The sequence below is a fragment of the Clinocottus analis genome, unplaced genomic scaffold, assembly GCF_023055335.1.
Source record: "Clinocottus analis isolate CAN_PGR_092001 unplaced genomic scaffold, fCliAna1.0.p SCAF_11, whole genome shotgun sequence".
Classification (NCBI taxonomy): Eukaryota; Metazoa; Chordata; class Actinopteri; order Perciformes; family Cottidae; genus Clinocottus; species Clinocottus analis.
The window spans coordinates 17,220,011-17,745,625 of record NW_027175832.1 but is presented as its reverse complement, the minus strand read 5'-3'; the positions used below and the strand labels follow the sequence as shown (position 1 = coordinate 17,745,625).

General features: G+C 42.7%; 19 protein-coding genes across 42 annotated transcripts; 7 read left to right on the top strand and 12 right to left on the bottom strand.

Annotated features, from left to right (window-relative positions):
• Positions 1-57,853: 57,853 nt before the first annotated feature.
• On the bottom strand, positions 57,854-60,060 carry snai2 (snail family zinc finger 2). The gene is made up of 3 exons (XM_068571275.1): positions 59,938-60,060; positions 59,209-59,730; positions 57,854-58,759 (listed from the first exon to the last, which is right to left on the bottom strand). The coding sequence occupies exons 1-3, from the start codon at positions 60,014-60,016 to the stop codon at positions 58,578-58,580; spliced, it is 783 nt and encodes a 260-aa protein (XP_068427376.1). The 5' UTR covers positions 60,017-60,060; the 3' UTR covers positions 57,854-58,577.
• Positions 60,061-64,704: 4,644 nt separating this feature from the next.
• On the top strand, positions 64,705-96,505 carry sntg1 (syntrophin, gamma 1). The gene is made up of 18 exons (XM_068603915.1): positions 64,705-65,325; positions 74,916-74,965; positions 76,841-76,975; positions 79,066-79,122; positions 79,313-79,370; positions 79,473-79,516; positions 79,883-79,924; positions 80,243-80,345; positions 80,903-80,985; positions 81,332-81,462; positions 82,586-82,715; positions 87,407-87,445; positions 88,799-88,915; positions 90,022-90,093; positions 90,672-90,824; positions 91,017-91,109; positions 94,451-94,561; positions 94,700-96,505. The coding sequence occupies exons 2-18, from the start codon at positions 74,939-74,941 to the stop codon at positions 94,880-94,882; spliced, it is 1,578 nt and encodes a 525-aa protein (XP_068460016.1). The 5' UTR covers positions 64,705-65,325; positions 74,916-74,938; the 3' UTR covers positions 94,883-96,505.
• A 1,236-nt stretch (positions 96,506-97,741) lies between these two features.
• Positions 97,742-111,650, bottom strand: pcmtd1 (protein-L-isoaspartate (D-aspartate) O-methyltransferase domain containing 1). The gene is made up of 6 exons (XM_068603928.1): positions 111,411-111,650; positions 105,632-106,100; positions 105,118-105,220; positions 104,599-104,770; positions 101,406-101,529; positions 97,742-100,967 (listed from the first exon to the last, which is right to left on the bottom strand). The coding sequence occupies exons 1-6, from the start codon at positions 111,423-111,425 to the stop codon at positions 100,594-100,596; spliced, it is 1,257 nt and encodes a 418-aa protein (XP_068460029.1). The 5' UTR covers positions 111,426-111,650; the 3' UTR covers positions 97,742-100,593.
• A 3,389-nt stretch (positions 111,651-115,039) lies between these two features.
• st18 (ST18 C2H2C-type zinc finger transcription factor) lies at positions 115,040-156,086 on the bottom strand. Of its 7 annotated transcripts, none has more exons than XM_068603856.1 (23): positions 156,015-156,086; positions 154,842-155,016; positions 136,356-136,471; positions 133,723-133,774; positions 132,833-132,863; positions 132,418-132,605; positions 128,056-128,757; positions 127,227-127,361; positions 126,242-126,332; positions 126,033-126,125; positions 125,253-125,461; positions 124,857-125,056; positions 122,597-122,842; positions 121,470-121,582; positions 120,762-120,824; positions 120,402-120,470; positions 120,067-120,129; positions 119,688-119,768; positions 118,079-118,300; positions 117,821-117,909; positions 117,596-117,699; positions 117,325-117,471; positions 115,040-117,179 (listed from the first exon to the last, which is right to left on the bottom strand). In XM_068603856.1, exons 1-23 carry the CDS (start codon positions 156,066-156,068, stop codon positions 117,039-117,041), a joined length of 3,384 nt encoding a protein of 1,127 aa, XP_068459957.1. In that variant the 5' UTR covers positions 156,069-156,086; the 3' UTR covers positions 115,040-117,038. The 7 variants fall into 7 exon arrangements, with proteins under 7 accessions (XP_068459957.1, XP_068459965.1, XP_068459974.1 ...); XM_068603864.1 differs by having other exon boundaries at positions 117,325-117,468; XM_068603873.1 differs by lacking the exon at positions 119,688-119,768.
• On the bottom strand, positions 154,915-176,352 carry rb1cc1 (RB1-inducible coiled-coil 1). 3 transcript variants are annotated; one of them, XM_068603829.1, is made up of 23 exons: positions 176,027-176,352; positions 174,883-175,000; positions 174,658-174,784; positions 174,389-174,559; positions 174,029-174,231; positions 173,357-173,795; positions 173,060-173,230; positions 172,792-172,976; positions 172,423-172,609; positions 171,600-171,681; positions 171,449-171,513; positions 171,247-171,350; positions 170,775-170,901; positions 168,689-170,616; positions 168,247-168,433; positions 167,284-167,392; positions 166,709-167,003; positions 165,528-165,579; positions 165,381-165,428; positions 164,886-164,944; positions 164,561-164,688; positions 164,238-164,308; positions 163,127-164,017 (listed from the first exon to the last, which is right to left on the bottom strand). In XM_068603829.1, exons 2-23 carry the CDS (start codon positions 174,951-174,953, stop codon positions 163,940-163,942), a joined length of 4,887 nt encoding a protein of 1,628 aa, XP_068459930.1. In that variant the 5' UTR covers positions 174,954-175,000; positions 176,027-176,352; the 3' UTR covers positions 163,127-163,939. The 3 variants fall into 3 exon arrangements, with proteins under 3 accessions (XP_068459946.1, XP_068459930.1, XP_068459938.1); XM_068603837.1 differs by having other exon boundaries at positions 171,612-171,681; XM_068603845.1 differs by lacking the exons at positions 163,127-164,017; positions 164,238-164,308; positions 164,561-164,688; ... (1 more) ...; positions 165,381-165,428; positions 165,528-165,579 and adding an exon at positions 154,915-155,016.
• A 7,282-nt stretch (positions 176,353-183,634) lies between these two features.
• Positions 183,635-295,706, top strand: agap3 (ArfGAP with GTPase domain, ankyrin repeat and PH domain 3). 5 transcript variants are annotated; one of them, XM_068603782.1, is made up of 19 exons: positions 183,635-183,959; positions 184,353-184,722; positions 232,537-232,595; positions 235,306-235,393; positions 238,919-239,004; positions 241,759-241,900; positions 242,320-242,454; positions 245,178-245,305; positions 245,537-245,692; positions 251,004-251,087; positions 255,286-255,390; positions 257,190-257,361; positions 264,006-264,155; positions 270,403-270,558; positions 280,056-280,210; positions 280,811-280,901; positions 281,700-281,922; positions 291,213-291,468; positions 292,699-295,706. In XM_068603782.1, exons 2-19 carry the CDS (start codon positions 184,353-184,355, stop codon positions 292,939-292,941), a joined length of 2,799 nt encoding a protein of 932 aa, XP_068459883.1. In that variant the 5' UTR covers positions 183,635-183,959; the 3' UTR covers positions 292,942-295,706. The 5 variants fall into 5 exon arrangements, with proteins under 5 accessions (XP_068459883.1, XP_068459875.1, XP_068459898.1 ...); XM_068603774.1 differs by having other exon boundaries at positions 183,636-184,722; XM_068603797.1 differs by lacking the exons at positions 183,635-183,959; positions 184,353-184,722 and adding an exon at positions 200,804-200,878.
• A 4,569-nt stretch (positions 295,707-300,275) lies between these two features.
• Positions 300,276-302,987, bottom strand: gbx1 (gastrulation brain homeobox 1). The gene is made up of 2 exons (XM_068571181.1): positions 302,293-302,987; positions 300,276-301,625 (listed from the first exon to the last, which is right to left on the bottom strand). Exons 1-2 carry the CDS (start codon positions 302,741-302,743, stop codon positions 301,111-301,113), a joined length of 966 nt encoding a protein of 321 aa, XP_068427282.1. The 5' UTR covers positions 302,744-302,987; the 3' UTR covers positions 300,276-301,110.
• Positions 302,988-304,955: 1,968 nt separating this feature from the next.
• Positions 304,956-310,068, bottom strand: asb10 (ankyrin repeat and SOCS box containing 10). Of its 2 annotated transcripts, none has more exons than XM_068599621.1 (5): positions 309,603-310,068; positions 307,678-307,945; positions 306,585-307,089; positions 305,913-306,026; positions 304,956-305,803 (listed from the first exon to the last, which is right to left on the bottom strand). In XM_068599621.1, exons 1-5 carry the CDS (start codon positions 309,922-309,924, stop codon positions 305,618-305,620), a joined length of 1,395 nt encoding a protein of 464 aa, XP_068455722.1. In that variant the 5' UTR covers positions 309,925-310,068; the 3' UTR covers positions 304,956-305,617. The 2 variants fall into 2 exon arrangements, with proteins under 2 accessions (XP_068455722.1, XP_068455734.1); XM_068599633.1 differs by lacking the exon at positions 309,603-310,068 and adding an exon at positions 308,668-309,515.
• A 5,038-nt stretch (positions 310,069-315,106) lies between these two features.
• h2bk1 (H2B.K variant histone 1) lies at positions 315,107-315,764 on the bottom strand. The gene is made up of 2 exons (XM_068569497.1): positions 315,533-315,764; positions 315,107-315,432 (listed from the first exon to the last, which is right to left on the bottom strand). Exons 1-2 carry the CDS (start codon positions 315,644-315,646, stop codon positions 315,196-315,198), a joined length of 351 nt encoding a protein of 116 aa, XP_068425598.1. The 5' UTR covers positions 315,647-315,764; the 3' UTR covers positions 315,107-315,195.
• Positions 315,765-322,307: 6,543 nt separating this feature from the next.
• On the top strand, positions 322,308-404,409 carry asic1c (acid-sensing (proton-gated) ion channel 1c). Of its 6 annotated transcripts, none has more exons than XM_068604643.1 (11): positions 322,308-323,913; positions 388,747-388,897; positions 392,731-392,858; positions 394,680-394,830; positions 394,931-394,987; positions 395,426-395,579; positions 395,792-395,883; positions 396,251-396,330; positions 397,048-397,119; positions 399,954-400,006; positions 401,166-404,409. In XM_068604643.1, exons 1-11 carry the CDS (start codon positions 323,359-323,361, stop codon positions 401,242-401,244), a joined length of 1,572 nt encoding a protein of 523 aa, XP_068460744.1. In that variant the 5' UTR covers positions 322,308-323,358; the 3' UTR covers positions 401,245-404,409. The 6 variants fall into 6 exon arrangements, with proteins under 6 accessions (XP_068460744.1, XP_068460734.1, XP_068460753.1 ...); XM_068604633.1 differs by lacking the exon at positions 392,731-392,858 and adding an exon at positions 389,422-389,549; XM_068604652.1 differs by lacking the exons at positions 322,308-323,913; positions 392,731-392,858 and adding exons at positions 374,566-375,150; positions 389,422-389,549.
• Positions 404,410-405,736: 1,327 nt separating this feature from the next.
• Positions 405,737-412,358, bottom strand: cdk5 (cyclin dependent kinase 5). The gene is made up of 12 exons (XM_068570131.1): positions 412,145-412,358; positions 411,735-411,823; positions 411,567-411,634; positions 411,392-411,452; positions 411,250-411,306; positions 411,002-411,097; positions 410,751-410,825; positions 408,720-408,816; positions 408,284-408,353; positions 408,022-408,082; positions 407,841-407,921; positions 405,737-407,667 (listed from the first exon to the last, which is right to left on the bottom strand). The coding sequence occupies exons 1-12, from the start codon at positions 412,179-412,181 to the stop codon at positions 407,581-407,583; spliced, it is 879 nt and encodes a 292-aa protein (XP_068426232.1). The 5' UTR covers positions 412,182-412,358; the 3' UTR covers positions 405,737-407,580.
• Positions 412,359-413,185: 827 nt separating this feature from the next.
• Positions 413,186-418,394, bottom strand: abcb8 (ATP-binding cassette, sub-family B (MDR/TAP), member 8). The gene is made up of 16 exons (XM_068603607.1): positions 418,223-418,394; positions 417,406-417,736; positions 417,125-417,280; positions 416,679-416,773; positions 416,424-416,529; positions 416,163-416,324; positions 415,543-415,628; positions 415,350-415,447; positions 415,141-415,246; positions 415,008-415,041; positions 414,763-414,899; positions 414,553-414,647; positions 414,333-414,466; positions 414,064-414,211; positions 413,731-413,981; positions 413,186-413,506 (listed from the first exon to the last, which is right to left on the bottom strand). The coding sequence occupies exons 1-16, from the start codon at positions 418,324-418,326 to the stop codon at positions 413,423-413,425; spliced, it is 2,127 nt and encodes a 708-aa protein (XP_068459708.1). The 5' UTR covers positions 418,327-418,394; the 3' UTR covers positions 413,186-413,422.
• A 304-nt stretch (positions 418,395-418,698) lies between these two features.
• Positions 418,699-431,276, top strand: atg9b (autophagy related 9B). Its single transcript, XM_068603598.1, has 13 exons — positions 418,699-419,389; positions 419,539-419,584; positions 419,952-420,014; positions 420,996-421,166; positions 422,899-423,040; positions 423,194-423,942; positions 424,375-424,528; positions 424,785-424,964; positions 425,088-425,333; positions 425,607-425,845; positions 425,986-426,079; positions 426,340-426,424; positions 427,166-431,276. The coding sequence occupies exons 1-13, from the start codon at positions 419,281-419,283 to the stop codon at positions 427,309-427,311; spliced, it is 2,424 nt and encodes an 807-aa protein (XP_068459699.1). The 5' UTR covers positions 418,699-419,280; the 3' UTR covers positions 427,312-431,276.
• A 491-nt stretch (positions 431,277-431,767) lies between these two features.
• obscnb (obscurin, cytoskeletal calmodulin and titin-interacting RhoGEF b) lies at positions 431,768-484,128 on the top strand. Of its 4 annotated transcripts, XM_068603523.1 has the most exons (78): positions 431,768-431,870; positions 432,012-432,212; positions 435,243-436,347; positions 438,324-438,593; positions 438,690-438,950; positions 439,129-439,434; positions 439,527-439,793; positions 439,970-440,076; positions 440,514-440,682; positions 441,137-441,412; positions 441,502-441,783; positions 442,068-442,343; positions 442,428-442,703; positions 442,826-443,107; positions 443,210-443,491; positions 443,637-443,912; positions 444,002-444,274; positions 444,364-444,630; positions 444,722-444,991; positions 445,094-445,360; positions 445,522-445,788; positions 445,911-446,023; positions 446,124-446,277; positions 446,390-446,551; positions 446,663-446,767; positions 447,773-448,039; positions 448,510-448,779; positions 448,900-449,166; positions 449,297-449,563; positions 449,723-449,989; positions 450,094-450,363; positions 450,453-450,722; positions 450,956-451,222; positions 452,284-452,550; positions 452,683-452,949; positions 453,168-453,434; positions 453,665-453,931; positions 454,165-454,431; positions 455,192-455,266; positions 455,728-455,802; positions 456,867-456,962; positions 457,844-457,915; positions 459,023-459,112; positions 463,133-463,399; positions 463,852-464,130; positions 464,612-464,869; positions 465,084-465,350; positions 468,833-469,108; positions 469,234-469,506; positions 469,721-470,011; positions 470,224-471,546; positions 471,668-471,949; positions 472,320-472,401; positions 472,525-472,646; positions 472,797-472,994; positions 473,121-473,153; positions 473,243-473,341; positions 473,440-473,658; positions 473,809-473,842; positions 473,934-473,986; positions 474,109-474,207; positions 475,249-475,305; positions 476,394-476,533; positions 476,665-476,865; positions 476,982-477,058; positions 477,142-477,312; positions 477,435-477,594; positions 477,774-477,890; positions 478,037-478,201; positions 478,312-478,470; positions 478,591-478,768; positions 478,895-479,008; positions 479,154-479,321; positions 479,479-479,581; positions 479,683-479,812; positions 479,975-480,068; positions 480,267-480,309; positions 480,838-484,128. In XM_068603523.1, the coding sequence occupies exons 3-78, from the start codon at positions 435,252-435,254 to the stop codon at positions 481,943-481,945; spliced, it is 17,832 nt and encodes a 5,943-aa protein (XP_068459624.1). In that variant the 5' UTR covers positions 431,768-431,870; positions 432,012-432,212; positions 435,243-435,251; the 3' UTR covers positions 481,946-484,128. The 4 variants fall into 4 exon arrangements, with proteins under 4 accessions (XP_068459624.1, XP_068459615.1, XP_068459632.1 ...); XM_068603514.1 differs by lacking the exons at positions 431,768-431,870; positions 432,012-432,212; positions 465,084-465,350 and adding exons at positions 433,985-434,226; positions 468,322-468,588; XM_068603531.1 differs by lacking the exons at positions 431,768-431,870; positions 432,012-432,212; positions 465,084-465,350 and adding an exon at positions 433,985-434,226.
• On the top strand, positions 460,348-461,981 carry LOC137804379 (obscurin-like protein 1). The gene is made up of 3 exons (XM_068603586.1): positions 460,348-460,466; positions 460,614-460,880; positions 461,207-461,981. The coding sequence occupies exons 2-3, from the start codon at positions 460,652-460,654 to the stop codon at positions 461,491-461,493; spliced, it is 516 nt and encodes a 171-aa protein (XP_068459687.1). The 5' UTR covers positions 460,348-460,466; positions 460,614-460,651; the 3' UTR covers positions 461,494-461,981.
• Positions 483,392-490,429, bottom strand: guk1a (guanylate kinase 1a). Of its 2 annotated transcripts, none has more exons than XM_068603565.1 (7): positions 490,106-490,429; positions 486,256-486,369; positions 485,650-485,691; positions 485,331-485,566; positions 485,093-485,177; positions 484,932-485,017; positions 483,392-484,627 (listed from the first exon to the last, which is right to left on the bottom strand). In XM_068603565.1, exons 1-7 carry the CDS (start codon positions 490,266-490,268, stop codon positions 484,589-484,591), a joined length of 765 nt encoding a protein of 254 aa, XP_068459666.1. In that variant the 5' UTR covers positions 490,269-490,429; the 3' UTR covers positions 483,392-484,588. The 2 variants fall into 2 exon arrangements, with proteins under 2 accessions (XP_068459666.1, XP_068459673.1); XM_068603572.1 differs by lacking the exon at positions 490,106-490,429 and adding an exon at positions 489,139-490,095.
• cunh1orf35 (chromosome unknown C1orf35 homolog) lies at positions 489,350-493,619 on the top strand. The gene is made up of 8 exons (XM_068603551.1): positions 489,350-489,927; positions 490,848-490,995; positions 491,091-491,136; positions 491,245-491,327; positions 491,578-491,650; positions 491,868-491,950; positions 492,108-492,227; positions 492,844-493,619. Exons 1-8 carry the CDS (start codon positions 489,831-489,833, stop codon positions 493,097-493,099), a joined length of 906 nt encoding a protein of 301 aa, XP_068459652.1. The 5' UTR covers positions 489,350-489,830; the 3' UTR covers positions 493,100-493,619.
• A 2,555-nt stretch (positions 493,620-496,174) lies between these two features.
• On the bottom strand, positions 496,175-498,500 carry arf1 (ADP-ribosylation factor 1). Of its 2 annotated transcripts, none has more exons than XM_068570156.1 (5): positions 498,409-498,500; positions 496,999-497,186; positions 496,768-496,878; positions 496,491-496,615; positions 496,175-496,395 (listed from the first exon to the last, which is right to left on the bottom strand). In XM_068570156.1, exons 2-5 carry the CDS (start codon positions 497,144-497,146, stop codon positions 496,222-496,224), a joined length of 558 nt encoding a protein of 185 aa, XP_068426257.1. In that variant the 5' UTR covers positions 497,147-497,186; positions 498,409-498,500; the 3' UTR covers positions 496,175-496,221. The 2 variants fall into 2 exon arrangements, with proteins under 2 accessions (XP_068426257.1, XP_068426266.1); XM_068570165.1 differs by having other exon boundaries at positions 498,405-498,499.
• Positions 498,501-511,264: 12,764 nt separating this feature from the next.
• Positions 511,265-525,205, bottom strand: wnt3a (wingless-type MMTV integration site family, member 3A). The gene is made up of 4 exons (XM_068604515.1): positions 524,941-525,205; positions 520,130-520,371; positions 514,353-514,618; positions 511,265-514,260 (listed from the first exon to the last, which is right to left on the bottom strand). The coding sequence occupies exons 1-4, from the start codon at positions 525,009-525,011 to the stop codon at positions 513,781-513,783; spliced, it is 1,059 nt and encodes a 352-aa protein (XP_068460616.1). The 5' UTR covers positions 525,012-525,205; the 3' UTR covers positions 511,265-513,780.
• Positions 525,206-525,615: the final 410 nt, after the last annotated feature.

Here is a 525,615-nt window from a genome sequence, read left to right as displayed (position 1 = left end):
TGTCTGCGTGGGACGCATAAACAAGATGAACTGTGGCGGCTTCCACATTCGACCTGCGTGACCTCCGGTGTCATAAATCACCTCCCCGCCGACTCCAGGCCGCTCGTCTTGTCATCGGGGGGCTGAAGTGAGCAAACGTCTGTCGGCCTTTCGTTCCCTCCACGTGCAACACTTGTCGGTGCGGCATGTCGAGAGCTCGCTGTCGTCGATTTAGAAATGCCCTACATTGCTCACCGGAGGTCATGGGATGTGTATTAAATCTCAGAACCGCTGACTTGCATGAAGATGAATAGAGCCACGGAGGCGTCTTGTCTCCGAATACTTCACTTAAGATGAATAAGAATGCTGCATTTGCATGAGAAAAGCAAAATAAACAGAACGGAGAAGAAAAAAAAACATGCTTGCATTGTGAATTTCTGCAGCATTTGCATATCAAAAGTCACTAATTTTAACTATTTCTATTTTCAAGCCTCCATTTGCATAGAGTGAACTTTGATGTGTGTGTGCTTGACTGCCTCTCGTGTCCAACCAGCTCCTCGCTCTGGCCCCTAGAGGGCGCTCTACACTCACGCATGTCCTTGAAAGGGGGGGCTCTGCGTTGGGGGGGCTTCTGTTTAGAGGACATGACGGCCACTGTGATGCTCCCAGGCTCCATTTGTGCACGCTGTCATTATTCCTTTAAAAAAAAAAAAGTGACGCGTTTCGCAGCGTGCTGCAGGGAGCAGCGTCCCGGCTGCTCGGAGGCTACTGTTCCAAAAGGCTCTTCTAGCCGGTGTCCCCGCGTGTCCTTATGGGGCTTTTGTGGTTGTGCACGTTGCCAGATAACTAAGGCCGCGTTTGTATTGTGTGGCCATTAAATCCCTTCGAGCAGGCAAGATTCCTTATTTCAATTCGGGTGCATGTGCATGTGCGTGGGTGTGAGATGAGCCAGCGCCTGCCTGACTGCTGCGGAGGATGACCTCACTCTTCCTCAGTCTCTGAGCAAGATGAGATTTGACTTTCTGGATGTGACAGTGTATGGGCCTTAACTTCCATCAGCTATGCTCTCCTTGCTTGCTTGCTTGCTTGTTGTTTTGTCCACTCCATCCGTCTCCCCGCTCCTCTCGGAAGTCATGAATATGAATCAGAAGTGGTTTGTGTTGCAGCCAGTTCACTCGGCAGCACAGTCATCCCCAAATATGAGCGACGCCGCCCCGGGTTACGCAGGCTTATTCCTTTATTCACCATATGTATTTCCAGAGCAGTCCTTTTTCTCATGGTGACTACTCTCTTTTTTTTTTGTTGAGAATCTTATTTAAATGGAAGTAGGAAATCCTTCCTTGACTATTTAACCTCCAGCCCCATCAGACTAATCTGAATTTCAAACGTGCACCTGCACAAGAGCTCTAGCTGAAGCTATTACACTTGTACCACTCGGGTTATTTTAGGTTCTTTATAAGCCGCCGTCCGGGGCGAAAATAGAGAGTTCTACTGCTCCGGGTTGGAAGGGGATGAAGGCAGAGAGCCGGAGGGAGCTGTTCGGTGATCTAAGATGGGAAGGAATGCGGTGAGGAGGACATATACGTACGTCTCGTCTGCCGGCAGACTGCTGGAACCAGGCCTCCGCTGCCAGAGCGCTCACCTTTTGCCCCAAAGGGCCAAAAGGTTGCGTCTCGCGTCTGTTGATACTGTATAAAAGCTTTGTCTTCTTTATGGCCACTGAAGGGAGAATGCGTCTGTCTTCCTGAGAAACCTCACGTGTTACCATTCCTTAAAGCCTCATCATAACTTACTTATAGAGCTTCACGGAGAGGAGAGCTCTTCTAGTCCGATTAAAAACCAAATGTAACAAAAGGTTTAGTTTAGTTGAGGTGAAAGGGAGGACATTAAGGCGCACAGAACAACAGAAATGTAAAGGATGACACAGTAAGTGAATGTAAAGATGCAGGAAATTAGGTGACAAAGCAATAAATACATCCAGAAATAATAAACTACATACAAAATGATGACTTTGAAGTTTCCCATAAGCCAGGATTTGACATAAGATATTGATGCTTTCTTATTTTATTTTTTGCTATGCACAAAAGTCACATAATCCCATTCCTGGGAGGTATCCATATTGGTAATAAACCTTAAAAGCAGTGACACAGATCAGCAACACAAGCTCCACTTCTGCAGTTGTCTTTCTTCCACGAAGTTACCAAAAATAACTCGCGTTAGCATGGTACGCTACTGTGAACCACGGCTACACGTTTTTTTCCCCGTGATGGTTTCATATCGGCCTTCTGTCCTGTTTACGTTGTGAAACGTTGGTTAGCTTTAGGCAATAAAACTAAAGTCACGTGTTTATAAAGGTTTGGGAAACAGATCACGGGTTTGCGTTACGGGCTTAACTTTCTTACGCAACGTGCAAAAAGTCAACGCTGATTTCTGTTTTCGCAAAGGGACACGATCAGCGATGTCCTGGGTGGAAGTGTCGGTTTGAGCATGTTAGCAGATGTTAGCGCTCATCGGGAGACTTGTTTCTGTCTCTTTTAGCTCCGATTTGTTCTCAACCAAACCCTGAAGGAAACAGTAAAGCTGGGGCGCATGAAAACAAAAACAATGAGCTTGAAATGTGAACAGCTTTGTTGAAGTTGGGAGCTTCTTCTCCGTGACCTCCTCACAGAGAATGACCCCCACGTCACATTTAGTATTTATCAATATGAACATGTTGATTAGTGCAGCCTCATGTGTGTCTCCTCTTACCCTTCAATCGCAAACAAGTAGATGAAGTCAGAGCAAAGAAAATTGGCTACGAGTCTAATGAAATATGATTTTCTCCGCCAAAAATATGAGTGATGTTGTTCACCTTCACCCGGAGTCTCTTACGGCAGATTACTCTCTCACTGACATCCTAAACTCGCGTTTGGATCCAAACGTTACACAGAATTAAACAATGTATTAAAATCGTGGGCAGCGTGAGTATTTTATTAAGATAATCAGTATCAATGACACTGTTTGCTTGAGATAATTACCCACACGGACACTTTTCTTCGGGGGTGGGTCTGTGTGTTTAAGTGCTGTATTTACAGTGAGATAAATGAATGGCCTCCTGCTCTCGCTGTGAGAAAAGAGACTGTGGATTGAAACCACATGTCCGTTGCCCTGCCGGCTCTCTGGGCTATTGACATGCACTTCACAGAAGCATCCGCATCAGGATACGCTGCGGCAGCGAGCACTTGAGGTCATTTTTATGCTCGCGGATGTGAGACCGAGAGACTTTGGGACAGGCTTGAGTTATAGGAACGGCTTTGATATGAATCTGCTGTCGGCGTCTTCTTGATGTACGGCTCTCGCTGGATGTGTGCAACACAAATCCAAGAGTCAGCGTGCCGCTTGTAACTGTGCACAACCTTCTTCTCGGGTCAAAGCGACACAGAACAGGGCTTCTTACAAAATGTTGCAAAAAGCAGGAAGAGAGGGGAGGGGAGGGGGGAGAAAAAAGCAACGAGCAAATCGTCTGTGTACTCACTGCATTCCAGGTTATTTATACAGAGTGAAAAAAACGTGTAGACTTCATGTCTCTACTTGGTGAGAACTATTAAATTACTGGTGGATGTTTTTAATTACTTCACATAAATGTTGGAACATAACACTTCTCCAGTGTTTTGAGGAGGTGGAGAAGGGGGGAGGGGGGGGGGGGGGTCCATAATGCCTCACATGTTTAGGGAAGCACTGGCTTGCACTTAATCATGGTGGTCCCTGTGTGATTCTGGCGTTGGAAATGTGGCTTTGTGAGAGAAAAGTGAGCATTCCTTCTGCTGGCGCAAGGGAGAGGAAATGGGTAATAAAACCAAGAGTCAAAAAAAAAGAGAAGAAAAAAGCCTCGGCGGCGTGCTGGAGCCAGTGATTCTGGGATCCACTTAATTGCTCTTAAATGAAAAAGATTTTTGGCTTCCCATTCGCTGTGTTTAAAGAAAAGTCAAATCCCACATGTATACCAGCCAAGCGGTGACTTCTCATTCGGCAGTATGAGCACTAATCCCCCTCTTTCAGTGGTGCCATCGGTAATATTATTATTAATATTGAGAAAGCCGCTGTTTCGCAGTCAGCAAACGCCAGAAGAGGCAGAAATTTACCGAGGCCAGCAAAGTCACTTGGGGGGAGGGGGGGGGGAATAGGTATCAATACTTGTTTGTTAAATGTTGTGTTTCTTTGTCTTTGACAAATTGCTGTCTTTGCTTTGACATTAGTAATGGCAATGCTGTTTGTAGTCGTTATTTCATGATATTTTGGCCGACTTTGCGGTTTTATCAAAGGCAGTTTGCAGTAAATTCTCCTCACAGCTACGGCGAGCCTCGAGCTTTGGGTGTGGAGACGTGTTCAGATTGTACTTCAACAGAAGTCTTACCAGCAAAATGTGCTTACACTTCCAGAATAGTATGATATTTGAGAATGCAGTATTCTTTTTGTTGTAGCTGGTATACTACTTTTTATGCAGTTTTTGCCTGGACAATCTTAATGAAAACCTGTCAAATAAATCTAGTGCAGTAAAAGGTACAATATGCACATTCCCTGCTGAACTCTAGAGGAGTGAATGACATGGAAATACTCGAGTAGAACATTATACTGAAGTACAGTACTTGGCTTTATACTCCCCACCTCCATTTTCTCATCTTATGGCATAATGTCCTCCAAGTGCGTGACCTCTCGTTGAGTAAAACCCGTCCCGCTCGTCCTTCCCCGCGTCGCCATCGTTGGCCGTGAGCGTGACGGCCCGAGTGTGAAGACGCCACTCAGCGAAGCCATTAAGGCCCGAAGTGCCGCGCTAAGCTGTCATGTCGTGTCACGCCGCTTCTTTTGTACTCATTAATTGTTGAGAGAAGTGTGTCACATCCTGTCAGGCTGACTGCTGGCATCCCTCCGGTCACCCCTCGGTGCCCGGTGCCCGCTGACGCTATTGTGGCAGCGACGGCCGCAGAGGACAGGAGCGCCGGGCCCTGCAGGATGTGGGACAATGCTGGGAAGGAAGAGGAGGGAATCCCGGAGCTGTGTGCAGAAGGCCCGGTCAGCCGAGTGTCTCTGAGAGCACTCCCCCGTGACTCCCCCCCCATCTGCCCCCCACCACACCCCCTCCTCTTCCCCCAAGGATAGACTCTGTCATCTTCTCACCTTATGTGTGTGTGTGTGTGAAGGGAATGAGGATGAAGACTTCTTCACAGGTTCTAAGAGGTGATATCCTCATTTGGTTTGCTTCAGTGGAGTAGCACTTTGTTTGAACCCTTTTAAGAGCATTTATAGGCAGTATATAAACCCCTAATAGACACTTTATAACACACATAGTAGATTTAAGGAGCTGTAAGGATATTATATCAGGGGTGGACGAAGTACGCAGAGCTTTTACTGAAGTAAAAGTATGTGAGTTTCTTGTTTTTTAAACTAAACGTACAAAAGTATTAACATGTAAATATACTATAAGCCCCAAAAGTAACAGTTTGATTGATTTATGTATTTATCACTTTAATGATGCAACTGGTAACGGTGGGGATGATTGGAATGGATTATTTAAATGTCGCTCTTCTTTTGTTTGTGGTTTTTAGTTTTCATTTTTATTCTCAAATGTGCAAATATACAAAGCTGCAGGAGGACAAAATGCGCTTCTTCCCTTCTGTTCGGCAGGATGATCTTGTGTAAGTAAAAAGCTAACGCTAGCCTTTAAACAGACTGCACAATAGTGACCTTTTGTACTTTTAAAATTCATAAAAGGGGTACTTAACTAAGCGTTAAAATCTCTTAAGCTTGTGTTAACCATAAACCTTATTTTGGACGTCTAACCTAAAAAAAAACATTGACTTCAAGGTGAGGAAACTAGATATGCAGCGTTCTCTTGGTCAATGTCTTGATGTTATGCTACTTAGCTCCTGGGCTAACTCAAAGGGGAAATAACATGATCATTCTGAGGTTCATACTTATATTTTGTATTTCTACTAGAACATGTTGTCTTGCTTTAATGTTTAAAAACAGTTTATTCTAATGAAATGCATGTGACTTGTTGAATCACATGTTTTCTGACCTCGGCAGCCCACAAAGAAAATGACTGGGTTGTCTTATTTCACAGTTTGTGGGTTGGGAGGTGCTCCAGATCCCCAAATGTATGTGCACAAGCACCAACAAAGTGAGAAAGACTTTTTCATGATATATGAGCTACGGTACCGTTAGCCAGCAAGCAAATGTTAGATATAAACAAGACAATATATCCTCAAAGTATACATGTTATTGCTATATTGCTATCAATATAGAGATGTCACAAAAAAAGTATGAAACATACATTTTTTCATGTATAAAATTGTCTTGTATTAGTGTATAGATTGTGTAGTATGGTAATAGTGAAGAGAATCACAGTTAAATGTACAATATACCAGACAAAAATAAACTTCTAACTGGTTTATAACGCAGTATGATGTAGTTCTAATGATACAAAAGGACATTTATACATACTCATCACTTGATAGATGCATAAAACAAATTAATGCATTTAAATTTCATGGGAATCCATCCCATAGTTAAGGTGAGGGTAAAGGTCAAGCTCAAAGTCAGGAGGGTTCATCCTCTGGGCACCATGAATGTCCGTAAAAAAATGTCAATCCATCCAATGTTTGTTGAGATATTTCAGTCTGGACCAAAGTGGTGGAGCTCGACATGCCTGAAGTCAAATCTGTTGACAACATTCTGTTGTTATAAACCATTTATTAATAATTCATAGACTGCTGAATGCATAATTCACCTGCTGCCAGCTTAAAAACGTCTCTTAAAGAGATGAAATAGGATCCAAATGAAAGCGTTTCGGTGAGCTCAGTTCTAAAAGAAACAGAAACAATGACATGGGATGTTGTCATGTTTGCACGGTCAGTTCCACCACACGTAACGCCGCCGCATGACGGACCTCTTTCTGCGCATGAGTCGACGCTATATGGAGCAGTTACAGGCCGCATGGCGCGGACAGCGACTTGATGAAGGAAGAATCTGCGGCGTCGGGATGCGGTTCGCAATTTGCTCCTGCTGAGTAGCTGAAATGCAGTGACACAATCAAAAAAACACACACACAGAAAAAAAAAATCAAATTTGCAAGACCGGACCTTTTAAGGTTCTGCCCCTTGGCCACTTGAAAACGTGTCTCTCAACCACAAAAGATGATGTACTGGATTGCGCTACAGACAAGCGGGGGAGCAAAATAGATGTCCAAATATTTCCATGGCTCCTGTGGCCTTCTGCTCGCATAGTCCTGGCATGAGCTCATCGGCGTGCGGCGAGTTTGTGCTCCCTCAGCACTGTTCTTTCCCAGTCTGTAAGTATCAATGTCGAAGCTAAGTAGGCATTGACAAAGTTCTCCGCGCTCCCTTTCCCCCCCCCTCACTACCCACCAGACTCTGGCTCCACTTGCTGTTGAGGGTAGAGGTTTTTCATAAATGCAGATTATATCTTTGTGTCACCGAACACCGACCTGCAGGCGCAGGTCACGCTCGCAGGTTTGACTAAAATATTCTGGAAGGCTCGGCGCGGTCCCGTTCTCGGCCAGGAGTCTGGGCGATAGCGCCATTGATCATCAGATGCAATAAAGTATCCGTTCTCTGTGGTCTGTAATGTCTTTTTAAGTGAGATCACTGTATGAAACAGTTATTTCTTTTATTCCCTCTGAGCAGTTATTTTTGTTACGCTCTGATCCAAAATGGAGAAAAAAGAAAGAAATTGCAGCGAAGACCCTCCTTCAGGGGGGGATAAGCATTCTTTTCAACTGCAGTTCAAATCTCCCAACGAGTGACTCTTCTTTTGTGGTATTTAACCAACGAAATAAATTGACACGAAATGTATTCCCGATAATGCAAACATCGGGAACAGAGGAGCCAGAAATAACTCTTCCCAGGCAAGATGTGGAAGAGATTAAAGGCTGAACCAACGAAATGAGCGAGTGGAGGCGGGAGGTTGGAAAACGAGATGGGGTAGGGGTGAGGAACGAGGAGAGGTAAGAGGAGGTGAGGAGATGGTGTCTGCGGGGGTGAGTGTGAGTATGTGTGTGGTGCGGTGCGGTGTGTGTGTGGGGGGGGGGGGGGACTCGGTCCACAGAGGGTCTGCAGAGTGAGTCGACAGGCGAGAACTGAGTCTGGGAGAGGAGGGAGGGGGGGGGTGGCCCCGCGAAAAGGAACTCATAAAAGTCACATTTGTTGGTGATGCATGAGGAAGTGAAGCCAGCTTTGGCACATGTGTCTGTGGTGCTAAATTAACTGTTAACACAAATAATCAAAGTGCAGGGCCCATTGAGCGCTGGCGCCAGTGAAATGAGGGGGGAGCGGCTGGCCCGCTGCTCTCTGAGAAGCAACAAGCCGCAGACTTTGCAGCGAGCTTTAGCAGGTGGAGGTCTACGGGGGCTTTTCACAGGATGGAAGTGCTTACAAAACAGGCCGTCCAGCCCTCTGACAGAGGAAAACACCGCCGCACTCCTGCTTTCCAGCTATTGTGTGGAAGCGTGCTTCTCTTTTTAGATCTTTCTTTGTAAATCCTGACGACTCAGAGTACTGACGGCATGGCACCAGCAATTACCTCTTTGGCTGGCTGATGGTGATTAAAATGTCACTATTGTGACCTTGGGAGGGTTTTTTTTGTTATATCCCAGGCTCTCCGGGCTGCACACAGGAGGTCCAAACTGGACTTCCACGCGACAACATGATGTTGCCACAGAGCGGCCTTTCTGAGTTGAGATAATCTCCTCACAGCAACCAATGAGCTTTTATGAGAGTCAACCTCCCTATTGGCTTAATAAAATAGATCTTCTTACTCCTGTTGGAACAAGCTGCAACTGATGTCAAACAAAATGAGACTTCTTGTGTTTACACAGTTATCAGCTCCACTTCACATGATATTATTGGTCCTGAAAGGAATAGTTAAACATTTTAAAACACAAGCTTTATTTGCTTTCATGTCATGAGAAGATTGATACCACACACGTCTGTTTGTTCAATAGGCGTTGGAGGCCAGCGGCCCGTTAGCTTAGCATAGTATAGCACGACGACCGGAAACAGGTGGAACCGGCAAACAGGTTTTAAACAGAAAGTTGAAGTTTCTACATTTTGTTTTTTTGTGCTGATTATTAAATATACAAGATAAAATTAACGAGTTGATAGCAGACGGATTTTATTACCTTCAGACGGCGCCGAGTTAGCGGTTTCCACCTGTTTCCAGTTTTAATGCGAAGCTAATGTATACAACACTGTCATTATTTACTCCATATTTGACTTAATACTGCATATTTAATATGTTCTATATCCACTTTTTACTCACTCACTATACATACATTATTTTATTTTCCATGTTCGCAGTCTCCAGAGACGGCAATTAAGCATTTCACTGCACACTGCGTATGATTGTGATAAATAAATATTTGAATCATGGAAATATGAAAGTGAGCTTTGCGATAAAACCACATCAACGGAGAATCAGTGAGAGGGAAACAAAGTAAATGAGACTATGTCTCAGCCCCGTGAACCAAATAATATTCAAATTGAGTTAAAAGTAAAACAGAGCAAGATGTCGCTGTGTTTTCAGAGCGCAATTCAAACATGATATCTTTGATGCCTCTATGCAAGATTAAACAACTGAGCAGCATTTAAATTCGTCTTTACAAGACCATTTCAGCTCTAGTCACCCCTCCTCCCTCCCACCCTGCCAAAACAGTCACGTCGTGAGGGGAAAATAAATACAACAATTTGGAAAAAGTAATACCCTGCAGCTTTGTGACATCAGCACAAAAGAAGCATGGCCCCCGATGCTCTCCACTTCCCATGCAGCCCACAACTGGGCTGTAGACCGAGGTTGCCTGGCGCCACAGTCATCATGTATGTCAGTCACTTGCAAAACTCACTGTTTTCCTTAGAGGATGAGCTAAGCTCCTCCTTTAGCCCTAACGATTTATTTTAGACTCCAGCGTCCAGAGACCCCCTTTCTTGAAATCCCAGTTTATCTTGGCCATGTTGTTTCAATATGAACCAATCAGCTTAGCCTCCAGTGGAATGTCCCCCGAGACTCGCCTTTGGTTTCCCAATAGGCCCATTCATTTTGAGGACACAAGTTTAACATCTGGTTTGCATTAACGCTGCCTACAATAGCTCTCATCTCGGACTCAGTCGCACAGGAGGAACAAGAGGGCAGAGGCTCCCTGCAGGAACATTTGATGCTGAAACATATGAAGAAAGTTGAGATTGAAATCACTGAAAGAAATACGTTTTAATAAAATATGCCTAATACCACTCTCACTTCTGTATGATGAAAAATGTTGCTGGTGACAATAGCCAGTTAGCTTAGCTTAGCATAAAAGCACTTCATGTTGAACTGTTTGCATTTTGTTGAGTGTAAAAAAAAGTGTAAAAACTGCAATTTGTTGCACAACCAGCCGAGCGGCTGCTTTCCAATTGTTGTTTTCTCACTTTGGAAATTGCAGAGATTCAACAGAGATGATATTTGGTATTAATTAATGAGCTTTGCAGGTGCTGGTAGGTGGATTTGTTATGTTTAGACACCCAGGCTAGCTGTTTCCCCCTGTTTCCAGTCATTATGCTAAGCTAACCTCACCAGCAACAGCAGCATATTTCGGAAACCAAGCAAAGATGCATCTTTCCCAAAATTGTTGAACTCCATTATTATTGTATATCCATGTGTGAGTGTATCTCTCCGTACAGTGTCTCATTGCACATGTAGCTGGATGTCTTAGGATTCGTTGGCTTGACCTCCAAATGTGTGAAAATTAGGCTTTGTGCCACTGCAGAGTGCTGCGCGGACAAATCTCTGTGATATCAGACAAGAACACTTTAATGCTCCGGTAATTGGCCTTCCCCGTTCCAAGTGGATCCAGATGTGTCGTTGTGGGGGGTTCGTCCTTCGAGAGAGAGCACGCCGATCCAGCAGGTGCACGTCTCAGGTAAAGGCTGCTGATAATGGACCACTCCTCCCCTCCTCCCCTTCCTCCCTGCCTCCCTTTTTCATTTGTAACACCGTGGAGAGCAGTGCATTGTGGGGGCTGCCTACATGCATGCCGAACGGAGAGCAAGACGGGGAAGCAGGCAAGGGTGCTCTAAGTCTCTTATCTGGTTGTTGAAAATGTCTCTAAAAAAAAATCCAAAATAAAATCATCTGAAGTATCCTTCAATTAGGCTGCGCTCAGAAAAGTGTAATCCCTTTGCCCGCAGTGTTAAGGCGCCTTTCGTATCTGCCTTATCGAATAAGTATCTCAGGTAGATAAATAAAAAGCTAAACTGCTGTGCTGTAAACTTACATTGTTCTTGCAACAAGCTGTATCTCTGTCTGGTGGAGTTAAACTTAATGGAGCTTTGACATTCAAGGAAATACATTAGACGCTGGTTATCTATAGTTGTAACTGCCCAAATTGCTTTCTCTGTATTCATAAAACAACTCAGGCACATTGTTTATGTCTGCTTCATGTGTATTTACACGGCTGCTGTCTATTGTTACTGCGGAGCCAACTTTAGTGAACTCGATTAGAAGCTCGATGCAACTGGGGTTGCAATGTAAACGGTACGATAGCAGTTTCACTGTATTACACCAATTTATTATTCTTATTTTTATGACAGTTATAATGACCCCAAGTGGAATAAGAACTGAATTATAATAATAAACAGTTATTGACTTGATAGAAACATGCAACTAAAGCATGTTATTACACTAAAGAAAGTTTCCATGTTAGTAGCACTATAGCATGTTACATCAAATACAACATAATTAATGATAACATTAGCTGCTTTAAATTATGATTGTTACCAATAAACCTACAGTGTATCCTGTCTGCTCCTGTCTGTACCTTTAACCCACACACTCACTGATATTTTTAGTACTTTAGTAGAACGAATGTCCTCAGAATGATAACCGTCATTTTTATTACAGCGGGATACTGTTACAATGTGGATTTAAGCAGAAACGATTTTGTCAAAGGTTTATATGTGACATCAGCAAAATCCAATTGACCTCTTTTCAATCTGCTATTGACTCATTGACTGTTCATGCAATCAAAGAAATTGCTTTTCACCCTACCGGGCTTGAAAGCAGCGCAGCTTCACAGATCACCGTGACACACTCGCGCCCGTCTGTTTGAAGAATGTTGAAACCGACGCACACGCCGCAGATGAGACACATTCCCACACTACCGATGGGACGTAATGTTCATTCGACTGGCGTCGCCGCTCTGACTTTCCTCTTACTCATCCGAACAAATGTATCATCGGGTTTTTACGACGTTCAAAATCAGACCATTTCTGTTATTCATCTGTTTATAGTTTGGGAGTCGAAGTTTATTTGCTAAATTCATCATTTATTGTGTGTTTAATGACACGATTATGTTTCTTTTTGGATATAATATGTTCCACATCAACTTGTTTACTCAAGTAGTGAACTATTTTCTTTTTTTGTTCAATTAGCCTCATAACAATATAACAAATTAAATAAGCACACGTCCACCCATATCGCACATCAATAACTAAATAAATAAAACAATTATAGCAAAGTGTAGTTGTGAGGGAGAGAAAGCAAGCGGTGCTTTGAGCTAAATGCTAACACCAGCATGCTAACATTGTCTCAATGCTAATTTGCCGGTGTGCGCCATCTTAGCGAAGCGTGTGAGCAAGCTAACAGCTGCTAATTAGCTCTAAACCCAAAATACTGACGAGGCCTCCGGGAGATCAGTTTTACAAATATCTGGTCATGAACCAAATTATTCAATAAATTACAAGCTTGACCTCATGGTGGCGCTAGAGGACCGGTCAGGGGATCATCGAACTCAACAGGGTTCGTCCTCTGGGGATCATGAATGTCTGTAACTAAGGTTTTCTTACAATGCTCCCATTATTTGTTGAGTTATTTCAGTCTGGAATAAAATCGGGGATTCACAGACCATCCTTAGGGAATCATATGTAATGAAATGATAAAAACACATTCGCATAACACAGAATGAAAAAATAGAAATTAACCATTAATTAATTATTAAACTATAAAACTGAATGACGTTTTTTTTTTCATGAAACGATGCGAATGCCTGGACTAATGCCTGGACTTCCTCTGCATTGTCCTGCAGTGTGTGAGGGTGGATGTTAAGGTCACTGATTCACAGGCACTAACTTTGTGTCAGACTTCATATTAAATCCTAGCCATGCTCAGTCTATGGCGTCTCTCTGAAGCCCAAACATTTTGACCTCTGACCTCCGGGGAGCTTTGGTTTACAGCCAGAGTTAACAGTGCTGATAGCACGCTGAGAACCTGCCCATTTGATCCAGGAGACAGCTCGCTCTGGACTGTTTTACAACCAGCGTTATCCAGCAAGAAAACCTCCGAGATAACCTCGCGCATGCTTTGCTCCACACTTCCATGAATCCATATTGTTATCCGCCTCAAACTAGAGAGTACAGGTACACAACAACATGAACTAGATTGGAGAATTTATCAATGAACAAGTTATTTAATGGTCCCAGAGTCAGGATTATAGTACAGCGTGGTAGGTTATGTCATCCAGGACATCATCCTATCATCCTGGACAGACCTGAAAGGATGTATAAACACAACAAGTGACTTTCTGTGTTTTACACAAAGCAGGACAGACTCTGTGCTGTGTGATGTACTCGTAAAAGACTCTCTGGGACTTCTCAGTGGGGGAGGAACCGCTGGGGTCTCGCGTTGTGTGTGGGTGATGATGAGGGGGGGGGGGGAAGAGCATCACAATTTATTGTTTAAAGAAAGATGACAGTAAGAACCATTTAATTAATTTTTTTAGAGAAGTAATTAACGTTTTTAATAATGGCTAATATATTACTTTTAATTGCTTTATACGTCAGTCAGAGGCTGTTAATGAGAACAACTTTACTGCAAAATTTCTGACTCTTGCCTGTTTTTTTCTATTAATTTGGTAATAATGCCGTATGTTAGTCATAAATAAATGGTCTCACCTTCAATAATGCCATCTGGTCTACAGTTGGGAATATAATATTATGAAATGTTTTTACAATAATCCATCCTGTCTGCAGTCAGACATGTTGTTAAGTTACTGAATACAAAGTGTCGTATTAGGAGGTGATGAAGGGGAGATGCTCACCGAAGAGATTTCAATAAATCTTAACTCAAGGTCCTCTAACTAGTTCCAACTCCATCTCAAAGTCTTTATTAGCAGAGAGCTTCAGTACAGAACTTTAGTCACGTGATAATAACACAAGGAGAGCTTTGTTTGTTGTTTTCTTATTCAGCTCAATATGGAGTTCAGGTTAAGTTAAACATGACAGGAAGCAACGTGTGTTTGTCAGGGTTCTAATATTGATGATTCACAAATCAATACAAGAGGTAAATATGATGTTGTGAAGAGGATAATATGCATCTGGACGCTGGTTTCATCACAAATGATTTGTTGGATGTCACAGCCTCCCAAAATGAAAACACACAAATCATCTCATGCGTACAATTATATAATCATCAGAATCAGGACCATTTATTGCCAAGTGACTTTGCACAAACAAGGAATTAGTCCTGGCGGAAAGTGCACAACATTTAACAATAACAACAATGAACATTTAAATATATATATATATATATATATATATATATATATATATATATAGTTATAGTTATAGTTATATATAAACCTATATATATACATATATATATCGACAGATAATACAAAATGAAAGTATAAGCATTGAGATAAAACAAGTAAAAAAAAAAAAAACAATAATAATAATACTAAGTAAAGTTCACGGAATGAAGTTATTGATTGTGTGAAGGTGACAGGTGAAGGGTAAAGTGATGCAACACCGGCAACAAAAATAATGCAAACTAAATATTGACTTTGGTAAATTATGGTTGGAATCCTGTTTCTTCATCCTCTGACGCACCTTCATGGCGATGAGCCATACAGGTGCCTCTCTCCTACAACGCACACTAATTCAACAATTATTCTGAATATGACAATATTCCAAACTGGATGTGGCTCATGAAAACAGCACATCCCATTTAGATATGCTTACTTATGCTTTATTCTGGATAGAGTATTTTTAAATTAAGAGGGATATGCTGATATATTCAGTGTTTTCTTTCTTTAGCAGTCTTCACGTGACGTGCACGGCCTCTTTCCTGTTGACGAGCAGCTCTGGTCTTCGTGCACATGGTCGTACAAAAAAACCCAACGAGTTAGCACTTTGCAGAGATGCAAGCCCAAAAATAAAAGCTGACATTTCTGGTCCGAAAAGAAGAAACACACCTACTTTGAAAAATAATGAAAGACCTGGACCTTAACGGGTTTTTGGATTTGAGCAAAAAAAAAAATAGCAACGACGACCTTCTCAAGGCGCTGGTTGAAGGAAGGAAAGCGAGGGGGCTGCGTTCGCAGTGTGGAACTAGTCCACCACCCGGTTACTTTGATTATTTGTCGAATATTCTTTGTTATTATGTGAACAGCTGAGTAGGAATATTGTCTTTTTTGAAATATTAGCAAAAACAGGAATATTTCCGGTTAATCTCGCCACAGACTTGCTCGTTAATGCAAATCCAAAAGGCTCGGTCACCATCGTGTTTCCTCATTCGGCGATAGATGAGCACTCATCAGATATGAATTAATTATATATGATGATCTTATAGATCATTACTGACTAAACAATCGCATTAACACACTCAAAAATCGGCCTGTTTTGTTCGCTTTGTGAAGCGGTCCGGTGAATGAAAAGTATATGCGACTTGCAGTGAATTGTTAAACTTATGCAAAACCACCAGCGTGACCTTTTGAGTAAAACAGAGAGGCAGCTTATTAATGATGTAAAAAGGTCAGTAAGTTATATGTGGACCTTCTCCCGCGGGGGAAAAAACCAACGAGACACAGTTGTGTTAAACATAATGTAACATACAAGTTAAAAAAAATATACGATTATGTGTAGTTACTCTTCAAGAAGCTTCTTGCATCCACGGGGTAATGACCGTGAATCTAATCAGTGTATTCAGACCCCCGTATTATTTGAGCCGCTGATGCAGCAACTGATTCGTCACATTTGTCATCTGGCAGCCGAAAAGCTCTTTTTAAAAACATGGGATGAATTTGTGGCTGCAACAACATGGCATAACTTTCTGTTGATGAATGAATGGGAGTAAACAGGAATTCATCTTATCAGCTACTGAAACAACACCATATTTGGTGATGGGCCAGCTCTGGCATCCTTCTTATGGCGCAGCGCTCTTTTAGCCTTGTCCCCTGCACAGTCAACACTTGATTTCAATTTTCGTTTTTCGGGATCGTTTCGGGTCCCTTAATTGCGATAAAACAATGCTGAGCCAGACTGAAACCACTGTGGCGGGAGTCTCGCTTCATAAACCGTCGCTCTGATGCCTCAAAAATATGTGAGCTCTCCATTTGGTGTCACAAACTTTAAATCGAGGCCACAACGAGCTGCTATTTCATGAAGACATATTGCCCCCAAAATGGTGGCAATAGATTTGTATTTTTATTATTTTTTTCACGTGCAGGACAGCTGTTTCTAGGGCGAGATCCATTCTGGGTCAAACTGGAAACTATTTATATTGAAACTACATGAACCTGAAGCTATAAATCACTTGAATGCGTGTCGCTGGATTGAAAGCAGCAGTGGGGTGAATATTGATATATAGTTATTGATAAATATATATAGAATAAGTTAGCTGGAATATTGCCCATCCATGCAGCGATCCATTTGCTGCCGCTTGTCTGAGGCAGAGATGGATGGATGGATAAATCTGTGATATTTCACAGATTGAGAAAACGAAGGAGCGCCGTTTCACGAGGTATCCAAAAACATCCAAGACATGTCGTCAGACTGAAAAAGAGAAAGACTTTGTGATCAATAAGTCATAACAACAACAACAACAAAAAAAACTCAGAGTTTTCTTCAGGGGAATGTTAAAGTGATGGCAGAGATAAACCAGAGTCAGCTTCACTATTCACAATCAGGAACACCCTGGATAATACAGGTGCAGTCAAGCAGATAGACATGAACACACACACACACACACACACACACACACACACACACACACACACATCCATACATACTCCGATAAGGCATCAGTGCCTTTAAGGTAAGGAAGCTCATCATAAATAATCAATAATGTCCTTTAACGACAAGATGGAGTGTCACTCAGATGTCAACAGTCAACATTGATTTGTGTGTGAGAGAACACGGGCGACTGTGACTCAGTGGTTAGCATGCCCGTCTGTCCATCAGAGGATCGGTGGTTTGAGCCCCGGCTCCGCTAGTCCACGTCGTTGTGCCCTTGAGCAAAACACTTGAGCCCTAATTGCTCCCCGTTGCTGCGTCGACGGTGCATAGAGCAAAAAAATGTAAGTTGCTTTGGATAAAAGCGTCAGCTAAATGACATGTAATGTAATGAGAATAATTGTAATGCTAGCAACAGGATTTACGCAAATAAAACGTACATAAAAAAATTAAAAATTCAGCACAGGCGTTTACTGACAAACACAAATACCCAAACTGTAGTTTTTAGACAGCTTTTTCCCACGAGTACTTGTATATATTCAGGTTTAAAGTGTTTGTAGCGCCATGATTTTAAGCTCGTTTCGTTAAACAAGCTCTAACAACCGGTCTTTGAGTCATCCCATGAAGCCATTGTTGATATCCACTATTGCTGTTTTTTTTGTACTCTTTTGATTTTTGCTAGCGAGTGGTCCGTATCCACAGACGGTTAATAAAACATGCTTTTGTATGCATGTCATGAAATTGCCGGGATAATTGAACGTGATATCAAGAAGCGAGCGACATTGCATAAAATTCTTTGACGCTGACTTTAATCGGCGCCAAACAAAACAAATCAGTGTATTTCAAGAAGAAGAAGAAGAAGAAGAAGAAAAACAACACAAAATCTAATGCAACGCCATAAAAAGAAAATAGGAGTCTTTCTAATCAAACAATGCTTTGTGAGGCTGAAGCAAACAGGCTCTAAGTGTCCATTACGAGGGTTCCACATTAACTACCTCATCTCAGACTCTTTTACCGCACGTTTATTTCCCAATTAGCAGTAATCCCGTGAATGGCTGGCAGAGGATCTCGCTCGCTTCTCTGAAATAGGCAACACAATTAGACGCATTGTACTGAATTAGCATTGTGGAGCCTGAAGTCGCGCTCCTGTGAGGGCTAGTGTTTTATTCGTCACCTGGGAGCGCTGCTCTGAGGCCAGGTCACAGCTCTCCACACAGCAGGGACCCTGTAAATCGCCTGTTGCTGCCGCCTGGGCTGACCTGCAACAGGGCCGCCATTCAACCATCTTGAGAGGAATGTCTCCCGCACCAGCAGGGGGGGGGGGGGGGGTTGAACGGAAGTTAGATGTGGTTTAAAGGGAACAGACGGATGAACCGTGCGCGGACAGTGTGTCCTTTGAAAAAGCCGTTCAAAGAATCCTTTGACAGCGACTGCGTCAGCTGATTACAAGTCCTTTGACTCTTCCCTCGGTGTGCGACGCGCTGATACCACTCCAACCACCGACACTGCAATAATACACTCCACGCTATTGTACTTTAGTACCTCCATCGCGTTCCAGAAGTAGACATTGTACTGTTTTTTCAAGATTTTACATAACCACATAATCTACATCTAAAATGTGATGATTTTGAGGGATTAAAGTACCATTATATGATTAAAACCTCGATCGGCTTTGACTTTAAAATGCTGCTTTGATGGTGAATCAGTAATAATAATCCAAGAATGTCATATTTATAATGATATCTACCTTTATATCCCTATCTATACTTTTAATTAGATTTTGGAGGTTTACTTTTATAAGTTTTAATGCAGTTTTTTTACAGTGTATTATGGGACTTTTGTGTAACTACTTTTATTCAAACGGACCTGAATGCTTCTACCAAATATCCATTTAATGCGAGACGGGTCTAATGAAAAAAACTTCATTCAACATCACAGCCTTGAGCAAATATTTCTAGCTAACAACCTTTTTATCATTTCAGTCACAACAACACTAACACAGTGCTGAAGTTACATAATGAGACTTTCCTATTTATTCTGTTCAAAACGTTTGAACTTGTTAAAATCTGATGCATAAAAATAAAATGTAGGTCAATGGGATTACGTGCATAGTTCTAATGAGACATCATTTCTTTTCTTTTTTTTGTATTAATAATCTAAATCTGCAAAGGAGCTAGAAACTAAAGCTCTTGAGTAAATTAAGTACGTAAGTACACGAGTACTTAGTTACTTTCCACCACAAGTGTTGACTCATCAGTACTTCAAATACTATACATTGTTTTTTATTAATAATGTATTAATTGTAAAATGAATATCATGCTCATAGAACCATTCTGGTATACTTCTACACTTTATAGTCAACACACACACACACACACACACGAAGGTGCCATACTGCCCATCAGGATCTAATCTAATTATTCACACACCCGATTACGATGACACATCATTGCTGTGGTGTTTTCTTTTTTAGTGAAAAAAAGAAGGAACATTTTCAAGTGATTAAAGGGGTCAGTTGGGATTTTCTGGCCAAAGATGGAAAGAAAAAAAAAAAAAATGGCGTGAAGCACACAAACTCAGGCTCTCCTGCGGCCAAGCGCACCGCAACTGGTGCGTCATCAAATTACCGCGAGTGTTGCCAGTCTCAATTGTAGGGTAACATAATGAGCGTGCTTTGCCGTAATAACGAATAATTGCGATTCTAATGGGACGACATATTTGTCTCCGGCTCTGTGTAGTTTCATCGGGGGCCTCCTACTGTTTCTTCTTTTCTCTTCTGTCGATTCCAATTCATCCGGATCCTGAGACAATCGTGTGAGAAGACTGTATTCACGCGAGACAGTGAGTGTCATGAAACATTACGGCGGCTGTGTGAGGCTGTGATTACATCCATCCTCTCCGCACAACCGCCTATTATCGGCCGATTCTCTATTATTCAAGCGCAAAAAAAAGATGAGAGAAACACCGGAGCTCGGGTTTGACAGTTGATTCTCGCCTCCGGCTCGCTGTGACAGCGGATCGCCCATGACTGGAGCGCAATTAGCTGCAGCAGCAGGGCGCCGACCTTAACAATGCTGTTGTTTTCCTCCTTTACCACTCTGTTTTTTTTTTTTATGGCCGTGTAGGGCGCACGTTTTCACCTCTTGCTTCTGCGTTTACAAGGTACGGAGCTGATGGAGACGTGATGTAAGGAGTAAAGAGAGACTATTAAATATTTAGCGCGTTTATTATTCGGCTGGCGGCGGCGGCGTGCGTGTGTGCGTGCGTCATCTTGTGGAAAGGCAGGATGAACTATATGGTGAACTTCATTTCAAAGTCAGGTGTCACGTTCATGAACGGAGGGGGAGAGGCGGAGGTTGTGGGATGCAATGGCATGCCGAGGTGACCTGTGCCAGCTTGTGGTTGGACCTGTGAGTGTGTGTGTGTGTGTGTGTGTGTGTGTCGCCGGGTAGAATCGGCGCACTCAGGGCCTCGAGAGTTGAAAGGGCGAGGGAGGTGGTGGCGGGAGTGCGGCGCGGAGCAGTCAAGGATAGACCTCCAGTGTTTGTGGAGGGAGGGAGGCCGGCCAGCTCGGGTTCTGGGGGGACTGTGGGGCTCGTGGGCTGGCTGGAGGAGGGGGTGGGGTGGGGTGGGGGTTGGTGGTGGTGGTGGTGGCGGCGGCGGCAGGCAGGCAGGCAGGAGGGTTTTCTAACCAGGAGACTGTAACTCATTGTAGCCTGACTCCACTGGCTTGGGTGGCAAAGATCGTGAAGTCCTGGACATTCATCAACCTGCCGAGGAGGGCCGACTGACTGGAGCCAGGGTCTGTTTTCTTCCCCCCTTCTTCTCCCTCTCACCGTGTCAATGGGATCCAGTGCGACTGTGCCGAGGCAGCCGCCCCGAGGAGACAGACCCGGGTCAGTGCAAATAATCAGGCCTCTGACGCCTCGCCTCGTTACTGGGCAGTAGGGGGTGGGGGACGAGGGGGGACGAGGGGAAGGGGGGCACCCAAAGTTGAGTGTGGGGGATCCCAAAGGAAACCAGCGACTGGGGTCGGGGGCAGCGGGTCTTTCCAAGAGGAAAAGGTCATGGTATGGGCATGCCTACAGGGGGACAACATTAAGATATATACATCCAGCATGGGTTTTGTTGGACCGGATGCCTGCACATGTAAGAATACGACTAGAAAACATGATTGAAAGGAGAAATTTAGACTTTAGAATAAAGTAATTCTCCACCGGACGTGTAAGGCCAACAGGTTTCCCCCGTATGTGACGTTCAAGAAATGGCGTTACTGCGATAACAACGGTCGTCTTGCATCGTGTTGGACGGGTCTCATGACATTTTTCCTCAATCTGTCCAGTTAGCTTTGTAGTTTTGGCACTTTAATGCACCAAAAAAACAACAACTGTCAAAACCAGGAAAAGGATGGAAACATGACACGCCGAATCAGCAAAGTCATTTAGATATTTATCAGTAGCATTATGCTATTTGGTGTCAGTCAAATCCGATAACACGAGCAGTCGCGACTTCGATTCATTCAATCTGAGTTAGTTCGGATCAGCGGTTTAGCTAAAATACATTTAAAATGAGTAAAGTTAATACTAAATCACTGGAGTTTAAAGTTTTGATGCCGCAGCAATTGATTAAATCTATTTTTAGGATAATAATTAATTTCGATTAAATCATACTTAATTTTAAACCAGTATTAATTGGCGAGATTCAGGATGAAACCACGATAGGCACAATACATGCAAATGAGCTTCCATCGCTAACTCGGGTGCAATTAGTTTTAATTGTACGCTGCGAAAATAAAAAATAAACTCTCGTATCTTGAATCTGCTTTGCAAAGGAGTCCTTGTATTTTTGCAACCAAAACCAGCCGTCAATCATCCCAAATGATCCGAGATCTTGTTTCTGATTGACGACCGAAGATTTCATCACGTTCCTCTCGCGGTCGTCAACACCCCAAATCGCGGAAAAGGCCTGAACCCCGTCATCTGAGTGCATGTAAACACGCCGCTTGTCGTTATTAAGCTTTTTACCAGGTGACAGTTACAACTAAAACAAAACAAAAAAAAAAAAAGAAGAGTGATCCGTCACCCACTTTGGTTATCTGGAGCGGCTTTTCTCGTTGCTCTGAGTGACAGAAACCTGGCCGACCTTTCATAACATCAGACGGGGTGAGGAAAAAAACCGCGGCTCAAACATCTAGTCTGGACATGAGGGCTTCACTCTGTAAGTCATCAGCAGCTTTCCTACGACTTGTTCCCAGTGATAATGGTCGCTGAGTCAGGGCCTGAGCTCTGAGCATGGGAAAATGTAAAGGGAGGAATGTGCGGGGGAAACACTGTCTGCCCTGATGGCACTCCAGAGTCTGCTCTGTGTCCTCTCTCCCAAAAAGAGCTTTGTCTCTATTATGACTCAGGCCCGATGTATTTACATTAACGGAGCGATGCTGTATTAATACTTTCAACATTTTCACAGTCGGGGTTTTTTTTCCTTTTTTTTTTGGCACTTTGGGTCGTCTCGAAAAATTAACTCTTTAGTAATCAGACGCTCTCGTTAAAGGACTAATTGTGCTTTGTTTTCCCGGCCTCGTCGGACGAGTCGTCTTTGTTTTACGAACCGGCGTCGTTTCGTGGGCTTTCCGCGCGATTTGATTCGGAGCGTGTTGAAAACGCCGCGAGCTGCGTCCCGCTTCCGCACATCTTGTCTCCTGTTTTTTCGGCAAGAGGATAAATTTCCCCTGCGAAAGTCATCATTTGTCCTGCTCTTCTGCTCGCTTAGCCAGCTGAGCTCATTATCCCTTTGGACGAGAATATTCAGACATTTGTTGGACCTTTTGTGCCTGTTAACGGCCTCTGTCCCTCGCTACTCATCAGTTTCAGTTTTGAGTTCTCACTTTCAAATATCCTCTCCCCCCCCCCCCCCTCTCCTGTAACACCACCCACCTCTACCTCCCCCAAGGCCTCATGGGAGCTCAGCAGTAACAAATTTCCGTTTATACCAGTGGCTGGGGCTGACGACACCGCAGCGCTCTACCCCACAGATTGACGAGCCCTCAGATGCCGATTTACTGTACATGGCAGCCACTCTGGAGCCGCCGCACATCTGGAGTGGAGTACGCTTACTGAAAAACAGGGGCCAACCTTGGCCCAAACAAGTGTAGCAGAGCAAAACCGATGAAAGGCAGCCTCCCCCCTCCACACACACACACACACACACACACACACACACACACACATCCTCAACCCCCTCCCTCCCCCCCCCCCATCCCTTCTCCAGAGCCCAGATCTCTCAAGCTATTACAAAGACCTTGGAAGGACTGGATTCTGTAAACAAAAACTTGAGAGCGGCATTAAGAGACACGGTGGAGCTAATGATGTGATTGTTGTGGAGCTGCTGAAACCTCCACTTTGAAAATGTGACTCTGTGTGTGTGTGTGTGTGTGTGTGTGTCGCAGCGAGCACACAGTCGATTCATGTAAAAGCAGTGAACCTTCAGCTTTGACAAAGTTTGCAACAGGAAATGTTCCAAGAGTGATAACTTGAAGAGGGGGAAAAATACTGTAATATATATATATATATATATATATATATATATATATATATATATATATATATATATATAAATGCGAAGGTGCGATTTGAAATATACATGGATTATGTTTGACACATTTAAATTACTTTACATTTCCTGGGAATTCATTTGACTTTGCTTTTCTGATTCAGACTAAAAATACAGAGTTACAGAACACATAAATAATTAGAAGCCTCGGAGGCTCAAAATGATTTCACAATCTGACGTGGCGTCCAAAAACAACACCAGAGAGCAGTTGGCTTCCTGTAGGAACCTGGTATTTCGTAATCTTGTCTTTTTTTTGCAATTCACATATGACTTTGTTCCCTACAAGAAGGAAAGGTTTCATGAAGCTGAGCCCACGCCAAGTCAAGAAAAAAAGTGTTCAAAGTCTCTTTTTTTTTTAAAGATTTCTTTTACTAATTGAACTGTTGTGTCACCAAATAAGGTTAAAATATGTCAAAACATTCTATATCGTTGCGACACTAAATTCTCATGTGTAAAACCTTGAAACGGGCTGCGATCGGCGCTCAGAATGTGCTCGACATCCTGCCTGGATTACTCTCAGATCTGGTTGTTGCAGAGGCTGAAACCGCAGCGCCGGCGTCAGGAGTCTCTCCTGCTCCCCATATTGAAAGTGTGTTACTGTGTGTTTGTGCGAGAGAGTGTCGGCGCGTCTGCGAGTGTGTGCGAGGTAAGAAGTGTCAAGGAATTCATTGTCTGTTCTCCACCTGTTATTATTCTGGTCCCAATCAACCTGCTAGCCAGTCTGGAGCCAGTGGCCATCTGGAAACACTGCTCTGTTTATAAACTTGGCAAGGATCAGCACTCCGGGGCTCTGACCTCCCACACAAATCTGGAAACAATTAGAGCAAGACAGTCTGGCTGATTACTGCAGAAAAGGGCCCAGCGTGGATCCCACTGACGGCTGCGGGGACGCCAGACCCTTGTTAGGGGAAAATGCCAACTCAGTACTACACACAGTAAACCCCCTCGCACAATTATCACACAAACACTTACGATTTCAGGGGCTTTGTGTGGCCTTTTTCATCTCCTCGCGTCTCTATTTTTGCGTTTATGACCTTTTGATTTTTGTTTGTTTGTTCTCTCAGACGGATGGAGCGACTCAGCCGCCCACAAACAAACAAACACAACGTATTGATCTTTTTTTTTGTTGTTGTCTCTGCAACGCTCATGGTACGACTGGCACCTCGCTTTTATTTAAGGGAAACCGGCTTCCCGTAACCTCTGTCCACATGTTGACTCATGAAAACTGCCGACGTAAAATCTAAATTTAGAAAAGCGCCTTTATAAAAAAAAAGCGATGAGGGGAAAAGAAGTTGCACGATGTTTTGTTCTTCATATGACGATTCGCCTTCTTTTTTTATATTTATTCCTATAAATAACCTTCATAAATCTTCAAATGAATTACACACACACACACGCCCTGACTGTGTCTGTGTAATACCAACAGGCTGCAGAGCCTGCGATTCAAAGGCAACCCAGTTTGACGACAGCTCAGAAAAGGGGGTTTCCCTTGCAAACAAGCAGGGAGTGACACGGAGGTCACCTTAGATCGTGTCGTTATTGATTGGACGTCTGCTACGCGTCGATCCCTCCCGTCTCCACTAAATCAGCTCAAAGATGGTCCTCGCGTGCAATCCATTGGCAGACAAGCGCTTGAGTTCATACAAACGTTTGTGTTACATTCTAATTAAACTGATGAGATGTATTAGCATCATTTACAATGCAATGCAGCCGTAGTGGCGATCCTTCGGACTTCAGTCGTCAGTTCGAGTCCTTTAGTTACAGTATTGCCTGATGTCAGTCAGGATCACGTGAATCGCCTGAATATAATGTCATTTAAAGTCAACAGGTGTCGATGATACGCTCGCTGTAGCGGAGCGAGTAAACAACAGGACTAGCCTACAACGCCATGCGATATTGAGAATACACGCCGTATACTCGGATCCTCGGAGGATCTGGCCTCTATTTGGTCCTCCATTAGCGGTAGTAACAAAGAAATAACAATCACTATTTGCTCTCCGGCCCTTTTTACTCAAGTGCCAAAAGGGGCAAGTTGGTAGATGAGGTGGAAGAGAAGCTGGTGCACATTTCCACCTGGAATAAACGCCTTTTAAGCAAAGTGCTGATTGGAATTTAAAGTAATCAGGACTTGAAATCGCTTTAGAAGATCTCCAGCGATCTCCGTGGCTCCACAACGGCGTTCGTCCGAGAAAAAAAATTGTTGATTTACGAGCTTCCCGTTTCCAGTGGAAAGAAAGTTTTCTTTTTCATGGTAATATCGCCACAGTTTGTAATACTGCAAATATATAAATACTTTTAACAGTGGGGCGTAGGTTCAATCCTCAGTGTGTTGCCTCGTCCAGCAATAAATTATAACATAAACAGACAATTATCGGAATAAAAATGCCACTTGAAAGCTAACAAAAAGTAAACAAATATTATTTTTAATTGACGTCCGTGTGCAGTGATCCAGGGTCAATATTAATTAAAAAAAAGTACCCCAAAAGATGAATTAACAGCACATAGTTTTCCTGTTCGAAAGGTCATATTAATTTCTCACGCTGTATTTAGAGCAACAGAAAAGCCTCAAAATAATCTGATTATTAATCCCCAGCTCGCATTCATCACCAGCAAATATCAAAGCCATGCATCAAAGAAAACTTATATGATTCACTTTTAGTTGATGGTGTTTGTCTCACTGATTACCAGAAAATTATTAATAACGTACATTTTGCCATTAAAACAAGCTCCATAAACGCGTCTGAGATATTGTCCTCTCTCTCGCTGATATCAAGAGGATAATGTAACGCTGGTTACTTTTAGCATGAACTTGATGTATACTGAATTACAACTACTTTTAGGACACGTTGGTAACATATCACCCTTAGAATTAAGCAATAATTTCCCAATAAAGATGAGAAAAATAAGATAATTGCAAAATATATATCTTCACAAAAGTAAATCTGCTCTTACAATAATAATGATTAAGTTTAATTGCTCTTTTCTCTGCTCTCTCTCTCATCTTTCTGCCTCTCGCCCTCCCTGTCCCCCCCCCCCCCCCCCCCCTCACACATTCGGTCTTTTACAGGGATTTATGGTATTCTGCTGCACGGAGCATGTGAATAAAGCAGGAGGGGCTGCTTTTAATTAGCAAAGATTATAGGAAACGGGCCCAAAGCCCAATAGAACATTTCCAGCTGGAAGTCCAGCCTCTGTGCTTATAGCAGCAGCGCAGCAGCTCGAGTTTAACAAGGAGGGAGATGGAGATTGAACGCAGATTCTACATTACATGGTACTTCCCCTATTTCTCTTTCATTACTTATGTTGTTGGCCGAGCTGCTCCTTTTCTCCCGAGGGTGAAAGAAGTGTTCAGATTCTTCACTGAAGTGAAAGTAGCAATGCATTAAGTCAAACGTACTTCAAGTATCAAAGTGCTTGTGCTGCAGTAAAGTGGTTCCTGTAACTGATGTGTTGCGTCCTTCGTGATTCCTCTTCATACTGAGGGATCAGCGTCGACGTTGCAGCTGGTTGAGGCGGAGAGAGTGCTCCGTACACGTCGTTCAGTCCACTGGATCCCAACGTACACTCTATAAATAAAAAGGCGCTAACTAGAACCACATAGGGGACTTCAGCTTCTCGTTTTTGAGAACCTTTTCTACATGCAAAGCATTCTGGGTTGAACCCTGAACCCTCCAGGACCCTTTTTGATCTGTTATTTCTAATAGTGTGGGGATCCAGGGGCCTCCAAAGGGTCACAAAATAAATCTGAGGGAGGATTAATGTGCTAATTAACGGAGACTTTTTTCTGACTTCTTTCCTTTCTTTCGTCGAATTGTGCATAGTCAAACTTTTTTGGGCCCTTGAACAGTTATTTGAATTATTTTGATGGGGAAATATCTCTTTGGTGTGACTGTTAACAACTCTAAGACATCTACTCACAGGCCGACTCTGTGAACTGTGACTTTTCATAAAGACTGGACCGTGTTGCATCTTTAGAAGATGCCAGCAGCCTGCTCGAGGATTCTGTTTGATGGTTTCTCCTTGATCAAGTTATTCCTTCATGTGTAGTGTTTCCCGATTTATTGCGATACGCCCCTCATCTTCCTTCCTTCGTGGTTCCCACTTCCTTGATTATCTGCACCTGCCCTCAACTCCTCACCTGCAGCTATCAAAAGGAGGGGCATGCTGGGAGAAATGGAAAGACAAGGGATGAAAGGACGAGAGCTAAGTGATATACTCGAGTGCGCATCTGGTAAACTAGGAAGAAGGTGCTCCACAAATCCTTTTGCGAGCAACAAGGGGAAAGTGTAAAGGGAGACGATGGCGGTAATGCAACAAAGAGGATGCAAGACCTGCGGTAAAAACACCACAAAAGAAGAACTCATCTGCTTTTGCTATTTTTCCCTTGTGATCTTCTGCTAGATTATCTTTACTCTACCTCTTGTGCTCATCGCTTTACAGACATAGTGCAAGTTAACGGTTTCTGAACTTTGTATTTGTCTTCTTCCTGTCCTGATTTGTTTGCTCTCCTTGTACTGATTACCTGCGTATGACCACCTGCTGATCAGTAGAGACCTCGTCTGTTTTAGCTTACCTCGTGTCTGCTATCGAGTGTCTGTTCAACCCAGGGCTGCGACACATCTGACACCCCAACTGTTTTGTGAGGGGTCAAAAGCCAAACAGATTAGAAACACCGGTTTAATCCTCAACAATGCCGTTTTATTTGTGACACCGTGACCTGAGAAGGACTGAAGTGAAAATAAAAAGGTCTTATTTTGTAATTATGACCTCTGCGGTCAGCTAACCGGTGTTACTCTGTAGTCCGTCTCCTGAGTAGAAAGTTCAGCAACATTGCCACTACAAATGTGCGTCGTATTTCGTTGCATGCTTTGTTTCAAACAAAAGAACGACCGTGCCCAACTTAATGTCCTAGTTTGAAGTGAACGCCGACCTGAAAATCACGCAGTAGAAAATAAAGCAAACAGTCAGCAGCTTTTATTACATTTTTTTTACTAAACTTGGCAGTATTATGTGCAATGTTGACGTACTACTAAAAGAACTATACACAATTACTCAGTGACGTATCTCAAACCAAGGTGAAAAGTATCTGCAACATTTCCCTCAAATGTACCTAAATATGGCACAGTATCAAGGTAAAAGGTACTTTCTGAACCCTATAGAGTTTAAATGCATCAGCTACAGCATCACAATAAATGCATACATCATATCTCAACATATAGAGAAAAGAGCCGTTTTTAATGTCAAGTGACTAGTGAATCACTGCCACTTTGCTATTGTGACAGATTCATAAGTTGGTTTTAGCTCGGTGAGTCACCGCAGCGCTGCAGTAATCACTTCCTCCTACAACTAATCTTTCAGCTCCCTGAATATCTACAGAGTCTGCAGTGTGATCAGCAATCAGTTATTCCCACTCGGTCATATGCCTCCTCTAAAATTAGACACCACGCTCCTGCTTAGGAAATTAAAGCCGCCTAGAGAGCGGCAGCTACGGTCTCATGGTCTCCAGCAAAAGGGCTCGTGTCATGTCACGTCGACCCTTCCCCTTTTTTTTCGGAAACTATGAGTGTGGAACAAAAAAAAAAAGAGTGAAAACAGGATCCTGATCGGGCAGCGCGTAGGGCTGGTGTATTTTTGCCGTAGCAGAGGAAGAGCGAGGGCAGTGTCCTTCCTGGTGTTCTACAGCTTCCTGTACAAACTGGAATTTGATTCAGAGCGGCGTGTTACATTCACTCCCAATGCCATTGTTTCACTGACCATTTTTCTTTGGGGGATTTGCCGACAACACGGCACTGCTGCTCGGTGGGGAATACACTGCATACATTTACTCGTGTTTCTCATGTTATGCGACTTTATACTTCTACTATACTTCACTCCATGTGTTTACTGGCTGTAGTTGCTTATTTCTTCGCAGATTAAAGGCTCCTGCTCAGCCACACACGTGTTTTCAATGACTCGGGCTGATTAGGCCTCCAGGTGCGTTTGTTTTGACCTCGGAGGTCGGAGCTGGTAACGATGTCACACCTGTTGCCACCTTGGGTTTTGAGGTTGGTGGCGTACCTTTTCACTTTCCAAGTTGGAAATCATTAGTCCATACATGCTGGGGATAACTTCACCAAACCATAATGATCATAAAAGGATAAATTATCCATCCAGTTTACACACCAAAGTATGTTTACAGGTCTCGGGGAAGTATGTGACAAGAATTGTAAGCCTGTTTTTTTGTCTCCAGTTATGTCGGTTCTTGTTGAAGACTACTGCAAATGAAATCTGGAGGTGTGGAGTGAGACAGAGGAGCCGTTACCTCTGTAGCTCCTCATCTCCGCTGGAGGCTAAAGCAGCTGGAGGCTACTGACCCAACTGTTGGCGGTCGAGTTATGTTCTGGGTTATGAAGGCACCAGGTTTGTGGGAATAAAAATAGACGATATCTCTAGTTCTGCTGCATCGATTTTGAGTGATCCTTTTTTTTTCTTTTAAATGTCAGACGGTGGAATAGGTACAACAAATCCCAAATAAGGGTGAGCAAGATGTCAATCAAGAGCCGGCTGCACACTCTTCTTCCCTGAGAGGAAGTCTCATTAGTGCAGTAAACAAGTGGGTGAATGGACTTAAGGTACAGTCACATTAAATTTCTGTTCCACAAATATCTGCTTACTTTAATAATGAAACCAAAAGATGGACACATTTACCTGTTTTCTGTTTGACTGTGATCTTCCGCCCACAGGTCAGTTTACCTCTGTTCAACTGTAACTGAGCGGATGTGCTCCGGCAGCCGATTGAGAAATTGACACACCTTTTATTATTACAGTGGATCTATTATACTTCCTCCACCACTGTTTTCTGACGAATCCTCCTCTTCAGAGATTCACCATCACTGACAACCGTGTGAATCATTGCGCGTGGCACTCGTGCAGCGACGTGAGGAAAGATCCGTCAGCTTCCATGTGAAATGTCATCAGTGTATACTGCCATGCACATCAGCGTCACACAGAGTCACTTAACACATCACAGCCGTGGTTGTGGGGCGATAGCTCTTAATTAAAATGTTGGTATAATAAGCAACCTCTGCAGAATTCAGATAAGATTCCCACATTAATTTCACCTTTTTTTTTTTTTTGTCTTCTCATCAACATGCTGCTCTGACCAACCAAATATCTCTGCGTATATATGTGTGTGTGTGTTTGTGTAAACAACATATGCTCATTAGAGTGAATGAACACACCTGTCTATTTGCGGTTGAGGTTTTCCCTGCAGGTGAAGGTGCACTGCTGCACGGCTCCAGCTGGTGGCAACAGGCGCTTATTTCATCAGGTGCAACAACCGCCGTGACACTCCTACGCCCTGCAGGTCTGTCTGGAAAGCTATTTGGTTTGCTCCAGGCCATGATGAACACCTTTGCCCCCTCAAGGCTACATCAAAATGTTAAATATCTCTGTTGCTTCAAACTGTGGGGTTTGGAAAAAGGCCCGACATTTTACTTTTTTACCACCATTAAGTGATACAAAAGAGCCTCATTACAGCATTTCTGCACATACTGTCTGATTAAAGATGTTTATAGCTGGCATTGGTGTATTTTAATTTTTTTTTTTTTTTAAACTTGCCTTTTTTTTTCTTCTTTTAACCAACAGTCCTTTTTTTATATATTTTTTACAAGCAATCTTAGACACAGTCCATGCGTCACTACAGGCCTTGAACTTAAATGACACCAGTCTGTAAACAATTGCTGAAATTCATCCAGTCAGTTCAACTTTGAAGCAGGTCTGACGTTCTGCTGGAAATCCTCCACTCGGAGGGTTTGCGTCATTCGGATTGGACAAGCTGCAGCAGCTTTGTTTGACGCGCAGAATCCAGGATTTTGACTGTGAACCGACTGAAAGGATTTATTCCCCCAATTCATCCATTAAATACTAGTTCAACTGAAAGTACAGTTATTTGCAACACAGCATGCAGAGCATTATTTTTTTTTTATCCTGGTTTTAGAATTCTGTGTATGAAACAGTGTCACTAGAAATGTTTACTTGAATAATTCAGAAATATTCTTCCCACTTTATTCTCGCAAAAAAATAAACTTTACTCCTACACGCATATCAGACAGCTGCACTGGTTCCTTAGAAGATGAGCATTTTATATACAAAATAGCACTTTGTACGGATGTAATTCATTCGACAGCAGAGAGAAGTTAAGATTAGTTTTATACTGATCTGCTCCAAAATATCTTATATCAGATAGTTATTTTTTTGTTGTGTCGTTGCCTACACATGTCCCACAACCCGAGCGATCAGTGCCTGATTGTAAAAAGTGTTTTATTCATAATGAAGCAGGACGAGGTGCTGTACAAATAATGTGAAAGTGAATAAAATCACTTTCACTCCATGGAGAGAAATACACGCAAGCCCGTATTCAGAGACCTTCTGTACATTTATGTTACAACTGCACAATAAATAGACCAATTTACAAAAAACAAGTTAATTTCTGGTCGCATGTCTGAGTGACATCAGAACAGGAAGTAAACACGGATCTGAGTTGTTACCTAGCAACACTATTCTGTTGAAAGGCACCGAGCCCTTCAGAGGGAGAGCGGACACAGATGTAGTGAGACCAACATTATGGGGAAATGCAGAGGTTTTCTTTTAAAATCATTTGGATATGTTATGATAGAAACCAAAAATAGAAGGATCAACATGGAAATGAGCGTAACGTGAGCTTTTTGCATGATTTTAAAACCTATTTTTCTTATAAAGCAATTCGTAACACTAGCTGTCAAATACAAAGTGTCTGGAATGAAATGCAGTAGAAGTACAACATGGCATTAAATGGAAATACTGAAGTGTGTACAGTACTAGAGTAAATGTCCACCACTGCCAATGATTTTCATATTAGATTGAAGGTCACTTTGCTGTCTAAATAGCACTTGTGATGCGTTAGTGTATTGAGCTATTAATACTTCAGTGCCTCCTACTGAAGTAAAATCATGGATGCATTTCCCTGTGATGAAGTATATTTACATTGAGGTATTGCTACTTTTACTTCAAACCTGAATACTTATAAATTTCACCACAGATTAAAGAAACTAAGCAAACTAAAAAGCTATACTGCCTGGATGGAGGGTAAAAAAGAAGAAAGAAAAGGGCATAAGAATCAAACGCTCTCTGGCTGCATGTCATGTGAAGATGTGGAAAGTGGACAAATGAACCACAGGCATCAAGCAGGATTGTATGCAACGGAGCGGGTCAAAAGTGTTGCAAAACGGCAGTGAATTACAATGAGAAAAGCAGCGAGGCAGAGTGAGCAGGACGAGAGCAGCCCAATATGCTTGTTATCAAGTCAAGTCGAAAAGGATTCAGCAGAGCATGCTGAGCAGAGAGTTATGCCGGCCGGAGATGCGCTCTGTTATGTCTAATGGAAACCTGTAGGTGGAGTGGATCCTCCTTCCTGTATGTCCCCACCAAGCATGAGCATCAGGCCGCCACCTAAATTACATTAAATCATACATACGTCCGTCTGTAATCACCAGTCCTTCTCTTTATCGCCCTGGGAATATTGAGCTCTCCACGGTCAAACTAGCAAGGCGGTTTGAGTAATGTTTCAATTAAAGAAAAGGAAAAGGGGGGAAAAGGATTACTGAATAGTTGCAGGGACTGGGTATTATTATTGGGAACATGTTCCATTTGATTATGTTGGATGGGAGTTCAGGAAAGTTCCTTTCATAGCTCATGCAACCCCTGGTCAACTGGAAGAGTGGGCAAAAAAAAAAGAGCAGAGGAAGATAAATCTTAGAAAAGTGGGGTATAGACAGAAGCTATGAAGTATTCTCGTGAACGTTTATGGGATTAAATGTCTAAACTCAGATGTGGGAAAGATATGGTTCTGGGCTGAGTTAGATTTTTTTTTTTTACGGCTATTTTAGGGTTTTTCTGCAGTGAGCCAGCTGGCGGTGAAAGCTGCAGAGGAAGCAGGTGTTTTAGATTTGAGTGGCAGGTGGTGATCTATGCAGATCTTTGCAGCCAGAGTGAACCACGAGGGTAAATCCATAATTTCCTATTGCAGCCTGCAGGAATTCAATGTGAGCCACTTCTGTATTGCAGGTTTCATTTTGGAGCACATGCAAATACACTTATGTCACAAGTATAGAGTCATCAAACATAGAAATAGTGCAAACATGCCGGTACACTTCATTTTTGGTCAAAGAAACAGTTAACATGTTTCGAAAATGTGTTTTCTTTTGCTAAATCTTCCTTTTTCAGATTATTTGTTAAAGCTTTTATTGCCTTTAGCAGCTGGATGACCGCTGCCAAGGACTCAGCCTACACGGTGTGCATGCTGTATCGAGTGAGCTCGAGGTCGCCCCTTTCTTTCTGAGAGTAATGCTACGCTTCTGGCTAATGTGCACTGCTGGCTCACACGTGCTATAACATGACTAGCTAATGTACGCTACTAGCTAATGTGCACTACTCGCTCACACATGCTATAACATGACTAGCTAATGTACGCTACTAGCTAATGTGCACTGCTGGCTCACACATGCTATAACATGACTAGCTAATGTATGCTACTAGCTAATGTGCACTGCTGGCTCACACACGCTTCAACATACGACTAGTTAACGTACGCTACGCGCCAATGTGCACTACTGGCTCACTGTTGCTTGTTTGGCTACATCTTTGCACTACTGTTTTGTTTGTTTTATGTTGTTCGCTAATTTAATATTATTCTTTTTTATATATTGTGCATTTAAAAACAATCAACATGCAATTAGCTGTTGTACACTACTTGCTAAGGTTAGTTCAAATCTGTTTTGTTGATGCTGTACTTTAATATACGAAATTAACAAAGTTAAAGCACTAAAACGTTACTATGAGTAAACCAATAGTTAATTTGTGAAGGCGCTCAATTTAATCACAAATGCAAATTACCTGCAGCAGTGGACTTTCTCTTGCTCTTCACTTTTCCTCACAAAGTAATCTTCCACTGTTTCCCATAAGAGACCAACCAACCCTGAATCAGTATTTTTCAGGCGTATAATGAAAATATTCATACTACTTCTAAAGAGACTATGGAGAGAACAATCCCACAGTTGCAGTATAATTTCGCACATATAAAAAAAAACAGATATCACAAAATAGACAAAACAAGTAATTAAACGACATGAAATGCAGACAAAGATATAAGATACAAATACCAGTTTGCAATTAAATGAATTAAAACCAAAACAAAAGCCTCAACATGTGCATCTTGAGCTATTTTTAAAGGTGTCCGAGTGATAGGGAATGCAGTCTCCTCTGGAGACAGCCATCTTGCACATGTTTTACCCTCCTGTGTTTTTCTACAAGACTGGGAATCAATGTGACGTCATCCAATCTGCTGCTATCTTCTCTCACCTCATGATGACCGTGCACAGAGAGCAGAGACAATACAGATTGCCCTCTGACATATCCGGAAGACGGTGACCTGTAAAGTGGATTACCTGTCCGGGAAGGTGACGCAGTGTTGGCCGGTCAGCTTAATGCCTGCAGGGACTTCGCAGTCTGTCAGAACAATCTCGTCAGTGCAACTGCACACTCACACATTATAAAGATTCCCAGAAGAAGTGCATTTAAAAGCTCACAATGTAAATATTTCTTTTGACAGCGTCGACACCTGTTTGTTTAACGGATGAAGCTGTTTTTGGTTTTCACATGGAGGAGGAGAGAAGGCCATGTTTCTTTCCCCCGAACATCCCCAAAAGATAAGCTGTCATTCAAGGCGAGGATGTAAAAGTCTACATTTTCCGCAGAGCAGCGTGTCTCACTCTTCAAACTGATTGGGATCACTTTCTGTGCCGTAACAAGAATCCTCTCCCCTCTCCTTTTCATCTCATAGTCTCATTGATCATTGGAGCCTCTCAGATACAGAGAACAGGTGTGATCATCATCCTAATGCATTTTCTGTGTATGTGTGTGTGTGTGTGTGTGTGTGCGCTCACGCAGTATTTTTGTGTCTGCTAACATTTAGATGAATATACTCTGGTGTGGTCTGAAAGTATGAATGAATGTTGACACAACAACCATGCTCATCCATAATTTATTTCAGCTCAAAACACTTTCCAGGGCTTTTTAAATGTGGATTTTCATCGTTCATCATATCATGTTGTGAATAAACAAATGTTTGCACCCCAAACTGGGCTGAATCTTGCCAAATCCTGAAACCAATGCAATAGCTTGCGGTATTTGTGTACACATGTTTACGTATATGTGCATGTGCGTGCATGTATACGTGTGCATTTGTATCACCTCTGGCATAATGATAGACTGACAGTGGGAGCGACAGCATCACCCCAAGCAAGAAGAAAAGCTCGACATTCCTGGGCTGCGAGCTGTGAATCTGAGCACAGATTACAAGTTAAAACATGCAGCTAGGAGCCACCACTGTTTTAGTAAATACTTTCAGAGCTGGTGTTTAGAGATCGTAGCTTAAGGACAAGGGTGGGATTGATTTCCCAAACAAGGATTGTGTGTCGCGGTTGTCCGGTTTTATTGAAGGGTGGAAACGGAAAATACACTTCACCTGCGAACAAAAGAGACTTTAGGTTTATTGATGCTTTCAATAAATAGTTCACTACTTAGTGGGTGCGGGGGGGCTTTTTTCGAGGTCTTGAGAAGATTGATGCCTCTCTTGTAGCTGCTAAATGTAAAGCTGCAGTCAGCTGTCAGCCAAAGGTCACTAATGAGCATGTTATACATACAAATTTGTTTGTTTACTTGCAGAGGTTTTATTGATTTTGCTCAAAGAGTCGAAGCAGGTGGAAATAGCTGTTTTAAAAAGCATAAAACATCGTTTCAATACCGTTTCTCGACAAATTTTCTCGACAACTTTTCTGGCGCGATGCAATGTTCCATTTTCATCAAATGTATTTGAAATAAATTTGTACGGATCCATGCTAGCTGATTCCAGTTGTTGGGCTAAACTAATTACACACATTTCTTCAATAAGGCCCAATAACTTTTCTCCTAAATAGAACATGTGTCCACTCCACGCAAGAATTACTACTCCAATGCTAAATGTGATGCTAATGCTAGCTGTTGTGGCTAGCCCCACTCCATGACCAACATATACGTATGGACAATGTCAAGCTATGTATTGCCATTTTTTTTGTTGTTGTGCCTTTTTAATGTTTGACTCCCTCGATGTTCCAAAACTTGGATAGTTTTATATTTGGTTCGTCGTAATTGCTGCTAATAAACTCACTGCTAATTACCCCGTTTTATTAGTCAATGTAAGCTATTTAGTCGAGCTGGTGGTCATTGATTGGCTGAGTCAATACCTGTTACTTCTTGAGCAGCAACAATATGCCACTCAAATAACTAAGCCACCTTTAGATGTTCTGGGGAAATTGTTTGTTTCTGTGTTTTGGTATAAATAATATGTATATTTCCATCTGTTTAAATTTATATACTATATTGGTATATAACATGGACCAGTGATACCACAATTATCTGTAAATATATAGACTTGTTTGCAATCCTCATCGCAGAGATGGGCTTTTAAATAAATACCCCAAACTAAATAAAAAGAAGTATACAAAACACATGCAATGACACAATCTATTGACCACAAAAATGAAAATATGGATCCCTCTATGCTGTGCAATATCTATGATTTATGTAAATTTATAACACATTAAGTCAAATTGTGCTATCCAGCTGTGTGCCCTCATCGTCTTTTTGAAAAGTCCTTTCACAATATGTTTCTCCGTTTGAATAAATAAATACTTTTTGTTTCGCAAGGAGAGTACTTTAAAGATTTTGTGAGCATTGAACTCTTAACCTCTTGCCTTTGGGCTCTTCAGAGGAACTTCCTGTTGTTTTCTTTGTTACAGGGATTGAAAACTCTGAATGGGTTTTGAAAAGCCGTCTTTTTCTCTCAGCCGAGGGCTGTGATCATAGAATAACAGATAGCTGAAGGCAATGGGAAGATACGTTTAAGAAAAGAGCCACTTGAACCTGTCTTCTTCAAGTATAGTGTGTAAAAGAAGTGGACATTCATACGTATAAGATAATTCCTGTCTGCGGCTCGATAATGCATCATTCTTTGAATGCATTAAAACCTTTAATAGCATGCGAATTGCTGTCTGGCGGGAACATTGGTGTGCAGATCTATATATATATTGGCGACTACCTTTATTTTTTGGCAGCTCATTTTTGGTTTCACTTCCTCTATTTGTTCAGGTATATTTCCCAGAAGAGCTCCATGCAAGTACATGTCTCAGGAGATTGAGTGACATCCCCTGCTTTTAAGAGGATTGTATTTTCTGAAGCCAGGGAGATGGACCGTGGTGCTAATCTATTCTGACACTGCCATGCTGGTGGATCTGCTATTCATTCAGGCAAAGCAAACAGAGGAGGGAGGGCAGATCATCTTGCTTCCTCTGCCCCCATTGTTAAAAATCCTCCACTCCTTCAGGTGTCTGCGGACCTAATTGCGGCTAAACATAGTGTTTTGAGATTCATATCGTCACATTTTTCACCACTAGCTGGTGAGAATAACTCAATTGCATAAAGCAGCATGTAGTTTAGGTCCACACTGAAATTACCTGCTGATAAAATGCTCCAGGCTTAGAAGGCTTAAAGGGGGCTTAAGGAGGTGTATTTAAATTCCTGTGACTCCAAGTTGGTGGGCATTGACGTGATTTTTGATTTTCCAAACCAGCATGAGGGCTAAAGATCTTTCATATCATCTCACTCAGGGTTTTTTTTTCCTTCTTCTTCAACGCAGGCTGCAACAGGCTCTGAATCGACAAGCTCTTGTTAAACACCACCACAACGAAGACTCTCTCTCTCTCTCTCTCTCTCTCTCTTTCTCTCTCTCTCTCTCTCTCTGCACTATTTCAGAAATAGGTTTGCATGGAATCTTTGAAGCTGAAAAAATTATTGCCCTGGGCCTTTCATCGCCACTCCTACAATAAGAAGATGTTGTGAGCGAGTGTGGCACATGGTGAGTCACGTCTCCTTCAGAGGATTCTTCTTTTTTTTTTTTGTGCACACTGAACCCTTTTCCTTTTCCATCACTCGGACCCTTCTGTGCAGACGATTACTGTTGCACTGTGATGTCAGGAATCCCGTGGCATGGCCAGACTTGCAGGCTTACGTTTGTTGGTGATTTGCTGGGCTGTAAGCATGCTACAGGTGCCTCTGTGGTGTAGAGGCAGACGGCTGAATGCAGGGAGGGCTTAATGAACAGAAAGGAGGATATTATTATTATTATTATTATTGTGAAATACAACCAACTTTCTGAGGAAGTCTTCAGTGGAAAAAGAGAGTCCTCTGATGTAAAGCTTCACAAGTGCCCCAGTTATTTTATACCCTTTAATACTCTAGCTTTAGGATTAGTCCACTCCCAAAGAAAACCTTTCTAGTTTAAATATAACCGCCGAGCACTCTATCAAGTATATGTGACTTTATTTTAATGTCTGTAAATACTTTCAGTGCTTCTTTTTTTTTTCTAGGACGGAACATAAAAGAGATCCTTGGGATTGTAATTGCTGTTATGATGTATTATCTTCCACATTAGCCTCCATGACAAGCATCACAACAATCCTATAATTTTATGTTTGAGCCCTGGGATTTTCCAGTTCCTCCATCCCGTCTTTAGAAGTGCAAGTCATAGTATGCGGCTCCGGGGAGCCTTTCAGCGCAGGGTGGTGACTGAGTCCTCCGACTTGTCCTGACAACTCGGCAGGTTGGGTACTTCTCAATAGAAACACCTCGGCAGCGTCACGTCTGCTACCTGCACCTGCCACAGGCAAGTGTTTCTGCCTCACAAAGGCATAACTTAATGCTGAAGCAGGTCCCAGCCTGCATCCCCCCCCCCCCCCCCACCCTGCATCCTCTTACCGAGCCCTGCCTTGTTGTTCTCGCCGCCTTATTGTCAGACCACAAGGAAGGCGAGAAAAAGCGCCTGTACTTGACCTCCTTTGCTCGCTTTCCTCGCCGTGACTTTCAATAACTTTTATCCTGGAGTAACATTGGATTGTTTACAGCATTAGGAAGCTCGCCCAGCAAATTTGAAATCCTCCTCCTCGTTGATATTACGGCACACAGAATAAGTAGCGCCGATAATGCTGTTTACATGCTGCTCCCAGTGTGCCTTGCTCATTAGCATATTCAATTTGTCTTGCGTTGGGGCCCTGTGTGCTCTCTGATCAGGTGCGGATAGCTATGTTTTTATTTAAGGCTTCTTTCAGAGATGCTACAGTAATCCTTCACAGTATCACCAGCGTTGTTTGCATTGAAATGCCAGATTTCAACAGCTTAGACCCGCTGTAAAAACAAAAGCACTTGACTCGGGGAATCATCGAGACAAAAGTCCAAACACAAGTCCTCTGTTCTCATGTGCCCCTGATGCATGCCCGAACAGATATTATTTTGAATTCCTGCTCCCTTATCTCCATCGTGCTCCGCATCTGCTGCCAATTACATCATCAAAATGCTTCAGTTTCCTGTTTCCTCGCTCTCCTGAATGGCTGATCGCCCCTCAGTGGCAGTCAAACAGACCCACCAAGGAATACATTGAGAGGGAGATCGTATTAGTGGGTGTCTGAACAAGTGAAGGGGAGTTGTGAGGGCGATACATTATGTATGAAAGCAAATTCTGGCAATAAGACAATAAAAAGCAGATGAATCCATTGTGCAATAAACTATCTATGCATATATGTGTCCTCTGTCCTTGGACCCTCGCATTGGCAAAGGAAAAAACTCTTTAAAAGGACAAAAAGAAGAAACCTCTGGAAGGTCAACAGAGGAATCCAATAGATGTCATGTGTACAGAATAAGTTCATATTTTCCTGGTTGATGGCTTTCATTTGGTTTCAAGTTTTAAGATGACTAACATTGTGTCGCAAGCCTGGAAAAAAAAGGCACAATAGACTTTTTTATTCGCATACTTTGTCAGGGTTTTAAAAGAAATCCCACAGACAAGGAAAAGTCTTAAATTAGGATGTCGGTTGAATTATTGAAACTAAAGTTGGAAATCTTAGAAACTAATACTTATCAAACCTAAAATCTCAGCCCAGAGTTTCCAACTCTTTTCCAACGACAGCTCCAAAAATCACTAACACATCATAACATTCAGGCCGAATGAAATAATTGCCGAGGCTTATTACAGTCATCCGATACCGACTTCAGAGTAAAGACACACATGAGGAAGATGGACATGTTGTGGCATTGAAATACATATTACAAGGTGTTCCTGTTATTTTGTCCAACACCTGTATACGCCCGTTCTTCCGCTCTACTGTCAAACCACTGCAGACTGAGTACACTTACAATGTTTGGCCCAGTTGAGGGACTGAAGCTGAATCAATGTAGATATTGAAAAGAAGAAAAAAAACGAGTCTATTTGAATGATGGAAGGGAATATAGGTCAATAAGATGAGCACACATACAAAAAAAAAATGGCTGTTCTTTTCTTCCTGTGCTTCACGAAGAAAAAAAGCCAAGTCATTTGTCATTGATTTTTTTTTTTTCCTGCCCCTTCTTCCTCGCGTCGCCTTCAGATTACTCTTGCTTCTCCGCAATGCCTAACACCTCTGGGAGAGCGCGCCGGAAAGGAGGGCAGCTACACCTGCGGCTGCTGAACAAGTGTATCACTGTCTGGGCGCTCTGTCCCTGCATGTCGAGGGCCCTCTCACCTGGAATGTGGCGATGAGACAATCAGGTGCAGCAGGCGCGTGGCAGCTTGCTGCAGGGAGGGAGAGACAACCTGCTCTGAGACCGCCGAGCAAAGAGCGACTGAGGACTTTTACGCCCCCTCGTCGCCGAATCTCTCAACCAAAATACCAAAGCAAAGACGTGCCGAAAATGCAGAGAGCGAAAGAGAGGGGCCTCCGTGTGACGCGTCGAGAAACGGTGGTTGATTTCTAAACGGATCCTCTCCGGAAAGCAAAGCAATGTCTGTGGATTCATCATCGTGGAGGCTTGTTTGACTAGCCCGGCGTGACTCACTCGAAGGGTGGAGTGCTGTGAGAGTTTGTTCAGCCCGAGGGAGTGAATTTTCATTTCTATCAAGAAAAAGGTCACAAGCAATGTTCCCGCATCACAGGAAATGCATCAACGCACATAATTGGATAACCTATCAGTTTTGGGGCCACCGTGATTGAGGTGATACTATTTGCCAGTGATATTTGGTCAGCTGGATTGGTCGCGAATGAAAAATGTCAGACGCCGAGTATAGCTTTTTCTGGCTGCTCGGGACCAAACTAGCTTTAGCATTAATCTTGCATTTGCATGTTGTTGCAAAACAACAAGAATTGTTGAGCCTTAGATACCGTAATTGAATAAATGCATACTTATGTTTATGTATAAGCTGCTAAATCAAGTTATCTATCGGATTTCCTTGTAAAAAAAATAGCATTCCCGTGTTGTTATTTTAACACGCACGCAGTTTAATAACTTAACTCTTGGATCACAATGTGATTACTGGCTCTATTTTTCTTCACAAGACATCATAATCCTTTCGCTACTTGTAAATTTAGATTAATGGTTTGATAACAACAGGTCTTGTATTATCTCGGGGCATTTCTGTAAGGCTGCGTGATTCCCCCCCCCCCCCCTCTGAAGGGAATATCATTTACCGCTGAAACCCAAGCAAGACGTTTTGAGGAGAAAACGACCCTTCTCAAGTGTTCATTTTTCCAGAAAGTGTGTGTTTTTGTTGTCTAGGTTTTCCTTGGTGGCAGTGAACAAAGCGTTCTACTGTGGAGTCGTTTCAGCAATCGCAGACACAGTGTCTGTACAGGGAGTTCCTGTCCCTGGCCCAAACCCACAGACCAACAGCAAAGAAGGACAAGGTCAACCATTGCCTCCGCTTTCTCTTGGCGTGGAGGCAGAGGAGCTGTACCTCACCCTCAAGTTTGTATTCCTCCGGGCTTCAAGGCGGCTGGATTTATTTCGCAGATGAATCCGACGAACCTTTCAGAATATATTTCGACTGAAGTGCGTCATTAAAAAAAATCAGTCCAAGCTGAATCCACGACGGTAGTTCTGACAAGTAGTTCTTAATTGGTTTTCTTATCAAATGAAAACATGACAATACACAGCCAGGGGCAGATACAGGGATGACAGGCGACTCAAAATAAAAATAGAGAAGGGTACTCGGTAGAGTGCAGACCGCCGCCAACAAATGCTCGATGGAATGAATGCGAATCCCATCGCCCCATCTGGAGTGCAAACGTATCGGATGTGTCTTTCACTTACAAGTCTCTCAGCTTAGCTTAGCATAAAGGCGCGAAAGGACCGGTGGTGGGAGTGGCGGGCAGCGAGCTTGTCACCGCATACCAGCAACTCAAAAGCTCGCCAATTAACACGTCTCCCCCGTTAAAAACCACACCATGTCGGCCCTACACGTCTTCCTACACGAGGATTCAATCGATTGTCAAGGAGAATTAACGCGTTAATTATTGAGCTTTAGGGGCTGTCAGCGCCGTCGGCTTTCTCCCTCCATTTGAAACGCTTGGAGCCGGTTGCTGCTAGCATATGTTTTCATTGGAAAAAGAGTTGGCAACAACTGGGATGGAAATCTCGGCTGGATACGTTTGAAACGCTCTTCCTTTTTTATTTCCAGTGTTTCCTCCGCAAGACCCGGTAACTTGGCGGTGACCTCGCTTCCAGTTTGGAAGGCGGTTTGTTAACGTTTTAACAGTCCACATTAGTTTAACTCTTTGCTCTGGTAACCGAAGATTACGAGACAATTATCAGAGGCTGGAATTCCAAACTGTGCCGCACGTGATAAGAGAAGCTCAGCGGTTATAGAAGATAAAAGCAGAGACACCCGCCAATGAAAACACCAGAAGTCTTATCAGATTGCAATAGGCTTTGTAGATCCTCCCTAATCTGTGTGTGTACTTGCTTTGAAAAAGCTTTCCCTGTCACATTAACTCTCTGCCATATGTGGTTCGTCACCTTGGTCTACGTGGGAAATCCGTGCTCTTGTTTTTTTTTTCTTCTTTTTCTTCAAAATTCATTTCAAGAGAATTGATTTACATTTTTCCAAATTAGCTCCGGTGCCGTTCAAAGTGAGAACAGCTATTAAATCTGGATCAAATTAATTGTAGCAAGTTAAAAGAGAGAGTGACAAGATAAATATCCAAGATTAGATTAGATTTACTTTAGATGTGCCTCTGTGAAATAATGAGTCTTCAGTCAGCACAAAGATCACAGGATTTCATACATGTCACTCTGTAATACGCTCAAGTGATGCACACGGTTCTAAAACACACCTCACTGCATCTTGCGCATGATGCAAGACTTATTTTTCAGGGTATTACTCTGACGGAGAGCTTAAGCATCCTCTCTGACAACTGCAGCAAGCCCGCAGGGGGAATATCTGGCCTTTTGCAACGCACTGTTCTCCAGCGGCTATTTAGTTCCACATTACAAAGTCCATCTATCTGCAAGGCCGTCGCTCGCAAAAAAAAAAAAGATTCAGCGGCATTATGTGGAATCTGACCTTTGACTTCACGCTAACACTGACATCATCGGCGTGTTTGGAGCCGGGGAAACAAGATTGTCCAACATGATCTGTGACAAAACCGATGACATGAGTTTTGACATTTGAACCTCGTAAAAATACGCTCTGGTTTCCTTTTTTTTCCTTCCTCTATATAGTTTGAAGGCTTTTCTGCAGTTAATTAGGTATTCGAAGAGCTCCAGAAATCCTGTTTTGGCTACTGAGCAGGCTGAAGGGAGGGGACACCTCATTATCAAACTCTCACCAGTAAACTTCTGCAATTTATTACCAGTTTTTTTTTTTTGTTATGACGCAGATTTGATTTGGTCTATTTTTGGGTGCTTTATTAAAAGTACAGCTGAGCAAAACCAACACATTTAAATGTTCTCATGGACAACTGGAAATCAGTCTTACATGGCTCTATCCAAATATCATACATATTATGAAACTTCACTGTATTTATGGCGATTCTATGTTTTATGCTTGTCAACAAATGCCACAAAAAGACCAAAACCAACAATGAATTCATCGTGATAAGTAGTAAAAGCTTGATATTGTTCCTCCGTGCCATCGACCTGCAAAAACCGTTACAACACAGTCATGAGACATGTTTCTTCATTGTGATGAGCATGAGCACTGCAGTTTATTTTGAATCCCTCGTACACTGTTCGGCTGTCGTAAACACTCACTGGAGCACAACATGACTTTTAATCCGCAGCTGAAAATATACTTTTTACTCATAATCCAGCAGTAATGTCAAAAACTTCAGTGCACAGATACTTTGGGAAATCATTTTGCCTTAAAAAAAAGGGGGTGGGAGGGTCGGAGTGTGTATTTCTGTATGATTAAAAAAAAAAGGATTTACGTATTTTACATCTAGGTTTGAGGCTAAATGGAAAGTCTGAACGTAGAAACAAACATTGTTGGTTTCCGCTCAGAAATAGTTCCATTAATAAGATTATAACAGACATTTAACTGTTTGCCGTTGTCATCTGATATTTGATTGATAGTTGTTGTTGTGACGGCACCAAACCTCCGAGAAGAACATTTTACATTTACATCTTCGGGTCCGTCATGTTGCGCCCAATAATATATGCGAACAATATATATTAACCAGAAAGTTTTTGAGATGATGGTAGACAATGTTACTGAGTCAGGCTAGCCGTTTCCCTCTGTTTCCAGTCTTTATGCTAAGCTAAGCTAACCATCTGCATCTTTATATTCATAACACAAAAAAAGAGAGTAATTTCGTTCTCTTCTCATTTAGCTTTCAGCAAGAAAGAAAATAAGCTTACGTCCCAAAACTAGTTCCTTAAGTCACATCTTAAAGAACTAATGGCATTTGCAAACTTCACCTCAAACTCTTGAACCGGAATGACTTGAAAATTCATTACCATAGATTAACACGTCAAAATAACATCTACAGCGTACAGTTCCTTTGAATTATGCAACTTCTTCCTACTTCCAAATGTATTGCTTTGCTGAGCAAGTCTTTGATGTGACTCCCCGCTGAGAAAGAAGCACAACAGGCCTGTACTTCATGATAACAATGCAATTATAGGACATTATTGGCTATGGTCGTCGCCTCTTTTAACAAATCGTGCCCGTGCAAGCAAAGCCCTCTCGGGAGCTCCCTTGTCTGCTCCACATCCGAGTGAGTAAGAGCAGGCCGAGACGCTGATGTACGCCGGGCCCTGCTCTCCACACCTACCCCACCGTGTCATCACGGTCGAGGCTACTTGCTGGGCCGTAATTACCCCGGACTGACACACACAACAAGGGGGATGCCTTCAAGTAAACACAGTCCAGATTCTGGCCCAGCTCACTTCAAAGCTGGAGCATGCTGATAACAAAGCACACCCTGGAGAGTCCATCTCGCCTCCCACAGAGAGGGTAGCCGGGGCTCAAACGGGAGGGGGGGTTGGAGGTGGCGGTGGTGGTGTGAGAGAGAAAGAGAGAGAGAGGAGGAGGAGGAGGTGTGAAGTGGCTTTTGACAGCACAGCACCTGCTGCGTCTTCACTGCCAGGGCAGAGCCTCGCCATTTGTCTGGAGTGACCGGTGAGCGCGGACCGAGGGGATTAGAGCTGGAGGGGTGGAGTGGTGGAGGTGCGAGTTGGGGGGGAGGTTCAACCAGGAGGCATGTTGATGGGGAAGGGTGGTGTTGAGAGAGAGGTGGGGGGATGTTGCTGTGCGATCGGACACACCCTCTGTCATCCCAGTGGAACATTCCAGCTGTCTGTGGCAACTAACGCTGCTGTTGTGGGACGATGACGTGTCTTTCCCCCCGCAGGCCCTCGATTCATATCCATTCCCGACGCGGTCGGTGGCATCTCATATTGACGCTATCATCTCTGATCTCAAGCCAGTTTTCTCTTCTTTTTTTTCCTCTTTTTTTTATTTGGAGTGTCACTGCAATCACAGAGGCCTAAATTAGTCTTAATATATCACTCTGGCTCGGTTTCCTAATATTACCCAAATGTTGCTTGTTTCCTTCAAAGTCGCGCCTCGTCCCACATCGCCGAGTGTCTTGTCGGTCTCTTATCAGCCGTGGTTTTCTCCGCGGCTCATGACACAGCTGGATCAGGTCTCCTGTGATCAGTCCACTGGAATGAAAGCATCGGTGCAGACCAGACAATCTCCGAAAAATACTCAAAGGCTGCGGTGAAGGCAGAGGAATGCACCATTGACAGAGGATATTTATGGCAGGGAAGACTGTGACTACTAGCTTGGAAAGACAAACAATCTGTTTCTCGGAGGGGGATTGTAATATTGATGCAGTGTTTATAAGACTCATAATTGCAAAATATCACTCCGTATAAGTATTCAGCTGCCTGGTGGGTTATGTTTGAAATCCTAGAGTGCTGAAATATTTCCGACTCCTCTTGAAAAACAAGAAGAAATAGCAATAAGTTCTGTTCAACGTAAATACAATCCAGCAGTCCCGGAGGAGTTTTCACTTCACTGCGGACAGTTTTGTTGGATACTGTTGTAAACATTTCTGCATCTATTCTGTTCCAGTCATAACAGAAAAGTGCAATTTGAGCCAAAAAACTAGTCATACAAAAACTTTTTTTTCTTCTTCTTCTTTTTTTTTTTTAAATGACTGATGACGTTCGGCCATTTTAGTCCCGTATGCAGATGGCATTTCATTGGGCGTATTGTATCGAAATGTGCCGCCAGAATGGATTCATTATTTTGTGAGAAAGAGCATTAAAACTATCACACCATGACGACAGTCACTTTTTTCGGATCTTGCACCAAATCTTAATCTGTTTAAGTGAAAGTAGCTCATAAAATCTTTCTCAGGTAATTAAGACACTTCACACACTGCATTCTTTAGATTAAAAACAACTATAAAGATATTCCCATTTTACAAAATGATGTATCACGTGATAAACCTTTTGTAGCTTTGGCCCCAGTACAGACTCTTCAAAGCCTTCTTGGCTCATCCAACTGATAACATAAAGTACTGAAAGATCACGATCATCATTTAATGGGACATGTACATATGGGCCTTTTGAGAAGAGGAGAGGTGAAGGGGTCTATCCTTTAGTATCAATAAATATAGTCCAAAACAATATTACGAGAGGCGCTCACATAGCGGTCCTAAATTAGTGGCTTCCTATGGTTGTATAGAAGATTTTAAGAGGAAAAGATTTTACTTCTCACTTGATTTATTACCTCAGTAAACATTGTAAACATGAGTTTTTGGTCTCAACTGCTGTTTTCAAGTCTTCTTCAATACAGCATGATGTTCATTTTTATAAATTAAGGTTTCCGTTTATAGTAAATTAGACAATAAAGAAGGGTCTGCTTCAGGGCGTGGCCTCCGTGTCAATGACTGACTGGCTTTGACGGGTGAATTACTGGATGATTTTATCTCTTCGGGCCCGTATTCAGATTCATAGGTTTTGAATAACTAGTAAACAACCTGCTGACATACGCGAGGGGTCCGAAGAAAACAAAGCTTCACTTCAAAAGTGCACACGCCCCCGGAAACCACTGATTTCAAGAACAGATTAAAAACATTTATACCAGGCTATTTTAACATAAAAGTTCCCTTCCACATTGTTCAATTAGTATGTTATGTTTAATACAGAATACAATGATTAATGAGAGAAAAAAATGCAAATGGCTGCATGCTATATTGTAATATATTCCAAGCTAACATTTCTGTAATGATTGCGACTCTTTAATGAATTTTTGATTGCTCTTCACATGATGTCAAGAACGTTGATTCAACTCCTTCAACTTCGGGCTGTAGTTTGCATTGCTGTTGTATTAATTGTGTTTTTCCTCCTTCAATGAAGCGGACACAATATTGGAAACGCCTAAAAACAGCATAAAGTAGCAAAGAACTGCGTCAAAACACAGATCAACTAATGTGGTCTGAACTAAACCTGCGGTAGTATTTCCTGCAGGGTTGCTGCTGTATTGCATAACGTCTTGCAGGTGTTTCTACTTTTCTAGCTGTGACATTTCATGCAGTGCAACACTTGTGATGTGTTATTTATATGCATCATGCAGCAGCAGCAGCAGCAGCAGAGACACAGATTATCCACATAACTTGTTTTCTTCTTAATCCGCTGAGTCAAGCAAAGAAGTCCCACCAATCCCCGGAGAAGCTTCTCTGGAGGTGCACGTCCTGTTGAGGCTTGTCAGCCGAGTACAATACCCAGAGTCTGAATAATGTGGCCGGGAGCTAGTTTATTCAAGCACCTTTTGTTTGCGCTCCATACTCACCTTTTCCCTCGGCTGATGATCAGATAACCACGAGACAGAAGAAGAAAAAAAAACTCTCTAAAGATGCCCAAGCCGCCACTGGCTCTTTGCAGAATGTGTCCCGGTGGATATTGTCGTCTGATTTCATACCGCGTCATGGTTTTGGACCGAACACATCCATTGAAGAAATCCCCCTAAAATCCCTCAAAGCAACATATTCAAGACTTAAATGTGTTGTGGAGGGCGCCCGATACCACTCGGAGGCCCGATGTCATGCCCGAACTACAGGGCGAGCCGTTCTCAAACCCCTGGAGTGTTCTGTTTCACTATTTACCCATAAGTTAAGAGAGGTCACGCAGTGTGTGTGTGTGTGTGTGTGTGTGTGTGTCCGGACAGCTGCTCTTTGATGCAACTACCTGGGACTGAGCAGGGATACGCATACTTCAATGACAAGCTCGCACAATTTAGATCCAGTTCAGGGTTGTTGTTGTTTTTTTTCTCCCTTAAAGGAGAGTAGTAGGACATTAGACGTTAAAGGAACAGTTTGGGTCTTTTGAAGTGGGCTTGAGTGAGGTACTTATTCTTAGTCGGTGTGTTGCTACCTGCAGGAGACGGCGGTGGACACATCTCTAGTTTGGAGACTCGCTCGCTAAAAGCTACCATAGTACATTGGGGGTACAGAGTAAATTGTAATTTGTGTGGCTTATTGTGTGACTTTGGATTCACCAAAGTCACACAATAACAAAAACACACTAAGGGTCAAGCCAGGGGGTAGATCAGCACTTTTTCGTGTTCTGCAAGGTAAAATTGCCTTTTTTTTTCTCGCCCGGGGGCATCAGACTGTCATCTCCTTTGGTAATACTGACTACGGACAAGAACCCCATACAACCCCACTTCAAAAGAGCCAAACTATCGCTTTAGGTTATGAGAAAAGTGACATCACTCTCCGCCTGAGAGTGGTAGCAGTCTTCTCATCCAACGCTCGACCAGAAGCAGGTTCCCCAAAATGTCAAAGTCGTCCTTTTTTTTAAAAGAAAAGCCACACAAAAAAGAACCCGTCTCCTTTTAATGCAATGTCTTTTTATTTCCAGCTCATACAACAAGATTATACGAGCCACATAGCTTCTGCCTCGGCGTCTCGCTGCTCTGTTGAGGCCGCTCACGCTGTTGCTGCGGAGTGTAAAAGCACTTAGAAGCGGCTGGTGGCGAGACAGCTTTTCGCAGCTCTGATTCATCATAATTAGGTCACTGGCTCGGTCTGCTGGCCTCTCAGGGATCATCTCACACTTGTGCGCTCACACCCCTGTGCACCGCCAACGCTGCTCCGCGATAATCAGTGATCAAAATAATAATGCGGTGAACGTGCAAGCCACGTTTTCTCATATTAACCGTCACTGCAACCGTCTTTTGGCACAATCCATGTCTAATTAACGTCTTGTTAATCCTTCTTTAACTCATCTGCCGCTCTTTATCAATCTCCCCCCTGTGTGATAATGGCCTCATCAGTGGCTGCCGTGAAAAGGGTCCGGTAACGTTTTTCATATTCAGGTTTTGTAATGGATTGTAAAAAAAAAAAGTACATTAAGATGCACAGTGCGTCCCACAACAGGTAAACAATGAGACAATCAATTTGAATAAATGACTCAGCACACAGCTGTACAATTAGAAAGTAAATCCCATTTCCATGGTGATTGTTTGTCGTTAAAGGTCCGGTGCGTTCTGTTTTGTAATTTCTCCTCCTAATCTGGACGTGAATGAACGCAGCCACAGTCGTGATTGGGCCCGAGCGGCTGGTGAATACGCAGTCGCTACAGACCCACCCAGCTGTTAATTTGTTGCTCAGAGCAGAATGTGACTGTGAAATAGTATAATGAACTCTAAAAGTGGAAAGTGGAGCACGCGCACGCTGGATGTCGTTACCTTATATAGAAGTAAACCTTTACCAAACAACGTTTAGAGGTTACGATGGTTGTTACGTCTCTAAATATTCATAAATGTTCTCCTGATTTGTTTTTAATTATCTTATATATTTTTACATTAACCGATAATGTGAGTTTTTTTCTATTTGGTAAAAGACAATGGAACTATTGGTGCCTAAAATTAATTTATCATTCATTATTAATTTTTTGCCAATTACTGACAAGCAACCACGCTGTTTCAACACTGACAGCATATGCGAGGCTCCCTTTATGCGTAACGTCTGTCAAACATCCTCATAGCCAGTTCTGCATTGTCTTTCTAAATGAGGAAAATATTAATATTTAATGTTATTGGAAAACGCTGCCGCTGAAAATAACGATCAAAAACATCCTTCTCGCCGAGAATACGGAATGAAATGAACTGATCTTTTTTTCAGTAAAACGTTTCTTGTTTGAGTTTGTGTAACAAAAGAGTTAATCCTGTATAGGCTATTTTTAAAAAGGTACATTCACCAGATAACATGCAAAGAAAGCTTTCCACCGTTGATAATACAATACAGACTATGTTTTTCTGTTGGAGAGCTTCTTGAAAAGATCCATGTTCTGGTTTTAAATGATTTCTAATCAGTATGAATATAAGACCTTGGTTGATCCTAAATTTAGCTCCAGCAGACGTCAGACCGTCTGGAGGGTGTGATCAGCTACTAAAGGGGTTTTTTTTTCTGGTCACATACAAATCTGAACTAGTTTGAATTTGTTGTTTCAAAATTTGTCTGCGGTCACATCAGCAGCTCTGTCTGGGATGTAACTGAGGCACAGTGGTGCTTTGTGCTGAATGATAACGACATCAAGCTAGCACGCTCACGACGACAATGCTAACATGCTGATGTTCAGCAGGTATCATGCTTGGAACCATGTGAACCGTCTTCATTTTGATTAGATTAGAAAACTTTAAAAAAACCCAGTGGGGAAACTAATTTGTCACCACATTTTTGCATGTTAGCATGCCAACGTTTGTGCGTTAGCATGCTAACGTTTGTTCATTAGCACCTAAAATGGCATAGGCTACGTAGATCATTCAAAGTCCGTTTTATTTTGACTTGAACTTCTCTGTGTCGGAGGTGGTTTCTATTCCTGTGGATCGAAACAGGAACACGAAGAGCAACTGAGGCTAACGAGAATGACATCTATGATATTCAGTCATAAACAAATCAATCAAACGCCAGTTTTTACTTGATGGTGAAAAGTGAGAGGATCGCTTACATTTTTACAATTCATCCTCAGGGGGGCATGAACGTCCGTCATAAAGTTCACCCAGTTGTTATCCCAACATTTCACTCACAACCATAAACGTGGAGCTCGTAATGGCACCAGAGGAACAGTCAGGGGATCAACCAAGGGCAGTGTAACAAGCCTGTTAATGGATGCTAATGATACATTCGGGTTTAAGAGAAAGTATAGCTCCAAATCATCGCCCAAAATTAAACGTTTTGTTTACAAGCGATGTGGCTCAGGGGGGAGTTATATGTGTAAAATAGGTTGGCTCCGAAATTGCGCCCTGAGGAACTCCACATTGATATTTGCTCAAGAGAAAGATGAGATCCCACTGGTGAAATAAAAGTTTCTGTTTGGAGTGGAAGGAGATGAATCAGTCAAGCGCAGGGCAGGTAATAACTCCCGGTGCTCACGGCGTTCAATTTTAAATTGGATGATCAACGGTGTCAAAGGCAGCTCTGAGGTCTAAAAGGATTAAAAATGAGCAATTTGCTGCATCCACTTTTCAAAGAATGCCATCATTATTATTCAAATTAAAAGCAGGTTCTCCCCACGAAGTGTGACAGTGGCTTCACATCAAACTGTCCTGCACCACTTTGGGAAAAACGACAACCATTCAGAGGCGTCCGCCAGTATTTGGAAAACTTTGATTTCACCCAGATGGTCTCTTTTCAGAGGAAAGGGACTTTAAAAACTCTGGAGAGCTGCATGTTGAAGGAGAAATCCAAATGAATCGAATCATGCGGCTACATGCTGGTCACCTCATTAAAAGATGTATGTATGCAGCTCATCTTGCATATTTTGAGATCGTACTGAATATCTTAACACGGAAAAACGCTCTGAAAAGTTGAAGGGGTCATATTGGAATTCAAATTGGAATTAGAAGGATTCAAGGATCATTTATTGTCACAATGCAGCACAGAGATGGAACGAAGTTCAGTTTTAGCCCGTTTGTACCGCCGTTCTTGGAGCACATTTTGTTTATTTGCATCACGGGGAATGTAAAACAGCAGCAGCAAAAGCAATTTCTCTGCAGAAAATATGGACGACATCTTCGCATTAAAAAAATTCAACATGAGTAAAACATTGTCTGTCAACCTTGACTGTTTTACATCACGACGACGGCGCTCAAACACAGAGTCCCGCTCTTCTCGTTCAGCCGGAGCCAAGTGCCGCTTGATCCGGGATGACTGACGGAGGCTCAACAGTCGGCGACCTCCCTGCTGCCTCCATCCATCTTATTTGTCTGTGACCTGGAATCAGACAGCCAGGAGCATGCTGGGTAGCGGCGCGGCGCGGCCTCAGGTACTAGCCGGGGGCGGTCGGCCGTGGGTGGCGATCGTCTCAAAGGCCGCCGCGCGCTTCCTTTTCAGATGTTGATTAATGTATTTCGTCACATGCCAGTAGTGATGAACACCAAAAAAAACAACAACGTATAAAGACATAAATAGCAAAAGTCATGGGAGGTGCCGACCGCAGCATGTAAACATGCACCGCTGTTGTCACAGCAAAGATGACCGAGCTACGAGACTCAAACCTTCCAAGTGTCATTTATCACAATTTCGCAACAAACAACCTCCTGACAGTTGAGAAAATGCTTCAAAATCTGTCCGCACAGGTTCATCCGTTAACATTTAAACACAAATTTCACAATTTCGTATAACTAACACTTGATGTAGTTATAAGAAGATAAAATGACTTTCTATGTCTTGTTTTTTTTATGTGTTTATGGACATGTGCAACAAATAACCATTAACGTTAGTTGCCAGATCTCGTGAGTGTGTTGCTGAGACAGAGAAATGTCTCAAAACAACATCAATTTTATGACGGTTTGTGCGTTTGAAAAATTACATTTCAGTGTCAGAACGTTCGTGAGATGTTTGGCTTGTGAAAAATTGGTCCAAATACTTTACTAGCGCTCTACTTGGATGACTACAAAGCAAAACAATCGCTCCTAGTCTGTGTTCACGCTCACTTCTCCCGTTGGAGCTAATCGACTTGCTCGTCTCCTAAAGGGGGCGGCACATGTGGCGAAAAAACCACATAACACAGAAACAGGAAATGAACACTCAGTTGGCCGTCTCCTCTCTGAACCGTCTCTCGTGTCGTCTCAGCTTTTGACTCTTGTGGAATTCTAGTGGTTAAACTACCTTTAAATCACTTATTTTATTATTTATATCTATTTAATATTGCGAGTAGACGGACAAAAACCTGCCAGCAAAACCAGAGATAGTCCTACATTTAATGAGCTGTGGACTCCGTCGGCCATACAGTTGAATAATGAGCTCATACAAATGTCCTTATCTCTGCCTACAGCTGCAATATAGTGTGTTTTTGCATGCTATGTACTCTTAATTGTTTATATACTGCTTATAAATGCAACATGTGTTTAATTCAATCAAACTGTGAGAGTGAAAACTTTTCATACAAAGGACAACTTTCAGTCGGTCAAAGCCATCAGCGGGTCACAAAGGGCCGCGTTGTTAGCGGAGATGATCTTTTACAGCCGCGGTCACGGGGTTTTTGTGGGTTGAACATTAAGGAGGAAATACAATCAAGTAAATATGATCACAGGATCTTTTGACAGCTGACCTCTGCTCGGCGAGGAGGCAACAAAAAGAGACCACAGAGCTATTGATTAAGACAACACAGCCTCGTCTGTCTCCGTTGGGCTCTTCACTTCAGTGCTCGTAATGACACACACGAACAAAAACAATTTCTGACCCACATGTGAGGGTCAGCAGCCATTTCTCAGTTGCACGACTCCGGCCTGCCACACATCTAAAAGGCCGTCGCCTCCTTGTTTTTGACTATTTCTTCTTCTTTCTCTTCGGCAATCAACCTTTTTTTTTTTTTTTTAACTTTTAATGAGATAAACACATAAGACTCTAAGACGGCACCGGAGCTTCAGAGGAATCCATTTCCCCCCGGTGATTAAATCACGCTCGCCCGATCTGCATGAATCCAATTTATCAACAAATTGAGCGCCGATGCAAAGGGACGGCGCGCGATTAGAGGCAAACCGTATTATCTGGAGAACACGCACCTCCAGCCGGAAAAAGCAGTGGCATCCTAAGTAGCGAGCCAGTCACTTGAGGAGGCGGCAGAAGCGAGAGAGAATAGTCTTTAACAAGATGCGGGAGCGCAATAAACAGGCAAACATATTTCTCCGGGCGGTCGGAGTTAAAGGGGGAATACACAATCATCTCCCTTCTGATGTGGTGGGGGGCGAGAGAGGAGGGTTGGGGATCGCTTCTCGGCTAGGACAATCAGACCTCAGAGGGCGCCCTTAACTTTATTTGTTCCACTTGATGGTCGTAAAGAAATCCTACTCCCTGATTCACCATAAAGTCAGCAGGTTTTCGGAGCCCTGCGCCCTCCTTTACGTCTAACACACTGCTCTCTGAAGCCGCTCTGGATTTTTTTTTTTTTAAACGCCCCCCCCAAGCACTCATCTGTGCAGAGTGAGGACATTTATTTTACACGTGATGTAAAATACACGATAAAAGAAATAGTATCATGAATCCGGGCTTTAATGATGTCGTCAAAAATTGTCAAAAAGGACGAGCTTCCATGTGGAATGAACAGAAAGCGGCAAAATCCTATGTTAGCTCACAATCATCGGTCGTTTAAACAAGTGTTTGATTGACAGAAATTATAACGCACGACTATTTTATTCATTGATTCAGTGTTTTAGTCATTTTTTTTCAAACAAAAAGACCAACTTCCAGCTTCTCAAATGTCAGAATTTGCTTTAGTTTGTGGTTTGTACTGATTGTCAGTTGTACCAAGCAATTTTAAACCTCATCTTGGGGCTGTGGGAAAAAGCATGACTGGTATTTACATCAATTGAATCAGAAAATAATCAGCAGACTCATCAATAATGAAATGACTTGTTGATTTGATTTCAACTGAAAATGTACAAAACGACTCGATCCAAGCCTCAAATATATTCATCTGAGTTGATCGTTAGTGAAAGATCTGAACGCACTTCACCTCTTCTTCACAATATTTCACAGTAAAGTGAAGCGGACAGACGGCGAGAGTCAAACAGGCCGGGGCAAACGCACATTTCATTTGCTCTGAATGTGATGAACGATTTAATTCAGGCCTCCAGTTTGTTCATTCTAGTTGAATCTTGGGAATCAGATCTAATCTCGTCTTTGCAATATCTCCGCACAGAGATCCTCGTGCAAAAACACCCACAAGCCGTCTTACCTGCATTTGGCGTCTGTTAAAACTTGAGTACAAACAGTCTCCACACCTACCACATATTTGATCTCACATTCTTCAACACATCCTCTAATAAGCATACGCTTTAGAACAAATGAGCTCCTGCTCCTTCCCCTCCCCTTCTCCTCCCACTATTATCACAATGGCTAAATCAAATATTCATGTTGGAGGGGGAAGCGTTTAACATGTTGTTGTTATCTGAGAAATCTGTCATGCAGTTAATTGTTGTTGTAAAAGGGGAGATCTTGCACGATTACCAAGCTAATCGGCATTGTGCATTCGTTGTTTTTCCTCCCTGACACTCGCATGATAAAGTGTTGGAATAAAAGATATTAGAGCGAGAGAGGCCAAACGGCTTGACTATCTCGGCAGCATCGGAGTTTAGAGTGTTCTCTCGATGGCACTTTACTTTTACGAGGCAAATGATCTGAATAATAGGAACTGCCGCCTGTGATGTTCCCACATTAGGTCACGGCTGAGGTTTCCACATGTGTCGGCGGGACCAGTGGCTGCGGTTTGCATCCTTCCACGGTTGCACCTGCTTTCCGGAGAGGCTGTGCCGAAGAGCCCCGGAGTCACCCCCCCCACCTCCCCTCTTCTCTTCCCCGACGCGTCGCGAGCGTCGGCGAGCACCTGGAATAGCTGGACGATGATTCACAGCGAGGAGAATCTACGACCTCCAGGGGGAGTTTGGCCCCTCGCAGCGAGAAAAACAAGTGTCTGTTTCTTCAGATCACATCACTCAGGTCAGTAGCTTTGGGGCATTAGGGCAAACAGAAACACACTCTGGGGTTTGTTAGAAAGAGTTCAACTCTGACTGTATCCCTTAAGGCGTTGCACTTTTTTGGGGGCTCTAATCTCGATCTCGCTGCAAGTAGACGGCATATGGTAAAAGACAACAAAACGTAGCCCGAGGACGTCTATTTAATCCTCGATGGCAAGCGGCCCAGAAATTCAAGGAGGTTGTCAAAGCAAATGCAAATTTGAGCTTTTTGTGAAAACATATTAAAATCGAGATATCGGAGTGCCCCGTGCCCCTGCAGTGATTGTTATGATTCAGCAGGAAGATATATATAAAAAAAAAGAAATAAAAAAAAAAAAGCCTTTCCTCAAGTTAGATCCGTTGATGACATGAGATTCGGATTACTTTCTAAAAAAGAACAACGCCCTCACATCTAAACTTCACACACTTAGGTAAAGAAAGCCATGGGCCCTCAAAGGGTATAGCAAGTGAGTGCAGATCAATATAGCTAGCATGTGTTAGATTTCATGATTGTTTGATGTCTGGACAGGTTCACAAGGAGCAGGTTCAGGCCTGATTCAGCGCTGAGTCACCTCTCTCCTCCTTTTTCTTTTTTACATCGCCATAGCACGAGATGGTGCAAGCCGGATTAAATATCATTTACTTTTACGCAAGTTGTTCGAGGCGCTCGGCAGCCGGCGAACGCTGCCGAGTCCTGATGAATGAACCGGCCAAAAAGGCCCCCGCGGATGGAAAAAGCGAGCATGAAAAGACGGCCAAAAGAATTCTACAAAATGTCATGAAACTTTATTTCTAAAAGTGTCATGAAAATATGAAAGTATCAAAAGTCATTCGGCATCACAGCTTTCACTGTAAATATACAATCATCTCAGTCACGCTTACATTCAATATATAAAAATATAACAGGAAACTGTTGAATAATACATATTATTGCCAAGACAAACTGAGGCACTTGAGAAGGTTTGTTCTGCTATTTGAGTGCTGGCAAACTGTTTCTAATGACTGTGCAAAAGTTATAATAATTTCACCCTAAAAACTAAGTTTGCACTTGTTCCCTAAGTAACAATGGCTTCAGTATTCCTCTTGTTATGTGTACTGTTGTTCATAATGCGCCTTTTTGGTATCGTTTGTGTTTGCGTGGTGCGTATTGAGAAAAAAAAAGAAGAAATAAAAAGTGGAGGACTGCATAACAGCCCTTGATAGACATGGTACAAAACACTGGAGATAACATTGTGAAGGCATATAAAACATTCTAGACATGCAGGAGAAAAAAAAGTGCATGAATAGCAACAGGTAGGTAAGTACATGACACGACGAAGCTCGACACAGAAACACTGCTTCAAACGAGAAGCACGTGAGCACAGAGCTATTTCTCACACTGAAATGAAATGGACCGCTCCAAGGAGGAGGAGGAGGAAAAAAGCTAAAAAAAAAAGTCTGCATATTTGGGAACAAACCCCCTTCGAAGTGATTCCCCGACAGTTCTCCTGGGGGAAAGTATAGAAGCAACAAGAGGGGTTTGTTGTCTTTTCTTGTGTGTGGTGGTGGAGCAGTATCCCAGTTCAGTGTGCTACACAACAACCAGATTCCTCATGCTTGTGCAGAAGAGACATCCTGGAGAAGGTTTTGGAGCAGTTCTTGCATTGGTATTTTTTCACATCCGAATGGGTCTGTAGGTGCGCCCTGAGATTGGACCTGTCCGCGAAAGCCCTGTTGCAGTGAGGGCAGGAGAACGGCTTCTCTCCTGTCAAACGAGAAGCAAGAAGGAGAAGAAAAGAAGACACTGTCAAAAGATAGCCCACAGACACATGAATGAAAACCGCACGGAGCCATCTCGCTTTTATTTTCAGTGGCTGGTTGCAACACACTGTTTTCATTGTGAACATGACATTTTTCCTCACCCGGAAAAAAGAAAAGAAAAAAAAAGAGAAAGCTATATTTTTCTTTTCAACACACAAGCAAAAGTAAACCAACGGGAAGTAATGGGATTCTGAGAGTTCTCACAGCAATGAAAGCCTCACTACACAACAGTTATGAGCTGTGAAACACGGCCCAAAAGGCAGTTCAATCATGCACTAGGTTGAATTACTGCTCACACACACACACACACACACACACACACAAAGAAACCCACGACGAATATGCAGCCCTCTTCGCGCTGAAGGCCCCTCCGTTATCCCCCCATCCACTCACCGGTGTGCGTCCTGATGTGTCCTTGGAGCAGCCACGGTCTGGAGAAAGCTTTCCCGCATATTTTGCAAACACACGGCAGCGTGTGAGTCCTGATGTGCATTTTGAGAGCCCCCAGGCTCACGTACTCCTTCTCGCAGTATTTACAACTGAAGGATTTCCTCGTTTGGGCGTCGCAGTGCAGCTGTTTGTGCTTGAGCAGTCCAGAGTACGTGGAGTAGGACTTGCTGCACAAACTGCATTGGAATTTCTCCGCCTCGACTCCGTGAGGGTCTGTCAGTTTGGGCAGCATCTGCTCGTCCTCGTCGCTCCTCGGGCTCTCGGAGCCGCTGTGGTCTTTGGAGGAGGCGTCGGAGAGCGATGATGGGTATCCGGAGATGGGGGAGAGGTCGCTGGGGAGCGGAGACAGCGGCAAGCTGCTGGTAGTCCACACTGTGATGGGGCTGTACGCGGCCGGGCTGAGGACCTCCGGCTGGGGGATGACAGGCAGGGGGAGGCCCCTGTAGATGTGCGGCGTGAAGAACACTGAAACGGAGAGGAAAAGGATGAATGATCGGGTCCGGGCTCAGGGAGCGAGGAGCACACGTTTCAAAAGTGGGCCGACACAGTTTGACAACTTTTTTGTGTGAAGTTAAAACACACACGTACACACAAGAAAAACTCGGCTGCTTGTCAGAAAACGTAAGAAAAGTTGATAAAGTCAAACAGGTCCCTTGACTGTGAACACTTTACCTGTTGTGCTCTCCAGCTCACTGTAATTTGGCTTCTTTGAGGAGTTTATGTGTTTCTTGACCAGAAAGGAGCGTGGCATCTTGGAAAACAAAGTGGGGCAACTTTTTGCCAAAACTTTTGTCCTGAAAAAAAAATAATACAGCGGCGAGTTTACTGTGGAGACGGAAATCCTTATTGCTTAAGTCCAGTGGAGTGTCATGGTGCGTCGCTGCGCTCCTGGAAACAGTGCAGTGAGTAGCTGTAAAGAGCTGTAAATACTCCCCATCAGGTGCATGGGAGGAGCCATACACTTCTATTTACATACACTGGGACCCCAAACCAATTAAAAGTCGCTTTTTTTTTCCTATGGAGCTTCGAAACAGGCTTTTGGCCCACAGGAGCGCACAACCCCCTCTAGGGGCTGGGTGAAGGCCATGCTCCCAGTTAGACAGGTGCTTTGAGCTGCACTGGTGGGTGTTGCGAGGGATGCAAGTGTAGCACATGTAAGATTAAAGGTGCAAGGAAGAGGAAATAAGAGAAGAGTGAGGGTGAGGCAACAAGGTTATTTATTTGAAATGCCATCGCTAATGTAATCACTGCACAGTGTGCACCGTGCCGCTGATGATTGTTGTGCTACAAACCTCTGGGGACTGATTATCCTGTGGCATATATATATTTTTGTATAATTTAAATTGGATGGACCCCCACCAACACCAGCACTCCTAAACATGAACATTTCTTTATACATTAAATATGATTAAATCCTTTCTTGAGTTGTCGTGATATGCAATTTTGTCGTCTAAACGGATAATGACGAGCACATAATGGCTTTAATCGCTCAGAAAATCTGAATTGATAGGAATGCTGCGTCTGGGAATACCCCAGTGTGGTTAAAGCAATATATTGTCTCACTCTGTGTGCATGCAATCAAAGTCAAATCAAGTCATTTCTCTTCAAACTATTGTGTCCATTTTGAATTTGCCATGTATTACAAGCACACAGGAGTATAGTGAAAGCAGGCTTCACCCTGAGGTTATTTAGAGTATGCATCTATTGAATTACCATAAAACAAATCATATCATGATGCATATCAAGATATGAATGACATGTATCGGAATAGAAGATGTTGGCCGTCACATCTACAAACTGTTGCGCAGACACATCTGTGGCGTCCTGATCAAACCAACAACCAGCCGGCACGCTGCCATCCGCATTGTCATTCTGTGGCTCCCGTAGGGATGGCCCTTCCTAATGCACTCGCGTGTGGAGAAAGCCACACAACTCCTCGCCAATAATGCAATAAGGCCGTCCTCCTTGAAACGTAAACGTAAGAGTAGTTCCCTCTCAAGGTCAGACAGGACGCCGTAATCAAATTTATCCCTGCTGCTGCCGAACCGGACGAGGAGAGGCAAACTTAGCAGCCTACGCCCCCTTGTGTCCAACTCCGTTCTTCTGATAGGGGCAGAAAGAGTTGGACCTCTGAAGGTAACAAGGCAGGAGAAGAAGAAGAAGGAGGAGGAGGAGAAGAAAGAGGAAGAGGAGAAGGAGAAGAAGGAGGAGGAGGAGAAAGAGGAAGAGGAGAAGGAGGAGGAGGAGAAGGAGAAGGAGGAGAAGAAGAAGAAGAAGAAGAAGGGCTTAGTGATATCACAACGCAGCTCCTGGAGCCGTTTGATTGGCTAGGTCAGCAGATATGAAAAGCACCTAATGTCTGGGGCAAGCCTTAAGTTAATTGTGAACTTCTTATCTTATCTGGAAGACATAATTGCAGATCATGAATAGTTTCCCTTTGTGCCACGCTTGGATTGACAAAGGGAAGGGAAGGTTATCTGCGCATTATAACTCCGGGCTACTGTCACACATTCAGCTCGCGCGTGAGGACTCGGGTGGGGATCCAGCAGAAAACGCGGTGCACCGCGAGAGATAATGCATCGACATCGTCAGCAACCACACTGGATTCACGAGAAGCAGACGGAGCGCCGCCAGGAGGAGGAGAAGAAGACGAAGAAGAAGCCTTCCTGCAGCTTTCATGCTTCACTTGTGTTGCTGCGTTGGGAGCATGCGGATGCTGCTGACAGCCATGAAGGGGGAGTTTAAAAAAAGACAGCGCAACCGACTCGAATCATATCACTATTTCGGAAGAAAGCGAAGGCTGGCTAGTTTATGAACTTGAAAATTAATTAACAGAGCACAATTCGAGCATCCTTGGCCCTGTGGGATAATGTAACACGAGTAAAAATGTGCTCAATTAAAACGTGAACACGATTTGTATTTCTGGTCAAGCTCGTAGAAAAGAATGCTGCAGCTTCTCAAAGCAACGCATGTCTCCATAGACGGTCCTCATCTTCTACCTGGATACATTTCCATCTGCATACAGGTGACAACAAACATTGTTAACTTCCCAATCAAAGGGATGACTGGCGAGCAACTGGACTGAGACGGGACTTTTTTCTTAATTTCTTTGTTTTGTAATTGCCTCGCCGTTCCTCATTATTTTTACTTAATGTAATCCTGCTTATCTTTCCTTGAGTTTCTTGGGAGCGGCCTTTGCTTCAGCTTTCATTGCACACCGCTCCTGCACAGGCTTTTGTTTACTTTCAACCCACATTTATATCTGAATGTTCGCAGGCGACGGCGTAACTTGGTCTGCGACCGTGTATCTGCAGACCTTTTGTGTACGTATTTATTTCATTATAGCTATATTTTGAACAAGAGGTCAGATTTACTTTTGTTTCAATGGAGTGCTGTAGTCCTAAAACTTGGACATGAGTTAGCAATTTTGCACGAAGTCAATGATTTTTTTTAATCAATTTTATAATGTGGTGAATACAATCTAAAAAGATTTGAAGTTTTTGCTCTAAAATACATTGAAATATGTTAGTAAATATTCCTGTTGTGAATATTTAGGTCTTTGAGGGCTATAGAAAAGCCAGCTCGTGGCTTAATGAGACTACAAAACACACATTAGTCACCTTTACAGCTTTACTGTGTATAATCGTGCTCATGCGGCTGTAATGTAGTTTGTTTATAACATTACCGTCATACTTCTTCCAATTACATCAACACTTCAAAAACAATTCAAGCGGTGTTCATTTGTAAGGACTATATCTAGCTGAACAAAATGTCTGTATCATAAAATAGGAGAGAAATATTTCAAATAACCTAAACTGATGTGATTTTGGCAGATCAGTTTAGGTAATAAATCAAGTGAGCAGTATGGGTTATCTCCTCATGGATCTTCTTATACGATCAAACCTGTTTTTGCAACCAGAGGAGGCGCCCCCTGATGGCCATTAGAAAGAATGCACTTCCGCTGGAGCATGCATCCTGAATCATAGCAGCAGATAACCCCGAGCAGCAGAACGTCCGCCACAAATCTCTTAGGTTTAGGCAACAAACCCACATAGTTAGGTTCAGGAAAATATCATGCTATGTGTTCAAATAAACTGTTTTTTGGAGAACAACCATGGTGAAAAACGTCTCCCATGTGGACTGCAGGACAAACAGGAAGCAGTTTACTAGTCAGGAGCTGCAGTTTTCTTTTCTTTTCTTTTATAATAAACAACCCCTTCAGAAAAAGAGACTTGTGCTGCATCCCAATTCACAGCGCAGCTGCCCGGAGACGTTCTACTTGGCCGTAAGGTTTCAACTTGAACTTTGACCTTACAGCGCTGAGGATTGTGGGTCAGAATAGCCAGAATAGCACGCTCTCTTACATACCGCAAAAGGCAACTGCACGCAGTAGGAAAATTCAGTTGTTTTTGGCATCCTGCGTTCCAATATACTATCATCCCATTCAGCAGATACAGATTAAGAATGTCCCAACACAAAATGTGTCAAATCCAGTATGCCAAACATACCAGGATGTACTACAGCTCGTTGCATTTTGCAGTATGCGAGCCAGCATGCTTTCTCGGCTATTCCAACCCGCAATCCTTTGCAGCAGATATAAAAGCAAGACAGTCAAAGGTCAAGGTGCAGTGTTACGATGAAGCAGCGGCTCCCAATTGATTGAATACTGCTAGCAACAGTCTGTGCTTTCCATTCGGTTGCCCACTGAAAGGCTGCACGCGCTCCTCTGTTCTCCGACGACGCGCTGTCTGTGACGTGTTGCTCAGGTTGGTATGGGAGCGTGAAGCGTCAGAGAGGAGTCAACGAGCATCATGTGGAGGAAACACACTCCTCAGCTGGCATGGCGACAGCGGACGAGACACACCTGGTCAACCTCGCGCAGCTGCTCACGCGAGGGCCCTCGGGGAAATGGAACAAATACTACCGAGTGATTGCATATGTGGGGCCACATTGTGTCTGTGTGTGTGTGAGTGAGTGAGTGTGTGTGTGTGTGTGTGTTCATTCACAACACAAACTGAGTCATTCATGAGTGTCTGAAAGGCTGAAAAAAAATCCACCACCTCCTTTATTTTCTCCTTTAAATGCCATTTAGCTCAGGAAAGTAAACACACGAGCGAGTATTAACTTTGAAATGTGGGCGTTGCGTTCAGAGAAAAACTAATATTCTACATCGTTCTTTTTTACGCAGACCTCGTTTTGCAAGGGACACACACACACATACACACCTTGTTATGCATCCCGAGAGAATTAATTCACACCACACACACACACACACACACCCCACACATATACACACACACACTTGACTAGAGGACCGCAGTGCACGCGAACGTAATTGGCAGAGCGAGGTGGATGGTGGAGGGAGGGGGGGGGGAGAGGAGAAACCGCTTTGTGAGGTGTTTGCGCGTCTTTCTCTCGGGTGTAACTGCGGGACAGAGCGGCAGCAGCGGGCGCAGAGCCTCCCTGGAAACAGTGGGGGGAAAGTAGAGCCTCCGTCGTATCGACGGCTCCGGAGTTGTGCGGGTGCCTCGGCTAAACCAAGTGGATTGACGCGCGCGTTAAACCAGCCGCATGTGATTTTTTTTTCCTTCTTCTTCCAAGCCTCACAGTCAGTCACATCTTGGCAGCACGATGCGAGGGAGAGACCGACACGGAGCTGTGGAGCCGGACCCGCTGCCAGAGACGTCGACGGAGAGGAATCCCTGAAACAGCCGCTGCCCAGGAAATATGGACAAATCACGTTTTTTTTATGCGCGAGTCCGGGCTGTTTTTTCTTCTTCTTCTTTTTTTCTCTCCTCTTCTTCCCCTGTCGGGTTTTCGCACATCGCTACAGAGAGAGAGAGGGAGAGGGAGAGGGAGAGAGAGAGAGAGAGAGAGAGAGTAAGGCTATAGTGGACCAGGATGCCGTGTGGGCGATGCTGCCACAAGGGATACATTGTGATTTCGCCGAGATGTTTTAGCAACCGTTGCATATATTAAAATCCGAAGAGCCCGTCACATGAGGGATTTGGAGTCCAAAGGGATCTAATAAGACATCACCACCTGTTACTAGAAAACCAGGTAAGCCTCACAGAGCTTTTTGTTGTTGTTGTCTTTCACATTGACAGTGGCAATGCCCTGTGTGTGACGGACGTAATGATTGTGGCAAACACCCATGAAACGGATCATTAATCCGGTTACAATGTACTTTTTGGAGATGAGATCTGCCTCAATGCTGCGCACCAGGATTTACGTACCAATCACCTCCATGATCCGATGCATAATAAACCATGCCATCCTCTCCATCATCGGGCACATTTTGTGTGTTGCACTGAGCCGAACACTTCACTTATAATGGGCCTCGTGATGAATCACCCTTTAATTATTGTATGATTTGCAGGAGATACGTGGGCTTGCAGAACCCCTCCACATTGCCCTCAGTGCAGGTACACGAGCAGCAGCCGCAGTTCCTCCAGCCAGTGCAGAGGCAGCAGACCTCTTTTCACCCACAGAGCTAATCAGCAGCGTTAAAGTACTCTCTCTGCTCTGGAAGCCAATAATCCACAACAAACCCACTTTTTTCTTCTTTTTCTTGTTTTTTTATCTAAAATTTTTTTTTACAAAATAGGCTATTTTAATTCTCACACACCACTATTCACAAATCATCCGCAGCTTCTTCTTGGGAAAAGCACCGAGGCGACGTCCATCTGCGATGAACCTGAGGAGTATTTCAGCACAGCCTCCTGCTGCCGCTGCTGGTCCACTGTGTTTTATGAGCCTGGCAGGAAGCTCCTGAATCCTCCAGCGTTTCACACAAACGTATGTTGCTTCTTTTTACCGTCACCTGGCGTGGCAGGGTGCACGCCATAGCTTGCCTTTTCTCATTAAAGCTGCACGGGGACAGACAATCAGTGCAGTTTGGAGCTAGAGGCCCACTGAGATGGAGAAATCAGAGCTCGCATCAATGCGCTCTGTGATGTGGTCCAGTGGCTGGTCATAGGTCAGGGGCAATCTGTTTGATGCACTGGAGGTCTCACTTCCGACAGCAGGACCTCTCACACACACACACACACACACACACATCCCCCCTCCCATATTCTGCTTATGTCCTAAATCAAAAAGCAGTTCTGCCAAGTGACAAGGGTACACTTGCAGAAAATCAGGACTGATTGAAATGGTGTCAGCCGTGTCCGGTCAATATGTCAGGTGGGAGAGAGCGAGGGCCGGGGACAACTTGTTTGAATCCTCACTGTGTCGCAGTCTGGATCTGCTGATAATTGGTTGGAAGGAGGAGGGAGGGGAGGAGGAAAAGGAGACTGTCACAAAGTTTTACCCGACGCGATCTAGAGCACTCTGGCATCGATCACGATCTGGAAACAATGTGTACACTGCACAACAAAGAGTTCCTGCACACTTTATCTTCCCCTCTTTAATCAATAATCTGCTATTTCTTCTGCAGCTGAATCCCATCGGGTGGTTTGAGGAATCCGTGCACAGTTAAGCGTCTCCAAAAACACGCGAGTGGGATAGCTCGTCCCAAGGCGTCACCGCGAGGAGCGGACGTACACGCCGTGACATCACACGTCCATTTAGTATGTTAACGGATTCAAAATGTTGTGGCCTCCCTCCCAGAAGCTCGATATGTTACATCCAAGGGGTTAGACTTTTCAGGACTCTAAGTAACGCATGAATCCATTTTTTTTAATGTCATGTGGTTTCTATGCACTGACCTATTTTGAGTGCTGTGCTGAAAATTATGCATAAAAAAACTTGACGAGGCTGACAGAACAGAAGGAAGAAAAAAAAAAGAGAGGAAAAGTAGCAGTGAGTTTTAGGGGGAGGTGAAAAATAACTAAAGCATGATGTTGCAGAATTTTGTGCATTTATCGAAGAGCAGTTGCTGAAAAACAGAGCGAGACTTTTCCTGCGGCCATTGTTCCATCGAAAGGGCAGCAGAGAGCGCCTACAGTAAGTCACTGTGAGGCCGGACATCTTCATCACCAGCGAGCCCCCGGAGGCCGACGGCAGAGAGGAAGATGTATCACACCTGATGTTTCTGTGGGACTTTTATAGCAACTGTTTGCTCGACCATCCATACAAGCAGCTCCAGATGTTGAATTCGCCGGAGAAGCCCGTATGCTTTTTGTTTATTTTCCGCGGCGTGATGGAGGTGCAGCACAAACAAGAAGACACGGTATTTATCTCTCTCTCGGAGGAGGAGGAGGAGGAGGGTGCGGAAAAAGGAAATACGGCCTGTGTGCCACAGAGTCACGGCCCGTCATGCAACAAGAAAAACCATTAGTCCGTCTTGGCGGGGCCCGATGGCTAATGAAGCGAATGCACGCCGGCGTCTCGTGGCGGGGGGAAGACAGAAGAGACAACTCTCATTTATATGCGCCTCATACACCAGCCCATCTGATTTAGAGGTCCAGGCCTGCAACGCGGACCAGCGCGCTGGAAAGCCACACGAAAGGGATAACCGCCCCCCCGAGTGAAGCAATGAGGGGCCGAGGTTACACGCGATCGTGTACGATACCAGCTCGCCGCTTCACATACAAGTGACAAAACCCCCTCCGGAGATGACATCCATACCTCCGACACGAGGAGCACTCGTCGTTCCTTCGCGCTTCTGCGACGTGTAAATAGCCCAGCCGGGACAATTTTAGGTCACATTTGATTAATGCGGAGAGTCTTATTCGTTAAGCTCCGCTGCCTTCGACAAGCACCGCGAGCTCAGTCTTTGTGTACACCGCAAATTGTATTATTGCGTTTTCTTTTTGGAGCATTTGCAATTCATTCAACCTGCGAATGGTAAAATAGCCCCAGAGCAGCAATTAACCCATTTCACAGTTTTTGCTTACGTTGGCGAAAAAAAACAAAACACACAACTCAAACCGACTGCATGGCTTTCACGGCTTTCTGTTTGCTGAACAGTTGTGAACTCGCACCACAAGCGGTTAAAAGCATTTAGAGGTGGATCAAGAGGCAGAGAGACAGAAATGTGAACCGCCACTCGTTCATTTAAAGGGACGGTTCACCCCAACATAAAAAGTCGGGGTTGTTTTGGTGGCGTGACGTGCAGATTGTTGGAGATATCAGTCCGAGCAGCGTCTTTCCAACACAATGTGACTGTATGGCACTCGGCTTTTGGTGCTCAAAAAGGCCCAAGAAATGAATTTGAAAAACTCAACAGCAATGTCTTTTTCAAAAAATCATGACTCGGTTAGTCAAGTTAATCCTCCATTCTTGCTGTGAGCCGTTTTCTGTCTCATCCATCGAGCTTATCTCCGTTATGTTGGAGAGAAGACGGATATCTCTTCAATACTTGTCAACTCTCACTCAAACAATCTAAAACACACATGGAAAAGTTTTCCTTTCGGGGTGAACTGTCCCTTTTTAAGTTATTCAAATCAAGCATGAACATTGCGCAATATGTTTTCTGATTCCAGCTTCTCAAATGTGGGGATTTGCGGTTTTCTCTGTGTTTTATCTCACAATACGTTGAATAATTTAAAGTTTTGATCTTTTAATTCGACAAAAAAAGGCATTTTTAAGATGTCACTTTGAGCTCTGTGAAAATGTGATGGGCACTAGTCCCTGTTCATTCATATTTTATAGCCTAAATGATTCAACTGCTCATCAAAAGCGCGATCAACAGAATAATACAGGGTTTATTAATCGCGGCGCTCTACGTGTATGTAATCGTATTTTCAGCAGTTTTCAGATTTGGCTTCTGTAAACGACCTGAAGGGAATCATGCAAATCTCCTGGAAAGAAAGTAAACACAGGATCTTCATTAGTTTTTAACTGAGGCGTTTATCACCAGTAAAGCTTACTACTATTAAAGGTCTACATACATTTTAATTGATATCCCTAAGACAGTCATTAGTTTCATGTCGGGGCGGTTTGAATACATGAATAATTTCTCACACCAATTGAGAGACAGTTCTGTATTTCCTTAATTTATATTTAGTAAATGAGCAGATGTGTCCCTCCACTGTGTCGCTGCATCTCCGCGTCGGCCAGCCTTCAGCAATATGCTGCGCTTTTTAATCCTTTCATGTGCACCACACACAGCATGGGGCCATTTCCAGGCCCCCGAGTCTCCCCCCGCGAGGCCTCGATGACGGAAACACACAAAAAAGAAATGGCTGTACATGTGAACATACATCGTATGATGAAATTACAGATTAAATGATGCTATTCAGTGTAGTATGACGCCTAATTAAGACCCTTGTGTAAGATAACATGCTTGACTTGTCGAATCTGTTTATCCACAGGCGCCATTATATCACATCTTAAAGACCCCCCCACGACCCTCCACACACACACACACACACACACACACACACACACACACACACAAAAAGACTCCGATCTAATTAAACAGCCCATCAGCATCAAACTGGCTGCAGGACCAGTCTTCTAGCGACACACTTAAATGTCCTGCGTATGTTCTGCTCCCTGATATCAGTTTCGAAAGTAATTCTCGCTGATTTAAGATATCTGGAGGCTCCCCGTTGCCAAAGAGCATACGTCATAATCAGGAAGGTCAAGAGCTCGCTCGATAAAGGCGTCCGTCACTAATTTACTCCTCTGCCTATCATTCACGGGCATCTGGCCCGCAGAGCGCCGCCTCAGGTGTTGACTTACGAGGAAACGACGGACTTATTTTTTTTGACAAACGCTCCAAATGAATTGAAAGCAGGGGGAGATACTCTTTTCTATCTTGTCTGGATGATCCATCTTGAGTTTAATCTGAAAGCAAAGAAGGAGACGCAGCACCTCTAGCGGCGCGCAAAACGGGCCCTGAGATGTGCTCGGTAAATACAAAACTGTTCAAACGGCTTCGGTTTATTAATGTGTCAGGAAGCGGCAGGTGAAGAGGAAGCTGCACGCTCACACACTGCACACACACTGCACACACACTGCACACACACTGCTCACACACTGCTCACACACTGCTCACACACTGCACACACACTGCTCACACACTGCTCACACACTGCTCACCAGACTACAGTCGTCTCGAACTTCAATTAAGTAACTAAAAAAAATCATTAGTTCTTACAGTAAAAACATCAAACATTCGTCGGTTCCAGCTGATTAAATGTGAGGATTTATCGCTGTAAATAGAATATTGTTGTGGTTTAGAACTGCTGCTCTCCCTGGGCTCTTTCGGTGGATATTTTTTATTTTACAGAGCAAAGAATTAAAAGAGAAAAATAACAAGGAAGTTAATCAATAATGAAAATCATTGAGGCCTATAATTGCCTGAAAGTCCAACAGAAATGTACTTTTTTCAAGGCATGAATGCCAAACAAGTCATCAATTTCAGCTTCTAAGATGTAAATATGTTCTTGTTTTCCTCCTTTGATGCGAAATTGAATATCTTTGAACTATTTTGGAGTATCGATCAATCTGTGCATAGCATTGTGGGCTCAACATTTTTCATAATTTACTGACATTTTATAGCCTGAAACCCTGAACTGATTATTATAGGAAATCATCTGCAGGTAAATCAATAAGGGAAGGTAATTGTTAACTGCAGCCCTAAACCCAAGTGAAGAATGCAGAATAAATGTACTTTTTCTTTCTTTGCCTCTCGTTTTCTCCATGAATAGTGCGCACTTACAAAACCTCCACTTCCATATGTTGCGGTTATACACCTACTGCAGCTCAAACAAACAAACAAAGCCACGGCGCTCAAGTCAGAGACACAAAGCAGCCTACACATGTCCATGACGCTTCTTCAGGGTCTGGCAACGCTCTTCTTCAAACATATGAAACTAACATAACAATAGAAAACAATGACAAGCAAACACAATGGAAAGAAATGATGCTACACGCAGAGCAGAAACTAACAAGATCAATAACCTTCAACAAAATCTGCCGAATAATTCTGCCACTCTGCGAGTCCTCATAACCGGGAAAGAAAAGGAGCCCAAAAATATTCATAAATATCCAGTTTTTGCTCTCGATGGTAAAAAAACAACAACCTGATAATTAATCAAGAAATAACTCAAATGTTGAGGGAGTGTGTTCCTCTCAAGATAACAACAAATAAGTCAAAAATAGATGATGATCATAATTCTCCATGTGTATGAAAAGATTGAAGTATTTTAAAGACACACACTCGACGCGGGAATGTGATCATTAACAACAGAGGAGGCTGGAAGCGGGCAACATGAAAGTCCTTGTGTTTTCCGACATAAAACGAGCAGATTCTTGTGAAACGCTGCCGGTGATGCTGAGCGGGACTCTTTTCGGGATGCCGTAACACTTGAGTAACGTAAATATCTGCTGTCATCACTCGTCAAATGGAGAGAAAAGAAAGCCGCACTCCCCGGCGCGTCGCCTCAACGAAACAAGCCGACGCTACAGTAAGTGAAACCCATCTCCAGTAAATAAAATACGCACGTTCTCCGGAGCACTCTGCAGGCGGCGGCGGCGGCGGCGGCTTCTTAAAGGCCGTCCGTCACCCTGCCAGAGGGCCGCGGCAGCAGCGGTCCTCGGGTCTGAGAGATGGAGATGTCACGTTGCAATCTCCACATCATCCAGGCAATCTGGCTCTGCTCCGCCCGCCCATTGTGTCAAAAGACAAAAGCATCCTTTGAAGAAGAAGAAGAAGAAGAAGAAGAAGAAGAAGAAGAAGAAGAAAAAAGACATCGGTCTGCAAATTTGGGAGGACTGGAAATACCTGATGGTTGAAGGAGGACTCGCGCTGACTCGACTTGGGAGGCACAAAGGGGTTCGGTTTAGTGCTCGCCTCACAGCCGCCGACACATTTTCCAGCCGATCGCGAGAAGACATTAATTTTAAAAGCAGGTTCACGAGGGATGTCGGGATTTCTCTTCATCCGTGACGGAGCGGACTCGTCTCCCGACAGCTCGATGCCGAGAGTGTATCTCTCTGTGATCTTGTGCTTCGTATTGAGTTTCTAAAGTCAATAAAACGTACAGTAAAACTTCAGTGAAACGCGCATACGTTTATAGAAAAACTATATTATCAATCAAAGACTTCCAATGGAGACACTTTCTTTTGGCATTTTTCTCAAGATAGATTGAACTGTATATCAATTATCAATCACATGAACTGTCTGTCAATCAATGAATCAAGTAATCGTTACATTCTATATCAAGTTAATATTATCACTATCATTTCTGTAATGAGCAATGATATTAAATGTACACTAAGCTAAACAAACACCTTCATGAGGGTCGGGTTCATTGAACTGCTCTCCATGAACACAGAATACTGTGTGCACAATATTAGATGACGTTAATGTGTCGACTTTAAGTTCACTTTACTGTTAAAATGAGCAATGTTGACCTTTATAGAGCAGGACTGACATAAATGAAACCTATAATGTGACTTAAAGTGCTAAAACATGCAACCTAAAAATATATTTAGATGTATTTATATCCATAATATTTCTGCATTAAGTATCATCAAGGCTTACTGTCAGGTTTTGACTCCTGGAAACCTTTTGATTTGACCTTTCGAGCACTATACAGATTCTTTTAAAAACTATAATCCAAAGAAACGGACTTTAATCCTTTGTGAATATTGACCTTTCATTTATTGGTCACACTCCATGTTGGCTAATAGTTTCTCCTTCCCTGCTGACACACACATATGTGACTTTCCGGTCAACAAACAGAGAGGGTCGTGTGAAATCAACTGAAAGCATCACTTAAGAGACATCAGTCTCTGTTTCACAAACGGAGAAGGCCGAGGCGGCGACGGAGGCTTTTGCGTTGTGCCGCCTTCCCAAAGTCTCTTGCTTATTAAAGGGTCATACAGTATGGAGAACTCGGTGCTATAAATAGCGCTCAGCCACCTTGATTCAGTTAAATAAGCGCTGAGAGTAAAAGACGGTTGACGACCTCCGCCGTAGAACGACAATCATAGCGGTTCAACGGAAAGGTGGCGTCGGGCCAACAATGCAAACTAACGAGGAGGATCGCTCAAGGCTGTGCTATTGCAGCGTAATAAACCGAGTAATTTGTGCTCGGCATACAAAAATAGAAGAATATGAGTTAATTGCACTCGCATGAAATCCACAGGTTCTTTTTTTTACGAGCGAGGTGTTTGAGAAGATCCTTCGTCGGAGGCTGAAGAAGGAGATTCACGGTTCAGAGTTTGCTTTTGAATCCTCTTTTTGTTGCGCCAGGTGCTTATTTTAGGGGAATAAAAAGCTCGGAGTCGCTTCTGATTCAACAGCCCACATACATTACAGCTATATTGACATCACACTCATCTGTGTTGCCGGCAACTGTAGATTACATTCAGTCACACTCGGCAGCGTTCGATCAACAATATTCAGCTGGTTTTTGAAGCTTTTATTTTCAGGCTTTGATTTCAGGGTTTCTTCTACTTTGTTGTTGAACAGCAGCTCCTCACCTGCGAGACGGTTCAGTATGAGGATTCAATTCAGTGTATTTTGTACAGCCTAAAATGACAAATACAAATTTGCCTCGGTGGGCTTTACAATGTGTACACACAAGACATCCATGTCCCGGGACCTCACATCGGATCAGGATGAACTCCTCTTAATGAAGATAGTACAAAACATTTCACAGGAAGAAAAAAAATCTTCTGGAGAGCAACAGAGCAGGATCCCTCTCCCCGGATGGACGGGAGCAATACATGTCATGTGACCAGAATGAATAATGTAACAGAGTTACAGCACATTCAATGAATATGACAGGCATGATTCGTATAATGAGTAGTATAGGCATGGACCACGATCCAGATAAGAATGACACCTTAACTGCATTCCTCCTCCCGTCACTGCAGCACGGCCACCGATCGTGGAAGCGCGAGTGAAACCCTCGCTAGCCTCGTTTCTGCCACAGCGGGCCGGGGGTGGTGGGGTGGTGGGGGGGGGGAGGAAGAGGTGACAGCGCCGCCCATCCAAAAGCCCTGACAGCCATGATCCGGGGAGGCCCTCTGCCGCGGCGGCTCGGATCGGGGATCAACTCGGCGCTCGATGGCTAGAGCTCACCGTACAAAGCACTGGGGGCCTTTCTACTGAGGTGAGCCTCTGACTCCCTCTGCGGCAGCTTTTATAATTCAAGTGGGAGCCATTTCTGTCCTGCGCTCGCGTCGAGTCAAGTGGCCGTCGCGTCTGATTAAAACTGAGTGGGACTGGTTTGTGTGTACGAGGCGTAACGTTTCTCCTCGGCTGTGTGTCCCTGTGTGTGCAGCAGGTACGTTTAAACATAATGCGTGGCGTGTAATGGTTGTGTCGCTTTAAAAGCACAATAAGTGTCAGGCTGTTGTACTTAAACTGTGGTGTTTTCTCCTGCAGTGGCCCAGTTTGTATCTCTGACAAGGCCTCAGCTGCAGCAACACAGTTCATTTATCGGAGCGCTGGATTCAATATTGAGACATTTATTAGGATACCTGGGTTCTCACCTTTGCTCATGAATTATGCATTAACGCTTAATGGTCTCCAGTATTCTCCCAGAATTGCTCCGTGGGGATTTTTTTTTCCCAGTCGAGTGAGATATTTAGGAGTTATATATGAGAAAGGCAAAACTAAAATGAAAATAGGGGCACCGCTAACAATGCTAGTTTGAATGGGATGTACTTTTTTGCTCTTCGCTGCAGCGAGTTTTTCGCCACGAACTAACTCGATCTCTGTTTTTTTTCCGCCGTTGCAGTATCCCTCACTGCGCAGTAGCACATGGATTTCAAGACTTCAAATGAAGAGGTTAGTGGGATTCAATCAATGTAATATCTTGACAGTAAATTGACTGATTATAGAAACAGCCTTGGCATTTCCAAGTGCCTGAAACAACACCGCTGAAAGCATGCCGGCTCGACGGCACATCAATCTTGAGCCCTGTGCATATGCAGCCCCGCCGCCCTCCTTTAATCCATTCATTGTTGCACCTGCACAAATAACTTAATCAACAAGTACACACATACAATGAAGCAGACCTCTCCAAGAGAAAATCCAATTAGCCGCTGCTCCGTAACGAGTAAAAAGTCATAATCAGCAATGCTCTCTTGATAAAGATCTTCGCCCCGCGAGTTATATCATAACGGATAGCGTACTATTTTTAAGAAAATGCCATTCCTTTTTTAATCTTTCATTTGATTTATCGAGGAAAATTTGTATTAATTTATGTAAAAACATGTATTTTGCTACCACTGTGTTCCGCTCTGTTTTTCTTTTCTTGTTTTCTCTTGCGTTCATAAAGTTCCACTGTACAATTGTTAAAAATCACCATAAACTAAGTAAAAAACAGAAAAGAAAAACGAGATCTACGGTGTCAAATGAAGAAAATTACTGAATGAAGTGTCCGCCGGGAGCAATACTTTTCTATTAATGCTAATAACTTCAAAATTTCAACTTTCTAATACCAGGCCTTCCCATATGTGTCCCTTGGCAATTAGTTGCACTCCTCCCATCCCCCCCTACACTCCTGGGTCAGATAGAGACGTCCTTGTTGCACATCCTGCATTGGAAATACTCATGTGCACAATTTCAGATTAGACTGGATGCTGGAGATAATACTGCAGGGCTGTTTGAAGGGGAGAGTGATAGATGAGCACACAATGGGATCACAGATAAGGCTAATTATGTGCAATGCGAGTGCTTCAGCAGGTCAAACAGCGCTCCTCCACGTGAGACGCGGTCCGATCCGGCTATATACAATTATGGCACTACTGCCCTCATTTTGCTCGGCTAATGACTCTCGCACACGCGTTACTTCAAATAATGTGAATTAATGTGCCCCATCATTTCTTTTCTAACGCTGCAGCCGCAGCCGGAGGCTCATTTCTTCACATTCCTTATTACGGGCGTCAGATAATATGCCGCATGAGCGGACTTTGATTCAAGTTTCAACCCGCGGTGGAGGGACTCTGTCTAAGAATAGCGTCCGTGCAACCGGCTGTCTCGCTAACTGATGAGTGGCGTATTACAGGTGACAAGGACGCTGACACTGGAGTCTTTTTTTTTTTTTCTTTTTCTTTTTCTATTAACAGTCGTGTCAGGTGAAGGTGCTTCTTTTAATTTAGACCTTCTTTTAAGTCAAGGACAGGACAGGCATCGCAATTAGCCGAGGGAGGAGGAGGGGATACGCAGCATGCAAATTTATGCGGATTAGCAGGTTTTTAAATGGATCATTGGAAACAGTTGCTTGTGTGAAGCAGGGAAATTCAAAATGTGGAGGGCGAGCTTGGTTCCAGCCACTTAATTTCACAGGTTCTTAATTTGCCATCATCCTCATCAGCGTAACACGTAGAACGAATTAGATGATATCATTTTTTCCCCTCAGCGTGTATGTATCCGAAGCACACGACTCGTAAAAAGCTGCTTCTGAGAGCGTCAGCTCATTCTTCCCTATATGTTTTATGTAGATATAGAAATGTGTGTTCATTACTCTGAGAAGCTGAATGTGGATATTTTGTTCCAACAAGGGAAGTGGTAAAGATAAAATACCAGACGTCACCAAAGCTCTATATCCTAATTTACACGACCATCCTGCAGCGAGTACTCAACAACATTTCATTTCATGGCCAGTTAACTTAGTCACAGAGGGATGATGAATGATTTTATCTTTCTGACTCTTCGCAGACAAAGACTGGGATTTATTTGATGCAAGAAGGTAATGAGGATCCGTTTAATATTCGACTGCACTTGGCCAAAGATATTCTGACCATTCAAGAACAAGATGTCATCTGTGTGTCGGGAGAGCCTTTTTATTCAAGCGTAAGTAACCAAGCCTGTCTCATAATCACTAAACGCCGCTGTGCCACGCTCCACATGCTCATCTAACGAAACTGGAAGCGGCCTCTGTCTGTCTCTGTGTCGCTTCTTTGATTTCTCTCAACAACCGTTCATCCGATTGACTTCACACTTGGCGTGGATTGCTCAGCACCCAAGAAAGTGGAGCGTCGACTGTGAGCCCTCGAGATCTTTGGGACATATTTGTTAACTGTGTGTTATGTAAGCGACACACACACACTGCGTAGTGCACTCAGCGGGCAGCCCCTATTAACTGTTACACCGCCTAACGGCATGCTGGGCACAGCTTGAGCTATATCCTCAAATGGGGCGATGGATACAACTAAAACAAAAAAAAAACATCTTTCACGCAGGAAACCACTGTTTTGTGACACATGCAACTAACTTGTTGTGTTGCCTGAATCCAAACTAAGTTGTTACCTGCGAAGGATTGCTTATTTTCAAAAGATATCGTACAATCCGTTGCGTGAGGATACGTTACGACAGTACATTCAAGAACAGATGATAAGAGAGAGCGCAGAAAGCTCCAGAAAGCTAAAATGACTGTGTGAGCTTTTTGCACCAAAATTATGTTGCGTATCCTCTGACCGCTAGCGGTTCTTAAGAAAGCTGCAATCATGCAATACCGGCTGATCAATAACGCGTGTGTGCCGCACAATACGTGAATGTTACAGCACAAATATACGGAGAGCACCCTGAGTGTCTGCGCTCGTAACACATCTGCATCAGTTCATCTATTCCTCATGAATCAATTGTAGCTATGTAATAGTGATTAACCTGCTGGATCATGTGACCTAATAATTAAGCCGCAATTGTCATCCCCGTCTGACAACTTTTTTATTCACATTAATAATTTGACTCCACTGAGGCCCGAGTCCATTAGCTCACTCAAAAGGGAATTATTCATTCAGTGATGTTGCTGCGTGAACCCTCAAAGATAAATAGAGGAAGCGCCTGTGTCCTCTGAAACATGGTGACTAATTATCGTAAAGCGAGAGGATATGTTCCAGTAGCGCCGCATTAGCATATCAGGTACTCCAAGTGAAGACTTTCTTAGCCTCGGTGACCAATTTACACTTCTACATTTCAAAGAAAGTGCTGACTTTCTGCACACTGTCGGGTCTAAATATGTAGAGTCAGACATCAACTTGCTAATATGATATTCTCGAGCCACGGGCCGCAACAATCACGAGAAGAAGGAGTTAAGCCACAAATACCTGCGTCAATTACAGTCAATGTTTGTAAGAAACAAACATCGCTGATATGAGACAAACAATTTCTCTGCGGATCCACAGACTTAAATAGAAAATCGGCAACATGAATTCTCTTTATTGAATGAGGGAAGTTTAAATAGAGACGGGGATTGGACAACAACCTGTCCACATCTCACGTCCGGACTTATAAATAAGTCTTGATATGTTGTTATTGTTTTAGGTTTTTCAGAGTTTGTTGTGCTTGTTGAAGCCCGTGGCTCAAAAATAAAGCTCTTTGTTCTTCCATCTTGGGAATTCGCTGCCTGGAAAAAAGACTGCAGTAAGACAGAAATATTGCATTTTCAATAAACTTGGTGCGGACAATAAAGAAAAGAATCTGACTTTATCGTTGACATTTTACATTAACCCACCGCTTCTTTGTCAAAACGTACATGTCGGCTTGGATATCTCTGTGTGTGCACTGCATTGCTCTGGATGGGCTTTCTGTCGAAAATATCATTATATTGCAGATATATGTAAAGAAAAAGCACACAATCTTTGTTAAAATCAACTGTGTGTAATAATGAATGTCCGTGAATGTTGCTTAATAACCCAAACAAACAAGGAAAATACAACATTATAATATTGCATTATCACTGCCTCCTATGTATAAGTATTATTGAAAAATCCCGCTACTGTTTTATGGACCTCGCAAAAACAAATAAAGATATATCACTTATTTCTTTAGTGTTTCATCTCTCCCCATTAGATTTAACGTTGATTACATTTGAGTTCTGCCGCTCGCCTCCTCTCGGGTTCAGCGTCGGTCTGAACTCATTCCTCTGACTGAATCTCTTCCAGGAAAGGACTGTAACGATCAGGAGGCAGACAATCGGAGGGTTCGGCCTGAGCATCAAGGTAATTTAGATCCCATCTGATTAGGCTGCCCGTCCCAACCGCTTTAAATTAAGTCCGAACAAGTGTTATTGATCATCTTCTTGTCAAACTGAAATAACCGTGCGCTCGCTGAGGGACTTCGCTGAAAATTGAGTTGCTTTCGAGTGTTTGTGGTTCTCTTGTAATTCCATGTAATTGTCTTCCTCCTCAGGGTGGAGCGGAGCATAACATCCCTGTTGTAATATCAAAGATATCAAAAGAGCAAAAAGGTATATTGTTGTTTTTGGTGAAAACTATTTACAGCTCCATCCATTTCCTTCTCCCAGTTACTTTTTTATGAAAGTGATTTATATTTTCTTTCCCACTTCCAGCTGAGCTCTCCGGGCTGCTTTTCATCGGAGACGGCATCCTTCAGGTAAAATGTCAACGCTCTTGTTTACACACCTCGTCCTCCTCTGCTCAATAACACACACTGTATGTTTTAATAATTCATGTGCCACATGTGCACACAACTGCGTCCCCTGAATGTCACATCCCAAATCTTTCATTTGTTACATGTAATCACCCACAACAACAAAAACGCAGCCGAATCATTTCCAGACCCGGCCGCTCTGCATTGGCGCCGGCTGTGGATGAGACTTTCTTGTTTACAGCTTTTTTTTCGGGGCGCAGATGCCATAACAGTTATTGTGCTTTCCTCGTTAATCATTTTGAAGTTGGAGTTACAGTGATGTGGTGCCAGCAGTATTATTTAGGGTAACCCTGTTCCTGTTGTTTCCAGATAAACGGAATAAACGTTAGAAGTTATCGCCACGAGGAAGTGGTAAGCTGTCATCTCGTATCTCATATTTTGCAACGGCACGCCGCTGCGACCGCTTATCTTGTCTCGCTTAAGGATTTCTATCTTTTTGACATGTAAAGCCAATTGTTTCTGTTTCATGCTTCTTTTTTTTTGTTGGAAATGTAACTGCGAGAAAATATGTGTGTGAGTCTGTGTAAATCTCTTATCTTGGCTTCCCGCTCTTAGAGAGGCGTTAGCGCTACATGTTTCATTACAGCAAGGCAATCGGCAGAAAAAGCTCGCAGTTTACAGCTTCTGCAACAAAAAAAAAAAGATACCCTGACGTTTTTTACTTTCCAGGTCCAGGTTTTGAGAAATGCCGGCGAAGAAGTGACTCTCAATGTCTCGTTCCTGAAGAAGACTCCAGCCTTTCTGAAACTGCCCCTGTGCGAAGACTGCACATGTGAGAAACCTCTACACTCTTTAATTAAAGTATTGCCCTTTAATTACCGTCACCGCACTGCAAAAATAATTAACCAAAGAGTATTTATAGCTGGTATTCATTTCTGTCTAGAATCGGTTGTCCTGGTGACAATAAACTGTAATGAGGAGCCACTTTGGGAAAAAGGAAAACATGAATTCACTTGTTTCACTCCGCTGTAGACATTGAGCGAGACGCAGACTAAACTGAAAGAATTGACGTTGCCCATTGTGGTGCAATCGATTGCTCCTGCGAGGGAACGCGTCGTCGCTCGTCATCAGACATGAGCGCTCTCGTGCGGTCCTCTGGTACGCGTGTGGAGGCCAGGTGCAGCGGCCATCCAACCAGACTGATGAATACAAATTGGCACCGAGCCGGCGCCCACGCTGGAGGAGAACAGAGCGGCGCACTTTAGTTGCAGTTGGAAACCATGAAATCAATGTTTGGTGTTTCTCTGAGTTTGAAGGGTGTATTTGCTTTATGTGTGTGTGTGTGTGTGTGTGTGTGTGTGTGTGTGTGTGTCCCTGCTGTACATTCAGGCATCCCCAGCGACCAGAGCAGTGGGACCTCCTCGCCTCTGTGCGATAGCGGCCTGCACTTAAACTACCATCCCAACAACACGGTACTTTTTCTCCTCCTCATTAGCTTCCTCTTTGACTGACTGATTCCATAGCTGTCCCCTTCTGTAACCACGCAGCGGCGAGCCCGGTGCCAGAAAGTTGTTTCCATGCGACTGTCGCTGCTCGCTGATAACCGGGAAGCTCTATCTTTATCCTTTTGGAGGATGGGTGAATCAGCTTTCCTCTGCAGCTCGCCGGGCCTGCCTGTGCACGCGCGAGCAGCAGCAGCAGCAGCGGCGACAACAGCAGCGACAACAGCAGCGGGACTCTTGTATTGTCGATTGTCTGAAATGTGCGAGGGACGAGGGAACGAGCGGCTCCTCTAAATTGCGATTCGCACTCCTGCAGGACACGCTGTCCTGCTCGTCCTGGCCCACGTCCCAGGGGATTCGCTGGGAGAAGAGATGGGTGGACCTGCGACTTCTTCCGCTGCTTCACTCACGCCTGTCGCAGTACAATCCGGGCTCTGACGTCTGCAGGTGAGCCGCGGGACTTCATCTCGAGGGGTCGGTGGTGTCCGCTCTCACTCGCAGAGCTGGCATCTCGCTGCGAGGCTCCACAGGCCGGCAGGGCTACTCCTACTCGTTAAACGCTTTTCTGCTTCCTTTTTTTTAATGGAGCAGACTGCCATCCTCCATCTGGAAAAATATATATTTTCTCCCATTTAGTCTTAGCCCTCTAAACACAATTAGATAAGCAAAATGTGGTGTTGCAGTAGGACAGATACTGAATAGTGGAGGCTTGACTTAATAAGCCATTTGGCTGTCAATAAATACATTTTAATTTTGCTACACTGTGGATGATAGAAACGGCAATCTTGTGGATTGCCTCTCAATGGACGTGTGGCTTGGCATGTTTCATTCAATTAACTAAAAATTGCATGGGTATTATGCATTTTTGGATTGATTAGACATGCAGTTGGCAATGGGTTCACTTTATTTTTGGACAAAATGAAGATCAACTTAACATCCTTTAGCACATCGGACTTAAAACATATCGTGAAACATGCTAGCTTTATTGTCTTTCTACCTATACTCTGCTTTTGAGAATGTGTTAATACGTTAAAAGCAGCTACAATCAATATTTCTATGAACAAAATGTGAAAAGGGGTCGCTCAAAAGAACTACTAAATGCTATGAGTCGTTACCAGACAGCCGTTAGCGGCTAGCTGGTGAACGTCGTGGAAAAGCCACATTGTTCACACCGAAAACGGAGCAAAAAGAGAGTTAATATTTGACTTGCATTTGCCGACGAGTTCGCTGTGTCACCCTAAAAAGGGTAATATGTCAGTGTTGTGTTCACACGACTTGCCTCCATTGCCCCCAAGTGGCCAAAACAATATAAATATGTTTTTCTTCCTGAGATGTCAGATGAAAAGTGTTACGTGTGATTGTTACATGCTGGGATGAAATGAAACGTAATAAGTGCTTCAAAACCACCCAAAAAGTCAAGTTAAGAAAAAGAGCATGTAAGTTTCTCATCCCCTACTGACACAAATGGAAAGTAATCGCTTCCTCGTACTAAATCCAGAAGAGGACATTTCCGATCGATAACCCTAATCCTAACCCGATAATCTTCAATTCCTCTCTTCGTTCTTTACAGGAAAAACTCCTTCCAGGTCATAGCTGTGGACGGAGTCTGCAGCGGAGTGATCCAGTTCCCCACGGCGGAGGACTGCTTGGACTGGCTTCAGGCGTTGGCCAGCAACATCTCCTGTCTCACCAAGCACAATGTGCGTATGAAATAATGACACCTGTTCGCTCTGCCGCCTCTCATTGATGCAGAAGAGTCCCGTTGTAAATGTCACAGCATTACGTGGACGCATGCTAATGTCCTTTCACTCTGTGAGCAAAGTCCACACTTATTCCTGCGAGCCCCGGGTCACAATAGCAGCCGTTGCGCCGCGCTTCCCTCGCTCCCTCCCGTCAAACCTGTGCACTTATTATCTATAATTCAACGTCATACGTCCGACAAATAACGATGGCAGGATTCAGCGAGAAACAAAGAAATACAACAACAGTGTGTTTCTCTTGTTGTGAGTATGTTTTGTCGAGGGGGGGGGGGGGAAACAACAACACAAAGCGTGTTTCCAGATGGGTGATGCTGCTCAGATGGGAGGGAGGTCAAACACAAACAGTGCTAACAGGCTCCATCATGTGCGGTGACTCATACCAAACCTTGAGCGCGAGCATATTTCCAATCATCATCGTATGAGTTAAATGTTTTAGAGAGTCTAGCGAGCCGCCGTCCACGAACATATGTAACCAGTCAGCGCCGTGTTGGCTCTCCACATGACGGCGAAAGGCGGCGTGGAGTGAAAACCAGCGATTTGTGCGATTTGTGTGTCCGCTGGTGAGGCTTTGTGTGAGAGCGAGAGTCTCCAGAGAATAATGGAGGCCTGGTTAATTGGAGTGGATGAAGTGAGGGACACACTGAGCATTACGCTGATCACTCACTGCCAGAGCGGCCTCAACAATGGAGAGTGCATTTCTCATTCCCCACAGCCTTCGCTTTTACCGAGGCGTGTGCGTGAGCAACAGCAACCGAGACGGATGTCGGACGTAAAGATTTCCAGCGGGAGAAAACAGATGTCTGATTGAAAAAAAGACATTTGGATTTTGATACCGCTGCACCAGCTGATGATGTCGATTTATTAATAAGCGTCAGTGTTTCTCAGATGCTGCATTACTTTTAAAGAAGGAGATGGGTTATCGTCACTTGGTGGTGTGATGTTGACCAGGTCTACTGTGGGGCGCGACCCTCTAGTGGGGCGCGGAGGTATTACAGGTGGGGCGTGACAAAAAAAAAGTTTGAGAACCACTGGGTTAGAGAGTCGGCATGCTTTCATCTGCTTACTAGCACTAAACACAAAGCACTGAGGCTGGTGAGAAGTCATGAACCAGAGTATCAGTTAAAGAGAAGATTTTTGTCCCGAGAAGTAAAAGAAAGGATCACCAAACAAACAGATATAAGGAGAACTTTTCCTCTCTCCTTTAACTAAATTGGGTCACAGTAATGACACTATTTCATATGTTCTACTCCCATTTTAAGGGTTTACATTGTGTGACACTTTTTTGTCATATAATGCGTCTTTTGGTTTTTTATGTGATGTATTTGTATGCTTTTTGTTCACTGCTGCATAAGCAATTGCCCTTTTGGGACAGATAAAGTCATTTTATTGAGACATTTATTGGACGAGGATCAGAAACAGACGACTCCCACAAAGACCTTAAAAAAAAATAGAGGAAACTTGAGAATACGTCGGGGGCTTGTTTTATCAAGTGTTCACCTGTTTCTCAGTCAAAACAAATATTCATAGACATATTGTCTTTGTTTGTGAATCGAATAATTGGGCACCACTTGTTAAATAGGAAACCTCACAAACGGGACGTACAAATGCTACAAAAACAGCACAAACACTTAAAAACATCTGAACACCGGGGACATAATTAAGAGTAGGGTCATGCTTTGCTTGCAGAGCAGCGTCAGTCTTTCTTTGATAGCTGTCATAAAATTTAACTGAGCTGTTTGTAGTAAAATACTTCACCGTTTGTCTTGAACAAATAAATCCCGTCGTTAAATCTGCACAGAAAGGTGCATCAATATTCTAGCACTAGCATAGCAATGTGGGGTATGTATGGAATGTCATTTCAATTAAAAAGTGTCCATGGGGCATTTTAGGAACATGCTTTTTTCAATCTCAATGTTTTTTTAAATGTACTAGCGGGTTAGGTTTTGAGAAATTGCCGACCACATTCTTCGCCTTTGGCATCTAAAAGTAGTGACCCCCAAATAAATACATGCTGAATATTTGTTAAAGTAGTAACCAGATGAACCAACAACCAAAAGGGGAATGTGAAGTCTCTTTGCATCATTGAGCTGCACAGAAAATTATACTGCAAAGCATGTACAACACACACATGTACATGTCATCATTATTAAGCTGCACAGTATCTTAATTACTCAGAATATAAGGGGACTAAAACACACTTTTTGTTTCAGCCATCTCAAGCCGAGGGGAAGTCAGTGTGGAGCCGAAATATGAGTTGTGTATGATAAAAATAAATTATGATTATGACATTGTAGGAGGAGGCGCATCTTTGTCACAATAACTGCAGCTGTCACATTGATGTCGTAAAGTACACAATATCCTTGAAGTTTAGTGGATTCGAAAGTCAAGTACCAGCACCTGAAATGCTTTATAGGAGGGTCGACTAGCCACACATGTACTCAAGTAAAAGTACTTTTCCTAATGTGGATATGAGTGGAATTATTTCCACCACAGATGGTCTTCCTCAGGTGAAGACGTGAACACACACACACACCTCTATGTATTTGGGATTAAACGACTCATCCTCGCCTCCTGATTGAATCTCTCAAGCGTGATCTCAAAATAGTACGTTCATATCATACTCTGAGTACACCAATTGGTAAAGTATATTTTTTCTTCACGTGCCACACTTGATCCGGCAAATAAATCACCAGATCATGCGCATAATGAACCGCGTCTATTAAGTCCCAGTTCCATCACAGACGGCCACAGAGCACATCCATTACATTAGAGGCCAAATCGGTCTCTTATCTTTCTGAAAATGTCGCTTATCGGATGGCTCATTTGGGCCAATTAGGACGTGATGCCGTGATGTTTCATCATTAATTACGTGTTGAACACGCCGGGTTCACTGTGACCCGAGGAAGAGCGTCGGGGGTTGAAACGTAGACGTCATGTCCGCATGAGATGAAATCGCTTTGTGTCCGTGTGCATACAACATCTGCTCCCTCTGCTGACGCCGTGGCTTCAGCCGTTAAACGGAGGGTCGAGGTGGCTGCGGTAGCTTTTAGGAGCGGCAGCAGACCTGGGACCAGCTTGCAGGGGACAGGCGAAGACGCATCATGAATGCACGATAGAGAACAGTAAAATGCATCCAAATGGGACATTAAAAGTAATGAATATGCTGCATTAGAACGACTTTAACCCCTCCCAGACTGAATCAAAGCTTTTATGAACCAAAAAAAGGGCCCAAACTGCTCTATTTGGATGTATTGAACACCATAAGTAGTATACAAGTGAAACATATTGCTTGGTTCATGAAAAAATTCAACTGTGCGCAAATGCAAATCTTGGAGACCCCGGCTGAATCTCTAACTTTGTTCTGCTTCACTTTATCAAAGTCAAGCTTTGCAGAGAGAAGTGTTCACACACTGTGTTACGATTTGTGTGTCCAGCTGCATCATTTCAAAGAAATAATCATCCTAAAAGTGTTTTTTTTTCTAGGCGGACTTTAAACCTTTTCATTTTTTTCTGTGTCATCGTTATTTAATCTTAACCAGTAACATATAAACTGATATTTACACATCTGAACAGAATCTCACATGTGTACCTTTTGTTATAACACCCAAATTATTCCAATAGCCCTCGTGGTTGCAGAGATGCACCCTTGTTAGTTTGGGTATGCACATTTTCGAGGAAAGGGTCTAAAAAGAGGTTGTTGTTCTATTGGTTAAAAAGTTATTTCAGTACATGTAATGGAGTATTCCTTCATAACTTCAGGGGTACTTTTCACCCTGGTTAAAGTTCTCCTGCATGTATTTTTTGGACTGACTGCGAGTTGCCTGATTTGTTGTATAACTTAAAGAACCGGACGCCGCAGCCTTTTCCCCTGTTTGTGTCAGCGGCGGTGAGACCGGCTGTCACTGTGAGCGGTCACAACAAACCAAGCGGCTGAATCCGAACAAACACATGGTCCCTGCCTTCAAATATAAAAAAGAAAACCCGGCTCCCACCGTGACAGTTATCCTGGCTGCTTTTGTTTCAGTTCCTCCACTGAAGAATAACAAAAACCTCAACCCAAACATTTCAAACCAAGCCGCTGTGCCTCTATAGGCGGACGGGTTCAGGTCTGGACGGCTTAATCTGGTGTTCTGCCGCTCAGAAAGAGTTATATTGATAGAATAGTTTAGAACAGTATTGGATTAGGGGCGAGTGATACCTGTGATCTGAGCAGAATGTTTTAATTTAAAGCCTGAGTGCTTTCTCGGTAGTTCCCCCGCTCTTATTATCACACACAGAATGGATTTTTTTTTTTTTTAAATGGATTTTTCTTTTAATTTTTTTATTTAATTCTTTTTTTTTTTCTTTTAGGAAGAGCCTCGGGGCCCTCGTGGAAATTTACTATCTATTTCATTTTGTAATTTGCATGCATTGACTAAATGAAGTAGCTCTAACAGTATTCATGCGGCGCTGTGGTTAGCATGTTAGCTCTAGAGTGTGCGAGGACACACTTTATTTGTTCTGAGACACATTGTCGATCGCGAGTCCCGGCGGCGTCCCGCAACGACTTGATATTCTGTCAGCGAGTGTTGTCTGATTGTTGGCAGAAGATTTCTTAATGAGTTATTGATGTTCTTGTTCAATTCTAACAGGTAAAGAAGATTAACCGAAATTTTCCAGTTAACCAGCAGGTAAGGTCTTCTCTTGTTCAGATTATCTTTGTGCTCCGGCCCCGACTTTAATTTGTGCGTTTCATCCTCATCTCGTAACATCACAAGTGAATCTAACCAGGTCAGCCAGTCACAGCGAGGGCACGATACAATCTTACCAAGTATTGCAACAGGAGGAGAACGTTTGCGTCATTCAAACACTTCCACGTGAGAAATGATCCGAATGAGCCTTCAGTCAGCTGACTTCCAGCGCCGTCAACACGGGGAAGCCAATGCTCCTTTGTTTTGTGACGCATGTTGTGCCGCAAACACAAAACAATCATGTGAATTCACTTGACAGTTGTTTTTAAGACAGAAAGCCGCGTGAGACGCGACCACTTGTCCCGAATCTTTCACTCGCGTCGTGTCTCCATCAGCGGAAAGCAAGCAATCATTTGACTTTGGTTTAGCAATCACCCCGAATCGAATGAGCACTGATGTTGAGATGCTCTTGTTCTTTTTAAATCACGCCTCTGAACATTGGCTTTACTTTATTTCTCTTTATCTTCCCATCTGTGTTGTCCTGAATACTTAACTTCAGGTTTTTATTTCATGTGGGACGATAATAAATACTGTGACAGCTGCTGTTCATACTCTTAACACGTCTGCAGTGCGTCTGTGTGTGTTAGACGGCTGTGGGAAATGTTACAAGAGGGATAATAGTGGATTTTTCTCTGATTTTTGTATCTTGATTTGTCAGATATTTAATCTCCCGGATAAAAACAAAAAATAAGAGCACCTGAATGGTAATCTTTTAAGCCCCTGATAACTTTGTTTCACAAGTAGTTCTCAATTTAGTTGAATATTCATGACTTAATAAGCATTCAAGTTCACATTTGGAAAGAAAAAAAACATTTTCATGATTTTTTAAGAGTTTAATACTCATAACCTCTGTGAATGTGGTTTGATCCTTTTGCTGAATAAGCAAACTCAATGTATCCAAATATTGTATATTTTATGTTTTAACCTTTTATCCAACTGAGCACCATGAAGCAACGAAAGCATGGGGTGGTCGATACATGGAAACGTTAGTTAAGTGAATTAGTTCATCTCATAAGTGCTGAAACAAAAGACATTTTTAATGTTGAATAAAAAAAATGACATTGTGTAAATCCTTTGCACCAATGAGATGCTTCAAACTGTCGCACAGCCTCTTCAGCATCCTCTGAGAAGAGTCTTCACCATCAGATCATGCATTTTATTCAGCATTGATCCTATTAATGCAGTATTGACACTGAAAAACAAGCCTATTATCAGTATTGATGCTTTTAGTAGAGACCCAGAGGAGATAAGTGTGATATTGTGCCATAAAGCTACATTATCATCTCCCTCTAGATCATCTACATGGGCTGGGTCGACGAGAAGGAGCAGGACTCCGTTCAGGACCGAATGTATTCACCAAAGTTCCTCGCTTTGCGCGGCTCCTCCCTCTTCAAGTTTTCAGCGCCTCCTGTAAGTCGTCACTTGATCCTCATTTGTCTTGCCTAACTTCCTCTTTCAACCATCAGAAGGCAGTGTTTGAATCCAACGTCGCTCAACTCCGCGGGAGATTTTTCACATCGCGTTAATGTATTGTTGAAGGAGAACATGTTTTCCTGTTGGGGAAGAAAAGAAGGAAGCGGCTTCACTCATCGTCCTTTGTGCTGCATTGATCTTCCTCTTGATTGATGATGATCATTAAATCTGTTTACATTCTGCCAGCCACTTAAGTGATTATGACAAGAAGGATAAGTTGTTGATGGTGCTGGAGATGAGAAAAGATTGATAGGAAACTGGAATTGCCTGCTCAACTTGAATTTGCTCAGATAAATGGGATATGCTAATGTGAGTGGATGGTGTAATCTAGAAGCTTGTTCGCACGATGCGAGAAGCTCGAGAAGCCACGTGAGAAGCTTCTTCATCACTAAAGACGAGTTACCTCCGAGTTTGAGGAATATTTCCCCTCAAAATGGCGGGATGACGGCTCCGTAGTCAACGGTGAGGCCCATCAATAATCGACCCCAGGAAACCCCGCCCCCCCCGAGTTTACCGAGGCGCCTGGCAGGTTGACGGATCGGTCTGGTTTCCGCCCAGTTGGGCAACTTTTGATTGAGTCGAGATGGGGGAAAACAGCGGCGCAGGTAGAGAGGATATCGCTCAAGATAAGGCGGGGTTAAAATATTGTGAAAACATTATTACGGAGCCCTTTGACCTGTTGAGCCTATTTCATTACAGGTCATAAGGTACAAATAAACAAAAAGACATGCTATAAATCCCCCTTACCCATCAAAAAAAAACATGTTAGGTATCAAATTACTTACTATTGTAGCCCTGATGTTTAATTTGATAGCTCGCATGTTTTTGGGAGGATTTATAATGTGTTTTTTCTTGAGTTGTACCTTGTGACCTGATATAAATATACTGTAAACTGTCAGATAGAGACCTTGACATGTCTCCACTAGGGCGTTGGGGTTAAATTGTAATTTAAAAAAAATGTTCCCATCAGTTTTACTTTCTTTCCCTTTATTTTTTTTAAATAGAGCCCTTCTTCTAATCAAAATGTGTGTGACGTGTTTCAGGTGACCACATGGGACTGGACCAGAGCAGAGAAAAGCTTCACTCTGTACGAAATCATGTGCAAGATTTTAAAGGTAAGGCGGTTCAGTTTCATTTCTTGATCATTCAAGAGAAGCAACCCCCCTTTGCACTGGATACGCTGACAGACTATAAAGTGGAAAACTGAGTAATGCACTTATATAACCCTCCAATTTATTTGCATGTCTTCTAATCCCACAGACGCTCAAGGTTCAGATTTCATTCTTCATCCTCTGCAGGTTGGAGGTCACTCTGAATTTCATTGTGCGAATTTATCTGCAATTTATCGTCTCAAAACTCCGGATGGCAAATTTGATTTGCGTGTTAAATCAGATAGACGTTCACCTACCGCCGCAGCCGTTACCCGACGCTATTTAGGTGACATAAAGTTCGAAAAAGATCCATTATGGTAAAACATGGCGCTCTTCAGCGTGCATGTGATATACATTACTTTGGCCCTAAGTGTCGCTTATGTGGAGTGAATATAATTCAAGTGCTTTTCAAAGCCGCCGTCGGAGTAAATAAACCTCCGTTCAGCTTCGGGAGACTGCATTGCTGTTGCATTTGTCTCATCTCCACGTCGCTCTGCCCATCTGTACCTGATCAGCCTGGCAGCCGTACTGTCTTGTCTTAGGATAACGACCTTCTAGACAAGAGGAAGCACTGCTTCAGCGTCCAGACGGAGAGCGGGGAGGACATGTTCTTCAGCGTGGAGCTGGAGTGCGAGCTGCTGATCTGGGAAAAGGCTTTTCAGATGGCCACGTTCCTGGAGGTGGAGAGGATACAGGTCTGCACCCCAACAGTAGGCAGCGTGACGGGAATTGTGATGATGAGTTTAATCGTGCGCGCGGTTCCAGCCCGGTCGTTACAACACACAGATTGACTACGCTCATATGACATATTTTTTGGGAATGAAAATAAAGGCTTTTGTGCCGCCGTGCAGCTCTTTTGGGTAACATCTTGTTCTCCTACTCTGTAGTGTAAAACGTATGCCTGTATCATGGAGAGCCACCTTATGGGACTGACGGTGGACTTCAGCATGGGCTTCGTGTGCTTTGATGCAGCTTCAAAGGTGAGTGCGAGACTTTATCATCAATAAAAATACAGAAGAGAGAGTCTTTCGGTGGGAGATTTCCGGCAACTGTACTGTACACACAGCGGGATGAAACTAATCACGATGCCGCAGCCTCCCTCTCTCTCTCTCTCTCTCTTTTTTTTAGCGCTACTAACTTATTCTGCACTGTGAGCATTTCGGGATGTATGAGCACATTTGTTTCGACGGCTGGTTCCTCACCCCGGCTCAAACCTCTCACTCCCTCCCGCACTTCATTTTGGCCTTTCCCCAGGTCGGAGAGCTGTGCCGACTACACGCCGCTGGTGCACATTATGTGGATGAGCAGGACGCGAGCGCTGCCATATTGTTGTAGAAGATTTTGGCCCCGTTCTTGCAATGTGAAGCAACAGTATCCCCCCCCCCCCCCCCCGTCTCCTCCAAGGACAAGAGAAATGTTGCCAGCGTATTGTTTACAGAGAGAAACGCACAAAACACAATCCATATGTAAACTCCAATTGCAGACAAAACACCGGGTGGGATTACTTTGTAATTAAAAGCTGCTGTTGGCAAACTTCAAGAAGCATGTTTGAATTGGGTTCAATCAGAAATGGCGTGGAGACAACTCTGTTTGACAAGTGGAAATGTATCTGCTGGCTCCGGACCCAGTGAGATATTTCACCGTTGGTTTATCTCAGTTTAGTTTTTTTTGTTAATCAAAAGCGGCAACATTACTTTATAAGGCGCAACATAAGAAGAAAATACATATATAACAAGGATGACAGTGTTACCAGACATGTATTTTTGATATTTAAAAGCGTAAAGCGCAGCTCTGAGTTGGAGCTTGCCGGCTGACTGTGGTCTTTCTGCGTTAAGTTTGCATGCTCTTCGTCTCATGCGTGTGATTTCCTCTGACAGTCCGAAAGACATGTGGGCTAATTTACTGCTGCCGGCGGAGATTGGCGTCGTGTCCGGAGTCAAGACCTCTCGAAGGAAGTCTCTCGCTCACCCGAGACCCAGATGATGGTTAAATGCATAAAGCTCTGACTGTGGCACAGTCTATGAATAAATCAACACATTAGATGAAAAGCACAATATTTGTACATATCTCAAGATTTTTTTTCCCTCAAAGTCAGAACGAAGCTGAGTAGAGACTCAAAGGTCTGGGCCACCGGAGACTTTAGAGGGAGCTGCTGCACAAACCAAGAGAGGGAAACGACAAGCAAACGGGTGCTTTTAACAATTAACTGCATCAGAAAGGTCAAGACAAGTAATCCAGCTATCATGTGCAGGTCCTATAAATCCTTTTTTTTTAATCTACATGACACAAATGATGGCAGAAATTGCTGATAATCCCATGCTGTAAACTGCATTATCACTTCCATGGGAGCAGTGTTCAGATCGTTGAAAAGAATACATCAGTACTGTGTCCTGGAAAATCCTGTGGACGTTATTTCAGCAGTCTTCCTTGAGCTGCGAATAGAGAAGAAACAAAAAATCCTGCACAAACTACCATTTGAACGTTGCTTATGATCCGGCATGAGTAGATGAGCCGGCTGCCTCTCGGCTCTGCCGCGGAAACGCTGTGAACGTCCCCCAGGTCCGGTCACATGGAAGCACACGCAGGTTGGACGGCGTTACATAACGCTGCTTTCGTCCCAACTCGTTTGAAACGCTGAAACAACTCACTCGCCAAAACGCGGATGCGTCATTTCTGAGCGTGTGCGAGATGATTTCAGAGATCCGTCATCGCCGCAGACTGCACATCTTTTAAAACGTACGCGCGTCTGCCGTGACCTCGTGTCCGTCACCAGGATCGCCACTGAAAGAGGTCCCGGAGAAAGATCTCGGGAGAACAGCGGGGTTCCCTGTAAAAGACCAGCAGTCCGATTCTTTGCTTCATGGCTTTTGTTCTTCATCAACATCCAATTTTGATCAGTTTTGAAATGAAAACGCGTCTCATGCGCCAGAGTGAACAAATATATCCCCTGTGGGTTTAATATTTTGGCATTTCTGTGTTTTATTTAGCAAACGAAGAATAAGGAAATCCTCTCTTGCTCTGGTTAAAAAGAAGCATCCCAGGTGCATGCTGGTCCTAAACTTGCCCACCAACTGGATATATAACCTGAGCCTGGTGTCCATAGTGCTGCTAATCCCTCCAAAAATTGAAACAAATACCAAGCAAACATACAATATCTTCCTTCAGAAATTGAATATATCGAACAAATGAAATACCCAAAACAAATAAAAAAGGAGCTCCTACAATAACTAATGTAAAAATACTTATTATGCAGGAGGATGGCTGCTGTCCGTGCTTTATCGTTACATATTACTCTCATCATTCTTACTGCTCCATTAATGTTTAAGACTTTAACGAGTTCGATGTAGCCGGTCAAAGTGAGCTAAATGATCTTAATGAATTTATACTGTTGGGTAATTTAATCTACAGCAATGTTTCAATGATCATTTTATGGGAAATCCTAATATGTTAAGTATGAGGTATCTGCAGCTGTCGCGTAAAAGGGGAATAAAGAGTATAATGATCCTTCTAGAATGGATTAAAGTAGGAATATATGATCGCAGAACACCAACTTTAACAGAAATAACACTGAGCGGAACCTCATGGGGATTTAATCCTGCGAGGAAACAGAGCTAACAGAGCTAACATGCCTCCATGCGCCGTGGGCCTCAGTACAGATCTACTTTTACAGCTGCTTGTGACTGACATGAAGGAGACGGAGATATCGTCGCCTGTCAGAGTCAGAGTGGGCTCCAAAGGAAAGCTGGAGAGGTGACACTCTCTCTGTTTCGCTCGGATGTGTCGTGAATATCTGCTCCGAATTTGAAAGATTCCTCTCCCAGTGGGACTTCCTGTGTATGGCATGTTAAACCTTGTTTTTCTTCTTCTTCTTCTTCTTCTTCTTCTTCTTCTTCTTCTTCTTCTTCTTCTTCTTCTTCTTCTTCTTCTTCTTCTTCTTCTTCTTCCTCTCCTTCTCATGCTGTAATTAATCTGATTGGTGTCACGGTAATAATTACAGTTACAGATGCATATTCATGTGAAAGCGTGGGCCAGCTGTCTACCTATGGTTTGGCTCCCCGTGCAGCTTTTGTTTATTCAGCTCAACACTAATTGAATCACCGAGGCTCTGCTATTTCAGGTGGAATCACTGCGGCTTGTTAAATGTCCTAATCGCGGAAATAACAAGCCGGGTGACATGCTCCGTTTCTCACCGGGTCCACGCAATATCAGCGCTACTCGTGACATCGGGCAAACGGGAAAGAAACGCAGTCCTTTGTGTTGTGGTTTGTTGTGGTTTGACCTGAAAGTTAGTTTTTAAACCCTTGTGATTCCCTCTCTCCAGGCGGTCCTGTGGAGATACAAGTTCTCCCAATTAAAAGGCTCCTCCGATGACGGAAAAAGCAAGATCAAGTTTCTGTTCCAAAATCAAGACTCCAAATCTATTGAAGCGAAGGTAACACTTATCTCCCGGAGAACATTAATGCTGCATGTCCAGGAAACGGCTCTTCAACAAGACAATCACAGCAACAAAGTTATAAAAAATGGATGACTTACGTATGTTCCCCCCCCCCCCTCCCCTCTCGTCTTTTAGGAGCTGGAGTTCTCCAACCTCTTCGCCGTGCTTCATTGCATTCACGCTTTCTTTGCTGCCAAAGTCGCTTGCCTGGATCCGATTTTCGTGGAGAGCCAAGGCACCGCGATGACCGCCGGGTTTCCGTCCCTTTGCAGCATCTCGTGTAACTCACAGACGCCGAATCTCAAGTACGCCACCTGACAGACTCCTTCTGAAAAGGATGCTCCCGCTGAAGCTGCGGCCGTGGCCTGAAGAGGCGGACGGGGGAGAACGGAACGATGGTCAAATGATGACGTCATTTCAAAAAAACAAAAAAAAAAGACCTCTTTTGGGAGTGATATACTTGATATTGTGGAAGAAGTTCCAGATTTTCTTCTTTGGACCTAAAACAGGAATCTCTGCTTTGAAAGACTTCACCAAGTGGACACGGACACGTGCGATTCTAATGTGTTTTTAAGTGAAATTGTCCTCTTGATCCTCAGACATCCTTATGATCGACACAACAAATGCAGTTCTTTTCCCACTGTAGCCTGCTTTTTGTTTTTTTAACGTGATTTTATTCCAGATTTTGGAGCCTTTTCGTCTTTTCATCGGACAGTAAATCACTTCTGTGAGGATCTGTCTGCACACTGATACGATGACGCGTTCTGTATTTCATTTGTTTGTGTGCTCTTGAGGTGAAACATTTCCCCCCGTACATTCATACTAGAAGTAGAATTTCATTTCCACTGGAGTGTAATACGAGTGCGTCAAAAAGTGACACGGCGACATAAATCTGAGTCGGTATTTCCGACGTATTTCCACGGATGTTTGCTGACACCTTTGGTCGGATGAAAGGACCGTTTTTCCATGTACGCGTGCGACGATACCGAGTGACCTCGTTTATTTCTCTCTGTATATGACGTAAAAACCCCGAAGCTGAGGTCAGCAGGCTTGTATGAAGGCGTAGTTTTGTATCACAGAGCGACCACGCAACTATAATCTGACAATACAACTCTAAACATGATGAGAGATAAAAAACCTTCAATGATGTTTAGAGCACTTTCCCCCCCAAAACTTGATTATGTAAATAAACACTGACATTCAAATGAACTCAAAGAATGATGAATTACGGCGATTACTTGAGGGATTAAGCGCAGGGATTATGGCGTTTTGATAATTTGATGTGCACCAGAGATATAACCAGGTGGAAACCTCACGACCTCGCGCTCTCTCCATCATCCTCTCAAATGACCAGAAAATCTGCTGCGGTGTCTTTTTTTTTTTTTTGTGTGTGTGTTGCAACTTCCGCTTGTAAATACGACAACTTTTCATTGACTATTAACGATGAAAGAATAAAAAAAACACAGTGAGATATGTAGCGCGCGTGGCCTCCGAAAGGTTTGAGATGCCCCCTTTAATGAAGAAACGTCTCTCTGTGTTAAACTGTTCATAAATGCAGCAGAGTGATAACTAACCTATCATCCTCCAGAAGAGTTCAGGTCAATTAGCGCGTATTAGTCATGCTCTTACCTTCCATTTCCACAGCGGAGTCCAAACAGACGGGGCCCATGGGGAAGTAAACTCTAGAGGATCGCAGATGAAACGGGGTCAGTGAAGTGCTTTGTTAAGCTGACACGAGTGTCTGAGGGAGAGTAATGGTGGTGCAGTCTATGCAAAGAAAGTCTGAGTGATGCGTTTGTGCTTGAAAGTGATCTCCGTTGCAGACCTTTACATATCTATCGCAGGATCCCAGAGAGCCAGGTTTGTTTTATTTTTTTGCAGATGTTTTATTAACAAATACTCTGTGTGATAAATTAATAAATGAGACCTTTTATAACATGGCTTCACTTTGTGGTGGGTTTTTTTTTTTTTCCCCCCGGGAAGTTTGGTTTTCGAGAGCTGAGGTGTTTGCGAGAGTGTAATTTGATTGTACTTAAAAGGGCGTTCTGCTTCCTGTACTTACATGTGTTATTGGAAGCAGCGCAAGCTTGAACTATACTTGAAAGAAATTTACATTTTGAAAATTACCCTAATTCGCCGTCTCGCTCAGAGTGGGATGAGCAGATGGATACGAGCTCTCTTGAGGTCTAACGCCAACTCTTGGGAAGAAAGTGGAAATTTAATTCCTTAAATTGTCACTTAAGAACTACAACTTAAAAATATATTGACTGCGAATTTCAGACGCCATTAAATCATTAAGGCTATTGAAATACACAGCGATATTTACATATTAAAATACATTCAGGGCCACAATTATAGCAACAAGACGTGTAGTTAAATACACTTTAGTGGATTTGCTAAGAAAACAGTTTAGTGCACTTAAGTTGAGGGAATCTTTGCTGTATTTTAATATTTTCTGATGGTATTTGCTACATATCAAGTCTGTTACAGATTAAAAACTCCTGATAAACTGAGTGGAATGAAAGAAAAGAGACTGGACTGGTTATGCTGGGACAGAGAGGATGAGTGGACTGGTTATGCTGGGAAAGAGAAGATTTGTATTCTGTACCTTACCTACAATCCTCTCCCTTTTTTCACTTGAACGCAGTAAAATATATACATAAGTAAATGTAAATGTACTCAGAATAAATATGAACTGACTTTAATAATGTACATTTCATGGAAAAATCATTTTACTTTGAGCCCAACTTGAGTAAAATGTGTTATTTAAAAGTATAAAGATTGTCATGTAAAATATTCTGGAGCTCCTTCCTCCATTCCTCGCTGTCAGGTAATCATTTATACATTTAGTAAAATGTTCGCACACAGTATTAAGAGAAACACCCTGAAGATACCTCAGCCTGACTTATTAAATATGCATCGCTTTATACCAATAAGAGTATCCAACTCTTTTCTGGAGATAAAGCTCTTTACATTAAGCAAAGAAAATATCAATCAATAAAGGTTCAAAAGCTGATTTTACACACCAGCTTCTGTTTCTATTGAGACACACTCATACATCTGCATCGTGCACCCATATTCCCTTCATTTTTATACAAACCCTATATTAATTTAACGTCAAAGTGATTTATTACATAAACACCGTCTTGTGTAGACAAGAACATGTTTAATGCATCAACAAGTACGTCGTTTATTTGACAATACAATGCCAGTGTATGTCACTACATTTATTAAATCTTCTTTTATGGATCAACACGAGCTTTAAGTTTGACATTTTTTATATATTCGAGTAAATGAAATCCATTTTTTCAGTGCATGTTCCTCCAGGTCTAGACGCAGTTTCTGTTTGAGAAGACACGTCTTGTACTTCAGCTCCATTTCCTGCAGTGAAAGGTTTTGTAAAGCACAAGTACATTCCACTCTGAACCTGCAGCGCTGCAGCCTTGAGCTTCATGTGCAGACAAGGGGCTCTTTACTTGTCTGTGTTCGTTGCAGGAAATCCATAAATCTGTCAGAAATCCTATAGCGTGAGGGAAGATGGCAACATTTTTCCCGGTGTTTATCAATTAATAGTAGCAGTGACTCCAGCACAAACGACACAAAAAAAAAGAAGCTTTTCAAGGATTCAGGCTGGCACTTTTTTGTCTGATATACTCGATCACGTCGAACACACTCCGGGGGAACGAGGACTTGCATGTAACAAATCAAACAAACGAGACACAGAAAAGGAGCCGCTGCAATGATTAGAAGAGGCGCGACGTGATTGTAACCCTTTTTTTTTTTATTTTTGTGCCAAACATTTACGGAGAAACAACACATTTTTCAAAATGAACTGCACGCACTATGAGAAATCCAGCTGGGCCTGATGAACAGAGACCAAATTAACTTAATATAAAAGCACAGACTTGGTTATGACTTGGTCTTTACCGGGTGCCGTTTTCTTTTTTTTTGCAGTCGCATCTCGTCCACTTCCCGTTTACTTTGGTGCGAGGCGTGACCTGAGAGTCGAGGTTGTCGGTCCCCTGCTTTCAATACTTAATGTGCTCTCTGATTAGCAATTATGTTTTAGGTAATGGTTTATAACCCGTTGCAGACCAGTAATTGGTCATGAGGATTTGAATGGATACTATGCAAATCAAATGGGACCGTGGTGTTGTTGCTAATTATAAAGATGAGAAATTATTCCATTATTGCTTACTTGCAAAGCTTTTCCATGAATGTAAAAAAAAAGAAAAGAAACTCACAGAAAATAATTACCTCTTCACACACAAACTACTAATAGAATAATCACTCCCGTTTTTTTTTTTTCAAACAAAAATATTTGTCATTACACCAGAACAAAATGAATACCATACGCACTACTATATGTCATCTATTTAACAGACAGCAGTGGAGTTTTTGATCTACAGAGTTCCCAGTGTCAAGATACAGTACAGCAAACGGGCGCTACGACAAACCAAATCAAACCGTATGCAGAATCCTATGAGAACAATACATATACATCACTTTTATATTGAATAGAATTCATATCAACAACATTCAACTCAGCTTTTGGAATACTAAAACGACGCATTCAAAGAAAGATGAACGAAATCTCCAAAGTCTGTGAGCATAAAGCATGAAGAATAAGTGGGACATCGATCAGTGGATGTGCGGCTCATCATTTTTTTTAAAGTTTTTTTTTTTTTTTGTCATCTTCCCCACCGTGGAATGTTTTTGTAGAAATATACCTTCGTTTTCGGGTAAATTTAGTGTGCCAGAGAACTCACAGAAGTCCTGATGTGATGGGGTACGTTGGCACTTAGAAGCCACCACTATCAGGAAGGTTCTGCAAGCACATTGTACTTTTTGATTAAACAGGAGCAACATCACAGGTAAAACAAGTCCAGTCCGCCGTACAAATGATTTATACTCTCTCTTTGAGGACTGCAGACTAAGGTGCTTTTTTCGTAGGACACTTCTACACTCGAGGATACAAAAGGCTTGAAAAATCCTCAGCAAATCTGATTTGCATTGAAAAACACAGGACTATACAGAATTTGAGATTTGTCTCAAGGCCATCTACTTGATTAAAATTCTTGAAATCCTCTTTTTTGAATTTTTTTTTTTTTTTTTATCAAATCATTTCCAGTCTTGATCACTTGGGACATCACCTCCAGTGTCATGAGACAGGAAGTAAAGTCAGGAACACCCGACATATTTACAGTAAAATCATGCATTATTCATCATCAATCATCTCCCCTTCACCAGTCCTCTCTAAAACAAAGCTTAAAAAAACCCCTCTGATATGATTAAAAATACTATTTGCATCAACACCATAGAGGAGAGGGGGACCAACGAGAACTCATCATATCAAGTAGGATGTCAGCTTTCAGATGCAAAGTGAGGAAACACAAGCACCCCGTAGAAAAAAAAGTTACATCAAAAAGGTGCCCTGTAGAAAAGAAGAAGAAAAAAAACGACGAATCACTAAAGCCGCTCGCTGATCTCTCGCCACCGGAAGATACAAAACACGTTGACCGGAGAACTGAATCTGAAGAGCAACGACACAACAAGTGCCCCAATTAGTGATTTATGCAGGAAACTCGAAAAAGGAGGAGGAAGTGGCCTCGTTTGACTTTCAGTGTCTTCCGCTTCCTCCTTCTGGTGGACCAATTAATCACCGGCCCCCGACAGTTAAAGCTTCTATGAAAAGTCTCCACCATAGCATGTTCTGACAAATATAATAACTACTTTAGTTTCTCATGTACAATTCTTTAATCTGCACATTTCTGCAGAAATCCTGACGTCGTGATAAAATCGGAATCTCAAAATGGGTTTCTGAAACTGACCTTTTCGTATACTTTTCTTTTACACTTTTTTCTCAATATACAAATTGATTTAATCGATGTCCCTTTCCATCACGGTTTCGCCGTCTCGATTCAATGGAAACAATGCTACATTTGTACGGAAAAAGGGTGAAGAAAAAGCCTTTTCAGCAGGCGCCGCCGCTGCTGCGCCCCGTGATGAGCGGGTATCACATAATCAAGTCATTTCTCTCTGTAATACAGCAAATATGCTTTCAGTGACTCAGGCAGCGGCAAAGACATGATTTGGTCCCTCAACACGTTCACTTGCTTGAGGATTTCGATGTCGCCAATGTCTCTATCTTCCTCCTCCTCCACCTCTTTGTGCTCCTCTTCGGCGTGCTCCTCCTCCTCGCTCTCCACCATCTGGGGGATCAGCTGGTTGCCCACGAAGACGTAGGTGTTGATGCGCCGCCGCCGGCAGCGCCGGCGCTTGCGCTTCTGGGGAACCCTCTGCACGACGCCCTTCCCCTGGCCGTCGTCGTCGGCCAGGTTCCTCAGCGTGCGGCGTATGTGGATCCGAGACAGATCCTGAAGGCTGCGGACAGTCACCGGGGCTGAGGACAAACGGAGATGACAGTCCTTCAGGGCAGCGCAGGGGAAACAAAAACTAAAAAAAACTAAAAAAAACAATAGTCCACACAACTGCAACCGGTCCTTCAACTAGGCCAGCGTCAACAACACAGGCCATCAAGAGAGAGAGAGAGAAAGAGATAGAGAGAGAGAGAGAGAGAGAGAGAGAGAGAGAGAGAGAGAGAGAGAGAGAGAGAGAGAGAGCGGCGTCTCGGTATTTCAAGGAAAAGGATCTACTGGCTGAAGGGCGAGGCTTCATATGTCAAAAGAAATATTGCTGTCGGGATCGTCTCATCACATCACTTTGAATGTCTGACTTTGAAATAGTGCCTGCTTTACACTTCAAGACCAGTTAGGCATAATAAAACACAAGGATAGTTTTTTTTTGTTTTTTTTTCCTTTCGTGAGGCTGGAGAACTTACGCAGCTGGACAGCGTCGGGCTTCTCTCCATCAGCGATGCTCTGCTGGGCCAACGGGGCAAAGGACACCGCCAAGATGTTTTTGCTGTCCCATGTGCACTGGCCAGTCCTGGTTATCTGGGTCAGCTTCACAAAAAGGAGGCAAAACCTGAACTCAACACTTGCACAATACGAAATGTTGCGTGACACTAAAAAGGAGCGAGGAAGCAGAGTTTCTTCAAAATAACTTTTTTGCTTTATTGCGCGTTTGCCGCCTGACTGGAGAAGACCGGTAAGGCGCGACACGTCTCTCACGTTGGTCATCATCTCCGTGAATGTTTGCTTATTAAAACATTCACACATCTAATGAACGTACTCCAAATTGTGCGTGTGTTAATTATGGTTGGAAAGATGCAGGTGAACAATGTGTGACCAAAGATAAACTTTGCCCCCCGGATAAAAACTGAGCCCTTTTTTTTTACATATTCATTCATGCTGCTGTAACAAATAGGTGCATAAAAAATGAACACACACTTGCTTTGTGCGTGAGCAAATTACAGCCGACGGGCTTAAGGAACGAAAGACTGAGAGCGTCAACAAGAGAGGGAAGCGGTAATGATCTCAGCGCTGGATTCTGAGCTTTAAGTCTTTAATCTTTCAGAAAATCTATCGAGAAATTGATGCAAAATCCTAAAAGATCATCTTGACTATTGCATTATTTAATAATGGTTCCAATCTTTAAAAATGTTCCAAATGCATTTAATTGGATGCATCGAGTCTGAATATGCAACACTGCCCACAACTGGAAAACAGATGTATTAAAAGGAGCAGCCATGGTGTTCAACATCACAGCAACACTGCTGCTCATGATTTATTTCACAAATCAATTCATCTGCTAAATTATGTTCTCAATTTAAAATGGATGCATTGTTTGATGCTGAGCTGATGGAGACGTCAAGTTTTGTATAATTCTTGCGTGAAAAAATTAAACAATTATTCAAAGCATCAAAAGAGCAGACAATTCATTTTGTCTACAACTGAATAATTATTTGGCCGATCGTTGCAGTCACAGGATGAAATCGGGCGACGTCGTGGTATCACACGCGCCTATAAGACACATTATCAACGCGTGAGAAGTCATCGCCTCAGTAGATGTTTGCTCGCTTTGGAACGAGTAATTACGAGTCCGCAGTATTGACAGTTATGAAAACACTATTAGACCCGCGAGGCTCTGGACTCATCACGCTTGATAATAAAAGGGAGCGTGTGTGTTAGAGGGAGCTGTGATGGCTTCAGGGAGCGCACGGCAGACCCTGAAGAGGCCCTGAAGGCAACATGGTTCATTCATTCATTCATAGACATTTTGAATGCGCTGCATTCCACACAATAATGCAGCGTGCAGGTCTCTGTGATTACGTTTGATTTCTTTTAATGAAGCCGCGTTTTGCCCAATTTTCCCTCTTATCTCAAGAGGCATTTATCAATCGATTTGGAAATATCGGCCGTAGAGAAATGAGAATCTCGTCTGAATTGATGCCAATTCCTTCAGCATGGTGACCCTAACTTATTGATCCTAACTTATTGCCCCTTATTAATACTAACTTATTGACCCTAACTTATTAATACTAACTTATTGACCCTAACTTATTGACTTTAACTTATGGACCCTAACTTATTGACACTACCTTATTGATACTAACTATTGATACCAACTTATTATGCCTAACTTATTAATACTAACTTATTGACACTAATTTATTGACCCAAATTTATTGATACTAACTTATTGAGCCTAAATTATTGACATTTATTTATTGATACTAACTTATTGACCCGAATTTATTCATAAACTTATTGAGCCTAACTTATTAAGCCTAACTTATTGACACTAACTTATTGACACTAACTTATTGAGTCTAACTTATTGACACTAACTTATTGAGCCTAACTTATTGAGCCTAACTTATTGAGCCTAACTTATTGAGCCTAACTTATTGAGCCTAACTTACAGAACAATTGACTTGTATATAGATGTTTTAATTACATTATTTTTAAGTATTAAAGTAGTAGTAGTAAAGTATTTTTCCTCCTAAGTGTTCACGTTCGCTCCGTCTACTCTGAACCATCTTCATCCAGTGTCTTTGCCCTTGAGCCTGACTGTTATGTCCGTTTATGTATATATTCAGAGCAATGCAAATGTGTGCAAATGTATGTGTACACATACTTGGCCCAATAAAGGTAATTCAGATTTAGAATGATGGAGGGTCAGAAATGACCCCAAGCTAAGTGGGACTCCTGAGCGTATGCATCAAGAGCCCTTTATGCTTTTTGAGAACGCCTCCCATCATAAAGAATAATAATGTGGAGTACGTTTGAGATGACCTCTATATAATGCCATCCATTATGAAAAACAATGGCTTGTTGCTGCCATTAGTACCCCGCCACGTCTTTGAAGATACTCAATCATACAGCGCGACAGCATTTTCATGAAGCTCAGTATATCTCATGATTCATAACTGTCCACTCTGGATAGTCATTTTTGTTCTTTTTTTTTGTGGTGCAGATTAAAGACCGCCACAAAGAGGGTGGGGTGGAGAAAATATATATGTTTTTTAAATGATTTACATTAGTGTGGACTTTCTGAGCAGATGTGAGCTTTCATGTGGTGCTTTCATTTCATTCAATTTTCTGATCAAAATGAGAATTATTTCCTCCCCTCATGATTCATAAGCCTGTTTTTGCTCTTACTCAAGCCTTCTACTTTCTCTAAAAACACAGCTGATGGATTTCCTATGAGTATATCGCGCTCACGCCTTAAATAACAACATAAAATCTCTGGTCACAATATCTAATAAATGTCAAGCGCTGCCCGAAATCCTTGACCGTGAATCTGTCGTGATCTTTCCCTCCTAACCGGGGGGAAAAACATTCTCCACCAACTTCCCAAAAAGGTTTTGAATGCACTCTTCCATGCCCCCCCTGCAGTCACCTTCCACTTTTTTGAACTAAAACATTTATTTATTCACCCCTCTGTGTGCTCCTTACTCCGCTGCTCAAATCCAGGGGCAGTTGTGGCTCAATAATGCATGTGAAAATTGCATAACCAGTCTTGTAGGTCAAAGCCATTTTTACCTTGTTCTCCCTCACGTGTTAGCGGTTTGAATAGCAATAATTATGCGTTACTTCTGTGTCAGTCAGGAGGCTTGTAGCACTTACCTGGTCTTCTATCGGCATCACCAGAATGCCTCCAACTTTGAGCAGGACTTTCATGTAATTTTCGTGGTCTTTTTGCACTCCTGCGCCGCAGTAGATGCGATCGTATTGGTGACTGTCTGGCGAGATTTCAAGGCAATTCCCCACCACAAAGACGGGTTCACAGAACTCAAACCTGTGGAAGAAATAATGACGAGTATCGTTAATAAAATGCATAAAAAAACAATGGGAAACTTTTGTTTGTTTCATTCTTTCTTTCTTTCAGACTCATCCCATTTGTGTGCTGTGACAAAATCATGCAGAATAGACAAAGTCAGAACTATCACCTGTGGTGGTTTAAACACACTGAAACCTTGATTTTTGGCCTCCGCCATCTTGGCTGTGTTCATAACCTTCACCTTTCACAACCAGAGGACTTTACCTAAAGATTTGAATCTTTTTTTCTAACTCTGGGCAAAAAAAAACAAAACAAATTGGTGTTTTTGCCACACAAAAAAAAGCTTCATAAAAGCAAGAACTTACTTGTCAAAGCTGTCACTATTCTTTATGAAATCCTCCAGTTTCTCTCTGGCATATTCAACCACATCCTTATGGAGCTCAACTCCATGGTTCACACCAAATGGCCCTGAGAGAAGAAACAAAACACACAACAGGAACAATCAAAACCACAGCATTACCTACTGTGACTTCATATAGCACTGAAACGGTTAACTGTGTTTTTGTATTATTGAACACATTACATCCATCTGCATTTTACAGATTAAGTGATAATAAACTGAATGTTGAGTTTTAAACAATTTGTAAATGGTCCCTTGGCCTTAAGGAAACTGAAGTGCGTCTTTTACAAATGTTTTTCTTCTTTTAAAATAGCTGAAAATTACAGTTTCAGTGCTATTATCGCTGAAGAGCTGATATGCAGGCACACGCTGTACTTTTGTAGTACATTTGTTTGACCTAGATTTTATATTTGAGCACTTCCCACACATGAAAAAAAAGAAGAGGAAAAACAACACAGAGCCGGGCACGCTGTGCTTACCTACGATAAGGCCGACCATCGTGCTCAAGTAGCCGGTCCCACTGCCCAGATTGAGGAAAGAAAGTCCGGGCTGCAGTTTGAGGGCCTCCATCACCTCAGAGTATATGCACGGCGCGGACAGGTGTATGTTGCCGTGCTTCCACGCCAAGTCTTTGTAGGCACTGTCCCGGTAGCCGTCCAGATAGTAGTCACCGCGGTCTATGGCCCGAAAAGCCTGCTCGACTTTCTCCGTGCGAATATACTGGGCCTCCTTCAGGTTATCAATGAGGTCGTCGTTGTCCTCCCCGGCGCTCACGGCTCCCCCCATGGCGAGAAGAGGAGAGAAACACAAGGGCCGAACTCGTACTCCCGCGTGAGCCGATTCCTCCTCAGAGTGGCATGGGGAGGAACGTCTGCTGACCCGAACGCTGCCGCCGCTGTGACTCCTGGAGCGTCGGCTCAGACCGCGGTCATGCAGGCAGCAAGTGACCTGAGGAAACAGCACATGAACACATTACGGCCACGCGGCGTCTGTGCAGATTAGAGGACACTGAAGCGATGATGCGTTCATCTTCTCCCACGGCTGGAGTTGTCTTTCTGGAGAGAAAGTAGCAACAGAAAGAGACAGACTGAATATCAATTATTATATATCAGTGGTTTTCTAAATGAATTCAATTTAAGGGAGCGTTGAAATAGTAACGCTGTATATATTTGAATATTAACTACAAACAACATATCCGCCAAAAGTTCATGTTTGAAAACAACCCAATAGCACAACATTAAGGCATTTTAATTAAATAATATCATGTGTGGCATTACATAGGGAGCCTTCCGATTACTATTATGCACATCATTACCCCCCGAGATTAACCTCCAAACACACACTTCCCTTTTACAACTTGTTCACTCGATTTCAATGTATAAAGGCATTTTTTTTTCTCTTCATAACAGACATTTTTCTTGCTCTTTGACATGGCTTTAGGAACAAAGACGGCATTAATGTAAATTGTTACACATTTTCCTCCAAATAACGTCTCCGTTGGACATGCTATATCCCGTGTGCACAGTGTAATGTGCTGTATACTGTATAGAATGTTTTTTTAAATTATTTTCAGCCGAAACGATTAGTTGAATCGATCGAGTCAAACGCTGAGAGTTCACCGCTTCACTTCACCGGGTCAATGAAAACGGATCTGAAAGTTACTTCCATTGCGAGTCCCGAGCCAACGGCTTTACTACGCAATACTATTAAGGACGACATCGTAGAAATAAAAAAAAAAGGAGGAAACTACCACCACATGCTGCTTTTTAAATATTTTATAGATGCTTTGATGACTTAAGTACCCCACAACTGGCACAGGAGCGAACGGGGTGGAGCTGGAGATGCAGCCGAGGAGGACGAGCCTTGAATTCCCCCTCTGCCTCCTCAGCATCTCCACATCTGACTCAGCTAATACAGATTAAACTCAGAGGTGACTTTGTAGTGGGAGGCCTGGTAAGGTAATTTTCCACGGGCTCTTTCTCACAGGCAAGAAGAATCATTGATTCGCTCACCATCACCAATCGCACCCCAGCCCCCCCCTCTCCTCTCTGTAATGCATAGTCCTTTTTGAAGGAGCCGGCATTTGAAAGAGAAAATCCAGGAAAATGGGTCAGGGGAGGTATTCCACAAGCAAATTGCTTTTTGAGCACTGCTGTACAGTCGTAGCGATGATAATCTAGTGTCTTGAAACAGGAGTCATCATTCACCCACTCCTTTCAAGACGAATCAAAGAAGCAGCAGCTGCTGCGTGATAACAGTTGTTGCTATAGTGAAGCTAGTCCTTTCCAGAACAGAACAAATAATTAAATAATAATAATCACTGTGTAAAAAGGAAGTGCTAAACACACACTACTCAGTGTCAACTGGGTTAAACCCTGGTGTGTGTGTGTGTGTGTGGAAAGGTACGCCGACGCCATGTCAGGTCACGACTGCCGGCTGTGATCCACGACCCGCTGGAAGCCCACAGGATGACAGAACGTGTAACGGAGATCGACCCGAGTGCTGGAACCAAACACCGAGGGCCCGTCGAGGCGCGACATGCACACACACTGCCGAGCAGCAGACGGTGAGAGGGCAGCTGATGATACTTGCGGTCACCGGCATTTACACTCGACATTCAGACATTTTTAGCGACTCATTTGCAAACTCTGGCCAGCAAAGAAGCGGGGGGCAAAGTGCAACAAGAATAAACACACGTGCGTGTCAATAAGCCTCACGTTTGCATCCGGGGTGTTGTAACAAGGGCACATTTGTCATGTGTGGTTAAAGCTACGATACAAGTACACAAATATGTATATTTGTATGATTGATTTCGACATTTTTACACCGCGGCGCTTTGTCACACATACGCGGGAAGCAAAAATGTGAGCATTCACAGTGAAGGATAAGAAACTGGATAAAAGAGACTTGAGACTGTGTATTTAATGAGGTATGTCTGTATGGAAAATAAATTCACCGACAATTTTCCCTGCAACGTCAAACGTATTATTAATACAACCTGTGAGCAAATGTGCTTTACAAATGCAAATTTCCTAGAAGTGCTCATTTGTTTCGCTACAAAAGGTACCTGAATTGAATATGTTATTGAAGTCGGAGTATTCCCCTGTGCAAAGAAGCGTGTTGTGTTTCTCTCCTCGCCGAGTGACAACACCTGCACGTTGCATTGTAATTCAGAACACCACTCCTGTAATACATATTACCTTTTTGTAAAAGCTGCACTAGTTCTACGCCATCCTGAGTGCCACCAGCAGGTCAAATACTTTCATTTCATGACCTGAAAAACTAATGACCCAAGTGCCATTAAAGCTGCCGTCCGTGGAACACGGAAGATAAATCATGACGATCTTGGGTCACCTAATGATCTTCTTTTTTTTCTGGCAGTGAAATGTCCATTTTTACATAATATACCTTTAAAATATGAATATGGTGATGCATTGTGAATACGTTAGGGGTCCTCAGAGGATACATCTTTTGAATGTTAATGACCTGCTGACCCCTCCTCTCGGGTGAAACCCCCAAGGAAACGTTTTACACATAATGTCTGATTACATATTCTAGAAGGGCAGACGGTCACCGTTGAAAGTTTTCATTTTTAGATGTTTTTTTACCCCCATGACCATGGGCTATTGATCTACTTTCTGACAAATCCTGAGACGGGAAGTTCTTTTTAAAGACCGGCATTTTAGTAACCATCGCAGCAGTATGTCTTCCTCTCCGATTCAAAACTTTTAGGCAACGTTAGTCGTTTTTTAATAAAGACTTTCATTTCCACGACTGCACAATGTCCCAGAGTCTAATGAGTCACTCTATGTAATGACCACCCCCTTCCTTTAGTGCCATCCTCAGACTGCAATATTAGAGACGGCCATGAAAACCTAAAAATAAAAAATAACAAAGAAGATGTTTGTGGCCAGCAGTGGATCAGTGCTTTTGATTAAGGTCACAATATGGCAGTTCCTCCGAGTCCATCCCCGGGCTTGTGGTAGAGATCTTATGGTGCAATGGGACTGAATGTGAGGCGGATTCACATCCATCTATATTTATGCCACTTTGACCACTGGACTGTGAGTTAATTGGCCACAAACAGCCACAGGAAGTGACAGCGGAGGCGTCTGTTGTGCCTGGCAAACAGGAGCATGCAGGTGGGTGTGAAACATTATTAGCTGGAACTCCAGCTGTTTCACTTATTCCCCTCTAGGATCCTCTCAATGTTGCTGCTATTGACTCTGCATATATTCACAGAAAGAAGGCATACAGCTTTGAGATGAACGTAATGAACACCTAAAGCTGACGTGTCTTTCCCTCAATGTGTAGCACCTACATCGACCCGTAACTGTTTGCATCTCGCTGTGCTTACATTTCACTTTCTGATGTGTGGTGAGTATGATGACATCACAAGGCCGTAGACTTTAGGTGTTGTTAATTGCTGTCAACGCCTCAGAGGCGTTAATTCAACAAGAGCTGAAGCTTATAGTGTCAGAAAATTACATGGCAACTGTATTAATAGATTCATCTTTTTAGTTGAGAGGATGTGCTGCTTTTCTGAGTTGTATGTTTGTCCAAATTGAGATACAAGATCTCTTCTGCAAGATGTATATCAAGTAAAAAAAAATACAAACACGATGTAAACTACTTCCAGTTTTTTCAAACGAGATGAAGATGCATGCTTAGAAGTTTTCCTTGCAGCAAAAGTATTTTTTATTAAAGTGAAAATGTAAGGTTTATATATATATATATATATATATATATATATATATATATATATATATATATATATATATATATATATGGCTTTTGAAATAGACTTCAGAGGTGCCACAGTGTGTGTAAGGCCCTAGACGAGTGCCATCTAGTGTTGAGACAATACAAATCACGAGGTGATGAATGTGAACTTGTAAAATCATACATTTGGTCTACTAGCAGTTTTAAATCAACTATAAGTTAACAAGAGACATCTGTAGCAAATTAAAAGTAGTCTGTAAGGAATTCAAGATGGTGCGATTTCACAGTTAATTGAATATCTTCAGTTTTTGTGCAGTTGAGGACAAAATATAAACACTTCTTTAAAATCTAGTAAATTAGCATTGACACATTTTGTTTCATACAGTTTAAAGACCAACCCATAAAAATAATAGGAATATGAATCAATACCGGCCAAAATCAGTACAGTAACTGTAAAGTAACTGTTTATTCAGCTGTTGTAGTTGGTGCATTATTTATAATGTAGTTGAGCAAACCTTTCAATGAGAAACCACTTAAATGTAGTTGTACTTATATCATCACACAGATGTATTTGTATTTTCTGCTCCCTTGGTATTTACAGATGTGCCTAAATTCCCACGATTGACACCTGATGCGGCCAATCGGCTCTCTTCCTGGTCACGTGCTGCAGTTGCCACACAGATGGCGGCCCATCAGCCAATCAGCTGCCGGGACACTTTCTTCGCACTGCGTGTGACGATGGAGCAAAAACAACAACAGCGGGTTTTTTTTCACAAGAAACAAAAATGCTTTCAAGCGTTATTAATCGCAGCTGTTTCTTTAAAAACAATCCTGCACAAAACAACACACACGTGCGAGAGAAACCAGATGCACGAGCTGACAAATACCGAACACGCCGTGTTTTTGTGCATTCATCCATCTTTTGTTCCCACTTGTCGACCATTAAGGCAGTTGCTCTCTCTGCAGTGCGATTAACCTCAATCTTTAAACAGTGACTAGCTAAACCGGTTTGTTAAAAAGGAAGGAGAAAAACAATATAAAAAAGAGGCACATGTCCCTGCACCGTGTTAGAAACTACTGTGTGGGGAAATAAATAACCCCCCCACCAAAACAAACGACTTCTCTGAGCTTCTTCCGCTCTGACGTCTGTGAGAGAAAAGTCAGAAAATAAAAGACGACACACACAAACAAACAAACAAACTCGGACAGCTGACTAATCAGTTCGTGTTTATTAAAATCGTGTTTCAGTCGTCTCTCGGGTCGAGTGGACGGCAGCGGACACGGGGCTAACGTTAGCCGTCGCGGGCCCGAGTGCGCCACAACAAAACAGAGACAAAGCAGGTTAGGTAAGCTCGCCTCTTTATCCTGCCAGTTAGCAAACACACACACACATACACACACATACGCACACGCCAACAACAACACAACAGTTTAATGAAGCTCGCGCGTTAGTGTGCTGCCAGCGAAACAACCCCGCCAACTGACACAAACAAAGGCAGTTAGCTTAATATATAAAACGTGAAGAGAGATACTCACAATGCCGTGTCGCATTAACTCGCTCCTCGTAGCCGGATGCTCCGTGCAATGCGACGGCCCGTTGACTCTCAGACGTTCAGGCAGCCTTTCTTTTTCCTTTCCTTTCTTTTCCAAGAAGCCGATTGCTCTCACTAGTTTAGTTTGTCTGGTCTGCGCGAGAAGAAATGGGTGAAGTAAGTTGGTGTGCGCGAGCCGTTGTGTCGAAGTGGGAGAAGAGAGACACAGCTGAGGAGAGGATGTAAACATAGGTCACGTGGTTTAAATGTTGTCGATAGAGGGAGGCACTGTTGCTCACATTTATCTGTCTGTCTGTTACTTTAATCTATCTATCCATCTGTCTGTCTATCTATTACTTTGATCTGTCTGTCTTTCTACCTATCTCTCTATCTGTCTGTTTTTTACTTTGCTCTATCTATATGTCTATCTGTCAATCTATCTATATGTTTGTCTGTCTGTCTATTACTTTGATCTGTCTGTCTACTCTGTCTATTTGTTGGTCTATCTATCTATGTGTCTGTTCATCTATTACTTTGGTCTGTCTATCTGTCTATTTATCTATATGTCTGTCTGTCTATTACTTTGATCTGTCTGTCTGTCTGTCTATCTGTTTGTTTATTTATCTATGTGTCTGTCTGTCTATTACTTTGACCTGTCTGTCCATCCGTCTATTACTTTAATCCATCTATCAATCAATCAGGTTTGTACAGTCAAGTGTGGCTAATTATTATAATTACTTTGATGTGTTATTGTTGTTGTGTACAGCACTAAAATGGAAACCACATCCATTACAGTGAAACAATTATCTGGCAATACTTTGTGCAGTTTATGTTGTTGTTTTCCTCTAAAAAAAACTCTCTCCCTTCAGGTATTTTAAGTTATCTCTAATGGACGGATTGATTATTTACAATTAATTAATCAGGGTCTACTTGACACTAAACCATACTGACTTTTCTGCTATTAATTACATCACACCATTGTCACTTTTTTGTATAGTTTTATATATTTTACTTCTGTTTTCATTCGTGATTCCTCTTACTATTTACTCTCTGTATTAAATCAGTCCTTGTGCTGCTGCGACACACAGATCTTATCCGACCATATCAGCAGATAAAGGTCGACTAAAAGCATAATATATTAAGAAATATAGGTCAGGAATAATATATCCCCCGTGACGAGCCTGTTCATTATCATTTCCTTTTAATGAGAGAGTTCAGCATCTGTAAGATCCTGGAAAGTTTCACCCACCTTGCAACCTCACAGTTCCCTTAAGGAAAGGTTTAAATTTAGCCTGCAGCTGGTTTTACAGTTCTGGAAGTGTGGGAATGGACGAGCAGACGGGCGAAGTTTCAGGGACCTCGCTTCCCCTCGTCCTTAGATAATACAGTATATTACTTGTTCGAAGAGGAAGGCAGTCAGTTCAAGAACATTAATGTCTTTTTTTATTGCAATAAAATGGAGATATTGACGTCACAAAAAAAGGTTTTATATGTTGAACGGAAAATGTACTTTCTAACCAAACCACATTCATCCTGTTTTGAGAACGCTGAAGCTCAAAGTCAAAAACTATTCATACAGAATATTAAGAGTTTTAGGACAGACAGCATCCTGGTTGATTAGTTGACAAAGTAGCTGATAGAATAGAAGATTTTTTTTAAAAATCCACCCGCATTCACAGTGGAGTGTTTGTATTTAACTGTCTTTTCACCCTAAGACACATCGTTTCGTCTTTTTTCTTCTCTTTCTTATTTTGCAGTGCGGAGCAGTTTGCTCTCTAAAGTGACGCATCTGTTGACTTCCTCTTCCGGTGGTTTCATTACGCAACACAGACACAGTATTGTGTGACCACAGTGTTGCAGACTGCTTAATGTGGGATTATTCTAGTTTTTAAGTAATTGAATGCTGGGCCTGACTCATATGTCAGGATCATTAGTCGAGTCACTCAAGGGCCGTAACAGGCCTGACTAATCAAGATCAGCTCCTCCTCTCCAAGTAAGGCCTGTTTTAGCGCCTTGATTAGTACGCGAAACATGAACCCAGGGCCCGGATTTGAGAAATATTAAGCTCAGGAGTCTCGCTGTATTCATGCACAATGCTAATAACACAGTTTTATGCATTAGTTATAATTATTAAGTGTATTTATTTGTCCAAAAACAGTCCAATTTAAAGATGGATATAAGACGAGGTGTAACGCTGTGGTGTGAACTCCTCCTCAGGTCATTACAGTACAGAGTGAGGACATGACCTCGGTGTCCTTACGGCTGAGGCCTTTATGGAAATATATAACTTTTTTAAAAAACACACAAAACCAAGATCCTGGATTTAGCCACCACTTGCTTCAACGTTATTTCCATGCAACCAAATAGTTTGTGGCCGTCTGTGTCATTCGACAAATGTAAACAGACATCGTCACCTCAAGTGGGGTTAGCTGAGGTCGGAGTATGCGGCTGTCAAGCTTCTCTGTATATCTGCACCGACACACCATGTATACATTACAGGGAGACGGCCCCACGGTGGCACGTCTCTATAATTCTTTGCGCTGGTGTTGTGTGTGTGAAGTACAGCAAACTTATAAATAGTCCTCCTGACGTGCGTGCAGTCTGTACTCGACGCCCGTCCCCATTTGACTCTGATTCGTGGGAAACAGTTTGAGAGGTCAACACGTACTTTTATTTTGAAGGGTTCATTATTGGTTTTATTGTGTCGAGGGTCAAAGGTCGTTCTGACACTTTTTAACAGCACTGTGTGCTCCAAAGTTTAAAGTTTAATGTTATATGTATTGTTTCTTTGCACTGGTCCAGTTTTCAGATGTGCCAAATTTGATCAGCCTTTTATTTATTGATTATATTTAGTTAACTACACACCTCTTTGAATATCTGAGTTTGTGTCATATAGTGTGTTTTTCACATGTTGTCTGACTTGTGTCTCTTTCCTGTCACACGGGCAACCAATAATAATGTTATCAGCAACTATTATGATAATTGACTGGATGCTTTGTGTTATTCGTCATGTAATATTAGTTCTAAATTGTCAGGATGCACTGCTTTTCTTCATCTTTTGGGATTGTAAATTAAAAATATGTTTGTGTTTTGGACTAAAATAAGTGATGAGGAGATGTCAAGATGTTTAGATTCAACAATAAATAGACCACACATTAATTAATACAATTATTGGGAGATTAACTGAGTATAATGATCGTTCGTTGCGGCCCTAAGCTGAATTAATTGTATATTGTAGTGTGCACTGTGATTGATTCAGGTATTTTTCAGTCGGTGTAGAGAGATCAGATGACGGTGAGACAGATGGATGACCTGCACTGGGACGTTACACTTACATGGTGAGCATCTTGAACCTTTAATATGATTTCTAACCCCAACAGCTGTTCGTATTGTTCCCTTCGAGCGCTCCTCGCCGTCACTCTAGCTGTAGTACCCCGTATGCACCACCAGGTGGTGCTAATGCATAAGGAAACACGACGCCTGACTTCAGACTACGGAAGCTTTGAGAGAAACCACACAACCATTTGAAAAGTTTATTTCTACCATACACAAACTGTACAACACAGCGCATATCTGTTTATTATGAAATATTAAAAGTAATAGGAAGTTTTCAATTTACAAACTACTTCAACTGAAAAAAAGCGTTACATTTTAATTTAAAAGAAACGAAAATACAATACAATTCCATATCATACTAATATCGTTTCACAAAAAAAGCATTTCACATTACAAAACATCAAATACTAACAGGGAAAAATAAATATTATTCACAAAACTTCCTGAGCAAACAATGTGTGGTATAGGAATTAAATATACAAAATGATAAATAAAGGATTGCGAAGTTTAAAGAATGTGATTCCATTTTTTTTTTAAAGATGAAAATTCTTTAAAACATTGAGTTTTTGGATAGAATAGGGTCTTATTTTTCTGTAATTTGGCTCTTTTGCTGTTACATTTGTTTCTAAATCTGAATTGTCCTATTAAGCATGTCTTTGAATTATTTTTTGCAGAAAATAAAAAGGTATTGCTCAAATGAATTACTATGTTCTTTCTCTTGTGGGATTAACTTCATGTTAAATTTTCGACACGTACTGTATACGACAATGAAGCGACAACGGTGTCACATTTCCCTCTTTTTGTTGAAGTCAAGGGCAGTACGTTGAACAAGAAATACAAAATAATTAGATACAAAAGTGCAATTGATGCCAACAACTACTATTTGTCTATGTTTTTCATAACTTTTTTTTTTTTCTTCCTTTTTTGTTTGTGTTTTCTTGTTGCATTTAATGATTGAAATCTAAATGCGAGTTGCGGTGATAGACAGCTCGATTTCTGAAATAGCTACTATTCAAATCTGCCCCAAGCATTACGTTAGGAATATTCAAACTGTAAGACTGGTTGAAATGTTAAGGCTTGTAAGCAGTTTAAGATAAAACGGGACTAGATGTTGTTGTTTTTTATTCACTCCATCCTCTTTTCCCCTTCTCTCCATGCTAGAAAAAGGTAAAATAAACACCAGACTTTCCAATCTCAGTCGTGATATTTCAAAACCTGCCTCTGAGATTACAGCTACTGAGACAACGGTATTCAAACAGTCATCAGGAACGCTTCCTCCTATGAAAATAATTGTACTGTATAATAAATTAGACACATCCACATAATACTGTCCTACCACAAAACAGAGTACTCGTATACTTTTTATGGATTCATATACATTTAGGCACATACTATATGCACACTCCAAAGTGTGTGCACAGAAGGCAGTTTAATATCTATATTTTAAAAAAAGACATCTTGACAAAGTGGATTTTTGATTTTTGTTGCACTCTTCTATGCAAAGCAGAATCTCGACATTCAGTTCACCGAATGATTTGCATTTTTTTTTTTTGCTCAGTGTCACTTCCTGGTTGCATTCAGCTGTTATTGGGTTGAAAAAGAAAAGGTACAGTACAGTTGCATTGCATTATTATTTTTTTTATCTCAGTGTTCACTTTGTCTCACCATACATTCAGTTTCCAATAAAGAAAGCAAAAGCAATGCTTAAAAATATTGATTCTTAGTCATTTTGGTAGGTTTTTTACTTTGAAGGGAGATCCAACTTATGGTTTAATAATAATAATCATAATAATAATAATAATAATAATAATATACGTTTTTTCAACACTAGATGGCGAAAGTATGCCATGAAATTGGAATGTGCTTCTATGTAAATTTACAATGTGCAGAAAGTCAAACATATATATTAATAATTAAGCATTTACAATTCAAGGAATAAATAAAAATCAAGGAAATAAATACACTGATAAACAAATATAATAATAATAATAATAAATAGCGATAATATAAGAATGACATGAACAGATACAGATTAAAATCAAGCAAACCATACAAAATAATTAAGTGCAAGAGGGGTAAAAATTTCACCAGGATAAACATATCAAGTGAATGCAGAAACAGTAAAAGCATTATTACAAATCTGGCTGGTAATTCTTCTCAGTGCAGTGTATTTACCGGGAAACACATTTCCAAAAGCCTTGTCTTATACATGCAGCCAAGCCATCACTCTTCAGTAAAATAGAGCTATCTAGTGCCATTATCCCAAGTCAAAGAAGCCTCTTGGTAGCTCTGCAGCTTAAACATGGATGCCCTTAATAGCCTGTTTGATATTATCCAAGAGGGCCTTGCACTCTGGAGAGTATTCATGCTCCGAGTTGTTGTACATATCAGTTAATGTGTTCACATAGGCTTCAAAATTATGCTCACTGATGGGTCCCTGCAACAAAAAAAAACACGTTTGGACTATTAGTGAAAACAGCACAGCAGAAAAATGACAATTCACAGAAAAGTGACAATTCATCCAGGACAGGTTAGATACAGAATGCGTTGCAGTGGAGTCTGTCGGTCAAGGCTTACTGTACCATTTGAGGCAGCTGAATGTCTGTTAGACTGTTAATGAGAGCTTGGCTAAGGCGGGCGAGCTCCTTCAGAAGGCTGTCGTTGTGCTGTTCGATCATCTTGTTCTCCTCCTCAATCGTCCTCAGGTTACATTCCATCGACGATATCTGCTTTCGGGTACAAAAAACACAGCAAAAATGAAATAAACAAACAAGAAGTCGTCAAACTGAGCGTGCTGAAACTGTTTTGTTTTTTGTTTTTTTTTCAAATCAACTCGTCAGAGTGGATATTTACCTGCGTTTGAAGTTGCATCATATCTGCTTCTATTTTCATGTTGGACTCATTCAGTTCCTTAATTTCATGATCCAAATGTTGAATATCCTCTTTGTTTTCAACACCTGAGTTTGGAGCACATCATGTCGTTTATCATGTGCGGTGCTTTCTGTGCCAAGATACACGTACAACTGCAAAACGAAAATCCTTAAAAAGACCACACGGCACGTCGTTGTGGTGGCTTACCGCTGCTGGTTTTCAGTTTGATGGTCATCATCTCTTCCTCCGAGGGCTTTTTCTTGATACTCTGTGCGTTCAGTGGGCATCCCGACAAGCTGTAGCCCGGCAGGTCATAAAGGACAGGTTTTTTTTAGGCGGGAGAGGGGAGGGGGGATAATGTCACAAAACTTCAGCATCAATAGAGATCGTAAATGAGAGTTGAGAATGCAAACATGTCGACCAGCAGTGTTGTTTGGAGATAAAATGGAGGACGGGCGACCTCACCTTCTGTGAGTGGCAAACACATTATTGGCATGTCCAAGGCCGTTGCAGCCAGGCAAGGGACAATGGGGCAGTTCCTGTTTATTGGCCTTCCAGGCAAAGGGCAGCCCATTGATGGACGACTCCTTCTGTCTTTTGGCAGCAAGTGGACAACTGCCCGCGCTGCGATGGGATGTGTATTTTCCTGATATATGGCCCTGTCCGTCACATCCCATTACTGGACACCTACCAGAGAAACCCATACATGTTGTAAACACCCTGCTGACTCACACAGAGAAAATGTAACTAAACCTGCATTTAATAACATTTCTACGCTGCAGAGGAAACAAAAAAAAAGACATTTAGCTGCTCGGAAAAAAAATAATAACAAACCACATCATTAAAATAAAATACCAACAAAAAAAAAAAAAATCTCAGTTTCAACAACTAGACCGGAAGATTCGTTAACCATTACGTTGATTAATCCAGCCAAATGCTGATTAAAAATGAAGTCGCCAAAACTACAAAAAAATAATCGCATTAACTACAAGTTGCTAATCCACTCAAACTTGAGTCGGAGCGAGCGCTGTGTTCGGGAGGTCGCTGATGTTTGCGTTTGAAAAACAAAAGCACAAGTCACGCTGAATATCATTAAGAGTTTGTCAGTTGCATTTCCAGGCCTGTTTTTTTTTCTCTGCAGGTCAGTAATGGAGTGACATGAATTACAGATAATTGTCATGTATCCCCTCATGCGAAAGAATGTAATTTGGAGGTGGTGAACCCTTTCCCTTATTGATAAAGGTGAAAGGTCACCTGAGATGATACAAATGGCACACATGCCGTAGAGTGCTGCTGCGGGAAAAAAAAAAAGCCCCAGTTTCAGCATTTCGTTACTCGACAGCACTCAGAGGACAAAACAACACCGGTGGCCATTACTTACATCTACTACAGGTAGGTAGCTGGATGCAAGGCACCAGGACAATGGAGGGAAGCCATATGGCCCACTATTTACAATAATCTAGGGACATTTGCTATCCTCCCCCCTTTCTCTCCCTTTCGCTCTTAATGTGTATGAGATCTATTCCAGTCTAATTCCTAAGCTCATGCCCTTGCATTAGTAATTAAAAAGAAAAAATCTGTGTCCAGATGTATAAGTAAACAAGGGCTCATATATCTGACTTTGGATTTAAACTGCAAATCAATTACATTATTTTTTTTTTCCAATAACACTTTCACAGACAACGATTAAGCTGCAAATGAGTGCAATGCCATCGGAGTGGGCAATTTTGACGTTTTCTTAATATACTACAATTATAAAGAAAGCACTCAGTGGAGAGTAATAAGCCAGATATTCCATTCAGAAATAGGAAAAATACAAAAGCCTGACAAAAAAAAAAAAAAAAATCCCACAAAAACACGCTGCTAATCCTTAGAAAATAATTCACTAATGTTACGACAAGAGAAGTATTATTTTCTTTGTTTAACTTAATGGCCTCCAGGTATAATGCCCCGGGCACAAAAGCATGACGCATTTTCACAATGTTTTATTTTTTTTATTAATTTTTTGTTTTAAACAAAAAAAGAAAACGAAAAAAATGACAGCATGGGGATGAGGGGAAAAAAAATCTCTTACTTAAGCTCTTGCTCATCTTTGTCATCCTTGTTTGGTGTGAGCTTCAAACCTCCCTTTCTGGCACGTGGACATCCTGACAAGCTAAAAATGATTGGCGACAGTATGGGTTAACATGGAGGAAATCTATTTAAGAGTAAAAAAAATTAACGCTAAGTAGTCACAGGCCGCTATGAGGTCTGAAATCTAAAAGGTATAAATCTACACAAATAAATGTCTGATCGCTGGAGAAGTCGGCAGCCAAAAATATCAATAAAAACAAGAAATTTCGAAAAGTGCAGCATGTTTTGCGGCATAAAGTGAGACTTTCACCATCTGTCTGAATGTCATGCATCTGACAAATGTATTTCATGCTCAGTTTGCGATGATTTTTCTCTGCTACCTTCTGTGCGAAGCATAGTTCCCGGTCACGTGTCCGGATCCATCACAACCAGGTGTTGGGCACCTGCAGGTGGAGAGACACAGAGACCAGGTGTTTTGTTTTTTTTTACAGCAAAATACTGCTAATATGCAAAAAAAAAAAAAGTCATAGCAATGCCAACACACTTCTTGTGGAGTGCACAGACGTCATGCTTAGTGTGGGCGCACAAGGTGGAGGGATGGGGGGAGGAGTAAAGAAAAGGGAAGGCATTGACCCAAGCTGACCCCAAAAAAACAAGCTGCCTAGTTTAATGTGCAAAATCCTTTAGTAACAATAACAGTTTCCCAAACACATACTTTAGTTCCTGAGAGTTGGCTGCCATCAGTGATTTGAGTGTTTTGTCAGCCAGGGGACATCCAGACACACTAGAGAGGATAAAGAGCTAACAGTCACTTTAATGCACTCTTTGATCACAGCTGAATTAAATAATCTTAATACAATGTCTCAAAGCATTTTCACACAAAATCGTCTGAAAACACAATTCCACCGAGCTTTCCTCGCGTCAGCATGTTTTTTTTTTGTTTTTTTTTTCTTCAAAAAGTGACATGTGATTTGAATAGCGAACTCTGTATCAACACAATGAAACAATCGGCAGCGCCTTTTCCCCTTGTCTCTGTGTATCTGCCGCTAATGAGGACGTAATTATTTACGGTTACCTCCGGTGCGATGCGTAATTCCCCGTCACGTGGCCGCTGCCGTCACAGCCTGGGGTCGGACAGCTGCAGGAGAACACAAAGCATTAAGTACACAGATTACGTTGGTTCCCACAGCCACAACCCAATCTTCCTCTTCCACTGAGAACCTTTTCTTTTATTAAATAGAGGAAAGTTAGTACAGCGGAAAGTTTAGTAGAAGAATTAATATAATGTTGCTCAACATTAATGGTGTCTCTGAAAGCCGCTGAAAGTGGGGAGGGGGATGGGGGGGGGGGGTGATGTGCTGCAGAAAACTAGAGGATCCTACTTGTTTCTCGAGGTTTGATTCTCAAGAAGAGACCCAGCAGAGCATGCACTCTAACTACAAGAGTTGTAAGCTTCATATATATATATATATATATATATATATATATATATATATATATATATATATATATATATATATATATATATATATATATAATAAAGGGATGTGCAGGGAGGAAAAACTCACTTTTAAATAGATACATTTCTGCTCCACATGAACCTGCAGACACACCAGTTACAATGACGTGTAACTCAGCGCTTCACTCGCATCAAACTGTCCCACTTTAGCAAAAGTACGGTGTGTCGTTAATACTGACCATCTGCCGGCTAAAAAAAGGGGGAAGCTCACGTTATGCACGGTCGGCTGAGCGCGGACGTTTCATTCTTTTAAACGGGACGCACCTCAGGAGCTCTTTCTTCGCGTCTCGCAATAGCTGCTTGGCTTTGGGGCTCATCATGCTGCCGTCTACTTGGTACTGCTGGTCCTCCAGGACGGAGATGTGGTCGTAATCCTCCTGGTGACACAGAGAAAGTAGTAACCTTTATTGTCTGGAAATGTTCAAACCGACCTGATGACCTAAAAGTGAATAATTAATGAAAAGCAGTGTGTAATACTCTTAAAACAAAAGCCCTCGGGGGTTATAGCGTGATTATGCTTAAGGATACTTATACTCTCGTAAACCATACATCCATTTAAAGTCACTCTTAATCCACATAGTATTCATGAGGTATGGGTATGACGTATGGATTTCCTTTTTTCTTTTTTTCTACAGACAAGATTGTGCAGTCACCAGATGTTGGGTATGATTTCTAAAAGCAGGTCAACTGTGGTCATTATTATCATAACGACTACAAGTGAGTGCCAAATGGGAAGAAAGGAAAAAAAAAAGGGAAAGCCCAGATTAAGATTCATTCATGTATTTGAATGCACCAATCTTCATTGTACAAGTATGTATTTATATACTGTGTTTTCTAGATGTAAAGATCTGACAGGAGAAGATCCTCCCTTGTCATAGAAATGTGTCACAGCATGTAAAATATGGGGAATTTAGTAACCTGCTGGACTAAAGTTAACTACTTTTGCTGCTTTCAGACAAATCTGACCACTTTCAGGTCAACAAGGTAAATAAATAAAAAGAAAAATCCATATTTCTTTAGTTGTTAGCGAGAAGAGGGCCTTGAAAAAGCCTTCGACCTTCATGTTTGGAAATGAAATGTTAATGATAAACAGTAAATTCCTATTTTAAAAAGGTTTCCTGGAGAGGACTATGTAATCCGGTAACACTATTTGGGGTAAAGGGATGGGAATTTCAGAGGAAACATCTTTTAACTAGTGTTTTCAAAGCTAAACTGAACAGATAGAAAATGAAAAATCTGAATTATTTCAATAATTTTAGAGCAATTTAGAGGCTCAGCATTTATAAACTCCTGCTTGTGAGACTATGAGCCTTGCTCTCGCTTCTTTCTTTCAATCTTTTACTGTTAATCTACCAGGTTGTGTGTTTAGTCTTGTATTTTTTTGTGTGTACCTCCGCGTCCTGCAACATGTGAGCTTTGCTGAAGTTGACGGGGATGGGGCCGTCCCAGCTGTCCCTCTCACACAGCGGCTGGTAGAAGGCGGGGCTGATGAGCACGCTCCCGCCTTTGGCCACGGCGGCCTCGCAAAGTGACAGCGGGTCGTCCAAAGGTGTTTTTGTCGGGGCTTTCACGTTGTCCTTGATCTTCTTCATGCTCAAGTCCAAGGTGCCATTTTCATCCACCTCTATGAGCATGTCCTGAAGGGTTGAGGGGAGGAGATTTAACCCTCAGCATTTAATCGATTCACAACGAGAAAAACAACATGTTGGAGAAGGGTACAACAAACAAAGCACGTCTCGCATATCGTTGCACAGCGTGCTACAGTAACGCACGAAAACAAATGAATCAGGGGATAAAAATAGAACTTATTTTCTAATTACACTAAAAGGGAATGTAAATAAAACCGCGCGATGTCTAATTAATGTGACAGCAGCGATATGGTAAACTTGAACCCAACAACATTTCTCTTTAAACACGTGAAAAATGACTTGAAACGCAGAAAAACAAACATATTTGAATAATACATACAGTGGTTATCTCACACCAGACAAAGTACCAAACTAAGCCAGCGTTAATTCTGCTGAACACAAAAAAAATAATCACTGGTGTGTAGTTTTTCAGTGACAGCTGTGTCATCTGTTTTCTAGGACACACAACCATGATGGCAGCTGGGGGTAAAGGGGGGGGGGGGGGTTGCTGGTTTTAGGTCATCATTATTATAGCAAAAATTAAAAAGCTTAATGTGGCATAAGTTTCCCCGCTGACAGATGTGTTTGTCGTTTTTTTTGTTGTGCTGAAACGCAATAGCATGATGACTTATGGCTGTTTTTATGGTATTAAAAGTTTTACCTCATTAAATGCTGAAATCCGTTTCCATAAATGAAACCAATTATTCAACGCGTATGTTTCATTAAACCCTATACATCATTATTTATTTTTCTTTGAAACAAAAGGGAGCTTTTCAAATTAATTAAAGGGGATGATTTGCATGAACATGGGATGTGGCTGTCCACTTCAATTATCCAGCCATTTGATGATGTGTGCACCTCATCAAAATAACACCAGTGTAAAGAATGTGCAACTCTTTTTTTTTATTTTTTATGATTCACTGATATTTGAATGTCATTTTTAACAAGAAAAAACTTAAACTCAGGTTTATTATTATTCCGCATTTTATTTATGAAGTAATGATTTAAGCCTCTCACATTTTTAAATAAGTAAAAAACAGCTTGTATTCACACTTTAAAGGCCAGCTATGTGGTGCTTTTTTGTGCGCGATATCTCAACACATAATATACATATGCAGATAAGTTAAAGCATCCGACGACATATAACACTCTAAATATGGCCCCCCTTTTTTTTCCAGCCTTGAAAGCTGTTCTTTATTTTGTACGTCTCTCCAAGACAACTAAGCTGTAAATGAGAACAGATGATTAACTTGCTAACACTGTTTTATTCATTCAGTGGGCTGGTACCTGGTACGGGGCCACATTCTCAGCTCAACAAGCTGGGAGACAAGGATCTGTGCTGTGTAGGTGTGGAAACCTTGAATCATCTACAGTGCAAGCGCTCACGTATGTAACCCACAGAATGCGATCCATATTAATCATGAAGTTTGGATAAAAAATTAAAAAAAGGCGAACACAATGGCGCGTTGGAGATTTAGCGACAGCAGAAGAGATTTTGGACCCGCGAACGCGTCCAAGAAGAGTTTGGATTCTGTGCGAATTCAACTTTTCAGATGTTAACTCCTTTAGCTGATTGGCTTAATCCATAAAAATGCTTTTAAACGCTATCTGGTGGAGACACACAGCCTCTCCTGGATCATGTAACTAAGCAAAATATCCTCTGCCATCTGCAGCGGGCAAGATGCAGTTTTCAGACGACAGTTCAGGGTTTTTACATGCCAGCTGATGTCGAAACAAAATACAGTACCACATGTTTTATAAAAAAAATCCACGAGTCGTTGTAATTGGTAGAGAAGGCCGATTGTATTCCTTCTTTTGATGTGATTACAGAAATATTCATTTGTGTACATATAAGCTTTATGGAGAAGCAAACTCCTTGTGCCTCTGCCACCAGAGCGCCAAGATCCCTTTGCCAAATTCTGCCTTTTGATGTCTTCCCTTTTTATACACAAATCAGAGTTCCTTTAAAAAAAAAAAAAAAGGACCACATTAAATACCTTTCCAAGTGGTCTAATTTGATTACCTTTGTGGAGGTTGCCAAGGGCCGCCCGGCGACAGCCTCCATGTTCTTCCGGTAGCGAGTGGAGAGGTTAAGGATGGCGGCCGTCGCCGCCGCGGCCTGGAGACCGTCTTCTTTTCTGAATTGACTCGGCGGGCTGTGCTGACCAGAGGTGGGCAAGCCGCCACCTGGAGCGCCGAGGAAGGCATGATACTGCTGAGGTGCTGAAAGACAAATAATTAGCCGGCGTTATCGTCACAGAGACAACCGGGGCGTCGCTCACTGAACTTGATAGCCCGTTTGAAAAAAAAACGACTGGAGGTCGACGTAAAACAACCGTGATCAACTTTACATTTGAATGTAGATCTGTGATGCACATTTTGGGGCTAAAACAAAAGATAAGAAATATATTCGCCTTACAATCGGGGAAATGTGGCATTTCCTGGTCCTGGTTGGTCCCCATCAGAGGCTGTTTGCCGAAGACCTGTGCATCAAAGCTGGCGTAATCAAAGCGGATTCTGCTGTACTTGTCCATGTCTTTTGTGAGGCTCGTTTTCAAGGCTGCTACTGGATGAGAGAGCCGGTAGTTCAACTGGTTCATCTCGAACTTCTTTATCAAGCCGATGGCTCTACCAGGAGACAAATTGAAAGAAAGAAGAAAAAAGACTTAATTTTATGGTGCAAAACCTTGTGAAATAACAAGTGCCCAATAAGCTCATATTAAGCAGTTAAGTAAAGACGTTGTTCTCAACCATTCAGGGATGCCAGTGCTTTTGTACACATAGTCTGGGATCTGATGTGTGTTGTAGATCCACAGCCAGGTTGCCAGACTAATTAATATAGTAGGAGTGGGCATCCTGCCCATGATATATCCACAGGGAACAAAGAGTTCTGCTCTTTTATCATCTCTAATAGAGAGGAACTCACAGGACCAGCAACCATTGCTTGTGTCTGCTTGGAAAGCTCAAAATAGACCGTGTGTTCTGCTGGGATCAGTGAATAAAAATATCCCACACTCCCCTCAACAATAATAGTGTTTATCACTTCTTCTTTTTTTTTGCATAACCTCAGTTCTGCTTTTTTTTTTACAACTCCAGACCTGAATACGCTTTCTGGACGCTTGTTGTAATTATTGTGCTGCGCATGCGGCCACATTGATGGCAGTGAACGTCCCCGGCGTTCTCCGGCAGTGCGCTGTACCTCGGTGAGCAGTCAGGTGTTTGTCTGCATTTCAGGCTCTCGTCCTGAGGTTTGGAGACCTTCACGGCGGCGGCGATGGGGCAGCCCGACAGACTGGGCCGAGGGAAGGAAATCAAACACATTAGCCCGATACCGTAACCGGTTTCTACGAACTGGGCGCAGATCTCTAATGGCTTCTCTCTTTTTTTCTTTCTCCGCCGTGGACGTACCTCCGGTGGGTGCTACGGTTGCTGTTGACATGGCCTCTCCCCGTGCATCCGGGCGTAGGGCACTTGAGGACGTTCTCATGCATGGCCAGGACTGAGGGGACGAGGAAACAACAGAGAGGGGGAGATAAGCTCAAAATAATTCAACGTGCAAGACATAATCAAGCTGGACGATTATAAGATGGTAAATACAAATATATGCACACAGCGTTTTGTAAATAAAACAAATACATTTTCTATTTAAAGGATGGTTTATGCAAGTGGTGGGTACATTAGTGCCTATAGAGTAAAGATCCTACAGAAACAGAAACAGGAGGGGGGGGGGACAAAAGGCTTTGTGAGGAATGCTGCTGTAATGTGCCTGAAATGTAAATAGCTTAGTGCAAAGAGGAGCGTAACAAGGCAGCCGATTATATTCTTCAAAACAAACGCGTCGTTAAAGGTCCGCTCTGTATCCTTAGAAACTTCTTTTCTGTACATATTCTCCAATTAGTTTGTTGGAGTTGTCTATTTATTTTTGAATGCTGCGTTAGCTAGCCCTTTGATTTACAAATACTGCCTCCAGACTAAGAGCACGCGCTTTTTTGAAAAAGTTAATTACTTTTTCTGTTCCTTTTGTAACATTACTGTTTAATGTCGAATGTTTGTGGAGTTATATTGAAATGACTTGACAATCGGCAATGTGAGGGGTAAAAAAAAAAAAAAAAGAGGAGGAAAAAAGAGAATATATTCACACATTACAGCACATTAAGAGAAAGAGAGAGGGAAAAGAAATCCTTAATCCTGAGTTTATTTGAAAAGTTTAATGCACATCTTTTGAATTGAACTAAATGTATAAGCAGGTCTTTCTTGTCTTTGGGTTCGTGCTAAGAGGATTTCAATTACTGTGACTGATTATAAATCCTACAACTGGCTGGTTTTTAGAAGTATAAATCATCCACTATGTAAAAAATAAAAAAAAGAAAACAGAAAGGCTCGTGGGACTCACTCTCTGGAGGAACTCTGACTTTGTGAGGACACCCGGACAAACTCCTGTGGTGCGGGTACAGGCCGGTCACATGACCGGTGCCATCGCAGCCAGGAGTTGGACACTTGATGTCCTTTTTATCTGTGCGTGGAGAATCTGCGGACACAGCAAAACAAGATTAAGATAAATAACCACTGCACTGCTGCTTTAACACAGCAAATCCCTCCCGTCTTTAAGTGTGTTCTATCAAGTAAAGTAGGAAAAAAGTGAAATAGACACTTAATGCACTTTCCTGTGCGCATATTGTACAGAGGTCAACAGATTGAAATATCATGCAAAGCTAGACACTTTTTTTTTTTTCCACAAAATGCATCTATTAATCTGCCATTTTAGTTAAGGCTGCAGTTCAACATTCACTTCTTAATGCCCGTCCATCGAAAGATTACATCTCGGATTACACATTTAGCTGCAGTGATTTGAAGAATCAGAGGGAAACATGAGAGGTACTTTAGGAGGATTTAAGACTTATGGTCATGGTTAAATATCCAGTTGATTCCTATCAAAATCCAATATCCTGAGTAGTAGCAATTCCATCAGAAATTTTTATTCTTCTTTATTTTAGTCTGTTTATTTATTACTTCTCTTGTTGCCAAAATGTTTTAGTACTTAAGAGGATTTCCTCTCTCTGATTTCCCCCCTCCCTCCCGATGCGTTTGCTTCTTTTATTCCTTTTTTAATGTTTCTTTCTGATTCACGCCGGGTGGGTGAAAACCGACCCCTCCGTAAGGGATCGCTTTGCGATTGTCTTTAGATAATCTTACGTCGCTGGTCTTGCCCTCCGTATTCTTACCTTTTCCTCCGTGATAGTTGAGTCTGCTGTCCATGTCCATCATCCTATGGTGCCTCCTCTCGTTGGTCATCTGCTCCATGAGGAACCGGTCCATCTCCCTGTAGGCGTGGTGCAGGACCTGCCGCTGCTCCGTCTGCAGAGCTATGGCCTGCTCCAACAGGCTGAAGTTCACCCTCCCTCGGCCCATCTCTAGGCCTCTTTCGTGGAGGCCCAGAGCCCAGCCGTCCAGCTGATTCGGCCTCTCCACCTCCGCCTCCCCTTCGCTGTCCTCCTCGGCGGGGAGCGGCCTGTACCTCAGCGCCTCGGCCTGAAGGATACCCGCCCCGCCCGCCGGACCGCCCAAATCTAAGTGAGGCTCCTCTTTCACGTGGCCGTTCCTGCCCGAGAGGTCTTCGGAGGCTCCGGAGGGGCTGCGGTGGGAGCCGTTCATGTTGGCGGACAGAGACAGAGGCTCCCACTCGGCCTCCCTCGGGTCTCCGTACGGACTCGAGGCGCCGCTCATCCCGTCTGGACTTTGGTCTTCTCTTTCATCGTTAAGCAGCTCCTCGTCGTCGTCGTCATCCACCGGCGGCTCGGACGCGTCCGGCTCGCACCGCGGAGAGCCGTCGATTTCCGACCAGCCGAGAGAATCGCCGGACTTTGCCGCCGCGTCGCGGCAGCCGCTCTTGTAGGCAACTCCGTTGATTGCACTTAAGTTCCCATCTAAAACAACAAGAACGATCTTTGTTATTGGATGTGTTTTCAAGGCCTTTACAGACCAAACATGTTCTCTTGTGACCCCTCGATCACACGCATGATAAGGATTGTACGTCAATGATAATCTTCGCTGAATCCAGTTAAAGGTTTTAGATTCTGTTACTTTTCTTCAATTATTATCTTGAGAAAAACATGTTTTTTTTTTTATAATCTCGAGGATTTAGAAGAACACATGTTGCAATAGAAAGGATAATTATGAGGTTGCAGGATTTTTCAAGCAATTCCTCAAGTATATTTTAGAAAACATACATGACCCTTCAGTCTGCTAGTGGAACATGAAACCTGGAGACGAGGAACACAATTGTTTTCTTGCGTCTCCAATCGGAGCAGCAACCCGATATAGATTTAGGACGAGATTATGGAGGGATTTACTGTGCGGTGGACAGTGGACATCAGGTTTTTTTTCATTAAGTATGTGTAGTTTTAAGTGCAAACCAAGCAGCAACATGTTGTCGTCGGCACAGAAAACACATAATTGTTGTTTCTGGAGATGTGAACAAGAAAAGTGAAGAGGATTCCTGAAAACACAGATGGAGGAAACTACAAACATAAAGATAAAAGAGAGACATCTCTGTTCGCCGCCGCTGTCTGTGCAGCAGAATTTGGTTCAGGAGAAGCCAACCATACATCTGAAAAACTGACAATGATTTTAGTTTACTAAAAAAACAATAAAGGACACAACAGCCCACAGTGATGAGTGGCATAACTTCGTCAACAAGATCTAAAATTGCTCAAAAATGCAAGCGTAACAAAAAACTACATTTGATAGAAAGGTGTGGCGCTAATTCAACTGACGTTTCTTAAGAAAATAGCTTAAGAAACTTGAAAAAACAGCTTGAAAATGAAATAAAATCATAAATGTGCCGGTATTACGAGTAAATTTAAGTTATAGGTCCGTCCGTGTGTAAAAAAACAGGATGCTTTTGAATTTTTAGAGATGTTTTAAACTCTGATTTGAAGACCGTAAGTAGTTATGTGGATCTTGCTCCGTTAAATTTAGCACATAGTTTATTATTTTGGAGTAAAATATTAACATTCCATATTAGACCATTAAATGCGTAATGCTGCAGGAAATAATTAGCAGATAATTTCATTCAAATTAGAGTGTTTTTTCTAATAATATCAAGTATTTATTTGAGGAAGAGGACTATTGAAAATCCTTGTTGGTGTGATAAGATACCACATATGTGACACATGTAGCAGCATTATTGCAGATTAATGAAAATAAACGTGCGTTTCTTCCAAGATTTCACGCTAATTAGTAATTTCACATAATCTCTTTTCTCGAGCTTATTCTGCTGAGTGCTCTCAATTAATTTGCCTTTGACCTTTTGCCGTCTATCTTTTAGCATAAATCCAGAAATCCCGGTCACATGAGCCACAAGATTGTGTGAATCTGAAAGCCTGATCAGTGGAACGGACAAAGAGGGTTAGGGTTATCCTAAGTGCATCCGAAACAACACTTTATTAACATCGCTGATTATATTAAGTCATGGTCAGTGATTAACAATGGAAAGCTATCATCTGGATTGATTCAACAAAATCTCTCTTGATCCCCCCCCTCCCCGCTGAAGCATTGAAACTTATGCTCTATTAAGGCTCTTTGGGCTGTGAGGGTTTTGACTTTCAGGGCTGGACCGTGGACCCAGATCCTCTTAAGTGGCCGGACACCAGATATTCGATAGGTTGAGAAGATGGATGGATTGATGGATTGTGAGAATCAGATCACACGATGATACAGACACATTAATATTATTATTAGTGGGCGCAGCCAACTTAATCCTCGCCAAAAAGAGCTTTCACAAAATTCGTGGCACTAATAATGAAAACTAACTGCTATTTTGTAAATGTACACATGGACGTTGATGATTCGATGCATTTTGTGACATTGGTTCCCCGCGGTGAAAGAATATATAAAAAGAGGTGTTTCAAGGCAAACCCAGTTGAATGAAAAATGAAAGCCAGTTACACGTATTTACATTTATGAGTCGAGCAACAAGGGTTTTGTTTTTCATCCAGATGGACTCGGCGGCCTGACACAGCCGCGTACACTAGCACACAGGCCTTTACAAACACACACACACATACACACATATACTAGCGCAGAGACACAGAAGTGCGGTTAAAAAAAAAGGAAAGGGATGGAGGAAAAAAACTTGGATCCCTCCGGTGGTTTGTGTGTTGGAACAGGTGAACAGTTTGTACTCCAGAATAGCCATTACCAGCACTCTGCAGCAGGGCTGCAGTTGGCTGGAGTTGAACGCAGTGTGGCTCGACCAAACGAGAGGCTTATTTTTCTCCCTTTTTGTTAAAATGCAGATATAACCAGCTTCCACACAGCGAAATAAATAAAATCTTCCTGCCTCCAATCCACTTGTCCAATTTTTTTTTTATTTTTTTTCTCGCGGAAAATAGCCCCCCAAATCTGACAATAACAGCAAAATATGTTCTGAAATTGTTTACCAATACACATGTTCATTTGACACTCGTCAGACTTTTTCGTGTTTGTTCTGGCAGCATTTGGTTTTAATGCCGGTCCACTGAATATCAGGTTGAAATAAGGAAAATATACAGCTGTCAATCAACTCTGGAGGATGAAAAGAAAACCTAGAATCCACAACAAAAGGCAAAACTGATGATGCACAGTGAATTACTTAGATAATTGTAATGTAATATGAACCCAGGAAACAAATACATTCCATTTCCAATGAAGCCACACAATTCAGGGAGCTACTCTCCTGGTCCATTTAACTACACACATGTGTACTATAATGAGCTGTAGACATTATGCCTAATTATGTATTAGACTGTGTTAGAGGGCCTAACAAAAGCTTTTGAAAGGGACAATTACGTTTGTTGCTTAGTTACATCGTTAAAAATATACGAAATCAGTGCAGATTATAGTGGGCGAGAATGCACATGTACACCACAAACATTGTTGCCAAAATGCACAAAATTTGATTCATTAGGAAAAAAGAAAACATTTTCGCTCGCTGAAAAGGAGAGAGGCATAAGTGAAAGCAAACAATTTGTAACTGTTTTCATGAAATGTTTTTCTATTTTTTTGGGATGTGTGTGTGTGTGTGGGGGGGGGGGTGGAGGTTTAGTAAAAAAAAATAAAAACGGTTGAACATTAAAACATACGCCAAGCAATGTTGACGCCTCATTTGTTTTTCACAATGGGCAACTTCAGCGCTAATTCAGTTTCAACGAAACGGAGGAAGTTTAATTTAAATCAAAGTGAACTGGTGCACTCCCCCATTCAGCGCCTCATTCTATGGATTCAATGGGTTTTTGGACTGGCTTTTGAGAGGAAGAAAAAAAAAAAAAAAAAGGACAGATGAGGGGGTCTGAAATCTGGCCTCATCAAAAGAGGGTAAAGCCACGCCAAAAATATCATGGCAGATCAGCTGTCAAAACTTCAATTTGTGGACGTGAGACACAACTAATGTGGACCCAGCAGTGTAGTCTTTCACTTCCACTGCACAATGACTGCGGCTGCTGGCTGATGGCAGAGGGAGGGAAATATGAATGCAACAGATGGGATTTTAAAATTCAGCGTCAATTGTTCATCAAAACAGACAAAACAACAGGACATCTGTTTACCTGCTGGAGTGTCAATGTTCCTCAGCTCTTCTTTGTCCTGTGGCGGTGCCAGGTCCTCGCTCTCCTCTTCACATGCCTCGCTGGGGCTGTAGTGGCGGGGCTTCATCAGCAGGGACTTTCTCTTGTTGACGGGGGCGCCCTGCACCCCTTCCTGAGCACTCCTCTTCCTCGCCACGGACCCATATGGGCTGGAGGGCCACGAGGGGAATGGACAACAACAACAACAACAACAACAACACCAAAAAAAAAAGGTACAGCAGGGTCAACAGAAAAACCCATTAAAATTTTTGGAGACTTTCTTTTATGGAGTTAATGAATCGCATGAACGATCCGGGGGGAGAAGAAAAGATATTTCCTCTTTTTTTTTTTTTTTTTTGGCATGAAGATGAGAGAATTCCCGTCATAAAGTTTTTACCTGTGAGTCTCGGTGATGCAGTTGGCCGGCCCTGTGAAATAAAGGCCAAAAAAAAAAAAAGAACAGATAAAACCTCATGTTTACATTTCCACGACAGCCGCGCAGCATCTGTCGACATATTCTTCATCAAAGGTTCACGACGACTCACTACTTTTTTTGGGGGCTGATTTTTTTTTCCTGCTAATGAAATTTTTTACAATGTCCCCGTAAATATTTGTTTTGTAGCTAATGATTTAGGGATGATGCCACCTGGGGCTGATACTGCTTTATGCCGCCTTTAACCTTCATTCTCTTTTACAATGCCACCGGGTATAATCAGCACAAGGATGGCGAAGTGGTCCCAGCCATTGATCTGAAACACTTTTCATTCAGTCTGCTCGTTCTCCGGGAGACCAACGGAAGCTCATCTTTTGACAACATGATCTAAAAGGGTAAATCAATTTTCCCAGGGACCCGCGTGAATCTCATTCACAAGTTCTAGTCCTACTCCCATGAAGCACAACCAATAATAACACTTTTCATGAATCCCCCGTCCTCACACTCCCCCCTGATATAGTAATAGCTCCAGCGTGAGCAGGCGGGCCTCAGAGGCCCTGAACACTTGCATAATGACACATCCAGTCTAGAGGTTTTCAATCACACAATATATACACACTCCTTAACTAATTTGAGCCAGTGTTCCAATTTAATGAAGTTATTCCCCTCTGAATAATGAAATGGCAGTGCAGTGCTCTTCAGACCGGTAAGATAATACATAAAATTGACAGTTATAAAGTTGGATTGTTGAACCGATACCCCAAACCCATGGCGATAAGTGGAGCGTGTGTATGTGCGTGTGTGGGTGTGTGTGTTTCAGTAAAAGCCAACCAAAAACTGAACGCTGCTCTCACCTGTGCTACCGTTACATGTCGTCAGGGTTTGCTCCTCACCTTCAGAATCCATCTGTGAAATAAAAGCACGCAAAGACCAGATCGGCCATGAAAAAACCATTTGAATGTGTTAAGATCATTGTGTTTATTTATCTTTCTGTCGGCCCGCGAGCCGCAGAATCAATGTGTGTGCACAACAACATCGCAAAGAGCTCCTAAAAACATCAGCAATATTCAAACACAAAGTATAACGTTAAGGGAGGAGGTGGGGGGGGGGGGGGGTGAAAAAGTTTCAAAGGTTAGTAAAAAAAAAAAAAAAATGTAATGACACTGAATAATGACATTAAAGTGCAGATGGCGCCTCACTGTGTGTGTGTTTAGACAAAAATAGTTGCTAAAATCCATCCACTCTCGCTGGCTGTTGCTTGTGGGTCCCAAATAAAACCTATTAAACGTAATTATTCCCGGCTGATAGTGGCGTATAGTGGTCACAGGCCAGTGAAATCTGTGAGTCATAGGATATGCTGTTACTTTTCCCTGGTAATGGGAAACATGACTCCTCTCTCTCGTTTGCTGTTGTGATTGAAGGCACTGACCTGTCATACATTTATAATAGGGGAGCAGGTGTGGCAGTGATGGACCTTAATTTCCTTTAATAAACCTTTTATGTGCCACACTCTTAATGCCACGCCGGGCCCTCAGAGGTCCTGCTCATAATAGGTTCATTACTTTTGATTACTACAGCCTATTGAGACAAACAACTCCCAAACACTATAGATTACATTCTGTAAAAACCAATGTACCTCATTAGTTTGCAACACTTTTCCACACAGACATGTTTCAACGTTGTGTATGAATTTGTTGTTTTGAAGGCAAAACGCTGCTCTTACGTCCCACAACCTGAGATTGTAACATGGACATTAATTTAAAGTTCAAATGACGTTATCGGCACACGGAAATATCACCACTGACTCACACGTGTTTATTACCACTGTGGTGTGTGTGTTTTCTTTTATTTATTTGACATTTTAAAAGTGCCCTTCTCCTTCAAATGTGTTAAAAAAAATGTATTTTATCATTAAACAACATCAACAAAACAACTTGTTTTGCTTTCATGTATTTATTTTTTATTTCTCTGAATCAGGAAGATGTGTTTATAATGATATCATATTACCCATAATGTGACTTAATCTGACCAATGAGCTCGACGCTGGACTGTACATCTGACCGTATTGTGCTGCGTCTCCAGTTTCACGCATTGTAAAAGTCTATCTGAGCAAATTTTCAACCTTTCTCGTGTCGGCAGTTGTTTTAAATTGAGTCACGTGTGTCTTTCTGACGCAATAATGACAAAAACCTAGCGGCAAATTTTGACAGGGCGGCGGTTACAGTACGTCTAATTCTTGTAACAAGAAGCGACAAGTAACAGGAGCACAAGGAGGGCGTCCGTAGACGCTGCGGTGCGCTAACAGGTAGTCCTGGCATGGCAACAACGTGGACAAACATGTGACGCTGTGTGTTTACAAAAGCAGAACAAATAGATGCATTCAGGGTCAAATGAGAGCTTTTATTTGACATTCACTGCACAATATGACTGAGGCCTTTAAATCATTTACCGCTTTCATCATTAGTGTATGAACGTTATTTTGGTTAATGTATTTTATTCATACAGAATGCCGTATTTAGGATGAATTAATGAAATGTTGAATTCATTTGAACCCTCTGATTTTAGCTTTGTATAAGTAATACACTGTGGACGCGTAATGAAGAGCTTATAACACGTTACAACGCCTCATGCCGGCCCCAACGAGTGAAAAGTGTGTAAGTTAATCAACAACGTGTTTATTTGTAATAATACAACATTTGTTTCTACAGGGGGAAGTTGTAAATGTTTACAAACTATAGATTAACACATCCTTCTATTTATTTTTTAGATTTACTTAAAAAAATGTCTCATTCCAGCATAAAAACTTACATAATAACTGTGTAAATATAGAACAATACAGTTTTTTTTGCAGAAAATGTATGTACTTCCAGTGATTTTTGTTCCTTTTTTAATTTTCTTGCGTCAAAACAACGTGTGTTTTCATCCTAAAGTTGTTGACTTTGCTATCTTTCTGGCAGTTCATTTACAGAACAATAGTTTGATCGTATCAAAAAGACAAATAAGACAAAAAGAATAAGGCCACTGAGTGTAATGTTTTAGGCCTTATAGCATGTTTTACTAAGCAACATGTTCACTTTACATCACTGCTCAGCATTTTTCAAAGCATTGGGTTTCATATCTTGCCTCATTTCTGACCTAATCTGTATGTTCCAGCCCTCTGGGCAGCGTGATGAACTCGTATATACTGATCTGGCAGCAGATCGCTCTAAACTTTGTGTTATGGTTTCAAAGGAAGTTTTATCAGGTCCAAAATAGCTGAGACAACCTGGCAACTATCAACCAAAAAAAAAAAGCAGACTCAGCAATACATTTTTAAAAGAGTATATTATGTGGCAGCCGCCCACAGTGCTGCATAAATAAATAAAACAGCCTGTGGTCAAAGGAGCAGTGACACGCCCCAACTTAGCCCCCACTTTGCTCGAGACTTGTTGTGCCAAACAAAGTCATTTTTCACGTTGTACGCCATACTCAATATCTGATTGTTTACCTTTGATTGTAGTTTTCTGAGCGCTCCGTAGGATAAGATTCCAGATCCGCAGTGTCCCCGCTGGTCGATGCTTTCACACTTGTAATCTCTCAGGAGGCGATCATGTAATTCATTATCTATAACAGAAAGAAACAGAAACTTTTTTTTATTTTAGCACATCTTCAAACGGATGATATGTCTCCGACCCGTGTCTGTGAAGGTTTTCATTATGACATTTTCATAAACGTACAGAAATGGATGTGAAAAAAAAGGTGGAAAGAGCATATTAATACCTCACATGGAATAAGGAACACGATGCAAATTGATTGCATGACAGAGATCAAATTGCTTGCTTCTAATTAATACAAAACATCCAAGAGGGAAAACAAGCATGAACACAATGAGTACATTAAGCCTCTTCACTTCACAGATCTTATTATGGAATTATTTATTTCTGTTAGCTTTGGGAAAAAAAGGAGAAAAAAAAAGGCAACATCTTCTTAATTATAGCTCACAGAGCGCTTCCCCGGAAAAACAAAAGTGGGGGAAAGCAGACGAGGAGGTGGGGGGAGTGAGGGTTATTCACTCAGTTTCATTAGCATATGAAAAAAGACTCACTACTATTTGAGCTGGTTCGTCATCTGCTGAATCATATTTATGCACCTCCCCGCCCCTCCCTCCTCATACACACACCCCAAGTCCAACACAAATAATGCTTCTCAGAGGACCTTTTTCCCCTGCGTCTAGGGCAGATTTCTCAGGGGGGGAAAAAGGAGGCAGCCTGATGCTGAGGGGTCTATGAGATTTCCTATGTGTTAATCTGGCTGCTAGCTGTCCTTGAGCCCAGCCCATTCCCCCCTAACCCCATCTGCTAGCATTCCCACCACAGAGGAGAGAGAATGGGCTGTGACTGGGGGGAGAAAAAAAAAGGAAAAAGAGAGGGACCTTCCCAGTCCAGCAATCATGAATAACCATTGCCTCGCACCATTATCAGAGAGGCTGGATCCAAGCTGAGATGGTGGAGAGGAAATATCTGTAAAAACACCCCGGCGCTCCTGACATTACTCTAACCGTGCACACTCTGGCGTTTTTTTTTTGGTTGTAAGTGATGCTATTATTATTATTTTCATATAATGCCTTATTAATACCGTGCAGCTGCTGTGGATATTCATCACTGACCTTGAGTCTTTGTGTCCCCTTGTTCCCAGCTTATCCGCGCACTTGGGACGCTCTCATGTAATTAACACAGACATTATTGTGATGGAGTAAAAAAACTCACTGGGCTGATACCTCATCCTGAAACCAATAAAGCAGGCCACAGTCGCAAAGTAAGATTCTGGGGACCATAAAATTAATTACATTATTTACATTTCCTTTAGATAGAGGGGTACGGGCGAGATGATAGAGGCAAATGAGATTACTCAAAATAAGATTTCAAAATGTCAGTGCTTGCACACTCAACCAACCAACTGTTATGATTAGATTACTCTTTTAATATAATTACTGTCTGAGGCTGTGTGTGGAAACAATGCATACATAACAAAACAAAAAAAAAGGGGGCCACATCTTTCCTGATTCCCATCCCTTTCTCCACGAGCCTTTTTCTCTTAACCTTTCTTCAACAGTATCATTTTGAATTATAGGGAACGGATGGGTGCGCTGTGCAAGGTCACTGTCTGGTGTGTATCACCCCCCCCCCTCCAACCCCCTCCCCCTCTCTCTCTCCTTGTTTTTGTTTCCTCTTCCAGAAGCACACTGAGTGAAGGGTTAAAACTGGAATGGATTTAATTATGGAATGAATGGAATTATAATGCGCCTGCAGCAAGTTTTCCTCCTTATTTATTAAAGCAGCTGATGGGCCAGGTTTGATGAGCCACTTCTGGCATAATTGAGTCATCACACAAAGAGGGTTCCTCGCATTCAGAGTGGTTTTATCAGCAGCAAACAGACCTGATTACTGGCAATTACACTCTGATCTAGGGGAAGGAGAAAAAAAGGGTAAATGTGCGGGGTAACTTCTGTGTTTATAGTTTACCCCGGGAATAATTTTCACATTAATTTTACATGCTAAGTGTTTTCTGTTTATGTATAATAAAGCGCAAACGGCAAGGAGATAGCACCTTTTTACTTTCATATATCCTTGTAATGAATGTCTGAGGATACAGCGAGCTGATCATGATTTATATTTACCCTATAGGAGGTTTGTGGTGTGCAGAGAAGCAGCTGAACATAAAGCCAGATGGAGCAAAAGGTGAGCTGCTTGTGCTCACACCCCATTCTGTGGAAAGCAGGTAGAATTATAGACAGAACGCAGGCGATTGCTTTTGCCTTTATTTATTTTTTTTCATTGAGATGCAAATGGGTTCGCGGTGAGTAAATTAAGCTCTGCTCGGAGATTAAAATCAACTTCTGTTCAGAGAGTATTTAGATAAACAACTTTTCTTTTTTTGTCTTTTTTTGTGAGGTGGCCAGGGAGCCATCAGACGCCCTGCGCCTAAATACCAGCTGGACATTAGAATAATGGCTGAGATATATTTCAGGAAGGGGGGGAGGGGACAAAAGAGGTCTAGGATGTCTAATTTATGTCTAAAACTTGGCATAAAATCCTCTTTTTTATTCATTTTCACAATGTTTATTTATCGGTTACCTTCATAGTGAAATTGACAATTAATCAACACTTAATGGCTTTGGAGATTACGCTGTCTCTATGAGAAAATTCTATATGATTTCAATTGAATCAAGGGAATAGACTTTTTTATAGATGAGTATATTTAGTAGAATCTAAAATTCTACAAAAATATCAGTGTATTTTGTGCTCATAAATATATAGTTTTGTGCCTGTATGTATATATATATATATATATATATATATATATATATATATATATATATATATATATATATATATATATATGACCTTTGAAATAAAAGAAAAAAAACAATACAGAAAAGAAAATTATTCCGCCGGCAATTTATGAGCATTCCTCCGTCTGATCGAGGTTTCTGGATTCGTGCAGACACAGTCGAAAATCTTGAAGTCAACTGCGATTTCAGATATAACAGCCTCACAGCTACCCTGACGGCCAAGCAAAGTGTTTGTGCCTTTTGCCAAAGAGTACTTTTATAGAGGAGCGTATTGGCATCTTATCACTTCTCTAAGACAGAGATGCTTCAATAAAAGAACACAGCTCACAGAATTCTTAACAGACAATTAGGAGCCTGGCTAGCCGCGATCGCTTCAATGATTTGTTATGATGGCATAACTACAGGGGAAACTTGTTATTGGACGGAGTTAGCAAGAGTCCCATAAAAGAGTCAGATGGTGACACCTTTGCCGCGGTGATTTATGAATCTTGTAATCGCTTTCCAAAGTCATCCCGAAGCCTTTCCCTCTAAATTGAGTTCATCTGGAGCCGGACCACACAAAGACACCAAGTCCAGATTGTTTCTTCTGACATCAAAGAGCCAATTTCTGTTTTTGACCAAATTTCTGGTGCTTCTGGTTCCCTTATCGTATGAAAGGGGGCCTGGACGATGTGCTATTTTATTCGTGAATTCAATCCAATTAAGAACACCAAAAATATTGAGGCAAATAGAATTAGTATGTTCTTGCACTACACTTATGCATCAATAGCATAATAAAAGGAGTGGCAGACAATCCGTCCATTGGCAAGTCTCCAGTCCGCCAAACCACTCTCATGTTCTCTCAAAATGCAATGTTAGTTTGAATCTTTGAATTCGGTCATGAACATGTTTTTTTTGTGTGTGTGTGTGTTTTTTTTTCAAACCTGTCTAATTTGGGGACAGGTGTTTGGGGAAAAAGAAGTTCCAGCCCTGGTGTAACAATGAGCGGAGTAATCCCGCTCATTGTTCCTACCCAAGGAGGCCCTTTCATGGAGAGGAGGTTGCATGAATGCTACCAGGTGGTCTGCAATTTGGAGAAACGTAGTAACCGTTCCAGCTAATCCTCCCCCCCCCCCCTCCACTTCCCCACCTCCTCCGTCACAAAAGGCAGGTCTCCAGTGCTCCGGGGCTCTCCGGGGCAAAAGGAAAAGTTTACCTCGAACACACAGCGTCTGAAAGGAGTCAGGGACTCGAGCAGTGATTCCTAATCAGATTGCGCTGAAGTGAACAGCTCGCATGGCAGCTGTAGTTTTCCCAGGGTTAATTACCTTTCACTGCTCTCTCTAAATGAGTCAGCTGTTCCTGTCATTAAACAACTCCACTCTATCTCTGCTCCTCTGTCCTCCACACACATGTGCACACGGGTGTGCGTGTTCTCACACACACACACACACACACACACACACACACACACACACACACACACGCAGTGACACATACACACATAAGAATACGCACCTTTGTTCTACCTTCCATTATTTTTGATGTATTGGATACGGTGATCGAGCAAAGGGTAATATCAAAACATTGATATTTCGAATACTGTAGCGACTTTGATCAATTTGCTTATCAGTCAGAGGGCACTGAAAAGGAGGTTGCTGTTTTTTTTTTTTCTTTTTCCAATTCATGCTACTGATGTTTATGCAGATAGAAGGCGGTATTCCCAAAACACCTCCCCTATACCATGTTGAAGAAAAATAGTACCAATCTGTCAAGGTCTTATTCTAAAGAGCCCATTTAGTACTAATTGAGTGTATATATAGGATGCAAACATGTTCGCATATGCGCGCACACACCAACGCAGACACACACACATGCATGCATGCGCAAACAAACACAGAGTCCAGCTCCGATGGAGTTGTGCTGTCATCAATTCTGAACAATCTGCCTGCTTACTGAGCTCAGTGGCTTAGGATGTTGGGAGAGTTTTAAGTGATTTTTGCCACTGTATGGTAAAATCCCTTGGCCACCTGGATTACAAACTCTAGTCCTTTAACTCATGCCAGTATAAATCCGTGTTAACTCGGATTTACCTCTGGCATATGAATTCTCAATCTGCGTAAGCTTTGTTTGGAATGAGTGGAACATAAGTATTTCCCGCAGTAAGGGCGCCCGATGGTGAATTCCTATTTCTGTGAAACGCACACTGGGAGATAGTTTGCGAGTAAATCAGCTGTCAGAATAACGAGAGGAGCCATGGGCGGCGTTTTTTTGTTGTTTTTTTTTATGACAGCCGAGGCCCGCGTCGCCATCCAGCGACCAGGTGGACGCGTGCGGAGCTGCAGTGTGAAATCCACGTAGCCATGGCGACGGGTATAAACTCAGAGCCGTGCGCCGTGGTCAAGAGTTTAATCAGGTTCCTCATACCAAGATTTTGCTCAGCTTATTGTCAGACAAACAGTATTTGCTCAGTTGTTCAAACACAAGCCCTGATCGGCTAGCGAAAGCGATCACGATAAAATAAAATATGGCATGAGCAGCCTGGAGGATCTAAATTAAGTATTATCCAATATCCATACAATCTCTCACACATACACACACAGAAACACGCACACTTCTGTGCTAGCAGAGTTAAGCCAGACTATTTTGTACTTAAAAGGTTAGCAGGGCTGTTTTGTGAGTTTGATCCACGCTTGCCAAATCAGCAGATGGTCCATGAATATGATTATATGCATCAATAAAAGGAGTAATCTTTAACAAAATGTAAATTTGACTTAAGTCCAGGGTTTATTATACGCGATGGACTCTAACCCAGTTTTCCCGCCTGACAGTGGAGCACGATAAGCTAATGCACTTAAACGTTTGTTAACAGCGAGCACTGCTGACGCTCCAGTGCTGCTCTTCAGGGATCAAAAACAAGAAGGTGCAACGTATCCGTGTTCAAAATGTGCATGTTTTTCTGTCAAATCAACACCTATTCACTTTTGGAGTGAGCATCTAAACAGCTCAGCAATCGATACGATCTGAGCCCGGGTGCTTAACGAGACCCTCTCTTGTGCTGTCATGCTTCTCTCTATTATGCCTTTCATTGCTTTTTTTAAGATAAATCCTTGGACGACACCGAGTCAAGCTTTAATCAAGGATCAACAGCAATAACCTGCGTCTGAGTAATCCACACCATTAACAAACGCAGGCGCGGAAAAAAACCCTTTTACTCTTGGAGAAAGAAAAGAAAGAAAGAAGAAGTTCAAGCGCAAGTGGCTGGCAGAGCGAGATGGAGAGAAAAGTTTTTTTTCGCGGCAAATTGAGAAGTTAAGAAGCGCGTTGGGGTTGATCTTATTCTGAGTAGCATGAAAGAAGCATCACTGCTATTGACCCTTCAATGGATCTACTTATCTGAGCCTGAGGCTCACACAGCACAGCACAGCACAGCACATCCTCACACTGACAAACAGAATCACTCGTCTCCTGCATCCAAACGCACGCATGTCAACATGTCCGACAGGGCAGAATCGCCAGCTCGACTTACCGTGCCCCTCTTAGCCTTTGTTTTGCATCTCATAGTGACATCGGGGAGGAGACGGAGCAGAAGGATATCGAGGTGGGGTACAGGGTAGTCCAGAGTGTCGCTGCTGAGAGAGTGCGTGCGTGCGTGTGTGTGTGTGTGTGTGTGTGTGGGGACACTGTGATATTCACCCGAAACGCTAAGCTTTTCTTTTTTTTTCTTCTCTTTTTTTTTTTAGCCTTTGTGTCATTCACTTAACAACCAATCTCATTAGCTGCTGGGCTACAATGGGCTGAATTATTTTCTGTGTAAATACACCACATGGTGATCCTCAAGGTAAGACCTCTGAAGGTCTTTTTAATCACATAAAAGATAGATTCACCCCAGAAGAAGAAAAAAATCAATGGGTAGGACAGACTGCTCCTAAAAAGAATTGAATAAAACAGTAATTTAGAGTGATTCTAATTGAGAAATGAGATTTATATTCCTCGGGGTCTGTAGTGAAGAGAGTGTAAATGTCTAATTATGTGACTGTAATTAATATAGCATGGTGATATATACACTTTGACTTGATAATGATACTCTGGGCACATATGTAATGAGTGATATAAGAAAGGGTGCCCCTACTCAGCTTTTTAAAACATCTTAAAGGTGATATAATAGGTAATAAACACACGTGGAAAAACTGGTAACATATTTAGCTTTTCAACAAATCTCTTGCTGCAGGGTTTGTTTGTGCAGAACCTATGAATCCATGTAAAATGTAACTATTGTAAGTACTTGAAGTCATGACAGCTGTCTATAAGCATCAGGGACGTGTCTATTGGCCAACTTGACCCTTGTTAGGAAACAAAACAAATACAAAAAAAAAAAAAGAATACTGCAGCCTGGGACTGCCGAGCCGGGTCACTGGAGATTTTCCAGACAAACGCCGCACAGGGGAGGGGAGGGGAGGAAGAATAAAAAGGACAGGCTCAGAATCTCATTTTAACAGACCGCACACAATCTGGGCTCCCACAGAACTATCTCTGCCTGACCGCTTTCTATTTATCCCTTATCAGTGTTTACCAACCGCTAGTTTTCTTTCATTCACACTGTGAGGCAGTTCTCTTACTATCAGTCAACAGCTGACACCGTGGAACAGCCTCAAAGGCAAGAGGAAGGGATCAAAACTAAACCAAAGCTGTTTAAACAATACAACAGAGGAAATAAATTCATAAATCCTAATTCTTCCCAACCCACAAGGGTATAAGCAGATCCTTTATAGTTAGGCCAACAAACAAAACCACAGCCAATGAGGTACATTACAATCAAGGTAAATTCTGAAATGTATTTTTAACACAAGAAAAGGCGGAATAAAATCCCATGTAATATTAATTGGGAACATTTCATAGTCTTGCCCTGTCAAGCAAATGTAACTATCCACTAAAAGGTTTCTTTTTTTGTGTTGTTTTATTTTATTTTTTAGAAAACTCCCACCTGTTTTAACATTTTTTGAGATCATTTGGCTGTAAAATAGAACCGAGCTAGAAAATTTGAATTACATTATCAAACAGTAGAACAACGTAACAAGATTTTCAAACAATTTGTGTAATAATTAATAAAATGTCTATTTTTAGAGTGACTGCTTAGGATCGCTCGACTTTTAAAGGAACAACCAGAAAAACACTATATCGTTTTTAAAATGAGAATTAGTTGTATCTAATTCTACACACTAATTATATACTACTATATTTAATTCATAAAAGGCTGAAATATAATACATGCAATATAACTAGTAATATATTTTCATTTTAACAAATACCTGAGAATATATGGATATTTGAATTTGTTTACAATTCCAACAATAACTGAGGTCACATGAAAAGACTATTTAAAACATGACTATTTAAAACATGTTTCTCAGAAATAGAAAGGAATATATTTGATATATATATATATATATATATATATATATATATATATATATATATATATATATATATATATATATATATATATATACATACATACATCAAAGTGTTGCTTTACATTTTTGTTCCCAGTACACACAAACAGCACTGTTTTTTGGAATACTGTTCAAAAGTGAAGTAATTAATTACATTTATCCTTTCACCAGCTGCTCACCAGCAGATGGATCATTTCTGAGACCTTGTTGAATTAAATCCACATAATTCATTTTCCTGGATTAACTAACTGAAGTTTGAGTTAGGTAAAAAAAAAAAAAAAAAAGAACACAGGTAACACAATATGCGACACACTAACGTGTCTGCTGGGCTTTTTCCTTTGATTGTGCTTGTTTTTCACTGTGTGCAACCGGCGGCGATTGACTCGCAAATACAACAAACTATTAGAAATCAAAAAGCCTCCAGAAACGTCATATTTCTATTTCGCTGAAAACAGAAGAAAATAGGAAGAGTTTCCCCGTCACAGAAGTTGTGTGTGCTTTGGCAGCTGTGCGAGTAAGTTTGTGGAGCCAGTTTTGTTCAGCAGCAGGTACCATGGACAGTTACAGGAGGCGAACAGAGGTTACATTTCTGTGTCGTGTAGCAACTAACATCCCAGTGCTTTGAAGCAGAGAGGAATAATGCCTCTTTACTTATCGCTGCCTCACCACACAGCCCTGCTGCAGCCTGTGCTGCTTTTGTAATTAAAACAAGGAGCGGAGGTGTAACTTTACAACCCACCTCGCCGGTCCTGTATCTGCAACTTGACAAACTTTTTCCAAAAGGATTATCGAGATGTGACACAGTTACACAACGCCGTGTTACCTAATGTCTTTTGTTGCTCTTTTCTTGTTCGTTGAGATGCGAGCTGACTGAAATAAGCTGATGGAGTTGTGATTTAAATGGAGGCTAACAGGCACAATGACAACCGGCATTTTGATTTATTTCAACAGTGGAAAATGTCTAAATAATTCCCAACCTTAAAATGATTTAACACCCTTAATCACAGCGTGTTTTGTCTCATAAAGACATTTTAGACAAATAGATATAGTAGATGTTGTTGGTTTGCATATATTTTCTCTCTTATAGACTCCATACTATATTGTTTATTGTCACTTGTTCCAAATCTAAAAACAAGTTGTGATAATATCAGGATTATAAATTCAACCTAGGCCTAAAGTCAGCGCTTGTTTAACAAAAAAAAAACTACTTTGTTTAACAATGATCAACATGAAGTTAGGTCATAAAGCAGAGTCTGAGCCATTAGCGTGGCACACGTTACTAGTAAATGATGAACTTTTCTAACCAGCATCCGTCCTCCTAAATCAATAGTCGCTCTGGAGACTGTCGAGTGCTTTAGTCCCTCTGAATCTGCTCAAAGCTCAGATTTACCAATGTAAAATTCAAAAGTTCACCCTGCAGACTGTGTTACTATCAGACCACATTTAGCATTAGCATATCTTTTTTTTTTTTTTTTTTTAACTATTCCTCTTTTACCATAGTTATCATACAAATAATTACAGAGAACCAGAACAGGATGCACTGCTTTTAGTCCTAATGAATTGGAACAAATCTACGACCCACAAAGTTTAACACAAAAAGCTGATTTTTTTTTTTTGACACATATCACTGTCACACTACATCCAACCTTAGCGTATAGTTTCCAAACTTTACCGGACTTACAATTCAAATTACAGCGAGCCAGAACAGGATGCAATAAAATACTTCACCGACTGTTCAAATACGTTATTGGAACACAGAGTAAATGTTTAAGTGCATTAGCCTCAGCGGTCTTGTATGTACAGCTGTCACTGTCAAAGCCACAGGCAACCTGACAATGCTTTGTCTCTGCACACAATACAAACATGTGCTCTTCTAAGACAAGCTTATACAAAAAACGCTGTGACTTTAATCTAGATAGACCATATCTCATGCTATCTGGATGATCAAAAATAGGTCATGCCTCTCAAAAAACAGTTTGAGCCATTTAATCTCCTCTCAAACTGTCTGAAACCTGGACAGAAGCTGCGCTTCGCTCTCCAGCTAAGATTTTAAGAACACCGATTTGTATCAAGCAAACAATGTTCATCACCAGAGCAATATTTTCTACACACACTCCCCCCCTCCCCTGCCGCCCCCCATCCGACACAGTTGAAAACAATTGCCAGCACAATGCTATTTCACATAATCTTGTAAAATCCACAGAACACAAGTTTAGCAGCTGAGCAAATCTCAGTGCAAATCGAAGTAAGTTTTCTCCCATCACAGCGTCTAACAGCAGGAGCTGAAAGGCTTGTCGTCCGCGTACGCGATGCAGAGTATCATCGTGGATGATAAAGGCTGACCAAACTGACAGTATCTTAAATATATAAAAAGAACTTTGACACCAACCTAGTGCTGTGATCCCAAAAGTTTGATTTTCTCCCAGTCTCTTGATAGCTGAGCTGGTGCTGTGGCTTTGAAAGGTAGTCCCCAGGAATATGACATACTGTGCCTTTGACAGCCTCGAGATAAGCACCTGCGTTCGGGTCCCTTTTTACGTCACACCTCCCCATTCACAGCCCTTCAACATGATGCACATTTGCACATCAACAGCCACCAACCCCCCCCCCCACCCCCCACCCTCCTTCCACCCCACCACCCCGCCCCCCAACCCTCCCTCCTCTCGCTCTACTCCCACATCCGCAAAACACACAAACAGGCACACAAGAAGGCAGATGCGCGCACTAGCCTCCACTCATGCGCGCGTGCACTCGCACAGACACCGCAGATTTGTCTGCGCTTAGCGAGGACGCAACATACACGCAGGCAAACAAACACACACGTGCGCACGCATACACACTCACAGGTGATTTATTCCTTCTTCTTCTTCTTTTTTTTTTTTTTAGCTCCTTCTTCCGGCTTTATTTGTATATAGATGTGTATATATCGATCCTCATTCAGCGGAAGAAGAAAAACTTTCTCTTGCTTTGTCATAAGACCGGGGCATATGCCCTCCCAAGCTCCTCATACATCACTCATCATGCAAATGAGAGGGAATGTCACTCCTCAGCAGCAGATGGCCAGGGATGATAACAATGGCTCAACAGACCAGTTTCAATGTCTGCGACTTTATCGCTACGGCAACAACAAAAATGGATGATATGAAATCCTTGTCTGTTAATTTGATTTCCCACCCCCCCCCCACCTCCACCCCCCCTTTTTTATGTTTGTACCTGTCAGTCTGTTTCATTTCTCCTGGACAATTTGAATGTAAAAGCTTTGTCCGGGGTTCTCTGTGACAAGACGTCTGGCTATCAGTAAAAGGCAGAGACCTGGAAATGATTTTGGGTGACTACGGAAGGCTGCTGCCTAGCAGTTATTCAAGTAATTAGGTGTAATTCCTCCCCGAAGGCCATGTTAGCCTCCTGAGTTAGCTCATGCGTTCGACAGGCCTGGATAGAGACGGGGAAGAATAAAAGAAGAAAAAAAGGGGCCCCGAGAAATCACAAATGCAGCTTTTCAAACAACCCCCTCCTCCTCCTCCTCCCCCATTCCCCCCCCCTCCCCCCCCCCAGCCAAAGTGATGTCACCCCTGCGTCCTGCTGACTCCTGTTCATACAAGCCCCCATAGCAGAGAGTAAACAGTGGAAGCGTTTAGCAAACAGGGCCAGATTACAATGACAAAGGCAACCACACTTCTGGGTGGAGCCTGGGGCGAAGGGGGGTTGTGGTGGGGTGTGTGTGTGTGTGGGGTGGGGGGGGGGGGGGGGGCGGTGGCTCAGGATTTAGAATAAGTGATACCCATGAGGGGGCCCCCCTCAAGATCCAAGCGTAGCTCTTCCCCAGCTGATGGTAGGGGCCACCCAAACATGCTTATCTGTAGGTGATGCCCCCCCCCCCGACCCCCCCTCTGGTCCCTGGGGACTGACGTGTGAACACAATATGTAATAATAATGTATTTTCAGCTCTTTTCTTCCTGTGATTTGTCCATTTTGGTTATGCAAGGCTGGGGACTTGAGGATGGAGAATATCATTACTTAAGGTTTGGCAGTTGATCATCACCTTGTTTAATGCCTCATTTGAAAGTCTAATTTCTAACTGTCTTCGAGAGCCAATTCATGATACACTGTGAAAGAGACATACAAAGAGAGTCGACCTGCTCGGTTTTTCCCCTCTTTTTCGCCATTTGTGCCCGATAGTCGTACAAACGTATGAAAGTAAAGAATCCTCTATCTAGGCATCTCATCAAATAACATGTTCTTTGTTCGCTTGTGCCGACAATCTCGCCGCGAGGACACAACAAGCTTGTTCTGGGGATGATTATTTCATGTCCTGAACTAGACATCAGTATCGCTGGAAGAAAACACACAAACACACACAAAAAAAGAATCAACTCATGTAAAGCAATCAGCAACATATTGAGGACTACACTGCACCGCCATTACAACATGTAACATTTTTTTTTGGCCCTAACATCTGTTTAAACCCCCCCCCAAAAAAAAGAGAGGAAGAGAGAGAGAGAGATAGAGAGAGAGACACCGCATTTAGAGCAGGCATCGAACACAAACTAGTGTTTTGTCAAGCTATTTCATCAACTGAAAATGTGGGCATAGCTGGAGAGAGCTGATGGAGAAATGAAAGAGGAGTGGGTTGGACAAAATTACATGTCAAACAAGGGTTCACATTTAAAAAGTCCTGCTCATATTTGTAGAAAGTGTTTGATTGCATTTAGAAAGGTATTACAATGGGTCACATCTGTGTCTAAAAGCTTTTTGCATTCTGCCGCAAATTACGTAAGCAAAGCGAAGGGTCACGGCACCCCGTTGTTTCCAGCACTATACCTTCCTCCTGCGAAACCTACACAAATATGTTTAACTGAATTCTTCTAATGCACCGTGAGATCAAAATGTCAGCAGTAAAACTTCAACAAACCCCCTCACTCAACACCCCGCCCCATAATTTCGACAAAGCAAAGCGGGTAATTTCGCATGGCAGCCCGAACACCCAAACAACAATGCATATTCACACTGTGCCATTGAATAAGATGGATGTGTAAAAATCTATATTAAACTGTGGTTAATTTCAGCTATAATGCTTTAAGCTTGGTCTAAAATGACACAAATGCTTCTTGGTGGTACTGAACCCTCATTGTGCAACCACTTGATGCCGCTTGTTCATCACACAAAGTCACATAAAAGGACTGAATTAAAATGTTTAAAACATATATTTGCATATGCAAATGCGAGGAACCAAACATAAGTACATGTTGTTGATATGGCTCCAGGATGTAGAACTATCTTTATGTTAATGTCACCAGACAGGGAATATTCTTTTGAAAATACAGTACATTTTCCATGGGGATCATTATCTACACTGCATGTCACTGTGTCTCAGTTAAAAGAAATGATTAGATTACTTCCCAGCAATCCCCTTTGGGGCGATTTGTGTGTGACCGTGGGCAACCTTACAATATGTTTATTCAGTGTCCTTTGAAGACACTTCAATAACATTTCAAATGTTTTATGGACCAATATAGGATGTCTTCTATCTCTGCCTTGAACTGACTCCTTTTGGATCCAGGGCTCTGTTATATTTGAGTGTGTTGTCCAAATGCGCTGAATGTTCCTCTGATGGGGTATAACATACTTGGGTAGTCCTCAAAAACTAATATCATTACTAAGTGGCCAAAGATACAGTTTTACTAGATGTAACATGTGCCCAAACATGGACTTGTGGGTGTAAAAATCACAATTAAGGCTGCATGTTGCGTGCAGGGTACTAAAAGACAACTTCCAATTCCTAAATCCACGTGGTTCCAGAAGAATTGTTGATTAAATTGAAGATTAAATTGTTGTATGTATCATTAGTGGTAACTACTGAGTCAAATGGGAGCGTCTAAATTCAGCAAACTGACCAATAAAAGGCTGTAAATTGTAAATTGTGTGCATGGAAATAACGGTTCACTTATAATTCTTAAAACCACAAAACTATTGATTCAATTCAATCTATACTCTTTATATTGTTTATATGATCCAGTAAAGCAGCTGAAAGCCATTATAGCGGTCACTGCTGGTTTCTTACTTTTACTGCCCTCACACCAGAGAGATCTGATTGCTTACATCGAAGAAATCAATGCATGACTGGTCAGTTGATTTCTGGCTTTTGTAGTTCAGAGGCCGTGGACTCATTGTGTTGTGTCATTGAGAGGTTAGGTCCAGATCTGGGCGTCTCTAGGGGTGTCTGCCCATCTTTTCTACTCGGGCGGGCAGACAATGAAGGAGACACGCCTACAATTGGCCAGATAAGAGCTTGGATGTTCAGCCAAAACGAGCATCTAAACAATGGTAACAGGTGTGTAAAATGCGTGCTTTGATAATGACCTTTATGGCCGTAATAGCATGTCTAGACACAACTAACAGGAGGCTTTTCTGTCTGGTCTCGCATGTCCCGTGAGTGCTCTACAGCAAGATCCGAAGGCGCGGATACTGGTTGGTTCCTCATTAAAACTAAAAGACGAACGTGAGAGATGATGTCGCATTTTTTAAAATGTTTTTAACAATGACACTGCATGAGAAGCATCAGAAAAGTTAAGTCTGCCACTCAACAGGATTTTTTTTTTTCCCCCCCATCTGAAAATATTTGTGTGGTAGTTTGCATAATAAGCTAAAATCATCTTGAGTATTCAGAGATATGCACTTGAATAAATAGGAAAAAAAAACCTCCATTAATGTGGATGGCTTGCAATTTTTGATTGCACCAGACACAGGAAGCTTGCTGACATGAACTAAAATGCAAATGTCTTTTGAGCAAAACAAAGAAATTGATTATGAAGTTAGTTTCTTCAGCACAAGTAGCTGGCTTTGAGTGATTAATGGGGGTGGGTCATTGATTTCCTTTTGTTGTGATCTTGGTTAACTTTCTGGAGACACAATTATAATTTGTTTCCAAACAATAAATCCAATCTAGCTTGAGTAAATTAAATTTCCCTATGGCCTCTTCTGCTGTATTTTACATCTGAAATGGATTGTTATCAAAAGGCATTGCATGTAAATGTCTGCTTTTTTTTTGTTTACATTCGCTACATTTCTGATTAGATATTGTTTCTCTGAGTATATTAGAAGGTGAGCACATCTCAGGAGCAAAAGGAGCTGCTTACAGAGATCTGCATGACTTGTCATCCACGATGCCAAGGGTTAATCTTCCAGTTCTCATCGCTGTATGTCATACACATCCACATTTCTGATGAGCCATCTATCTACAGTACACGGAGAAATACCGTCTGCATTGTCTGAAACATGACAAAATATTGTGTATTTGTTGCAGGAGCACATATTGTCTATTTCTACACGAGCTTTGCTCAAGGTTGGTGAAATGTTTTTGAGTTATCAGCACAATGTACTTTATATTTCTGTATATTTGCAAGTCAAATTGCAGTGTTACAGACTACTTTATTGAAAGGCTTTTTTTTTCTCCACATCCTTCAGCTTTACAACTTTGAAAACTTGCACAGATCCAGACATTTATACTTCCTGATTTCTCGCATCATCTCTCCAAGATAGTGATAATACGATTTCTGTGTTTTTCGCTGTTGAGAAACAAACTGGATTATGAACAGATCACTACATAAACAGCTTTCTAAAAGGAGGCAGCTATTTTAAAAAGGGCTGAAGAAATGCAAAGAGGGATTTAAATTTTAATTTGAATTTATTCCAGCAAGTGAAAGGTTCTTTTGAGAGGGGATTTCGGCAAAGATGATGGTATTTAAAAGTGATAAACAAGCATCTAAACCTCCAGTGGAAAACAGTCATTTTGCTCCTTTCTAGTGTAGAGGAGGAATTGGGCTTGCTATGGTCACATCCAAAAAATAAGAATAAGTAATAGTAGTAATTAAAATGTAAATAAGCGAGAATCATGGAGATATTTCAACTGATTCCTGCCATAAATTGTGTAATTAACATTTTGTCTTGACACACCTTGTGACTCTGGATGTATAGCTATATGTCCTCAGGTGCAAATTCATGTTCTCTGTGCACTTGGCATTGCGTACTTTATACTGTATATGGATGCTTGAAAAAAAATCTTCACACTTATCACATGCAATTTAAATCTTGTGCCTCGACAGTGGAGACGAACATCAGGTTAAGTTCAAAATGAAATGCCTTACAAATGAGGACTTGTGTTAATTAAGGACTGTTCTTGTGCCGTTTGAGACAGTATCTGGGAAATCTAGTGAATTTAGTGATTCAGTCTGGGTAGGCACATGTCATATTTATGTGACAAAGGATGACTAACCAAGGCTGTCATCTATTGCATTTATAATATATGGATTATAATGATGCGACTGGATTTCAGATGTTTCTATTCTCCTGTGGATGACCACTAAACTTAAGCAGAGAAACCTATGCCACACAAGAAAGACAAAGAGTTACATCATTTTGTTGAACAGTTAATCCGATCATGGACAGTGTTTGTGCATTTGCTATCTTCGGAAAATGCCAGCAAAGGCGCTAAGTAAACCTATTTTACAAGACTCCCTCACAAGGATACAGTGCCAGTATCGGGATAAAATTTCACACAGCGGCATGGCTCAGTCACATAACCTAAGCAGGCTTAGGAAAATGGAACACTATAAAGTATTGCACTTTCTTCCTGTATGTCTGTTGCAGCAAACCAAACGCTCGGATGACTGATGTGAGTTTGTGCATGAAAGCCAAAGTGAACTAATGGCTGAATAGCATGTAGATGCTGTTGCTAATGCTCTGAGTTGTTTAAAATGGTAGATTATGGAAGTGTGCACCTGGCATTCTGCAGGCTAGCCTGGCAACACTCCTCCCTTATAATTATAATGAACACACAGTAATTCAGGGTTGAGGCTGAAATACGAATGATGTCCTCTGAGACAGCTTGTTTTAATGGTTATGCAGAAGAGTTCCTAGAAGTGCAGATGGCAGATGCAATGCCTTTTAAGCTATTTACAGATCGCACACTACAAGGTATGGAAAGACCCATAGTGTGAGGCCATATTGCTCTTTTGTGCTCCTGGATTAGACATTAGGCTGGCTCACAAACTAATGAAAGATATATTTTAGAGCATGTTTACTGCAATATTGATAGCCCATTATACTAACAAGTGAGATAGCGCTGCAGGAAAGAGAGACAATTGCACTGTAAGGACTGCATGGCCCGTTTCATCTCAATGCCCCACTGTTCTTACTTTGTCCACATAGGGGTGCATTTGCTCAGGACTTGGGCCCTTATGTAGTCTTTCATTACAGATTGTCAGAAGCCTAATACTCTGTGGATACAAATCTATAAAATAGGGTAGGCCCCATTTTACACTACACTATATATAACGATAAGGTAATAAGATAAGAGCCAACATGGAAGGGATGTATCAAAGAGTAGATGAAAGACATATATGTTCGAGCATATTGCTTTGCTGCACATAAACACTGAACCACCTCCTCCAGGAAGCCATAGTGATGTCAGTATATAATGCTTTAAATAAAAAAAACATGTCTGGTAATTATAATTTTCGACAGCACAAATGACTCGTTTGTGTTTCTAAAAGCCAAATTTGTGTCCGTCTGTACAGAAAACATATTCCACCGGTGTAAAATCTTCCTTTACATACAGCCGAGTTAATATATCTCTATCCCTGGCACAGGCCCAAGCCTGTATGAAAGAGTGTGGAGCCTTTGAATTAGCCCACGACTGTGATACAAGAGCAGGTATTGGAACAACAAAAATGTTAACTCCAAGAAAAAGTTTTGCCGCATTAAAGTCACATAGGAGCCACATTAGCATGTGAAAAGAATAAACAGAGGCATTCTCAGTTACACACTCCACCTGGCTGCTAACCAACGTCCTTGTCAGAAGTCCACCCACCGCACTGGCTAACACTGAAAGACCTCCTGGGGACCGCAGTGACCATTCACTCGGTTCTCTCTTTTTCCCATGCACCTGTGACTGTTTTTGTGTTTGCTATTTTTTGCTTTGTCTTTTTCTGGCAACACTGTATCATCGGAGACACACTTTGCCTCAAAAGGAATTCTCCTGCCCAACAATGTGGTTTGTTTGTTCACCGGATATGGCAGGCCACAGAGTCAAATGGAGAGGAAAAAAAAATAAATAGTCACCACAGTAATAATTAAAATTGCCACAAGACAAATAAGCGGAGAGACACAGCAGCATGAATGGACTTCAAATAAGAAGATAAGGTACTTTTACCAACTGGTTTCTTGCCGAGTTGGGGGGCTTCACAGGTGCAGTTGGACAGGCTCTCCTCCTTACTCTCCTCGGACGGCTCATCCGGCTTCTCCATGGTCCTGGACCTTAGAGAGCTGCTTTTCCATTTTCCAAAGGACTTTGCCACAATCGCTTTGTCCGCTCCTTTCATTGTTTTCTGTAAAACACATTTACAGCATGACTTCCCAGGTTTATCCCTCTTGTGAGCCATCTGCCCCCTTTTTTGGCTCTCAATAAACCTGGGCTCATCTTTCCCAAACCCAAAGTAAGAGAGAATTAGGGCATTGTGTGCATATGCATTCTCTTAAGCATTCCAGAAAATTTCCTGATTGCCCTGGCATCTTTTTTAGAGAGCGTTTGGACATTGTTTTCCTCCTGACATTTTGCAATCCTGTATGGAGAGAGTGGTGCTGATTGAAACAGTATAAAACAATACTTTGCAAAGTGCCCACACAGTAAACAGTAGATGGAAACGGGGGAAAAACAAACACGTTTTCACATTTAATCCAACTTAAAGAAAATAAAAATAGCACATTATGCCCTAATTGAGTGCTGTACAGTCCGCAAATACTATTACAAGGCCGATCAGGATTAGCAGTGGAACATACCTAGTTATCTATTTCTGACTGCCAAGACTGCTAGCAGTGGGCAACTAAATTTCAAAAGCTGGCAAATCCAGTTGTCTCCTAAATACAGAAAGTACTTAAATCCAGAGCTAACAGAAGAAAAAGACGGATAAAGGGTGCTCTGCATATCACCGAAAAGCTTGTGCACTTTTCAGAATCACTGGCTAGGTTAAACAAATATGCTAAGTAGAGATCAAAACAATCCTTTGATCTGCAGCCTAGTTTCCAGAGGAATGGCTTGGCTGTTGTTGTAAATAACTTGTATAAATCTATATACCATTTGCCTTCAGGTAATATCAAAAGTGCCAGGGATTCGCAGGCAAATACCTTGTGGTTAGGAAATAGATCAGATAAAAGCATATAAATATTTCAGCAACACTGCACTCTGTCATTTACTCTGTGTTTTATTGCTGTAGTTTTTAACCCCGCACTAGTTTAGTTCTACAGCAGAAACACCAATGAGGAATATTTGATAGCAGAATTACATTCTACCCTTTTCTATTTTGTAGTTGGGAAAAAGTGTTCCTACCTCCAGCGTGCCATTCGGGTCAAACACAGTGTAAAACATTGTGCTAAACTTCATACAAAAGAGGCTTGAAGAATCAGAATGCAGAAGCTATGCAACTTGCTGACTAACTTTGCCCTCTGTTTTGATCGAGCACACAAAGAAAAACGCTGTCCATTCAAAACAGACAGCATAACTCTTTTCAGAGAGGGGGGACCGTGAACAAACGAGGCCATGTCCTGAGCTGCGGTCGGTTTCCCGTCAGGCCTGCACAGTGCACGGTGAGGGCCGCAGGGACTGGGACTGGCTGACACCACACTCACGGGCAACAGAACAACTTTTGTGCACACTATCCTCTTCTGGATGTTTTTTCTTTTCTTTTCTTTTTTTTTTTCTCTCTCTACCCAAATTGGACAAGTGTGCTTTTTGGTTCAGCGCTCACTGCACCTCCGCCCTTTGGTTGTAATTCATAAACATGTTGGGAAATTTGATAACCTCATGTACCTTGTGCAAATTAATTTAATAGGAACATGATACTCTTTATGGTCAAGGTGAAATAGAAAGATTACATCCCTGGTCCTCATATTATGCTCCTATTTAACAACAAATGCATTTTTTCTTCCTGGAAAACTAAATATGAAATGTGATTACATAAACTAATAACCAATTTTAACACCAACTACATCATGACATCCATCCATCCATCAATCTGCAACTCATAGCAACATGGGAGGTGTGTGCTAAAGTCCTCTGGAGCTCCCGTGTGGCTAAATTCTAAGCCCGCCCACGTTTTGGTGATCCAATCAAATGCAAAGGATTTGATTCAAATCCCTAAAATACTCACAGTAGCTAAAGACACTCTTGCTTCAATTTCACGGGGACATGAAATAGTATTAAATATTATTACTGAAGCACAGTACAGGAGAAACCAAACGCTTCAAATTAGCTTCTTGCATTGTGACGCGTTTGACACACATTCAATTTGTTATTCCAGCAACCCAGAAATTAAAACTTGAGCACAATTAGGGATACAAATTGGCAAAAATGTAATGCCAATTAAGCTAATTTGAATTTGACACTAATATAAATGTTAAGGCTCAGTAGCGTATACGGGCTTACAAGCTAGCTAACTTGCTTTCTAGCTTGCTTAACCCACTAGCTAACTAACTAGCTTCATTTAACTTGAACTAGACTTCGTCAGCTGCAGAGCTGTTATAACCAAACTGTATCAAATGTGTCAAAAGTCTTTGAACATAAACAATACAGGTAATTTCAAAATAAAAAAAAACAAATAAACTGTAGCACCGAGCTAAACTGGCTAACATGGCCTTGCTTTGCTAATTCACCTAATCATCAAAAAAAAATCATGTATAGATAGAGCTTTAACTTAGTTATTTATATATATATATATATATATATATATATATATATATATATATATATATATATATATATATATATATATATATACATATACATACATACACATACAAGTACTGATGGTCTGGATTGGATGTTCAAATTACATTTTTGAAATGCCATAATGTTGATTCACAACCACTCTAAGGGTTTCCCATACATTGTGAGTCTTGGGAACTTGGCAGAACTGCCTCTTTGAATTCTTTGGGTTTGTCATAATTTCCAAGATACATTTTATTGGCAAACACTGTCTCCATATCAGTCATTCGCACCACATTTGCAACATGTTTCGTGAAGAGTGCAACTGTTTCAAACAGTTAAGCTTCCTCGTTGGAGTTGCAATCTTACTGTGAATACATGCATGCTGTATGTGAATGCACATTTAGTGTGTGAGTGTTATTTGACTACGTGTCAACTAGTTTTTGCCAGGTTCTTGTTCAGAAAGAAAATGCGTCTGAAGACACTTGCTGGTTTAAAATTAAAAAAACTTGCATGACTGTCAAAAAAATTACAGTAAGATTTAGATAAAGTAGACATGTTTAAAATATTGCGTAATTGTATTAACACGGACTATGTTTTACACCTGGTGAGTGCTTTAAATCATGAAAAAAAACAACCCTCATCTTAGGTGTTTAGAAGGATATCATGGAAGCTTCATCTCGCTTCTCCAGAGTCCTGGAAAAGCGATTTTGAGAGAGAACAGAATGTACCATATTCTTGACCCGTCTGCCTCAGATGCTTGCAGTATATGGAACTGAATACTGGACGTGAATTGTATCATTCTCTGTGTCAACTTGTTAGATGGCAGTTGCTGTAGTGGAGTGGTGAGAGCGGCACATATGCATTATAGGAGAAAATTGTGAAATGACAGATTCCGGGTGTGATACTGAGGGAATGACTAACTAATAGGAGGGGTGCTCCAGGCTGTTAGCTTTGAAAAGCAGTTTGCACATTACTTTATCTTGTCAATCAGATTCCTGGAATGGAAGAGGTGACTGATAACTTGAATTAATTATTTTCTTATTGCATGCATGTGTTAATTCATGTTAATTTATGTCCCTTACAGGCCCAAGCCAGAATATCCAGAGTAAAGCACCACCTCTGGCACCCAGATCACCACACCACTCTCTTTGCATATATTTATATCAAATGAAAGACTTTTTTTTTTTAATCCTGTTGGAACAAGGACTGACTGCCAAATTTGATTTTTAAATGTACTTTTAAGCTGTTCATGGTTTACGTTTGCATTTCTTCTTAACAAGTGAACAACACGGAGCAGTATTTACGGCTATGATGGGATTTGAAAGTTACAGATTATTTTTTCGTGAGTAAATCCTACCCCTTAAAACACACCCCCTTTTCTTACAAACACAGTTAAATAATGCCGCACAAGGTCAACACTCACAATGCATATCCTCTACATTTTCTAATTGTGCATTTAGTTTATTTCTTATTCTTCATTTGAATCACATCGTCCATCACACAAAGCATTTTATTTATTTTTTTACTGTATTTTATATCAAATTTAAAAGCAGCAGCAGCTCTGTAGAATGCACGGCGCTCGCTTTAAACACTTGCATTTCACGAAACATCTTTAAACATTTGGACAAATTTAACTTCCCCCTGAACACGGAGGATAAGAGGAAAAACATTTCTCTGATGAGAACAGAAACAGCAAGAAGTTCTAACAAGGAAAAGCCTGCCAGGTGGCGAACTGGCTGCACCAACAGAACGCACAATCTGTCTGCTTCTCCTTCCAAACCATTGACAGCTGCCATCACCAGCCTTGCACACTCGCACTCAGTGGCTCCTCAGCTCCCTGCCCATCCCTCTTTAGTGTTTCCTGCTAACCTCAGAGACAGGGTCACCTGGCCCCCTAGTCGCCCGTCTGTGGGGCCCTGCTGGCCCCCTGGAGACCTGCCTGCATGGGGATGCATGGCTAACAGAGGTCTACCAAATCCTCTTTAATATGCAAACCAAGGGGCTATTCCTTTGACCCGAGACCATAGCTTTTCTAACAGTGAAATCCAAAAAAATATTCAAGTGATGTACAACGATGAGATTTGATGAGCAGTTTTTTTGATCTGCTGGTTTTTTGATATTGAACATTATCAGAGGCAAACAGCAGCGTAATCAGGTATTTTACCTCAACCGGGCAGGTTATTCCAGTTTAATTAAAGTAATATGCAGCATGATTGAATCAGATTATGTTCTCCTCGACCCATTTGGAGAAATAATAATCTACAGTTTGAACATTTTTGCAAAATTGGAGCGGCGTTTCTCCTCCACAGAGTAAAACCTAAGCACACAGATGCACAGAGGCTAAAATGAAGAGTGTTCCACAAAGCTAGCATTGCAACTGGGCTAAAAATAAAACCTGGCAAAGTTATTCTGATCCCTTATTGGTCCCATAGTTTGATTTCACATTTAGCATTTGCATTCCCCTCCGCATAAACATTTAATTCTTCTCCTCCTGCAGTACAATGAGACTTGAGTGACTTTGGCAGCAGATTTTGGATCGGTGCTCCTGAATCCACCAGTGTATGTTATCAGCAGGTAAACAAGCTTTCCAACAAAGCCATAATGGAACTGCAAGCGGCATAAAGAGGCTCATCTCAAAAGCTATACAACCCATCAAAGCTGGTGTCATTTCCTCAACACTGCACTGCAGCTGGAAACTGCATGGCTGTTAGTTACAGTTTAAATCGCCTGTCTATTTTCAGACACTTCAGAACTATTTGTATTGATTATGTACTTGTCAGTAAGCAGCATTAGCAAAATAAGACAACGGATTTTTAATGTCTACTGGATTCTTATCCGTTTTGTTCTGTGGTAGAAAATCAAAAACTGTCATGCACTATATTAATGGGATTTACACTATAGGGTATTTGAATAATTATTTTTCCCACTGAAAATGCAATAGTTCTCTCTATATTTGGAAGGATTACCGATGCAATTGAACTTAATGTGAAAATAATTTCCTGTTTTTTTTAAATACGTAGTTTAGTTATATCCTACACTTCCTGCTCCGCAGATGCAATCTTGTTAACCACACGCCTGGATGCTTGTCACCCAACTTTCCCCACATTTGCCTTTTGGGTACAGCTCAGATGCACAACTAAACCTACGCACTCTCCTCCCAGTGAGTGGAGAAGCCTCAAAGCCTTCCTTTCATATGCTGCATTATCTCTTTGGCGGTAATTATCCATAAAACTATGCCATCAGATGGTGATGATTTCCAATATGAACCCAATAAATGTGTTTAAAATTTGAATTATCATATTTATGTGGATATGTGTTACTAATAGTGATTATGCTCGTCATGTGGGTAGAAAATCAACCATCCCTATATTGCGCGTTCTCACATATTTCTCAGACATTTCATCACACATTTAATCTGCCCCTGTCTAAGATTTCCTTCTGAACCTGTAGTCAAGGCAGAGAGGAGACAATAACGGATGAGATTATGAAGCATGTCTGTTAAAGCATGTCTGTTTGATCATCATTCTGTTTAGGTGAAGTTCTCTTCTTGGTCTCTTCAGTCCCTGACAGCAGATATATAACCTAATCTCTTTCCATAACCCTTTTCTTAGGCATGAATAGGGTGGAAATGTGATGGCATTAAGTCGATTTACTCCTTGGTTTGCAGTTTCAGCCTTAATGCCTCTTGGCTCTTCTTCAACACACTCGTTCCATTTAGATTTCCGAAAAAATATAAATGTTATGTTAAGGCTTTCCCATTTATTTTCATTTATCCATCATTTGAAGTTCATGCATATATTTACCCTACAAATAATGCTTGTTTATTTGCAGCCCCCGTCTATCTAGAATAGTGTCAGAGATATTGGAAAATCAAATACAACTTGTGTATTATCTTCAAATACAGAGGATATCGGGGACAAAGGGCAAGATCTGAGACTGTATGACACTCTTTGTGAGTGGTCCCTGACATGGTTTTGATATTTCACATTTACTCATCTAAACCTTAATTTACTGCCTCCAGCATGTGTTGACAAGCAGAGAAAAGCCATTCTAATGTGTCTTTGGATTTCAGATGATGGCATTTGAAAGCTGCATTGAGATACCTGTCCTCGTATACAATTATTGGAGTATGTTTGTGATGCATTTATGCATTTATTTATTTTTTACAGAAGAAACTTCAGGTTATTTTTTAACTTTTTGCTCGACAGTGAGAAAAGAGATTCTTTGGAATCGACTGGTGTAGAAAGATAAAGTCAGTATGAAGACGGTTACATTTCACTTCACTATTAAGTAAAAAACCTTGTGTATTAGAAACATCTACAGTCTGACAGCCCTCAGTACTATCAAATCTATACGAGAAGTGCATGTATATACAGTATATATCCCTATATATTTAAATATAATATGTATTTGATAGTCTACTACTACTACTACTGTTAGGATGCTTCAACCCAACGCAGACTCACACATGGAAACATATTACCAAAATGCAATCTTAATAAGCCTTTTGATTAACAAAAAATAGTTTGAAAAGGCAATTTAAAAGAGTATCATGATTTTGTGCTCATGTAAGCTATAAATGGTTTATCCTAAAGTAATACATATGTAACATATGTTCAGTTCGTATTTATACATTATTTTGGTATTCACTAACATTTTTCGAAAAAAACACAAAGGTTTTCACAATTGTTACTTTTCCTGTTAAATTAAATTGTTAAAAATATATATTACAATGAGATTTAGACCTGGTTGTGATTAGCTGGGCATACAGTTTAACAACGGCTAGTTTTATGATACTGAAGATATGCAGTGAAGTGTTATAGAAATAAGTTTGCCAGCCAGTCAAAGGCAGTTTTATTGGTGGAATGAGCTAGAGACTCCACATGGCAATGTTAAATCCCATTCAGCCTGATGAGAGTGACTCCCAGCAGCACTGAGCTCAGTGGGGGGTTGTAAACATTTACACTAAGAGCCTGTCCAGTGCACATGGTTGGTGCTTGCCAGCCACCTCGGTATCGAATGTTGTGTTGCATATTTTGTCATTCAGGCCTGTCCCGAAATTGTAGGAATCACACCATCAATTTATGAAGGAGCCATCCAAATGTGACAACAGGCTTATGCTAAATGGAGAAAATAGAGCTAAACATTGTTAAAACACCCCTAGACCCACATGGTAGAGAGTGCTCGGCAGAGAGCTGCTATGCTCCCCGCTGTGAACTGGGAAAGTGATGTTGGTGGGCTTCCTTCTCCATGAGGGCCGCATCGTTCTTGGGCCCCGATTTGAAGCCTTTTTGAAGTCTGTTTCCTGCAGCAGCGTGCCAACATTAATGTTTCCACAAAAGCAAAAACGCTAAATCAAATGAATACACTATACTGTGCTATTCCACATTGACTCCTGAATCCCCATGATTTTTTATTTTTATTTTAAGCATCATTAAAAAGATTTTCTTTTATCATATATGTCCTAAAAGTCATCACGGTGTGTATTTTATTATTAAAATAACAAGTTTTAATAAAAGGGTTTCTCTTAGGTTAATGCAGAAATCTCAGCAGGAGTGTCTTGGTGGAAATTACCAAACGTCTGCTGGCGGTTAATTAGTTTTTGAACCCCTTAATGATTATAAAGATGGGTTCAATGGCATCAAGTGTATTTTTTTTTTTTTTTGCATAACACATTCTCAAATATATATATAATTGGCCAAAAATGTAAAAAAGCAGAGTATTTTTGGGATCAATCCTTTATTGTTTCAAAACTCTATCTTTTACAATACAGTCATTTATTGTTATATGTGTGATTTGATGGGTAATGTACAATGTCGTCCAATAATGAAACAGTCACAAAGTTTTCCTTTCTACATATCAATATTCTATGATAGTGAGAAGTTTGTGCTGATATATTTACTTAGTTCTGACAGCTCGATAAACTTCCCTTTTCAAATCAACAAAAGCATTGTTTTTGAAAGTGCATTTTCAAGGATTGCAAAGACGACTGTTTCCATAAGTCAGCCATAATGTACATTTCAGTATTGACAGAGGGCCACACTGCTTTGTGAGTAACAAACAGCATTAACTACGTTTCCAACTACAACATTTATCTGGATAAGTAAATCAAAGAAAATATATCAATATGCATGCCATGAACATTCCTCCATAAACATTTATAATAAATGTATATTTTTATTTAATTATGTTGATAATGACAGTATTTTTCCACAAAAGGACAAATGCTGATAATGAGAACTAATATTTAACATCCAAATTTTGTTCAATTTTACACACAGGTCAGATGGCATAATGCCATAGTGTTTAGAGCAATGCTCTAATAAAGTTAATAGCATTTGGTCCACAATAACATATCTGGGTTTAAAATAAAACAAAATGTGGTAGAAGGTGGGATATTGAACTGAAACCAAAAAAGAACTTGACGACTATCTTAAATTCTTTAAATGTTTAAGGTCTTTTCGATTTTCAAGTTATGAATTATGATGTGATGTTCCTGTTCAAAAATTAAGCAATATAAATATACATTTTAGCTCATTACTTGGCTATTATACTTTTCTGTTCCATGGAACAGCTTTCACTCTGTAGAACTTGGTTCCTAAAGGAACCTTGAACCTGTTCTGTGCCTAGGGAAGGAAAGGAGACAAGAAAAGAAAGCTTTCGTGAGACGAGCTGTCGTACAAAAGGTGAATGGAATAGCTTCACTGACATGGATCAGCTCAAAATAAATCCAAACCATGTGTGGAAATTGCCAAAAAAAAACATTGCAAGAATATTGATTCTTTTCATATTCATAAAGAACACACATTTTAAAAATAACTACAGAAACTTTGGCAAATTCAGTACCTTTTTTGCTTGGCAATATTCCTTCTCCATCACCTTTCCAAGTACCCACGGTCGTCTTGAGGTCCCTGATGCTAAACAATAAACGAACAGACTTGTAAGGCAAACCCTCAAGAAACCACACATACATCCTTGTGTGTGTCACATGAAGCTCATAGAGAAAATTGTAGCATAAATACTGCAATAACCTGCGTTTAAGAACACATCTGCACACAGTTTCAGTTGTAAATCCATTCATGTCGTATGTGTGAAATCAAGAAACTTTGACATCATCATTTATCATCAGTAAGTTAAGAAATACAAATGTCCAAACGCCAGTAGCTGACCTGGTTTGAGGTCCAGTGCAGTGAGAGACTCTGAGTGGAGGAAGTAGAGGGTGGGACCAACTGTGAACAGCACGTAGTTGTCGTGCCTTTCATCCAGGATGATTAGAACCAAATCGCCAACCTGGAAACTGAAAGGAAAGAAGGAAAAAAAAAAGAGACAAAAGGATGAATACAAAGACTTTTAGCAAACTAGTAACGTTAAAAGACAACAAATTAATGTAATTATACAATAATGTGTGTAATTACACTTCATGTCACGGAGGTCAGACTTTTGTCTGAACACAAATACAGTGAGGACATGCCTTTTTTTTTTTTATCCACTTACTCTCTGATGGCGATTTTGTCTGAATGCCGTGACGACACTGACGACATGCTCTGAGACATCTACAGAGAAGAGAATTAGGAAAACGTCACACGCGTGTAATGTGAATGAAGGGTTAACAATGCTGGCCATTGATGACATTAGACTTATTTGAGCTTTAGCAAGAAAAAGGTAGTATTAGCATGTATAACCTATGCACTACATTATACTCTATCATTTCAATTGTATCCTATCTTTACATCATGCAAATTCAAGCTTGATATTAAATATTTTTTTAAAAACACAAAAGTTTCTACTTTTTATTTGAATATACTTTTTAGTTTTTGGAGCATTGCACTAAAACCCATCCCTCTCCCTCACTCTGTCACTCTCCCTTAAAAATGATTTTTCTTCACTGAGCTCTTTGGCCTCCTGGGTCAGGATTGTACTCTTTGATGCTACTGCCACCCAGTGGAGCAGGTGTTACATAGCCCATAGAGATAATATTAAATAACTGACCAGTCTTTGACTGAGGCGCTTGTTTTCTTCTTCCTTCATGTGTAAAGTCTGAAACATATATCAGATGGATTAAACAGATAAGAGACATCCAGAAATGGCATCTTGTGCTCTCAAATGCAATGTGATGAATATAGTGTTTCTATTTACCCTCTCGAGTAAGAGTATCCGCTGTTTCTCCTCTGACATCAGGAGGTTGTCACTGCAAGAGAAAAGAAACGTCAAATTATTGATTAATACCCTCTGAAAAATGTCAGCATAACTGTATTTATTGGGTAGAAAATTTAAATTGATCAAAATATGAATTGGTTCTCATTTTTTGACTGCAACTATGTCGTAGTTCTTAATCTAAAAAGTGATAAATGTGAAACTTACACTGTCTGATCCTAGCCTGCCTTCCTTCTTTCTTTTCTTCCTTCCTTCCTGCCTTCCTTCCTTCCCAAATGTCCTTTCTGTCCATCAATCTTTTGGGGTGTTTTACCAAATGTCCTTTAAAATTCTTCTTCTTTCTTCAATAATGCAAAGTCCCTTTCTGTAAGTGTCTGGCAACCACTTTCATGCCATCTATAACAAAATGCTCGATACTGCTGCGAGTTTGCTATATACTGTATATAACAACTTAATTATGTATTCCTCATTCTTCATCAAGCACAATGCCATGTTGATTATAATGAAGTACAGGAGTCTGTCTAAGCTCGTATACCTAATGAGGAAAGAGTCAAAATGTAATAGCTGTATATGAAAACGTGCAATCATTAGTTTGGTCTTAATAAACTAATGTAATGGAAAAGCAAGAGTGCAATGAGGCAGAACATATATTCTTAACCTCTGAATAGGCAAAGTATGTCTATAGTAATATTTTTAGGTAATTTTTCGCAGTAGGTAGGTCAAGCAACAGACAAGGCAGCAAAGTACCGGATGAAAGCGGCACTGAAGATGAGGACTCGTTGTTGTTCAGTGGCATTCACCTCTGATTAGATTTCATGGAGATTAAAGCTCTGTTTGTTTGAGTGTGTGTGTGTGTGTGTGTGTGTGTGCAAAACCAAAGTCCAAAGGAGATTTGTAAAATTCAGGCGGATAAGAAAGAAGTAAGAAAGATTGTAAGCTTCTCATCTACACAGATTTTCCTTTCTGTGAACTGTTGAAACTCTCACCAAAGAAAGTAACCCCTCTAAAATATAAATACATATATATTTGTAAACAATATGTCATTCTTCTGTGTTCAAACATAAGAAGTGGAGCGATAAAAAAATACACTGGCTGGCAAAATACATATAAATGTGATCCATTTTCTTCCCAACATAATATTTTTTTGGAGAAAAGATGCTTACTGGACTGCCACCATGCTGGCTTCCACTGCTGAATCCACCTGTTCGTCCTCTCGAATGGCCGCCACAGAGGCCAGTCGGTCGGTTTCACCCATGGGCTCGGAGGAAAAAGCCCCAACGAGCGGCAGAGCTCGAGCTGCTGCGGCTGCAGCTTCTGAGATCTCCTGACCTGAGGGGTTCGGAGAGAAGAAGGAAGACGAGACCAGTGCGGTGCTGCGCAGGCGGTTCAGCTCTTCTTCCAAGTGCTTCTTCTCCTGCATGACGCTAGCTCGGTCCTCGGAGAGCGTCTCGATCAGAGCTGCAATAAGTTCAAATAAATAGAAGAATAAAGAAACGCTGACCTGCACAACATGTCGATCGCTGACATAAAAACCTCTCGGAGTAGCTGCTATTAAGACGGGGCAGGAAGTAGCCCATTTATTTAAGTACACTATCAACAAGATTACATTATCTTGTGTTAAGGCAACAAAAACGTTTTATTAAATATGAGCAGTTAAAACAAATCTATTTGTGTCAGGGGCTTCTTTCATTTGACTTATTGTGAATCGATTTAGATGATATTTTTTGTACAGACTCACCTTTGTCCTTCTCCTGCTGCTGTGTGACTTTCCGCCACTTCTCTGTTAGATCATTAATGATTTGTTCTTTCTTCAGCTTCTCTCGGGTTAGAACAGTATTGAAATTAGTCTAGGGAAACCAAAACATAAAAAAACATTTTGTGTTTTTACAAGGTTAACAACCATTATGGTCACAACAGGGAATTTATACCAAAGCACAAATGATTGGAGAGGATGCTTTTTAATTGCTAAGTTCTAACAATGCAGAGCCGCTTGCAGCCATGGGAGTTGCAATTGTTTTGTTGATTTTTAATGTTACGTTTGATTTTTTTTTGCCTGTATTGTTCCATTTCCTAACTCTTCATCATTTATTATACCCACTTACCTAAAAAGCTCAAATGAAATGAAAGTATGTGAGCACAAATCATGTTTCAAATGACAATAAGTTCAGCTTGATTATGTAATATTTTGTACAAAACGTCTTGCTAGCTTAAACTGTGATGGGTGGTGCAACACAGAAAGGTCCATTAGCTCAATAACAGAGATCTACACATCACAAACCAAGAAAAAAGACAAAACCCATGACTGAAAGCAGCAACTAAGTCAGTTGTAAATAAATCGTTATGCTGTCCCTTGGGGATCTTTTGGTGTAACGAGACCAGACAGACCACGATCAGTGCCAGTCAAGTGAATGAAACATTGATCTGTTGATGTGCGAGGTTTAACTTCGACTGAATAGAAGTTGCAGGGAGTGACGGTGTCAATATCTCTTCAAAAATGTAAGCTTTCAGAAAGTAAGTACTCACGTAGATAAGGATCCACATTACACAACATGCACGCGTTTTCAAGCAGTCAACATATTTTTAGGAGTGTTATGTCATCAATCATGGCAGTGATCTTCAAGGTCTTGCAGGGAAAGGTTTAGTCATCACCCTCCATCATTGTAAGGCACGCAACGTTTTCACCGGCCCAAAAAACACAAACCTGCTGCTCCGCGATTAGCGATGTCTTGAGGTTTTGCATCTCCTCGTTCTTCTTCTTCTCCAGGAGGTCCATCTGGGACTGCAGGCAGGCCCTCTCCTGCTGCAACCGCTCCTGTAGGGCCGAGTCGAGAGACAGAGGCGCTCCGGCATCTGCACGGCCCTCGGCATGCAGCGGCAACCCTTCATCACTGAGAGACACGCGCAATCAGCTTTAATTCCAACCGAAGAAATTCATCATGTGGACTAACAAGCACACGCAAAGACAAACAATAAACAGTTCTGCATCGTGTCATTTAAATTGAAATGTGAACAGATTCAATTAAACAAACTACGGTCAGGTTAAGTTCGTTCAGGATCGGGCTCCAAACCACACAAAACAACTCGTTTAAAAAAATAAAAGATTTCTTCATGTGATGCGTCTGCCAGTGTGATCGAACATTTACCTTTTTGAGGATTGCCTGCAATGAAGCTCATCCTCGAGATGTCTAATTTTGTCCAACAGTCTCTTCTCCATGTCCTCCTTCTGCTGCTCCAACTCTGTCAAAGCATCTGGTGACGTAACCTGCAAGGTCACTTCTTTTTCGAAGTCTCTCTCGGTTGCTTGTCTGTCCTGCTCTATTTTTTTGGAGAGCAGATCGTTGTCTGTCAGCAAATTGCTGATAACAGTCCTCAATTCTTGCTCCAGTTCCTGGAAACTCCTGAACCGCTTTTCTTTTTCCTCATTCAGAGCTGCCGCTTGCTGCTCAAAAGCCTGCTCAAGTTTCTGCTGCTGTTCGGCGTGGTTCTTATCAGCGTCCTGGACTTGCCGCTGCACGGAGATGAGCTCGTTCCGCAACAAAATAGCCTCTTCCTCGTGTATGTTCACCAGCTCTGAGATGCAGTGGTCTTTCTCAAGCCTCATGAGACTCCTCAGCTCTGCGAGGTCCACTTCGTACTCATCATTTTTCACATGAAGCCGTTCTTTGACATCCGCCAGCTCTTCGCTCAGGACTTTGGTCGCAGCCTCCACCTGGGACTTCACCGTCTCGGCCTGCTGCATCTTGGCCTCCTCAAATAAGAGCCTCAACTCTTCCGTCTCTGACTCTTTGAAGGCTAACTCCACCTCTACTTTGCAGCGGAGTTCTGCAAGCTCAGTAACACGGGCCTCCAAGTCCTTCATTTGGTTTTCCTTTTCTTTGAGTGCGGCAGTGTGGTGTTCAGCTGCCTCACTTAACTTTGCACTATTTTCCGCAGATAGATGTTCCAGAGCCTCCTGGTTAACCTTGGTAAGATTCTCCAATTTTGCCGTATGATCCTGCTTCATTTTTTCCTCCATCTCTTTTAAGTGAGACTGCTCAACAACTTCCAACTCCTGGCGGATCTTCTGCTGGCCACGTTCGATCTCAACGTGTAGATTTTCAAGTTGGTTGGTCAGGGAGTCTCTTGAAGCTGAGAGCGTCTTGATCTCCTCGGTTTGATCACTCATCATCTGCTCCAGGTTTTTGATCCTCTCCGTCTGGTTACTCTTCGTTACGGCACATTGCTCTTTCTCATTCTCGAGCTGAGTGAGTTCTTTCTCTTTGCGCTCCATGAGCCCCTCCAGCTCCAGCATTGCGTGCTGGACATCTCTGACAATATTCTGGTTTACTTGGTTTTCCTCCGTTAGTGTCTGAACCTGCTTCTCTAGCTCTTGCCGAAGGGAGAGAAGCTCACTTTGATGCTGATCCTTTAGTTCCAGTTTCTGGGTTTGGCAGATGCTGTCCACAATGTTGCTCACCTCTGTGGTCAAATTTCTTAAAACAAAGCCAAAGTCATGTTGTTCTTTTAAAACCATGCCTCTCAAGTGATGGAGGTCATCCTTTACACTTCTGAAGTTTGAATGGGACTCCTCTGCAGCCGATCGGTACTTGTCGGCCACTTGTTTTAGCACAGTGATCCTCGAGTTCTCCCTCTCTAGTATTGTGGTATCCTGCATGCGCTTGTTGTCAATAGCGTTAATGACTGACGAATACAGCGACTCCACCATCATTTCAGGGCTAATGGGGTCACTGATGGGGTTCGGAGAGGTTAAGTTCTCTTCAATCACAAACTCGTTGACCGCGGACATGAAGTCAGATTCAGGGCTCTCTACTAGAGAATCCAAGTCGAGGGAGCCCTGCTGCAGGACGGGATCCATGTTCGGGTGGCCGATCGTTTCAAAGTCAAATGTTTGCGCGTCTATGCTGTCTGGGGATAGATCCTCAAGCGGTGCTGGGACGGGAACGTGTAGTGGCTGACAGCTGGGGCCCTGCAGGCTGAGGGAGGACGGGGTTTTTGGGGACCTCGGCGTCGTGGTCCCGGGTATGCTTCCAGACTCTGGGATCAACATGCTTGATCTCTGACTAAAGGATATCTGCAAAGACAGAAGAGATTAAGGGGGAGGGAGAGAAAGGAAATGCATGTATAGATACATAAATATATGAGAAAAGTCATATCACACTATTTTTAACCAGTAACACACTTATCTGCATTTGTTTTTAATAACACAAACATAAATCAAGCGGTCTTTACCCGTTGTTCACTTAGCAGGTCAGTAATAGTTTGAGACATCTCATCCACACTTTGTGCCGCTTGGACCAGCTTGTGAAGCGTCTCTACGTGGCGATTTAAGGGCTCAAAGTCACACATTGTGGGAACCCTGCAGACAAAAAATACTTACATTTATAATAACTAAACTATAAAACTACGTTGAGATGTTATTTAAGTACTAAAAATCTATGGCAGAGGTCTGCAAAAGTCAAGACAATATCCCTACAACAGGATCTAGCACATAAACAATCAATAACATTTCGTAAATAACTACCTAATTTAGAGAGGATTAATTACTTGTGAGACATGTGATAACACAATCAAAAGTCTTACAAATTGCTTTCTGTTAATTTGCTTCATAAATGTAGGTTTTCATTAGCCATGTCGTAGGATAGTTCTGGTAGCATCATAGTGTCTCTAAAACCAATCCAATAACTGGGGGACCGTGACTTACATCAGGAAAGGCTGCACCTCGAGAGGACAACAAGATTTCAAGTACTGCAGGTCATCAAGGGAGATGTCTGGAAGTTCGTCATCAAACCTTCTGGGCTTTCGTGTCTATAAACAGTGATAAGAAAAAGAAGGGACCTCTTAAGATACAGTGGGAATACACATGAAAACCAACTTGGTCAAAATGCCAATACATAGTCACTTACACAAAACGATGTTGGAGGCCATGAATCGAGTCCTCTAAACAAACGATTTCTGAGAAAAGACTTCCCTGAAAAGACATAAGTAAAGAGATCAAAACTCTGTTATTTCAAAAGCACATTATGCTCTACGGTGCTGATTTCCACAGACACTCACTGAAGAGTTTACCAAAGGATTCCCTTTTGAACTTCTCCGCCTCGTACAGTCGTTTCCCGTCCTTCACAAGCGCATAGGCCCACTGAAAAGAAGGATATTAAGGATTATACAACAACAAAGTAATAATCAATGCCCACTTGATGCAACAAGAGTGGCTTCCCGTCGACAACAGTGAAACAAGTCTGCTCAATAGAAGATGACAAATGTGAGCAAAATCCACTCCATTATTGGCTTTCGAGTATTACCCCTCTTAATGTGCATTTACATGCAGCAATACAATGAGGAAGGACAGAAGTCATTATCAGTTTATTAATTATACGCAGCAGATTTAGAGGGCTGTTAAGTGTTAGCCTTACGCTAATGCAATAGGAGTTCCCACAATAGTGTAACTCCCAAACCAGACAGCCTCATTGTCCTCCATGGGTCTGCTAAAAAGAATGTCACGATACAGGACTGCATTGTCAGTTTATTTTGCCAGCTTAGGCACTTATTTTCGCATTGTGTTACTGCTTTAAGAATGTTAAACATTGCACAGTAAGCCCACTGAGAAATAAGTATTTCCTCCAACACATGAAATAAGTAAACAAAGACAAAAGAAGCTTTAAATTAACTTAATTTGCAACAGCAAACAAGAGAATGGGCTGTTCTTTTTTTCATTGTAGTGGCAAAGACTACAGAGAAAAACAGTCCAATTAGAGCGAAACATGTAAATGATGTGCTTAGCGCTAAATGCGCCAGAAAGCGACAGATTCAGTGACACAAAAGAGCTCACCTCTTTGAATCACTGCGTCAGAAAGAATGATCACTGTCATTTAGCACTGACCTCTCTGTAGTGCCGCATAAACATTTTTCGCCTGACGACTTCCACCACTGCCAAGCAGTACATCTGGGGCACAGTGCTGAGGGCCTCAACCACCCTCACTCTTTCTATTAGCTCCGTCAGAAGTCTGAGTAGAGCCTGAAGCTTCTCCCCATCCTGGTCTGCATGAAGCATCACGTAGCAGCACCATCTAATGCAAAATCATAACCACAGTTAGAGTTGCAGACATGATTCTCTTGACTTTTCGATGTTTAAACCCAGCAAGCCTAAATTAAACCACAACAAAAAGACAGCAGCACTGTGTGCAGAAAGCAGTGAGTTATTCAACAAGTCTAACAAACACATTGGGGAAGAAGTGGTTATCATTTTTACTTAAGTCTGACTTGAAGGTTGTTTGCAAGTTCTTGTTTGGCAGTGGTGCACTTCTTTTTGATGTCTAGCAGCTTCCTGTGGTTGTTCAGCATGATCATCAGCTGGTTGGTGTGACTCAGACACAAATCAGGCAGAACAGATGTATCCTTCAGGTTTTCAGCACGCTTCTGATTGGCCAGAAATCCCTGCAAGAGATAAGAAGTTAGCACTTAATTAAATATAGAGACCATAACTTGATAGTGTAATGATTATCTTTTACTTTACGTACCTGAGCAAGTTCTTTCTGTTCATTCACCAACTTCTTACAGCTTGCAATCATTTGGTCAAGAGCATACAACCTGTCCTCGAGCCCCTTGATGGCTTTCATGTTTTGATTATCTAGTTTGGAAATTGTGTCACGACAATCTGTCAGGAAGGGTTGAATGACCCGAGGGTCGAGCTGAAAGAAACAAGATTTCAGGAAAGACTTGTGATTTTTTTTTTTTTTGCTACCACAATCATGACATCACTGCAAATTTAGAAAACAAACTTGACAGTGTCTATTCATACATCATCTGTGACTCACCCTATTGATGGAGTCAAAGCATTTCCTCACAACCGATTCCACATCATTGGGTCGGTCTTGCACATTGATCCAGTCTAATAGTGTGACATTGAAGCAAGACGGGTTGGTGAACTCTGCACCATCTTCATCGTCGTCGTCATCATCGTCGTCGTCGTCGTCGTCGTCGTCGTCATCCAGTAGTGCAGCTCTCAGCCCACCACTGTCAGTCATTTTATTTGTTTCCTGGTTGCCAGTTGCCTCACATGTGGAAGTCCCCGAAGCAGAGATGGAGGCCGATGACTTAGAGGGCCGCTGTGAGTCTGTGGATTTTTCTTTTTCCGTGTCATCTGAATCCTTCCCTGGGGTTGAGGTTGACTTCTCCATACTCTCTTTGTAGCTGTGTCTTGTCAAACATTCCAGCAGAGGTATCCTTGCCATTACAGAAACTGATGTCCCTAACCTGCAATCATAAAACAAGGACAATAAGCGATCAAGTTCATCAGGCTCCTTTCCTTCTTGCATAAATACATTAGAACTTGGATGAATTTACTGTTACTTCAGTTATTTAATTACGTTAAGTGATTAAATAAGTCTGAATATTTACCATGTCAACAAAGCCAATATTTACGCCAGTGTATTTTAAATGAAAAACTATTAGGTATGAAATAGCATGTTCTTTGGGTCAGCACTTACTTTGAGAGTTTGACCTTAATTTCCTCCAAGTCATGTTGATAGTTTATGTATGAAGTGTCAAATTTTATGAGCAACTTTTGATAAGACAAAGTGCAGTCGTCCAGATTAGCCATAATGGCAGCCCAGCCTTGGTGTTGCATGTGTTCATCATGAACCAATCGTTCACAGAAAGAGCAAAGTTTCTTGGCAACTTCAAACATTTCCTGCACAGACATAAAAAATATTTAGGACAAATTAGGAGCATTCCATAATTAATAGACTGATACAATGATTTTATAAATTAATCTCATAGAATGTAGTGCCCACGACAGGCAGACTTGACAGGCAGCTTTACAAATTAGAAAATGAATAGATAACTACCAGAGCAAGTTGTGTTCGCGAGGCAACAGTGTGAAAGACAGCTGGCATCAGTAGAGACTCCTCTACTTTAACCTGAATCTCACTCTCTATTGAGAAGGTGGTCTTGGGGATCGTTGGATCCCGGTCACACAAGATCATCTCTTTGTTGAACAGGAATATGGGGTTGGTTTCCTAAAGATCAAGTGTAAAACATTGTTAATGTTTGTCACAAATGCCAGACTTAATACTTTTAAGCTACATAAAATGCACACTAATGAATTAAAACGTACAGTGCCAGCACTGTAGCTGCAGACACGCCTCTCTGCAGCCATACATTCCCCTCCATTGACAACAAGGACTTGATGTTGAATTGCAATCTTATATTTGGCTTGGATGGCATGTTTAAGTTCCAGTACACTGAAACAAAAGAAGAATGTATTTAGATCACAAAGAAAACAAGATATTCTGAGCACTTTTTCTCACAAATATTGGTAAAAAAAATCCCAGCTTCTTACCTCTGGACAGCAAGATCAGTGTCAAATGTCAATGTGCTGCCATTGTTGACCTGGAACACATACAACTTCATGTTGAATCTCCCAGAGTTCTTCGCACTTGCCTATCTTCAAGGCCCCCCTATGAAGAAAAAAAACACAAACATGAGAAAGTTGATAATCTTAAGATTTGATTAAGTTTCCTTACTATAATTATATGAGCGTGGATGCTGCCATCTACACAAATCACAACACAATAAAGCTACTTGATAAACATGTATAATCATATGTAAGAGTATTATTATTATTATTATTATTATTATTGTCTGTATCTATAGATCCTTTATCAAATGCTTTACATTGTTCCCTGTTGCTGTGTCTACAGTGTATAGAGCAAAAATGTAAGTCGCTTTGGATAAAAGCGTCAGCTAAAATGAAATGTAACAAAAGGTCAACATGTCATGCTCTTCTACCCCATCATGTACAGCAACTTCCTGTCTACTGCATAACTAACTCACGAGCTGAGTCACCACACCGTGGTTACTAAACGCTGTTTTAATTATATGCAAGATGAGCCATTACATGTTGGTCTGATGTAAGACAAAGGCAAACTTTCAAAACTGCCTGAAGAAGTGGACAGTTCCACATCAGCTGACGTTTAACTCAGATAACAAAATAACCAAGTGAAATATATAATACAACAGAGCGGCACTAACAAACCACTAACTGTTAACTGATGATGTTTACTAGCCAAGTTTCTACCACAGCCTGTGAAGATGTAGCTGATTGGCCGTCAATAACCGTTTGCGGGCCTCAACTCATTGCGAGGTTTCCCGAAAAACTCACGGCTGTTTATGGTTAACGAAATGAGGGCACTTAACCATTGCTGTTCACCCTCGAGGCCTCCAGTTCTTAATTTTTACAGTGGCGAAGAAAGGGGCCACCAGCAATTGCTGGCGAGCTAGTTAGCTAGCTGCTCAATAACAACCCGTTGACTGACTCTCAGCTAACACAGCTGTCTGAACAGACGTTCATAACGTCGATGAATTTGACAAACGTAATGAGATTATCCGACACAAAAAGCCAGCGGCATCCGTTCAGACATACATTGGTGTAATGACGAGATTCCACATTGCATAAATAAAATAAACACATGCATTGGCCTCACCTCACTTTGCTCGCATCTCCGTTATTGGTCTCCACCTCGACTGTTCGAGCTAGCTAGCTAACGAGCTAGTAGCAACCGAGCTAGCTAGCTTACCAGTTTTAGCTTGGTAGACATAGAGAGAGCCTAGCGAGCCATCTAGCTAACGTGAGCTATACTGGAAAAACTAGGAACCATGGTCACACAGATTAAAACATGTATATGGGGGAAAAAAGATAAATGTCTAATGTTAGTTCATCCGTAAAGGTGTGACACGCCGGACGAAACCACCAGTTGTTTAGCTCAGGTGCCGTGAGCTAACTACGCTAACACCCTCTTAGTCTGTTTTGTTGTTGTCATCTGCTCATGCGTAGTTCATAAACGATCCGGTCATTTGGAAACCAACTGAAAGACAATTTAGCAATTGTCTTTGCAAGCTAGGCTGACATAGGTGACTGCTTTTTATTTTTTTTAAATTTTTTAACGCTAAATGATGTACCTTTTCAGCTGGATTCACATGACAATGCATACTTTATATATTTTATTTTATTTTAATCAAATATACAAACTAGAGGGAACTAACCCATCTAAATGGCTTTGTCAACTACATCTGTCTAATTTATAAAATGTTATATTTTAATGTAATTTATCTCCTAAAGAAATTGTTCATCATAACTGTTCTACTTCATTCTGCGCCTTTGTTAAGGATATATGTTAACATTAGTTAATGCAGATATTTATTTAATTTAAAGGTATTCCTTTATTTACTCAGGTATTATTTTGGCTAGCCACAACATAGCTTCCAGTTTTAAATCAAGTCCTCATTCTCTTATCAATCTCTCAGAAGCAAGAAATCCATAGCTAGTATCAGATACAATACATACAAGACATGTTATGTTTTTATTTAAACTGATTAATTCTTTCATCTGTTATTTTTGTATTTATTTTTTCGCAGGCATGCATGCTCTATAAACCTACTGGGATCAATAAAGTAAATCAACAAATAAAAATGTCCGTCCCAGTGAATGGGTTCAAAAGACTCAGTTCCTACAAAAGTATTGAATTTCCCATCAGTTGTTCGTTCGTCACTGTACTTTTCCAGGTGTATTCTGGGAAAATAGCAGAAAAAACGACGTCGAGTGTTTTGCTGCAACATGAGAAGGGGTGTGGTTAATGCAAGTCTGCAGTGTGTGGTTGATTCTATTTTGCTGCACAGAGGAGGTAGTTTAGGGGTTGTCGCTTGCTGTAGTGGTATTTTATCAAACTGAAACGTTTCATTGTCTCATATATTCCTTTACCAGGTAGGATTTGGTTTGTGATTTAAGATACAAAAGCTGCAGGAAGGGAATATTTTGTTAACTTAAAAAATACATAAATAAAAAAACACCCTTTCAAAGTTACAGCAACTAATTTTTATTAACTTTGGTTAATCTGAAAAAACAAAAAACAGAGGAAGGGACATTAATACAACCAGAAAGCTTTAACGTCAAGCCAAACAAACAATCAATACAGTTTTATCCACATGTATTATTTTTTTTTTTTGTGCCTTCACTATTATAGGCATCAGTCATTCATCCTATTTTTTACATCCCTACTTGAAACTTTGAGCCCAAATATCAATTAGATTAATTACTTCTCAATGTCTTTAGAAATGATTTGCATGTGTACTTGCACATAATATAATCTCTGTATATTATGAATAAGTACATCATCTATTAAAATGAACTAATTGATTCCACATGAGTCGGTTGATTAAAATAATGCCTAGCTCTACGTTATGTACAGTGTGACTAATAACCTTTTATTGATAGGGTATGGTTTGTGTTTGGCAAACTCTAAAATCCCTAATGTAACGGCACGACCATTTCTGTTACAATTCTGTCTATTTATGAATTGACATTTAGGTGAATTACCATTTAATCATTGTAATAGTCTATAATACAAACATCCCCCAGAGGTCACTAGAGCGCAATCATCTATTAAACAAAACACAGCAAATTAAATCAAATGGGGTATTTATTTTTTCTTTCTCCTCTTATTACCCCTCACACCATCATCTTGCAACGACAAGTCTCATATTTGCGAGCTACAGTGACCGTTTGTACAGTACACAAAGTCACTGTACAAGAGGTCACTATAACCCCTAGAAAATAACCTCATGTTGTAACATGAGCAGCAGTAACAGTGTAAATAGGAAACGGCTCTTTGCGAGGATCACATTGTGCTGTTCACTAACACTCCTATTGAGTGGTCCAAATAAATAAATCATTTCCATATGGGATTGATTTAAGCCTCGTAAATTGATTTTACGCCTTTGATGGAGGTGTTTAAACGCCAAAATGATCATAAGACACAACAACAAATAAAGACACATTTAATATATCACATGGTGAATGGGCTATTCAAATATGTTCTCTTTTGGTTGCCAAAAAGTACATAGTATGTTTTTTTAGTTGGATCCCAGTAAAGTCTGACCCTCTTTTCACTCTTGTAAAACTCCAACAACAAAAATTCAAATACCAAACAGAAGTAAGGTATCAGTTCTGAAACAAATAGGCTTAAAATCATCTCTGTAAGCCATTCTCATGAGCAGAAGTCGTAACATATATAGGCAACAAAACAATAATATGTACAAGTTTCCAGGACCCCAAACAACAACTTTGGGGTAACAATGACCTCATTGTTTTCTATCTGCAGGTTCAGTATTCCAACATGTCATGTGGTCACGCTTTTCTCAAAACTTAAAGTGCCAATCTTCAGGACATCAGTCCTGGTTTATTTATCATTTCTATTTGAGTAAAAACTAAAATATAGAACTTTTGCAGTCTGGAGTGTGCAATTCCATACAAGCATGCATTCTTTTTAAGAGTTGTGTGCATTGTTCATGGTCCATTTTTTAGTATGTATGGAGAAAAACTAATTTTCCGTGAATGTCGCCACAAACACCCAGTTTGTAAAAGGCAAATATATGAATATTATGCTTTCATCAGTGGGCCTTATGCTCAATCATGATAGTGTTACCTGCAGTATTATAATTATCCTCCAATGAATATCCTCAAACAATGTTGACTATGCACACAGTTCTGAAAAATAGCTTTACAACACTTAGTTGTAACTCAAGACTCTAGGCTGCTAAACTCAAAGCATAATTTAATTGTTTTCACACAGATAGAAATTCTAAACCAACTACTTTAACTTCACATTCTGTTCAGGATCTCCAGATTCCCAAAGGTGACTCTGTTAACACAGCATTGCAACAAGCACGTAGGAATATCCTGAGATCTGTAAGTGAGACTGTGGTAGTATGGAAAATGCTTTTGTAAATGCGTCGCGACTAAATGTGTTGTTTTAGGATATGCTGCTTTTGTTATGAAGTGCAATAAGCCGTGAAATTTCCCCTTAGCTCACTGTTGACATTTTCAAATCAGCTGTGAACTGTGTAGAGTTTCAAAACACCTGTGTGAGCTTCAACAAAACCTCTTCCGCTTACAAAGAAAAGCGTGACATTGTTGAGTCACTTCAAACTCCTGACAACACATCAATATCAAAACATCAATATATATACACATCATATATTACTGTATCTTGGAAGTGCAAATAAATCCAGTTCTGGAATGACTGGTTGCTCTTGCCGAAAATACAATCCATGAAAGTGAACGGTATGAGGGTGACCTTGTTTTCATTGGTTCAGTGTGTTTGAAAATGGTTCAATAACCTGAACCTGAGCAATAGCTAAAGAGCGAGAGGAGCTCTTCAAAAGCAGCCGGCGAGGTCACAGCTATCTGGAAGCTGCGAGGAGGCCTGTGGCTCTCGGTTCTGCACCAGTTACACATCATCAGATGGTAGTTTAAGGTGTCTGGATGGCACGCTAGAGGGCCTCAATATGAAAGAGAATTAATAGGGACTCATCTCTTCCATCTGCAGTCAGTTCAGTTTGCCCATGAGATCATGCCTCTTATGCAAGTTTGCCCTGAGGAATCAATTCATTTTTTTCCTCCTTTATTGAGCAACCACCACCTTCACTCTCATAAATGCATGTGTGACAGGTTTATGATGTTTGTCTTATGTAATTGTCTTATGATTCATTGCTTTCCACCCTGCATAAAAAACCTATTGGATGTAAGAGACACAGTGCATATTCCCGGTTTTGTTCATTACAGACCTTAATAACCACGTATAGACAAAGGTACAGAATTACGGTCTGTAAAAATAAATTGAGCCTCGGATGTAATACACTGTGTACACGCAGTGCCAAAGTAACAGTTTACTTTTTTAAATCCTGTGTTTAAACTGGTAGTTTTGTGGACAGTGAGGCATTCGTGCAAGAAAGAACACATACAGTGTGAAAGCACAGACAGCCAAAACCAATTCAAACACACAATTACATAGACAGCAGAGTAATTATTGTCACATCAAAGAAAATTACAAGTGGCTGTGGGAGTTTAGAGAACTTCAAAAGGAATGAAAGGCGAGTGACATCAGGAAAGACGCAAACTAATGATGGGAAAGTCAGTATATGGTGTTGTTTGACTTATCACCAATAATACTAATCTATTGCCGTTATGCAACAAATTCAGTTGCCTCCAAGGAATAAATAAGGTACAGATGAGAGGAAAAGATAAAATATGTATGGTTACTGGGAGTGTGGGCATCACTTTATGACAAGATAGAGGTCAAGTGACTGGCAATGAGCCACCGCTGCGTATATCACTGCTGGTTCTGTTCCAACGCATCACAAATACTTGAATTATTAGGATGACTGAGCTCAAGCCGGAAGTACGAGAAGTTTTCTGAGCGTTGTTTGAAAGTCAGCTCTCTTTTATGCAACTACAGGTTTATTTTCTGATCAACAGCAAAGTAGCGTGACTTCGTTCAGCGCGTATGGCACATATTGCCAGAGGATGATTGTCTGCGGTCATCTGAGGTCGATGGGTACATTTACAATAGTGACACTGGCTCCATCTAGTCTTCAGTAAAGCTGTTTGATCGGGGTGTTTAATAGTGGGGCCTTTGTAAAGACCCGTGTGCCGGTTTTGGGCCACAAGGGTTTTGTAAAATGGGAGAAGAAAAAAAAAAAACAGCCAGAAATTCAGATTAAGTCCTCTGCAAGCAAAAATGAGAATCAATAATTCAGACAGGTTTCATAAATGTTGGCTCTGTCTCATTTTGTCTCACCGGGTGTCGATGAAACTCGGCTGCTCTGATATTCATGGAGAATCCCAGTGTCCCGGGGCGGCTCTCAGAAGCCTGCGCGGATCATTCGGAGAAAGATACTTAACGAGTCAGTCGGGAGATGTAATGCTCGAATAACTATAAGGTCAATTTCTAGTTCAGCGAAACAGACTTAAACTTAAATGTAACTCATTTCAGATCATTATATTTAGTCAAGCAAAAAGAAAAAGACGAGATGAAGTGTTTATCGTAATTTGACATCTCTCTTTCTTTCTATTATAATTGACACATTAACAACGCCACTGTGTATTGAAATACAATGTCTGAGAACCTAATTAGATAACTCAACTCTCTTTGGATAAACGCTGGCTATCCTACATGTTCTGACATGTGTAACTCTGGTAGAAATGGGTCAGATTACATGTCGTACAGTCTAGTTACTGTTATAATATGTTCGGTCGGCCATTTGCCAAAAAATGGGAGAGCCCTGCAGGCCCATCTTGTGTCACATCCCTCATTACATAACGCATAATAGCAGAGCCAACAGTATCATGTGCCAATACATACTGAGAATTAACCGCATAATCCATGAAACTGCACTGAGCATGACACTCTTTGTGAGGCCAAGTTAATCGGATACGTCACGTTATTGCAAGATATTTTGAGATCCACCAGACTCAACTTGTGGCTTCCTGCTGCTTTTTATACATCAGTAGAGATCACCTTCAGGCCCTGATGGAGCGCAACAGGATGAGCCTGCTATTGTGTTTGCAAAGGGGGGGGGGGGGAGTTCCAAATTTGGTCAACAGATGGAGGCAGAAGGCTGAAGATAATATGCACGGCACAAGGTGTGCAGTATGTTGCAGAAGTGCTTCATTGTTACATAAAGAGAGGCATATGTGTCATGTGCGTGATGTATTTAAAACAGCTTTGTCGCGGTGACCTCTGGAGGTTTTGAGTTGATCTCCCTCGTCACACGCAGAAGCACAACACGCAACGTGGGTCACTGCCTTGTGATGAACTCGACTAATGATCGTAATCCTCCAAACAGCAGGTTGTTCTTGCTGCTGAATGTATAATTTCTCAGACACTGCGCTGCTGCATGAAGAATACAATAGTACGTGTCATATTGCAGCTGTTCAGACATGTGCATTCTCATCTCCGCCGTCGCCACAGGTTTGGTTACGTAATGCATTAGATAAACAGAAGTAGATAAGCAGACGAAGGAAAGGGAGAAGAAAAAAATGCATTAGAAACTGTTGGCTTTGTTTTGCAATTTGAAAATACCGCCGTGAAATGATAAGATGAGAGTTTTTGTAATTACTTAAACACAACTACATCGTTAACCTCTAGATTGAAGACGTGGTTACAAATTCTAGGAAGAAGAAGAAGAAGAAGAAGAAGAAGAAGAAGAAGAAGAAGAAGAAGAAGAAGAAGAAGAAGAAGAAGAAGAAGAAGAACACTTAGCCATTGTACTGTGTATTATTAATGTAAGAGAAAAGAACTTCACAGCCTCGGGCTCCCTGAAGGGTTCACACACTATAATACTTTTTCTCCCCTGAATTTTAATTGGAACACTTTTATTACATCAAACTTTTCATCTTGGCATAGTGTTTTTTTTCTGTATCAAAAAGTCGAAACACTTTCCCTGAGAGTATGCCCTGTTACAGACACAGAATTACATTGAAGTTTTTGGGGGGATCTGCAGCTCAACTGACTGACTAGGACAGTATTCTTGGCCTTCAACAGCTGTTGTTGTAACGCGCATTCAAACCAGCAGGTGGCTCCGTGTCTTCCCTTTTTTTTTTAGTGAAGGAATATCGATTATGATCCACATCACACCCACTTTTCGTGAGATTCCTTCGTGTAAAGAACATATTAAACATTTGGTGAGGCGTGCTGTGGAGAAAGTTGGTCTGCTGTGACATCCAGGTGTGTGTGGACGGCATCACTGCATTTGTGGTTTGCTAAATCGAAACTGTTACTCATCATGACTATTATTTATTGCATAACACACACAGGTGTGTGTGTGTGTGTTAAAGAGACGTGACCACAGAAGCTCTAGCACAAATATAAACGGCATAGGTGCTTTTTAATCTGACATCCACCCACGATAGATACAAAGTTGTAGATATGTGCAGTATTTCAGAGTTATAAGAGTATGAACATTCGTCATGCTGGGGGGCAAAGAAATCCCTCAAAAGACCAAATTGTGCTCGCCCGCGCGTCCACGTGCGCGTCCACGCACACTTGAAAGGGCCCAATTGTGGTCGAATTGCTTGTGGCTTTTGTTTTAATCGAGACAGCAACAACAACTGCTGATATTCCGAATGACATAGCTGCATCTGCTTCTGGATCTTGCAGACTCCAGTTTAACACACACAAAAAAAGAAATACAAAAATGTGTCGCTTTTCTTTTTTTTTTTCACGGTTGCATAACTGTCAGGTAGGTTATTATAATGATGTGCACGTTGCGATTTTTTTTTTTTCTTCTCTTCTCCTCCTCTCTCCCCCTCCACCAAATCCAATCACACCCTCCCCCATCTCAAGTACAATTACGCGTTGGGTGACGTTTCAGCATGCGGAGGAGGGCGCTGGGCAGGGACCACTTGGACCAGAGAGGACTAAACGCTATTTCATTTCAGCAGCGCAGAAACAACGCATTGACGGCAGAAGGACCGGGGCGCCGCGTGAAGCCCATTGTCTCCTCTCCAGAACAGAGCAAGCTACCGGGGGAACAAGCGGGTTTGACCGGCGGCAGCGGGGCAGACCCAGGAAAGGAGTGGTAGGCATTGCGGGATTCGTAAACCACAGAAAGAACTGAAAAGGAGGGTGTGGGGGGGCCCTGGACAGATCTGGCTAATTACGGGATAATGAATCACAGTCAAGTTGTAATAATATGAACACGAGCCGCCGCGTTTTGTTGCAATTGGCGATCAACTATTGATGCGTCCGCGCCGATCGTTTCCCCCTACAGCATCAGTTCGCGCGGACTTCTTTTGTTCGCATCGCTCGAATCCCAAATTCTAGTCTGCATATTTGTGTTGCCGTTGTAGAAACAAAACAGCAAAAAAAACAACCCAAAAAACGAGTAAAGAGTTAGTCGCTCTCTCTCTCCCCCCCCCCCCTCCCTTCCCCACCTCCCCTACCCAAACACACACCAAAAACCCAACCCAAGATGAATTTTCAGTCGGGCGTCCCAGGGTCCGGTCTCTCGCAGCAGTCTCAGCCAGCCATGCCCACTCCAGGAACGGTCCCGGCGCCAGTTCCCGTCCCAGTGCCCCAGTCCATCCCGTCCCAGTTCGGATCCGGATCGTCCGCGAGCTCAGGGGGCGGCCAGTTCGGTTCGGGGACAGTTTCGGGCCAGGCTGCCCAGCCCGGCTCGGCGAGCTCGCAGTTTGTTTTGTCCAACTCGGCGGCCATCCGGGCAGAGATCCACCGGTTCGAGTCGGTCCACCCGAACATTTACGCCATCTACGACCTGATCGAGCGCATCGACGACCTGGCCCTGCAGAACCAGATCCGAGAGCACGTAATCTCCATTGAAGGTGAGTCGGGGTTTGGGGAATCACACTGTGGGTTTTTGTGTGTGTGTGCTGCTCATTCATTGAGGGTTGGGGGATGGAGGGGTGGTGGTGGTGGTGGTGTGTGTGTGTCTGTTTTAAAGGTTTTGAGGGGGTTCTCCTTTTCCCTTCCGTAAGTACACATTGTTATGGGCGCAAAGAGTGTCAACAATCACACTTTGAGGTCGGAGGTTGGGGGCGTAGCCGATCTCATAGTCCTGCTCCGGGAGGGAATTGCCCCCCCCCCTCCCAGACACACTGCAGTGTTAATAAAAGACACTCACAAGTTGCAGCACCCTGCGATTGTAATGCCCTCTGCAAACATGTTTCTGCTGTTTTTTTTAAAATGGCCTTTTCCGAAAGGGAACTCTTGTTCCCTTGCTTTCACTTGTCATGCACAACTGTGTGACCTTATTTTTCATTGTGAACCTCAGTGTGTAGCAGAGGCAGCCAATGCCGAGGCACATGTTGCATGGAACTAATCATTGCCCTGGACAATGCAGAGGCACATGCACAGGGTGTGTGCACACCAAGAAAACCAGCACAATGGACATCTTTTGTTGTTCTAAAAGCCACTTGGCGAGCGTATTCTTAACACACACACACAGGAAATCAAGTCCAAACGGTGTAAGCTGAGCAGAGGAGGAGGACAGTGGATGTAAAGCAGCTACCGCTGCATGTCACAGCCAAGTGCTGAGGATGCACTGTCAGATAGGAACGTCTTAAACGATGGTTGCAGTTTCTCATCTGCTCCTCACCCGTACATGTATCCAAGAGTAGCTGTGTGACACAGCAGTCAGTGTACTGTCCATCAAAGTCGGCAGACTCCCCTCCTCCCCCCCCGCCTGCTGACGTTTGGAGGAGTGTTACAGCAACTGTCTGAATGTACACGTTCGCACCACTGCTTTCATCTACTGTCGTTGGGAGCACTGCCCTCATTTAGATAGATTCGACGTGGTCAAAGAACAGGACTCGAGTGGCGGTTTATCTTGAAAGCAGCGGTCCTTTCAAATACACCAGCAGAAATGTGAGGTGAAATACGTGTTGACAGTGAACGAGTGAGTTATTAAATGTGGGGAAATCTTTTTAACAGTGTGATCCTTTAGTATTTCTGCGGAAGGCAGTGCAACTTGATCATCATAAATGCACATTTACAGTTGCCCTTAGGAGTTGACAGTGTGGCAGTGGCAAAGATTCATGGGAAATGTTGTTGAGTGTTAAAAAAAGATCAATATTTAAAGGGACAGTTCATCCCAAATTCAAAAATATATATTTTTCCTCTTACATTTAGTGCTCTTTATCAATCGATACTGTTTGCTTAGTGTTGGAGAGATCGGCCACAGACGTGTCTGTCTTCTCTCCTATGTAATGGGACTAGATGGCACTATATCACCTCAAACTATCACAACAAGGTCTGTGAATTATAGCACAATATTTGAGAGAAGGCTGACATTTCCAAAACCAATATCTCCAACACAACACATTGTAGATGTTTGGATAAACTGTCCCTTTAAATGCAACTTTAACAAATATATTGACATATATTGATATGTGTTGTTTTTTTAATGTAGATTGGTGACCTAATAAAATGTCAAGGTTATCAACTGATTGTCAGAGATGATCTTTATAATATTTACCCAGGAAATCAGAATATGCAGTCAACACTGAACCGGCTTTCGGATATTCTCGGATGCTACCTGTCAATCACAGAGCAGACGGGGACATATTTTGTACTGTTTTTTGTTTTTTGTTTGAGAAATTATATTTTTGGCTTTCTGACATCTACTTTGATTTGAATGTGTCGTGTCGTGTCCATAGATTTGTGACGGATTAGATCGATGAAAATGAAAGTCATCCTCATGAAAATAAGCAATCCGCTGGGGGGCCTGTGCCGTCTCAGTTTGTTTCGGAGGCCTCTCGGATTGTTGCATAATTTCTTTTTCAATGAAGGCATGTCTTTATTCTCCATCTTGATGGAACAACACTGGAGCCTTTCATGAGTTATCCATATATGCAGTTAGAAACAGAACGTTGATTGCTTGCATTATTCTCGAATCAATTTAAATGCTAATTCTGATGCTTTCTTAATCTGACGTACATTTAAAAAGGATCATAGAGGAATATGTTTGTGGTGTTGAACATCACTTTTACTCTGGGTTCATTCTCCTTGTCCACTTCAGCTACAGAATCTCCTTTTTCCCAGAATGGATTTCCAAAACCTCAGGAAAGTTAGCTATATAGCTAACTAGCTAGATAGCTACAATCATGTCTGAAGGCTGCTGTACCTTTTTTTTAAATTTTGTTTTAAAAACACGACATATAGACTGCATTAATGTCCACTGCAGCTTCTGTAGGTGCAGAACATGGACATGTTCCTCACAGTTTTTCCCCTTGTCATCGTGGAACGTTAGCACAAAGATTAGAGCCCGTGCGTTGCATGCCAAAACCTGCTGTTTTGAGATGACAAATCTCTCAACGGAATGTCACAATATCTATATTTGGCCAAGTATCCGCGGGAATAAAAACACAAACCGGTTGTGGCATTGCGTTACACACCTGCAGGCGTCTACAAAATGTTCCACCTGGGAAATGTCTCACCCCAAAAGCGAAAATCCCTCGCTGAACAACAAAACCGGGAGCAGAAATGCCAACATGCTCCCTGTAAGGGTTTATCTATGAATCTGTTTTGCACACTGTTAACCTGCTTGGGGTCGACTTTGACGATAAGTGTATAAAGAACGGTGTTGAATTGATATTTTCGACGCATACGCGGAATGTCAGCGGGCTCAACAGATTTTTGGTGTCCTTCTCACAAAGAAATCCCTGTTGCATTAGCTTTGATGTGGGTTCTGTTGCTATTTTTTGTATTCATGCTTTTAAATGAGATGCAGTTGTTTAATAGCTGTAACTCCAAGAGGCTTTGAAGAGCCGCAACAGGAGCCGTTGGCCGACTTGTCTTCACCTGCACTGAGGAACCGCAGAGTCTGTTCCTCTTCAATCTTCCATCATCGCAGAGGCTGTTGCTAAGGAACCAGTGGCTCATGCATTTAGCTGAAAATACTGAAGAAAGAGTGAATGTAAATCACGGCCCTCACAAAATGAATTCCCATTATTATTGTTAAGGTTTTCCTGATGTTTTGTTGATTAATAAGACCTTTTGTGTGGCGATGACGGCGAGCCGTTCAGACTCTCGTGTTGCGCTTGTTTGGCCTCACATTTTTCATTTTGCACAGATTGAAATTCAAGGTGCTGTGTGGTTTCTGTGCCAATTCATACTGCACTTCAGCCTCACATCTCTTCTCTTGTCCTTTTTTAAAAAAACAAAAAACATTCGTAGCAGAAGCTGATCTAAATTAGACAGCCGTGTAATTGACGATAAACTGCTAGTATGACAGGGAATATGAATATTATAAAGAAGTGCTAAGTGGTTGACAAGTATTGAACTCTTAAAGATGATTCGTTAATACTCCCGGGGGCTCGGATAAGCAGCATCTGTTTCTGGGCTCCAATTTCTCACCAGGTGCGGGTCACACAGCCCACACTTCATTATATTCTGCACAAAGGTCCAGGAACCAACCATCATAGTAGAATACTACCTGACCCCGACTTACCATGACACTTTGTGGTAATTTGATGGAACATTTCCCTAAAACCCAGTCGTCAAATTACCAAAAAGAAGCTGACACACGAGGAACCTTGGACTTTTAGAGGCCCTAGGCCAGTTGCCCACTTTGCCTTGCTGGTAATCACAGTCGTAAAAAACGTCGATGATCTGTGACCTGAATGACTGAGAACCGTCGTTGCCATAATGCTAAAATTACTCTAAAATCCCTCGGATTAGATGGCGGCCTTGCAGGAGTGGAAACCCGGTGCTTCATCAATAGCAGACTGGACAACGATTTGGCCTAATCCATAAAAATGCTTTTTTAATGGCTGTGTCAGTTAAACTGTCTTTAGTCTGGGAATAATTCTGTCTGGGCTTCTTCTCCACGTGAGCTCTCAGACTCTGTGTAACTGCGTCCGGCGATGGATCAGATTCTGTAGTTTTTGGAACACACTGACCGACAGATTGATTTACACGAACTAAATAAAATACCGGAAGAACAAAGCGTCATACATAGTGACGATGATGCTCTTCAGAACAGAATTAATATATACATTGTAAAACAAACACAAAATGAGTGAAAATCTAGTATATATATATTCTATATTGAAACGCATCTAATAAGTGGTAGCTCCGCCTTTTTCATAAACCACCCTATCTGTTTATTCTCTTGATATTCCCTTGTCAACCATTACCATCAAACTGCCCAGTCTTCCTGCCGGTGGCCATCTTCAAGCCTCACCTTAACGTGACATTGACGATGCTGCAGCACGGTTGCTGCAACTATTTTAGCCGTTTGCGAAGAAGAATATATCAATAGGTGATTGCACCACAGCAAGTAATCCCCTGATAACAGGCTGAACTTCAACCAGTATGCTGTTGAGTCACACATTGTCACCGGGAGAAATAAAAAGGACGTACATATGATTACGAAAAGCCGTTCATGCACACCGCAAGTGTTGCGCAACCTGTACTGTGCATGACTGGATTACAGCTGACCCTTAGCAGAGAGACGGGCTAATGAATACCCAACGGTCATCTGGCAAGGCATTAGATATCATGTCCTTGCTGCATAATTAATAGTTAGAAATAGCCAATAGATTCAGATTTATTCAGAGGAACAAACTAATACTATTTATGTATGTGTTTTTAACTGACTCTAAACCGTTGGAGGCAGGATTTGGTCGAGGATTTTATTCTAGAGGGAATTAATACTTGAGCGTATGCAAATGGGAGAAAATCCAGATCACTGAGATATGGAGACAGCTGCAGAGATGGTATCTGCACGGTTGGTATCTGCACTGTGATTCCAGTGATATTTTTAGCTATTCGCGTCAATGTGGAGGAGCGTTTCATTAACAAGACCGTGTCCTGGTAATAGTTTTCCTGGGGGTTCACTTTCAATGGTATATCTGATTGCGTCCGTCATCCATGTTCTTATCAAACTCGCATAATGTTCTTTAGCTTTTTCAAGGATGCTCTGTGGGTGATTGAAAAGATATGGATGAATGCAGTTACACAAAGGACAAAAGCACCTACAGTCTGTGTTTATAGCAAAGGGAAAGCGCTACGCTGGTCAGCGATTGGACGGAATGACGCACACGTTTCACTCCTTCCTGCCTATTCGACGTGGCAATCGCACTTTCTCGACAGCCGGTTGCGATTTCTGACCTGCGCGTATTCTAAGTAGATTTCCTTTTCTGCTCGTTGTGAGCTTTATGATGATACGCTGTCATGTAATCTTGCATCTTGAGCAATAACCCTGTTTCGGAGGGGGAGGGAGGGAAGAACTGCAAAAGCCCCACGCTGACTTCCACATTTCCAACAGAGAGTTCAATGTCAGAGCAAGGGCAGCCGCCCAAATCCACTGCTACTCAAGAGGGGTGCTCGGGACTTCAAGAAAGGAGCACGGCGTCCGCACAATGGGACAGTGTGCGCTCAGATAGCAGCAGGGACGACACAGAGAGACACAGAACGAGCACAGACTGAACCCTCGCAGCTCTCTGTAGGCATTGTGTGCCACCACACACTGCATCTCTCTCGCAGTCAATCGCCAAGGAGAGTGAGGCAGAGTGCTCATCTGCTGATCACAAGCAGAGCGCGATGATAATGCATCTTTCTCTTGACGATTGCGCCGCCGAAGCGGGATTTATTTCCTTCATGACCGCTGAGATGTAAAACCCTCAACTATCTTAATTAACACTGTTTCACTGGCCTCACGCTGTCATGACGCAGCAGAAGTTATGCACGCACAAACGGTTTCATCCGAGACTCAAGATGGGAAATGGAGTCCCGATTAATAAACATTCGTTAAACATGAAACACCGGCCGGGTTTACTGAGGTGATGGTTTTTGTTGTTGTTGTTGTTGTTATTGTTATTGAGTTGTAACGGTTTAGAGGTGAGATGTGTGCGTGTGTGTGGTTTGAATTTGGTTTTGTGGAACTGGGCTTACAGTTGTCACTGTGGGCCATCTGTGTCGGGGAAACGCCGCTGCTACTTCTGGCGAGTGCAGTCTTTACAATGTGCTCATTATATCTCAAAACCGTATCCGTGAATATGGATTAGAAACTGTTATAGAGTTAGAAATGTCAGTCAATACCACCAGCTGTGTCGCTTACGCGGTCTGTCAATATGAATTGCTGTTAATGTGGAATGCTGGTGTTTATAGAGGTGCTCGGTAAGTATTTACTAGTTGTAGATCTCGTGCCTAAATAAAGCCTTGCATAAATACATCTGTGAAGTGTGGAAAAGGTCCAACTATGTCCTGTTCTAAATACTGAGTTACAAAGAAAACATAGGTTGAACACTGAAATTGCCATCTTTAGAAAGTGTAAGTACTAATTATGTTCTAATTTTTCTGGAGATTGATCTGCAACACTGCAACTCAAGTCTTCAGGGATAGTTAAACATCTTTTTTCTCTCATGCCCGGCCACACGGCCTGCGTGACAGCTGCCTCGCTGAACTGCTGCGTCTCTCACCGTGTCGTGTCCACACAGGCGGCTTTTCAGTGCTGCCAGCCCTTCTTTCTACATGCGCCTGAACGTTTCATTTCATTATGAATGTATTTTTATACTTGTTTTAGTCAGTGGGGGAAAAAAAAAGTTAAGGCGTGTGTGCTCATTTGTAAGTGAGAATCCACGCTGTCCCGCAAATATTTCAGAACAAAAGCCTTGTGTCAACAAATGAAGGGATTCTTTCCACAGAAAGACGCTGCACAGGGCTTTTATTTTGAAACGGGAACCGGAAGTGTTCGGTGTGCAACGGTTCAAAAAACTCACAGGTCTGATTGTATTACTGTTTTCAGTCTCAGATCGGATCAGCACAAACATACAAACGGGAGCAAATATCACTCTTAGAGATTCCCGATCATGTCTTTTGCTGCCAATACCAATATATCGGCCAGTACAGATTGTTTTTGTTCCTGATGTGGAAATTGATACCACATATTAGTCTTCTCTAAGTCTTGACAAGAGACCAAATAACTGTTTCCGTAATTCTTTAACTGTTCCTTTTTGTACCTGTTAGTACAAAAGTGGAATTGAACTTGGGGTGCCACTGTAAGTAAAGCATCTTAGACCGATTGACCTCTAGGATCGGTCTCTTCGCTTCCAGTGGATATTTGTGAGAATTAAGACAACCACAGATTAGCCACAAGAAACTCATCTCACTTCAGTTCCCTCAACTTCAGAGGAAGAGAAACGATCACATATCTGTCAGCGGGAAGAAGCTCCTCTTTGCTGCATCGAATGTCTCAGAGGTCTACAACAGCACTGTCAAGCTCTCAGTTGAGCCCTTTTGATGTGATGTAACGCGGATTAATGCGAGCACCTGAAATGTACATGCAGCTCGCTTGTCAACTTGCTCAAGCGGCCATTGATGAAAAGCATAAGCTTCTTTTTGATTTTCCCATTCGCTTGAAGACATTTTCAGACCCTCCGTAGCACCTGGAGCAACTGGAGGCCTATCTGTGTTGAGCATGGCAAGCATCAGGCCCCCGGTTTAATCCTCACGAGTCAGCGTTTCAAAAACACTTGACATCACATCGGCGTCACCGATTTATTCTTGGGAGCGCAGTAGTAGCAGACTTTCCCCCGAGCAGATGCTTACCAGATAACAGGGTCCCCCACATGCCTCGCGCGCTCAAAAGACTCTCTGCTTTGTGATGAGCCCATAAAGTTCCTCTCATCTGCGGCTTGAGAGCGCTCATTTCACCCCCATTGAAATGCATTTTAACGCGGCACCCGACTTTTGACCGCGGGTCAGCTGAGAGGAGCTGAACTGGAGCGCTGTAAACAGCCTCGGTCCGGGGAGGTCCGCGGGGTCAGAGTGCCATTTCTGCCTCGGCCCTGCTGTCCCCCCCTTCTCCGCTGCGGCGCCATAGCATTGGCTTATTGAATGTGACGCTATCCTCCACAGCAGAATGTCCTCCATTGTGCTTTTGAACAAAGGCTTTCTCTCTCCTATTGATGGACAACAATTTTTTTTCTTCGGTTCTGAATGCGGAGGGGCAGGGGTGAGCTGGTTTGGTTTTTATTTTTTTATTCTTTCAATAAAGGGAAAATTTAGAGTAGTCTAATCTCTTCTGTACAGAAAGTAGAAGGTCGTTTTGTCTCTGTTGTGTTCTGACATTGTTAATGGGCAGTGTGGAGTAGTTGGGATCTAATGTTTTATTGAAGGTAAGAGCCATTGAGTTTCTGGGCTCAGTTCATTTTGAATCAGTGGGTTTTCAATACAGAAAAGGAGATAAGTGCTTGTCCCCACCATACATAAATCTGTGGTTGTTCATCTTTCAGAGCTTTGTTAGATTTACATGAAAGGAAGAAGAATCAATCCTGCTTTTTGGGGGATACGTGGTGATGTAACATGGTCAATATTCTCTTTTTCACATTGTTGATTTAGCTATAATGAAAAATTAAGATTATGTGACTTTTATAATTAAGTGTGCTGTAATGATGTCGTATAAATTCCCCATAGTATGGACACCATGCAACACTTGTCAAAGCAAAATGACAAAACAATTTTTTTTCTCCAACTTTTAGGGCCTAAACATTTAAATAAGAGTTTCTTAGTTCCAGGGGATTATATAGTCCTCTCAAAACATAATTATACTGCAAATAGAGGAAGACTAGAATGATTATTCGGTCATCTAATTACAACTCTTCATCTAAAGTTGTATTGTTTTGTCATATGTATTTTATATATATTATGGTTTACTTTTTTTGCACTTTTTTTTTGGGCTGATTCATTTGCCATAGGCTCTTTTATATTTTTTTATGTGCATCATCCATATCCGATGGTGGAAGGGCTCATGTTTCCTGCCAGTGGGGTAGGGCTGGAAGCAGATGGCTGCCGACAGAGGAAGGGGTTTGGAAAGCAGTGAGTGAGCAACAGATGGAAAGGCGCATATGCCTCCAAGTCCCCTCAGCCTGCCAGCAGTCCCGTGACTAACTGTGGGAAGACTCTGGCCTCATCCAGGTTCGGGATGGATAGAGGATCACGGTGAAGAATGAAGTTTCCTGAGAATGAAAATGGCTTCCTGAGAGCCGTTTGTCTCTGGAATCTCACCTATGGGAGGATTCAGATCTCTTCTAATTGGGGATGAATGGAGAATAGTGGCAAAGAAACTCTGTTTTTTAATAATAAGAGAATCTTGAATTAGAAATCCAGTTATCTCGGAAAAAAAGTCCAGTTGCCTTTGAAAAGAAATCCCACACGGGGACCTCTCTGGCCCTCGGGAGCACATTTTCTTCACTGAAGGGGAAAATGCCGGATACAGGAAGTGTGGCCTACAGTGCATACACTAAGCAAGACAAGTCACCCCCGCTCTTTGGAGAGGAATAGAATCCAGAACACTGCGACTATTTAAAGTTTTCAGGGCCGCGGAAATTAACAGTAATTCCCCGAACGGCTCAGGGACATGTCACAGTTATTCTGCGTCAGTCAATCTTCAAGGACGGGCCTCCAGTTTGTTTGCTTCCGCGTGAGAGTTGCTGGAGTTATTCAGAAGAAGTTGGTGGTTCCACCGCGTGAATGAATCATGTCGAGCGAAGGGGTTGCGGCGCCGCGTTTGCTCCTTATCTGATACTATTACTGCCACTTCAGATCTATTTATAAATAACATATAAACTCGGCTTCATTATGCGTGCTGCTCGCCTCAGTGTGTGGTTAAGACTCGATGTGTGTATGCAGCAGTTTGACATTTGCTCTCGCACTAGAATATCCTTACTGTATATATTTATAGCTGAAAATAGTGTCGGCGTCGGCGCTACTTTTCTTGTGTTGGCCCTCTTGTCAGTGCAGCTTGTTCAACATGTGCCAGCTGAGCGTTATCACCCAGGTCCAACATTCCTGTTGCAGATGTCATTGTTTTGACGGTGTTGTGGCATGTCCTCTGGCCTTGTGCTCGCTGCCTTCAAAGGACTCGCTCAGGCAACGAGCCAGGTGCTGTTTTCTTTCTTCCTCTTGTTTTTTTTTTGTTGTTGTGGCCGATTGTGGGGAAAGTCCACGTCATAGATGAGACGATATTAAAACCAACTGTCCACTGCGAAAAAAAAGAAAGGAAAAAAAGAAGAAAAAAGCGGGGATATTTTGGGGTTGTTGCTTTGTGAATTGGGACTCCGCTCTGTGGGAATCACTTGAGAGGAAGAGTAATGTGACCCCTATTTACTGTTTATACCCCCGTTTCCTGCTCCGACTGGAATAACCTAAAGCTGTTCCACTGCTGAATCCCCACTGGCCGTGACCCAGGAACATGTCAAGTGGCGGGCTATGTGAACTGCATGTACAACAACCCCTCGAGGAACCCAATCGCAGTTCCCATTTTTGGACCCGACATCTGAGCGCAGGACGTCGGCTCCGAGCTGTAGAGACTCACTTCCTGTGGCACTTAATGCCGTCCAGTCTTTTCATGTCTGAGTTTGTATTCGTTTCCCTGCTGCGATTCAGCTCTTCTAGTTCAGACGAGCTCGCGAAGGCCGGGTCGGGACCCGCAGGTGGGTCGCAGGAGACTTTATTAGGGTCAGCGAGTACATTAGCAGAATTTGTTCCATCGTCTTTTGTTCAACATTAAAACGCGTTTGAGCCACATGAGAGCGTCTGAATGTAGTTCTGATAATCGTCTACTTCATTAGAAGGCGAGCGTGCTTTCTGTTTGTTTAACTGACGAGAGGAAATGAAAAGAAAGAGAGATGGCCGCTCACCTCTGGGTTAATGCATTTATTTGGTCTCATTTATAATTCATTTATAATGTGGATATGTTCTGTGTTTTCTCACTCATGCACTAACTGAGTTTAAATGCTTAGTTTCTGTGGTCTACTCTGTTGTCTTTAACGTCTTTTTTAATATTTCTTTTATTTATTCACGATGGTTTCTCAGTTAAAAACAAAGGGGAACCCCGAGAAAAGAAAGTTTTGGAAATGATGCGCTACCTAATTTTCTAATGGAGTCTACGGTCAGTGGTGAATTGCCTTTATTATTTATGAGATAATACTTTAAAACTGTGGAAAACTTTAAAGTCTGAAGGCATTTTCTTTCCATTTTGCAGGCAAATAATGAGCTGTGGCGGGCAGAAATCCTACCCCTAATGCATTGGGCCCTTGTGGTTTTAGAGTCCTTCGTTTATCATTGCGCACAAGGCCCTTCATGTTCGCACTTCTCCAGGAGCACAATGGCAGATATCTCCTTATGCAGGGAGTTTAATGACTCCATTGCTGCAGCATTTGTATATACATATGTATTAATCACGAGGAGAGCTATGTTGAGAGTTGTTCTAAGGAGCCCTTTGCCAACGAGACGGCACATTCATCGGAAGGTTCAGCCAAAACAATAGCCTGCCGCGAAAATGCCAGGACACGTGAGGCCAAACGCACACAAAGGCAAAAGTGAATAAAACATTCACACGAGTTGAATTATCATTCCTTGCCAGTTCGGAGCGATGTTACTATGGAGATTTGGAAGGAGAAAAAGGCTACCAGAATGCTACGTCGTTCGCCAAGGACCATTTGGTCCTTCCTTAAAGCAGTGTTTCTGATCGCAGTGTTTCTGATAGGAGACGCTGCTGTGAACTGAGCAGCTCCATCGCTGTCGTGTCCATTTTAATACAAGCTGCTGTAAGTCTTGCTCCGGGATGTGTCAGTGCAGCGTCTCTGCAGCTCTGGTTCGGATGATGAGATTTTCCCTCATCGAGGAGTCTGGCGTAAAAAGTGCAGCGTTCAGCAGCCTCCACGCCGCTCTCAGAAGATGAGCTCTCCCTCGGTTTCTTGTTAGCGTACTGGAACCAACTGCTGGCCTCGCATGAAATACTGTACGGCTAAAAAGGAGGAATTACGACACTTGTGCTGCCACACAGTATATCTCAGGCTTGTTGTGCTCCTGGGCCCATTCTGTTTTGAAATTGGACCAACTGGTGTCTAGAGATGCACCCTGCTGCTGTGGTAAAACCTAGTGAGCCATTTGTATCCATTTTGCAAGTTCTTTTACAGGACATTTGTCACATCGGCATTTTTTTTTTAGCTGCGCCGCGCTCTGTCCAGTTACAAGTGCAGCTGTTTAAACCCTGTTGTTTATGTATAGGGCCTCTCTGAGAAGATTCACTCTACTACATTTTGGCTTTTCAGATATTTGGCATCAAGAGACCCTCCGCTTCAAAAAAGGGTATCTTCGGTTGTGTCAGGATCTGGCATGAAGTTCGGCTTTTGCCTGGAAAAAAAAAAAGAAATTGGCAGCGACTGTGGGCCCCAGCTAATTCAAAGCTACATTTTGTCTGTTTACACAATAAAACAAAACTTCCTCTGGTCTTTTCATGCCAATAGGGCTTTCAGTGAATAGGACCCTACGTTTAGTGTGCTGGCGAGCGAGAGCTTGGCCACGATTTGTGGTCCACTTTTATTATTATTTTTTTTTTTACGAACTTTTGGCCACACTCTCAACCCTCATGGATTGTCAGATGTCACGTTTGAGAGGGGGAGGAGGAGAGAGGGGGGAAGTCCATCCGACTGAAATCTCAGCTCTACACCACAAAGACCGGCGTGGGTCCTCTAGCATCAGCGGCCCAGTGGACCCGTCCTCGCCTCGCCGAGCCTCGTTATACTTTTGCAGCGTACGCTAAAAGCGTGATGCATCTCCGTCGGTGGCTGAGCGTAGTAGTGCCGATCCGGCGGTGGACGGGTGGGCAGCACCGTCGGTTATGCAACACAAGTAGGTGGCTGGAGTAGCTCCGCACGTGTGTGTGTGTGTGTGTGTGTGTGTGTTTGATACTCCTCTGGATGTGTGAGTTTTCACCACACACAGGCCTTTGCCCCTGACCTGGATGGGCGTCTATTGGGTGCAGAACCCCGAGGATATGGATGTAATGAGTCTGGGTTTGTGAGGGCGGTATAGAGACAAGGTATTAGAGCGACGCTATGTTGTGACAGGGGTCAGGGATTGGGGTTGTTGGGGGTGAGTTTGCAGACTAGGAAGCCTCTTAACACCGCTTGTATGGCAGCATCAATCTATACCATTCTCTAGGATTGTAACCTACTTTTTTTTTATATACACTCTGTCCTCTCAATATCTCTATAGCCTCTGTGCAGATAATTGCCCGTGTATTGCAGCGACTGCTGGCCCCCGACCTCTTTGTTTGCTGCTGGTCTCGGACTAGACATCCTTATTTCTGACAAAGAGGGGATCAGTTAGAGTTCCCCTAAGGGCGGGTTGACCTGAGGTTATCTGAGCATGAGCTACTGGTCTGGTATTTTTTCTATAGATGCGATAATCCAGCGCGGTATTTGTTCTCTAACTCTTCTACACAGGTCCGTTTACAGCCATGCTCTTTGTGAAATCAAATGTGAGAGAACTTGTAACCTCTCAGTCACTCTTAAACATGATTTAATACACTTTCTATAGCTGTTATTGATGTTTAATTACACTTATGAATGAGTAGATGCTATCAGTCTGAGGTGTATTGTGGATATCTTTCTCACATTCTGTAGTCAGCAGACGCTCATTGTGTTAAATTAGTTTTACTCCGCAGCTTGTTGCTTGTATTTTCTGGTACATGCAAGACGCATACATTGGTCCCAATGTCTCACAACACATCTCGACTGCAGGGAGAACTGAGCGAGCTATTGTATGATGCACGTTGTGAATTAAGCGGTCTCCTGATGAGTCATTGTGAATTCTTCTGGATGCATGATACCCGTGCCGAGCAATGCAGCACATCGGCCTGAGTCAAGGACGGGGGAGAGCTACCGCACAGCCAAACATGGAGCGGCTCTCCATGACTATGAGTTATTGGACATAACCGAGAAGAAGCAGCACGCACGTTCGCAAACCGACACGCGTAACATATGAGTTCTCTGAGAGGCCGGACTCTCTGTGGAAACAGACACCACCGCACACTTCTAGTGGGTTATAAGTGATGACTGAGAGGAATTGTTTTTGCATCATTTTATTTATTTATTTTAATTCCTGCATGTTATACTTTTCACTCCTCAACATGGAAGCAGATAGGCTTATTTGGTTGTTTTCTACGGAGCCGTACTCAAATATCCTGGATAATTTGTCCTCTTGTGTCCATCTGGAGATAAAATAACACCCACTCGAACCAACATTTTTTTTTCTTCTGTTGGATCATTTTCTTATGAAGATTTCTTTGCAGGAGATTTCAAATGTTCTACATTCAAAATGTTGTGACATGAACAAAAAAAAAAAGAAAAGAAGAAACGTCTTACGAGATGTTACCCAATGTGAATCGTGTTTGGCAAATTCCTGCAGTAGTGAAGCAAAGTTAACTTTTTATTGGGAAGCAGAGCGTGTGTTAAAGTGTTTTGACATGTCTGTATAGTTGAATTCCTCCGCGGCGTCTTTTATTTATATTTATGTCAGGCCGGTTTCTCTCCAGTCAGATAGAAGCAGACAGGAGAGGGGCTCGGATTGATGGGGGGTGGATGGAGAATCAACTAACTCAATTAAGCGTCTGGTCGTCAGCTGATTTTTGCCGACTGGACATCGGAAAGCTCTCGCCAAGATTATCTAAACTCAATAAGGAGCGCCTCTGATGCCTGAGATCAATCTGATGTGATGCCACTGAACAGAAACGTCGTCTGACCTCGAGTTCCTTTCAAAATAAATAATGCCGCTCAGACCTGACGCACAACCACACAAAGCCTTCCGCTCCGCCTGCAACGAAAAGGTTGAATCCGTCGCTGAGCGTTGACGTCCGACGTCTGCGGCTCATCTTTGTCGTCTGGCGGAAATGTGACACCGCCGAACCACCCGATCATATCCTCCTCAAGACTTGTGCTCCTTTGCGACGATCCCGTGAATTATTCATTTCATATCTCAGATACATTATTCAACTCCCTCTTTATTGAGTTACCTCGGACGGCTTGCAGTGTCACGGGAGCGGGCGTCGACGAACCGTCAACTGAACTCGGCGGTTATTCCACTAACAAAGCGAAACGGGTCCGGCGGTCGGTCGAGAATTCGTTCCGAGAGGTGTCAAACTCGGGAGGATATTGGCGCGAGTGAAACGAGCGGACCGGAATAACAAACGACAAGCAAACTGATGTTTGCTGACAGCGTGCCCTTGAGAAGTACCTCTCCAAATTTGGCAGAATGTCAGCCCCGTCGACAGGTTTTTGTCTTCGTCGTGACACGCACGCTGACGATTGTACTCGAATGCAACGGATGGATTCTGCCGCCGTGTCTTTTGCGTAACGAGAGGGTCTTTCCCCGTCCCTCACTCGACTGTCTGCAGTGCACAGCGGCTCCGTTGAAGCTCAGACAGTCTGTCTGCGCTCCGACGAAAAGAAACCCAGACGACCCGGAGTCCGATCCAACGAGTTTAATTGCTCAGAAGCACTTCGGGATGTGGTGGATAGGAGTCAGATCTCGGTAACGCTAATCGATATAGAACACTATTACAAGCAAAGGAAACGATGCTAATCAATGATTTCTGTAGCCAAACCTAACAACCGTTAATAGACCATTTACAGGAACACAACAATCAGACTTTGGCCTGGCTTAAGTCATTCATTCCAAATTGCTCAGTGATATTATTGATACAGATGGATCAATACACTCCAGATATCGTATCAGGTACTTTCTCCCTTAGAGCAACTACACATTAATATTTGTAGTCACAATCACACGGGGACTTGTTCCCACGAGTAATATGCTTTATTTAACAATAATATGAAAATAACACAAATGTACACCATACGAGGGAAATATCCGGCACATTATATTTCAATGTGACAAGGTTTTTCTATCAGACATGAAGGATGGACCTCGTGTAAAAAGGCATGCGTTTCATTTGGATGTGATGGGTTTGTAAGTAGGCTCAGGGGTACGACTAGATTACTGTACACATATAGGCAAGTGAGCGGTACAACAATGGAGGACACCGCCGTATTGAGGAACCACTGAGCTGATTTATTTTCAGCGCTGCATCTATCGGACTTCTCATTGATTTTCTCTCTCTCCTCTCCCTCATGTCCTTGCTGCCGTCGGCCTACCTCGATGGATTCCCAACACCATGCAACTCTGCAGGTGAGCCTAAAAAAAAAAACACACCAAATCATCACACGGTTTGACGTGCGCGTGCGTGACGGCTGCACAGTTCTAGTGCCTGCACCCTGGCGCACCCGGGTGGAGGGTGAGCGCCGCGTCTCAGGATGCGAAGCGCCTGACGACCTCGCCCTCTCGCCCCGCAGTAGTTTTGAGGCGGCGCTGTGGCAGCGTGGGGCCGGTTATTAATAACTGAATAAGAAACGCCAACAAACGCTTGCTCTTCATGAGCTCAAGTGCTCAGAGAGTTTTTAGATTCTGCATTGATACCAGATCTTTTTCCTCAACGTGCAGACAGCCAATCTACCCATAAGCCTCTTAATGTGTTGACTTGACTGATTTGGCTTTCTAATCTGGTGAAGAAGGGAGTGCAAAGGGGAGGTGGGATGGGGGTGGAGGGAGAGGGGAAGGGGGTCGCTTTCTGTACTGCATAGATTTCCATGAAAGGAGAGGAGCGTATAGCCCCGGGCGGGTCATAAGCAGGGCAGCACCGCTGATGTATTAAGGGGTCTTTTCTGGCTCTTCTTCTGGAGCATGCTGATTGCTCGTGGTGATGACCTCCTGAGAGGATCCCAGATGGGGACGCCATCCTCTCAGCTGGCCCACTTCCACTTCCGCGCCACGCGTAACACATAGCAATTTGTCCAATCCGCCTGCGCCTCTTCCCTCGCTAAGCCAGCCATGTAATTATTGTGTACATCTCCCGCTGCGGTGGAAGACACTCCTCCCTGTGCAGAGTTTCCGTACGCCGAGCGATTGTGTGGTCGAGAGCCCGGCACGCCACGAGTGACGGGAGCAAAATGTGACGGCGTTAGATAGAAGCACGAACGCAAGCGTCTACTTTACACAGGAGCAACACACGCACACACACACACACACACACACAAAAAGACAGATAAAGTGAGACTTCCTGGAGGAAGATTGGCGTGAAGTCACCTGCGTGACGGCACATGTCGCGGCCGATCCGTTGAGCTCGGGAGACAAGTCACACGCCGGATCACGGCGACGCGAGACGTCTCCGGTGGCCCGGCGCGCTGTGCCCAGCGAAAATGAGGCAGCAGTCGGTGGTAGTCCCTTAACACATGAAAAGGGTGTGTCAGGAAGTGACTGCTAGCTCCTAATATAGCTCCTAATGTAACGCTAACTTGTGAAGGGATTCAGTCATCTGTCATACCCGATGACTGTACACTCGCCAGCGCACACTTCATTCATGTTTCTCGGGCCTCCTCACGTCAAGAAATAATCATCGTAAAAAGCCCGAGAAGGAACCCGAAGGGCGGAAAAGTCTTTTTTCAGTTTAATTGTTTTATTTTCTGCTGACAGGGTTGTTATGTCGAGAGGCATGGAATCCACACTTTGCTATTTATACTTCATTATTTGGACCCATCTCAGTGTTTGTCATTTGACATGTTCACTGACTCATGCGGCGTGTCAGTTTAAAAAACAACACCTACACCCCTGAAGCTTTGATTTTGATTTTTTTCCCCTTCACATACCGATGGAGATCCCTGTGGCCGCGCTGCAGTCGTGGGTGAGGGCCTGTGGTTTGGAGCCGCTTGACACCTTGCGGGGTGATTTTGACTTTATTTACGTCTCTTAATAACTTGCTGTCATCATACTGACGCGGGCAGTGTGGACGTGACAATAGGCAGACACACACAGGCCTCTGAAATAGTGTGTGTGTGTGTGTGATGTGAATGAAATAAAAGAATATTTAAAAAGGTGAGGTCTAGAACCCAATTATAGCATCTGATTTTATCCTTTTAGTTTGCGTGATTTCCCACACTCAGTTCATTCAGGCAGTGACCTTTCCATCCGGCATCCAGTTTTTATGAAACACGGAACAGAAAGTCCCCAATATGAAGACGGCAATCAAACAATTATCAGTGCAGCCCTTCCTTCAGTTAAGCATCTCTGCATTGGGTTTGTCTGCCCTTGATGGGATGTAATATGTGTTTTATAGGTATCTGCAGTTCTACATCTACATTTCTTGTGCCCAATATGTCCATAAATCTTTTCACAGACATTCAGTCTTCGACTAGGCGGCGTTTCAGCTCCTTTTGATTCTAGGTTTGTCGGGAACTTGTTTATGGTCACACCTCTACGCCACACGGCCTGTAATCACGTGCCATTTATAACTCTGCTTTCGTACACTCAAATAGACGCGACAGACCGAGGAAGAAAGTCACTTTCAAATGCCAGACGTCATCCGTAACATGGGATGCCGCGCGTGTGTGTGTGTTGTAATCGGCGTGAAGACGCGAGGGTCGAGTCGACAAAAGCTCGTGGTGGCGGGCAGGTGACGGCCTCGGTGATCCAGGTGGCTGTAAAATCCTTTGAAAGGTGACACAGGGAACACGGGCGCAGGTGGCGCCGGTGTCCTTCAATGCCGCCCCCCCCGTGTGGAGCGGCTCACGGTTGCTTTGGTTGAACGCAGTGACGTTGTGTAGATCCGCGCCGCCAACACAACGCGACAGCAACAGCAACTTTTGCCTGAGTTGCTCTGGGTTGCCGTGAGTGCTCTCCTTCCTCTTTGTTCTCCGCTTCCCCTCATCCCTCACTCCTTCCTTTATGTAATCTGGAAAAGATAGAAATGACTGCGAGGGAGATGATGCAAGCATTTTTGGATGATTCATAACGGTCCCGTTGTCAGGGCTCTGGGAGTGTGCATATCGGTAATGATAGCAATTTGGCTTAAAATTGACAAAAGGCATGGACGTCTCTTTCTTCGCCGTGCCACAATCCATCTTCTTATTTTCTCCCTGCAGTGCGCTTTGAGGCCAAAAATGTGTATACTCATTTTTTTTTTCTTCATTATGTGTGTATGTGTGTGCCCGAGTTGCCACATTTCCTTGTCTCATCAACTTTTCCGAAAACAAAGGGGGAAGTCTCCGCTTCTTCGTCTCCCGCTTTTCCTTCGCATTCTTTCAGCATCGCGCGGCAGCGTTTCAGCGGCAGCATCTCATGGAAAGTTAGCCCAAAAGTTCGAGCAAATCAAAAGCTGATGCAACTCTTTCCACGCTCGTTGAAGTTAGCGTTTCGGGGCCAGGCGATTCGCTTTGCCAGTCTTGGAGTGTGAAATCTCCTGCGACGGACTCTCTCTCTTCTACTCCCTCCGTCTCTTAAGCCGCGTCTCATCCACTCGGCTCCACATTCATATTCTCCTCCTCTCGCTCCAGACGATTCACTCGCACCCGAAACTTTACTTTCACAATAATTATCAACAATAAAGCTGAAGTCAAATTATAACATACGCTTTCACGCTATGATGTCCATGTTATGACGTGCATCGCAAGCCCGACCAGTCAATCTGTTGCTTTTAACATCATTTCATTTGAATTAACCAGTTTGCTTCCTGGTTTTTCCACTTCAATATGTGTTGTTTTTATCAAAGGAAAACAATGGCAGTGGCGAGCAGCTGCATGCCCTCAACAAATCAATACATGTAATTGAAAGGCTTTATGCTTCCTCTGTCAGTGTTTGACAATACAGCGCGAGCCACAGCATCTCGTCGTCGCGCTAATAAGCGGCTTAAAACCCTTCGCCGGAGCACAAAGACAGGGGAGCATCCGGCCCTACCGTGGCTGTGCCTGGCATGTGACGGAAGGAGGAGGAGAATGGGACTCAGCCACCGGATGTGTAGTGAGGAACCAGTCATCACGCTCGCTTCCTAATCTCCCCTCTTCGCCCCACTGTTCGACACCATCTGGAAAGGATGCCGGGGGACCGGCCTGGTGGCAGAATTGGATTCGCGGGGTCGGAGCGCCGCCAGTCGGATGCTGGAAAAGGAAAATCCTGGAGGGGAAGCGAAGGGCCTTTTTTTTCCCTTCTTCCTTTGCAGTTTCCCCCCCCCCGCTCGTCTGTCCCGCGTCCTCGCTCTGCGGCGCTGGACGGCAGCCTGCAGCGCTGACGTAGGCCGCCCCGCCTCTCAACACGCCGGTATCGAGCTCATCTGGCAGCCAACAACACGTGCTCCCCCCCCCCTCACCCATCCCCCTCACCACCCTGTACCGTGGATTAGTTAAAGGCTGCAAAGAAGAAGCATTGCTTTCGGACCGCGCCGCCATCAAGCTCGCCGTCGTTCCGTAATGTTCACATTCTTTGCTGTGAGGGTTCAATTTCAAAGCATATAAAGTCCTTTCTTTCTTTCTTTTTCCCCCCCACTGCCTCTTCTGCTGTAACCACCTAAATAAAGCAGTTACGGTCAAAATGGAGGCAGAGGTGCCTCGTCTCCTTCTGAGCTCTATTCCCCCGGAGAGCGCTGAACTGCAGAAAGCTATCTTTCTCCAAGTAATGAGTGTGCTGGCGGCCTAATACCTGCCTGCAGAAATAACGAGCCCAAACGGAAGATGCGCCGAGCATGTGTTCATAACCGCGTGCAGCGCTTCCATATCGGCCGCCGTGCGCCGCACTCCTTGTTAATAAAGCTATTCCTGTAGCGGCTAATGGAGAGTGTATCAGTTAGTGTCAGTCTTGACCCTCTTGTCATTTCATTCAATACAGGTTGGCTAATTGGTGATGTGAGCAGAGAGGGAGAGTGCAGTAATCCCCTCTCCATGGCTACCCAGGTTTAATGCTTTAGAGCGAGCTACAGGAAGGAACATTTTGTCTCTGAGAGTGCGGTTGGTAAGCCAGATGGAATTCAGGCTGCATGGTGAAATGATTTTAGTTTGCTCAATGGACGGCTGCTGCCAAAACCTGATTATATCCGCTACTGCGCCGGGTTTTCCGTCATAACTACCAGACAAACTAGCTGCACGGACCGGTGGCCATCTTTTCATTTCCCGTCTGCTCAGCGGACGGCAAGGGGGAGGAGGGCAGGAAGTTATAAAAGGCCGTTTGGGTGCCGGTGTTTGTTGTTTGGCCTTGAATACGAACTCATCCTCACGGATGAACTCCCCCCTCCACACAGTAATATGGGTCAGGGTCACGAGGGATCTTGATATAGTAACGCAGATCAGTCAAGTCCCTACTTGTTTCCCATTGGTTTGTGTTTTCATTGCGCATTTTTTGGGTGCAAATTTCGCTTGATTTCCCCAGTTGGAAGGTCTAAATGGAAGTTGACAGCTCTCTCCGCACATTGCCTTTATTTACGTGTTCTTTTGTTGGTTAATAAGAAGATAAATGTCAACATATTTCCCCAAAAAAGTCCCGTAATCGGCTCATAACCCCGGATTCATCAAAGATGCAGAGGACGTGACCTCAGATTCCCGAATGGCAGCCGCAGTCCTGTACGCTGCTCGTCTCCACCTCTGCCATCTTAAGATCTGACAGTTCTTCAGATGGATCTGTTGTTCTTACATAATATGACTGATTCTTTTCTTGTTGTTGTTATCTTCTGCTCCTTTATTATGAACGCTGTGTTTCAGATGCACAGCTTTCATAATTGTGCTGCAGTCGTCCGGATTTGAATCTTGTCTAGACAGAATCTTTTTTTTTTTTTTTTTTAGAAAGTGTTAGAAAAACATGGAACACAAATTTTCTTTTACCAGATTAAAAAAAAAAAAAAACCCTCTATGCTGCTGTGACCTGAGGGATAAACACAACCCGACTCTTCAGAGTTGACTTTCTCAAATAAAAGGATTTTTTTCTTTTTTGTTCATTAAGAATTAATTTGCCAGGAAATTGCTGAAGTTTAGGAAGAGTAAACATGTTCCCACTTTATTGGGAACATAAACACAGCTCATTGGCGTATACATTTGGATTGCTCTTGCTCTCGGCTCTCTTCAGCCATGCAGCCAGGGCTATAGTAATGGAGGCCTGGCAGGCCGCCTCGGATTTGTACAATGTGTGCGCGTATTGTTTGGTCATGTAGTGGTTTGTAAGAAAAAAAAAAACAGCATGGAGCAATATGGTTTGTCCTTCCATAATGTATCGTTGGTCTCTCACTGTGAAAGCAAGGTTTTCTCTTCTACCTCCCTCCCTCCCACTCTCTCTCCCCCCCCCCCCCCCCTCCCTTTTCTCTTTCTTTTCTCTCGCACTCTGCAAGGGTGAACGTGGGCGGCTGTACAGAGCATGACAGCAGCGCTCTGTTGAATGTAGACTAGAAATGAGGAATTAAGAGACACAACACCCATGGAAACACTGAGCCGGCCTTGATAATGGAGCGTGTTTTGTTCGTGAGGCTGTGGACGTGCAAGTCTCCAGCGCCGTCGCGTCGTTCGCGCCACCATTTTGCGGCGTTTGCGTGCGAGACTCGCACACTCTTAGAAACCCGTTGATCGCGAGGCTTCCGTTGGTGACGCCGCGCTCGTCTCCAGTTTGGCAATCAGTTTGAGATATTTATATCGATTTTTTTCCCTTCACTGATTTCTCCTCCATCATATATTTTTGTCTGTGTTCGTGCCAGGGGAGGTTTGTTTGCATCCTGCGAGTTCTTTCGCTTCCACGCTTTGTCTTTATGTAAGCATCCTCTTCCTTCCATCGCCTGCTCCCCCCCCCCTGCTGTGATTTGTGCAGCGAGGGGCTCGGCGGCAGTGACACTGATGAGCACAGGGGCGGCCTCCAGCCGTGCTTGTGTGTGTGTGTGTGTGTGTCTGTGTGTGCATGTGCTTCATAGTGAGTTTGCCTTAGTGTGTCACGCCCCCCTTGACAGTGCGTTGGCTTTGATGAATGCAACAGCAGCTGGGTTGAACAGAATGTTACTTGTTATTCTGTCTCTCTTTTTCTTTCTTTCTTTCTTTCTTTCTTTCTTTCTTCTTCTTCTTCTCGGACACAAAGCCAAACAGCAGATAGCCATTTTTCCAATTTCCTAACTGGTGTTATTTTCTGATAGACAGGAAATGGTGTCGCTTAGCCGGATGGCTGCGCAGCAGTCAAACGGGGCGTGGAGGCGAGGCTGCTGTACGGCTCGCTGGCTGATGGGTGACAGGGCAAAAATCACTGCGGACTGGGTTAATACGGGATTGGTTTCATGAAACATCTCTTGAAATTGAATGAAGATAATGCATTATCTAGAATCAATGTGTCTGCAGGTCATACGCAATAAAATACTTGCAGCGCTGCGACTTTGGATCATGGTTCGCCGTGTGGTTTTTGCAAAAAGTCTTCAGACGGAGCACGGCCTCTTGACTTCACTGTTTCCATCACTGGTACTTAACAGGTAAGTCGCACCCGCTCCGGTCACGCGACTGAGACTCTGCCGTTTTCCAATATAACGCTGATTTAGTTGTTTTCGCTTGATAATTGATTTTCGTTCTGACTTTGGCTGCGTTTCATCCCAGCTTCATTTCTGCACTCATAAATTGCGTCGGTGAAAATCGGCACACAGTAATTGGGAATTCAAATTACACTCGTCCATCGTCGCTATTTGAAGATGATCGCTATCCGTTTAGTCTCTGCTCACCATGGCCTACTTTGTGGCGGCGGCTTTATCAGCTCCGTGAGACACAGACGTCGATGGAAAACCGCCTAATTTTCCACGCCACGTTGCAGTCCCACGCGGCGAGTGCAGAGTTCACGTTCGAGTGTTTCTGCCGCAGAAGGCGACGGGCCAGATGTGGAGCGACGGCTCCGCGAATGAAAAATGAACTGTTGTGCAAGTAAAAAAACATGGGAAATTTTGTCTCGACGCTTAAACAGGCGCGCGAGGGCTTTGAGGTTGCCAAGGCAACTGGTTGCCTGTGCGATGGAGTGGCAAGTGGGCGTGGAGTCAACACGGGTTCGTGGGCCGCGGAGAGAGCGGAGGCAGCGCGGCGTGGCGCACGGCCCACTGCGCACGTGGGTGGGTTGTGGGGGGGAGGGGAGGGGCCTAACGCCGGTGATTTTGACGGCGGCGTTGACCCTCGTCTTTCTGTCCGGGCGAAGTGAGGTGGGTGACAACAATGTGACATGTCGGGAGCGCACACACACACACACACACACACACACACACACACACCGTGCCGCTTTGTTGGAGGCCGACAGGCGGTTTAGTGAAAACATCCCAATCAGAGACCGCCCGGCGGAAGAGGAGCGGTCCTCTCCGCCGGCGGCGCCTCAGAGAGCCGCCTTCAGTGGACGTGATGCGGAGGCCTCGTGTCGCGGCCGCCGTGCAGTCGCTGCTTAAACGATTAGCTGGTAAACTGATTAGTGGGTCAAAAGGAAAGGTGCCTGCAGCGATCTCCTTAATTGCCAAAATGCCAAATAGTCTGATGGTTCCAGTTTAGTGTTTCCCTGTGTCACGTGAGCATCTCCTCGAGTCCAAAGTAACCTGTTAAACTTGCTTTCTGTGTCCACATATTGTATTTGTATTGTAGGGCTGCAACTAAACGGTTATTTGCCCAATATCTTCTAATCGTTTTCCTTATAATACGACAGAAATAGATTGCCTTCAAAGGTCCCAGGAGGCCATGGTGAAGGATTAAAATTGCTTCAAACCTCCTCAAATATTCAGATTCGACGAAGAAAAGCGCCGAAGCGTTTCGAGAAGCTGTCGACCGTGAATGTTTGGCATCTGTTGCTCGAAAAGTGACTCAAATAATGAATTGAATGACATCAGTTCAAGAGTAATTTAACCGCCTCGTCATGCAGAGGAGCTGGCACGCAAACACGCTGATCACAACGTTGCCTCCTGCTCTCATTGACACTTTTGCGGTCGGCGCCATGAGCTCAAACTCCCTGAAAAAGGGAGGGAAATAAACCGCAGCCTCGTACTAAAGGTCAAGGTTTGTGTGGTTTATACGTTAGCGCTCACTCTAACCGCGGCGACGACCCCGCTGACCCCCACTCTGCTGGCCGCGAACAAAAGGTAGCGGGTAAACGCGGCGGGCAGCGGCAACTTCCATACGACACAGCGCATTAATAATGCGTTTAATGCATTAACAGGCTAATTAGCGGCTAATTCTCTGCAGCATTTGATCATTTCTGTACACGTTGAGCGTCTGAGGATTCCAGCTCACTTGCAGCAGCATCTTTTTTAATAATGGCTAATTATTCACATCAATTGCAGCCTCTCTGCTGCATCCCCCTCTCCTCCCCCCTCCCTCCCTCCTCTCAGCCAGTCACCTCAGCCATTTTGTTCTTACTTTGAGTGAGAGGCCGATCAACAGTGAGAGATTCCACCGAGGATGCGGAGTGCGTGGGCCACTACCCCACTGATGAGCTTCTTATGTAATATCCGTGTTCCCGGCTCTCCGTGCACGCTGCTGCTGCTGCTGCTGGTGGATTGTCCACGGTGAGCGCGGCTGATCGTTCATCTGTGGGGTTGTATGTGCTGGCAGATGAAATACCTGCACGTGTTTCAGTTGTTGTCAAAATCCAGTTTCACAGGATTTTTTTTTTTGGGGTGAGAGGGGAAATATGAATGCTAAAATATAAAGTTTACCCTGGAAACATGCGTGTGCAACCAGTCCGCGCCACCTGTTCCTCTCTTATGAGATTTTCTGCATTCCCTTTCAGCAAAAGTAGCACAAAACAGGCTTTAGATCCAGATGATTTGATGAGTTCCTCCCTAAATATATGTAGTATGTGTCATACAGCAACAGCGACCCCGTGTGGCCACGCTCCGCCACCGCACACGCGCCGGGAGAGTTTCCTTTTTGACCTCAGGTGTGGAATAAAAACTCTGTTTCTACATTTCAGCCGCCGGAGGAGCAAAGTAGGTTTGCCACGTTAAATTGAAGAGGGACTACAACGGCGGTCGCCGCGCCAAACAGTATTACCCAGAAGCGCCGGCGACGCAGAAACCCGAGGGTGTCAGTTGTGTTGTGCCCGTGTCTCTCTCTCTCTCTCTCTCTCTCTCTCTCTCTGCGCAGTACGTGGGCAGAGCTTATGTTGGGATTTAAATGAATCTCCTCCGTTTATTGTGTCAAAGCACTCCTCCGTTGTTGGCTAAAGTCAGATTAGCTATTTGTTTACTCTCTGCAGATGTCCCTTCTCCAGGGGCTGTGCACAGATGCTGTTATGTTTTGGTTATTATCCGTGGATCTGGAAGGGTATTCGGAGTGTCTGAAAAAGGCCAGTCTGCCAGGATTATGCGCCGTCCTTATCACTCGACTGAGTGCATTTCTCATTTGTTTCGGGGCTCCGGTTGAGCGAACCAGGACTGTTAAAAGCAATTTCCCTCCAAGTGACCTTATATGTTTAATTGCAGACGTCCTTTTCTCTCACATTCATGTGGCGTCATTTCTGTCACATGATCTGGAACGGCACGTTCCCCATCGCAAGAGAAGTGCCGGCTTCGAAGGGGCCGCAGAGTGTGACTTTGCCTCGAGCGGCATATGTGTGATGGCACAGATGTGCGTTTGCTAATCCCCCTCGCAGAGGACAGGGGATCCAGTTGCACCTCTGATGGTCTTTGCATTCGCCACATCGCAGCTCCGACAGATGTGACGGTTTCCTTCTTGCCCATAAGCCGTGAAAAATAAGTAGGCATTTCCTGTCCTCGCACGTGCATCGGGGCATCGCGGCGGCGCTGCTCGTGAGTGAGTAAGCTTTAATAAGCAGCGATGGATGGATGCAAGTTTTCTCTGGGCCTTGGATCTGTTGCAGCGTGAGTCATGAGGAGCTGCATGGAGACGCGTACGGGATTACAGCAGAACGCGCAGCTATTTACATGCGAAGAGGCTCATTAGCCATTCCTCTCCCATGTGTTTGTGTTATTAGAATAAGCATGAGAATAGTCGAGAGAGTTTATTCGCGGTCGGCAGGATCCTGGCGAGTGCACGGCCTCGGTGTGAGCTATTGGTTCTCTGTGGTGTTTGATTCCTACTGAATGTGCATGTGTCATGACTTTTTTCTCTTCTTCTTTCTCCTGTGTGTGTGTGTGTGTGTGTGTGTGCTTTCAAAGCAAAGTCTATAAAAGTGAATCCCAGAGAGCAGCTGCTTATCAAGACAAGTATTCCGCAAGCAAACATGCATTTGACCTCCTTTACACCGTTTACCCGGGAAGTTAATTTGCCGGGTTTTTTTTTTAGGACGAGCGGGAAATCACCAATCGAGACTGACGCCGCGGTTTATTCACTCAAACACTTGTTTGTGCTAAATATTTGCCACGCCGTCGCATCTTTCGCACACTTTCAACGGCTCGGTGTTCATTCATGACAAGTGGCCGCGGTGTGGTTTTTATACGTGACGCCCATAAAACCCGCTGAATCGTGTTTCATATCCGCCCCGTTTGGGAGCTCCTTTAATTTATGCATCAGAGTGAAATCCATTTCATCTGATCACCTCTCACGTTGGCGTTTCCCTTAAAAAGCAGTCCGTCGTCGTGACAGCAGGCTCACATCCGCGGGCCTTTTGTCTTTCAGAGAGGTTATCACTCGTCACGTGAACAACGGAATAAACGTCATCGAACGGGAAGATGGTATGGTTCTTCTTCTTCTCTTGCGGTAATTGAGTAGAAACAACCCAGTTTCAGCTTGTTTTTTCGATTTAAACTTGGGCGGCTTTCTTCGCTTTCTCGCTGCGTGCCAGCGCAGACGCGTCGCAATCAAAGGGCATTGATTTGTTCATTACACAGCCCTGATTTGTCTCAGTTTGAATCCAATTCAACGGAGCCTCTTCAGTTTTCATTATTTTGTGTTTCTCGTTGAATGATTCATTTCCTAAAAGGCTTTTCATTTTGACCGCGCGTCGCCCTAAGGATTACAACGAGACGGCTTGCCTATTTCGAAATGTGAGATCATTTAACTGATGAGTTTCCGTATCCATGAAGTCGTGCCCTGAAACTGTGGGCTCCCATCCCGAGGATCAGGATCGCAGCGTTGCGGGACAAATCCGAGTGGTTTGGAGATTATCATAAGAGATAGGACGGCAGAAAAAAAAAACAACAGATTTGTGCGACACGTAGTTTTCTTCTAACATTAGCTTCTTCTTTTTTGTGTGAATTGTTGGACAGGCTCCCAGGCCTCTGATAGTAAACCAATGCTGCTCTAAAGGGGCCATTTGCCAAAAAGGTTGGCAACCGCTGCCCTGAAACATAACATCATTGTACTGTGTGTCAAACTCAGTTTTCTGCTCGACAAGCTACACATTATTGTGTGCAGGGCTTATTTTGGGCGTTCGGAAAGCGAATGGCTGAGATACTGGATGTGTTTCTCGTGCGGCAAGATACACTAAGAGATGACTTTTCATATGCACTATCGTACGATGTCTACAGAGACACGGTCTCCACCATCGGGCCTTTTGGTATTGTCAGTCACAGAGTTCTTTATCAGCCCTTTTTTTCACCAGATAGACGAGGCAAAGGGAGTCCGATGCCGACATAATGCCCGCCGTGCTGCGGCTGTCAGCGTGATGAGGCGCAAAACTGACACCGCTGCTCTGCAGACCTCATTGGCATGCGGCGGCGGAGGCCACGCGACCGGTTGCGACTCGATCCGGACGATCTGTCAGAAATAACAGCAGCCGACGCGGAAGCCTTTACCTTTTTGATCCCCGAACTCTGACCTTGGCTGGTCGAAGCTGCCCTCCGTCACACCGGAGGTGAGACAGAGGGGCCGGCGGGGGGAGGGGTTGATCCGGTTATTTTTTCACACCATGCGGTATCTTTCCACCATTAGCTCGGAAGCAGCGGAGTGCTGTCGCACCTTTTTCAGCAGGTTTCCCCTCCTCCCTCACAAGCCTTCCCCCCCCCCCCCCCCCCCCTCCTCCACAAGCGCTCACACCTGTCTCTTCCTGGAGCCCAGAAATAGTGCACTGCAGCAGCGCGCCTCTCCGAGGGGGCGGGCTGCCATGTGACCTCAGAAACCACGGCACCTATGGAGATGCCGGAGTAAAAAATAGCAGCTGTCATCTCCTAGTGTTGTGGATGAGGCAATGTGGGGGTTGGTTGGTTGAGGGGGGGGAGGGTGAGAGGGAGGAGGGGGTGGGGGGGGGGCTTCCCCTGGATTTCATAAATCTCTGCGTGTCTGCGGTTATTCACCACGCAGGGGGTTATGTAACGGAGAATCGCATTATAGCGGCTCTTCTTCCCAGAAGGTGTGGGAGCAGATGGAGCCGCTGCATCACGGCGGTTTTTATTTGTGAGGGTCTAGTTGAAGAGCAGGTCTCCCTTCTCCCGGGGATGCTGCTCATGCATCGCTCAGCCAGCACAAGTAGGTGTGTGTGTGTGTGTGTGGGGGGGGGGTGGGGTAGGCAAGGAGGTGGAGGGTTGTGGGCGGATACGGTCGAGTTAAAGATGAAGAGACGCAGGACGAGGAGGAGGAAGAGGAGGAGGAGGAGATGATCACGTTCATCTCTGCTGCTAATGTTTCTTCTTCACGATAGCCCAAACCAAAAATCCTCAGCTCATTAGGCTGCTTACTTTACTTTGGATTACCGTGTGTGTGTGTGTGTGCGCGTGCGTGTGTGTGTGCGCATGCGCGCGTGTCATATTCAAACGCAATCAACCTCGGTGGCAGGGGGAAAAAATCAATTGCTGAAAAGTTAGCATGGATTGAAGGTGTAGGAGGTTATGACACTTCAGCTCTCAACGAGGCAGTAATGCTGAATAATAATGCACCCCGTACATGCTCCGCATAGACGATATGTTCTATTAAGTGCATTCGAGAGCCCTCTGGTCGATGAAATATACAAACCGGGGCACGGCGGCCTCTCAAGTGCAGCGTTCTTTTTTCCCGCCCATGCTCATTAAATGCCTGTTAATGGCAATTTGGAATGTAATTTTCTTTGCCACTAGTTATTAGTTTCAGGTAGAAATGTGCATATTGCTGCTGTTATTGAAATGAAATCCTATCAGGAGTTGGAGACGTCATGGAGAGGGCAGAGGCGCCGGCCGCATCGTTGATGTTTGTGCGGCGGCCGCCCCGCTCGGACGCTCTCCACAGGGCGGCAGAAGTTATTAGATATATATCTCTCTCTCTCTCTTTGGTACAGCAGGTGTGTGCCTCCATTAAATCCAGTCGGTTCGGACGCTTCCCCGAGCGAGAACTCCCCCGTGTCTAATAAAGATGGCTTGTCAGCTTCTGGAAGAATTCGATCTGCGGGCGGGATACAAGTCGGAGCAAGTCGGCTTGATCTCTCGCGGTGTTTCTCCAGGAAAGATGGAAATCAGTTAATATGATTTCAAAGCACATTTCCTTTTTTTCGTCTTCCCTTTTGCCTCTGCGGGTTGACGACGCAGCACTTATCTCTTCACGTGAAATCTCAAAGAGCTTTTTTGCTCCACGGAGTTTGTTTTTTTTATTTCGACTTTGTGTAATTTCATGAAAGCGCTGTGTGTTTTTTTTTTTGGAAGAGGATTTGATGGCCAGTCGTGACGTGTAACAAATAAAAAAATGTTCAGTGTCAAAATCCGACAGAGAAAAGCCTCGGATGGAGTCACAGGAAGTGTGCAGTCAGCACACTGCGTGGTGCCCTGCGGAGAATCAAATCTTCTGATCAGCACTTTTGATATCCTCACATTTAACAAGGAGGGTAATAAAAAAAACAAAAACAAGCTCATGCTTCTATTTAGCAATGTTGAGCTGTTGTTTTCTGTTTCCTAATATCCCAGCTAGTCCATCTCATTGCTGCCATTTTCAGACTTGGTTGACATTATAACAAAAGGCCTCGGGCGGGCCTCGTTTCTGGAAAAAGCCAAATTGCAGGAAATACTGGTTGGGGCAGCATCGCTCAGTGTCCCCACGTCCAGTTCAATCACACCGGGGCCCCGTTTTCCGCTTCACCTCGACCCGCCAGCTCACCGGACTGAAAACGCCGAGCGACAACGAGCGGTGTCCTCCTCCGATGTACCTGGCGGTGGTGCAGGATGATGGGTCATTATGTTAAGGGGGCCTAAATAAAAAAATAAATAAAAATGTCACGAAGGGGGCGCTTGATGTAACCGCTCCGTCGCGACTTTGACAAATTGAGCTGTCGTGAAACTCCACCAATTAGGATAGAGATGTTTTGCAGGCGGCCTCTCCAGCCTCGCCGCCTGTGACATTCAGACGGGCGACTGAGCTGGAACTAAGCCGCTGTGTCTGGCTGTCGGACAAGTTCTCAACCGGAATACTGATGGCGCGTCATTTTCTGACGGCGGCCGAGTGTAAATGATTTCAAAGTTATTCAATTTCACGCCGGAGTCCCACTTTTGAAGCCTCGGAGAGATTCCAGGTCTGTGCGAGTGCGAGCCGCCCGGGAGAGGGAGTCCAGACAGACATTTGGTGTTTTTTTTTCATGTCGAGTAATTACAAGTTAATCGATATATATAAAAAAACTGCAATGCAGTTTGCATGTTCGCCTCTTCCATTGTGCGGCTCAATTGTCGCTCACCTGTGGAACTAAATCTCCCAGAGCCGTTACCCGGGCGGAGGGGTTTGAGACTTTCATCAGTCACAGATACACTCGTTGAAATGAACACAACAATTAATCCCTCACTGAACACCCAATCTGTGATGCATCGCAACCCTTGGCGCCATTATGTGTAGCCGCAAACTGATGACATACCGGTTTGCAGCAGCGCGCACATGGCGCCGCGTCCACAGAGAGGAACACTGGATCTTTTCACGCCGGCTTTTTTTAAAATTTATTTAGTGAAACCTGAGGTTCATGAACCGTATCAGCGCGGCTGGAAACAAATAAAGACTCCTGTGTCGGATCAGTCAGCAGCTGCTCCATAGGTTTGTGTGTTATTAGCGCGGGCGAGGGAGAGAGGGAGGCAGGAAGGGGCGCATCAGTGGGAACGTTGGTCTTCCTCCTGACTTCTTTGTAGAACCGTGTTGTCAGCTTCATAACGAAGCTCCCAGCTTATTGTCTCAGCGTGCACAGGAACAGAGACAAAAGGCGTGGGAAATTACATGGGAGCTTGTGCCCAAATGTGTCGCTATTCTTGGCCCTGTTTTCCACGGAAAGAAAAGCCCTGAAAGGAGCGAAAAAGGAGGAGACTGAACAGAATTATGTCGCGTGCCGTCGATTGTTTTTCGGCTGTCTTCTCGAGACATGGCGGAGAAAAGACCCACGGCGGGGATTGTGGGGTTTTTTTTTGCATGAAAACCACAGAAAGAACCGACGCTAGCTAGCGCCTCATCGCCCGGTTTTTAGAATCTTCACATCTAACGAAGAGTAGCAAAGGTTGTATGAAGGCCGGTAACTGAAGCAAACTCGGTTTCATAGTTTAAGCAACTTTTCCCGGCGTCGTAGCAGGAGGACGTCAGCGTGCGGAGGACTCGGGGTCGGGATTGGCAGTTCCATTTATTTGAACAACTGCGGTATTGTAACAAGAGGATGGCGGGCGAGAAGCACGGATGCAGCTGAAGGCCCGGTGGCGCGCGACAGATGACACGCTCGCGAGAAGGAAAATTGGAGGATGATGATGATCCACGGAGCACAATCGCTTTGAAGGGCATCGATGTTTGCGAGCGAGCGGGTGACGGGTGAGGAAGCTGCAGCGAGACCTCTCCGTACCCCGAAGCTCTTTTCCTAAATGACGGCGAAGCCCCGAGTTTCAAAGGGATTTCTTTCACTCTCTCGCAAAAACGGCGCCCCCGCATCTCAACCTCCCTTCGTCTTCCGGCGTGTCAACAAATTACCGCGCATTGCAGCGATCATTAGCCATTGTGTCCAGTGAATTGATTCTGTGAAACGCAAGCGCGTACGTCTCCCCGACTCACAGCGATAGGGCCACTCCTACGTCGTAGTACAGATTACAGAATGCAGTAGCGCAGCAGAAGCTGTTGCATAAACGCGAGTTTGCGAGAGGCAAGTTTGAAAAGATGACACCAGAAGCAAGCGGGGGTTTGCAAACTAATGTGTAGAGGCGGAGGAGGACTGGGAGCCACCAGCCCACACAAGCCTGCCAGTAGAAACGTTGCATCTCTCTGCAGCTTCCTCCTACGTCCTCTCGCTGGTCATTTTGTCGTCTCCTTACAAACCGCTACAGGCCTCCGTGTGTTTCCCCGGAAATTCACGCTGAATTTTTTTTTTTTTTCCGTTTCTTCTTCTTTTTTTCAACCCCTGTGTTAAGTTGTTCCATTGTCTCCGGCCAAGTCGGCAAACCTCACCCACTGGTTTCTGCACCTTTTTTTTTAAAAATGTGTATTTCTTCATTTGACACGCGAATAGTAACATACTGGCCGGTAGCGATGGTCACAGGAAGTAATAGTCATGAAGTCAAGACTACCACCCATGCACGGTCAACATTTACAGGTGTGCACACACACACACACACACACACACACACACACACACACACACACACACACACACACACACTGATCCTTGGCACGTCATGTTTAGTTTGTTCTGTCAGTGGAAACAGGGAAGTTATCAGTGAGCATCAATGTTGCTTTAACAGCTTTGGTTATGTAATGAACACACACTCTGTCAATGTATCTCTCCCATTCAATCTGACACTCTCTCACTCACTCACTCACTCACTCACTCTCTCACTCACTCACTCATTCACTCACTCACTCACTCACACTTCTCTCTCTGCCTATTTCACACTCTCTCTCTCACCCACACTCTCTCTCCTTTATCTCTTTCACTCTCTCTCCCTCATTCACTCACCCACACTCACTCGCTCATGCACTCTCTCACTCACTGACTCACTCATTCACTCTCTCTCTCTCTCACACACTCTCTCTCTCCACACAAACACACATGCTCTCTCCTTCTCTCTCTCCTTTATCTCTCTCACTCTCTCACTCTCTCTCACTCACGCACACCCTCCCTCATTCACTCTCTCACTCATTCTCTCTCTCTCTCTCTCCACACAAACACACAGGCTCTCTCCCTCTCTCTCTCTCTCTCTCTCTCTCTCTCTCTCTCTCTCTCTCTCTCTCTCTCTCTCTCTCTCTCTCTCTCCCTCTCTCTCTCTCAAAACCTGAATTTTTAGAGACAGAAGCGTCTGGAATTTTTTCACAACCTCCCACAGACGTCCTCGAACCTATCATTTTCTCTGCAGTGGAGCAGTGGTGACGTATGCTCGTCGCCAGTGCAGCTGAATTTTAAAAAGCTCTCCGCCTACGCTCAATACCACTACTGCAAGCGTAATTATCATAAACTTTCCTTGCTGTCTGTAGCCCTTCTGTCTCTGTGTACGGCTCTCCTGGCTTATTCATTTGCAGATATTAATTCAGCGGCGATGCAGAGAGGGTGAGAGGGTGAGAGGGGCCTGGTAAATGTCTCCTTTTTATATTCATTGGTGGGTCATTGTGTCATCGCTGGTGCCGTTAATTCACCTGGGAGATCCAAAAGCAGGTTTTTGCATGCAGGGATGCACAGGTTGGCTTCTGTGAGCGACTCGTGCCGTTTCATTTGGAAATAAATGCGGTTGTACATTAGTTTTGGGGGAGAGACGCTTCATTTCAGCTTGTCAGTTCTTTCCCAACCATTAAGCAAATCTGTCAAGGGGATTCACAGTTTGACTGATCTGTTTGTGAATATTTTTTTGGGGGGGGTGAGGGGGAGTGACATCAATTGTTAATTTGTGCCACAGAGAGCTGAATAGTCACGCCCAGGAAGACATCAGCGCTCCAGAGGAAGTCCCTCGTGACTGCCCACACTTCTAATTAGCCGTGATGAGTTATTCCGCTCCCTTTTTCTTCTTAAAGATGTCGTGACAGATGTTGAATCTTCCTTTCGTGCCACAACAGTGGCTTGATCAGTCGGAGAATACGCGGGTTATGAAACTTCAACGCAATGTGGTCAATTAAAAGTCTGCAATGACAATAGCACCTGCACTATAATTAGATATTTTTATTTCCATTCTAGATTTCTCTGTCAATTGTTATTCGTTTGGTCTATGAAATCTAGCAGCAGTCCAGAACTCCAGTTTATTATCACAGAAAGAAAGGACGCAGATTATTGTTATAATAAATCAGGTGGAGCCAAAGAATACTTGTCACTTTTGCTTAAACATGTAATTATTGTTCCACAACACAACTGTATCGATGGGATATTAATGGGAAGTGCTTTTGGACACACACCACTGTGCTCGTTGATAACCGCTAACAGTCGCTTGTTAGCAACGTAGCTTCATGTTGCTGAATCACTGTAGCTGAATATCTGCAAGCAGTGAAATAATTAGGGAGGTAAGGACCTTAAATTCCATAAAAACAATAATGAAAATGCTTTGCAGGCCATAAAAAAAACAACTAATTGGGACATTTATGGAGTCATGGACCAACCTAATGTTTTTCATCCTGGGATGTTTGGTTAAAGCCCTCTTTAAAAGCTTTAATGAGCAACCGTCTGAGCATAGACACCCAGCCTCGCTTGTGGTCATCTTTATTCAAAACGAAGTAACTTGCATGATAATAATCCTGCATATTTTTCCATTTTATTCAAACACAGAATTGGGGTTCTCAGGAAGCTCGGGTTGTAGTTACAACACGTTTTTATTTGCCTTTGAGGTGTAAAAGTAACATTCATTTTGGATACAAGGAGACTCGATCAGTGTCAGACAGATTATTTAAAGAAATGCTCTGAGAATCTATATTTTCTCTTTCCCTCTATATGTACTTGAAGTCTCAACATCATTCTGTCGTTTGCCCAGAAGGAGCACGGCTACTTGCATGCTATTTTTTAACGCACAGCCAGCTAGAATTTAAAATCCAGACGATGGTATCGGGAGTCATTTGGTATGATGGAAGCCTCGGGCAGAATCGCATCAGGGGCTGATTTAGAAAACCCCGAGCGCATCATGGAGCCGTGTTTGGTCTGCGATGACGCCGATCACCTGACTGACTCCGCTCCAGTGAGGTCGGATGTCAAAGGAGGACACGTTCTGAAAAACCGCGAATAATTCCTTCACGTGTTCACATTCTGGCTCTATTTAAAAAAAATCGTGACATCACTACCTGGTGGGGGAGGAGTAAAGCTATCATCAAACCTCGTGAGTCACTTTGTCGCGAGCTTCGACGCCGATCCGTCGCGCGGAGCCGTCACCGAACACCTCCGAGTCGAGCGGATGACACGTGCGTTCCCGCTTCGCCGGAGGATGCTGGCGACTCGTCAGGTGTGAGTCGTGCTGCGGTTGTGTACGTGTGAATGAGGTCAGCGACACCTTACCGACAAAAAAAGGAAGCAGAAATCAGACGGCGCAGGACTACAACCACCCAGCCTCATGCTGATCATCCCGAGGCAGGTCGCCACCTCCGCCGAGTGTTCCCGCTGCCCTGTCTGCCAGACGAAGCGAAACGTCTTGAGAAAGAGTGTACATATGTGCACAGCCGTCTTCCTCGCGCTGACTCATGTTCCAATGCTGACGAGGGGGTTAGTAAGCTTTACTCGCGGCTTGTCTGCGTCACGCAATATGGCAGACAACACCGGCGCTGGTCTGTGTCCATACAGAAACACGCCGCCGTGTCGGCCGTTCAGACCGTGTCTCTGGCTCCGAGCTTCCTGCCGACAGGTGTTCAGAAGGTATCACGGGCCCCTCTGATATTGCTTGAGCCCTGGAGGTAATTGATGCTGCTGTGAAAAAACCTTTTCCCCAATTCAGCCACTCGCTACCCATCTCCAGGCGCACGGCGTACTTGTTGGAGCTTCAGCGAGGAGACGTCCGAGGAAAGGTCGTCTAAATTCAAAAGTTGAAGTTGGCTCGACGTTTGAAATCGACTTCTCGAGGGTCGCACCAATCAGACTTTTCCAGCCCAGATGCGACCCAATACCATTGTTTGATGAATAGGCTGCCTTCGTCACGACCTGGAGGATTTCTTTTTTTATGTGTGAGGCAACATGGGGCTTGACTTTAGCATTGCAGCTAAATAAAGCAAACAATATTTAATGAATTGGGTTTTATTTTAAGCATAAAAATAATATAGCACACATCAACTTTATAAGAAATCTTGGAAATGAACTGGAATTACTTTTCAGCATTTTCTTGTTGGAATGTTTTGCTTTTGAAAATATGATAAAATGCAATCTCCCGATCAGTATGCAGTTCATTAGTGATGTGATTATCTCCACTGAAAATGCAAATTCTGAAGGATTAACATGAATTCTTATTGAATTAATATAAAAAGAGGACTATTGTGTTGTTCTAATGAAAACAATGAGGATACCTGTTTGGAAATCAAATGTGTGTTGTTTCCCCATAAGATAAAAACTAAAATGGCCCCTCTTGTTCTCTGATTTACTTTGCAAAAAGCTAGAAAAGTCAAAAATGTATTCATAAAAAAGGTTGTTTAAGATATTCCAAATCCATCTTTTTGCCTTTCTGTTTATGACGTATACTGTTAGATACTCTCCGATTTTGAATGGAGTCTTATACAGAAGTATCAAGGACAAAGTCGGGTCACAGCCGTGTTGTCAAAACCACAACCGCACACTCATGCCTGTAGCCGTGACACAAACACACACACACACACAACCGAACAGATGAACGGCCAACACGCACACGGTGCGACATCTGCTCACAATGAGGCTGATGTGTACACACTGATACGGAGGCAGAGGGTAATTCAGGAACCTCGAAACACGCTAATCCAGTTCTTCTGAAAAAACCCTCCCAGCTGCCATCAAGATACAGTTTCAAGCGGGAGAAACATTGAGCTGTGGGACAGAGGAGGAGTAGGAGGAGAGGGGCACACAAGAGAAGCTCTGTTACTCTGTCAGCGCTTTGAAATCTCATGATTTACCACAGCACGGGGTTTCCTCTGGACGTAGAGACAACGGGATGGTGGATTAACTTTAATCCTATCAGTGTTTCGCATGTAGGAGCTTGTTCGCCAACACCTGCATTAAGAATTACCAGGAGGAAACGGCTTCAGGAGAACCGTGACACACGGCCTCCACGGGCCACTTCTTCAGCCGGTCCGGTGAGCGCTCGTGTCTGCTGGTAACCACATTATCAGCTCTGCATGGAGGGCAAGCCACGACGACGACGACGAGATGCAACTGACAAAGGAGACTTTTTTGTTTGTTTATTTATTTTTTTTGCTGGACAAAAGCGACAGGAACCTGCTGGAGCTGAGAATTGAGCTGCAAGGAGATTTTCACAGCATGGCTTTATACAAGTGAAAGGAAAGAAAAAAATATGCGGAGAGGGGAATTAAAGGATGACCAACACTTGTAACTGACACAGGATATTCAGGCACCTGGATGTTTTCATTTCTTTGAGTTAGAAAAGAAGTTCCTTTTGAGGTAAACGATGTTGCAGTGCTTCGGGGGTCGGAGACGAACTGGAGACCACCAGTGGAGCGAAAAGGATTGTTTGCTTGTCGATGACCCTCATATCATCCTGAACCCCTGCTTCAAAGACTCAGGTAAAGGCCGCAGTGAGCTTTAACAGCTTAACACAGGACCGCACTTCCCCATCAAGGAATCTTGACATTTTACTGCTACTATACTCCAGTGGATCTCATATGCGGGTACGTGAGATTTGTCCAAAAAAAAAAAAAACCATTTCAAAATAGCATCCATCAAAAAATCCTTCCAAAATTGTTCTTTAATACGTATTCAATAAAATATAAGTGTAAGTCCTGAAACAATTTTATTTTCTATCTTAAATTAGAAGGTGATGGGACAGCGCTGTCTTTTCTTTCAACCCAAAAAGCTTTGCACTTGGTTTAAAAAATATTTCACATCAATGTAAAAAGCTTGAGAACCACGGCTATACTTAATACTCTGTCCTAGGAAACACCAACATATCCCTGCTTGTGCATGTGTGTCTCCAGGAAGTATCAAGTGAAGCACCGAGTATCCTGGAACAAAACCTTGAATAGTTTTGATTGTTTTCATTCCAACGACACACAGTCTGCTGATAAGAAAACAAAAGAGGAAAAAATGCGCCAAGAAACACCTGTGACTGTGCGCTGTGACTGGTGTGGCCTTGATACAGATGAACTTAAAGTAATATCATTTTGGAGCATGTTTTTCTGTCGATCTGAAGAAATTATCAACGGTTCAGCCATTCGAGGGCTTTGGGGTGTTTTTTTTTTTTTAAATCAAGTGCTGCTGTGACGCTCGGACTGCAGCTTACAGCTTCATAGTTACACTGGATTTCCCACAGTGACGCAGTCCTGATTTCCCACAGTGACGCACTCGGAGAATTGGCAGTCATCTTGTTGTAGGTTTTCTCCCTCACAGGCAATATAAGCTAAATAATCATGCGCCTGTGTTAAATTTAATATAGGCAACGCTGTAATGAGAGTTTACAATAGAATATCTCATTTTAGAGAGCAGGCAGTTCTGATGTGTCATTAAAAAAAAACACTGTCGAGGTCAATTTTCATTATTTTGATATCAATGTACCTTCTGGCGAACATTCCCCTAGTTTCCTGTGTCCTACCCTTTCCTCTGTCTGACCACAAAGGGGCAGTGTTCCAGCCCAAAGCGCACTGCAACCGGAGCGCCGCAGAGGCGAGCAGGTAGATTCTGGCTGGGTTCACATCACATGAAGCTCTTTATACCGTCCGTGGCCCCCCGCATGTGTTTTCATGGCCCTAATTTCAGTTCAGCAAAGCCTCGCTGAGCACAACACCTGTGGAAAAAGAGGAAAAGGGAAATGAAAAATTCAGTTTGGTCCATTACACTCGAGCTCTCCCACTGTGTGTGGGCTGTGTAGTGGGAGCCGCTGGATGCGTGGTGTGGAGCAGTGTGGATACTTCATGTTACCAACACTGGCGAGGTTTGCTCTTTTCCTGCAGTGAGAGGCAGGCATTTTGTTCATATTGTGTAAGTTTTTCTCCTCTCAAAGATATGACCAAACTCTGTACAACCTAAGTAATACAGCTATACCAGACCCTTTAATTAGTACAATGTGGTGGTCTCTAAAATGTGGAGAGCTCTGCTCTCTCTGCTCCCCCTTCTCTGTGTTCTCAGAAGACACACAGAGTCCATTCATGGGTGGCGGTCTTTGTTGACAGCGGCGGTGTGTAATCAGCTCAGTCTTCTCTCGATCTTGTGTTCACTTTTTTTCTGTGTGTGTCTCTTGGGGGCGACTAGCAGCTGTGGAGAAAACAGGAGGGCGTGTTTTAAAGCCTGTGGGATCCATTCCTTGTTTTCCATGTGTCCCGTGGGTTGGAAGGCAGCTGAAAGTTCAAACAGAGACACACTCCCTCATGCTCTGCATGGCAAGAGCTCAGAGATTAAGGGGTTTGTCTGCACCGTCAACAACAGGGATTGCTCACCGTCCGTAACTTGCCAAAGAGGAAGGAAGGGTGATTCATTTTTCTTAAGTTGCAACTTTTGCAACTATCACAGATTTGACTTGCCAAACAAGCGGTGGAGAACCAGATTTTCTTTTGTTCTGTGCAGGAGGAACAAAGTGTGGGGAAAGAGCAGCTACCAACTAAATGCCTGTGTGAGGAAAGGAGCCAGAGGATGCAGGTGGCAGCGAGGCTTTGCTCTAACTTTGAAGTTTTTTTCCCCTCTATGTCAGAGGTGAAGGATTATGCCTGGCATAGGAATTTGGTCTTCAAATGAAGGACTTCATGAGCTGAATCTCAGCTACTCAGAATGTGAGCACTGGCCAGTGCGACACGCTAGTGAACGAGGATGTACGAGCTGAATCAGTTTGAGTGAAGTGCCATGCTCTTCCTTAGCAGTGGGACCGTGGATGTGACCCCAAGGAGTACAGCTGTTGGCCAACAGGGGAAAACCGTTTACCACATCTCTGTCACCCTGAACGAAACAAAGGAAGATGCGCCGGTGTCAGAGCTGGGAATGGGCCTGGTCGCCCACAACCTGGTTGAGAATTGCCAGCCGGGAGAAGAGAAAATCAGTATAGTGCCAATGGAGAACAGCCCGAGGCTGGGCAGGGCACGGCACGAGCTTGACAGGTGGCCCTCCCTGAGCTGCACAGGTAGAGCTGGGAGGCAAAGAGAGGAGGTAGTCGTGGAGGAGAATGAGGAGGAGTTGGAGGAGGTGGAGGGAAAAATGAAGACGGACTGGTTTTTGAAACAACCTTGCAGGTACTCAGGTAGCTCTTCGCAGCAAGGCAGAGACGTGGCAGAGTCGGCCGCTCACACGGAGGCACGGAAGCAACACATTCAGAGCCCGGCGCCGCGATCTGCCACCGTCCACGCCACAGGGCTCGTCTCGGGGGGACATGGCACTATTGCAGGACATAGCTCTCTGCCCCGGGCCGTGTTGCGAAGGTCGCGACAGGACGAAGCCCCGCTCGGTAGGAGACCGGTGAGCATGTATGGCGACTCAGTCAAGCAGCAAAGAGATTGTCAACTTGAACAAGAAAGGCGTCTACGGAGGCCCAGGAGCGTGTGCATGCTGGCAGGCCCCGGCGGTCCAGTCCTGTCCGAGACCCGGACCCAGCAGGACCAGCAGAACAGGAGCAGGAAGGCTGAGTTGAGGGCTGTGGATGGCCTCAATGCTGTTGTTGCTCAGCGGCCTTCGGCCCTCGAAGAGGTGATCCCCAGGGTCCGCCAGAGGGGCTGGATGCCCAGGCCCGTCAGCATGACGGTACTGGAGCTAAGAAAGAGGGGCTCGGATGATGAGATAGACAGCCAGAGGAACTGCAGCCGCACAGGAAGCGACGGAGGGGGCTTACTCAAAGGGGGCTTCCGGTGGAGGTTTTTTGGCAAAGCGTCTCCAGATAAGAGCAAGGAGAACGATAGTGATGATGCAAAATCGTCTCCCAAATCCAGTAAATCCGAAGCTTCGAAAAGTACACTGGGCTCTTTAAGAAGGAGCCTCAGCCTGCGAATCAGGAGGACTCGGCCCCGGGAGAAAGTGCCTTTTGGACCCGAAAGGGAATTGAAGGAGAACTCTCGGACTAAAGGCACGGCCGAGGAGGACACAATGCCCCCAAGGCCTTTCTCGTACCTCACAGGAAGAATGCTCCCAACTTCCAGTGAGCAGATTGAGGATGGGGGCATGCAGTACATTCATTACCACAGCATGGGAAAGGTCAAGGTAATGGAGGTACCCCTCTGTCCAACAAAACTGTCTGCCAAACCAGTTCAAGAAGAACCAAGCTTCTGGCAGCTCATAGCCAACCGTTTCAGGAGGAAAGAGCAGCCGTGCAGTGGCAAATGTGAAACCCAGCAGCCCCGGAACAAAGAAATCAGCCAATATCCCCTGGAAGGGAATAATAAGTCACAGCCAGTCTCCATAGTGACTCTGGCAGGCATTGACTCCCACAAAGGTCAAGGTAAGACCTGCAAGATTGCTGAATATATTTCTCAGCTCAGTTCTCAATTTGCAGCCCCTCCTCCAATGCACAGAAAGTTACAGCTCAAAAGAAAGAAGGAAGTGCACTTTTTTCTTTTTTCTTCTTCTTTTAGAAGGACAGGCAAATGAAAAACACATGGGGAATTGTGAGTTTGGATGGCATTCAAAAAAACGTCTGGTTCCAGAGAGTCCTTTGGAATTTCTATTTCGGGGTACTTTATTTCTCCAGTGTTTTTCAGTTGTAAGCTGCCCGTGTGCAAGCACTTACACAGCAACTAATTTGCCTTGCATAAGATTTTCAGAAGTTCAGTAAATGAGTAGGTAAGTACAGTCAACTCAAATCACCAGTGACCGATGAGAACACAGCATATTGCCGTGGTTTTACTGTGGTGTAGCACAGCCCCGGTTCTGTCTCTGTGTTCCCCACACACAGGACATAATGCTGTCTCCTGGCCTCACAGAGATGTGGCTTAAAGCGGTACCATTAAAGCAGTTAGTGGCTGTAATGGGGATTTGTTTGGCGGCCTAGCAGGGCTAAATTAAGAGGGCTTACATGCTATAATGATGGGTCGGTGGAGGGGGGGGGGGGGGGAAGACGACTTGAGCACTGTACTAAAGGACGAATCTGAAAGTGGAGTGCGTTTGTCCAGCTGCCTGGAAGATCAGGCCGAAGGGAGGCAAATACTTGCGACCACCTGCATTAATAGCTGTGATTTGTGATGTTTTGTGGGTCAAGATCCAATTTCACACCTTCACACGAAGACCCAATTAGTTGTCCTTGACAAGTTAATGACTTCGAAAGCCGGCTCGCACATACCCTGTGTGTATTCTCATTAAGCCAACCTTTGAACCACCAGAGCAGATATTTTGTTCTCATGCTAGCATGACACTCGTAATGGGTCCTGAGGTCAACCTGGTTGATCTCCAAGTGTATTTGTATTCTCACATGACGTGTTACCAAGGATACCTGTTATTGTGGTGGAGTGTCAAGTGGTGTTTGGCCATTTTCTCCACAGCGGAGTCGCTCAAGTCAGGCATTAGGAATGTAGGTGTGCCGATCAGACTGGAGTGGAGTGAGGTGTTCTGGGCGGGCCTCGCCGCCTGTTGCTACCTGCCTAAGTGTTTGCTCCTAAATTAAATCCAGAACACTGCCCGGCACTCTCAAAACTAAACACACACTCATGCACACACACGCACTCGCATTTCGAGAGCTTCTCGATGACAACTTCTAAGTCTTGTGAGGTTTTGTGTAGAGTTGTGGAGGGGGGGGGGGGGGGATTTAGGGTGATGGGGTTTTGAGGTGTGCGTACTGCATCCCAACCCCCACCTGTGGCCGAACAAAGCCACTCTGTCGAGCCCGTGGAGGCATGAGTGATCAGTGAACCGTGCGCTGGGATGGGGGCTCTCTCTGGGGGTCTTTGGGTGGGAGGAGGGGTGGCCTACAATGCGGCCTAGGTGGTCAGCAATCCACTCAACTTGTTGAAGGGTTGAAATGCTGAGAATGGAGATGGAACTCTGTAATACGTCTCTGCAGAAAAATTCTCACTGATGCATATTTATTTTGACTTGCCGTGACTCATTTTACCTATTGACAGTTTAAAGGAAACCCGCCGCGTTTGTCGTCTTTTTTTCTGGAATCAGACATGAAAAATATCAACAAAGATGGAATTCCCTTCACTTCTCTCCCTCGCTGCGTCTCATACACTTTCTGTGACTTTCTGCCAACAATATATCCTCTTGCAACTTAACTTTGCGGTTGGAAATTTCATACCAGCAGGGTTGGGTGGTGCCAGACTCCCCAGCAGGTGACTATGTCCCAGACAAATAGACACTTTCTAGGGAATCAGGACAAACAGTAACACTGTGACGATGCCCCCTCACCCGCTGCAGGAGAAATATGGAGAAGGCAAGATATTGAAAAGCATGAGCGGAGGGAAATCTGTTAATATCTGAAGATAGCTCGTGTTTGAGCATCTGCCACTACTCTCAGCCAGGGTACATTTTGTTCGTCGGGACTACGGTTGAGTAGGTGAGCAGGATCCTGCTGTTCTGGAAACAAGCTGACAAACAGTTTGCTTGAAGTTTGAGGTCCTACTTCACTTTGTAAGCTGTTCTGTTTCTCTTTTGGTTCAGCGCTGATTGTTTTCATTAGTTTGTTCACATGTTTTGGGGAGCAGATAAGATAAATCTGACACATCCTTGTCTTAATCGAGTCAGTCAACGTGGGCATTGAGCTGCAAGATGTCTCCTCACCCAATTTGTAAACCACATATTCAATAAGACTCCTTGTTTGAACCAGGTTGTCCAATTTATTTTCAGGAAAGCGATCAATGCCTGTCTGCAGATAACACAAAACTTAAAGTAGCTTTAAGTAGGACAGGCCATTCAGAGCGTTTACCTTGTTCTCTGCTGAGTGTTGTTTGTCATTTTCCTCCTTTTGACACACTGAAGAGGTTGGTGTTGGCTCAGGAGAACAGAGATGATAGTTTTTTCCTGCCCGGGTCACACAACAGGAAGAGGTTGCAGGACCGTTTCGTCGAGAGAGAGAGGGGGGGGGGGTATGATGAGAGAAGTCGGGATGGGAGAATGTCGGTCGGCCATGAGGTCGGCCTACAAGCAGAGTAGAAAAAGTAATTGCTAGCTAAAGTCTCGCTCTGTAATTTATGATGGTGGGAAAGCATGGTTGGAAAGTCGGAGTGGAAGTTTTGACCTCAAGGTTGTCCTCTTATTCCAAAAAAACACTTCAGATCCATTGCACGTATGTATGCACATGCACACTCACTCAGACAACCATACGCATGTGGTTTCTGCTCGCTTTTTCTTTTCTCATAAAAGGGAATAAGTGTGTGTGTGGGGGAGAATTGTGCTTCGCTACACACAATGGTCATTTTTATCTGAGTAGACACAAGCAGTGAAGTGAAAGACCTAACAAACAAGCTGGCAACACAGTTTCCCCCTCGCAGAGACAAAGACACCGGTGTCCTCTCGAGGCGTCACACACATGCAGGGGCTCTGTTTCCATAGGCATTCTGGGACGCGGTAATGTAGGGGTGCTCATTTTTGAATACTGACGTAACTCGAGCACATGGATTCGATTAGGGTTTTTTTCTTTCTTGCATGAGACAAAACTAGTTGTACTATATTCTGCTCTATGGATTGAACAAGTCGGGCATTTTCTCTGTGTTTTGGTATGTATTGGGTGTGTTCACAAGAGGGAATACACAAGATTATTTCTTCAAAAGAGTAATGCACAAAGTGTCAGGTCCTGTCCAATTTTGTGGAAAAGTCTCATTTCCTGCTCCTTTCCTCTCGTTTTGTGCTTTTATGTCCTTGAAAGCGTAAGTGGCGTTGTCATGATCAATAATGAGGGAGGGAGTTGTGCCAGAGATGCAATGTGTTGGCCTTTGGTGACACTTCATTACCCTGCATGCTTATCAATGGATTGGCATTTATTTGAACCGTGAGAAAAACATCTATGCAACCGGAGGCCTTTTACTGTTTGTATTTCCTTAAACATACTCTCTTTAGTGTCTGTTTACTCCTCTATTCATTGATTACTTGTCAGTGTTGGTTTTCTGCATTATGTGCTAAAGGCGGTAACGTTTATGCGTTTTATCAAATTGCTAGTTGTGACTGTTTTTCACCTCCACCCCTCCCCCTTCTAATTACGGGAAAACTAACGTGATATAAATAAATAAAACCAAAAAAAAACATTGCAGTCAGTACAGGGAATTCATTTGGAAACAATAGGTTCTTTACAAGAAGGAAAGGAAATGCAGGAAAATTAGGCAGCAGCCTGATCCGATATCGTCTGAGACCTGAAACTGAATCCGACGGGTGTCTTCGCTCGTGTTCGGACATGTTAAACCCACACTGAGAGAGAGGGCTTAACAGGGTTTGGTGAATGGCTCTTCTGTTGGAGGTGAACTCTTCTCCTCTCCCACAACAAGTGAGACACCCGGAGCAGCGTGACGCTCTTTGTAAGTGGATCTCAGAAATAAGTAAACATTTGAGCTTGTGAGTGCAGGGGTGCTTTTACCCTAATTGTAGTATGAAAGAATGTTTGGTTTAGGCCCTCCCAGCCATTTGTCATGTGGGCTTTTAGTGTACATCTTTGAAAAGGAACTACAAAACCCGCATCGTAGTGGCGGTGGTTACCTCGCCGTTTATGCTGTCATTCTTTTATCGCCTCGGGGGCAAAAGGAAACCAGCGGTGATGCAACCAATGGGCTTGCTGTTGCGATGGCATCCCTGAACACATAATTGTTGTGGTTCAGACAAAAGGAGGGAGTGTGTGGGCTTCACCTGGCATCACACACCTTGTTGTCTGGAGACAGGGAGTCTACTCCCCCCCACCCTATATTGGAGATGGTATCTGCTCCATCTTGGGGGAGGGTTCAGATGGTGAGAAAGCCTTGATCCAAAACAGGAAGGTGGTCTTTGTTCTAATAGTTGTTATGACACATCGTCGTGTTCTCCATCTCTGTGGGAAACGGGCACCGCTTGTGGAGTTGTCATGTGTGTTTTTAGCTCTTGAGGGCTCGTGTTGTTCTTCACAGCGCTCGTTCCCACTGCTCGACTATTCAGCCCAAGTCTCCGAATGTCGCTGGAAGACCAAAACGAGTTGACTCAAGCCTGATAATGACGGTCTTTTGAAATGGATTAGCGAAATCCTCGTCAGCGATTGTCCTGTGTTGAAACCGTTTTATTGAACTGCATAGATTGTGCTCACTGTGTCACAAGTGTTTCACAATCCCCTTTTGGCAGCCCTGTGTTTTTATGGATGGTAAATGCATAAACACAACTTGATATGAGAAAATGAGTCATGGAGAAAGAGAAACATTTCCTTCTTTGAATGTGCTTCAGATCTTCCATTAGTTGTGTTCTCCATTAAGCTGCTTATTACCCTCTTTGATTCATCCGTGTATTGCTATTAAAAAAAGAAAATGATGAAAGATGCCAAATCACTCTAACATTAAAATGTTCAATATACTACCGTAGGAAAAAACAGCCAATACCCATCAGTTGAAACCAGTTTTTTTGTCCTTTTGCGGCCTTCAAAATAACTCATAACAGATCATTTGCTGCAGCTCAAATGTGTTTCTTTGCTAGTTTTCTGATCATATTGTTCGAATCCCTCTGGAGTAAAGTGCAGTGAAAAATTCCCCTGAAGTGTACGACGAGGTTGAAAGTTTGCCCGTTATCAAAGGCTAGGTCTTTATCTAACCGTTTGACCTTTTTAACTTCAGTCGGCTCGGTGCAGCACGGATCCTCAGCGATCCCGCTGGTTAGCCGTGGAGCTTTGTGTGTGCAGGAAATAAAAAAAAAGATGATGGAAAAGAAATAGATGAAACTAAGCTGAACATCCATTTCAAACATTTCACAAAAAATCGATCCCCCAGCTCATCAAAGTGTCCTGAATACCTGACCAGACTGCAGATGGAGTTATTTATATCCATACGTGCGCTGAATACATCATAAAACTTGTTGGACACGCGACAGATAGTCCATGAACTGCAGCTGTAAAGTACTTTACCATCTATCTGAAGGGGAATGCTGTTACTATCACATTATCTGCTGCTGAGGTCAAATGAGTTCAAACAGATGGATGATCTTTCAATGCTGCCTTCATTTATTTTCCGTCTCTCTTTTCCTTTTAGACTCTTTCGTCAACAGCCAGGAATGGACATTGAGTCGGTCAGTGCCGGAGCTGAAAGTGGTGAGTAACTTTTTTTTTAAAGTATATTTCTAACAGTAGCTTTCATATATTTCCAACAGCCCACCTCTGTCTACATTCACCCTCTGGTGTTTCATGTCGCCGATGATCGTCTTAAATGTCAATGGGGAAGCATGTTCTGCCCGTGTGCCACCGGTTTAGCATTTTACACGAGCTGGAACGCTTGAGAAATTGGCTGGATTTTTTTTTTCCCCTGGCACGTACTGGGGGATTTTTTTAATGAGATGCGTTGGCATGGGGACGCAGGGTGGCTTGCAGCAGGACGCGAAATGAGTGACAGTTTTGGGCTAGACTGGTGACACATCCTGGGTCTGATCCCACACCGCCAGTGAAGCACACACACAGCCGCTGCCAAATGAGCAACTAACATCCTCACATGATTTAGTGCTTTCCCCTCATGAAGACTAGCAGCCTTTAGAAACTGAACTCCGCCGTTCTGACAGTTGATATAATATTTCCGTTTGCAGGGAAATTCATTGTTTGCCCCCCATGCGAAAGAGAAAACTTCAATAGACTGAAAGGGGGGAAGGAGGAAGGGGAGGAGGGAGTTCACAAGCTCAAAGACAAACTAGTTTTTTAAGGCGGGGATGGGGGGGGGGGTTTCAAACACTTCAAATGCGTCCCTGTTCCCTTAAGGCTCCTCAGGTGCTAATCAGGAGCTTCAACACATGTTTCCTCGTTAAATGGACTATAAAAGACTGAATGAAGGGCCTCAGAAAAGCCATCATTCTTTTCAAAACTCTCAAAGAATTGCTGTAATGAAAAGAAGTTGTGTTCGGAAGCTTTTTTGTTTTGACGATGGCATACTCCCTTTCTTCTTTTGGGTGCCACAGTAATAATGACAGAAAGCGGGGGTCAAAACATTTACCTGCAGATTAGCTGAAGTGATGATAGCATGAGGCGACCTCTAAAACACTGAGCTGCACCGGAGGTATTGTAGTTTTTTTTTGTGACGGCAACCTGAACTGTGGTCAGGCGTCAGTCTCGTTTCCGCCATCTTTTGATCATTAAATCCACCAACTTCAAATATTCCCAGATCAAATACATCTACAAAGAAGAGTTTTGTACTGGAATAGTGCTGAAACAGCTGTGGGACTTTACAAAAGGCAGTATATCAGCATGTCACAAAGCCAAACCGTAGAAAAACAGCAGGAACACTGGTTCGCTGGTGCATTCAAAGTCGATTGTTGTTGACTCATTGCTTTGGCCGCACAACTTGCTAACTTAAAGCTTATTCATAGTTTATTCTGCCGGGGTACCACATGGTGTATTTATACTTCAATTATAGAGAGGGAAGGCTGGGAAAGGCCTTAAACCGATCTTTTCTCTTGAGCCTCCAACTTCCCTATAATTAGAACCATACCTGACTCTAACACCCACTAATGATCTGAAGAAGAAGAGGGCGATGCTGGGTGGAGGAGGTAGAAGAAGAGGAGGAGGAGGAGGAGGAGGAGGAGGAGATGAGGCATGTTGCAGCCTTTGTTCTTCCCAGACACGCTGGCATCATCAGCCCACCCTCCACCACGCATCACCCTGAAGGCGTTGGAGCTCGGGTTGGTCTAGACACCGGGGACAGGAAGTAGGGGAAGGATTGCAACCGAGCCGTAGTATGTTCGAGGACTTTCCTCATAATGTTTTAACCAAATAGTGTTTTTTTTTTAGGTTTTGTGGATTGACTACAAAGCAATTGTGCTTACTATTAACCTCCCACCGTTTTCTAATCGTGCCATAAAAACATATTTTGTCAGTTTCTACCAGCCTGGAATTCAAATCGACTGATCCGTCACAGTGGAAAATTGATTCTTCGTCTATTTCGTGTTTGCACGGTGTGATCGTAGCCCAACCAACACGACAGATGCAATTTATCGTTACTTGAACTCTAACATATACGTCAATATAAATCTAATGGATATAAACCGATGCAGGGCTGCACAATGTTTAGGTTTTATACTAATAGTGGGATATTAGACCAGATAGCTTAGATATTTGTTATTGTAAAATGGCAACATGTGCGGCCTTTTCCTAGTTTTGAAACTTTTATTAAAGTAAACATGTTCAGAGTGTTGTATTATTTATTCTTTAACCACTTAGTCATCAATTCTACATTATTGAGAATTATTTATCAACAATCTCACTCTTTCACGATATAGTTGCAGTGTTGATATCGAGGTATTTGATCAAAAACATTGTGATATTAGATTTTTCCCTGAGGACTAAACTAATATGGTCGACACTGTATTTGCCAGTTGGGCTCTAAAAGGTGACGCTTCACTTAATGGGAATAAAAACTAAGAATTGTCAGCCAAGGAGCAACCATTTTGTTATTCTTCTTTACTTACAATATGTAGAGTCATTTAAAAGTACATGCGGTTCGTCGATACCTGGCCTGAACCTGTTTGAGGTTTCAGGTCATTCCTGAACTTTGAAACGGCAGCTCAACCACAAGCAAAGTCTCGCACACGAGGTCCACTAACCTGGTTTTCCTGCCGCTTTAAACAACACGCCGTGGCCTCGCTCAGCGGATAGAGTCGCTGAGCGAGGCCGAGAGCTACAGACACACCAAAGACTTTGAGCCGGGTCACCCATCACGGCCCCCTCAAAGTCTACTCATGCTTCTGCTTTTTGTACCTGCCATGTTGTGCCTGTCAGTGATAATCACAGCATTTTTTTTTTTTTCCTCTCGGCCTTGCAGGGCATTGTGGGAAATCTGTCCAGCGGGAAGTCTGCTTTGGTCCACCGGTACCTGACAGGCACATATGTGCAGGAGGAGTCTCCTGAAGGTAAGAGTCTGCTGTTGGAGGTGCAGGTCATGGAGGTGATTGTTTAAACGTGTCAGATGCTCAAGATAAAGCACACGCATTCAGATTAATGCAATTAATGCAGCGCGTTCACGGTGTAATTTACCTCACAGCTTGTCATATACAATACCGCTGACGAGGGAACACCTTTTGTTGCCCGCGTGTCAGCCTCTCGTAAATTTCCGAGCCGCCTCGTTATTAGATTGATGGCAATCTGATGTCTTCTCCAAATCTTTTGATTAATGAAAGTGTACAGAAGCCTGCCAGCTGGTAAATTAGTTTTCTTTTGTTTTACACTGGAAGAAAGTCAAGCAGGTTGGCACTGATTGCTCCAGTGTACAGACGGATAATTATATGGTGATGGGTGCATTAGGATATTTACATGAAGCATGGTGCCGTGTTGGAGTGGGGTTTTTTTTTCGAACATGTTCGTACTGAAACGTTGTGTGTTGGATTAAATCACGCTTCCGAACGCCAAAACTGATAAGTGGCTGGATTAAATTTGATGAATCAGTTTTCTCCTCCTCCACTGGGATTGGTGAGATAATGACAAAGCGTAACTCTTCCAGTAAATAAGGGCTGTGAAGATTACTCATTCAACCTCAAAGGTAAAACTAAACCCGCATCCCTTCTTTTCTGGGATTGAACATCGTGAACCGTTCACTTCCTGAATGTGCTATTGGGGATTTTATTTTTTATTTTAATTTGAAGTCCCTCATTAGTCCCACAAGGGGAAATGTATTCTCTGCATTTTAACCCATCCTTAATGGGTCGGTTTCTCAGTTTTAGTTTAAGAAGCTCTACATTCAGAACGGCGTTCCTCTCCAGTGAGATTAAAAAACCACATATTCTTCAGCTTATCAGCGGCGTCATAATGAGATTGCCCTCTTCTGGCCTGAAAGGTAAGTCCTCCTCTCAGAGATGTTGGTAAACCCGGAGTTAACTGATGATCTTTGAGGGGCTTTGCAGTGTTTCATTTTTGTGTAATTATAGGGAGGATGAGACGTGAAGTGCATAATTAGTTTCTGGCATTTTGCTGCACCGAGGGAGAAAAATCCTCATGGCTTAATTAGTCCTCGAGAAATAAACGGTGGAAAAATGCCGGAGAAAAAAAAAACATAAACGGAAGCGTCGCTGCTGTAATCAAGGAAACGTGTCGACTCAGACATTTCCGCGTGTCCCTCTGCATTGCTGCGAGTTGCTATGATACAAAATACCTATCCCATAATTAGCAACTCCTGAAGCTCCTCTTTTTTTCTGTCTTACACGTTTTAACACTGGTTCGGCCACGGCTGTGTCTTCAGTGTTTTGTTCCTGGGCTTTTGTTGTTGCTGTTGTGCTATGTATGATATCTGGGAGGAGAAAGAAGAAGAAGAAGAAAAAAAGAGAAAAGGTACTGGGGTGTGTTGCCATGGCAACACCGGATGGAGCGCCGTTGCATTGTGGCTCCGTGTCAAGGTCTGAGCCTCCGTGTGAGCCGAGTACGCTCGCTGCGTGTTAACCGTGCCGAGCGACTCCCCGGCTCTCCGTAGGCTGCGAGGTTATTAGTCGCCTCTTTTTTTTTTTTTTTTATGTAACATGGAGCCCCGTACGAATGAGGGCTTTGCACCACGACTCAGAAAAGTGCCGTGGTTGGAAGAGGTACGGGGCACTGCTGCCTCAATTATTACCATTAATATTATTATCATGCAACACACAGGCCTTTTGTGTGTGTGTGTGTGTGTGTGTGTGTTGGCTCGGCTCTAAATAAACACAGCCGCATCCCGGGGCCATTACGCAACTGAAATGTTTGCTTCGATTTCCGCCCGTGTTTTCACCAGAGCCGTATGCTTTCACTCCAGATACTGATTTCAGAGCGACTCTCCGTAATCTGCTCTGGCTGCCGAGCTCCGCGTGCTGACGAATCGTTGGTTTGCTGTGTCGTTCTGATCCAGTCTTTTTCCCCACTGTGGAATTAGATCCTACTCATCTCCCTCCCCCCTCCTCCAATCCCCTTTTAAACGGGATTCAGAGAAAACACAGAAACATCGTTTCTCAGTCCTCCTTGTCTGCATCTCCAGAGCTGTGAATCTCTCCAGCGTCACACAACCGGCATCCAGCGACGAGAGAGAGAGCCGGTGCAAGAGACTTGGAGAAGCCCTTGTTTGCCAAGCGGGCGAGAGTGGACTTAGCAGGGTGGAAGTGTGGCTCGAGTGGATATGTATTGCTCGCCGAGACGGGAATAAACTCGGCCTATTAAAACATTACAGGGCCTTGCTACTCGCAGCTCCTCTGTGATGTAAGAGCCGCGCTCCTTGATGTGCCGGTCGCGCAGCGTGAGCTCCCGCTCTTTTATTATCCTTTGCTAACAGGCCTGCTTATGAAACACCCAGACAACTGTGGCAGGTGCACTTTTATTCGCCGTGGCACATCTGCTGTCCTCAGCACTACTCCGTGATCGTTCCTCGAACTTTTTTCTCTCTTTTTTTTTTTTCTTTCTCGTTTGTGCATTTTACAATTTTGTCAAATTGCCCTTCGGCATATTTCCGTATTCATAAGCCACTGTGTTCACAGCCGGGGACGTCGCTGGCCTTACAAGTTTTTCATTTGAATGTTTTTAATCCCCGCGGGATCGCCGACCATTCAAATGATATGCAAAATCTAATTTGCTGCATAGTTTTCCCATTTATCTCTCTTTTTTTTATCCGCGGCCGGCTTCGCTAGCAGCGAGAAATGTACATTTCTATTAGAGGAGTGAAGAAGAGGAGCGAGATAGTCGAGGCCGCGCGGGGGCGAAGCGTATACGCTCGTCGGCCGGCCTCGCGTGGACGCGGCGTGACCCTGGGGCCCGGCGGTTCATCATGTGTTTGAGTTTTTTTCTGTTTAATCTCCCATCACCTCTGTTCCTTTTTCTCTTTCACCCTCTTTGCAATGAGCGATTAGTTTGAGCAAAGCGTAATGAGTTATGTTAATGCTGTGGGAAGCAATCTCCCGAACCTCCTCCGCAGCTCAAGCGGCGAAGCGGTTGGACTGAACGTGGAGAGTCTGATCACGCTTTGTGAAGAGTTTCCCGAGAACTTGTGGCTGCGCGGTGACAGTGTCACTGAACCCGTTCACTCAGCAGCTGTGCATTAGATGCGCTAAATGGCAATTTCTCGCCCACATAATTGCCTCCAGAGAGACCTGGTTTCCTGTCGGGCATATGATCCTCACAGCAACACATCCAAGGCCGGGGGGAGGGGCTAAATGGAGATCCGCACACATCTCGACCCCCAACTTTTTTACGGGCCACGTGTCAAGCTGTGTTTTGCTTTTAACTTTGCTTTCTGGAACATCAACATTGTTTGTTTTTTTTGCGGTGATTTACGAGGGTCTGCAGTCTTTTTTTCTCCGTGGGGGAAACCCGGGTGGTCAGTTATTACATCCTGAGACCATTTTCCAATATCAGCTTGTACCAGACTTACCACGTTACAGGAATTATCTCGGAAGACAATAACACATCATTCATAAAATGTCTCTTTTCCTCAGGTGGACGGTTCAAGAAGGAAATAGTGGTGGATGGACAGAGCTACCTACTTCTGATCAGAGATGAAGGAGGGCCTCCAGAATTGCAGGTAAGAGTGTTGACTCTGCAGAAGAAGAAGAAGAAAATAACCTCTCTCCTCTAAAGCTGCAACACGTGTGAGACAGGAACTGTCAGCAAACTACCGCTGCTCCCTCGTAGTGCTTTAGAAGTCGGCCAATCGGTGGTGTTGGTCTAAAGACGATCGGTGTGCATCATGCTTATTTCCGAGAAACACATCGCTTTTGAAGATACGATTTTAATGACAAATTGATAAGAAGCATCCCTTTTAAATCTCGTGTTAGTCGACTAAGAATGTCTTTGGTCAAGGACAGCTGTAATGACTGTGATTTAGGACTTTGACTGTTAAGTATATGAGTATTTTTACATTGTTCTAATGCTACTCATTCCACCACTGCTTGCCTGCAATTAAGAGCCAGTTGTTCATCACATTGTCATGCCTCCGAAAGGTGTTTGTTTGATCTTCGGGGCGAGTACAGCACTACTGCAAGCTGCCATGCGGGCAGGAAGTGTTTAGAGACAGACCATTACTTCTCTGCAGGACTGTTTGCAGCAGCGGGGGCAGCACAACAGATCAATGAGCAAGCAGAGCCAAAATAATGTTTGTGGTGGAAAAGCAGCATCTAATATATGATTATGTGCAATATGAAGAGTAATGGAGCTACTGTTTCATCCAGAGTGGGCCGCACTGAGGCTTCAGAAGAGATCATGCAACACAATCCGACACCGTCTCATGCTTTTCCAGTGGAATTAAATTGCTTCCGGCAAACCATTGTGGAACATCAGACTCTTATCATCGGTGATTCTTGATAGTTTTACCAGAAAGTGTTGGGTTTTACCTCCCATTTACGGCTCTTACAGGACTACTTAAGATAGGACATTTATGTTGTATTCTACTTCATCCAGTCTGGGTTTTACAACAGTCAATGATTCAGTCTGACATTTGCTTTGCTCATCCTGTTTTCAAGTTTCGGGGAGAAATCGGATGCACCGCAGGACAACGGATCACATTGTACTTTTTTTTTTTAATCACATGTTTTGCATCTTGAGTCGGAATCTGCAACTAAAGCTGTCCAAAAAGACTGTCATGAGTTCAAAGTGTGAAATATTTTGACTATTTCGGTGTCCAGATGCAGCAGACCAAAAGCTCCGATGAAACCGATGCAGCGCCGAGCGGCAGACACGCAAAGCTGCAGCTTCCTGTTGAACATAGGGGGAGCATTACGCTGCTGAAGAGCCAGATATCTCCCTCAGGAGCTGGCAGAGAGAGCAGCAGAGCTGAAAGGAAGTTGGACTTACGTTTGTCTGGTGGTCAGAAACACGACTCCAAATGAACGCTAATGTTGCTCCATGTCTGATGGAAGTGTAAATAGGCCGCTATCGGCTTACACACTCGCCGTGTCCACTCAGGAGACGGTGATGGAGCATTGGTGTGTTTCTCAGCGTGGCCGTAGCGCAATGCTCACAATAAAGGTACGCCGTCTGTCTATTTTGATTAGCAGAGAGTAAAGCACAGCACGGAATGTATTGACTGCTTTTTGAATATCACTCTTGGAGTCCTTTGTAACGTCTGCAAAATTAAAAAGGCGATTCGAGGAGATTTAATAAACAGATTAAATACAACGTGAACAAACCTTCTACCGTAAACTACAAAAAGAAACGACTCGCTCGCGGCTTCTCTCACCGGATTCAAAGCTAAATCGACCGTGCGTTTCCATCAGCAGCTATTGTCACCATGGCTGGCGACGCCGTGATTTTCTTTTTTTTACGCTCGCGTTGCGCTCCGTGAGATTGGGGAATAGAAATTAGTTTGGTTTAGTTGTCAGCTGCCTGTATAATTAGTGGCAGAATTGAAGGCGTCCATTATGTTCACACTCGCGGGAGGCCGAGCAGAGTTGTGGCTCGGAGGCTTGATTTGCTATTCTTTCCCTGTCGGGGGGTCTGAGTGAGGTGTGCAACCTGAATGGAGAGGAGAGCAGAGCGACGGAGCTCTGCGTTGCCTCTCTTCCCCGCAATGAATGATGAGGATTGATTTCCTCTGCTCGAGGGAAACCGGCCTGTCCCCCCCCGCTTGATCGTAAACTACCCGGAGATTGTGAACGCGTATGACGCAGATACAAACTCCGATATTATGACAGCGCTGGGAATACAGATAAGGGAGTAGTGGTGTTTAATCATTGGCTTTCATATCACCTAGTGACTGAAGGCCCTGAAAACAAGACACTCGGTACCGTGGCTGCTGCTACACTGCCCCCTTCTGTCTGCATGTGTGAACTTCAGTCCGACGAAGGGCTGCGACACAGCAGTAAAAACGTCATATTTAAGATGCATCGGCCTCGTTATGAGAACAAATTGTATCTCAAGCGTGTCTCAATAGTTTTCCCTCCAAAGGAAAAGTTGGAATCCCTCGATATTCCTTCTATGATCTATGCACATGCAAATTGTATATTTCAAAAGTTTAGCTACTACACAGAAAAAGCACCTTTTTCTTCAACACTCCTCTCTGTCTCTCTGGAGTTTTCAAGTGTGCACATCACCCTCGTTGCATGATAGATTATGAATGGCATCCAAACCAGTTGTGGTAGTTGTAGTAGTCGTAGTAGTAGTAATAGTTTACCTTTCTATAAGTAGATGTGTGTGTGAACAGCCTTCTAGTGTCAAACTGCCCGCTCATCATTCTGCACGGTGAAGCTCAGACATCCAACTGAAGTGACAGTACGCGGCGGTACGGCCTCTTGGCTTTTTTTCACAGCGCTTCAACATGTCTCCTCTGCTCTGTCCCCAGTTTGCTGCCTGGGTGGATGCGGTGGTTTTCGTCTTCAGCCTGGAGGACGAGATCAGCTTCCAGACGGTCTACAATTACTTCTTGCGCCTCTCCAGCTACAGGAACACAGCTGAGGTCCCCATGGTCCTCGTTGGAACACAAGGTGTCTTTCTTATTCTCCGATGTACATGTTTCTCTGTCCTCTGTGTGGCTGAAGCCTGAACTAGCGCAGCCTTTTCTTTCGGTGTGCAATCGAGCTCCTTTATTGTCTAAAAAAGCTCTTAAATCACACCAGCGAGCCATGCTGTCGCTCCGGGTGACACGTTCCCTCGTTACAGTGAACACGGGCTCTCTAGTTTGTTTTTTAATCAATCCCACACACACACCATCCTGCTGCCGGAAATACATGCACGCACGAGGATTGTGTATTAATGCGCAGCAGAAAATAGTCCCCAACGAATGCACCTTTTACACCTTTTTCACGAATGTTTCCTGGAAAACGACACGGCCCAGTGCTTTTCGCCCGTGTTTAGCCTCATCGTTTGAGTACTAATATTTCCTCGCCCTCTTTTCTTCTCTTAGACGCAATCAGCGCTGCCAACCCCAGAGTCATCGATGACTCGCGGGCCAGAAAGCTGTCGAACGACCTGAAGCGCTGCACGTATTACGAGACCTGCTCCACCTACGGCCTGAACGTGGAGAGAGTCTTCCAGGACGGTGAGAGGGGCGGTCAAAAAAAAAAAAAAAAGGGTTAAACAGGAAGTAGAAGGTGTGGCTTGAACATGATGGCCGTTTAGAGCACAGCACACATCCCTAGTTCACCACTTTTTGGGGCGTTTGAGCGACTTTCTGACGTTTATAGTTGATAAAATGACCAATTTATGGAAAATAATCATTGCCAGTATCATCAATAATTTGTTGGTTTTTACCTTATTGTCTTATTCACATGCCTCACTCAAAGCAAACACACATGATTTGTTTATTCATCAGTCGTCAAACCAACAGCTGAATCACATTTCAGGATCTTTTGACAATTTCTTGAATCAACAAAATCCCATTTCCTATGAGTGAAGTGAACGGCACATGGAGACGTTTTCAACCCATTCCAGAGAAAGTGGTCAAATTACAAGTTGGTTCCAACGGCGAAAACATTCGATAAACGTCCATAATCGTACCCCAACATGTTTCTCTGCCACCTCCGCGTGTCACGCTGTGAAACTGGAAAAGAATTTGCTTTTAAAATTCAGGAATCATGACATGTTTCCTTTTGTTTGTTCACTCCCCTTGCTAATTGAGAAGGACTCCGTGCCGTCGAGCACGCAGGCGCATAAATGCCTGCATGACGTGCGCAGAGCGGTGCACGCGCACACGTTGACACCGTCTACGCTGTGCGGTCAGCGGCTGTGATTAGCGGTGTACTTTGTGAACAGTGGAGGAACATTAACGGGCTCATCGTGATTAATAACGCAGCGAGCGGTTTAAATTGTCAAACGCTCCCAGCTTACATCGGGACGTCGGATTGCATACAGACGCAAATGGAAGCTTAAAAAGGCCGGTTAGTATTCAGTCGTGTACGACTGGTGAAATACCCTCTTAGTGTCTCTTTCATACATTTATCTGGGAACTCTGCGTTTCTCCCTAAATCCATAATTGAAGTCGTGAAACCGTCGTGTTTTCTGCTTCCACTCACGGCACGTTATCCCTCCCCGGGCCGCAGCTCAAAGCCTGTCATCCCTCCACAAAACATCTGACTATTGGAACACAAAGGTTTCGCTTTGCGTGCCGTTGACGTCGTCCTCCCTCCTTCCCTCCTTCCCTCCCTCCTACACTCCCTCCTTCACCCCGCCTGTCGATTGCTTCCTGAAGCCCAATTTGAAATAATTAGACGAGATGAAGGAGCGCTGGCTGTTTTTGGAGACGTGACTCCGTCTCGCTCTTCGTTCCGTGTTTGCCGCGCAGCGGCACGCAGCCGGCCGCTCTGGTCCCAGCTGTCGGCGCGACTTCAAATCATCTCGCTCTCTCTCTCTCTCTCTCTCTCTCTCTCTCTCTCTCTCTCTCTCTGCGCTAATTCGCGTCACGCCCGCCGCGAACATCACCTCCCTCTCGCTCCGCCCAGGCCCCTCGTGTGTGTGTGTGTGTGTGTGTGCTGTGAATTCGATGACGGCAAATCAGGCTGTTCGGATGCTGACAATAGTCTCGTTTGGCTCAAGAGCACTCTGGAGAGCTCAGTGAATGACACCAACGAAAAGAATTGCAAACATTATATTGGATGATTACTTTTTCTTGGAAATAGGGGGGATTTTTTTGTGTGTTTTTCTATCCCCAGGATATGTGCGTGCGACTCTTTTGCAGTATGTTGCTTGTATTACCTGACTGGAAAACAAATGGCCCGGGGTGTTTGTGTGATAATGTGCTCATACGCTTCTTCGTCTGGCTGGAATTAGCTTTGCTTACTTTGCTGAGCTTTATTGGATTAATATGCGTTTATGAAGAAACGCAAAGGAAAACAAGTGCGAGCTGCGTGAGACTTTGAGGGCCTGTCCGCTCACGATTGCACCGAGACACTTCCACACGGTGAACACAGCTTATTTATTAGGACTGAAAAAGTATGATTGGTGGATCAATACGGAAAGTTTCAGAGATGTCGGTCATGGTATACTGACTTTATTAAAGAACATTTCAATGCCAAAGGCATCTTTTGACATTTGTCCTCTAGAGATTTCTTTCAATCTTTGTGCTTCAGTATAATTTAAACCAAAATATCTCAAAGCCTCTAATGAGCATGTCCTGATAGAAGCGAAAAACTGTGTTTTTATGAAGACTTAATTGACGTGTCCTAACTATGCGTACGAGTAAACCTGTAGTGGAACTGCCACTTCACCTCATCTGCACTGTATCTGTAATATTGACCTTTTTAATAAGACATGATGCCTTCTATTAAATGCGGTTTCATGACTTAAAATAATGAGACTTCTTACTCAAGACTCTAAACAATGTTTATTTGTATTGTTGGGACTATTAATCTGAGGTGGTTTGTACAGATTAGTTACACTACCACCTGTTTCTTTCTTGTGTTGTGATCTTCACATCCACCAAATTCTTTTGTCATGAAAACAAGTCATGATCCAAATCTTTTGCAAACAGAGAGACGCTGCTGCACTTTGAAAGATTTCTATTCAAGCAGTTTATGTTGAGTAAATGTGTCCGATCTCTGATCCATGACTAACAGATACTCATTGTTTAATCGTGTGTCACTCTCTCGCTTCTATTAGTAGTGTAGAAGCCCCAGAAAGGAGCAATGCAATATAACAGAGCCACATGTGTGGTTTCTATTAGTCCCTAAAAAGCTCTCTTACTTCCTTTACTGGCCGTCCTTCATGTGAGGAAAGACGAGGTTAATGAGCAATGTGTTGCTGTGTCTTTGCCATGCTCTCCTCCAGTTGCCCAGAAGGTCGTGGCCATGAGGAAAAAGCAGCAGCTCTCTATCGGTCCATGCAAATCTCTCCCCAACTCTCCCAGCCACTCGTCAGTCCCCGCTGCATCCATCCCCTCGGTTCACCTTAACCAGGTAAGCTCCAAACCACCGACGTTGCGTCAATGCAGTTCATTTTATTGTGAAATTTACAAAGGATTATCTCCGTGTATGTGATTCTTCTTCTTTTTTTTTTATCGGCGTGGGAAAAATAAATAGAATGCCCCCCCCCAATATGAAGACTTTTCAATCTCTCCATCTTTCCCTCTCCTCCCTCCCCCCTTCTTCTGATTCCGCCGGCTCTTCTTAATCTCTCTCGCTCCCCAGGCGGCCAATGGTGGGGGTGCATTCAGCGACTACTCCTCCTCTGTTCCCTCCACCCCCAGCATAAGTCAGCGGGAGATGCGCATTGAGACCATCGCTTCCTCCAACACGCCCACGCCCATCCGCAAGCAGTCGAAGCGCCGCTCCAACATTTTCACAGTAAGTATGCGACAGCTGATGCAAAGCAACACCCACTCACACTACTAGAAGGCATGGTGCCGAGCACACTTTGTCCACCAGAGGGAGACGGGTCGCTCGAAAGTGCATCACAGCCACCTCTCCTGCCTCCTATGCAGGCGAAGAAGAGCGTCTTGTTCACACAGCACGAAGGGCAAAAAGGAGGAAAAAGTAGAAATTACATTAGATCCCTGAAATGCTCCAAAAGAATAAACCCTTCTTTCAAAGATAAGCACTGTGGGAAAAAAAAACAAAAACAAGTAAAAAAGTGTTTTCATGTCCTTCTTCTTTTCTAATTGGATGTAGTGAGTGCACATGGATTACGTTTCTCATCTCACCCACAACGAACGAGGCCCTCTGCACTGTCTAAATCTTTGACCTCCCTCCCCCCTCCCTCTCTTATTTTTTACTAGATCCTTTCTTTGCAGTGACTTTCCTTTTGGGCAGCAACAAACCGCCAATGCCGCCTCTCCTGCCCGACCGAGCTAAACTAAAAGTGCGAGCCAGCCAATGCCCCGATAGCGCGCTGCTAGTAACGCATGCCCTCGCCCTCCGACGCCCCCCCCGGCTCCAGATATAAAACGCCCCCACCCCCCTCGAAGACACTAGCCGTCTCGCCCCGCTAACTTCTACTCCGGGTCCGAATCCGATCTCGACCACCAGGAATTGCCCCCCACCAGTATCCCGACCCCTGTCTGCCTGCTCTTTACCCCATGTCGTGTCGTATTTGCCCTTTTGGTCTAACCAATAGCATATATGTGCACTAACCACTCTAATTTCCTGAGCTGTCCTAAGCTTGTCTTTTACTTGTAGCCTCTTGCCCTCTTCTTCTCCCCAGCCTGCTCCCCTCCTCTTCCTCCCCTCTCTCTCTCTTCCCTCCTACACCAGCCTTCTTCTTCTCTGCTGCTAAACCTTTCCTAATCTCACGTAGTCCGCCTCTTTCAAGCTCAGGGAGGCCTGCAGGTTTTTTGTTTTTAGTTGTTTTTTTGTATCCCAAAAATGGCGCCGCCGCCGTCCTTCAAATCCATGAAATAATTCTTCAGAGAGCCCGTTTGTGCCTCCAAAAAAAAACCCAACTAAAAACGCCAACGAGTGTTTTCACAATGCCTGAGTCAGCTTTTCCAAAGGTCTGCTTCCCCTTGTTTAGTTTTGTTCCTCCCTCCAGAACTCTTGAGAGCTTTATCAGACAGAGATCAGGCTATGTGAGATGATTCCTTTCCTCACTCCTCCCTGATACATCCACCCTTCCCCAGCGTTAAAGCAACCCTTCTCCTCCACCTGTCTTTCCTGTCCTCAGCGCTTCCTTCTGTCGCCCTCTGTCTCCTGTCTCCTTCTCTAGCCTCCCCCATCTCTTTCTAACTAACTCCCTCTTGAACCTCCCCACCTATCCCCCGCCTCCTCTATTTCTCCTACTGCCTTCACCCTGTTACCCCAGCTGCTGTGGGAGCCGCAGGCTTTTTTTTTTGTGGCCTCCGAGCAGTACAGGCTGTGTGCTAGCTCCCCTTGTTGTCTCCCTTCCCCCCCTGCTAGGTAGTGACTAACCATGTCCACCAGAGAAATGAGCCTCTCCCCGTCCGCGTCATGGAGATACCGAAGCACGCCACCTACCCAGTGTGGGTGCCGGACTGGCAAGCCGAGCGGGAGTTTCAGCTCATGACCTTCTGAGGAGCGGCGAGCCGAGGGTGGGGGAGGGGAGTGGGAGGGAAAAGAGGAGGAGGAGGAGGAGGAGGAGGAGAAGAAGGAGGAGGGCACGGAAAGTTAACGGGGCGATGTCGACATTTCTTCAGTGACACTTGAAGAGTGCAGTGGGATAAGGAGAGGAAGACTTGCAGTGCCGACCTTTTTTTTTTTGTTGCCATTACAAGAAACGCCAGAAAGAGAAAATATTCCATAAACGCAACAATATCGAGGATGTCCCTGTCCTAGCTTTGTCCGTTTAAAAAAAAAAAAGGATAAAAAAAAGATAAAAAAAAGTTGACTTCTGTGTGACAAAGTTCTCTTAAAAGCGTCCTGCTGCTCGCTGATACACAGCAGGCTGCCATCCATGTTTTCTAGCCACACTCTTGTAAGTAGATTCACTTTATGTTAGTTTTGGGAGTTTCAAGAGAAAGTATTCCATGAATGAAAATATGCCTTAATCTCATGAGTAGACGAGCTTTGACAGATCAATATCAGACTCACTTTAGCCATTACATACGATGTTTTTGTTCCAATGATGCAGAGGAGAACACTGCTGCAAGTAATGAATCTTCACTTGTAATCAGATATAACAAAATAATAAATGTCACATTTGTGACACTGGCATCGGGACTCTTGAAATACAATTTAAAAAACAATCCTTTGCTATGCGCAGTTTGAGTTAACACCGTTGGAGAGAAGAAGAAAAATATATAACTTTTGCGTTTAGATTATTTTTTGGGGGGCCCAAATTTAATCTGACACCAAAACATCAGATATTAATAGAAAAGCCACTTTTAAAGCAGGTGAATCTTTTTCTATCACACTTTAGTTTAGCTGTTTTTCTTTTCAGTAAATAAATGAAACTCAAAGCTTTACTCCAGAAGATCTTATCACTCTGTCTTTTCACCGCCCTCACGATCAATTCCACCGACCGCGATCATTTCAAGCCAGTCTTTGCCATAACTGTCGTCGGCCACTAGGTGTCAGCACAGTACACATCATTCTTTTCCTAGTGCTTCCATGGTCAATAACTCGAAAAATAACAATCGGTTTTGTAATCTGTGTGTGGTTTTCCTGACGTCTTCGGGCTGTCTGTCCCTTTTTGTGTTAAAGCACACTATTTAAGAAAATTTAGACGAACACGACGGCATTTTTTATACTTAATTCTATCCCACTCATTCATTCATCTTCATTTAACTCCATGTATTCATGTCGGCCATTCGATGTGTCCCATCTCATGTTTTTAAGTCCCTTAACCTTTTACCGCGGAGCTCCACGTATGAAACGAAACATAACCAAAACAAACAAAGAACAAAAAAAAAAAGAAGAACAAAAACAAAAAAAAAACACACACAACACTGTTTTTCAATATTTGCAGATTTGTGCTTCTGTTTCCAACCTTTCTTCAACAAAAAGGGCTTTCCAACTCCTTCCGTATTAGAAGAGCATGATGGTTTCAAAAAAAAAAAAAAAGAATAAAAGAGAGTCCCCCCTGCTTTGCCAGTCAGGATAGAGAGGAGATCATTTATTGAGGACTCACAGCTTGTCGCTGCGTTACCCTCGGTGCTTTATGGCATTTAGGGTAATGCATACAACTTGCACTACATAAGGAATCCATAGGACTTGGCGTCCTAAAGTCGAGTCCAATTGAGTGTTTGAGCGCACTCAAAAGGAGACTTTCAAGTATCACAAAGTGAGACAGACTCTAGGGACTCTTCTGGAAATGCCCCGCCCACTCCCCCCCCTACCCCTCCCCTTTACCCCCCAAGCCGCCCACCCACCTGCCCCTCCCCGCAAACTCCCATTCAGACATCCCATCCAAACACACGCTGTACAGTCAAGTCACTCTTGGAACTGTTATCCAGCCTCCAAAGGACGCGACCTTTCCTCACATGACATCACACTGCCTTTTGCCATAAATGAGGACTCAAGGACTAGAGGTGCCAAGTTGTTGTTGTTTTTTTGTTCTTCCTTTTTTAGATTTTCCGACATTCGTTTGGTTGGTTTTTCCTTTGATTCCTTCTTATTTTCCAGGGAGCATTGAATGGAATTGAAACTGTGGTATAAATGTATAATCATGGAGGTATTTTAGATGAGACCAGAGTCATTTGGGGTTATTTTATGAAGGCCTTCATAAAAATCAGGGTAGGGTTGTTGAGGTGTTACAGAGAGAGAGATCTTATTGGATGACACTGGGTTGCACCGACTTGTATGAATGTAGTTAAACTTAACATTTGTTTTCCCTTTTTTTATTTATTTTAAGTTATTTATTTTCGCAACATTCGATTGTCTTTTATTCATTTATTTATTTTCATTTTCCTCCGTTTAGGTTTGGTACAAAGATTATGAACTCTTGCATAATCGCTTTTCTATCATGAACGGATTGACGAAAAAAATATAGACTGCTGTATATCTTGTATTGTATTTTATTTACGATGGTACTCTATACAAAGTACACACATATAAGGAGTATATGAAATAATGCCTTTATTGTTCATCCTATATTTTGTGGGAACTGCAATGTTTGGCTCAATCTGTTGAATATTTTGAAGTGAATTTGTGACTTGCTTTGTATGGTGTCTGTATAGAAGCTAAACAAGTCATCATTAAAAGAAATAAAATGTTGGAAAAAATATAAACCCCAGAGTTGGTTTACTTGAACTCAGACTCTCCCTCTTCTCCATTGGTGACTGGACATTTCTCATGTTCTGAGTGAGCCCATACACACTCATGTCTGTCCCTACCTGTGTCACATCTTTGTTTTGGGGTGGGAACTTGTTTTTTTTAATGATTTATATCCATGTAAAGTAATATTTACTGTCTCTTTCCCCCTTTCCTCCCGCACAGGCACGACCTGCAACTTGATCTGTTCATGTGTTTTAACTTTACATTTCAATTGTTTGATATTTGCACACCAAAAAAAAGTGATTTCATGTCCCGGCAGGTTTCGCAGGTTCGGAGGACGCAACTTAAACTTAAAGTCTCCTGTGAAATAACCCTTTTTTCCCCCCCTTCTCTCCCTTTTTTAACCTGTCATGCACTGTAACGTATGTATCATGCTTACAAGGGCCCTTATCAGCTGCTCTCGCAGCAGCAGCTGGTCTGCAGGGCCCCTAGGGGCCCCGCTCTGGCTCTCACACAGAGGAAAAGGATCCCCTCTCACCCCCCGAAAGGGTTTCAGGGCTGAGTCATGACTCAATGTGTGGTCGTCCTTGGTCTCCTCTGTGTTGAGATGTGTCTATCGTGGTCTTGGTTTGGTCTCTTTTTTTAGTTTCATTTTTGTTTATTTTCAACTTGCACGTCGGTGTTACTGCTGTTTGTTCCGCTGGTCTGCTTGTCTGTCGATTTTTTCGAGCTTCTTTTTTGAGACTTTTAAGTTGCAATGTCGAAGTTCTCCACAAAATGCTCCAAACGCAAACACCCCCCCCCCCCTCACCTCCAGTCTCTCTCTCTCTCTCACTCTCTCTCTCACTCACACACACACACCAACATACACTACCCCCTCCCCCCTCCCTCCTCCTAAAACTCACCTCACTCCCCCGCATCTCCCCCCTTCTGCTTTGCCGTCAGTTCGTCGCTTCAGTTGCTGACTGACTTTCTTGTTTTCTTGCAGTCTCGGAAAGCCAGTGAACAAGCAAAGAGCGTTGACAGTAAAACAGACAGCATAGGCAGTGGGCGGGCCATACCCATCAAACAGGTAAGCCGCCTTTCCTCATTCCTCCACCTACATTCCTCACAGATACCTCGGTAAGTGGGATCACGTTTGGTGCTGTTAGAAGTTGTTTCCTGTCCGTCGTTGCTGTGCCGTGTGGTGAAGATGGACTATAACAGCGGGATGGTGGGGTTTGGTCATGTGCTGCCTTGACCACTAGATGGCGACGTGATACTACATATCAAACTACCTCGAGTACGAGAGAGAAGAAGTGAAACAATCTCCCCTTTATGTGTAAATTACACGCCAACCAAATAAATAAAAAAAAGACACAATAAGCTCATTTTTGACCTCATAAATTGGAGGTAAATTGTGGTGTTGAAAAGCTCTATTGGTGAACATTTTTGCGTGTTTCTCATTCAAACACAAAGATTTGTTTTAACTGTGTGAACACGACCAACGTGAACAAGCTTATGGCTTGTGATTTATTTTTTTTAATACACCCCAGTTATTGTGTAGCATTTCGGTTGGACCCTGTTCTGGTAATAATCTTACATTTTGGTTACACCCGTTTTTCCCCCGTGGAAATGTTATTGTCATTATTGCTCATTATCTTGTGCGTTGGTAGTTTGTTTTGCATACAAGTTCATTCAGGCACATCCAGATAATAAACTTGACAACTGTGATTAGCTTCCAATTCGAATCATTTTCTTTAGTCTGACTTGTTTTTAGGTAGTTTCATAATCGGTTACATTGCATTAAATTGTTTCTATTTAAACGTACACGTGTGACATCGTGACAACTTATCCACGTCTTCAATTTTTTTTGTTGCAGGTATTTCATTTTTTATTTCTCTTTTCTTTCTTTTTTGAATCACAATTTTCTTCACATTTCTTTTACGTATTCAAGCTTTTGCTTTAAAGGACCAGTTGGGAAGTGCTGAAAACTGAATTACACGTCTGCGTGAGGATCATTTTCTAAAGGTCCGACCGCGACCGAAAGGAGAAGTAATTGACACATTGATTAGTAATCACTTGTGATTATATGAGGGCTTTTGAAAATGGGTCAGCGTCATTATAGTATCCTCTTTACCTGCGCAAGGAGATGATGTCCTTTTTTTAGACTGTTGAGCCAGACATCCTCATTCCCGTAGGAAGATAATTGCCATGGCTTTGGTCCGGCGGGAATAATGACACTTCCAAGCCCCCTCACTCAATCAGAAACCCCTCACATACAGTATCCACCGGCCTCATCAGCCTGTCACCGATAGCGCGTGTTCATGAAAGAGATACAAACGTTTCAAGGTGTTATAGAATAAATCAAAAATACAATATCAGCGGTCCTTTTCTTTGACACGACCAATCCATACGTATTAATGCAGACAGATTTGCTGCAAATACCTTTAAAAAGAAAAAGAAAGAAAATAAGACATACATTCAAACTTCATGGTGGCCGTTCTGCAAACATGTCATCTCCGTAAAGCTCTTGTTTTTTCTTTTTTTTAAACTAGATTAGTGTAATTCTCGACAGAAGCTGGCAGATGTGATGTGTGGAGGTGAGCAGGAGGTTGTTTTTCACACATTTAGAAAGAATCCCCGCTGAGCAATCCTTACTGTAAACTCCCCCATTCTTATCCAGTACATTACAAGGAGAGGAAGAGGAGGGGGGGGGGGGGTCCAGGACCAGTTTCTCTTGAGTATCATGGCAACTTTTGACAAGAGCCATCCCCCTCTTTATCTACAAAGGATTCTTCTCTTCGGAGAGGTGGGGGGGTATACAGATGTGGAGGGAGGGGGTTAGTGGTGTTGGCTCATCTCCAGGCCAGTCAAATGCACAATCAAGGAGATCAAAGTGTCAATGTGAGCTTAATTACCCCCCCTCGCCCCATCAGGCCAAATTGCCCCCCCCCTCCTACCCCTTCTGCTCCACCCCTCCATCCTATCTATAAAAATAGTGAGTGAGGATAACAATGCCGTTACTGCTGAGGATACCGCCAACAGCTCCTCAGCTGTGAGTGCATTCTTGCCCCCCTCCCACACCCATCCCAACCCAACACACATATACCCCCCCCCCCTCTCTCCCGCTCGTCACAAAGGTCCGGCCTATCAGTCAGCCACAGTGGCAGGATGCAGCTTTTCTCCTGGTCGTCTGACAAAAGACGGGAGAGACACTATCTCCTCTGTGTCGATGTGACAATTGTGTGAGCAGAGAGCACGTCTGACGACCGGCCTGTTTCCTTATGTCGCACACGCTGAACACACTCATATCTGTGCGTGTAAGTGTGTGTGTGTGTGTGTTGAAGGGAAGCACGGTGCTCCACATGTGATGCCGTTTGACGGTAAACTATCACTTGAAGAGCAGACGGCTCAATCCGAGTGCGGCGGACAATTGAACGATTATGATGAATTATCTGAAATGGTTCTTGATACTGAAATGTAAATACCTCAGAAGAAAAAAACTGCTTCAAATACAACAGCAGAAAAATGAGTCTGCACATGTAAAGATTTTCACATTATTAGTCTTTAGCATCTTTATTGATCTGCTTGCCGGCTCCGATAAATATACGAAGCTGCGTTGATTGCGTGTATAGATTTATGTCTGCTTCAGTAAGGCTATAAGACGAGCAACATATTTGCTTGTAAAACATGCATTATAAAGTCGCCAGAGGCCCTGTGACTGGATCATTTACTTTGTATGATTATAGAGTCATTTAAAAATGTGTTTACAGTTCTTTTATTGACTAAATTGAGGAGAGTCTGGGCAGTCAGCAAGTTATCGATTGGAGGACACGATATTTCTTCCTGGAAAAATCCCCAGAACCAAGGCTTGTAAAATAATATTGATATGTCATTTTTAAATGGACACATTTGTAGTTTTTAATTGTTACTTTAAACATTATATAAAACAGAGTAGATGAAACAAATATGTGGTTCCTTTTTTGAGTATTTTATTATGCTTTCATTTTTTTTATTGCAATGCCCAACAAGTTGTTGTACAAATCATTCAGAATAATTTATTAAGCTTCAGCAACACAGAGCCAACGTTGATGCTGGTCTTTTATTCCAGTTGTCTTAATTTATATTTGAAAATCCCATTTTAAAATAAGCTTTAAAATACACTTTTATACTTATTTACTTGTATTGTGAGAAACATAGAAGGAATTTGATTGAGTAGATTATAAGAGCATACTTAAAGTCTGACTCCAGTGAGGAGCCATAAACAGGCCGGTAATATATTCATAAGGTATTAAGAAGACCAAACTCTCCCCAACATGCAGCCAGCAGCGAGAACTCGCCCCCCCCCCCCCCCCCCTCGGATGAATCGGGGTTCGGATTAGGATGATTGTCGGCAAACAGCCTGGTGCCCAGGTCACCGAGGGTCAACTCTTCCTGATGTGTTAATCAGGATTAAAGCCTGCAGGATGGGCCTGGCTGGCAAAATACTACCCCCCTCCTCTTACACACACACACACTCACACACACACACACACACACACACAGGCCCTGGCTGTAAAAGCACAAACATCGCCGTGGCCTAATCCCCTAATTAAGCGTGCCCCTCCTCACTATTTAACCCCAGAGAGCCTCCCGGCCCTTGCACTCAGCAGCGTTTGGCCACCTCCAGCAGAGGAACTGCATTGTTTACCAGTGGATTTACTCAGCAGATAAGGAAAGCATCTGATGCCCTAAAAGGCCCCAGAAGATAAAGTAGAATAGAATAAGAGCTGAGGGGGCTTTGAAGAGGGGAGATCACACTCCCTAATCCCAGGATTGAGAGGTCTTCCAGAGTTCAGCATGTAATGTGTATGAATGCAGGGAGGGGGTCTGGCAAATTGGATTCTCTCTCTCTCTCTCTCTCTCTCTCTCTCTCTCTCTCTCTGAATGGCTTCCGTGCCAGAGGAACTTGGCCAACTTTGAGGGTTCAAAAGATCACAATAGGCAAAACTAACACGTCATTAAACCCCGTCAGCCAATAAGTTATCCCGACTAATGAAAGTTTTGAAGGGGATTTAATTACATATTTTTCAACGTATAATCACTCGCATACTGTTTGGTAATCGTCGCTTATGTGTGTTTGCTTCACGACTTTACGACGCAGAGGAAATGTAACTGCCATAACGAATGTGCAATAACAATAATAATGCTGTTTTGTGGTATTTACCATCCATGATGATGGCTCATATCATCCAGCGTGCCGCTTTGGGGAAGAGCACATGCTCACCGTGATGCCTTGTCTCTTACAGGGAATCCTTCTGAAGCGAAGTGGCAAATCCCTCAACAAGGAGTGGAAAAAGAAATATGTCACACTGTGTGATAACGGCGTCCTCACTTACCACCCCAGTTTACACGTGAGTCTGAACCCCCTCCTCCCTTTTCTTCTTCTTCTTCTTCTCCTTCTTCTTCTTCTTCCCTCCCCATCCCTTTTCCAATCTGCTTTATGTGTTCGTTGCACTACTGTTTGTACTCGAGGGTGCCGCTGGAGGTTTTAATGTGCGACTTTTTCCACCGCTGAGCGCGATTCTCTTGATGGGATTACATTTACCACCGGCGCCGTCGTGAGCGGGATTACAAGCATGTAGGCTCTGGATTCTTCCACAGAGGCTTTTATCGCATGTGTGCCGTACAGCGATATTAGCTAACCCTGTGACTTTAAGTGTAGTATTAAGAAACGGGGACTTCCTAGTGGTCATCTCTGCCCCTCCCCTGTGGTGTCCATCCCTCGGTGCCGTCTAATGGAGACATGGCTGTGCCCGCCGCGCCCTGACTCCACGCTGGCTTGTATTTATAATGGTTCTCGCCGCGTGGCAGCAGAGCCTGACCAGCCTCCCACATCCGTCTTTGTCAGAATCCCGCTGGGCCGCTAATACCTCTTAAACACTCGGCTGGCTGGCTGGCAGCAGACAGCTCCGGAGCCTCGGTGCCACGCTCAGAAACTCCCGCCCTTCTCACAAAATATCCTCCCCGTCGCTCTCCGATCTTCCAAACCCGCCGTTTACGGTGTTTAGATAATTCGGCGAGGTAATAAATAAATAAATAAAAGAAAGATGGCGGCAACGTCTCGTGTCTAATGAGACAGCCCAAACTTTGAACACGGGCCCAACAGTTAGACGCGGACCGTGTGTGTGTGGCCTTGTTGCACTGACAGTGTGTTAGCGGTTTAATTTACAAGCGGTTATTAGCAGAGCGGAGCCGCGCTACAGTGATGTATGTAATTGACTGAACAGGCTATCTCTTGATCATTACAGCTATTACGGGTCATCAGGGCAATCTATGAATGTATGAATCTGTTGACTTACGGAGGGAGGTGAAATAGGGGAGACAGTTACATTACGGCGGTAACAGCTCCAGCTCGTTTTGAGCGCTGGAGCGGAGAAGGTGGAAGGGGAAAAAAGGGGGGGGGGGTGGAGAGAGAGAGAGATGGAGGGAGGCAGAAAGGAGGGGGGGGGGAGGCAGACTGAGAGTGGAAGAGGGGGAACCTTTAATTTCGCAGTCAGCCAAGCCATCCACACAATCACCTTCTGTTAATTCTATCTGCTACATCAATTAAATTGTTTGTAGAAACTAATTGAATGTGGCTTAATCACACATCTTAATAGCTTTGCACGCTTCGATCTGGCTGTTAATTCCAGCAATAAAATGAAATGAGAGCGCTCACTGGGTAATTAGCGAGGAGGCTTGGGAAAGAAATGAGTGCTTTATGACACGGTAATAAAGCAGAGGAGCCGGTGGGGGGACGGCGAAGGCCGAACTCGCCCCTATCTGGGTCTTTTTCTGCTGAGCCCAATGATTTTCACCTTGGCTTCCCTCATTTGGGCAGGAGTCGCTTTAAACCAAATCAAGTGCCCAAATTGAAAGCGAATGAGACCGTTTGCATTCATTAAGCCAAACATCTCGCTATTGGGAGAGGAGGCGTGGGCACAGGTGATGTATAATGGCCGCACAATCATTTTTTTTCTGCCATCACACACCTTCAGCGCGAAGGTCTACGATGGGTTGTGACTAATGGGGGCGGAAATTGAATAGTCTTTTAATTTGTTTTCCTACTATAATTCCTGGATTTTTGTTGGTCCGCCGTGTGTAATCAGTTCCCGGAATTGAGGGACAGGAGAGCAGGCCATTTACAACATGTTTTCTTCTTCTGCTGTAGGACTACATGCAGAATGTGCATGGGAAAGAGATAGACCTGCTGAGGACGACGGTCAAGGTTCCCGGGAAGCGACCTCCCAGAGCGGTGTCCACCGTCGCCCCCACTGCGAGTCCCAAGACCAACGGGCTGACCAAGGACCGCAGCACCTTGCAGCTGGGCATAGGAAACACAGGTACCCGTCCTGCGACTGAGGCTAATGTCCAGAGCCATGCTAGTAAACGCTCACAATTAAGTAACAGGTTAATGTGCAATATTTATTTGACACATTATGGCAAGAGATTAGGTCACGATCAGCACGTTTGCACGCCGTTTGAGCGTCAAACTTCACAGTCCAGCTCAACAAGTGTGACGTCGCATGACCCGGTATGGTTAAGGATCCTCAAGGTCTGAGAGGGGAAACGTGTTTTTGCTGGGTGCTTCATCCGCCTCATGAAAACCAAAGACTTGTGAAAACAACAGTTTGTGTGCAAATTAGCATTTGCACACACGACTCCAGGCTTGTAATCAGCGTCGTCAAAAACAGTGAACGAATACCTTTTTGGGAGCCCGATGGAAAACGTGTTGCTCTTAACAGTGTGAAGAAAATATCATGGATTGTATATTTTTAAGGGCTTAAGAGTTGGTTTGAATTATTCATCTTTCAAACCGGAGCACCTCCAGTTCAGAACGTCTCTTTTTGTTCTTGTATGGGATTTAATGCTACACGATCCTCTTCACTTGTTTTGGTAAATGTGAAAGGATGTGTCATGGTAGGTAGAGGGAAATGTCACGTGCCACGCAAAAGAGAAAACAAATCTTAGGTATAATGTGTAATGGTTTATCAAATGAGTCTTTTATTACTGTTCTTATCTCCTACGTACTCTGTTTGTGATCAATCATAAAAATGAGTCCCACCAGGTTAATTATCTACTTTCTGTACGTTTCATTCATGCAAATTAGCTGCCTCATAGTATGCACAATGATTACTTAATGAGCACCGATGAGAAATCTATTAATTCTCAAAATTATTAAGCAGGGAATTGAAAATTGTGTTTAAGCGTAATGGAAATATAATGAAATCATGGAGAGTGGTTTATTTTTGGACTGTTAAGCCACCATGTGACCTAGTTATATTTCATCCTCTATGGTAGTAGAGGATGGGATGGAGGAGGAGGGGGGGTCACCGTAACAACCGGCTCCCAGTTTGGTCCTGAGCGTCGTGCCGGGGGTTCCTCCACCTTTTTGAAGTTTAAAAATAGAGCTCCTCTCCCAGCGAGCGGCGCCACCGGAGGCTCGCGGCGGAGAGAGAGTCTGGCAGGCTTACAGAGGGGGGGAAGCCAGTGATTGGATTCAGGGGTTAGGATTAAGAGTAATTAATACTAATTAGCAAAGTGATCCCCGGAGGGGAGACGGGGTCCTTCATCGGCTGTGAAACGGGCACAGTGTTTCCCATCGCTCAGGCTGAAAGCTAACCGGCTCGCCGTGGGTTACGGTGCCAGAGACGGGTCGGCGGGGACCATTAGCGCTGACCGGGCAGCTTCCCGTTAAAGCCGGCCGCGGTGCTGCCGCCGCCGTAGATGTTTGGGAGTTTACAGAGCGGAGAGGACGCTGGATCTGTTCACCTTGAGCGCTGGGTTGGGGGGAGTCACCGGGGGCACACAAAAGGGCCGTGGAAAAACAGGCCAGATGAGCCACTTTTCCTTTTAGAGCGGGATGAACAGCACGAACTGGTGTGTTTTTCTTTGTTGTTCATCTCTTTTCCGATCTCAATGACAAATTCCCAAGATTGTCGGTTGCCATCCGTGTGTGCATCGGGGAACAATGTGTGGGAGATTTGACTTAATCTCCACTTAGGAAAAGAAAGGTTACAAATCACATCAGGTCTCTCTCTGGGTGGAGGACCATCTTCTGATTATGCGATCGGGATTTTGATTTCATTAGACGTGCAATTGATGAAGGGAACAAAGGGGTAATTTTTCATTCACGGCACCCAAATCACAAGCCTTGTCTGTGCCTTTGGTAATTCATTCATTCCTTAGATCTAAAGACCTTTATAATCACTGGGAGAAGAGGGATAGCGAAGGAGGGGCGGAGTGGATGGGGGGGAGATGGGAAGATGAAGAGGAGAGGCTGAGGAGACAGAGAGTAAATGAGAGAACGCATGCGCCCACGAGTGTGCCAAAGCGGCCAGGTTTAATTCCTTTGCTGGGTGCCGAGCGGAACCATTTTAAATATGATCCTCCCTGTTAACACGCATCCTGCCGTGTCACCGGCGACAGATACATTGCATCAAAGTATTAATGGGCCCAGTCACTTTTAATCAATCCCGTGGGGGGAGAGGGATGCGCGTGGAGAAAGGTGGAGGTTTTCAGGAAAGTGTTGAGCTCGTCCACAGTTTGTCTCCGGCTCGAATCTTTAAGCCCAGTGGAACCAGTGGAACCAGTAGAGCCACGTACTCACTGACCAGCAGGCCCGGCCAGCGCCAACATGAGACTTCTTCTCCCAACACTTGGTGCAGTCCGGTCTCTTGCAGGAACTTCAGAGTAGAGTGAGATTCATTGTCTGCTGTTGGCACCCAAGTGTCCGTAGCAATGAATGCTATTCACACCACAACATACTGTGTGTGTACATGTAGCCTACTGGAGGCTGTGTACTTTTTTTTAACCCCAACCATGTGGTTGTGTTGCTTAAAACAAACTGACTTAAAACTGTCACAGGACCCAAAGGTCTTCTGGGGAAACTCCCGACAGATACTTTGTCGCTGTTGATGCTGCTACTACAATTACGATAGCTATGTCTACTGAATCTAAATAATTTGGCGAACTAACTTAAGCTAAATCAAGTATCATATTCAACTTGGGCGGGTGTAAATAATCCGGGTAGCTGCTGTGTGACTATTCTCACGTGTCTATTCTTCGCAAATAGACCCTTTTTTCGAACTAACCTGCATAGTAACAGTGCTGGAAACGTCGACAAGCATCCTCTGACAATCAGAGGCCATATCATAAGGCCTAAATACACGGATGGATGGATGGATATACACTTTATTCATCCCCAAGGGGAAATTTGTTGTCGACGTAGCGGCTTATAGACACAAAAATATAATAACAGGGATGAAAGATATGTCCAGTGCAGAGAGTATTAATTCAGGGAATTAAATTTAAACAATAGAGAGAGTGCAAAACTGCAAAGTATGGATGTGTTAGTGTATATAAAGTGTATAAAAACCAAAACATGAGTAACAACTAACAAATACAGTGCAATGGCTATTGACGAATAAAACACAATTTTAGATTTGTCCTAACAGCGAGATATCTCGGCTGTTATTGTCGTACACTAGGGGTGGAAGGAGAATCATAACGTGGGTTTTATGGCATACAGTTTTAGTAGATGTATGAAGCACAGATATGAGTGACTGGCGGCGGCGGCGGTGTCGTGGGGGGGGGGGGTGGAGCGAGCGGCGGTCAGGGTGATGGCGGTGGTGGATTACACACAGCCGCAGATGATGTGCTGCCCGGCCCACATTAGCATGAATGCTTCATTATCCCACTACTTGTACATAATGGCAACAACTCCACGGAGGGGTCAGGCCTCGTCACGGCTCATCAACCCACTGACGGCCCGGCCTAAAGAGAAATGAGGAGCGAGGCAGCGCTGCTCCCCGCTAATCCATCGCCTCTACTTAACACCGCAGCCCCGGATCGCCTGCAGAACACACTGTATGGCTTTTGTTTCACACATGTAGATACAGTCGGCAAGACATATTCATAACGCTGCTTTGTGTGTTAGTTTTCATTGTTTTTTATAGCAGGAATTGTGCGGAAGTTAATGTTGAAGTTGTGTAGATGTGTCTGTTTTTAATTGCAATATTTAGATGCAATGATTGAATTCGTATTCAGATATTATTTAAGTAGAAGTAGAAATACCACAAAATGAAAACTTGTATTAAAGTAAAAGACTGTTATCAAAATGTGACCTTAGTAAAAATATCAAAAGTACTTGTCATCAGCAGAATGGCAGCTGTCAGTGTTAGATTATTAAATATGACATTGTTATTATTATTCCTGATGCATTAAGGTGGCACAATTGTGTACTACTTTCTGTTTGGTAGTTTAATCTATCAAATTGGATGATATTGAAAAAGAAATATGAAAGAAATCATATTCTTCTATGCAAAATATCAATTTCCAAAGTGCCTAAAGCGGTCAAATAAAGCTAAAGTACAAGTCTCTCAAGTAGAACGGAGTATACTGTAAGTATAAGTAAGAGAAAAAACTCAAGTACCCTTAGAATTATACTTACGTACATTAACAATTGTACAAATGTACTTTATTACTCTCACTGTACGTGTCATGCAATTTCCCACTAAATGCCTCAATTGCTGTTGAATTGTATTGTAAAAATATATGATCAATCTTTAGAGACGAAACTAATGTGTCCAGCAAATCAGCAGAAAGATGTTTGTGCTTTGTATGCAGACGGCCTTTATGAAGCAGCACCATCGTGTTGTGAGTCTCACCTTTCTGCACAGATTAATATAAACGTGTATTGCATTAAAATGTAGTTAAACCAGAAGACGGTAAAATCTCTGACCCAAAGTTGGATCCACATCAGAATCGAATCCTTTTCAGATGTGGGTTTGCAGATTTCCTTTTATTTATTCAAACCTTTATATAACCAGGAGGGTCCCATTGAGATTTAAACATCTCTTTTTCCGACGGAGACCTGGCCAAGACCGGCAGCAGCACAAAAACCACATAGTTACAGGCAGAAAACACAGAACAAGACAAGTGAAAACAGTCAATTTGAGAAACATTTACATTTTTAGGGGAAACCTGCCTCTATTTCTTTCATTCTGGATTCAAACGCGGTCAGATGTCAGACGTCAGGTCCGTCCTCCCCGTCCATCCACCAGAGAGACGGCACTAAACGCGCGAGGCTGGCGGAGTCAGGCCCGGCTGGGGCTGCGGGTACAGTGCTCTTTTAATGCCACAAGCTGATTATTTCTCCACTGTAATTACATTATCCTCCCCTTTATGCAGGAGTGGTCTCTGGGGACTAATGGGTACAGCCATGTATAATTCATTAATCATTAGCATCCAATTTGACAATTAGACGTGATTGTTGAATTTTAAATATCAATGTAACTCCACTAGTTATCTAACGGATTTTTTTTTTTATTTTACCTGTTTCTCTTCTCAAGGTGTACAAGAGTCAAACGTCGCGCTTTGGAAAATAAAGAAAAGTACATCTTTTAGTCGCAGAAAATAGAATTAAGTCGAAAACCTATGATTAAACATTTATCTGTATGAACGGGGTTTTTGCTGTAAACAATAGTCCTGATGTGTTTTTTATGAATCGTAATTGAGTAATGATAAAAGCATCCAAAAGCCTTTTTTATGGAAAGATATCAGCTGATTTAATGTATCATTCATCCATCACTTAAAAAAAAAAAGTTTCACATTTTCTTTCAGTAATGCTACTCCTCAGCTCTCCCTCCTCCTCTTCTCCCTCCTCCTCTTCTTCTCCCCCCTCCTCCTCCTCCTTTCCCTCCTCCCTCCTCCTCCTCCCCTGCTCTGATTTCAGCATGCTAATTTAGTCAGCGCTCCTCAGCGTGATTCCCTCGCTCTCTCTCCCATTCTCGCTGCGATTCTGCTCCCTCCCCTCTGGGACCTGAAGATTAATATTCCTGGGCCCAACAAGATAATTACTGATACTAATTAGACATGATTATGTGAATTTGATACACTTATTACTCTAGATAATGAGTAGGACATATTATCCTAACAAGCACCCGTGCCGCTTAGTTTACTTTACACGCGACCCAGACACTATATATTTTCTGTTATTGTCACCTCAATCAGAAACTGATATTCTCTGGTAATTATTGAATAAAAGGTTCTGACGTGAAATACCTGAAAGATGAGAACGCGCGGTTGAGAAAATCAGAGATGTGGCTTGTTTTCCAAAACAACACATTTTAACCTTTTAATTCTCTGTTTCTAGAATTGAGTTGTGCAGCCTGTCGAGCATTTTTTGTGACAACCTTTAGTTAAAATGACTGTGAAAATACATTTATTTTATTGATACACAACCCACCAACCTTTGTCTTGTCGACCACACAACACATGTTCTTATTAGCGTACTGTTCATTTAAAAACAATCACACTTTTTAATATTTTTTGGTACAAATTATTGCATGACATGACAAAGTACGAGTCAGTTTGATGCATCGCAACTCTGAAGCGGCTCCTCCGATTCCCCGCGCACATGACTGGAAGTGTATCGATGACTTCTTCGGAGTAGTTAGGATGTGTCGTAGCGACTGCTACGCGAACAGGAGGGAAGGACCGCACGCGGCGCCGCCTAGCCCATGAATTAGTAAAGAGAGCCAGGCGTCCGTGGCTCGCCTGATTGGAAGTTAGGGAGCGAACGCCTGCTGACGCCAGTGGAGATCGATGTGGCAGTCAGAGGGATGAGGCGAGATAATTAGCGTTCAGAGTGTATCTTGTTAATTAAGGGCTAATTAGAGGCAGAGGCGGAGGGAGACGGGTTTCGCGCGTGCGTGTGCGTGTGCGTGTGTGTGTGTGTGTGTGTGTGTGTGTGTGTGAGCAGGGTAGTTCACAGAGGGTTGTGCACAAATATGGCGGCAGCAGCTTTGCATCGCTGTAGAAACTACTAGAAACTGTGACGTCATTACAACTTCTTTGCAGACTTTTTTTTTGTAAAAAAAAAAAAAGAAAATGGCTCGTGTACAAATCAAACCGCTGTCGAGAACATCCTCATGAAAAGAAAATCCGGATTCATTTTCCTGTGCGTCTGTGTCTTCTTTTCCAGGGGCTCCTCACTCCAACAGCAGCTCATCCCTCCAGACGGGCGCCTCGTTGTTTAGCGGCAGTAAAGACGGCATGCACCAACGCTCCTTCTCCGTGTCCAGCGCCGACCAGTGGAATGAAGCCATCAACACCAGTACGAGCAGCGGACCCCGTAAGACCCTTCCCCCCTCGCCCCCCCACACACACACACACTTTTCTACACACACACCCCCCCCCTTAAATCTCCTCCAAAGTCTCGCCCCGCACCGTGCGACCGAAGTGGTTCACGCCGCCGCCACGAGGACGAGCGCGTCTCAAAACAAACTGGGCTAGATCTGATCAAGAGGTGTCGAGGCGCCATTTTCCCCAGGCGTCTCACACAGGTGGAGCGATCCTGGGTTTTGTTTTTCATTTATTTTATTTTTTTTTTACATTTTTTATAATTAGGTGATCAGGGCTGTGATCGCCGTGACCTTTCTGTCTGCTGCTCTGAGAGAAGCGGCGTCTTTCGCAAGGAGAGGAGCAGTGAAGGTTAACTTGCGACGCATCTCCGCTCTCCGCCTCGGCGTCACGTCGCACCTTGTCACTGTACTTGAGTGAAGTGAGATAATATATTCATGTCTACGCCCCCCCTCCCATCCTGTCTTTACCTTCCATCTTACTCTCATCCCCCTGCCCCCCCCCCCACTCCCCCCCTTCCTCTGTTTTCCTCTCTTTTCTTCCGAAGAGGAAAATGAATGCTTTTTGGGGGTACCATTCATCACCAGTTATTTCCCTCTCTTTGTGGTTGGCAGTAAAAAAGCACTTAAATGCACATCAACAGAATAACAGTCATTTCCATGCATGTTTGCACTCTGGTAGTTCTCATTAGCGCGGCGGCGGCTCCCCCCCCTCCCCATGGGCTCCCAGGGGCCCCGGCAGTTTAAAGAGCGCACTTTACGAGCGCTGCTGGAGTCCAACTGCACGGCCCTCGTGGTTCCGCAGACAAGCCTGTCTCTCATTTGGAGCCGCCAAACGATCAATTCTGCCCGGACGCGGGCACTTCCATCACCCCCTACCCCCGTCTCCCATCAGCAGCATGCCCAAAGCAGAATTACTTAGATTCGTGGGGTCCTCAAATAAATGAGCGCGAGTGTGCGTTTGTGTACGTGTGTGTGCGTGCGTGCGTTCTCGCTGATTTTGTATTTTTCTTGCGTGTGTGTGTGGGTTGCTGTTTGCCTGTGAGTTTTTTTTTCCACGGCGTGAATGTGTGCGTGTGTGTGTGTGTGGGAGGAGAAAAAAAACGGCTTCATACTGGATGTTTGCGAACGTTCGTTTGGAGGACGGTCGGCAGAGGACAAATAGGAGTGTTCCTAAACGTTGTGTTGAGGAAACAAGGAGAATTTCCCATTTTCATGTTTGGTAAACTGAGAAGCCCTCGATATTAACATAGCTCATTAAGCAGCATCCAGTCTTCAACTAAATCAGACGCACACTTTGCTCCTTTATTCTGTTTTCTTCAATTATTTTCATGCTACTCTTAAGGTAACCACAAATGAGCTCGAATGAGGCAAATGAGCTGAATATAATAGCAGAAACATTGCGTCAAATGATAGATATGTTGCTCGTCCCCGGGAAGGAGTGTCCCTGTAATCAGTGCATAGTCAGTGCCGACAGTTTAAGGCTCGTAATGTACTCCAGAAGTGACACCTTTTGTGGCTGAAAAACTTCCCCTGCAATATCTTTTTTTTATTTTTTATGTCTCCTCACAATTTAAGAATTGAAATTGCGGCGGGGGAACACGCCTGTAGAGTAAAGTGTGACCGGACTATCCGAAAACAAAGACTTGATTGAAATGCGACCCTCTTATCTTTCATCCTAATGTGCCTTCAATAATCAATAGAGGGTGTTCCTCAGTGCAGCGTGCTCATGTTTAGCCGTTTGAATTGACTTGAACCTGGCCCAATCACTCCATTATCCTTGGTGAAGGTTGCAGGTTAACATAAAATGTGATTCTGAGATGCAAAAACAGCAGATTGATGATTCACTGGAGAATGAATGCATCTTAGCCAGGTAACCATTTCCATATTATTTAAAGAATGTCCTCATTTGTAAAGCTATTGAGCAAAGGCAGAAGCAGAGGCAGCGGCGTCTCTTGAATATTGAGCGCCCATTTTTGATTAAATCTCGGCCCCAATTTTTTTCTATTGCTTGCATTCATAAAGACGGCCATTCTTAATGCGGCGGATGCTTGTTTAGATCACGCTCTCCTTCCAACGCCTCAATCTTTGAGCCTGAATTAAAAGCAAGAGGCTCAAGCAGACGTCTGAGCAACGTGACGGGCTCGCTGATGGCAACGACTTAAGTCCTGGTCAAAGTGTGAGTAATGTCACATCTGCGAAGGCGAAAGATTACCGTCGATCAGTGCTCGCCACGGATGACGATTCAATAATTAATTCAATATAATCCTGTTGGTGGAAGAGAGAGATATTGGTTCACTGATCTCATGGCCCCAAAAAATATAACCGCTCAAATTATGCTAGGAATTTGTCCAAAATGTAGTTAAAAAACCCGGAATATCGTGGAAGTTGACAATAAGTTAATTTAATAGTTAATAAATCTGTATAATTGATTAATTAACTCAACAGTTTGTTTCATTTCTTTGTCATATATGTAAGTACATTGAAAATATTGTGCTTTAGGCTGACAAAATAAACAATTGGAGAATGCCATTTTAAGAACTTATAATATATATAACTACCTAAAATGGACAAATAATCCGGAGATTTGTCCATGTTAGAAATATTTCTCACCGCAGCCCAAATGAGAAAAGATTTATTTAAACTAATCATCGCGTTATTATATTTTTCCATATAATACGGACCAATATAATTTGTCCTCCATGAAAAGTTTTCACGGCTGCCTGTATTTTCCTCCTCTTCGTCCTCTAGGACTTGTATCTCGCGACTGCTGCTGTAATTTATATATAAGTGCTTTTTTCTCCATCAAGTTTGCATATGAGGACACAGGTAGTTAATGCATGGATAGCCTTTTCCTGTGGCACTGTGTTTTACACCCTGGCCTCCCGATGTGAGGGTGATAGCATGTGGGGCGTTTGATTTCTACGCCAGGCCGTAATGAAGTTTGACATTTAGTTTGGAGAGAGCAGCAGAGCGCGATCAGGCCTTGATTAGTACGCTCTAATTGAGGATAATAAGGGGGAGGCGGTGATTGTTTCTAATTTTTGCCATTAATTGCAGCCGTTGGCTTTGATTGAGGACAGGCAGGGCTGCCATGTCAAGGGGCCTGGCGGAATCATAGTGCTCCTCACCCGGAGCCTCTTGAATAACAATGAAATGACTCCCCCCCCCCCTCCTCTCTCCTCTACGTCCCCCTTCTCTGCCTCTCTTTCTCTCACCCCTTTTTTCATTCTCATTCATCCTCAGTGTGGCATTGGTGGAGGCAGGAAGCTGTTAGCGGGGCCCTCTTTGTCTCACCCAGAGTCTCCATCCCGGAGCGTGTTTAAACTGTCATCTCCATAGTGGGAGTGTAATGCGCTGTAATCACAGGTTAGACTGATACCTATTCGGCTGCCCAGGTGATAGTGGCTGAGTGGGAAAGAGACTCCTGATCCCCAGTGTGCTTCATTACCCAGCTTGGGCCTGATGGCCCTCATACACACTAACAGCGAGCTAATAATGCCACAGCGGATACTCTGCTTGCGAAAATCAGTCCAGTTCTAACTTCATAATTCTCCATTTAAGAAATATAACCTGGCAGTCATGCCTAGTTTAGAGCTGAGAAGCGCTTAAAGGCAGGGGCCTTTACATTATATAAAACCATTAGGTTCCAGGTGCTTTGATATTGTTGCTCGCCGATGTGTACTGCGGTTTGATCCATCCTCTGCTCCTACACCTTCATGGTGCAGACGTCTTCAAGCCTGATTGGTGCAAACAAAGGGCGGTGCATTACCCCCGTATATGTTTCAGGTGCAGGGGGAGTTGAGGGGTGCAGGATGAGCAGGGCCGGGGTCATTTTCCACAACATTAGGGGCAGAAATTGATAATTAGAGGTGTTTATGACACGGTTGGGGCCCCCGAGGGGCAGCCCTCCCCTTTAACCTCAAGCGACATTAAACAAATGCTGGCTGTCACGTCGGAGGCAGGTCGGAGCTCGAGTCTTCCACCCGCCATACGGAGCTGTGCTGGCGGGACAGACGCTGGGATGGAGAGGGAGGAGGAAGCAGAGGGTGGGAGGGAGAGGGAGTGGGTGAGGAGGAGGGGGGGGGGGGCACATGGAGGACCCCTGTGCCCCCAGCTGTCTGAGCCAGCTAATGACTCGTCTCAGGGGGGCTGTTGTAAGAGAGCAGGGAAATTGAAACAGACGCCTCGACGAGGAGCTGCTACATGTGTGGCTGCGTGCTGCCATTCAAAACACCAGAGAGCTTACTTAATGTACGTAGTCCAGCAAAGGCGCCAATGTTATCTTTATTAATGTGGAGAATGAGGAGCAGTATTTTCCGAGTAGCACTTCACTACCTATGCTAAATATGACTGCCTAGCATGGTCGCTTATTTTTAAACAAATTAAAGATACCAGCAGAAAAAAATGTTGCTTACGACATTGTTGTTTTTTTTACACATTCATCAAGATGAATCTCCAAGTGGAGTCCAGACATAACTGTGTGTCTCAGGTGCTGCCTGCCTCCTATGTTTTGCCCACGCTCAAACAATGCATCCCCCGGCCGAGAGAGCGCCGCTCTCCACCCCCACGTTAGCATCTTCGATCCCCCCGCTGAGCCCATCTTCCTCCTCCAAGACAGCCCCCTTCTCCCTAAAGGTAATGACCGAATTAGGGCCTAATGTTGTACACTGGCTAATGGCACAGTGCCGCACATTATAGCGTGTGTGCAACTGGCAACGACAACAGCAATAATCCTTGAGCCCCCTTGTCCTCCTGCACTCCGCCCCTGGGGCTGGGGACGGTGCACCGGGAAATGAATGGAGTTTGCCACACTACAATGAGCTTTTGATGGGAGACAATGGAGGAGGCTGCCAGCACCACACAGGGTGGTAAAGGGGAGAGCAATATGGGGCCCATCTACCGGCCCTCCCTCCCTGCTTCCCCAAGGGCCCTGGCCCCCGCTCCCAGATTCATAATGGCATCCGGAGGGGGAAAGAAGGGAAAGTGATGTCAAATGTCAGGAAATCAGAAAGATGGCAAGCTGACAACCCCCCTCCTGCCGGCCCATCCCTCCTATCCCTTTGCCCAACGGTAGCACAGGTTAATATCACATTTATAAAATCACTTACAAGAAACAAAGCCGGCTCTTAGCCCCCTGTCAGTCTCAGACAGCCGTATAGAGAGCTTTGCCGGCGGCTAACTTAGGTAACCATTTGTTCACTGATGGCCCTCTTTACCTGTCCTTCGCTCTATCTAAAGCCGGACCCACGCCGTTACTTTTGGAGCGATCGCCGCCGCCTGCAACTCTTACGGCTGGATGTGACAAGCCCGCCGCTACTTTGCATGACGCTTTCAATGAAGCTCATAATGTCATTCATTATTCATAGCCCCGTGTCATTTCACAGTGATTCATGCATTCGCACATTCGATACATAATCCTACTTTTTGAATAAGTTAAATTGAAGCTGCCAGCTAAGTTAGTTTTTTTAAAGACATGGTTTTCCATTTTTCCAATCTGTCTCTATTTTATACTTTTTTTTGTAGTTTTTTGTCTTACATTTCTGTCTTCATCCTGGACTTGCAGCTTCAGCTGAGAGCAGTGAATACAATTAATAGCGGACTAATCAACAGTCCTCATTAAGCACAAAGGAGATCTTCACCCAGAGCCAGCAGGATGCTACAAGCACTCTGCCAAAGCAATTTCTAGTTGATATTTCATCAAATCATTTTTATTTTTTTAAATTGGACACTCTTGGGTGCTCTTTATCCATCTTCTGCAGTTCATTATCTTTATATTATGGTTAATCATGGCAATAAATATTCATACCTTTTTTTTTTCATTTTTGGGTTTCCCTTAATTTTTAGTTTGACAAAACCCTTTTTTCTGCGGTATTTGTCAAATAGCATATATTCTTTACTAGCTGCAAAAACTCAATGCAGTTTAATTGTTGAATCCCATTTTTTGGGACTGTTAATTCCACCATGATATAATCTTCTCAAAGTTAGTGTAACGATGACCCACCGATGGGGCGGGTGCATTTAGAGCGTTTTATCCCGACTTCATGAGCGACTCCTGTAGCGTCACGGTTTCTGTTTTGTGGACTTTGTATGGAACTGTATATAAGCGCCAGCTTGGTACATAAACTCTACCAACTCAAACTTACCTCCATGGGCAGATCCACTTCAAGAAAAATCCAAACTACCAAGTTTATTTAACATACATATTAACAATGGTTTCCTCTGTCTGTGTTCTTTCAGCCAATGGGATGAGTGACCCGGCCAGTTCCTTTGTGGGCAGCGCCACGAGTCCTAAACTTGAGCCGCCTCCCTCGCCACACGCCAACCGCAAGAAACACCGACGGAAAAAGAGCACGGGCATCACGAAGCCGGACGGCCTGTCTGCAGGCAACGAAGGTACGGCGCGTTCACGCTCTGAAATGACCAGAGCTTCTGAAGCAAAGAGGAAAGGGTCTGTGGGGTACACAGGTGCCGATAAGCGTGTTTGCATCCGCTTGTTTTTATGCCCATTTCCGACTTCCATTGAGGCTTCTACCACTGAAGAGACTCAAATTCAATCACATTTTAATGTATTGTTTTTGCTCTTTCGTCTGGTTACGCCCTCTTCTTCTGCAATGGTTTAATGGCACCCGAGTAAAGGAATTAGCGCCTCTAACTATTCATCTTGAAGAACGTGCATTCATTTGCATTTTCTGTTGCTGATTTTCTGGAAATTCTGTGAAAATGTGTGTAAAATTTGGATGGAAACCCGTCCAGACCCGAGTTAAGTTCACTTACCAGATTATGAATAGTGTAATGACTAATACTGAATTAATTCAATATTAAGTTAATATTTCATGTAACGCCACTTTGTCATGTAATGTGTGTCAAACTGATTTTGCTTACAAACCAACACAATTAGCTCTGTTTTGCTATTGGGAAGCCAGACAGGGATCACATCATAATAGTGAGTTCACAACAAAAGCAAAGACCGACGTCCTCACTCCCTGTTCCCCAAAGCGACATCTTTCTTTATCCCATTTATTTCACCCTGTAGAGCTTGGGGTGCCATCAAAATCCTCCATAGTGTCAATGTCAGTCACCCAAAGTTTTAATGAAAATGTTTTGCAACTTTGCAAAAAATTGCGTTACTCGCGTCCATTTGGGTCTCTGCATTGACTTTGTATGTAATTGTATGGTAAGATTTGCTTCGCCTTTGGTGTGAACGCACCACAACTCCTATTGGTGGGAGTGCATGCCTCCACAGGAGTAGAGATTGGGGGGAAAGCGCCAGAGTCAACGCCCTCACAGTGAAGCCCCAACACACAAGCAGGCAAAGAATGTCCCAGACTGCAGTACAAGGGTGACCCTGGATTACGTGAGAGTCACCAGATCACATTTTGTGTCCTCTAAGCCAGAGCGCTGACCAATAGGTGTAGTGTGGCGAGTGTTGGAAGGGCCTGCCCTTTCCAATGACAGCTTCCAAAATGTTTTTGTGGAGCAAACAAACCATTTGGCGGGTCAGGTTACATACAAAGCATCTGCCGATACAAAATTAGGAACGGAAAAACGTGAAAACAAATGTTTTCTAAGCAGTTTGTTATTGAAGTAAAGATCAAATTTGATTTTGACCTCTCACACCGGTCAGGTTTCTCCAGCCATGATGAAAAAATAGCTTCTGTATTGTGACTGAATAGGCGTATGAGGCACACAAAGGTGTGTAGCTTTGTATCTATATGCCCCCCCCCCCACACACACACACCGCCTCCCTGCATAGTGCTCACTCTCAGCCCCCATTTCTTCAGAGAGGCCTGATCTCCAGAAGCCGTGGCCCTCCTCAGCGGGGGAGTGGCAGTCTCCTCTCCACCCAATTAATAATGATTCTCCAGACCAATGATGAATGGAGTACCCTAATTGGATGGCATTGTGAAAACACTGGGACGCATTTCAGAGGCCATAAAACCGATGTCACCGGAGCGGGATGATCAATCAACAAGATTGATACGCTGGATAACAACAACAATGGCATTGACGCCTCCTAAATGGGGCTTGGCATTTATAATCATTATACTTTTTTATCATGGTCTCTGACAGCTTCTCTTGAAAGTCTGAATGGGTCCGTTGACCACATTGTTGTTTGGGGGGAACATCATCAGCATCTCGTGGAGATAAGTGGGGCGCGATAAGTGGGGCGGTTTTTGTTGTCGGCGTTGTGGTCACATCTCGATACTGGTGGAAGTGAAGCTCTGATCATTTGGCGGTTGTATGTACAGAAGCGGCATAGTTTCCAAGTGTGGAGTCCATTACTTCTGTTTTATTTGACAATACTTACTGTTAATGGGAGCGAGCTCTTAATAGCTGGCATTATCAAACATCATCAAATCTCCCTCGATGACACCGACACAGGAATAGTTGATGTCGGATGAGTCCCGGACTTCCTGAGGAGGAACTCTGAGAGTAATCAGACAGGAGGAGGCAGATTCTGAATGTTTCTCACGTCATCAAACACGCACATTGTTTTCTATCTCATTCATTGTTCTCTGCGAGGTTTTCCATTAGCATCACCTTGTCTGTTCTGCTGAATGCTCTGGAATACAGACGTATCGCGTAAATATTGGATTCACCCAAGTCTGGGATGTGAGTTGTGTCTCCTGTTGAAAGAACAGAACAGAGAGGAGAGGAGAGGCAAAGCAGAGGAGAGGTGGGATCCTTGAATAAATTGCTATCAGTTTATCTCATTTACGGGGCAATCAGAAGCGTGCAATGCAGGCTGAAATTGAATTTTAGTAGTTGTGAAGCGTCATAAATCAAAACAGCGTGCACGTCGTAAGGTGAGAAATCATTTTGGTCAACATTGGACGTGTAGGATGTCGGAGGGGAGCCTCGAGAAACTGTTGCTGCACCATCATTTCCGAATATTGTACTGCAGGGCTCTTCTACATGGCTGCTGAAGTGGGAGAAGACCTTACGCATCTTTTATGAACTCAAGTTTGCGACTGTGGTCATGAAAGGGTAAATGACGGACAGTAATTGCCCAGAAGTATCTTTTCTGCAAACGTTCAAATAGGCTTCAGGCAAGCTAAGAGCTTTAAAATCCCATTTGAACCTGTGTATTAGATTTGAAACTGCATTTATTTCAAATCAATGTAAAGCTGTTTTTTTTTTTTTTTTTTTTACTCTAATCAGTTTAAAGCCGTATTTGGTTTATGTAAAAACTCCCTGTTATGTCTACGACGCTACACTTCCACCAAAGATGTGCACAATGGACACGGTCCCTAATATCCTATGCACCGTCAGAGCTGTGTGGTGTAATGAACTTCTCATGTGCTTAAAGAATGATGCAGGATGCATGGCGAGACAACTGACAGCCCCGTAATGTGTTTCCCAGCAGCCGCCCAGCGACGGGCTTTCTCGGTGTGTCGCTCGCCATAAACCCACTGGAAAATCGATGGCCGATAAAGAGTTGTGTTCAAGGGGAGCCCCCTCTGATTAATGCAGACTGTCAGGGAGCATCATTAATGTATTTCTCTTTTAAAGAAAGTGTATCAAATGCTCATTGTTTTTTAGTTTGTCCAATGTGAGCAGGAAGGGAGGTGCAGGAGGGGAGTTGGGACAAGAGGCTCACGATTCTTTAGGGTTCATGACCATATTTCCTTTTTGCAAAGGTCACAGAAATGAACCGGAGCCGAGTGTTCGCCTGAATGATTTTCAGGTAAAGAAGGCGGTAAAGTCTTTGTTTACATCTGCATCAAAAGGTTTGATTTGAAGCGGCACGTGTGTTGCCTTCAGACCTAAAAGAAGGTAACGGACTGAAGGAAGCGTCACTCGCGCTGCTTGGCATGCTCTTCATGAGCCGTAGTGAACTGTAATGTGCTGCAGAGCGTTGTGTTTGCAACAGAAGGACTGGGGCGATTTCCTTTTGACAAATTACATTTTTGGATTTCAAATTGGTTAATAACCTCTGATTTAATGACAGCTCCGACAATGGATTTTAATCAAGTAGTTTTATTTTGCATTTTCAATTGATTGAATACAAATTGATTGAAAGGGACTCCTCCACTGGATTGTGTTAGCGATGATCACAGAATTGGACTTTTTTTTTTGTTTTTAATGTGTCAAGAAAAGTGGACTCCTAAAGTTTAAACAGAACCCTAAAAGAACGGCTGCGGTCTGCCCTCAGGAAATCCGTGAAAATGAAAAAGTAGACATGCATGCAGAGTTGTATTAAGATGTACACGGCATGTGACGTGTAACTCGTGCATACTATGCAAACATAGGCAGTTATAGTTACAACTGATGACGACGTCATCGCAGAAGAGTTGCCCAGAGATGCTCTCTGATGCATTTCAAGCTCCGCCCCCAATATTTACTGAGGTGACTATGGAGTAAAATAACCGCTCTTAATGTGTGTTGAAGTTCACTTCTCCCATTGCCGTGAATAGACTGAGAACCTGCTGCTATTCTCCTCACGGGGTTGGGAAGAGAAGAAACGCACACTGAGTTTGGTGTCTCTGTTCTAAACTGTCTCTATCCCCCGCAGGTAAACACTCTCAGTTGTGTTGCCGCCGTTAGCGCTTTAGCACTGTTAGCTGCAAGCCGCCTCCCTTAGCCGCCACGAGGCAATAGATCTGCTCTCTAACAGTGCCGCTAATGAAACTCGTTATCAGATTTTTCTCTTCTTAAATGTGTCATGAATTATTTTCATGAATCCATGTCTGGTCTTGGGTTTCTTTCCCGACCTCTGGCTGTCTCACGCTACATAAATACTGACGGTTTCGGCTAGTTTCGCCGTTGAGGACTCCTCTACAGATCGACCGGTCTTTCTGTGCCCAAAACTACAAATGAAAATGCGTCGATAGTTCGATCCCAAACGGTGTCAAGTAATACATTGTCAGACCAACTTAATCCACCATCCTATTGTCCTGCGCCTTGGGAAACTAAGGGTTAATATCCTCTGGAGTCCAGCTGAGGATTAGGAAATGGAGGTTTAACTGCCTGTGCTAATGGTGGGTGTTTATCTCAATACTTTGTTTTGTCACTCCCCGACTCGCTCTCATTTCCGAAAGCTGTCCCTGGAGCCTCCACTCTTGTAATGGCTTAGCTTTCTGAGCGCCACAGTATGGAGGGAAAGGAATAACAAGATTCTCATTTGGGCTCCGTACACACTGCCCACAGATACATGTATAATTGGCCCTGTTTTCATTCGGCTCTGTTGTTAAATGCACTAGCTATTAGCGTAGTAGCGCATTGGTGCTGATTTCATGTGTTTTGTTTATTGTTGGAAGGTGTGCTCCTTGTTTGTTTGAGAGTGTGCATGTAAAAGCGTGTGTGTGTACACGCGAGCGTGCGCGTATATGTGTGTGTGTGTGTGTCAGATAGATAAAGAGTGTGCTCTATCTCTCTCCCTCCCTCCCCGTCCTCCTCTTTCTGAGTTTGGTCGTGGTTCCCCTGGGGCCCCTGTCGCAGTAATGGCCTGCTCCTGATTGCTCTGATACAGGTTAGGAATATTGGCTTTAATGATGTGTAAAATGAGCAAGCAGTGCCTGTGACATTTACAGATGGCACCGCCTTGGCCTGTTCTTCCCAACTGCTCGTTAATTCACGGGAACGGCAAGCACTTCTTTAAGTGACTGCCTGGCGCACGCACACAACACAACGCGTCCCGCACACCGAAAACGATAGCTCACCTCGCGCAACCTCGTCATCGCCTTCAGCCGCAAAGTGTTCACACAAATGGACGGAGGAAAGGGAGTCCTCGAGGCTGGGGAAGTGGTTGCTAAATCCACTCTCTGGGGGTTCGACACACCGGTCTCCAGAGGTCTTAGAGAGGCTTAGACAGAATAGGTGCCGCGTTGCTGCGTGCCGTGCAGACAGCACAGCTGGGCTCAGCATCAAACCCCCCCACCCCGAGGTGCTAATCTGGTCCACAGGTCCTCGGCGGTGCATCTGCGGCGCGTACGCACCGGCAGAGGAATCACCGTCCTCAGGTCACTGCCTTTACTCTCGGGTCCCACTTTGATTTTTCAGGCCAAACAAACATCTTTTTCAGAGGTTTTCAAATTTGAGGAACAGCTTTCTTTTAATGGCAGCTGGTCAATACTGCGTCAGGTAAAAGACCTACATTCAAAATCCGACTTGACAAAATGTATTCTTACTTGACCAACACTCATTGGGTTTTGTTGACTGGTTGGTCAGTTGATTTAATCAAATTTAATTGATGGTTTGTTGATGATTTAATCAACTAATCTGCAAATAATCAAACAAAAGCACCACTTTAAATCTTGTGTTGGCCAGAGATGTGCATCTAGGTTTTTGGAAAATATGTCTTTTAGCATAAAATAGCATTCAAATTGCCAAAACATAGTTTTTAGTCGATTTAGACCAGAGCGACTGTCGAGTCGACATATCGACAAAGAGGAGATATTTACATTATCTTAGTATTGATGCATTTAGAAACACTTTATTCTAGCTGCTGGTTGAGGTGGTACTTTATATTTAGTCCAGTGGTTCTCGACCTGAGGGTGGCGCCCTCTCCAAAGGGTCACATGACCAATCTAATAGTATTTGATACATGTTTTGAACCATTTACATCATTTTGAACGGTTTATATTTCAAATGAAACTCTCTGAGAAGTTTTAGGATGACATCCCTCGTTGGTAGAACAGCTAATAGCTCACTCTGTAAAGTGATGACTTCAATCAGACGGGAACCATTGGTTTAATCCTTAATGAATAGTCATTTATGAGATTATCGTACATGTTTTGTTTTTGTAAAATCTTCATCTGAAAAGTAATTATCGCTGGTTGATAATTGTAGTGGTGTAAAAAGATCAATAGCTGAGTAGAAGTATAAAGGAGCGTGAAATGGAAACACTTAAGTCAAATAAAAGTACATTAAAACTGAACTTAAGTTCAGTATTTGAGTGAATATACTTTGTTACTTCGCACCAGTGCAACCAGTTGTGTTGCTGCTAGAAACCATCAAGTATCTGATGAATAACCTCTGAGCTTCTTGAACAGTTATTATGACGCACGTAAATGGTGGACGGAGATATGCATCTATTTGATCTGTTCCTTCCTCTTTGCAGCTCCGTGGCCATTACGCTCTAATTTCCTTTTTTTATTATGCCGTGTTAATTAAGGAAAGTCATATTTCGCTCATTCTTCACAGTTGGCTCCTCCGTTGGCTTTAAAATTGTGTTCTTCCTTGTCCGCCTACGAGCCGAGCTGTTTTAATTTATTTCTAATTGGCAAGAACTTGTTGATTGTCGGCTCGCAGATAGATCTGGTCAGGAGGTTAATGCTCTCGCTAATGTGACAAGACGATCGCTCCTCTGCTAGCCACGTGCTAACTGCAACCGTTGAGTAATAACAGAAAGCGCTAATGGCCCTTTTACAGGCTCATCATGTCAGGTGCCCTGTGAGATAGCGGCGATGCCTTTGACACATTGTTCATGCTGGACATTTGCCGTCTCTGAGCAGACCACTTTGACCTCAGCATCATGCCAACATGGAGCAGGATTACGTTGGCTTACGGGGCTGAATTGCCTCACTGTCGAACGGCATTTTAAAGGTACTATCGGAGCGGCGGAGCTGCATGTAATGACAACACCGGTGTCACACATGAAGCTTCCTGCTGCACGCTGTCCTCTGTCTCTTTAGTGGATGCAGTGTGTGTTGCGCGTGCGTTACTATGCATGGAGAGTTAGATTTGTTTTCCCTTGTATACTCATCAGTTTAAGAAACCAGCCATTCGTTGCTTTTTTAATCTCCATAATGAAAGTGTTTTAATGCCTCCAATTTATTGCCTGGGCAGCCAACAGAATAATTAGCTTTGTTCAGGTTTTTTTTTTTTTTTTTTTTTTTAAAGATGAAAACACAAGTATAACAACATTTGAGTCTGGGAGCCACAAATTATAATCAAATGCATTAGTTATTGTACCTGGAGATATATTGGACAGGAAAATAGATTTTTACTGTATGTATTACAATTAATCAAGCTGTTTTTTTTCCAAATTTAATATTCCTTACTTGTATTCTCTGTCACTTTAAGGCTCCTTTTAAGTTGACCGTTTTGGTTTCATCAAATAGACATTTTTCTTTTTTAATCCCCAGCAGTGCTTTAAAATGTCCCACCCACATAAACACTTTGTCACTGTAAGTCTAAATAAAGAGACTTCCAAGGCTTTATTGATTCCTCGTGACCCGTAGTCGATTCCACAAACTAAATCAGATAATTGAAGTCGGTGTCGAGCTAATTGGATTATCGCTTTCCCCCTGAAGAGATGGCCCTCCACTGCAGCTCAGGGATCGCTACATCAGTGGCGTCCGTCAGACATCTGTCATTTACCGGCGCAGGGCTGCGTCTCGCTCCAAGGAGGCTGAATTGATTATAAATACAAAGTGTTGTAATTTTCTTTGATTACATGATTTGTCTGACGGTCTTGTCATCATCCGATTGCCATCATTTTATAACTGCAGACACGCAGTTGAGAATTAAACGCATTAATTGCACAATGCATTAATACATCAGACGCACACATATATTTTGTTCATTTTGCACGTTTATTTTTTAATGTTACCTCTATTAATGATTAATGATGGAGCTGCACAGGAGGAAAAAGAATCCCCTCGTGTCTACTTGCCTCTAGTCCTCCAAACATGGTTCATGCAAATGAGATGACTATTTGCATAGACATAATTAGGTAATTACAAATCATTTGGCTATGAGCTCAAGCATGTGCACAGACCAGAGATGTTACACCAGTCACATTGTACAGTACGGAGTTAATGAATTGCCTCTGAACAGCAGAGGCATTACGGGCATGTGTTGGAACATATGTTGTGTCAGACCTCTTGTTTGAAGACGACAGGTGACATTTTCATAAATCTTAGTTAAACACAAAGAGAAAAGGGGGGAAAAGACGATTCACAATTGTCGAAGCCAGTTTGAAGCAATATGAGCTTTCATTTTATCAACAAACAACGGATCGTATACCAATACTATTATAAAACATTATTGGACTCATAATAGACACTAACATACTGAAACTATACTTAGCATTTACATAAGATGTTAGAAGTTCCTGTCCATACTCAAAATCATTTTCAAAATGTCAATGAAATCCTAAAATCTAGTTTGGGACAGCATCTTTGGGGTCAAAGTTGGAATTAACTGATTGCATTGAAGTTAAAATAAGTGATATTTTTTACTTCTTACCAGAGAACCAGCCTGTGTACATAGAAACAGTGGGAGTACTACAACTCCCAAGGTGCATTTCTACACAGAAACTTCCAATTATCAAGCTTAAAATTCTGAAATAATGAACTAAACTTTCAGTCATTTAGAAAAAAAACGTTTTATATCTGTTTCCCTATCGATTCATTACCTTTATGAAGTAGTTAGAGTTTCATAACTTTGGGATAACTGCAAGCTAAATGCTTAAGAGCTTTAGGAAATCTAATTTTAGGAAGATATATTGTGTTTTTTTTTCAGGTTCATACTTGTATTTTGGGTTTCTGCTAAGACATGTTAAAACAATATATTATGTTTCTCTGTCTGAAACACTTTAGCGCCGTCTCTTTAAGCCTCGACCCCAAAAAATAGCCCGCTCTGATTGGTCGTCTATCGCCGACCTCGCGGTGTTATGTCAGCTGTGGACGAGCTGTGTGTCAACCACACTGAGTTTAACAACTCTTCTGACCCCAAATGTGTACAGTAGTTGACGTCACAACATTACGGAAGTGCTGATGGCTCGTTTAAAGTCACAGTGTCTGAATTCTAATTCATACGTTCAAAAAAAGGCCACTTCCCACTACTACAATATGGTACCTTTTAATTGTATCCAAGTCTTTCTGAGTTTGAGATTTTGCATCGCTCGAGTCGCTAATTCTCTGTTTATTTGTGTTTTCCAGAGCAAGAGGATTCCTTCGAGTTCGTCATCGTGTCGTTGACGGGTCAGACGTGGAACTTTGAAGCGTCTACGTTCGAGGAGAGGGAACTGTGGGTCCAAGCGGTGGAGAGCCAGATCTTCGCCAGCCTGCAGTCTTGCGAGAGCATAAAGAACAAGGTACAGTAGGTCACGAGAAATAAATAAATAAATATATATATATATATATATATATATATATATATATATATATATATATACATATATATATACATATATATGTATATATATATGTATATATATATATATACATATATATATACATATATATGTATGTATGTATTGCAAGGACTGAACAGGATTGGAGAAAATCATCTAATCGCAGCATTGTCATCGTCCTACAGTTCTGCTGCTTCATTTCCTCTCCTCTTTCCTCCTCCCTCCTCCCTCCTCTCCCCCCCCTCCCCCCTTCCTCCTCACCTCACCCACTTCAAGCTGTCACATGTGGGAGGTTGTCAGACAGGTGCACGGCAGTGTGGGGGATCTCTTATTAGAACCGACAGACATCAGAGAGAGAACACGGCTTGTGTCAGCATACTGGGGAGACGCAGCCTCATTTTCATATTCATGTTTTCCCCTTTTGAGAAACCTCGTCCCCTCCCTCCCTCTCCTTCGCTGGTTGTCTATGATTTTGAGTCCGGCTATAATTGTTTGCCTTCGCTTATCCTTGCAATCATTAGTTCCCGCTGACTTATTCTCTCCCCCTCTCGTGTCTTACAGTCTCGGTTAGGCAGCCAAAGTGACGCAATGGCCATCCAGTCCATACGAAACGTGAGGGGGAACAGCTTCTGCGTGGACTGTGATGCACCCAGTGAGTATGATTCTTCATCGCCAGCGCTCATTTCTCTTTGAATAAAAGGCCTAGGAGGAAACGAAGAGTTTTTTTAAATTTTTTTTTTTTTATCAAAGATGTTATAAATGTTCATTCACAAACATTTGTTTTTGAAAAATAAAGTTATCGACTCCACAGCCAATGCAACACAACTGAACTTGGGACTTTTATTTGCAAAATGAAACATAAAAAAAGATTGGGTTTCGTGGGAAACATGCCCCAAAGCCTCTATTTAAAAAATAAATAAAAATGAATGGCCTCTTAACATACTTGAAGAAGTGACATAATGTTATATTCACTTAAATGGTAACAGTCAGACATCCTATATTATTTTATTGTTCTGTCAAATCACTCTGACATAAAACATTTCCTATAGCAACTATTATTTCCCTCAGTGTGTATAATCCATTTCCTTGTTGGCTTCAAGACTCAATGATGCATATTGTTTGTTCGGCAAAGCTCCTACAAAGATCCAGGATTGAAGCGAAAATCCTTCAAATAAGATTGCTATAAAGTTTAAGGTGCTCTAATCCATATTCGGAGCATGGGAATGTTGTCGGATTGCCTCCACATGGCTCTCAACATGGAGACAACAGAGAGACTCTCATGTACGAACAATTTCAAACTTAGCGGCCAGATTCCTGCTTTTCTTTCCCCAGAACTAGAGCTAGAATCATTAAAAAAACAAGAGAGATTATCAAGATTAAATCAGAATTTCGGACTAATTTCTAAAGACCTCGTTACGTCTGACATGATTGCCTGTCCTTCGTCACGCAGACCCGGACTGGGCCAGTCTTAACCTGGGCACCTTGATGTGCATCGAGTGCTCCGGGATCCACAGAAACCTGGGCACCCACCTGTCTCGCGTCCGCTCCCTGGACCTGGACGACTGGCCGGTGGAGCTCAGCATGGTGATGACGGCCATCGGCAACGCCATGGCCAACAGCGTGTGGGAGGGCGCTCTGGAGGGCTACACCAAGACAGGCAGCGACAGCACCAGGTTAGCACGCTTCTGCAAATAAAAGGTGCCTGCTTAATGAAGCGTCCAGAGATTATAGAACGGGGATGGCGGCGCACGTCTTCTCTCCATTACCTGCCGTTTATTAGCCACCCACGTTTGGGCACGGGCAGATCACGCCGCAGCGTGCTGCATAAGACGCGGCGGGAGGCTATGAATGTCAGTCTGCCGAGCCAAGAAACACAGTATTTTTATGTTTCAGTCCTTCGTTGGCATCTCGATTCCTCCATCTCTTCATTCAGGGTTGTAATGTGTGTTATTTCCACCAGAGTATCTGTTGTCTTGATCGTCTGTCCTTCTCCTAACTTTCACTTTTAAAGCCATAATTCATGAAAGGGGTGACGTGTGTGTGTGACGTTGTTTTGCGCCTGATAAAAAGCCCGCACGAGCTCCTAATCCATCAAGATTGTCACTTGACATTTGAGCACTAATTAAGGAAAGTCTTTTCAATTTAAACCACATCGGAAACCAGCCTCAGTCCTTTGTTCAAGCCTGTTAGCAGTGAGAATCTTTCCAAACTTCTACTATTTAGGGAAATCAAAGCTTTTTACTTTTGGAACCAATGTTCTTGCTCTTAATCTTTTAAAACAAAACCTATCTCTTTGGTCTTTGCCACTTCCCCGTGCCCTCAATTTACCCCGATGCCTATCTGCTCTCGCTCCTCTGAGGAACCCGGCTCTGGTAGGAGGATTGTTTATCTCTTGGTGACAGGTGAGACCTAGCGTCCCAGTCTGACTAATGACCTGCTGTGTGGCTGTGCAGGTAATTAAGCACACCATTATGGCTAAACTCCACCCCAAGAGCCAGGCCCTCGGGGCCCAGGTTGCCGTGTCACATATCCATCACATAGGGGCGGGTCATCACTCAGCCTGTCACAGCAAAGACTGTCTGTAGGGTCTCCCTGGTGGCATGAGACGCTTTGAACATCACAGCTTCGTAACTTTGTTACCAAAAGTGACATTTCAAGAAAGAAACATTGCTGATTTTTTATTTATTTTTTATTGATGTTACTGCTTTTGTCCTACTGAATCGTTGAATAGTCATTTTAGTCAAACTAAAAAACCTAATTATTATATGTTTTTCTCTTATTTAATGTATTCATGTATTTAGTTGCAAGTCATAAGATAATTAGGAATAGGAAGAAATTCAGATGTTCTGTATATACGTTTAAAAAAAACAGATTAATTAACAAGGAAAACTATAATAATATCAAGCCTAATTTCAGCTATGAAATAACACTGTCAGGTTTTTTATACCCAACACAGAGTTTTTGCAATGAATCAGCGAATATTTTCATCATTGTTATTCGTTTTCTTGCAAAGAAAGGTACAAATATACAATTATTCTTATTAGATAAAAATGTTGTAACATTACAACAAATTTAAAACCGTATTAAGACAATGAAGTCACAGGAGAAAACTGCCCCTTGAATCTCATACTAATGGCTTTCAAGAGTGAGGGTTTGTTAAAGAAGGACAGCTTGCTGAAGTCACTGTGTTATAATGTCACACAGAAAATAAAACAGCAGGTTTATATTATATTGCATGTGTATGGTGAGAGAAGAACGGCTATCATACAATAAGCCTAATATTGGTCAACGTAACACTAATAATGACATCAACTCATATCCCATTTGTTTTACTCCCGTCACCTATAACCAGAAACATGAGGAACGAGTTCATCCTTTTACTAAATCTGTGATGTTTAGAATATATAAATGCATTCCTCATGTCATGACAGCTTTCATTAGGAACTGAGTGCAGTTTTTAGCTTGTGTCACTACTGGTCATACAGAGAGAATACTTACAAACTGCACACTGGGACCATATGAAAAGTTTGTTAATCATCGGTTTTTCATTGTTTTTCTTTGTCTTTTTCCCCCATTCCACCGGTCGTCTCAGGCCTTTTCCTTTTGAATCCATCCTGCGCTCTCCGGCCAGTTCAGAACTGAATGATGGCCTACAGTTATTTATTGAATGGTATCTGTGCCAAAGTGCTCCACTGTGGACTTGATGAAAGATTATTGATGTTGATTCCTCTCCCGACCACTGTCAGTCCCACGTCGCCTCGAGCGGGAAGGTTCTTCATTGTCTAAAAAAATCCGATCCTATCCCGCAGCAGCATCTCCATTAGTTTTTCCCTGTCAAACAATAAATCTCATTTGCAGCATAACTAATCTCCAGACAATACGCAGCAGTTGTAAATATCATACAGTATATGGCCACTGGTCATTGAGACGCTGATGATTTTGTTGCCGGTAGAACAACGTACCCTAAATGTGGTGTCAAATTATTTTTGCCTCATCACAAATGATGAATTATTACCAACTTGGTGGGATGTTTTTTTTCTTTCTTTGAACACCATAAGTCCTCACCTTTTTTTGTTCTGCGTATGCTCCTCATAACGTGAGCGGGCCACATATATGAGAGGGTTTTAATTGTGTCACATCGGTGACATGCAGCAGCTTTGTGATGGCACCCAGGCAGGCAGTGTGTGTGGCTCCCGAGTCCCACTAAACATTAGTGACACCTAATCTAAACGATTCAGTAACTACCTGAATATCAACTCGGTGTCTGATTGAATGTCTCCTGCAAGACTAGTTTTACCCCCTTGCATCTTTTAGATTTAACTTAAAAGCATTCATCCACAAGATTGGTTTAGCTTATGATATGCTGGATCGGAAGAACACAATGTATAGATTTGTTGTACACAGACGTGCACGGCACCGTCAGCCTGATTACAGGCGTCGTAATGGGCAGCGTGTGTGTATCCACGCAGATGTGCATGGGTACGTGCACATGTTTTTTAGATATTGTAAAACAAATGCATGGTACAACTTTCTAATGAGGCAGCTTTCGTGAACAAGCCAATAATAGGAGAACATTTTGGTGGCCTGCAAAAGAAATCCTTTTCCCTGGTGTCAATCCTTTTTATGTTTTGGGTAAAAATTTAGTAATAAATGTTGTTGATCCATTAAAACATTGTTCAGTGTTTATAACTGTCTAATAAGCCTTCAAGCCTGCAGTTTGATAAGTTATTAATAAAGGTTTTTAATCATTAAGTGCTAATATACGCAATCAAATTTGAAAAAATCTGGATTTCCAGAAGGTAAGGAGTCAGACATGTCAAACAACCAAAGTCATTTTTCCCAAAGGTTCTTCTTCGTCATGGATAATAACTGATCTATGAGAAATGCATTATATATCAACCAGTAATAAAGCCACTAGTTACAATTATAACCCATGAAGGAGGCCTAGTGAAAAAGCGTTACCTGGCTATTTCACAGTGAAATCCGTGATGAAGAATTTGTGCGTGCGCCGCATTGAGCACCGATCTCTGCAGTCAGCATGTTGGAGTCGAGTGGTTCTTTTAATTAGCGCCCGGGAGTCGCTGTGTTTTGCACGTCACCTCTAATTGCTTGGCGTGCTTGCGATAGAAAACGCCACAGACTATTTTGACTGATACTGTGGGGGAGGTCCGCCAGCCAACTTTACCCTTATCGTCTACCGTCACACACAAACACACACATGCACGCACACACACACACACACACAGAGACACCGGTTCTCATTTGGGGTGAGATGTCCCGGAGCGTGGACGGATGTGGACGGCTATCCCTCACTGGCGCGGCCCTCTCACTGTCACCCTCTGTGGGCTCCGCGCCGCCCTCGGCCACGGGCAGGTAATAGCTCTGATGAGAGCCCTCCACTTTGTTTCAGAAATAATTTGCCGCTCCTGCCGCCTGCAGGGGCCGCGTGGTAATAAAAATGAATCACACCGCTAACCTCTCCAAACCTAGCCCCCCCCCCCCCACCCGCTGCCTCTTTTTTTTTTTTTAACCCCTTCCGCTCCGGCGGTGGCACCTCTTTTTTGCCTCGTCCTCCCCGAGCTGTTTGCGGCGCTGTTTTACGACAACGTGGCCGTCGCCGCGGCCGACAGATTTCTGTCCTCCAAGTTATTCCAAGCAAATAACCCGGTGAAGCTCCAGGGCTACTCACAGGTTAGGAAGTGCTGGAACGCCAACTCTCCGAAGAGCTTTTAGAATAGCCGGCCTTGCCAGGAGCCGCCCTGGTGGAGGGAGAGTAATTAATTAAGACAAATGAATGGCTGGGCCTTCCCATGTCCTCCCGCTCTCCCTCTCTAAATGAAACCCACAGGTCAGTAATTAGCCCTGTGTGGGAAGCGGGAAGCACAGTCAGTAATTGCCCACATGCCACTGGGTCTCAGACCCAGGTAGATGTGGAGTATCTGAGTCATTATGGCAAAGTCTACTTAACCGTGCGATGTAGTTCTAATACTGTTAGCGTTATAAAGTCATGACAAAAAGTTACTCTCTGAAAAAAAGATCAGAGACGGCCCCCTTTCATGTGACGGAGAGTTTGCAATGTGTTCGTGCAGCAGGCTGCATGCATAAGCAGGGCATGTGTTATCGTCCCCTCTGCTTTGTATGTGAGGCGAGGGTTCAGCAGGGGTTAACAGCATGAGCATTTAAGGGTGTTAGTCTTGCCGGCACAAAAACACAGCCACTCCATCACGAGGAGTCTGACAACCTCATTAATGTCACAATATATTCAACTCATCCCTCTGCCTGCCTACGGCACCCAGATGCTCTCCCGTTGGCCTCTCTATAGAGCTCGGCACAACAACCTTTTGAATTCTGGTCATCTGTTCGGGCCGCGTCTCTGGAAAGCCGGGAAAGCGGCAGCGATCCCGCTTGTGAAAATATTTGTCTTAATTCTTCCGCAGCTGTTGTTCTCCGAGCGGAGCGTAGCGTGTCTACACTGTACCCACTGGTCCATAGGAGGCCTTATTTAACACTTTTGTTGCAACGTTTACTGTGTTGCTTCCTTCATTTCTGGCCCTTAGCAACCTTTGAAGCTTTGGGGCCCAGTTTTTGTCCCTGTTGTGTGTGTGTGTGTGTGTGTGTGCGTTTTTTTTTCTTCTTCTTTTTTCTCAACTCTGTCGTTTCCCTCGGAGCCCCCTCTCTGTCTTTCTGCGGCTGTCCCTCTTCCTCACTCTTCTGTCTCTTCCCTCCCCTCTGCTTGTGGAAGTGAAGCTGCATGGCTGCATGGGAATCGGTCCCATACAAGTTGCCCACCCCCACTGTGAGGTCTGTTCAGGCTGGTCAAACCCCAAGTCCCCCCCCCCCTCCTACCCCCCATCCTCCTCCCTCTCCAACCAACCACCACCATTTCTCCCCTTCACTGCATCTATTTGATGTGTCCGCAGTGAATTTGGATCCTCGGGGAAGAGTGGGAGGAGCCCCGGGAGGCTTTGATTGTTTAGGAGGACTCGGTATGCGTTTGAAAGATGGGCGAGTGGTGGGACGGACATCCTCCTCTTCCTATGGACCAATGCACCTTTATTGCAGGCCGTCAGATTGGTCCTTCTGTGGCTACTCCGCGGCTGGCTCCACCCCCGCCGTCTCAGTTTCCCGTCCCCTCTTCGAAATTCCCGTTCGCCTTTGTCTTTCAGGCTTGACTAATTATCCTTGTTTGTCCCTCTTTATTTGAATTCAGTCATGTGTTCTTGACTCCGTGGGCCGGGTTTTAGGAGAATCATTCCGCCATTTGCCACTTAATTAAGTCAGGGTCAGGATCCATTGCTCAACGGAGAGCTGAAAGGACAGAGCTCTAATAGAATTATAAAAGAGGCCTTTCTCTACTGTTAAGGCCGCCTTTATCTAGGTGGGTTCTACGTAGTCAAATGAAAGGGGACACCAGCTCTGGACAGGAGCCCATTTCCACTTTTAAGACTCTGCGAGCATTTTGATGTTTGCCCAAGATTTCTTTCACAGCAAATCTTAACGACAACAAAAGCGAGGCCGTGATTATCAGCTTGGAGGTAACTCTGGATGACGGGGGAAGATTGTGGCGAAGTAAGCTTGTTTTTAGTTGAAGGAGACACACAGGCATTTTTATTGGGAACTTTAAGCTCCCCTCTGTCCCCTAAGCAACAGAGAAATTTCCAACAAGCATGTGCTCAAGCAAGGGCGGGGAAATTGGTGTCTGTGGGTGCCCACGCCTGGATGTGTGTGTGTGTGTGTGTGTGTGTATATAAGAGTAACCACCAGTTCAATTTCCTAAATATCCCCCCATGCTGTGAAAATTCCCTCTCCTTTCCCTCTCCACCTCCCCTCCTCCTCGGTCCTGGCGCTTTGACATGCTAAATCTGCTGATTTTATTTTTCTTCCTCCTGTGGTGAGGAAGTGTCCTTTTCAAGGGTCTCGGTTTCCCCCCTGACCGTCTAAACCCGACCTCTGTTTGGATTGTTTTTTCTATCTCAAACAAAAGACAGAGGCAGGATTACCATTCCACTTCCTCTCACACTCTGGCTTTCAAGTGGCAGAGGTTTAGGATATTTTTTAACCCCCTAAGAGAAGTAAGATAAAAACCTACTGTCCGGCTGCTTTTTGCTTTTTATTTTACGTATTTTTTTTTTCTTCTGTAAAAGTAGACGATGCAAAAAAAACTAATAGCTGTGGTTGAATTCGGAGCTCAGCATCAGCAGTAAGCGAGGCCTTTTCCCTGCAGGTCTTTGGGGCTGATTTCGTAGCGGAGGCTAACAAAGTGTCCTCAGGGCTCCTTTCTGAGATGTTGACGTCTTCTTAATGGCTCTCCTCCGCCTTTTTGTTTCACATCTCGGTGCTAACTTTCTGCCTCATTTAGCTCATATCAATTCACTGGGCTCCACAGATTCAGCATCTCATTCATGGCCGAGCTTTCTGAAACAAACTTTGGACAACAGCTCTCGAAGTGATTGATTTGAACCGCGCTCTGATTTCTTTGTTACAGGTTGTAGACTTCTTTATTTATTTTGCCTTGAGGATTACAGTTAGAGTTGGAGTTTTTCAAACATATTTTCTCCTTTTTGGCAGTAAAAAAAAACAAAAAACACTTGTTTTCAAGGAGTCCACCGGAAATAAGAGGGGAGGGCAGGACGGCCCCTTCCTGTTCTGAGCAGTTCTAAGGCCAATTGATTTGCTAACAGGCTTGTCCACACATAATGACTGAGTAGGGATTGATGGAGGTCTTACACCATAAAACTCTGAGCCACTGCAATTGCCTGCCATTAGGGCTGTATTGTTGCTCACATAATACCCCGTATACCCTAAAGAAAAGTCTACCCATAGTCTGATGGGTACAGGGCTTTCTTCTCCACGTTTTCCCCTCCAGGTCATAATAAAAATGCACCCATATGCTTATAAACGCAATAGAGTTCAGACTATTCGAAGATGTGGGTTAAGTTGCCTTTACGAGCTTCCGGTTGGCGTTTCGCAGTTAATCAATCTGCGCTGAGGTGCTGATAAAGACCCGCACCCTCTTCCATCATATCCTTAACTCCTGCAGTTAGGGCCGGTGCCAGGCTGCTCTGTGCAAGACAGACTGCTCTGTGAAGTGAGCCTGGCAGCTGACATATGAGTCTGAAAATGGTTGCTGTCTGTGGTAAGTTGGCAGCCTTGACACCGAGCCGCTATAAGGTCGTAATAAAGGAGAGTGACTAATGTTGAACTGGCTACTATTGTTAAAGCGGCGGCTGTAATTGAAACATTTGCTATTTGGGGAAATACTCGGGTCACTTCACACAAATGACGAGATTACCTATTTATCTCTTTTAAATTCGAGCGGTTCTAGTTTTTTTGGTTTTACTCAAGGAGGTTTTGAGCTATCACTCTGACATTATCCTAATTGCACTTTTTCAGTAGTCGCTATGTCATCATTAGAAAGTCCATCCGACGAGGTCTGTTGGTTTTGTAGAGTAAAGAGGACATTTCAGGATGTTTCAGGAAGATATTGCTGTTTTTTTTTTGTTTGTTTTTTTCAAGATCAGGCTGGACATTTTCATTATTTTCTAATTGTCGACAAATCCCATGAAAAGACATCATTGGTTTTGGTCTTTTTTGGGGGGATTCTAAACAGAAAGAATATAGAAACCTTATCCTTTTGAATGTTATTTTACAATCCTGTTAGCATCACTGACACAATTCACCTTCATTGCATCAAGGTGGAAACAGAAAACCCCCCAAAAAGATTAGCTCAAGTAAAACTGTGTGCATGTGGCTAAAAATTGGATGAACCAACCAATTTGATGATAAATATATAATCTAATGTGTAGATGTGATGTTTCATTGCTCACACCAGGTTGAGTTTGGTAATTAAGTTGTACAGTTGGAGTTTGTTGTCAGTGTGATGATGATGAAAGGGAATTGAAGTGAGTGTGATTGTCAGTTTGCACTTGCTGCAAAGCCTCGGCGCGTTGATATGGAGTCCCACGAGAGTCTTGTCACTCTCGCCAGCGTCGCCGCTTCAACTTATCCGCGCAAACCTTCTCCGTTCTGTCACTCACCCACAAATCCAAACAACAGCCTCTTTCTGCTCCTCTTATCACGCCGACTGACAGGGTCACGGGGTTAGTGCCACACTGGGCATGCTCAGTCATTCACATATTGCTATTGATTTTTATTTTATTTTCCCCCCTCTCTTTTCTTATTTGGACAGTTCATATGTGGGCAGAGAATGAAATGGGGATGGAGGAGGAGGGTGGGGGGGGGGGGGCTCAAGATGGAGAGCAATAGATATAATTCGGCCTGGCGATAGAGGACGGAGCCTTCCCCTCTGCCTCTATTCTCTGCAGCGTTTCTGGAGTGAAGGAGCCTCCGCATCCCGCCGTCCCTCTCTGGCTGCCATTCAGCCCCATCGATCTGACTCAGGGCCCAGCCGCCCCGAGGGAGACCGGGGGCTTGGAGCCACACTGCCTCTTTTGTGGAGGGGATCCACCGGTTCAGACTGACAGCCGACAGCGCTGATAAAAAATACGTCCCCCTCCTTCCTGTATTGTCGGCGGCAGACATGCTGTTCAAGATGTGTAACCTTTAGAAAGCCGGCCAGGCTCTAACCGTCTTGCTGTCGACCTTAATCACTAGAAAGTGGAATATTGCCCGAAGCGTTGCAGCCTTTGGCATTCTCTCATCTCTGCAGCCAATCTCGCTGTATTATTTCCCACTGTGATGGAGCAGGCTAGTGGCTTTCCTGTGTTCTAATAATTGAAAAACATCACTTAAGTGAGTCTCTAAGATCAATTACTTCAACACTTCCCGTAGCTGTCTCCATTCTACCTTCCCCACATGGCTTTGTCTAAAGATCGCTGCCTCCAGCTCATGAGATATACGTTTGAAAGTTTAAAAACTCGTGTGCTAAATGGCTCATCGTCGTGTACGTGTGTTCGCCATGATCTCCCCGCCGCCTGACCCGCGGCGTCCCTGTCATCTCCAGGGAGGAGAAGGAGCGCTGGATCCGAGCCAAGTACGAGCAGAAGCTGTTCCTGGTGGGGTTGCCCCAGTCGGACATGCCCCTGGGGCAGCAGCTGCTTCGGGCGGTGGTGGAGGACGACCTGAGGTTGGTGGTGGTGCTGCTGGCCCACGGCACCAAGGAGGAGGTTAACGAGACCTACGGGGACGGAGACGGACGCACCGCGCTGCACCTCTCCTGCGCCATGTCCAACGTGGTCATCACACAGCTGCTCATCTGGGTGAGTTGGCCTCTTAACGGCTTCCAGGGTGAACGGTCGGAGGTGGATGAGCATTGTTATTGGAGGCATTTAGCGTTCGGGTAAGTGATTTAGGAGTTTTAAGGGTGAGAAGAAAGACTTCCCAACAGCCAGCAGACCTCTTTAACCTTAACATGTGTGCCAGTTTCTTATTACAAGTTTGTCCCTCAGATCCTAAGTGTTTAAAAATGTTAAAAAAAAAATATTGTTATCTTTCATAGCTAGCTGTTTATTATATTTCCTTGACGTTTATTTAAAAAGGAGCAGCTCCTTGAAGGAAGTAACTGCCTATGAACTTAACACAACTAACTAAAATACATATCGCACCCCAGGAAAGTGCTGCAAATCAACAGACCCGTAAAATAAAGCGTTTCCATTTATTTCCCAACATGACTGTTTAAATGCTGTTTTTAAAGCTTGTGCCATGCTGTGAGGGAAAAAAAGAAATAGTGAATTATCTATTTATTGATTTAGTCCATTTTAAACCCAAAAAAAGATATACTTTTAAATGTACCCTGTTAATTCCCCAAAGGTTGCTAAAACCCCAAAATACATATACCTCAGTGGAACCTTCAGCTGCCAATAAACATGTTGTGTGACAAAAAACATTTCAAAATGTTTAATTTGTTTATAGAGCCAAGACTTTCCAAGCAGGTTGGAATAATTCACCAAATATGTGAAATAAAAGTACGCTCAGGACTCAATGCTTTACATTTTCAGTAGGAAACAGTTCACTGCACGTTTCTTTTATTATCCTCGATTGTTTTCCCTCTTTAAGCGCATAAACTGACAAAGTCTGATCCGTTAAAGTTCAGGACAACCACGTAACTGTTTCAGGTCAAACAGAAACCAACACCAGGGCACGGTCAGACATTAGCTGTAGTATTAGCTATTAACTATTGCACATACAGGTATTTAAACCATATACTCATCATGATCCAAAGGAGAAAAACAGAGGAAAAGGGGGAAATTAAAATGAGCTTCTGAGTAGAATCAGAAAAAAAGTTCAACTACAGAGGGCTCGCGTTGCATTTTGTATGAAATCAAATAGAGCATATGAAATGAAATCCCGGTTTCAGACTGTTTGCGTTACCATTCATACAAGAAAATCCTGATAAATGTCTGTAAATTCCTTGGAATTTACCCCGAACTATATCCACAAATCGTACATATCTGACCTGCCTTTCGCACTCGTCTTCTTCTCCCACACAGTACGGTGTGGACGTGAAGAGCCGTGACGCCCGTGGCCAGACCACGCTGTCCTACGCCCGGCGAGCCGGCAGCCAGGAGTGCGCCGACATCTTACTTCAGCACGGTTGCCCCATCGACACCAGCAGCCTGACATCCGTGGCCACGCCCAACATGAGCCGCCGCAACCCCAACCCCAACCCCAACCCCAACATCAACAACAACAACGCCCAGTGTGAGCTCAACCGCAGCATCAGCATCATGTAGGAGGCTGACGAGCAGCTGCGGACCAGCACGCGCGAAAAAGAACCCGAACCCGCCTCGCCTCTTCCCCAGTATTCCCTCCTCTGTGTCACCCAGAACCAGTACCAACGGGGAGAAATCAGGAGCGACGGACTCATTGTTTATATTCCACTATGCCGAAAAGAACTGGGTGTTCAGACATTGTACATTGTTTGTTTTCTACTATTATTTTCTATTTCGTTAAATTCGTTCAATCGTGGTCTGAAATGATCACGATCAGCTTTATGCTCTTTGTTTTTTAAGCTCCAACCAAACAAACGACTCACTTCTGCATCCATACCTCCCCTACGAAAAGCATTTCCTTAATGCTTGAACATTTCCTTTTATGTCTTCCCCCTCCGCGACGTGAACTGATTTCATAATGAGCTTGAAATGAGAAACTTCCTTCAAATTTCCCAGGCTAAGCGTAATAGCATAAAACTGTGAGGAATAGTTGTACAAGTGACAAAACACTGATGTGGGAAAGAAACGAAATCTTCCACGATCTCAATGGCTGTTGCAGCTTTAGTAATGATGCATGTCTTCAACACAGCGATCTAACTCATGACATACTATTCACATACAAAGGAAAAGCAATTATAATTGAAGAGTCCAAATGATTTAGATACTTAATTCACAGGAAAATGTGTTCGGATCATCATAAAGGAGTTGATTGCAGAATTCCTATCGGGGGAAAGTGAGTCATTTCCCCTCGCCTCCCTCGTCGGGATCCTCCAGGAAAAGTGTCCGTGACTACAAAGGAATTAAGGGGCATAATGTGTTATGGCCATCGAGCCACGTGGATGCGTTAGCGTTGCCTCTTCAATCAAAATTCATTCAGAATGTTAAACGTTTGATTGAAACAGTGCAATCGCACCATTAACAATGTCTTTGTCGGAGTAATTTTTCCCCCGATTGAGTAGATTGTGCTGTTGATTGTTATAGATAGAGACTGGAACATCCATTCACCTCCTGTGGCCAAAGGCTGTAGAAGCGGTACTCTCCAGAGCGTTTCTTCTTTTGTTGCTGTGAAATACACATATGGTTTTTGCGTGTGTGTGTGCGTGTGCGTGTGTGTGTGTGTGTGTGCATGCGTCCATGCATTACTGTACAACACGCGTGTGCTTATACGTCTTTGTCTGTGACCGCGTGCAGCAGAGAGCGACCGGGCATTTGTGTCCGTAAAACCCTCGGAGAAAGGACACGGGCGAGGAGACACCTGCAGTGCAAGATGAACATAACTGTGTACAGCCGTCTGTAAAAAGTAGTCATTGTTCTTTCACCTTACTCCTTATAAGAAACAAGTCTCTGACTTTCCTTTTTCCTTCAACCTGTGTGTCGGCTAAAAAGTTAACAAACTGCCTTTAAGTGACTGAAGTGAGACGTTTAGGGGTTCAAATGGGCGAGGAGATTCATAGAGGGAAGGTAATACAAATGTACAGTATTCCACTGACAGATTAATTTATAGTAACGGTAAAAAGTCGGCACAACGTCTACCATGTATTTTTTCCTTTTTATTCAACTGCCATTTTTAAGGCTTTTAATCGTCTTGATTTTATTGGTTTACAAAGGCAGGATGTGTGTTTACAGAGCAAGTTTTTGTACCTTATGTTCAGGATTACGTTTCCGGTTTTGAAGATGTGGTCAAAAGAGGATGTTTGTAAATCAAGGAGGAAACGATATAGTAAGAGAATAGTTTTTACATTTATTGGAAATATGCTTTCTTGATCAGAAGGTCGATGTGTTTTTACGTTTGCAACTGCTGCCGGGAGCCGATTAGCTTAGCCTAGCGAACGTCGTATCAAGTTACTCGCTCTAAAATTACAAATTGTCATTTTTTACCGTTCTTTTATTTCTCCAAATTAAACAAACGAGGAAGAACATGTTTATTTTGAAGCTTATTTTAAGTTTGGAGGCGTATTTTCAAACTCTGGAGAGAGACGCGCTAATTTGTTTCTTCCTGCTTCCGGTTTTTGTGCTAAGCTAAGCTAACAGCCTCCAAGTTCGAGCTCCATACTCACAAGCAGTGGCATTGACCTTCTCATCTTAACGCTCAGCAAGAAAGCGAATAAGCACATTTCCCAAAATGTCTTTCTATCTCTTCAAGAAATCCCAAGCGACCTCCAATTCAACCAGATTGATTTGTACTGTACAAGAGGTACTGGCTTTATTTCTGATTTCTACTTGACAAAACTTATTTCAATGAGTACGTTTCAGTATCCGAGGGGATTACTGAGAGGAGTTAAATGTGTATAGCGATTACCTAAACCCTTATTTACATAGATAATGAAGAAAACACTACAAACCTGCTTGTTTTCCCCCCAGACACAACATGGACGTGTACATATTAGCATCATGCTTTCATCTGAAGACGAGCTCCTCCTAGAGAAACAAGCTAAACAGGTTTTAGGTCAACGGTCCCTTTTAGGCCCATGAACCATATTTTGATGTGTTTTTTTTTTGGTTTGTTTCTCCTTAGGCCTATTTTTTACGGTACTTCTGTTTGGTCTCGACGTGATCTGAACATCTTTGGTACTTGTGTATAATGATGTACATTTGACATATTTATAATGCAGTTTGTAAATATCTTTTCTTTTTTTTTTCTTTTTTGTTGTTCAAGTTAATTTTCCTATTGTAATTCCTTTTACGTTAAGGAACGTGAAACGAAGCAAAAGCTAAAGAGTAACTTGTTGTATCCTTGGATGCTCGGCTGACTGTTGACCTATTAATAAACACTCAAATAAAACCATGTAGCCTTCCCTGCATTTAGGGGAAATCGACACGTGTGTGTGTGTGGGTGTGTGTGTGTGTGTGTGTGCGTTCATCCATCCTCTCCCGCCGCGTCTGTGCAAGACCTTCTGACGAGGCGATACTGTCTTTCAAATGAAGAGTCTCACTATTCCTTCATCAAGCACTGCCATTTCATGCTCTTCCCCTTTTGCATGTTCCTCCGTCAAACTTCTTGGAGAAATCCAACATCAGCCCGAGGACTCCTGTGAATGTGTCCAAGGCAAATCACCCGAGCCTGTCTTGAGGTAAGTAAACCAACCTCCCTCCACTTCCTGCTTGTGGGACCCCCAACAGTTCGCTGAAAGAGGATTAAGATAAAGAGCCGGGCTTAGTGTCAGGCAGCACGACGCCGTGGGGAAAAGTGAAAGGTCTCAGTGTTGAGAGGAGTCAAGCCCTCACTAATCTACTTCTTATTTCCTGCTAATCTGGTCTCAGCATATCTTCATCCCCTTCCTCTCTCTGTTGGCCGGCTTTGTCTGAGCTTCATCACCTGGTTTCTCTTCAGTGTTTCCTCTTCCTCCCTCCGCGCTGGCTCGACATGGAGCCACAGTCCTCAGAGTCGCGCTTTAAAAACATATTTTTATCAACCGGCTTCCTCTCTAGCACGAATAGGGTCCTTCCTGAGCATGTTGTGGATGTTTCACATGAATGAGTTATGTATTTCAGTGTTTCTCTGATATCTTCTGACTGGTTTAAAGTGGCCACAGCTCAGTTAGAAAAAGGAAACTATTAAATATCCCTGCACCAATCGGGGATTGAGCAATATTTGAATCAGAATCTAATGGCAGTTGTTTGCACCCACAAACAGACCTATTGCAGCACATTAGCTGGGGATTTGACTGTAAAATAAATGGATCTATTTATAAACTATAACGTATCTTTATTTAACCTATTGTCGTACATTTGGCCTGAATATTCAGCTTTATTGAGAAAAACTTGAACATCCATTAAGGGTTTATTGGGAGGTGAAGGAAACCGGCTGTAAACAAAACATTGACATACATTTAGCTTTTAAGCTATTAGCATATATTTGCCTATTTACACATCCAGCACATATGGAGCAACCTCAGCTTTCATTTAGTTTTGTGTCCCTTCTCTTTGGCGGCTAAATGCTCCGCTATGTTCACCAGCTGTCCGGCTGCTATTTGCTGCTGGGCAGGTAGCGCACAGTTAGTTTTTAGAGCTTTTAGTTTCCTGCGCGAAACGCTGAGAGTGAACCAAAACGGTAAAGCGAGGGCCCGAAACAAAATAAAAAAGATGCTGAACCTGCTCTAGAAGTTCAGGTCTGTCGGGTGATGGTCTCGTTCACATAAACTTATGAATGTGCTCCATTGTTAATATACAAATATATATATTATAAGATTTAAAGTCTTCCTGGGCTTTGAATATTAACATTTCGAGGCCTCGCTTAGAGGATCCTAAACCGAATCGCATTCCTTCCACATCTCTTGAGAGACGTCATCAGAAGTACACGTCCTGTAATTTATCACGCGCCTTGGCAGACCCGGGCCACTTGTGTTTGTTGTGGTGAGACCGGAGCGCTCGCCTGCGCCGCTGTGTGTTTTGATATTTCATCAGGGCCAGCTAAACAGTGAGGAGGGCTCTCTGCCGCCCACCTCTTCTCAGACAAATTGCCTCCAAGATTGCAGAGGTGGGTCTGAGGCTGATGGATGGGTACACAAAGACCTGACGAGACCATATTTGCAAACATTAAATCCATATTTCCATAACATGTAAGGGAGGGGGGGGGGGGTGTTCTTGGCCACGGGCCACTTTAACAGCCTGTTTAGCGAGCAGTCGGTGATGAGCCCGGTCGTAACGTAAATGTTGCTTTAAGGTGCCGTTTGTCTAACATGTTTGTGTCAGCTTGTCTTCATTTGGACGTGTTGCTCCCTGTTTTCTCCTCCTCCCTTCACCCTTTCAACCTCTTTAACCAATAATTATATCCTCTGCTCCTTCCATCCGAGCACATCGCTGCTCTCCTGAATCCCCCCCGGACCCCAACATCCATTTATCAATTTCAGCTCCATCACGTCTGACCGGTGCATCCGTGTTGCTCCTCTCTGACTGACCCAAAACGCATGTCTTCATTTCCATATCCTTGAACCTCTCGCTAATCAGCCGATTTCAGCCCATCCGTGCCTCTGTGCCCCTCTCCTCCCCGCCGGTTCATCCGCACCGTGCCGTCTTCCTCCTCATCCTCTCCTCTCTCTCTCTCTCTCCTTTGTCTTACATAAACGCTCCGTTCCCATCACTCTCTCCCCCCCTCCTTCTTCCCTTCCCTTCCCTCCTCTCTTTCTCTCCCCTTCCCCGTTGGCTTTTGCCTGCATTTCTCTGTTAATTTGCCTGAGAATGCATTAGCTGTAATGAAGGCTGAGGGCCGAGGGAATCCTCCAGGGTTCCATTAATCATCCCCCCTCAGACAGGCAACCTTGATTACAAGTGGCAAGAAATTCATTAGAGCTGGGCCTCTGACAACTCTTATCTCCGCCACTAGATCTGACTCATTAGGCAGCCAAATTAAAGCTATGATGGCCCTGATGAAACTCATCGCTTGTTTATCTTGTGCGATTTGATGCATCTGCCCATACATCACTGTAGCCACGACCGTCCGGACCCTCCCAAGAAGTCAGGCCTGCAGTCGACGCTTAGCAGCCTGCACTCACACGAGCAGCGAGTAATGAGCTCCCTCGCTTTCCTCTTTCTCTCTCTCTCTCTCTCTCTCGCTCTGACTCGCTCTGTCTCCCCGTCTCCAGGTGGGAATGTGGAAATGGTTTAATGTCTTCGCTGGAGAGAACTTCTGATATTTCAATTTGTGATTCAAGCAGCCGAATGGTAAAAGGAAACAGATATACTGTCTTGAGACTGAGGTGTTCACTTACAGAGTATAGCTGTAACGGAAGAGGGGTTATTGAAACTCATAAAGGATTAAAACAATTGACAACGCGCACAAAATCTGTTAGCCGAATAAAGCAAAAATGATTCTATTTATTGATTTGAATAACAAAATCCTGTGTGTTAACCATTCTCGTGTCTCACTCTCAGGATCTTGATGACAACAACCACCGTGACCTTCTGGCCTCCGAGCCGTGTCACGGCTCCTCGTCGTCACCTCCACCTCGCGGCTCACGGGGGCCGAAATAGCCGGCGCTGCACTCTTGGCACAACGTCGTGGAATTGACCGTCTGCATTAGTCAGCTCTTGGACCATAATAAAACTTCCACCGCTCCTTCACACGACCAATCACTCCTTGAATCCCCATCCAAGTGTCACAGTCTTGACATATGAGGTGGAGGGTGGAATAAACTTTATGGGTGCCCTGGTCACGAAGTGTCTATTTGTGTGCTGAGGTCAAATTGAGATAACAATCTTGTCGTGTGTGTGTGTGTGTGTGTGTGTGTGTGTGTGTGTGTGTGTGTGTGTGTGTGTGTGAGAAAGCCGTGAAGGAAATAAAACGACAGATAACGTGATTCCTCACATATTCAACTCTTGTTTTTCCCACAAACCCTGCATATTTTGGCTAAATTCTGATTGATAAGAGTGCTGTTTGATGTAATAAAATGAGAATACTAAAAATAATACTTGAGGAATCTCGCCTATATCATCATACTTCAACAGGTGCTGCTGCAGCAGCTTCAACATGAGGCCAGAGTCTATTTTGGAAAAGCAATCACTGTCTCTCATCTGAGCGGAAGTGAAATTATTCCAACATGAGACGCGTCTGGAAACAGTTCAGAGAGACATGCATGTGAATGTTTGCGTAAAGCGTTGAGCCCTGTTTCCCCTTCCCTGTAAATGGATAGCTGTGTGGCTAAACATTATTGGAGTTAGAGATTATTGGGTTATTGCAGCTGTATGATTTTTACATTGCCACGCAAGTTTTCATAGTGGCCTATGTCACCATCTTCAGATGAGGTCTGCTAGTGTGAATATAGTCATGTCGTGTCATTTTATTCTTTAGCTAAAGGAGTCTATTGTATGGAAACCAAGCTTTAAATATTTTTTGGGCTTTATCTGTAATATTTATCTTTTTTTTTTATTTCTAATCAAATTTTATGAAACATTATAGGGCAATTAAATGTAATTCTAATACACTTTTATTTTGTAATAATTATCTACAGGTGTCAGTATTTAAAGTAAATATCAAACTGAATCTCTCTAGAAATTAGTCCCTTAAAGAAAATTATAATGTTGTTGTTTTCTACAGAAACAACATTGTTGTCTTCAGGGAGTTGTAAAAATGCATTTTAAGCCCCTAAACGCATCTTAATAGATCACGTTGATTATTATTTTTTAAATTATTTTACCAAAATAAAACGTGTAGCTCACAGATTAGTGATGATGTAATGATGGATAACTTCATTATAGGGTGTTGAATGAGGAACATGGCCTCCTGAAAAGAAATCAATTGATGCTGCCGTATTTTTAAAGAAATATATATTTTATTTGTTCAGGTATTGATTTTTTAGGGAAAACATATTTATAAAAATCAAGAGATTAAAACCACCACGAGTGTAAACGAAGCTGCGATACATTCACATAACTAGTGTTTGTGAACCTTTTGGTGGCAACGTCCAATGAAAGCTTTCGTAATGTTGAAATTATATCTACATATTCTCATTTTGAATAATTTCTTTCGGATTTTCTTTTATTTAAAATGTGGGTCAATAATATCAAAATAGCCGCCATGTTCGCAGTTCGTACAGAGTCGCCACATTTTCTCACTTTCATGTTTAGCTGGTTACAGTACGTCCTATACATTTTTAACGCGACCATAAAAACATATTAACTCTGCCATCTAAACAATAATAATTCAACCTGGATTCCAACGTTCGTATAAAGCGATTTATTAGGTCAATATACTTTACAGTCGTCCCTTGTTTGGTCATTATGTCCTTCACATCTTTTCCTTCCTCCCCCCACAAATATCTGTCAAAGATGGTTCCTTCAGTTGCCAAACAAAATGTAAAACGTCCTACATGCAAACGTGGTCAACAAATTGTACGAAACACACAAACAAAAATGCAGCTTCACCAAATGAGGACATGCACATAACCAACAGAACATTTTGGCCCAACATATAAATACTTAAAAAAAAATCTTTACAGTCTCCTCTCATAGTGCCCATCTGTACCAATTTTTACCCATTTATATTTACATATTCACAGCAATAAATAAAAAAATGACAGCGCATTGCCAAATAATTGTCTGCGAGCAAACCTTCTCACCTCAGACAAAAAAAAAAAAATCTAATCCTCCATGTTTTGTGCTTCATGCGTTCAACCAATCAGTGGAAGATAGTCAATGTAAGTGTTGTTTTTTTAATCACTATTCATATTTTTTTTTTTAGATTTTCATCTGAGTTCATGGCCTGGTCCCTTGCTCTATTTGTTGGTGCTGACTCCTCACAGCGAACCTGTTGACGTGCACGGGGATGGGGACCACGATTTTGGGGTTCCTCACCGGCTCCCCCGACCGGTTGTTCACGTTGCCGGCTTTGATCCGTTTCCACTTGGCCCTGCGGTTCTGAAACCAGATCTTCACCTGCACCTCGCTCAGTTTCAGCGCGTGCGCGATCTGCGAGCGCTCAGTCAGAGAAAGGTACTTTTTACAGTGAAACTCCTTTTCAAGTTCGAGCAGCTGCTCGCTGGTAAAAGCTGTTCGTCTCCTCCGGCTCTTCCCCGCCGAGCCGCCGGTCGGTAGCGCCTCCTGCGAGCCGGTTTTCAGCTTGCTCTTCTGGGACAGCGAGCCGCAGTTGTTGCCGTCCGAGAAACTTTCGTTCTCGCTGTCCGCGGAGCTGTCCTCCCGGTCGCTGCACGCGGTGTCCGCGGATTTGAGGTCCAGCTTCTCGTCGTCCGAGCTGTACAGTTTGGTCTCACCTAGTGAAGGAAAGAAGGACACATGCACACACACATTCACGTTGAGTCATTTGAGAGTGCAAGCCCCCCAAAAGTGTCGCCTAAACGTTATGCATCAATCATGGTGTGTTTTTTAAGTGAGCTGGGAGAGATAATGGAGAAAAACGAGTTGAAACACTCCAAATGTTGATTTATAAGCAGCAACATCAACTCGAGTCCTTTTGGGCCTTTTTTTTATACAGCTGCCCTGTTCTGTAAGTTGTCACTGCAACTGTTTCTGGCAACTTCATCTCCCTGCAAACTCACTCTATGCTAAAGTTTCCTTAAAATGTTCTATAAAATGCCCTCCAATTTGTTCTAATAGTATGACGAACAATTCAGAATTCAGGTCAATAAAAAAAACTCCAAATGTTTTTATCTGGAATGACTAGATTTCAGGGTCACCAGGTTGCATCCCCATGAATTTGTGCTCTACATGTATCATTAATAATTACGCTACTCTCAAATAAAAGCTGACTACTTTTATTTTGAAATAGGACGGCATCAGACACTGTCGCCATGGGCCAACAACCTCTGCTTTGACGCCTTTTACGCACAACGGTCACTTTGTTTACGCAACAGCTGTGAGGGTTTGTATCCGATGAAATAGCATAAATACGTCAAGTCACGAAGCAGAGGCCGATCTTACCTGATATTGTTTGAAAAGTTTCTGAGAAGTTGAGCAGCTCGGAGCTCTTGTCCCGGCTGTGCAGCTCGTCAGATTGCGGACTCTCCTGCCTCCTCGCTCCGGGGTCCGCGGCGCTCAAACGGGGACCCGGGAGTTCCTGTGGCGGGTAGAAACTGTCCGGAGGATCCGAGAAGCTTGGCATCGTCGCGGTGAGCGCCACCATGGATGGCACCCCTTGTCCCAAACTGGCACAGAACGTGTTGGTGAGCCGTCCCGCAAAAGAAGCCAAAGGCGCGAGAGGAGGTAAACCAGACGATAAAGGCGAGTGGGCTAAAGCTTGTGACATAACCAAAGGTCTGTACGGCATGAACATCGGGTAGCCCGTGTAGAGCAGGTGTCCCGGTCTGGGCTGCGGGGTCCCGATGAGGGAATCGATTGAAAACGCCGTCCCATGGCCGATTGGTCTCTGCATTTTGCAGGAGAAAAACAAAACACTGTTTTTATTTGGTGGAAACTTGAAGGCAGGTGTCCCCTTTTTTTGTTATGTTTTCCTCGGCGACGCGCAAAAGTTTCAGTGCAAAGATGGAGTGGGTGGAAAGTAGATCCTGTGCCGTCCTGTCATCCCCGGGAGTGGACTGCTTCTCCGGATCTCTGCGCTCTATATGCGTCAGGCGGTCGTGGCGCTTTGTTGTGAGCCCCGCCGCTACCTTTTCCCTCTTATTTGTCACACACTCAGACATAAACACACGCTCTCTCTCTCTCTTCCCTCTCCCTCTATCTATCTATCTATCCACCCCTCTCTGCAGCTCCTCCCCCCCACCAGCCCCCTCTCCGATGTGTGCCTACGTACGTGCGCGCGCGTAAGAGAGAATGAGAGAGAGAGAGAGAGAGAGAGAGAGAGAGAGAGAGAGAGAGAGAGAGAGAGAGAGAGAGCGCATTGGTTATCATCTGCAATACAAGGGGAATGAAAAGGGGGTGTTTCCCTGGGGGCTCATCCATCTTCCTCAAATTACGCTTCATTTCCTTATTCAGCCTCTGACTTTTTGGCCGTCTTGAGAGGCGGTAGTTTCCCAGTGGAGACCAAATAGACGGGTCCCCCCCCCCACACCCCATCCCCCTCTCACAGCCCTCCTCCCCTTTTTTGCCAGGTCCACCATTGACTGCAAAACGGTGTGAGAGACTGCTCCAGCCCTTCCCCTTCTATAATCGTTGACCACACCAACCCAATCAGCTATTATTAATTTTGATTGATGATAAGTAATTACTCTGGATTCAAGGGACAGCGTAAAACAACGGTGGCTTTTGTTGAGGTATCGGGGGCCGATGGGCATCAGAGTTCGTGGAGGGAGGAGAGGCAGATGTTTCTCCGCGCTCTGTCCCATTCTCCGCGGCTAAAAACAATGCGTTCGGCTTCAGAAAGAAGAAGAAGGAGAAGAGAGAAGTGCCGCAACAATTGTTCCCTGGAGAGAGATGCTCTCTGCGCGAAATTAGATCCGGATAAAAGGCGTTTATGCGAGGTCAACCGCAGTGTGCACGCGGACACATTGTGGGCCAAAGTCAAATTGGAGTGATTCCACGTTGTTTGAACTCCGGGGGGGATTTATTTAAAGAGCTGTGAATGATACACTTTTAACGTCTCTTATGATCAGCTGCCAACGTAAATCATCCCTTAACGTTTTTTGTTTTTTTTAATGCAGATCTTTAAATTAAATAATGCACACAGTTGTAATGTATTCCTGATGCAAAGAGACACACAAAAAAACCTCTTATATTTTCTTTAAGCAGTGGTTTAATCGCAGATCATTTCACCTTTTAAATGGGAGCTGATGATGATTAGCCCTATTGAGTCCTGGTGCCCGCGCTCTCCAACTGCTCGCCTGATTGCGCGAGGACATAAACATATCACACCGACTCTGATTAGCAGTGGAGGGCCCGGACAGGCTAATTCTTATAATTGCAAGTGACTCCAGCAGCACCTCTCTCTGATCTATTGAAACCATTTGCTCAGCTCCTCTCGCGTTTCTTTTTTGAGAGGACCTCTAATGGTATTCAGCTCCTCTTTACACTTTGTGTTAACCGTGTTGGGTTTTTTTGTCATGTTATTTTATGACCAAATGCAATTTACATTCATATAGAATATTTCTCATTTAAATCTATTTATGGTCTACAATATGTCTTAAATAGGCCCAACATGAAATCTCCTGTTATTAAAAGATATATATATATATATATATATATATATATATATATATATATATATATATATATATATATATATATATATATGTATGTATGTATGTATGTATGTATGTATGTATGTATGTATAATATTATATTTGTCAGACAAAAGGGGCCGAACATCTTATCAGTGCTGTTTTATCATTAGACAATTAATTTAATTTAACACGTGACCATAATGATTTAACTTGAGGTTTTCTTCCTGTCTGATATGAGAGACTGACAGACAGGTGAAACTTCCTTTGAGTCATCCCGGTTTTTTTTTACATTTCTGAATCGTATGATCATGTTAATAACTTTATCTGAACCTCTTGAGAAAATCCCAAATTACAATCGTTATTCCACACGATTTAGTTTCAGCTTTTTTTTTTTTTTTAAGTCGAGCGTCCAACGTGTTTCTTTATCTTTACATCTTCACAGTGTAGTTTGAAAACAACGACTCAATATGATTTAAAAAATACATCCATTTTATTTAATTAATATAAAAACCGAGAGTAGAAGAAAAAACTACGACAATAAGCAGCACAGAAGCACGAGAGAAGAAAGGGAGAAAACCGGAAGACATTAGTAAATAATAAAAGAACAATAGATTACATGGCCATGGTGGAATATTTTATTTTACATCAACCTTTTTTTTTAGATAGAAAACGCCTAATTACAATAATACCGGTGGGAATAATTATTTATGCAAATATTTTGAGGCAATCCTCAATGTACAGCACATCGTCACTATGCTCATTAACATCTATACCACAATAAGTATCATGTATAAAAACACAAATGTCTGAGCCTCTCTACCAAGTGCAGAAGTAAAAAAGAAAAGAAAAGTGGTCTTAAAATATAATAACATATAAAACAAATGGTACACCTGCCATGTATTAGATCAACTCTAGTCAATAGCTCCCTCTAGTGGTGAAGAATCCAGTGTGTCGCACTCACTGGAATAAAAGCTACAAGCAGCTGCTTCTTAACGTGTGTGGCACAACAAGCATTGAAACGTTTGACTTGTACTGCTGCTACACTTGGTGTCACTATTTAAATCCTGATTCATCAGCTTCTTTCTCACATGGCAGCACTCGGCCTTCATCGGGCCTCCGCGCTCGCTCTTTCAGTGGACATAGCCTCTGTACTCCAGGAGCAGGTAGTTCTTGATGAAGGTGGGCAGATCCAGTTTAGGAACCGCCTTGTGCAACCGGCCCTCCAGGAAGACCCTGATCCTGAAGCGTGCCAAGTGCTGCAGGGTGCGAGGAGTCTGTGCCAACGAGAAGACGGACTCATAGAAGTCTTTGTGCTCCTGGTTGAGAATCACAGACGAGAGTTGATATGAGTTTAGCCGATTCTATGCTTGCTTTAAAACACCCAAACGGGTCCAACTTTACGAATGAACTATTTGACAAGCTTGCCTTCAACGCCTCCGATGACACGGCCTCAACCCAGGTGTCTGTGACTTTGAGGCGACTGTAGGCGTTCAGCAGGACCTCGATGGTGCGTGGAGATCCACAGCAGTGCTTCAAAACCTGCAAAGAAACACCACGACATACAGGCCACAGATTCACATAATCGTCATTTAAGTTCATGAGCGAGCTTGTGACTCCATAGAACTGGAGAAATAAAGTAATTAAACACTTGTGAAATGAACAGATTGGTCTTCCCTCCAGGGGTTTAACTGGAAATTATGCAATTAGTGCTAATTAATCTCCTATTAACACTTGCCTAATTAGGAACCAGGCATTTTGTCTAGTGCACGTGGGTTCACTGATGGTTGTAGTCTGTTTCCCGCAGAGTGCAACACTTCATGTTGTGTCATGAAACGGGAATGATTTGAATGTGAAGTTGTGAAGTCTGGAATATTGCAAGGAACAATTTAGCGTTCTCGAGACTCCTTCTCAAGGTGCCACGTGCAGAACCTGCTAATTATGCAAAACGAGACACCTTGATGAATAATTGGTCCATGCTGTAAATACAATGAACTAGTTCAAACCGGCGTGGAACGCGCTGGCCTGATACGAAACGCATGTGCACACTTTATTCGTTTCAAAATAACACTTTCAGCGTTTTTTTTTTCGATGTCCCACCGTGGGCAGGGCTCCGGGCCACACCCGGATCGAACCGTGGTTGAGCAGCGCTCGGACGATCCTCTCGGGCTGATGGGAGACCTTGTAGGACGCCATCTTCAGGATGTTGTGCATGGGCGCCTCGCCGCCGTACCCCATGTCGTTAACGCAGGCTCCGTTGGCCAGCAGCAGATCCACAATGTCCGGATTAGCATTCTTACAGGCCATGTGCAGCGGCGTGTGTTTGTCCTGGTCCACCGCGTGCGCGTTAGCCCCCGCCGCCAGCAGTGTCTGGCACACCTTGAAGTAGCGTTCGAGCTCCTGCACCTCCTGGGGCTGAGCGCAGGCAGCGATCAGGGGCGTGAGGCCCTCGTTGTTCCGCTTGTCCACGGCAGCTCCGTAGCGCAGGTAGAGCTCGGCGTGCTCCGGGAGGCCATTGCCGGCCGCCACGTGCAAGGGAGTGTCGTTCTCGTCCTGAGTGCGCCCGTTGATCGCCGCTCCGTACTGCAGGAGATTCCTGGCGCATCTGCAGACAGAATTCTCAAGTTGTTTTCCCGCGTGAACGTCAGATCAGTTGTCAGAGGAAGCGCCTCTTCGTAAACACCACACGCCATGTTCTAAATGTGGGAATTTAACTTGATTTCAAACCAAATATCAATTGACATGAATATGGATACGACTATGGCTGTTTCCTTACAAGGCATTAGCCTGAATGTGTTGATGGGCTAGGTCTTCGTACCACTTTGAGAGGCAGAAACTCCACTTTTCCGCCACTTTTCGCGAGATCCAATTCACCATGCTCTTCTCTGCTAGCCTGCTAGCTAGTTTGATGCCCCCTCAAACGAGCGCACCAAACTTAGTCCAGATAATAAATGTATCTGCTCTTAGCTAATGGTTGATATGTCACCAAACTCTGGTTATTGATTGCATTTCACAGATAATATATAACACAGTATTCTCTTTCTGTGTGTAAAATGCTTGAGTCTGGTATGACCAGTAGCTTATGACGGCTAATGTTCGAAAAACAAGCAGCGAAGAAGTGTGACTTCGCTGACCTGTTGACTCTCTCCTCTTGCGCTGGTTACACTTCCAACATTTGTTCGACTTTACTCACTCGAGGGATTCGGGGCTCGTGCAAAAGTGCAACGGCATGAGGCCCTCTTCAGTGACAGCGTTGGCGTTGGCGCCATGGATCAGCAGCAGTTTGGTACACTCCGGCTGGCAGTTTTCACAGGACTCATGCAGGGCCGCGGTGCCCCCGGGGGCCTGGTCTACATCGGCCCCCCGCTGCAACAGGAGCCTCAGGCAGTCGGTGAAGCCTCGGCTAGCTGTGATGTGAAGTGGCGTGGTCAGCTCCTGCTCATAACTCAGGGACCAAAGTCCTGCCAGCAGCAGAGAGGCAAAGACAAAGTCAAGTTTGAGCTCAAACACGAAGGAACACTGTAAATAAGCACGTCAACCAAGAGTTGTTTTACTGTCAATCAGAATATATACATCATAACATTTTCAAAGAATTAATGGTTACATGAATCTTCCCGACTCTCAATAAAAGGAGTGAGTCAGCATTTTTGCACTTCCCATTCCCTCGACTCAAATGTATTGTGTAGATGCCTGAAATAAAGCCTGCGGTAAACACAAGTTTAAGATATTTTTGAGCCACTCGTGAAATTTGAAGCTCTTTCGTCTCTTTAAAAAAGGCGGTTGCTAACATGTAGCTCCACGAGACAACAAAACGTCATCACGCTGGTCTGCCTCCTCAGCATCATTGTGCGTATTCGAGCTCAAACGATTATTTATAGCCCAACGTTAGCTGCTCACTTCTGATGATTGTATTCACGCTTCAAGTGGTGTTTTTTGTTGCAAAAAAATATTTCGCTGAACAAAACGTGTACGTATCATTAGTTTGTGTTTGTCAGAGAGTTTAATTAGTGCAATAATCAAAAATCCAATAGAAATATTCCACTTGCTTTTTGTCCAGGGTGCCATGCAAACTTCCGGGGAAAAATACATCATCCATGCAGAACTTAATAACACGCAATAAAAAAAGGCCATACATTTTTCTGATTTGCATAACTGCAGCCAGTCATAGCTCTGACAAACCCACTCAGGCCTCTGTAGTTGAATCTGAAGTTCTTCCATTCCTCGATGTCGCTGGTGTCATAAATGGCGTCGATGAGGTTCTCGTTCTCGCCGTCGTCCTCGTTCACGATGCTGAGAAGCGTCCGATCGTCGCCCGCAATCAGAGAGTTCCAGAACTGCAGCACACGACCCGAGGCCTTGGCGGTGGCGATCACGTCGTTGCGGTACTTCTTCGGCTTGTGCCACTTAATCGGCGGCGCGACGTAGGCCATGGATTGTTTTTTAAGGCGTTAGTATGCTGGTTTATCCTGGAGGAATTAAGCGCGTATGATGGTTGTTTGTGCAGATGGGTCTATTTCGAGGCCGGTGTTACGTGATATTCAGCTTGACCCGGTTGAGCGGCATGTGACTGGTGTGTTACTGATTCAGCGCATTCACTGAGGTCACCGGACAATTCTCTCGTGCGCTCATGAAGTTCAGGAGAAGCACGTTGTTTTGAGAAAAAAACAAAAACGTCGTGAGTCACACACGGTGCACTTCCATTATTAGTGTTATGTGTTCATGCAACATTTTAACTCGGAGTCTGGATCATTCATTTGCAGGGACTCAAGAAAACCAATAGTCTGTCTCCATTCTTCAGTGACAGGCCCCAACTGAAGCCAACCCTGGAGTTTGTTTATGTGGCGGACACATGGTGGTTTCTATAAATATTGCCTCGTGTTCTTTCCTATAAATATCACATCTGTGTCTTTAAATACTGGCGCGAGGGGCGTCGCACCAGTGACATATGACATATGGCATACTTTTATCCCACAACAATCGATAACTATATAAAGTGTCTGACTTTTGTGAATTTTGGATGCAAATCTCCAAGTAAAATTAAAAGAAAGTCACACAGCTGTGCCAAATCGCGTACATTCCTGAATGAATATCTAATGAATGACAAATGTTGTCTCTCACCGTCCCCCGCGGGGACCCAGCGCATGTCCCCTCCCTGTGGCTCGATGATGAGGTTTGCCGTGGATCCTCGAGGAAAGAGGCGCTGCATAGCCTCCAGGTCTCCGGTGTACAGAGCGTTCTGGACCACCGCGTCTTGGCAGACGGCCGGCGGCAGAGTGCTGGACCTCAGCGGTGCCCTGTCCCGGATCTCCTTCTTCAGCATGTAGCGATTGAAGTGATGGCTGGTCAGCTGCTTCTTGTACTTTTGTCTCTCCAGCATGTCTTTGTCGACTTCCAGAGAGCGCAAGGCCGTGGACGTGAAGACAAAGCTACCCAGCGACATGCTGAATGTGTTACCTCTTGCAGGGAGAAGAAGTAGGTTGTGTGAGATATGTGTGTGTGTGTGATTAAATGAGGGAGGCCGTCTTAAAAAGGCACATCGCTCTGCTTCTGTTGTTGTTTCTTTCTCCCTGGCTGATGTCCACTATGTGGCCGCCGGCTGTTCACAGGTTTGGTTCACAGAGTTGTTTTGATATTCGGTATGAGACCCTCCCTGGAGTGTGACAAGTAATGCTATTTTTATGTCTCACATGCAGCCACTCGAGCCTCTCCTATTCGCCTGCAGCAAAGTTACAGCCGAGAAGTGTCTCTGTCAGGCTGTGAGTACAAATGAGTTGTTTTGTAACTACAATACATGCTGCTTTTAGGGGGCGATAGCACAAATATATATATATACAATTACATAGTATCTTATTAGGCAGAACCTGAGTCAGCAACAAATGGGAGGCTTCCTTCCCATACATATATATATATATGTATATATAGAGATGTATGTATGTATATATATATATGGGAAGCAAGCCTCCTTTTTTGTTGCTGACTCAGGTTCTGCCTAATAAGATACTGTAATGCTACCTATATATATATATATATATATATATATATATATATATATATATATATATATATATATATATATATATATATATAGGTAGCATTACATTTTAAATATTGCAGGTATATTTCCACCTCTTGTCCTCTGAATGTTCAGAGCAAGAATTATTTAAAAGGTCAAGACATTGTGTTACAATTTATTTCCCTTCACAACAAAGCTTTATTAAATTAAATTCAAAAACTAATAGGTGGCTTTTGGACATCTGAGCAACTTTTCAGGTTTAATTGTCGCCCAGGCAGGAAGAGCAACTGACAAAGCCTTTATTGTAAGCCTCTGTCAGTATGTGTTGGCAAAATGTATTTTTCTGCTCAGTAGTTTTTTTAAATATTTTATTTCAAGAGCCTTAATGGATTTTATGTATCCACATGGCTCCCTGCATTAGAACATTAGGCTGAATGACTGGCAACCGCTGTGTCACTCTGCCCCACGTGTAGCGTAGTGATGGCGGAGGGACGGCACATAATTAAGCCTCTAAAGCCTACTCGCTTGGCATCTGACAAACATCTCTTTTGACTGATGGACCATCATTTTCCAACGCCGGAAACATTTCCATCCAGCAGCAAAACAGCTCCCATCCTTTAACTCTCCAAACACCAAGTGATGAATTTTCTGAAACTGATTAACTTCTCTATTAAAATGTGTTGCATTGGACACACAATGTGTAAAAACAAATCGCTCATATTTGGATGTCTGATTATCCACCTCTGTGCTGTAGCCCATCAGAAATGCATGTAAGCTCTGTGGAAAACAAGGTCGGCACCGCAGGTGAAGAAATACGTGATATTTGTGGAGAGGTGTTGCCTCCTTTCCCCATTTGAAAACGCGGAAGCATCGCTGCATCTCATCTATACCTTAACGACTGTTCTGGTATGGAAATCAAGGTCATTTATTTTATGTTACAGTTTGGTAATAGATGCCACATTAAACTGAAGGCGAGTAAGAGTTTCAACTTTGAAAACACACATTACCAGAGAGAGACTAGGAATATTGTTTTTGCGGCTGGAGTACATCCTTTTAAATGATATACATAATGAGTTTATAATATGCATCTGGGCTACCTCCTCTCTACTTTGATGTCTTCCAAATGGCCCGGGTGTCATCAGCAAAACATGTAGGCACTTTCCCGCCTCATTGACTCCCAAATGTATTTTAAATATCATTCCTGGTAACGCAATTATTTAAAACGCTGAACTAAACACTTACTAATGGGGAAAAAGACAGCGACTTCGATAAATTCATTTCTCAAATGGTAGGCATTCGTGTTCCTTTTTTTCACTTTTCTTCTTCCTCTGTGAAGCGGAGGCAACTCTGATGACAACAACAACAAAATAAATAAATAAAAACATCAGCAGTAGTAACACCCCCTGGCCCCGCAGCCCCCCTGTGGACATATTAAATCTTTGGTTTCCTCACATTACCCACCAGAAGCTGCCTCTCCGAGGTTTCCTCCATCGTGGTCAACCTTCCTTCTCTCAAGGCGGCGAGAGGCCGGACATCAGCAACAGGCCTGATGAGAGTGAGGCACTTCATTTATGCAATCATAGGCAATTAGTTCCCTCTGATTATGTGCCTCTTAATGCTGTTTTGAGTACTGTGGCACACAGTAATACAGAAAGAGATTAAACTATAGCCCTCCCTCCACACTGAGCAGTCATTTAATATACTGAGAACATAATGAAATGTACACAGTAATTACAGTAATATTAAATGCTAATGGGATTGCAATTGGATCTGAAACAGTGTGCACCCAAAGAATTCTGAGTTTAGAGAGTGCCACCATGACATCGGAGCAATCAATTACCCATCAGGTGTTTCTTTTGTCAATGATTTATGTGTTACCTATTGTTATTCCTGTCAGAGGAGGCCAGATCCTGTCTGGCACATGGGCGCGCGCATGCCAGTGAGAGAGCAATTAATATGTAATTTACACATTGTATTCAAACCGAGGGAGTCGAAGAGAGAAACAGGGTCGTGGGTTTGAATTCTGGTGGAAGGCGAGGTCACTATGGAAACGCGGCGGGAGATGATGAGCATGCGTAATTGGCTGACGACATTATCTGAAGGAAAAAGCCCGTTGCTGCATTTACGCTTTTGTCTGCTGATTCTGATTTACACCTTGGCTTGTTTCTAATTTTCCTAATACCGTGTTGACTTTGGCAGTCCACACAGACACATTAAGGTAGACACACACACACACACACACGCATACGCTCAATGCCATTAAAGCACCTTTGATAGCCAATCACTGGTTTCCTTCCATATATATGGCTCATCAGAGTCCACAACGGGGCTTTGACGATGTTCCCTGTTTGCAAATCTCCCCCAGGTCTCATCCCGATGCTCGGGGATGTTGGTGGAGAACCTAAATGAATTTATCGAGCCTTGAATTGAACAGTAGCTCCAAACTATTCCGTGGAAGCGTGATTACTTTTTCTGTACTCTTTCAGCTCTGAGCCCCTCCACCTTTTAATGTATTGAATTGGTCTTTACAGATTCCAATTGTCTCTCAATGCACTGATCACCACGCAAATAGCCCTTTGTTTCATCATGACAATTGAGAGGTTCATATTTCAACCTAATAGTCCCGTATAACTTTAACCATCTATCACAACCTCATTTCATTGCGGTTGCAGTTAATACGCGCTTCCCTGCCAAGTGGAACATTTTTAATGATGCACTCGCAAACGAAAAAACAAGGCAAGCAAGCCCGGGCTCTGCATCAGTCACTAATGCGTCCATCCATAATGTGTTCATAGCAGTCTGCCTGAAGGAGTCAGCGATGACTACCACCAGGCATCGGGCACGAGAGGGGATACGGGGAAGGGTGCAAGATGCAAAACCTAAATGGGCGTGATAATCGTGAACAAAGTTAGTGCCATCAAAGGCCGTATCACCCTCGTAATAACAGCTGAAGATTTTTTTTTACATCATTACCAAGAATACTGGGAAACATTTAAAATGGGTAGATGAAGAATAACAGTCGGCGAAGGGAGTCACATCCAAGTGCATTATCACAGTGAGCCTGGCTTTGTAGGGTGTTGACACGGGTGGCCTATTAGGTGTATGTAAAGGCTGATTTAAACACCGTCCTAATTAGAAAGACCTTTATCAGTTCCTCCATTTTATGCAGATTGGACTGGTGCAAACGCAAGTGCCATTATCCTGTAATCAAGTACTATTCAGTTGACAGTGTCGTCTTTTCAGACACTGATTAGAATGCATAACAAGGATACAATGTTGCATTATTTCCTCTGTCAGTTTATAAATATGTACATTTTTAAAGTCAACTGAATAATTGACCTTGTCATGGTTTGAAAAAAGACATCAGAGGTGAAAATATGACTTTTAAAAGAGACCATTGTTGTATTTTGATATCAGAATGACCTCTCTTATTCATTGTCATTACACGGGAGATGGATGATGATAACAATGGAGTCAGAGATATGCAAGTTTTTTTTTACACTTGTTTGGTTTGTTGTTTTGAAGATATTTCTATATCATCCTTATTTTTTTATTGAGCCAGCGGTAGCACACAAGCATGCTGTGGACGTAATTTGTGTTCAGTTTTTCATGTTGTGTGTGTCTTGTTCAGCCAAGTGTAGGTCGATAGATACCCTCCTTTCTAAGCTTAAAGAACACATCCCAGACATGTATTTGTATCATCATTTAATGTATTATCTATCTTATATTGTTGATATAACAAGCAAAATACTGTCACTTCTGTTTGCCATCTTTGTTTGGACAGTTGCAACTTCAGAAACAAGTATTAAAAACTTTAAATGCCTTTTGTTTTTTGTCACATTAAGAGTTATCTGACTGACAGTAGCTGCTCTTTGATACAGCTCCAGTTATGCTGTCATCACCCTCTCAAAAGCACATTCAAGCGATTCATATATATATATATATATATATATATATATATATAGCTATATATAGCTATATATATATAGCTATATATATAGCTATATATATAGCTATATATATATATATATATATATATATATATAGCTATATATATAGCTATATAGATATATAGCTATATAGCTATATAGCTATATATATATTTATTTATATTTATTTATTTATTGTGATCAGCACCAGAGATGGCAAGGCCTAAACAAGACTATGACATGTTGTCTGTACACCGTCCTCTGATATGCTGACAGGTATTACAAAACCATTAGCTGAAATTAAGTTTATGAGAATGTGTAAAACATATTTTGGGAGTTGGCAAGGTATTTGTATGTATTACCTCTGTAATAAAATGTAAAAACTGTTATTTTCAGACTGTCAAAAAGTCCAATCGCTGGACATCATCTATGAAGCGCACTGAGCAGATGCAGAGGTATTATCATAAATAGATGCAGTATCATACAGATTCGTGTGGGTTATTGTAACATTGCACAGTTGATTTCACCAACTAATAGTTTGTAATGGGAACATTTACAGCTGTAATGTAGAGAATGAGGTCTGTTAAATCAAATACTGTCAAGATGTGCATTTGCCCCATCTGGTGGCCAACAGGCGTTTCTGCTGTACCCTGTAAAAAGAGGATACAAATGAAACAAACTTTAATTCTTGCTTCAGTTTATTGGCAACAAACCGGGTCACAAAACCTCGGAGCCCCTCGTCACAACAACTTCCAGGGTGTGGAAGTCCTCATTTGGAGCTGGTGTACTTGGTGACAGCCTTGGTTCCCTCAGACACGGCGTGCTTCGCCAGCTCCCCGGGCAGCAGCAGCCTCACCGCGGTTTGCACCTCTCTGCTGGTGATGGTGGAGCGTTTATTGTACTGGGCCAGCCGGGACGCCTCTGTGGCGATCCTCTCAAACAGGTCATTCACGAAGGAGTTCATGATGCTCATGGCGCGGCTGGAAATCCCCGTGTCCGGATGAACCTTTTGAAGGCAGAACAACAACGGGGCGTCAGTTAAATGTAAGATAAACACACCGAAACATAGGGAAAAATGCACGATGCTCTATTTTTTTTTAACCCACCTGTTTCAAAACTTTATAGATGTACATCGCGTAAGTCTCTCTTCTTTTGGCTTTTCTCTTGCCCTTTTTCTCACCTGAACTCTTCCCCTTCTTTTTAGATATGTCATTAGTCATTTTTTAGTGTCAAATACTATAGTTGACAATATTAAGCTCGTCAACCTGCTGTATCAAGTACTTCAGGAATAGTTATCCCGGTTGTCTGGCTAATGAGCAGCTGTTTATGTAGCGAGCGTTAATTAGTGACTAATTAAGCTCACCTGCTTGGCTTTTGTAACAGGCACGCTCGCGCTCGACAAATATACAGTTAATGACTACGAGAACGAATACATCTGGAGTCGAGAGGCCTTTCAAAGGTATGAGTGTTTTTTTTTTTCAGGTAGATTTAATGCTTTTTGTATGGGAGTCTTGCACTGTAGCCATGTGATAGATGGAGGCTGAGTTTTTCGTTGCACATGCAACTCGCGTCCACTAGGTGGCAAACTTGCACCAGTTTGAAAGCTGCGTGAGATCTGTCAACTCGAGTCGTTTACCTGTTATATATTCCACTGTAATCCGTTGCAATCTTCCACGCAGCTAGCAGCTAACGGGGGTATATTCGGATGGCATACTACTGACAGGACATTTGTTTAAACTGTATTTTATAGTAACATTTAAGCTCACTCTCCATGCACATGTAGACCTGCTCTGTTTCCTAATCCTAAATAAACTAATGTACACTGAGGCGATGCGTATTAAATAAAATGTACGGTATTATGAGCAAGGCTGGATTAAAGCAGGCGCTTGTTCCCCAGGTTAATCTTTGCCTGATAACGTTTGTGGCAAACGTTTGGGAATTTGCACTATTAATGTCTCTTCTTATTGCTTTCTAATATAGTGGAGGAGTGCTGTGTTAAGTTAGACTGTATTTACTTGCTACATTAACTATTCTGTGTCTAAACAAACTGCTAATTGGAACTAATTGTCAAGACTATTCAGCCTTGTGCTCCTGATTGTCTTTTAGTTTCCTTTGACAAATTATAATTACTGCATATTCTAAATCTATTATCTCATCACTGTCAGATTGGAGAATAAAATTAATCTGATACAGTATTGAATATGCAATAATCAATGTCTTTGCTTCAATACTTGCACAGTGGTGGTTGCAGGCCTTGGACAGAGCCCCCTAGTGGACGGGCTTTCGTTGGTGCTACTGGGATGTCTCATTGTTATGATGGGGTTATTTGTTTGTTTAGTAATGGTGTTTACATCCCTACACGTTGTGTATTCCTGGACACCTTTCTGTGCAGGACATCTTTCAGACAAATTTCAGATGTTCATGCTGATAATTGGGTACGTGCTCCAGGCATGCGGTTTCTTTTTTTTATTATCAGATCTTTGTTGTGTAATTCAGGATGAAAAGTTGTCCCTCAGTGTCCCAGTACAGCATATTTGAAGCAATAATAGTGTATGTGAGGACTAATTATATCTCGATTTAATTGAAAAACCTGTCAACATCCTCTGACTTTGAACACAAATAATTAATTTGCCTTAAAGCATTTTATTTCCCATATCCCCCAATGTTATTGTATTTGTAAGATTTAAGAAGTATATGTTTTATAATACTGACATACCAGTTTAAGTATGAGCCAATAACACAATTCATAAATACATATCTTGTCTGATGTGTGTGTGTTTTGATACTATATGATCTCGCTTCCGTATCACAGACGTTTTATCTTTGTGATTGATGAGACTCGAGGCACTTAAAGGAACACGAATAATATCTTTTATCATTCAAACACATCTCTCTTAATGGTAAAACGCTTCATCATGCTCCTTCTTTACTATCATAGTGGAGCTTGGGACAGTCACACTGGCTTTAGTCAAGCTCCTGAGGCTTTGACATGCATCCATGAATAATCTCAGATAAGTAGGGAATAAGAAAGCTGCTCCAAACTCACTCTCTGTCAAGTAGGCGGTTTAGGTCGTATAGAGTGTGAAGTAAATTAACAGTACTGTTTAGAGAGTTTTAAGCTTCATCATGGACACCTTTTGGGTTTTAAATAGCTCTGGAATCATTACTGAAAACCTGTAGCAAGTCCCAGTTGTTTACTTTAATTTTCACAAAATGTGGAGAGACACATTTATATCTGTGAAGTAGTAGTACACACAAACAACTCTGCTCACAAAACGGCAAACATCTAAGGCCGCTGTGGTTTCAACAATAATGTGCATTCAGTATGAGCAATGTGACATTTTGAATCGAGTAGAGAGACCCATCCATATTTTTTGTCTTCGACATGAAAGGCTTTTCGCTGTAACACTTCACTGACCCTCTGGTGTTCTAGATTCACAAAGTAAAGTAAATCACACCAAAAAAATAAATAAATGAAAGCAGATATTCCAAGAAGAACTTGGAACATTTGGGTCGGTGAATGACACATTAGCGTTCCAATTTGAGCATGCATTTCTGCCAAATTGCTTCATAGTACATTGCCATTCTCGTACCCAGGGTCTTGTACTGTTTCTTCTCCAGCAGATATCGAGCAGTAGATTACATACGAATAGGCTCTTATCTCAGGCCGCATTTACGCAAGGTCATTCGCAGCAGCTGCCACACACATTGAATAGCAGCCATTGGTTGACTGTATTGCGAAGGCCGTCTTTTTCTCTTTTGTCTGGCAGATATCTGCGGTTTGTTCGTTCATCTGTGAAGAGAAGACGAGGCGGGTGGGGCGGGAAGGTGAATGAGTGTGTGTGTGCACATCTGCTACCGCGTTTAGTCTGACAGTCGCAGAAAAAGAAAAGTGTCGGCTGTTCTGTTAATCACAACATATTGCTAAAGGTTTACGACCAGGGTCTTTTTTGTCTGCGGGGTTTGTGGCTTAATAGAACAAAGCGTAGCTGGATACCTGCAGTGATTACTCTGCAGTTGCCAAATGCACATGTTGTTTCACAATCTTTTATACAAATAGACCAGTTTGTGTTTCTGTGAGCATATCCACGCAAAACTAAAGCAAATATTAGCGCTTTATAATTTTGCCCCCAGTTGGACGAGCAATTAGAATCCTAAAAGGACATTTAGTTTATCTGAGTAATAAATGAAATGTCTGTGATAGAGTTACAGAGGCAATAGAGGTCAGGAACGTTATTTTCCCAATGCAACGAGTCTACCATTGCAAAGAAAATAGATGTATAACATGTGCTATACACATCTAAACTACTGTGGAGGCTGGGATAGTTATAAGGGATGACGCGTTGGTCTAAGTTGTAGTTCAGGTAATGCTTTCGCTCCTCTGTGCTGGCACTGCTCTGCTGCTGCAGTGTTGCATCTCAGCTGCTCCTTCTTTAACTTCCTGATGTATGTGCTCTTAAATGTCGACGGCTTTACTGCAGGGTTCACTTCCTAACAGGGTGATCTGTCCTCCAGGCTGCTTGCCAAAGCTGCATAACTCGGGCATCACAAAGAAGCGACTTACTGAAATTGATCCTTTTAGCTTTATGTCGTATCAGGGAGGTTTGCTTGTTTTAGGATTTTCCGCTGAACTGTAGCAATTACAACGACACACCATTTGATATCCAACATCATTAAGATCCTCATAGCGAGAGTGATAGCGCTGCTGCTGCTGTATTGTTTTTTACTTAATCAACATCTTTACTCGTCAAATCTGGTTCAACTTTTGTACATTGCAGCACACTATGCTCACTAACACTATGCTCACTAACACTATGCTCACTAACACTATACTCACTAACAATGTGCTCAAACAATAGACCGACCTAAAGCACGTTAACCCTGTTCAGAATTTGGTCAATTTTCAAACATTTATACATCCTGGCTCAGTTAGCCCTTCATGCAGTAGCTCTTTGATTCCATTTGATCATTTCTGGCAGTGCTAAACATTTATAAAGTGTATTATCCCACATAAAGCTGTTTTGGATTTATAGATGACACATTTCTTGGATATCTGACCAAAGCTAAACATGAAACTGTAATTGAAATTACACAAATTACACAAAATATGATCATATACATATGACAGAGGATGCACATAGATTATAGTTAAGGGTCACATTGTATTTTGAGCTGTATTAGCAGTGTCCATATAGTGTCTTTCTTTTTGGCCCAACGAGGAGTGACCTTATGCAGCCCCCGAAGGGAAAAAGCGCTGCATCCAGTGCTTTTTTTTTTTTGTGTGCGACCACTCCGAGCACTTCCAGTTGAAATCTTTAAACTTTTTAGTCCCCCAGCGCCATGCTATCTCTTTTCTGCTCGAGAAAAACTCTCTGGACACTCAACTTCAGGTCAGCACACATGAGACCTTCCTGGGATTTACTCCTCCCTCTTGTCCCGGCTGCATTTGGGTCAACGAGTCCATGAATGGCATTGCATTGGGACAATATTTAGTGGCTTTCATCAACATACTTGGGCTCGTTGACATTCGGTTTTGACATTGCGTCAGTTGTGGCGGAACAGACTAGCCTCTCTGAGCCAAAGGTGTTTTTTGGTCTGGAATTTTTCAGAACATTAGTTGATAGTTTAAAGTCAAATTCAAAGGCAAAAAAGAGAGCGTGGTGCTTGGCGGCGCCATAAATATTTCCCCTACTTATTAATATTCACTGCATTATGCTGTGCTGTCTACCATCCACTTGAAAGCCAATTACTGTTGAAAAGTCCACCACTTTCATCCTGTAATCTGCAACAACAGGCATGCCTGCTAGTCTGAATTTGGGATTAAGGTTTGCTAATCTGTACACAGGACAACATTACCCAAATGTTAAGAGGAAAATAAATAAAAACAGCCTGCCGTGAGGAGTATTTGCATTTCAATCCCTGAATGTAGAAATGCAATGTCGAATGGAGATTTATGCAACAACGATGACAACAATCAGCACTCTGATAATTCATATTTATTTATTAAATATGTTTGTTTCACACAAGTCAAGTTAGTGACTTTTTTTGTTGAGATTGTTCAGATGCTATGAAACCATGTATGTGATATCACTTTAGTCACATGGTTTCACCTCAGGGTTTTATAACAGGGGAGTGTCTCTCTGACAGGACGTTAACATCATGGACACAATAGGTGAGGTCACCGTCAACCCACTGCACACCATCCAGGCTCCACAGATCGGTCCAGGTGGTCCCTTAGACACGGTCACTGCTGTTAGTCTGCTTCCTGTTTGAGGTCTTTTCAGCAAACACTACAGTGTACAGTACATTACTCACTATTATACGAGCGTGTTATGACTCTCATTGTGGAGCTCGGTGTCATATATCTGTAAAATACCATTCAGCCAATTCCTTACTGGATCTCTGTCTCAGGCAGCAAGTCAGTATTTTAAGTCCGTCATTGTTTGTCAACCTTGACTTGGCTCCGCTTGAAAACGAGGACGTATTAAAACTCAATCAGGGTCTCATATGTTAAATGGACACGGCATCATCCATCACTGCTTTTCAGCACATTAATCGTTATCGGTCATGACTGTGAATACAAAGTAGTGCCAGTTGGGTCGTATAGAGGGAATTATAACCTTTTGTCAAGCATCAACCACTTGTGAATTCAAACATCTTGATAAAGTCGATGACATTTTGACATGAACTAGTATCAGATGTATTCATGTCATGATGTTATGAATAAATAAAAGGTGCTCAGTTTGGAATTTCTCAGTTATGCTGTTTTTGAGGGGCGGGAGGCAGCAAACAAGGTTTTCCGTCTTGTAGTTTTGAAATTGTAATATGCCAGACATTGTTTTGGAAGACGGACTCTAAGTCTTAGCATTCCCTGTCATGTGAAAAGACCACTATAGTGCATCACTTCAGGCATCATGGCGCATTTCCTTCTGGAGCATTTTTCCTTTTTAAAAAAAAAAAAATTGCAATTGGAAACATAGGGTTGACATTGCATTTCTCAAAAAGTTTACAGATGCAATGTTTTTTTCCGCAGATTTATCTGAATCGCATACCTGGATAGTGTCGTGGGTGACGGTTGCTATGGTCACTGTGCGTGGCGACCAGGGCAGAATATTGATTTAATCCCCGAGGGCTGTGGTCATATCCTCGGCAGTTCACCTATTGTTATGATAATGACGCATCCCCGGGTGGCCAGTGAGTGATAATCTCGTTTAGTTCCTCGGAGAAAGGAAATGGTTCCTCAAAACGGTGCGGTGAAATAAATATGAACCAAAGTGAAATCACCAAACTCCGTTACCGGTCAAGCCTGAAACGCTTCATGTCGTCACACACAGACCGAACCACGTCGCTGGACCGCTGTCGCCTGACTCTGAAACGCTTCTGGCATTAGTCCATCTGCTTGGAACTACAAAGAAAATGGAAATATTTAACCCATGCTGGCTCAGGAGAAGACATTACAATAAGGATCTTTAAAAAAATGTTAAATTAAATATGATGATGAAAACGTTTAACCAGCAGGTCTCAGGTCATACATTTGCCTGTTGTACTTGTTTGCATTGTTCTAAAAAGGACATTTCTGCAACCCCATTACATGCATATCAATGCAATAAACGTGCAACCTGTAGCATTGTTGCATGCGGGCGAGCATGCTTCAGGCAGATTAGAGAATAATAACACAGCGAAGGTGCTGTCCACATTGAGAGACTTCCCCTGTGAGCACAGACACACAGGCAAAGCAGCCATTCAGCAGTGGGATGGATCCTGACTACTAAAGAGGATGAGGGAGAGAGAGGAAGACTGAAAGAGAGAGAGGGAGGGAGAGAGAGAGGAAGAGAGAGAGAGAGAGCAAGAAATGGGGGAGTGGTGGGAGAGAGAAAGAGAGAGAGGAAGCGAAAAAGAGAGTGAAAGGCTCCACACGGCAGAATATAAATCTGTATGTTAGCAGGACTAAAGCTGGAGGTCTCGAAGCGTCTTTAGTGGTAATGCTGGTGTGTGTGTGGGGGGGTTGGCCATAAAGCATCAAGAGGTGGTTTTCCCTGTTAACTGAGGATCTTTGCAAATAAGGAAGTGGAACCCGCGGGAGCCGTGAACGCCGGTTTGTCAAGCACATTGGCGTGCTGGTCGCAGGTCTCTGACCCCCCCTCGCTTTTGATTTTTTTCGGGGCAGAAAAGAGGAGCTAAAAAAAGACACGTGAGAAAGAGGAAGGTGGCGGCGAGGGGACCAGTGAGCCATTTCTCTCTTTATTACTTCCATTCACAAAACCATTGCATCCCATTATCACAGCGATGTAGAGGCATTCTCTCCGGTTAGAGGAGGAAGGGTCCCATTGACTGCTGAGGCTTAGCACCTCTCTCCAAACGCTAGCCCTTTTCATTGCAGCCCCCCCTCTTCACCCGTCTCCCCCCCCCTCGTCCCCTGCCCCCCTTTACCCCCCATCTCATCTCTCGCCTCTTATCCTCTATGTCTCCTTCTATTTTCTCCGTTCTTCTCTTTTCCCCTTTCCTTTGTGTTCTCGTCCCTTTTCACACCGCTCCGGCATCAGGAGGCATTGCGTTTTGGTAGAAGTGGGTGTTTCTGGTGCTGTCATTGTGTTTGGTGCCGCTACAAAGGTGCCGGGCGGGGAGTGAGAGAGAGAAAACAGTTTTGGAGATAATAAAATAGCAGCCAGGAAGAGAGCGGGGGGTGGGGGGGACCTGGGACTACTGGAACAGCTGACAACCACTGGAAGGTGAATTGTGATGAAAAGAAAACTGTTACAGAGACTGACAACCTTTTTAAGTTGTCTATTCATTGGGGCAATTACCACTTCTTGAGGGAATACAGAAGCAGCGTGCCAAACCAAGTACTGCTGGTTGGATTTTGCTGTTGCTAAGCAAAGTCTCTTTCACCTGAAGTTTTTGGGCGGACAGTGTTGAGCATCACTCTACAGCCATGAAAGGGAGCTCAGAGGAAAGCATTGAAAGCACCAGGCCCTCCAACCTGCAAGCGTTCGCTAACATATCCACCCTACATGGCATGAGTCACATATTCGCCTATGGGCACATGACATTCCGCCGGTTTCTTTGGAGTCTCTCCTTCCTCGGTTCGCTCAGCTTGCTGATGCTGGTCTGCATGGATCGAGTGTCGTATTACCTGGAGTACCCCCACGTCACCAAGCTGGACGAGGTGGCGGCGACCAACCTCACCTTCCCGGCCGTTACCTTCTGTAACCTCAATGAGTTCCGCTTCTCCAAAATCACCAAGAATGACCTGTATCACGTGGGAGAGCTCCTGGCCCTCCTGAACAACAACTACCAAATAGCCAACCCACACTTGGCTGAGCCCGAGGTTCTGGCCGCCCTAAAGGATAAGGCAAACTTCCAGAACTTCAAGCCAAAACTGTTCAACATGACTGATTTCTACAACCGCACGGGTCATGACATCGGCGAGATGCTGCTGCAGTGCACCTTTCGAGGAGAGGATTGCTTCTCGGTGAACTTCTCCACAGTAAGTACTCAAGCGGTCCCACTCTGTTATCTTTAACATGTTGCAGTTCTGCACAGCGTGCTGTATTTTCCTGCCAGACCTGACAGCCTGTCCCTTTCTTATATGGTCAGACGAGATTAGACCGAGTTTTATTGTTGCCGGAGCAATTTATTTGAAACACATGCCCTGGCTTTAATGCATCTGGTCCTCTCAAATAGTCCCGTGGTAATGTTGTGGTTGTTATTTGTCAAGGGTTGTCACTACTTATAGGAGCTGTTGTTGTTGGTGTTGCATTGTGGGCTGTCTGTGGGCTGTGCTAAGAGAGCAAATTGTGTGTTAAACTTGTGATAAGGATCAGGTATTAGGGGGAAATGCTGCAAAGATTTCTCTTAAGTCCGTTACTGGCTCGCTGCGTGATTTCTTGAGACATCTTGGCTTCCAAGAAGAGATTTGTTAAGTGTTGTGTATCTCAATATTTCGATAGGCGACACTGATTACATGAGTGCTTGTATTAAGGCCAAATTGATGGTTTAAGCATGCACACACGCGTTTTTGAAATTCTGACAGATGCTTTAATAACAAATCGAAAGTCGTTCACTGGTTATTGCTTTGCTATGAAGTTGGAGTCACCCTGATGTCTGTTCTCATTATTTATCCCCCACCTCGTTTATTCTGCTCATTTCAAATATTCATTAGTGCCGCTCCAAATGATCAGCTTCACAGAAGTTATTTCTCAGTCGTCGGAGGAAACAATTTTTTTGTTGTGCGTTTCAAATGTCTAAATAAAACCGATTCTTCTCCCACCAAAGAATATTTTGGAGATCATTCAGAAAAGGTGCCGTGTTTTCACACTTTTGATTCCTTCATCAACACTCCATCGAGCTTTGTAGCCAATCGAGCGTAGCTCTCCATTCACCGTTTAGTATGAATGAAGTCCACGACGCTGTCAACGGTTTGTTGAGTCAGTTATTGTCAGGTATGTTTCACGCACAAGGAATTTATCATTGCGGGTGGTGCATACCATCAGACAATAAACACACTGCAAGAAATAGGAACACATTACGTTTATAATTGAATGTACAATAGAATATGAACTACAAATAAAGTGTGTTATCTGATGGTATAGCTGACAATGCATACCTACTCAATTATGGAGTATTAAATTAAAAAGCCATTTAAAACTGTATGCAGTTAACAAAGATTGCCCCCACAGTAGTTTTTAAGTAATGGGCTGTGTTAGTTAAAGCAGAGATCTGCATCTTCGTGAGATCAGATCATACATCCTTATAAAGATCTGAGCTCACCCACACATACTGCAGCTGCATTGTAATGTACACTGTGATGTGGCTGTCGTATAACAAAAAGTGACACTTACACAGGGAGTAAGAGCAGGCTTTTAATGGAAAGAATAACCTTATAAGCACATATCCTCAGCATCATGCAATATATCAAATGGGAAAGTGATTACATACGTCACTGTTTTTAGCTGTTCTTATACCAAATAATCTTCCTGTCATGCAGTGTGTGATCTCCACTCTTACTCCAATGAAATGCAGGAATACAAGTTTGAGTTTTATCTATTTGAAATAGAGACCAAAAGCAAAGGTCTCCTTGGCTCAGTCTGGATCGCCCATTATTTTATTCAAACAAAAATACATTGGCCAAAAAGAATAATAAAGAGGCAGCCCAGGGATAGGCAGCGCTGCAATATCACTTGTTTGTTTCCCTTCCCACGCTTATTTTAAGGCGTTTTATTATTCTCACTGCGTCTGTGTCCTATATCCCATATCTGAAAGTGCAGATGCACGGAGTCACACCTAACTTACTTATCTCTCAATTGAGTCTATCCACTCTCAAAAATACGATTTCCAATCTACGCTGTACATCTTTCATCAACCCTGAAAGAAATCACCACAGATGGCTAGTTTTTAAGAGACTGAATATAATCTTTAGACTTGATCAAACCTCTTGTCTGCTGTGTGAGCAAATGTCGTACTAATTTAATATTCTTTTTTTTCTTTTTCTAACATCTTATTATTATTTTTTTTTCAATTTGTATCACGCATACTGTTTAATTTGGAAAGTCTCCGTTTACATGTTTGTTTCCAAGCAGCACTCAAGAGTGTTTGGAGGAACAAATCATTCACGGGAAGCTAATTGCCAGTATTGCTTCATTTAAAAAAATGCATCCAGCGTCACATGGTACAAAAAACAAAACACCGAATGAATTTGGATTTGCGGCGCGTTCACATGCTTTTGTTTGGCAAATTTGTTGGTCCAACAAACTGTGAACTTTCACCTGGCATGAGGTTGGAACAGCCTCGTTGATCCTTATCCATCGCTGTGGTGTGTGCTGGTTGCATGGAGCCACACAGCAATGTGCTCTCAATAGGCAGGAATGTGTTTGTCAGGACTTGGATGAGTACCAGTATGCCATCACCCATCGAGCTGAGTATTCGGTGCGGTATCTGCTAATTATTTCACATAACTACTGCGAACACTGAGGCTTGCTCACTAATAGAGTAACTGAGTTCATAACCTGCTTCAGTGGGGGAGGAGAACAACTCCATCTCAGCTCCAGCTTATTAGAAATGTTCAGCAGAAAAAAAACAACCAAATGGTTCTAAAATACCGGGTTGGATTTTGTTGGTTTTATCTTCCGATTTGTGTTCATAGTGTTTTCTTTTACTGAACACAGACTCAGTATTCACTGACGGTATACCGATGGACGACGACTACAGGACATTTTTCAATTATTCAAATTCCCCCACAGACATGTTAGAAGAAGATTTACAATTCAAAGGACTGTGGAAGTGATGAGCTTTGACCTTGAATAAATGAAGGGAGAATTCCATTAAGTCTGAGTTATGATGCATTTGGGAAACAAGGCATTCAAATGGGTTTTGCATTTTAATGGGTGGGCGGGGCAAAGGGGAGGATCTCTATTTCAGTTTCCAATTAACAACCTTAATTCCTCCAAATGAGTTTATTGTACACATGTTGTCAACGTCATGAAACATTTAGATTTTTTTCTTGCAGACCATGTCTGAATTTAAGATTATTTTAATCAAAATACCCACTTGAACATGAAAGATATCAAAGAAGTGATCTATCCATTCTTAGGTCAGAGCAAACTGTGTCAATATTTAAAATCAGGTTTTCCCAGGTCAAGTTTTTCTCTAAACCCCAGATTTAGCTTTAATTTATTTCAGAGTGACTTTAATCTTCGAAAAGACATTTAAAACAATCTCTTTTGTGAGATATAAAAAAAAATGTACCTTCCAGTCTTATCCTGAAATCTCCCAAAAGCTGCTTTCCATCCCTATAATAACGGTCCTCTACAACCACTAAGGCGTTTCCTATTGAAAGATCAGAGTAGGCTTAACTAGATTTCAATTTTGGCCCTTTTTTCCACCATATCAACAGTAACCCGCCTATATACTTCAATTGAATTTACTGGGGATTATACAGATTTACATTTAAAAAATGCTACGTGGTCTTAAATGCTGTGTTCTTGTCAAGAAGATGACCTTTATCAATATGTATTTATTGACTTGCTGTGGCTCTGAGAGACGGCAAGAGTCGCCGATGACTCACACTGTATGCAAATGTCCCTTCAGTAGATGATAGACTGCAGCTACCGAACAAGAGGTTGATTATCATAATCTGATCGTGTGGATGTCGCGCAACATTCTTAAGCCTTGACGGGTCATGACAAGTCCCTCTTGGCTACATTTCTGTCCATTTCTTACAGAGTGTGTAAAATCACTATTTATCATCACACTTCGCTGAGGGCTCAGTCTTTAAGACGCGAGTTGTCTTTCACCTTATCACCCAGATGACAGCAGGTGCCAAGGGGATGAAACATGGCTCCAGTTGAGACGAGGCTGACTGACACAATGTGACTTGTGGATCTACACGTTGGATCTTCGGGCTTTTCGGGCAGAGGACCTCAACATTTGGAAGCTGCGGATGTGTCTCCACAGCCCAGATATTGTTGTCTTGTCGCAGCTACTTTGGTGGTGGTGTGTGTATACGTCGGCTGATTTGCACAAATAGAGTTCAATGAAGAGAGACATTTAAAAAAAACAAACACAATTTTATAATTTCATTGTTTGCAAAGCGCTTCTTTTGTTGACAACACTCTACAGCAGCTGAGTTGGCAGAGCAAAATATCACAGTTCAGCAGATGGTGATGCAGATTGTGTTAATAATTATTATGATTAACTGTAAATAAAAAAACAACGACCCAAAAACCTGTAAAATACATATTTGTCTCAACTCTTTGATTACCACATTTAGAGTTCCTATTAATATTGTGTCAGTTTAGAAACATCATCCTGTAGACATTGACTTTTGTTACTAATAGCATTAGTAATGATGGCTCTTATTAGTAAGAGCCATCATTAAATCACCATTAGTCCATTTATATATACATGTTTTACTTGAGCTCAGAGCATCAAATGTAAAACAAAGGAGCAACGTTAGCATCATTTGGAGTCTTGTTTCTAGCCATCTCGTGCATGTTAGTCTGACATTCATTCTCCCGTTTGCTCTGTTTTGGTCTCCATAAGTCGTCGGTGGAGAAATATATCTGGTTCTCAAGCTGCTTCATGCGCAACAGTGTTCACTAGCGAGTCGCTACCTTTTGTCCGTCTGCTGTTAGATGCTGAGTAGGTTGTACACAGACTGTTTATCACAGCTTTTTTTGGCTAACCTCTGCTTTAAACTGCAGAGTCAGTCGTTGATAATAAGCGGTTGGGTCATCATATGTGTGGCCGGCGATCAGGAAGGTCTGTGCATTGTTGTATAGACATCAGCAGGCGCTAATCGACGCACACGCTCAAACTTTTGTTTCCATCCTGGTGTCCTAGTGCTCACAGACATGCAGTAGGCAGAACACACAGAGGCCTGCAGGTAGTCGGCAACATGGCAGCTGACACCGCCACATGAAGCCCCATGTACACACACACGGATACACAGCGAGAGCATGTAACAACACTACACAAAGCTACATCCCACGAAGCGACATTTGCAGCAGCAAGACAGCAGATCCGCTGCGTGAACCCGCTGTCGTCAAGTTGCCGAAGTCTCAGAATTCATCTGGTGGGAACGAGAAAAAAAAAACAAGAAAAAAACCTGCGTCATTAAGCTGCTGGGTTTTAGTAAAAGAAAAGAAGAATACATCTCGCTCTACTAACTGCTGTTTTGCAAGAGCAGTCGAAACTTTATGTGCAACGCAGTCGAGGGAGGCGACATTGGAGAGCGTGAGAACGGGAAGAAAACAAGACGCTCCACTGAATATTGTTTCACGACTTTGGTGACGAGTCTTGAACTGTGTACTCTGTAAACTTAGAAGCAGATTGAGACGGGAACACAGGAGAGCATGTCTGGAAATGAAGATAACTTGTAAATATAAACAACAAACAGTGCCACGGTGTCGTGCATTTATTATATGAAAAGTGTCATTTTCTCTATTTTTTTATGGCTGGTAAAAAAGCCCATTATCATACAGTGCACTAAAAACGTTTTCAACCGTACACTGGGTTGCGTTTGACATACTGGCTGTATTTCATATTGCGTTGCATACTATTACCAGTGCTAATTTAAGGTTGCCGTGGTAACATAGGGGGAGAATATTTCGATGCGTGGCAAATTGTTACCATATAGCTTCGTCTTTTTGTTTTTACACAAGAGGATTCTATGGAGATTCGTCATATTTCGTGACATGTTATGTTGCTGTTAGATTGGAAATGATTACATCTAACTTTTAAAAAAAAATTTTTTTACAACATTTGGACTTTTGGACTTCACAATTCTCCAGAGCTATTGGAAATGTTTGGCTCCCACACATTGCAACTGAGTCACCACTGGAATCTAATTCTGCAAGTAGTATAACGCTAATAAAGTGAGTTTGGCTGGATATTTATCTGCAACTGTGCAGAAATACAACTGAATGAAAAATGAAGGTATTTTCTGTTTTCTGATAAGGAAGACACTCAATTTGCTGTCCATTGACCAAGGGTGCTGAAAGGTTTTTGTGGCATATTGTGAAGGTCCTCCAAAGCCCCCTCAGGAAATATTAAGATGCTTTTGCACCTGCTAATTTTTGCAACCTTTCGTGTAACAGTGTAGAGGGAGGGAGAGAGGGGGATGGAGAGAGAGGGAAGGAGGGAGAGACTGTGTAGTAAACAACAGCATGTATAAGATGGAGAAGAGTGGTTACAGAAGAGATATGGGACTATTTGTCTCGGCCATGGTTTTCAGTATCAAACCAGATCTAAAAATAAATGTTCAATGGCAAAAAGCAAGCTGTAAAGTGGGAAAAAAACATCTTTGCATTCAAAGCGGTTAATTTGGAGTTTAGTGGCGTAACTTGATAGAGACTTCTTCTGAATTGTATTACTAAAGTATTCAACGTACACTCTCCTCTGCCTTAGAGAGATTTACTGCTTACTTGAAAATCGCTGGAGAATCAAATCGTTGTCCGTCTCACAGAGCAAAGCTGCAGCCAGTCATGTTGCAGTCTTTCATGTTGAGCATTAATTGCTAACGTGAGGTTCCCAACGAGGCAATGCCTCCATCCAGGTACAGTAGCTTACCGCTCTGGGGAGATGCACAGTCTTTAGGATGAACACAAGGAACAGAAGTTGCTTCCCACGCTGTTGTTCCCTCAACCAGCAAGCTTCATTTAGGAGTAAAACAAGTTAAACACCAGCAGTAGGCTAATCGTGCACAGGCACAACTACATCTACCGAGGCAACACTACAGCACTGACTTCTTTTATGGTTTGTTTTGTTTGAATCAATTCATTATTGTCATGTGATCTTGACCTTACGAGCTAATTCACCAGGTGTATATAATTGGAACAGCACATCGTATCTTTAAAGAATTATTCCATCAGAGACTTAAAAGCTATTTGATGATTAAGTTCATGTAAGCAAGGTGCTCGTGTAATAACCTACCCAACATCAGTAGTAACATTTCCGCAGTATGACAAATATTTTACTTTCAGTGTCATCTCAGGAAAGGTCCAACTTGGCTGCAGTTCTTATCATATCCGACTTCAGACTCTCCTCTGCATTCCAGTCGGGGGTTGTCTCGATTGAGCCTAATCTCTGCCCAAGATTGCCTTACTGTACGTCACCGCTCGCATTTGACAGCAGATAACAACATTAAAATCGTGCAGCCTACGGCTGCTGCAACCAAATAACAAGTAGGACGTGATCTCCCTTAAATGTTCTTCACGGCACCGATACTGTCCTCAACAAAGGTTATTTCATAGTCGCTCAAAAAGGACAGGACAGGGTGTCTTATGTCTGGGGATGAGCACTACATAGTGCACATTTTCTTGTCTTTGTGAAAAGATGAATCATGGAGAGAAAACAAGGTTATTATTCTGTGATCCTCAGAACAAAAATAATTCAAATATGTACAGCCATGGCCTTCGGCGTTCAAGTACTCTGTTGGTTTTACTTTGGAGATACTTGCTTCAGACCTTGGTCTGAAATAAAGGTGGGCGGTATAAGTTAGTATTGGCTAATTACCGCTGGGATAATGAATAATGAATGCGATAGCAGCAGTCTCACTGTCTATGTGATGGTATTTACTTGATAACAACATAAAACATCAATTACAAGAAGTATTGTGCTGCATTCATGACATAATGTTCCTTTTGCTCTGCCTAACTGTGTTCAGACAAGCACAATGCATATATTAAAGGTAGTGCGATTGCACACTAAGTCAATGAAAACGGAGGACTTTTTAAGCACGGAGAGATCATTCTAAAATGTAATACTCCTTAAATTTAAGTGAAATGTGTTTCTCAAGTACCAGGAGCTCATGTAAGGTTAATCACGTTGTCAGTTCTGCAGTTTGAAATGAGAAGTGTGTGTTGGTGAGTCGCCTAACTAATATTTGCAAATGAAAAAAGAGCGCTTGTCTCACTTAATTTGCTTGAGACTAATGTTGTTATTCATTTTTCCTCGGTGCAAAATTCAAGTTATTGGAAATAAGTTAAGTAACTTCCCTTAATTAAATTACTCTAGACCCATGTGTTCCATTGTGGAAAGCATAATCAAGCCATTTATGCTGTAAGCAAAGGTTAACTAGCTTAACTCGTGTTCATGACTTGCTTGTCTAGCACACCAGATAAACTGAAGATGATGTTGCTTTTGCAAAACAAGCACTTCTATATTTTTTTGGTGTTGCCTGGGCACAGTGAGCATTTTGCACCGTCTATTTGCATGAGTGCTTTTTCCATTAACGTACAACAACACAAAGAGGAAGCACAAATTAATACATCTCGGAGTAAATCGATTCTGCCTCCTACATGTTCAGAATGTTTATTAATTCCTTCCAATTTTTTTGCCCAGAGCTTGGAAACAGCCGGCTCCTTTCGTCCCTTACACTACAGCTCGTGGAACCACTAATCACACAGACAGTATTGTGCTAGAAATCATTTCACCTGCCATTACCTTGATTGTGACCTGCATCGCGCCATCATCAACAGGGCTGCAGTGCTGAGCTCATTTGCATTCACGGGCCGTGGTGTGTTTATTAATCTTCGGCGAGACTGGATTACTTAGGTGAAGGCCAAATTGTCAATATGTCCCTCTGTATTGTACAGGCTCGGTTCATGATGCAACCCTGCTCTGGTTTGTTTACGGGCAACAAAATGCTTCCCCTCACACGGCTCCTGTAGGAATAATAAATATGTAGTTGGAACAGACAGCATTTCTTCACGTAGCGAAAAAAAGATTTTGAGAATATTTTACCCAAAATGCTTGATAAAAGTTGTTGTCTGCTTTTGCTTTGATATGATACCGCTTGCAGCCTTGAATTACTATGCATAATGAAAATAATCTGAGAGATTGGGCTGTGCCTCTGAGCTTAACACTGGTTCCTTTTTTTTTCATTGTTAAACCCACTTAGTTTGCTCTGGGTACATAATGTGCTCTGTCATGTTTTGTCCCATTCATTTGTGCTTTAACCACCACGGCCAATACAATTACGTTTCAAAATCCTTTAATTTGTGGTTAATGCTAAATCCAGAATATCCTTTGGCTTCACACAAGGGTTTTAAAATGGTTGGTAGTATTTGAAGCTTTTATTGAATGTTTTACAGCTTGTGTGCAACATATTGTACAACATTATCGATACTGATTCACTGCGTCAGCTAAAATATGCTGAGAATCAAAATACGGTTCATTGCCAACGAATTTCCCTTGGTGTTTGCTGCTTACAATGAAACACATTAAGAGGAAATAAAAGCACAGGCAAACTACTGCAAAAGTTAAGAACATAAATATAGGATAGGAAAATCCCAATAAACACTACGACTATAGAAAAACAGAGAAATCCATCGTGGGTCAATGGCCCTCAGACACTATAGGACTTAAGGACTTTCAATCTTGCAGGGCTGCGGCTAGAAATAGAGATACCATCACAAATAGGCTTTACGAAAAGTTTATTTTTACACACTGTTATAGTCTGCAGTTGCAGAACATACTGTGCTTACTGATGCTGAGCAGGGAGATGAAGCGATAACCTGCAGTCAATGGCCAGACTGCGTCACACCTTTGCTACGAGACGAGAGCAACGCAGCTCTCCAGCATTCCTCCTTCTCTGTGTAATCTCTCCTTTGAATGTGTATTTGGTACATTGACAATGTTACAATTGATGCAAGGCGTTTTTAGAGGTGAATATTTAGCAGCTATAGATGTATGTGATATTTCAGGATAGCAGTGGTCCAGCAGTACTTTCATGTTCTGTGTTCGCACAAGTTGAATTTCAGTCAGCCGTATTGGCTATGAAGCAAGCCACATGTCAGCTGGTTTGGTACACTCCAGTGACCACCAAATAAACAGATCTGCTGTGATTTAATAGGAATAAATGGATAAAAAAAGATGCAGAAACAATCACATAATGATGCAGTATTTAAAAGTTTCAATTAATGTCCTGCCAGATCTGTTCAACGCAACATTTTATTTTATTTTTTTTTGTTTTCTGAACATTTGAATCGATAGATGCTAAGCTGTGCTAACATTGTAGCTGCTTCATCAATACTCAAGATAGCGTCATCTCGGCATAAATATGGTGGTGATGTTAAAGTTTACTTTCTGTTGCTCTCCTCTTAAACCTAAGAAATATAATTATTTACTCATCTAATAATTACATTGAAACAATGAATTTTAACGGCAAAGAAAACTGAGAAAACCAGCAAACGTCCACATTTAAGAAGCTGATGGCTGAAGGTGTGTGAAGCATGTTCTCACGATTTAACCGGCTGTTTCTTCTTTTTTTATATCTCACTCCCTCAAAGATTCAAAGGATGTAGCCAAAGGAAAGGTCCCTGCATTGACAAGGGAGTACAGGGACTGCCCTTTGAAAACTCATTGGAACATAATTAATTGTGTCACCCTATATGAGGCCCATCTATGATCTTATTGCACACCAGTTAAACAACAGATCTTCCACACCATCAAATAAACCGTCGTATCTACTGCAACGCATGACGCTATTAAGCGTCTGCAATTTAAATAGTTAATAGAATTAGGACCGCTGATGAGAACATAAAACACTTAAATCCATCTTTCCCATGCTCTGCAATGACTAAAGTGCCATTAGCGATCCTGTACCAACACATTCACGTGGATAACGACTAAATATTTAACACCTTCAGATCTACGCCTAAACACCTGCTTTTGTTTTATCATTAGAAGGTTAAATAGATCTCAGCGTGATGTATTAGTTCTCTCGTTTCAGTGCTTTACTGAAACAAAATCCAGCCCCTCGCTACCTTGGGCCAGTCTGTTGCCATGGCAGTCGTCAGCGAGGCATGCTCCTATGCTGTTCTCACAAATGGCATTACTCCACGTTCGGCACAATTACCCGACTCGTCTAACCAGCTCTTGAAGTGCAACCACACTCTTCCTGGCGGTTAACATGGGGTGCACATTCAAACTTCAACCCTACATCCCATAATTTGTTCTCCCTCAGTGTTTGTTCCAAACTATTTACGGGTGCACGCTGCACCGCAGTGGGTCGCCAACAACGTCTGAGCACATCGACGCCAAAATGACATCTCATTACCCCGCCTACCCGGTCGATATATGGAACGAGAGAATATTGGGACATACTGAAGGAGGCACTTCCAAAAGAATCAATACGTGAGCATGAGCACAATGAGATTTCTTTCCCTCAATATTTTAAGAGAAAAGACTTAAAGGGAACATAGTATGTTTATTTTCAGGGGAATACTTTGTGGGGTTTTGGGTTTCTACTCAAACATTTTTACTTTGCTCTAATGTCCACTCACACGCCGCCGCTGTCCTCTGTCTGAAGCACTCTGTTTTAGTCGCTGTTTCTTTAAGCCCATTCAGCTCTGATTGGCTTCTAAAAGCCCACAAGTAGCACTTCTGTTTGTGTAAGTCCATGTAGCTCATTCGGTCCAACTCAAGGATGATGAGCACATTTCTGTTGCACTGCACGTCCTCTTAAGCCACACGGCAGAAAACACACAAACGACGATACCTAGCTGTAAAACAGACGTTTTCATGTTCATGTTGTAATGTCATGTAGCATCCAATCAGCTGGTTTTCTGCCATTCATTCTTCACACAAACTCTTTTACGTCTTTCGGTTGATCAATCTAATACAACTACATCACATATTGCCGCTCAATTGTTCAAAGTTAAACTTTTTTAATAAGCAACGGCCCTCTTACGTTTAAATGTCTCACAGCTAGTAGAACAACAACAACACAGGCTGTTGCTGTTTAAGGTTCCATGTGTACACTCGTTTGGGGATTGATCCACAGTCTGACAACTGTTACATTAATCGGTCTTTCCTGTCTTCCTTTGTGTTTTCAGGGAGATGTTTGTTGTAACTCTGCTCTCCTCTGAGACTCATTAGGTCTGTGGAACTGGAGGAAATAAAGTAATGGTTTCACTGGGGACGTGATTCTCGCCAGAAGCACATTTTTGTGGAACGTACAGTAAAGCCTTCACCCCTGTGTGTTTGCCTGTTTAGGTTGCTTCAGGTGTCGGTCTTTCGCTGTGTGGACGCTCAAGCTGCAAATGTGTATTCACACTCACGGCCCTTCAGAAGTGCTCAATTGTCTGTTGTCATGGATATCCAAATGTGACTCTGGCTGAGTTCAGAGTTTGACGCAATTCAAAATTACAACGCCTCACAATCATTAATGGGTTTGATTTGAAGCCGACATGCCACCTGTGGATTTTAATGGAGGGCGGTCAGAAGTGGGCATTGTGTTATTGTGGAGCGGAGCTAGAAATGCACCGTAGGTGTGTGTGTGTCTGTGTGTGTGTGCTCCCTCAGCTTGCACTCGCTGTAATCAGACAGTGTCTGTATCACCACCATATCTTTAGAGTTGCAGTGGTTTCAACAATGGCACAATAAATGAGGGCCGAAGCTCCCACTAAGTGAGCTGGAAGGGTTATGGGGAGGACATTGACAGAACTGCAAAACCTGCAGGAGATAGTGAAACACAATCTCACACTTTGTACAACGTTGGATTCTGGCACTGTATTGTTATCTGTAATTGTAATGACCTTACCTGAAAAGTGTTGTTCTGATACGTGCGAGGAGGAGTGGTGACTCATCTAGTTTGCATTTTCTGTAACTGTGCTTATCTCAAAGTGTCTCTATTCCGCAGCACAGTTCGTACCTTCCTGTCTCCGCTCCCTGCCGCTGTATCCGCAGATTAGTAAACCTTTGCTGCTGCTGATTCACACTTTAGCCCAACACAACAATATAGCCAGGCAATTTAATTACAAAGTCTTAACCACCGCATGTGAATGCATTGATGGGCCAGGAACCAGGCTCCACCACTGCAGTGGTTACGAACTACAATTGATTACCCCTACGAAACATGACTCTCTCCATTTCATACAGCACGGTCGAGCTTCTGCAGTTAATTTGGTGAAAATAACGTTAACACATTTTTGCAGTAAAATTGTAAAGTATACAGGTTCTCACTTTGAAATAGGCACAATGTGTTAAGATGATCAACACATTGAACTTGTTTAGAAGTCACTTGAAATTGAGTTTCTAAATATTTCCTCATCGCCCACGAGGCAGAAGTAATAATTACCATGCGTCATGTGTGATTGTTATTCACCTGTTTCTTTTTACTTAAACATCCAAGTGTGAGTGTTCTCCCTGAGCGACCTTAACGCCACAGACTGTTGATGCTCCAGCGATAAAATACATCCATGTCATAACCTTTTTTCAGTTGAATTAATTCATTAATTCAAAACGGTGATTCAATGAATCTATCTGTCACAGCAATCCTTTTGAATTTGAGTTCCAGTCATTTTCAGGATCAGGCATCTGACACTGAGGGTATATGATCATGTAACATGTTTCAGTTTGTTACTAGAGGATGATTGAATAATATATTGAAATAGTAGGAATTAAAAATCAGAATATTCGACAACTTGAAAAAATACAATTTAGCTTAATTAATCCATAAAAAAGCAATTGTTTGGTACAGCTCCACACTCAAATGAGAGTAACTAGTGATATGTAATATGGTTAACCAGATGCAGCAGATAATGTATGTATCCCGGAAAGCAAAGGGTATATCTCGCCTTCTCTCTAACTCTGTCCTCATCCCGACTTTGTTTCATCTCCATCTTCCTCTCCGTCTCTGCCTCCCTCTCTTACATCTGCCGATGAAGTCTATCAGGTGTCTCTATGCATTTGAGCCACGGGGGAACATTCCTTTTTGAAGACACTTTTCACTGAACACCTAAGACAGTAATTGTTATAAAGAAACTGCAGCTTTTGTAGCTGAACTTGCCGCTCCCTAATGGCAGATTTTTGGCTCCATGTTCCCCAGATGTAGCCCCTTGACAACGCCGCGTTTGTCGGGGGTTTCTTTAGAATCCTAGTTTTGCTATTTACTCGTCGCACGGTGACTGTGAGGTCGAGTTGATGTGAAAAGATGATCGTGCACAGACATTAGAGTCTCCATACGTCAGTGTAGAGATGTGTTTTCTCCTCGGTGGGTCGTGGGAAGGCTCTCTGCAGACAACTGCATGTCTCACTCACTCTGCTTAGTCAGGCCGAACACGCCCGAGGCGGATCACTCTCTGCCTGCATATAAATTAAAGCAGATAGCCTTGTCCGTGCTTTATTATCTGCTGTGCCGCCGAGTGCTGTTTCAAACTTCTCACAGAGAGGTGGTGCTTATATCACAGAGGCTAATGACGCTGGCGTCGACCTCATTCGCGAGACTCAAGCTGGGGATGAGTAACGACCATTGCCATGGATTTATAGGAATTGCTGCAGACAAACGATCGATGATTCATTTCCATTCTGTTTTTCACATGCTTTAATTACAGTTCCAGAGCAAAACCATTGTTTACAATCGCTCTATAAGGCTCATTGTAAATGTGTGTGTGTGTGTGTGTGTGTGTGTGTGTGTGTGTGTGTGTGTGTGTGTCACATTTTCAAACGATTGAACAAAATGTGACTCACGCCAATGGATATGACCAAAGACTCTTGTTTCTCAACCAGGTCTCTTTTTTTCTTCTTCTCGCGCCGTGGCCATGATCACTAGCTTAGTCATGTAATTAGCGGTTACACGGCAGCATCCTGTGTACAATGTGGGCCCAAAATATTGGGATGGTGACACATTTCAGTTGTTTTCTTGTACCCTGGCATATTGGATTTGAAATGAAAAAACAACTCTGGGGTAAAAGTGCTGACTTTCAGCTTATTCAGGGGTATTTAAAGGGGCTCACATTCACATTAAGTGAAAAGTGTTTTTACACAAAGGCTCTTGATTTCAGGACAGTGCTGCAGGACAGAGACCCCAAAAGTTGCAGCCAAAGCAATCGGAGGGATTTCTAGCGCCAAACATTTTGAAATGATTGCAAGGCCAAGTCAATCACATGACCTGAATCCTGAGCTAGATGCTGATCATGTGTTTCATTGGTTGAAGACCAGACTGAAGGCAAATCCCCTAATATAGCTGCTGAAGAGCATTGCTGCAATGCTTCTGACTAACTTCTTCCTTCTGAAGCACTGGGGCACTCGACTGAAAAGCACGTTAGATATTGACAGATAAGCATTACACTGATTCTCCAAATTGTGTAATGTGCTTCTAGCTTACAGACATGGAGGCCCGTTTTAATGCATGTATGCATATCTTTATCTGAAATAAACAGATTCTCTTCAAACAATCACCAAGCTGCGATAGCAACACAATTCAAACAGGAGACGTTTCCTATTGGTGGAGTTTTGTGACATCGTGTAATTCCAAGCATAACTTCAGCCAAATAACTAAGTAATTGATTTAAATTGAGTTGGTCTTTTAAAGCTAAAATGTCATCATTTAAACCTCAGTCATTGTTGTCACGATTCTTCAAAAGAAAATATGTGAGTGATATGTATCGTTATGTTAAAAATAAGACTTTTTAAAACTCTCAAATATCAATGTAAGCGTTGGTCCTCAAATATACAGTTCCTCTAAGCTCTCAGCTGAAGTTATGTAGGATGCAAGTGTTTTGTAACCTCTGTGTGTTCTGCAGCAGCAATGTCTTATCTGCTCAATGCATTTTTTGAGTCTGTGTTTGGGTTCGCTAATCTAAATTGCTAGTGGAGAACCTAATACAAGGGTTTAAGATGCAGAATAGAAAATCAGCCTTAGCTCTTTCATTATCTTAATGAACTCATTATGGGTCTGATAATTGTCCTCAGTTGGCACAACCGATTGGAAGCTGTGGGCAAGTGATATTTCACCACAAGTTTATTTTCTTTACTCCAGCATGTGAGACACCACATTATGTAACTACACAGGCATGTTTATTGGCATAGTAATTCCTGTTTCCAGGCAATCCAATTGCCATGTTGTCATTGTAGATGTTGCTGCAATTACAGTTTCATAAGGGTTGAGCTCATCTGTTAGATCATCTTCCCCTCTTTTACCCATGCATTATTAAAACCGTAGAAAAAAAAAATGAAAAAAAGGAAGGAAGAAGAAATCAGCCAAACAATATAAATGGGACATGTGAAAAGATTAGCTGGATTTATGGGAATCTGTCCACATATAGTTTGGGAACAACCATTGTGCTCAGGTTTTTCAGGATATACCACACATGGAAGGGTTAAGGTGGCTTCACATTGGTCTGGACAGACGTCTGACTGCTGAATAAATTCTCAAAGGAAATAAGAAATCTCCACTAGCTGGGAAATGGGAGCGAAATACGTTTCTGAGGTTGTCTTTTGGCTGGGAAAGAGATGGCAGAAAACAAAAAGAGTTGCAGGCGGTGACAGTGCGTAGATGCAGATTGTTATGCAGTGTTACTCATTGGTATGCATCTCATTTGAGACCTTTCTGGTTATTTTTTGTTTTTTTGTACTTTTATCAGCAGCAGGGCAGTGCTCACTTAGACTGCTGTTCCTCCTAATTTGTCAGCTTAGGTCCGTCTTCACTCAGGCTTGTCACAGACTTGTTTGTCTCTCTTCCAGTCCTTTTAAAGAGGATTTCACTCATGCCTTCTACCTCCTTCACTCACGGCCCACACCCAACCTCATTTACCGGCCCAATTTCCTCTCTCGTCTGCAAACCCGAGCCAATGTGAGAAATGCCATGTTCTTTTCTAGTGTGAATGTGAGCTCCCATTCTCTGACATGTTGGGCACATGAAGGCAGCGCCATGGCCGGGCACCAAAACATCCCTGTGAACACGGCATGTGATAATAGCACGAGAATGTGAGTTTTGGCTTCATCCTAGACGTACACTGTACATTTCAGCACCGTACGTTTAAATGCAGTCGGTAAAATGCTTTACTGTAGTCACATCTTTGATACTCTGCGCTGTTTCTGCTCTGCATTTTCTACTCGATGAGTATCACCAACAATGTGACGTGTTTTTCCGTTTTATTCTTTGTCTGCTTTGTTTAGACATGGTGGTTATTGCTGTCCATGCCAAATGCTGAGTACTTCTTATTGTGCTCTCCAAACAATTGCTGCCAGTAGTGTAACATCTGTCACATGCAGAGGCTTTTCCCTCTGGAAAACCTACCTGTTTAGAAGTCCTGTGTATGGGTCGACTCTTTGACTTGTATGCAGTAGGGTTTGGATGATTAAGATGCAGGGGGCTAATATGTGGTTATGAAAGCTTTATTGGCCATGTGTGTACACATACATGAAACTCTGTCCGTAAAAACATTGAGATGAATGTTGTACCTCGGTTCCAAAGTGTTTTCATACCACCAAAACTCTGCTAGTATTTCAGTTTCAGTTTTAGACGAATATAATGTTTAGAATTGAGTTTTCAATGTCAGATTCTTGAGTTTGCTGCATCGAAGAATACTTTTTTTCCGCCCACCCGTGTTACACAGGGATATTAACAGAGGTATATCATTTTATGAAAAATTCTCCTTGAAAGAGTTTGAGTAAGACGTCACGCTCTGATTTCCTAAATTCATAGTGCGTCGCTTCATAATTCTGAAGTTCAGCGTCTCCCTTCCAGACTTGGTGAAAGTCCCACACGCCACAGGCATGTTCTGGCAGAAGGGTGCTCGGCTTGCACCAGGGGGTGAGAAACAGCTCCCTCAGCCAGCAGGGTAACATTGCCCCCCTCCTCCAGTCTCACTAAACCAGCTCCTGCCAAGAGCCTCCTACTGCACTGCCACCTGGTCTTCTGTTGTAAATCTAGTCCCAGCCAGAGACCCATCCATAAGGAAGCCAGGTTTCCTTATGAAGCCCTAGTGCCATCATCAGACCTCGGCAAGGACATTGGCATCGATTTGTATGAATAAGTGAGAGTGGGTGCCAAGTGTTTAACTAATCGGCTTTGTTGAGGTGTGATTGAATTACAGGATTGAGTGAACAGAAAATGGATTGTTGACTTTTATCCCCCAAAAATGTGTTGTTCCAATTAAAGAAGTCATTGATGGAGGTCGTCGGTCTCATCAACGAGTCGACTTTCCAAATCAAAAGGTCTGTTTCATCATTCTAAAATGGTAGTGGTGAAACAACAGCTTTCTGTGGTTTCCAGAAAGTGGCGAATGCAAAGGCCTTTAAGTCGATAGCATGCTTTTGATAAAGAAGGCCAGAGCCACACAGGGACCCCGACATTTAGTTATTCAGTATGAGGAGGGTTGAGGCTGACCTTTTTAAATAGAATTTTCCCTAAGAGCAGTCGCCAGTGACCAAATTTAAGTCTTCAATCTTGTAGATGTAAACTCTGACATTCAGAGCCCTTATGTTTATCTCATTGATTCAGAAAGCGTCAAGCACCCGAGACGTTGCAAGCAAATTCCCTGCTCTCCTCCTCTCTGCCCACCATTTTTTTGCCTCCTTTTTTTTATTTTTTTTTTTAGAGTTGGACGAATGGTGAATACAAATTGTATGTGATATTTAAACAGCCTTAACATTTGCCCAAATCAAACAGACATCGCCCAAAGCAAGTTGCTTTCATCTGCAGCTGGCTTCTGATTAGTGTAATTCACTATCTTTAGTGAGAATACAGCAGATTAGCTGTACGCTTGGAGGTGACAAGGCTGCTGTCAGAGGCTCCAGCACGAACCCCTGTCCTGTTGATGATTCACAATAATCAAATTCAATTATCACATTATTCAGAGATAATGAAATTTGAGTTAGTCAATGTCTAATATCTTATTAATCAAAGTTATTAAGGACTTTTTAATGGAATTGCGTATCCTCAGTCATGAAGTCATGTCAAAATAAACACAACATTTCAGAATCAATTGTTCATTTAACAAACAGAGGAGGACGACATGTGAAAATGGCCTGAAATCACACATGAGGACATTGAGGACATGACTTGGTCGTGTTTGTAACCTCAAAGTGCTGAAGCGTAAAGCTGCAGCAGACAGAAGCACATGTCGACAGTGTTTTTATAATTACCATCACTGCAAGAAGAATAGATGAAGGTCTGCACAGACAGTTGAAATTCAATAATATAAGTCAGAGAGCAAATGAAACTGCTACTAGTGTGTGTGTGTGTGTGTGTGTGTGTGTGTGTGTGTGTGTGTGTGTGTGTGTGTGTGTGTGTGTGTGTGTGTGTGTGTGTGTGTGTGTGTGTGTGTGTGTGTGTGTGTGTGTCTGCTAGCTAGTTACTAGCAAGCGGACACACAGACATTGTCTACATTATGCTCATATGTCATCAATGATGGCTAATGGATGTGGTATAGAGAGTAGTAGCTGTAGTGTCGCTGAAAAACCATTAGTTGTTTTATAATGTCTTTTATTTTGGCTCGACCAATTGCTTAGCTACTAAAAGCTCAACTTAGTGTGTCTGTCTGCTGTTTTGTGTGAGCAGGTAGTATACAGGTTTCTTTTTCTCGTTTCTTGAGCTTTCAGGCTGAAAACAGCTGCCTGCTGTGACCCAAAATGACACAAGTGAGATTGAACCAAGAGTAAAATTGCGGGCCGGACAGCTGAACAATGAGCCGACTATAAAGCTCCGTAAGACCGAGGCAAGCTGCAGAGTCAAGTGATCATTTTCTATAGATTCATCATGTCAAGCGCGGCTATAACTTTCACCGTGCCACCATTGTTATTACAATAAAATATCGCAATTTAGAGAATACATTTTCACCCCACTCTTATTTCAAAGACTGACTCTAACATGTTTCTGATCTGCAAGTAGATTAGTTGTAGGTTGCGATGTGTGAGAAGCAATCATGAGTCACACCACAGGCTTCTCCATCCTGCCCAGACTGTGCGATATGTTGACCGGAGTGGATCTGCAGATTCATGTCAAGGCAGAAAAATGTTGGGCACACTCAGCTAATTTCTCATGGCTGAGCGCCGCTGGGGTTTACTCGGGCCAGGGAGCGCCGCTTCTTGCTCGGGGAACGCTGCACACACACAATCCATCATAGAGCCACCACGATCAGCTACCCAGCCAGCACCGAAAGCATACTTTCTTGATTAATGGCGTAGCAGGGTGCCTAATAAAGGTCTTTATGTACCTCACATCGCACCAAATCAGAGTCTTTAATGCTGTACTTTTCTTTTCCCACTGGCTTAATCTCATGGAACGATCCCTGTTTTAATACCTGGTGGATTTGCAGACTAGTCCTATTCTTCTACCTTCATGAAGCCAACCTATCTATTAAATTGCAAACACAACTGCATTGGCACAGAAATCAATATCCAGCTAAATCCACTGTGTCACGTATTCAGAAACGTAAAGATCAGCCATAGGGCACGCAATCCCATATGAGAGTGTGAGACTCCCAGAGCGCGTCATTGGTTCTGCCTCCCGCCTTTGTCCACGGACATTGTCAGACAGAAAGCAACATGAGCGAGCAAATGATGAGGCAGCTGCATTGTCCCTTTGTTCCAGTGAAGCACAAACAAACGCTGGTGTTTTTTTTTCTTTCTCCAAGTCTCCTGCTATATTGCAGTAGGGACCTGAGTTGAACATATGTAATTACCCAGGCCTCTGTAGGTGGGATTAGGAACAGAATAAAAAAAAAAAATTGTACACGGCAAAAGGGAATACAAGAGCCTTCAAAACTAAGCGTTTGTGATTTCTTTCTGAACAGAAGAAAGTTCACCGACACGGTGGCCTGTGCCCATTGGCGATCTGATGGTATATTGACGATTGGATTTTCCTTCAACATCATACCAAAAATAATCATAATAAAAATACATTCTCTACAATTCCGGTGGAGCGGAGGAATTTCCGCCCGCCGAGCCGCGTTAATCAGCACGAGGGACCATCCCATTTGAAATCCTTAATTACAAACCGGTTTGCCGTCTCTTTTCCGTATGGATCTGTCACCCCGCATCGACGTTCCCCAGCTGCCCGCTTTCCAACATTATGTTTGCTCCGCGCTCCATAAGAGTGGCTAACGCGCATATGATTTGGATTGTGATATCAAAGGCCTGTGAAAATGCTGTGATACATTGTCGCATCAACAGCAGAGTGAACCAGCGTGTGTGCAAATAAATTAGTGGTCTACGCGTGCTTCACTGGCACACTTCTTTGACACAGCTGGCAGATGGGCTTTGTCCTCGAACTCACCTTTTGGCATGTGGGTAAAACTATAATACCCCCAAATATACCCCCCCCCCCCCTGCACTCCCCGCGACAATTGCAATGGCTATCGACAATCTCGAGTAACGATTGGACGACATAAAGGTGAAAACGATCTCCCGCCCCCGAAGCACCACTGTATGTTTGTGTTGTGGAGTGAGTAATTGCACCAGTAAGGAGAAACCAACAGTCAAATCTGAGTGTTTTACTGCAGTTAATGTGTTCTGTGTACAGCTCCCATCTGGCTGTGGCGCAGAGGAGATATTTATGTGAGGTGGTGACACACCCAGACACAGTAATGGCTGCATCTGTTCTGTCAGCCTGACCTGAGGGTTTGCTCTGTTTACAGAGCAGCGAGACATTCCTTTGAGTCAGTGATCCGGCTTGTCAGAGGGCTTTTTGTTTTGATTTCAGGAAAGGTTCCTCCAGTCCTTCACAGCTCACACTGTGCTTCACGAATGAGGAGCTTTCATGGTCAAGTGGTAACGTTTCATGCCGGCCCGAACCTTTAGCGATTGAACTGTGGAAAGATTGCTCGAATATCGTGTGAGTACAGGGACGTGTGCACATATTGGCACCGAGTAAAAGACTGAGCTGAGGGTTTCTATACGAAACCCTCCTTCTGCTTTATTTCCCTGCAAACAATACTCGTATGTCTGTTGTCAATTCAAGCATCACAGAGTTGCTGCATCAGTTGTTGATGGATGAGCAAAGCTTTCTATATGCCTTTTTAAACAAAAATCAATTTAACATGTATCCATTTAAGCAAATATTTCCGTCACAGATTTTTACACTGTGTTGAAGAGTAAAGTCAAATGCATATTAAATCCCCGGATTGCTTTTTCGCAGTCAAAATACTGTGTCCGGTACATGGGAGGAGAGGAGTTGACTTCTCCTGTGGGGCCAATTCCTCATCAGTACAGTTTTGCCCGCTGCTTTCTGAGTTCAAGGTTTTAAGAATTTCTCGAGGCGTTTCTGGATACAGTTTAAATTACAAGATGGCTAAATACAGACGATCGACAAGATTTATCCTGCAAAAACACTTTTGGTCCATCAGTTTGAATCCACCTGATGTGACTGAGTGTTTGAAACACCATGTCCATCTGTTATTTGTAATTTAGTCACAGGTGTTATTATATCATATTATCGCTTAGCAGTCAAATCTTTTGGCCACTCAGCCAGTTGTTTTTCCAAGTACATTACTAAGATCAAATGCAGCTCTTGTTGGGCTGGATTTTTGGCAGGAAACTAAATGAACTCTGCACCTCAGAGCTACACATGTTTTAAAATGATTCCTATTTGTGTAACTATCGACATTTTTAGTGTGGCTTCTGCTTCTGTAAAGCACACATATTGCGCCACGCAGCAATTGTCTTCACGTGGCGAAATGTTTTGCCAGCAGGCTTTAAGTGTGGAGTTGTCGACTTGTAAAGCAGTTAGCCCGGCAGGGTGCTCAACTAATTGCTGTGAGAGAAAACGGTGCTCAAGATCAAAGTTGTAACACTTTTGCTGATGGTACTAGATGGAAATGTAACGCATGGTTACACACTCGTGTGATAGCTTACTACTGCTGTCAAAGCTCTGATGTAAATGGATGGAGGAAGCAACCTAACAGCATCATTTACACAACCACAACTTATACACACATTATGTTTTCTAATTCTTTTAGGGTGTTCACATCATAAAATATGTATGTATGTATGTACTAATTTGAATAACGCCGAACACATGCAGTATAATCGGTAGCTTTTTTTTTTTGCAATGCAAATATCGGGCATTAATGTTGTCCATTTGACAAATCTGTGCATCTCGAGAAGAAAAATGCTAATTGTGTTGCAGCATTTTGAAAATAATGGGAGATGATATAAAATGCCTCTGGTGACAAGGCTGTGGATGAAACAAGAATATATGAGGGAACGTTCCAGATCATGTGTTTTCTGTAATGTGAACAACACAGCCAGAGCTCACACTTTCACCCTCACCCGCCCATTTTGCATTTATAAGAAATGTCAACATTGAGTAAATGGTTTCTAACAACCTATAATGTAGTTGCATTTGTCAACAGCTACAACTCCCCCTGCAGACAAGTGGAGGTGATTTATGGACAGATAGTATTGTAAAACACACAGTTGTAATGAGATAAAACATGCCTTTATCGCAAAATATAATTGTTGACAAATACTGTAAGTTAATAAACTGTTACATATGTCTTTATATCTGCTTAACATTACTAAATTGGGGGTTCAATGAAAGTGCTTCTAATGTAAATTGTAAAATTATGAAAAGACAAATCTATGTAAATGTTGTGGACTTCATTTTTTACAGTACTTGGACTGGTATGGAAATTGTGAAATGAAAAGATAAATTGTATTAGCTGAGGTAGTATTAAAGCCAGGCATTCTCTGAGTTTCCCATAATACCAAATAAAATATGTCCTCATGTTCTCTCCAGTGCTCTTTACATCTTGTCTACATCTGTTAAATTCCTTGAATTAAAGGGCGCTTCCCTGCTACTACAAATGTCTTTAACTTAAAAGCTTTGTCTGTCTTTAATTCAGTGACATTTTTCAATACAACCAAAATAGATTATACTCTCTAAGTCAGATGGGAGTGAGAGCCGTACTTCCATGTGTCTCAAAAACAAACAAAAAAACATGTTTTTTAAAAGATGAAAGCGGCACGCTGGAATGCCGCTCTTTACGAGAAGCCTCTCCTGAGCTCATTCTCTCAGATGCCACCGTGTTATCGCTACATTTATTCCCCGCTGGTGGTTTGAAACACATCAAGAAATTGGCGTCTCGTGTGGCAGCCAATTTCGTTGCTACTTGTACCGTCTTACTTTCCCTCTCGCGGACAGGGCCGTCTCCTGCTTTCCCAGACAAACCTGCTGAGAAGGCAGCTTTCACATTTGGGGTTCAAAATGTTTCTGTGAAGTCATCAGCCGCAGTCTAGCAGAGCGTGGAAATCCACTTTTGTTGTTATTTCGTTGCCCCGCTGTAAGGAATTTTAGTTCAATAAGTAATATATTTCATTATGTATTCGTAATACTTTTGGGCCCAAAATGACAGCGGAGAGAGATTTTTCCGCCTGTGCATGGGGATCTATTAGGCTGGTGGTGATAAGTGTGTTGGGGATTATTTCACCAACTGATAGCTGTTACTTGTGCACAGAGTTTAGAGCAGTAACTCTGAATCTGTTGTCGTTTTGTTTCCAGGGCTTGTTGCCTTGTCGTCCTTGAATTCAGGTTTTTTCGTGGAAGTTTGGGTATAGCTTGAAATGCTGCAAGTAGATAAAATAGCATCATCAATCAGCCCGAGGCATAAAGCAACTACAGATAAACCCAAGTGAAATATTGACTGAGCCTCTGCAAACAACATAGGTGTTGCAACACTTGTGTAGAATCTGATGGTGTCTCCGCTGCCCAAAGGTTTCCTGATGCCGGAAAAAAAAACAAAGTGCTCGACGAGATGGAACGACGATCGCTCAGATGACACAAAAGCTGACGTTTGAAAGGTCATGTGTGTTGTCTAGACTGAGCTTTGTTGATCCTCTCCAACTCAACCAACAGCTGATACGGAGGAGGAAGGGTGGATTGAGCTCATTATTAATGCATATGGGTTTCACAGGGGCATTATTAACCACCACAGCCACTTCCCCACACACACTGGTGCTGCTGTGGAGACATTGTTGTTTTTTCTTCTGCTTAATGAGTAAATGTCTTCAGTGATGATTTGATAGAGATACTTAATAGCATTTAGAGTCTGTTTATATTGGTTTGAAGCCAAATACTAAGTAAGTAAGGGTGGGACTGGGTACTCTTATTTCACGAGAACTCGTAACTAGAGATGCACCGATCGATCCAAAATGACTGATTGGCTATGACTGGTGACCGGCTGGTCAGCCTCATAGTTCTGACACAGCGGCACAGACGGTAACGCCAAAGCCACACAGACACACACACACACACACACACACACACACACACACACACACACGCAATGTTGTTGGTGTGGAAGTCCTTCTCAGTGTGAGTGAAGAAGTCATGAAACTCGCAATTTGTCACAAATGCAAGTCCAAAATAAGCCATGGAGGCACAACCAGACACCTATTACATTCTAATTATTGTATGGTTGTATATTGTAATCAAAGGTAAATTATAAGGCTATCACGATGTGTTCAAATGTAATTCAGTAAAATACGAGTTTTGGTGAGAGGCTTGAATAAATAGAGTTTTTTGGAGGAGCTCTAAGTATCTTTTGACAACAATTCAGTTGAATAGTTTACTCCTTATATTCCCCATGAATAAGCCAATGACTAGATGGCGTTCTGGTGTAGTGGTGTAAGGATGTAGAGGGGAGGAGGGTTGCAGATCTTGTGGGTTTTGTACACAGTGTTTTGTCTGGACACAAGCACTGAAGAGCAGCTTCCTATTACAGATATAGATATGACTGTTATCTACTCAGCTGAGACCTGTGGTATTAACACAGGAGGACCTGCATTAATTAATTATCGGCCACTTCATTATACTTCTGATGACGGGGTAAAGTTTTCAGCGGAGAAGTTTCACAGTGCAGGAGGTCAATTCATTCAGTTTAGGGCCAAAGAGAAAAGAAAACCCAGGGGGAGAATAAAAGGGGAAGTGAGAGAATTGATCTCCGTCACGTCGTTCATGATCTTTTGCCTGTTTGGAGCTTTGGACGACGTTGAAAGGTCAAATACCGCCAGGTGTGCATTTTAAGACGAGACCTGGTAGAGCAAATACATGTTTGTGTATACACACACACACACACACAAGCTCACACTGATGCACAGAAACACATTCCCATGCATGCACTTATCCGCCCACTCGTTTGTACACACACGAATACACAACGCAACCTCCCACACACATATGCACGCAGCATAGACATCCTATCACACCTACACACGCACACATCATGTCACGTCCTATGCATTTATGTTCAAATCCAACCTGTCTTTTAAGGCTGCATCAGAGAGCGTTTTCAAACTTTTTTTCTCCTTCGGAGTTAAAAGGATGCTCGGCTGGCCTTAGAAAAATAAATGAGAGAAGTCATTTAGCATTCAGGCCAGCACTGTCATTATCTCCTTTAATTATTTGGTGATGCCGTGTGTGTGTGTGTGTGTGTGTGTGTGTTTGCGTTCGCGTGTGTGCATGAATGACAGAGGTTATGCAATAAATCCTTTTATGTTTGAAGGTGGTTCAATTTGAGCCCAGTTCAATAGTGTGAACTAAGAACTGCTGAGGGAGCATTGTGTTTGTGTATCTTGTGAGAAGGAAAATCATTTTCTTTTGAAATTGTAGCTTACTAACACATATCTGGAGGGATCGGTATTATTACTAAACTGAATTTGATAAAAGTTTTCCGTGTCATAATATTACATTTTCCCACGGTTTGTTTGAATGGCCTTGCACTATATTTAATGCTTGTGGTAAAGATACACAATTGACATAAATGTGTTTTGATCTTTCAAATAGGTGAACGGGTCCCGACTGACTACTTCTGTACTGATTGTGAAGCAAGTTTTGTCCTCTTTTTGAAAGAAATACCAAAAGAAATGCGCCACTGTATCATTGTACTTTACATTTCCTCACACGAAAAAAGGCAGGCAAAGAATATCAAACAAACAATGTCAAAATAACCTCTGCGCTGGAAGAGAGGCAGTCTTTCTGAGCACTCCTCAGACATCGTGAGATTTTGAAACATGTTTGATTCTGTCGGCACCAAACCTACACAGCTCCCGCACAGCGAGACGTCTCTAAAAAGGAGAACGGTGGGCAGCAATTGGGGAGTGGATGTTTCTCTGCAGTAGTACGCACATCAGATCAGGCGAGCCTGCTGCTTTGATTCGACTGTTTTGGCTTTATGATGTACCTCCTTCTCTCTGCAGATCTAACAGCACATGCACACGTCTCCTTAAGCATTCTGTCCTCCACATTTGGCATGAAGCCCTCCACTCTTCTTTATTGGGCTTTTTTCTCTCTTTCTTCCTCCAAATCAGAGCCCATGCAGTTGCTGCTGGGAGACGCTTTCTTCTTTAGCGCCTCATGTTGAAAAACAGCCACATTTTCTATTTATTTTCACAAGAGTAGTGTGCGGTGTATCAAGTTCCTTCACAGATACAGATTAAAAACACAATCATATTTGTGAATTCTTTGATGCTGCAGAGATATTTATGTTTTGTTCTTTAAATATTACAATTTACCCACATTCTGTTGCACCAGCTGACCCGACCTTGGTACATATAGTGCTGAAAGACCAGGCAGCTGGATCGGTTATCCTTCCTCATGAGCCATTTGTTGCTGCAACTCATCCACACTAATACTCTTAGTTCTGTGCACAGAATCCAGGGCTTGTTTGTGCGGTGGCACTTCCTTTTTCCCCCACCATCTCTGGATAATTTGTTTTTCTACTTTGGAGTCTACCTACTTGTTTAAGAATGGTTTAAACATGGGAAGGAAGTGCACCCATCGGTATCAGCGGGGAGCCTGTAGATTTATTTCTTAGTTTCACACTCAAAATGTGCTCTAACCCAAGGCTCATTTGTTGATATTTTCTCGGATTTTGACACTGTCTCCAAAGTTTTCCCCCCGAGGGGCTGAGTACTTGAGTTCCCCGTGGTGTGGTGTTTGATGGATGCAGCCTCTCCCCTTCTATGTGATGTGTTCACTGATGCGGCGGTGATGGAGTGAGATACCCCTGCTGAAGCTGATCTAGTGAGCAGCTGGCCCGCATTCCCCGCTCACACACAGCGGCTTCGCAGTTATTTCCTATCACATTTTTCCTCCTCATTATGACTGGAGGGGGTTGTTTTGGTGGCTCGGCTTTAGGGAAATGGCAGGATTTACTGAGCCGTTCTCCTCCCCAGGTTTATCTCTTTGATGATACAGTACCCCACTAGAATTTAGATTCTTGTTTAGCGAAGATAAAGTGAGACGGCGCGGCGAACGAAGATGTCAGTCCTCTCGGCAGCCAACGTCGTAACAGCACATCCAGATTTGACCTGTTGATGAATGCAAAATCAGAGAGTTAGGTTTTTAGGCACACTGTATTCTTTAAAGATTCTGCCTGCATGTCAACCTTTATACACGTTTAATGTGGCTTATTCTACTCTCAGGAATGCGCACCATATATAAATTGTTTTCATGTCATCCTGTTCAAACTCAAGGCTTTGATTTCTATAGAGTTGGCTCCACAAGATTGTAGAAGATATGAATAAATCAAAATGCCTGAAACACTTGAATGTTGTACACTGTAAACGTCAACTTATCTTATGGTGCAACATAGTAGAATATACATAACATATAAATGAATAGATATGCCACCAATTTGTAAATTGACAAGGTATTGTAAGATTGTTGTATAAAGTCTGTTGTAGCTCAGCTTTCAGCTTGCTTCGGTAATGTTGGCATCACAGTCAAATTAAATATGCTCAAATGTAGCGTTTTAATCAACGCTATGAACCCGTATTCCTCCAATGCCAGGAGCAGAACCATGTCTTTTTGTAGTGCAACGGATCATAAAACTCACAGTTCTCTGATCTTTATACGGATCAGAGTCAAGGATCAGACCACAGAGCGGGTCAGCACAAAAGAAAAAAGGGAGCATATATAACTTTTTAGAGATCCCCGCCGGCAGATACAGGTCCCTTTGTTGTTTGATTATAGCAGCCGGTCTACAAGGTGCCAGGCTTTCTTTTTCTTTTTTTTTGCCACCATCCCATCGATCATTTCAACCGCTTTAATGTCAGCGTAAACCGTAAATATTTCTAAACGTTCTCTTTTTACTTTGTTTTTATCACCTTGAAACACAATTAAAATGATAAGGAAATTAAAGATGGTATTTTTTAGGTGATAGTTCATCTATAATATCTATTTATGTCGTTGTGAAAATGCACAAAACTGCATTTTTTTTTTATACCTTCATTCGTTGTTTTTCTTGTCGAATGCCTCTTGAAGCCATGTCTGACCCTTTGGCTTCGGCTAGTTGACGGTCTTGAAACCGATGGCTGTAATCAGTATTCCATCACACGTTTCCTGCTGACCAATCTCCTGTTGAACCTTTTTGTCTCTCCTTGCTCTGTTTACTTTAAAAGAGCAATTTCAAAAACTTTTTGCCCACAAGCATCAGGCTTTTTTCATTTTAGCCAGCACTGCCCGTTGCATTCAAATGATAAAATCACTGATTGTGGATTATATCAGCTTCAGCTCAATAACGTTAACAGCTAAAATGAAACTTTTGTCCGCTTTGTGATTTAAAGTGCTCTCTGGAAACCAGTGGTTGTGCTCAGCCAAGGTGTATTTTGGAAAGAAAACAAGCACTACTTTGTAACAACACTCTACAACCACGAGTGAACTGGGGTTTTGCAGTTCAACAAGACCAACAGAGAGACAACGATTCTCAAGAAAGTCGGGTGAATTTCAGGAGAACCTCATAGTGAACTTCTCTGCTGCATCTGCTGTATAATTTTGTCTTATCTTATGCTTTTCATCTCATCTTCAGTAGCTAGTACTCTTGCAGGTCTTGAAAGCTAAACAAAGTAAAATCCCACAAGTGATGCCATAAGTGCATTCAGTAATGGATTCGGGTTTATAAAAGGCTATTGAGCACCAACCCCTCGTGATCCTGCGTTTTAATTGTTTATATGTGTATATGGCAGTGCAGACCGGCTGCACAGTCTCCATGGAGCTCCTATAAGCAGGCTTGTGTTGTGCAGGAAAGAAATGGAGGTATTTGCTGTACACTGCAGTGGAGACGCCTCCGTAGGGATGTCTCATTTCATGCCCTACTGGTGTCTGCCTACACTATATTCTCTTTTTAAGCAGTAACAGTCACGCTGTACCTGCTACCTGGCCCTAACCTGTGCCTCTGTATCACGTATAGTGTGCCCTTTTCATCTCTTATAGGAATGCAACTCTATAGCAAACAGTACGTGTCGAAGGAAATGTTTCCCTCTTGCCTGAAGAGTTCCTGTTGTTAAGGTCAAAGTGGGATTTCTAGCTTCGACTAGTATAAAATCACAAAATGTGTTTTGCTGATAAATATTGCAACTTGAAGATCAGGGAAAGGAAAGGTGTTTATTAACATTAATTGTTTTGTTCAGTGAGCATGTAAAGCTTAAAAACACATCGACTTATATTAGATTTCATGGACAGTTCAGTCCATGACGGGTGGGATGGGACCGGCCACCGCTCACTGAGCTGCACATCCGTGTGACACTTTTATTCCTGCCTTGCTATGGCAGTCAGCAGTGACTGTGAGCATTATTAATACAAACTCCTCCGTTCTCAGAGCAAGAATAACCGTATTACAGCTGAAAGTTCTTTCTTAAACACAGAGGATAAGGGGGTTTCTTCAGGGCTATTGAGCTTCAGAGAGCGCTCTGTGTGTAATCACACTCATGGTTCATAAAACCGGAACTATAATTTGCAAGGTTAAGTATTAAAGGTGTGAACTTGGATTTTAAAGTTTCAAATTAAGACTAATGTACTTCTGCAGTATATAGTTTGCACTGTTAAATCAACTTAGGTCTGCCTTTCAGCAGGTTGCTCTCAGAGATTCAAATGTGCCCTTTTAGCTGGGTTTTCTCACGCTGCTTTAATTGGGGTGAGATCTGAAACTCTGGGAAAAAAAGCAGCTGAAATCAGACGGAAAGGAACTGCTGAGCCAGTTTTCTTCCAAAAAAAACACCCAAAGTGATCATTTGTATATCAATTACTCACCCTGCATTACCTTGAACTCTTGAGGAAAACTTTCTCTCGCATGCCTCACCGGTGATCTGCAGCATCCAAGAAAGTCTTGATGGATTGAATTAAATAGGGGCCTCATTTAACGACATCAAAACATCCGTTTACAAACTCCACTCATACGCTCACTTATCAGACGCGTGCGAGTACTTTTTTATGAGGTTAAGTGTTTTAAATAATGAGGTTGTATTGAAGATGCATGAGGAAGAAGTGAGCATGCATAAATAAGACTTGGGATACTCGGCACGAATTCTGTGAGTTTTGAAAACGGATGTTTTGATAGAGTTTTGTTCAATGATATCCCCATTTACTTCAATTCATCAAGACTTTTCTAAATGTAGGTTGAGGTCTTCCTCAAGCTAACACGAGGTGAGCGTTTAACCCGTGACTAAGCCCTGCTCTAATGCAGAACGGCCAATCACAGTGCAGCTTTGTGAACGATCCGACTCCAAAGACTGATGCAATCGTTTTGTAATTTCTTCATTTTCAGGCTGGTTTTGTGGATTCAAAGCTATTCATTATAAAATATTGTGTAACAGTGATACTTGTTACCTATGTAGTTTGGAAAGAGATTCACTAAAATATGTTAAAACACATATATTGGTACTTATAAATGTACTGAAATGTTACATTTCTACGTCAAAACCCTTAGAGCTAACATTAGAAGCGTAAATTAGCACATCCTTAACTAGCGTTAGCGCTTGTATGCTACGCTAGCTACTGAAGGTTTACAGAATGTGTATAGCATGCTGCTTTTGCTTTGTAATGATCGTAACAGTGAATTAAAACCTACCTGGCTTTCTAAGAGTGTTGTTTGTCGCCAGGTGACGAGGTGGTTCTCTCTGACACTTTAATATATCCACATTAACTTCTATGTTGATCTTTTTAACCTTTTTCGTTGCTGAATCAGGTTGACATTATGAATATATCCTTCAAACGCATTTTGCAGACCCTTCTGTCTGATTCTCTCTGAATTACATTTCCTTTTTTAAAAATGTATTGATAGTATTTATCCAGGGAGTGCAGTTGTGTAGCAGTGGAGGGCGGGGGCTTAGCAAAGGGTCAATTCATTTAGGTTAGTCTGTTATCGTTATTGAGTTTGAAGTCAGCTCTCCTATATCAATATCAATATTGGAATCGGCCTCCTGTATCCGTCGGGCCTTTCCAAATGAAAGACATCAAGTTAACTGAATATATGATAAAGGACATTGTTTAACCACAGTCTGTCAATTTAATTGCATTACATGTGACAGCGCAGTGCCGGAATGAAGACGGAGCTGCAGGTCGGGATGTCTGGCAGTCGAGTGAGGAAGATATTTGGTTTGCTTCTGGAAAAAAAAAAAAAAAAAAGAAGTGGAGAATCCATGACGGAAGTGTGAAAAATCCCAATTTATAATGAGACAGAATGTTCATGATCATCTTCATTTGCATGTCAAGACCTGTGTTTGTGCATCAGCTTCATTACCCCGGAAGGTGCGCTGAGTCATCCTCCTCCTCACTGATATTTTCCCCCTGTGCATAATCTAACTCAAACACCTGATCAACAGCCTCAGAGACGACCTCATACGCAGCGTATGAATATAAGTAGATTGACTGTGAGTCTGCCCTCTGTGGACATCCTCATAAAAGAGCTGGTTAGTCACATGTTGTTGTGGTTTGACAAGTGATTTCTTTCATGACCGTCACCTATGAATCTTCCTCTATTTGGTGTCGATTGCGGCTGGTGTGTATCACACAGACCGATTGTTTCCCGGGTAAACCGCAGGCCCCCATTACGTGATTGATGCCTTTGGTGATTGGGAATTGTTTCACCTGATGTGTTCGTATGCTTTTTACCAAATTGTCAGCTCAGGACCATTCAGAACAGCTGGCCATTAAGAATTCATTATAAATGGTTGCTTCACTGTCTCTCTCTTCACGTGGTAGCGACGGTACGTCTATACTCTCTCAAGTATTTGCAGTTGGGGGATATATCAAATGTTTCTTATAAGACACAAAAGTGTCACTAAACTTTTATCACAAGTTGGACACCCTGTCTGTCTCACAAAAACCTGCCCTTAAGTATCATGTGCCACAGGACTGAGCCATCCTTGATATAACTGTTTTTTTTTCTAGGGTTTTTTAAACTAGAAAATAGGCAACATTTAGTCTGTAAAATGACGAAAAATAATATTGAAAAATAGTCATTGTGGTTTCCTTCAGCCCAATATTTAATAGTATTTTTTTTTAAAGCGTTGTTTTGGTGTTACTGGCCACAACTTTGCTTCGTTAGTTTACTTTCTCTGCTTGTAATGCACTTGTTTGAAGACAAAGCAGGCAGCTGTTTACAAACCACAGACAGCAAAGTGAGAGACGAGCTGTCAAGCATTTAGCTGCATGGAAACCAATATAGAGCAAACAGTGAAGAAAACAGAATCTATTCATAAAATAGTAATATAATTGTTTTGTTTATCGCTTTTCTACACATGTATTGTGTCTTTAACAATTCACATAAATAGTTGTTGATTCATTTGCATTCAACTCAGTAATCATTTATGGAGTAATTATGTTTAATACGTTTTAGCTGTTAGTCTCGCACCCATTTAGTTCATGAAAAATAATTCTATCAAAATTCAAATCTGTTACATTTTAATTTCTCTGATCACTTGAACTAATTCTTTGTAGTACATAAAAAAAAGCCAAAACACAAGTATGGTGATTATAAAGCATGACCTTTTCGCTCCACAGACATTAGCTCCACATTAATAGACTTATATGTGCAACAACCGCTTGTTTCTAATGCCCATGTATCTGTGTGAACTTGTAATTTTCCATTTAATGACTCAACGGAGATTTGAGTTTAAATCGGAGAGTGTGGCGCAGTGGAACATTCCAGGAATGTATGTCTGCAGCACAGATTGCAAGCAAAGGAACTTCCTGGCTTAAGGTTTCTTCTCCACTGAAGCAAGACATTTGCTTTTCTGTACACACACCTCCAACATCGTCTTGTTCTGAGGCCAAAAGAAAAGGAGAAAAAAAACACTGAAATTCCTTTTTCTTCTTTTTCTTCCATGCCTCTAAATGTTACATTTCAACATTAAATTACGCCAGACCTGATTAAAGGGAACAACCGTTTGCACCACATTAGGTTGTGTGAGAATATGTGCTCCCATTCTTTGCTGAACCTTCAATCGTGAATGCTGAGAGAGTCGACGAGACACAACGAGACCAGCCTCGTAATTAGGAGGCGCTCACAAAACAATTTCACTGGGGCTGCTGGAATGACCCCTAATGAGATTTAAATAACAGCAATGCCTTCCTTTATATTTTCATGTATGTATGTATGTATGTATGTATGTATGTATGTATGTATGTATATATGTATGTATATATATATATATATATATATATATATATATATATATATATATATATATATATATATATATATATATAACATTTCTGTGTGTTTATTCATGGATAGGCCAAAGTATGGCAGTTTTTGGCAGATGAAACCTCAGAATACAGAAGCTGTTTTGGGGCTCATTATTAATTGAAAGCTCAAGGATGGTTTTGCTGATGACTGATAATAATGAAAATGTCTTTTCAGCCCACGATAATGCCAGATTTGTATAATTCTTCTCCTCATTTTGTTTGTCTTAATGCTTATGTGCAATGGAGAAAAAAAAAATACAATTGGCAGCTACAGAGCTGTACAGGGGATTTATTACAGATTATCAAAGATTTACATCATGGTCTCCTCTATCAAGTGGATTTGCAACAGACCTTTGCATCCTCATGTATGAAATGAGTTTGTCTTTCTTGAACTAATCCGTTACTCTTGTTTTTTGTGGTGACCTTTTTGCTCGTGACAGCACTGACTGTAATGCGGATTATCACAGTCACCCGGACAGATAGCACCAGACAGACAGAGGAAACGCCATAAGAAAAGAAAGCATCATTTAAGATACTTCACTAAACTCCCATGAAGCTAAATGATATATTTTTCAATAGTCTGTAGGATATGGTGGCAATATCACAAACCTTCAAAATCACATAAACACCACCCCCATAAAAGAACATGATGAGATCTAATGATGAGATGAGGGGAAGAGAAAGCAGCCAAATGTCCCTGCATCAGGTGCCAGAGAGATGGAGGTCTCTGATGAAGCCTTTCAGAGAGGAGGCCATTATCCAGGTACACACACACACACACACACACACACACACACACACACACACACACACACACACACACACACACACACACACACACACACACACACACACACACACACACACACACACACACACGCTGACACACTGTACTGCACAACACACAGGCGGTTACATATATAGGCTTCACTGGACAACTATTCAAGCGGCAGGCTTTCTTAATGCAGGACATCCAACTTTATATTACATTTGTGAAATGATACTAGATTGCTCATCATATTTAAAACATAGATCATATGAGAGGAAATGTCTGGAAACATGTTGTCATTACTTTTAGTGGATGAATTAATTAATGAGGAGAGTTAAGGAATTTGTTGTGTAAAAAATTAATATATATATATATATTTATATAATATTTATATAAATATATATATTATTATCATTATTATTATTTTATTTTTATTGTTATTTTTATTTTTTTAACTGAACAAATGACATGCTTTCCTTGCATTATACTACCAAACATGTATCTACCACTGCCGGCATTAATACAGACTCTAAAACAGCTTTTTATGGAATTTGCACAAATATTACAACTATTATGTGCAAGTAACCCTTCGAGGAAAATGACAAAAAAGAGAGAAAGAAAAGGCTCCGATAAGGAAGCACAAGTTCCATTTATAAGTAGCCTGCAGTGTATCGCAAACAACGTATTGCACTTACGTTAAGGAATTGTCGTTTTAATTTAAATGTGTGCAGCAGACAGTATTTAGTTACAGTAGGAGGCGCTCTACAGATAACGCCTTTTGTGTTCCTCTGACGGTGTGTTGTTTTTCTGTGCAGTCGCCATCTCTCTGTAAATATGCAAAGACACGGCACCGGCCACCGTGAAACATTACCCATATGAAACTCAGATGAAAAACCTTGAGCTGGATATTTAATCAACAAGCAGAAGTTAATTGTCGGTCCTGCGAGACTTTGTAACGTTCGAGTCATGCAATTACACAATTGTGACTTGGTTATCTAACAACGTGATGCAATCCATCCATTTCCAGGTAGGCATGATCATACTGTTAATTGTAATTAAGCTAATGATGACAAGATTAGATTGCCGTTAAACGGATGCCTAGAGAAATGACAGATAACAGCATCAACTTGACGAGTTAAGAGATGAGAAGAAGAGACCTGGCAGTTCATGGCAACGACAAAGAGCAATAAAAGTTGGGGTGTCAATTTAATGAATCATTAATTTTTGCATAATTACTTAGTGATAGAAGTGTTACCGACAATGGGGAACATTCCTCCTTATAACTATCTCATTGACTTTGTTGTTTGAAACACTGAATATGTCAAAGACATGATCAATTACCTTGAAAAAAAACTTTAAATTGTTGATTGTTTATATCTACAGTTTATATCTTTTCAGTTTGTTGCAGTGTTGAAAAAGAGCGAGCACATTTAATATGTCATGAGTCAGATTCTCAAACACTCTGAGATTGTCACTTTGCCGCCAGCAACAAATATATTGTGCTTTTATTAATAACCTTTTGGCTGGCGTTAGCAGAGGGAAAAAAAAACAATATAGTGTACTCATCTCATTTAAAGTCTCCATGCTGCAACTTCTTCTCTTTAAAGCGTAATTATCTCTCATCGCATGAAGCCATCATGTAAAAAAGTGGTCATGAATATTTTAGTCGCCCATACATCTTTACTTAAGTACCTTTTATTTCTCACCATTATACTTTCAATTCATATATAATTTGAGCAAAAACTCGCCCCTTCACCTTTCCCAGAGAAAATCCTTAGAATCAGCTGTAGTAAATCTGCTCTCAGGGTCCCTGCACTATGCTGCTTTAAATCACCAACCTGCCCATCAACATGTTTCTATAAATAGCCTGCAGGGTTTTTATAAGCGAGCCTTTACGCTGATGGCAGGGTGGCATAACTACATGGCACGACCGCACACCTCCCTTACAATACGTAACAGGAAGGGCCTTTGTACACTGCCTCCGGCCTTTCCTTCACAAGGTATTGTTTTCATGCGACACACAGATTTAACCCTTTGCTTTGATGATATTTACACCACTTTGATAGCTTCTTGAGTCAAATAATTTCTTTCTAGAGTATACAATTGATACTGCAATTGAAGGGGTTACACAAGTGATTCAGATAATTGAAGAATAATTTTTTTTAAACCATAATTGTTGAGTCGTGAACACCAGATATCTTTATTTTACTGACAGATTTACTCTTTTGACTTGAACACTTGAGAGAGTTTAAGGGTTTTTCATGGATTCCTTATCAGAGTGCTTAAAAAAAAAACGAATGAATGAAAAGAAAACAGTTGGGTTTGCTGTGATTATACTCAATCTCCTGGAGCAATCACGATGTAGACATGTGTTCAATAGAAGGAATGGTTAGCCTCGGGCACGACTGATTGTTTCTTTTCAATTGATTAAGGGAGACAGGAGGAGGGGGGGGGGATTGTAAATCAAAAGGCACCGTATGTATGAGTAGGCTAAAAGATAACACAAAAAAACACATCCACTGCAGCAGTATTTATTCTAAGAACACAGGAGGCAAAAGGGAAATGCTTATTTAACCCCTACTTAACCGTACATAGCACCTTGGGGTGTGAGAACTGTATGGAAATTACAGTATTTGTGGTTAAGTGAGGGGTTTTCTCTGAGGCGGACAAAGCAGTGTAAATAAGCTGAACATTATCATTAGCCCTCATGGAAGTAAAAAAAAAAAAGCACAGGTCTGCACTACTGTTTGTATTTTGTTGTTTGTCATGTTAATGGATGCATTTTCTTTGCGCAACCCCATGTTGCGTAATGGCGATACATTATCCTCCAATATCCTGGGAAATCTGTACCTCAGTGGTGGAAAGTAGTTGCAAACATTTTTTTTTACCCTGTAGGCAAATTTGAATCAGTTGTGTCCACCGTTTGCAATATGAATCTACTTTACATAGCGACTGCGGCAATAAGTAGACCCCTGCCTGACACTTCATGCCCACACACAATGCTGCGCGTGTAGGAGGGGGAATGGATGACAAGTCCACGATATACAGTGCTTGACTCAAGCTCACTTGATACCCCTGTGTTTTTCAAAAGCCACATAATTCACACGGAAAGGTAGTTTTCGTGCTTTGAGACCCACCCCGCCCAGCTCACAGCCAACGGTAGCGGTTCACGTTGCATTGTAACGCATGAATAATACCCTCTTCCTACCAGCTACAACAGCGACGAGCTGGATGAAGAGGTACCTCTCTTTGCTGCATCTATTTGATCCACCCTCCTCCTCTCTCGGCCCCCAGAGCTACAAGCAGGAGCCTTCGCCAGCTAATGATCCTTCACAAATTAAAAAGCTGCAGCCCTGAAACCAAAGTCATCCCCTCCCATCCATCAAAAGAACTAATCCTGTTTTTCTCTCCTCACACCCTAATAACACAAACTGCACTCGTGTGATCAGTGTGAGGGGGCAAAATAGATCGAAAGAGCAATTGATCACCCAGAAGTTTGGATTGATTGAGCGTTTGGTTTGTGTACAAAGAAGTCTATGTACTGTATAAGATACCAGTGATTATGTGCATAATTGTCTCTTAACCGGTCACATCCGTAAATTGATGTCGATTTGAAGCGGCGTTGCTAACATAGCTCATTAAGACGCTGCTCCTTCTCTTTTCAGCGCCTCACAGTTCAACCAGACGCGACCGCAGTGTCGCAGAAAATGATTGTCCTTAAGTTAGACACTGTGTTGGGACGGACAAATGGCACGGCGCATGGCTTTGGCTCTGCTGTCGCCCACAGATTTGGCCCTCAGAGCATCTATCATGGGCGGACACATTCGTTTGCCTTCCTGTATGCTATTGGTCACGGAGGCTTGGGAGTAATAGGTGGAAAGCCAAGTCCTCTTCCACTGCCATGTACCAACGCCTCTCACAGGCTCCCCAGACCCACAGTAATCTCTCACACGAGTGAACTTAAATTAAAACTGAAATACTTAGGTGTCAGAAATGTATGAGTTCACCTTCTGCGACGACTAGTCGAACTACTTAGGGACACTCGATGTGATGTTTTTGCCCTTTGGCACAAATATTATATTACACACAGGGATTACTTCACATTAGATAAATCGGCTTTCTTAGCCGCCTCAGAAACAAGAATGAGTGACAGCCGTCTTTTATTAATGTTCAATCTGCTGTGCAATCTGATGAATATATTTAGTTTGAATGTGGGGGCTCGAGTCATCTTCAAACGAAAGCGACTGAATGTGACATCCATGAGAATGGGCGGGGGGAGAAATCAAATTTCACAGAACACAGACTTCACAAGTCTCCGTCGAGACCTAATCTGCTGACAGGTGCAGATCTGGACTGGGATAGATAAATAGCTTGTTTGTCTCCTCTAACAGAATGATTTGTGGCTCAATAGTTGCTCTATGATGGAATACACACTGTTTCTGTGTGTGTGTGGGTGTGTGTGTGCTCCCATGTTCACACATTGTCATTAGGATTTACCAGCAGCACCATATTCATAACTTCATTAGTCTCTTGTTTCCCAGGTTGAGTCATACACTGTTAGTATTCTCTACAGCCGCGTTAGCTGCATATTATTCTGTTTGCAATACTCAAAGTTAATCTGACAGCTTTAACCTCAGTGTATGGAGAGTTGTTGTGAAATAAAACATTTTGTACTTTATTTGATACACCTAAACAAAATCCTGTTGCTTTTAAACATCGTTGGCATTTTTGTGCAATTAATTCACAGAGTTTATTTCACACAGGATAAGAATATGTTACGTGACGAAAAAGTTGGGTAGTTTTTGTTTGGAGCAAGGCTGCTTTTTCTGAGCTTTTGCACCGCGGACAGAGGCATCAACCAACCCCGCAGGGTGTCCATCCTATTGTACGACAGGGGAGGGCCACTGGTCCGAAAACCAACTGCAAATGTTGCTTACTCATATTCAACCTTAATAAAGGCAGCGGAGACCAGATCCACTCTTTCCTTTCACAATATAAGCCCTAAACGTGTATCTTACGGTGCTTAACCATTTATCAAATTAAAAATGTAAAAGCGGTTCACATATCTATTGTATGCTCTGGGTCAACAGCATCTCAGTCGTCGGGCCCTCTTCCTTTGCTGATTTATTCGTAACTTTTATTGAAGATAGTGTTGCAACTGTTGCAAATTCTCATTGCTGCTGGTATGAATAATTTTGATGTGAAGTATTTCACATTTTTATGTCATATTTTCGTCACGTCCCCACTGTGTTAAGACCTTAATCCAATCCAGTACAACTGCTTTGACGCATACTCTTCCTCTGTCGTCGTCTTTCAGACCGGTTTCTTTTGATGAGGTGGAGGCGACGGGGGTGTTAAGAGATGAGGACAAGGAGTGTTCATTTAACTATTTATTACAGAGGTTGTAGTTAGTGCTGGTATTAAAGTGGACTGCATTAGGTTGAAATGTGTTTCTAAAGTAAATGGGGTGGGCAAATGTTATAATCAATACGGGGCAGTCCGGTTCAACACCACTGCAAACCACGGCTTAAATAATAAACATGCGGTTGAATGAAAACCTCTCTGACAGAGTCAATAATGAAATAGAATGATACCAATAACAATAGTTTTATTCAGAGCACTTTTTAAGCAGTAAAATGCCCACACACATACACACACACACACACACACACATACAAAGAGAGTTACTGATGAAGGACAAAAAGCAACAGACTGAACATTAGAATCTTTGTGAAGGTTGAGTTTGCGGCTCAGCTGTTTTACTGGATTGCATTCGATTTCACACACTCAAGAATCTCTTCTTTTCACTATCACTGTTTCTGACACAATGGCAGGTTCCCACAATACTGTATCTCTGGATAAATAAACATTGCCACCTGCTGCCAGCCTCCAATAATTGAATCAGGGCACAGAAACATTCTTTGAAATGTTTTTTCCCCCCCCACAGTGTCACTGCATTTAATGACATTTAATGTGTCTTTCATAACCAAATGGGTCACAAATTGACTGTGAGGAATGTCAAACTTAGAACCTTAAAGCACAAATCCTTTTTAAAGCGTGTCTTTTAGATATATCAACAAGCGTTTAGCAATCGTAGCTTGAGAATCCACCCGTATGTTTTTTCACAGACATATAAAGGCAATGCCACTGTTTGAACTTTTGTTGAAGAAGTTCTTGAAGACCGTACTACCTGAGGGGTGAAGACAGTTTGCGGGGACTGTGTCGGGAGCCGACGCTCGGCGGATGAACAGTGGAGATGCGTTGCAGATAGCTCCGAGGCACACAGGAGAGCTTGTTAAGGAGGCAGCCGAAAAAGAATAATGGAAGCTTCTCACTTCACCGTCTGCTAAAGGGGCCCAGACAAAATGGAGAAAAAAAATCTGCACTGAGAATAGCACATGCAGTCAACACAATGGGCCCGACGGTGTGTCAGCATCTCCTCCCATAAAGAAAATCATATGGTCCTGTAGCAGCTGCCAAAGTGTGTTTTTCTGCACTACTGAAATGAAAAGTTGGCTCTCACAGTTTACAGTTCACAGTTCATATAAGCCGAACAGATCAGCTCTGTACACAATGCCCGGAGAGTCGAAATCCAGAAAAGGCTATGAAAAAGTAGAGGTAATAACCGAGCAACACTACAGCAAAAGAGGTCAGACGTTGTTGTTTATTTCTCCAGAATAATGGTTCTTCTCGGTGTTGTGTCATTTTTTATCTCCAACGCGTGTCACAGAGACTATTCCTTTTTTTAAAAAAGGAAAGTAATCTGTACTGTATGACATGTTCCATGTGTGGATACGCCGTGGTGTCCTCGCCTCCGTGCTGCTTGGTTGACCATCAGAAAGATTGATTGAGTTAATCCTCAGGGAATAAGAGAAGGAGGGCTCAGCATGGTGCTACTGCGAATTAATGTCACAGGTTGTAGCTGACTGAATGTTTACTTGCCCAATTTAATTGAATTCCTCACACTTCATACGCAGCTATTACAGGGCAAAGGCAGCCCGAGTGGTTAACTCGAGCCTGCAGCCCCGTGAAACTTCTCTGCCACACCGAGCGATCAGATGGAAGAGGGAAAGATTCTTGCAATCAGCGAAAATACAGACTTTAATTCCATCGATTCCCGCGCCGACTGGTGGCCATTTATTTTGTCTCTCAGGCTAAAGTTCCCTATCAGATATATCTAAAGAAGGTAATTGGTTTCAGTGTGTTGTTCACAGGTCCCCTGCCCCAGCACACACATTAGCTTAACAAGCTTTATTGAACCAAATAGAAAGATAATATCAGAAATTATGAAAAATAATCAAAGTTACGCTTGAGTTTCAGTGCGGTAATAAAAAAAAAACACATTGAATGCAGAACATTTGCGTTACAATCAGAAAAGCTTTTCATTTTTCTTTGAAATTAGGGTTGGGTGATATAGCCAAAACACCACATATCAATATTTGTCATGTATTCTGGTAATTCAATAAAAACATATTAATGATTTTGTATACTCTAGTGTGAATTAATTACTAGTACTTCCAATAAAAAGTACTGAGTATTTTAATTTAGAACCGGTATGATTCTGTTTCAAGTGAGGGGTAATACTTAGTGTCAAAAATCCTAATTTGAGAGATTAAAATGACAAATCTACAAGAATAATCTACAACTTACAAGGATATAATCATATAAGCAGTTTTTACCTGCAATGGCCCTGATACACTGTCGTACTTTATAGTCAGCATTCAAGGAGATCCTTAACTTCACTAAGTCTTTCTCCGGCTTGTCTTTATTTAACTCGTCCGGTTGTTTACTTTCTATAAACACTGATACAGCGAGGAAGGTTCTGCAATTTACAAAAGACGGAAACCGACGTCCAAACAACTCAAAACCACAAACCAAATACCAAGGGAGGCGGCCGAGAGTGACTGACTGCCTCCGCCAGCTTCTAAAGCTGAGGATCCAGCCAGCACAGGTGTCAGCCGTCCCTCTGATGGACTTCCTGCTAATCTCCCCGAGGGAGAAGACAGCAGACAGGAGCAGGCAGCTCCACAGGGCTGTCACCCTCAGAGCTATTCAGCCCTCCTCCGGATTTTCCAGACGTCTTCTCCAAAGCGATCAAAACAATCAAGCTCCATCTAGTAGTATATATTAATTGGAGGCAATTTATAGCCGCTATAATTAATGGCTGTCGTAGTCTGAAGCAAGCTTGAGATCTCAATGCAAAGTTTAGGCCCCGGCATAAAGGAGCAGAGGGAGTGATTCTTTATTGACGAGAACCGTCCAGCGTCTCTATTCGACTGTCATTGCTAATCCAGTTAGCTTACTTTGTACAGCAATGCAAAGTCGGGGCAAGCAGGGAGGACATTATACCGTCGAGCTGCCGAAACACTGCAGTCTATTTAACAATATCAGCATTTCTCTAAAACAGCCCTTATTGACTTCAGGGATCAGACTACTTTTCAGTGCTAGTGATTAACGATGAAAGATCTAATGATCCCATCAGTCAACATCACAACAAACACTTTGCTATGATTTTATAGGCGGGATGAACTTTTTACAGGTGGAGGATTAAAGAGTTAACAAAAGTACTCAAGATTGAACCAAGGTTAATTTAGTATATATGTATTTATTTATTTATGTATTTATTTTCTGCAGTTTTCAACAGCATCTCACTTTAGCTGAGTTGCATTGGAGATGATTCAGGTGTCACGACAGGGGCTTCGTCCTCTTCGGTCCAATTTTTGGGAAAATCATTGCGCATGGGGTTTGCCATTATTGTAAGTAATATATTGTAAGCAGTGTGGGTAAACCGGTCCAGGGCCATTTTGCAGTGTGGTTCCATCTTGAGACCTGTAATCATGTACCGGGAGAGCCGGTCATCATTGTAAAAGCCCTGACAGATTGAATGAAGTCAGCCTGGATGCCTGGTTCTCAGTGGGCATTAACTTTTATCATTGATAAGCCAAGAAAAATAAAGCACTCGGGTTTCAATTTTATATTTCAGTCCGGCCACTGTGATTCCAGGACTGTCCTCAAACGGGCTGTGAGCCAGCACTCGCATATGCCGTTTCTGTGACCTTGATTAACGTCGCCAAGAGTACTGTCATGCACAGTCAATTGAAAAATGTAAAACCATCTAACCCGGAGACACAGAAACTGTTCTCTGTGATTTCATCGAGTGGGTTGTCCTGGAAATTCTTCCACTAAGTGAGTAGATGAACTTGTGGACTCTGGTTTTGACATTGTAATTTACTGCAGGCAAGAGCTTTGGTTCAGAGCTACCAATACTCAATGGCAATGGTATTGATTTGGGAAGACTATTAACTATACAAATTCCATGTCAGCAAATCCTAGAGCCATTATTATCTGGATCGCTTAGGAGAAATGTGTTCATTGTCACAAGAAAGTAACAGTAACCCTTAATTTAAATAAACAGGGTTGTTACTGTTTTTGAGTAGTGGTTCAATCCTCAGACTTGAAGGTTTGTCTACGAACGACATCGCAGATTAGAGCCTCAGCCGACTTCCTCTATTTTTGGCTCTATCATATTTGACATTGACATTGTTCAGAATCATATAAAATATGTTCCTCTCTGGACAAGGTGCTTCGGCAATGTTCCCCCGACACCAAGACAAACCTGTGAAATTGTTTTTTTTATATTTCCCAAAAGTTCACTCTTTGAAGGGTCAAGGTCTCTTCAGTTTGCGAGGGCACGGACGCTACTTGAATGCCATTTTAGATAATATTTTCATCTCACGAGTGTTGTTTTCAAACTGCTGGATGGGAGAAAAGTCACCTTTCATTCCTCTTAACTGTACTCACAGCTAATTGCTGTCTTAGATGGACAAAAATTAATTTTTGAAAGGTCCTTTGAAGTACCCAGCGAAGCTCTTCTGCCTTTTATACTTTGTGTGATTGCTTTGGCAGCTGTATGAAGTCCTCTGCTCGTGCCTGATGAATAACTTTCAGCATGGAATTAGATATTAAATCACATATGGGAGGGGCTCTGACATACAACATTCATCAACCATCGTTTTTGTGAAGCAAATCCAGCGTATAGTTCACCACTGCTGTGCAAACAGCAGCTATAGCATGTTTCCTTTGCTTTTACGATTCATCAAGGACTCTCACGTGTTCGGGGGTCAATACTGAAATATTACATTTCCTCATTACTCGTTGCCCATTTCCTGCTTGCCATAAGAGAAACCAGCTGCAATCTACATTCACTGAAGTCCCAGATTCTGATTAATGGCATTTAAAAATCTGCTTTCATGAAGCGAAAGTGGAGAAGTGGATGAATAGCAGCAGATAGCTGATATTAAAATGTGTGATGGTTGTCCTTTTGGCTCAGTTAGCGAATGCAGATTTTGATTAGATGTTGCTTTTAAAGAAAAATCTGAAATCAAAATTTGTCTAACTGTGATATAAGTCGTCCAAGTTCTAATTTTGTGATGCCAAGGTCTGGACAGGTGAACGCGAACAGCAGACTCGTTTTGGAACGAGCATCGTCCGCTTGGCGCTTCGCTTCGCTGTATTTGCGGGTCTGGCACTGTTTCTGTCTTTTTCGTAGCTTCCTCTTGGACGCGCTCATGACTTGGTTGGTGCATATTTTTAAAGGTTGATGCCAAGAAACATCCTGAATTTACCCAAATAAGGAGACCCAGGGTCTCAACAGGAACTGCCACACACTTCTAGTGCCTCATGAGTAATGGTTTAGAGACGAATTATATTTGTATGAGCCAATACATTGATTATGAGGAAAGTTACTCTCAATATGGACAGTCACTCACTCTCTGGTGGAATTATAAGGTAGCTAGCTATGTTGCCAGCTGCTAAACTAGAAAAATGTACCAATGTAATGCTTGATCCACATACTGAACAATGAAGCACTCTGCTATCGTCAGATAAGGGACATTTTGGTTTGGATAATTTTCTGTCACCAGTGTTGCAGCATACTTAGCAAGCTAGCTAAATTGCTGGCAACCGCTAGTTTACTAGCTAACTGATGAGGCTTTGAGGCTGCACTGGTTACAGAAAATCACCCCAACAGCAGGCCATCTTTTCATCTCTGTGTCTAGCCCATAAGCAGCATTTCTCTCCATCGCTCTAATCGTTGAGGCTTCTGCGTGAGCGGTGAGCTCAGGTCACCGCTCACGCAGAAGGAGGCCTGAAGTTTGCTCCATTTGAAGTGACTAAAAGCGGTTAAAAGTCCTGGAAAGAAGCCGAGAAGTAGACCTCGAGTTCAAACTTTTTTTATTTTTATCAAAATGGGTCCAAAGTCAAGTATGAACGTCAATGCTCACACTCTTTATTTAGCATTTGCCACCTTTGGGTGGTTTGAGATGAATGCTTGGATGAATCTTGAAGCTTAACACTGAAGAGTTTGGGGTCGAGAGTTCAAAACATTTTGAAATGAATCCCAACGCTGCTCAGTGCCTTAATTTTAATGAGTTTATTTGCGTATCTGCTCATCATTATCTCAGTCGGGCTTATTGATGTGAAATGTGTCGTTACATTAATATAAGCTCAGCACTTTAAAACTTGGCCCCTTCTCAGCGTGATTTTGGAACGATATGAAAGGCCTTCTCTACATGTGGTGAAAAAGGCTAGGACTGTGAGTTTGGAAAAGCTAACAACTGTGAGTTGGGGGACAGTTGGATAAAGTCTTTGTAACTTGACGTGTTCATGCACAGAACAAACTCCTACAGTTACAGGGACACTGTTCTGCATTTGAACTCTGACCTGTGCGTGAAAGAGGCCAATCTATTTTATTCACAAAGAAAGAACTTGGAAAATAGTCATCAACACTTCAACATCCTTCATAAAACGCAACATTTGGATGTCTGAGTGGTTGCTGGGTTGCACTTATGTCGACCAAACAAGAAATTGAGGAGCGGCGGGACGGTTTGAAACATTTTTCCTCCAGACTCCGTATTTAAATTCCCTTCAGCATTATGAAAATGACATCCTTGCAGCCACCCGTAGCATGTCCGCCGTCACATCCAGCAGAGCGAGTCTGACAGTCTCCACACAGTCCGGATACAAAGCCTTTGATGAGAAAGAGCACTTAGTCTCTGGAAGATATTAGTAATCTTGACACGTGTGAATGCAGCTCTGGCTTCTTCTCGCTGTAGAGTGAAAGAAAGTGTTTTCAGGCACACGAAGAAGCCATGATGTACTGAATTGCTGATGTCTTGCGGCAGCACATTACCCAGAACACCTAACTTAAAGCATCTGGAAAACCTCCGCGCTGTATTGATTGAGTATCGGGCTTGCACTTGGCTCAGATTGTACCTATTAACACAGAAATGTGCTTTGACCACTTCCCCATTTGCTGTAGTTGGTGTAGAAAGATTGCTCATTTTTACCCATAGGCAACAGAGAACAGCAGACATGTAGTGTACTCTGTGTTCAATTCAATGTGAGCATAGTGAGACGCTTTTGAATGAATTTACTTACACTTAAACATAGAGAACTATAGTCAATGACTCGGCAGACTTTGCCTGAAAGGAGTTTGTTTGAAGCTGAATATTCTTTCAGCTGCTCTGTGTCTGAACTTCTGTCGTTGTGATGTGTCTTTGCTAAACCCAACATTGTCTAAATGACTTTTCTCTTCTTTTTTTTGACATATTTGCTTTGGGAGAGGTCGCTGTGGTTTGATTTTGTTTTTTTAAACATAATTTATGTTCATTTTGTCAACTCAAACATCAGCTTTTACATTTGCTTGCCTTTGTGTTGGCTGCAGTGGCTAAATGCCCAGAGGAAGCATACTGCAGCTTTGGCGTAAGGTTTCTGCTTTCTGAGCTTGTGCTAAGTTGGTGTGTGTTTTTTTTCACCTGTGTCTCCTGTTTGTTTCTTAGATTCTCTCAAATAGTTAACACATTTTAATGGCATCTGGTGAAGAATTACAGTAGAACATTAAGGAGCAAGTGATATGTTTTTCCAGGAAAATATTAAATAACATGGTCAGATATTGCATTTTTCTTTCAAAATGTTCATTATTTTCTCATAAACTACTGGCTTTACTTTTTTAATGAAAACAATTGTGTTGATTGTTACTATGTATACAACAAAGGCAGCACATCGCAGCCTTGGCAGTGCCGTGCTGTAAGGCATTTATTAAATAAATGCATGTATAGCCTGTCAAAAAAAACAAACTGTGAACAAATGTATGCATTAGTAAGTGTAGTTATTACAAGGGATGACCTATCCTTCTTATAAATTCCTTCTCCCGCTATAGCATGACTGAAGTGGGGGTGTGAGGGCCATGTCAGCATTTAGTGCAGACACACAATGACAACCCCATTGGTAATGTTAGAGCTGTTAAAGCCGCTCCAATCAATACTTTTACATTAACAACGGATGAAAACACAACGTGTAATACATGTGAAAGGGGTCATTTGCAGGGCTCGGCCCACGCTCCCCTCAGCTCTCTGGAGTGCTTTAGAGCTGTTCAGCGCCATGTTTTCGTTGTATGACCAGCAACATTACTTTATGTAATTTACCTGTACCGCTCCCTTCAACCTGGCAGCCGCTTTTCAGTGAAAAATCTCCCAAAAAACACCCCATACGTTACCTGCCCGAGAATCAAATAGCAGGCAGACAAAATTAGTGACCCATCTGCTGAACACAGAGCAGTATTTAGCAGTCTACAGGCCATCAGCTGGGGTTTCCCTAAGGAGTTGTTGGAGACCAGAACAAAGCTAAAAGGAGAGTCAATATTAGACAGAAGCACGACTCCATGTGAATGCTAATGTAGCCTCATGTCCACTGGATATGTTAATGGTGGCTTAAGGCTGTGCAATTAATCAATTTCAATTACGGTTTGGGCTTTCAATGATTATGAAATCAAGATAATCTACATCAAACAAGTATTGTGCCATACTCCATTTTGCAATGGCCAGGACTGTATCCAGATTGGCTTGAAAAGGCCCAGGGTTAAGTTTTACAGCACCTACCTCACCAGTTAGTGCTTTATATACATAACATTTCCACTTTGGGATTGCAATGCAGTGCACATCAATAACTGTGAAAGCTTACTGTGTTTAAAAACTCTTACTGATACCTGATTTATCTTGAACCCTGCAATAACTGATTGTTTTGTCCACTTGGGGGCAGCAGAAACAAGTTGTGAACACAAGACGGACATATCAACTTTTACGTGACTTGCAAAACTTTATAGCAAAAAGTTTTTTATTTACAAATCCAGCAGGCACAGAGCAACATAATCATTCATTTGGAGTCAAGTCTGTGTCCAACTGATGAATGTAACGCCAATATTCTCTCTCCCTCTTGTCTGTTATGTGCCTCTACCTACAGAATGGATGTGATAGGGGAGAGGAAAAGGTGTGCAGGAGGTTAGCTCAGGTGATATATGTAACGGGGTAGATGTGGAGGCTGAAGAGAGATTGGTGGGGGGGCATACCAGGTATTAAAGATGTTGCTGAGATCTTTGCTTTGCTAATTTAAAACTTATTTACTTCATTTTAAATGAATGCAGCTCTGAGCAAATCAATTTCATTCGAGACAGATACTTATCAGGATGGACTGAAATAAACTCAGGCCTGCATTCTGAGAATATACACCTCTGCCCATGAGTTGAAATGTATGCAGGAGAAGGTATTAATAATTAATGCTGTTACAAAACACATGATAGGGGGGCTGCAGCAAGATAGAAGATGATGTGTGCTGCAAACTTAAGGGATTCGCTGCGGCTGTATTGACTGTAAGTCAAGGTGTTTTCTTTTTTTAAAAAGGCTATTGAGAATACGTAGAATAGATGGATGCCTGCTTTGACTCTCGAAAGGGACTTATATCATTGTATTATGTGTAATCGTTACAAGGAAGTTAAGGAGAGATGGCGTGAGCCTAAAGATGATAAATGTTTGGCTCCAAGAGGGTTGCCAAGATTGAAACTTGTCAACTGCATTAACACTAAACGGAAGCATGAATGAGTCATACTCTGGTCTTTCACAACAACGTCCAATAAGGTTTCATTTAGAAAAGCAGTAAACTATTCCCACTGTGTAGCTGCTCAGTGGCTAATGGATTTTTGGCGGTTGTTCCTGCCAGCTCAAGCTTTTTGTATGCAGCTGTAACTAAATGTGATGCTAATTGGGAATTGCTGACATTTTGTGTCTGCAAAATGTCAGAGTTTCAGGATCCAAGAAGAACAGCCTTGTTTTTCGCTCGCAGGCCACACGTGTGGTCTCCAATGGGTTGTGATTAGGGAACAAGGTTTTCTTTGACCCATTAAATTGCATTACATTTAAAGAATAGTCTTTCGAGTTGGACGTGGAGTCTCACAACAACATTGAAGTGTGCCCAGAAAGCATCCCTGGATAAATAATGGTCACTCAAGCCAAAAGAATTTGGGCGCGTTAGCGGTCGCTAAAGTGAATATGCTTCTGTTTGCATTTTTGCCTCTCCGCTGTATCGCTGTCCGTTCCATCCCTCATGACCTGCTGTGGGATCAGGTCTTACTTCCCAAATGAAACCAGATCTCTTGAATTCACCGTGCCCTCTAAGATCTCAAAGAGGATTGGTTGATGGAACAGTCCATCGCTACTTCCCAGATCCAGCTATCCAACCCCTCGCCCTCCCTCGGGTGCCAAGAGGAAACCAGACTCTGTCTCATCCAGCCTCCCTGGTTCATTTGGTTTGGTTCAACCTCCCCGTTAGCACCAGAATTCGGCGAGTCATCACTGCAGCAAGACCACATCCAGCAATCAGTAACTTGGAAACGCTTGGTGATAATGGGAGCCCCAGAGGAGGAAGCGCCACGTCCGCCGTCAGACATCACAGTGTACGGGGCCAACTGTACCCTCCACGGCCTCAGCCACATCTTCCTGCCGGGTGGAGTGACTATTCGACGGCTGCTTTGGGCCGCCGCATTCAGCTCCTCCCTTTCCTTCTTCCTCTACCAAGTGGCCGACCGCGTGATCGAGTACTACCAGTACCCCCATGTCACCATCCTGGACGAGATGGACTGCCCCACCATGTACTTCCCGGCCATCACCTTGTGCAACTACAACAGCTATCGAAAGTCCCAGATCCGTAGGAACGACATCTTCTGGATGGCTGGGCTCTTGGGCGTGGAGCAAGGGGACTTTGATGACTTCATCGCCGCTTTGGGGCAGCCCACGGACGACAGCAAGTTTTTCCCCAGCAAGACCTTCAACATGCTAGAGTTTGTGCAGCGGGCAAGCCACAACATAGATGAGATGTTGCTCGACTGCAAATACCGAGGCAAGGACTGCGGTCCGGAGAACTTTACCACTGTAAGTATGGCCAGCTCGGTGTGTTTGGCCTCGGGGGGAATCAGTGTAGACTGCGTCAGAATTATAATGGGATACACTACTCATCCCTAAGTGATGGATGAGCTGTGAGAGAGTGAAGATGTACAACCTTAAATATTTCAGATTTTCTTATTTAAGGGATAAATGCAGATTTGTCAAATATTTAGACATAATATGTATCAGTAACTCCCAAATGATCTATTAAAAGAAAGTAAAACAATTTGAATGTAAAAAAGCTTGATTTTAACATATGCAGAAGCCTTTTGGCAACAATGCCAACACCTGTGAGCTGTTTGATAATTATTATAATGTGACAATTTGAATGCTTCATTCTACCCACAGTGAAATGAAATATGAGTCAGTTTATGTTTATGAACTCCAGAAGACATTTAAAGCAGAGCTCTGCTGTAAGAAGGCTTTTTTAATATGCATGTATGAGCATCTTCATGATGACACACATCAGATATCATTAGGAGAAAGAGACTTCACTTCATTCAAATTATGTTGTCATTTCTTAATTGTTTCTTCAGTAATGGTCCAATAATCCTTCCTCTTTTTTTTAAAGAATTAACGGCATGTTTGTAAGAAGATTAAGTAGCTCTTAGGGGAACAACAGGTGTATGACAGGACAAATCCTAAGGAATACAAATAATGCAAAGCTTCATCTCAGTGTTTCAAGAGCTGACACTAAAAGCAGAAAGATGTTCCTCGGGTTGTAATGGTGATGGCAATATTTGTATTCAATCCAATTCTTCATTGTGACACTAGTATTAATAGTATTTTTTTCTTGAAGAAGTGAGAGTTCCTTCGGAAGAAATTGTCCTCAGAAAGATGTAAACTCCTGCGGTGCCATATGGCTCAACAAATCTCTGGTGACATCATGCATTATGAAGCGAACATATGGCGTTTTCAAGACCACTAGAGTTTTTAATACATTATTTGTTTTAGTTTTTTTGTAAATATCTCAAAAGAATGATCCTCATAGTAGTAATGGCACCAAATGTTTGAGTGTTTTGTCTCATAATGTCTGCGAAACAGAACAGCGTCGCTTTTGTAACGGAAAGGTAATTTTTCTCAACCTTTGTGCCTTCATTTTTGTCAAATCACATTTTTTTCTCTCCTCATTTTTCAGGCCTCAACCAAAGAGATAAAATCATGTCAGCAGGATAGGAATGGAACTTAATCGTCCTGCTGGAGAGACAGGGGAAGGATTGTATTTCGATGAAATAGGCCATTGATTTGAGTGATGAAAGCCGAGCGCCGATATGAGCTTGTCATGCTGCACGGTTCTTTTGAGAACCAGCAGCACTGGAGGCAAATGATTTACACTAATAACTTAGTCGGTCTAAAATGGCAATACTGTTATTTGGTGGGAGGGACAGTAGTTTTTGTTAAACCCACATCAAAACCTGACATCAACTTTAAGCAGAGCTGCAGACCAGATTCTTGATCCAAAATCAAAACGGCACATAAAGGCAGATTCGGTGCCGTTGTGGTCAGTCCGGTGACCTTGGCTCTTTCACATCCCCACGCACAAAGGGCAAATTTCAGCTAAATGTCAGAAACTGGAGATGCTCTGAGGGCCTAAGTATAGAGGGGACTAATTAAATATTCATGGCGCTGCCTGAATTCCCCCTCCTCAGCCTGCTGATCTTACTGTGGGAGGCTCAGAGGCAACTCCTCTCATAGGAGATGAGATGTGATGGAATTGAGATTACCCATTATATACTTCAGGAACATCAGCGCGGGATGACTCACGCAAGGTCTAGACAACAACTCATAATTAGCTCTCCGCATGTGGAAAAATCGTTGGAAATATGCACAAGATCATTGAAATGCCTCCGCTGATATATTTGACTTTAAGTGTTGTGCATTTTCAGATGGTGTTAAAACAGCAGAACATTAAAATAGACTATTCCCTTTTAAAGTACTTAAAGCACTATTATGGTTGCTGCCTTTTGACGTATTACTTTGTACGATACTTCAATCGTCGCAGTATTTCTGTCTGTGTATGAGTGTTAGTATGCTCTGCCTGAATCAGCGTATTTTGTGGCCTCGTCAAGACAAAGAAACAGTGGCTGAAGAAACTACAGCGTGCCTACAGTGACAGGAAAGACCAGATGTTTCTGCTAATGAGTTGGATATGGGTGCATTGATAAATATTGGAGAGGAAATGCCCCCAAGTGCAATTAATCCCTCTGCATAAAGTAAGGAAATATTTTTTTTATGATGTAATTTGCTGGAGGAGAAGTCTCAGAAATTACATCATAAAAGGCTGGCAGATGGTCGATGGTAGATGCTGGACATGTCTTTACCCAGTGCTATAAATATATACAGGAATATAGTGTTAAATGTCCCTGTATCAATCTGTGAGTGAGCTGTGGTAATAAGCTTTATTTAGACTGCACTGAAGGAGTGTTGTGCCTCCGCAAGACGTCATGTGTGTGAAGGTTACACATTGTTGTATCTATACCACCCGGTAACGTCAGACTTCAACACAACTGATAGGCCAGAACAACTTTCTTAGCGGATGCTTTATTTCATTATCAAAATGAATCTCTTGCCTCCACCTTGTTGTCGTACACACACACCCCTGTGAACTGGCGGCTGATTGATTGTCTCATTAATACTCAAAAGCGTAAGCACCCTTACTCACCGCCGTGGATTGAACCTGTAAGATTGGCTCAGACCAAATAAATCATCTGAATCAGTGTGTATGTGCGATATGCATGCTGAAGTTGGCGCGATATCATTTCAATCGATCACCGGCTCAGAGGATCGTCTGACAAATGCAAAGAGTTGATTCTAATTAATTTACCCTTTTACCGTTGATCTCGTGTGGCGTGATTGAACTTCCCGTTGAGGTATCGGAGCCTTTTTTACAATTACATTACGGTCTGTCCGCCGTGGCTGGGGATTTATTCAGGTGTTCTGTCAAACCAGAAGCAGGATGTGGTGTTTCACTTCATCCACTGCGGTATAGTCTGGAGGCTGACGTTGGCTTTAGAGGTCAGAGAAAGGAGGAAAAGGGAAGCAGAAGTCCCAATTGAGTGTTAGACCTATTCCGAAAGAGGCAGAAAATAAGCAGTGTGGGAGATAGGAAAAGAGACAGAAGAAAAGCAGCTTATACAAGAGAGATAGATAAAGGGGCGGGGGGGAGATGGGGTAGAGTTGAAGGAGAGAGCTACGACAAAGTGGAAACAAAGGAGAAAGAGACAAAAGGAGGCTGTGCTGTGCTTCGATTGAGGTGGGACTGGGACTCAGCTGAGGACCGGCACCATCTTTGTGATTCAGCCTGCGATGGAGTCGAGCTCACAACTGGAAGCATGAGGAAAGATGAGGGGAAGAGGTGTGTGAAGTAGCACACAATTACAGTGCTGTCTGAAGCATGAAGAAAAGGAAGAGGGGGGGGGGGGGGGATAAAATACAGCCTCACAGTACAAACAATGAAATAAACAAATCTAAGGCAAGCGAGTGAAGATGACAGGCCAGAGAGCAAATACCTAAAGTGTTTGTTCCATTACTCAGTGTCAGTGAAGGCCAGTGCGGGAGCCACTGTTACTGTGCTGTAAGTGCAGTATTGGCAGGCCGATCAATGGCGCTGAAGAGGAATAGTGAGGAATTCATAGCGGGGACGCTCAACGGGGATGTTTTTTTTTTGCTGACTTGCTCATCGGGGAGCAGATATTACCAGAGGCAGACGTTGGAGGTGCCAGTTGACAGAACCTCTTAAGTTAATTAGCTTGTTAGGTGGAGACTTTGGACACAAGTGTGGATCTGTCCAAAAACAAATAGTGCCATTATGTTGTGTTCTAGATTATCAGCCTTCTGGCATCCTGTAAGAGCTAAAATAAGCACCCAGTTAGAACTGTTCATATCCAGATTTTCATATAATTTGACAAAATAAACTAGCTTATATTTTACTCGACAGTGGTAGGATGACTCATGGTTTCCTCTCATGCGTCTTTTTGATCTTAGATTACCTGCCATGCCCATATTTAGCTTTTTGTTTCCACTAATGGCCTCTGGAATCCATACGCAACTTCCAGTAGAAGCGACGCCTTGCACCTTTGAAAGTAGCGTATCGCTTATCTTCTCTCAAGTAAACTGAGATTTCCCTCGACACCACAAGTCACTTTCCAGGGGAAGCCAGACATGAGAAATTGTTGGAAACTGCAAATCTTTTTTTGGGTGGCGGGGGGTATACAAGTGATGATGTGATGCACTTTCAGGTGTTAAAAGAACCGTTTACATTTAGATTATGTTATAAAAAGAGAGAGAGAGAAGGAGAGAGAGAGAAAGAGAGGGAGTGAGTCTGTGCAGCTTTGCAGATGTTTCACAATGATGATGTAAATTTGTAATATGTTCACGAACAGAGGAGATGGAATGCTGGCGTTTTCGGCAGCTGGCATGTGCTTCCAATGCTTTAATTTCTGGGCAAGCAGGCAAAATGGATTCAGGAACGGACACCAAAAGCCTCCAGCTGAGCAAACAAGATGACAACATGCTAAAAAAAAAAAGAAAGAAAAGAAAGAGATTATCCATCCATGCGATTGAAAGTACCGGTGAGGAAATATGAGGAGTGAGTTTATCAAAGTGTGACTGCAGGGGCTGCAAACTGAAAGCATGAGTGACAGCACACGTGTGTGTGTGTGTGTGTGTGTGTGTGTGTGTGTGTGTGTGTGTGTGTGTGTGTGTGTGTGTGTGTGTGTGTTTGTGTTGGATTCTGCCTGGAATGGAACAAGGAAACAAGATGGCAGGTGTAGCCGGCAGCATCTGTTTTTTATTGATACAGACTGCATCTGCTCTCCACCTGGTCTGCTGGGGGGGTGATAATGTGAATTTGCTGTGTCAGAGATATTTACAATTACTGTGCTTGACGTGGCATTTTTCTTTCCTAAACCTGAAAAACTAAAATAGTTTTATGATACGATTTACAGTGAATGTCCTCTAAAACAGCTTTGGGGGTTATTTATACTCTTTTTTTTTTTTTTATTTTTTTTTTTTTACATGTCAGTATTTTTTTGCTTTTGATGTATTTTATATGAGGTATTTCTAAGCCCTTCTTAGCTAAAAAATAAATAAATAAATCCATTCTTGCTTCCCTTGCATTACTCAACCGGCATACAGAGTGGCTGAGTTGTATTTCAAGGAGGTTAGCTCATTTAGAGGCAGGCCACAAGATGTCTCCCTCTGCTAAAGAAGCTGCCCGTCCACCAGAGTGGCATCCCTGATTACGAATGTCTGCCGTTCCAGATTCACATGTGTTGGGTCCTCTTCGATCACAGCGTGGCAGAGGACCCTCTGCCTTTCTCAGGACTTTAGGTGCAGAAATGGTCTGGCAGTCGAGCTGTGACATTTTTTTTACATTACACAGTGATGTTGTAAATAGCTCGTATTCCTTCTCATCTTCGCCTCGGCCCCGGTCTGTGCTGTGTGCATTTCTGAGAGGCGACCAGCGCTTCACTTGCCGTTGGACATTCTCTCTGGCCCTCGAAGGAGCTCTTCCCTTTGCTCAGTCAAAACTCTGCTCTTCCTCTAATGAGACCTCTGGGGTACGGTTCAACTCGGCTTTGACATAAAAGAGGATGTTAGTGTCATTCTCTGACAGTCTCAAGGATCAATGAGCTGGTCTTAAAGCTTTGGCAATGAATGGACACATCTGAAAAAAATACTTTTTTCAAGTACTTCTACTTTGCCATCAAACGGCAATCAGATGCTCGTTCTCAATTTGGCAAATTGTATTACACCATGATTCACTAATTACACGCTTGAATACTGAGACAAAGATGAAAAGTCTTTGCGTCCTCGGGAAGATAACAATAGAAATGTGGGAGCAGCAGAATGTGTTTTTTCATAAGGAGGATAGCAATTTTATTAAGACGAAAAAGCTACCAACTACATTCTGCCCGGAGCGCTTTATATTCCTGCGTGATAGCGGCGATGTCTTTGAGGGGGTATTTTAATTAAATGATTAATTTAGCAAAAATATTTTTTACAAATAAACACAGCTTTAAAAAAGTTAGTCACACTAAAGCTGAAAGCCACGTCATAAAAACTGTTCTAAAACTGTAGACTTCAGAGCAGAAACATGATTGCAGAATGTTACACCAGATGGGAAAGCTTTGTTCTTTCATTGAGTAGATTGGAAATGCTCAGACCTTTGGTCATGTTGTATTTCTACAATAACACGAGTGAGCGGGGAAATACAGACTTCCTGTTCATGCTAGACGGTCCACTGCCTCGTTCTTCAATCTATACCTCAGCACATCATTGCTTCTGCTAAAAAAACTGAAAAACAAACACTGGCAAGACTTGATTCAAGTTGTCCAATATTTATACTTCATACCCTAATCAATATTTTTATATTGGCAAATACTAACACGTTCTCTTCACCAACTTTATAAACTGACGCGTCAGTGTTTAAAGATTGTTCCAGTGGCCAACAAACATAATTCATGGGGGTTTAAAGTGTTCTTACTTGATAGAGCCACTTTTGGGATGCAAAGCAGTTCACGCCACTGAATCATGACGACCAAACACGGCATCTGTTTCTGCTGGATGTGTAAATATTGAATGAGCAACTTGCTCGCAAGTTTGCCATATCAACCTAAAAGGTGATGATGTGTGGGTGCCGTGTCTGCAGCTTGTTTCTGCTGCCCCCGGGTGGCCAAAAACCGCTACAGCAGCTTCTTAATTGAGGGGCTGAAACTGAAGAATGTTTCAAAAATAATTGATTAACAACATTTTAATTTTCTACCAATTGATTCATCAAAAAAAGTCATTGTTTCATCTTTAATAGTAACCCACTCTCTGTGTTTGTTTGTTTTTTGCAAGAAAAGTCTTAAGTACAGGATGAGGAAAGAGAAAGTATAACACATAAATAGAGAGATGCACAAACAATAGCACAACCAATCATCTACATTGCTAAAAAAAAAAGTCCAAGATGAAATGTTTGAAATGCAAAATCAAAGAAATTAAGTAATGGGTCCAATCGATCGAGTGCTTGAAACCATACCCGGGACTTAAATGTGCCACACAGTGAAAGGCTGAATGGAAAGTCTAGCGGTGGAGTAACGATGATTGTCGTGCATTGCTGTGTGTAACGTCTGCAGCTCGGAGTAATGAAATTGCACTTTGGCTTAAAATTCGCTGACGAGGGACGATTCACAGGAGCGGGAGAGCCGCCTCTCGCCTTCGCCAGGCTTCTATGGGACAAATCAGCTCAAGTAATTAACTCACCAGTTAAATGTGCCTCAAATCTATTGAGGTTTTTCCAAAGAAATCCAAGAATAAAGGAGACGTCTGCAGCTGGTAAATAAGTGAAGACACCAGGCAGTCAAGTATGTCTGTGATAAGATGTCATTGTTGGAGATATTCACTTGCCTGCCGCTCATGAAGCATTCACATTTCTCTCCTCTTTGTTTCGCTTTGTTTTGGGCTCTGACACTGAGGTGGCTATCCCTGATGATGCCAAAATAAAAGCCTTTTGTTCACTTTGACTGGATCTTTAATTATACAGTTAAAAATAGAATATCTAGTTGTTTCTAAGCATACAAAGCTATCAACAAAAGGCAAAAAAAGCAAACAATGTCAAGTATCTGTGTCTCGCCCAGACAGAAGAAAAAACCCTGCCAGACATGACGTACAGTAGTTGTTAGAAAAGCTGGACCCCGGCAATTCATCCAGTTGTTTTGCTATCGGAAAGCTCTGAAAGCTCACAGAGAAAATAACTATTACCACAATACTGAAGCTGTTACTGTGGATTCTTGTTTCATTATCCAGAACCAGACATTCATCAATGTTGTCGTACTGCATGGTGTCTCTGTTTCTTCCTTATGAATTGAGCATTTTTATTAGTCTATGATTAAATTGGCTGGAGATGTAAAATTGAACTGTTTTGAAGTAATCATTCTATTAAATGAAGTTTTTGCATATTAGTTAAGTGACAAATGTGCCGATGGGAACAGAGAACTCCTTTTTTGAATTCTTCTTCCTCTGCACTGGATAACAGAGTGGTCTTGACAAAAGTAACACGTGATCACAAACTCCTCTCTGTGTTTGTTATAATGGCGTCCAATTACATTAAGTGAAGTAATCAAACAGCTTTTTTCTTCTGTTCACACTTTCACTTCTGTTTACTTCTCAATTGTCTTTGGTTTTGATTAAAGGGAAGCATTTTAATCACTGTGAGAAAAGCTGGACACTTACACTGCAGCATTTAGTGAGACGAAGTGTGTACACGAGAATTGGACTACAGGTTAAATGAAACCCTTACAGCCTTCAGTCTTCTTCTGCAGAGCAACACTCATGATATAAAGTCATTTTTTAATCCACAACTTTCAAAATAAACAATAAGTACACTTGATTTTGTATTTTCAATTAGATTCGTTATATTCGTGCATGAAGTATGAATCTATAAAACAGGAGCTTAGCTTAGCCAAAGACGTCTCTAAAGTTAGCTAAAATGCTATTTCTTGTTTAATTAAACTGCATAAAATCTTAAGTCCACAAAAACAACTTGTGCACGGTGACTTCCTAGAGTCTCCTCGAGAAACAGACGAGTTGTTTCCCCCGGCTTTTGATCGATACTAAGCTAACGGCCTGCTAGCTCTGCCTTCATATTTATGTGATATGTGAGCGATGTTGACGTTCTCATCTCGCTCTCAGCAAGAAGTTCTTCCCCAAAATGTCAAACTTTTCTGAAAAGTAAAACTTTTCTTTTCACATTGGCTTGATTTTCACAACTATGGTTGAAAGATAAAACGGGGGACATAGAAGCGGCAATCTATAAAATAATTTAATTTAAATAATTGCAACGTCACTATATGGCGGAAGGAGGTAACTCAGTGATGATTGAGTCTTGCGGTCCACTAAGGAGTATTAAAAATGTCCGCCCTTTACTGTTATACATTTAAACGAGGTTGAATCCAATCGTTTTAGTCCAATTCATCCTTTCACAACTTTGCAAATGACACCCGCTGCTTCGACTGCAGAGCAATCCAAAACTTCTCTACTTTTCTGAATCCTTTTTTCTTACAACCATTTATCTCCACATCTGTGATCAAGTTACTCAGCCAACAGTCACATTACAGACTGAAAATATTCCAGCTAACATAATAAAAAGAAAAAAATGGTGTCAGTGGGAAGCTGAACCTTCTGCCAAACAGAATCCTCTGAAGGTCTCGCATAAACGGAGCAAAGCACCTTTAAAATCTTCCTGAGCCACACATCTGCATACAGCAGGATGTCAGCCCTCATTTGTAAAACGATAGATAGATAGATAGATAGATAGATAGATAGATAGATAGATAGATAGATAGATACTTTATTCATCCCAAGGGGAAATTAGTGAAAATATAAAGTTGAAACTGGCAGAAAAGACAAACTAGGAACGTACATTTCCAACACACTACACATTTTGAAGAGGATTTTTGTTTGGCTTCCCTCAGTTATCAATTATATAGATTTATAGATCCACAAGCAAGCAGGAGGTTCTCCAATATTAAAGAATTTCAGGCTTCATATGTTTTTCTCCCCTGTTGCAGAGTTTCGTTATGACAATTATTTCTACTTTCATTGATACCTCCCCCCCTCCTCCCCTGTCTCTCTATGCCATTGGAGGTCTACTTCATCACCGGAGGAAAACAATTTCATCCACTGGCTCCACCTCATTCTCCATTCGCATGTAGAGAGAGTCTGTGGAGAGGCAACAAGCGGTATATTCCTTGCTGCTGGCTGCAAGTCAACAGTGTGAAAAGAATCTCTTCAATCTGTGGAAAAAAGGGAGGAGTTTGGGTTCCGGGCAGCTACCGCACAAAGAGAAAAACCACCGAAATCTGCAAGTATTGTCTGGCACTGGAAAGGGAGATGGAGGAGTGAAAGATCAGAGCAACAGGGGTAAGCCTCTTCGGATTTTCAAAGTGATTGCCTCTGGGGCTGAAGCCGTCGCTCACATCTTCAATTATCACGTCCATTTATCTATTGATGAAGGACTGGTGATGGTTACGCTTGATGGTTTTTGTTAATGGAGTGATTCAGCTGTCTCTCTCCATAAAGGAATCAGTATGTAAATCATTTTTACCTCCCCCAAGGAGCTCAGTTCCCTTTCTATTTTTCTATTTTTTTTTCTTTTTTAAATATCTTCACGGTAAAGAATTTTCAACCCTGAACCGTGGGACAGCTGCACAGTCGCTGCTACCTGGAATCTGTGATGCACAAACCTGGACATGGTTGTGGAGAAAGCCATTGTGTGTACATGTGGGTTGTCTGAGGTGGGCTACTGAGCAAACAGCCTATGGTGAAGCACCTGCCTCGACACAAGCAATTATGGTTAAAGCAGCCACGTCCGAAGCGGTCGCCCTCGGGCCGCACAATGGCAACGACGCCCAAGAGCCCCGTCTCCATAAAACCGAGTCCAGCTCGCTGAAACCGACGTTGAAAGAGATCACAGTCAGCTTCATAACGAGGACCAAAATTCACGGTTTGAAGTTCATCTTCTCTCCGGACAAGTCGAAACCGCAGCGGGTCATCTGGATCATGGCCTTCTTTGTTTGTGTGAGTCTCCTGTGCACCTGGTCCTGGAATCGAATCCTCTACCTGATGTCCTACCCTGCCATCACTAAGATCTACATGGTGTGGGCTCACAACATGTCCTTCCCGGCCGTTACCTTCTGCAACAAAAATGTGTTCCGCGTGTCCTCTCTGACCAAGGAGGACCTGTATAACAGCGGCTACTGGATGGACCTCATGTACCCGAACCACACCGTGATGGAGAGGAGCCTGTCCATCCTCAAAGACGGCCACAAGCAAGGCATCCTGAGCCTGCTGGACTTCGACAACTACACCCCGCCCCCTGATTCCAGCGTCAACACCACCGAGATGATGGGTCGCCTCGGCCACCAGTTGGAGGACATACTGCTGGAGTGCAGGTTCCGAGGGGAAACGTGCACCTACAAAAACTTCAGCACTGTATGTACCGAAAGAAAGATGGTGTTTGTCAGGTGTGGATGTGAATGTCGTTTACAAGGTGTATTAATAATTCACGCGAGCCTTTGACGACGCTGCCTCGTTCTCTCGGGGTGCTTTAAGAGCGTCGATGTTTCAAAGCTGCAAACAAGAAAGCCTGTCCTGTTTTCTGCCTGTCGCACAACAGCGTGTTCCTTATTACACTTCACGTCCTGAAAACGCCCCTCGAGGATACAAATATGTCACCTTCATGTTGCGGTGGAAGATCAGTGTCTCGTCGTCTACGTTTCAGCTTTTTCGAGTTCTCGAATTTCCAGTGTTTTAACGCCTTTTTGCTTCATGCCCCCGTGACGGCAGAATTAAGGAAGAAAGATTCAAGCATTAATAATTCAGACGTCGTAAATCAGTTCAAATTTAAATTGTAGCTTTTCTAATTAAACATCTGGAGGGCAGCTAGAATACACGGTCTTGCTTCAACAATGCAGCTGAGCTTCCATCACATCCAAAGTCCATCACACACATTCATTTTTGAGTGAGCACTGAATGCTGCATGGAGGAGGTGGGAGATGTTTGCAAGCAATAGTCAGAATGGTTTTCTATCACATGCCTCCAACATATCCCATAAGCCCACCTTGAACATTACAGAAAATATTTAAAAGGCTCGATGGAGAAACTTCTGCAGTGAGAAGTATGCCTGCAGAGGAACTAATTTATTTCTACTGCACTGAGAATAATTAAGATCTGGGAACACACTCTGAGATTTAACACACTAACCTGTCACTGGCATTGCGGTTAACTACCTGCCTTTATCGAGTCGTGAGAATGAAGTTGTGTGCTCCTCATCTTCAGCAACACATGGCGTGGCTGACGGTGAGACCGAATGGAGCTCCCCTTTTATCCCTAACTTCAATCTGAAATCTTTAAAAACGGGTGTCTTGTCACTTTGCAGACCTCATTAGCGAGCGAGGGGGAAAGAACCAAAGCGCTGTCTCGGTCTGTGTGAGCCGCGTGTGTGAGTCTGTCTGTGTGTGGACACGGAACGCTGCTCCTGATCTCCTGGGATCGGCTTTGCAATGCTGGGTTTTCACTCTTAGATCGACCTCACACCGCTGTGTAGCAGAAATGAACCATTACACGACCCCGCCGCAGTCGATGTATGGCCTGTTGTTGTTTACCAAGCACGGATATTTGGAACAGCCTGGTCATTAATGTTCAAAGTATGGCTTGATGTAGCAATTTCCTTACAGTGAGGGGTGTCACAGTGGAACAAAAGAAAGCTCTTAATTCAATCGTTTGTATTTTATGAGGAACTGAATGCCTAAGTCTGACAATGAAACATTCATATATAGTGTGGAAACTCCCAAAGAAATTATTGCATTGCAATATTTGATCTAAATGTGGTTTGAACTGCCCTTTTTGAAATTTCCAGACTGTAATTTCAGTTTCATTGAATCCAATCAGCCCTGATAAGTTTGAATTTTGGTGTCTGAATTTCATAAATACAATTTTAGAAACCTTTTTTTTGTTTTAAATTAAGCTTAAATTCAATTTTTTTTCATTTTCTTTGTGAGGCCCATAAATTATAATTTGTATTATAGTTATCAACCATGATGAGTGATGATGTTCCAGTGTAGTCGTGACTCCTTTTACAATCACTCCATCTCAGTGTGTAACTGTTTGTCGGGATCAAAAACTGGCAGACGTTGATGCATCTGTAACTGTGGTGAACGTGTGCGTGGAAGCCGGTGCAGCACTGTAGGAGTTGTCACAATTTAAAATGGTACAGAACTAAAACGACAGTTTCTTTTTGCAGGTTCTTATATTGTGTTGACACGCAGGAGGAATAGATATATTCTAGTTCCTCAGACTGTTGCATAGCGAATAAACTCCACAGTCTGATAGTCTTATCTTGAGTTTACTCAACCCCTCAAGCCGTATTTTGAATTTGAAGCTTTCTTAGTCTTTATTCAAACTTAAAAGTTTGACTGATGTATTTCCCCTGTACACCCAGTACACCCTCCTGAGGGGAGGTGCCGGTATCTGTCAACTGTAACCACTGACGCAAAAGCTGAAAAAAATCCCGTAACCCAAGCCAACTGGATTAATTAAATGGGAAAGTTATTTGGTGCGAGCAATGTTACTGTAGAGAGGGCACATCAAACGTTAAGTACCGCTGAGCTTTACTGGCACAGGTTCGGGTCTCACAAGGAGTTTGGAAATCAAGAGACAAACATATCTTTTACAAACCCAATTTGAAGTTAGCCTGTGTGTCCAGAGAGCTACCACCTCAGATGTTCCTTATTTAATGACTGCAAAATAGTACATTCACCCTAACTTACTCGGGGGAAATCTGCAGTGAAATTGGGTAAAGATTGATAGCTGCTGCTGCTGCTGCGAAGGAAAGCTCATTAATTCCTCAAATCAGAGCCAGGTGCCTGTTTAACGCCAGCACTGGTTTCTCAGATAATCACAAAGCCTCCGCAATGATTAGCTGTCCTGCACAATTACCGGCTGCCATGTAATACACCTCGTACAGGTGCGCGATGTACGAGGGAAGGCCGCGACTTCTCGTTAAATGCCCGTGTTTTCTGCTGTGCTCTTTCCCCGCAGATTTACACGCGCTACGGAAAATGCTACACGTTCAACTCCGGATTAGACGGCAACCCCTTGTTGACCACATTGAAAGGCGGCACGGGGAACGGCCTGGAGATCATGTTGGACATTCAGCAGGACGAGTACTTGCCGGTCTGGGGAGAGACAGGTCAGTGCGGTAACATTTCAACTCTTTCTGTGACAATCTATTTCCAGGGTGTCGGGTCACCAATGAGCCTTTTGTCATGTCTGTAACAGGAGGATGCATCGCTTCATATCGATAACTAACTTCCATGATTTTCCAAAGTCTCCACTTGCACTTTTACTGCTAAATATCTGCCGAATTTCCACGACACACAAGTGACGCACTGCTTAATAGAGTATTATCTTGATGTGTTTCTCCAGGTCTACAACTGACGTCCGGTTTAATAAATTATATTCGTTGGCATTATATCTTTAAATCGACAACGCCCACTGTATCGTGCATTCATATCGCATGCAGTAAATCTTCGGTTGTAAATCTGTTTAATGCCGTTCCACCTCTCTAACGTTTGAGTCTGGCGGTTTCAGCGTGGCCTTCAGCAGCACTTTAAGCACAGTCATCGGTGGCAGAGACACACACACACACAAAAAGCGGGTTTCCATAGGCGACCGCACTTGTTGTTACATTTTTCTGGCGTGCTGTATCCACAGATGAGACCTCCTACGAAGCAGGCATCAAGGTTCAGATCCACAGCCAGGACGAGCCGCCCTTCATTGACCAACTGGGATTTGGTGTGGCCCCTGGTTTTCAAACTTTTGTGTCATGCCAACAACAACTGGTAGCTAATGTTCGGCCTCCTCCCCGTCCGACCTCGGCCTTTTTGTTTTTAGTTGTTTTTTTTGCTCTGCTTTTTTTCTGTGTTTGTCCCCGAATCCTCGCCAGCCAGCGCCCATCACCTCTGTGTCAGAGACCCCTGTGTGGGGAAATGTGTATTTGAGTTGTTTTACAAACACCCAGCGTTTCTTGGTACATGAAGCTGGGATTATAGTTGACAGGGAATATTGATAGAGCAGGACAAAGTAATGATTGGATGCAAGCACACAAGCATGCTGTGCTTATCTCAGCCAAAAGAACCTTAGACTTCACAAAAATATGTGGCAGCTCAGTTTGTTTTATGTTTAATATTGAGTCTTCTCTGCTTTTAGAGTATGCATTTATTTGGATGTTGTGGGAAGAAAAAGCACACAGCCATAGTCAGTCAGTCAGCAGGCTTCAAAACGATAATTCTGATTAATAAAAGATGAACCCATTTGTGGGTTTCTTATAATAAACCCCCTTTTAAGGACATTTCTCACTGAAATCATTGCATGCCAAAATCCGACGATTTGAAAGACTATAAATAACTGACTTCAGAAGACGCCCTCTCAAGATTTGTTGGATCTTGAGGGAAAGAAATGAATGTGATCGTCATGTTTTTGATGTTAAATTGAACCATTAAAAGAAGCCTGGTTCACCCGTCATCATATTAGTTTATCTTTTTTATGAGTTATTGGATGAGAAAGATGACCCCCAAGCTATTTTGAAGACGTTTTAAAAACGCACGGATTTTGGGGAAACAGTCAAATTAATTTTCTCACGCACAATATCAAGGGAGGAAAAAAAAAAAAAAAAGCCCCCGGCCATTTCTGCGGGAAATTAGTTTCTCGCCCTGAACTATCCCCTCACGCCCGTCAGCAAGGGATGGAAAGTAATAACCATAGTTAAGCCAGAATTGATCGGGAAAGCCTGCGCTCAAGGTCATAGCACTGAGCCTACGTGGACGTCCCATCCAAATGTAATGAAACTGTACAGCGGTCGTGGGATGTTGCAGAGACAACACATCCAAATTGGACTTCTTTTATCTCCACTAGAATTGCAGTCATGCAGAAAAAGTCTTTTGTTTTCCAATTGGAAAAAGTGACAGAAAGGGGAAATATCCTCTGACAATTGGAGAAAAAAAAAACCTCCTTGTAAGTCACGAGAAAATGGCGCCTGTGCCGAAAAGGATTTTACAATGATTACCTTTGAGATCCAGAGGGTTCTTGTATTGTGCCGCAGGCTCATTAAAATGTCCCACCACATAATCAGTCCTTGTGAAGTCTTGAGGTAATGGGATACTCCAGCAGTCAATTTAATTCATTACTTGAGCCTAATTTAAATGATTTTGCTCCTAAATGTAATGATCTTGGTCAGTTTCACTGGCGTGAGATATATGGTGAAATGAAATCTGCCACTATTGTGTTAGCAGAATAACATGGGATGCTTGAGGCAGAGTTTGGTCTCCTAAAAACAGACACTACACCACAAAGATGAACAAATTCTACTTTTGGGAAGAAGTTTTATCAACGTGTATGTATTTATTTGTCTCTTCCTCCTCGCACGTGTTGCAGAATGCTCCAAGTGTCTCATCATTCAGCCATCTGGAAGTGAACATGCAATTAATCACCTCTATCAATCACCATCTCAAAGTTTCCTCCTGAAAGGAAAAGTACACAGATCGCCATTTATAACCGCGGACACGAGTGCGCACGCCAGTGACAGCTGAAAGACGTGTTTACGGCCTCGGAGATGTGCTAAATTAATTACACTGTCATTAAAGGCACGGCCAGCATTAATTTCAGTCAGTTTCCAATGAGTACAAACGACACCGCTCTCAGCCAAATGACAGACAACTTGATGAAGCTATAGAGAAGACTTGTGAGATGGGGGCGACATGAATACACCACCAAACGTTAGGGAAACCCTGAGTGGATCAACATGACATAATCCAGCATGAAACTGTCGCAGCAAATATTGACCTTACTCGGTATTAAGTCTTTCTAAGTTGAATTGATAAATATCGGATACACCAAAGACTTATTTATTCTTACAAGAAGAGGCTCAAGTTACACAAAGCCACGACGATTCTGTAGAAGCGAGCGCTGAAGATTGAATACAGCAAGAAAGAGAGTTTACAGGGGTTAGGGTGCTGCTGGAATATACAAACAAAAGAGTAATTATCAGCGTTGGCACAAGACATATAGATACATACATGTACCCAGCAAAGAGGGCTTTGTCAGCGTCCGTACATCTGGACAAGCTTAAGTCCTTTATTCCTCCACAGGAGAGGATGTGCATGCTTCTTATAGACAGCTGCTGCACCGGTCTCACAATGCAGTCATTGACAGTGTTACTCGATAACAACCTGGGGGGCGACTGTGGCTCGGTGTTGAGCAGGGTCGTCCTTCAATCAGCGGAGCGGCGGTTCGATCCCAGGCTCCGCTAGCCCACGTCGATGTGTCCCTGGGCAAGACACTTAACCCTAAATTGCTCTCGTAGCCGCGCCTGCGTATGTTAGATAGTCCTGATGTGGCACCTTGCATGGTAGCTCCTCTCATCAGTGGGTGAATTATTCCGATATAAAGCATGTTTGAGTATTCAGAGAAGCGCTTTAGAAAATCAAAGTACTATTTCAAGCAGTTGAAGAAACTAAGACACCCGACATTCTCATTACAATATTTTACAAAAAGTTTTTTTTGTCTGTTTTTAATACAGTTGTCCAGCAAGACAATGTGTAATTTCCCCTCTTTTTCATAACAAACTTCCATCTTTAAGTTTAAGAAAAGATTGTTGTCTGAAGTACACTAGACTTCTCATTTCACATGGCTGACAGACGGGTGTTTGTTGGACCCAAACACCCCCCACCCCCACACCTCCATCCCCCCTGTGTGGGCTTTTGCAGTCTTTCTACTCCCTAGTTCATGATTACGTGGACATCTAAAAATGTCACTGGTTATTTCTTGTAGGTATAGCTAAGACTGCTGGATGAGAACAGCCTGAGGAGCTACAGGTCCTGGGACCTGTTTTGTTGTTCTTCTGACAACAGGCTGTCTTCCTGTCCGAAGGGCTGGACCGCTGTCTGTCCCTCGCCTTGCTGTCGCTCCTCCTTACCATATTTTGATAATCATGCGGGCTGTGTTCCCTCACCCCTCGACCCCTAGATGAGACGTCCTATGAGGCCGGCATAAAGGTGCAGCTTCACACTCAGTCAGAGCCTCCTTTCCTCCACCAGCTGGGCTTCGGGGTCGCCCCCGGCTTCCAAACGTTCGTTTCCAGCCAAGAGCAGCGGGTAGCGTATGACTGTTCGCGGGCTTGCTGCATGCCACAGTTACTGTATCGTTAAATCGCCATACACACCCATACGTAAGTTCCACACTTCCATGTGCTGGTCCTCCCTCTCCCCCTCCTCCCGAGGAATGGATCCATCTGCCCCCCCCTCCCCACCCTCTGTGTGGCTGAAGCGACAACATCCAACAACATCTGCAGTCGCCATTGTCTTCTCTGTGTCACATTCGTCAGTAAAAAAAGCATCTAATGGGTTTCATTCCAGCTTTAAGCCATTGATCTGAATCTGTATATTCATCAAAGCTGTAGTTTGGCTTTACCCTCTCACCACCACGTACATTACTTTGGTTTGTTTTGCCCATACGTTATCGGGGCGGTCCACTGGAACAGCTGCTTAACGTCTTCTGCAGGGGACCAGACAATGTGTTTCATTTGGTTTTATTACCCGTGAAGACTTTCCGCATCGTTTTTTAAACTCCAGTTATGAGAGCTGGTGGGCCAGCGATGGAGTTCAATAAGGGCTAAATAATGTTTGCCAGTTTGTTTCCACCGCGTCGGCGAACCGCACTCCATCTCTGTTACTTTTTATGGAGTAACTGAGCATTAGATTGTCAGAGGTGGCCTTGTTGGAACTGCTGGAGAAGATGGAGACTTACAGTGAACCTTAATGTGACAAAAGCAGCATCGATCAATGCCAAAGAAGCCTTTGGCATTGATTGTTGGCGAGCTCCCACTGCAATTAGCAACTCTACGCTCCAATGCCCAAGCAGGCATCGCTGGCCTTCATAAATAATTGGTTTGTTTTTGTCATAAAAATGAGCTGTAGACATGAATTATCATAAACTGCTATAAACAAGACTCATGAAAACGGACTGCAAGTATTGTTGCTGGTTAAATGTTGGTACACCAACAACAACAAAAAAGGACACGGGGCACATTGTTGCAGTTACAAGACGAGGACCATGGGTCAAATGTTTATTGTGAACCAAAATGTAACAAAAAAAGGCTTTAAAAAAGGCATTAAATATTCCTGATTAGTGAATTAATTTAGGATTCCCTGAGTTACTCTCATATGAACAGTAATGACCTGCGCTTCAACCTTTTTAATGAGAGTTTTACCTCTAATGAGACTGCAGACTGACTTCTCTATTTTATTTAATTCACAGGGCTTCGCAGTTCAGAGTATTTTTATAATAAACTCCCATGAGCTTCGATTAGAATGTATGTATAGTTAATCAACAATAAAAAAAAAACCCTTTTATGAGCTTCTGGGGAGTTTATTCATTGAGAATTCATCAAATATTTACTATAAAATAGGATGTAATGCCGCGTACGGTCTATTAAGTTTCTCTTCATTTATTTGTTCATTGAAAAACTGTCTATTGTTTCCGAATTCTGTTCCCAGGGTTGTAAAATGTGTCCATTAATTGTGGTGTCCTGTCTGAATCTACATATTTTACAGATTTCTATTAAGCCTGTCTCTATTCCCATGGTGTTCTGCTTCCTACCGGGGACTAGACCTGCATCAGTAATGTCCTGCATGACGTCTGCTTGCTGCCGCACATGAGCAATTACGTGATGTCTGACTGGACATTTTGTGCCAATATTGTCTCAGTGCACATTTTCATTGAAACGCTTCTGTATTTCTTTCTCCTTTCTCTTTTTTGTTTGTTCTGAAGCTTGAAACATTTGTGTTGGGTTTTGTGAGCTTGTTGTCCTCTTCAGTACTTCAGGTGTACTGGGCTTGCGTCATGTTTTTTTTCCCCCCGCTGTAATCCTGTACACGCTGACATACTGAGGATAAATGTGCTGTTTGCTCTTTCAGCTTCAGTACCTCCCGCCGCCTTGGGGAGATTGCAAGTCTACTCCCATAGACTCTGAATACTTCTCCACGTACAGCATCACCGCCTGCCGCATCGACTGTGAAACACGGTACCTGCTGGAGAACTGCAACTGCCGAATGGTTCACATGCCTGGTATGGTTTCACAAAGACAGCAATGTTGCAAATGCTTGAAAAAAAAATATATATATATATTACATGTCTAATTAGTTTAACTTTGTGTTATTTCAAACAGGAACCTCAACAGTTTGCACACCTGAGCAGTACAAAGACTGTGCTGACCCAGCGTTAGGTGAGCCCGCACACTTTAGTGCATAAGTGTAGGATTTTTAGTGCATTAATGTCTGAATTCAGCCGCAGTGGGACCGTTTGAGCGTTTACGTAATACCGCTGTAGTTTTTACTTTAAATGACTTTAATCTCACACGGTGCTGAAGCAAAAATAATAAAGGGAAATGATTGTTGAAAAGTTCCATTGAGAAGATTTGTGATGCGTCTATGCTTCGCCAATGTCACATAAATCTCGTAGAGCTCTTTTTTTTCTTCTTTCCCTTCCCTCCTCTGTATTATCACTTCAGTCATTATTTGCTTTCATGGAAAGTGAACGATGGCAGCGAATGCAGATTTTCCAGTTTGTGTGCGGAGATATTTTTAGGGAGCTTCTGTATGCAGGTTTGTTTGATGCTTGGCAGTGGTCGCAATATTTTTGAAATAACTTTGATCATCCACAGACTTTTTGGTAGAGAAAGACAACGATTACTGTGTCTGTCAGACCCCCTGCAACATGACTCGCTATGGCAAGGAGCTGTCCATGGTTAAGATCCCCAGTAAGGCATCCGCTAAATATCTGGCTAAGAAATACAACAAAACTGAGCAATATATTGGGTAAGTATTGTCTGGTAGCGGTCCGTTCTTCAGATCTCAGCCTCTTTTCTTTGGCTGGATGGATGTGTTGTTGCATAGCATGCCCCGAGTCTCCATCGTTCACCTTCAATGTAACAATAATGAAAGATAGTTACATAGGAAACGTGAAATATCATTCAGAAGTAAACTTGTTCTTTTTTTGGCGTGTGCTCTCTTGTCGGTTCTCTCACCAGGGAAAACATATTGGTCATGGACATCTTCTTTGAAGCTCTGAATTACGAGAAGATCGAGCAGAAGAAGGCCTATGAAATTGCAGGGCTTCTCGGTAAGAACCTCTCACATTTTCACAGCCATTTTGACAGAAAAGGTGGAGTTGAGCTCGGTCGCGGCGCTCTCAGCGGGCCGCTCCTTTTCCCCCCGTCACACATTTCACATCGTGTGTTCACGCCTGGCGCTTTGAGGCTTCCTCTTTGAACTTGTGAAACAGTCTGAACACCGTTCCACAATCTGATGCTCTTGCAAGGGCAGAACTGGGGGTTGGTGTCTGATGATAAGTTTGGGCTGGATGGACACTTTTGACATCCCCCCGCTCAGATTATTCAGAGAGATACTGAATTAGAAGTGACAGTGCTTTCACGCACCATTGTTCAATTACTGTACCTGTCCATATCTGTTTATCTCTCTTCTTCTAGGTGACATCGGAGGTCAGATGGGGCTGTTTATCGGAGCCAGCGTCTTAACAATACTGGAAATATTTGACTACCTATATGAGGTAAAGTGATAGCTTTCACTATTAAAATATAAACCTGGAAACACTGTCATGTCATTTCAATTATCTCTTGTTCTTCTGTCTACAAAGGCACATAGTTGAATGTAACACTGTGCACATTTTTTTGCTTTTCACACCATGTAAAATAAGCCAAAGATACCATTTCAATATATGTACACAGTTTGTGTTTAATCTTAAAGGAGTATTCGGCATTTTGGGAAATACGTTGAATAAAAGGAGAAGTTTGCCAGAAAGGATTATTTGAACCCACACTCCAATCTTTAATTTAACTAAACCAAGTAGGTTTGTTGCCTCAACTTATGTATATTTCTAGCAGAAATGAAGGCAAACTTCTCCCATGTGATTATGTCTGTATAATAAATATGAATCTACAGCCAGAAACCAGTTCGCTTTGCGACACATCAAGGGCTCCCCTTGATGTGTCTGAAGGTAACAAAACTTGCCTTCCAGCACCTGTAAAAGGCACTTATTCACAGGCACGATTTTGTTTGTTTAATATGAACATAAAAATGAGGTGTAAAAGTGCCGTGTTGCGAGTAATATTAATCATCTGATCTGACTCTCTACTCAATGACAAATAAGCGTATCTCCCAAAATGTAAATGTAACATATTTTTAACTGCTAATGTTTGGTCTGAATGTCACTAAAAAGGATGTTTTACATCTCCAAATAATGTGCGTCTGATATTTTCCCATGTAGGTGTTTAAGGACAAGGTGTTGGGCTACTTCATACGCAAGAAAAGACCACAGCGTTGTCAGAGCGACAATCTGGTAATTTCACTCTCTCGGAAAGCATTTGACTGTTTGCAATGAATGTGAAGTATGAAATGAGCCTCAGGAACAACAATAACTACACAACGTCTGCAAACACTGGGAATGCTTTTAATGGACGGCACCAGAGAGAAAACAAAACCGCAGCTCGTCATTACTTTCAATTTCCCATAGAGCTGCATTGTGCTCGAAAAACATACCCATCAATAATATATTTTGTTTTTATTGCACTCTATGAATGCATAATAAGTGTATCTATTATTACGCACATTTGGCACTTTAGTGACATGGTGAATATTATAGAGAAGCAGCGCAGATTATGCCCTATGATGACACAAATCTGCTGTAGTTTGGAGGGAATACAGATGAGTATTTACAAGGAGCAAACCTCCCTGGAAGCTTCTTATTACGCAGCTTTTTATGCCTCCGCACCGACAATAACATTACATTTTCGTGAACGTGATATCTTAAGAACGCCTAGAGCAATTTTCTCCAAATTTGACACGAGCGTCTACTTGCACTCAAGGATGGACTGATACAGATTTAGTGGTTAGAGGTCCCGGTGACCATAACTCAAATGTCTAATAGGACTAAAAAGTCATGAACGTGATGACATTCTGGACAGACACGGATGTAAACTGCCACATGACTGGATGGCGGAGGCGTTTACCCGTGAGGTGGTAGTTCTAGTTTGTAGTTTGTCAAATTTTTTGCTCCCTGAGTTCCTTTAAGCTACAGGGCATGGACAGTAGAAGTACATTGTCTGACCTTTTGGATACAACTGTTTTCATGACTCATAAACTGCTTGTAACATTTAGAGTTTATAGCCCTTACCGTAGTTTATTGCACACAACATCCTTTTGAGTATTTGCACAATACACAGTAGCCCTTGATCGTGTTATTACAGTCAGTTAGAGCGGGAAAAGCTGTTATTGAACTTTATTTTTCCACTTCAGATTGGATTGATGTAGAAGAGTGGAAGAATGAGCATAAAATAAATCTAAAGAAAAGATTGAGGGATCTAGAGATTTTATTAACTTTTCATGATCAACTCATTCCCAAAGCCTTCAAGGCAATGAAGCCCATTTTAACTTCAAAATTAACGCTAGAATAATATGGGGCATTTCTGTCCAACCCTAAATCTCAGCATTCTGTGAAGCCCTGGGGTTTTACAGTGGCATCCGGAGGCACCTCCACTTCCCTTTGCAGACGCTTATGTAAGCTTTATACTGAGCAGGTTGGGAATTATTCATAACTGAAATGCACCTTCTTAATATTAGCAATCAGGAAATGTTCAGCGCACTAGTGGCTCAACCCTTTACTGTAGAACGGTTGATATAATCACTGTGCTGTCAAGTTCCAATGTTGCAGAACAAAGTGAAATAGCAAGTAAATAAATAACTTTTAACGAGTACCAAAAGTAAGTTGCAAGTGTCCACTTTAATTAGTTTTTTTTATTGACCCTACGTTCTTATAAAATACTTATTTAGTTGTATGTGTGGACAATTAATCTGTTCTGCGCCGCAAACAGCATCAAATGAGCTCCATACTATGCTCCGCACGATTACAAAGTTGCTGGTTATGAACACAGCTAATGCTAAATGATGTTCTTTTCTTTTCCACCCAGTTGCTCGGTTCCCGGTGTTGCTACTCGCAGCGTTGTTGGGTGATTCGTCATGTCCCTTCGTGCAGTTGGTTTGTTGGATTACTGGAAACCAACACATAAATTGACACTACATTTCTCAAAAAAAATAACTAATCTTTCATTTTAATGCGAAAAGAACATAATTTGAAAATCTAAACTAAATCTAAACAACCACTTAATCCAGATCTTTTCACATGGGGGCCACTAGCGGTGTCTCAAAGCCACTAATCCCTCTCTGCAAAAGCATCGACAAAAGCGAAAGCATTTCCTCTTTGTCTGGTGCCGTTTTAATCAAAAGCATTTGTGTGAAGAGCAGAGGGTTCCTTTTGGCCCCGAGTACTGTATCCACCAGTTTGCATCCATTATTAGCAGAATCTTGGAAACGCAAGCTCTAAATCGTTGTTGTGTGTCACACAAGCCCAAGACTTTTTCAATACCAGCAATTCAAACACCAAGCCCCTTTATTTCTCTTCCAGTGGGTGAAAAGGCCGTGGGTTTGTCTCTGCATGTGGTTCGTGTTTGTGCATGCTCAGTTGCCTCGGGTTCAGGATTTAGTTCGATAGGTGAAGTGGAAGAAAAGATGGAAAGAAGTTGTTTATTCTCGACAGTAGAAGTGGAGATTTTTTATTTTGATTCAAACCAACACGAGGAGTTATTTTAGTCAGTCTGATTTTTGAGTGGCAGTCAAAGAAGCGTTTATTTAGTGGGCTGATATTTACAATATGTCATGCTTCTTCCGGAGACAAACATAGTGTGATATTTACTGTATTCTGCCCCGCTCATGTCATATGTTCACCTGCTTACAAGAAACCATCCTTTTGTACTTCCTTTCTCTCACATTCAAAAACCCTTTTTTCCAACTAGTCCATTGTCACTTCTCCTCTTCAAACAACCCAACAGTAGCGTAATGCATTCAGTTGTTTCTTCTCAATTCCAAGTTTGCCTTTCATTCCCTTCCGTGATTGCAGACACTTTTCTGGATGACAGTAATCATCTGTTGTTTTCCCTACTCATGAAAAAGAACAACAACGAACAGCCGTCTTCCTTTCGATACTTCAATAATATCACTGAGGGGGGAAACAGTCTCTCGTCGTATCCCCCGGCACGTTTACCTATTAGCATTTGCATTGTGTTTTATTTTCATTTCAGTCACCCTCACCCATCTTTCTTTTCATCATGTCTATTCCAGGAGTTTCCAGAGAACCCAACCAGCCCTGGTGTCACGCCTAATCATGCCCCCAGGTAGCACACCCCATTGATAATAGATGCTCCCTCCCATGCTGTCCCTCTCTTTCATACATACTTGAGACCATCTCATACATAATTTCCTCAGTGGCTACAAAGGATTTTGGTAGAAAAAAAAAAGAGGGGTAATTATCCAACCGCAGTGAGCATTTTCAATATCTACCGTGGTGTCAGGGCAGGTTAGTGCGGTGTGTATCTGGATTTATCGGCTCAACAGAAGTTGCTTGGATTCTCCAAGTCCATAATCATTTTGGACTCTGCACTATACAATACTGGCTCCTTTCCACTGAATAATGATGCTTTCTTTCCCAATAGGATAAAGCGCAGTGCTCCCGTGAAAAACAGATTACATATTTATTGAATTGTCTCACAAAAAAAGTGGATCCGCATAAGATATATTTTGTGTCCCTGCAGCACAGATGTCCATTTAGAGGCAATGCATTCGAGGCTCCTGCCAGATAACATCACTAGATGCATTACTTTGTGATGTTATCACAGGTCTGCATGCAGTGAGTTTGCACAAAGTATAAATGGTTCTTTGTCTGCTGGAATAGCCAGTTTTACCGTCGGGACTACCAATGAGTGTTGTCCACGTACAGGACTGGCAGTTATCTACTCAGCGAGCACTTTTTGCACACACAGCGAGACGCAGACACATGTGGATGTTTCAACTTCCGTAACTATAAGAATTTCACACGCTAGTGTTAAAACAGCACTAAAAATATGCTGTTTTCTTTCTCTTCTCCCTCCTTTCATTCATCTCTCTCCACCGTCCCCTGATTTTTCTTTCTCTTCTCACTCCCTGTGAAACATGTGCGATGTGGCTGATCTCGGAACTTCCAAATTATATTCATTACCTCATCATTTGTCCACACATATGTTTCTGTCATTTGTGGCCCTCCATTATATGTCCTATCCTTTTTTTTCTGATGCGTTAATAAATCTGTCTTTCGCTCACTTTCTCCTCGCTGCATACGTTATTTATGATCTTTTCTTAATTTCCTCCATGTCCTTCCATCGTCCCGGTCGTTCTCATTTTACCTGTGGCTCATTTATGTCCTACAACATCGTCTCCCCCATGACTTCCCTTCATTGCCCCTCCCTTAACCCGGTTGAACTCGTCTTCCCTCCTTCCCCTCCCCTCTCTGTTTTTCAGAGCACCTGTGACACCCTCCGGAGTCACTCGGACAGTCTCGGATTCACGCCGAACATGTTACCTCGTCACCCGACTCTAGGCAACTTTGAGGAGTTTGCCTGTTGACAACATAACGTCGGGGTTTTGGGGGTGGGGCGGCACATCTGGGGACTTGACAGCAAACTGTGAAATAATGTAATGTATTTAAACAGAAACCGGTTGAGTATACAACTCGAAAACGTATAGTAGAGTTTATCAATGCCTGAATAGAAATAGAGTACTATCATCAAAAGAAAAAAGAAAACCACTTCCAAAACAGAACTCAGGTTTAACTGCCATGTCAAGGTATCAGTGTTAATTTATTCATGTTTCATTTGGTGGATTTGTTTTTCTTATGCAGACACTTTAGAGTTATACAATCAGTGGAGAGAAATGTGTCCAGAAATGTGAGTGATGAGATGTAGCACTGTTGTGCTAGTCTTGCTGTACATCAATCCCCCCTCCAAAAAAAAAAGAAAAGAGAATCCACGCGGATTGGCATGTGTAGCATTGCAGTTCCTGAACAGTGTTACGTCTCCAGCGTCTAACCAGTGCTGTAATGAGGGACCTTATACTGTCAGCAGTTTAAACAGGAGCGCCTTTTTTAGACCTCAATGAGCTGATTGTTGGATAAAAGAGCTGCTTGTTACTGACTCAAAACACCGGACGGGTGTTAAATGTTGCCTTTTGCTCCTGTGAGGTGTTGTTGATCGTCTCATGAGTTTAGAGACTGTGCTGAATCGATTTAAAAACAGAAAATGAACTTGATTATTTGTATATATGCAATAATCTAGTTATGTTACATGCTGCAGGCTGAGACAACTGAATTTAATGTGTTTGTTAACTTAAGTCACTTTTTACATCCAGTAAGGATCTACAAAGAGTCAGGAGGCCCAAACAGGCTGTTGATTGTATCTTTATATAGCTGACATTTCAATTCTTATTGTTTTGCCCATTTTTGGGGGGGATAGTGTCGCTCTGCTGACTGTCACAAAAAAAAAGAAGGAAACGCGAGCATGCAGTTTGCTGCAGGATTTGGCCCTTATTTACATTGAATTCATTAGAAGAGAAACGCATCGTGTTTTTCCTTTTTGCCTTTTTAATAATTCTCAGCGGCGTCCTTTTTCATGACTGTGTCTTAAAGTGTTCATCAGCACAATCCCATGTGATAGTAATCTATTCTCTATGGACCATCAGTAGACTTAAAGGCTTGTTGGTGGCATTTCCAAACTTGACATAAATTTGTAAATACCCGCAATCAAATGCCATGAAGAAATTCTATACTGCTCATGTGAGACGTTTGTCTAATATATTTATCAATATATCTATATATAGATATATTATATAAAGAGAGCTACACGTTTTGTTTCATCTGTTCTTACACCAGAAGGGATTTGGACTTTCTATCTGGGTGGACCGTAAGTGTCTTTGAGTTTCTGGTGATTATAACGTGATTTCAACTAAATAGACTTTATTAGATACAAAAGAATTGCCTCAAAACATGAAAAACCACCACGCACCTCAGCCCCATTTAGTTTAGTTGATTTATAACAGAAATGCATTGTACAATTTTACCATTGTATTCTATTATTATTATTATTATAATTATTACTATCCCAGAACATGTAATAAGTCACAAATAAAAGTTTGTGATGTATAAATGATCAAGTATAATAAACTCTATATTTACCCATCTTACTCACGTACACAACTTTTCTTATCTTTCGTGTCTTACTTCCTCTTTTGTTAATGTTCACTGTTATTTAAATCCTTGACACTACAGATATGGACTTGTAGGTACACTTACATATCCTCGCTATAAATACTTTACTGGAAATTCAGAGTAGTTCTTTTTTTTAATGTGAAACTTTCAAGTATAATGCCAATCTAGTTAAGTGGTGTTCATAACACTGTAGCTTTATTACTCTGTTGTCTGTGTATTAGATGACTGTTGATGTGAAGCACAAACCCTTGGAGATCAGCCATCACTTGAAAGCCAATGACTGGACGTCTATGGTTGTGACTACCTTTTATGGCTCTAGTTTTAACTGCACAGGCTGTTACACGTGGTGTGTTCACTGCTCCAGCGTTAATAGGAATAAGAGAGTTCTCCAAGAGGAGCCAGAGACTTTATCCAAATGGAAATTTTACTTTTCAGGAAAAAAAAGTTGTATCAGTGTGGTTGTGTCATGAGCAATAAGTGCACTAAATCAGATACAAGTGTTATCAAATTTACATTAATAAAAAAAAAATATATATATATACATTTGGGATTCCCATTTTCAATTCATGATGTATTCAACAGCTGGAATGGATGTAGACTGAACAGCTGCCAACTGCAACACAGATGTATATGACAATTGTATATTAACCATCATTAGCCAATTATACACACAAATGCCAATTCATGTTACACAATGATGCTATTCTGATGATGCTGCATTGCCATGACGATTGTGAGTGTGTGCGCGCGTGTGTGTGTGTGTGTGTCATGTTATCCTGTTTCAAAAGAATAACAATGACTCAGCATTTACTGCAAACTGTGGATTTGTGAAAATGTGCCGGGTCTTTACCTCCCCTCCCATCCACACCCTCTACCCACCTCACACACCCTCCCACCTCACACACCCCCTGCCTTACTACCAGTCACAGAACAGCAGAGTGTATCTGAACTGGCAGAAACTATTACAGAACTGTTTGTGCTCATTAAGTAGTCCTGATATTTAGCGCATAGTTATGGCCAAGTAGAAAATAGTGTTCTATATATTTCCTTCGCCCAACGCCTAGATTTGAACTATTTTGACCTCACCCATTTACTTCCTTGCATGACCATTATGTATTCCTATTATCTCTGGTCTCTTAATGTAATCTTAGCCATGCTATTCACTTTGTATGGTCCGAAAATGTATTTTTGGAGCCAGATGAATCAAAACGATGTTCTCCTCAAACTGGTTCTCGGGTTTGTCCAATTCTTTAAAAAGAAAGATATTCTGCAGATGTGAAGAGAAAAAAAAACAGCTTTATCTTTCCATCAATATCTACGGATTCAATGAACACAATGTGGCTTGAAGTGAAAACTAAAATGTGCCTTCAAGACTGGTTCTCACAGGTAACACCAAGACTTTCATGCGCACCAACATCTGGGGAACGGAACTTGCTTCATCTGGCTCTACGTGCTTTATGTGCATTTTATTGTAGATATGTGATTTTAACTCTGAACTGTACATTAAATAGTTAATACACACTTAACTATGCGTAACGTAGTCGGTCTCAAGTCAAACTGTCACTTTATTTACGAATCTACTTTCCAATTTACTTTTTTTTCCAGAAGAAAAAGTTGTTTTTTCTGTCGTGTAGAGATGTCTGTGGTTGTTTTCCTCCCCACTGGACAGATGTGGGCTCACAGATCCCCGCAGTGTGCTGCAGGGGGAACTCATTTTGGAGGCTAAACCAGAAGATAGCGACAAAAAGCCAAATGGGATTTTAGATTATTGCAAAAAATAAGCTCCGTGGCAAACATGTTTATGAGACTTGCAAGTTGTGTTTATCAAGATAGTCCTCACAAGCGAACACCACTTACATTTGTGAAGCGTGAATGCAAAGTAAACAGCTGACATTAGTCTATAACTAGTTGACGTGATGCCTTTTTGCAGTCTCATTTTGACATTTAATGTATCAAAATTCATATTCATGGTATCTGCCGACATATTTCATGTCTGAGAAGAAAACATTATAATCTATTAAACTTGTGTTAACCAGAGATTATTTCAGGCATCTAACCAAAAACCCATTTTTAAAAAAAGGTACCTGGAAGAGAAGAAAATGCTGACTCATTTTCGGGTTTTAGGAGCAATTCCTCTAGCACTTTATAGTCCTGATGAAGCAGCTGAAACATCAGTTTTATTGTTTATTTAGAGACTTTTTTTTTAATGTTATAGAGTACATTATTACGTGCTTTAAACAAAGACTGGTGTCCAGTAAAGCTGCCAAATTTACACCAAAAGGCATTTGAGATCCAGTCTACTGGTTTCTTTTCATCTTTTACTATTTACAACAAGTGTTTCCAAAATTCACGAGTAGGTGAGATGACTTACAAATGAGCAAGCTGGATGAATGGCTTTCCAAGGACAGGAAACATTTACAAATTAAAATCTCACCACAAGGACCATTTAGTCGCCGTCCTGAAGCTTTCAATCGGTCCAGAATTAACTTTGGAACCAACATGGATGAGAAAAAGCCAATTTGATCATCAAAATCCATCTGGCAAACTCCATCTGATGAGGAAGATCACCCGATATGATCAAAAGACCCAGAACACTACTTAATAGACCTTCTGTTGTGTCTGTTTACGAGGTCAAGAATGAACATCTGAAAGCAAACATGTATTTATGTTCACTCGCTACTCAATACTGAATCGTATTGGCTGAAATATACAGAAAAAGGCCGACCAACACAAACAAAAGATACTAGCAGAGTGCAAAATCCATTCTTCATTCAAAGTTAAGCAGTGTGTCCGAAATGTCCCGTCATCAGGGGATAAGGAAATACTGAGAGCAAATGCCTTGTTTTTATCATTATAACTTAATCCACACACACAGACACACAACCTTCACACATTTTAAATCCGGAAAAGAGGCTGCTAAATGCTTTTGATCTCAGTCACATGAAATGACTCAAAAGGAGAGTTTCTGTACCAAATGAAGCGGTGCTACCTTTAAACGAATGCAAAACAAATGGGCAGACATTCCATCATTAATAAATACATGCATCCATTATCTTGGTTACATCATCAGCAAAATGAAAATAAACCCTTTCCCTATTAACACGGCTACTTCAAACACAACTCATTATGCAGGCTTTTATGCGATGAGTAGCACCCTAACGATCTGGAGTAAAATAACACTGCAAGCTCTTAACAATGTTAATGTAATAATAGTAACCAGGATGAAACAGCTAATGATGCAAAACAATCATATGAAAATACAGATTATCAGTGGATTACCTGGATTCTTTCATCTCTAATTTAACAATTACAAAAGCATTTCAATAAAGCTATAAGACAGAAATCAATGATACAGATGATGTTAAAAAACAAAAGTAATGTGTCACTAATGGCCCACTAGTCATTAACATATAGATGTAAGTATTTTGGCCCGTGTATTGATAACCGGCTATAATCCAGCTGTCAGTGTTCACCACATTTAATATTCATATACTAAATATTCATATACTAAATATTCAAATAAAAGTTACAAAGTGCACAAAAGACAAATACAAAAAGGGAAAATTAAAAAGCCTGAGAAAAAAAAATCATAAATTAGCTTCTTGTGCTATTATACAATCTTTAAAAAGGAAATGGGACAAAGAGTTGTACTGTTGGTGAGTGAAACATCAGAACTGAAGTCGACGAAAAAAAAAGATAAGTGTAATTTACATGTCTGTATTCGCCAATAATAATGGCAATAAGTATATAATTTAGTACTAATTACTGGGAAAACATTGTTAAATTTGTACACTTCCAATTACTATCGGAAGTCCAACTGGTTTTTAGTCAGTGCAAAGCAGACCAACGGAACATCCTACGATTTTATTTTGTGGACAGAAGTATTACATTTTGTACATATGGAGAACCGTTTCCAATGGTAGGTGAATAATTTATCAATATTTTCTTAACTTTAAACAGAGTAATTCCGTCCAATAAAGACATTTGTACCAACTCACATACAGTAGTTCCATTCAGGAGAATTCCCAGGAAGTAGATTTAGATCAAATTATTTAATTTAGCTTCGAAATAGCAACAATATAGTATTAGCTGACCCAAGAGTCTGTGGTTTCCAGCTAAATTATTACAGTAATTGATCACACATGCACGACAGATGCACCAGTACCAGCACCTGCATATATTGCGGCTAATAAGGAACACACTGTGGTACAGTATTTTCAAAGATATGTTTTAGATGATTAAGGAAACCGTGTAACCATGATGCAGTCTGCCTATACACATCTCAATTCTTTAATAACTATATTTAAATTACAATCATGAATGTGATTTTATGGCCAAAATATATCTCATTATTTAATTTTCCGAACAATTAATGGGGCTTCTTGTTGACAACCGTTTCCACAGGTACACAATGTGTGTAATGCAACACAGGGCAAATTAACTTTGAAGTGCACATGTACCAAATTAAAACAGGGTTGCAACTTAAAAGGAGCTGAAAGACCTTGCAGAGCCAACAGGACTTTGTTCCACACTGAGGCACAACAGAGTATAATGCAGAGGAGTGTTTGAAAAACCGGTGAGGGATTTGCCTTGTTGAGTCTGCTCCTAATGACCCAACCGAGTGGAGGAGGATTGATTCTCGCGGCTGAGGTTCATCGAGTGGCCATTTCGCGTTTAGGGCGGGCAGAAATCAGCAAAGTAAGGGTGCTGCAAGGCCTCCTCTGCAGAGATCCTCTGGACAGGATTACATTTTAACAGGTTCTGGGAGAGATCAAAGGAAACATTTGAATAAGTCGACCGGAGTGTCAAATTTCTTAAAAGCAAATGTGCACATTAGCAAAAAAAAATAAAAAATGGCGTGGTCATTTTAAGATGCTTAACTAATTTCTTTAAAATCCACCACAGAAAAACAGACAAGTTGAGAGTGGAAGTACCTGCAGTAGATCCCGTCCTGTGCTACTTAGTTTGGGAACCACATTCACCAGCGAGGTGGTGGCAGGATACATGGGATATGGCTGCAGGAAGAAAGACAAGCAGTAAATTATAGTTCAGTAACCTTCGGGAGTATACACTCCATCCACTGTGAGTCCCACGAAACACGTATTAATAAGTTACCTTGTAATCGGGGAGTTTCGTCATTGTCTGCCACTGTTCCTCAGTTGGTGTACCCAACAATGTTCCTAGTGGTTAAAGAAAAGCTTTTGAGGCGTGTCCGACCTGTTTAGACTTACTGTTTGTAAATTATTCATCACATAGTCGATCAATAGTTCTGCCTGAACAGAGCCTCTGTGGTGTCAGAGTGACACACACCGAACTCGATGAGCAGAGGACACAAGTTGTCGATACCTACAAATGTTCATGACGAAAAAAAGGATATCTGAAGATTCTTTTCAACTGGTCGTCCACGTCGTTCCCGGGAAATAAAGGCCTTCCAGCATTAGCCAGCTCTGAATGGGACATGGAATCAAAGTGATTCAAAATTAGCTTTTTTATAAGGTTTGGTTTAGCCATAAAAACAACCGAGACATGACTAGCTTTAAATTTATAAACTTGAAAAATGACATAATAAAAATACAAACAAATGATCATTTCTAAAGTGTGTTTGAGCCTGCCCAATTTAAACATATTGCACATTTAATAAAATATATATATTTAACATTTAGCTCCAAATTGAGCTTTTATTTTCGGCCATGTCTAGTATTACACCTAGAGTATGCTATTCTCTAGTAAGCTCAAATAGATGTAAATAACCGGATCACTTCCACGATACTGTGACGTATATCCTCATTAATATCAACACATTATAAACAAACCTGCAAATATGCATCCAGCAGACCACATGTCAATAGAGGTAGAATAAAGCTTAGCACCAAACAGCACATCGGGAGGCCGGTACCACAAAGTCACCACCTACGTCAAATAGAAGAGGAGAGTAAGAATAGTAGAGCCAAATCACGCCGGTTATCACAGCCAAACTGTTGTTAACAGAACTGCTCAGGCATTCACTGTAATGACTGTTCTCAACTAAATGGTGTACTTGTGTTAGCAATCTGGTTTCCATTACCACATATAGATAATTCTCACAAACTGCCGCTTTGTCAGGGGTCAAGTGTTTCAGAACCATTTTCCCAAGTTATACATGAAAATGTGTTGGTACAAATGAATGAAATAAAATTATAGAAAAGTTTTATTTCCGAGAGAGATTGTGTGGGCTGACTGAGGTACCGTACGTGCATTTCAGCTCGAAAAGTTGAAAAGTTGAATTCAGTACAGATGCCAACGACGCAACCACCTGCTACAAAACCACTGCTAACTCATTTTTACAGGAAAAAATAAAAAGTACAATTTTTATATCCTTCAAACTGAAAAAACAGATGTGCTTTCAGCTGCTAAGTAATTAAAAAATGTCACAAAGTTAATCATGAGGATTTGTGATGGAGCATTTTTACAATGTAAAAAAAAATTATCTAGAAGAATACTTATTTAAAAGTAATTGGAGGAAACACCTCCAGGAAAAAAATAAGTTATAATGCTCTACTCAATAATACCTCTGCTACAATTCTTGGAACGATGTCGTCTACGAAAAACACTGATGAACTGTACTCTGCTATTTCACTTGGCAGGCAATACTATGCTGATACATTTAAGAACTTCAGTCACTGTATTTAATTAATACTGCATGCACTGCATAAAGTATATCCATGTAGTGTGAAATAGCTCGAGGATCATTCATTTATTCTTGCTGAACCAGTGCTAAGAGTCCCAGGGTAATACAACCTCTGAAATGAAATGACCTTTTAAAATGACCTTACTTCAAATTCGCAATGCCTCAAACTCGGCTCCCCTCTAGGTTTTATGTTTATTACATTTTCAGAGCAGTAGTAGTCACCCTGGGTCAAGTGTCCCCTCATGGGATTGGTGCGCTGGGCCCTTAGGTCAGCCGACCAAATCCACTAAGCCGATGTGAGGCTTGCTTCTCATTTCTCCAAGAGCAACAAAACAAAATAAAAACCACCACTTAAACCACATGCAGTGTGATTGACTGTCCCCCATCATTAACTAATGGATTAACTTCAGGGCCTCAGTGGCTCTCAGCAGTTTAAACAAATGAAGGGAACAGGAAACATCACAGACGAGACCATATCCCTGCCCTTGAAGTTGCAGTTAGATAGTTAGATGTGCCATATTTTTTAATAATACTTTTTATAGCGAGATACGAGTGAGGTCATGTTTTCCAGTGCGAAGACAAAGCCTGAAAGTTTGTAATTTATTGCTTGTAGAATTAATCTTTCACGTTTCGCTTTACTGGAGACTCTACAATTTAATAACTGAGAGATCATGAATTGGTCTCAACCCTTTTTTTCCGTCTCTAAACCAAATCCTTTGAGATTGGCACTCAAAATGCCCGACTAAAATACTTAGACCGTGTCTACTAATTTCTAGTTATAGTATGATCTATAACTTTCCTATTGCAAAGGAATTAGGATTATATTTCTATGGAGACAATGAAATACTTGTCTCGACCTGTGTGTGGTTTTGTGTTATATCAAAGATAAAATAATTAATTTGTATTAGAAAATATAATATTTGATCCTCAGCCTTTGCTACACAGACATGATACAAATGATTTAAAAGCCTGGTTTAAAGCGCAACTGTCACTACTTATTGTCATCACCCAATTTAAGATCCCACAAAGGCAGGCAAAATGTTCAGAAATCTCTAACTTGGTGTCTCTTTAGATATTGAACATACCCAAAAATCAATGTAATTTCACGCAGGCTGCACATTTCAAGATGGAAGAAGTCAGTTATTGGCATCTGCTGTGTTAATGAAGTACAACCTACCTCTGCTGAGTAACACCTCACAGGAATGCCAAAGGCGCGGGCCAACCCAAAGTCGGCCAGCTTCAACTCCCCATTCTACAAGGGACACAAAGGACCAAATATTCCCAGATGATACGAACACAGACTGATACACTACAGCTTCTACTAGGCATCTGATTTGGCTTTACATTTCACACATGCGCTTACTGATTTAAAGTTTGCATGGTTGCTCAGCCTTCAAGTCAAAAATCCAAATACACCTGAACACTTACTCTGTTTATGAGCAGATTCTGTGGCTTCAGATCTCTATGAAGAACGTTTCGACTGTGACAGAAAGCGAGGCCTTTCAACAGCTGGTACATGAACGACTGCAGCGGAGAGAGAAAAGACTTGAGTTTAGGGACAAAGTGATCTTGAAGCAGTTCATTCCATGTTTCACAAGATGTTACTAAAATCCTGATGACAATTAAGGTGTCAATATAGTATGCATTTTATACTATCCAAGCAGTGTCTCTGTCACCTTCACAGTTTCAGGATCTAGATCTCCATTGCAGCTGTCAAAATACTTCTTCAAATCCTGCAGTTGATAAGACACACACATTAGTCTTGGAAGGAACACGCCAACACATCCTTGTTAAAATGTTTGGGATTGACCATCTCACCTGATCACAATATTCAAACACCAAGGTTAACTTCTTGTCACTGTGCAAAACATCATGTAGTCTGGAGGAGACAGAACAGCTTTAAGTTGATTATTGTTGACATCAGAGGGTTTATTAGATGCTAACAGCTCCCTGTCGCTCCCACAAAACAACAAGTTCAATGCAGCAGACTGACCTGACAATGTTTTTATGCTTTAGCTCCTTCAGAAGGCAAATTTCTCTCAGAGCAGAACTTGGCACCCCCTGGAGAAAAGACACCTCAGTTAGAGTAGCACGAGCCGGCTGTCAACTCGCGAGCATATAATTAAATTAATATCATCACTATTTTTAAACATAGCGTCACCTCGTCGTCGTCGTCCAACCGGACCCTTTTCAAAGCCACAATTTCGTGGGTTTCTCTGTTTTTAGCCTTGAAAACGGTCCCGTATGTCCCTGTGGAGCAGACAGCGTTAAATTAAACCGGTTGATGATGATGATGATGATGTTGCTGGCATAGCAACGTCTAGCCACCTAGCTAGCAAGTTAGCTACATATCGTAAAAGGTGGCGGGCAAAAAGGTCTTCTGACAGATCTCGTCTCTGCCGCATAGCGTTACTATTGTAGAAGTAAAACCCGCACACACGGCTTTGCATGAGATTGACAACGGAATTAGTCGCCGGGGGCACTAGGCTGATAAGCTAACGTTAGCTAGCATTAGCTACATGTTAGCAAACCGGCTAATATTAACTTTCATGAAAAGCGTATTTGACTCACCCTCCCCGATTTTTTCGAGCTTTTCGTATTTCTGCATGTTTGTCCAGTGAAGCCAGCCTTGGACAAGCTAGCAAACCAAGTGACTGATTGAATCCCCTGATCAGGGGAGGGGGAAGTGGGGGGTTAATAATGTTGTGATGGCTAACGCTAGCTTGAAGCTATCTGCATTTGCTGCTCCTGGTCGCTCCGCAGCCAAGCTTGTGTTGTTGGTTCATCTAGAGGCCAAACGGGGAACTGCATCCAGACCAAAGACTCTAAAACAGCGACGTCTTTCGTTGCAGAAGCAATGATCCGTTTGTGTGTCATTTAATGGCAGACTTTGGTTGTAGGAGGGCACGGTGACCTGATACAGAGAGTTAAATAGTTCAAACTTCGTCACTTCCAAGAACCACACGCCCAAATTGATCCACATGATGCAGGCAAAGATAACAGCTGTGTGTATGTGATCCCTTAAATGTATCTCCCGAGCTTAAATTAATCATTTGCTATCTAATCTCAAACTGCAGAATTGATTCTGACAGGAAGCTAATATGTTAGGGTAATTTGAATAATTAATTGCAGGCAGACTATTGTCTGTTTTAATGATGTAAACAGTATTATAAAGGGACACACAGCTTAGCTTTTTACTTGTTCTGTTTAATGAATGAGCCCATTCTACAATTTATGAATAGTGATGGCTAATAATCAACAACAAGATTTTGTGTCAGCACACACACACACACACACACTGTAGAGACACACAAGGGATGGGTAAAGTTATGCCTCACAAAAAATTCTGGGTGTCAGACAGCTTAAATGCTGCCATAAGATATTTCACTCACCAGGACAATAAATGGCACTATTCACAAAGCATAATTATACATCTTATTCTTTAGGTTCAGTGTTTGGTTTCTTTCAATGTTTTTTGTGACACAACACATATTCTTTGTATTATAATCCATATGAAAGGAAAAAGAAAGTATACAGTCATAAAAACAGAGTTTATTTATTTTTCAACCACAGCATATTTGATCCTTCTATACATGACAAGAGAAAACCATGTTATGAAAATCCCATTTAATTGTAGATACTGTACAGTAGTGTAGTTTGTAAATCTTCACAGTATGATACAGTTGGTCCACTTTTACACACTTACAAAAAAGTAAAACGAGACAGAGAGCTGGTAGATTTGAATTACATGACTTATCTCTTCAAGCAAGTCTTTACCGTACTATGAATTTAATTTAAAACGAAATTGCATTACTCAGTGTAGATCTACAGTAAACAATTTTGGTGTGTTCATTTCTTCCCCTCGGCTCTTTGTCTGCGAATCAGATCAGAGTAAATTCCTCCTTTGCTCAGCAGTTCCAAGTGTGTCCCGGCCTGAAATGACAATAGCAAGTAGTTAGGTAAAATTAAAGCGTATATTACACACTCAGTACATTGAGATGGAACAAACCAATATAAACATATAAATGACTGAACGTGGAATCGAGTGAATTCTCTTCAGTGGCTCTTTAGACTTACAAGGTAGTCTAATAAATTAGCCGAGACTGTTAATGGGAGATAAGAGCACCTCCATTTCTCAGAATACTCTGCCCCCTCACCTCCACAATGCGACCATTGCTCATGACACAGATGAGGTCAGCCCCCTGAATGGTGCTCAGCCGGTGGGCGATGATAAGCACAGTGCGCCCGCTGGTTGCCCTGTCCAGAGCCTCCTGCACCACTCGCTCCGATTCTCCATCCAGGGCGCTGGTGGCTTCATCCAGCACCAGGATGCAGGGGTTCTTGATCAAGGCGCGGGCGATAGCGATGCGCTGTTTCTGGCCACCTGATAACGTCGCACCTCGCTCACCTGGGTTTAGAAATCTGGAGCTTAGTATTTTACATGTTGCACAAATGTTAATATTTGTAAATGACTAAAAGAGAGCACATACCAACCACAGTGTTATAGCCATCTGGGAAACCAGTAATGAAGCTGTGAGCGTTGGCTTGCTTGGCTGCGTTAATGACCTCGGCATCTGTGGCCTCGGGTTTCCCAAAGCGGATGTTGTCCATGATAGATGAGCCAAACAAAACTGGCTCCTGCAAGGATACAGAGTGGAAGATTGGACTGCTACGATTGTGTAAAATTCAATGTTTTATTAAACTGACCGGAACAAAAAAGCCAGCCGATTCATGAATCATTTTTGAAACAATCTTTTACCTGATTGATAAATCCAATGACTTTCCCCCTGAGCCAGGACAGATCAAGTGTTCGAATGTCAAGTCCGTCCAGCATCACTACACCGCTGGTCGGGTCATAGAAACGCTCCAGCAAGGATGCCACAGTGGACTTTCCTACAATGTATTGGATTATTCATTCATAGGCTCACCATTGCGTTGTTTACATTTCACACATTTGCAATCATTAACTAAAAAAATACCTCCTCCAGATTCTCCAACAATGGCAACAGTTTTCCCAGTTGGCAGTGTTAAGTTGAACTTCCTCAAGATCTGTTGGCCAGGTCTGGTTGGATAGCTAGAAATATACAAAAACAAAAAAAGGAATAAGAATATCATATCGTCAAATATTTGTGGTCAGTTAAAGCCTTAAATTGTTTTAACATCTATTTGAATTAAGATGTGGATCCAACCTGAATGAAATGTCCATAAAATCCACTCTTCCTGTCAGAGAATTGTATGGGATGCGTCCTCCTCCAGACAGAGGAATAGTAGGCACCAGAGATAGGTATTCAAAGACCCGGGCCCCGGAGCTCAATCCTCTCACCATCTGTTGCAAAAGTTACGGATTGAAAGCTTGATTGCTGAATAAATCATATTTTACATGCTCCATTTTCAGATAACATGTGCTCTTTATATGAATAGGATTTTTACTCACCTGTCCAAAAAGGACTGAGATACTGGCCAATGACCTGAGCACAGAGAGAATACAGGAGTTTTACCATACCATCAGCAACATTCAAACTGATGAGTTTAATTAACGCTCGTTGCATATTTATTTATTTTTTTACCTTTGAACAGTCTGGGAGGCAACCAGGAAAGACATGAGGTCTCCAGGGGACATTTCATTGGTAGAAATTAAAGTCCCTCCAGCAAAAATTGTTCCAAGGACAATGCCTGTATCATCAACACACAACTGTTACTCAGCTATATATGGGGAGATATCCTGAGAGTACCAATCTGTTGTGTTTGTTCCTTAATGTAGTTATGATACACTCACAGTTTAGGGCAATATTTGACAGTCCTTGGAAAACTGCAATTCCAGAACCAAGATTTTCATTCATTTCACATGATTTTTCAACTTCATATGCATATAACCTGGAGGAGGAAAAAAAAAAAATGCACATTATCGCTGACATACAGTACACTGCTGTACCTACAAGTATTATACATCACATTAAACTCTCACTTACTGGAGCTCCCGCTCCTCCATCGCAAAAGCTTTCACTGTTCGCACATTGCCAAGTGCCTCGTCTGCCACTCCTGTTGCTTTTGACACCTTAAAGTAATCACAGACAAAGTTTAAATGAGACACAGTCAGACAGCCAACTTATTTTGTTGATTGCAAAATAAATATAACTGTGGATAAGATTTTTACAGGAAGTAAGTACAGACACTGTGTAATACCCAATTTAGTACAAAGATGGATGCTGGTTTTCTTCAGCATCCAGAGGGAAACTTGTTTCTGTTACTTCTGACTATTGCTTACTTACAAGACATATATTTCTGTTTGTTTGTCATCCCACAAAATTATGAGAATCAGACTAGGAATTAAGAAGAATTTGTAAAGAAACTTGGCGTCTTAGTATTTGTGGGGAGAAATGAGATTAGATCTACGGTATTCTGCGTTTAGAGAGGAGGAGGTACAGTATGCCTCTATCGTAAAGAAGGTCCGTTCTGATATTGCAGCCTCTTGTGACATGGCATTGACACTCCAGTTGCAAACAAGACATCGCAGTCCGAACGAAGATTGGAAATGAAAATGATGGGAATGTGGAAAATCGGGAAATGATAACACAACAACTGGCATCACCTGTTCTTGAGCCAAACGGGATAGTTTGCGGAGGAATGAGCCGATGATAGCGCCGGCTCCCACGAGACAGGGGAGGACGACTACCGTCAAACCTGTAAGTTTGGGAGAGATGATATACAGAGAGACCAAACATCCAAATGTCTGCGTAATACTCCGCAGACCCTGCAAATATGCAAAAGAACAAAACATTTAATCAGAATTAGAACGCTCAAAGTATAACACATTAGGATTATTTTACAACACAAACATAGGATGTTATACCTGAGAGATGACCAATTTAAAGGATGACTTGAACTCCTGAATGTCAGCAGTCAAACGATTCACAAGGTGACCAGTTTTATTGGCATCAAAGAAAGCCACATCTTGCCTGGGACAGAGGCAATAACACCGACAATGTTAACAAAGCTTGTTAGACTTCAAATGTCAGCTTAATAGTTGTTCACTGGCATAAACATGACAGCATCCTGTCTGGCGATCAGTGCTTTTGCTGTGTAGTCAACATTGAGAAGCATGTACCTCAGTAAGGATGCGAAAAGAGTCTTCCTCATGTCGGCTGCCACTCTCTCCCCCACCCTTGAAAGCAGGATGATGTAGCCACTCGTCAGCAAGCCCTGAACAAAAGAGGAGAGGATGATGACCAGAGAGACAGACCTTTTTCCACAAAACAGCTGAGACACTTTTACACGTTTTCATGCACATTTTTTTCCGAATGAAAGTGAGTGGAACAGAACTTGCTGGTGAAGAGAAATAAACATAGCTCCAAGAAAAAATGAACTTCCAAAAACAATATGATCAGCAAGCGATAAGTGAACAGGAAAGAGACACAATATAATTTGATCCAAGTCAACCTCAACAGTGATGGTATTGTAGCACTTCTCTGAAATAGTTTCAATATAAATTGTATAATATAATTGTACTTCACTCTTGTCCACTGAGAACTTACATATTTTGTGTGTACTTACCTGGATACCGTACAGTCCAAGTAATTTCAGTGCTGGGCCTCTTATCTCGTGGACATAACTCCCAGTCTGTTCTCTTAAGTAACGTGCCACAACATTCACCAGATTCCCAAGGATCAAGGGGATTTGAATATTCAAGAGAGCCGCACCAAAAGCAAGCTGAAAAGGAAAAATACTCTATTTTAGTTAATCAGCATGAGTGACATGTCACTATGTTAAGCATTAACATTATTCACATTCTAGAAACACTGACATTACATTGCAAAGAAGGGACTCTAATTTACCACAACAGCGCCGATGAGAGCAAAAAGCTGAGGTTTGACAAATTCCCACAAGATGTGCCACTTGAATCCAGGCTCTGGGTGTTTGGCTGTAACTTCCAGCAGAAAGTTGTTTTTCACATCTCCCTCGCAGTGAGCTACGGGGCAGAACAGTTGTGCAGAGACAGTGAGCACCGCTGGGCCCAGGATGAATTTCAGGGCCACTCCTGGGGGTTTGGATGTTCGTGTGGCGGGCCGGCGGACAGCTCTCTGAGTGAGGCTCCAAATACGGCTGACAGCATTTCCAGGCTGCTGTGAGGCGCTTGATGCTGGAGACCGTGGAGATGTGTACCAACTGGATATGAAAGGTAATATTAATACAATTATGCATTCAAGAACCTTCCATAAAACTAATGTAAAGCTAATGTAACAAAAACTAGACGATTTTAATGCTTCAATAAATTAGATTTGTTTGCAACTAGCAGTGTTTGTCATTATCAAGTAGTCTGATTATTATTTTCTTAATTAATCGTTCTCCGTCTTTGGACATTGGAATTGCACCTCAAACAACTGAACTCCCTTGTCCACTCATTACACTTTTTTTTTACTGCTGAAAAAAACAACATGAACATGGAGGTTGAATCATGTTCTGTTTCTGATAACAAACTAAAATACATGCACCTATTATTCATACAGTATCTAAATAGTAGAGGAAACTAGCTGTGCATGGTAACACACTAATCAGTGTACAGTCTGTAGCGTTGATTAACTAACATGGCTTTTACAGTAATTACAGGTCAGCTGTCATTAGCTCAACTAGTCACTGGTCACATAACCCTACCGTGAAAGTTTCCAAATGTCTGCTGTGTTATTGCATCGCGGGTGTAACGACAATGACCGCACCGGAGCAGCGATGGTTGCTCGACAGCAGAGGAACTGAAACATGTTTGACGCTTATTGAAATGATAACGAGCTCGTTATGTTTCAATAGGACGTTAAGCTCTACAGTAATCCACGGGCACCATGTAGGCTGCCATGTTGACACTGACCCAGAGTGCATCTCTGCGGCTGCAGATGACTTCCTTTTTATTGTAAATATTTGTTCTTAATGGCAGAGTGGTGCTTTGCTTTGCAAAAAAATGACAAAGTGGACGAATTTTAAGCGAAATGTGTGAAGTTCCGAAATTGACGCGACAAAAGACGACTTTTTGGGGGGAAAACGTAAGAAAACTACAATTCACACCCGGAAATGACGTCCATTGAAACGGACGTGACGCCAATGACGTTTTGTTGACATATATTTGCGAAAGACAAAAACAGTAGACTCACACACACACACTGGGGTATTTTTGGAAATCAAATAACGGACCTAGCGAAAAAAAAAACGAAGACCAACGTGTAGTTGTGAGGTAAACGTAGTCGCGTACGTAAAACGAGCTCTTGGTCAAGGTTGGACTACCGAGGAAAGACGAAAGAAGACATCCTCAGCCTCAGCAGCAGACAGACGGACCAAGTTGGGGACAAAAACAAACCGTTTCCCTCGGACTGCATGAGTGGCTGAATCATTCACAGGCTAACCAACAAGCAGTGGAGTTAGGTTGTGACATTAAACGACGGCGAGCAACACCCGGCACTTACCCCGCCGACGCTTTGCGCACTTAATTACCAACTGCCACTTTTGTGTGTACGAGTTACGCCAGCGGTGACCGTCAGACCAGAGAGTTAGCGAGCTAGCATTAGCTTTTAGCTAACTGTATCCTGATTTCAACTGCTTGAGCTTGCTGCGGGAGCTAGCTCCAGATATGTAGCCGAGTTTACGAGACTGCTTTCGTTTATTTTTTTGTGTTCACTACAAGTGTGCTCGTCTGCTGAAAAGTGACCTCGAGAATGTGAAGCACAATGGCTAACTTTGAAGCTTACCAGGAGTATCAGAGAATTGAGGACTTCGAGGAGGACTCGCCACCAGGAGAGGACGATTTACTGGTGCACGTGCCAGAAGGCCTAAAAGGTAAACATGTTATGACTGCTGAAGTATGATATATTTGATTTAATAGCTGTCAGAATGCACGCGGTGAGTTTGCACATAATAAGTGCGCTAGTTTACACATAAACATGTGTAACAGGATCAAAGTGATAATGTTCTTGTTTATTTTGCAGAATCATGGCACCATATCAAGAACCTGGATAACTTCTTCAAAAGGATATCCTTTTAAATTATAGTATTGTTAAGTAGGAGATGTGTCAACGTTTACTGTCTTTGCATAATGATACTGGCACCATGCCATGCTGACACAGACCCATTAGGATACTGGTCAGTCGTCATATTTAGATTCTGTTGAAAGTGTTTACTTCGCGGCTGCCACGTGCTTTTACAGTGGTACTTAAGGGATAAGTGGGAAGAGACATTTCTTGGGATTTGATTTTCCTTGAGTTTGACTATTGATATGTCTGTGATATCGTATGTTGTCCTGCTGATTCTTTGTGCTTAATCAATGTATTTTCAGAGACTGACCAAGTGTAAGGCTTTGTTTGATGCTATTTCAGATTTTCCTTAACCATCTTGTCCACATCTATCATTTCCATCAAAAGAATGGCTTTGCTTGTATGATGTTATCAGAGTTCTTTGAACTTATGTAAGTAACAAAACACTGAGTTCAGATGCCTATAGGTATCTACATCATGAGACACTGTGATATGTTTGTACTTAAAACCATTAGTTACGGTGTGCAGTTCCAACAGGACACATGGGCCGTGTTTACGTCACTGGTAATATAGCCCGTGTTGTTATTATGGCAGTTACGTGTGCCCCAGGCTTCAGCAAGAACAAGTTCAGCCAGATGATTTCAAAATCTGTACTTAGAAGTTCTTGTGAAATAATTTCCCCACACTAAACACATACATTTTGATTATTACTTTACTTGATATACACTTTGGTACCTTTTTAGTATTAGTATCACCTGTTTTGGAGCATTTCTGCTGGTATAACTTATTTGGTTCTCCTTAATCGCATCAAAAGGCCAATGTGTCAGCACAACCTACTGATTAATTTCTGTTTGTGATAGCTGAGATACGTTTTTGTTATTACCAGTAACCTATCTCGGTTATTAGGTCTAGTGTTTGTGACATTTGGGCCATTAGACCAACATCAGGTCCACATATCAACCTAAGATTTGTGTGTTTAATCCTTAACTGCCATCCAATATTTCCATGTTACTATGGCAGTGTAGAGTTACACAAGTAGTGTCTGTCAGACTAACAAGCTAGAAAGCTAGTGTTGGCAGTATATAGCATTACCTGTATTTGTACTACTTGATTTGCTGAGTAGCCAGCTCAATAATGTAGCTGAGGTTGTTGCATACAGTGTTCACTACAACTTGTTCGTCAGTTCGGGGGGAACCTGTGGGGGAAATCTATCACATGTAATTGCAGAGAGCACAGAATGATCAGTGGCTTAGAAGTGAAATATAGTCCCTTATCTTTATTCTTAAGGAACTGTAAAGCAATGTTAGTTTCTTTTTTTCATTGTTAGTAGTTTGAGTATTCTTCTTTTGTTTTGTTTGAATCTTAGTCACAATGCCTAATTTCTTTTTTCTTTGTTCATCTTGTCCAAACAGTCAGTTGTTGTTTGTTGTCACGTTCACAACGTTCCTTGTCAACTGCGTGGAGTATGATGTCCTGTTTGCCAATCGAGTGGTCAACCACACCGGGCCGGGCCAGAACCCCTTGGACAGGAACAAGGTCACTATTACAGATGCCATCCTCCCTAGTCAACAGTGCACTCAGAGGTAATCTTGTTTAATACAGGTTTATGAACACCTTTAGGCTGTGAAAGGGATTTTTTTTTCTTTGGGGGCAAAATGAGTAGAAACGTCAAGGTGAATTAATTGAAAAGGCTAAACAGTCACTTTACATGATGTGCCCATCCTCTCATTCCAGACAGTTTGATTAGATGCTTTGTTCTCAAGCAGACATAGTCTTGGATATTATTAGAGCCCCTTTAGAGACAAGCCTTCAGAGGGTTTTCATTTGTCTGGTTTATTACGGTTGTAATCAGACTTTCAGACTTAATTTCTTATTGGATAGTGGCAAATGTGGCTCCAGACTGCAAGATACAGTCACATTCGCATGGAAAGAATATGAAACAGTAGACTATTTAGTGTCCTGTGGGGTTCTTGATTTAATGGTGGGCAATGTCTCTTTAAGCTCCATTAATAACTGTCAAGCACTCTAAGCAGTGGTCTTAGCAGAAACTGTCTTTTATGAGTATTCATTGCTTGTTTTTATTCTTAAACTGTTTTCCCAAAAGAAGAAACTTGAACGCTCATCTGAATTATTACAATGTGACCCAAATGTTACATTTTTATTATCCTTTTGAAGACGTCTGCCGAATTAAACATTGATTTTGGGAAAAGGTGTTAATGCCAGTGGTAATAGCAGATTATAAACTAAGTGACTGATGTCTCTTTCTATGAAATGTTTTTCTTTCTCAGTCCTGTCGTTTGTTTGAACCCGAGATTGGTAGCTTTGAGTTGCCTCATTCCTATAACTGATGGAGGAAAGTATTTGTGTACTGTGTTGAGACTGGCTTTAGGGAACAGGACAGTGTAATTGATAGCTTTGGTGAGGTATAACTGTCCAGTCGAGATACTGACAACTCGGCAGAGCCAGAAAGCTGACAACCATATGACGCCTCTCTGGCTGAAAGGCACAGACCCTCTCCAACTTCATGTTGTTGATTTCTTCCAAACTGTAGCTTTGCCTGTGCTCGTTATCTCCAGCTTGTCTAATAAGCATCTCTCATTAATTGGTTCCTTGATTCTGATTGTGGCTCAATAGTCATTTGTATCAAAGTCGGTGACGTAAAACCGCTTCAAGTTCTAATTTAGGAACAACTTGTTCCACAGTTTGGAACCTCTCGGTCTACCTCGAACGATCATAATTTCTCTAATTTCCATTTTAAAACCAGATGCTTGTCCTGAAAACATTCTCATATTTTGTTTATTTCAGCTGAAACTTAACTGATGTGAAAGGTCAAAGAAACGATAACAGCTTTAATAATAGCAAATGACTAACTAATGCCAGTGTGTTCTGTATTTTCACGTCTAATACTTGGAGGATTATTTCAGGGAACTAATTAAGCATGTTGTCTCCCACACAGCCTGTAAACAAGAGTTGCATTACAACATACCCTGGTCAATTTACAATGTTATAAGAGGAGAGGGGGTGTAATATGGGTGCCCACTATAGATGTTATTCTGAATCCCTGATTTCAAATTAGCCTCCCCTGCACCACTTTGTCAAGATATTTATTGCCATGCTATCTTTCCATCCCCTTCTGAATATCATATGAGCATTGAAGCTCTTACTGTAAATGTCCTGACAAGACTGTAAGTAACATTTAACTGGTCCCCCACGATTGAATATGTATTATCTACCATGTCTGAAGGTCCGAAATCCATTCCTCAAACGGATAACTACAGACTACCATTTCTGAAAGAGGCTTTTGTTTGTATCCAGGATTCAAGAGAACAGTTGGATCATATTCCTTCTCATCACGGCAGCCATCTTCTGGATCTATCGACTTGTCAAAGTCTTTTGCAATGTTCTTAGCTACTGGGAGATCAGGCAGTTCTACATCAAAGCACTGAAGATCAGAATGGTAAGTGCCACACGTGGAAACCTTTTTATTATCACACTATCACAATCTTGTGACAAATGTCTTATGATAAAACTATGAAGAAATCCATGTTGTCATACGTTGTCTCTGTGGTATTCATCAGCTTACTTTGTGCTCCTTGCCACCTTGTCCCAGGATGAACTATGCAACTTCACATGGCAGGAAGTCCAGGACCGCCTCATCAGCCTGCAACGAGAACAGCAAATGTGCATACACAAGAAAGAGCTGACTGAACTTGATATCTATCACCGCATTCTGCGATTCAAGAACTACATGGTGGCCATGATAAACAAATCGCTTCTGCCGGTGCAGCTGCAGCTCCCCCTGCTGGGCAACGTGGTGTTCCTCACCCAGGGCCTCAAGTACAACTTTGAGCTCATCCTCTTCTGGGGTCCTGGCTCTCTGTTTCAGAATAAGTGGAACCTGCACCCCAAGTACAAGCGGAACGGAAACCGCCTCGAGCTCGCGCAGCAGCTCAGTAGAGTCATCCTGTTGATGGGTTTGGCCAACTTGCTGCTATGTCCCTTCATCCTGGTGTGGCAGGTGCTCTACGCTTTCTTCAGCTACACCGAAGTGATCCGCAGGGAGCCTGGAAGTCTGGGTGCGCGACGCTGGTCCCTGTTTGGCCGTTTGTACCTGCGGCACTTCAACGAGCTGGACCACGAGCTGCATGGACGTTTAGGCCGTGGCTACAAACCCACGTCCAAATACATGAACTCCTTTACGTCGCCAGTGCTGACTGTGCTCGCTCAGAACTTCGCCTTCTTCTCAGGCTCAATTTTGGCCGTGCTCATTGCACTGACGGTGTATGACGAGGATGTTCTGACAGTGCAGCACATTCTGACCGCCATCACAGTGCTGGGAGTGGTCATCACTATCGCCAGGTGAGTTTTCAGAGCCATGTTTATTATTTATTTTACTTGGGCCATTTCAGCATTGCTATTGGTAGCTTTTAAAATTCAGCAAGCTCTCTGCACTTTGAATTTATCTTGGTGTTTATATCATGTTATACAGACAACTGTAGACGATGACTTTCAATGCGTTCTATATTTTTAGTAATTGTTTTGATCTTTATTCAATTTGGAGTAAATAGTTCCTTTCAATATTTTTTTTAATTGTTGTTGAGAAGCTTTTTTCAAGTTGTGGAAGTAAGTCAATTTTAGAGGAAATGGACATTTGAAAGGCCTCCTTTGCCTCCTAATCCGTAACAGAATTTCAGTCAATTATATAACTGTATTGGACAAAACTATCCTGCCTTCCTCATTTGTTGTTTAACTGTTGAGAAATGTACATACTTTGTACCTGTCCCACACCAGGTCCTTCATCCCGGATGAGCATATGGTGTGGTGTCCAGAACAGCTGCTGCAGTGTATGCTGGCACACATTCACTACATGCCAGACCACTGGAGGGGCAATGCTAACAAGAGCGAGACCCGTGACGAGGTGGCACAGCTGTTCCAATACAAAGCGGTGAGCAATGGAGGAACTTTGTGGTTCGGATCGTATTTGTCATGGTCTAAACTAAAGTTATGGTTGAGTTTAATGATCCATAACGTAGCACCTGATCACTGAAGAGACATTGTAAGACTGGATTCAGTCTCATAGTACAATAACTTTAGTTATTGTCACATTTAAATATATTCATACTCTTATTGGATTACATGTATAAAAGAAATAAATTCCAAATTGGATTATGCGTGATCTGCATTTTCTCTGTCCAAATCAGGTGTTCATCTTGGAGGAGTTGCTCAGTCCGATCGTCACACCCTTCATTCTCATCTTCCACCTGAGGAATAAGTCTCTCGAGATCATTGATTTCTTCAGAAACTTCACTGTGGAAGTGGTTGGAGTCGGAGACATCTGTTCCTTTGCGCAGATGGACATCAGGCGCCATGGAAATCCAACGGTAAGATTCTCCATAGAATTCAAGCCCAGTTCATTAGAGTTTCTCAAACTGTCAATGTCTGACTCTTGACAGCAAAGTGTGATGTTGATGTTTGAATTGAGATGTCTGTCAATCTTCTTGCAGTGGCTGTCGGAGGGCCAGACGGAGGCATCCATATACCAACAAGCTGAAAATGGCAAGACAGAGTTGTCACTTATGCATTTCACCATTAAGAACCCACGCTGGCAGCCGCCTCAGGAGAGCTCCGTGTTTATCAGCCACCTGAAGGAAAAGGTGCAGCACGATGCACAGGGCGGCCCCTCCACCCAGCTGCTGCTCTCTGAGGCTCCTCTTTGCACCTCGCTGCATTCTAACGAGTCTGGCACTGGGGTAAGAGCCGCCCACCCCCTGAGGATCACACAAATAGCATGTACCCCACATGAACATGTCATGTTAACCAAATTGCCAACTGCGCAAATGTTAACAATGAATATTCATCGCCACAAGATATTGAAATAACTCCAGAATAGATTTCTTTGCATAAACTATTTATCCACAAACATTTAGCTGTTTTATCTGAAAACATAGTTTATTTTGTTTTCTTTTCAATTGCAATATAATCATATTTACTTTGTGGCTCTGTGTTGACCTTTTTGTTTCCAGCCTGATAATCTGCTGGCCAGTGTCCTGGCACACCCCATCCTAACTGCGTCTGGCCTACAAGGGCGAGACCATCGCTTCATCCCACCGAGCACAGCCGCTTCTGCTGCTGCCAGTGTCCTCGCCTCTTTGTCCACCTCTCAGCTCCCGCACACCAGCCGCGGCCGCTCCCATGGCCTCCTGCCCTCATCCGTCCACCCCGAAAGCACCATGTACCGCAGCGACCGCACCGTCATTGACAGGTATTTCCCACCCATTACACATTGTCCAGTCCATTATTTACACACTGCAGCCGGAAACAGTGTTTGTTTGAATCAGTCAGTAAATGCAGATGTTTGTCATCAGCTTTGGTTCACATGTTTTTTTTTCTCTTTTTTCTCAGCATGTCTACCAGTGACTCTCACATCCGGAGCAATACACTGCTCACAGAGTTTGCTTCGGCAGAGATGAGTCTTCATGCCATCTACATGCACGAGGTAAATTCCTGGCTGCAGGCCCTACAGTTGACATGAATATATTCATCCTCCTTTTCTCTGTTGTGTGATACTCTACAAAAGGTAACTTTTGATTTGTGTTCGGCATGAATTCATGTCGCTTATAAAGGATTTCAACCGTGACCAGTTTTTATTGTCAAAGAAAAGATAGTTTTCGGTGTGGAGTAACACTTTTCAGTATCCCTTGTAAGTCACTGTGCTGTGCTGTTCTGCTGTACATTGACAACTGATTGTCTGTCCAGCTCCACCAGCAGACCTCCCACCCACAGAGAACTTCTGGGCAGTGGCAGAACCCAGTGCCAATGAGAGATCTGCACACAAATGCTGGTAAATGAAAATCCTGATTTTTGAATAACCTTGTAAAACGGAACTACAGCTGAAAAGAAAGTGGCAAGTTAAATGCGGTGTGCATATTTAAGACCTGCATTGTATCATTCTTTTGGATATTAACATTGAATCTAATGACTGGCAAGAGGACAGCTTGTCGTGCTGAAATCACGGTCATGACCTGAGTCTGCAGAACTTAATTACACAATCCATTCAGAACAAGAACTGCAAGTTGAGCAGAGCCATGGAGGACTTTAGAATAAACTCCAACAGTTTTTAGAAGCAGTTATGCCTGCTTTAATGTTTGTCAGACTTACCTGATCTTGAATAGTAATGTAGTACAAAAACCAACTGACATCAATAACATAAATGCAAATATTACACTTATTACATGTTTCAAATAATTTCAAGTTCATTATTCCAACTATAGTGAAATGAATGGAGACCAATGACTGAAAGGTGAAAAAACACATAAGTATATTCAGTGATTTTAGCACTAGTAAATTGGCTAAAACATGCCAAATCTTGAAATTGCATTATTTATTTTTAATGATGGACAGCAGTCTGTACATTTGCCGGAGAACCGGCCTTTTTGAAGGCTTTAACATATTTCAGTGAAACACTGAATATCAGATGCGATTTAGATTGAAATGTTTTAATTATTTCCCTTCCTGTAATTCCTCCGTATTAACGAGACTCTGGTTGAGGAAGACTCTGACCTCGTATTAACACTCTTATCAGGTTTCCAGACAAACAGCCTTTCCATGCCTGCCCCTGTCCACCTCGGTGGCTGGCAAGAGGAGGAAGAGGAGGAAGAGGAGAAGGAAGATGATCAGGAGATTAATAATGGATCTACTCCAAAACAGGCAACGGGGAGTAGTTGTTGAAGTGCCTTATGTCATAAGGTATATGCTCTCTTTTGAACTCCGTGGTATGACACATGTCTACGATCTATGCTTTGTGGTTCTGTTTCCTGTGTGTTGGTTGAACCGAACAACAATGGCCTTTTATCCTACAAGGGATACATCGCCATGTTAATTTCTCCTCTCTCTCTCTTGCTTTTTTTTTTTTAAATAGTGTTTACATTTTTTTCTTCTTCTATGAACATTGTGGCCTTAGATGATCTTCATGGAGAATTTTAGCATGGACCTTTAAAACATTATTCAGCGTTTTGTTTTCGGAGGGGGCTCATTGAATAACCACTGATCTGCACCTCCGCGCCTCATCCTGTCACATCAGGCAGACTATGGCATCAGGGAAACCATACGTCTTCCGTCCGATCCATGTCGACTTTGTCATAAACAAAATAAATGTACAGGCGAACTTTGTGGGAAGAGGCAGAGAGACATTATAGCGTATTCATAGGATCACTGTGCGAAAAAGGAGGGCAAGAGAATCATTGAAGTATTTGTGCAGCAAAAAGATTCACGGCGTCTAATTTAAGTTTCTCACAGAGGGACGATCTGTGCGACAGAGACTGCAAATCATATTGTAGCCACCTGAACAATTTTGATCACCGGAAAAAGATTATTCAATATTTCAAGTTGTGTTGTTTTAACCCTTGTGATTTGTAAATACGCTTTTGCATCTTAGTTATCCTTGGAAAAGTCCACATTTTTTACTACCAGAGCTTATCCTTGAAAAATATACCAAGTATTAAGTTGATAAAGAGCGGACTGTACAGAAGCTGAACTACTAAAACTCCTTGTGTACCTGGCGAAACAGATCTTTATTCCAGACTCACACACGCGTCGGTGCTGCTGTCTGTGTTTAGTGGTCCTAAATGCAGATTTTACTCAGTATTAATGTTTCTGGAGCTGATGTATCAGGAAACGGGACTGAAATCATGGGCCCCATAATACACCTGGCGTCAAAATCCCAATGCAGATATAAGATGTCTTTTAAGTCTATCTAAGCTGGACACAAAGTCAGCTTTATGCCTTAACACCCATTTACTAACATGTTTAAATCCTAGTTTCCGTATTACCTCAGTGGTGGTGAAGAAAACCTATTACTCTAATTAATACCTCTGCGGTGTAAATGCTCTTGTGTAAATATATATATATACAATATGGGGTTCTCCTTGCAGCTTGCAGATGCATCTTTTAACTGCATTTTGATTTTAATGGCATGTGTAAATGGAATCTGAGATGTTATTTCCTGCCCAGCAGATGTTTCAAGTCAAGCATTGTGGTCCCAGAAAGAGTGGGAAGGAATCTTTTTCTAAAGAACAAAACAGGGTGGTGTTGCTTTTGCAAATCTTTGCGCACATTAGCATTTTGTTTGCATCCTTTTTTTTAAACGCTCACACAAAAAAAAGAAAAAATGGAAATTCATCATAAGGGCTGATTTCAGAGTGTGCGCTGTTGTTCCTGCGGCTTTAGGTTTGAAAATGATATGGCTGCTCTCCTCTCAGTGTTGACTTTCAAAGTAAGAGCATGAGGAGGGGGAAAAAAAGCCTTTCCACAGTCTGCATCATGTGTTAGCTTTAGGTTTATTTATTACCTGTTGCCCCCAGATATTTAAGTGATTTATGTGTATTATTTATTTGGATAAATAAGATGTTTTGATTTTGTGAAATGATTTAATTAAGAAATTATTTTTAATGAAAAAAAAGAACAAGTCCCCCACCCACCCGTCCCACCACCATAAAAAAGTAGTAAAACATTTTTGGAATGATTTTTGGAATTCAGATAAAAAAGATGTTGTGAATGCAAAGATAACATGGGTCGCTGCATGAGTTTTTAATGTGATTTACACATGAAATAACATGGGACTAAATCAGCTTGTCGATTTGGTGCGCAAAAAAGATCTTTCCGCTCCTTTTTTTTTGTATCGCATTCTTCATCGATACCAGTAATATATATGTCGTCCTTCACAACTGCAAGACTTCAGAGGATACAGATGTCTTTGCCCTCTCAATGTTTAGAAACTATATGTATGTGGAAGGAATGCTTTTGGACACCTGTGTAATTATGCTAACATGAACTCTGAATTTTGCACTGACAGAATATTGCATTTTTTTCTCTCTTTTTCTTTCTTTTTTGTGTGTGTGTGTGTGTGTAAATATATACAATACTTGCATCAGTTACATTTCAGAAACTGCAGGTCTCAAAAGGGACACACTCGTTGTTTGTATATTAGCATCAGCACATATTGTATCGCTGTTGTGCACAGCAGACCCACCTGGAAATACTGTGGCCGATCACATACGGCCATTCTTACCTCTGGTCAGCAAAAGTTCACCCTGTAGTGGACGGTGTGTGTGTGTGTGTGTGTGTGTGTGTGTGTGTCTTTGTCACACTGTAATACGTGTACATCATGAGTGTTGTGGCCACTGTCCATTTGTGCAGTGCGTTTATGTCGTAGAGACACAGGACCTCAGCTTTGTGCGCAGAGTGGATTTCATTTGACCGTCTCCACATTCACACCTCACTGTCATGTTTGTCATTTTAATTTGAATCAGTGCCTTAGTATTAAGGATTAGCAATTGTTCTTTTTATAGAAGCCATTTCATGTAAACCATTTGATTTACTTCCACGGATTTAGCAGCACATACTATGTACAGTATTTTATTTTGGCAAGTCATTGTGTATAGCATCAAGTATGTAATGAAGTGGTGAATGTGGCTTGTGAGATGAGTCGTTTACTGATTTTGTGTCAGTCCATTGCATCCGACAGCACACTTCTTCTTATCCTGGTGGTTCGATTTGCACTGTCCTCAGCATCCTAAAGAAGCAGGAGTGTGCCTTGTAATTGCTGGTGTCATCACAGCCAACCTTCTCATCTTACTATGGTTTCCTATCCACTATATACACCAGTCTAACAATCACAGTGACTGGTAACAAGGTGCTAAGTTTTCATCCTGAAGTGTCGAATAAGTTTTAGGATGTGTTTCGGTTGTTTGTTTCACAGGTCTGTTTTGTTTGTTTTGTTCTGTAATCTAGGAAACACGAGTTGAAATATAAAACATGCCAAAATAACTTGTTTTCAGCACAGCTTTATAATATGGTGTTCTTCTGTGCGTTAGTAGAGAGGCAAATACATCTTATGTTGAGTGTTTTTAATCATTATATGTGTGGTTGATTATGCGATGTTCATTTGAAATAAAACTATATATTTAAATTTTCATTTCATTCAGTTTGTATTTGCGTTTCTAGTGTGCAGTGTCGACCTTTTGAGATTACAATGTGAAACATTTTCTTTCCAAGGTCTGTGTGTCTGACGCTGATGTATTTGTACTCATGCTTTTGTCCTTTTGAAACTATCTTGACTTTGGCGACTCATAGTGGTGGTATCAGAGAAGGCACTAAGTCAAAGTGTAACGTGTACAACAAACAAAACAATCAATCATTGATGAAAATAGTTAACCAAAACAATGATGTACCCAATGACGGCCATCTAAAAGAGCGAAAGAATGATGCATAGCGTATTTAACATGCGTGTGATTTCTATGTGTCTGATTTAATCTGATGAATCAGGATGTTTTTGTCTGTAGGTCTCGAACTCTTCTTCCACCTTCCCTTCCAAAAAAGGGAAGTTTTCTTCTTTAGACTTTATTTCCTGTACACGGACTTTATCTGTGTGTCTTCTGTGTGGCTCAGTCGCTCGCCGCCTCTTTTCTGATAGAGCGGCGTTATTTCACCGTTCACATCCATCCTCTCCTGTGCATAGCGGAGCAAAGACCTTTTGCTTTTCCACATTAGTAACACCTTTTTGATCTATTTCCCCTTTCTGGGTAGTTGAGCTGACTATTTATTTCATGGTTTTCTGCGTTGGCGTCTTATTGTACTCCGTGTTGTCCCACTTATACTCTGTCAATACTGTAAATGCTATCCACATTGTAAATAAACACCACATGCGTCTATTTTGAGACACACTATTTTGTCTCATCTGTTTATTTCTCCCTCCCGCCCCCCCATATCCAACCGGTTGTTATCATTGTTCAAGTCATCACCCGCACATTTTCGTGACGCCGACGCCCTTTGCTGTGTATTCTTGGCTATCTGTCCTCGGTGTCACTGACATTGGTCTCGCTTGTCGTCCGTCCGCTGTGTAAATGCTCTTTTGAGGTAACACCCGTGCGTTTCGGCTGTGAACATGATACAACCGTGACCTTATTCTTGAAATGCCTAAGAGGGCAGGTGAAAGGCAATGCAGGTCAGATATCGCAGAGTATACAATTGCAAATGTTCCGTGAAATTTGTCTCCTCACCAAGACATTTTTTATTTTTTTTTAACTTGTTGCTTTATAGCACAGCCAGGTGCCTGTCTGCTGCCCTCTGCTGTCTTGTGCTCAGGTGTTGGCTTGAGAACGACTGTTGGATCATTGCCAAATGTTGTGGAAAGACCACCCATGATATCATTTGCTGCTATTAACTGATTGGGCTTCAACAAATGCAGGCCAGAGAAAACCCAAAGATGGAGGAGAAAAAAACAATTGGAGGTATGTTAAAATAGAGTTTTATACAAATCAAACAGGCTAATATTATTTTCCTGTATAGTAATAACATGTATGGGTGAATGTGGCAAAGACACTGACGAAAGAGTTCTCTACACATTTTTGTTTTACTCAAATTGTTCTCAGTATTCTTTCAGGAGCACGGAAACCAAACCCAGTAGCCAGTACATGATGAAGCAGGGGCAAGTGGCAACAGTGGATTACTGTCTGCTAGAGTTTCGGGAAGTTTAAATCCGGGTCCAGGCGACCTGCTGCTGTCAGTCATCGGCACTGGGGGAAAGCCCACCAAGGAAATACCATGGAGGCCCAAGAATAGGGAAGAAAGGGGTAAGACTTGTTACCCATTGTTTTATAGAATAACATTAAATATAATTATACCTCTAAATATGTCGTAAAGTAGAGCACAATTAATGCCCTGCTATTTAACCTTTGCCCTGTCATGCCAAAACACATTCTAATCATTATGAAGATATTATGGGAGGTATACATTTAATGCATTCCTATATTTGAGGGCTTGTGCACACTATGAAGTCATAACTTAATTATGGGCCTGACCAGCCGGGTAAAGCAGCTGTCAACATGGTGGCGGTGGAGTACAATGTGTCGTTCAATCACACGTACATTCAATGTGTTGAGGTTTGACACATACTGCATACATGTACTGCATACATGTAGTAGGAAGAAACTGCTCGCAATAAAGGAAAGGTCATTCAGAAAATGGGCAGTTAGCAGAAATACAGAAGAGTCAGCAGGTTATGAGTCTCGCATTTGATTGCAATATTATGCATTGTTATTGTTTTGAAATTGTAAGAAATTATGCCAGATAGTCTACGTCCACTGTCGACAGGAGAAAGAGACAACACTATAAGGCTTAAAGGAAGACTTTCATTTATGGAAACATGATCGTTCGACGCGTATACAGTCTGATTAAAGGACTGATGTTAAGTTCATTTATTTGTGTTCACTGCAAAGATCCCAACAGGTGTTAGTCCAGCTGATCAAGTAGAAGAATAGGAAATTAGTCAAACCGGACAACTGGAAACACGACCAAAATAAAGTAGGAAGGCCAATGTTGTCTTCACATTCGACCACTTCAGATTGGAATCGGATCCGCTCGCACTCCAAACTGTGGTGAGCCAAAAGATCATGTAGCTACTGATGGAGGTGGCAAGAGATTCATGTGGTTAATTTTGTGTAATTATATGATGTATTATGTACTTTTACATAATAAAAGAAGCAACGCCACTTTGTAAAATTACTCAAATACAAGTTAAGATACATTGTATCATATCATTTTTGAATACTTTATATACTGTTGGTTAGTTTGATAGAGCTTTTACTTCTTAACCTCTTCAGTAAAAGTGCAATGTATTCAAATAATTAAATCAAAATAATGTATGCAATATATACTTTCATTTTTAACTACAAATACAAACGTATAAGTGCTGATTGTACAGAATGGCCCATTTCAGAATAATGTTTCTTGTATAATGTAATCAAATTATACATTTGAATGGTGCATCTGGTAAAGGTGGAAATGTACTGCTGGGTCATTACATCTATAATAACACGCCATTATGTGTATGTTAATTATTATATGAATTTGCAAAGTCAATATGCAGCTGTCAAACAGATGTGAAGTAGGAGGAATAAAGTAACAGAATTAATGAATAATTAAGTACTTGCATGTAGTTCTTAGTTACTTTTCATCACTTCAGCACAGTGGCATCAGTAACTCCAGCTGCCAGATAGTGGAGTAACCGTATAAAGTGTAGCATTAAAATTGGGGAAAAATACTACATAAGTCGTACAGTACTTGAGTAAATGTACTTCTTACTTTCCACCACTGCTGAAGGAATCCACTCCGCAGGTGTGTGACGCATTTTGGAAACTCAAGCAGCCTATTGTTCAGTGTTAATGGCTTGTATGACCTGGAGAGTGCAGCCAGCCCAGCAGAGGACAGGCCAGTCTGCTCTCCTCCCCGACCTCATCTCCTATCTCCTATCTCCTATCTCCTAAGTGTGGGACGAGTCTATTTTGGAAAGGAGGCTGCGCTAAAGTACGTACGTCAGCTTTTTGGCATCATGACGGACGAGGGAAGAAAGAAAAAAATAAGTCTCGTCAACCGCCCACTACAGGAGACCTCAAGGGGAGGGGGGTGTGTTCCACCATCCCGGATTTACAACCATTTCAAGGATATTTGAGCGCAAAGAAGACTTTTTTTGTGTGTGATATTGGAGTCGGAGCTTTCATTCGGAAATCTTGACGGCACAAGTGACGTTTTTTTTTTTTCGGTCACATGATTCAGCGCCCGTTTTACCTGAGTGGCTGAAGACTCAAGGTGAAAAAAGTCATTTTAGGCAGATACAAGAATGACGCTAATGAGGATCTCCTGCCAGAACTTGACCGTTAGAGCATATATATATATATTATATTTATTTAAATTTGAATTCGTAAGTCTCAGTGATGCACTTTCAGACCTGTGACGTTACGGGATTAAATCCGTGATTACAGCTGTTTGTGCGCCAGTTTTTCCGCCGTATTACAAACCCGCAAATTATACTAAATTCAATTCCAATGTTTACTTTGTAGACACAGAGAAAACAATGTATGTTTCTGAAGTGGAAGCTTTATCAAACAGCTGATATCCCTTTCGCTTCTAGAAATGGCAATGGGCAGAGACGGGCTCTGACAGCTGAGGTTATTTTTGGACAGGCGGACAGAGGTGACAAAGCTGGCAAATGTCAATCTTTGGAGAGGAACATATCTGTTCCGTTTGACCTTGTTCCGAGAGAATTCGTGTGTTGTTTGCGTTGTTAAAACAACTGTTTTCCCCCTGTAAGATAAAGTGCATGGCATGAAGTTAAGGCTGTATTGATGAATGTCTGCAGGGGCCATGTTGACTGACAGTTACTGCAACTGCCTGCCATAAATATGCCTATCTGGACTGTGGATTTATGTCTATTTTCATAGCGTAGCATATTTATAGAGTACACTTAACAAACTGTCACACCGCACAACGGGTTTGGGTTTATTTGACAGTGTGCGTCTCAGTCATTGAATGTAATATAACATGACTGAAAACCTTTTTTTTATTATGATACAAAATGTGGAGCCCAATTTGTTACAGTTCAGCAGAAATGTAATTTCCTCTAAACCTTTGATCAAATTCAATTATAAATTTAGCCTTTTATGCACTGTTCATAATTGAACCCTGAATACTAAACTAAATCAAACTAATATGTTGCTTTGCAAGCGATGGACATCACTAGAATGACTTAAAGGAACAAGACATTATACTTGTATACCCCGGCCCGGTACTGCATTGCAATATTCATCTTTTTTCTTTGAATACAGGAACCAACAATGGATAAAAACCTGTTCGGGGGAGTCCCCAGGTTTCTCACCCGCCCGAAGGCATTCTCGGTGTGCGCGGGCAAGGATGCCACGCTGAGCTGCACTATCGTGGGCAGCCCGACCCCTCTGATCACCTGGGAAAAGGACAAGCTGAAGCTGACATCTGGGGGGCGCTTCAAAACCGTGGAGGACGGCGATGTGTACCGCCTCACCGTCTACGACTTAACACTGGAGGACAGTGGCCAATTCATGTGTCGGGCCAAAAACAGTGTTGGGGAAGCGTACGCCGCCGTGACCCTCAAAGTGGCCCTGCCAAACGAGATGGCTCCGAGGGCCCCCGCGTTCATAGTTAAACCGACCTCTACGCGTGTGGGTTTGGGAGACGACGTTCTTTTCAACTGCCGGGTTGTAGCTTACCCTGACGCCAACTTTGAATGGGAGAAAGACGGCCGCTACCTGGGCGAGACCAACCGTATCAAGATCGTGTCCGACAGTGACGGCAGCATCTTGAAGATCCAAAGTGTGCGCAACCTGGACAGCGGCACCTACACCTGCAGGGCCCAGAACACTGTCGGCCGTGCGCACACTGCGGCGGCTCTTGTCGTGGACGCCCAGGATTCCCGCCACCTGGCCGCAGACAAAAACACCTCCCTCCTTTCTCACCTACAAAAGCGCAAGGAGGAAATGAAGCAGGACATCTCCATCTATCGCACCGAGGAAAGCAGGTCCTCCGTTTCTTCCTCCTCCTCCTCCTCCAAGGCCAAAGTCACCGATAGTTTGAGTTCTCTGAGTGGGGAACACGAGCTGAGGGCGTCCGCGCTGGCAAAGCTGCCCAAAGGTGTGTTCACCCGTACCTGCACAGTGACTGAAGGCAAGCACGCCAAACTCAGCTGCTTTGTGACGGGTCACCCTAAACCCCACATCATCTGGAGGAAGGACGGGAGCAACATCAGCGAGGGCCGCAGGCACGTCATCTACGAGGACCAAGCTGAGAACTTCATCCTCAAGATCCTGTACTGCAAGCAGAGCGATAACGGTCTCTACACCTGCAATGCGACCAACATGGCTGGCCAGACCTACAGCGCCGTGTTGGTCACAGTCAAAGGTAAGAGCGTCATGTATGAGGAAAATGCTCAACGCAATACAGTCGGTGATCCAGTTGTACACGCATTTTAGGAGAACCCTCTAGAAGCAAGCCATCATTTGAGACCAGGTCATGAATTATATTCATCATCTGTCAGCATGTGACATCACAGAGGCTGTGCCTCTGGGCCACTATATTCTGCATTTTCAGCATATATAAGGCAGGCATGATTACATGATTTCATTATTATTAACGAGTCTCGTGAAAAGTAACACTGTGTGTTTCACAGCCCCAGGACCTCAGCCCCCTAAATGATTTCTTAAAATAGCAGGGCACTGTAGTTTTTAGCAAACATTACTCAAACAGGACTATATCGAGCTGGGAGTTAATACCCTATTGGTGCTCTATGCCAGGATGGTGTATGTGGGATTTACTCAAAATAAACTACAGTGCCACAGTAAAGAAACGTGTCATCCAGTGCGTCAGTGTGGCTCGTTTATGAGTCTTATGTGTTTAATTGCAATATAAATGAAGGTACAGAGGAATATGTTCGTAGGATGAACTCATTTTGAGCAACTGCACTACTGTACTTGTTTAAATCGATGTACCAGAGCCTCATTTAAACCTCTCAAAATGAGTGTGGCTTTTCACAACAAGGTTGAAGTTGTGCTCAACCTCCTGAAGTTCGGTGTTGAGTTGCATCTATTTTCTGCTGGCGACGAGTAGTTCACAGATGCTAAGATGGTCCCTCACTCACTGGGGCACATTGGCACCACCGTGAGTGACACTTCCTTTGGAAACTAATTGACCCGAGGGAAGAAACCGTAGGGATGTAGAATTCTGTTGGTATGTCTGATAATGAGAGCCGCCGTGCTACTGATGCATAGTTTATTGCTGGTGCCGGGAACTAGGACACATCTGATGTCTGCCTTGCAGGTTGTTAGTTTGCACAATTTAATGGGACTTTTTGCAGTGGAAAATATATATATTTTGATCTCCCGGTGGTCGCGTTTATCAATTTTACAATAAATACACAAAATACAGTATGGAATAAAAAAAACGGAATACATACAATAGGAAAATATAAATAGGCCGACAGCGAATTGTCACTACACTTATATACTGGTAGAATAACAATAGACATGGGAGAAAAAGTTGGCTTTTTCATTTCAACAATAGACAGAAACATTGTACTTTGTGTAATCTTTAAGTTTCTTTTGTTTTTATTCATCAATTAGAAATCAAACGAGCAGTCCTGATAGAAAGGGAGGTCAGTCATTTTCTTGGGAAGATAACCCAACGAAAGTATTTATTTTTTAACCACTTTTGTATGAGCAGTGTTTTCAGCAAGTAAAAAAAACAGCTGACTTTCCCTTTTTGGGATGAAGATTGCGAGATATAGTTTAATGTAAATATCACATTTATTTTACGTCGGTACTTTGATTGATTGATTGAACCGAGTGGACTTCTCCTGTAACTCACTATGGAGTTCCACGTGTTTTAACACTCGATTCCTTAAATGTTGGCTTGGATCCAAACGTGTGGATATGGATGCAGCTTGAAACTGTAACCCTCGTTTGTTCTAAACAAATACCAGTAACCTTTTTGATATTATTTCCCAAGTATGAAGCACATAATCTTTGTCATACTTAGCAGCAAGGTTTTAATGGATTTCCAACCATCCGGACATCCGTGTAACTGCCAGCCCTCGGCTTTAATAACTTAGATTTTTATCAAACATGTTTGCCCACATGTTCCTTTGTAAGAACTTTTAACAGAGTTGAATAGCCAAATTGCAGGTTTTTGGTGCTAAAATAAAATATACACATGTCCAATCTGTCTTTTAGGATTACTCGGGTCTGAACTAAAGATTAATGCAAAATTAATTTTGTAAACTGGTTGATTTTAAAGTACCGCATTTTGTGGGTCATACACTTGACATACACAAAACCAACAACCGCAAAACCTGAAGATGCTGTTATTTTTTGTTTTGTCAGAGCCGAAGGTGCCGTTCAGGAGGAAGCTTCAGGATGTGGAGGTTCAGGAGAAAACGTCAGCCACTCTGATGTGTGAGGTGCCGGTTACCGCCACCCAGGCCTCCTGGTTCATGGAGGAGACCCGGCTGCAGGAAAGTACCAAGTATTACATTGAGCAGGAAGGCACCCTGCGACGTCTCATCATACACAATGTCACCACCAACGACGACGGGGTTTATATCTGTGAGATGAAGGAGGGCAGTCGCACTGTTGCTGAGCTCACTGTCCTGGGTACGGGAACATCTTTATTTCCTAATAAATATAGTGTACAGGCATTACAATGGTATTACCAGTCTCTCCTAATGTCTGCTTCCTCTCATACCCCAGGCAACATAACAAAGAAACTTCCCCGGAGGACAGTGGTCCCCATCAGTGACACTGTCATCTTCTGTGTGGAGCTGGAGCATCCCTTCCCAGATGCTTACTGGACCCGCAACGGCGAGAAATTGAAGGAAGACTCCCGTATTTCCATTGCGTGTGTGCTCAGGCAATACACACTCACAATTCGAGATTGCCAGGCAGACGACTCAGGGGAGGTGGCCTTTGTGGCTGGAGACTGCAAGACCTCCACTCGGTTCTCTGTCACTGGTGAGGATGATGGGATGATGCCCGGGGTCTAATTCAGTTGTTGCATTTGCTCTGACTTGCTTAAAATGTGGTAATTGATGTTTAAATAACAAAACATCAAACTAAACTAATCAAACTTCGATCCCTCAGTACTGCTCTGATTATATAAACGACATGATCCTCACTTTTCCTGCTCTAGCTGCAAGGAAGCATCCTCCCGATCCCCCAGTCGATGCTGTGGTGCAGAACAAGACTAACTCCTCCGTCACCATCCAGTGGTCTCCTCCAGACAGCGACCGCCCCGTACCCATCAAGGGCTACATTGTGGAGAAGAAGAAGATTGGCACTCAGACATGGCAACGGTGCAATGCTGGGGCAACCATCATTGCAACAGAGATCACCGTCTGCAGCCTGACAGAAGAAGCCACCTACCAGTTCCGCATCTCTGCTATGAACGACTTTGGCCAAAGTGCCTACCTGGAGGTGCCCGGCAGCTTCTTCCTCGGTAAGACTGACGTCTCGTTTAGTCATTTAGTTAAGTGCCATTGTTGTACGCCTTCCAGTGTTCTTCTTCTCATTTCTGGTTTCCGTCTCCAGAACCCAGCGCTGAAATCAAGAAAGGCCTGTCGAACAGCGTCGCGGTCGCTGGGGAGGAGTTCTCTATCTCCGTGGAGCTGTCCGCTGTTTGTTCCGGCTTCTGGTCTCTAAATGGCCGCCTCCTGCGCAGTGGAGCGGACTACCTCATCACCAGGTCCAAGAACACGCACACTCTGCTCATCCGTGTCGTGACCATGGACATGACCGGGACTGAGGTCAAGTTTGTGGGGGGAGGCTCGCAAAGCACTTGCATCCTATCTGTGAAGGGTATGCACTCATACGGCACTCGAAAAAAAACTCTAAATGATAAACGTAAATTGTTGAACATTTGCTTTTCTGTATTAAAACCTTCATTGTTTGTAATTAAATGCCATTGGTATTTAATGTAATTCTTTGCAATAACAATACAATAAAGCCTTCTAACATGAACACTGTATTTTTAGCTCCTTCTGTTAGGTTCACCAACAAGTCAGATGTGCTGGAGGTGGTAATCTGCAGTGCTCAAGCCACTGCTCAGCTGACTGCTGAGGTGTCTGATTACGAAGCACAGGTTCGTGATGGGAACATACGTAACATATGTACCTGTTACTTCACAAGTATGCAGGGACAGAAAACAATCTTGATAATATGTGGAATTGAGTAGTATTTTTTTATGTGCTATTTTGTCCATTGTACCTTGAGTTGTAATTTGCAGAGAAGGATATTTCATATTAGTTAGCTTTGGCCTTCTTTTTTTATTGACAAATTTGCAGGGGGATATTCATAGGGAGATGAATTAGGCTAGTACAGTGTGCCACGTATCTTATTTCATGTTACTGGTACTTAGAATAGTCTTCAAAGGAGACACTTTTGTATTTGAGAACTTGTCAACACAAGTTGTCTGACTTGGCAAAACTTCACTATTAGTAGCTCTACTTGAGACAGATATTCAAGCACTCTTATTAACGCTACATTTAATTTTACTTTATCTGTTCTCTGTTTCTTCAGGTGGTTTGGATGAGGAATGGGCGGGAGGTGAAAATGGGAAAGAAGTATGAATACATGATCGTCGACCGCAAGAGGATCCTAATGGTCCACAACGTTACGGAGGAAGACGTTGGCATCTACGAGTGTGTTTTAGCTGACGACAAAATGTCCCTGAAACTCTCTCTTAAAGGTACACTCATCAGAAAAAGCAGTTTAACTTTATCGCAGAGCAAAGACACAATCTATCTGCCATTGATCGTGTGAATACTCTGCTCAGTGACAATATGATTGTGGAAAGGGATCTATCTGGCCTCAAGCCCACATGCAGACTCTCTCGTGATAAACTGAAATGTGACCTGCTGTGATGGCTGCAAGCATATGCTCATGAGCCATCAAATAGAGGAAAGAGCTATCTGTCACCATGTAATCAACTCTATGGTTACTCTGCTACACCAAGTCAGGGTCTTTCTAAACATGAGCTGCTCCGGTAATAAACATAAAGTTATACATTGGTAAAGGGCTTTACATTGTTGTGACAAAGATTTGACATGTACTGCTCTCCAATTATCTAACGCATATCTTAACTTCACAAATAATACATATAAAAAGTCATGCCTCAATTTCCATCTCTTTTTTTCTCTCAGATGAACCTGCCAAATTTCTGAACAAAGCCAGAGGTACCGTGGGAATGTCGCCGTCCCTTAAAGGAGACCTCGAGCTCAGCTGTGAGGTTTCTCCCGCCAGCGCGGCCGTTGTGTGGCGAAAAGATCAAGCGGAGATCACTGAGGACCAAAGAACCACCTTCATCTCCAAAGGGACTCAAAGGAAACTCATCATCAAGAACGCCAAGAAAATTGACGAAGGACATTACTCCTGCGAGACGGCGGCAGACAAAGTCACATTCCAGGTCAAGATAAAAGGTAAGCTGTGATATGAATCAATAATGTACTGCGCATCTTAGATTTTATGGTGTTATGATATACATTTCTTTACCTTATTTCTTTCTCAGAAACTCAAGCCGTAACCGCGTTCTCCAACAAGGAGTCGGTCCAGAAGGAAGTGAAAGCTACTCTCTCCCAGAAGGCCACTCTTAGTTGCAGTGTTTCAGATAGCAAAACAGAGGTGAAGTGGTATAAAGACGGCAAGTTGTTGATATCCAGTCGGACAATATACTCTGAAGTAAAAGACAATACTCGTCAGCTGGTGGTTGAAAAGGTGGAGAAGAGCGATGCTGGAGAGTATACATGCGAAGCCGGAGGGGATAAGCTGGTCTTCAAGATAACTGTGTCAGGTAGGACTGCTCGATTATTTAATGAACTTCAGTTTAAATCATTTTATGAAGTGTTTGTGAGCTACTGCATAAAGGTGATTTGAGTTGAGGACTTCAGAGTTTAGTTGCTACACATTTTATTCATATTGATCTGACAAATATCCCAAACAAGACTTGATGAGGTTTTCATAATTAGTGATGCCTTGAAGATTGCATATATTAGATGTCACTTATATGTTTCGGTCATTGCTTATCTTAACTGGGGCTCATAACAAGGCTGTGTTTCTCGTTTACATTACCCTCAGAAATTCAATCAGCCTTCTCCAACAAGGAGTCAGTCCAGAAGGAGGTGAAAGCCACTATCTCCCAGAAGGCCACGCTGAGCTGTGAGGTAGCTGACACCAAGACGGAGGTGAAATGGTACAAGGAAGGCAAGCTGCTGACTTCCAGTAAGACCATTCACACCGAGTCTAAAGGCAAGAGTCGCCAGCTGGTGGTCGATAGTGTGGAGAAGAAAGATGCTGGAGAGTACGTCTGTGAGGCCGGGACGGAGAAGTTGACTTTCAAGATGCACGTGGCAGGTAGGAGGAAGGTGAATTTAAACATAAAATACAAATATGAATTTATTGGATCTGATATTTTCTCCGTCGTACCTCCTCCATCAGAGGCCAAGTCATTCTTCTCCAACAAGGAGTCAATCCAGAAGGAGGTGAAAGCCACTCTCTCCCAGAAAGCCACTCTGAGCTGTGACGTCTCTGATTCCAAGACGGAGGTGAAATGGTACAAGGATGGCAAACTGTTGACTTCCAGCAAGACAACACACACAGAGTCGAGGGGTAAAAGTCGCCAGCTGGTGCTAGACAGCGTGGAGAAGAAGGATGTGGGAGAGTACACCTGTGAGGCCGGGACTGAGAAGCTGGTCTTCAAACTCCAGGTGGCAGGTAGGGCTGAACAGGCTTCCGGTATTTCTATTGATTTATGTACTTCGCAGGTCTTGTAGATGTTAACAAATCAATGGACAAGTAAAAAAGTTTGTAACCTGCATTGATGGTCTCCTCCACAGACACACAAGTCCAGTCTGCACTCTCTAACAAGGAGGCAGTCCAGAAGGACGTGAAAGCCATCCTCTCCCAGAAGGCCACTCTGAGTTGGGAGGTAGCCGATTCCAAGACCGAGGTGAAATGGTACAAGGATGGCAAGCTGCTGGCCACCAGTAAGGCAATCCATGCAGACTTGAAGGGCAAGAGTCGGGAGCTGGTGATAGACAGCGTGGAGAAGAAGGATGCTGGAGAGTACATGTGTGAAGCTGGGACGGAGAAGCTGGTCTTTAAATTACAAGTGGAAGGTAAGGAGAGCGTACTATGTTCAATAAATAAATACATGTTAATTTCATTGTATTGTGATGAAGGGGTGCAACATCATGACATTCTCCATTTTTATTTTGTAGAGATCCAATCCAAGTCATTCTTTTCCAACAAGGAGTCAGTCCAGAAGGAGGTGAAAGCCACTATCTCTCAGAAGGCCACGCTGAGCTGTGAGGTCGCCGACACCAAGACGGAGGTGAAATGGTACAAGGAAGGCAAGCTGCTGGCTTCCAGTAAGACCATTCACACCGAGTCTAAAGGCAAGAGTCGCCAGCTGGTGATCGATAGTGTGGAGAAGAAGGATGCTGGAGAGTACGTCTGTGAGGCCGGGACTGAGAAGTTGGCTTTCAAAATACAGGTGGCAGGTAGGAGGAACAAGATGGCAGAAAATATATTATTTGTTATGTAGCATTGTGTCTTTTTTCTATTGTGTTCCCCTGTTTGCAAGTCATTAAACTCATTGCAGCTGACATGCATGTTTTGTTATTTATTTTTTCATTTGCTCTGAAGAAGCCTCAGCTGGATTCTCCAACAAGGAGTCCGTCCAGAAGGAGGTGAAAGCTTTGATCTCCCAGAAAGCCACTCTGAGCTGTGAGGTTTCTGACACCAAGGCGGAGGTGAAGTGGTACAAGGATGGCAAGCTGCTGACTTCCAGCAAAGCAGTCCACATGGAGTGTAAGGGCAAGAGTCGTGAGCTGGTGATAGAAAAAATGGATAAAAAAGATGTCGGAGAATACACATGTGAGTCCGGAACAGAAAAGCTGGTATTTAAGATGCAGATGACAGGTAATATACATTTAAATATAACCATTTTTTTATGACACGGTTAATTCTCTGCACATGTCATTTAAAAATTAGCTCTTACTTCTCTTTAGATGCAGCTGTCAAGTTCCAGAAGACGCTTGTCAAGGACACATGTGTTGTTCAAGTTAGCGAAAAAGTAGTTTTGACCACCGAGCTGACCAAAGAGAGCGGGAGTGTTAAGTGGTTTAGAGAAGGTGTGGAGCTCAAGGAGGGCAGCAAGTACGAAATGAAAAAAGAGGGACTTTCTCGTACCCTGATAGTGAAATCCTCAGAATCCAAAGACACTGGAACATACACCTGTCAAACTGCCGATGACAAACTAGAGTTCAAAGTACAAGTTAAAGGCAAGTCACAGAAATGTTTAAAAATCTAAAAATTGCTGCTCAGATGCCAGATTTTGTTTTGAAGTCAAACATCCATGTTTTTATTTCAGATTCAGCTTTGAAGTTTGTTGTCCCTTTGAAACCTGCCACGGTGGAGTTGGGAGGTACACTTAGTCTGGTGTGCGAACTGAACCAAGCCTCGGGGGACGTTGTCTGGCAGCAAGACGGTCGTGAAATTAAACCTGGAGGCCGACACTCTGTCAGGACAGATGGTGCTAAGCGGGTTCTCACCGTGACTGGCATGACGAAAGAAGATGAAGGAGAATACGGCTGCGAATGTAGAAATGACAAGACCTCTGCAAAAGTCTCTTCGAAAGGTAATTCATCGTTTACTCCAAAATATTCAAGGGAGGAGCTTTTTTTTTTGTTCAGTCCGTTTCATTTGATTGTTACGCATTCTCCTTGTAGCACCCAGACTGGTGAGGCTGACCGCCAAGCTGAACAATGTGGCCGCAATGGAGGGGAAAGACGCTATTTTCAAGTGCGCTGTCAACCCAGCGGACGCCAACGTTAAGTGGTTCCACAACAACACACCCGTTACTGCTGGGCCCAGGTACAAGATTGAGCGTGGTGGCGGCAGTCACTCACTCACCATCGCCGCTGTCACCCTAAAAGATGCCGGAGAGATTAGCGTCGATGCAGAAGGCAAAAGCTGCAAAGCTTCTCTACAAGTGCAGCGTAAGAACATGTGTTCAAAATCTAATTTTTAAGTGTGTTAAGTAACGTGATTTCCTCATTAACTTTTACTCTTTTTTTTTTTCTCACATGCTCCCTCATTAGATGAGCCGGTGACATTTAAGAAAAAGCTAGAAAACCTGACAGTGGAGGAGCAGAGTGAGGTGAAACTGGAGGTGGAGCTCAGCAAGCCGTCGGATGAAGTGAAGTGGATGAAGAACAGCGTGGTGCTGCAGCCTGCGGGAAACATGGAGATTCGGATAAACGGAGCAAAGCAGGCGCTGGTCTTCAAGAGCGTGACTTGTGCCGACCGGGGCATCTTCTCCTGTGAAACTCTGGATGACAAAACCCAGGCCAAGCTCAACGTGGAGAGTAAGACTGATCCACCACCATATGTCTAGGACACAATATGCAGTATTTAAGTACATATCAATAATGTCTTTCTCCAGTATTGTGTGCCTACACATACATTTTGAGTAACGGACTAGAAAACCTTGCTTGCCGGTTGACACAATTTGTTCTCCTCTCTTCAGTGAAGAAGATCCAGGTTATAAAGGGGCTCACAGAAACCAAGGCACATGAGACGGAGACGGTAACGTTCGAGCTGGAACTCAGCCAGGCTGATGTCGAAGGCTCCTGGACCAGGGACGGGGCCAAGTTAAAGGCAGGGGCGAACTGCTGTATCACAGCTCTGGGAAAGAAACATGCCTTAACATTGTCCAATCTCAAGAGGGAGGAGGCGGGAACTATTGCCTTCCAAGCAGAAGGAGTACATAGTTCTGGCAAACTGATTATCACGGGTGAGAGCTACTTCCTGTCAGTCACCAAATTGGAGGGTCTAAGCCGCTATTTTTGTACAGCACCCATTCTGCCACAAACGTTATCGTTCACTATTTAACCAACATGGGTGTTGATTCTACAGAACCGCCCGCTATGATCTCCAAGCCCATCGTGGATATCAGTGTTCCCGAGAAGGAGAAGGTTACCTTTGAATGTGAATTGTCAAGAACAAATGCAGATGTTAAATGGTTCAAGGTGAGAAATTAGTATTTCAATTACTGTCTGCAGTGTGGAATAAGGTTTTTAAATCTGTAATGTGCATGTATAACAGTTTGGAAAAATGATTAATCTTCAGGATGACGTGGAACTGAAACTGGGGAAGAATCTTGGCATCCATTCCATGGGCCGAAAGCGTTCTTTGGTCATCAACAAATGCACCCCTGATGATGCTGGCACTTACATCTGTCGCACTACTGATGACAACACCTCTGCCAAGCTCACCGTGCGCGGTAATTATTAGTCAAGTCATGAAGCACACTAGTCAGTCAGGTCCCATTGTTAAGTGCATAGTATAACAATTTCCAGTATAATGAAACAATCTTAAAAATCTTTCCCCTGCAGCCCGAGATATTAAGATCGTTAAGAAGCTGGAGGATGTCGAGGTGATGGAGAAGGAGAGTGCTGCATTTGTCTGTGAAATCTCACACGATGAAGTGGACTTCCAGTGGTACAAAGGAAGTATCAAACTCAAAGCCAGTGACAACATCAAGATGAGACAGGAGGGTAAGGTCTCGAGAAAGTAGTTCAACAATCTAAACCCTCTGTATAGTCATGCAACTTTATATGATTTGCCTGAATAATGATCATCTACAAACTGTCCATTTCTTATTCCAGGCAAAACCCATGTACTGCTGTTTAAAACCGTCACCCCAGAAGATATGGGTGAGATAAAATTCACAGCTGACAAAGCTTCTTCAACTGCAAAACTCAAAGTCAAAGGTAAGTGAGTCAATGATTATTTACCTTGTATTGCTGCATGGATGAGCTAACCCCTATGTTACAATGTTCAGATGTGGTTGCAAATGGATTATTTCTATTTATTAAGAAAAAAGCTGTTAGAAAGTTGAAAATAATGTAATACCCCTGAATATTTTAAACCTTATTTATATTTAAATGAAAAACATTTTAGCTGCAGTAACCAAAGGATTATGCTTTACAAAAGTCTGCATTTAAACCCAAAAAGTGTCCTGGACATTTCAACTGGTTTAGTGAGCCAAATGTAAAAGGTCAAAGTAAAGTTAGATGAAGTATTTTTTGCTAAAAGAGTAAACATAATGCATAATTATGACAATATTAGTGAGATGGAAAATCCAGTTGCAATTCACATGTACATTGTTGTGCCTCATTGAGGCCTGATGGCAAAAGGAAAAACAACTCGTATGGAGTTTTAGTCGAGGTTTAGGATCATTTTCAGGGATAGCTGTCTGTCGTGATCGAATGTTGGTCTGTGCAATGGTCTACAGAGGAGACATCGTTGTTTTCTTGGTTCGGGACATTTGCTGATTGGAAATCTCCAGGAGTATGGAGAGAAAAACAAATCTGTCAAAAGGAAGTTAGTGGCACAATCTGTGACTGAATAAATGCATACTTTGCTCTCGGTCGACCATAAGTTTTATTGACATGTATGTGTCATAGTTTCTGTCAGTGTCTGATATAATGTAGAAACAAGAATGGCTGGAACAGTATTTGTCATTTAATGTAAAACCATTACAAGCTTTGATACGGCTGCTTAAGCTTTCGCAAAACATTGTTGGAACTATTTATGCATCAAAAGCATTATTGTTCCATAAAAGCTCTGTTTGCTTTGGCTACAATATATTGCAAGTATTAGACATTGCCTGTCCTATAGTGTGCTTAAGCAAGGGCTTTGGCATTCATGGCATTTAATCTTCCTTTGTGGCGTACATGATAGTATTCATTGATTCAGTGTTAATGTTACTGTAGAGCTGCCGGTGAAGTTTGTGAAGAGACTCAGGGATAAGATAGCGATGTATAAGCATCGTGGTCATCTTGAATGCCAAGTGTCACGTGCCAGCGCAAAGGTGAAGTGGTACAAGAACAAGACGGAACTCAAACATGGCAAGAAATACGAGATCAAGAGCGAAGACGTGTACCGAAAACTCCTCATCAACGATGTGGACGACGGGGACGAAGACACCTATACCTGTGACGGCACTGATGACAAGACGTCCTGTAAACTCCTCGTGGAAGGTAACATCATGGAAGATCACATGCATTGATTGTAAGCGTCAGGATTCTCAATTGTAGGGTATTTATGCATTTTACTGTGTATATTGTATGTGTACATACTCAAATGTTTTTACAAGCCATCAGACGCCTAGTCAATGAGGTAACCATCCATCAATCCATTTATCCATTCATCCATCCATCTGCCCTTTTTTGGACGAGCCTGATCTACTAAATACTAATATAAATGTCCCATAGTATGTGGTATTTCAAATGATGTGTGCAAGAAATTAACAACATTTTTATAACTACTACGTTTGTACAAGCCCACGCTTTTCTTTCCAGTAGAACTACGTGAGGTTATTACAGTTAAGTCCATGGAAAAAGTAATGTGGTGTGGTCCTTAACTTTTAACTAACATTACCTTTATGCTATGGAATCAAATCCTTGACTTCTAACTCAACCCTTTTATTTTCTTCCCATGACCCCTCCAGAGCAGTCAATCAGCATCGTGCGAGAGCTTAGTTCAGTAGAAGTGACAGAACCCTTCGCAGCTGTTTTTGAAGTCGAGATCAGTATGGAACTGGTGAAACCTCCTCTATGGACTCTGAACGGAGTTGCTGTGCAGGAGAGCGCTGATGTAGAAATGGAGAAAGAGGGCACGATGCACCGCCTCACTTTCAAAAAGACCAAAGCATCAATGACGGGACCTGTGCAGTTTACAGCTGGGAAGAGCAAATCTTTAGCTCAGCTCACAGTCAAAGGTAAATGCGTTGAATCGCGGCAGTAACGGCACCACAATAACTTGTGTTATTATTATTCTCGGGAGATAAATCCTGCTTTGTTTCAGTCGAGTCTGATCACACGCTGTTCCTCACATTTAGAGCGTCCACTTGAGATTGCAGAGCCCATGAAAGACGTGAAGGCGAAGGAGAAAAGCTCTGCAATACTCACCTGCAAATTCTCCGCCTCACCCAAAGAGGTCAATTGGTTCAAAGGTCAAAGACCTCTGGCAACGTCAGACAAGTATAACATAAAGCAAGACGCTACAAGGGCTCAACTTACCATTCAAAGGTTGACGGAGGAAGACAGTGGAGAGTACCGCTGTCAGTCTGGACCTGCTGAGACTAAAGGGACACTTGCTGTTGAAGGTGCTGTATGGACCTTTGGATACCACGCTAAATACAGCAACTCACTTATTTTTCTTACCCAAACCATTAACATAAATAACTTGCTCTAGAATTGTCTTCAAACTAATGCGGTCCTGTTTCTTCTCTCCAGTGCGTGACATTAAGATCACCAAGCACCTGGCTGACACGGAGGTGGACGAAGACAGCGATGCAGTGTTCACGTGTGAGATTAACTATGCCGATGAAGAGGTGCAGTGGCTTCTAAAGGACAAGGTGCTCTTCACTAACGAAGTCAACACCATCACCCACGACGGAAAGGCTCACAAGCTCACGCTGAAGAACCTGGCACCTCAGGATGGAGGGACTATCACCTTTAAGGTCCGCAAAGTGAAAGAGTCTGTGACACTAAAGGTCAAAGGTAAGAACTGAAGAACTGCTATGCATAATACTCATTTGGTCATGTGTCAGAATTCTCCAAACCTGGAAAATTTGCTCTGAAAGTCAACTCTGTCAACGTGGCTCACCCAGAACATGATACAACCCACTGTCAAACTTTACTTTCTCAATTCCCCTCCAGAGAAGCGCGCTGTGTTCCTCAAGTCTCTCGATGATGTCATCGGAGAGGAGAAAGGCATGATAACGCTGGCGTGCGAGGCGTCCAAGCCCAGGGTTTCTCCTACGTGGAGAAAAGAAAGTCAAGTCTTGAAGGCGGGGTCAAAGTATGAGCTGCTTCACACCGGCAAGTCTTTGGGTCTGATCATCAAGGATGTCACCACTGAGGACGCTGCGGAGTATAGTTGCGATCTTGGAACTGAGGTTTCTAAAGCCAGAGTCACTGTAAGAGGTCGGTACTGTTGTTTTGAGAGAAACAGTTTTACAGCTTTAGCCTTCATACATGCGGTGTTGTTTTGCATGTTTATCGATTTGCCCTCCCTGTCCCACATTTAGAGATTGGCATTGGGATTACCAAGTGGCTGAAGCCAGCTGAGGTGAATGAGGGAGAGACGTGTAGCTTTGAGTGCATCTTATCTCGTGAGAGCACAGATGTGTGTTCCTGGACTCTTAATGGCCACGCTGTCACAAATGGAGGCCGCTTCAAAGTCACCAGTAAAGGACGCAAGTACATGCTGACTGTTAAGGATGTCGTTCCTGCTGATGCTGGAGAGGTGGTCTTAAACATCAAAGACCTGAGCTCCAAAACAACATTAACAGTTGAAGGTAGGCATTTTGTTTGAAGAGGCCTAAACAAAGTAGGTTATTACATATTACATGAAAATAAAAAAAAATGCCATGATTCCTTTTTGCAGGCAAAGCTTCGTCTGTGTCTAAATCACTGCAGAGTGTTAGCGCTGTTCAAGGGGAAGATGCTGTATTTACCTGTGAGGTAACACAGTCTAGTTCCACTGTAAAGTGGGCCAAGGAAAGCAAAGCCATCAAAAAGAGCCAGAAGTACGACATTAGCCAAGAGGATAAGGTCATGAAGCTGACCATCCGTAATGTCTCCGCTCAAGACTCTGGAGAGTACAGCTGTGAAATTGTCGGAGGTGCAACCACTAAAGCAAAGCTGGAAATCAGGGGTAAAACTACAAATCTTCTTTCGTTCGTACTGCATTTCTCCTCTTTTGATAGCGTAAAACCATTTAAGCAACTCATTTATGCCGACTCTTTTTGAAAGATTGTGGTAAAAAGCTGGTCAATATATTCAACTAAATATATAATCATGTTATTTTCTGAAACCATAGATTAATCCTACAATTCCATACTGTGAAAATGTTAACTATTCCCCCCCCCCCCCTTTTTTTTTTTACAGAACCAATCCATGTATTCACTAAAGAGCTGAAGGACAGCCGAGCTGAGGAGAAGAGCTCCATGAGCTTGCAATGTGAGACCGCACAAAGTCCTTCTACTGTGATATGGCTCAAAGGCCACGCAGAGCTCAAGGCTGGAGGTCGATATGAGATGTCCCAGAAGGGCGGGATCCTAACGCTCACCATCAAACACCTGGAGGAGGAAGACACTGATATCTACACCTGTGACGTGGGCACCGCCAAGAGCATGGCAAAGGTGACAGTCAACGGTAAGAACCTCAGTGTGTACGTGTTAATGTAGCCGAGTTGATTATTTTCATGAATTTAGTTTGAAGAGCTTTATGTACTGCAAATTCTCCCGTTCATATAATTTTCAAGGTTTTCAAGGCCATTCAATTCCAGGGTGACTTTGCTCATAGTTTGGTTTGGTTTTGCTTTAAAGGCCAGTTGGTGGTTATATTGGAACAACCACAGGATGTGCATTGTTTTGAAGGGGAAGCTGCTACATTTGTTTGCCGTGTCAGTCCAACGGATCTGCAGCATGTGCAGTGGTGCTTAGATCGTACACCGCTGCTGCCAAGCCCCCTCAATACTATTCAGGTTCTAGAGGGGGGGCTCCACTCTCTTACTGTGAGCGAGCTAACTCCCAGGGACTCAGGCACCATCTCTGTGGTAGCTGGGGATCAGCAAGTATACGCGTCCCTTGTTGTCAAAGGTAACCGACACCGGCTAGTCACAAACAAATCTACCTGCAGTGTAGATTTGTCAAAAGTGCAATTGATTAGGTTGAATTGTTACTAAAATGTCTTTATTTTCTTAATGGACATTTATTTTCAGCATTTTTGCATTGTGAGAAATATCTGCCTTGCTCTCTTGTTTAGCATTTGTCCATCCTCTTTGTCTCAAGGGTTTGTGTGATCGAGAGACTGTTTGCTCATCCACAAATTTTGAACCACCAGCATGTCCAAATGTTACAATGTGACCTGTTTCCAAATGCATTGTCTTGTTATGCAAGGACTGCACACTGCATAGAGGAATGTTTTCTCTGTTGGTAATCCTTTGTGCATTTCAAAAAGGATTTCATTCTGTTGCATCGTTCTGAGAGAGTTTGAGTTGGTTTTTAGATAAAGTGCACTGTTGTAGTTCGGAAGGAACATCATCCCAACTGTTGGAATAATGTTTGGATTCCAAAGTATAACTGAAGCACAACAATTTCAATTTCACCTCTAATCATTTTCCATCCTCCATCACATTCAACAACCCAACAAAAAAAGAAATGCAACACCCTGTTTTATATAATAATAATATTAATACTACAATTGTATTTTAGCCCTGCCTGCCAGTTTTAAAGACAAGCTCAAGAACCAGGAGAAAAAGGAAGGAGAGAATGTGACGCTTTGCTGCAAATTATCAAAACCCGCTGATGGTGTTCAGTGGAAAAAAGGCTCAGAACTTCTGAAAGCTGGAAAGAAGTATGAGATGAAGCTGGAGGAGACTTCTTGTGCGCTTCAGATTAAGAATTTAGAGGTTGAAGATAGTGGAGAGTATTCTTGCATGTGCGGAGACCAGAAGACATCTGCAACTGTTAAAGTCAATGGTATGGATTCATTTAAGTTTTTTGGGGGAATGGTTATTATGTCATCCTGAAGGAGTTTCATTTCTGTGCCTTTTTTTTGTTTTGCTATTTATTTCGCCTGTTTTGACACGTAACGAAAACTTGGTTGTACAGCATTGCCGCCAACCTACATAGAGAAGCTCGAGAACCAGGAGGCTGAGGAGGGAGCGAGTGTTACTCTTCGTTGTGAGCTCTCTAAACCTGGAGTCCCTGTGGAGTGGAAGAAGGGAACACAGACCCTGAAGTCTGGAGAGAAGTACCAGATGAAGCAGAAGGCCTCTGTGAACGAACTCCTGCTCAACAAGGTGGAGCCAGAAGACAGTGGAGACTACAGCTGTGTGTGTGGAGACCAGAAGACCTCAGCCAGCCTGAAGATCAAGGGTAGGAGGAGGATTTATAAAGATTCAATCAATGGAAAATGTGTGACACTTTGTATCGAATGACTTCTTGTATGTTCATATATTAGCTTTGGAGCCTTCAGCTTGTGACATTGCAACATGTCAGTGTTTGCCTTTTTTTTGTGTTCAGCTTTTTTCTTTTTTTGGGGCTTTTTTAATCATGGCATGCTACTGACTGCTAACTAACTGCTAAATGTTCAGCCCAACCAGCGACCTTCAAACAGCAGCTCGAGAACCAGGAGGCTGAGGAGGGAGCAAGTGTTACTCTGCATTGTGAGCTCTCTAAACCTGGAGTCCCTGTGGAGTGGAAGAAGGGAACACAGACCCTGAAGTCTGGAGAGAAGTACCAGATGAAGCAGAAGGCCTCTGTAAACGAACTCCTGCTCAACAAGGTGGAGCCAGAAGACAGTGGAGACTACAGCTGTGTGTGTGGAGACCAGAAGACCTCAGCCAGCCTCAAGATCAAGGGTAGGAGGAGGATTTATAAAGATTCAATCAATGGAAAATGTGTGACACTTTGTATCAAACAGCTTCTTGTATGTTCATATTTAGACATATTAACTTTGGAGCCTGCAGCTTGTAAAACTGCATCATGTCAATGTTTTGACTTTTTTTTTTGTTTGTTCTGCGTTTGTTTTTTAATTTTAATTTTAAATCATGGCATGCTACTGACTGCTAACTAACTGCTAAATGTTCAGCCCAACCAGCAACCTTCAAAAAGAAACTCGAGAACCAGGAGGCTGAGGAGGGAGCAAGTGTTACTCTGCATTGTGAGCTCTCTAAACCTGGAGTCCCTGTGGAGTGGAAGAAAGGAACACAGACCCTGAAGTCTGGAGAGAAGTACCAGATGAAGCAGAAGGCCTCTGTGAACGAACTCCTGATCAACAAGGTGGAGCCAGAAGACAGTGGAGACTACAGCTGTGTGTGTGGAGACCAGAAGACCTCAGCCAGTCTGAAGATCAAGGGTAGGAGGAGGATTTATAAAGATTCAATCAATGGAAAATGTGTGATACTTTGTATCAAACGGTTTCTTGTATGTTCATATTGGAGTCTGCCGCTTGTAAAATTGCAACATGTCAATGTTTGGCTTTTTTGTGTGTTCCGTATTAGTTTTTAGTTTCATTTCTTTGTGTGTGTTTTTTTTCCCATTTTAAATCATGGCATGCTACTGACTGCTAACTAACTGATCAATGTTCAGCCCAACCAGTGACCTTCAAACAGCACCTAGCAAGCCAGGAGGCTGAGGAGGGAGCAAGTGTTACTCTTCGTTGTGAGCTCTCTAAACCTGGAGTCCCTGTGGAGTGGAAGAAGGGAACACAGACCCTGAAGTCTGGAGAGAAGTACCAGATGAAGCAGAAGGCCTCTGTGAACGAACTCCTGATCAACAAGGTGGAGCCAGAAGACAGTGGAGACTACAGCTGTGTGTGTGGAGACCAGAAGACCTCAGCCAGCCTCAAGATCAAGGGTAGGAGGAGGATTTGTGATTCAAACCTCTACAATGTGTTAATAAAAATGTGTCTTTGTAATTTCTTTTGTATCACTGCAAGAGATGCATTGTTCAGATTTAATCAGACTAATTAACATATTGAATTTATTAGGAGAATTAATGTATTACATTGTTGTCTTATTTCAGTTTGCTGGCTCACAAAAAGTCAGCCTTCTTTGTGGGTTTTATAATGTGAGATTCATCAGATGTTTCCTTCAGATTGTACATAGTGGATCAAAAGGTTGGATGTCTATGCTCGGATTGCTTTGTGTGTTTTTATGTATTCTTCACAAGATTTCTCATCACTTCTTTCACGTTTTCTTTCCCTGCGATTACAATACCAACCAAAGAATGGTGCTGTCAAAACGAGCTTCAGTAGCAGAGTCCCCGTCACGCAATTTGACATTTTAGCAGTGTGTGCTTGTTGCCGCTGTTTTATGCGTCCTTTGTGTCTGTTTTATTGGTGTCAGTGTTGACAAATCATAACGTGTGCCTGTGCCGGTCCATAAACTGTTCGTCTCTTTTGAGACCAACTGATCTTTGTTCATGTTGTATTGTAGTTTTACTGTGTTTCACAGGACTTATTGAGGCTGATTTCTGAAATAGTTTTGATTCAGACGGTTTGAAGCCATTTTGTCTGGTGATATTTCCTTTTGAATGATGATGTTAAGTCATACGTTCTTATAAAGTACTGGAGATGATCAAGTATGTTACAGTGTTCTGAATTGTTTCCTCTCAGCTGTGAAGCTGTCAGTTCCTCCTTCATCTACTAAACTGGAATCTAAGAGGCAGGAGACCAAAGAAACAACGGAAGGTGTGAAAAGAAGACGACATTGTGCCGGCTTGACTTTCAGTTTGATGCTCTCGGTCAATCTCGATATGGTCTTTGTGTTGCCATGTGCAGTCTGTCCTCAAATTGGTCCCGCGCCTTTTTGGCCTTTTGATAGATTATGATAAGTGTATTCTTGCCTCATTGTGGGTCTTTTTTCTCAGTGCTGTATGGCAGTATATGTTGCGTAACCGGCTTATTTAAAGCAGAAATAATAACCCTTGTATTTGTGTCAGTTGTGTCGTTGTCTGGAGTCCACATGAGTGTAATGTACTTGTGTGTGGCATGATTTATTGTCTTTGACATTATATTTGTGTTGTTTGGGAAGAATGAAGTCTATGAATTTGGGGCAGTTATACAGGCTGTGCTCAGGTGTTTATGTTAAATACTGTAGGCAGTGTTATGATACTTTATGCAGCATTTTTATGTCAACATTTGTATTCCAGCCAAGGTCCCTGACGCTTTGTCCACAGCTGCGAAAGACAAATACAAGAGGCAAGAAATAAGTGAGACGGTAGAAGGTAATTCTCTGAAGATTCTTGGCATTGCTTGGTTTATTTGTAATTCCTCAGTGTGTGCAACACACAGCATAGCTAATCACACACTAAGCTATTCAGTACTTCAAACTGTCACACCACGTCTTGGCAACTGTCTGCTGTTGTCAGACAGAAGTGCATCGTCATGAAATGGCTTGAATTGTGTTTTGTTGCTTCAAGGGGTTGTTTTAAGGCTTAATATGGTTTTACTCCACCTGCCTGTCCCTGACCTGGCCTCTGCTATTCCATCTGCCTGCTGGTATATGTGGCTTTTTTAAATTTATTCGCCTGTTCAATGTCTCGACCGGCTTCGTTCTCGGAGGTTTTGCTATAATTCTAGAAGGGAAAAGAAAGCGTTGTTTCAATCTCAACATCTGTTGATGTCTGTTGGTCTCTGGAATACTCTGCTGCATGTCTATACTATCTGTGCAGTAGCTTATGTTGCTGAAAATGTGTAAAATATTTTAAAAAAAGAAGGCTTTTGTTTTCTTGTTTGGCCTCGTGCTCTGTCAGTTCGATTGGGTGGCAAACGCTGCTTCGAGCTTTGTTTGCACATGTTCTTCTTTCAATGTTGAAACAATTTGATGCTGCGTGTTTATGGCATGTTGTCAGTACTGTTTGGATTGATGCTGCGTGATGGATTATTGATAACCGTCTCTCAGAGGCGAAAGAGGATTTGTTTTTGCTTTTACTTTCAATTATATTGATTTGCTTTCTGTCCTCACACACATTGCTTACCCCTCATTTTGACACCTACCTTATGGACGTCACGACGTTATGAATCGCCTGACATTGTGTCTCGTTGCTTCAAATAATTGCTTTAAGGCTAGTATTTCATCTGCCTGCTGGTTAATGTGCTGTCTTTAATTGTTAAAGGACACGATCTATGTCATTGTTTTGGACATCTGTGGTTTCTGACATACTTTGTTGCATGGAGGATGACTTATCGGTATTGAGACATGTCTTTGTTCCCATCAGCTGTTATTACATGTCACCAGTGCTAGCGTGAGGCAATTTCAAACTGGGTCCATTGTTGTTTGATTTCAAAGCTGTGACTCTGCCAACTGCTGGACAGACTCCTAAAGAGCAGCTCCTCAAACAGGAGATCCAGAGGGATTCACGAGAGCTCAAAGTGGGAGGTGAAGGTAAAGAGACTCATGTTTGTCCGGCTTTTGTCTGACACTGTGACGTCCGTCAGTACTGTGAGCGTGGTCGTCAATTGTTTTGTTTTATCCGTAATTTCAGACTTGTCTAAAGAACACAAACTTGAAGAACAAGAACTTGAAAAATATGAAGGGTGTAGTGTCAAGTGATTTCAATCCAAGTTACATTTCGACCAGTCCACTACCGATTTGATGTTCCAATATAATATACTATTAGACGTTATTACACTATCACTGTACGCTGTAACACTAATCACGGGAATCAGATATTAAATATATTCTGATGTTTTGAAAGTTTGTATCACAGTCTTTTAATAGTATTAATAGGACTCTTTAAGGTTACATTACGCTCAAATAGCTCATAATTTACAACAGGTGATAGTGTCCCAAAGCAGTTTTCAGTGCACTTGGCCAAAAAAGGAGGCTGCAATGTTAAGCAGCTCAATTTGGATTTATATGGAAATGATTCTCTGCATTCAACCCATCCTTAGTAATTAAGGAGCAGTGAGCTGCTGTGGATCGAACCGACTACCTTGTGGTTTCAGGATGTCCCAATTTACTGTCTGTGCACCTGGTCATGTTGCCCGATGACGGTGTGAAATGTATAAAGTTGCCCTTGTGTCTGTTGCTGTTCTGTCACTTCCATTTTGTGGCCAGTTGTTCTGTATTGAATGTTAAACAATGCAATGCTGTATGTTTATGGCACATTTTGGCTGCTACGTGTTGGATTATTGATAGCAGTCTGTGAAAGGAGATTCGTCAGTAGTCGCAAACAGGCAATTCGCTTTACTCGCTCGACCTGTCTTCGGGTTATGGAACTCATCACCGTGAGATTGTGAGGTAAACATTGTGTTTCATCTCAGTTGAAAAGACTGCTGCCGGAGTAGCTGCAAAGCAAGATACACAGAGGCAGGAGACCAAAGAGCCAACAGAAGGTATGACATGGTTTGAGCTCTTCATCAGCCTTGTGCTTCTTCGTTGTCTCCTCCCTCTCAGTCTTTGTGTTCGATCTCTACTGGTCTTTTACTTTCTATGGTATGTTGAGCATGCTATGTGTTTGGCTGTAGCTTGAGCTGCTGTAAGAAGTGGACAATGAACAAAAAGAATTAAAAGTTTGAAATAGCTGGTAAGGTTAAGTTAATAGTGTCACAATATGAATATAGGGAGAGATGGTGTTCTATTGAATCATATTTTATGTTGTATTAATGCCTGGCTGTTGCTGTTATGTGATTATGTTCAGATTTCCTCCAACAGCAGTTCTTTGTGGTTCCTTTTGTTAAGTGTTTGTGGTTTTTGGGAGAGGTGACATCATGATTTCTAAGCAGCTATTATCATATACAGTCTATAATTGCCACTGTAAAACATGCTGGTTTGTGAGGCGCGCTCTATGTCGTGACCCTGTGCTTTGGCTTCAGTGTATGTTGGTGTGCTGCGTAATTCTCTTAAAAGCTCATAGGTCAGTGATTGGAGTAGCCGATGAGGTGATGTGTCTCAAGATATTGCGGAAATATTGCATGTGTACTCAGCAAACGCTCACTGAATTAATAGACGATTCATTATTAGAGATGATAATTAAAAAGAAGATTTGTAGCTGCTGGCTCTGCAGGCGGCATGTTTCAGGTGTAATCAGGCTTAAGTGTTTTAGCACAGCAGTGAGGCTGCCAGATGCTCCAGCAGCTGTGATATTACACCCTAGTCTAAAGATTCCCAAAAACATGTTGGTGGAAGGCATGAGTCTTAACATTATCTACTGTATATACTGTAATTGTTGGTCAAGCTCGTGGTCATGGCACATTTTGCAATTTTAAGACACTGTTTTTGTTGTTGGACGTTGCATGACTATGTGCATCATCTGAAAAATCATAGTTAGTTCAGACAAATGAAAATCCAGGGGAGATGTTATTGTCTCGTCTTGGACATTGGGGCTCTACAACTTGTGTGGCACGTTGCTTTTTTGGCAGATGTGTCGTCTTGTTTAGTCTGTCGGTGAATATTTGCACGTTCAGGAAGTTCAAATAAAACCTACGTGTTATGTCTACCAGTAACTTCAGCTACAGCAGAGACGTCACCGGCTTCAGCAGTGACCTTCAAAGTTGAGTCTGAGAAGCAGGAATCCAAAAAGAGAGTTGAAGGTATGTGGTATGTTACAAAGAAGCAAGCACAGTTTGTCTAAGCGGGATTCTGTTTCCATTCAGTGGATTTCATATATGCTGGTTTTTATGAACATGCAGACAAACTATGCTACACATATGCTGACATCACATCCTCCAATAGTCTGGCACATTTCTTCTTGTTGGCTGATGAGCTGGAGATCGCATGATGGCAATTAGCAATGTAGTCAATCAATCATCAGCGTCGATTTCATTATTTTCGGTGGTTTGTTTTGTCAGAATCAGCTTTAATGGCCATGTAAATTTGCACATACATGGAATTTGACGCCGGTTTCACTTCACTCTTCTTATTTATATACATATAATAAGCAAGATAAACATAAAAAAGACAAACAAGACATTAAAGAAAACAGTAGTCCAGAAAGTGCAGATATCGCAGGTGGAGGTGTTTAATTAATTGTTCATCAGAGTGACTGCGAGTGGGAAGAAGCTGTGTGTAGTTTATCAGTCCGGCAACATTGTTGGATGCTCTTTTTGGCTTAAATTCCAGATTGTTGAATTTACATCACTGTGTTTTCTACATGGATCTTTTTTGGTGTAATTTAATGAATTACACTTACACTAGATTTAAAAGCATGCTGGGTACTGAAGTGACCAGGTGGAGTGTTTGTAGCACCCTCGCATTGTTTATTCCCATGTTTGCAATGTTTTCTATGTCGAGTTGTGTATGCCGTGAGATCAGTCTTGTTTGTTGTTGCTTCATTTTTACTTGTGAATGGCAGATGTGGGGTCTTCTGGATTGTTGTTGTCTCCAGATAAGGAATCCTTAAGAGCTATGATAGACAGACTTCATAATTACGCAGGTGGCCTTCTCGAAGATATCATTGGCTGTGCACCAGTTTGGTGTGTGTACATATGTTGAAACAGCCACACGTGTACATTTGGCTTGTTTTGTTTTTACTTTTGCAAAAAAGCTAACCTCAGTCAGGTAAGTTTGAAAATGTACTTTTTTTTTTTACACAGCACACTGTAAACTTTATCTGGGAATCCGTAAACCTAAATTACAACACTACACCTCAACATCTTATCTCATTAATTCAATCCGCAGTTCTTCCCGTCGTAGTCATTCGAGACCTGGAGAGCCAAGAGGCTGAGGAGGGACATACTGTCACTCTGCACTGCGAGCTTTCTAAACCTGCACTCCCCGTCGAGTGGAAGAAGGAAACTCAAGTACTGAGTCGTGGAGAAAAGTACCAAATAAAGCAAATAGGATCGAGTTATGAGCTACAGATCTTCGATTTGACACCTGGAGACACGGGAAGCTACACATGCTGTTTGGAGGACACGCTGTGCTCGGCCTCTCTGGTAGTAAATGGTAGGACGGAGACCACGGCATTGTCTCATGCTGTGTTCTCCTTTCAACGAGTCTTTAGTTTAATTATTCAATCCATTCTTCTTCATCTCACTCACTCTTGACCTTGTACTGTAGATACAAATCCTTTTTTCTTCTTTTATTCATCAGCTGCCCCAGTTGTTTTCACAAAAGAGCTTGAAAGCCAAATGGCTGATGAGGGGGACAGTGTGACTCTGCACTGTGAGCTTTCTAAACCCGGTGTTCCTTTGGAGTGGAGGAAAGGAGAGCTCGGTCTTTGTCCTTGTGCCAAGTATGGAATTAGACAAGCGGAACGCCTGGCTTCACTGGTAATCCATGATGTAGACCCAGAGGATGCTGGGAGTTACACATGTGACACTGGCGTCCATCAAAGCACTGCTCAACTAGATGTGAAGGGTATGCTCGCTAAAACTTGTTGTTTGTAGTAGAGACGCCTGAATTTTTGTTGGTAAATACTTAGTACTGTAAATAACGCACATGTTTTTCAAAAAGATAAATGGAAATGAAGCTTTTTTTTCTGGCATTTTGGTCATTACTGTGATCAATGTCGAACAAATGTGGGATTCAACTTGATTTAAGGATAAATGCGTGAGTGAGACTCACTTCCACCTCTGTTACAATGATTTAGACGTTAGTAGTTTTATGTGTGTGGCGCGCTATACATCGTCCCAGCTTTCTCTCGGTTGTCCCTAAATCCCTTTCCTCCACCTCCTCCCCTGCAGCCCGGCCTGTCCTTTTCAAAACCCAGCTGCAGAACCTTGAAAGACAGGAAGGGGAGAGCGCTAGTCTTCGCTGTGAGACCACTAAGCCGGGAGCCGGCGTTGTCTGGAGGTGTGGGGACAGGCTGCTGGCGTCCAGCAGCAAGTACCACCTGAAACAGGAAGGAACCGTAGTCGAGCTTGTCATCTATAAACTGCAGGGAGCTGACTCGGGAGAATACTCCTGTGATACGGGCGACCGGAGGACTTCAGCTGTCCTCACAGTGCAGGGTAGGAGCTGTCTTGTTTAAGTCTGTCCTTTTCACTTTCCTCTGGAGTCACGTCTTCCCACGCTCCAGCACTTGAGCATGATATGCATCAATCTTTCATCCTGAAGTCCCGTTTGCTGTCTCCTTGACTGCTGTTATTTCCCATCCCGCGTGTGCTCTTGCTCCTCACCGCTTTCAAAACTTTTCGTTTGAGTTCGATCACTCATCTCTTCTCATCATTTTCGTACCTGCCTCCGGTCTCTTTTCACAAACATTAACACACCCCTGACTGTTTTTCTTCACTTACTACTGACATCAACGGCTCAGCAGAGATCTTTAAAGATTTAACCACACTTTGATCACAATCACAAACTTGAACTATATCTCTGTCACGAGCTTCACGCAACAAATATGTAACGGCTCTGCTGAATTGTATTTGTCAAACAGAGCTCGAGGTTAACATACTGAAATTCCTGGAGAGCTGCGTTGTATACGAGGGAGAAGATGTTCACTTTGAATGTCGGGTTTCTCACGGGGACGCGCCTCTGGCTCAGTGGAAACTTCAAGATGTCCCGCTACAGAACAATGAAATGAACCTGATCCTGTCTGAGGGTCCGGTACACAGCCTCACGCTCAGAGGCGTCACCCCAGCTGACTCAGGAACGGTCACTTTCACAGTGGGTAACCACACGTCCACTGCTTCTCTGACGGTCAGAGGTAAGGGAAATATGATCCATATTATTTCTCCGGACGAGAATTAATACTTGCCATTTTGTCTCATTTGTCTTTATCATCTTCCTTGTGAGACATCTTCCCTCTTGCTTTTCAAAAAGCATACTTGAGATTTCTTGAAGCTCTCAATTTATTTTACCTTTCTTTTCACCTACTGCTTTGGTATCCATTTATCTACCCCACTTTCATATTTGTATTAAATCTGCACTTTACTGCATATTGTGCCCTATTTCTACACAATATGCATGTTTACTCCTCTTTCCATTTACCTGCCTGTTTTCTATTTATTTGTATGTGTTATTTAAATTACACATCACCTATGTTGAGTAAAAGGTGTCCTTGGAATTATTGCACACAGCAAGTTATCTTCACTTTCTTTTGTTCAAGTAACTTGACGTGCAAAACATACAAAAGCGTTCAATGATTGACCGTGGTTTATAATTCAATCATATAATTTATATATTTTTATGGCGTTCTGGTGACCTTGGGGACTCAGCAGCTGACGCATGCAGTCTGTCTCCAGATCGAAATAAAAGTCGTCCTCCGTCTATGTCCCCTCAGCTCCTTTTCCCTTTATATTGTTCTCCCTACAATAAGGGAAAAACATATGCAAATGAATTGCTATGGCTCAGATTGTCAATATCATATTTGTATTTTATGTTGGCTCTATTCCTCTGTGTTGTTGTATAGTATGCTGCGCATGGACACCAACATGGTGTCCTGTGAGGCAATTTAATGGATCACCGTGTTCTATTGTGCTTTGACACGGCCAAACATATGACCGTGAACATATGACCGTGAACTTATGACTTGAAGAGGTTGACTGCGGATTTTTTTCTGATTCAGTCTGAGTGCTTTTTACCTGTTGGTGTGGAATTGGTAAAACGAGGGTTTACCCAAGAAGCTCTTTTAAATGATTCATCCTAATTGATAATGGTCTTCCTGGCAGCTGCACCTGTGCTATTCAAGAAGGAGCTGGAAAGTCAAGAGACCACTGAAGGAGGCCAGGCCACCCTGTCCTGTGAGACCTCCAGCCCCGACTGCAAGGTGATCTGGCTGAAGGGCTCGACTGTGCTCACCCACGGAGAGAAGTACAAGATGGAGCAGATAGCTGCCGCTCACATCCTGGTCATACACAAGCTGAATGTGAAGGATAGTGGAGAATATACCTGTGATACAGGGGAAAGGAAAAGTACAGCTACCCTCACTGTGAAAGGTAACAGAGCAAAGCTTCATGTCATCTAAGTTGCTTGTCTCTTTTTGTCGTCATCTTCCCTGCTGTTAATTGTACATCCATCCCAATTAACAAGTGGAATAGATCTTCTACTACTCAGCATCTAATTCTCTTTGAGTGTGATGTCTTAGTTGACATGTAGTTTGAGTTTTACTTAATTATACGATGCTGGCTACCTGTTTTTAATTTCATTTGTCTTATTCATTTCTCACTAATATGTGTTAATCACCAAAGGAAAGTAATAGTGAATGGATTTACATGAAGGTTTGTTTGATTACTAGATGTTGTTATTGTGGTTTACGTCAGATCAAACTCCTGACATGACCTAGTAAGTCAGTATTAAAATGAGATTATTGGTTATGGATACAATTTAAGCCTTCTGAGAGGTCGAGAGATCTGGTCACTGACCTCCCGTCGTCCCATTCGCCCCTCAGAGCATGTGCGCCTCATCCGAGAACTCTGCGATCTCACCGTGGCCACCGGGCAGGACGCTGTCTTTGAGGTCGAGTTGTCGCACTCCGGCGTGACAAACGGGGAATGGTGGCTCGGCGACAACCACCTCCAAAATAATGATCTGAATCAAATGAGCAGCCATGGCAAAGTGCACCGCTTGGTCCTGAAGATGGTGACCACGGATGAATCGGGGGATGTTGCCTTCGTGGTGGGAGAAGAGAAGACCGTGGCCTGTCTTCTGGTGGAGGAGAAACCCAAAGGTAAAGGAGACGACATGGTTACTGATAACTCCTTCTTTACTCCTCACATCCATCTCCATCAACCACCAAACAGCTTTGTCTTGGCCAATAGAAATGTGCTAGCACCATCATCAACATCCTCACCTTTAGACTAATTTTCCATTATTTGCCTTTAGTATTTGCTTTAAATGTTAACATGAATATTTTAACTTGAGGAGAGATAAACTACTCAACCTTTTTTTTCACTTATCAAATGTTACAGTTTAATGCCTATACTTGTCTGCTTTTAAAAAATATATATATTTCTGATCAAACTGTCTGTATTCACTATGCTGTAAAAAAAATTTCACAGCATTTCATAGTCACCTTATGCATGCATGTCTTTATGTTTACAGTACAGTTTTAACATGATTAATGAAAGGGCTGTAAAGGGAAAGAGAAACGACTGCACATGTGAATGCTATCATTATTAAATCTAGTTCTGGGTTTCCCACGTCTACAGTGCTAATACTAGAGAAGCCACACAGCACTGTGGCAGTAGAGGGGGAAATGGTCACTCTGGCCTGCACCGTCTCTGACGCCAAGGCCGCTGTCACCTGGATCAGAAACAACGTGGCCATCCGAGCCGGACTCAAGTATGACCTGAGGAACAACGGCGCGTTCCACCAGCTTTGTATCCACAACCTGGTGCCGGAGGACTCGGGAACGTACACGTGTGACACTGGAGATGCAAAGTGTGACGTCACCTTGACTGTGGAAGGTAAAGAGCGACGCCACCTATAACAAAAATGATAGTTTTTCCTGTTGATCAGATTCAAAATTGTGGACCAAGGAGGGATCAAACTGAACTATTCTTAAACTTCCGCTTCCCGGTCACGCATCACGACGCTTGTCTTGTCATCTCAACTGTCTGAGGCCAATCCTTGCCATCTGCACAGCTGATGCCAAACTTTCCCATTTTAAATTCTGACCAGGTGCCCCAATGTTCTTCCACAAAGAGCTCGAGAACCTGGACGCCTTAGAGGGCGAGGATGTTACCTTGCGCTGCGAGCTGTCTAAGCCGGGCGCTCGTGTTGAGTGGAGGAAAGGAGGCATAGTCCTCCAGCCCGGTAAGAAGTGTGAGATGAGGCAGGAAAGGTGTGTTCAAGAGCTCGTTTTACGGAACCTGGAGCCTGAGGACAGTGGCTACTACACCTGTGATGCAGGAGACCAGCTCACCACAGCTTCTTTGGCAGTGCAAGGTAGCCTATTTCAATACTGTTTCCTTTATCCTCAGCTTTTATTAAGGCTGGTTTGTTTAATTCTGACTGTATTCTACAATTAATTCTTACAAGTAGAACAGTAGGTCTGTTTTTTAGGACTGGCCTATCTCTTTGTAAACTGAAGGTTGGGGAAAAAAAAAGTGTAATTTTTCTGTAAAGTTCTTATTTTTTCAGTAAGTTAGAGGCTCAGTGTGTGCATATGTGTATTTGTTCACTCAACAGTGAAAGAAGTCTTCATAGTGTCTGGTCTTAAGACCATCGACGTCTTTGTTGGGGAATGGGCAACCTTCTCCTGCCAGCTGTCTGGTCGGGCACCCGGCCAGGTGCAGTGGTGGCTGGACGGCAGCTTGCTGGAGAACAGCCCCTTTAGTGAGCTGGAGCAGAGCCAAGGCCACATCCACACACTCACCTTAAAGAACCTGGCCACAGATGACTCTGGCACTGTCACGTTCAAAGCTGGCAGTTTAACAGCAACAGCAAAGCTCTTAGTCAAAGGTATTACTTTATAAAGACCCTCCTTCTTAGCAGCGGACCCTGCAGAATCTCATTTCTACATTTCAACTCTTAGAAATATATTATTTGGAGATTATTTTCAATCCAAAGTTGTTTTGTTGGCACTATAATGTGCAATTTGACTAATGTTAATATGTAAAGGAAAACTACAATGTACCCAATTACTTCTGTTTGGTACTTAATGATTGGCATTAACCAAATTATATGTGGTGTAATTCTTCTTGAAGAACGTAATTCTTCTTGATGAAGAGCATGACTTATTTTTTTTTTGTAGGGTTCCATTAAAACTTTAAAGTTCATGAGTAGATTAATTTTAGATATTTTCACATTTCAGTGCGCGTCATCATGCATGAGCAGCATTGTTTATTATTCCATTAATAAGAATAATATTGCTTTGATACAACCAAAACACAGCGCTGGCTGGGTGCAGCACCACAGCACATTTTTATTTGAGTACTACTGAAAGTACTTAACAAACCTGCAGTCAGATATATTGGGGAAAGAAATTATCAGCAATTAATTTTCATAAAGAAATATTTAGATGCAGTATATTTCTGCTCCTCTTTTGGATTCTTTGTGAATCTGTCCTATGTGCTGTATGTTGGGCTGCAGAAATCAATGATAATCACGATGAATGTTTCTTACTTTTGAGATTACAACTGATGAAAAGTTGTAATCGTTTTGGGAAACAAAGCAGTTAAAAAGCTCTTTCACCGGTGCTCGCTCTAATTGTACAAATCGTGTCATAACAAAAAAAAGGTTTAACATGATATCAGGATGTCTTCTTGAGGGCAAATACAATTTATCACCCAGATCTTTTTGTGTGGAGTTGGCATGTTGTCCTCGTACCTGCAGGGGTTTCCTTTCACATTACAGAGACATGCCGGTTAACTGGTGACTCCAAATGTGTGACTGTGAGCGTGAATGGTTGTCTGTCTCTGTGTGTCAGCCCTGTGATTGATCGTCAACCTGTCGTGATATATTATTAAAATGCTGGCCATACAACTTCTATTCGTCAACTCTTGTCAACAGATATTCAGGGCTGTTAAAAATAATAATCAGACTTTTTACTTAAACACCCCGCGGCTGTGCTGAATACCTGTCAGCTTAATTTGTCAAGTCTTAATTGTCCCCACCACACGTTTTCCCGACGGCTCGGTCAATCTCCATTGTTGAAGTTGGCAGACCTGGTGGCCAACTGGGAGCTGTCGCTTGTTGACTGACGTCTCTGACGTTTCCCTGCTGTTTCGCAATTTCCTGTTCAATGTGAATGAGGTATTGTCCTTTTGGCTCGAATAAAGGGCTTCTTACATGTCAACCCCTGACAACCTTTTCAAATCGGAATCCGCCATCAATAAACTTGGAAACACACTTAATTCCATCCATTTTCCATTGGCTCTATTTGGCCAAGTCTTTTCTTTATAGTATCACCAAATCAAGGTATAGTATTAAAAACAAAGCTAAGGTGCCTACTGGGGGCCCACTCATGTATGGTGAATGACTGTGCCACTGAGTGATTGTCTTACCTCACTGGCGAACGTGTACTTTGTTAGCTGCATTTCAGAGATGCACTGAATACTAACACGTGTTCCGATCACTCGTGACGCTTTAGCCAAACCTCTGTTAAAACAAGAAAGACCACGCAGTGAAAGTGACCTCCCCTGCAAAAAAATATCTGGTATTCACTGCATGCTGGAAGCGTCTGTGATCGGGACCCCTCGAGTCACTGCTTAAGAGGAGCACTCCTAAATTGTCAAGCGGCACTTGTTCAAGTTTATTGGTTGGAGTCAAAAGCATGATCGTGATTATTATATGGTTTAATGGGCAGCCGTGAATGATGCAGAGGTGGTGGTTGGATACAGTGGATAGTGACAGTAGGGTTGACTATTGTGATACTAAGATTTGATCTGAGTTTTATTGTAGAGAGTTAGTAAAACACTGTTACTTTTAGAAGTGCTGCTCCACCCATCCATGCGGGCCGGCTGCTGTTGAATACTGATGTTCCATTTGCCGCCACCATCCCATCCCACCGTGCGCTGCCTTTAACCTTCAAGCACTAAAACCGCTAACCTCCCTACACCTAACTTATGAGTTTGGTATTTCTATCCATCTCACCCCCCCTCCTCTTATTAGCTGCCTTGATTGTGACCATTAACCTGAATCTTGCTAAATGGGCTTTGTGACCCCTTATTCAGTTTCAGAGCTCCTATAAGATAATACAGAGGTCACAGTGGACAGTAAAATATATTTAAAGACAGCATCTCATATTTTAATATATGAGATACTGCACCATAGCACATGCAATTTGTACTGGCCAATCCATAAAAATACAATATTATCACTCACAACATTCTCTTGGGGGTTATAAAGCTCATACGTCATTCGGCATATCCAAATGGCCAAGTCCTGACCCTATTACCCATGCCCCCAACCTCAGATCCCACAGTTGAAGTGGTGAGCGAGATGGAGGACCTTCGGGTGCTTAAGAACCAACCGGCTGAGTTCATCTGCCAGTACTCGCGGCCGGTCAAGGCTCAGTGGAAGAAAGACGGGCAGCCGTTGCAGCCTGATGGCCGAAGGGTGTTAGTGGAGCAGGACTGGAATGTGGCGCGCTTGTACATTAGCCACGTGTCCGCTGAGGACGGGGGCACATACTCCTGTGAGGCTGAGGGGACTTGCGTGGTCGCTTCACTTTACGTGGAAGGTGAGCTTCCCTCCACATGGAAAAAGCACCAACCTCCAGGGAGTCTCCTCTGCTCCCCTTTTGTCCCACACTTAGTCTCTGTGGCCACACAAGCTGATCTGTTGCTGATCCTCATAACTTACGTGCCCTTTGTTGACAAATCCCACACTATTTAACTACCTAAACATTGCAGTCTTCTTAAAATCTTTTTTATCGTGCTTCCTTTTATCGTTTTTTATCCTTGTTCCAATTGTTTTCTTTACAGGCAAACCCATTGAGCTTGTCCAGGGTCTGGAGAATGCCGAAACCTTTGATGGCGGTGAGGCGCTGTTTGAGTGTGCCCTCTCTCGTCCTGAGAGCAAGGATTGTCACTGGTTCCTCGACGGGAAACCAGTGAAGGAGTCCCCCAACGCTGAAATTGTGACATTTGAGAGCGGTCGTCGTCATCTGCTGCTGCTGAAGGAGTTGAGAGTGAAAGACAGCTGCACAGTGACCTTCAAAGCTGGAACAGCATCCACATCTGCTCAACTCTCTGTCAAAGGTGAGTCATCCAAAGGAATACTTCAAGATTTCCAAGTTGAATTCATGACCTTTTTTTTGCCTGAATTCTGCGCTCCAATATAATTCACCTACATTTCATTCTGTCTCTTTTTTTTCTTCTTGCAGGCTGGCAGCTGAATGTTGTGAAGGGTCTGGAGGACAAGGTGGCTGCAGTGGGAGAGAAGGTTGAGTTTTGTGTTGAGCTCAACGAGCCCGTCCCCGTGGCGGAAGTCGCCTGGTACGCCAATGGCGTCGAGATCAAGTCCAGTGACCTCTGGGCTACGAGGGCCGACGGATGTTCTTATCGCCTCGTCCTCAGACGGGCGCCTCTTTTGCCACAGCAGGAAATTACATTCGCTGCAAGAGATGCTCTCTCTTTGGCCAAGCTCACCATCATCAGTAAGTGTTTGAAGAAAGTCACAAAGCTGTAACCACGCGTCCCGAAGTTCATTATTCCACTAAACTAATGTGTTCCACTGCTGTGCGTGGCAACTCCACATGTAACATGATGGAGACACGGTCTTGATACTGTAGAAAACAGAGTGTGACAGATCAACATTTCCATCTGTGTAGTCAATTGTTCAAATACGCATCTTTCTTTCTTTCTTAACAGCTGTACCTGATCCTCCAGAGGACCCGGAGGTCCTCAGCAAGACGGACAAGTCTGTCACCCTCTCTTGGTTCACTCCTTTACATGACGGAGGAAGTCCCATTCTGGGCTACAGGGTGGAGATGCGGCTGACAGACAGTGCCCTGTGGCTTCCATGTCATTCTGAACCTGTGTGCAACACAGAGATTGTGGTTGAAAATCTTATCCCGGGGAGTGGCTACAGGTTTAGAGTGGCAGCCATTAACAGAGCTGGGGTTGGAGAGCCCTTTGAGTTGCCTCACACTGTGCAGCTTGGTGAGTATTTTGGTGGTTTTTGGTACTTTTGGGCTTTACAGTAAATTGTTGTGCTTGTATTTACCTAAAATTATAATATTTATTTTGTTGTGATATTTAGACAGCTCCACAGATTTGCAGTTTTTATATCGACGGGGTTTAATTGGTGTTATGCTGTGTGGGTACTGACAGTAACTTATACAACAACATTGACAACTTAACTGTGGTTCTAGGTGTAGAGGTAAAGCAGGGAGAGCCTGAGACGATGGGGCAACCGAGTCTGCCTCCAGAAGCCGCAGAAGAAGGCGACGTCCACGAGCTGTGGGAGGAATCGGCCAAGAAACGGCGCATGAGTCGAGAGCCAACTCTGGACTCCATCACCGAACAACCGGAGGAGGTTGCCGGCGGTCAAAAGAAATCCGAGCAGAAAGATTCAAAGTCGTCAGAGAAAGTGGAAAAGAAATCGGTAGAGCAAGTGGAGGCCGCTGTGTCGAAGAAGCAGATAGCGTCCAAATCGTTAACCAGCTCTGAGGACGAGTCGGCTCCCGGGGGTTCAACGCTCGTCTCCTACCTCAAGAAGAGCACCACGTCTACTGTCAGAGGTACCAATGAGACCGAGTCTATGTGCACTGAGAGGTTCTTTGAACATTTCCAGATGGCAGAGAAGAGAACAGTGCAGCATACTGAAGTCGAGACAACCACAATTCTGGTGCCTGCAGAGGACTCTGACATCATGGAGATCAGTAAAGAAGATGAACCTGAGCTCAGAGATGCCGCCATTAAGATTCAAGCTGCCTTCAAGGGCTACAAAGCCCGCAGGGACATGCGACCCGTCTTTAAGGATGCCTTCAAGGACCAGACTAAAGAACCCAATGGCACCATTCATCTCGAATGTGTGGCTGAAGGTAAACCCGATAAGATGCGGTGGCTGAAGGATGGAGAACCGCTGCAGGATGGCAAGCACCACCATATTGATATCTATAATGACGGCACTTGCTCACTCGTCATCACTGCCATCGACACAAAGGATACCGGGGTTTACACGTGCGAGGTCACCAACAAGTTCGGGGTCACTTCTCACAGCGGTAAGGTCACAGTGGGGACGGAGAGAGAATCGTCTGGGCGGCGGCCGCTGACCGTGGGCTACAGTGCCGACAGCGAGCCCGATAGCTCCTCGGGAAGCGAGATGGATGACTCGCTGAGGCAGGCGAGCAGACGTCTCCGGCGCCTGCTGCGCACACGTCTGCCACCAGATGTGGAGGAAGAACCGTTTGTCAGTGCGGATGAAGGAGACCTGTGTCACCCAGACCCCCACTCTTACCGAGAGGATGACAGCTACATCTACATTCGCTTTGACTCGCGGGCGGAGGCGGAGGTGGCCTCCAAGAGGTTCCAGGAGATGTTTACAATCCACGGGGTGCCCGTGGAGACCACCATCCTGGACGCGGGGTTCCTCAAAGTGGAGCTGCGAATTAAAAAGATGGGCTACACACAAGATGGCACACAGACTCCTACACAAGATAGTCAGCCTTCTGCATTCATGGCTGGAGCAGCAGGTAAAAAAAAGCATTGGAAGTGGCTGTTATTTATTTTAAAACAAGCAAAATCATAAGATATCCATGTATATATATTTTTAATCCTTATTTTGATTCTCTTACTATTTTCTCTTGTTACCAGCTGCCCCAGTCTTCCTGACAGAGCTACAAACTCAGGATGTCCCCGATGGTTATCCAGTCAGCTTTGACTGCGTTGTGATTGGCAAGCCCACTCCCACCGTTCGCTGGTATAAGGACGGCAAGTTTCTTGAGGAGAATGACCATTACATGATCAATGAAGACCAGGAAGGCTGCCACCAACTCATCATCACCACCGTGCTGCCCACTGACATGGGCGTATATCGTTGCACAGCTGAAAACAGCAGCGGCATCGCAACCACTAAGGCTGAACTCAGGGTTGACAGTGAGTAAACATGAATAACACACACACACACGTTTCTTTTTCTTGCTTTTTCTTGCTTTCTTTTGTGGGAAACTAGCCAAATTAACACAGTTTGACAGATAAGATCCTTCCTGCTACACATGAAACCAACATCTAGACGCAGAACATTTTGTTGAGGCACATTCTTCTTGGGTTGTCTTGGAAAAATGTATTGATTTTATAGAAACCAGCAGATTGCATTATTGCAACTAAATGGAATCCGCATTATGTGACCTGTGTTTAATTAAGATGCCCTAATCTCAAAAGACTTGTGATATCACGTGTATTGACACACAATGTCCCTGATTTCACGGATCAATGTTTCATGCTGTGTTTCCATTTGTTCCATCAGTGTCGTGCAGCTCCGATTATGACACAGCTGCCGATGCCACTGAGACGTCTTCCTACATCAGTGCCAAGGGCTACATGTCCAGGTGAATTTACAGTGAATGGTGTATTACGGAGTTAAAAAATATATACGCTTCTTGATTAAATAGATCTTATAATATTAAAAATATGGAATTCTTGAGGTGTGCTGTTCTTCTTTCCACATCCAGGGAAACTGAGACATTTGAGTCTGTAGCTGAAGATGATCAGCTTCCACAAGTTGTGGACGAGCTTCGTGACGTTCGTGTCAGTCCAGGTTCCCCTATTGCTAAGATGCAGCTCAAATTGAAAGGTAAATTTAATAACCAGTGGCAATATTGAATTAATCTGAGGCAACAAATTAACAGCTAATTGTAACCGTCTTTAAAAACAATGATGTCAACCCGCTGAAAAACGCCTTAGACTAAAGATTGTTGTTTCTAAAATCCCGATCGTCTTCCAGGCTTCCCCAAACCCAGAGTATACTGGTTCAAAGACAGCCACCCTCTGCGGTCGTCAGAGAGGGTTCTGCTGCTGACGGAGAGAGACGTTCATGCCGTGCAGATCCTGGAGGTGAAGAAAGAGGACATGGGAGAGTACTCTGCTTACATCAGCAATGCAGCCGGTTCTGCTTACTCCTCAGCCCGCCTGATAGTTCTGAGTATGTATGCAAACACCTGACTTGTTGTCTACACAAGAAAAAGAGATTGTAACTCATTTCTAAATGACTTTGATCTCTAATGAACACAGTTTAAATACAGATACAGTAACAACCATCTTTTTGCAGATCCAGGGGAGATTCTGCCACAAGATAAAAGAGGTAATTTTACATTTATCCAACAAACTAGGCACAGTTGCTCTACTTAGTAGAAGTGTACTGTGCTTATGTTTCGCACTATATTTTCACAGACCCGAAGGTGCCCCTGGTGCCACCCCGCTTCATTGAAAGGTTCAGCAACAGGAAGGTGAAACAAGGAGCCAGCATCACTCTGTCCGTCAAAGTAGAAGGTTTGTTCAATTTACTGCGCGAGTGTTTGAAACCTACAGTAATCTGGGGACATCCAAAAAGCTTAATATTTTATATGTGTCTGTGACTTTTTTTTAAGGCTCCCCCACGCCTACGGTCTCATGGCTGAAGGAGGAGTCAATGGAAGACGTCCTGTGGATCAAGCCTGATACCAAGGGATACAAGATCGCAAGCTCGGGACGCCAGCACAGCCTCATCTTGATGGACGTGGGCCCAGAATACACCGGCGCCTACACCTGCATCGCCACAAATAGAGCAGGACAGTCCATCTTCACCGCCCACCTCGAGGTTGATGACGGTGAGGGAAGCAAAGTCATACAGGCACTCTATTATATTGCCTTTGGATTATATTCATAAACTAGAAAGACGCTTTGTAGAGTGGAAACGCCTCAAAGTTTCTCTCCTGGGTTTGATTGTATATGTGTGTGTTTTTACCTTCCTTCCCTAGTACCACAACCAAAGAAGGAGACCAAAGCCTCAGAGTGAGTTTTACAAAGGCTTTACACATTTATGTACCGTGTATTTTATACAGATGCATATGTGAAACAAATAGGTAACATATACTCTCCTCAGTGTTCTTGGTATTACCGTTAGTGCTCCAGAGGAGGAGGCCGGCAGAGCAACAGGTGAGACCTATAATCTAATGCACTGGCATTTATATATTTTGTTGTTCATAGTAATGCGTTATTTGTCGTAATCAATACTGCAATATTGATGGTGTTCTTTCCTCCTCGCATGTGCCTTTAAGAGGTTAAAATGCCCTACCTCGGTGAAGTAGGTACAGAAGAATTCCTCATGAAACTCACCTCACAGATCACTGAAATGGTATCAGCAAAGATGACACAAGGTAAGTGTATGTTATGGACCATTGTGTCTCTGCAATTAAGTAATACATTATTTTTATTTTAGTTTTAAAGTACTTTCTGCTTTCAACAATTCAGAAATCTGACTTAACCTAAATTACCCTCAACAGTTGATTTGTGTGTTCCTTCAAAATAAGTTCAGTATAACACAGCCATGCTTATTTAAATCTGGTTAAATCCAGTAAGGAATTGGGATAGCGTCACATTGATCATTCAGTTGTAGAGCAAAGCACAGAAAGAAGTTTCAGCTCCAGACTTTGTAAAAGATAAACACCTGCATGTTCAACTAACACCCAGCACTACTCGGGACCCTTAGTTTAAAGGTGGGATGAAATCCCGTATTGTTTTGGTTCGGTGTGAAATGATTGATTCTGTCGTCATCGTACATGCAGCGAGCTAACTGACCAGACACAATACAGAAGGTCAGCGATAAGCAACCGAGGCCCAAGGCTCCCAAAACATCATAGGTGGTCGTTCCATGCTATATCGGGTGATTTAAATGCAGAGGACGCTTTAAATCACTCTGTGTAGCGTGTGTTTGTGTGTGTGAAGGGAATAAAAATCTGCAGGTTGCCTCTTCCGTTACTGAATTAGAGGAGTGGTGTTCTGACTCTGCATTGTGAAACATGCAAGCTGCCGTCAAAGTTTTTGCTGGTTGCTTTCTGCTTATGATGCTGAAAGTATGCAAGTAACCCGAAATTACTGTCTAGTAAATGTGCTTCTTTGTAGTGTTTTGATACCGTCAGGGATTCAGTCTAGTTATTCAAGAATTGGGAAATGCAGTGTGATGTGAATGCTTTTGCTCTTCGATTCTTGAATTCAAATTGACCGATAGATTTGAGGTTGACACCAAACTTGACTTTGGAGAGTTCCTTTCCCGCTCTTCTCCTGCTTGTTTTCCAACATGTTTGAGCACATGACTTCTCATTGCTTCATTCAGACCTAATTTCTTAACCGCCTTTACATCCATCAGTTTAGCTATCCAATCAATACAATTCTCATCCAATCATGAATTTGTTATTCAGACAGCTTACAGAATCTTGAAGTGCTCCAGTGGATGAAATCTTGGCCCAAAACTACCAGTATGTATTCCAAGTGCATCAGCTTTACAATAATATACATTTTCCCAGTGAGTTATAGATACAGGTAACTTGTGGAAACATCTTTACATAACATTTCCTTTTACATGCACAGAACAAAAATATATATATTATATGTGAAGGTGCAGCCTCAACAGTTTCCTCTTTTCCTGTGTCAGCATTATACTTTCTAAAACGTCTCATTGAAATGGATTTCCAATAGATTTTTTAATCACTATGAAGTCCCACCTACATATTGTTGGGATACATGCTCAGACATGTATGTGGTGAGCTCAGATAATCTGTGTTATCTGTACTGTAGCCTTTTCTCGCATGTCGTCACAATACTAACACTTGGCAAAGCATTTAGAATGAAATGATTGTTGTGGATTTCTTTTCTTCATTTTTTTTTCCCTTTACATCACAAAAATGTAATTATCACCATCGAAAATGTTAAATGAATTATCGGGGTTGCGGCAATCTTGTCTCCGTCCGCTAATCCTAATTACCATTATAGTTACAGTCTGTGTATGGGCAACGAGCCTGACGCGTAATGAGTCTTCAGAAGCAGTAACTCCATTTCATAAGGTTTACTTAACAAAAACAAAGTTACAAAAATCATTTAGTGCTCAACTTGGCAGAAAAAAAAAACTGTCTTCCTCCACAGACTGATTAACCTCAAGTGGGGGATATAGGCTATGACGTAGTCAGTAACGTAACCTAAAGGAGCATTTCAATACATTTTTATCAATCACTAAACACATCTTATTAAAGTCTATTAAGGCTCCTACAATAGGGGTAGTGAGTTAAACATTTTAGATGAATTTGACCGAGTAAATAAAGCACCAGCAGATGGCAGCAAAGAGTCCGTTCACGCTTCAGATGGGACTTTGTAGCTGACGGGTCCTCCATGGCGCGAATAACTGTCCCCAAACTAAAGTATGACAATCCCTTCCTTTGCCAGAACATCACATAAATAGTCATGGTACATAACAATGACAGCTTCAGTTCATTTAATTCGACACGCTCTACTTCTTTGCACGACTAACACGTCTTCCTCTGATCACCTCCCTCCGTCCTTGCCGCCTCAGCTTCCTTGCGCGTACCAGGTGTCGACAGTGATGACGAGACCAAGACCCCTTCTCCATCGCCACATCACGGTCGCTCTCGTCCTCCCTCTCTCATCGCTGACTCCTCCTCTGAGTCCGATGAGGGCGATGCCAGGGGAGAGGTGAGATGAGTAGAAGCTTCTCAGTGTGATTACATTGTTTAAGTCCGATGTTCTCCGATGACGAGCTGGTAAAGGCAGCTTTACGTCACACTGGATTTATAAGTATGATGTTGTCCCATTTTTTTTCTCAGATGTTTGACATCTACGTGGCAACGGCCGACTACAGCCCCACCTTAGCGAGCAAAGAATCCATCGCTCTGAAGGTGGGGCAGTATGTTGAGGTTCTGGACTCCGCTCATCCCCTCAAATGGTTAGTCCGGACCAAACCCACTAAAACTACGCCATCCCGTCAAGGCTGGGTCTCACCTGCCTACCTGGACAAGAAATTCAAAGTGCGTCTGAAAACACAGCGTCTAAACTTTATCCACCGTTGTTAACTCATTGTGTTGAGGCCCTTTGAACATTTTTTAGATGAATTATAAATTTAAAAAAACCTGTGTTGTTGCAGCTCTCTGCCGATACGAGTGACCTCCCAGAGACAAATGTAGAGGAGGTGTCTGAGGGTGAATACAAGAGAAAGTTATTGTAAGTTAAGTATTTCTACACTCACTGACATAATCCTGGAACTAAAGGATGTTTCATAACCAACTATTATTTTGTGTCCCCAGCCAACTCATCCAAGACCTGATAAATGGTGAATCGGAGTTTGTAAAAGAGATCGACTTCTTTACCTCCCATCACCTGAAGCACGCCGACGGCCCTGACGCACCTCCCGATATCAGCAGCCAGAAGGAAGCCATATTCAGGAACATCGATGAGATCAAGTCCTTCCATAGCAAGTGAGCGTCAGATATATTTTGTTGATAAATAAAGTGAGGAACATCTGTATTTTCCACAGCCGAGTGAGCTTTACAGTAAGATACTCAATGCAGTTCCTTCCCTAACTATTTTGTTTTTTTAGAGCATTCCTTCCCAAGCTGAACGACTGTGACACAGATGATGATGTCGCCATGTGCTTCCTGAAGAACAAGGAGGGCTTCGAGAAGTACCTCCACTATCTTGTCGGTCAGAGTCTGGCCGAATCGGCTGTCAGCGACAAGGCTGTTCACCGCTTCTTCAAGGTCACGACGCAAATGTTACTCTGGGATATGCAGTGCATCAGAACCTATGCTCTTCTCAATTTACTCTTATATACTTGTGTTTGCTAACTTCTAAGTACCGTGTCACTAGGGGTGACTGTGAAAGGACTCTGGATATTTGAATTAAATTAAAAAAAATCTTCCCTTTCTTGCATTTTTAGGAGTACACAGAGAAAGTGCAAGCCAGTGCCGACCCTGCGGACCCTCCAGTGCGCAGCATCAACGCCAGCCTCCAACAACCACTGGAGAGGATTCAGAAGTACAAGGCCGCCCTCAAGGTATCAGCTTAGACTCCCAACATACAGACAACCTTTTGAGGCTCGGTTATCTGCATTGCAGATTACATAGATTGCATTCGTAAGACATCGGGGTTTTAGACCCGTGTCTCGTGTCGTGTTGAAATCTCTTCCCTTGGCATCTTCAGGAGCTCATCCGCAACAAGGCTAAAAATGGCCAGAACTGCTGCCTGCTGGAAGAAGCTTACGCCATGGTGTCTGCACTGCCTCAGCGCTCTGAGAATACCCACCATGTCTCCATGATTGAGAACTACCCCGCCACGCTGGAAGTGTTAGGAGAGCCAATGAGACAGGTAGGAGGCGTTTCTGCTTGATACAGTGATTAGAGGCCTGAATGTGTTTGTTTGATTGTGCACATATACAGATGTTCTTGTTTTTTCTTCTCCCTCTCTTTTGAAACCAGGGACCCTTCCAAGTGTGGGAAGGGGCTCCAGGAATTAGGACGTCCTCTAGAGGTCACAACCGCCACGTGTTCCTGTTTAAAAACTACTGTATAATCTGCAAACCCAAGAGAGACAGCAACACAGACACACAAGCATATGTTTTTAAGAACATGATGAAGGTAAGACTTTTTATTACAATCACAACTTCATATTTTGCTGACTCTCTTCTTTCATCGTCATCTTTCCCGATCGCCAGCTTAATCTGTGTTTTCTGTGTTCCACGTCCTGTTTGTTTGCAGCTGAACAACATTGACGTGAATGAGACCGTGGAGGGTGACGACCGGGCCTTTGAGATCTGGCATGAGCGGGAGGACTCTGTGAGGAAATACACCCTGCAGGCCCGAACCGTTACCATCAAGAACTCTTGGCTGAGAGACTTCAGAGAACTGCAGCAGCGATACAGCATGCCTGCGTGGAGTGAGTGGGGAAAAAACACGCACAAAGACGATTTTTTATCTTTATCTTTCTCGTATCCCTCAAAATGTATTTTGATATTCTCCCACTTCTTAAACTCCACCTCCCCTGATTATTCTCTTCGTACAGGTCCTCCTGACTTTGATGCAATTCTGGCAAACTGCACAGCAGAGCTGGGACAGACTGTGAAGCTGGCCTGCAAAGTCACTGGTGTCCCCAAACCGTCTGTCACTTGGTACAAGGGTACGCCGTATTTCTTTTTCTAATTTCCTCTATGAGACAATAAACTGTACAGACAAATGGGGCGTAATGCTACATTACACTTAGTGGCAGCCTAACTTGAGGCTGAACGCGTTTCATCACTGAATCGTTTGCTTGATGGACGTAGATGGACGCCTCGTGGAGGCCGATCCTCATCACATCATCATTGAGGATCCCGACGGCTCCTGCACTCTGATCTTGGATAACATGACGGCCGATGACTCCGGCCAGTATATGTGCTTCGCCACGAGCTCAGCCGGCAACGCCAGCACTCTCGGCAAGATCACTGTCCAGAGTAAGTGGCATACGTGTGCGGCGTGGTAGCGGATGCTTTCATTTCGAATTATTTCGGCGGCGCAGAAAACGTCAATAAGTAGTCTCTATGTGTAATAGATGAATCGATTTTTGTGAAACCAGTTATTCATCTTTTTTTTTTTTTACATTTCTTATAGTGCCTCCTCGTTTTGTGAATAAAATGAGGAATGCTATATTTGTTGCCGGGGAGGACACTCGCTTCACCTGCGTCATACAGAGCGCCCCTAACCCCAAGATCAGGTGTGAAATCCGCCGAACATTTTTAGTGAATTCAGAAACGTCTGCTTCCCCTCAGTGATAACCTCCATTTTCATCTCCCCTGGCTGTGTTTTATGATCAAGGTGGTTCAAAGATTGCAGGCTGCTGACCGACCAGGAAAAGTATCAGACCCACAGCGACCTCCGCAGTGGAGTTCTGGTCTTGGTAATAAAAAACCTGACGGAGAGGGACCTCGGACGCTATGAGTGCGAGGTTGGTCCACGTTAAAAAGTAATAATAGTGTTTGTAATAGTGTTATTTAATTAATACGTATACGAGAAAAAGTATAAATATTGACTCGGAACACAGTTGATACCCATTAGCGACAATAAGTCATCTGTAGGACTCTAAATATATATGATCTGCTTTTGCCAGTTGTCCAACCGTCTGGGCAGCAGCAAGTGTGCTGCTGATCTGGTTCCACCCTCTGCTGTGGCTCGCACTGGTGAGCAGGCCATCACTATCGAAGGTAGGAGCACTGACCGAATCCTCACAAGAGGAGGCTCTCTCTACTATTTGCATGATCTGCATGCATGTTCAGCTTTTAATGCAGATGTTAAAGATGCACAATCGTCTTATGCATCCTGTTCTCTGGACGTGACTATTGTTTAGCGCTCAGCTTCAATTTTTGTCTGTTAAATCAAATGTATTCTGCTTCCACCCATAGTCACTGAACAGGAGACGAGGCTACCAAAGAAAACTGTCATCATGTAAGTGCGAACAGGCCTGATGCCTGATTGGACATCATCTTCCCCTTGGCATTACATGTTAAATACATCAGTAATAAGTGTTACTTAAACTCTTAAAAAAGAGCGTTGTTTCTTAACGTTGAGCTCATGGTTCAAAAAGAGGATTTAGCGTTCTTTAGCACGTGTGTGCGCCTCTCCGCGGCCTCTTGCATGCATCATTGTGTAGTATTTAAAGCCCGAGGATTCTGACACGAGGATGCTGAAAAGATGGGCTGTCTTCACCAAGGTGCCGGTTTTCTTTAACCGGCAACTTTGTTCCTGCGGCTCCTCGCGCGGCGCTTGTATTGGAAACAAACGCTTTCTACTGTGGCAACACGCGATATGCAGTGCAGCGAAATTCATGGTGGCTTGTGGGAGGTGCTTACTTAACAGACTTAGGAAAAGCTTTTCTTAATTAGTTACATAGATCAGTGTCACTTCAGCTGTTTGATTGTATATCAATTTCCATATAGTTGTATAATGTCCGCTCTCTTTCTCTCTCTACACCAGTGAGGAGACCATAACCACTGTGGTGAAGAACCAACGTATGAGGAGGCACAAGTCCCCCGGCTTCACCATGGCGGGAGCTCACCGCTCGGAGACCTCCACCCCAGAGTCCCCCACGGCCAGGTCGAGGAGGGTGCCCGCGGCGAGAAAGAGCGCCATCCCGACCCTCTATGTGACTGAACCCGAGGGCGCTGAAGCAAGGGCCGCGGAGAGCAAGCCCAGGTGGATCGAGGTGGAGGAGGTCATCGAGTACAAGGTCAACAAGTCCCCCAGGCTGTCCAGGAGGAGGGGCATCTCACCGGCGGGGTCTGATCGCGCCACCGCTCCCTCCAGGCCCAGAAGATCTCCACCGGAGAACCCGAACGCGAACAATTCCAACAACAAGCTGGTGGGGCAGGCCCAGCTGCAGGGGGACATCGGCAGCCAGCCGCTCTCCTGGGAGGAAGAGGAGGGTAGCGTGACCTCTGATCCTGTCGCCGGAGAGCCACACGAGCTCTCGTCTGTCCTCACTCTAGCCGGAGAGGACAGCGAGGACCCGGATGACGATCAAACCGTCATCTTTGAACCCGACGATGAAGATGAGGATCGCACGTCGCTCGGGAAGCAGGAGCATACGATTCTGACTGAAGGCGGCCGCGTGTTGACCCTGGAAGACTTGGAGGATTACGTCCCGGAAGAAGGCGAGACCTACGGTTCCTCCAGCACCCACAAGGCCGCCGCGGAAAAGCCCTGCGAGATCTCGGTGCTCCAGAGGGAGATCGGCGGCTCCACGGTGGGACAGCCGGTGCTCCTGAATGTGGGGCGGCCCGTCGCGGTGCCCAGGCAGAGGAGCGGCTTCTTCAGCCGCTTCAGGGAGCATCTCTCCAGCGGCGTTTTCTCCCCCGCAACCCCGCAGGCCAGCGGAGGCCAGTCCCGGACGGAGAGGCACGTCCCGATCCAAGTGACCCACGCGAAGCTGGAAGTGAAGCCGTCGTACTGCTCGGAGGTGCAGAGAGTCGAGGGCGGGCAGCGGAGCTTCAAAACCAAAGTGTCGACTCAGACCTACGGCTACACATCGGTGGGCAACCCGGTCACGCTTCAAATTAGCGACGACCTTCATCCAAACCAGTAGGAGCAAACCGCTTTCATTTGGTACGACAAACCCTCTTAGTCTTAAATGGGGACATTTTCTATTTTACGCGAGTGAGGCTTATCCTGACCTGAAGTATCTTTACTGCATTTGACGAACCATTCCGAACCCCCAAAAACAAAGCTCATTCTCTTGAGTTTTCTTCTAGAAGAATGGTTTGTGTCAGATGGTGTCTCTAGACCGGGCGAGTTGGAAACTTGTAGGTATTAAATATGGGACTGTAAGCTTGTTTCAGTCCCAAACTGCTTTGCTACAACTGATAAATGACCTATGCAGAACGTGTCGTACAATATACATGGACAGAGAGAAAAAGGAAATTAAGGATTGACATTTTACTGATTCATATTTTGTCGTCTGTTTTTAAGTGGAATTACATTTTTTTTTTTTAGCATCTTGTTTCACTTAAATGCACCTTCTCAAAATCATGAACCTTGACCCACTAATATTAACTGATCCAGCTATTATTCTCAGTGATGACTATATACACGAATAATAATTAGTATATTTAGATATATTTTGGGGGGTTTTACTTTTGTACCTGTTCACTAATGGCTCCTTTTGCGGTGCTTTAGCTTCATATAGCAGCAACATGTTGGAGTCGGTGAGGTCGCGTCTACAGCGTGTTTGTAGTCAATTTAAAATATGCGACACTGAACGATTAAAACACAACTTTGGAGACCGTTGTGGTCCATCGGCTGTTTAAGTTTAATCAACAATGTGCTTTGTGTTTGGAAAAGTGAAACATGAGTTCTTCTTTGGGTGTTTGTTGGCGAGCAGCTTTTACAAATGCGGCATTTCTACATGCAAATCATTTGAAATGAACACCGTTTGACTGCATGTGTCATTTATTGTGAAACGGAAGCTTGTACCATTCATTGAATATTACACTCTTTTTTTGTTGTTGACATTTGTGTCTAGTAAAGTAGTGTTTCACCTGTGAATTCAGTGCATCACAGTCATATGTAAGCCAAAGATATTTAGATTAGTGACTGCGTGTGTTTATCGAGCGTAACCAGATCTCTAATCTTGTGCAAATATGCTTGAGCTCACAGAATTTACTACCTTTTCAATTAAAACGACAAAAAAAGTGACAAGAGAACAAAACTTTCCCTTTAAAGATGTGCGGTGTTGTTTTTAAAGGATCATGTGATGTATTAACATTAACACACCAGTAGATTGTAATTGCTTGTCCTGTACGTGTGTAGTTTTTGCAAATATGTTTTGAGTTCTCAGTTCTAATAAATAGTTGTATTGCAAATAATAAGTATGGCCGGTTTCTTTCATAATTCTTACAAAAGTTTAAAAAAAAATTATTCTGTGTATCAGCATTTTTTTAAACATCGAGTTGCTGATTTGTGAAGAGGAGCTCTTGACATGACATCACCAAAGTTTCATATATTACCTTACCAAGAATATGAAGTGAAACGCTTGACCTCCAATTCCTTTAATTGCACCATAACATACATATACAATAACTATAATCTATAAATAACAGGCAAATAAAAAAGAGTTGAAGAGTGAATATGAATTATGGAGAACAGGATTATGAGTCTATTGCTAACTGCCTTACAATCAATATATAGTATAGTAAGTTAAAGTCTTGAATTTAACTACAGGATTCATGTGTAGTCCTTGGTCAAAGATAATCTCTCGGTAAATTAAAAAGAGATCTTTGTGCTTAACTCTAAGTGCTTAAAAAACATTTCATGTCACTTCAAACTGCAAAACCCATCCTTTTAGTTGGGAATCAAAACAGTCCACTTTTACTGAACAGAAAGCTGCAAAATGAGTTACAATATAAAAGTTTTACAAAATGTTAAAAAAAACAAACAAATTTGTTCTTATACCACCAAAATAAAAGCTTCAGTCTAAAAGACATAAATGATGTTGTTCCTTTGCTTTAAGTCATATTTCCTATCTCTTATTGGATTGAATCTTACAAACATGATAAATAAATTCTGTCAACATTTACACACAACCTGTCAAAGAAAAGCAAACGAGCATCTGAACAAACGGCCACCATGTTGTCACGCTGAAGTTTCGGTCAGTGTCCCTCCTGAACTAAATGTGTGCAGCGATCCGTCTGTACGTTCCTCAACCAACATCAACATATCATATAATCAATATGACACAGGAGCAGCGCCGCTCACCAAGAAATCGGCTTTATCCACAATCTTGAAAGACATGATGAGTCGCGTTTGTCGGTTTGTGTTAGTTCAGGTTGGGGAGAGGACAAAAGCTGCCAGCAGTAAACCCAGCAGAGCACCCTGCATGACATACCAGTCACATATCAAGTAAACTCACTGGAGTACCTTCTCAACGTACAAGGGGAAATGACAACATGGAGCGTGGAGTAAAAAAAAAAAAGAGATACTTTTTAAAAGATACCTCTAAATAAAATATAAAACCTATGCATTTGTGAATCCGCTACGGTATGTTTGTCGGAGTTTCACAAACCACCACCTGAGGGAATGTTCACGACTGGAATGGAGGTCTGTGGGGTTGTTTCGTGTGTGTGTGTGTGTGTGTGTGAGTGTGTGTGTGAGTGTGTGTGTGAGTGTGTGTGTGAGAGAGAGAGAGGAGTGGATGGGCGGGACTAAAAAGGTGTTCAGATGCTGCCGTCTCCTAAGAAGACATGTTGACTTTCTTCACCTTATTGATTTCCTATAGAAGGGAGAGAAAACACTTTTTTTTTAATAATGCATAACTCATACAGGTTGGTGATATTCACGAAATACAGATCAAGCAGATGAACGAAGAAATAGACCGCAAAAAAAAGGAACTTTTCCATTTGTAAGAGACAGATTGAGATGGTTTTAAAAAAGAAAAACACTCTTTCCATTCAAGTGAATCGTAAAAACATATTCAACGAGTGTGCAAAAGGAGTCAAACCAGTATTTGTTGATGCTCAAGTCAGTGCTGTAAAGCAGAGTTTGAATGCGTTTCGTCATCTATAATAGACACTCACCTCAAGAAGAACCTGCTTTAACCGCCCGTAGGCATCCTCCAAATTATCATTGACAATTAGGACATCAAAAAGGCCAGCTTCTTTACCTAGAAGGACATAGAATCATGGTTGGACTCATATTTGTTGTGAATGTAATTTCATTTTTACGAACAAATACTTACCCAACTCCATGTCCACCTGAGCTGCTTTCAAACGCTTCTGGAGGCTCTCCTCCGACTCGGTTTTTCTGTCTCTCAGACGTTTTTCCTGAGAAGGAATTCGGAAAAGCATTGATCCAAAAACCCGCAGAACGAGATGAACTGTGACGGTGCAGCAAACAGAACGTCACGCCCAGGGACGCCTCTGCGGCAGGACAATAGACGCCCATGGGTTCAATGAAGGGCATTGCCTTGTGCTCACCAGGACGTCCATTGACGGCGGCTGGATGGAGACGTAGAGGGGCTTGAGGTCGGTCCCTTTGATGTTCCTCACTCCCTGCATGTCGATGTCCAGTATACAGATGAGGTTCTTGGCCTGGACCTCCCGCACGGCAGCTTTACTCGTCCCGTAAAGGTTCCCCGAAAACTCGGCGCTCTCTATGAAGTCGCCGCCTTCGATCGCTGCCTGCATCGCCTCCCGTGTGACGTAGTGGTAATCTGGGGAGATTACGGATGAAGAAAGACTCAAAAACTGTGGTTTACTGCTACGGCGGTCATGAAGGAGGAGGAACGAGTTGTACCTTTGCCATTTTCTTCTCCGGGGCGAGGCTTCCTGGTCGTATCTGAGGGTTAAGAAGACATTATGACAGTATGAGCTTCATTTCAATCTGGAGATGAAACAATCAATACATCCATCAGTCCATCGATGGATAACACAGCTGCGCTTCAACCAAGCTTATTTTCACTGTTGATTCATCTGCCATTCATTTTTTTTTTGTATTAATCTTTGAATCATTTGGTGCATTAAATGCTGGAAAATAGTGAATGTAAATATAAAAAAATCAAGCAAATACTCAGCGGAACAGTTGCACCCGCATTACCAGCTGTATTAGTTGTATGCATGATATTAAATAAGACTTAATACATCATGTACGCCTCATGGAAACCGTCAATGACCGACAGATACTGATCAATAAGAAGCCCTGCGGTTAGTGAGAAAGGGGATGTGCTTCAGCAGAGAGCCAGACAGCTTTAAATAAGCAACCTCTTTAAAGTACAGGACATCCAGTCAGTGGTATTTTGGTATTTTCGGAGTGTTAATCCAAAGTTTTTGTCTCACTCATTTTTGGAAAAGAAAGTCCACCCCAAGAACGAATAACAAACTATACCAAGAGGCGTGTACTTACGGGAAACACTGAAGCCAAAGACGCTGTCGTATTCCTTCATGAGCTTCTTCAGCAGCGTGCTCTTCCCCGCTCCAGACGGGCCGCTAAACACCACAGGCCTGGGTCCAGCCATAGCTTTCAAAAGAGAAAGGACAGTTCAGTATAGAGCAAACAAGTGGGTGAGGCTAAGGCGTTGACAACAACCCACTGGAAATTTATAGCATGAGTCCTGTTTCCATAGGACTGAAAATCCGGTTGGGATAATAAAAGATTAAAAAAAAAAGTTAAACATTACAGCGGGTTAACATGCTCAAACAAGCCTCGCTCTGCTACGTCAGCAGTTCCCAACGGAAATTAAATGATGAGACCAAAACATCCCCACAAGGGCAAGAGCAAAGGCAATCAACGGGTTGGAAGCCGCGAGTTCACCATGGTGCAGGCCATCACTAATTGGAGAGCCCTTCTCGAATGGTAGTGACAGGAAGAAGGAGAAAAAAACAGAAGAGGTTAAGACTCACAAGAGGCTAAGAGGAAGAACTAGTAAAATAAATAAATTAGAGACATGGGCCACAACTTTAAACTTCCTTTAACCGAATGATGCAGCGATTTAAATCACTAACAAACCTGTAAGTCTAGTTCTTGTAGTACACGTCTTTGCATAAACAAGTACGACCTTACCTTTCATCAACAGAGCTCGAACAGACGGGGAAGTCAAGTGAACAGGGAGGGTGACAAGCCGATTGTGTGCGAGTGTGAGAGGGAGGGAGGGAGGGAGGAGAGAGACAAAGGGCAGGGCCGAGAGAACAACCTCGTCGAATGTATTATTTATCCATGGTCAGTTGTAAAATGTTAAGTAGATACATCCAGAAAGAACTGATATTATAGTAAAGATCCGTATGTGTGTTTTACTTATATACCGGTAGACCAGAGGCTAAGACAATCCTCCATTTCTTATGAGTAATTAACGTGTTTCATGAATGCCATCTGACAGGTCAGCTGGTTTTCAGTGACAACTGGGAGCATCTTCCCAACACATATTAGCAACAGGAAGTCAGCTCGAGCTGCTAAAAGAACTACAGTGAAAAACTAAACTCAATCATTATGGCTTTTTTTTGTGTTATATCTTATATGCGTAATACTTATGTATTTCATCACGCAGGGTGGCAATTAGTCAGAAAATTAGAAATTCCATATGACCCATGAAATCTTTTTATAGACAAAAATCCCAGCGTATGGGGCTTCTCGTTTCCAAGCAAACCCGATGAAGCCGGATTGTCTTTGCAGGTGCAAATGACAGAGAGTCATTCTCCAGTGCCTCTTGAATGCCTCCTGTAAAAGGCAACACGGCTAATTAAAGATGCAGGAGGTCCGATCCTATAGAGTCCTGTCCTGAAATTGGTCTCAACCTCAACAACAACAACAACAACTCTCCACCACCACGGGATCTTCCCAGAGTAATCAATGCAGCGAGGACTGCAACAAGTTATTTTCATTTTAGAAGCTTTCAGCGACATAAACTCCAACAGCCACATGAATGAACCTTTTGTACTTGACATGAGAGGAAATGAAGAACTGCAAGTTGTCAACCCCCCCCCCCCCCCCCCCACCTCTCCCTGGCTGAAGCTTATTGGAAACTGCACTTTAACCATGTGCACTAAACCACATGCGATTTATATTTGCCTTGAACTCAATTTAAATCACGTGAAACCCCATCAGGTCTCAGCGGTCTGATGGAGTCTTTGTGGTGGTGAAACAAAACTCAATCAACAAATTCATCAGCAACTACTTTATAGGCACACAAATGCTCACATTATGCCCACCATTTCACATTGACTGCCTGTATTTTTCTTTAATGGATTGAATATCTTTGGTATGAATTGTTGGTTGGACAAAATTAGCTATTTTAAATGTCACCTCAGGTTTTGGGGAATTGTGATCCTAACCACCCCCCTTCCCTCCTCCCTGTATTTTCTCCATTCATAGGAGGAAGAAACAGTTAACAGATTCGGCGGTGAGGAAAATATTGATTTGTTGCAGCTGTAGAAAGTGAAACATACAGTATGTAATGTTAAAACAGCAGTTGTGTTGCTTATGTGGACATAATCATCTTATTCAGTCTCATGCTGTGATCGCTTCCTTACAACTTACAAGAACTTGTGGACTTTATCGGGGTCCCTGATCTATACTCTACAAGTGTGGCTGGAGTTTGAACTCTTCAGACGTCTCCTTCTCCAAATAGTAGGTGAAGTTGTGCAAGAAACCTCCACTTCACAAACTGTGTCTGCATTTTCTCACAGATAAAAAAAAACAACTCTTAGCTACTTTGTAAAGTACAATTTGACTCGCGCTAAAAAAAAGCGAGAAAATGTTTAGATTTGCATGGAAATGCAAACTAGAGCAGCATTTCCTGTAGAACGTGTGTGCGGCTGCTTTGTTTGTCGAAACTGATGTGTGATGTTTCCTACAATCAAATGTAGCCAACACTAATTGAGCTCAAAGGTATTTTCAGGATTCAAGATGCAGGAATGAATGGTTTAAAAACAGCCTGGCATTAAGTTTTACAACATTATAGTGTATCACTCAACAAAATTGAGCGAATGTAGTGTATATTTGGATTTATAAATAAATGGCATGGGTATTTGCACAAAAGCTGACATACAAACAACATTAACTGTATGGGATAGTTTTTAAAAGTGATTAACACGTTAGAACAGTCATCACTGATGGCTCCAGCGTTGAAGCAGCTCAACTTAACAACCATCTTCTTCTTCTGCAACCACGCTGCAGAAACAATCTGACTCCTCTCACGCCGAAGGAAATGAATGGCAGTACTAGCTCCAGTGATGATGGCAGACAATAAAAACAAGATACACAAATAGACAGATGAGATATCGTCCCGCCTACCTGACAATAGCCTGGAAAAATATCTCATGTACATCGGGAGTTACGTTAGTCCCAGATTTTAGGTCCGTCTCCGGGTGATTTTCTCCCTCTTCTGTACTTTGTCATACAATCTATGGTCTTGGCTGCGAGAGCCATTATGGAAAATTGTGCTGCCTACGTCATCACTAAGGGTCAAAGCATCGACAAGTTGCGTTCGAGGGCATTGGGAATCCTCAGGATAAAAGAGAACCGTGGAGTTGTATTATCATTAGGTTAGCCTAAGAGGCATTTGCGATACAAAGGCAGCTAATGTTAAATATATAACAAATTAATTACTGTAGTTTCCACGTCAACGGTAAGACAATGCGCAGTCTTTTGACTGTAGATATGAATTAGGCCATGATTTTAACGTTAGTTATACCAATATAACCCTAGGTTCACTTGAGCGCGGTATTATCTAACTATTCCCATCACGCTCGAAACATATTTTTAATAATTACGTAACTAAATTAACGCTTTCAGGGGTCTTTAAGTAAAGACTAATGCAAATAACCGACCAACAAAAGGGAAGAAAATTTACCACAAAAGTACCCGGATGAGTGGAAAACCGAGGGCCGATCGCACTCCGCTCGCTCGTGCGCCAACGTGTGCTAAAGTCAGCTGGTTGAGCTAACGGCGCGCAGCTTCTCCTCTTAAAGTCTCCAAAAGTAACAATGTTTGGTTCCTCAAGGTCTGGAGGGGTCCGAGGAGGCCAGGACCAGTTCAACTGGGACGACGTGAAAGTCGATAAACACAGAGAAAACTATCTTGGTAAGTTGTTTCATGAATTAAGTTGTCAGCCAAGTTTGCTAACCAGATAGCTAAATAGCTACACTTGCTAATCGATGTTTGCTAATTTGGAGTATCCTGCGCAGATGGTTTTTTTTAAATCACAGTTTGAACCACACGTCTTGGCTTTCGCTAATCCACGTGCTGCTTTCACTCGTACCTTTCGTTGTGACGTCCCTCATTACACGGTGCCTGGCTGCTCGGTGTCGTCCCGTTTCGCACTCTACAGACAGCGGGTCGTAGTTTTTATCGCTCCCTATCTCGGAACACTGGCACAGACACGTAGCCTCTCTGCTAGCTGACCCCCACACTGCTGGCACCATGTCAGCAAACCAAACAAGACCGACGTAGCGTTAGCACGCGACACAGTTGTGACAAAAAAAACAAAGTGGACTCATTTTGTTGAGCAAATGGCATTCGTGTTGGCACATGGAGTCGCGTAAACACACGAATGGGTACATTTAAAGAGGCGTATTGCTTCCACGGATGCTACCGTCTCATCGACAGCATGTCTTTTAAAATTATGGTGAGATCATCAAATGATTCTGTGGAGAGGATGCAACACAATATGTGTAATCTCCTAAATAGACTTGTTGCCAAAGTTATTCATTCATTTGTTACATCACAGGGAAGAATCGGCCCCAAGAAACTACATTTAATTCGTGGTGTTCCGCAGAGTTCGGATGGTCAAGTCACTACCTACAAACAACACCATCATCATTATAAAGCTGCAATGATCGGTTATCTATTCTATTTTTAAATTATGCCTCATGATATTCCACTGTTTATTGTTATGCTATGCACCTTTTACCAAATTTATTTATTTATATTTAGTTAGTTAAACATTCAAGCTGTACATTACAGCAGAACTAACTTTCTCAACTCTTCCATCTTGTTACCAGGGAACTCTTTAATGGCACCAGTTGGCCGATGGCAAAAAGGCAAGGATTTGTCGTGGTACTCGAGAGATAAAAAAGGCAAAGTTTCGACTAAAGAAGATGAACTTGCTGCTGTCAAAGCTGCAGAGCATGAGGCCCTGATGGCTGCCCTGTACGTATACCTTCCTAGAAGATAAATGTTGACGAATGCTAACATGGGTCAACATCCATGATAAATTTGTGTGTTTTTTTTTTCACATTATCTAGAGGGCACAGGAATGTAAAGAGGCAACCGACTGGCCTGACAAAAGAGGTATGCCACTGTGTTTGGTATTGTTTTCACTCAAAAGCTTGTAAACATCTTTAATTTGCCTTAATAAAAAATTTAAAAAATTGCAATCACTCTCAATGTTGAAACCAGGACCTTGCAGAAGTTTACCGGAGGGAAGAGGCGGATGGTGAAGAGAGAGATGTGGACCGTGTCTCAGGCTTGGGAAGTTCCAGGTGATTTATTATCACTTTTTCTTTAGAAAATTGTCCATTAAAAGGTCCAACTTCTTAATACTTTATCTTAAAAACTGTGTTTGTTTTAGGATAAATTGCCACACCGGTCCCTGCTTTCACCGTGTTCTATATTTGTCATGTTAAAACTTAGTAAATTGCTCCTCTTGACATCCAAGTGGCAGGAGAGTGTTTCTCTTAATGCGCTGTGATTGTGAAGTGCCTGATTACAAATGAGTGTTTTCATCCACAGTGCGGGCTCAAGGAAAATGGTGCTCTCCCAAAAGGAAAAGGAGGCAGCTAAAATAGGCTTGCCTATTTTTACAGTAAGTTCCTCTCCTTAACGCCAAAATGTCACAGAACATTTTAAGATAAATCTGTAAAATCAAAATGATTATCATGTAAGTGAAAAGTAGTTTGATGGACGGAACACAGGCCTTTTTAAACATTGGTTGTGGGACTTAAAGAGTTGCAAGTTTTAAGGGGTTTCTTTCATTGGATCTACAACTTGATGGAAAGATTATATAAATGCTTTCTTTACAGCACCACAAAACAGAAGGTTGTCCAAAAACCTCAACATCAAAGACATCTCAGAGTGTAGAAAAGGGGGATGTGGAACAACAACGGTGAGTGCGCTTTATATAAGATGCCGCCTAAGATAACTAAATGAACACCTATACTACAATTTATGCAGCGTTCTACTGGACAAAATGTCCAGCCTGTTTTCCATGTTCAAGACGATGATGTTCATCTGTGCAACTTTTTTTGTTTGTTTTCTATTAGGCATGAGGTCAAGAAGAAAAAGAAAGAGAAAAAGAGCAAAAAGGAGAAAAAGAAGAAGGAAAAAAAGAAGAAAAGGCAAAGGAGAGACTCGTCCTCTTCGGAGTCAGATAACATAAAAAGGTTGGTTTATTACTCCATACACAGCGGTTTGGCATTAACCGTCCACTAAGGGGGTGAGGAGGGTCAAAATACACAAAAGTAGGGCTTAATGACATGTAGTTGAAAGAAAACCTCCAGTTAAATTTTTTTAATGTATTATTTTGCCATCATTTATCCAAACGTTGCATTAAATAGTGACATTGTGTTTTCTTTTGGTAAATTACACTGCATGTTGATATATAAATCTGAAGCTTTCATCTACCAGCACTAGAGGGCGCCGTTGCACTTCACCGCATCTCAGAATCAGCTTTATTGTTCACGTGCGTGTACACATGCACGTAATTTGACTCCGGTTACACACTGCTCTTGTCATACATACGATATACTTGAAGCGTTACCTTTTTTTAAATTTGGAGCGCATGTTCACGAATGAATGTGTTGGTGAGAGAGGAGCCGACATAGAACATCAGCACATGGTGGCTGTGTACAGAACGAATGATGCGTTAATGATCTGTCCAAACAATAGCCGGTAGATTAACACACAGCTGTCATGAAGTGTTTTCTGTGGTTGTCACTAAGCAGCTCCCCGAGCCACCGCTGCCCAGTCATTGATTGTTTGTTTCCTTTTGCTCTATAGGCAGAGAAAGGACCACCATCATCATAATCCATCATACCACAGTCAGAGTGGAGCCAGACCCCATGACAGCCATTCAAGGGGGGGAGCAAAGGCCGAGCGACAGCCCCCCCACCCCCATCCTCGACTGCAGCGGCATGACACAGACTCCTCGGATGGGGGGTCTCCTGTCCCCCGTAACCCTGTCAGCCACAAGACGGCCCCTGCTGGTGGCACACAAAGCCACAGGCGGCGCCACGACACAGACTCGGACGACTGATGCCCCCCCTCTCCTCCCTCAATTCCAAGACTCCCAACACGGACAGAACACTATACGGCGGCTTGACTGGCCCCCGAAGACCCCATTTACCCCAAACAGCCAAACGGACTGTCGATGGAGAAAGGTCGCTGTGTCTGACTCGCAGGCTTTGGCCTTCATGTTCCTTCATCCAATAAGTTGGTCAATCCGTCACGGGACACTGATGTCTTTTGTGTTATTTTGGGTTGGGTTTGACATTGAGGTTTTTTTTTTTAAATACGTTTTGTGATTTTTAAACCCCCAAATATTTCTTGATAGTCATAGGTTTTTACTCATTGTTTTGTCAAATACAATGCAACCCAAGACATTTTGCAAATCAAACAATTATCTTGTAATACAATGTCTGGCTCTGGGAACTATAACTGTTTTGGAAATCATACAATACATATATTTCCCGTCTTTTCTTTTGTGCTATAAGATTTTTCTGGTAGATTACTTTCCTGACGCTTCATGTTAATGACCACTTAAGTAAAAGATCTGAAAAAAAAGCGGATATAGATTGAGTTGTCTTTCTTTTACATACAAACATTCCTATTTCAAAAGTTATCGCACATGGCAGCTTTTCTGTAGAAGCTAAAACTTCTGACTGTCGTGGAGAGTTGTCATCACGACAGCGATGTTTATATCATTAACATCAGTATGACAGAAATTATTTCTTCAAGATATTGCACATTGCAGCTGCCTCTAAAGATTAGGCCTACACTTGAAAAGAGCTGAGCTACTTTTGGGCCTTGTACCTGTCTCGCATCTCCCCGTGCCTCTTGCACTACTCAGCAGCTGCAATTCTTTTCTCAATCACGCCAGCGCTCCTTAATCCCTCACTTTTCTAGGTTCGGCTCCCTGACTGGTGCGATACCATTGGAATGCTCCCCACTGGTCATAATAGAGTGTAGTGTTTGCATTTGCCTTGAATTGGTCTGAAAGAGGGTATTCTGCTGGCTGGCACCTGGGGGGTGCACTAAAAAAAAAAAAAAAAAGAGCAAGGCATTCATATAGAGTGCAAAAAAAACAGGCTGGTCCTTTTTTTATATGGCCGAGTACCGTTAGACTGCCACACACAAACCAAGCTGACGGAGCAGCAGGAGAGGAGCCCACACAAAGCAGCCCTCCAAGGGACCCGAGACTCCGGCTCCCTCCCCTTCCACCACCATGCTTTCCTGCCATGTTTTATAGGCTTGGCTGCATTATCCATAGCAGCCTAATCAACCTGCAAGAATGCCGTCCTAGATTGCCACCCCTACACAATGTGAAACAGGGCGTGCTCTCCACATTACTGCTTCAACCCAAACATTGGGTTGCTTTACATCACCTTGGGGTATCGCATTTCTCTCTGGGTCAAAAGGCTGACGGCCCCCAAACAGGCTGCCATGACTCCAGGGGTTTTTTTGGAGGAGGGGGGGGGTGGTTAAATTTTTAGTATCATTTCCTCAAGTGTATTACTACTACTCTGTCTAGGGACGCAACACGTTTGTTTTAGTCATCACTCCAAGGAGACTGTCAGATAATTGTTTAAAGTTACCAGGACAAGTTGCTTTATTTTGTCTGCAGAACAGACAAACTTTACTTTATGTTCAGGAAAATTGAATTCCTTTCAAAAGTATTTTTTTTAATAATATTAAATGGATGATGGCAGAATTCCACCAGCATCCTGGCTCGTTTCTCTCACTGGAGCACTTGCATAGAACAGAGCCTACGTTAGTGTTATTAGTATCACCTGTGCACATTTTCTATGTAAAAGTACAAACTACAATAAAGGACAACAGCTACATTACACACCTTAACATTCAGTTTTATTGCATAGAGTGAAAAAATGAAAATCAGTTGCAGAAAAAAATGAAAAATGTATCCAGTCACTTTAAAGTGCTTTTTCCTCACAAAACACACACACACACACGAGATTAACAGTTCTCACAATTTTAGATTTTAGGCAGTTAAAAATAAAATAAAAATGTTTGATGCACCCTCAAGAGATGTACAGAGCAGTAAAGCAACACCCATAAATTTTCAAAAAGAAGCCTGAAGACAAAAAGGCCACACGTGTCTTGGGTGAGAAGGCGTTTGTTTGGCTTCTCGTTGACGCCAAACGCCATGTGCTGCCAAGGAACAAATACCGGCGCGACGTTAACCATGTAGCTGAAACTGATTTTGTATTGCCACCAAAATGCCATTTCTCAGATTTTGATAACAAAATTTAAAAGAAAGGCATGGCTTGCGAGAGAGCCTTAAGTGAAGGGCCATTGTAGTTTCCAACTTCTTTAGTTACAATTACCAAATACAGTACACAGAAGTTACAGGATAGGGCTGTTGAAATGATGTAAACACCCAGTGAATATGCACGACCCTAAAGACCAACAGACCACATCATGCAGTTTTCTAACAAGTATATTGCAAAGGCAGCACATGATAAACCTGAGACTCAAAAATACAAAAACCCAATGCAGTCTCAACAGACTGCCTTTTCAAACAACCAGGAAGCAAGTAGACGTGAGACTGTTGCAGCAATTCTCTTACTGTTTAACAAAGGCTGGTAAGTGTTCAGACACAAGTTTTCAACTCGGAAAAAAAAGTCAGTACAAAGAGGCCTGTGTGTACTGAATGGTAATTTGGGGGGAGGGGGGGTGGTACATGCAGTCACTTGTTAAAGTAACCACAGTGGCTGCAAGTAGTGCTTCAGTGTTTAAGTCAGTTTTTTAAATATTTTATTATTAAAAGCACCTCACCCGCTACAGTACATGTGACCAGATGATAAGTCATCAGATTGCATTTAGGCCCTGGGCCATGGTGCTGGTAAATTCTCATTCCTTACCTCCCTTTTCTTATTAAATTCACAGATGGCTGCCTCTCAGTCCAAAGAGAAATAATCACAACAGGATTTGTAGAGTGCAATAAGCTGCCCCATTATCAAATATATTTACAGTTAGATAAAATAATAAAACCTGACACCTTTACAAGAATAGATCCATCCCCACCACTGGCCTGTATGTTTAAGACAAAAACTGCTGAGGAAAAGACAACTTCCACTCCTTTTTGGACAACTCAGTTTAGCAAAACTTTAAGAGTACAGAGCATGGGAGATTGAGTGGCTAGCTGACGATTCTTTTTTCTTTTTTGAGCTGACTAGTCAACCAATCCAGTCCTTCGTACAGGCCTTCCCCAGAAGTGGCACAGGTCGTCTGTATGTACCAACTTCTATTGCGTAGTTTGCCAAGACCCAAGTTTTCTGTGATTTCTGCTGCATTCATAGCATTTGGGAGATCCTAGAAACAAAACAAAACATTAAAGCCAACATGAGCACAACAGGAAAGACTTGCAGAAAACTGGTTATGATATACAATACAGTAGTATGACCTACCTGTTTGTTGGCAAACACTAATAGCACGGCGTCACTCAGCTCGTCCTCTGACAACATTCTTGAGAGCTCTTCACAAGCTTCTTGGCATCGCTCTCTGTCGTTGCTGTCCACAACAAATATGAGACCTAGAACAAGAGCAAATAGGGACCAAATGACTAAGTGTGTGACGTGTCCCGTGTCTTTTAAAAGGCAATGCACTGGAAATGTAGTGAATATAACAAAACCTCTAAGAAAGTGACAGATGTAAACACTACAAATGTCAAAAACGAATCCGTACCCTGTGTATTCTGGAAGTAATGACGCCACAGGGGTCGAATTTTGTCTTGGCCACCAACATCCCATACTGTGAAACTGATGTTCTGGTATTCCACAGTCTCCACGTTGAAACCTGAAAAAAAGAAGAAACGTTTACATTTAGAATAAACATGAAGTTCTCATTTAACAGTAAAAAGACTAAAGTATTAACAAGAAAACACATGACATGCTTATTGTACAATGTTTGAGTTACCTATTGTGGGAATGGTAGTCACAATCTCTCCAAGTTTCAGCTTGTACAGAATAGTTGTCTTTCCAGCAGCATCCAAACCCACCATAAGGATCCTCACGTCTGTCTTCCCAAACAAACGACCGAACAACTGCGAAAACATAATCCCCATGGCGACTTGATTGGGACCAACTTTGGCTGAAAAACAAATTCTAAAGAGAAACAGATAAATTAAGTATGGCTAGTCAAGCATGATTTAAAGTAAGGCATGAACTATTTTTCAATCAATTGGGCATTGGATCAAAAATCTGCAACAATTCTGCCAACTCAAATTGTTGAATTAATATTTCACCAAAATTGTCAAAAAGTAACATAGTTCTAACTTCCCAAATTTGAGAAGTCACTGCTTAAATGTATCTAGTGCGTTATTACTTGGTGCAGCTGCACCAAGTAATAATGCAATAATAAGATATTTACACTTCATTATGTCTACATGATAAAACCCAAAAATAATTTTGGAATATTTTACAATTACGTTTTGAAGTAACTGGTGTTAAATGGCAGCTTATACATGCTGGACACCAGTAAAATGTGGTCTTTTGGCCTCCACGGGCAAGGAGGCACACGTTTACCCAAAACAAACTTTCATATTTTAAGAAGGAAGGGCAACTTGCTCATGTCCTGTTTCAACAATCAACGTTTCAAATCTGAGAGGACACGTTTCCTTAAATATAGCCTCCAATCTCGTTTACTCGTAATGAAAGGCCTTCACGGGGACACCTATGGGTTATCTTCCTATTAGCAGGCCAGTAAGCGGGTCGCTTAATTTGGTGTTAGTTTCCAATATTTGTGTACAAAACAACGTACCTCGACTACACGAATCGGTGAGCAAAGAGATCAGAGACAGGACTGAAGCAACGTTACACTTGTTGGACGAACGTTACATGTCAAGACCTCGACATTTTTGTCAATTTACGACCCGCGGCGGCTCACCGGAGGGTTTTGACATGTACCTTGCCATTGTGTAATGCAGAAAGCTGCCCGACTAACTTCACGTAAACAAACCACGCTAACTTGCTACGGCAGGTTGCTAAAACCAGTCCGACCGGTTACAATCGTGGACAATTTATTAAACAAACTACTTAACGAACACGCAACTATACTTATTTAACCTGTCCGTGTCAACTTGATACAGAAGGAATGAGTTACAGAGCGATGTGATAACCGGGTATATTCAGATAAGTTAGCTAGCATTCACGGTGAAGTTAGCTTTCAGAAGCTAGTCACAGTTTCTTCTCTTTAAGTCGTGAACATCGTCACCGCGGTCAATGAGACGACTTCTCTTAAAACGGCACGGCTTTTTATACGTATACGGTTTCATTTCACGAAAATGTATATTGGCTTCATAAAAGATTATCCGACAGACTTACTTACACAGGTGAGGTTTGCTTCCTTCCCCTGGAAAACAGCAACAATTTGACACGTCAGAGATTCCGGTCCAACGAAACTTCCGTCAAAGGGGAAGAAGTCGCCCCCTGTGGCCGGGGGGGAGAATTATTTATTGGATAATACATGCCATATATATATATATATATATATATATATATATATATATATATATATATATATATATATATATATATATATATATATATATATATATATACATAAATATATATATAAACTTTGTATGATCACTAATGCTGTTGTACACGTTACATTTGCTGTTGTACACGTTACATTTATAAGCATTTAATAACACTACCTTGATACATATTCGTATTTTTCTTTGTATTTGTCAACAATTATAACTTCTCTATGTTAAACAGCTAATGAGTGATTATTAACAGTGCAATAATCTGGCTGTAATCCTATAATAATATGTGATTACACACATCAACAAATCCTTACGGTGTATTATAAAGCATTTATTGTTTATAAAATGATTTTATAACCCTAACCCTATATTCACAGGCATATTAAAAACTATTTTCTAAACTGAAGATGGCATCTTGAGCCTAAAAGTTAATACTTCACCTGGAGAATAATCTCGATCCAACTAGTAGACTTTTTTTCCCCAGCGCTAACAGGGTACGTTATAGTTATTTTATTTTATAAGATAAGATAATCCTTTATTAGTCACAAAGTGGGGAAATTGCAAGATCACAATATGTGTTTGTAATATGTTTGAAAATGTGGTTTGTGCAGAATTAAATAGATTACATGCTTCTGAGGTCGTATAAGAGGTTTCTGACATGAAACAGCATACACTACCTATCTATTGTGTGTAAAAACTGTCTAGACTCAATATAATGTTGACATAGAGGACATTTCTTATGACCAATAGTGCATCCTAGTGATGACCTCTGGTCTGTTATACTGGACTATTTAAATGAATTAAAATCTATAGAGGTATTTGTTTTCAAACTATACTACTTCCACTTCCTTTTGATCCTCAGCCAGGTCATTAAGGACAAGTCTATCCATGCTATTGTTGGGCCAGTTGAATTTTAACCAGGGTCAACTATGCCTGCTACCCCCAGCAGAGGGGGCAGCAGGAGGGTGGAAGGGCAGGACAGAGCAGCAGGAGGGGAGAAGGGTCTTTAGTTGCTGATGGACCACACAGGAAAGGCTCATAATACTGTCTCACTCTGCAACCGTAATTTGTGGTTTTGTCCTGGCATCGCTTTCAGCATATTTTCACAGCAACTGCTGTCTTTTTAATGTGTGCGTGGAGGGTGTTTACTTGCGAAGCATTGTTTATATTCTGAAACAAAATCTATTGAGAAAAAAACAAAACACATGACAGATAGTTTCTCAGTTCTGTAAAAAGTTGCATTTCTGTACACACAGTGATACGTAGGAGGTGGTTTGTTCATTTCTTGCCTACAAAGTTGTACTTTGTGAATGAAACATTTGCAAAAGTTTGTGCAGTACTGACAAGTTTGGAAAGTCAGACTTGTTTCTGATGTTCTAGTCATGCATGAACTTGATGGAATACTGGACGTTTATATTTGATTTTGTATGGGATATATTGGAACTGACTATGGAATCATAGCCTCAGACGGCCATCTTTGGTATCCCAGAGGAGGCCGTGAGAATGACAAAGTAATGAAATCACCTTTGCCTCTAATTGCCCGTCATCAAATTTTCCACTTAGGAAAAAATTGATCACCCTCTTGTGGCTCAGAGAAACTAAGCAAGTATGACTGAAGGTAGATAACTGGACTGTTGGCTGGGAGGGTGTATATGCATGCATTCATCAGTGTGTATTTAAGTACATTAAGTGTGTGCATAAGTGGGTAAACATGTGTTGAGATGTTAGATGTGTTACTATCTAAAAGAAGAAAAAAAACATATTTAATACTGCATCATCTCATGTGCAGTTTGTATAATAAAATATATTTCTTAAAAACTAGCATTTCACACTCAATACTGCACTATAATTTTGGATGATCTAATACATGTTCTAAATAGTGATATTTAATGCCATGTCAAGTTGTTGCCTATTTATCATCTTAAAACCACTGGAACTGTGCATCTTTACTTTCAGACGAGTGACTTTCCTTTTAAGTTGTAACAGTACAAGTTGGGCCAATAACCACCAAACTGCTTAATACAACAACAACAAAACACATGAAAAGCACAGTCCAAGGACTTCAACACTGCACTGTGAACTGTAGTTGCTCAATGCAAAATATGACACGGACTGGCTTTAAAAATACCGTTTAACAAAACACACACTAAACTGTGGCGATAAGCTGTTGTTTGATTTGGTGATCCTCCACACAGCTGGGAAAAACAAAAGTCGAACCCCCATCCTCCTCATGTGCACCGAGCCAGAGCGCAGGTGCTCCATGCAGAGATCAGGGGGAACTCATGCAATGAAAGCTGTCGAAATACAATTTTACAATTTCTGTTTCTTCTTTTGAAGCAAATTTATAAATCTGGACCGGCGATAATCCCGTTGCTGAAATATTACACCCTTCTCGATGCATTGGCATTGTTGTTTTCTGACATACTGTATTGAAAGACTATCATTTCGAGATTTACGTATATATTCAATAGCAGCTGTACTAACGGAAACCTTTGAACCTTTTTTGGGGGTTAAATTGATCTTAATATGCATTTATAACGTACCATGTAGTGAGCCGAAGGTACAGTAAAGATCCTACGGGTAGGGCTGAATCCACCTTTCCGTGCTCCACAAGCAAACACAGCGGTAATGTCCATTTGAAGGGTTCCCCTCCTTCATTGTTTCTCCTTTTCGGCTTCATATCTCACTAGTTACTGACAGTTGTGATGTGGACTAGAAATAGGACAGTAGGGGGTGTATATATCACTCCCTCAAAGCACACACACAAACACACAAACAAATTCTGATGGCATCTCTTGTGTAAAAGCTTTGACAAATCTTCTCCCTCTCGCTTTTCCTCTTTTTTTTAAAATTCTTTCTTTATTTGTGTCAGATGTGTCCCCTGAACACATATTCCCATCTAGGGGTTCAAGGCTACATAGGTTACAGGTACAGTACCAGACTTTCAATGTAGCCCCCTTTTTTTAAAATGCAATATGCTTGTTGTACATTTCTGGGCAATGTAAATCTACTACATCATCACTTGAGAGACGTTAGCCAAGTTGCAGAGTCAGTCATGCCCAAATCAAAGTACGTTTAAGGCTGATGAGGCAGAGAGTGATGCTTGTCTGCAGTTTATGAATGGAAGAGGGCTGCCGAGGAGCCAAACAGGCTTCTCAGTAGGAAGTGGTATAAGGATCTCAGTAGGGGCCTTACTCCCCTCTGAGACGAGGCCTTGCAAGGATAAAAACGCTCAGTAAGGGGCTTGGGAACGCTGATCTGGTGTGTGTGTGTCTGTGTGTGTGTGTGCGCGCCTGTGTGTGTGTGAAGGAGACAGAGGGAGATAATGTGTGTGTATGCATAAAAGTGTACGCAAAAGAGAGAAGGGCTAGCTGCAGTTTTGTGAGCCTTCAAATCCCGACATGAAAATGTATTCAAAGAACTTCTTTTGGATTTGGAGAATTGTGTAAATGGTGTGGTGGGGGTTTCAATAATCATAATATTCATGATAATAGATGCACATTATGAAATGGCCCACAGGCAACCAATAGACTGCTGTGTGAGTCGTACAAAGGAGCTGGTTTGGGCTAAGCAGTGCTGGAACTCGGATGGACAGGCATGGGATGCCTCCCTCTGCGTCTCATGTCCTGGATTATAGGTCGGGCAAAATCCCAAAGGAGGTGTGAAGCAGGAAACAAACCAAACATTATTACAACGACCAGCATCGTTGCCATGAGAGGATCCATGCTGGCTTCGTCCATTGGCAACAAGTGCCAATGGGCACCCTACCCCACGCCTCTCACAGTAGGGGGCGCTACAGAGAGAGACAGGCCGGGGCAAAAGGATAAATGTGCACCGGTGTCGGCTGCCAATCACCTTTGTATGGTGATTGTCGGCAGCCTGAAAAGGTCGTTAAGGGGATTTACATAACATTTTGCACTCCGCCCCGGGTACATGAGGAAATATTCGATTCCATATTGAGTCATTACCTTATGAAGATTATTCTTGTGTGTTTTGACAGCAGTTTATAAAAACAAAGGCAACAAGGTGAAAGGCAATGAATAGTATATGAAATGCATACAAACCACATGTTAGGGCAACGAACTTACAAGTAAAAATGTTAAGTTCGTCACACATTATGTGTTTTTCTTGTATTAACCAAGAACCTATTGTGCTGTACATATTTCTATATCTTCTTCAGTATTTTGCTGTGTTTTGATTCAAATGTGGGCTAATTGTGCTACTGTAGCACATTTATGCATGAATGTGATTAAAATATTGGTCTTAAGCTCACTCCTCCAATGACAGCTGGTCTAGTATATGTGGGAGCCATTGGGGTTGATGGGAGATGTCCTGGGACATCCGTGACGTGATGGTTGGGACAAACTCTTCAAGGACGCACTTCCTCGGAAAGGACATGGCGTGGGAGGGGGGGAAATAAGAATGGGAATCGCTGGCTTGCAGGAAGTGGGTATACTGGCAAGGTACACATAGAAAGTGTCATCCATGCCAGGGAACTGGATTTCCTGGTGAAGGATGACTTGGTTGGACGTGAGGTTACCATGGTCTATGTCTTCAAATTCTCAGCACCCTTTATATGACCTACATTTAATGGAACAGTTCACCTTCCAGGAACCCGAGCGACATTTTGACTGATGTAATATTTGAGGCTGCGTCTGCTCTTTGTAACTCGCTTCAAGCATCCACATGGGCTATGACGAGCCATTGCAAGATGAAACAACAATGAGGATAAAAGTATTTCTTTGAAAGACTTTTTTTGTTTCCCTCGGTGGGTTGGTTTGAAGTTGATTCATGTTTGCTGTGTATACAGATTTTTAAGGGTTGTCCCACCCCTGTTCCCAGTTTTAAATCCAGCTATATCCCATTGGAGGAGGCATCGAAGATTAAAGTGTGAACCTGTTGCACCTTGGGGTAGATAATTGGTTGGAATGCACAGCATGTCGAAGCAGGGCCTCAACGACCAGCCAGCACCAACCAAAACCTGTGGCATCAAATCCAGCTTGGTGTCCAGATTTGGCATTCGGGATTTTTCTCTTGTCATGTTGATGCCAAATGATTTGTAACATAGTCATAGTCATAGACATTGACAGGCTGATTGTAAGTGGCCCTTTGGGCCCTTTACAGAGGCCTCATGGTGACAGGCCTAACATGCTCTCAAGGTGGTCCAGGTATGGTGTTTTTTGTATTGCTACTGACAACTGATCTCTTCTGCCTATGTAAGGCCATCAAAGATAATCCTTAAGTGATGAATTTGTAGGCGTTTTGAACTTTAAAGACAAGAGTGTGCGCCACAGGCCAGAAAACATCACGATAGTTTGGACAATTGATAATTTCTCCTTGACATCGTTGGTTTACTCCAAAGATGTTAATATAGCTATTTAACATGTGAGCTGTGTTATCAACCTATCATATTGTTGGTCAATGGTTTGATAAGAATGGCTTATTTTATATGTGTGTGTGTGTGTGTGTGTGTGTGTGTGTGTGTGCGTGTGTGTGTGTGTGTGTGTGTGCGTGTGTGTGTGTGTGTGTGCTTTCTGTGTGTGCTTGCTGTGTGTGTTGCTTGACGGCGCACCTGTCTGCCTTGAGGCCGGAAAGACTACAGCCTCTCATTTCTGGCTAGAACTCGTGTGGTAATGCATTAGAGGGCTTGTCATTGTACTTTATTGAAGGCCTCTGACAAGTTATTTGACACCCCTGACAGGGTCAGAGGTGTCAACCTGCTCAGACTGACAGGGAGATGGACACATAAGGGCACGGGCAAATTAGGTTGCTACCTGAGTCAATTGCAGGTTGTTGCCTAAGGGCACTATGGTGCTCCGCCAATAAAGCCCGGACGTAGTCACGTTTGATGCAAAGACAGACAACAGGGGAAGTGTATTCTCACTATTTAGCATTTGAACCACTTAGCTCATTTCTGTATTTTTTTTACTCTTTTGTGAAAAATGCATTTTATTCCATGTCCTCATTAATATGAAAAGCACACATGGGAAACAAACTGGACATGGTTATAAATCCAAATAAAGGGATAGTTAGCGCATAGTGTCACAATAATTTAACATATTGTGACTACACTTGCATGTAAAGATGGGATCGTAAGGACCACAAAACAGCAAACAATTTAGCTGAAACGGCACAGGATGGAAATAATGGCACAATGAATTCTAAAGTCTCAAATCCTTGTTAAGACCCTCCATCTTTCAAACTAAACTGGATCACACCAAGAATCTCCTATCCCTTTATCCTGTTTAGATCCTCTAATCCCTCAGCCATTTTCTATTCTTTCTCTTTTTCTCATTTCAAATGGCAACTGTTGGGTTGTCCAGCGTTGGAACGTTGAGAATTTGTCCTCTGAGTGAAAGGAAAGTAACTATATTGAAGAAAGGAAGAACAGCTTGACAGAGCCGAGAATGCTACGGATCTCTTTAAGTCCCATAATGAGATGTTTTCTCTGCTCGGCGCTTGTATTGACATGGAGACTAATGATTTCCACAAAGTGATAGATTGGGAGAGTAATGCGCTGGGCTGGGAAAGACAACACAAAGTGATTTAATTTGCAGAGTAGCCAAGATACTTAGTGCCCCTCTTTATATGGGATGTGAAGGGCCTTTATGACATCACTTCTCTGGAGCAGACACACGCAGACGCAGTATTACAGAGTTTGCATCTACCTTCCTAACGAATGGGAAACTAATGAACGACAAATTTAAAAGCAAACATGTCTCTCTTGATCACTGACAAATAGGTTTAATACGAAGATGCAGTTGTATTCACTCAAATACTGCAAACGATTAAAAAAAGTAAATGACATGACTTGAATGAGACTCTCCTGCAGTCCAAGACCTTCCAATTAGGTACTAATGTTATCTATATTAACCCTTCGCCCCTTCCCTGACTTAGCTTTATTTGGGGAAGGGCAAGGGGGTTGGGGTTGCCTCAATAAAAGCAGCACTAAAAAGCAATTACAGTGCTGTGAAGAATGGGACTTGTCAGTAATTTGCTGTCTAAAACCGTGGAGATTGCAGGTCTGGGGCCGATTGGAATTCTGAGCCTGGAGTGCAGTGTGGGAAAAGCAGTGGGAAGGCAAGCACCACCCTTTGTGAGGTAATTACTGGAACTACCAGAGGCCAGCGCCAGTCCCTGCTAATGATAACCCCGCTCCTCTCCCCTGCTAGTCACCTTGTAATTGATACACCCAATCTCACTCACTCAGGACATGTCCACAATAATGCGGATGAATTTGGACATGCATCTTTTTTCCCTCATCCATCTACACTAAGCTGATGTTTTTCCAACCACCAAGAATGGAACTTTTAAAAACAGGTGTAAAACAAAAACAAGGCTGGGAATACAAAGATGATAGATACAATTTTGATTAAAGCATTTACTAGTTTGGTTTGCATTGAACCAAATTCTTCCAAATGTACATGTGTTGTTTGCTCGTTGAGCTGATGAAATCAAATCGGAGTAGAATAGGAATGGAGGGTGAAAGTATTTATTGATTTACATATAGATCATGTTACTTTCAGTATGACTGTTAGTCTGAAACAAACTGATGCATAAACAGATCTGTTAACTGTAAGAGATGCTCCAGAAATTATGTTTTCATAAAAATAAACTAATTTGTTTACATGGGTTACATTGAGTTGTTGAATACATGTAACTGACCCTATCATGTATTCAATGTTTAAGTTGACATTTTCTTATAAATTTGAAAAAGTTTGTTAGCCACGATGAAGTTTTCAGACAATCAAAGAATGCTCAGATCTTCCTCCACTTTCATATTTCCTTTGATGACAGTTAGAGGCATATCAAATAATGATTTCCCTGACATTCATAAATGACACAGAGATAGGTGAGGCAGATGGACCGCGAGGTGCCTATCTCCAGCGGCCTGATGTTCGGCTCATTTTCCAGCAACAAGTGTAGCGATAAAGAGCGGTGAAATTAGCATGCTAGCTCACTAGCCCGCCCTCAGTTAGCAAGCTAGTTTGTTCCACGGTGCTTTCCTGCTACACTGGTCACAAAAAATAAGCCAATATGCTTACCAACATATGCCTCGTAATATGTTACTACTCCACTGCTTGTTTTAGCTGAATAAGATCATTTCAGTGAGTCTGTGACTTGCCTGTAAGTGGGTTTATTTTTTTTTTACAGATTTCTCCAGAATGATTTGGATGCTCTCACCATACAATCTCCAATAACAAACACCAGTAGGATCCACGTCTCCACAAGTGAATACATGATATCAGTCTATACAATAGGCGTCGTATACATATGAAATTAGAAATTAGAGATGAGAAAAAGTGAAAATATATTTGTAAAACTGATAGAAACTGCTTCTGAAAATGCACACGTGCTCATCCTACCTGCTGAACCGCTTTGAGCTACAAAGAGGTGAAAAGGTGACTAATGAGTGATCATGTCTGCCTCCTCCTCCACACTTCAACCCCGGCCTGCATTGATCTAGAGGATGACCTCTTGTCAACCTTAAGGCTTGCAAACCACCACCACGGGCAGACACATCATACAGCAACATACCTGAACACTCTTCCTCAAACTGAAGAGTCTGAGCAGTCAGGCAGTGTGATAATCACATGCGCACACATGCATGTGCAAACGCACCTATGGACCTGTGTGTAGTGCAGTAGTACGTCTCCCTCCCTCCTCCCCTTGTCATCTCCCCCAGTTTGACTAATGTTCTCTTGTAAGTACAGGGGTGGCAAAATTCCTTTGTTGGCTTCAACAATACAAACAGACACTTCAAACGGGGATAAGGCTGCTTTACAGGTGCCACATCTCTTCTGATGATGGCTGCTCTCTTTAGAAATCTTGCAGATAACCCATCATCCTCATTCATGGTAGGTGACATACTTCACACGTTACCCTCCCTGGCTGTAAAAGAGAAAATGTAATGCCATGATTGCGTCAGATGTGAAGATGTTTCCACGGAGCCATGAGAGAACGGGTTGTTTTGTGTGCACTGAGTTACCTCTAAAAGAGTATTTTATCTGTCTACTGTATCTAATGTTTTTCCAAAAGTGGCAAAAAGTGATTTGTATTGTGTGATAAACAACACATTGGTGGATCTTAAGTTAGAATTTAGTGTCTGAAGTGTTGGATAAAGGTGTGAGTGCTGTCAGGATTTATTTATTTAGAAAATAGAAGTGAGAAATATCACTTACAAGCCATATATAAAACTGGACTGATAAGGCAAAAATAAAGGCATTTCAAACGGGATTAATTTGCAATATTTTAATTTGTAAAACAAATACAGTAATCATATGTAGGTCTCTCAAATTAGACAAGCAGGTGTGTCAGACTGTTTTTCATGGAATAATTACATACAACAAAAAAATGTTTACTCTTAATAATCTTGTAATCCGGACGGTCCAATGTGTTAAATGTGTTGAAGACATAGCGAATCCCAGTAATCTAATTTCAGACACAACAGATAGACATCAAAAGATTGGCTTCAAAGTCAGTTACATAATGAAATGCCCACACACTGCACTTCCCCTCTGTAGTTCAGTTTTGGCCCATCACCTTTGGTGTGTGTGAGGCTATAAACAAGAACAGCTTTGTGAATCACATTCTTTAAAGCTGAGTCTGAGCTGTAGTGTTAAGCATTAAAGCAGCTGAGCCTCTCTGATATATCACCGTTTGAAAAATAAAAAACCTTTTTTAAACATTTGCACACAGATAAAACCTCAAACTCTACATTTCCAGTATCAAAACCAGTTTGCATGTTGGTTCCTGGGTTTGTTCTGTTCGTAACATCAAAAGGCCTCAGGAAGAGTGAAACAGAAAGCTGGCTGTAACCGAGGTGTGACTTCTGTGGGAGTATTTGCATCGTGTCATTTCAGTGTGGGCCTTTGCACCACTCCACTGTATATATGTCGCTTCGGTCTGCCCCTCAGCAACGTGGCTTTATTGAAATGCATGCGGCGGTCTCTTGAGAATGTCAGGGTGAAACTCGGGACATAAAAAAAGAGGCGACTGATTGCAATTAGGCCCATTGTCTCCCATTTATATGGTTATTGGGTGGTGCCTCTTGCAGTCTGGTCGCGTCAAAGTTCTCACAGTCAGGATGCCATCTGAGTCACTGGAGCCACCGTGGCCGCCTCTGGCAACTATCTGCTAACAATGTTCATCTCACTTGGGTGACAAAGCTCCTAGGTGGGTCTGGTCTGAAGGGAAGGGCCCATTTCCTTCTGCCGAAAGACAGCGTTGCTGCGGGGCCGGAGTTTCTGTCCATCCTGTGATCTGTTTCATGTTTTGCACTTGTTTACTCCCATTCAGATGGTGTGAAAAGTGTCAAAGGTCGAGGTGTGGAATGAGCCGCTGACAGCCTCCCAGTCACTAAACCAAACCTGAACCTGGCTGGCTCCCAGGAGTTCATATACAACGGTCTTCAATGAGTCTTTATTCATTTCCCATCATGAGGCAGGATTTAAATGCCATAGCATTTTTATGAATGTCTGGGAAAAGGAGTATACCCACGTAATGAGTTTCAGTCGGACAAACTGTGAAAGACGGCTTAAAATATAGTTTGATGTGGGGGTGGGCGGACTATTGAATGCACATGAATGAGAACGGAAGGGTATCACTTTTTGTGGTGCTTCCACTCTGGAGGGGGTGTGTATCAATCTTTCTGTGAGATAATGGGGTTAGATAGCAGTGAGACCTGGCCTCTGGTGGTGACATTGTTGCACGTCTCAAAGACTATCAGGGGTCCAGCGGCTGAGCCGGAGCACTGGTGGGCTCTATTCACATCCAACCCCTAATCTATCTCGAGATCAGGTCTTTCTCTCCAACAAAGCTCCATCTATTTCTTAACTCTCATCACTGACATTTTTTCTCTCTGGTATTATTGTTTCTCCAAAAAGCACAGCTGGCCTCTGCGGTCGCTCAAAGAAATCAAATTATTAGTCCAGCTTTATTTTCTTCTTCTCTCGGACAAATCCATAGGCCGTGTTTGGGCGCCATGGCCGAAAACCTATTACAGCTTGTACATATTCTAAGTGTGTGACTCTGATTAGAGGCGTCAGTATTATCTATGGTGTCTTCATAATGAGGCTTACCTGCATGACTCTTCTGTTCTGACTCTGTTGACCTGCCAGAAGAGCGGTCTTCATGCCACGTGACAGATATTTTATTTTGATGAGATATGCTTTTGTTTATTGAGGGATCAGGACTCACCGCTACATGTTCCTTATCTAGACATCAAGTGTCAAGCAAGAACGTATTCTACTGCATGAATTATATGCAATAAAAATCAGAGATCTGCAACAAAATCATGACAACTTTACATAGGTTATTGCATGACCAATTATACGATAGCGCTACTGCCATTATTACTTTTCGGTAACACTATTTGAGGACAAATCATCTTTGGGGTTCTCGCGACCATCACCATAACCGGTTACTGTTACTTTACACTCTTCTGAAGCGCATGTCAGTCTCCCATTCATAATTCCATTCCAACACAATATCTGTTATCCCTGTTCCTGTTATTATTTATTTAATTGTATTATTTTATTTTGTGTGTTTAGTTTAGTTTATTTCATTTGATGTCTGTAAGTGTGGGATGCTGCTACTACGACAAAAAAAATTCTCCTTGGGGATTAATAAAGTACTTTTCATTCATTTCATTTTGCACAAAATCATCTCATTAAGGTGTCATGACACCTATATTTCATTTTATTTTACCCTGCAGTACAAACTATTCGCACATTTCAACTAAATTAGCCAACTAGCGCTTCTAACTGAAATGTGTCTGCTTCACTACCCACAACCACCCAAAATCATAACCAGCTCAGGCTATGTCACGACTGGACAAAAGAAATTGAATTGTTTTTCATGATTGTTTAAAAGAAGTGTGTTTTCATCGTCAAGCTGCTGAATAATGTTACCTACTTGTTTCACACTGCGCTATACTCTTCAGATTCATGTGCTACATGTATGTACACACGTCATGTGTGTGGTAATGGTGCCTGTGTTTAGGAGGCCTTCCCTCAGGTCAGCCCGTAGAGGTCAGAGGTGGCCATGCACTGAACCGTCTTTGGCTGTGTATATTTTTGAAATACAACATAATTTATCACGTTAACCTTTTGAAACCCCCCCTATTTTTAGGTGCTTTCCTCAAAAATTGCCAAACAAAAAAGGGTGCATCTCTGCAACCACTAGGACAATTTTAATAATTTGGGTTATTATAAAAGGCTACACATGTAATTATTTTGTTCAGATGTGTAAATATTAGTCTATATGTTACTGGTATGGAGTAAAGGGAGATGACACACAGAAAAAAAATTAAAAGCTTTGAGGTCTGCCTAGAAAAAAAAATCACTTTCAGGATGATTATTTCTTTCAAATGATGCAGCTGTAAGGTCAAACCCTACAAAGGTGGACTGAAGCAGAACAAAGTTAGAGAGGGTTTAGTACAGAAAAAATTCAGACGAGGTCTCCAAAATTTGCATTGGGGCACATTTATGTCCTTCTGTGAATGTTTTCATGTACCAAACCATATATTTCACTTGTATACTACATACGGTGTTAAATACAGCAGTTTGGGGCTTTTCCTCATAAAACAAGCTATGTTTTACAGTTATGTATAATAATCGCTCAGTCTCCTACCCCAAAGGGGTTCAGTTACAGACAATAGGACACGTTTGGTTGTTTATGTTGCTTTATTTTGGTGTTACAGAGTTAACTTTAGAAATCTACTACAGGCTGTAAGACAAACAAGACCTGTGTGCAGTCAGTGAAAAAACAGATGAGGTAAAAATGCTACAGCGTTACAATTCACAACACTGTTTAAAAAAGAAAATGTATTTCTGCAAATATATACTTTTACTCACTAATATGTACATAGCATGAAATAAATAATTATAAAAAAACATCAAATTTTAGAAATCTATAAAAACGCAAAAATAACTAGTTTGTACAAAACTTTGGATTTTAAGACTTGACAAAAAAATTAGAACGTGAGCAAATTGTCCACACAAGCAATCAATCACATATAAAGTGTACAGTAATAAATGCAAGATAACAGTTCTCGTACTGATAATGGTTGCTGTGTAATTTATTAAAGATGACTTAAAATGTGACACTGGTCATGGCTGCTTATTAATATTTTCAGTCAGGTTGACAAGTAGTTATGGGTGGGAAATTATAGCCTACTATACATGCCTGAGATATTACATTGGCTGTAAACAATAATTCATCAGTGACTTTACACATCTCTTTATAGTCAAGCCTCTCTGTGAAATGACACGTTTTTATAAACATTGTTACTTTTCTGAGATTTCAGTAGTTTTTCTCTTTCCAAATAAATAAATACTATGTTGTATTTTACTCAAATTAAGGGAAAGCCCTGATGCTTAGCATGACTACAAAACCACAGGCAACTAACATAACATAAACTCTATTTTGGTCTATTTGGTTAAAATGGGATTTACTGTATGCAAGAATTAGTCAAAACTTCACATTTTTTTTCTCCAAACTACATATATAATAGATTTCTTTCACAGAAAGAATCAATACATGCAAGAATATACATATAACATAAATGGACAAAGTATGTAAGGACCTAAACCCACACACTTACACAAACGCACGCACGCACACGCACACACACATATTATCTTTTCTTAGCAGCATTAAAATAAGGGAAGTACTGATAGTGTCAGTGATGCTGCTCATGGTTTAGTTTCGGGAACAAGAAGCCACAGCTGATAAACATCTCATGCACAGTTTTGGTCATCATTTTTATCACAACTGCGAATTATACTGCATTATACAGAGCTTATATGATTTACAGTTTGCGGTTTGTTTGCCATTTGTGATTTTATTTGACTATGGTGAACAGAATTGACCTCTTTTTCATCAAATGTAGGAGCTACTTAGTGAATATTATATGTTATTTTTATTCACAAGTAATATTGTTTAATTCTATTTAGTTTTTTTGCTGCGTAATTTACATACCATACGGTGCATCAGTGGCTTTTTGATTATGATATGTATTTCCTTTGATTTATGTTTCTTTTCTTTTATTCACGGGACAAATGGCGACTACAATCATAATAAAATAATGTCACGTGTGTTTTAAATGAAACAAAAATATAGTGGAAACATCCCTTTTATAAATAACAATTTTCCCAACACGCAGTCACGTGAGACTTTGCTAATACTGATAAAAAACGAGGAGAACATGCTTCATATTTCTCAATGGGACACAAGTGCTGACCTTTCCGATTTGTTCGCAGCTCTCTGACCACCGCAGACTTACAGGAGGGGTTTTATTTTCTCGTCTTTGGTCATCACTATGATGTTGTTCAAAGCATTGTTACTCTTAAGAAAAAGCTTCCAGTGTTTTCAGGTGTTTCAGGAAATGTGCAGACTGTGTATACTTTTGTTTTTTTCTGATGTTTGTTTAGTTGACGTGGCTCATGTCTACTCTTGAGATAAAACTAGTAATTTAAAGCAGATATTAACTCGTTAGCTTAAGAATTTGAGAACATGTAAACACATTGCAGCATAATAACTACATTCACTCAGGTGCAAGTGCATTCTTACCCAAACATAAGTAACATATTAACACTATTAAGAAACTCATTCATGCAGCAATGTTAGTTTTCAGATATACACACACATACTTAAGATGTTGAGGATGAGAATGCATGCTGTTGAGTGTCTCATAAATGTTGTCACTTTTTGTGGGCAAACCCAAGTTATGATTACACATTGAAGAAAATGTGACACTTTCACTGTTTGCCCCCTGAAGACTTGAAAGCATTGGCAGTGCTGGACTATTCTCAACAAAACTATCTACTTAAAACACAGAAAAACCAAAAAAAGAAATTTCACCAATATGGTGTTTGTCAATTAGCCGACAGTACTTTCCTACGTCAAAAAACTCTTTCGTCATCGCTAGAGATATCAACATTGTTGTCATCATCACCATCTGCATGGTTCATATGGATGAGGCTTTGCGACGTCAACATCTACTTAACCCTTGATCAAAGCAGAGACGGGCTCCTTTTTCGTAATGCAGCGCAAAACAAAATGGCCGCCAACTCCGCCACTGGAGTCCATGGACAGGTCATACCGCCTAATCGTCTCTCATGTCTTGTCCATAAGTTGCTGTATTCGTTCCTCTGCCTGATAAAAGTCTTAAACATTTTGGTGGAAAAGGCGAGTACCAGATTTCCTTATTTGCAGGTGTGCACGTCGTAGTCTCTCACACACTCCTGACAGCTGACATAGCAGCACCAGTGGAAAATACATTGGCACTTTTCCTTTCTCTTCTCAGTCCTGGTGTTGTGTCCTCTGCCGCAACAGAGAAGGTCACACCCGTCTATGCCGTGGGACGTCAGGTTGCAGATGCGATCGCGGGTTCCAAAGGAGCCAGTTTCAGGATTGGGGTCACAGAAGTTGGGTGAGCTTTCATAGTAAACCAGATCGCGCTCTGTGGGCGGTTTGAAGTAGTTGTACTTGGGTCTCAGGGTCTCCACCCATCCGCGGGACTCCTTGTGTTTCTCTACCACCATCTCTGACGCGCTGTCATATTTATCCTTCATGTAATTGCCAATTACTCGAAAGTCAGGCTGAGACCACCAGCACGTCTTGACCTCGCAGCTGCCCGACAAACCGTGGCACTTACACTTGAGTAACATTTTGTCGTTGAGGGACTAAGAATCAAGAAAGAAAAAAAAGTTGATCAAATATCTGAAAGTTGGAAAAACGGCGACAATCAGCAAGTTTTTTTCTAAAGTTAACTCACCATTCTGCCTGCCTCATTGTTGTGGCGGTTCATGGCGGAGCGTGCATCAGGGCGATTCTCCCTCGCGTCAGCAAACTCTCTGGACACCATGCTCCCAAACTCCACATCCTCGCTGCAGCCACCCCACTTCCACCCCTCATCAGGGGGGCCCTTGTGGCGTGTGTCACAACCGCAGATGGTGGCTGAACCCTCAGCGCAGGCACGGGTCACTGCAAATGCCACTCCCGCCGAGGCAACAGCATGAACAAACGCTGACTCTCGAGTGGCTGGAAAGAGAAGTTCAGATATCTGTAAGACATAGAGCATTGGAAAAATACTCGGAGGCAAGATCCTGCAGTGTGATGTCACGCGAGTAACGTGCCCCTGATGCTATTTTCAGGCTTAAACTTAAAGAAAACTTGTAGCTGTAACTGCTGGATAATGTAGGTCACCGCCTTTTCATATAGATTTCTGTTTGTCTCCGGTCTTGTATGATCGTATAGGGAAACATTTCTCAATCTAAGCTAACATGACAACATCAAACAAACTATACATAACTGAAGAGTTGGCTACACATGTTAAGGTTGTATCTCCTAAGGTGTGTGTTCATTCAGTGCAGACATCAATCATCCTGTCTCTGAGTAAGGCCAGCAAGGCCTCTATATGCCTCAGTCTGACATAGCTAACTGATGACTCAGAGGGTTCAGGATCCTCCAGATAGATGAGAGGAAGAGACGGGCCTGACAGGCCTATAATTAAGGGACTCAATTAGGCTTTTGAAAGGTTAGGAAACTGCCTCAGACTGTAGGGCAAAATCATAGACACAACATGGAGATGGGACTGCAGTGTCCAGATAAGCAAACCCGAACATCATTTCACAATCAGAGAAGATGAGACCTTTTCAATGCTCCGCTAAAACTGGGATTTTGCCTTGATTTCATTCTTGTATGGTCTTGCACAATCACAAGAAAAAAAGATGGAAAGAACAAGGTGAAGAAAACAGAAACACCAGGTGTAAATATGAATGAACAAACAGACAGAGAGTGTTAAAGATCAACAACGACACTTTGGATTGTGTGTGTGTGTGTATGTGTGCATTTGTGTGAGATAGATGAAGTTGTCGGGCATGCTTCTCTCTCCAAAGAACAAGAAGGACATTGGGAAGGAAAAAAAGAAGGGAGGGGTATAAAGCTAAAGGGAGTAGGAACTCCTCCCTTACAGCAGGTTCCAACCAGTTTGAGGACTAAAGGGCATTAGGAACAATGATGCAAGAGAAAAGGTCTACTTGCATCCTCTACCACAAGGCTGCCACCACCCACTTCATGCTGCTATTGTATACCCACAAGGTACAAAGTATGAGATTCATGTTTTTCATTTTATTTAGGAGCTACAAGTGAACAGAGGTGCATCTCTCTGGTCCTATTCCTGGATAATTCTAAAATGTCAAGGTTCAGGAAAAAGCGTTTCATTGCCATAAGTTGGACCATTTGAACCAATATTTTAGATTTTGGTTTAAGCTTAGTTCTTCTCTGTTCTACAAGACTATATCATCTGCATATAAATATAGTGGAATTGAGCCGGTCAAAGCAGGTTTGCCATTATTTATGAAACGTGTGAAAATATGTGGACTAAAAACAGGACCCTGAGGGACTTCATTGGAAACATGACCATGTGGATGATAATGATGGCAATGATGCTGCAGAGCAAAAAAAGGTGGAGGAGTCAAATGAGAGAGGATTCCACAACCTGGAAAAAAAGAAAAGATTGACAGCACCTCACTCTTTGATAAAGTCTTGGAGTGTGTGATTTACAACAAATACACAGAATATTAACCACATCTAGTCCTTTACATTATATTATCATTATATGCAGAATACAAGGATTGTGTTGATGCAAATACACAAAAGATGACCAGCATTCAAGCCTATGATTATCCACAAAACTTCTAAACTATTATTGGGTGTGCAGCATCAATCACCAATAAGTTGCAAACCCATATGTTTTAGTCGACCAAATCTGTTGTTTTTGTTCTAACCACTCAACCACAAAACATGTTTGACACGTGCATACACAGAATGCAGATGGTTTATGAGCATCCATATACACCTCAACACCACAATGTGAACCTGGTTTCAATTTGAAGGCATATTTTGAACCTGGTGTGTTGTTGAAGCATTGCCCCTTAGTATGAAAAAGCCAAGAACAAATGGTCAGATTTCAAAATATTTTTTACTACTTTTAGCTTTTACAAGGACCATATACACCTGTAATAACATTGACTTCAACTGGAATCCCCAACTCCTGCTTTAGTTGCTTAGCTTCTCTTGATTTTACGACCAATTTATGGTATTTCAGGTCACTATACTCCGACAATGCTCCTTCACCAAACTTTGCCAGACCCTGGCAGGCCAAGTGGTCCCTACAACCTGCTGGGGGGTTGAATCCCCTATTGTGCTGCCACTGTCACGCTGTGTTAGTCCCACAATGGCCCCAGATATTTTATATGAAATTTGCCCTGGCCAGTGATTAGTGGGGACCAAGTTAAGTCATAGCAACAGAGAACTATGCATTGGCTGGACCCCGCTTGTCGGCAGACGGGGAAATCCCTATTCAAATGGTTTAATAAAACAATCTAAAGGGCGTGTGAATGGGGAAAAGCACTTTTTCTCCTGCTTAATCTCATGGTTGCGAAGATATTGTGCTCTGAGCAGTGCCCAGCAGGGAGTGGGGCTAAGGTCCCCCCATCAACTCCATTTAACACACCCCTTCTTTCTTTCTTGCCCAGAGTTAATGATATACTGGTGTGCTAGTTTCCCTCCCCCAGCATGCTGAGACATACGTCTCACGAGAAGCACAGACCTCTTAGCTCATCCTAAATAGTTACACTTTCTCATCCTCAGGTCATAGGTCGTAACCCACATCACCTGACCTTTTCCCAGTTAGTTTAGTTGGGACTTAATGATTTAGGTTAATTTATTGGGGGGGATTTCCTGTAAGCAAGGCAGAGGTGGCTACAGGGAATAAAGGTTAGATAAGTCAGAACTGTATGCCATTTTCGCAATACATGCCAAATGCTTTATTTATTACATAATAGGAGTTTCCTGTAAACCTCACTTGAATGTAATGGTTTCAAGTCGAATAGTGACAGCGCATGTCTCTACCTGTGTGGGAGGTAACATCTGCAAAATTGTGACTGTCCACGTTTTGTAGCAAAGTTGCCCTTTACTAATTCTATCATATGACTCATAAACTGGAGCCTGATTATACCTATACTGTTGGTAGGTGTTCTGTACATACAAAGAATGCAGAAACAACTCTGGGATCGGCTCCACGGACTAACAACACCTGCGGAGCTTTCTATCACCTTTCATCACAGGCAGATTCCAGCAGTGCATGTTTTGACACTTTAGTTAATGTAAATTAATGAGTGCTGACGCAGACATAGCCTCGAGGTAGGGCTCGTGATTTGGGGTGTGGAGTGAGAGACAAATGTAGAGAGAGAGCGAGAGGATCAGGCCATGTGGAAGAGAGAGAGAGGACAGGCACATAGAAGAAGTATGTGCTAATTTTAAAGGAAGGAGTAACTTAACTCTTTCATGTTTTGGTGCATGAGGTCTGGTATAGGTGTGCGTGACAATGTACATTTAGATGGAAAGGTGTGTGTGATCAATGTATGATCACATTTGGCATGAGTATGTTTAAGCATTTGTATTTGAAAGAAAGTTTATGCCAGTGATCAAAGCGTTTTTCCACAAGCAGAAACAGAAACATGTCCTTTCTATTATATTAAAGTGTAGTCTCAACTCAATTCACAGAATGGCCTCCTCTCCTTAAAGGTCCATGTCTTTCATTCTTCTAGTATTTATCCTGTCCTTAATCCACCTATGTAAAACAAACTTCTAATGTCCTCAGTGAAGGTGAGGACATGGGCAGTGATGGGCTAACTGATAGGAACTAAGCCCCTGAAGCCTATAAAGGCGCCTTCTCTTCCTTTCAGCTTTGGCCCCCAAAAAGGCAGGAGGAAACCGACACACAACGGTCTGAAACGCAGACAAACAGACACCAGTGAGGACAATGGCCCTGTTGCACAGACAAACACCAGCATCAATCAAATCCAATGAAATGGAAGCCCTCTCCTACTAAGCTTTATCAAAGGCCTGTGAGCCCCTGAGTCACTCTCATTGGCCTCTGACAAAGGCACTTAATCCAGCCACTTTGACCTCTCACATTATTAAGGGCCTCAGTGACCTTAATCCAATCAAAATGATTTACTAAAGCCCAGTAGCTGCCTCCTCTTTCCACTCAGTACCCCTGCAATTAAGGGCCTGGGAGGCGAGGCAATGGGAGAGATGTGGTGGCATTTTGCACCACAAAAGGACTCGGATTGAGAACCCCTATCGTTAGCCACCTACTTGAGCTCAAGCCTCTTCTATCAACTGGCTCAGGAGTTTATTAAAAGCAATTGCCCTAACTAACCTCCAACCCACTGTGTTTGCATCAATCTTCTGTAAACTAGGTGACAGGTTGAGCCATGACCCTCATCTGTTTAGTGTTCATTCTCAATTTTGGAGCTTGTAACTAGGTTAGCAAGACGCAACGCAGATGACAAAAAGAAAGCAAAAAAAAGAGAGAACCTTCCGGGACACAGTATTATAAAAAGTATCTGCTCTACTCACTGAAGCCATAAAGGCAATACTTGGAAACTTGGTGGGAGTTAGGTGAGAAGATTAATACCATTTAAAGACATCTAAAAAATGAAGCTAAATCAGGTGGTTAGCTTAGCAAAATGATTGGAAATAGGGCGAAACAGCTAAGGAAGGTAACAAAATGTGCCTGCACTGGGGGGATTTCTGCAGCCTGATCCTGTAAGTAGACCAGAATTGACATATACTTAAAACTTCTAATACATCATCACAGAATCTAATGAGACAGATGTATTTAGAAAAATCCCGCAACCATCACAGGGGATTCCCTCCTAAAGAAAGCTTCAACAAGACAGAACTCACTCGCCTTAATTGTGTACATTATTTCATGCATAGAGGCTGCTCTTGTTCAGACTGAAGTCTATTCAAACAAGGATTTGTTTGAGCATAATGAATGATGCACGAAGGGAGAGCAGCTTTTCTAATGCAAATATAACGTAGACATAATATAGAATTGTTAAGAATAGAGGTAATCAGCATTGTGGTACAATAGGTCTTTTTTTCCAAGTACCAACTTATAAGAAATGACCAGAAACATACTTTTGGGGGCAGATGGGTTACACAGTATTACAAAAGTATTGTGGGTGTAATGTTACTTGGACTAAGACCATCTTTAAATATATTTAGATCTTACATAATGCAATAATGTCTATTCATTTGTTGTTATTTTTCTGTGGAATATGTATGTTGCTGTTATGTTTGTCATATTTAAAGGATATCTAGATTCTTGACAGCCTCTTACTTTGATAATTGAACTTTGATCTGTTTATGGAAAAATAGCACAACTGCAAATGCTTCCAAGACATTGGTTTTGTCTGACCTTTGAAAACCCAGTTTGTAAAGGTGAACTCGGTTGATAGCTTTGTGTGTTAATCCCAAATGAACCAAGTGAACGGTGCCAAATGAAAACTCCAGGAATCTTTCTGGGTGAGTTGAAACACGAATGTTGGAGACTTGTGTTTGAGGTACACCGACAGTTTCTTTGCATGGAAAAAAAAAAAAGAAGCGCATGTGCACTCTGATGATGTTGAATAGAGCACCCTGCACATCATGTTTTGTTAAATCCGCATGGAAGTGATTGCTGTGTATCATTACCTTTATCTAACACTGGCCCGAAAATGGCCAAATTGTCATTGACCGTGGTGCAGTTCCAGCGTCGCCCTCTGAACTGGTGCTGGCACTCCTGGATGCCAATTTTCACCCCTTCGGCCACACTGGGCATGATTTCCACGTAGTTCCGGCAGAAACGCAGCTGCTTGGGCACCAGACCCGGGATGCTGCCACAGAGGATGGGCTGAGTGCCCAGTGACGAGTACTGGTGGCCCACTGCCAGTGACCTGCAAGGAGATGGGAAGTCACAGCGTCAGTGCATTTTCATGATCTTTATCTTTTGAGTCGACGTCTCTCAAGTGGGAAGACTAATTTCCCTCTCCAGGTGCAGTGTAATTTCACGTCTGAGTTTGATTGTGTGTGTTTATTTGTTGTGTCAGATGCTACCATTAGGCGTCCATCCTTTATCCCTTCAACTACCCTCTGTGCAGACACCTGGCCTTTGTGTGTATTGAAATTGCAGCTCTGCTCCACAGAAGCAGGCAATGCTTCTGTCTAAGATGAAAGTCCACAATGCATCTAGAGGTCTTCATAGACTTTAAGCTGACAACTTGGAAAACTACACCTTGTTATTAACTGGCCGCACACTTAACAGGCCTTCGGCTTAGGGTAATAAGAGTGTAAACCCTACATTGAAACTTCAGAGAGTGTATTAAGTGTAACACAGAACAACCCTCCTCCCCCCCCCTCTTTCCTTTGAGGCAGGTATTCTGGGATACAACAAGTGCAAACTTGGTTCACTGATTACATCTCTCTGTCTCGTTCCCTTTTTTTGCTTTCTCTCTGTCTTTCTTTTCTGTGTCCTCTCAATTAGGACATTTCGGAACTAGTAATCATAGAAATGGGATATATATTGTATCATTGCATAGTGTGTCATTCAGCCTTTCCTTTGCTTGAACACGACAATCTGTTTACGTTTCGACATCACAGAGAGCCGCATTGACCTTTAAAGACGGATGATTGGTTGGATTGGCATGTGAATGTCCATTAAAGGACACAATACAAAGGATACAAATCAATTTTTTGACATAAATACATGACCCGCTGACCTGAGCTGCTCAGTTTTTTTTTTGAATTGTCACCAAAATCCATATTTTTTGATGATGCAATAATAATAGCAGAGTTCCTATTATCTTTGGCAAGTGCTCTGCAGAGTAGCAATAAAGTAGCTTGTTGGCAACCCAGACAAGTCTGCATTTCACCTCAACTGTCTATTAAGGACCGAACACTGGCAGCAGTAATCTGCTCATCCTCCCCGGCGTGATACAGGTTTGATGATAGCTACTGTAGCTGTTGCAGAAATGCAGAGCGAGAGCAGGTGTGCCGTCTTTTGCCGCTCAGCGAGTTCTCTGTCTGTTGACCCGTTCACTGTTGTTCAAGGACTAATTGCTGATCACAACAAGATTACTAAAACTCCCGACACGGGCCTCAGGCTGCTTCCTTCAAAAGCTCACAGACCATGAAAAGATCTCCTCAGCCAACTGACCCTTGGCTGACCGATTCTGACGGCAGCGAAACACGTTGACCTTGAATACTTCAATTATATTTTTTCATTTAAAGGCCGATTTAATCCCATTTTCAGCATCACACTTTAATGCTGTCGGTTTTCAAGGTGTGTGTGTGTGTGTGTGTGTGTGTGTGTGAGAGAGTCCTCCGTTGACAGGTGAGTGAACCACGGTTATTTCCCCCGAGCAAACGTCAGAGTTGTGTGTCACACTGGTTTTCTTCACAGACATTCTCGCCTTAGACCATACCGGCCGAGTTAATCATAAATGAGACATTCAGTAAGCGAGCAATGGCAAGTTGAAAATGACTCCAGAGGAAATCGTATTTGTCTGCAGTTTGTCTGCAACATCCATCAGTAAACAAGGACACAATTACACAATGACCTCTCTTTGGCCCTTGTCAGTCCATACACCCCTGAAGCACATCTCTCCCAGTCGAAACCCGAGTCCACGTCCCAAACTAGTGCAGACTTTTGGTTTACTGCTAACATGCACAACAAACGGAGATGAAATGCTAAGAAAAACATGTACGACAATTCATCAGAGGTTCAACATGTGAGACGTTTACTGGGACTGAATGGAGGTGAAAACAAGCCCCTGAGGCCTGCATTTCTTTACTAGTAGCTACGTCTGTCTCAGTGGGGCAGAGTAATCCGTGCCACCTCTCGCTGTATTAGAAAATGGTCTAAGAGATGAGACAGGGCATGATCCATCTGGGACGATTACTTTAAGGAACTATTAAATAAAGGACAGCATTGCTGGATACCAACTCCAACAAATATTCAAACTTTAATGCTGGTTTTGTGGGGCCTTCATTTTCTGCTTCCTGAGAAGTACCTTTATCATCTTCTCACCCGCTAACCCTCGAAGGAAACGTATATCACAGAGGAAGTGGTCAAAAAAGGGGATTCGCCGATGTTGTTCGGGTTTAGATTGTCAAATAAACACTTCAGGGAAAACTGTTACAAATAAATAGTTAAGTAAAGCATAAATCATATAAAAGTTTTGCCTCGGTACAGACTTTCCCCCTCTCATCTAAGTGTATCCAGCACAGGTTTAATGCATATTTCAGCAAGCCCAAGCAGGGTTCCTTACAATTACCACTTTACTTGTGGGCCCTGGGGCCTTGGAGGCGACTTTGACATCAAGAGAATATGTTTGGGAAAAGGAATGTGCGGCAAGCTTTCACCTCCAGGTATTTATCTTCTAAGGTGGGGTGGACTGGGGAAGGGGGTGGCGGGCGCAGCAAGGCTATGTCACAGCAGGTCGAGTAGAGACAGACGGGAACCTGCCTTAGTGCATATCCCTATCCGCAGAGACTACCGGGGCACAGGGGCTGAGCGGGATCCAGCTCCGGTGGCCACTTGAAGCAGAGTTCTGCCGAGTCTGTCAGCGAAACATCACAGGTTGCTTTTCACAGCAGCGAAAGCTCTCAGATAACTGACAGGCCGTTTGAAAGAAGAGAGGCAACGCAGCCGCGTTTGAGCCGCAGTCCAACAAAAAGAACCACGATATTTGACTTGGGATGAGTTGCAGCGATACAAAAAAAACAAACAACACATGATAAGTGAAAGAAGAAAAAAAGAAAAAGTATCACGTCAAGACTGACTTCATTTGTCATTTCCGATTCTTTGTATTTGTAGAAGTGACAGAGTCACCTTGCTCCCGTTATGGTTACTCGCCAATCTTTTGCTTGTGTTGTTTGACTCTTCAATTAAAGACCTGACCGACTCTCCAGAATCAAAGCATCAACACAGGAGTTAGTTCTTCACTTGGCTGCAGTTTGGTCATGATGGAAACCGGCCTTCCATTGTGTCATTCATGACTGGGTGCACACACAAAAACGAAGGGAAAGCTTGTATGGAGATTGAAATTCAAGGATTTTCTTTTTTTTTTTTTTTCCATTTTGTCAATCATTAGAGCTGAAACATGGCACACTGGTATAAAAAAAATAAAAATAAAAAACATTATTTCATCAAGTGATAAAACACAAAAAATAGACTTCAAGTTGGATCTGCTGTGCACTAACTTTAAGAACCAGAACTTTACTCATTTGGGTTTTTTCCCTCCTCCCACTATTATATCAGGATTTCCTTCCAGCTGTGCGTGTAATTAGTTTCTCATCAGTGTTACCACCAGGAGCCCCATTAAAGAAGAAGGGGACACCCAATATCTAAGAAAACCAAATGTTGAACCTTTATTTATTTATCTTTTGGCGATAAAACACACATGGGATTGATGTGTGGATCATGCATGGACATGATGCAACCAGACAAGAACTTTTAAAGAAGTTGAGACGGAAAAGAAAAAATTCACTGATCAAAAAAGGATGCAAATTCGCGACTTTTGTCAGTTTTCTTAATAATTCATATTTAAGCTGCTGCACCATGACCTAACAATTTATTTACGTTCTGCAGGGATTTGGTTGCTTCTGTTTAGCTAAAAACGAGAGCGAAAAATGCAAAATGGACATTTGCAAAGTGAGAAAAGTGAGATGCATCCTCCAGCAAAAGCTGCTACATCACACTTTAAATTAAATTGGTAACATGGTTTATTAGGCATCCATATGTTTTGTTTAAAATGAAAGAAGTTTCCCCTAATCTGATAATACAAAATAAATGCTTCTACTTCAAATGTTGTATTGTGATCCTCATTATTAGCATAGATAACAAAGATTACATGAATAATAGACCGTGCATATGCAGTATATGTGTTACATTATCATTTTGCATTAAGGTTAAACCCTTGGTGAAGATTTCATATTAGTTCTCTGCCACTTTGACCCATAACACACACACACACACACACACACACACACACACACACACACACACACACACACACACACACACACACACACACAAATGTTGCACCTGCTGCACTCTAAATATATAAAAAATGTTCCCAGACAAATTGCATCGTTCGTCCTGCAATTGTTGATGTCCACAGGCATTAAAAAATATACGTACAATATAGATATAATTTGTACTATTTATGTTATTAGTTGTGTTTTCTACAGAGCTGTTCTCTGCTTTGAAAGTCTCACTTTCTCTCATTAGAATTACACTCCTCATCATTTCTGCTCAGCTCCCACGTGTCAAACGTCTCGAAACTGCTTCCCCATCGGTGCAGCTGAATGTCCCGCTGCTGTCAGAAACGAAATTCAGGAGTGTAACCTCTCCCAAAGTGACACACAAAACGGATCATCAGATCCAAAACAAACAAACAAACCCCCCCAAAAAATAAAATAATCGCCATTCGTTCGGGGGATACGATGAAAGTCAAACTTACCACCAGATGGGATAACTTGCCATGACATGCGGGAGCCCACAGAGCAACAGGAAACATCCAAGGTATATCATCCTTAAAGTTTCGCTAAAACTTCTCCCGCAGAAAGCCTCCACGCGCGCTCATGTGCGCACTGAGATTGCGACTGAAGAAAAAAATAAATAAAACAACGAATCCGCACTAATGGCTTTTTATTTCTACTCCTCAGAAACACTGAGGGATAATCTATCTTTCGCGACTACTCGTGGCAGAACTCGGGAGCCAAATATTAAAAAGTTAAAAGCTGCTTTGCTTTTTTTTTTTTTTTTTTTTTTTTTTTTTTTTTTGTTAGGACCCAATCAGCAGGTATTGCCAAAGGGGGGATTCTGATGATATGTTCCCTCTCTTGCCTCGTCAGGCAGGTTGAACTCAAGACAACGGAATGAGCTAATTTTAAGATGTGTTTTAGTGCTCATTGAGAATTGGCCGCATTAGCATGCAGTGTGTGTGATATATAATGTTGTTTAAGGCAGAGAGGGAGGGTCTGAGGGGTTTTAAATAGACATCGGGACCCCTGTGGATTGCGTAGCTATAACAACCTGTCCGGATTTCACTCCCTGGCTTGAAGCTTCTAAAATGCAGAAATAAATATGTGTGAATTGCTTTAGTTGAGCCTGTTTGCCATGAATGTCAAATTAG

Coding starts and splice junctions, on each gene's coding strand:
- snai2 (XM_068571275.1), bottom strand. CDS start 60,016: ATGCCACGCTCCTTTCTGGTCAAGAAACACATAAACTCCTCAAAGAAG. Junction 59,731..59,937: donor TGAGCTGGAGAGCACAACAG/GTAAAGTGTTCA, acceptor TCTCCGTTTCAG/TGTTCTTCACGCCGCACATC. Junction 58,760..59,208: donor ACACATCAGGACGCACACCG/GTGAGTGGATGG, acceptor CTCGTTTGACAG/GAGAGAAGCCGTTCTCCTGC.
- sntg1 (XM_068603915.1), top strand. CDS start 74,939: ATGGATTTCAAGACTTCAAATGAAGAG. Junction 74,966..76,840: donor TCAAGACTTCAAATGAAGAG/GTTAGTGGGATT, acceptor GACTCTTCGCAG/ACAAAGACTGGGATTTATTT. Junction 87,446..88,798: donor ATTTTCCAGTTAACCAGCAG/GTAAGGTCTTCT, acceptor ATCTCCCTCTAG/ATCATCTACATGGGCTGGGT.
- pcmtd1 (XM_068603928.1), bottom strand. Junction 104,771..105,117: donor AATAGTGACAGCTTTGACAA/GTAAGTTCTTGC, acceptor TTTCTTCCACAG/GTTTGAGTTCTGTGAACCCG. Junction 100,968..101,405: donor GCCCGACGCTGTCCAGCTGC/GTAAGTTCTCCA, acceptor GTTTGTCCTCAG/CCCCGGTGACTGTCCGCAGC.
- st18 (XM_068603856.1), bottom strand. CDS start 156,068: ATGAAGTTTAGCACAATGTTTTACACTGTGTTTGACCCGAATGGCACG. Junction 118,301..119,687: donor AAAGATGAGCAAGAGCTTAA/GTAAGAGATTTT, acceptor TTTCTCTGGTAG/GTGTCCAGTAATGGGATGTG. Junction 117,700..117,820: donor CAAACTGAAAACCAGCAGCG/GTAAGCCACCAC, acceptor CTCCAAACTCAG/GTGTTGAAAACAAAGAGGAT.
- rb1cc1 (XM_068603829.1), bottom strand. CDS start 174,953: ATGAAGTTGTATGTGTTCCAGGTCAACAATGGCAGCACATTGACATTT. Junction 171,514..171,599: donor ATCCTTTGGTAAACTCTTCA/GTGAGTGTCTGT, acceptor ATGTCTTTTCAG/GGAAGTCTTTTCTCAGAAAT. Junction 168,434..168,688: donor TGCAGGCAATCCTCAAAAAG/GTAAATGTTCGA, acceptor CGTGTCTCTCAG/TGATGAAGGGTTGCCGCTGC.
- agap3 (XM_068603765.1), top strand. CDS start 225,278: ATGCTCTTCCTTAGCAGTGGGACCGTGGATGTGACCCCAAGGAGTACA. Junction 245,693..251,003: donor GCCGCTCCAACATTTTCACA/GTAAGTATGCGA, acceptor GTTTTCTTGCAG/TCTCGGAAAGCCAGTGAACA. Junction 281,923..291,212: donor ACAGGCAGCGACAGCACCAG/GTTAGCACGCTT, acceptor TGTCATCTCCAG/GGAGGAGAAGGAGCGCTGGA.
- gbx1 (XM_068571181.1), bottom strand. CDS start 302,743: ATGCAGAGACCAATCGGCCATGGGACGGCGTTTTCAATCGATTCCCTC. Junction 301,626..302,292: donor AACTTTTCAAACAATATCAG/GTAAGATCGGCC, acceptor TTCCTTCACTAG/GTGAGACCAAACTGTACAGC.
- asb10 (XM_068599621.1), bottom strand. CDS start 309,924: ATGTCGCTGGGTAGCTTTGTCTTCACGTCCACGGCCTTGCGCTCTCTG. Junction 307,090..307,677: donor ACGAGCCCCGAATCCCTCGA/GTGAGTAAAGTC, acceptor TTCTGTCTGCAG/ATGCGCCAGGAATCTCCTGC. Junction 306,027..306,584: donor GGCCCGGAGCCCTGCCCACG/GTGGGACATCGA, acceptor GTTTCTTTGCAG/GTTTTGAAGCACTGCTGTGG.
- h2bk1 (XM_068569497.1), bottom strand. CDS start 315,646: ATGACTAATGACATATCTAAAAAGAAGGGGAAGAGTTCAGGTGAGAAA. Junction 315,433..315,532: donor TCTATAAAGTTTTGAAACAG/GTGGGTTAAAAA, acceptor TGCCTTCAAAAG/GTTCATCCGGACACGGGGAT.
- asic1c (XM_068604612.1), top strand. CDS start 385,498: ATGGTTAAAGCAGCCACGTCCGAAGCGGTCGCCCTCGGGCCGCACAAT. Junction 395,580..395,791: donor AAAACTGAGCAATATATTGG/GTAAGTATTGTC, acceptor TTCTCTCACCAG/GGAAAACATATTGGTCATGG. Junction 396,331..397,047: donor TATTTGACTACCTATATGAG/GTAAAGTGATAG, acceptor TTTCCCATGTAG/GTGTTTAAGGACAAGGTGTT.
- cdk5 (XM_068570131.1), bottom strand. CDS start 412,181: ATGCAGAAATACGAAAAGCTCGAAAAAATCGGGGAGG. Junction 408,083..408,283: donor CAGTTGAAAAGAATCTTCAG/ATATCCTTTTTT, acceptor ACCACTAGGAAC/ATTGTTGGGTACACCAACTG. Junction 407,922..408,021: donor CGAAACTCCCCGATTACAAG/GTAACTTATTAA, acceptor TTCTTCCTGCAG/CCATATCCCATGTATCCTGC.
- abcb8 (XM_068603607.1), bottom strand. CDS start 418,326: ATGTTTCAGTTCCTCTGCTGTCGAGCAACCATCGCTGCTCCGGTGCGG. Junction 416,325..416,423: donor TTAAATTGGTCATCTCTCAG/GTATAACATCCT, acceptor GCATATTTGCAG/GGTCTGCGGAGTATTACGCA. Junction 415,042..415,140: donor GCCTCCCAGACTGTTCAAAG/GTAAAAAAATAA, acceptor CTCTGTGCTCAG/GTCATTGGCCAGTATCTCAG.
- atg9b (XM_068603598.1), top strand. CDS start 419,281: ATGGCTAACTTTGAAGCTTACCAGGAGTATCAGAGAATTGAGGACTTC. Junction 426,080..426,339: donor ATGCCATCTACATGCACGAG/GTAAATTCCTGG, acceptor TTGTCTGTCCAG/CTCCACCAGCAGACCTCCCA. Junction 426,425..427,165: donor AGATCTGCACACAAATGCTG/GTAAATGAAAAT, acceptor CACTCTTATCAG/GTTTCCAGACAAACAGCCTT.
- obscnb (XM_068603523.1), top strand. CDS start 435,252: ATGGATAAAAACCTGTTCGGGGGAGTCCCCAGGTTTCTCACCCGCCCG. Junction 449,167..449,296: donor AGGGACACTTGCTGTTGAAG/GTGCTGTATGGA, acceptor TCTTCTCTCCAG/TGCGTGACATTAAGATCACC. Junction 471,950..472,319: donor GGCTGAACTCAGGGTTGACA/GTGAGTAAACAT, acceptor TTGTTCCATCAG/TGTCGTGCAGCTCCGATTAT.
- LOC137804379 (XM_068603586.1), top strand. CDS start 460,652: ATGGCTGATGAGGGGGACAGTGTGACTCTGCACTGTGAGCTTTCTAAA. Junction 460,881..461,206: donor TGCTCAACTAGATGTGAAGG/GTATGCTCGCTA, acceptor CCTCCCCTGCAG/CCCGGCCTGTCCTTTTCAAA.
- cunh1orf35 (XM_068603551.1), top strand. CDS start 489,831: ATGTTTGGTTCCTCAAGGTCTGGAGGGGTCCGAGGAGGCCAGGACCAG. Junction 491,328..491,577: donor TCAGGCTTGGGAAGTTCCAG/GTGATTTATTAT, acceptor TTTCATCCACAG/TGCGGGCTCAAGGAAAATGG. Junction 491,651..491,867: donor TAGGCTTGCCTATTTTTACA/GTAAGTTCCTCT, acceptor CTTTCTTTACAG/CACCACAAAACAGAAGGTTG.
- guk1a (XM_068603565.1), bottom strand. CDS start 490,268: ATGGTGCCAGCAGTGTGGGGGTCAGCTAGCAGAGAGGCTACGTGTCTG. Junction 486,370..490,105: donor GAGGGACGTCACAACGAAAG/GTACGAGTGAAA, acceptor CTCTTTTGAAAG/CTATGGCTGGACCCAGGCCT. Junction 485,692..486,255: donor CTTTGGCTTCAGTGTTTCCC/GTAAGTACACGC, acceptor CTTAACCCTCAG/ATACGACCAGGAAGCCTCGC.
- arf1 (XM_068570156.1), bottom strand. CDS start 497,146: ATGGGGATTATGTTTTCGCAGTTGTTCGGTCGTTTGTTTGGGAAGACA. Junction 496,616..496,767: donor TTACTTCCAGAATACACAGG/GTACGGATTCGT, acceptor CTCTTGTTCTAG/GTCTCATATTTGTTGTGGAC. Junction 496,396..496,490: donor TAGTGTTTGCCAACAAACAG/GTAGGTCATACT, acceptor TTTTGTTTCTAG/GATCTCCCAAATGCTATGAA.
- wnt3a (XM_068604515.1), bottom strand. CDS start 525,011: ATGATATACCTTGGATGTTTCCTGTTGCTCTGTGGGCTCCCGCATGTC. Junction 520,372..524,940: donor GCAAGTTATCCCATCTGGTG/GTAAGTTTGACT, acceptor ATCTCCTTGCAG/GTCACTGGCAGTGGGCCACC. Junction 514,261..514,352: donor ACAATGAGGCAGGCAGAATG/GTGAGTTAACTT, acceptor CTTGATTCTTAG/TCCCTCAACGACAAAATGTT.